At 42.1% G+C, this 576,716-nt stretch overlaps 4 protein-coding genes, 1 long non-coding RNA gene and 1 other non-coding gene across 10 annotated transcripts; 4 read left to right on the top strand and 2 right to left on the bottom strand.

Annotated features, from left to right (window-relative positions):
* LSM6 (LSM6 homolog, U6 small nuclear RNA and mRNA degradation associated) lies at positions 44,498-59,166 on the top strand. Its single transcript, XM_005691205.3, has 4 exons — positions 44,498-44,627; positions 52,262-52,377; positions 55,692-55,805; positions 58,762-59,166. Exons 2-4 carry the CDS (start codon positions 52,284-52,286, stop codon positions 58,794-58,796), a joined length of 243 nt encoding a protein of 80 aa, XP_005691262.1. The 5' UTR covers positions 44,498-44,627; positions 52,262-52,283; the 3' UTR covers positions 58,797-59,166.
* Positions 88,137-103,541, top strand: LOC102175607. The gene is made up of 6 exons (XM_018061584.1): positions 88,137-88,650; positions 91,262-91,484; positions 94,580-94,743; positions 98,264-98,597; positions 100,672-100,735; positions 101,550-103,541. Exons 1-6 carry the CDS (start codon positions 88,443-88,445, stop codon positions 102,153-102,155), a joined length of 1,599 nt encoding a protein of 532 aa, XP_017917073.1. The 5' UTR covers positions 88,137-88,442; the 3' UTR covers positions 102,156-103,541.
* SLC10A7 (solute carrier family 10 member 7) lies at positions 125,659-428,483 on the bottom strand. 5 transcript variants are annotated; one of them, XM_005691203.3, is made up of 12 exons: positions 427,950-428,364; positions 420,521-420,603; positions 412,783-412,919; positions 404,392-404,467; positions 332,160-332,198; positions 207,698-207,733; positions 184,144-184,227; positions 174,900-175,065; positions 173,882-173,933; positions 164,161-164,234; positions 131,863-132,008; positions 125,659-128,216 (listed from the first exon to the last, which is right to left on the bottom strand). In XM_005691203.3, the coding sequence occupies exons 1-12, from the start codon at positions 428,047-428,049 to the stop codon at positions 128,187-128,189; spliced, it is 1,023 nt and encodes a 340-aa protein (XP_005691260.1). In that variant the 5' UTR covers positions 428,050-428,364; the 3' UTR covers positions 125,659-128,186. The 5 variants fall into 5 exon arrangements, 4 of the variants coding, with proteins under 4 accessions (XP_005691260.1, XP_013825959.2, XP_017917075.1 ...); XM_013970505.2 differs by lacking the exon at positions 125,659-128,216 and adding an exon at positions 128,229-128,627 and having other exon boundaries at positions 427,950-428,368; XR_001919409.1 differs by lacking the exons at positions 125,659-128,216; positions 131,863-132,008; positions 164,161-164,234; ... (1 more) ...; positions 174,900-175,065; positions 412,783-412,919 and having other exon boundaries at positions 184,166-184,227; positions 427,950-428,483.
* LOC102174864 lies at positions 175,976-182,565 on the top strand. Its single transcript, XR_001296684.2, has 4 exons — positions 175,976-176,247; positions 179,597-179,756; positions 180,414-180,525; positions 182,441-182,565. It is a non-coding gene; the product is annotated as an uncharacterized LOC102174864 (long non-coding RNA).
* Positions 512,007-512,078, bottom strand: TRNAW-CCA. Its single transcript has one exon. It is a non-coding gene; the product is annotated as a tRNA-Trp (tRNA).
* On the top strand, positions 520,681-524,306 carry POU4F2 (POU class 4 homeobox 2). The gene is made up of 2 exons (XM_018061378.1): positions 520,681-521,211; positions 521,658-524,306. Exons 1-2 carry the CDS (start codon positions 520,927-520,929, stop codon positions 522,597-522,599), a joined length of 1,227 nt encoding a protein of 408 aa, XP_017916867.1. The 5' UTR covers positions 520,681-520,926; the 3' UTR covers positions 522,600-524,306.

Here is a 576,716-nt window from a genome sequence, read left to right on the forward strand (position 1 = left end):
TAATTTTACTTTATTTTATTTTACAATACTGTATTGGTTTATGTCCAATCTTTGTTAGACTCTCTATGTTATACTAACTTCATTTTAAAAATGTGGTCTGTATATAGTATTTGGAATTTATTAAGTTTTTCTTCATGGGCTGCTATGTAATAAAGTTTAAAAAATATTCACCAGGGATTTGGAAAGATTGTATAATTTTGTATATTGGGTAGCTTGTTAATTGTGTGTGGTTTAAATTCTCTAAAATGTTCCCCTGCCTGCCTCTGACCTATATCCCCTTTCTCTTAAGATAGCCAATGTCAACAGTTTCTAGTGCATAATTTCAGAAAAATATTTATGTATTTAATATCACATATGTGAATATCTTTTAAATATAAAAATTAAATTGCTTTATATAATGTTTTATGACCCATATTATTTTAATTTCACTTAACTTGGATCCGTATTTATAGCCACACACGTAGATGTACCTCACTGTCAATAGTTCTTTCTATTTTCTTTTAAAGAATAACTAAAACAGTCTTTCCCTCCCATGTATTTTGATTTATTTTAAATGCATTTTGTCCCTAACATCTAGTTTTCTTGCATAATGATCAGAGAATGTAGCTGTATATAATATTTGGGGTTTATTGAGAATATATGATCTGATACATAATAAAATTTGTAAATATCCCATGAGGATTTGGAAAGAATGTGTAGTTTTTGTATCTTGCCTGGCTTATGAATGGTTTGTGATTCAAATTCTCCATAATGTTTTAGATTTTGATTACCCAATCTGCCAAATTTTGGAGGTCTGATTCTCTCATTAAGTTTGTGGTTTTGACAATTCTTGTATTTCTAACTTTTTGATTTTTACATATATTTTGATTCCATTGCTTAGAATAAAGTAGTTCTTGGCTCTTTTATCTTCTTTGTGTATTGTATTTTTAAATTAATATAAAATATCTCCCATTGCATTAATGATTTCTTCATTAAAATCCATATTTGGGACAGATATGCTTTTACATGCCATTTAGTTTACATTTGGCTGACATTGCCTGCTTTTTATGTCCAAGCAGTGACAGTCTGCTTTGAGTGTGTTTCATAGAAATAGCACATAGTTGAGTCTAACAGCTCTAACAAGACTACAGAGCATGTAATGCAATTTTTTGGCATCTCCCAGATCTAAACCTTGGCTCCACCATTTACTGGCCATGTGACCTCATGCGAATTATTTAGCTCTCCAAGACTGAGCTTCCTCATCAGTAAAATGGAACAACACACTCATAGTAGTTCGTGTTTCGGATTATAATAAAAAGGAAGCTCAAATGAGATTAATGCAAAGGAAAATTTATGTGGTTTCTCATAAGAAGCAATAAATACCAGACCATGAGGAAAGGCTGATCTACCCCTGCCCTTCATTCACTCCTTCTGTAAAGCAGCCTCTCCTCATGCCTTTGTTATTTCCTATCAGAAACCCCTGTTTATTCATAGACTTTCCCTCGCATGGCAGTTTATGTCTGCCTTGGCCTTACAATGTAAATCTTATGAGAGCAATGGACCCACTGTTCTTCACTGCATTACTATGTGGCACACACTGCCTTACCACCGTGTGGCACATAGTAGGTATGCAATTAAGCATATTTGTAGAACAAAAACAGACGAACTGGACCAGCATGGTGGAGGGTCAAGGGGGAGACTTATAGGTTGAGTTGTGTTCCCACAAAAAGATGTGTCCAAGTATTAATGCCCAATACCTCAGAATGTGATCTTATGTTGTGACAGGATCTTTGCAGATAGAGTAAGTTAAGATGCGTGTGCACTAAATCACTTCAGTCATGATTGACTCTTTGCGACCCTATGGACTGTGTAGCCCGCCAAGCTCCTCTGTCCATGGGATCCTCCAGCCAAGCGTACTGGAGTGGGTTGCCATGGCCTCCTGCAGGGGATCTTCCTGATCCAGGGATCAAACCCTCTTCTCCTTGTGTTTCCTACATTGCTACTGATTCTTTTTTTTTTTTTTTTTTGCTACTGATTCTTTACCACTAACGCCAGCTGGAAGCTCAAGTTGGGAGGAGGTGAGTCCTAATCCAATACGACTGGTGTCCTTCTAAAATGGGCAAAACTGGACACAAGCAGAACCATGCACAGAGGACTATGTGATGACACGTAAGAACTCCAGGTGAAAATTATGCTGCCTTGAGCCAAGGAACGCCAGGGCTTCCCAGAGCTGGAAGAGGCAAGGAAACTCCCTTTCCCTGTGTGTTTCAGAGAAGGCGTGCCCTTGTCGATAACTTGATTTGGGGGTTTTAGCCTACAGAACTATGAGACAGTAAATTTCCGTTGTTCTAAGGTACCTAGTTTGAGGCACTTTGTTACGGCAGCCCTAAGAACTAACACAAGGAGGGGGCCACCCACTCGGTGGATCTCAGGTACCAGAGATCCACAGTTCACCCCGAGTATCATGGTAAAGAATCCTCATGCCAGTGCAGAAGACACAGGTTCGATCTCTGGGTCAGGAAGATCCTCTGGAGAAGGAAATGACAACCCACTCCAGTATCCTCGCCTGGGAAATCCCAAGGACAGAGGAGCCTGGCAGGCTACAGTCCATGGGGCTGCAAAAGAGTTGAACACGACTTAAACAACAACAGTATCCCAGATGGTGCATGTCTACAAGGTAATCACAGACCCCACAGCTGGTGGCCTCGGCGGCTCCTGAGTCAAGACAGACTCAGGAACTGCAAGCATAAAACGGAGGGTAAGAGACACAGGGGAACCCAAGGTGCCCTGCCTGAAAATCACCCTGCCTGACCACTAGCCACTGAGTTCAGCACCACGGAGGATGGTGCCTTCAAGGGAAAAAAAGAGTTATTTACTCTGCATAGAATCGGCTGCAGAGTGTCTGAGAAGTCAGGATTGTGAAGGAAAACACCCAGATCTGAATGTGTAATCAACCACACACTGCCCCTGTTTCAGAAGTAGAAATGATCAAAGAAAAAGGCACCCAATGCATTCTTCTGAACAGCATCTGCCATGTCAGAGATGATTGTGGAATTAGGATTTTCAAGGTTATTTAGGCAGAATAAATTAAATAGATTACTTGAGGAAAATGACCTGTTTCCCCTACCTCTGATCTTAATTAGCCATGAATAGATGCTTGAAAAAAATCCCATCTTTTTCCCACCAAACTGGGACTTTTCAAAGCACCCCATGAATGGTGTTGTTTGTGTGGAAAGATTCTTGGTATTGGGCAGTTTATTTTTATTTATTTATTATTATTATTTTGGCCGTGCCTGGATCCCACTAAGATCTATGTGGGATCCCAACTAGGGATTGAACCCACACCCTCTGCAGTGGAATCCTAACCACTGGATCACCAAGAAATTCCCTGACAGTCAGTTTAGAAAGTTGATTGGACTGATCAAAATTTATGTGATTTGAAATCCCAGATAAGGAAATATCCACATACATAAGTCATTCTAATGAGCACCACTGGGAATTATGGATGCACAGTTTTATGCAAGAAGCTTAGAATACATCCACCATTAGAAGACATTTGAAGTAGAATCATTCAATTCAAATGGTTTTGTTTACCTTTTAATAAATGCAGTCGAAGCCTGTTCTTCAGTACCATCTCCAAGTATAATCTCCAGGTATAATCCAAAGAGTTTTCTTTTGGTTTTTGTTTCCAAATTCAATCCTTTCCATTGCTTACAAATGAAAAATTGTGGAGAAAAAGTAAACTTAGTTTCAATAATTTTAATTTAGCTGAGATTATGAAGCTTTTGGGTTCATTCCCATTACCCTCTCCTGATTTTGTTCTTTGTAGGTTGACATTTAAAAAATATTATACAAAAAAAAAGTAAGGGAAGCTAAAAGTGAGTTAATAGAAATAAACTAGAAATTTGGGATTAGCAAATACACACACTACTGTATATTTAGGGGTTTCCCTAGTGGCTCAGATGGTAAAGAATCAGTACTACATATAAAATAAACAACAAGGATTTACTGTATATTACAGGGAATCAGACTCAATATTTCAAAATAACCTATAATGGGACAGAATCTGAAAAATAATATATATACATATAACTGAATCACTTTGCTGTATACATGAAAGCAACAGGACATTATAAATCAAAAACTATACTTCAATAAAAAAGCAAGTTATAAAAAACTCTTGCTGCTCACTTAGCATGGAGAAAGCACATACTCATAAGAAAAAATGCGAGTTAAACATGATCACTTTTTTTTTGACCACGATGAAATTTTTCATCTTAACTTCATGACTTAAATATTTAAAAAGCATGGAGCGTTTTTACAGTCGGGAAGAGAGAGATGATATAAAATCGGGCTCAGAGTGATGGCTTCATCTTCTCTTGCTCTGTGCAGAAAATTCAGTTGTTAATAAAGTGGGGTCAGTTCAAAAACTGAGGCAGGCTCAACTGATGGGTCCATATTCTGGTTTTGTTGTCAATGAATTCAAATAACGATGCGACAGTTTGAAGTGCGCATTTTCAAAGTCTGTAGACAGGCGCTTTCTCGCCGTTGAATCAGAGCTCTGTATTTGACTTTGCTTGTCATCCTGGGACATGTAGCTGCGCTAAGGCACAAATCTTCTCTTCACCAGTTTGCTGCGCGGCTGTCACCTAGGTCCCGCATCTGATGGCCCACCAACTCTGTTATTACGCGTTGCAGCCCTTCACCTTGAGTTTCTCCTGGGCTGTTTGTGTGCTGTGTGCTAAGTCGCTTCAGCTGTGGCCGACTCTTTGTGACCCCATGGACTGTTACCCCGCCGGGCTCCTCTGTCCCCTGGGATTCTCCAGACAAGAATACCCGAGTGGGTTGCCTCCTCCAGGAGATCTTCTCAAGCCAGGGACTGAAACTTTGTCTCGTAAGTCTTCTGCGTTGGCAGGCAGGTTCTTCATCATTAGTGCTACCTGGGAAGCCCCTAGGCTGTTTGTCACCAAGTAATTTGAAGAACGTCCCTGACAGCTGTAGAGAGAAACAGGTAACCTTTAGAACCTTTCCCAAAGTTTTGGAAAGTTTCTTTTATATACTAAAATTGGGTTGTCACTGAGCTGCCTTTCCATTGGAGGGACCCTTCTGTATCAAACATGCAATTAACCGGAGGACAGGATTGATGGGTATGCTTTGAGGGCTGGTCCGCTTGCTGGACCTACTTGCTGGGGAAACGGTGGATCCCACAGGACAGACAAGCAGGAAGAGTCACTCCCTAGGTAGGGAGTGGTTATCTGCATCCATCCTCAATGGTTCTCACTGCAATCAACCCAGAAACCCTCCATACAGTGGCTCTGATTCCTTAAAGCTGACCAAAGTACTCAGCTAGAAAGCTACTCTTATCGAGAACTCCTGCTTGCCTTTAAAAAAACCCTTTTTGCATCCCAGCTGGCAGATAATAGCTATATCTTTTGAAAGTCAATAACCTTGCTCCTTCCTCCTGCCTCTCAGGCCCACACTTTCCTTGTTTTGTCAGCTATTTGGGGGCATTTAAAAATAAATCTAACTCTGGACTGCTGCCATCACATTGATACCATCTTCTCCCTTTCTCCGGCACAGGAACTCAACACAACTGACTGTTTTGATGTTTCTGGCCTGAAATCCTTCTCCTATCCCAATCTGATGTTCATTCTGGTTCTCTGACATGTCTGCACTCATACCCATCAATTAGTATGGCGGGATGCCCACTTCAACAAGGTGTGGAGCCAATTTCAACAAGGCGATGTGCCAACCCCATCCTGGCTCAGACAGGGACTGAGGCAGATGACGCAGCATGTCCATGGAGAGCCTTCCTGCTGGACAGAGCTGCCAAAATGGGACCTCGTGCTTCTCTCCAGGGAACCATCACCGTGGAAATCTTTCATCACTGTACATCATTCTCAGATTATTTTCTGTCTTGTTAGAGAGGAAATCTGCATTCTTGGATACTGTGGATCCAGGAGTCTTCTTTCAAAGTGAAAAATTCTCTTGTTCAAGCAGGAGATGTCAGCTTCCCTGGTGGCTCAGATGGTAAAGAATCTGCCTGCCATTCAGGAGACCCGGGTTTGATCCCTAGGTCAGGAAGACCTCCTGGAGAAGGGAATGGCTACCCGCTCCAGAATTCTTACCAGAATTCCATGGACAGAGCAGTGCATGGGGTAGCAAAGAGTCGGACATGACTGAGTGGCTAACACTTTCAATTTACAAGCAGAAGATAGACATGTAAGTGTTATCAAGCATGGAAGGGTGCAGTAAGGAGCTTGGAGCCGTCTTTCCTCCCCAAATCTGAGAACTGCCCTGACAAAAAGACATGATCACAGACAGCAAATCCCTCTATGAGCTGGTGTTGTTACCTAGGAAAGGCGACTCTGGTGGTGTTAGAGGACAGAGAAACACTATTGTAAAAACACTGTAGAATTGTCCTTTCCCAAGAAGTTCCCTCTGGCTCATGGAGAAAAGCCTCGAATGAATTAGGACGCTGAAAGAGTGGGAAACACAGGTAGAATCTAGCAGTAGACTGAGCAAGGTAAACTCTCATTAGTTTAAGTAATGTTTAAAGAAAAAGAACCTGTGAAAAAAAATTTGCTCTGACTGCCCCCCCCGCCACTTCTCCCCAAAAGACACAAAGGGCCCACACACAGGAGAACTGTCCTCAAGATGGAATGAACTTTGTTTTTAGTAGTGAGACTAGTTCAGATAAGTGACCTGAGACATCTGGATGCAGGAAAACAAGGGTAATAATATTACTAGTGCTTTCAATTTTAGTGAAGAGGTTTGCTTTATAAATTTTTCATTTAAGTCAATATTCCTGTTTTTCCCTGAAATAAACGCACGACTTTTTTTAACAAGGAAAAAAGTACAAAAAAAAATCACTTAGGAAAATTAAGACTGCAAGATATAAAAGTGAGACAAACTACAGTCAAAGGAATTTGGAAGGTAGGAGCAAAGGTCACAAGGCATTTTTGGCAAGAAGAGGAGGGCTCACCAATGAGACTTTTCTAGAGCTTGCTGCTTGCTGTCTGTCAAAGAGTAGAGAGAACGGAGCTCTTGTTCACAGAGGTGAATGAGAATCGGGGTCTTATGGCCACTGACCCAGCTCAGGAGAGTTTCTGGCTATCCTTAGGAAATATTTGACAATGCAAACCTTGTGCATCGGGAGCTCCCTGCACCCCAATTCTGGGTGCTCCTGATGCTGTGGCACCCTGATGCCCCAAGTGGGCTGTGCCCTGGGGCCCTGAGTCAGTGGTGTGCTGGAGCAAGGTAGACTGACAATAGCTGGTGGTGACATATTCAGGAATTCGGCCTTTGGTCATCAAACACAGACATTACCAAAATCTAAGTTACATAAACTACAATTAAATAAATAATATTAAAAACAAAAGCAATTCATTCCCAAAAGTCATCAGTTCCTCATTATTTTACTATGAGCATAACATTTACCTGCCTCTATTGAATCTGTAAATGGCAACCCACTCCAGTATTCTTGCCTGGAAAATCCCATGGACAAGGAACCTGATGGGTTACAGTCCATAGGGTTGCAAAGAGTTGGACATGACTGAGCATGATGTCAGTGACTGAAATTATTACGTGTAGGGGGTGGGGAGGGGGTGTTTCTGCATCTTCTCCCAGCTCCGTGGTTAACGACATCACATTTGCAGCTTGAAACTGGCCACGATGGGAATGTTTACACCCTGAAAATTAGCAAGTTCTGCACATTGTGGCTTTTATTTTTTTATTTTCCAGCGAGCCGGTTGCTCAAATATATTCATTAGCACACCATTGCTTGAAGTCCACACAAGCTGAACTTCTGTGTGCTATAGTCAAGTGGCCAGCCTTGATTCATACCACTTTCTACATTCTTTGACTGCATTTTCCCAAAGCTGAGGTTTGCTTTGGATTTACAGAGCCTCAAAAGGGTGGTGGAAAAGACCTTTGCAGCTTTTCTCTCCCGAAGACGTGGGCACCAGTGTGACGACGCAGGGGAAATGACACCAGAATGTCCACGAGGCTCCCTCCGTCTGAACCCAAGGGGCTGACCCTGAGCCGCTCTGCACTGCTGTCTCCTCCCTTAGAGCCATTTTCCCCAGGAGGGTGTTCAGGTCCCCAAGGGGACCCAGGCTGTCCCCCAGCCCTCAAGTTCTGCTTAGCCTCAAAGCTTCGGAGGCGAGGGGTGAAGGTAAGGTCTCACTAGTGATGCCAATGGGAACAAAAGAGAATCAAACAAAGCAAGACAGATCTGAGCAAGAAGGAGGAAATGGTGACTCTATCTCTCTAGCTACAGGGGATGAAAGAGAAGATTGGGTCCAAGATAACTCTGTTTCACAATCTTTGACCTTACTAAGAACTATCAGGATTACCAAGAAGAATAACTCCTGTCAGGAACACATTCCCGGGAGTACAGCGTTTCCATTTGCCATCCTAAGAACAAGACGTGACAATGATCAAAGTGTAAAGGTGTTAATATTGGCTTGAAATACGTCTCAAAAAAAACCTCTATTAATACTATCGGGAATATGAATATGTCTAAGCTGTTCATTTCGCTGTACACTAGAAACTAACACAATATTATAAAGCAACTATACTATACCCTAATGAAAATTTTTTTAAAGAGCAATAAACTGATTTTCTTCTATCCATGCTGCATGTGTGCTAAATTACTTCAGTTGTGCCTGAGTCTGCGACTCCTGTGAACTGTAGCTTGCCATGCTCCTCTGTCCATGAAATTCTCCAAATAAGAATATTGGGGTGGGGTGCCATTTCCTACTCCAGGGGAAATCATCCCAAATCCAGGAATTAAACCCTCGTCTCTCATGCCTCCTGCACTGGCGGGCGGTATCACACCTCCAAAAAAAGACACAGGAAAAATGTAAATGTCCGTTCAGTTGGATGACATTTCTTTTGCTCCTTATCTTGACTTCTCAGGGCATCAGACAGTTGGATAGTGCTGGTCATAACCTCTTTGAAATATTCTCCTCACTCAGCTTCTGTATCAGTCAGGGAGGGAAGAAGGGAAACATTTATTTTAAGGAGTCGGCTCACAAGACTGTGGGGCTGGCAAGCCTGAAATTTGTAGGCCAGGCAAACGGGAAACTCAGGCAGGACTTCTGCATTAGTCTTCTTGTTTAGGAAACCTTAATCTTTGCTTTTAAGGAAGGCCTTAAAAAAACTGATTGAGATCTATTTATGTTATCCAGGGTGATCGCCTTTGCTTAAAGATTGTAAAGATAAGTCACATCTACAGAATGCCTTTTGGGCAACATTTAGACTAGTGTTTGACCAAATAACGGTGTCACAGCCTTGCCAAGTTGACTCAAAATCAACCATCACAGCTTCCAAGCAAGACCTCCCTCCTGACTGCTGGGGTTCTTCCCTACAAGCCTCCTGCCAGTCTCTCCTTCTGCTGGATCCCTTTTAAATGTTGATGTTCTCCAGTATCCATCTGAATTTGGGGTACAGTTTTTAAGAGTTAAAAGAAATTTTATAAATATATGAATGGACACAGAACTGGGAAAAGCACATAATATACCTATGAAATGGTGAAACTTTAGACATGATATTTTGTTCTGAAGCAGCATAGCTTTCATGGGAATAGAAAACTAAAATAAGGAATCAAAATGAGGCACTGCGTGTCCTCCTTGCACTCTTTGGACGTGGCATGTCTTAGAGGCTCCCAAGTCTCACCCTCAGCCCTCTTTTCTTCCTGTGCGACACTGTCTCTTTGGCGATCTGATTGATGCCCAGCCTTCAGTGACACCAGCACACCGATGCCTCCGAAATAATGTTTCAAGGAACACTAGATTCCATGTACAAATGAGGTAGAGAAATGTCAGCTATAGATTGCATGTTCTTGGAAATTTGCAAGCTGTGTTGTCAAACTAAAGACCCTGCGAAGTCCTGCAGAAACAGGGAAAACACAGCCGTAAATCTGCATTCTGAGCCCAGAGCCCAAGTTTCAGAATGGTGTTTCCAACTGTGTCTTACACTGAGATATGTCCCATGCAATTCAAAGGTAACGTGATCAAAACTGACATTATTTTGCTTGATCCAAAGTGTTTCCTCTTATGTTATTTTTCTTATCTTCTTTCATAGCTGGTACCTGAGTTGTCCAAAAAAAAAGAAGAAAGACCTACAGGACCACGTGGACTCTCTCTCCCCTCGTGGCTCTCGATTTACCAGTTTACTTACTTCTACATTCTCAGAAGGCCCCGCGGGCCACACCGCGCCCTCATCTTCACCCGATTGGCTTCTGCCTCCCCTCTGCCCGCCACGTTCCCTCTGTCTGTAACGATAGCCTCCTCACTGCTTCCACGGCCTCTGGAAAGATGGTCTTCAAACACAAAGTGATGACGTAACTCTTGCGGTCCACACCAACAAGTGGCTCCTTGCTGACTCCTGGTAATGTCACAACTCTCATCTCAGACAATGTTACACATTTAAGATGAAGTGCTAAAGCTTTCTTAGTTGCTCTGGAGTAACTTAAAGAAAACTCCTCTGCCTTGCTTGGATATGTGGATGTGTCCCTGTTGGATTTGCAAAGGCATTGACAGTCTTCAAAAGAGGTTTGGGAAGCAGAAAAGTAGGGAGTATTATTGATGTAAAAAAAAAAAAAATTCTTTTTTGGTCATTTGTTTCTGATCATGGAAAATTGAGAGCTGACTGTTTAGGGAATCACTAAATCAAATAGTCTGAATCAGACAGTTGACTGACCTGGGGCAATGGGATACTTAATACTACTAAAGTGGATTTCACAGATCAGAAGAGTTCCTGCCGCTCTTTAAAAAAAAAAAAAAAAGGTGTTTTAAAAATTTCCAATGATACAAGATGTTGTAATATGAAAAAGGCAGATTGCAAATTAAAAGTTTCACCTTGACACCCTCAAGTGGTGAAACTAGTATATTTTCCCATACAAGGAAACACGAATTCTGGAAGGATGCATCCCAAACTATTAATAGAGTTTATCTCTAGGGAGAATAAATGGGTCATTGTCATATTCTTCTATCTGCTTGTGTTTTCTAACATGTCTACAACGAATATGAATTATTTTGGTAATAAGAAAAAAAAAGTGTGGCTTAAAAAAATTCTTTGCAAATCTTGGCAACTTACTAGACTGACCGATCTTAGTCTACTTAGGCCAAGATGACCTAAATTTACCTTATTTCCATGTCCCTCAGTTTTGTTTTTCTTCCAGCAGAACAGCATGCCAATTTAAAATAGTCAATAGCTTACTTTCAGTGCTCATCTATGTGGTCTGGCATTTAACATATTTTCCAGGAGAAGGTAGTACAACCAACCATGATGACAACCCTTCTAAGAAAACCCTGGCTACTCTGAGAATTTCAAAGCAAAAATCGCAAGCTGGCTTTATCTCAAAATATATAAAGGATGAACACTGACATGCAAAAAAAATAAAGCTCTGCTTACTATTTATTTGGATTTATTTGTCTACCCAACCCATTCTAATATCCTAGCTATTGCAGATCTTATTATGGCTGGAATGCTTCATGATTAATTTTGTCTCTTTTTTTTCAAATAGATTTCAAGTATGAGCACCCAAAATGTTAATTTTTCTTTACCTTACTTGGAGGGAGTGGGTGTATGTCCTTTTAATTTCTTTTCACATTTTTATTTAATAAGTACTTTCCTTTTCAGTATGTTAAAACCAAAAATAATTCAGAATCTTTTATACAAGGCTTATAAGATTTTTTATTTTAAAATCAATTAAGTTGCTATAATGCTGTTCCCAGTATCTGAGGAAAAGAAAGCACACATATTTTATTCAGTTAGGGTGAATATACTATTTCACTATTTTGTTTAATAAATTTAACAGAATTAAAATGCATCCTTTAAAAATTTCTGAAGTAGCTCAAAGTCTTTTCTCCTCCAAAGGTTCACAACTCTTTTTACTTCTCCAAGTAATATAATACACACTTAATAAAGTGCTCAGGTTCTCAGGCATCTGATGACTGAGTGAGCCCAAAGTTCAATAAATACGGTAGTTTAAAAAAAAATGCAGCAGAGAAAGGTAGGCTTAGTTCTTCAGTTCAGTTCAGTTGCTCAGTCGTGTCTTTGCGACCCCATGAATCGCAGCACGCCAGGCCTCCCTGTCCATCACCATCTCCCAGAGTTCACTCAGACTCACCTTCATCAAGTCAGTGATACCACTGAGCCATCTCATCGTTGGTCGTCCCCTTCTCCTCCTGCCCCCAATCCCTCCCAGCATCAGAGTCTTTTCCAATGAGTCAACTCTTCACATGAGGTGGCCAAAGTACTGGAGTTTCAGCTTTAGCATCATTCCTTCCAAAGAAATCCCAGGGTTGATCTCCTTCAGAATGGACTGGTTGGATCTCCTTGCAGTCCAAGGGACTCTCCAGAGTCTTCTCCAACACCACACTTCAAAAGCATCAATTCTTTGGCACTCAGCCTTCTTCACAGTCCAACTCTCACATCCATACATGACCACAGGGAAAACCATAGCCTTGACTAGACGGACCTTTTTTGGCAAAGTAATGTCTCTGCTTTTGAATATGCTGTCTAGGATGGTCATAATTTTTCTTCCAAGGAGTAAGCGTCTTTTAATTTCATGGCTGCAATCACCATCTGCTGTGATTTTGGAGCCCCCAAAAATAAAGTTTGACACTGTTTCCACTGTTTCCCCCTCTATTTCCCATGGAGTGATGGGACCAGATGCCATGATCTTCATTTTCTGAATGTTGAGCTTTAAACCAACTTTTTCACTCTCCTCTTTCACTTTCATCAAGAGGCTTTTGAGTTCCTCTTCACTTTCTGCCATAAGGGTGGTGTCATCTGCATATCTGATATTTATTGATATTTCTCCCGGCAATCTTGATTCCAGCTTGTGCTTCTTCCAGTCCAGCATTTCTCATGATGTACTCTGCATAGAAGTTAAATAAGCAGGGTGACAATATACAGCCTCGACGTACTCCTTTTCCTATTTGGAACCAGTCTGTTGTTCCAAGTCCAGTTCTAACTTAGTTCTTAAGAGCATGCTATCCTTACATTGTTCTGCGATGATGGAAAAGTTCTATATCTGTGCTGTCAATACTGAAACCCTGGTCATCCAGGACTCCTGAGCACTTTCAGTGTGGCTAGGGTGACTGAGAAGCTGATTTTAAATTTTATTTAACCTTAGTGAATTCACATTTAAATGGCCATACATGGCAAGTAGCCACTGATTAAACTCACATCTCTAAAGTTATAATTGGTTGAATCATATTCAGACAAAAGTATTCATGGATATTTGCCACTTAGTAACATTCCTTTTGCCTAAATAAAATCAATGTTGGGCCTTGCCTAATTTCCCAAAAAGAGTAAATTAGCTGTTTTCATTAGCTCTCTACTTCCAATTCTTATCTCGCAGATAGTAGGAAATGAGAGCTTCATCTATTTCCCCTGAGAATGGGCTGGCATTTCACTCCATCCCAGTAATAGTCTGGTTGAGCCCTAGGGGCTCTCCTGATAAGCCTCAGACTGATTAAAAACTGAAGTCCTTTATTTGCTACTTACAGGAGCACAATGAACCAATAGTAAAACTTTTATTTTAATATATAACTAAAGAGTATTTGCTAGCGATCTACTAACCATTAGTAGGGCTTACTTTGTGGATCTAGGCGTGATAATTAACTACACTCCTGTCCCCACCTGTATTAGTTAGGATACCCATAGGAAACAGAAGACACACTCAAGGCTTTAATTAAAGAGAGGTTTAAAAAGGACACTTTGGGCTTCCCTGGTGGTCCAGTGGTTGGGAGGGCATGCCAATGCAGGGGACATGGGTTGGATTCCTGGTCCCAGAGGATCCCACGTGCTGTAGAGCAGCTAAGCCCATGCACAGCTCCTGAGCCCATGCTCTAGAACTCACGCTCTGCCGTAAGAGAAGCCGCTGCAATGGAAAGCCAGGCAGCACTGCCAGAGAGTAGCTCCCGCTTGCTACACCCAGAGAAAGCCCACAGCAACGAGTACCCAGTGCAACCAAAAATAAAACAAATTAAAACAGACATTTTACAAATGTGTGAAGCCGTGAAGTGAAAGTTGCACAGTTGTGTCTGACTCTTTGGACCCCGATAGACTGTAGCCTGCTAGGCTCCCCTGTCCATGGAATTCTCCAGGCAAGAGTACTGGAGTGGCTTGCCATTCCCTTCTCCAGGGGATCATCTGGACACAAGGATCAAACCCAGGTCTCCAAATGTGTGGTTTGTGTTAAAGGAAACCTACAAAGAGTGGTGGGTGTCCCAGGATCAGCAGCAGAGGTGAGCTCCTGGGCCAGACAGGACAAGGGAGGAGGTGGCTTTGGAGTTATATGAGAATTGTTGTGGAAGATTGTTTGGTATGAGCTGTGCTCTTTGTTAAAGGGACACAGCCAGCAGTGCAACCTTACTCCAGTCTTATCCTCTGACCTGACCTTTGGTGCGTCCTATCGGCTAAACCAACTGAAAGCCAGAAACTTCTATAGAGAGTCTATGAAGGCAGCCTCCCAGAGCTCAGACAGGTGGATGAATGTGGGTAGGAGGTCTGGAGAGGCAACAGAAAATATCCAGCTACCCCTCCCGAGTTTGGAACCAGTTGAGAGAGGCACAGATGGTTCTAAATCAACCGCAAGAGATCTTAGATGGATAGAAAAGCATCTCTTTTATTACTTGATTACTTGTGAAAGTGGCACTGAATGGTAATGTTTAAATGTGTGCACTGGACCAAATTTATAGATTTCCCCAGTCTCACTCAGCCTCATTTGCTCTCTTTGGAGAGTCTTACTCACCATCACTGTCACCTAAGTTAACCAGCACCAATTTCTAAACACTACTAGTTATCTTTCCACTTCCCCCCTCCCCACCCCCCAACCCCGCACACATGCACAGGTTGCTGCTGCTGCTGCTAAGTCGCTTCAGTCGTGTCCGACTCTTAGCGACCCCATGAACTGCAGCCTGCCAGGCTCCTCTGTCCATGGGATTTTCCAGGCAAGAGTACTGGAGTGGGGTGCCATTGCCTTCTCCACGCACACAGGTTACGGTCTGGCTATAGAGTGACCCAGCCTACCTACCATTGTCAAGAGCTACAGCAGCTTTCCCATCAAGGATTGTAGGTGCTGAGTCGATCATCCCACTTACTTCCAGACTCAGATGAAGGGCCACATAGTGGATTATGGAATATGGCTTCCCCAGCAGCCACCTGGGAAGAAGAAGGGCAAGTGACACCACTCGGGAATGTAGGAGTTGCCGGCTTACATGGCAGACTTTGACAGTGGAAGGCAGCACACAGCACCGGGGTGAGGAGCTAGCAGATAAGCCTTCTTTCTTCTCAGTAGACCATTCTGAGGCGGTTTTTCCCTAACATCCTATTTGGGACTGAAATGTTCAAATAACTGGCTGTGTTTTCTTGTATAATGCTGGCCCACTCAGTCATGTAACATCTTATACTTGCTGGCGGCCCTCTTTCCTGGCCTGTGGACTGTGGTAAACTAAAGATGGTGGCATATTCTTATTACTCTTTCCACTGAGAGGTAGAGTTTAATTTCTCTTCCCCTTGAATTGACACTGGCCTTGGGGACTTGCTTAATTAATGGAATGTAGTGGAAGCAGCATTCTTGGACTTCATAAGAAGTCTTACAACTTCTGCCTCTTTCCCCTGAAGTGCCTTTTCTTGAGATGGTCACTCTGAATACCACAACGCTGAGAGGAGCCCAAACCACATGGAGAATCCATGTGCCAGTAGCCCCAACTGAGCTCTCAGCCAAGAGCTCACATCAACCACCAGCTATCTCAGCCATGAGTGGAGACGCCATCTTGACAATGGATTGTCTATCCCAGCCACCAGAGCTGATATCACATGGACTGGAGATGAACCACTCTGTCCTATTCTTCCCAGATTCCTCATAAAAGTGGGGAAAAACAAAACGATTAATTTAAGTCTTTAGGTTCTCTCACTAACCTGTTACGCAGCAATAGAAAACTGGAATATTCCCCTCAATGGACTGTTCTTAGAGGTGTTTCCTAACGTGGCTACTTCTCATAAGGTCAAATAATTGGCTGTGTTTTCCTACAAAGCTGTGGCCAGTTCACTTATGGACCACCTTCCATGTATTTGCTGCTCTTCCTCCTCTGCTTCACTTTGCCTTTTTTGACTCTCACTGTCTTGGGATTACAGTACCAATAAATAAAGCATTTATTTATTGCCTCAGGCTTTGTTTACAGAGAAAGTTAGCAGAAGTGTCCTTGAAAGACCCTCAGAATGAGATTTTGGAATTGATTCTGTATTTGATTGTCTGAAATCAATCAGGTAAGTGAAATGGTAAGAGCCCTTTGAAGTGGCATTACAATAACCAACTCATTCACCCATGGTTAATTGGGATGAAGTACAAGTGAATGGCTAAACTTGGGAACATCATGGCGCTGCCATATTTGATAAGGAAGGGGCAACGATTGTGGTGTAGGGGTGGCTGATTTCAAGGAATCTGAGGTTTTGATAAAATGATAGTCTCGGGGCACCTGTTACCAACTTAAGTCACGCTCTGAAAGTCAAAGGACCTTGAGAGTTGCTTTAAATGAGACTGGCATGTCGTGCCATTGAAAGGTATCTGTACTGAAAATCAGTTCCGGGTGGTAGATCTGTAAAGAAAACTAAGAGTATAGCCTCAACACGCCTCTAGGTCAAGGTCAGGACTTTGATAAGGAAAGAGTGGTAAACTGAACCCTTGCATGGAGACACTGATGCAGACAAACCTGAGTCTCCCTGGCTGGCAGAAACAGCCTGTTTCTCCCAGTCAGAGGTGAAGAATCCCCCTCGCCTGGAGGGCATGCAATGACGTCACCAGAAGCAGGTGCCTCCCCAAGTGATGCTCATTCTCAAGTTTTTCTCAAGACCCACTCTGACCCCCTTCCCTGCCCCCACGCAAATAATGATACAAGAGGAAGTACGAACCCTGCTGGGGAAGAAATAGCCTGTTTGCCCAAGGAAAGGTCAAGCCTGACGATGTGACCTGGCAGGAACTGTGGGAATACCATGAGTGTGGGTCTTGAGACGCTTTGCCCATAGGAGGCAGACGGAGGCTGGATGGATGAGAATGGACTGCCACAGGCACTCACCTGTGACTCAGGATTCAGGGCTCTGGTGAGGACCCCTGGAGCTGGTTCTTGTTCACTGCTGCAACAGCTCCTCCCAGCCTGGTCATTGCAATGGCCAGAGGAGAGGATGGGGTGATGCTGGAACTTCCTTGACATAGTTTAGATAAAGGAGTCAGAAACCTCAGGAAGGTGGGCATGTAACAGTGGATTCACTTTCTAAGAATTACCCCCTGACTATGTTTCCCAGGCTTGAAGGGAGATGGTAGGAATGATGGGGAACCGGAGGGAGCGGTACCAGCATCTTTGAGAAGCTCAGTGGTGGCTGCCTTCTGTAGGCCAGGGATCACAGTGGAAGATGCTACTATGGAATTGGGCTCCCTCTAATCCACGGTGGTAAAAGGTATCTGGACTTTCAAAACCCAAGTGGTAGTGCTTTACCATCAAAGGTAAATGATCCCCAAGTAACGTTAAAAGCAGAAAGGCCTTCGTACGAGTGAGGGTGCCTGCTTTCAGGGATATACCACCTAGGGAAGTTGACTAGGGTGATATTTGATTTAAATAATTTTTAAAAATCAAGAATTGTTGAGGAAAATGCCATCAGTGCCTCCCATGATGGAAAACTGTACTCTATCACTGAGTTTCTAGATCTAAGTCTGGTAACAAATCTACAGCCCATTGACCGAAGGATCCCCTTGAGGAAGGACCCTCTAATGCCACTGAAAATACAGACAATAACTTTTCCTCTGATCCTTCTCTGGAAGGGAACTGAGGCAATTTGACTGGGTAACTAACTGTATACCAGGGTAAGAGTCAAACCTAGGCTTTTAAGGGCTGTTAGTTACAGTGTGTGAGATGTTACTGATAGCAGGAGGTCTGAATCACCAACACAGTCTTCTGGTTAAAACAGAGGCCAAGTCCATCCAATTGTGGGTCAGTGGTTTTGGATACTTGCTTTGTGATTATCTCCTTGGTTCTTGAATGTATAATCAAGACAGAGATACTTAGCTTCTGGCAGTATCCTCAAATCCATTACCTGTCCTGCGGATTTGGGGTCACTGTGGTAGGAAGGTCTAAACTCAGCCCTATTGCCATTTGGAACCAGACAGTTCTCTGTTGTGGGGCATTTCCTGGGCATTTAGGAAGCTCAACAGCATCTTTCTCCTCCCCCCACTAGATGCCAGTAACACCTTCTAGTTGTGACAGCCTAAACCATTTCCAGACATTGCCAAATATCCCCTTGTTGCTGTTGTTGTTTCGTTGCAAAGTTGTGTCTGACTCTTTGGGATCCCCATAGACTGTAGCCTGCCGGGCCCCTCTGTCCTTGGGATTTCCTGGGCAAGAATACTGGTGCAGGTTGCCATTTTCTTCTCCAAGGGATCTTCCTTATTTGCCAGGAGGGCAAAATCGCCCCTGATTAACAACCACTGGCTGTGTGTTAGCTCCTGAAACTCCCTGACCTCTTGCCATTTGCAGGAGTAATACCACCCTCTTTGAAGAATGACTGAGAGTAACACCATTGTTAAAGTTGAAGAGGTTCCCATAATATTCTCTTTTGAGTGAACTCTCTGGCTTCTGTGAAAATCAGAGAGATCACAGGGCATGGTAGTGAACCACTGCACATTTAATTATAGAGCCCAGCTACTGTGCCAGATGTGGTGTCTTCCACAGCTGCATGCCTCTAAGGCTCTGACACTACTCCTCCAAGAAATCACAGTGAAAGCCATAGCAGCTCTGGTCCCTAGGACTAAGGGACAGGACTCAGTGATGAGCTCACTTCTCTCACCCAGTGGATGTGGGATCTGACTTCCCCATCAGCTGCCTGGAAATTTGAGTGATACAACCCGGAAGTGTAAGGGAGCACACGCCATCTGGAGCAAACTGTGACCAATACGAAATAGTCTATAGAGTGGGAAGGGGTTAACTGGCAAATAATTTTTATCCCTTCTCCCACCAAAGAGCTTTTTGAGACAATGGGTCCATACAGCTTGTGACAAGTGACAAGGTTACTAATTATGCTTTAACTTTTTGGTAAAGCCGTGGCCAGTTTGGTAATACACCTACCACTTTATGTTTGTTCTCCATTCTTCCCTTCCTTACATGTTTTCCCTCATTCCATTTGCTCTGGGATTTTATCCCTTCCCAGTAGAAGTTAGCATGTAGGTTTCATCTCAGGTTCTGTTTGCTAGGAAACTTATGCTAAAACAAAGTGCAACAAAAATAAGTTTCTGGATAATTCTATCAGAATAAAATTTACCCACCTAGCAAAAGTGGGAAAATACAGTATTGCCAATTGAGACAGGCCATCTTTTTGCACAGTAGAAAAGTGTTGATTATGTAAAGAACTGGTGTACCTAATTCCTTCTCCCACACTCACTATGTAATTAATTACTTCTATTCTTTTGGGACGGAGAAGGCAATGGCACCCCACTCCAGTACTCTTGCCTGGAAAATCCCATGGGCGGAGGCGCCTGGTAGGCTGCAGTCCATGGGGTTATGAAGAGTCAGACACGACTGAGCAACTTCACTTTCACTTTTCAGTTTCATGCATTGGGGAAGGAAATGGCAGCCCACTCCAGTGTTCTTGCCTGGAGAATCCCAGGGAGGGGGGAGCCTGGTGGGCTGCTGTCTATGGGGTCACACAGAGTCGAACACGACAGGCAATAACAGCACAGGAGGGATGTTACCTTAAGGACACGTGAGGCCAGGGGAGTTTATTCTCCTTTCACCACGGTGACTGATGCTCGACATTCACACCTTTTGTAATCATCCCACAGTTGTTAGATATTCTGTTCTTTCCCACTATTTTCCCTTCTTGTATTTCAGTTTTAGAAGTTTCTACTGACATGTCTTCAAGCTCACTGATTCTTTCCTTCAGTTCAGTTCAGTTCATTTTAGTCGCTCAGTCGTGTCCAACTCCTTGCAACCCCATGTATCGCAGCACGCCAGGCCTCCCTGTCCATCACCAACTCCCGGAGTTCACCCAAACCCATGTCCATCGAGTCAGTGATGCCATCCAGCCATCTCATCCTCTGATGTCCCCTTCTCCTCCTGCCCCCAATCCCTGCCAGCATCAGAGTCTTTTCCAATGAATCAACTCTTCACATGAGGTGTCCAGAGTACTGGAGTTTTCAGCTTTAGCATCATTCCTTCCAAAGAAATCCCAGGGCTGATCTCCTTCAGAATGGACTGGTTGGATCTCCTTGCAGTCCAAGGGACTCTCAAGAGTCTTCTCCAACACCACACTTCAAAAGCATCAATTCTTTGGCGCTCAGCTTTCTTCACAGTCCAGCTCTCACATCCACACATGACCACTGGAAAAACCATAGCCTTGACTAGACGGACCTTTGTTGGCAAAGTAATGTCTCTGCTTTTGAATATGCTATCTAGGTTGGTCATAACTTTTCTTCCAAGGAGTAAGCGTCTTTTAATTTCATGGCTGCAATCACCATCTGCTGTGATTTTGGAGCCCCCAAAAATAAAGTCTTACATTCTTTCCACTGTTTCCCCATCTATTTCCCATGAAGTGATGGGACCAGATGCCATGATCTTCGTTTTCTGAATGTTGTGCTTTAAGCCAACTTTTTCACTCTCCTCTCTGACTTTCATCAAGAGGCTTTTTAGCTCCTCTTCACTTTCTGCCATAAGGGTGGTGTCAACTGCATATCTGAGGTTCTTGATATTTCTCGCGGCAATCTTGATTCCAGCTTGTGCTTCTTTCAACCCAGTGTTTCTCATGATGTACTCTGCATATAAGTTAAATAAGCAGGGTGACAATTCACAGCCTTGACATACTCCTTTTCCTATTTGGAACCAGTCTGTTGTTCCATGTCCAGTTCTAACTGTTGCTTCCTGACCTGCATATAGGTTTCTCAAGAGGCAGGTCAGGTGGCTGGTATTCCCATCTCTTTAAGAATTTTCCACAGTTTATTGTGATCCAAGGTAAGAGAAACCCAAGTCAGACAGTAGGTGTTGCAAGAGGGCATCAGAGGGCAGACACACTGAAACCACAATCACAGAGAACTAGTCAATCTAATCACACTAGGACCACAGCCTTGTCTAACTCAATGAAACTAAGCCATGCCCTGTGGGGCCACCCAAGACAGGCGGGTCTTGGTAGAGAGGTCTGACAGAATGTGGTCCACTGGAGAAGGGAATGGCAAACCACTTCAATATTCTTGCCTTGAGAATGCCAAGGTCATTAGGCTCTGGTAAAACCCATGTTGCTTAGGATTTTGTAAAATAGTTTCCCTGAGGGCAGGTCTTATCAAGAACAAGGAGTTCTGGACAGTTTCAAAATGGCTACATTGCCCTTGCCCTGGGGAAGCACAAAGGGATTTTTCTCAGCTCTTCAGTGTGAGAACTGGCAGGTCTCCCACAGGTGAAACTCCCCAAAGCATAGAGACCACCTAAGAAGGGGCACCCCTGGCATTTTTTAACTCTCAAACTTGCTCACACTGAGACTCCAGCTATTATTTAATTACAGTTTAGGTTCTCTGACTCTGGCACTGGTTCCACAAAGCCTTCTGCTCCCGTAAGCTGTGATTCTCTGTATCTGTTTGTCTGTCTTTTCCAACTTTGGGGACAGAGGTATACCTTGTGACCTCAATTCTCTGATGGATCTAAGAACAGTTGTTGATTTTCTGTTTGGTCAGCCTTTTTCTTGTTTTGTGGATAGGTATGATGACATCTGCTTTATTTATGTTAATAAAGTTTAATGAAAGTTTTGACTCGATATTCTACTAATAAAGGCTGCCAACCATGCCTGGCAATATTGCAAAATACTTCTGGTGTGTATATACACATACTCAGCTGATAAAAAAAAGAGAAAATGGAACTAATACACATGAAAAGTAAGAACTGGTATGGTATGTGTGCCAGGAGCTCTTGCGTTCTGCCAGAGTGAACCAGGGTCCAAATTTAAGAGCTCCTGTAGTACAGTATGACCTTGCTGCCCCAAAGATACTGTTTGCTTCTCATGCCTTGACCAAATCTGGAATCTTACCCACTATCTCCCATCCTACTTCAAAGCTAAGAGACAGCAACGAAAGGTGCTCCAGCCATATGCACAGCCGCGAGTATTGTGCCAAGGTTCCAGCCACGTCCTCACTTCTTCTCCTGCTTCAGTGAAAGATCAAGACCTCATTCACCTCTTTCCCTTAGATCACAGGAGAGAGGCGGCCTGGGAAATCATCTGCCTTGTCTCTTGGCCTTCACCTGGCCCACTTCAATTCTCTAGAGTTGAAGTCACCTCCTAAGCAGAAGACAATATAAGTCTTACCAAGAAAGAGTGAGCAAACTACACATCCTTCCAAAAGTCCATCCTCTCAAGAGACTCCTCTGACTCTCTTGTCCACATCAGAGTTTGAAAGCCGCAGGTTAGAGGAGCATATGGGTGGGAGGTCAGGTATATGCTGTAGTGGCCACAATTAATATTTGAATGAGTGCACATTTTTATGTCAAATTTGTCATTCAAGGATCAGTAGTCCACGGACCTACAGTCAGGTGCAGTAATTTAGAGCTCAAAGAAAAAGATGTGAAGAAGAAAATTTCCATTACAAACTATACACACAAGTTAATTTTATATATTCTGAAGTATTACAAATCAGATTTTAGTTCAAGACACGTGACTAATGTGGATATTAATCTTATTTTAATTAAGATAACTATTATATTTATCTTATTTTAATTGTGATAAATATTTAAACAATTTATTTCATTATCTAACAATCAAATAAAATTGATTAGAACTAATATTTAATTTAATTATTTAATAATAGTAGTAGTAGTGATAGAGGTTAGCATTTATTGAGTGTTTAACCATGCTTTAGATATAGTGGCAAGTGGTTTTCATTGACTATCTCAATTAATTCTTATAGAAACTGTGAGGTAGGTAAAACAGTTATTCCCATTTCACATATAATGAAACTGAGGCAAAGGAAATTCAGTACATTTTCCAAATTATATAACTTGCGAGTGGCAGAGACAGAACGCAGCCCAAGACTGCCTGCCCAGGCTCATAACCACTGCTTCACTGCAGTAAAATTAATTAGATAATAACATATTAAAAAAAATTATAGTCCTTTGTGATATTGGTCAATTCTAACCCTTGCCTTTACTATTTGGCTCTTTTACATGATAAATCTTTGGTACTTAATTTTGAGAGTGTAGATGGCTGAAGGTGACTATGTTTTATTAAAAAGAAGTACGTTTAATTGCACTGGCAAATTTTAAATGCTCAGCTACTCTCTGAGCTGGCAGAACCTTCTAAGTTCTTAAGTTAACCCTTGGACTTCCAGAAATTTTGCTTGACGAATGAAAGCTTATTTGAATAGTGAGAGCCTCCCCATTTGGGGATTATTAGGATTTTCCCAGATAACCACACAGCAGCTTCTTCTCTGATGAGGTGGAGAGTGCTTTTGGAATTACACAAGAAGCTGCTTGCAGGAGGGCTCTGCCCCTCTTTCCCAGGTATGTTGGATGTAGCAATGTAGCAGTTCTCAGATGATTTAATAAAAATCCTTCAGTCAGGAAGGGGAGCACCAATTGGTCCCCAACCTTTTTGGTACCAGGGACCAATTTCACGGAAGGCAATTTTTCCACGGATGGTGGGAGTGGAGGGTTGGGAGGTGGTTTGGGGATGATTCAGGCACATTACATTTATTGCACATTTTATTCTATTACATCAGCTCCACCTCAGATCATCAGGCTTTAGATCCTGGAGGTTGGAGACCCCTGCCTTAGAGGACTTAAGGACATCTGAATATCAGCCTCTGAGAGCGCAAAGCTCTTTGCAAAACCATAGCCAGTCTTTTCTACACCAAATGCTACACCTTTAAAGTCTTATTTGCAAATAAAAGATTGAAAGTTTCTGGCATTTGCTTACTATCATTCCTCCAGGCACAATAACCAGGCAGCCTCCTAAGGACAGAGGGGCTGTCAATATCACTTCCAAGCAATGAGACCTCTGCCAGGTAGGAGAGAGGGGGGAGAAGATGGTCAACAGGCAATCCAGCTTTCACGCTAACACTCCCAGGAGGATTTTCATTACCCTTTCAGCATCAGGCCTTACCTTTTCCCTTCTCAAGGTCAGCTCTGTCTAGACAGTTCAACTTCCCGCAGCGAAAGCACACTCACAATAGGCTCGTGCCCAGGACCTCTCAGGGTGCCCTTCCACCTAAATCGGGAGAGTCCTTCCTTCTGTCTTGTTTGTGACCTTTCTCTAGGTGAGAAGGTCCCCTTCGAGGCTGCCAGGTCGGCCTTGTTATGGTGATGGTGCTGCAGAAAGCAGCTTCTCCCTTGTTAGAAGTGACATCACTGTACATTAAAGACATCATATCTTCTTTCATATTAAAATGCCTGTCAGCTCTCCTGCTCAAAGGTTGTAAATCTGCCAGAGTGGCCTGAGCTTGGGGAGTTTTCATTATGAAAATATGAAGATAAGCACTCTGTTTCCCTGTCAAAGGGAAAGACATAAGTCTTCTGGTAATGACATTACTTAAAAAAAATAAATATATATTTTCCTAGCTGAGTGTTATAGGAGCACATTTGGACAAGATAGCTCCCCCCATTTTTTTAAGTTTTAAAAATTCAGACTTAAAAAGCAGACTGGCATAACTCAGATAGGAAATACAGCTGGAGTAAGATTTATTAATGCATGCTTTTCATACTTGCTCCTAGAGTAATTCATTAGACGTTTTCAATAATTTTAGCCCTTCGTTTTTTTTTTTGTTGTCCAGTCTAGAAAATGACAAAAAAAATACTTAACCCGCCATTCACTTGTAATTCACAAATAAACTAGTTGTGTTGGATTTAAGTTTTTTCTTAACGTTTTTAAAGACTCACCACATCATCTTTTGCTAACAGAACTTGTTTGATGACAACCTCTCGCCAACACTGGGATAAAGCAGGTGCCAACTTCAAGATGGCACTTGCCGTCTGCCTCTACAAGGATTAAATCATGAGGTAGTGCAGCTGCTGACCTTCAACACTCCCTGAAAGGAGTTCAGGGCAGAGATCAGGAACAAGGCACTCTGTGCTCTGGGAAGAACTGGCAGAACAGTTCTTTATGTAGTTAGACATTTTCAGGAGAAGATCTTATGAGCCTAGTTCCTGCATCTCTCTATATCTAGAAAAGCACTTAAATCCTTCATGGTGAAGTCTGTTTTTTATGACAAGCAGCAACCTTCTGCAAAAATATGTGTTTGATTGCATATTTGATTCCCCCTTCACCAGAATCACGTGTATACTGAACTGCATGCCCCACCCCCCACCACCCCCACCATCCCCCTCTTTGGAGCAATTTCTCAGCACTGTCTCCAGGCTATAGTCCTCATTTTGTCCCAAATAAAACTTAGCTCATTATTCTCATATTGTGCTTTTTTTTTCAACTGACAAAGGTTAGTCTAAGGAGTCTTATTCGTGGAAGATGGGATTTCCTTTCTACCTAACCACATAAAAATAGAGAAAATGATTGAAGAAACCACAACATACCTCATTGCCTCTGTGAGGCATCAGGTTTTAAATTACGCTTTCCAGACAGAGACACTGGGCTTTTCTAAAAAGTCTTACAATCAAAAACATAAATGAAACTCTCAGACACTGCTGCATTCAAGGAGTGGGGCTTGTGAAGCAAACTTGTTGTCATCATAGTTTTTAAGGCGCTAAGTCATGTCCAGCTCTTTTGAGATCCCTTGGACTGTAGACTGCCTGGCTCGTCTGTCCATGGGATTCTTCAGGCAGGAGTACTAGAGTTGGTTGCCATTTCTTTCTCCAGGGGATCTTCCCCATCCAGGGATCAAACCTGAATCTTCTGCACTGGCAAGCGTGTTCCTCACCATTGAGCTACCAGGGAAGCCCGAGTTTTTTCATTCATCTCAAGTTTATTCTTACTTGGTAGTTGTGAAGAGGAACTAAGATTTCAGATACCATTGTTTCTTTCTGCAGAAATGATCATGAAGATCAATGTGGGTTATTCAGGGCATCCCATTAAGTGAAAGAAAATAAAAGTGGCTCAGCTGTCTTTGGCAGTCAGCTTACTCTGTGGGTTCGTGAAGACTGAGATATCTCAGCTTACAGAGCTGACAAAACAAGAACTTTTCATAGGATGCAATCAACTCCTCTTTCATTCATAAGAGGCTAAAATATCAATATCTCTATATTCATCCCACTGACAAATGGACAGAAATACCACAATGCTTCCTCTCTCTGGTTTTGACACATTGTGGTGAACTGTACATTATCACTTTCCAAGGTAAGCTGTGAAATGATTTTTATGGATGTAATTTATCTGTAATTCAGTAAGTGTAGGCCCAAGACTGGTGACTTTCTATAGACTCATTCGAATGAAAATAACCACACTCAACAATCCCAGGAAAAGCCTGGATATGAGACCAACTATCCAATTACCATGAGCAAAAAAGAAAACCTCCAGGGAAGTGGCCGAAGCCTAGACATCCTGCTGTACTCCTGTTTGCTGTGCTCCGTGTAGTGTGGCTCAACTCCAGCCTTGCTCGCTGGGGCCTGCCCTGTGGCTTTCTCAGTAGAGAAGGAAATCTAGGTGAGATGAGTCAACGATCACAAATACCTAGAAATAAAGCTAAGCCAGGTTCGGGAGTTCCTTGTTGTTTAGTCACTAAGTTGTGCAAAAATTTTTGCAACTCCATGAACTGTAGCCAACCAGGCTCCTTTGTCCCTAGGATTTCCCAGGCAAGAATTCCCAGTCAAGAGTGGGTTGCCATTTCCTCCTCCAGGGGATCTTCCCGACCCAGGGATAGAATCTGTGTCTCCTGCATTAGCAGGCAGATTCTTTATCACTGAGCCACCAGGGAAGGCCCTGGACTTCCTAGCGTCAAAGAACTGGCTTTGGCAATGTTATAAGCTAAGGAATTTGGGGTACTCAACTGTCCAATTTTAATTTATCAACAAAATTCTCAAGGGCAGCCCTGTCCTTTCTCTACCCCCCAGCTTCCACTCTTGGAAAATTTAAACCTTGTTTCAAAGGTTAACAATGACAACTAATAGCTAATAGTGGGAGGAAGCTGATAGCAGGTGCCTTCAGGTTCAAACGGTCAGTTCAGACTCCACTGCCTGGTAAATTACCTAATGGGGGCCTTGGGCCAGGGTAAGGGGTGGTTGCAATTAAAAATGAAACCCAGTCTTCACTCATCATCAGACCCAATGAGGTTTTAAGGGAATCTCTGACTTTATGATCCTTCTGTTGAAGGAGGACAGGAAAGATTTTGGTCTCTTGGGGATTTCTGGCGTGCTTTTCTTCCTGGTTGTGCTACAGGTACTCTGCACTCACAGACACTGGTTGCTGGTTCCTTCTGAAGTCACAGTCACACACCCACACAGGATGGGCCAGTGCCTAAGCCACTATGTGCCACCTATCATAGTCAGGCACCAGAGTGGTTTCAGACATGTCCAAGACACGGGGGACCATTTAGCCCAGACAGCCAGTCATGATTTATCAGCCAGAGACACTAACTCACCCAGAAATGCAGTGTCCTTGGACTCCATGAGTTTGAAGTTAATGACAAGCTTTATAAAACAAACAGTAAGAATCCAACATCCTCAAAGCCATAAAGAACTGACCTAATCACTCTGAGTTGGTATCCCTGTTGGAGACCTTTATCTTCTTTACCTACAGCCAAAAAGTAAAAAGGGCTGACGCCTCTAGCAGTCATTGCTTGGCCCTCCAAACGTCTTCCTAAATCGGCCTAGTTTGGTAAGTGAAATCACAGCTGAAAGGGGTCAAGCCAATGCAGTGGGCATCACAGCACGGGGAGGAGGTCAAATTACTTTTGCCCTTCTGCTCCCAGCCCTTTACTGCTGGCCTGCTGCCAGAGTCCAGCCCTTGCCTGAATACCAGTGACTCTATATAGAAAGCCCGGCACAGTAAATTCACCTACAGTGAATCTAATTTGGGTATGTAATAAAAAGCAGTTTTGCAATAAGGATAATTTTCTTAGAAGCAGAAAAACTGTATCTCATTTAGTTGCATTTCTTGCAGACTGCTTTAAAATCCTAAGCATGGAGGCCAAGGTCCCAGGCTCAATTTATATATAAAGGCTGGTCAGTTTACTTTGGTCCAGAGCCATAAACTGTACCTCCATTCTGTAAATATACTCTGTCCATGTGCTATTTTATAAGCACATTTTACAAATCAGAAGGGGCTTCCCAGGTGGCTCAGAATCCACCTGCAACGCCGGAGACATGGGTTTGATCCCTGGGTTGGGAAGATGCCCTGGAGAAGGAAGGGCATGGCAACCCACTCCAGTATTCTTGTCTGGAGAATCCGGTGGACAGAGGAGCCTGGAGGGCTACAGTCCACAGGATTGCAAAGAGTCAGACACAACTGCAGTTACTGAGCATGCATGCCCTCACACATCAATCAGAAGAGTTAGTTGGCCTTCCCTGGTGGCACAGTGGTAAGAATTTGCCTGCTAATGCAGGAGACACGTGTTCGATCTCTGGTGCGGGAAGATTCCACATGCCGAGGAGCAACTAAGCCCGGACACCCCAATTACAGAGCCCGTGCTTTAGAGTCTGCGAGATGCAATCACTGAAGCCTGTGCACCTGCAGCCCATGCTCTGCAACAAGAAAAGCCACCTCAATGAGAAGCTAATGCATTGCAACTAGAGAGTAGCTTCTGCTTACTGCATCTAAGAAAGCTTGAATGCAACAACGAAGATCCCGTGCATCCAAAAATAAATAAATATATCAACTTAAAAAATAGTCACAGTCTAAAAATTGAGAGTTATGTTTTATTTGGTGGGAATTTTTAGGACTTCAAGCCCCAAAGACAGCAATATCAAGTAACCCTGAGAATTGCTCTGAGGATGCGGGCGGTGGGGTGGGCTTGAGGAGGGAGGGATTCAGGTTACGGAGAAGTTTGCAACAAGGGGCAGGTAGGCTAAACATCAAAAGACTATTGTTAATTAAGGAAAACCAACAAGCTGAGACCTGCAGATGATACAACCGTTATGGCGGAAAGCAAAGAGGAACTAAAGAGCCTCTTGATGAGGTTGAGAGAGGAGAGTGAAAAAGCTGGCTTGAAACTCATTCACAAAACTAAAATCATGGCATCCAGTCCCAACACTTCATGGCAAATAGAAGGAGAAAAAGTGAAAACAGTGACAGATTTTCTTTTCTCAGGCTCCCAAATCACTGTGGACAGCGACTGCATCCATGAAATTAAAAGATGCTTGCTTCTTGGAAGGAAAGATATGACAGTCCTAGACAGTGTTTTAAAAAGCAGAGACATCACTTTGCTGACAAAGGTCCATATAGTTGAAGCCATGGTTTTTCTAGTAGTCATGTACCGATGTGAGAGCTGGACCATAAAGAACTGATGCTTTCTAATTGTGGTGCTGGAGAAGACTCTTAAAAGTCCCTTGGACAGCAAGATCAAACCAGTCAATCCTAAAGGAAGTCAACCCTGAATATTCATTGGAAGGACTGATGCTGAAGCTGAAGCTCCAATACTTTAGCCACCTGTCCATGGGATTGAAGACCCAACTCATTGGAAAAGACCCTGATGCTGGAAAAGATTGAAGGCAGGAGGTGAAGGGGATGACAGAGGATGAGGTGACTGGATGGCATCACTGACATCATGGACATGAGTTTGAGCAAACTCCAGGAGATACTGAAGGACAGGGAAGCCTGGTGTGCTGCAGTCCATGAGGTCACAGAGAGTCGGACACAACTTAGCAACTGGACCACAGCAAGGAAAACCAGATATCTCACGTTAAGGAATTTAGCGCTCTTCTACGAATGGGAAGATGCAAGGGTCTGGGCTCCCTGAAATCATTCCTTTCATATTCATCTCGGCTATCTGGGGCCAGTACCCTGCGTTTCTCACATCCCCCTCCCCCAGATCCTCGGTGATTGCTGTAGGGAGCAGCTGCAGCCTAATGGCCGCCGGATAGCAGGTATTGTTCTCCTTTGGGCCGGAATCGCTGATGGCTGCGATATCCTTGTTTATTGGTATGGCAGGAATACTCCATTTCTCAAATAGTCAGGTAAATAAATAAATAAAGGAAGAGTGGGTTGCTGACAAATAAGAAAGCATTGGCACACACATTATCAGCTCCATGTGAAGTATGAGTTTTAAAGCACCTTTTACGAGTAAAGAAATGTTTTGGGATGTGACATTGTATTTTTGAAAGAGGGCAGCAACAAGATTTCCCATCCCACGTGTTCTTGCGGTGTAACCCTGACACACGTCCCACTGAGGGAAGGAGTCTGGGATCTTAGTTCCCTGACCAGGGATCAAACCTGAGTCTCCTGCATTGAAAGTGCAGAGTCTTAACCACTAGATCACCAGGGAATTCCCCACTTTGTGACTGTTTTGACCAATAGACTATAGTAGAAGTGGCCTGAGTTCTAAGGCTGGTTCATAAAAGTCTTCAGCCTTGCTTGCTGGGATACTCACTCAAAAAGTCTTTAACCACCCTATAAGGCCTCTGCCATGCTGTGAGGAACCACAGCTCACCCATGTAGAGTAGAGAGACCATTAGAGAGTGGTCCTATGACTATCCAGAGAGAGAGAGAGAGAGACAGAGGAGAGATGCCTAGCTGATTGCCAGCTGCATAAGCCCACTGTGGTTTGTTCTAGCCCTAGTCACGATCAGACTCCAAACTTGAGGGAGACCCATAATGAGAAACAACCAGGTCCATGCCAAATTCTCACCTACATATACTGCAGAAGATAAAATGATTGTTATTTAAATAACAGTCAGGTTTTGGGGTGATTCGTTAGGAATCAATAGATAATGAAAAAGAAGTTAGCAATTTGTCTCATGATTACTGTGGTGCACAGACTGGGTATCTGTGCAATAAATAAATCAGGGTGGTTAAAAGACCTTGAACTCTAGGCTCAAATCCCAGACCCACAACCACATGATCTTGAGCAAATTATTTTCCTGAGCCTCAGTCAACTCATTTACAGATTGGTGATGACAACTGTAGTAACTTCACACAAGGTCTGTGTAAGGATTAAATTAATTCATATTCACAAAATGTATAGAAGAGTACCTGGCAGAGAGTAAGTGTTAGTAGGAGGATTCCAGGTGAAATAGGGGCCTGAGGCATATACAATTTAGTTTCTCTTAAACCCCAATATGGGCTTCCCTGGTGACTCAGTGGTAAAAAATACTAGGGACATAATAGTAACCAGGCATTCTCCCTGTCTTCCAGGAGCTTGTCCACCACAAAGGAAGATAGGGAAATAAACAAAAATTTACAAATGAGTCAGATTATTTTCAGAAACACCAGTCTTTAGGATACTCTCATTTATTGAGTAAGGTGTATAGACTGGTATTCCTGGAGAGACATCTGGCAACAGCTATAGCAAAATAGCCTTAAATTTGCAAATTGTTGGAAATAGTGATTCTACATTGGGCAATTTATCTAAGGAAACAGATAAGCATTCAGAAAACACACACATTCAGATATATGTTATTATTGTAGCAAGTAATTTAAAATACAAAGTTGTTTAATAATGAGAGGATTAGCTAAATTGTAACTAAGCATTATGCTGTTATTAAAATGATCTCATATTCACTACCATGTAAACGTCTTCTCCAAGCCTAGTTAAATGAGAAAAAGAGATCATACAAGAGTATTGAACTTCCCTGGTGGTACAATGGATAAGAATCTGCCTGCATCAGGAGACATGGGTTCTATCCCTGGTCTGGGAAGATCCCTTCCTGCGGCAGAGCAGCTAAGCCGGGGCACCACAATACTAAAGTCCACGCGCCCCAGAGCTCACGCTCCGCAACGAGAGAAGCCACCCCAATGGGAAGCCTGCACTCAAGGCAACTAGAGAATAGCCCCCGCTTGCTGTAACTAGAAAAATCTCCCCCCAAAAAAGAATGGGTAACAACCTGAGTGAGAGAGAGAGAGCGTGCACCATATCCTGGGCACGTTGTTTTGCTCAGAGTGGTGAAATAACAGTCAAATTTTGAGGAGTTTTTCTTCCCTTGTCATCTGAAATTATCTACAGAAAATGTCATATTTGTGCTTTTTAAAAAGAACAACTTCATTTCACTCAGGACTTGCCATTTTCTTGAAGAGTAATAAGCCTGTCTCATTAGATGTTTCTATTTGCCCTCACTTCTTGGTGCCCCTTCAATAAAAACACATATTTGATAAAGTACCCATTTTTGCCTACTTGGAATCGCCTTCTGTTTGGATGGAGTTGTGTTGGAAGAGTAGGTGGAGTGCAAGTTTGTCAGCCAGGACGGGACGTGAACTAGGGTGACGCATGCTCTTCCTGGAAGACCCCTGCCCCTCCACAACCAGATCCACGGGTGGAGCATAACCACCACTGAAGTGGTGTAAAATGCCAGCAGTATCGATAGAGAGTAACACATCAGCTCTGTGGTTTCGGGGGCTCGATTTCCTTGGAAGTCATAGTGTTCACCCCAATCATCTTTGCAGCTCTCACCCTTTGACACATGCCACTATTATAATTGATGGGATGGCAGGGCAGGGTAGAAGCCTTTCATTCTTCAGGGATGGAAAAAGAGGCTTGACTTTTGGGGCTTATACATATTGAAAGTGTTCACGTTAAGCAGATTATATCCCATGCCACCTTCATGTCCTTCCTCTTTTCTTCCTCTACCTCTCTCTCATTCCAAACAGGCGCTGTTTTCTTGACTTGGCTTTATTCCTTGGCTTGAAAGAAATGGACAGAATCCAGTGCAGTCTACTCTTAGCCCTCTCCAACAGGAAGGCGAGGTGGTCAGGCTGCTTTGCACCTCTGGGCAAGTGGGCGCATCTCTGGCTTATCTGGAAAGGCCATTTGCACCTGTAAATACCTGCACTCTCTCCCCATACCTGGCACTGACGCCAGCATTTCATAAGAGATTTATGACTTTAAGCTATTAAAGAACTCCACCTTATTAAACATGCACATGAGCAAAATCACACATTGGATCTGCTTTGATCACTTTATCAGAAATGAGTTTATAAGGTCTTTGCCATGATGACCTTTAGCTGAAAAACTGGACAAGAGACCCAAAGTATCAGATTTACTGTGGGGAAACTTTAGCAGATAGAAGTGCAAATTCAGAGCCAAGGTCAGTTCCTGGGGACATCTGAGAGAAACCAGTCTGTCTCAGGGAGAATTCCAGTGTTATCAAGGGATGACCTCAGAGAGCAGAATGAGGAGCATCTTGGCAAGGAAACTTTGGAAAGATGTCAAAGACAACTATGTTCTTCAGACTGCCCTTCCCTCGGTGCTCACTCTCCACACTGGAGGCTGAGGGTGCCATTCTAAAGATTTTTTCCATGCGGACCATTTTTAAAGTTTTTATTGGATTTGTTACAATATTGCTTCTGTTTTATGTTTTGGTTTCTTGACTGCAAGACACGTGGGATCTTAGCTTCCCACCCAGGGATTGAACACTCATCCCCTCCATTGGAAGGCAAATTCCCAAGGGTGCTGTTTTAGAGGCTTATTTCCAGAGCTGAGAGGCAAGGCTCACCCCTTCCTCATACCCTTCTCTACAGAAACCTTGCTTCTCGTGTGTCCTTCAGTGGACGTTCTTGTTCTGTGGAGCAGTATCTGACTGGCTGTGTCCCTCTCACATTGAGGGGTGGTGAGCTATGGCAGCCTACTTAACCATTGCCACCATTTCAGCAATCCTTGCAAATCCGTATCAGATGTAAATATTCAGCTTTAGTTCTAGGATAAGTCTTGCAAATGGTCAAAGAAGGAAAATAATCTCTGCTCGAGTTTTGTCCAGCAGCTGCTTCCAGGCAAAAGGTTTCACTCTTTCTAATATGGCACATAGTGCAAGTTTGTATGAAATTCATGATCTGGTACTTTGTCAATCATACCCTGAAGTTAGGCTAGAGCTCTTGGGCCAATGGCAAGTTGCCAGAGGTTTAGGAATGAAGGAACTTCAAAGATGGAAAAAGGCCATGCACAGAGCTTTGCCAAGCCTTCCTTTGCTCCAGCTAGTAGAGACTAAGAAAATATTATTTTTAAAAGCACATGCACATACACCCTAAGAATACAAAAGTCATCTGCCTTTCTATTCTGAAAGAGCAATCAATTTTCTCTATAATAGATTTCCTCCAGAATCTCTTTCTGTCTTGACTTCTGAATTTTTATGAGTGTTCTGTTGAATTTTGCTCACACTGAGTTATTCTAGAAAATCATTTTTAAATTATTTGGGGGTGGGTGAGTTGGCATCTGTAAGACTCTAGTTTTCCTTCACATGTGATTGGGGAGTAATTTATGTGCTGAAGGAGGCCTTTGAGCAGGTAGAAAAGTGAAAAGTAAGCTTCACTGAAGGTTCTGAGAGCTTTGTTGCCCCTGAAGAGGCATGGATGCAAAAAGTCAGATTTGAAAGCAATTACCCTTTTCAGTACTTTGGCTACCTGATGCGAAGAGCTGACTCTGGAAAAGACCCTGATGCTGGGAAAGATTGCAGGCAGGAGGAGAAGCGGACGACAGAGGACCAGATGGTTGGATGGCATCACCGACTCAATGGACATGAGTTTGAGCAAGCTCTGGGAGATGGTGATGGACAGAGAGGCCTGGCGTGCTGCAGTCCATGGGGTTGCAAAGAGTCAGATATGACTGAGTGATTGAACAACAACAACCCATTTCAGGCACTTAATAATGGATGAAGAAATGTTTATTAATTAATTGCATGATTGGGGATGGAGAATAATGCTCACGAAGTGTAGAAATTCTAACTCCTATACAGTTCACATCAAAGAACTTCGTTGTCTTTTATATTTCGCATGCATGCTAAGTTGCTTCAGTCCTGTCCAACTCTTTGTGACCCTGTGGACTGTATCCTGCCAGGCTCCTCTGTCCATGGGATTCTCCAGGCAAGAGTCCTGGAGTAGGTTGCCATGGCCTCTTGCAGGGACTCTGACCCAGGTATCAAACTTGCATCTTTTACATCTCCTGTATTGGCAGGCGGGTTCTGTAACACTAGCACCACTGGAAAGCCCCTTTTATATTTTATTTAGGACTTATTTGAGCTGTGGTTCTCAAAGAAAGAAAGAAAGTGAAAGTGAAGTCGCTCAGTCATGTCTGACTCTTTGCGACCCCGTGGACTGTAGCCTACCCGGCTCCTCGATCCACGGGATTCTCCAGGCAAGAATACTGGAGTGGGTTGCCATTTCCTTCTCCAGAGGATCTTCCCGACCCAGGGATTGAACCCAGGTCTCCTGCATTGTAGGCAGATGCTTTAACCTCTGAACCACCAGGGAAGCCCCTCAGGAGGTTCTTATTCTGGGGCCAACTTGGGATGCCTCCGTATATTCATTTATTCATCCATGTCTATTTAAGAGTACCTTTCCTTGCCTGGCACTGAACAAATACATAAAATTTTAAAAGGGAGCAAGCTGTCATTTGGATATAATGTTAGATGGATCCTAATCCAGCAAATGACTATATTTTTCCATCCCTCCCCGACCCAGTGTGAGTACAGTAAACACGGCAATCGTAGCATCTATCCTGGCTTTTGACTAAATTGGAAGCTGCGATTGTCCTCACCATGCTTCGTACCCTCTGCAACATATTTGTTTCAATTCTTCAGCATAAATCAGAAGGCCTTGCTTCTCCTTCTAACAAGCAGAAAGGATTTGTCTCAATTGAGTTTGTATAATAGAATACCCTTAAGCCTGGCATGCTGCAGTCCATGGGTTCCCAAGTAGTCGGACACGACTTAGTGATTAAACAACAGCAACAAGGAAAGAGGGTATTATTCTTTGCTCTAGTTACAGTTTATGAAGATGGCTGCAAGTTCCCCAAATTTTTTGGGGGGGACAGCTATAAAAAGAGGAAAGGGACTTCCCTAGTGGTCCAGTGGTTAAGAGTGCAGGGGACATGGGTTCAATACCTTGTCGGGGAACTAAGATCCCACATGGTGTGGAGTATGTAAGCCCTCGAGCCACACCTGGAGCATCTGTGCACCCCAACGAAAGATCCCGTACGATGAAGTCAAGATCCCATGTGCGGCAACTGAGATGCAACAAGACCAAATAAATAAATATTTTTTTTAAAAAAGAGAAGACAATGTTGTGTTTTTGAGCATCTTATCACCATCTACGTGTGGGTGACCATTTAGAAATGCTTCCAGACATTGGTACTGGTTTTGTCACAAGAGAAAGAACTGGATAGTCTCTGCTACTGAGAGTTTTAGGTAACAGCTGATGTGCGTTTTTTAAATTATTTCACTTATTTTTGGCTGTGCTGGATCTTCATTGCTGTGAGGCCTTTCCGGGGCTGGGGCTACTCTCCAGCTGTGGCATGTGGCCTTCTCACCGCAGTGGCTTCTCTTGTTGCAGAGCTTGGGCTCGAGGGCCCCCGGACTTCAGTAGCTGCAGCCCATGAGCTCCGTAGTTGCTGCTCCCAGGCTCCAGGGCACAAGCTCCATAGCTGTGGTGCGTGGGCTTGCTCTGTGGCATGCGATCTTCCTGAATTGGGGATCAAACCCACGTCTCCTGCATTGGCAGGCGGATTCTTTACCACTGAGCCCCTAGGGAAGTCCCAGACGTGTTTCTTATTGTAATGACTTCAGTGAAAGGAAAAGGCAACTGCTTAAGAAAACCAAATTGAAAAGAAAGAGTTTGTGCTACCCTATTGGCAATTTCCAGCTATATTATGTTCACAAATCCAGATTTGGGAAAACTAGCTTCTAAAAACTAAAAATTACTGAGAAGTAGCATTGGTCTTAATCTTTCCCTTTCTCCCTGGATTGAAGGCTGGAGATTCTGAAGTTGTTCTTGAACTTTACCCTGCTAATTTATAAAATGCTCTAATTTAACTACACCACAGGGCTGGTGAAAGAAACCGTTCCATCAAAAAAGCATATGGATTTGATAATCCACCCTGGAAAATCAAGGACATCTTTTTTTTTTTTTTTTTGCTGTAAACATTTTCCTGAAAGTCTAAATATAAAGCACTGGCCCAATTCATTAATATTTTGGAATGAATTTAGTTATGTCACAATAGACATGGGTTGTGGGTGGGTTTTTTTATTTTTTTGTAGTTGAAAAGATAAAAATTTTCACATTATCAGTTAAAACCATGTTAGTAAGAAACATTTTGAAAATTGAATTTATTTGAAATACATATGGTGGCAAGAATTCAAGCAGAGAAAATTCCTCAAAGATGGAGATGTGCATTTTTAAGAATGAAAAGAACCATGTACATTGGAGATCATTTGCTGATATTTAAACTATTCCTAGATTTTTATAGACTGTACTTTATTTATTAGAAGTGACTGTACAGTTTTAATTAGTTTCACTCTGGTAGAATTAGCTTCATTGAAGTAGATTCACTCCACTGCAAGATGAACAGCAGCCTTATGGACCACAGATTTCCAACATAAACTGTAATTCATCAAAGGCCAATACAACTCTATTCTTTGTAGCTGGGTAACCATTTATGTTTGAGGTGAAGATGTTAATATGGAAATTTTGTGAGCGAGGAAAGAGGACGAACACTATCATTCTAATTTATGACCTTTCATATAAGGCCAAATGTAAAGGCAACTTCAATTGTTTTATATCTCAGGGCCAGCACACAGCAGACGTATGAAATTTGGAGTGTTAGACATAAACTTTTATTACCAAATTATAAATAATTTCTCCCACTTATACGGTTCACCTTTCAAGTTCATCTTGATTAAAATACAAGGGCAGCATCACACCGATTTCACTGAATTTTACAGCTGAGAGAGGTTTTCTAGAGTTCACAGTGAAGCATAAAGCATAACAGCATTTGGAAGACTTTCCTCATAGGAGTTCAGCTCCTGAGCCCATCTCCTCTGGAATTCAAGTTATATCGAAATGATGGCTGATGACGCAGGAACATTTATCTAAACATCTCAAATGTTATATCTGAAACCAAGCTCCCATGATGTAGCATACTTCCCGTCTTCGGGTAAAAATAAAAGGCACGCTGCCTTTCCTGAGAAATTTGCCCATCAGTCAATAAGCGTCTATTACTTCTCAGAAGATACTCAACAACCAGCATGTTTTTCTTCTCGTTGCTTTAACAATTTTCATGTCCCATGACAAAAGGTAGATAACAGTGGTCCAGATACTGCACACTAGGATGTGACAGGTGTTTTTATTGTCCACCCTGAAGCTGCGGGTGGAAGCCAGCACCTGATGAAGTTAATGTATCTCTGGAACAAAGATGGTCAACGTTACCAGAAGCAGAATGCCAACGTGGATATTAAATCTGCTCTGGAGACTGTCGACCACCCCAGTTTCATGCTTGCATCGCTCGTCATCCCTCTCATCAACATAATATACAATCACCCACACGTCCACAGGGCTGTTGGGTGTTTCATAAAATAAGCTAGATGTGATACTGTTACTCGACTGGGCTGGTTTGCCCGAGGCACAGCAAGCCAAATGCTGAGATGCTGAGGTTTCCAGCAGAGAAAAGGTGTTATTCACAAGGCAGCCAAGAAGGGAAAACAAATGTTGAAATTGCCTTCCTCAAAGGTGAGGGACTCCAGGGATTTACGGGATCAAGCGGAGGCATGGGGACCCTGGGGAGAGGTGATCAGAGATCAGAACAAGGGGAGATAACCGTTATTCTCCACAGGTGTAGCTAAGCTACAGACGTCTTCATGAAACGCTTGTTCAGAGAATGGCAGCCGCATGCTTGGAGGGTGGAGTTTAGGGTCCTCTGATGTCGAAAGAGCACCTATCAGAAACTGTTGTTGTTGTTGTTGTTCGGTTGCCAAGTTGTGTTCCACTCTCTCCGACCCCATGGAATGTAGCCCACCAGGCTCCTCCATCCATGTGATTTTCCAGGCGAGAACACTGCAGTGAGTTGCCATTTCCTTCTCCAGTTGGAAACTTGCGCATGCCTAATCGGAGAAGGCAGTGGCACCCCACTCCAGTGCTCTTGCCTGGAAAATCCCATGGATGGAGGGGCCTGGTGGGCTGCAGTCCATGGGATCGTGAAGAGTTGGACACGACTGAGCAACTTCACTTTCACTTTTCACTTTCATGCATTGGAGAATGAAATGGCAACCCACTCCAGTGTTCTTGCCTGAAGAATCCTAGGGAAGGGGGAGCCTGGTGGGCTGCCATCTATGGGGTTGCACAGAGTCAGACATGACTGAAGCACTTAGCAGCAGTGGGAAGGCCAGTGGTCCTAACAGTCTTAATTTACTTGAACTGAACACAGCTGACTCTGAGTTTCTGAAAAAAAAAAAAAACAAAAACAAAAAAACAACTGGGCTATAAACATCTTATTGTTTAGGCTACCTGACATCTGGAGGACACGGAAGTTTTAAAAACAAAACAAGCTTGATCGATGAAGGCAGGTTACATTTTATCATTTATTAATGGCTAACTGGTGACTGACTTTGATTTCCATACCTTCTTTTATGCACATGGAACACTGAAGAACATAATCTTTCAAAGGCATAGGTACAAAGAACTATAGAAGTCTGGAACAAAAAATGTGGCGAAAGTTCATCTCAGTATTTTTACCCCAGCATTTGCCTATTTTAAGACTAATAACTTTGAGACTTCCCTGAAGTCCAGGGATTAAGACTTTACCTTCCAAAGGGCTGAAGGTTTGCTCCCTGGTTGGGGAACTAAGATCCCACACATCATGCAGTATGGCAAAAAAAAAAAAAAAAAAAAAGAATAATAACATCAAGAGAATGAGAAGACAAACTATAGTTTGGAAGAAAATTCTTGCAAAAAATGCACCTGATAAAGGTCTGTTATCTAAAATACACAAAGAACTCTTAAAAAAATCTTAAAAAATGAACAATCTGAATGAAAATTGGCAAAAGATCTGAAAACACATCTCCCCAAAGAAATTGTACAAATGACAAATAAGCATGTGGTGATATGTCATTAGAAGCAAATTAAAGGTCCATCTAGTCAAGGCTATGGGTTTTCCAGTAGTCATGCATGGATGTGAGAGTTGGACTACAAAGAAAGCTGAACGCTAAAGAAGGCTCAATGCTGAAGAACTGATGCTTTTGAATTGTGGTATTGGAGAAGACTCTTGAGAGTCCCTTGGACTGCAGAGGAGATCCAACCAGTCCATCCCAAAGGAGATTAGCCCTGAATATTCATTGGAAGGACTGATGCTAAAGCTGAAACTCCAATACTTTGGCCACCTAATGCGAAGAACTGACTCACTGGAAAAGACCCCGATGCTGGGAAAGATCGAAGGCAGGAGGAGAAGGGGATGACAGAGGATGAGATGGTTGGATGGCATCACCAACTCAATGGACATGAGTTTGAGTAAACTCCGGGAGTTGGGGATGGACAGGGAGGCCTGGTGTGCCACGATTCATGGGGTCACAAAGAGTTGGACACGACTGAGTGACTGAACTGAACTGAACTGAAAAACTGCAAAGAGATACTGCTGCTGCTGCTAAGTCACTTCAGTCGTGTCCGACTCTGTGCAACCCCATAGACAGCAGCCCACCAGGTTCCCCCATCCCTGGGATTCTCCAGGCAAGAACACTGGAGTGGGTTGCCATTTCCTTTTCTAATGCAGGAAAGTGAAAAGTGAGAGTGAAGTTGCTCAGTCGTGTCCGACTCTTAGCGACCCCATGAACTGCAGCCCACCAGGCTCCTCCATCTATGGGATTTTCCAGGCAAGAGTACTGGAGTGGGTTGCCATTGCCTTCTCCTACTATATACCTATTAGAATGGTCCAAATCCAAAATACTGGATACACCAAATACTGACAAAGATGTGGAGCAACGGGAACTCTGAGTCATTCCTGGTCGGAAGGCAAAATGGTACAGGCACTTTGGAAGACAGTTCGGCTGTTTCTGACAGAAGTAAACAGACTCTTTTCATACAGTTCAGCAATTGCACCCCTTTGTCTTTACTCAAGTGAATTGAAAATTTATGTCTATACAAAAACCTGCACACAGACGTTTAATAATAACTTTTTTCATAACAGCCAAAACTTGGAAGCAACCAAGATGTCCTTCAGTAAGTGAACAAATAAATAAACTGTGATATATCTAGACAATGGAATGTGGTCCAGAGCTAAAAAGAAATGAGTCATCAAGCCGTGAAAAGACATGGAGGAACCCTAATATATACTACTAAGTGAAAGAAGCCAATCTGAAAAGGCTACATACTATTTGATTCCAACTTTATGATACTTTGGAAAAGACAAAACCATGAAGACAGTAAAAAAATCAGTGGTTGCCAGGTGTCAGTAAGGAGGGAGGGGTGAGTACACAGACAAGGCATGGATGATTAGAGATGTGAGACTGCTCTGTATGATACCATAATGGTGGATGCCGGTTATTATGTGTTTCTCAAAACCCACGAAATAGGGACTTCCCTGATGGAGGAGCTAAGGTCTCATATGCCTCATGGCCAAAAAACCACCAGCAACACTGTGACAAATTCAATAAAGATGAACTTTAAAAATGGTCCACATCCAAAAAAAAAAAGCCCACAGAGTGTACACCACCAAAGTGAACCCTAATATAAACTTGGGGTGAATACGATGTGTCAATGTAGGTTCATCAATTCTTGCAACTAAACTCTGTAAGCTAAAATAAATCATGTCATATTACGTTTATGACTTTAAAGCTCCTTAATAACCAATCCACTCTGAAGGAGATCAGCCCTGGGATTTCTTTGGAAGGAATGATGCTAAAGCTGAAACTCCAGTACTTTGGCCACCTCATGTGAAGAGTTGACTCATTGGAAAAGACTCTGATGCTGGGAGGGATTGGGGGCAGTAGGAGAAGGGGACGACAGAGGATGAGATGGCTGGATGGCATCACTGACTCGATGGACGTGAGTCTGAGTGAATTCCGGGAGATGGTGATGGACAGGGAGGCCTGGCATGCTGCAATTCATGGGGTCGCCAAGAGTTGGACACGACTGAGCGACCGAACTGAACTGAACTGAATAAATTAATGTTTGTGTTCAGGGTTTTGAAGACTTGCTCTTACTGGATTCAGTCAGTTCAGTTGCTCAGTCACGTCCAACTCTTTGCGACCCCATGGACTGTAGCACACCAGGCCTCCGTGTCCATCGCCAACTCCCGGAGTTCACCCAAACTCATGTTCCTTGAGTTGGTGATGCCATCTAACCATCTCATCCTCTGTAGTCCCCTTCTCCTCCTGCCTTCAATCTTTCCCTGCATTGGGGTCTTTTCCAATGAGTCAGTTCTTCGCATCAGGTAGCCAAAGTATTGGAGTTTCAGCTTTAGCATCAGTCCTTCCAATGAATATTCAGGACTGATCGCCTTTGGAATGGACTGGTTGGATCTCCTTGCAGTCCATGAGACTCTCAAGAGTCTTCTCCAACACCACAGTTCAAAAGCATCAATTCTTTGGTGCTCAGCTTTCTTTATAGTTCAACTCTCATATCCATACATGACTACTGGAAAAACCATAGCTTTAATTAGACAGACCTTTGTTAGCAAAGTAATGTCTCTGCTTTTTAATAAGCTGTTTAAGTTGGTCATAGCTTTTCTTCCAAGGAGCAAGTGTCTTTTAATTTCATAGCTGCAGTCACCATCTGCAGTGATTTTGGAGCCCAACAAAATAAAGTCAGGTACTGTTCCTACTGTTTCCCCATCTATTTGCCATGAAGTGATGGGACTAGATGCCATGATCTTAGTTTTCTGAATATTGAGTTTTAAGCCAACTTTTTCACTCTCCTCTTTCACTTTCACCAAGAGGTTTTTTAGTTCCTCTTCACTTTCTGCCATAAGGGTGGTGTCATCTGCATATCTGAGTTTATTGATATTTCTCCCGGCAATCTTGATTCCAGCTTGTGCTTCATCCAGCCCAGCGTTTCTCATGATGTTCTCTGCATATAAGTTAAATAAGCAGGGTGACAATAAACAGCCTTGACATACTCCTCTCCCTAATCTTACTGGATTAGTATTCTGAAAAAGTCTTACATGCTTTTTTGTTTGTTTGTTTAATAAAAGATACTAGCTGGGTTGTGGGGGAGGACTTGTAAAATACGGAAAGTTACTGCGTGGGTTAGGGAAGCCTGTTCTAAGCTGCTGAGGGAGTTCTGGGCGCAGCCACATTTTGGTAACCCTTTTGGGCTTGTGAACTAACTCATGGTGTCCAGTCTGTTTGTCTCATGGAGCCCATGGATCTATGCCCTTTGGAGAAGGTTACAGTCTCTCTGCAGATGAAATATGTCTTTAAAATTCTTCCTTATTCCCTGCCCATCACCAGTCATGATGACTCCATGAAGGCTCTTTGGTAAAGGGAAAGAGGCTATGAATAAAAATTCTTTTTTGAATAATTAAAATGATCAGTGGAAAATATAGTACAATTTGATGCCTTTTGTGAAGGTTTTGGGGACAGGACTGGTTTTATATCCTACTATGTTGTGGATATTTTTGGCAGCTAATCAACTTGTTTAAATGATATTTTACTTAAATTTTTAAATTATATTTTATATTGCAAATACAGTTCTTTTCAACAAATCTGCAATTACTCAGTCTTTACCCAAAGTGAGCACTTACAAAAGCATATAATAAAGTCCCTCTATTCTACCAAATCACACTTTGTCATTCTCTGTCCCCTATGTCAATCAAAGGTTCATTTATTCTGTCTTTAGCTAACAGAAGCTTACAAGAGGGTGAAATTTTTGTCTTAGAAGAGATGTCTGTGTCTTAGATCCTGTAACACTGAAACAGGTTTAAAGATCTATTTAAACCTATCATCACTTTATTTGTAGCATCACAAATTTGGAATAGAATTCAAGTATAAGTTTTAATTTGATGAGGGTGTGTGTGTAGCAAAAAAAGGAATCAAGTCTTGGCATAACAGTTTTCTTCTTTTTCCTTTCCCTCAAATAGCAAGACTATTGAGAATTCACCGGAAGTTCCAAACCGATATCCCATAGAAGCACTTAAATAATGTCTGTACACCATTTCCAGTTAGAACCAGTCTGTAACACAACGCACTTTACATTATAAAATACGAGTTACTTTCGTGATTTTAATTTTTTGTGTCAATTAACGTCGCTATGGAGACAGTCTCTTGCTTATAAAGACTTCTGTCTTCACACATTTAAGCAAAATCCAAAAGTGGATTTAAAGATTCGAGGTTGCTTGCTTTATTTATTTATTTGCACTTACTTATCCAATTTCAGGACATCTCTAAGTATGCATAGTCATTACTTTAGCAGTGAATTCCAGTTTCCTATAACTTCAAGTTTTGGTTTTTTTTTTTAACATTTCTGCCTAAAAGAAATCCTGATTAAAAGATCACTTCCAGTGTTGCTTTTTTTTCTTCGAGGGAGTCGGGGAGGGAGGGGTAGTGATGTTTGCTTTCTGTTAGAAGAGAGAAACAGTGCTTTCCGCTTTGACTCCAAGCACCAACTTCATCTTCGGGCAAATCAGGATTCTGGGATTTGCGCACTCCGGCGCGGTGCGGTTTTTCGGTCCTCGCGGGATGCCGTAGTCACGGAAAGCAATGATTGGCTGAGTCCGAAAAGCGCCGCCGCCTCGGCGATTTCAGTTTCGGTTTCGCCCGGTGGGTCGGCGGAGGCCGGGCTTGTGGGGTGCCCGGAGTAGGGGTTCGGATCCCGGCCGCGAGGTGAGCTGCACGGCCGCGCGGGCCATCCGAGGCCTCAGTGTTCCCTCGCCCCGGGTAGAGTTCGGGAGCGGTAGCCCCGGGCCCGGCCGGGAGCGAGCGCGCACTCCGGGGCCAGCGGGTGGCGGGTCCGTGCCGTTGCCGGGAGATCGGGGATCGCTGGCGCCGGGATTCCCGATCTCGACCCCTAGAAGCCCTCCCCGAGGACCGCCTCGATCGCGCGGGGAGGAACGGCGCTGGCCGGGCTTCACCAAGCCGGCTCCCGAGACCGCTCCTGATGATTGAGATTCCGCCGGCAGTCCCGACCTGCGCCTGGGGATTCGGCGGGAAGGTGGTACGCTGGGCCAGGCTTCTCCCGGAATTGCCTGGCCTCCGCTGCGTCGGCGTAGCTGCGCCTGACCCCCCGGGAATTAAAGGCTGCGCTAGCCTACCTTCCGGAGTTGTCAGATTGGGGATGCCCATGGCTCCATGGTGTAAAGTCCTATCGCGGCGGCATTCGTGTGCAGGGATGTGCGCGCGTGGTCAGCGTGTATTACCGTGTCTGGAAGTGGGATGATGCAGATAATACTGACAGCGATTTGTTCTGTTCTTTCCCCACCCATTATTAGAGAAAAAATGTAAATACAGAAGAGTTTACTGAAGAAAATAATGTTCACGACACTACAGTCTCAGAATTTTATGCTTGTGTGGGCTGGTTTGTACTTGAGCTAAGGCTGTACCCATTGTATCACTTAACCGTATATTTAGTTTTTCATTTTCAGTTAGAAATCATTCCTAATTATCATTTCTAATTTTGTTTCTTCTTTTTATTGGCTGCCTAAACCACCGTTTTGTAGGTCCTGTAAATTATTTATTACCGACAGCGAGGCGTTTAGGGTGTTTGTGGATTTTTGCTTCATTTTAATGTTCCAAACAATACTTTGATAAACCTTTCTTTAAAAAAATATTTAAGTTGATTGCATGCGTGCTTAGTCGCTAGGTCGAGTCAGACCCTTTGCGAATCCCTGCCCCTCGTTTCTTGGGGTTTTCCAGGCAAGAATACTGGAGTGGGTTGCCATTTTCTTCTCTTGGACTAATTCTGAGACGTGAAGTTATTAAAATAGATACTGTGATCTTATGGGGTCTTTTTAAGTCTTCATACACATGGCCAAATTGTTTGCCAAAAAAGTTTTAGTGGTTTCCATCATTTTGACTGTGCCTTTTTCACCAAAAGTAATTCTTTTTTAGGATATCAACCAGCAAGGTTGAGCCTCTTTGGATTTGTGTGTGTGTGATAGTGATATGTGACGATTCCCCTTGCTTGATTTTGTGCACGTCAGAGGATGTTAGTATGTGTCTATGTGTATTGTTGGAGTTACTGCATAGGCCTTGACCAAATGTTAGAGCCTGATGATCCCTTAAGTGATAGTCTGTCTTACGTGATCTTCTGGCATAACTCCCTTATTTTGCAAATGAGGAACCCCCCAGTAGAAAGGTGAATAATCCAAGCACACTGCTAATTAAGTAGCAGAGCTGGGATTAGAACTCAGGTTTCCCACATCCCAAGTGTGTAGTTTTTACACATGCGGTCTCGCACTGCGCAATGACATACTCAGGATTAGAATTTAAAGATACTTATGCCCCTTGGATTACTTGGTTGTTTTATTTACTTCTTTTTATTATAGTTGATTTACAATATTGTGTTAGTTTCAGTTGTACAGCAAAGTAATTTGGCTATATACATGTATGTATGTAATAGGTGTATATCTATTATATAAGTGTCATATTTTACATGTATGTATATATTTCCATGGTCTACTGTTTTAGAATTGTGCCACATAACAGATTGTAATCCTGAGTGATCTGTGGCACTGAAAAATGGGAAAAGTGACTGTTTTCGTGGCCAGGACTAGAAATTCATTATTTAGAGTCGCCGTCCCATCAAGGTGTTTTTGACGGTCGTTTTCAGATTCGTTATGTGTTGGAATAAAATATCTGATGGTTACGATTTATGCTCTGACACATGGTTAATACTTCGCTGTTGGTTTTCATCTGTTAGCCCTTGAAGATGTTCTGAGACTTGTGGGAAGGGCAGTCCGTTCCCGTATTCCTGCCCAGGAAATCCCATGCGCAGGGAAACCTGAGGGACTGCAGTCCGTGGGATTGCCAAAGAGCTGGACACGACTTAGCGACTAGGGCAACAAGGACAACTCTCCACACAGAGGCAGGGGCTGGCTGTGCTAGACACCCCAGGATGGAGCCTGAAAGTGGGGCCCTTTCCCTAGCCAATAAAATTCCAGGTGTTCACAAAGCCAATCAGTATGTTGCAAGAACACCACTTTTTTTTCTTTTTTTCTGGCGAGAGGCGCTCCGGGTGTGCAGAAGGCCAAGTCAGCTTGGCCCCTAGGAGAGCAGGGAGGAAGGTAGCCCCTTGTGGGTGGGAAGCAGGGGTTGGTTTGAAGCCTTCAGGGAGGGTCATGTATCCCCTGTCTCGAAAGGGAAATCAATGGAGAGCTGTGTTTCACCGTGTCTCATGCCCCCCCGACACTCAGCTGTGTTTACTTGGGTTGTACTAGGTTTCATTGCAGTTTTTTCCTTTTCAATCTTTTTTCCACCCTAAACTGTAAATGGGTGAAAGTTTACAGTGAACATTGCCAAGACACAAGGAGTTGGATGTCTTTGCTCAATGGCATAACTCAGTCATATTAAATATATATATATTTTTCCATCTGACCATTTTTATATATCTCCACAGGCTAATTTATAATCCTTTGTCACTTTAGGTATCCATCCTACCCCCAACCCAGTGCTGTGTGTGTTAGTTGCTCAGTCGTGTCCAACTCTTTGTGACCCCATGGACTGTAGCCTGCTAGGTTCCTCTGTCCATGAAATTCTCCAGGCAAGAATACTGGAGTGGGTTGCCATTCCCTTCTCCAGGGGATCATCCCAACCCAGGGATCAAACCCAGATTCTTTGTCTTCTGAGCTACCATGGAAGGCCCGGCCCCTCCCCTGTGTTGCTACTCTCCAAACAGACCTCGCACTGTGTCTCTGGCCATTCCCCAGGTTTAACAAGAGAATCTTGACTTATTCAGAAGGGCAGCTGTACCTCTGAAAGTGTCCCGGCCTTAGGATCAAGCCTTAGCTCTGCCCACCACCTCCCAGGGTTACTCTGTGAACTGCTCAGGAATCTCACGTGGCCTGGCCCCTAGTGGGATCAATATAGTTTGGTTCTTCACCCTGCTTCCCATTCTTCTACCTGAAAAATCCTCTGCCAGGGCAGTCAGCAGATGTTCTCATACCAGACCTCTCAGGAGCTTCTGCTGGGAAATATACTGCTTTTGATTTAATAGCCATTTATGAGAGTAGGTCGTTGAAAACAAGCCTTAGTAGGAGTCGGGAGGGAGAGGAGGCCTAGAGGGTGATTACAGCTTTAATTTTGAACAGAAATTTTATCAAGGTGACCCTGAAGCAAGGAAGCCTTTTTCCTCTTTCGTGTTTATGGTTCAAGAGGCTTTTTTCTTCCTTCAGAAACAGAACTGTTCCTTCTGCCTTATCCAATTTAAAAGATGAAAACTTAAAATTACGTGAGCCAAGTCATGGGAAAAATTGTGGTGTCGAGACCAATTTACTCACACAAAATGGATTTATGGGCGAGTTGTTAAGTAACCAAGAGTACCATGGAAGCCTAATGAAGATGAATGTAAAAGATACACTTTCCTAAAGTGATGGATAAAATGTATTTGAAGCAACCATCCTCTTTACAAAGAACTTTAAAAAAATTTTTTTTTTAAGAGATTTAGCACAATATTGATGTTCTGGGGAGTAAATGAGTACTAGTCTCTTCTTTCATATGACTGCCAGTCTTTTGAGGGAGAAAAGACTCATTAAAAAAAAAAGTATATGAAAGAGAATAAATAATGACAGGTAACCAAATAGGGAGAGGAAATGGCAACCCACTCCAGTATTCTTGCCTGGGAAATCCCATGGGCAGAGGAGCCTGGTGGGCTACTGTCCACCGGGTCACAAAAGAGTTGGACATGACTTAGCGAGTAGACAACAGCCACCAGATGGTAAACTGTGATGCCAGGACTCAGTGAGAGGGCCTGTCTGCAATCTGTAGTCGATCAGATCTCTGCTTCAACGCTTCCCAGGGTCCCCATCGCTGACACAAGTATTTCCCATGCTGCCCAGTTTAGAAGAGTCCCCTAGGCTTTGGCAAAGATTCCTGGGTCGCGCCCCAGCACTACTGAGTCAGGATATCCACGCGATGTGGGTGGTCCACGTGTGGCCCTGACCTGCAGGCCCAGGGTGACAGCCTGACTTGCCCTGCTCCTGCCTTGGTGGCCCTGCTCCCGTCTGCAGCTGCTGCTTGTCCTCCAGGCGTAGGGGAGCATTTTCCCTTCAAACTCAGACACTGTCCGATGCCTTTGCTCAGATTTCTCTCCTTTTAGTCTGGTGAACCCCTTCTACTCCATACTCAGCTCAGGTTCACCCCCAGGAATCTTTGATCTGCCAGGCCTGGGCTAAATGAGTCTTCTCTATGTGCTGTTCCCTGCATAATTTTATCCAAATACATACGACTTTGAAAAGCTTCTCCAGTACTTCCCAGGTGGTCCAGCAGTTAAGACTCTGGGCTCCCGATGCAGGGGGCTGGGATTCGATCCCAGGTCAGGGAACTAAATTCCATATACTGCAACTAAAGATCCCACATGCCACAGCTAAGACCCAGAGCAACCAAATAAATACATAAATAAAAAGAAATATTAAAAACAAAACAAAACAGAAACCCTCCTTTTGCATGCTTCTGCCCCCTTTGGAGTGTCAACTCTTATTGGTGTTATGTCCCCAGTTGGTGCCGCATGAAGATCTGAAGTGTTGAATGCCTTCAGATCAGTGATCAGTGTTAATTGGGATAAAGATGAGGCGTAATGACAGAGGTGTGATCGTTGGTGAACTTAGAAGAAGAATGTATCTGTGCTTTTTTAAAAGGCAAGGAAAGACAGTAACACTTTAAAAATAACTAATATCAGTTGGGCAAACTATCAGTCTAGGTTAAAATTTATCTTTAACTTTTTTTTTTTAAAGAAGTGAAAATTTTTATTTGAGTCAAATTTGAGGATCATCTCAGAAAGCAATGAGAACTTTTCTCTATTGACTTTCAACTTCAGACAAGGTAGTTAATAGCCGATTCTCACGTCAGACTGCATCTTAGTGAGGTTTTTTAATAGAAAGTGAACAGCTAGTTTTCTCTCAATATTGTAGATGAAGAAGCTGGCATAATGGGACTTAGTATCTGACAGGAAATGAGCTTAAGACTCAATGAGTGAGTCTCTCTGGGGCCTTCAGCCTCTCAGCCACAGAACAATGCATGTTCCATAGAGAAATAAGGCACTTTATAGATAAATGGGAAGATTTATTTCTTTTTACTAAACTCACTAAAGGTACTGAATCTGCTACAGTATTTACTTTGTAATTTTTTTTTCTTGGGCTCAAAACAGCATAAATAACTTTGTTATGTGGCCTGAGTCATGAATGAATAGTGATTGTCCTGAATAGTGATTGAAATGTCAGTTATCTGTTGAGCCTGTGTAGCTAAAAAAATAAACTGGCAATTCAATGGAAAAGGTAAGATTTACTGAGCAAAATAATTAGTTGATCACATTAAAAAAATCCTTCACCCTTGAGGAGGTGGAATGGATGATGGATGGACCAAGTACCAGCCCCAAATTCAAGAATAGTTTTTGAAATTTGTATTTTACTTAATTTGATATTTTTTTTCTTGGTTAAAGAAAATTATTTTACTTCGGTTACAATAACTTTTTGCTCACGCTCTTAAACAAGAGGGTTTCCCTGGTAGCTCAGCTGGTAAGGAATCTGCTTGCAGTGCAGGAGATGTTGATTCCAGGGTCAGGAAGATCCCCTGGAGAAGGAATAGGCTACCCACTCCAGTATTCTTGGACTTCCCTGGTGGCTCAGATGGTAAAGAATCTGCCTGCAATGTGGGAGACTGGGTTCAATCCTGGGTTGGGAAGATTCCCCTGGAGGAGGGCATGGCAACCCACTCCAGTATTCTTGCCTGGAGAACCCCCAGAGACAGAGGAGCCTGGCGGACTACCATCCATGAGGTTGCAAAGAGTCAGACACGACTGAGAACTAAGCAAAATCACTTTGTGCTTATGCTCTTAAACAAGAGTTTAAGTTCCTCTAGCTTCTAAAATCTGTAAGGTGAGAGCCTGTGTGCGTTTTTTGAATTCTCTTGCAGAGTGTGTCCATGTGCATAATTGCTAAACAAGGAAGAGTCAATAAAATCTAGCATTCTAGCTTGTCCAGACTGCTGCTGAGTCTACGTAGATTCATGCTGAGAAAACCTCAGTGATCTTCAGCCTGAATTCAGATCATTTGAGTGGAGAGACTTGGAGTGAAATAAGTAGTGCTATTAACGGAAGAATGGTTAATGAAAAGTTTTGATTGAAAACACCAAACCCAACGGACGTTCTTGAGGCAAGCCCTTCACGTATTGTACCCACGCTTTTTGCAGTGTGATGCTATATGGCTACTGAATACAAGTGATATTGAATATGACTGAAACAGAAAAATCAATTTCCCGAGTTTTGCTTAAGTAACTGCAGCTTTGTTATATTTGTTTACCGAAGTATTTTGAAAGCAAGAACTTGTAAAACAGGATGAATTTTGAAAGGCACGATGGGTAGCTATGTATGTCTGTGATTGATTTGGGTGTATAATGCTGTTTCCCTACTTCAGACCCCTGTTATACTTCATTTGTAAGATTTTTTTCTTTGTCATAGCGAGTTTATTTGCTATAATAGGATAAATAAAAATCTTTGGCTACATTAGCAGGTTTCAGGAGGCAACATAAAGATGTGGTTAAGACATGGGCTGGCCGTCTACTTACTGGCTATGTGACCTTGGACAGGCTGTTTGGCCCTTTCTGTCTCTAGTCATCTGTAAAATGAGGTTAAAACAACACCTACCTCTGAGCGCTAAGTGGATTAATACATGGGAAGTGCTTACATAAGTGCTGGCCTGTAGTACATTCAAATATTAGCTTTCAATTATGATTATAATTCTCTCTAGAGATACTGTTTTGACATCAGTTGTTGTAAATACTTTATAAACAGTGGCTTTAAAACATGACTGATTCAAACTTGGACGTTGATTTTGCCACATTCGGGGCACTTTATTTCATCTTTCTAGGCCTTTATTTTCATCAGCAAAATGGGGATTTTAAAACCTTCCCAGGGTTCTTGTAAAGGTGGCATTTGATAGGTTCCGAAGGATCTTAGCAGAGCACCCAGCAAAAAACAAGCGTTGGGTGAGTGGTGGTCGTGTTGGGAATGGGTGCATTGACTGCGGGGAACGGTGGTGACAAGTGATTAGGAACAGGGACTCTGGAAACCCGGGGCTCTTCTGTGATGAGGCTGTGGATGAGGTGAAGTGTATAAACGCTTTGCTGAGGATCTGGCTTCTGGAAGGCACTGGAACCTGGTTAGCTGTCTTGTTCTGGGCATGGTGGTGGAGTAAAGTTGATTCTGCACCTGTGGTCCGTCGACACTTGATTCCCTGTAAATACCCTAAGGGCTTCCTGGGTCTTTTTGCTGACTAACATTTGGCATTACCTTCATTGCTCCTTTTTAGATTTCTGATCACGATTGTTAAAATGAGTCTGCGGAAGCAAACACCCAGCGACTTCCTGAAGCAAATCATCGGGCGACCAGTTGTGGTGAAATTAAATTCGGGAGTGGATTATCGAGGTAAGATTTCCATGCTTCATCCTTACTGGTGTTCGCTAAAGAAGTAACAAAGTACCCAGTAGACCAAAAAAGCCTTGGTTGTCAACAGATTTTACGCCCACTTCTTTTCCTACCCCCAAGACAGTTCATTTTAGAGAGAGAACTGACCACAGAGCCCGTGTCTGTGATTTCTGGCCCGATCTGGGGCTCCGGTCTCCACTTTGGGATTGGTGTGCCTGCGTCCCTGGTGATGGCCAGGCTTGAGTAACTGGATTCTGAAGAACTCCTTGGCCCAGTCACATTTGCTTGTGTGGAAGTAGTCAAGAGTGGCAAGCAGCTATTTAGGCAGTATCGTTTTAAAGCGTGAACTTCCCACTCACATAATGTGTGAGGTGTCCAAACCCATCTTTTTGTTCTTGTAGAGAATGAAGTGCCCTTTTTAAGAGGCTCTGACACTACTGAAACTAACTTTGTGGAAGAAAGGTATCCAGTTTCACTTTCTGAAGTAACTAAATGCCTAATCTTCCAAAATTCAGATATGTTAAATTACTGGGAATATTTCACAATTGTAGATAGCTAATTCATTAGCAGAGTTTTAAAGCCTTTTCTTGATCACTCTCCTGAATAATGATCCTAATCTCTTGAGATTTTTCTACTTTTCACACATGCAAACTTAATTTTATTGAGAGATTACTATGGGTCCAGTGTGCATGAATCACTTTGATTTTTATCTTGTCATCACGTTAATCCTTTTGAGATCTCTTGATTATCCCTACCTAGTAAGGGAGGAGCTAGGGCTCAGACTCAAGTTCAACTCAAAAGCCTTGTTAAGAAGTACTCTGCTGTCTGTGTATTAGTGTCTGGACATTAATAACATACCTCCAGAGTAATTTGATTTTTGTAGTGGCATTAGAGGCTTTGTACTGAATGGTGGTGGTTTAGTCACTAAGCTGTATCTGACTCTTGGGACCCTATGGACTGTAGCCCTCTGGGCTCCTCTGTCCGTGGGACTCTCCAGGCAAGAATACTGGAGTGAGTTGCCATTTCCTTCTTCAGGAGATCTTCCTGACCCAGGGAGCAAACCTGTGTCCCCTGCGTTGGTAGGCGGGTTCTTTACCCTGATCCACCAGGGAAGCCTGTACATAGAAGAAGGCTAAATCTCCCCAAATTCTGCCATCCAGAGATAATCAGCCTTACCCACTCGGATCTGTCTCCATATAAGCACAATTTTACGTAAGTGGGATCAGTTGTATGTGCATTCTGTTTTTGTTTTTTTTTTAACATTAGAAAAATGCCTTCAGTTCTCTCACGATATAGACTGTTGAATGGCTGCAGAGGAGTGCCATGAGTGTTTGGACCACGGTTTTATTTTTGTGGGCTAGGGCTAGGGTCTCAGAGTCAGAGAGGGCACCAACTGGCCCTTATCAGGGCAGATGGTTTATTCTTGTCTATGTTCTCCTCAATTCTTGGGTTAGCCTTGCTTTCGACTTTTCCATTCTAGCTGGCCACAAGTAACAACTCATTTCATTTATATTTCTTTGATTAGTAAGTTACAGCAACCTTTCATGTGGGTAGTAACTGTAATTTTTCTCCTTTTATGAATGTCTGGCCATGGCTTCTATATATTAAAAGAAAATGTACACTATTGAGGGCATCCTGTAAAGAATGTGGTTAAATAAAAATACTGGGGGGAAAAGGCCAGCTCTCTGTATCAGTTTCCTTTCAATCCTGTGTTTAAAATACAGGAGAGAATCATGTTTCCAACCTCTAGGAACCTTTTTCTTAAAAAAAAAAAAAAAAAACCCTTTGCCTTGAGAATATTTTTATGAGAGGGGAAGATTTTATTTTAAATGCTTTTGATTAATTTTCAAACATTTACGTAGCTTGTCTCAGAAGTTTCTTGCTCACTTATGACTGTGGTTTAGATATAATACAGCAGGAAAGAAACCATAAAGTTGTAGCTTCGGCTTTCTTCTGATAGGAAGTAATTATTAACTGTTCACAATCCATGCTGATGCTCTGCAGGTTTGCAGCCTGTAGGAGGGTTTCTCTTGGGCTCTTATCACAGACACACAGTTTTGAAAAGAAACTTTTTGTTGAGAGGATAATGGGGGCAAAGGCAGAGAGTGAGGAGCATATTAATGAAGTTGAGACTAAATGGAGCTGTCGACTTGGATAATCGAATCAAATTTGTAGTATTTGTTTCTACTTAAATTGTCTTTCTGGAAAATGCTACTTGAAATTAGAAACTCAGAGTCAGTGGTTTACATATCTTGCTGCTGCTACTGCTAAGTCGCGACAGTCGTATCCTACTCTGTGTGATCCCATAGACGGCAGCCCACCAGCCCACCAGGCTCCCCTGTCCCTGGGATTCTCCAGGCAAGAACACTGGAGTGGGTTGCCATTTCCTTCTCCAATGCATGAAAGTGAAAAGTGAAAGTGAAGTCACTCAGTCGTGTCCCACTCTTAGCGACCCCATGGACTGCGGCCCACCAGGCTCCTCCGTCCATGGGATTTTTCCAGGCAACAGTACTGGAGTGGGGTGCCATTCAAATGAAGGATCATCAGATCAAATCTTGCAAAATGGATGCCATGTTAACATAATTGAAAAGATTCCTTTGAACAATTTCCTAAAAAGCCTGGGATGTTTTTGGCAGTGTTTCTGTATTTGTCTGGATTGAGAAAGATTCTGCGTGGAGCGACACGGAGAGGGATGTGCTGTGAAGCAGCGTGGTGCCTGTGCGCTCACGTCGCGCTTCACTGGGAGTCCTAGCTTGAAGCTGTTCTCTCAGGACACCTGTTGTCTCCTCTTCTCCATTATTTTAACACGTTGTGGAGACTTCTTTTAACCCTGCACGAGATGTTGTGACAGACGAGATAAACCGGCCCGACCCGTATTTTCCTTAGTGGCTGAAGTCAGAAATGACATGCCAGGGGACGCGAGGAGGCGTGGCTCGCGCTCATGTGTTCGTGCCTAACTGCCTGTCAAAGAATGGGATCTTACTTGGAATATTCTTCCTGTGTTGCTTTTGTGAAGGTTTTGAAAGTTTGCCATTGTTGCCCCGCATCCATCGAGGAAGGCACCAGCTCCTTGTTTTTCCTGCCAGCCGTTGTGGGTATGCGACGGCCTTCTTGCTGTACGGGCCTTAGCATCCATTCAGACCGACAGGGAGCAAAGACTTTTTGTGCCTCCCTCTACTGAGTTGCATTTACAGTGTGAACTTTTATATTAAGCATGTAAGAACTAATGAATGAAGAGATTGTCAGCTCTCAGGTATACCCTGTAATTTTCAACTCTTTCGCTTTGTGTGTCTTCTCTTTGAATCCGTCTGCAGGGGTCCTGGCGTGCCTGGATGGCTACATGAATATAGCCTTGGAGCAGACAGAGGAGTATGTAAATGGACAGCTGAAGAATAAGTACGGGGATGCATTTATCCGAGGAAACAATGGTAACAGCCCTTCACTCTGCAGTTATATAGCATCCACAATAGGCCTCTGTTTATAATCAGATCACCAGCAGGTTTTCTGGATAATTCGGTTTTAGTTTTGCTTTGTTGGTTTTTGAATTCTAATTTCCTCTCAAGTCTTCGCTGTGGCCTTTTTTTCTTTTAGATGCTTCATGGCATTTTGGAACTAGAAGTTCTCTTCTTCCCTCCCTTTGCTTGCGGAGGGCCTTGGTACACTGGTGCTCAGCTCTGTTCTCGGATACAATGTGTTATATTCCCCCAGACGACCTGACGGTTGGAACTCTGGCTCTGAGAATGGCCGCTATTTCCCTACTCCCTTTGGTTTGCGTCATTTGACAGTTAACTTGTCCTCTTTCTCTGTTAAGCTTGGAAATGCTTTTCTTGTGGGAGATTTGTATCCCTTAGTTTGGCAGAGATGACAGAAGAGGAAATACGGCTCTGAAGGTACTCAAGGGAAGGCATCAAATCTGTGGGGATTTGTCCTTTGACCCCCTGCTTTTTGGTCTCATCTCCCAAATGGAGTTCTGCGACTCTTGATTTCTGGTTTTTTATTATTGTGCATCCTCCAGTTCTGGATAAGTTCTTCCACCTCCTTACAGTTGGTTCTCTTTGCTATGAACTAAACATCTGACTTTTATGGTAGTTATTCTATCTCCTGTCTATACAATACCATATAGCTTCACATTATGTCTTCATTTTATTTTATTTAAAAATTTGTTATTGAAGTGGTTGACTTACAGTATTGTGTTTCTGGTGTACTGCAAAGTGATTCAGTTATACACACACACACCCACACACACCCACACATATACACACACATATATATAACTGAATGTGTATATATTATTTTCAGATGTTTTTCCATTATAGTTTATAAAATTGAATATAATTCCCTGTCCTCTGCAGTAGAACCTTGTGGTTTATCTGCATTTGTTGTTGATCAGTGGCTCAGTTGTGTCTTTTTTGCGGCTTCATGGACTGCGGCACACCAGGCTTCCCTGTCCTTCACCATCTCCTGGAGTTTGCTTAAACTCATGTCCGTTGAGTTGGTGATGCTGTCTAATCATCTCGTCCTCTGCTTCCCCCTTCTCCTTTTGCCTTCAGTCTTTCCCAGCATCAGGATCTTTTCCAGTGACTCAGCTCTTCACATCAGGTGGCCAGAGTTTTGGAGCTTCAGCTCCAGTATCAGTCCTTCCAGTGAATATTCAGGGTTGATTTCCTTTAGAATTGATTGGTTTGATCTCCTTGCAGTCCAAGGGACTCTCAAGAGTCTCCTCCAACACCACAGTTCAAAAGCATCAGTTCTTCGATGCTCAGCCTTCTTTATGGTCCAACCATTCATGACTACTGGAAAAGCATCGTTTTGACTATACGGACCTTTATACAAATAAAATCTATATGTAGAGATACCTACATAAGGATAAAACTGTATATCTCTCTATATAGTTTTTATCTGTGTATAGTAGTTTATCTCTGCTATTCCTAAACCCCTAATTTATCTGTTCCCACTTCCTCTGTGGTAATCATGAGCTTGTTTTTGGCATCTGTGAGTCTGCTGTTTTGTAAATAAGTTCATCTGTATCATTCTTTAAGATTCCACATGTAAGCGATACCACATGATATTTCTTTTTCTCTGTCTGACTTACTTCGCTTAATGTGATAATTTCTGGGTCCATGCATGTTGCTGCAAGTGGCATTCTTTTGTTCTTTTTTATGGCTGAGTAATATTCCATTGTATAATATTCCATGCACTCTTCTTTATCCATCTGTCTGTCATCTATCAGTGGACACTTAATGTTGCTTTTATGTCTTGACTCTTGTAAATAGTTTTGCTATGAACATTTGGGTCACATAGTATCTTTATATCCCTTTTTAGTTCTTCCAGTGTGAAGAAGAATAGGCCTCCTATCTTTAATATTGTTTTTGTTTGACTCTTTTCACTCACGGAGAAATGTTAATGATCTTTCCTCATCTCAAGACAGCTGATAACAGCAGTCAGCTGTGGGTTCTGTGAGAGATGATAAGGTGGATCCTGTCACGTAACACTCCGCATCTCAAACTTGGCCAGTTTCCTTGGGGTGTTTCCACTGTCCTTCTGACGCTTTTCTTTATATAACCTTTTCCATGGGGTAGACTCCATAATTCACATCCTAGGCTCTTAAAGAGGATCCTGGCCTACTTGATTAATCTGTACCATATCCTTTGATCAAGATATCTGTTAACGTTCACTTTGTACAAAGCTGTCAGAATTGGGGTAGGCATGGGGGTGGAAGAGGTGGTAACCCCTGGTGGAAACTTGCCTCCCGTGAGCCAGTCGTCCAGTGCGGTCTGGTTCTGAAGTGCCACACATACCCTGAAGAGTTTGTGTGGGTGGTCATGAGAAGACTAGCTGAGTAAGACTTTGGATAACACCAAAGGTTGACCCTTTACAGGGAACTCAGAAGAAGGACTTTGGTGTCTTTAACAAAAACTTAAAACTCCTCAGCTGTTGTTTACCCTGATGTAATTTTTAAAAAGTAAACAGGAAGTTTGGTGATTATATTGAAGAGATGGATGAAACTAACTGTTTTTAGTCTGAAGTCTGGCCTGGTAGATTTACTAATATGCTTTGACTATAAGCATAATTATTATATCTGCAATTTATAAACCATTCTAAGATTCCAGAAACTTGCACATACATTTTATTTTATCCCCTTGTTCATGATTTGCAAGTCTAGCCAGATGTATGGCTAAGACCAGAACACAGTCCTCTGAGACATCAAACCCAGGTCTCAAATCATAAAATTAGCCTTACAGTAGTTCTAGAACTTATTGTGTGGTTTGAAGATCGCTTTGAAATTTGCAGAGGTATCAGGCTAAAGTCTGTGTGCCGTTAAAACTGGCTGTTACGAGACTTAAGAGCAGTTTTTTTCAGTTTGTTCATGTTTTTTCTTTTCAGTGTTGTATATAAGTACACAGAAGAGGAGGATGTGAAGACACCAAGACACAGTACTTTTCATACCGAGATATATTTTTTATCAAGTTTTTTGTTTCTTGTGTCATATAATTTTTCCTATTTTGTAATAATTGGTGATTTTCCACTGACACATAATTGAGATAAATGTGTAAAATTGTGGATTTAATTGTAAAGAGTTCTTTCATATTTAAGTTGCAGTCATTTTTTTCCCTTTTACCTCCATGTCAGTGTGCAGAAAGCAAAAAGATTTTTTTTTTAAAAGTGGAAAGAAAATTTTTTTCTCCCTACACGGAGGTTTTCAAGCAATGCTATTTGATCTGACTGCTTTGCTTGTGGGACTGACCGAAATGATGGACGTGAGGCTAATTAAAACACTGTAGAGATGGCCTTCTTGTGTCCTCTCGTGTTTTCCGTGCAGGGGGCTCGAGGGAAGGTGTGCCACCAGGCGTCCGGTTTCAGGTCTGAGGCTGCATGGTTTCCCCAAGACCAGACGCTCAGCCTCTGGCTCCACCGCCTTGATAGGAAATAGAATGGGGGGTCTCATAGTGGCCCTTCCACGAAAGGAGTGGGGCGGTTCTGAGGGTTGCAGCCTACCAGGTAAGTGGAAGCACTCCTTTGATGCCAAGCCTGTGCACAGTCATTTTGCATCTTTCGGATACGGTTCACCGGGTGGGTTTTCTTGCTCTCTCTTCGGAAGCTGGACACCCACACCGTCCTCTCATTTGGGGAACGTGGTGGGGAGGAGCCAGCCCTGTGCAATCTGACCCGTCATTTGCATGAAAGGGAGGCCTGGAGTTTGTAAACTCATTTCAGGTTCCAGTTGCTCCACTGTGAGGGGCAGAATTTCTCGGAGCCCTTGCTTAGGGAGGGGCTCCTGCGAAGCCTTTCTCTCCAGCTCCAGCCGAGTACCTCGTCCGGGAGCAGAGCTCGAGCAACCACGTCACTTGGCACAGGGTCGCTCCTCTTCATGTGGCTCCCGCGGAGAGGGTTTCCCACTCTATTCATGCGGTTCCCTCAGCCCTGCTGTATTCCCTGAACCGTTTACGCTGGCTCTCGGAACAACAAATATATCTGGGCCCTGCGGCTGAAGGGACCCGAGACAATGGTGTGGCTGTCATGTTGGTCTTCCTCCTGCAGCCGTCTGCCTTCTGAGCTGCAGGCCTGTGCCAGGAGCCCCCTGGGAAGTTGCACCCGTTTCCTGGCTGAAGGATGCGGTGGCAGGATGAGGAAGGAGAGGAGAGAAGAGTCTGGAGAGGCATGTGTGATGTTTTGTCTGGTTTTAGCTTAAAGATCACAGAGTAATTGGAAACAATTATTTTCTAATTAATAACCCTGGGAAAGCGAACAGCAACGTATCACAAGGTCTTAGTGTGTACACACCAAAAATGAAACCATGCTTCAATAATTTATCACTCCCTGACAGGGGCTTGAAAAGGGTTTGGTCTCTAAGTACAAATCACCAATTTGCTCCTTTATAAATGACGTCGTCTAAGGGGAAAATGAATGTCCCTCCAAGTGGAGCACATGTGTTCTCATTTGTTTTCTAGAAGATGGGGCTGCCAGGTTCCCTCACCCCTTCATGCGCTCACATCAGCTGCTTCTAAAAGCAATTTTGTTGTTATCGCCTACCAGTCTGTAGCATCCTGTTTTTACTAACTTCTTACCTGACTTCCCTTTTGGTATTATGTCTTTATTTCCCCCTTGTCATCTCTCTCTGTTCTAATAGCTTTATGGTGGAGTAGTGTTTTCAACCATGGAACTACTTTTAATCAAGATCAACTTTGGGAAATGCTGCCGTTTTTATGGTAATAAAGGACTGTATTATTCACTTGTACCAATGCAAGTTGTCCCCTGTGTATACCTTCATATGGTAGAACTGTGAAACAAAGTGTAAATGCTAAAATTACTTTCTTCTTGACTGTGGTCTCCTAGAGGTCAGTGAATGATTTCCAGTTACATTGTAGCAAAGACATTTGTTCTGGGTTGAAGAATTTTTCACTTGAGCAAATACGTTTTTCCCTGTCTCTCCAGCAACCAGCTCTTTATCTTGGGTTGTGACACAAGTGTTTAGTGAGAAACAGAAAATTGTGCTTGACTTTTTTTTTTTTTTTTAAGACTTTCTGACTTCATGTTCTGTTTTGGTCTTGTGAGCTGTTCTTCGGCTAATCTTCCAACAAGTTGAATTGATTCTTACTTCAAAACTGTTTATCCCCAAACAGAGCTGTTGACAAGTACAAATACAGATGGCAGGCATGTGCTGCGATCTCCACGTTCACGTCTCAGCATTCAGGAAGGGAATGCTTATTGAGATGCTTTGCGTCTTCAGCCTTTTTATGCAGGGCGATGTGGAGTGCTTGCTGGGAGAGCTTCATTATGTGACAAATAGTCGACGTTGAGGGACTTGTGTGAGGTCTGAGAATGCGGCGGTGATGACTTGCTGTGTGTGGTTTGTCACCGTGAGGGCCATAACAGTCTGTAAGAATAGAAGCGGCCTCTGAGGGGAAACACCGTCCTTGATAACCACACTGACTCACGAGTGACCTCAGTGCAGCATTCCAGGCCACAGGGCCAGACTGTCCTGTTACTGTGGGCGGCCGCTGACCTTTGTCCTCAGGAAATGATCCTCAAAGTATGGGCCAGCTCTCCTATTCAGAGGCAAACCCCAGCTTGTTCTGTGGCCAGGACCGTTCTCCCCTGCATTAACCCATCTCTCCACTAAAATAAATTGTTGGGAAAAGGAAGACAAACTACAGGCTTTGCCTCCCGTGGCCTTGTTTCTGGAGCCCCTGCACCCCACAGCCTGTCTCTGACTGCCTTTACTAAGACGGCCCCAGTCATCGCTGAGCCGGACTCTCTGAGAGCTAATAGCCTTGAGGGACTTCCCTGGTGGTCCAGTGGTGAAGAATTCACCCTCCAGTGCAGGGGACGTGGGTTCAGTCCCTGGTCACAGAACTAGGATCTCACACGCCACAGGGCAACAAAGCCTGCAAGCTGCAATGAAAGATCCTGTGTGCTGAAACTAAGTCCTGACATAGCTATAGATAAATAAGTGAATATTTTTTAAAAGTTGGAGTTAGGCTTAACCTCCAGAGTCTGAATATCCGGCAGCTAGTTTTATTCCAGTTTGTGCAAGGACACGGCAGTGCACCCAGGCGTGTCTCTAAACAGCGGCTTCAACTCCCTCATTGGAGGCCAGTTAGTCACAGTGGGGGTGAGACTGCAGAAGTGGGTGGGCAAGCAGGGCACAGGCCAAGGGTTGGGATGCTGGCTGTGACCCCCTCTCTCAGCCTGATTCCCTCGTTTAGGAGATGGGAGAAGGAGCCAGGCAGTGGGTTAGGAGGAGGTGGTAGAAGTCACGTGTATTGAATGGTAAGTGTGGGCTGGCACTGTGCTAGGCCCTGTGGGCATAGTGAAGTATCAATAAATGTGACCTTGTTCATGCTTTCCATACTAAGTTTGTAGGTTATGTTTATGGGAGAAAAATGGCACTCTCCTTTCTTTTAATTGAACCAAGTGTTTGAGAATTCTTTTAAAATCTGAGCACTTAAGATGGATTTGATCATCTCAACTATATGTTCATATCTTGAATTCCAGATAACCTCAGGACTAGATAATTTTGAAATCTGATTATCTCCATCTGTTCATCCCGTTTCCTCACAGGCCCATATGGTTCAAATTCCCATCTTCATACTCTTTTTTTTTTTTTTTTCATCTAGCGAAAGCCAGATTTTCAGTTTTGAGTCATCTGTCTCACTGAAAGATTGTCTCTTCTTAGTAGTAATTTGGGAGTTATAGCAGATAGAAGGTGGACATATTCTAGGATCTTCATAAAATCATAAAACATTGGTGCGTTTGGAATAGACTAGTTTTCGAGGTCTTGTTTACAAAATTGTCAAATCCATATGGACTCCATTTATTCCAAGTTTTATAATGGAGTGGATGCCCGTGGGTTTGGCAAAATATTCTGCCAATAATTTGGATTAAAGAAGAGGCCAGTTGGTGAAAAGTTTACATGAAATAATTTTAGAGAGACGGCTTTACTACCATTATGTGCATCCAACATTCCAAATCACTATTCAGTGTTTACTGAAGTCCTACTGAACTTGTAATAATGAAAGAAATAAAAAATTGTAATCAGCTGGCTGAGTGGATAGTGCTAGGATACTGGACAACATTTTTTTTTTCCCCCAGGCGGTGTGTCAATCATAAACAACCCTCAAATTCCAGTGGTTTGAAACAAATGATTTCCACTCATGCTGTGCAGCCACAGGGGCTCGCAGGTGAGACTCCTCTCGTGAGGTCACCTGGGGGCCCAGGCACAGGATGCACACTTTATGTTTCTGCCACCTCAACATGACTCAAGGCTTGGTGCCCTGGGGGAAGAGTGGGTAGCATCATATCTGGCTCTTAAATGCTTCTGCTTGGGAGTCACACGTCCACTCCCACTCCTATCTCATTAGTCAAAGCAAGTTATGTGACCACGGTTTGCCTTACTTTTTCAGGAAAGTGTAATCATGGACCTTGAAGAAGAAGCAATCAGAAATACTGGTGAACAGTGTTAATATTACCACAGTATGGGTATTAGGGTTCTCCAGAGAAACAGAGCCAGTAGGGTGTGTGTGTGTGCTCATGTCCGTCTGTCTATCAATGGGAGAGTGGGGGCTTTTATTTTAAAGAACTGGCTCACAGAGTTGTGCAGGCTGGCAAGTCCAAAATGTACAGGGTTGGCTGATGAAGACCTGGGGGAAGAATTGTAATTTGAATCCAAAGGCAGTCTCCAGCGGAATTTTTCCTCCTGGGTAGGTCAGTTTTTTCCTAATGAAGTTTTCAACTGATGGCATGAAATCCAGCCACATTATTGGAGAGTAATTTTGCCTTACTCGAAATCTGCTGATTTAAATGTTAATCTCATCTTTCAAATACCCTTGCAGAAGCATCTAGAATGTTTGACCAAAAACCTCAGTACTGTGGCATAGCCAAGTTGTCTCATAGAATTAGCCTTCACAGTATGTTAAACTGTATATTTTTGCATTATGAATTTTTCTTACAGAAAGGAAGAAGTAGATCAAATTCAAAACTGCAAAGTTTCCGATTTTTATTGCATTGACAAAAAGCACTTCTTCTTTAAGATACATTGAGTGACCTGTGTTCCTGATGCCTTCACCACTTCTTCATGAAACTCCAAAGGAAAATGGTGATTGCTCTGTAGTTTCCCAAGCTGGGTCTGGATAGATTGCTTTGCAGGATTCCTTACAAATTCCCAATTACTATATTTCTAGATTTAAGAGAAAAAGCAGAAGATAAAATCTTTTCCATAGAGCAGATCTGCATGATTCCAAGCCAGACAAATAGGTATTCTGTCCATATATTGTGGAGCGGCGTGGATCTTTTAGTATATACATCGCAGCCATGCTCTGTGTCAGCTATGTCTCAGAGGCACAGGGTGTATTTCATCTAAAACTAGCCTCATCACTTTTCAGACATCAGGTTTGTATGGCTCTCACTTTCAGTGGGGCTTCCCCGGTGGCGCTCATGTGCCTGCCAATTTAGGAGACCTAAGACACGCCGGTTTGATCCCTGGTCAGGAAGATCCCCTGGAGAGGGGCATGGCAACCCACTCCAGTATTCTTGCCTGGAGAATCCCATGGGCAGAGGAGCCTGGCGGGCTACAGTCCATAGGGTTGTAAAGAGTCAGACACGCCTGAACCAACTGAGCACACACACACTTTCAGTATACTTGAGACCCTCTGAGGTATCCGTATTCTGAGAAAGGGAACGTGCTGCCTAGTTGTTAAAGACGTCCTGTTAGGAGGACCTAATCTTTGAATTGGGCCAAGTCTGCCTCACATCCTCTCCTGAGTCCCTCTGGCATGAGCACAGATGCAAAGATTTCTGGGATCATTTCCTGTCCTGTAGGATTACACTTCCGCCTTGATATCCCTTTGTGGTCACTGAACAAGGCAGTGCCCTTTCCCAGATGCCGAAGCCTGAAGCAAAGAAGTTCTGTGACTTGCCCGGGTGACTCGGGGAGTGTCTGCGACCAGAATAACCGTTCCCACTGCTATTTGATCAGGCTCTTAAGTGCTGAGCTCCATTGACTCCTCCATTGATTATGCCTTTAATCAATAAATCAATGTTCTCCTCCACTCATCCTCCCAGTAGCCGCACACAGACTGCTGTCCTCTGCGTTCAAAGATGCTGCTGCTGACAGTGATTTGTTGGCGCTGTGCTTGAGTGTGACAGGAGAGATCAGTAGGCGGCCGGCAGCCCTTTACACCCCAGCTGAGGTACAAGCTGCCCTTTGGCTGTGTCTGCAGCCGCTGCATCTTGAGTTTTTTGAGATGACTGTCTCTTAGAATTTGTTTTCCCCACCCAAGTCTCCCAAATCCTAATTACTACATGACAGGCTGTTTTCCCAGCAGACCTTCACTGCTTCTTCATGTTAGAAGCAGCAGCTTCAAACCCAGTGAGTGCAGGAGAGAGGTGGAGACGGGCTGTGTGTGAGTCAGGATCTCCAGTGCTTTCCTGGCCCAACTCTGGCTGCACCCATTGTCCTTGGTCACAGGCCCGGGTGCTCCGATGTCTAATAAAGACTGACGTTGTCTGGTGCCGTGCCCCTCCTAGAGGAAGACTTACCATGCCACTCGCCCGCCCGCCTCTGCATCCCCCCACCGCCACAGCGTGTGCTCGGGGTTCCCCTACCCCCACTCCTTGAAGCAGGGCCACCCCCCTGAAACCGCTACACCCAACCCTGAGCACATGTGGGGCTCAAAATCCAACCAGGTCAGGTTGTGTTTCCTGTTAGATACATTGTATTAGAAAAGTTTTACTTTTGACGACTCTTTGGCTCTTCTCCTTAACCATCTTCTTTCATTATATAACATCAAAAATTTTTTTTAAACCTTTTCATCAAAACTGATCATTGTGAGAACTGTGAGAAAAAAATACAGGGTGTCAAGATATTAATATCTTAATATATCTTAATATTATCCAACTCTTAATATTCTCATTATTGTCATTCATTTGCCTTTAGCCCGCCAGCTTCCTCTGTCCATGGAAGTCTTCAGGCAAGAAGACTGGAGTGGGTAACCATTCCCTTCTCCAGGGGAATCTTCCTGACCCAGGGATCGAACCCAGGTCGCCTGCATTGCAGGCAAATTGTTTACCGCCTGAGCTGCCACGGAAGCCCCTAACGGACTAAAACCTTCCCCAAACTAAGGCCTTCTCTCCTTGCACCATCTCTTCTCTTGTGTGTTGTGGGAGAGACCAGCCTTTAGACACTACAATTCCTGTCCCCAACACCACCCCTCCCAACTTGTACAGACTTCATTTCTCTCGAAGTTGCCCTTCCTCTCTGGGGGGAGGAGATAGTTAGGGAGTTTGGGATGGACAAGTACACACCTCCACGGTGCATACGCGTGTTTACAGTGGATAACCAATAGGGACCTACTGTGTAGGACATGGAGCTGTGCTCCGTGTTACGCGGCAGCCTGGATTGGGAGGGGAGTTTGGGGGAGAATGGATATATGTATATGTTTGGCTGAGTCTTTGCTGTTCACCTGAAACTATCACAACACTGTTAATCAGCTATACCCCAATACAAAATAAAAAGTTAAAAGCAATTTTTTTTTTTAAAGTTGCCCTTCTTTTGAATGTCATGTCAACTTCTGATGATTGGAACAAGCTAACCCTTCCTTGAGTTTTGTGTGTGGGGGTGGTGGAGATGTGCCAAAGTCACATGGGTCCCAAAGGAATTTAACAAAACATGGAGAAAGAAGTTCCTCTCTGGAGTGTCTGCGTGCATGAGAGACACGTCATTCCAGTTTAGATGGAAAACATGAGGAGACTAGGTGGATTTTAGAGCCATTGTTCACTGGAGACTCCTTGCAGGTAGGGTTTATTTGGCTTTGTATTTCCAGTGCCTGGCGTTTGGGCTTTCCTGGTGGCTCAGACAGTAAAGAATCTGCCTGCAATGCAGGAGACCTGAGTTTGGCCCCTGGGTCAGGGAGCTCCCCTGGAGAAGGGAATGCCAACTCACTCCAGTAAACTTGCCTGGAGAATTCCAGGGACAGAGGAGCCTTGTGGGCTACAGTCCATGAAGTTGCAAAGAGCTGGATATGACTGAGCGACTGACACTTCTTTTCCTTTCCAGTGCCTGAAAGGCGTCTGGCTCTTCGATGTTCATTTGCTGTCTCCCTGATGATGAGCAACCACACAGAAACACCGTCCTGATGCTCTTAAATAATTCACCTGGGTCATTGGCAAGCATTTTTGCTTCCAGATAGACCTGCTCTTATTCTCAGCATCAGACGCATTATTATTACTAGAAAGTTTGAAAACATGGCAAGGAGGAAGTTTACAGTGCCGTGGGACCCTGACTTTCTAACATCTGCTGACAGTTTATCTCACTACAAGGAGGCCACCTGACACATTTTTGGCTTGCCCGGCTGACAGTTTCAAAGCTTAGAAATAGAAGACAGGCCAAGGAGGGTTGATACTGGTCTCAGAGGAGGAAATACTCACCTACAGAGAAGGGATGGGAATTGAGGAAAGTGACTTTGTCTCCCTGGCATGTGTGCCACTGACTAAAATAAACATGAATATGGTCAGACACGTGTCCCAGCCTTTAGGAAGGCGGATACGCAAAAGTTCAGAGAAAGCATCATCTTGTGGGAAGAGACTTCAGAAGATTAGAAACACATGTAAAATTCCTTCCTGTGCGGAAACTGAAGAGGAGGTGAAGGGTTGGCCTTCAGAGTTCCGCGTGATAAGGATGCCAATAGCAGCTGATGTCACGTTGATCACTGGTCTAAGCTCCTCAGGACAATCCCAAGAGATAGGAGTTATTCTTCCTTTTGCAAACAAGAAAGTTGCATCAGAAAGAGGGACTCACTTGGCATCACCCAGCTAGTAAGTGGCAGGGGTTGGACTTCCACCCAGGAGTTCATTTTCAAAGACCCTAAACCACCCTGTGAATATGTCAAGAAGCCCAAACCCCACATAAATGGAGGCTTTTCTGAATATAAACAACCAAGGAATGGGCCACTTGTTAATGGGTTGCTACCAGGGGGCAAGAAGATCAGGTTACTCAGGTCTCATTTAATTTTCTTCATTCTTTAAGAAAAAAACAGTCTCCAAGCTGAAAACATTCCCAGGAGAGAAACAGAATCCTCCAAAATTCTATAGCTTGTCCAACGTAACTCACTGAATTACATCCCCTGCACAACTCGCTGAGCCCTTGAGGAAACGTCGTTAAGAGCCCTTGAGATCCAGGAAAATGAGAGGCGGAAAAAAGGAAGAAAAGGTTAGGAAAACAACAGATCCATGGCTTGAGGTCAGAACCTTGAAATACTCAAAAGAACTTTAAAAAGAGTTGGGGAAAAAAGGGGTGGTTTCTAGAAAGCAGGTTTGGTTCGCTTGAAGACGTGTCAAGATCATGTCCTGTTTCAGTGAGTGTGGTTTTGAGACGGTGCTCTAGAGGAAGGTCATTGTCTCACCACCGCCCTTGTCACCAAAGTCATCCAGCCAGGTGCTGGCTCTAGCACTCAGCTTACAGCGCTGCTGTCATCCTCAGAACCAGCCGTCCATGGCAAAGCCGTTGTCTCTCTCTCTTTCCTTAGTATACATTTTACTGACATGTAGTTGTTTTGTTGTAGTTCAGCCACTCAGTTATATCTGCCTCTTTGCAACCCCATGGACTGCAGCATTCCAGGCTTCATAGTGTGATAATGTCTACTACATACAAATCTACTCAGTTATATGTATGTATATACATGTATATACACTTAGTCACATTTTTTCCTATTCTTTTCTATTATAGGTTATTATTCAGGTATAACCTAAATCAAATGCCTTATGATTATACAGTGGAAGTGAGAAATAGATTTAAGGAACTAGATCTGATAGACAGAGTGCCTGATGAACTATGGACGGAAGTTTGTGACATTGTACAAGAGACAGGGATCAGGACCATCCCCATGGAAAAGAAATGCAAAAAAGCAAAATGGCTGTCTGGGGAGGCCCTGCAAATAGCTGAAAAAAGAAGAGAAGCAAAAAGCAAAGAAGAAAAGGAAAGATATAAGCATCTGAATGCAGAGTTCCCAAGAATAGCAAGGAGAGATGAGAAAGCCTTCCTCAGCGATCAATGCAAAGAAATAGAGGCAAACAACAGAATGGGAAAGACTAGAGATCTCTTTAAGAAAATTAGAGATACCAAGGGAACAGTTCATGCAAAGATGGGCTTGATAAAGGACAGAAATGGTATGGACCTAACAGAAGCAGAGATATTAAGAAGAGGTGGCAAGAATACACAGAAGAACTGTACAAACAAGATCTTCACGACCCAGATGATCACGATGGTGTGATCACTCACCTAGAGCCAGACATCCTGGAATGCGAGTTCAAGTGGGCCTTAGGAAGCTTCACTACAAACAAACCTAGTGGAGGTGATGAAATTCCAGTTGAGCTATTTCAAATCCTGAAAGACGATGCTGTGAAAGTGCTGCACTCAATATGCCAGCAAATTTGGAAAACTCAGCAGTGGCCATGGGACTGGAAAAGGTCCGTTTTCATTCCAATCCCAAAGAAAGGCAATGCCAAAGAATGCTCAAACTACTGCACAATTGCACTCATCTCACACACTAGTAAAGTAATGCTCAAAATTCTCCAAGCCAGGCTTTAGCAATACATGAACCATGAACTTCCTGATGTTCTAGCTGGTTTTAGAAAAGGCAAAGGAACCAGAGATCAAATTGCCAACATCTGCTGGATCATCAAAAAAGCAAGAGAGTTCCGGAAAAACATCTATTTCTGCTTTATTGACTATGCCAAAGCCTTTGACTGTGTGGATCACAACAAACTGGAAAATTCTGAAAGAGATGGGAATACCAGACCACCTGACCTGCCTCTTGAGAAACCTGTATGCAGGTCAGGAAGCAACATCAGAACTAGACATGAAACAACAAACTGGTTCCAAATAGGAAAAGGAGTACATCAAGGCTGTATATTGTCACCCTGCTTATTTAACTTCTATGCAGAGTACATCATGAGAAACGCTGGGCTGGAAGAAGCACAAGGTGGAATCAAGATTGCCAGGAGAAATATCAGTAACCTCAGATAGGCAGATGACACCACCCTTATGGCAGAAAGTGAAGAGGAACTAAAAAGCCTCTTGATGAAAGTGAAAGAGGAGAGTGAAAAAGTTGGCTTAAAGCTCAACATTCAGGAAACGAAGATCATGGCATCCGGTCCCATCACTTCATGGGAAATAGATGGGGAAACAGTGGAAACAGTGTCAGACTTTATTTTTTTGGGCTCCAAAATCACTGCAGATGGTGATTGCAGCCATGAAATTAAAAGACCCTTCCTCCTTGGAAGGAAAGTTATGACCAACCTAGATAGCATATTGAAAAGCAGAGACATTACTTTGCCAACAAAGGACTGTCTAGTCAAGGCTATGGTTTTTCCAGTGGTCATGTATAGATGTGAGTGTTGGATGAATGTGAAGAAAGCTGAGTGCCGAAAAATTGATGCTTTTGAACTGTGGTGTTGGAGAAGACTCTTGAGAGTCCCTTGGACTGCAAGGAGATCCAACCAGTCCATCCCAAAGGAGACCAGTCCTGGGTATTCATTGGAAGGACTGATGCTAAAGCTGAAACTCCGATACTTTGGCCACCTCATGTGAAGAGTTGACTCATTGGGAAAGACCCTGATGCTGGGAGGGATTGGAGGCAGGAGGAGAAGGGGACGACAGAGGATGAGATGGCTGGATGGCATCACTGACTCGATGGACATGAGTTTGAGTGAACTCCGGGAGTTGGTGATGGACAGGGAGGCCTGGCGTGCTGCAATTCATGGGCTCGCAAAGAGTTGGACACAACTGAGCGACTGAACTGAACTGATAGGGTATTGAATATAGTTCCGTATGCTGTATAGTAGGACCCTGTTGCTTATGCATTCTATATATAACACTTGCATCTGCTAAACCCAAACTCCCAATCCTTCCCTTCCCAACCCACCCTCCCCCTTGGCAACCACAAGTCTGCTCTCTGTGCCTGTGATTCTGTTTCTGTTTCCTAGATAGGTTTACTTGTGCCCTATTTTAGAGTCCTCACGTAAGTGATATCGTATGGTATTTGTCTTTCCATGGTCTCTCAATCTTAACACACTGATCAAAACTTCTCAACTTTGTGGACAAAAATAAAACAGAGAAGTTGTTGGTATGATTGGAGGATGTGTAGATGATTCTTGGAAAAGAGACTGTACCTAAATAAACACAGCTGGGTGAGCAACTACACTTAAAAAGAGTTGCAACCTTCTGTTCTTGTTACTATATACAGTTTCATATTTTCATCAATTACTCAAAGGAATCAAAGATTTTTCAGATGTCGTATAATAGCAGGGACAGATAATATTAGAATCAAGTGAAAAAGCTCAATAATCTAGAGCGGGAGAAGGAAAGCAATGAACTAGAAACAAAAAGCACTTCAATTAAGGACTGGGTGGTTTTTTAAAGCTACATAACACAGTTTGCCTTATCAAATTACTGAATCTCACTGTGAGAAGGACTTTCTGGCTCTCTAGCTCATCCAAGCAGTCCCACTCAGTAGTTCTCTCTCCCAATGTTTTTCCATCCTCTCGATATGGCACTGGAGATGAAATCAATTTAGTGGATAAAGTTCATCATTTTAAAAAAGTAAAATTAAAAAAAAAACCCCAAGTGCACCATTTATAGCAATTATTAACAGTAGTAGTTAGACTTTTGTTTCCGCTTTATTCTCAATCAAGTTTACATCTGTATGGTGGTAATATAAAATATATTTTCTCTCGGCTATATGCACTATATATAGTATATATTATATGATTGTACAGTGTAATGTACATACTATATACGATACTATTGGCTTTTCCAGTGGTTCAGTGGTAAAGAATCCACCTGCAATGCAGGAGAGGCAGGAGATGTGGGTTCAATTCCTGGCTCAGGAAGATTGCCTAGAGGAGAAAATGGCTACCTTCTCCGGTATTCTTGCCTGAAAAATCCCATGGACAGAGGAACCTGGCAGGGCTCAGTCCATAGGATCACAAAGAATCAGACACGACTGAGACATACACATACATGCTACTATATAATTATTTAGTATAATGTAGCAATGGTACCCCACTCCAGTGCTCTTGCCTGGCAAATCCCATGGGTGGAGGAGCCTGGAAGGCTGCATGCATTCCATGGGGTCACTAGGAGTCAGACACGACTGAGCGGCTTCACTTTCACTTTTCACTTTCATGTATTGGAGAAGGAAATGGCAACCCACGCCAGTGTTCTTGCCTGGAGAATCCCAGGGGCGGGGGAGCCTGGTGGGCTGCCGTCTATGGGGTCGCACAGAGTCGGACACGACTGAAGCGACTTAGCAGCAGCAGCACTATATATATTTATATAGTATATTTATACCTGTATTTAATATAATCATTTATATTAATAGAATTGTTTATAAGTATATATTTATATAGTATATGTATATATTAATAGTGTGATATGTTGTTGTTTAGTTGCTAAGTAGTTATCTGACTCTTTGCAACCCCATGGACTGCAGCACACCAGGCTTCCCTGTCCTTCAGTATCTCCCAGAGTTTGCTCAAACTCATGTCTGTTGAGTCGGTGGTGCCATCCAACCATCTCATCCTCTGTCACCTCCTTCTCCTCGTGGCCTCAATCTTTTCCATCATCAAGGTCTTTTCCAATGAGTTGGCTCTTCACATCAGGTGGCCAAAGTATTGGAGCTGCAGCATCAGTCCTTCCAATGAATATTCAGGGTTGATTTCCTTTAGGATTGACTGGTTTAATCTCCTTGCTGTCCGAGGGACTGTCAAGAGTCTTCTCCAGCACCACAACTAGAAACCATTAAAGCTTTTGGCCTTCTTTATGGTCCAAGTCTCACACCTGTACATAACTACTGGGAAAACCATAGCTTTGACTACATGGACCTTTGTTGGCAAAGTAGTCTCTGCTTTTTAATAAGCTGTCTAGGTTGGTCATAGCTTTCCTTTCAAGGAGCAAACATCTTTTAATTTCATGGCTGCAGTCACCATCTGCAGCGATTTTGGAGCCCCCCAAAATAAAGTCTGTTACTGTTTCCATTGTTTCCCCATCTATTTGCCATGAAGTGATGGGACCAAATGCCATGATCTTAGTTTCTTGAATGTTGAGCTTTAAGCCAACTTTTCACTCTCCTCTTTCACTTTCATCAAGAGACTCTTTAGTTCCTCTTCACTTTCTGCCATTAGGGTGGTGTCATCTGCATAGCTGAGATTATTGATATTTCTGCTGGCAATCTTGATTCCAGCTTGTGCTTCGTCCAGCCTGCGAGTAAGCATGATGTACACTGCATATAAGTTAAATAAGCATGTTGACAATATACAGCCTTGCTGTACTCCTTTCCCAATCTTGAACCAGTCTGTTGTTCCATGTCTGGTTCTAACTGCTGTTTGTTGACCTGTGTACAGGAGACAGGTAAGGTGGTCTGGTATTCCCATTACTTGAAGAATTTTCCAGTTTGTTGTGACACATTCCAAGGCTTTAGTATAGTCATGAAGCAGTAGATGTTTTTCTGAAATTCTCTTGCTTTTTCTATGGTCCAACAAATACTGACAATTTGATCTCTGGTTCCTCTGCTTTTTCTATATCCAGCTCGAACATCTGGAAGTTCTTGGTTCACGTACTATTGAAGCTTGGCTTAGAGAATTTTGAGCATTACTTTGCTAGCATGTGAAATGTGTGCAATTGTGTAATAGTTTGAACCTTCTTTGCCACTGCCCTTCTTTGGAATTGAAATGAAAACTGACCTTTTCCAATTCTGTGGCCACTGCTGAGAGTTCCAAATTTACTGGCATAATGAGTGCAGCACTTTCACAGTATCATCTTTTAGGATTTGAAATAGCTCAACTAGAATTCCATCATCTCCACTATCTTTGTTTGTAGTGATGCTTCCTCAGGCCCACTTGACTTCACACTCCAAGATGTCTGGCTCCAGGTGGGTGATCACACCATTTTGGTTATCTGGGTCATTAAGATCTTCTTTGTATAGTTCTTCAGTGTATTCTTGCCACCTCTTCTTAACATCTTCTGCTTCTGTTAAGTCCATACCATTTCTGTCCTTTATTGAGCCCATCTTTTATGAAAATTTCCCTTGGTGTCTCTAATTGTCTTGAAGAGATCTCTAGTCTTTCACATTCTATTGTTTTCTTCTGTTTTTTTTTTTTTTTTTTTGCATTGATCGCTGAGGAAGACTTTCTTGTCTCTCGTTATTCTTTGCAACTCTGCGTTCAGATGGGTGTATCTTTCCTTTTCTCCTTTGCTTTTTGCTTCTCTTCTGTTTTCAGCTATTTGTAAGGCCTCCTCAGACAACCATTTTGCCTTTTTGCATTTCTTATTCTTGGGGATGGTTATATATATGCTGCTGCTAAGTCGCTTCAGTTGTGTCTGACTCTGTGTGACCCCAGAGATGGCAGCCCACCAGGCTCCCCCGTCCCTGGGATTCTCCAGGCAAGAACACTGGAGTGGGTTGCCATTTCCTTCTCCAATGCATGAAAGTGAAAAGTGAAAGTGAAGTCGCTCAGTCATGTCCGACTCTTAGCGACCCCATGGACTGCAGCCTACCAGGCTCCTCCATCCATGGGATTTTCCAGGCAAGAGTACTGGAGTGGGGTGCCATTGCCTTCTCCAGGTTATATATCTGTATGTATATATACATATAATTTTCTATAGATTTTGGTTGAAAAATTTGAAAGCCACTACTATGGCCCATTCTTAAATAACTTTTTTTCATTGCTTCATTGATAAGACACTCTCTGCATGAAAATCTGCAGACTTCTACTTTGTCTTTGTACTGATCTGACTCATATGAGGATTTTTTTCTGTTAATACTGAATTTAAGTTTGTCTCAAACTTGAGCACATCAGTTGTCTCTGAGTGCTACCACATACTGGCTAGATGATCTCACTCAAACCATTTTATGTCTTTAATCCAAGATATCCTAATCTGCAAAAGCACAAATAACACTACTAATAAAGCAGTAATGCTTTCCAGATGTAATGTGACAGTCAATTTTTTTTTTATTCTAGAGAAGGCACTTTTAAAACCTCAAGATTTTACAAATGTTATTCTTCTTCATAATTCTTAAATTCACTTTGGACAAACTTAATCTTTTCTTGTCAACACCTCAGCTATTCCGAGACAGCTCTCATGAACCCTCTCCCCAGGCTGTCCAGCTACTCTCCAGAAACTCGTGGTTCAGAGTCCACAAGCCTCTCTAGCCACTCTCTTCTAAAAGCCCTCCAGTCATTACATGCTTGTTCTGCTTCCCTGGTGCCTCTGATGGTAAAGAATCTGCCTCCAATGCAAGAGACCTGGGTTCGATCCATGGGTCGGGAAGATCCCGTGGAGAAGGGAATGGATACCCACTCCAGTATTTGTGCTTGGGAAATCCCACAGACAGAGGAGCCTGGCAGGCTTCAGTCCACGGGGTTGCAGGGTCGGACATGACTGAGTGACTAATACTTTGATTTTTTCATTATTCTGCTTTATTTATTTTCTCCTGGATACTCTCATTTTACTCTCCTGGATTCTCATTTTAAAGTGAGTATGCAGCATGAAAAATGACATGCAAGCAATATAAACAGCTGTGTCGGGTGAAGGAGCTTATTGGCAATTAATTTCCGTTTCAAAGTTGCTTTTAATGTTAGTGTAGACCCATCTTCCAAAGCAGACTGCCCAGAATCCAATCCTGAATTTAAACTAGTAATCTCAGAATGTGATAGAACAATTGTATCCCTTGTTCAAAAGATAAAATGGCACTAAAAAGTTTTGTTTTTAGTGATGTGCTTGTAGTTGAAAGCTCCCACGGTTGTCTGTTTCGTGTTTTTGTGCCAGCTGGTGAGCCATATCTCTGCCATCCTGGGTCTTTGCCATTAGTTTTTTCTGACCTCAGAAAAAAAAATGTTAGCACTTAACATTTGTCCTTGTTTAATTTCATCTTGTTAGATTCAGCTCATTGCTCCGGCCTGTCAAGGTTGTTTTTCATCATTATTCTGCCATACAGTCATCTGCCTACTCCTCCCAGCGCTGGTCGCCCACAGGCCAGAGTCGCGTACCCTCCACACCTTCCTCCCGTAGCCCCGGAGGGAAGGCAGCCCCTGGCCAGGCAACACGAAGGAGCTACTGATCAGCATCATTTTGGGGGGGGGGGCGGATCCTTCAACCAGTTTATCATCCTTCTAGTTATACTTGTGTTATTTTAGCCCATTTTCCTCCCTATGTTTCATAAAGATAATGAGAAGTAAGATCTTATGGAAAAACCCAAACGAACTTTTTGGCCAAACCAGTATTTACCTTTCTTACTTAGCTGCCAGGAAGCTCGGGGCCTGGGCCGATCATCCCTTTTTAATGGGTTTGTGTAGGTCACTTCAGTTGTGTCTGACTATTTGCGACTCTATGGAATGTAACCCACCAGTCTCCTCTGTCCATAGGATTCTCCAGGCAAGAATACTGGAGTGGGTTGCCATTTCCTACTCCAGGAAATCTTCCCAACCCAGGGATTGAACCAGCATCTTTTAAATCTCCTGCACTGGGAAGCGAGTTCTGGTTAAAAAAAAAAAAAAAAAACTTAAAAAAATTTTATTTATTTATTTTTGGCTGAGCTGAATCTTTGCTGCTGTGCACAGGCTTCTCAGCAAGGTGGTTTCTCTCGCTGTGGGACATGGACTGTAGGGCCTGTAGGCTTCAGTAGTTGCAGCCCCCAGGCTCTAGAACTCAGGCTTCCGTAGTCGTGGTGCATGGGCGCAGCTGCCCCGTGACATGTGGAGTCTTCCCAGAACAGGGAGCGAACCCGTGTCCCCTGCATTGGCAGGTGGATTCTTAACCATTGGGCCACCAGGGAAGCCCATAAAAGACTTTAGGAATTATATATTTCTATAATATATGTAATTTGAAATTTTGGCTATGTAAATTTTACCTGGGACTGTTCTGTATCTTGCATATTTCACATTGGGTTATTGCTATCCACGTGGCCCCAGAAAAACAAAACTCTAGGCAGCTGCCGTATTTGAATTTCGTTTCAACTAAAACTATGTTCAACTCATTAATATATTCTGCTTAACTATAGATCCTTCAATACATTTGGCTTTGGGAGGAAGACAGAGGTGCTTTGGCGGAGAACTTGGTACTGGTGCGCCATCGTACCATGGAAGATAAACACAGACGCCAACAGAAGTTTTCGTGAAATGATGGAGTTAAAGTGGTATTTTGGTTCAGCCCATGGTAGACTTTTACAAAAGCATTCATTTGTTTGTTTGGCTGCATGGGGTCTTAGTTGCAGCGCGCGGGATCTTTGTGGGGGGTCTCACATGTGGAAGACCTCACGGGGGATCTTTATTGAGGCCTGTGGGCGTTCTAGTTTCGGTGCCTGGCCTTCATTGTTCGGTGGTGTGTGGGATATTCGTTCCCCGACCAGGCATCGAAACCACATACCCTGCATTCATTGCAAGGTGATCCTTAACCAGCGAACCACCAGGGAGGTCCCACTTTGATAGACCTTTTATTAGACGTTTAAAGGTGCTGTCGCCACATGGATCCTGCCCCCTTTGCTGTGATGTTTTTATGTGAAGAGAGAATTAAGCACTGGCCTTGGGGGTTCTCTTTCTAGCTTCCTGGTCAGAAGCAACTGAATATATTTCTCTGAGATGCCTCAGACTCACACAGACCTGGGCCCCCTCACATGCTACAGGTGTGTGCCGAGGGCTTTAATACTTTCGTAGGAACGCTGGGCCAGACTCCAGGGTGAGGGGCACTGCCCAAGAGGCTGACTTCTCCTGTGATGTAACCAGAAGCCAGTGGACAAGGCCTGTCAGTTTCAGGGGACCGTTTATTAGGAGAAAGAGCTGCTTTAACAGATTGTGACAGAACTCTGTGGATCTGGGAGGAATGTGGGCCCAGCTCTGGAGCTGAGGGTCGTAAATAAAGCAAAAAAAGGAATTTTTTCTAAAAAAATGGTCTATAAAAAGTGAGCCAGAGAATCATCTTTGGACTTTGGTCTATGTAGGTGCCATGAAACATATTTTTCTAAGAAACTCTAATTTGTTTTAAATTTATTAGAAACATTTATTGCCGTAATGACGACATTATTTTTTTTAATTTGAGGATAATTGCTTTACAATGTTGTATTAGTTTCCGCTGTACAGCAAAATAGATCAGCTATATGCATACATATATTCCCTTCCTCTTGGGCTTTTCTCCGCCCGCATCCCATCCCTCTAGGCCGTCACGGCTGAGCTCCTTGCCCTGCACAGTACCTGCCCACTAGCTGTCTGTGTTACACGTGGCGGTGTATTTGTGCCAATGCTATCCTCAGTCTATCCCGCCCTCTCCTCTCCCCTCTGTGTCCACAGGCTCGTTCTCTCCATCTCCGTCTCTGTTTCTTCCCTGCAAATAGGTTCATCAGTATAAAAGAGTCTAAATCTTGAGGAAAGGGCTTCACGTACAAGGATTCTGGTATTCTTCATCATCAAGGGAGGGTGGGGCTGGGGGTGCTAAGAAAACAATCTGCTTGTTTTTGGTGCAGATAGGATAAGAGGTTTGGATCGGTCCTGTAGGGGAAAAAGTACAGAACCCTGCTAGTTGTGACTGCCTCCGTGATGGGACAGAAAAAGGCAGTGTGAAGGGTAAAAAAGTGAAGGATGATGTTTAGGTACGCGAATAAACATATTCTTCATTTTAAAATCTTTTGGCCATGCAGAGGGGCATGTGGGATCTCAGTTCCCCAACCAGGGATCGAACCTGGGCCCCCTGCAGTGGAAGCGTGGTGTCTTAGCCACTGGACCACCAGGAAGTCCCACTTTCTTAATTTTCAAAAGGGAGAGAGAAAAGGGAAGAAGAAAATACAAGCTTAGAATTTTAAAATGTTCTTTAATTTGGAAAATAGTCTACCATGGATGGAACGGAAATGTTTGACAGGGTGCAGTAGTGAGGCACCCTTTCTTGATCTTCCTTAGCGTCTGTCTGCTAAATTATTTAACAGATAGCCTAACAGAAAGCATGGTACTGTGCTATGCATAGTATGCTATGTGCTATGCTATGCATCAGAGCTTAGCAAATATAAGATGAATCCTACCCTCCAGGAGTTTAGACCTAGGTTGGTAGAGAAGACAGGATGCGCAAAGTTGATCAGTTGCAACGCTGGACAGTGGGGGGACCCAAGTGGCCACATAAGGATAAAGAGTATACATGGTGTAGAGTCCTAAGCAAAGGCTACAAAACAGTCCTAAATGAATTATTTGAAGACTCATCTTTGAGACTAATTCTTGGCTTCCAATCACAAGATAGGAATGTTTGTGTTTTTTGAAAAGGAAAAAGGAATTTTTTTAACCAACCCCCAGATACTCCTTCTCTGTACTTCTGTAGTCATATGTGATTCTGTCTGTGCTAATCACTTTTCTCATAGTTTTGTAATTAGTTTCCATTTGCAGCTTTACGAAGGCAGACGCTATGTGTTATTCATCTTGATAGCCCAGCCCTGTGCATGGTTGCACTTGGCATATATAAAAGATTGGCTAAGGGGTGGATGATGCTAAGGGGGCATTTCCAACATGTCTAAGACTGATCGCTAGCTTCCCTGTTTTAGATACAGGTTATATTCTTCATTAAGTCTTTCTAATACCTTTAGAAAGTCTTTGAAAACTGCTCTTTTCCCTCCATACAAACAGCTTCCAAATGTTACTGACTCTTCCTTTTACTTCTGTTTTCTCCCATCAACATCACTGGCTCCATCACCCTCCTTCAGGGATGCCTCATTTTATTTCTGGATTATTATAACATAGTTCTTCCCACTTCCACACCGTTGTCCAATCTGTCTCTCTAGTTCTGGATGTTCTGCTGTCCCTCTCTATCTGCCCAAAGTACACATAACCTCCAAAATCGACCAGCTGTTCTTTCTTCTAGTTGAAATACCTCTCTCAGCCCTAAATTCCTGTAGCCTGGCTTCAATCTCCCTTCTGAAAATAGCTGTGACTTATTGCTACGCATCATTATACATACCTACATTATACATTATACATGGGCTTCCCTGGTGGCTCAGATGGCAAAGAATCTGCCTGCAATGTAAGAGAGCCAGGTTTGATCCTTGGGTTGGGAACATTCCTTGAAGAAGGAAATGGTTATCCACTCCGGTATTATTGCCTGGAGAATTCCATGGACAGAGGGGCCTGGCGGGCTATAGTCCATGGGATCGCAGAGAGTCGGACATGACTGAGTGAGTAACATATACATACATGATTATACAAAGACACCAGTCCTTACAATATCCTTGTGAGAAATCCAATCATCTTCCCATTTCATAGATGGGAAAACTGAGGCTCATCAATATTTAACTTGCCAAGGCTGTACAACTTATTTGCTTGTCTGACTTCTTTCTTCTACCTCCTGCCACCTCACCCCAAGTATTAAATAAAATGTTAATTCCTAGAGAAGAGAGATCCTGCTGATATTTTCTTGCATCAGCCAACTCTCTATAAGCACTTTTTTTTTTTTGCTATTAGTAAGCATTCAACTATTTGTTTTAAAGTCCTGTTTTTCTGTACTGTTCTTTAATGGGAGAATACAGGGAAGTATAATTGCGTAGGAAAAAAAGCACCAAAGCATTCTGTATTTCTAATGGAAGAAAGTACACGTCAGCAGAGAGAAGGAAGCAGGTCAGCAAGCCTGCTGTGTGTACATGAATGTCTATCAATGTCCCATTTTTAAACCTGAATTCAAACTTAAATCAATTTAATAAAATTAATAATAAAAATTTAATTAAAATAAAAAATTAAATAAAAATTTAAAATTTTTAATTAACTCAAAATTAAATTTTAAAGTTGAATTCAAAGAAAATTGTGAAAATGTTCTCTTTCCTTATACTGATTGTCCCAGAACTCTGTAGATTTTTAAATAAATTTTTTGTCTCTGCGGTATTACAGTGCTCACTATAATAACCATTTTAGTATAGCCAATGCCTACCTACAAACACCAGTCAATGTCAACTGAAATTTGTGACCAGGGCATAAAAAAGGGACAAAAGTTATTAATAAGTTACCAAAGGCACATTCTCCATATCTCCCTTTCAGAGACCTCTAAAAATGAAGAAAATGTCCCGGGACGGACTGGGCTGGTGAACTCGGCCGGTCCTTCCTCTCTGAGGATTCCATGGAGGTTGAGAAACACTCTTCCAAGGCTGCTGTAGAACCTGGAGGGATGAGGTGGTGTGGCTGCGGTCACCATCTCGTGGCGGACTTGGTCCACGTCGTCCTAAGACGTTTGTCGTCCTAACTAGCCCATTCTGTGCCTTCATGGCTAAAATAAAACTAAACGCATGTATAATTTTCTAGTTGGAAGAAATCTGAGGGACCATTTAATTCAAGGCTTTTATTTTATACCAGCGGCAACCCAGAGAAGTGAAGTGAATTACCAAAGGACACAGAGCTGTTGATTTAAAACCATAAAACCCACAGGAAAGAGACTTTTCCTGTGTGTGACATGAATGTAACTGTTCTAGTTGGAGAGTCAGAGGATGTCAATGTAACTATTTAGTCACAATGTATCAAGTCCAGCCAAATTGCTAGTGTGAAATGACTCTAGTAGATTTAAGCAAAAAGCAATGTTTTCTCGGTTTCCTTGAGCACCCAGATCAAAATGGGGATTAGAATGCCCACGGAGCCTGGACTGATAGATGCCTTCTTTCTCACCTCCGCTTCGGTTCTTATTTCCTGGCAATCACACCCTCTCAAGCCTCCGCCGCCCCAGGGCCACATGTCACGAAATCTCCCCTCTCTGTGAACCAGCTCCATCCTCTCTGTAGCTCAGCCCACTATTTCTCCTTTCCCAAACAGGCCTTTGAGCCCTTCCTTTGGGTTCAACCCGCTTACTCTCTATCACCTCGTTGAAACCTCGCAAGAGACCTTGCCTGAGAGTTTAGTGGATAAGACTCTGAGCTCCCAATGCAGTTCGATCCCTAATCGGGAAACTAAGATCCCTCACATTGCAACTAAGTCCCCATGACACAGCTAGTGAGCCTGGAGGCCACAACTAAAGAAGCCTGCAATGAAGAGCCTCCGTGCCGCCAGGAAGACTTGGTGCAATCCCTGCAAAAGACACCTCACAAGAACATGGCGATACGGGTGCAAGAATGATGTGCGTGCTAAGTTGCTTCCTTCGAGTCTGACTCTTTGTGACCCTATGGACTGTAGCCCACCAGGCTTCTCTCTCCAGGCAAGAATACTGGAGTGGGTTGCCATTGCCTTCTCCAGGGAATCTTCCCAACCCAGGGATTGAACCTGTGTCTCCTGCAGCTCCTGCACTGCAGGCGGATTCTTTACCACTGGGCCACCCTGGTGTCACAAAAATGACAGCTGTCCTCATATTCAAATGAGGCTACACAGGCAGTCGATGCAGAGCTGTGGGGAAAAACCACTTCTATCACTGCTGGGAAGCTCTGGGACCTTTAGCAAGTTAGAGACACGAGCTGTTTCCCAAGATAAAATGCGAAAACAGAAGGTGCTCCTGGTGGCTTCAGTACTGATTTGCTGACTGTCCGGAGTGGCACAGGGGACGCCGTCAGCTCAGCAGGGGCTGTGGGTGTGGCAGGCAAGGAAGATCGTGCCTCCTGGTTTCCAACAACAGGATCAGCCTGGGTGAAGAGCAGGATTATTTGTGGAGCTACCTGTGTGCTCTTCAGCTGTTTCCCTCCCCTTCTCTAACTGGGGTGGAGAAGGAAATGGCAACTAACTCAGTGTTCCTGTCTGGAGAATCCCAGGTATGGGGGAGCCTGGTGGGCTGCCGTCTATGGGGTCTTACAGAGTTGGACACGACTGAAGTGACTTAGCAGCAGCAGCAGCTCTAACCGGGGGAGTGGTCTCTTGACAATCATACATTAGGGGCGTTTTCATTATGGGGCCAAAGCAGAAGTGTTGGCACATGACCCCTCTCTCTGTGGTGGGTAGATTATGCCAGGCGACCCGAGCGGGTGCAGGGGTGGGAGGCTGTGGTGGGGAGAGGGGAGAGCCGGTTGTCCCCAAACTAGGAAGGGAGCAGAGAGGGCTGGGGAAGAAAGTGGCCACTCCCTCTCTTTCCCAGCATCAGACATCTGTGCCCCACTCATGTGGGACCTGGTGAAGCCGGGAGAATTTCACAGGGCAAAAGCTACGCAATGTGTCGGGGGAGGTCCAGGCCCAGCCTGGCTGGAGACTTGAGACTTTCTCTGCACCAAAGCATCTGAGCCACAGCCCTCAGGTGACCTTGTAAGCTCAGAAAACCAGGATAATGAAGGCGATGGGAGGCCCTCACCCTAGTCTTCTGGGCCCCTCAGATTCTTTTCTGACTTAACAGAAGATTGAGACTTCCTCCTTCCTGGTGGGACGGAGGCTGGGAGGAGCCAGATTCTACGAGTGTGGCTTCCCCAGCACAGGGAACACTGGAGTCCTGGCCGAGGAAGCCAGCCTCCCCTGCTGTCCGCAGAGCAGAGGGTCTCACTTAGACTTGCTGAGACCGCTTGAGCAACTTGGACCCCAAACCGACATGATGGGGCTGGACCTGCAGTCTCTGAATTGATGCTTTGTCCACGGAGTCATTCATTTCATTCGGACTGGCTGGAGTGGAGATGAGGCCTCTAATGGTCCACCTGCTACTCTCTCTGGAACCCCCGCCCCACGTTGCCCTGCACTGTCCATGCTCGGAGTCTCTCTAGGACATCCTGCATTTATTTTTTTTAATTAAAATTTTTATTGAAGTATAATTTATATATTGCATATAGTTGATTTTCTGCTGTACAACAAAGTGATTCAGTTGTATGTTCTCCAGGCAAGGATACACTGCAGTGGCTTCCTATATGTATATACTCATAGATGGGATTCCCAGATAGCTCAGTGGTAAAGAATCTGCCTGCCAAAGCAGAGACTAGGGTTTAATCCCTGGGTGGGGAAGATCCCCTGGAGAAGGAAATGGCAACCCACTCCAGACTCTTGGCTGGAAAAATCCCGTGGATGGAGGAGCCTGGCAGGCTCCGTAGGGTCCATATAGTCCATAGGCTCGCAAGGAGTTGGATACGACTGAGGACACAGGCACGCATATACATGTATGGGTGTGTGTGTATATATGTTCTTTTCATATTCTCTTCTATTATGGTTTACTATAGGATATTGAGGGCTTCCCAGGTGGTGCTAGTGATAAAGAACCTGCCTGCCAATGCAGGAGACACGTAAGCTCTAGAAAGATACTGAGTTCCCACAGAATGAAGCTCATGAGTCCTTTATGGTATCCCACTTGTCGTTTGCCTAATAGTTAACTTATGTATATTGGTCTTCCCTGGTGGTTCCAATGTAAAGGATCTGCCTGCACTGCAGGAGACCCAGGTTTGATCTCTGGGTCGTGAAGATCCCCTGGAGAAGGGAATGGCTACCCACTCCGGTATTGTTGTCTGGAGAATTCTGTGGACAGAGGAGCCTGGCAGGCTAGAGTCGGACATGATTAAGTGACTAACACTTCACTTCTTGTGTATGTTAGTCATGTCATTTTTTCCTTATTCTCTTTTTTGAATGTACATACAGTAAAATGCACTTTTTGGTGCACAGTCTGTAGGTTTAAATTATGGTTGTGTAACTATGACCATGATCCTTTCAGGTTCACATATTTCCATCCCCCAAAATGTTCTCTGGTGCGGCCCTTTGGAGTCACTTCTCCCCACAGCCCCAGCCTCTGGCACCAACTGACCTATTCCTCCTTTATAATTTTGCCTTTTTCAGGATATTATATAAACAGATTCATACACTCTGCAGCCTTGTGAGTCTCCTCCATTTTGCTGTATCTATTGCTCTGGATTTGTGTTTGAGCCATCTTTGTTTTTGCCTATAAATGTGTGGAGATGCGAGTTTGATCCCTGTGTTGGACAGGTCCCCTGGAGGAGGGCATGGCAACCCACTCCAGTGTCCTTGCCTGGAGAATCCCATGGACAGAGGAGCCTGGCGGGGTGCAGTCCATGGGGTCACAAAGAGTTGGACACGACTGACTGTGTGCACACACACAAACACAAAGTGCCTAACACAAAGGAAGCGTTCACATACCCATGTTCATGATGCTCGTAGTGAGTCCAAAGTCCTTTCAGAAGCCTGACTCTGTTAACAAATTTCCAGGTGGGCTGGGTCCTCTAAGAGGCTTGGTGGTGATTTTTCAACTCAGTGTTTCCCTGACTTGCCTGGTCACAAGAATCTCCTGCCTCCTGGTGTGTAATAAAAATACAGGTTTCCAGAACTCCATCCTGTAGAGTCCGACTTCACGGGTCTGGAAAGAAACCTGGGGGATCTGTAACAGTGCTTCTGCAACTATGTTCATGTCAGAACCACCTCAGCCATAGCCCACTCAGTTCCACCCCAGAGCTGCTTTTTCAGTGGGTCTGGAGTGGGGTCCAGGAACCTACACTTCCAGCAGGCTCCCAGGTGGTGCTCTGGGAATCCCACATTGAGAACCACTGATCCATACTACTACCAAGTCGCTTCAGTCGTGTCCGACTCTGTGCGACCCCATAGACGGCAGCCCACCAGGCTCCCCCATCCCTGGGATTCTCCAGGCAAGAACACTGGAGTGGGTTGCCATTTCCTTCTCCAAAGCATGAAAGTAAAAAGTGAAAGTGAAGTTGCTGAGTCGTATCCGACTCTTTGCTACCCCGTGGACCGCAGCCCACCAGGCTCCTCCGTCCATGGGATTTTCCAGGCAGGAGCACTGGAGTGGGTGCCACTGCCTTCTCCGACTGATCCATGGCTCTGCACTATTATCAAGGGTCTTGGGTGATTCTTGTTTGCATGTGCCTGGGTGAATCCCAGCTTCAGTGCAATTGATGGGAAAGGAGTATGCTATGTGGGACTTCTTGGTCCCAAACATTGCACTCTGGCCACGCCCTCAATCCCATTTCACCTGGGACACCTTCTTCAGCCTATGTTAACTCAGAAGCAGAGATCTCCAGGTTTGTTTGATTGGATCATTCTCCCCTAGGCAAGGGGCTCCTGCTGAGGATTCCAAAGGAAGTTGTGTGCAAAACCAGTCCCAGCTATTTCCAGATCTTCACACAGGCTTGAGCAATGTTGACGTGGAAACTGTACCTGAGGATGTGTATGTGACCTTAGGGGAAAACCAATGCGATTAAGTAAGGCTGGATTTGGACTCCAAGGGACAGTTCCTGGGGACGCTGAGGATTAGCAGTAACAGCTGTTGTCCTGCCCATTTGAGGAGAAACTGAAGGGAGAAGAATGAACTTGTTTAAAGGATGTGTCTGTGCAGCTCTGGGAGGGGAAACTGTTCCATCAAGCCTCAAGGAAAATGTGTTCCTAGGTAAGTGGATGCTTTTCTGGTTCAGATAGACAAGGTGCTGATGGGCAAGACATTTTAAGATCAAAGGAGGAGAAGGATGAAGTGTATGGTTTTGGCCCTGATCTGCGGGACCCGGTACTCACCCTGCCTCCTCCATAGGCATCTGTGTTCGGTCTGCCTCTGTGGGGACAAGACCACCTTCTGCGAACAACAGAGTCTCCTAGGGTGTTGTCTATGTAAAGGCTTGCTGTCTCTCAGAAGGGCCCTGAGTCCCCTCAGCTGAGAAGATGCTTTTACAGCTCCTTGTTCATCATCTTCTAATGTGTCTGGAAATCTGTAGGAATGGCCCTTGGTGGTGCAGGGATTTTGACTTTTACTTTCTTATGGAGAACAAACCTAGCAGAGAAAGGCATTGTCTTATGGACTCTTAGGACAATTCTAAGAAAGACCATACTCTTTTCTATAGAAAGACCACAATTCTATATAGACCATACACTGCACCCCCTGTGTCTGGTCAGTGTAAGGGATGGTGAAGCTGATGGTTTAAAGAAAGGATGGTAGTAGATGACACTTGATGATTTGGTTGTTTGGATTACCTCCTTAGTCTCCTGATTTCATAGCTAATTCCACTAAATGTTTACATTTTATTTTTACCTTTTAAAGCCAGCCTATTCAAATGAAGAACTGTTGTTGCTTTGCATTGCTCTTTAGATCACAGTATTAAAAGAACTTTTATGTGCACAGAACTATAAAAACAAGCAGCTATATTTAAAAAAATGCCTGCTAGCCCTGAATCTTTATTCAGAGAACTTTTCATCTGTCTTACTTGCTATTCCTCACTTTATTTTCACCTGTGAACTTCTTTGACAGTCAAATTTTAATTCTTTCTGTTGATGGGCATTCATGGTATAAACAAAAATATTTACTCTATAAATGTTATTTTTGCCCAAATATTTCATTCTACTCCTGAGCCAGTTGTGTGTGTGTGTGTGTGTGTGTGTGTGTGTGTTTCCTCACTATACTTGCTGCTGCTGCTAAGTCGCTTCAGTCATGTCCGACTCTGTGTGACCCCATAGACAGCAGCCCACTAGGCTCCTCTGTCCCTGGGATTCTCCAGGCAAGAACACTGGAGTGGGTTGCTATTTCCTTCTCCAATGCATGAAAGTGAAAAGTGAAAGTGAAGTTGCTCAGTCGTGCCCGACTCTTAGCGACCTCATGGACTGCAGCCTACCAGGCTCCTCCGTCCATGGGATTTTCCAGGCAAGAGTACTGGAGTGGGTTGCCATCAGCAAGGCATAAAATGGATGGGCTTGGGTATAACTTTTTTTGCTCATCTTCTCTGTAAAAAAGGAGTGAACTATCTAAAACTTGTCAATAGGAGGAAAGACAGGAGCTATCAAAGCATTGCAAATTTAACAGTCTCCCTAAATAATTGATAGTTGGCAGAAGATTTGGAGCATTTAACTCTGTAATTTGCAATTAGAGAGATAAGATGCTAAACCAAGCCACCATATGCCAGGCTGCCTGCCCATATTGGAACATCGGGAGTCTCACTTCAGCTATAATATATTACAGCTCACATTGTCCTTGGATATCAGGCAGTTTGTAAGAATTTCACGTTAGGATTCAAACATTTTCTGGTCTTATTTCTTTGATGTAATTAGCATAGCCTCTTTAAAAAGAGGCATTCTTACAAAAAAATTACAAGAAGAGAGTTTAAAAAAAAAAGGGTTTAGAAATGAAGCACTTCCTATGGTCTGGCACATCTTTTTTTTCTTTTTTCTTGCAGTTTCCTTTTTTCACATTTAAACTTTAATTTAGTTGATTTTTTTTTTTTAGTTAACAAGTTGCTCTAACTATATTTACTGGTCATTCCCACATTGATTTTTTTATATGCTATTTTAAAGAGATATTCTTTTTTTAAAAAAATGAAGTATAATTGATGTACAGTGTTGTGTTAGTTTCGGGCACACAGCAGAGTGATTCAGATGTATCTATGTATTCTTATTCAGATGATTTTCCCTTGTAGGTTATTCCAAAAAGTTGAGTACACTTCCCGGTGCTGTTGTAGTAGGTCCTTGTTGGGCGTCTATTTTCTGTGTAGTAATGTGGCACGTCTTGTTTTGATCTTGAGCACTTGCAATCTGGGAAGGGGGCACCAAAGGTATTTCAGGGATAAAGGCAGTGTGGGATTCAGTCAGGTCAGGCACAGTCAGAAAGACATCACCTCCCTTTCCTAAAGAGCATCTGGATTGAAGCTGCTGTTCCTTGGGACGCAGGAGAGGGCAGGATGGGGGTGCCCGCCGCCCTCACAGGCTGGGCCTGTGCCGCCCTCTGCCTGGTGCCCGGCTCCTCCGCCTTTTCCCACGGGGCTGGCGCGGCGGCCTGTGCGGACATGCGACCCAAGCACATTCCAGCCCGGACTCAGAGCCCCGGGACCCACCACATCACCATCCTCACCGGCAGCTCTTCCTACTCACCAGGTGCCACGGTTTCAGGTAGGTGTGGGAGAGGCTTTGAGAGACCCCCCGACTCCCACCAGGAGCCCCAAGGTCCTAGTGACAAATTCCAAGTTGTGTTTGTCCAAGGCAGGAGTTTCCTGGGCTATATACTTTGGTTTAATCCTAAGAAGAAATTATGTACCCAAGAAAGCATGAAATATTTATGGCCTTTTTTTTTTTTAGTTTATTTTCTTTACTGAAGTATTGTTGATTTACAATGTGATATTAATTTATGCTGTAAAGTAAAGTGACTCAGGTCTATGTGTATACACATTCTTTTTAATATTCTTTTCCATTATGGTTTATCTCAGGCTACTGAATACAGTTCCTGTGCTATCTGGCAGGACCTGGTTGTTTATCCATCCTGTATGTACTAGCTTGCATCTGCTAACCCCCAACTCCCAGCCCACCCCTCCCCTGCCCGCCCGCCCTTGGCAACCGCAAGTCTGATCTCTACGTCTGTGAGTCTGTTTGACAGTTCCATTCGTGCTCTCTTAGATTCTGCATGGAAGCGATGTCATGTGGTATTTGTCTTTCTCTTTCTGACTTACTGCTGGAGAAGGGATAGGCTACCCACTCTGGTATTTTGGGGCTTCCCTTGTGGCTCAGCTGGTAAAGAATCCGCCTGTAATGTGGGAGACCTGGGTTCCATCCCTGGGTTGGGAAGATCCCCTGGAGAAGGGAAAGGCTACCCACTCCAGTATTCTGGCCTGGAGAATTCCATGGACTGTATAAATCATGGGGTCTCAAAGAGTCTGACATGACTAAGCAGCTTTCACTTTCACTTATTCAGTATGATGGTCTCTCAGTTCAGTCGCTCAGTCGTGTCCGACTCTTTGCGACCCCATGAATCGCAGCACGCCAGGCCTCCCTGTCCATCACCAACTCCCGGAGTTCACTCAGACTCACGTCCATCGAGTCAGTGATGCCATCCAGCCATCTCATCCTCAGTCGTCCCCTTCTCCTCCTGCCCCCTATCCCTCCCAGCATTAAAGTCTTTTCCAATGAGTCAACTCTTCGCATGAGGTGGCCAGAGTACTGGAGTTTCAGCTTTAGTATCATTCCTTCCAAAGAACACCCAGGGTTGATCTCTAGTTGCAGCCATAAATCATGATATACTTGCATCATTAAAATCACATAACTAATCTTATACTGATATTAATCTTTATAGTACAAGAGGGTACAAATGGCCTTATAAAATTTTTTTGTGTTTATTGTAAGATATAAATATAGTTACCCTGAACAAACGCCCCATATCAAATATGTATGAGAAACAGACTTTTTTCCTCCTTATTTAAAACTAAATTTATTTGAGGGGTGAAAAGTGCATTTCCTGCTATTTTAGTTCAGGTGCCTAGAAAAGCAGAGTGAGAACTTGTGTACAGGTGGTGTATTTGGGAAATGACCCAAGAAGCATTGATGAAAAAGAGAGAATAGGGTGATAGGGAAGAAAGAAACACTAATACGGGGTGTGAAAAAGAGTGGGTTGCTGCTGTGGGAAACACACTGGGATCCAACTCCAGTGATGGCCCTTTGAGAAACCACGTGATACACAGTTCTGAATCGTCCCTCAGGAGGATGGAGGAAGGGGAGTCAGTGATTGAGGATCGTCCCCCAGGGGTACCCTTTCCACCACCCACCCCATCCCCTCCCGACACACAGACACACGCTTCGGAATCACTCCTGCCTACCTTGGGCCAAGCTCCTTGGTGCTAGCTGGAAGAAAGCAGCAAAGAAAGTCACTGATGTTGAAGATGGTAGCTCAGTGTAGACAGGACACTGTTTAGCCACAGGGAACTCAAGCATATCAGTGCTGTTGGCTTTGCTCTCTTTAGATGGGAATTAGAGGTGATAAATGGAAATAAAATTGATTCTCTTTCTATGATTTTATCCAATCACGTTGTTCTATTGGTTAGTGTGGGGATTTAAAAAAGCACATAAAATATTATCAAGGTACTCCCTCAAAGAGTTGCATGGTTTACAGTCCTAGCACTTCTGAATGAGTGTCCTGGTTTTTCTGTTGTGCTATCAATACTGGTTATACTTACACATTTTGAAACTTGTTAATAAGATAGGTATAAAGTAGCGTCTCATTTATAATTGTTTTAACCATTGTGATTGAGCCTGTCTTATTTTCTGTCTCTGTTGGTAATTTTCAGTTTGGTCATCTTTTTTGTTAATTCACTATAACTCTTTGTATATTTGCCTGTTTTATCTTGCAGATATCTTTCTCAGTTTATCCCTTGTGTTCTGATTTCTTCTATGTTGAGAATTTTTAAAAATCTTTTTTTTTTTCCATTATGGCTACTGAGGTTTGCTCAGAGAGACACTCCTAATTCCAATAGTAAAAGCAAAAACCAAAAAAACAGTAAAAAGCCAAACCATTGTTTCTAGTTCTTTTGTGTTTCGTTCTTACATGTCTTTGTTCCAAACAGAATTTATTTGGGGTGTGAAATAGCACTTCAGCCTTTTTCTCCCCCCTAATGAATTGTTTACTTTCTGGGGACTGGACTGGTCCTAAGCTTTTTGTTTTGAAAAATACTCCTATAAAGTCACCTACTGCTGCTCCTTCCAGGATGTTGACCTTGACGGACGTTTTCTGTTGCAGTGGCCGTGAGGAGCAGCCGTGATTTCATGGGCTTCCTACTCCAGGCCCGAAGAGTGTCTGATCATCAGATAGCTGGCTCTTTTGTCTTCATTCCTCCTCATGCCAAACTGATAACTTGCTTGGAAGAGGCTGACACAGTCACCCACGCGGACAAGTCCCGGAAGAGAAACCTGTCATTCAAGTGGCAGGCCCCTGCCCAGCCCGTGGGGAACATCAGGTTCTTGTAAGAGAGTTAAGTTCTGGGTCTCGGTAACTGAACTTCCACTATGAAGGGAGGGGACTTCACACACTTCCTTGGTTCCTGCCTCCCCACTCCCCTTCCCCGCACCTTATGATAAGGACAGGGTCACTGGGACTGCCCTTAGTAGAGAGTCTATATAGGTGATGAGTTTTTTAAAAAATTGCCCGAAACTCCATTCTGTGTGATTATCTGTGGTCTAGGAGAGTGTGATGTCCCTTGTTCCTGGGCACAGATGTACCTTGGCCAATCTCTCCAGAAAATTCTCACTAGGAGGCAAAAGAGCTGCAGGTGGCCAAGTACAGAGAGAGTGCAGAGACGGAGGCAGGCAGACAGTGGACGCCTGCCGGGCCCGGGAGAACTGCTGACAGCTCTTTGCCTAAGCTTCTTGTCCACCACGGGGGTGTGATCTTGGCAACGCCCGCCTCGTGGGGTTGTGTAAGGTCGAAGAGCCAACGTGTGCCAAGTGCGTGAACCAGTCCTTGGCAGCCATCAGCTTTATACAAACAGCATCACTCCTCAAAGCGAGATACTGGCGTTGCCCTTCTTTTCAAACATTCACAGGTCCCAAGAAAGTGAATTTGTTTGATTGGGTTTGGTTTTTAGAGGAGGGTTTGTGGCTCCGTGGGAAAGAATCGCTGCCCATCCAGGAGACACAGGTTCGATCCTTGGGTTGGGTAGATTCCTTGGAGGAGGAAACAGCGACCCACTCCAGTATTCTTGACAAGAAATTCCCATGGACAGAGGAGCCTGATGAGCTGCAGTCCATGGGGCCACAGTCCATGGTCAGACACGACAGAGCTCACTCGGTGGTGCTGGTCCTCATCCTCCTTGGGTTCTTTCCCCCACACCCTCATGTGCAGAAGAGGAGGACGTGCCAGAGGGTGGGGGCATCCAGACCCCAGGCTTCCCCTGCAGGCTGTCCCCTCGGCACTAGGGAATGTGAGCGATGAGGTGTGTGGCCCCCACCCATCAGGGCCCCTTTTCCATCCCTGCCTGGTGCCCTAACACAGCGAGCAGGACAAACAAGGAGGAAAACACCCGTCCCCTGATGACTCTGATCACCAGGAAAGGCCAGAACCCACCTGACTGTTGGAGTAACTGGCCCCTGCCAGGACTTTGGTTCCAGTTCAAGGTTGTATATGAAACCCGTGAAAGTGAAGTCGCTCAGTCGTGTCTGACTCTGCGATCCCGTGGACTGTAGCCCTCCAGGCTCCTCCGTTCATGGGATTCTCCAGGCAAGAATACTGGAGTGGGTTGCCATATCCTTCCCCAGGGGATCTTCCCGACCCAGGGATCAGACCCAGGTCTCCCACATTGCAGGCAGACGCTTTAACCTCTGAGCCACCAATGGTCTGTACAATTACTTTTATTTCTCAAAGCCCTTCCATTTCTAGTTTTTAATTTTTTTTTTTTTTGCTTTTCATGTATTACTTTATTTTTTAAATTAATTTTTATTGGAGTATAGTTGCTTTAAAATGTTGTGTTATTTCCTGCTGTATAGGAAACCGAATCAGCTATATGTATACATATATACATATGTATATGTTGGATTTCCAGCTCTTTTTCAGATTTTCTTCCCATTTAGGTGACCGCAGAGCATGTTCCCTGTGCTATGCAGTAGGCTCTCATTAGTTATCTGTTTTATACACAGTACCAATAGTGTATACATGTCAACCCCAATCTTCCTCTACTTTTAGTCTTGCCATAGTAGCTTCTCTGTGCAGGAGTGGAAGTAGATCAGAAGCCACGATCTCCACAGACAGGGAAAGGCGCTGCACCACTTATCAGATGCATCTCTGGGTCCCCACATGCCGTCACCCCAGGGTCCTTCCCCACCGTAACATCGACGCGTTGACCCTTCCACCTGCCCACTCGCTGGGTGACTTCAGCCAAATTCATCACATTTTTATGATTGTCTTCTGAATACTTACAGTGAGAAAAATGGTACTTGCCCATAATCCCTGCTTTGGTGAAATTTGGGGAAGGATGAATAAGGTCAAGTCGGTACAGATGGTTTTAACTGAAGAGAGGCATTATGTATTCAAAGTATTGTTTAGACTATGAATGATTTATCTCTCATTTTCAATTACAACTCTTAGGATTGTACCATTGTACAACAGAATTATAAAATTTTCAGTGAGCAGTGTAATTCAGCTCAAAACACACAATCATGGTGAATGAGCACAGTTGAAGATGAAGCCTTTGGAGTGGACAGTTCTCAGTCAGTTCAGTTCAGTCACTCAGTCATGTCCCAACTCTTTGCGACCCCATGGACTGCACCATGCCAGGCTTCCCTGTCCATCACCAGCTCCCAGAGCTTGCTCAAACTCATGGCCATCGAGTCCGTGATGCCATCCAACCATCTCATCATCCTCTGTCGTCCCCTTGTCCTCCTGCCTTCAATCTTTCCCAGCATCAGGGTCTTTTCCAGTGAGTCAGTTCTTCACATCAGGTAGCCACAGTATTGGAGTTTCAGCTTCAACATCAGTCCTTCCAATGAATATTCAGGACTGATTTCCTTTAGGATGGACTGGTTGGATCTCCTTGCAGTCCAAGGGACTCTCAAGAGTCTTCTCCAACACCACAGTTCAGAAGCATCAATTCTTCAGCGCTCAGCTTTCTTTATAGAGCAACTCTCACATCCATACATGACTACTGGAAAAACCATAGCTTTGACTAGATGGACCTTTGTTGGCAAAATAATGTCTCTGCTTGTTAATATGCTGTCTAGGTTTGTCATAGTTTTCTTCCAGGGAGCAAGCGTCTTTTAATTTCAGTTCTAGACCGAAATTCTAGAAGTTCTGGAAGGGCAGTTCTAGAAGGTACTTTTTAGTCAAAATGATTCTTAATGATTATATTTATTCAGGAGAGTATTTGATTTGTACCTGTTGTCTCCTATTTTAATTATTTACTGCTGTTGAGCTTTTGTTTCTAAAAAGAATGAAGTCGCCCAAGGGAGTAACACGATCATGTAATTCTTTAACTTTTTGTTTGTTCTCTCCTTTCTATTAGGATGGCCCGAGATATGACTTAGGGCAGACCAAATCCTCTAATCACTCTGCTTTCTTTTTCTACAGTTTATCTGTAGTCCAGTCATATTTCGTTTACTGGGTGAAGATTGAATCATCTGTCGTGTCTCAACAGACACACAGTAGAGCCCATTCGGACAGCCACGTGGAGCCTGGCTCGCCGATGCCAGCCTCTGGGCAGAGGCTGGAGGACATGGAAGGAACCATCCCAGGTACTGCTTCCCGCTGCACTCATTAGCCTGGTTGGCAGCGTTATTTTCACTGTGCCTTACTTTCACTTAAAAGTGGCTCCTGCCAGTTTCTAGTTCTGGGGGCATAAGTTATAGAGAGCTGTCTTGGGAGTGTCAGCAGTTCTTGGGGACATGATCGCACAGCTGTTGGTCAGGGTTGGGGGGATTGCTTGCAAGTTCAGGGTTCACTGCAGTGAACACAGTTTGTCCCACTCAACCTCACAGATGAAGCTGGGCCCTAGAGCGCTGCACTTGAGCTGCAAAATCAAAAAATAGCCACACACCTCCTCCCACACACCCTAATCAATTTCCACAGTATTTTACCCATTTTCCCTGGACGCCTGAGACTAAATGGGGAGCACCAGAAATAATCCTTTCTTTTTCTTTTTTAAATAAAACCTCATCCAGTTTTGATCATTACTTTCTGAGGTAGGTAGATGGCTCTTTGTAGCTTGGGTTGGAGAACAGAATCAGGCTTTGTAATGGCAATGGATTTTTTTCCAGGCTCACCACGTGACTTTAGATTCGACTGGCCCATGAACTTCTGAAAAAAAAAAAAAAAAAAACACAAATAAAAATAGACAAAACAAAAACAAAAAAACAACACCTAAGCAGCTAGAGAATGTCTGACCTACTTGAAGATTCCTGGTGAAATGGAATTTATTTTCATTATTTATTTCTAGTTAAGTGCTCTGAACAAGTGCTTTCATAAAGGCATCCAATGACTTGTACAGAAGATCCAACCTTTAAACCATTTGATCCCATCTTCCCATATTCTTTCTTTTATTCTGGGCTAACATGATAAGGCCAGCACATGATTTGAATCCCTGCTTTGTTAGTCCAGCAGATCCAGGACGAGAGCCAACCCAGGGCCACCGTCTGCTTATGACCAAAACCTTTGTCTTCCCCCCACTGCCCTGCACAGCTCCTCCAGCCTCTCCACCTAGATGCTCCTAAAAGCAGAGAAAAGCTCTCAGGGTCTGAGAGGGTGGCCTTAAGAAGACCCTGCAAACCCAACATGGGTTTGAAGTCTCCTGTATCACGTTATCAATTACGCAAATGTTGCATTTGGATCCCAAGCATGGGTAGGGATCCCTGGTGGCTCAGATGGTCAAGAATCTGCCTGCAGTGCAGGAGACCTGGGTTCAATCCCTGGGTCAGGAAGATCCCCTGGAGAAGGGAATGGCTACCCACTCCAGTATTCTTACCTGGAGAATTCCATGGACAGAGGAGCTTGACGGGTTACAGTCCTTGGGGTCGCAGAGAGTCAGACATGACTGAGTGACTAACATGTTTGTTTGAAGATGAATAGGAGTGAAAGTGAGGCTTCAGGAAGACGGGTCCTGTTGATTCTGCAGTCTTTCTGATGGGTGACCCTGCTGGGCACCTTTTCCCCAGGGGTTGGCAGACTCCAGTCTGAGCAGCTGCAGGGTCAACACTTCATCAAGTTGCTCGAACTCCTTCCCTCTGCTCCTGCCTGTTATCCAACCCATTCCTCCACACAAACCTCAGTGCTTCCCAAAGGAAAAATGTGTGTGTGTGTGTGTGTGTGTGTGTGTGTGTGTGTGTGTGTACACGCACATGCATTGGGAGAGCTGTCATCTAACAAAGTGGAGTAAATTGCTTTAACTGTAAGAGGACTTCAGAAGGTAAATGGGAATGATGAGTTTTCCCATGGGAAGATAGCATATTGTGTTTCTCAAACTTATTTTCCAACAGAGCTTGGGGACTCTTTAGGGTCCTATATCTGACCCCGCTGGGCATGACTTACTTTTATGTCTCCATGTTTGCCTCCTGACATTTCCTTAAACGGAACTGCTCCTCATGATGAACTGTTTACCTTCCAAGTGGCAGTTCCAATGTCTCCTTTGATCCTTTGTGAACCTTTCCCGCTTGCTTCTTGGTAGGCAAATGTAATTGCTTTCTTTAGCTCTGGTATTAAAGCTCTGACCACACTGTGATTTATAAGGTTGGGCGGGCAGGAGTCTGTCCTCCTAGGTTTTGAGTTCAGAAGCAACAGTTAGCAACCTGCACCATCATTTCTGCATCCCCAGCTCCTGGAACAAGGCCCAGCACGCAGTAGGTCTGCAGGAAGCATCTGAGTGCATTCAGAGTTCAGGCAGAAGTTGAAAGTGTCGTGATTTTTGCTAAATTCTGTGTGTCTGGGTACGCTTTATTTTTCACTTCAGTCTCCCTATTTTTGAGTAATAAAGGCATAAGAACAAAGTGTCACAGTTTTTTTGTGATTGTTGTTCGATCCAACCCAGTTAGAGCCCTGGCCAGAGAAACTTCTGCCAGCACTCACTTTGTCAACAGCATCGTGGTCGCCCTGCTGACCACCAGGCCCTGTGCTCCACGCCTCTACATCAGTGATTGCACTTTCCCCCGTCAGCAGTTCTACGCCCCACATACTATTGTTGGTCTCATTTTGCAAAAGAAGAAACTGACACTCCAGAGGCCTTAGCCTGTTCAGCGTATTCAGGAATTGGCAGAGTAAAGAGCTGAGCCCAGACGGCGACTCCAAACCTGAGCCTGGCTGTTCGCTGCCCTGTTTCCAACGCTCTGGGCTGTTATGTCTGCTCATCACAGGTGGGAGAGGAGACAGGGGAGGGCAGTGATCCCGCCTCTGCCCGTAGCAGGGGCTGGAGTCCCTGTCATCACGGGGGAAACTTTTAGCATTAATCCCACGGCAAGAAAGACCTAGAGCTTCAAAAGGAAATCTGGTTTTTGTAGGATCCCACCTTTTTTCTTAGCAAGGAGCAGTTTGGGGCAGAAGTAAGAAGAGTGATCACCGTGGTTTCTATTTTCTCTGATTGGTGACTGTTAAGAACACACAAGCCCAGGGGCTTCCCCGTGGTCTAGGGGCTAAGACTCCAGGCTCCCAATATTGGGGGTCTGGGTTTGATCCCTGGTCAGGGAACTAGATCCCACATGCCGCAACTAAGTGTTTGAATGCTGCAACTAAGGCCCGAAGCAGTCAAATAAATAAATGTTTTGTGTGTGTGTTTTTAACGATGCACAAGCCCAGAAGGGCTAGGAGCTTACTCTTACAAACAAACAAACAAGAAAAGCTGTGTGCTTAGTCAGGGGTTTCTACTGCTGCTTAGTCAGGGGTTCCTATTGCTGAGCAGATGATCATTTTGTGAGTGCTAATTCGCTTCTGCCATGTCCAACTCTTTGTTACCCTGGACTGTTGCCCGCCAGGCTCCTCTGTCCATGGGATTCTCCAGGCAAGAACACTGGAGCTGATCGCCATGTCTTGCTCCAGGAGACCTTCTTGACCCAGGGATCGAACCCCCATCTCTTATGTCTCCTGCATCGGCAGGCGGGTTCTTTACCACTAAGGCCACCTGGGACGCTCCAGACGATCTTTAGTTGATGCTTTTGAGTGGTTCACACTTGACAGTCTGTCCTCAGGCACCTCAAAGACGCAGGCATTCAGCCCATGGTCCTAGCTGTGTGCTAATCAACACAAGGATGATTTCTCTCTCTTTCTTCACAGTGTCTCCGGGCCTCCACTTGGCCCCCAGTCTCCCCATCACTCTGCTTCAGCAGCGCACAGATGTCTCTGCTGCTGCTGTAACTGGAGCTGGAGAAGAGGACAGCTTAGGTCCTGCTCCTACCAGTGTTTGGGTGACAGAGTTCCTCAGGGCTGCAGAGACTCCATTCCAAGCATCTTCACACACAGCTGCTGCAGTCAGTGATGGCCATCACCCCAGCAGGGACAGCAGCCCCACCCTGGAACCATCCCTGGATGTCCGGGGTCTGGAGAGGCTTGTAGCCCTCAGGGACTTCTCCACAGAGAGCTTCGCTTCCGGCTTCAGCACCTGCCACAGGTGATTGATCAGGGGGTAGGCCATTCGGGACAGGTGGTGGGGTGAAGCCAAACACGAGGGTGCCAAGGAAATGTAGCCTTCCTGCTAAGACAGAAGAAGATCTCAACCGTATTTACCCTTAAGTGCATGAGAAGTGCTCGTTGTAGAAGGGCTGGGTAGGTAGATTATCTTGGGAAACTGTGCTGTTTTGGCTGAGGTCTCTGAGATGCTGCTATAAATAAAATATAAATGTAGGTTACTTATTTAGATACATAAAATTATAAGTATATAATATATAAATATCGGAGAAGGCAATGGCACCCCACTCCAGTACTCTTGCCTGGAAAATCCCATGGACGGAGGAACCTGGCGGGCTGCAGTCCATGGGGTCGCTGAGAGTCGGGCACGACTGAGCGACTTCACTTTCCCTTTTCACTTTCGTTCATTGGAGAAGGAAATGGAAACCCACTCCAGTACTCTTGCCTGGAGAATCCCAGGGACAGAGGAGCCTGGTAGGCTGCCATCTATGGGGTCGCACAGAGTCGGACACGACTGAAGCGACTTAGCAGCAGCAATATATAAATATGAAGTATATAAACCAATAAAAGGATTCAGTGGGTCTTTGCTGCCATCCTCACTCACCTCCCTCTCCATTCCCTCTCCAGCCCCCAACTGCAAACTCCAGTGTTTCCAAGAAATATAATGTTATCCGTATACACGACTGTGATAGGAAGCATAGCTTTTTGATTATCATACTAAGTGAATTAAGTCAGACAGAGGAAGACAAATATCATATGATATTGCTTATACGTGGAATCTGAAAAAAGTAATATAAACAAACTTACTTACAAAACAGAAACAAATTCACAGACTTAGAAAATGAATTTATGGTTACCAAGGGTGAGGGATGAGGAGAGGGACAGATTGGGATTTGGGGATTGACATGTGCACACTGCTGTATTTAAAACAGATAACCAACAAGGACCTATTATATAGCACAGGGAACTCTACTCAATATTTTGTAATAAACTAAATGGGAAAAGACTTTGAAAAGGACTAGATAGATGTATAGCTGAGTCACTCTGCTGCACACCTGAAACTAACACAACACTGTTGATGACAGACTCTGTTCTGTGCTGTGCTTAGTTGCTCAGTCGTGTCTAACTCTCTTGGACCCCAGGGACTGTAGCCTGCCAGGCTCCTGGGGATTCTCCAGGCAAGAACACTGGAGTGGGTTGTCATGCCCTCTTCTGGGGGATCTTCCCAACCCAGAGATAGAACCCAGGTGTCCCACATTGCAGGTGGATTCTTTACCATCTGAGCCACCAGGACTACTGGAGCGGGTAGCCTATCCCTTCTCCAGAGGATCTTCCCAACCCAGGAACTGAACCAGAGTCTCCTGCACTGCAGGCAGATTCTTTACCAGCTGAGCTACCAGGGAAGCCTATTAATGGACTCTCAGTTCAGTTCAGTCGCTCAGTCATGTCCGACTCTTTGCGACCCCATGAATCGCAGCACGCCAGGCCTCCCTGTCCATCACCAACTCCCGGAGTTCACTCAGACTCACGTCCATCGAGTCAGTGATGCCATCCAGCCATCTCATCCTCTGTCGTCCCCTTCTCCTGCCCCCAATCCCTCCCAGCATCAGAGTCTTTTCCAATGAGTCAACTCTTTGCATGAGGTGGCCAAAGTACTGGAGTTTCAGCTTCAGCATCATTCCCTCCAAAGAAATCCCAGGGCTGATCTCCTTCCAAATGGACTGGTTGGATCTCCTTGCAGTCCAAGGGACTCTCCAGAGTCTTCTCCAACACCACAGTTCAATAATGGACTCTACTCCAATACAAAATAAAAATTAAGATAAACAAGTAAATTTCTAAAGGAAAAAACAATAAAACATGGAGGCAAAGTAGGTAGGCAGGAAGAGAGATAAAATAAGATTAGTCATGAAGCGATAATTTTTGAACGTGGGTGGTACATATCTGGGGGTTCATTGTATTATTCTACATTTTTGTTCTGAAGATTTTTATGATAAAAGGTAAGGAAAAAACCCAAATACTTAGTGACTCCTTCTCAGCTCTTTTTCTCTTCCTTTTAGGACTCAGAATGATCCAAGCTTTGATTCACTAGAAACTTGTCTGCCCTCGGATAGGGATGAACAGGTAACAGCCACGTTGTACACAGGCAGTGAGTATGATATTTTTGATCCCAGAGTGGGAAGTTCTACACTGGGTGATCATAGCTATTAGACTAGTAACCAAGATTGGTGAGAAGGAGGCCAGGGTGTGATATATACACAGCATTTTTTTCCTCAATCAATACTAGCCTTTCCATTATCCACAGTGTCTCTGAAGTTATTGGCAATTATAGAAACTGGTGTTTTCATGATATGTTTTCCCACTTAGCTTTGGTTAATAATTCCTCTCTCCTCTTCCCCCACCGTCTCCTTTATAACGTTGGCCTCAAAATACCATGTATGGTCCCAGAGGTTAGATCAATGGGCAGTATAAAATATACATGCTCAATGATTTACTATTCCTTTGAAGTCTTAAAAGGAACACAAAATAAAACATGGTATAATATCCTTACTCAAATTTATAGGAACCTACAGCAAGCTTCAGTGGTCCCTTTTGCAGGGGTCTTAGCATCAAAAGACACACTCAGAGCTTTCAGCCGTTGGAGATGATGGTCACTCATATTGTCCTGGACCCTCTAATAGGACCCTGTGTTATTCTTGTAACTGGCCTCCATGCTGTCTTGGGGGGGTTTCCACTAGTCTCCTTGTGCCCATCAATAACAAGTGCATATTTATCTGCTTGGGTGTTTTCTTCTGAGCTCTTTAAAGAGCAGGCGTGAGGCTGGGTTTTTAGCTGCTGCCTGGGGTTCTTTAAGGAACTTGGGGTAGTTGCGAAGCTCAATAGCTGCTTGGGGGAAGACTGGCTCTTCTGATTTTTCTTTTCCCCTTTGCTTTTCTAGGACAAGACGGAGGCCTCTAACAGGACAGTGATGAGGCCTCCTTTGTACACTGTCCATCTCCCCCACCCTCACCTCTGGTCCTCCGGGGCACTCACTGGACATGGGGCCGGGGCAGCCCACCCAACTCCTGCCCTCCACACCTCTGCCACCTCCAGGCCCACCACCGCTGATGGCCAGTTAGAGGCATCCAGACCCTCTGCCAGCTTCCTGCCTCGGTCAAAGCACAAGGAGCGCAGAGTGGAGGAGGGCAGTGGAGCAGCTGGTGTGGGAGACCCCAGGAAGACCAACCCAAGACCTGAGCTCGGGCAGGATGGAGCCAGGGCCCCGTGGGGGACCCAGCTCGGGACTCCGCAGCTGGGCCTCCTGCTCTGCCTCTTGGCCGTGCTGGGCGTGGCCATGGTTGCTGGCCTTCGTCACCTGCACATCCAATATTGCCGCAGGCAGATGGAAGTGTCCCTTTGTGAGCCTGCCAGGGATGTGGTTGCCACAGGTGACAATGGTGAGATCGTGTACGTCCGGAGAATTGGAGACAACAGTTTTGTTTTGGTCGAAGAGGAATGCAACTGGATTGCTCCCTCTGTGAGCAGCAAGAAAACAGTCCTCTGAGAAAGTCGTGGTCCCCTTGCACCCTGTAGAGAGTCTCAGCCAGAACAGACCTACTGAGAATAATTGATGAGGACAGCGATCCACTGTGCACCCACCTCCCACCCCTGTCAGGGAGCAGTTAGTAGAGCACAAGGACAGTTTTTCAACAGAGGGAATTCTTCCCCAGCTTTGTTGTCTTAACATCTGTAATTTAGCTGCCTTTTTTTTAGTTCTCGCAATTAGACGTTCTGTTTGAAGACTTAAACCCAACACAATGAATATTGTATAACCTGCTCATTAACTAGACTCCCGTGGCCGCCGCGCTTCCTCCATTGCCTTAAGGAACCCGCAGAAATAGAACTTCTGTCCCTCCTCAGCATTGTCAGCCTCATCACCTCTAACTCTTTGAAAAAAGTAGTAAGGGTGGAGTTGTGTCTCTTTCAGCCCTCCCTTTGCCTCGCCAAGCCACCCCCCAGAGAAGTCTTGTTTTTCCAAACTAGAGTTCAAAGTTGGCTCTGATGTCGACTGGGTGAGTGCAAAGGTATTTTGCCTTCCAGGAAACTCAGACATGTGGCAAATCTGCAGTGGAAATTGGTCAAAGGCAAGGAAGATTTTAGAGAGTTTGACTGCCACATCGGTGGGGAAATATACATGCAGCACGAAGCCTTAAACCCGAGAGAGGGGTAAGCAAACTGCCTCTTCTGGTGTAAATGGATCTGAGATCTCCCATCCATTCACACTTGATTAGAGACTAAATATCCCACCAACTAACAGACTTCTTGCCTTTGCCATAGGTCAGGCTGAAAAATAAATGATAATACCAGTGCAGCTTTAAGAGCCTTTATCTGTCTAAGAAAGCATGATGGACGGAGACCATTGTGACTTTATGAAGATCACTCTGATGTAGCAAGCGTTCCATAGATACCAAATGGGTTTGAATGTAACTCTTGAATATGGTCACCTAATATAACACATGAGAATTAGCTGCCTTTTCAGAGGTAAACCTACTACAGAGTCAAGGTCCATTTTAATGTGGAAACCAAAGCACTATAAATTTGGAAATGATATTTCCTGATTGAGTAGCTAAGTTGTGTAGGTTGTGCCAAGAACAGTACATATGTTGTCACATTGAGCTCCTACAATAACTTCATGAGGAAGAAGTTCAGTAATTTGCTGAAGAGAAAGAGACATTCGTGACATTGCAACTCAATAACAAAAACATTAATAAAATAAAACTCAGGTGTGTAGGAAAGGGCTGCTTCTGTGTTTCCAGCCTGTTAGCTCACTGGGCATCAGCTCCGAGTCTATCCTCCCAGATTCTAGCGTAGGCACATCTGTCCCTTGGCTTCAGGCAAGTACCTTAACGGGCACACGGAGACCTAGGGGCATGTAAGCGTGCTTAGTCGCTGAGTCCTGTCTGACTCTTTGCGACCCCGTGGACTGTAGTTGGCCAGGCTCCTCTGTGCATGGGATTCTCCAGGCCAGAACAGTAGGGTGGGTAGCCATTCCCTTCTCCAGAAGGTCTTCCCGACCCAGAAGCTGAACCCTTGTCGCCTGCATTGCAGGCAGATTCTTTACTGTTGGAGCCAGCAGGGAAGAGGCCTAGATGTTTGTGTCCATAAATGGAGATGTTCTAGAAATGCTGTGGAGAGAGACACCCATGGGGACCACAGAAATCCATCCCACATACCCCACCCTCCCCAGAGATGCCCTGTCCCCAAGATTCAGATGAGACATCTCACTAGCAGAGAGCTCCCATCTCGCTACCTGAAAGCTCCCATCTCACGGAGAGCTCCCATCTCACTAGCGGGGAGCTCCCATCTCACTAGCCATCTCACTAGCAGGGAGCTCCCATCTCGCTAGCGGAAAGCTCCCATCTCACTAGCGGGGAGCTCCCATCTCGCTAGCGGGGAGCTCCCATCTCGCTGGCGGGGAGCTCCCATCTCACTGGCGGGGAGCTCCCATCTCACTGGCGGGGAGCTCCCATCTCACTGGCGGGGAGCTCCCATCTCACTGGCGGGGAGCTCCCATCTCGCTAGTGGGGAGCTCTCATCTCGCTAGCGGGGAGCTCCCATCTCACTGGCGGGGAGCTCTCATCTCACTAGCGGGGAGCTCCCATCTCACTAGCCATCTCACTAGCGGGGAGCTCCCACCTCGCTAGCCATCTCACTAGCGGGGAGCTCCCATCTCGCTAGTGGAGAGCTCCCATCTCGCTAGTGGGGAGCTCTCATCTCGCTAGCGGGGAGCTCCCATCTCACTGGTGGGGAGCTCCCATCTCACTGGTGGGGAGCTCCCATCTCGCTAGCGGGGAGCTCCCATCTCGCTAGCGGGGAGCTCCCATCTCACTGGTGGGGAGCTCCCATCTGGCCACGTCACATCAGAGCCGGGTGCGTCACATATACGCTGCCTTCCAGATCTTTCCTGTCCGAGAGGATATCATCCTGTGGAAATAGGCTGTTTTGCTTCTCCTCACTATGAAATGAACTACCCTTTAACTCAGTGCTTTGAAACAGTGCCTACCGCTGATGGTCTCACATGGTGCTGGGGTTGCCTGGGCTCAGTTGGGCAGTTCTTCTGCTCGGCGTGTGGTCCAATGGGCTGGAATATCCCAGGTGACTCACGCAGGGGCTGGCAGTTCGTGCTGGGTCCATTGATAAGTGTGGGAAACAGTTTGCTTCTCTGTTTTGTGGCTTCCTACTGCCTGATGGCTGGGTTCCCAGAGGGCATGTCCCAGGCTGACAAAATCAGAAGCTGGACTCTTGGAAGGCCTGGCCTGGGAAGTTACATGATTGCACTTCTGTCGTGTTCTGGTGGCCACAGCAGGTCACAGCGATCCACAGCCCTCATTCTTCCAAGGGAAGGGCAACAGATTTCCACTTTTCAAAGGGAGAAGTGAAAAAAGGAGTTAAAGATGTGTTTAACTCACTGCATCGCTGGTTAGACTGCTGACCTGCCACAGGGCTGGCGTAGGAGGACAGTCTGCTCATCTCCAGGAGATGCCGTGGGTCACCCTCCCTTCAAAGCCTCAAAGGGGCTAAGGGAAGTCTCCAGGTTTTAGGGTTTGTTTTTTGGCTGTGCCTTGAGGTTTGCAGGATCTTAGTTTCCCAAGCAGGGATCGAACCCAGGCCCACTGCAGTGAAAGTGCATAATCCTAACCACTGGATTACCAGGAATTCCCCAGGCTCTAGGGTTTAGGAACCTCTTCTTCCCTGGCTGGGAACCCCACGTCAGGCACACGAGTGAATGTGCCCAAGAGTCGGCCAGGCCTCTGAGCCTCTGCTTCCTCATCGGAGATCAATGGATCACAGAACGATTTACCTCTTCTGGCTGTTGCGAAGACTAAACACATGTTAAGTACTTAGCCGTCTCTAACTAATCGACTTGCTATTGTTATTAAGGTCGTTCTGCGGCTGCAGCACTATCTTTAAACCTAGTCCATTTAAAGGAATCCTGTGGCCACCCAAACCGTGATTCCGATCCAGGACAACTCCTCCCCCTGCGGCCCCGCTGCCCCTGCCCAGCCGATGGTGGGATCCCTGCCTAGGTTGTCATGGCAGCCGCTGGCCACAGTTCCTGCGGGGGGCGGCGGGGGCGGCGGGGGCGGCGGGGGCGGCGGGCAGACATTATTGCTGAGGCATTCTGAGTAAACTCTCTTCTTGGCAAAGGTGGCTGGAGTCTCCAGGCCTGAAGTCGGGACACATAAAACCCCTGCGTCGCAGTGATCTTGAAGGTCCTCTAAACCTAACTCCAGAGGAGAGGAGCGAGCAGGAAGTGTTGACTTAACCTGAAGCCACTAACTAGAGCTCAAAGCAAGCCCGGAAAAGTTAGACGAGGACTCCAATGCAGCATCTTTAAAAATAGCCTTTTTTGTTTTGTGGGAACAGCTACAGAATTGTTCAGCCAACCACTTCTTGGAGAAGGAGGTTTGGAGCTAAACACACATTTCAGGGATAATAACAGTAAAGCCATTGCTGAAAACTCTATTTTAAACAAATGGTTTTACATCTATTGTGCTAATTCCATAATCACAGATCAGGAGGAGGGGTGGATCTTAACCTTTTTACATCCACAGACTATTTCTGATATCTCTGATTAATTTCTCCCCTTGGATACAATGATTTTGGAAAATCACAACTTGACGCTTAACCGTAGCCTGGCTGAGCTTGCTCGCTGTCAAGGCTGTCTGGATTAATTTGCTGTTACAATGTTTGTTTTCTTTTTTAGAAAAATTCTAATTAACAACAACAAAAAAAATGGGTCAACAAGCCAGTAAATATTTAAACAAGTGTCACGTTTTATTTGAAAAGTTGTCTGAAAAGAGCTGGCAAATTATGAATAAATTATAGATAGCATACCCTCTCCCAGTCTTGGACTTCCAGTATTAAAAAGAGATCCCAGTCTTTCTGGAATGCAGGCTCTGTGATTTGACTTCATACCACTCCAAACTATCCCCCTCTTCTAAAAATGGTGTGTGGCAAGGAATTTCTCCTATTCAAGTGAAATGAACTTGCATCCATTTGCTTTATTAAGCTTGAGAATTTCTCCCTGCTTTCAGGGAGCTATTCAGTACTCAGCTGCATCTGGCCTTTAGGGGTTTGCAAAACCAGCCATAATCATCTCTGACTTAGAATGTCAGGAAGGCCTTGATGATGAAAAAAGTAGGCTGATGTTTCTTGAGTTTGTTCTGTTCTGTTTTGGGGGCCATACCATGTGGCATGCGGGATATTAGTCCCCCCACCAGGGATGGAACCTGCACTCCCTGCATTGAAAGTGCGGAGTCTTAGCTCGTGGACCGCCAGGGAAATCCCTTTGTTCCGTTCTTTAAATGCGAAAAGGAAACATGAACATTTTGAGACTCTGCTCCTTCGAGCAGATGGGTAGAGTGGCCAGAACAACTGGAATCTGGGAAATGCTTTTTGGTTTCTGCATTTTGCTTTTAAAACATAAATCCTTTTTTGCTGCACTATCTCTGCATTCCCTAATGGCTCTCCATCTTACTCAGAATAAAACCTCTACAGCCGAACTGGGTTGGCCAGGTATTATGAGACCTGGTCCCTGGACCACCTTCTTGCACATTCCTAGAGTTTTCAAGAATGGTCCAGGGATGCAACACAGCCCCATCCACCTCCCTCAGCCTGGCGTCTCTTGTTGTCTGGAGCCCCGTCCCCTCCAGACACCCGCAGCCTTCAGAATCGTGCTCCCACGTCGTCTCATGACCACTGTCCCCCTCCCCACTCTCTGCGCCCCTCCCTGCTTCCTAATATTGACATCGCTTCTTACCTCCCAAGTCTATGCCTTCATTCATTTGTGTGTTTTCTGACTCTCCTCAACTAGGATGCTTTATAAAGGCAGCGAAAACTGCTCTGTTCCGTGTTATTTTCCCAGCACCTAGAACTGTCCGCAGTCTGTCATTAGTCATCAATAAATAATGAGGGAGTGAAAAGTTCAATGTCTGTATTACCGCCACCACTGCCTGGCCTAGACTAACTTCAATGTGCTGCACGTTGGGCTACTGCAGCTGCCTGAGTGTCGGGCAACATGAATTTCTCTCCAAAGGTGAAATAAGAGCTGGTGCCACTGTCCCCAGGTGAGGACCTTCTGTGTCTCGGATCCACGGCTTGTGCAGTTCTTGGTAGGGAGGAGTTGAGAATGGACTTGACTTCTCCGTCTGGGCTGAACAGAAGGAGAGCTGAACAGCTTTCCAGATTCACCTGTGAGCATACTTACTTAGTCTGTGGTCTGGCCCAGGGTTTCTCATCCTTCATGTCCTCAACACTGGGGGTCGGATCATTCTTTGCTGTAGGGGACTGTCCCATGCATTGTAGGGTATTGGGCAGCATCCCTGGTCTCTTATAGGGCTTCCCTGGTATCTCAGCTGGTAAAGAATCTGCTTGCAATGCAGGAGACCCCAGTTCGGCTCCTGGGTTGGGAAGACCCCCTGGAGAAGGGAAAGGCTACCCACTCCAGTATTCTGGCCTGGAGAATTCCATGGACTGTATATTCCGTGGGGTGGCAAGGAGTTGGCCACGACTGAGCAAATTTCACTTCCACTTTTTGGTCTCATATCCTCTAGAGGACACTGGCACCCCTAGTGTGACAACCAAAACCATTCCCAGACATTGCCCGATGTCCCCTGTGCAGGGTGAAGTCGGGGTGGGCGGGTAGAGTCATCCCCAACTGAGAACCACTGGCCTGGCAGCTAAGAGGTACAAGGACAGGCCCTAAGATGAAGCAGCCGCTCCTAAACCATTCTCACATTCAGCGATGGCAGGGACAGCACTGGGACAGAGAACCACAGGATGCAAAAATCGGGAATGGCTTTAAAGATCATCTGACTCTCGGGGTTTAGATTTTTCACTTTATTAGGGACAGCAATAAAAGCTGAACGCTGTAGCTGACGTCTGTGTATGTTTCCCTTTCCTCCCGTCCCGCTCCTCCTCCCTCACCCTGGGGCACTGCCTCAGAAACTCAGGGCTCCAAGAAGCAGGGACGGAAAGTATTAACAACACGCCCTCCATGCAGATGAGGACAGCCAGGCCTCCGAGCCATCAGAGACAAATAAGGGAGGGTCTAGGTGGTCCTTGGACTCCTGCCTTCTATCCCAATTTCCAACATACTTCTCTTTGCACCGCACTTGGCAGATCATTTATCTTCTTGGAGTATGTTGGGTGCTGTAAATATTTCAATAGATCCAGAGAGAGCCTGGAATCAAACAGAAAAATGGCCTAGAAAGATTAATCTACAGTTGCCGTTAGAACCAGTAGGATGACGGGACTTTGGAGACTGGCCACTGTGATGGGCCAGGCCAAGGCATGACCTGTGACAGGGCCCGGCAGTGGGCCAAGGGGCGAGACGTGCTGGAGGAGAAAGGACCAGTAGACCCTGATCGGGGCATGCTGGATGTCCCGGCCCACTACCCATCTAGGAGCCACCAGTGTAAGACGTAGCTTTAATTTACAACCACCATCTTGAACTCACTCCCTCCCTTCCTCTGGGTTCTGCATTTTCCGCCCTTCAAATAGCACCTGGGGACAATCTTCCCCCATCAGCCAGAAAGAGACGGTTTCTGCCAAGTGTTCTGTTAGTTACTTCGTGGAGGAAGAAGCTGCCTGGAAATGCATTCCACTAGATATTAAAGAATGTATTTTCCTGATTTATAGTCAGGCTAGGCAGGGTTGTCTGAGAGGCAAGGAACCAATGGGGATATCCACTTGGACTAATGATTAATTATTATATATAAACTGATGTTTTCCTATCAACCGACAGGCTAGAAAACGAGACTACAGCTTGCCAGGTTGGCATCACGGGTCACAGATGTTGCCTCTGCATTTTCAGATTGTCTTATCCATTACAGATGGCATCTTCTCATTTAGAAACATAATTTGTTGTTATCGCAGATTAAAAAAAAAAAAAAGCTGACATTTCACTTGCAAGCCAAAGATTAGCATCAAGGCACAGGACTGCTTGTGAGAGTGCATTAAGATGGGGCTGTGCTGTCCCTGAATCAAGGACGCCAGGCTTGAGCCGACAGAGCTGTAGATGGCGGCTGACTTCTGATCTTTATTATGCAAATGTGCAGCCCCGCGAGCCAGGCTGTTTAACCTCATCAGGGGAAATGTCACTGATCATTTCGGGTTCCAAATGTAGCACAAGCATTAGTACTATTATGTTATGATTATTATTATTTGTAGGGCATGATGTAAGCCTGAGCCCTCTGATTAAGCTGAGTTTCTACTTACTCAGGCCCTCTGGGGTCGAAAACCAAAGACTTCTTGATATTAAACAAATAAACAAATATATTTCGTTCTCTCTCTTTAATGCTAGCGGAGGGGGTGCTTCCCAGGGCTGGTGTCCTCTAGGCATGGGGAAGATGGTGAGAGTTTCGCAGTGTCTGATTTCCACCCCCAGCTGCCACCTCTTCTGTCTCCTCCAGGACTTCTGCCTCGGGGACAGAAATGTTTAGAGAAGCTGGGGCAGGAGAGGTGGGCAGATGTAAGGGTGGAAAATGGTGAGGAGGATGGAAAAGAGAGAGATCCTTACTGCATGGGATTAGAGAAGAAAGGGCCTAAGGAAGGGAAAAGATCCTTCAGCCCCGGGCATGAGTCCCTGCTATCTAACTGAGGCATAAAGCAAACCGAGAAGGCTCCCGGATCTAAGAGGTGGAGACAAAAAGAGCTTGGAATCAAGCAACAAAGAAAAGGAAGTCAGCGAGCAGGGGAAAAGTCAGAGGCAGTTGATTTGCTGCCCAGGGTGACAGAAGGCGAAGGCTATGCCTCTCTGAATCCAGATTTCGGGACCTGAACCAGCAAGGTCCTACTTTCAGAAGAAAAGACTCTTGATGCGGGAAACGAGGAAAGAGAAGTACAGCACACAGCTGTAGTGAAATTCTGGAGCAGAAAATCCAGCCCGAGTGTGTTCCCAGCCTGGCGCTAGGGAAAAGGTTCAGCTTTAACAAGGAACCCGGGAGGGAGGCTGGTTCACTGCACAAATGGAGGCACTAGATGCTTCTCTGAGACTCTCCCACCTAGCCCCGAGTCCTTCAGGCGTGAACGCTGACATCACGGTCTCAGTCCAATTAAATCAGACTTCTTAGGAGTGGAGTCCACGCCCATATTGTTTAAAGCACTCTGAGTGACTCCATTGGGCCGCCAGGGCTGAGAACTGCTGCCTTAGATTCTGATGGACGAAACTCCACAAACTCTTGTGTGTTTATCTTCTGCCATATCCTCTGGTATCCAGCACAGTGCCCGACAGAGAGTAGAAATTGCATATAGATTTACTGCAGAAAAGGCTAGTGGGTGAAAGGAGGCGTTTCTGTACTAGAAACAAGTATGGGTTTTGCTGGTAGCTCCATAGAATAAATAATCCACCTGCAATGAGGGAGGCGTGGGTTCGATCCCTGGGTTGGCAAGATCCCCTGGAGAAGGACCCGCTCCAGTATTCTTGCCTGAGAAATTCCATGGATAGAGGAGTCTGGCAGGCTATAGTCCACAGAGTCACAAAAGAGTCAGACACGACTGAGCAATTAAACAATAACTACAGCTGTATGTGAGTAGGTCATTCAGGGCACCTGTGCAGAGGTGGCACCTCCCAGCCCTCCAAGAGCCCTGCTGTCAGGGGTATGTCTGTCTCTTGTCCCGGCGCAAGCAGACACACAGATGTTGCACCCTGTATGTGGGTTCTTTAATTGACATGAGATCAACAACCCTACCACCCAAGGAGCTGGTCCAATTGTCTTCCTCTGTTCTCCTGGGAGTGCTGGTGTGACCACACAGCTTTCAGAGAAGGGGCTCAAGCTGCCACCCCACCATTGGCTTGCAGCCCGCGGTGGGCCATCATCTTTCTCCACCAGCAACTGAGGAAGAGTCAAGGATCACTTCCGGTGGCCTTTTCTTCCTTACTGCTCCTCCTCAGGGTCTGGCCCTAAAGAGTTTGACAGAAGTGTTGGGTGACCTTTCCCTGGAGTCAGGAGACCTGTCCCTTTGGCTGCTGGTTGAGAGGATCCTCACGAAGGGAAGCGAAGGAGGAGCTGTGTGTGGACTTGGATCTGAGTTAGTTTGGTGGAGGAGCGTCTCAGCAGCATTGACATCAGCTGCCAGACTTGTGTACCACTGACGAGCTGCAGAAGCGACACGCTGGAGCAGTGTGTGGTCCTTCCGCTAATTCCTGAGAGTCCCTCAGCAGATGCTGCGAGCGAGTGGCGTTATTGTGAGCCCACTTCAGACCGTGCATGATGCCCCTGTGAAACGTGTGGGCTGGGATGCATTGTTTATCTCCCCGTTTCCACCAAGCAAAAAGGCGTAGGAAAAAACAATGTTGGGGAGCAAGATGGGCCTCCATTTCAAACTTGACGTCACTACTGATGAACCCTAAAACTTCTGGCAAGTCTTTTGACTCAGTTGTCATGTTTAAAAAGTGAGGATGATGGAATTTACTGGACCGATTTATCGTGAGCAATAGATCTTAGGGCTATTAAGAAATCCTCTAGTTTTTGAATCCTATGCAGTTATTATTCCAACACTGGGCTCTGAGGTCTTTGAAGGTTTAGACAGCATTATTTTTTTTCTTTACCAGACTGAGTAGGTTTAATGGTGGACCCCAAAGATATGTCCAGGTTGTAACCTCCAGAACCTGCAAAGGTGACTATGTGGAAAAATGATCTTTGCACATGTAATTGTGGATTTTGAGATGAGATCATCCTGGATTTAAGGTGGGCCCTGGCTTGTTTGTTTGTGCTCACTCAGTCGTGTCCAACTCTTCGTGACCCCATGGACTGTAGCCTCCAGGCTCCTCTGTCCAAGGGCTTTCCCAGGCAAGAATACTGGAATGGGTTGCCATTTCCTATTCTAAGCATTGTCTTTTTATCTTTGTATCATTAACCTCTAACACAGTAAACAACTGGCACATAATAGATGCTTAAATGTAACCTTCTCAGATCATTCTGCCCAAACGCCTCCTCTCAGGACTCCCCAAGTTATTCATTACACTCTCTTGGTTTCCTTCAGAGCCTCAAAATGATATATCTGCTTGTGTACCATTTATCTCGGAATTAGATTGCAGTTTCCATGAGAAGAGGACCTGGTCTGTCTGGATGGTCAGAATCTAGAACAGTGCCTGTGCAAAGTGGGTGCTCAAATACATTTGTCTAGTGGGGAAAGGGGGCTTTCCTTGTGGCTTAGATGGTAAAGAATCTACCTGAAATGAAGGAGACCTGGGTTCGATCCTTGGGTTGGGAAGATCCTCTGGCGAAGGGAATGGTAACCCATTCCAGTAGTCTTGCCTGGATAATTGCATGGACAGAGGAGCCTGGTGGGCTACAGTCCATGGGGTCGAAGAGTCAGACACGACTGAGCAACAAACACAGAGCGACAAACACACACACACACACACACACACACACACACACACACACACACACACTGGAGAAAGGAAGGAGAGGCAGCTATTTTATTACTATTCGTGATAAGAGTGGTTGCAAGATGAATTGGAATCCATCCAAACTGAGAACAGTTATTTGGCTCTGACCAGAAAGAGTGAAAGGTCAGAAGCAGGTTGAGTTTCCGCCTCACAGAATTCTGCGTGAGAACCTTTCTTTAGGGCCGGCGATTCCTAGGGCCTCCGCCAGGGGGCCGTTCCTGCTAAACTGAGCAGCGTGAGTGGCTTTCTGACGTGGACAAAAGGCTGCCTGGGAGCCTGAACTGGGGCCTCTGGGGGAGCCGGCGGGGGCCACACCCTCTCCTGGGCTCGGCACCAGGGGAAGGCTCCAGACGGCTCGGGCTTTGCGCCAGGCTGCTCGGTTCCAGTGGGAAAGCTGACCTTGGCCAGGAAGAACCAGGAAGAGGCACAGATGACTCATTGTCCCACATCCTCCAAGGTAAAAGCCCAGCAGTGTGTGTGGCCTTTGGGGCTGGACGTTATTGCAGCCTTGGCTCACTTCGCAGCCAAAATAAAAGCCGTCGGCCAGCAACCCAGGCGCAGCCTAGGAATACAACCCATGGCTCGCTCCCCTTGTCCCCTTCCACACACTTCCCTGCCCCGAAAGTTCTTAAAACAACCTGTGTGATTTCCAGCACTATTTCCTTTTAAAGTCTTAAGGCAGCCCTCATTTCCAGTCAGGGCCATGTGACATTTTTATGGCCTCGTGGAAGAAACTGGGTCCGTTTTCAAGTCACGTGTGAAGAAGGTCTGGGGGAAAGGTGCTTTATTTTTATTCCGAAGTTTGGTAGCCAAGTCACTTCCATTTGTCAAACTTGCCGGAGCCTGCAGATTTCCACTAGAGGGCACTCTTGGAAAATATTTATAATTATATATTTTATTGCTCTGTCTAGGAAGTGCTGTTTTTAAAAAAGAAGGGGGCGGGGGACACCTGCAGCCCAGTCTTAATTTCAGAGCAAGCCCTTTGCCTTCTTCACCTGGACCTATTCCTGATTCTTCCAGAAGCACAGCTAGAGAAGAAAGCTGGAGAACCCACAGGCAGCTGCTTCCCTCCTCTGTCGTTTTGTCCACAGGGGTTGTAGCTGCCCTCTCCCCTCACTCCAAACCCCCTCCACGCCATAGGGGGCCAGCCCTAGAGAATCCCCTTGGAGAGAGGCTTAGAGATGCTCAATCTGGGGGCCTCTGGTTTGGTTGGGTGCCTTCCCTCACAAGCCAGCAGTGGCCGGAAATCCTCAGAAAAGTGCCAGGAAGGGTCAGAGGGGTGGCTGGGGCGTCAAACAATTAAAAATAGGGCTTCCGGGCAGGCAGCCATGGAGATCTGGCTGGATATGTAAATAAGTGTAAATAAGAGCAAGCCTCGGTGCTGGGAGGACGCGGTGCACATTTTGTATAGCTAGGGCTGTCTGGGGTGGTGATAGGCTGTCTTTATTCAGCACACAGCCCAATTTATTTTAAAAAGTGTTTTTCCACCCCAAAAGGAAATAGTTCCATTGAGTTCCATTGGTGGGGTGGGGGGTGGGGAGGCAGGAGATTCTTACAACACAGATTTCTTACTCGATGAATATGAGTGTCAGTGAATAAATTAGAGCTGATTTTTAGGCACTATAACCTTAATTCTGGAGCATGTTCGATATACAGTACTCAACTTTGCCATTCGAGATTTGTTGCCACCTTTTAGGGTTGACCTTATTATTCCTGTAGTGACCTCATTTCATTCTGGGATCAGCTCTGTGAGGTGGGTATTACCATCAACATCGCATTTTACAGGAGGAAACTAAACTCAGGGAGGAGCAGGGACACACAGAAGCGGTCCACAGCCCGGGGTTGAGGCGGTGCAGTATCAAGTCAGTTTCAGCAGGAACGTTTTTCTGAGCATGCGCCGTGTGCCAGGCTCAGCGCCAGGCGTGACCCGGATGCTGCTTCCTGCTCTTCCTCCGAAACAGGTTCTCCAAATGTCAAGGCAAACCTTTGACTTCACTTGGAACCGGTCCTCCTTCTTCCAGAAGCACAGCTAGAGAAGGAAGGGGGCAGTACAAAGGCAGCTGCTTCCTTCGTCCACGTGGGCATCTTCTTGGTTGTCGGAGCTCCTGTGGTTCTGGGCGGGGCCAGAAGGGGGCGCCCTTCCTTCAGGATATGCCAGGTCAATCCAGGTAAACCAGGTGTCCGAGACCACAGCTTGCTCCAGGCTGCTCCAGACAGGTGGGCATCTGTCCATTCCTCCGGGGGCCCATCCCCCCTGCTGACCTTGGCCTCCTCTCTGCACACCCAAAGGTACAAACGACAAGGCAATCTGTAGAAGCCTCTGTCGAGGGTTTTCCCGTGCAGGCTTCTTGTTCACTAATTCCTGGCTAAGTTTGAAAGTAGACCTGAGGCTCTCAAGAAGCAAGGTGACCACGGTGACTCCCGAAGAGTGCCCCTGTGGCTTACGGCCTAGGGATGTAGAGAAAATGGGAGAGCAAAGAGCCAAGGAGGGCTCTGGGCAGTGGTTCCCAAAGAGGTGCTCGGCAGATCAGCTTTTCCTTGAGCCCTTTCTGAACTTCTTTCTGGGAGCACGTATGAGTTTATAACTAAACACACAGGTGCACATGTGTGAACACACACACACATACATGAATACATCTTTAAAACCCAGCTCCTTAGGTTCTCATTTGTTGTTATTGTTTGCTAAGTCATGCTCAACTGTGCTAAGTCATGCCTGACTCTTGCAACCTCACCGGCTGTAGCCTGCCAGGCCCCTCTGTCCAAGGGATCTTCCAGGCAAGAACACCCGACTGGCTAACCATTTCCTTCTCCAGGGGATCTTCTCAACCCAGGGAGCGAACCTGTGTCTCTTGCATTGGCAGACAGATTCTTTACCACTGTACTACCAGGGAAGTCCATGGTGTGGGGCTCCCAGGTGGCTCAGTGATAAATAATCAGCCTGTAATGCAGGAGACACCGGTTCTATCCCTGGGTCAGGAAGATCTCCTGGAGGAGGGCATGGCAACCCACTCCAGTATTCTTGCCTGGAGAATCCCCATGGACAGAGGAGCCTGATGGGCTACAGTCCATGGGGTCTCAAAGAGTCTGAAGCAACTGAACACACACACGCAGTGTATACAGCACAGACAAATATTGTTTGACTCCACACACATGAGGTACCTGTGTCTGTGTGTGCCTGGTCACTCAGTCGTGTATGGCTCTTTGTGGCCCTATGGGCTGTAGCCCACCAGGCTCCTCTGTCCATGGGGATTTTCCTGGCAAGAATACTGGAATGGGTTGCCATGCCCTCCTCCAGGGGATCTTCCTGACCCAAGGATCCAACCCGTGGCTCCTGCATTACAGGCAGATTCTTTACCGCTGACCCACTGGGAAAGGCCTAGGAGGTCCCTAGAACAGTAAAACAGGGGGCGGGGGGTGGCCGAGTGAGAGAGGCAGGAGCAGCGGCTCAGGCCTGCTGCCAGTGGTCCGCAGCTTCGGTCTCTTCTCCCGGATTCATCCCAACAGGGGGTGGGGTCAAGCTCAGGTCTGGAAACCACAGGCCCCTGTCCTAACAGGCAGGGCTGGGGGATGGACCCAGAGAGGAGGAAGAAAGGGCTTTCCCCGGACACAGAAGTGCGGCAGTAGATTTCTTGGTTCAGGGCTCTGACCGGTGGCTCAGAAGGGCCCTCCACGCATCTTGGCCGGCTTCCCCCCGAAGCCAGCTGAGCCCGGGAGGCGCGGGACCCGTGAGTCACGCTCGCAAGTCGCATCTCCGGCGCTGCCGCCGACGCGGGTCCCCAGAAGGGGCGGTGGGTGCGGCCCGCCCCCTGCTGGCCGAGGGGATGCGGCCGCGGACCGGCGAGGATGCTCTCGCACAGCCCCGGCGGCGCCTTCTGTTGAGTCGCCAAGCCTCTGGAGGGATGACCCAGGAGGCGCTGGAGGAAGGACACCCCCGACGAGGGCACTCTCCGCGGCCCAGCCTCGGGACACGGCGCTGTAGCTTTCACCACCCGGCAAGGGGAGGGGTTTTGAAGTTCGCAGCCGAGGCCGACCACCCTGTGCGTTTGCCAGAACAAGCCAGGGTGGGTGGGACTTCCTCCGCCTTGGGGTGGTGAGGAGAGCCCAGTCTGCTGCTGCTGCTGGTAAGTCGCGTCACTCGTGTCCGACTCTGTGCGACCCCATAGACGGCAGCCTACCGGGTTCCCCTGTCCACGGGATTCTCCAGGCAAGAGTACTAGAGTGGGTTGCCATTTCCTTCTCCAGAGCCCAGTCTGGGGCGGGGCGTGGGGGGGGGTGGTGGTGTTCAATAAACACTCTAAGGAGGGTCTGTGCTCAGAAAGAGGAAGGGTCTTTCTTAGCTTCAGATGCCTTTCGGCTGATGCCTTGCTGCTGCTGCTAAGTCACTTCAGTCGTGTCCGACTCTATGTGATCCCATAGACGGCAGGCAGCCCACCAGGCTCCGCCGTCCCTGGGATTCTCCAGGCAAGAACACTGGAGTGGGTTGCCATTTCCTTCTCCAATGCATGCAAGTGAAAGTGAAGTCGCTCAGTCGTGTCCGACCCTCAGCGACCCCATGGACTGCAGCCTTCCAGGCTCCTCCGCCCGTGGGATTTTCCAGGCAAGAGTACTGGAGTGGAGTGCCATTGCCTTCTCCGTCGGCTGATGCCTTAGATGGTTCTAAAAGGGAAGAAGGGAGGCGAAATGAAAATTCCCTTACAGGGCATTGTCCCCTGTGCCCCTTAGCTGGAGAGCTAGTGGTGGAGCCACTGCCTACACCTTCCCGGGACGCGTTCGGCCCCCACCCCAAGCCCTTCACCGGCCCCCCAGCCCCCCACCGCCTCCCCCTCCCCCAGCCTCGTCCTGCGCTGCCGCGGAGGATAAAATGGTCTAATAGCTATTTTTCTGTTGTGATTTTTGGCTGCTCTTCTTTTGAGGCTGCAGACTCAGATTTTCTCAGTTGTTCCATGACTTCAGACTACTTGCTAAACAATGTCCTCAGAGGGAAAAACAAACCTCGATTAATAAAGTGCTCATGAAAGGGCAGCGATGAGGGAGGGGTCAGGCCTCCCAAGCGGAGAACGCTGAGATGCGGGCGGGCCCGGCCTCCGAGACCCCGGCGGCCGCCGCGTGTCTTCTACTCGGTTTCCGCGGAGTCCCGGGCCGGTGAGCGCCAAGTGTGAGGTGGACACTTCGGCTGCCTGGAGACAGAGACTCGCTTGCCGTCTGTCAGGCAGCCTGACACGGAGCTGCTAATGATTTTCTGTCAGCCGAGGCCTGGCTGGACTTGAACCAGTGACCCAGAGGTGAAAGGCCCCGATGCGCAGGGCTCCCTTTACAATGACTGGCCTGCCTCGGCCTCCTTTTGCCTGGCCCCTGTGCTCTAGTTCCTCTTCCCCCGTGTTCTTCTCATCCAATTGAGTTTTGGTTGGACCCTAGCTTAGCACTGGGCCTTCCCTGGTGGCTTAGTTGGTACAGAATCTGCTTGCAGTGCAGGAGACCCAGGTTTGATCCCTGGGTCAGGAAGATCCCCTGGAGAAGGAAATGGCAACCCACTCCAGTATTCTTGCCTGGAGAATCCCATGGACAGAGGGGCCTGATGGGCTATAGTTCATAGAGTCGCAAAGGGTGAGACATGAATGAAGCGACGTAGCGTAGCACACACGAGATAAATAAACAATGGAAGAAATTCAGTAGACAAATGAAAACTAAGGGCTGTGTCTCACGGTGAAGGGAGAGGGGTAGGGTGATGGTGGGAGCCTTCGGATCAGGAGTCAGCAGTGTAGAGGGGGAGAGAAGCACAGGCGCTGGCCAGGTCAGTGCTCCAGGTGGAAATGCAGGCTCTGCCACTTACAAGGTATGATATGGGAGCCTCCACTTTCCTATCTATGAAATGGGAGTAATTGTGTCTGTTTATGTGTGTGCACTCATCTTGTCTGACTCTTTTGTAGCTGCATGAACTGTAGCCTGCCAGGTTCCTCTGTCCATAGAACTCCAGGCAAGAATACTGGAGTGGATAGCCATTCCCTTCTCCAGGGGAATCTTCCTGACTCAGGGATCCAACCCGTGTCTCCTGAATCTCCTGTATTGGCAGGTGAATTCTTTACCACTGTGCCACTTGGGGAGGCTGAGAATAATTATACCAGTATAAAAAAATCTTCATAGGATTGCATGGGACCTTTCGTGTAAAGCGCTGAGCAGAGAACCCAGCATGTGTAGATGATTGATAAATGTCAGCAAGGGGCTCCTGAAAGGGAGAAGGGGTTATGGGAGGAAAAAAGCACAGTGGATGACAGCAGCAGTGGGATGAAGAAGGTCGAGATTAAGGAGAGGTTTTTAGATAGAGGCAAAGGAATTTGATGATCAGCTGAATAGGAAAAGGGAAATGGGAAGGCTGAGGGGAGGACCCCTGGACCTGGTTGCTATGACAACTCAGGAAGCTGGTTGAGGAGGATGGTGTGTAGGGGGGAAGGAGGTTCCTGACTTCCTTCAGGGCGTGTGGGTCAGAGTGCCTTGAGGATACCCGTGGGTATGGGATGTCCAAAGATGAGCTCAGGCTGCCGGGCTGGGAGCACTGGCTGACTCAGAGTTGTGGCCGGTGCTGCAGGACTGGCTCCCAGTGGGAGTGCATGGGGGTGGGAAGAAAGATCAGAGACCGGGCTGCCTAGAAGGGTCCACATGAAAGGGGTGAGAGGGAAGGGGGCCTGTGAACGGGACAGCCAGATGCTCCAGGCGCATCCAGTGAAGTGAAGCTGAGCAGCCCCCTGAGAGGTCACAGGACAGGCCTAGAGCAGCCGTGCAGTCAGCTCGGGTCGGGCAGGCGTTAGCAAACTAGAATCCATATGGGCAGCTCTGTGAGCTGCGTTCCCAGGTGCTTGTCAGCCAGACCCAGCACTGCTGCAGGAGTTGGCCAGAATTTCTGTGTGGAGTTTTTTGGAGTAAGTAGAAAAAGGCAAGATCTAGGCAGCAATAGTGGGCTGGAAAGGCCTTTTGGTTCCTGCTGGAGGCCAGGGATGGCTGTAGCCAACTTACAGTTGAGAATCAGGTGTCTTCATTAACTGACCGAGGGATTCGTGTCCAGGTCACGTCCTGACTGGACCGGGGACTCCTGATGGACTGCCCAATAGATCATTTGCATAGATTAGAAGTCACGTGGAATAGACCCTGACACCTGACCCCACACGTTCAATATAGTCTACCCAGGTCCCATCCGTGTGGAACCATAATACTGGCTTGTCACTGATCGGTTCTTAGCAAGTGCCAGGCACCGTGACAAGCCCTGTGTGTCTGCCACGCAGTCCTAGTAACACACCTATGACCTTACGCAGTTCTCACTTTGGCTTCATGAGCAGAGAAGTGATACACGTGGTATTTGGCTAAGTGAAATAAATGAGAGAGACAAACATTGCATAGTATCAGTTATGCTAAATTGCTTCAGTCGTGTCTGACTCTGTGTGACCCAGTGAACTGCAGCCCTCCAGGTTCCTCTGTCCATGGGTGAACTCAAAAAAAAAAATTAAAAAAAAAAAATAGAACTCATAGAAGCAGACAGTAGAAAAGTGCTTGTCAGGGGCTGAGGGAGCAGGGATAAGAGGAGGTTGGTAGAACAGTTGCTGTTGTTCAGTCGCTAAGTTGTATTTGACTCTTTTTGACCCCACAGACTGCAGCACACCAGGCTCCCCTGTCTTTATCTCCCAGCTGCTGCTGCTGCTAAGTCGCTTCAGTCATGTCCGACTCTGCGCGACCCCATAGACAGCAGCCCACCAGGCTCCCCCGTCCCTGGGATTCTCCAGGCAAGAACACTGGAGTGGGTCACCATTTCCTTCTCCAATGCTGGAAAGTGGAAAGTGAAAGTGAAGTTGCTCAGTCGTGTCCGACTATTAGCAACCCCGTGGACTGCAGCCTACCAGGCTCCTCCGTCCATGGGATTTTCCAGGCAAGAGTACTGGAGTGGGGTTCCATCACCTTCTCCCTGTCTCCCAGAGTTTGCTCAAATTCATGTCCACTGAATCATGGACAATGGCTTGCACCAGTGGTTAGTGGTGCTATCTAACCATTCTGTCCTCTGACACCCCGTTCTCTTTTTGCCTTCAATCTTTCCCCGCCTCAGGGTCTTTTCCAATGATCTTTTCACATCAGGTGGCCAAAGTATGGCAAGGAGGTCTGCAAAGAGATCCAACCAGTCCATCCTGAAGGAAATCAACCCTGAATATTCATTGAAAGGACTGATGCTGAAGCTGAAGCTCCAGTACTTCAGTAAAAGGGTACAGACTTTCTAGTATAGGTTGAACAAGGTCTGAGGATCTAACAGACAGCTTGCTGTAGTTGATAATACTGTGTTGTATAACTGAAATTTGCTAAGAGACTAAATATTAAGCCTCCTCACGCATAAAAGTAACTATGTGAAGTGAAGGATATGTTAATGAAGTTAATTGTGGGAATTCTTTCACAAACGCTTCAGATAGCTGACAGTTTTGTCAATTATACCTCAATAAAGCTGGAAAAAACTTACAAAGGGTGACAATGATGATAATAAGAATAATAACAACCACTATCACTATCCCTGGTGGCTCAGACAGTAAAGAATCTGCAATGCGGGAGACCTGGGTTTGATCCCTGGGTTGGGAAGATCCCGTGGAGGAGGGCATCCCACTGTAGTATTCTTGCCTGGAGAATCCCCAAGGAAAGAGGAGCCTGGTGGGCTGCAGTCCACGGGGTTGCAAAGAGTCAGACATAACTGAATGACTAAGCACAGCACAGCATATCACTATCACTTAGGACTTCAGACATCCCACTGGGCTGTCTTTTCTCTCTGGCCTGTAGCCAGGTGCTGGGCCCTCGTCCTCTCATTTGTTCCTCTTCTCCCAATTCTTGGACCTTTCAGTCCCCTTCCTCATACTGTCGACTCTGGCTCAAAATTCCTCTCGTGTCAATGAGGGGGCAGTCAGATTCTCTGATCTCCCCACTAGGATGTGTTTAGAGATGCTTCTCAGCCAGAAGCTGTTTTGCTTGACAAGTGCACCAAGGTTCAGAAATGAATTATGCTGTCTGCTCAAGATGTGGAAGAGGGAGCCGCGGTTTGTGCCTCATGCATGTTACAACTTCAAAGTGTGATTAAAATCAAATGGACAGGGCTTCCCTGGTGGTTCAGTGGTTAAGAATCCACCTTGCAATGCAAGGGACAGCAGTTTGATTCCTAGTCCGGGAGGATCCCAGATTTCCGGGATCAGCTAAGCCTGGGTGCTGCAGCTACTGAACTACCTTAGTGCCCGGGGGCCGCAAGTACTGAAGCCTGTGTCCCTGCAGCCAGTGCTCCGCAGCAAGGCAAACCACCGCAGTGAGAAGCCGGTGCTCGGAAACGAGGAGGAGCCCACACTCGCTGCAGCTAGAGAAAGCCCCAGCGCAGCGGCAAAGAGCCACCACAACCAAAAAAAAAAAAATCTTAAAAATGTACAGCGCTGCATTCCTGGCCCCAGGACTCACCACTGTTAAGTAGACTACAAGTGGTTAAAATGTGCCCACTTAATGTTGTTACCTTACCAAGCCACTTAGTCCGGAACTGTTTCTCATCCATACAATGGGGACAATGCTACCTACCTAACACCACCTGGAACAGGGCCCGGCCTAAAGAAGAGCTCAACAATGTTACTTACAATTACCCTTCTAAACACTTTGTGTAGTGTCCCTACACATCTGTAATATATATTTTAACTAATGAAAAAAAATAGAACCTATAAAACCAGGATGACAAAACTGTTTTTTCCTGAAATTTATTATTCCCCCTACTCAACAATATATAGTCATTACACAGTAATCTACCCTTATTTCTTTGAATGCCTTAATCATGTTCTATAGTAAGAACATACCATTGAGTATTTAAACATTTCCTTGAGTTTAAGGGGTGACCTATTAGCATTATCAATGCTCTGAAAACATCTTTGTCAACAGATCCTTAGGCTCTTACTTGTTTCTGGATTCACAGAAGGGAAAGAGCTGAACTGAAGAACACATATATTTAAACTTCTGATGGTATGACTGAATAGCCCTCCAGAAAATTCCATCCCCACTTATGCTCCTGCTAGGAGGGCATGAGGTCCCTCTCCCCAAACCCTTCTCAATATTTGAATATTATCAAGGTTTAAACTTTTTGTCAATGTCATAGGTGAAAACTAGTACCTCATTTAAATGAATACTTCTAGTCTCTGGTAAGACTGAATATTTAAAAATGTCTGTTATGCAACTTGTACAAATTGCCCACTCACAAAGGTTGCCTGTTTTGTTAGCATAGAAAGAAGAGTCACAGCTCCCCGATGTTTCGGCTACAGCTCGTTCAGGACACACCTGAATCCTCAGATTGCCTGGTTCCAATGTCTCGTGTAGGAATGCGAGCTAGCTCAACAAGAGGAAAGTTACACAGCTGTCGGCCCTAGGGCAAGTTCAGAAAGTCAGAGAATGAACAAACATCTGAAGATCTGTGAACTTGGGGGTAGAGGGGAGAAGGGCGGAGAAGAAAGTGGGGGGAGAGAGGGAGAGATGGTAACAGGGCAGGTGGGTAGGGTTACCAGGAAGGGAGAGAGGTGAGTGAGAAATTCCAGGTGGGAGGGTGACTGGGAGATGGGTGGGAACAGGATGTCTAATCTTCTTTTTTTCCCCTAACATTTCATTTTAAGTTTATGTACCGCCACCCCCCATACCCCGCCCCGCAAACTCAGTGTGTCCAAGGTTCAGTAGAAATCGAGGAACTGTAACAATTCCATGTGTGGCTGAGGAGTCTGAGATGCCGGAGGCCTCAGTGGGGTGGGGGGGTCTGGGATATTCTGGGTGACCCCGTTACCCTGTGACTCGGTTCAGCCCTATGACTTCAGGGTTCTTGCCTGCATCTGTGTTTATAGGCACATTGGCACTGACCCGTGGTTAGAGTGATGTTTAATACAGTTTCTCATCATTGGCTCTACAGATAAGTTCTGCAGGGTCTATGAGAAACTGTTTTCCTTTTAAGTGATGTTAATATTTTACTCACATTTGAGAAACTGTTCTTTAGTATAAATAAGATTAGTTGCTTTGCTGAAGAGAATAAACTTATAAGACCTTTTGTATATATCTACATAAACCAATACTATGACAGTTATAATTTGTATCTAGCCTTTACAGTAAGTATGTCAGAATTCCGATAAGGAAAACCCTTTATTTTTATGCATATTAAGTATTCACTAATTCAGATCAACCTGAGCTGATTTAGCCTGAATTGTTGAGGGTTTATTGTTCTGTCAAAATATAAAAGATGAAAGCTGTTTGTGTATCACACTGCAATCTCAACTTGGAGAGCTGGTATTTACACAGCTCTGAAGCCATGCCTTTCTCTTAGCAGCACTCAGGATCGGCAGTGCTTCTTGGCCTCTTGGCGAAGATCAAGTGTAATATGGGGGCTTCCCAGGTGGCGCAGTGGTAAAGAATCCACCTGCCAATGCAAGAGACGCAAGAGACACAGATTTGATCTCTGGGTCAGGAAGATCCCCTGGAGTAGGAAATGGCAACCCACTGCAGTATTGCATGAAAAATTCCATGGACAGAGGAGCCTGGTGAACTATATAGTCCATGGTGTCACAGAGTCGGACACGACTGAGCAACTGAGTACAGAATAGGAACAGTAGCAAAAAAAGGACAGTTTTCCTTGTAACTTAGTAATGATCTATGTATAGGTAAGAGCTCTCATAATTATGAAGGTACTTGTCCTACCTCGTAAGGTCACAGTTTGGAAAATGATATTTTTGTGGGTTATAGATCTGAGTCAGGCACTGTGTTAGGCACAGGAGAAAAACAAACAAGGCCCGCATTGGAGGGGACAGAAACGTAAAGTGATGATTAGACAAGCAAAGGTTTTAGAAGACTTGAGGGACTCCTTCTAAGGACTTGTCAACAGGGAGTAAGTCTAGCACTAGATGGGCAAGCAGGAAAGCTTCCTGGAGGAGGTGACATTTCCGTCAGCCTTACAGGGAAGCCAAGACAGCAGAACAAGAACACAAAGGTATGGAGTTCTACACAAGGTGCGTGCATGCTAAGTCACTTCAGTCATGTCAGGCTCTGTGCAACCCTGTGGACTATGGCCCCCCTCTGCTCTTCTGTTCATGGGATTCTCGAGGCAGGAATTCTGGAGTGGGTTGCCATGCCCACCTCCAGGGATCAAGCCTGGGTCTCCTCTATCTCCCACTGGCAGGCGGGTTCTTGACCACTAGTGGCACCTGGGAAGCCCTCTGCACAAGGTACTCACCCATAAAGATGCTCCAGGTTTGGAAAGGGCATTCTGCATTCTAGGGGTCCACCTTTCTTACCCTTGAAAAAATTGATGAGGGTGGAAAAAACTTAGATCACCTATATTCTGTCCCTTCTGTTGAGTATGTTTCTCTTGGTTCTCAACCCCGATGCTGAGAAAAATCTCTAACCAGCAAGGGCTAACTTCTGGATTTTAACAGTATGGCATGGTGGGGGGTTACTGAGATGGAAACATGGGAAGACTATGGAACTTACATCCATTTTACTACAGATAATATAAGAGGATTTGAATGAATTAAAAAAAAAAAAGAAACCTACAGATACTTGAAAGGGACTATGAGTACCTTTGAAACCAGGTCAAAAATAAGCCACAGGCTCTCTTGTGATTTCTGAAACACCTTTGTTTAATCATAGAATTATCTTCATCTTCCATTCATCATAAATAATCCACTCCGTTACTTCACCAACCCTTTTAAAAAAATTTGGTATTTAGCATAAACACTGAACATTTAGCCAGAGGTGTGTTAGTTTTAACCAGAAGAGGGAAGAATAAAAAGAACCCACAAAATTTGAAAACTTAGAAAAGAGCACATGAAAAGATGAACATTCTCACCCATTTAAAAAATAAAATTTCATAACAGCCATTAAAAAAATCCAGGTGGAAAAGTGAGCAAACATAAATATAATGTAGTTCTTTCATAAATACATTTAGACAAAACAAATGTGTAAAGCAGTACCTGGACATATTTCAAGATATGAATAATTAAATCCCAGTAAGCATGAATTAAAAATAAAATTCGATTTTATTTTTTGTCCTTTATGGAAAAATATGCACAGCCTTTGTGTAAAAAAAGAAATAGGCATAAACATATCAATAAAGCCACCAAAATTCACTTATGTAAAGATTATTTGAAAACAGAAGACACTTTTTTAAAGCAAAAGATAAAATGTTATAGCATTTCTAGTTGAACTTTATCCCATAGTCACACCTACTATAGGTGAAAGACTATAGAGGTAGATAAGTTGAGGGGGAAAAAATCAGTATTCTAATACTAGGCTGAAGATTTTTATGATAGCTCAGACAGACAATTCCATTTACTCTGAAATTCAAAGAAGTTTGTAGGAAAAAAACATAAAAACCTTTCTGTGCTCCATATGTAAGCACCAAAAAGACCAAGCAAAATTGCTGTAGTTTTAGACACAAGTGAATTTCTTGACAATAGGAATTCTTGACAAATAGCCTGTTTAGCATGGCAGGGTCTGGCACTAGCCTTAAAACTTACACTGAGGCTAACTCTTGTGAAATGTATGAGTTTCAGTGACACTGAAATGACTCAGAAGTAACACAAGATAAGAGCTGGCAGTAACAGTAATGTAAATTTATGATATTGGTAAACACGGTGAGCTTCTAAGGAATGACTCTTTGTTATTGATAAAATAACAAAACAGCTGCTAAAGACATGATGTGGCCTCAGTGCAACTCAGGATGCCAGTGTCATCTGTTAAATCATGAACAGTAGAGAGGTGTGACGGAATGGTGTGCAGGAAGCAGAGAAAAAGTGTTCCCTCGTTTCTATCAAGCAATGACTTTATTCTCTAACTGGGTTGTGAAAGCTCTTCCAGCCTCAGCAGAAGCAAATGTTGGGTACTCCATGGCAAGCTGATGCTAGTCTGGGAACTAACTGTACTTGCTGTTTTGGTTAATGAATGGTTTTGCATTTTCTGTGTCTGTTTTCCTTTCCACACAGCTAGACAGAATGTGTATATGTAACATTTGTTTGCCTCTGCGACCTTGATATTTTCATTTATTCATAACAGCAATGTGATTTAATTTTTTTAAAAAAATGTTGCAAACATTTGTCAAATCTGCCAAGGAAAATTCTCATTAATAACGTTTCAAATGCCTTAAGTGTACTTGATTCCAAGATGTAACAGGCTGCTTCTGGCTAAAAGGGAAAATTTGTGCTCAGCACATCAGTGTAACAGGAAGACAATTTTGGTCTCAGTTGTGGAATGTGGAATAATCCATCATTAATTGTTGCCACTCAAACTAATTGTAACATTTCGGTGTCTCACATTTGGCTGTTGGGAGTTTCCAAGTGTGCTGGAAAACAGGTAAGAAAGAAATGATGGAAGAAAAAGGGAAAACATTTGAAATAGAATTTGAAAAAAATCCTGAAACCCAAATCCTGTAGTTTAATCTCCAAACCTCATGTACTTTGACTCATAACTCAAACATCAGGCCCTTTCTTTGAAGCAGCTTATAATAAATTTAAGACACAGAACACCACAGTCTCTTATAATGGAACTGAGGAATTTCTGCGTGGAAACTATGTGAAGGAATGTCTTAAAAAATGATATCAAGAAATGCAGATGACTTATATGCTTTTCAGCAGCTATTCAATCTGTGACCCCTGCTGAGTTGATAAGGAAGAGGCATGTCACAGTTGCAGAAAAAGAAAGAATCATGTGGTAAATCAAATAAGATTTTGGAAATATTCACTGTCATGGGAAGGGCATTTTCCTGATGATGTGACCTCATTTCAAACAGTACAGTAACCAGGAGAGAGCTGAAGTGCACGGAAGATGGTACGAGGAAAACGTGCTTGTTTTTTTGTCACCTTCAACGGCCGTTTTCTGCGTTAGGAAAAAAGAAAATTAAACAACTCCAAAATACTGTACCACCCCTGGCAGTAACCAACAAAGGAGGTTTTGGAAATAATGCTCTCGTCAAATACATTTTAAGGCACTTTAAACAGTTATATCATATTTTTTTGTGTGTAAAAAAATAAAATATGCATCGAAGCAACGTTCACAAATACAAGTCTTCAGAACTGTAAGTACAATCCTGTACATATATACATGGCTGCGGAATGACTGCCTCCTTTGTTATACGGTCGGCCTCATCAATTTCACTCCCTGCAAGAAAGGAAAACATGACGTTTAGAGTTGGACTGTATCCACGAACAATGTGAGATCATCAATTAACACCAGATAATTTATGCTACAAGGAAGAAGAAGAGGCCTGCCTAGACAGCATTATACAACCCATGATCCAAACTCCTGGATCCAAACAAATTTACCTGCCCACCTCACTGGCCACAGACTCTGGCATGTCCCCTTGCCTGGCGTGGCTACTCATCTCGTCTGCTCTGTGCTAGAAGGTCCCTGTGGGTCTTAGTATTATCAGCAAAGTGGAGGAGACACTCGTGGATACCCTTACGATGGACACTTTCTATTTATTTTGTGGCCGGATGGGATGGCTAAATAATTTTCGAGCCTTCTGGCTGATTCCACATTAGCCAGTGGCCCCCTGGGTTGGAGTAATTTCTGTACAAATGGAAAAATGAGCGGTGGTGTCCCGGTTAGTTTCCCTTTTGGACATGCTTCTGTTACTCTGTAGGATAAATCCCAGAGCTTTTAAACCTTTAGAAGAAAAACTCCATTCTGATTAATTTCCAGTTTACTAGGATTGCATATTATTGATGGAATATTGGAAATTTCAAATAATTTTCTTCATTCTTTGTCAAAATTGATATCTATAAATTCTAGTCTATTGTGTACATACACATTGTTAGCCATGAGCATGAATACAAGTGGAAGTTTTCAAAGGGGAAAAAGAGTAAAAGAAACAATGGTTATTAAACCACTTCTCTAGCAACTCTGTGGAGAAGGCAGTGGCACCCCACTCCAGTACTCTTGCCTGGAGAATCCCATGCACGGAGGAGCCTGGTGGGCTGCAGTCCATGGGGTCGCTAAGAGTCAGGCATGACTGAGCGACTTCACTTTCACTTTTTACTTTCATGCATTGGAGAAGGAAATGGCAACCCACTCCAGTGTTCTTGCCTGGAGAATCCCAGGGACGGGGGAGCCTGGCGGGCTGCCGTCTATGGGGTCGCACAGAGTCGGACACGACTGAAGTGACTTAGCAGCAGCAGTGGCAGCAGCAACTCTGAGTGGGAAGCGACCAGCCTGGCGTGGGCCCCGGCACAGAATGCTGTTTGCTCATGTTTTGTTCAGTAACAAGACGAGCGAAGGTGCTGGAGCGCTACTCTCTCAGAATTCTGGGGACCTAGGGCTCACCTTCTAAAAGCAGTCTTGTAGTAGGGGAGAGCAATTATGACAGCTTGGGATTTATACATACACGCTACTAGATATAAAATGGATAAACAACAAGAACCTACTGTATAGCACAGGAAACTATAGTCAATATCTTGTAATAACCACAGGGAGGCCTGCATGCTGCAGTTCATGGGGTCGCAAAGAGTTGGACATGACTGAGCAATTGAACTGAACTGAACTGAACCTATAATGGCAAAGAATCTGAAAAAGACTACATATTCTTATTCTTATATGTAATCGAATCGTGTTGCTATACACTTGAAACTAACACAGCATTGTAAATGAACTGCAATAAATTAAATAAAACAATCTTGTGTTTCTGTTCGGAGCATCATCGTGGTGTGGGGGAAAGATCAGGGTGGACAAATAGACCAAGGTTCAAGTCCTAACTCTCGCACTGACTACACTACCCATATGACTCTGGGCAAGTTGCTCAGCTCTCTGGGCCTAGTTCCCATGTGTTCCGTGGGGACAGCAGAGCTTGCTACACACAGTTGTAGAGAAGCCCAGACTTCAGTGACGATGACAGTGATTTTATCAGCTGGCTTTTGTCAAACACCTGCCACGTAATCCTCCATAACGGCAAAGAGCAGATGTTATCATGAGTCTCAGAGTGGCAGAGACAGGTTCAGAGAAGTGAAGGAACACGGGCAGGGTCATGTGGGCAAGGTGGCAGAACGGGCAGCCGGGCTTGAGGGTCCACACTCTGAATCTGGTGAAGGCTGGACGTGCTGAGCACACATGGAGCTTAACAGGTGGTGGTGGGGCTATTCTGTTTTCAGGACACTTAGGACATGAAACTGAGAGACTTTATTTTCTTGGGCTTCAAAATCACTGCAGATGGTGACTGCAGCCATGAAATTAAAGGACGCTTGCTCCTTGAAGAAGAAAAGCTATGACCAAACTAGACAGCATATTAAAAAGCAAACACATTACTTTGCCGACAAAGGTCTGTCTAATCAAAGCTATGGTTTTTCCAGTAGTCATGTATGGATGTGAGAGTTGGACTATAAAGAAAGCTGAGTGCCGAAGAATTGATGCTTTTGAACTGTGGTGTTGGAGAAGACTCTTGAGAGTCCCTTGGACTGCAAGGAGAGCCAACCAATCAATCCTAAAGGAAATCAGTCCTGAATATTCATTGGAAGGACTGATGCTGAAACTCCAATACTTTGGCCACCTGATGAGAAGAACTGACTCATTGGAAAAGACTCTGATGCTGGGAAAGATTGAAGGTAGGAGGAGAAGGGGGTGACAGAGGATAAGATGGTTAGATGGCATCACTGACTTGAAGGACATGAGTGTGAGCAAGCTCTGGGAGTTGGTAATGGACAGGGAAGTCTGGCGTGTTGCAGTTCATGAGGTCACAAAGGGTTGGGCATGGCTGAGTGAGTGAACTGAACTGAAGGACATGACACGGGGCTCTGTCACTGGCTGTCTCCTCCTCCTCCTCTCCTGTGACAGCTGCCACCTTGTAAGTGGGCTGAAAGTAGTCTTGCAAAGTCTGAGCTGCTGGGAAGGAGTCAGCTCCATGGGTGCTTCTGCAGTAGGTACTGCGTCTACATTTCGTATGAGTCACTCACTTTGTTTTATTTTGGTTTTTAATTTGATATATAATTTTGGGCTTCCTGGGTGGTGCTAGAGGTAAAGAACCCTTGCCTCCCAACACAGGAGATATAAGAGATGTGGGTTCAGTCCCTGGGTTGGGAAGATCCCCTGGAGGAGGATATGACAACCCACTCCTGTATTACTGCCTGGAGAATCCCATGGACAGAGGAGCCCGGAGGGCTACAGTCCACAGGGTCATAAAGAATTGGGCACGAGTGAAGTGACTTAGCACACATAATTTTATAAATCCACAAATATCAAATAAGTAAGAAGGCTTCTGAGCCGAGTGTGGTGAAATTGACATCACTGTGTGGCCTCGTTTGCTACTGAACTCTTATTTAATTCCCAAACACATAGTTTGGCAATATAAAGAAGTTGTGAAGTGTCTGGAAAATTAAAGAGAAAGAGACATTCTAGATAAATCCAAGTGCTATTATGTTTAGAAAAATGTGAAATCAGGACACATGCGAATGAAGAGGCGGGATGAAGAGGCAAAGATGGTGGGCATCCGAGCAGTGGGGCACGTATATTTTGAGTATGTTTACTGAACATTTACTCCACTGTAATATGCCCTTCAACATGAGTAAATTAAAAACGGCTTTTAAAAACTGCATTTTAAGTATCATCATGCTTTTATAACAATGTAGAACAATTGGTCCTCAGCTCGCGTGTTCAAATTGAAATGGATTAATGCATCATTATTATTGAATTTAGTTAAGAAAATGTGTACTTGAGAACAAGGTTATATGTGCAAATGCTAACATGTATAAATGGCTAAGATTCAGAAATAGCATTTCAATGTGACTTGGATCCAAAGAAGATCCTTCTAGAGTCTCACCTTCTGCCTTGACACCATCCAGGACTTTATTGTTGGCACGAGCACGCTTCCCAGGAGGATCTGCACCGGGTGGTAGATGAGCAAGGGGACGGATATTAAAGAGAGGTACTCGTGGCCTGCGAACACAATCTTCAGCATTGGGATTCCTGATGAACAAAGAGGACGGAAAACCCAGAGGCAAATTCAGTCTGTCATCAAACTAAAGACACAGGCCGTTAAAGCTGGACATGGGCACGCACCGTCCTCCCCCTGTGGATATTCACGGAACCAAACAGGGAACGTCTCGAATGAATCACCAAACCTTTCCATCTTCCTTTTACTATGTAAAGCTCGAAGCTCTAGAAGAGATTAAAACTGAAAAGGGGGTCAGTTCAAGGGCACCGGTAATTCTCACTGCCTGTCTAACAAGGAGAGGAGAGAAGACAGTGTGGAAGAGAGTTGCTTTAGAAGACTGAGGCATACTGGTAGAGGTTAAAAATGGGTCATTTGCTTAGCAGTAAAACACTCCACTGGTCTTTATGGAGGCCTGCTAGACACCATTTCAAAGCACCTAAGTTCACTTAGGGGCTGAAAGGATTTGATAAGATAAAGAGGAGGGTACTTTAGCCAAAGAGACAGTCATAAAGGCTTTGCCCACTCTTTCGGCCAAGAAGCTCAAAGCGCTTTAAGCAGTATTATGTATGGCAGATGAAAATTCTAAAATCTGTGCTGAGTGATTAAACCCCACAGTGAAGGTCTTACTGGTACTTAGGTAAATGGATAGTGCTCCTAAATGAGTCTGCGGCTCTACTGTACCCATGGCAAAGCATGCAGAGTTTGTAAGTACCCACCTGGCATGTGTACCTATTAAGCTTCTATAACAGAATTCATACTCCGGTGATTTGACTGTTACCACCACTTGCTTTAATGTGACCCAGTCATCAGAAGATTGTGTATACACATCAGTTTTGTCATCTGAACAGCTTTAAGAGCTTAGCTTTCTTTTCGTTTCTTTGAGAACAGCCACTGAAAAGGAACCAAGCTCCTAAACACATGCAATGATGGCCCATAAATAACATTTTATTATAACCCGGTGAGGAAAGCTCTGCTTTTTCAATTATTTTTACCTTCTAATAAATTTCAAACCTTTATGCAAAAATGTATTTCATGGCTGCTTTCTTTTTCATAGCCTCACATATCATTGCCATCAACTGCAAACACTTAACTCTTCCCAAACAATGTATCTCTCGAAGCTCTAAATGTTTTATCTTGCACAGTTTCTGTCTTCTCACTAATATAAAGAACAAAGGAGCTTTGTTTTTGAATGTAATATGCTTAATCCATTTATTGGATTTGAATTTGCAACATCCAATCTTACGGTTCCAGAAAGTTATTACAATGAGAAACGAAGAAGATCTAAACATATATTCTTCCTATTTTTGGAAAAGGCTATTACTTTTTTTTTTTTTTTGGCTGCTCTGGATCTTCGTTGTGGTGCTGAGGCATGTGGGATCTTAGTTCCCTGGCCAGGGATCGAACTTGCGTCCCTGGCATTAGAAGGTGGATTCTTAACCACTGAAACACCAGGGAAATTCTCAGGAGAGGTTATCTGGCCCGAAAGGATGATGTGAACGAGTTGGAGGGTAGGGTGGACTAACAGCGGGGCATAAAGGGAGCAAATGATATAAATATGTAAGTATTTGTTTCTAAAAGAGATCAGAGCAGGGATTTCTTACTCAGAATTCAAGGCCCATGGCTGCTGGGCTAAATCACCTGAGTTCCACTTTCTTGGCTACGCTCAGGCAGGCTCTGTGACGTTCTTCAGTAAGCCAAAGCAGGTTCACAGCTACAGTCGCAGAGCTACCTCTCCAGTAAGCAAGATGCACAAGGTATCATAATGGAAAGGACCTCAGCAGCTCACTGGAGTGCGATGAAAAGATAACAGTAACGATGACAACAATGTTTCTGTGTGCGGTGGGCGCTTAACTAGATGCCAGGTGCTGTCAAGGGCTCTCCCGTATGAATGAAATGCCGAGAGGCTGGATAACTTTCCCAAGAGGTGGGGTCTTTACTGCAATCCAGGTCCCCTGGGTTTCCAGTTCTCTGTGTCAGGCTGGGGTCAAGGCCTCTGAGGTCTTCAAGACGTCCTGGGGATGGTGGCTCCATGAAGCAGGACAGGACCTGGGCTGCAAAGAGCTCTCCGATCCAGAGTCTTTTTGGGACTCTCTCCCCTCGGGTTCCTCCCAGGAGTGCTCCGGGGCAGCAGACCTTGGACTCCCTTGCTTCTCACAGGGGTGTTCTTGTGATTTCACATCAGCCAGGAGCTCAGTAACTGTGAGGCCTATTCTCATAGCTGCAAGGGAACTCCAGATGGAAGTTGACTTCCAGAAGCGTCCAGAGTACACCTGACCTTCTACCTCCTGTAGTCCCTAGTACCGATGCATGTGAAATTCTCTTCTGGCCCGGGCTGGTTCTTCAGCTCTTTTATTTCATCTTCCAACAGACTCCTCCGCACATATTTGCTGACGGGGTTGGGATTCTGCAAACATCACTCCTCATCACGTCATGGCTCCCTTCTTTGTTCTGCCCAGAGAGGGCACCACAGGAAGTCTGGAGAAGGGGCAGGTGCCTGGGGGTTAGCCCCAGTGGATAGCCCCTTATGCCCCATCCTAGGAAGGCTGACCTTCATTTCCTCTCCAGACTTCTACTGATAGGTTCTGAGATCTCCAGCTTCTTCCTTTATTCCCCCAGCTCCGGCTATTCATTGCCCCCTCTCCACTTTCCAGTTTTCCAGCTGTTAATTGTCCCTGGGTTGATGGGCTGGTGCGTTTGCCCGACTCACCCTGGAGACACAGACCCTCTCTCACTCAGCCTGGCACCCCAGCCATCTACCTCCAGAGAGGGCTCTACCATGACTGGCAGCTGCTATAGCCGTTTGTCAAACAAAGCAGGGAATTCCCTTCACCACTCTGTGAGCCTGCAATTCCTTCTGGTTAACTGTTTGTTTGGGTGTGCCAGGCCTCACTTGTGACACATGGGATCTACAATCGTCATTGCAGCTTGCAGGATCTTTAGATGAGGCATGTGAGATCTAGTTCCCTAACCAGGGATCAAACTTAGCCCCCCTGCATTGGAAGCGTGGAGTCTTAGCCACTGGGCCACCAGTGAAGTCTCTCTTTCTTGTTCATTGTTAATCAGATTTCCTATCGCCACTCTTCCTGGTGACTGTTAAAAATTTGATTGAAAATAAAATCAGAGAGGAAAACCTGGCTTCCGAAGATGAGGGTCAGGTGCCTCTGCTGTGTCTTGTCACCCTCTCACGGTGGATTCACAACAGGCTAGTCCCTGCATGAAAGGACCAAGGCTCCAGAGTCAAGCTCTTTGTTTTGGGAACCTTTCTGTCCCCTCGGTCTGGAATGCTCCCTTACTTCTCAATCATCTGGAGTCACTTTCCTTTTCAATCATTAGTGTCTTTGCCGTCTCCTCTGTGTCTGTGTATCTTTCCCATGCTTCCTTCAGTTTCTCCCTGTCTGCCCTTCTGGCCCCAAGTCAGTAGCTTCTGCTCAGTGCCTTTTCATTTTCTCAAGAGTCAGAGTAGAAAGAGAAGCTGGGAGGAGTGAGTGAGGGGAGGAGAATTAGCTTCTCCACACCGAGTGGTCCAGGCAGTGGCCACGATTGCTTGGAAGCAGTGAGCTTATGACCTCTGTTCTCGGGCCTCCTGGCTGGGTTCCAGCACTGTCAGGATGAACACTGGAAAGGCAACAGAGAGCTTCCCAGCACCGGCCACTGCACTTCCCACCCTGCAATTTCTGTCACCTGGCCATGAATTCGGCAAAACTTGATCTTCAAGTCAAACCAGAGAACACGGGCTAGATCTCATTTCCCAGAAGCCCATGTAACGCACCGCCCTTTCATCCTCTTCACCCACCCTTTTACTAGTTCACCCCATCACTCACTCATTCATTCAACGAGCACTCGCTGAACAGATTAACTACAGCACGTGACAAAGCTTCACTAAGGGGCTCAGCAGCCCCTGGGTGACCACGCACACCTCCTCCCCCTAACCTTCCTTCAGGGCACGGTGGGCCTCACCTGTGCCCCCCACACACTCCCCAAACCGGGCTCTCTGCCTTCAGGCTTGTCTTGTGCAGGGTATTTTCTCATCAGGAGCCAGACTGAGTGCAAACCCCTCTGTGGCTCACCATCCGGCCCCTCGACTCCCCCTGCGCTCCAGCCACCGGGAGCGCGGTACCCTCTCCTCCTAGCTCTGCCCCCACCCTCCACCCCAGGCTTGAGAGGCTCACCTCTTGATCTTTGCCAATGAGCTCTTTTTTTGCCCAGACTTCTTGTCACCCACTTCTTGACCTGCCCAATCTTTAAGCCCTCAGTTCCCAAACTTGGCTCCTCAGGGAAGTCATCCTTATTGCCTCAAGCCTCCTTTCTGCTCTAGGCTTACCCAGCTGAGGTGCATTCCAGCCTAGCATTTGCTGATTTATGATTACTGCTTGCTTCGTGTGTGTGTGTGTGTGTGTGTGCGTGCGTGCGTGCGTGCGTGTGTGTGTGTGTGTGTGTGTGTGTCCCTTACTAAGCTGTGGGCTTTTTAGGGTCAGCGACTGTTTCACCTTCATCTCTGAGCACCTTAGAGCTCAGAAGGAGAGTGATGAAGGATTGGAATCGTGCTAATCCAGACCCCATCATAAAGTTACTGTGTAGACTTATCACACCATTTTTACTCCATTCATTAACTAGGGAGAAAAAAAGGGGCAATAATTTCAAAAAAACCAAACAAACTTACTCGAAAGAGTTTTCTTTTTCAAGTAAAATTTAAATATAGGACTCTTTTCATCTTGCGATCAGTGCAGTAATATAAATGAAGCAAATTAATTTTAATGCTCCCAGGTACTGATTCTGTGTCACTGTGGCTGACAGGATCCGACTAGACTATATGAGATGGCGTTTGACTTTATGGAAGTGAACACCATGCGCGCATTTACAATTTTACAGGGACTTTAAGCTGTCATGCTGAAAAATGTTTATAAAACATTAATCAAAAAATGCCTCTTTAATACAATGCATTGTCTGAAAGATGTTAGAAGGCGCATATTGTAAATGGATTCTTTTTCTGACTAAAGTAATTTCCACCAAAAGCATTTCCCCACTGCTCTACAACTACACTGTGTGGAGAGATAAAGAGCACTTTCTCCGCACATTACTACCTGCTCCAAACACTTGGGAAATCACTAATGTACAGCGTGCCATATTTCCATGTCACACATGACACATTCGTCTAAAATTATCCAACAGACTTTGACACTGCGGCATATTCCATAAGCAGAGCTTTCAACTGACATCTGCCAAGTAAGAACTTCAAGTGCGAGCTTTCTTCTTCTAACAAGCAAGTAAGGGGTTTCTTTTATCCTATACCCAGGATGGGAAGGGTAAAACAATGCATGCCAGAACAAGTGGGGTTTTCTTTCCCCTATTTGGAACATGTTTATTTTATGTTCTCTGAATTAGAACATTCCCTTTGTATCAGTGTTCTAAGTTTTAACAGTTACCTCTTCCTATTGGATGGATGGTTTTTAAATTTTTCCTGAGAAATACTTTTTTTCCCCCCTAGATTAAATATGGACCTTTATATAGAAGGCTGCTCTATGACTCAAAATATAAAAACCATTTACTGGGACTTCCCTGGTGGCCCAGTGGCTAAGACCCCTCGCTCCACTGCAGGGGGCCTGGGTTCTACCCCTGGTGGGGGAGCTAGATTCCGTATGTTGGAACTAACAGTTCGCATGCAACTGAAAACTGGCATGGCCAAATAAATAAAAAATAAAAACCATCTACTTTATGTAATTGTTCAGAGTTTACTTGCAGATGCATGCGCTCTCACCATCTACTCATTCTTTCATTCCATCCCTCCATCATTCATTCAAAAAATACTTCTGGGCTTCTGCTATATGTGAGTTACTGTTTCTAGTGCTGAGGACATAAAGAGAAAAAACACAGACCAGAGGCCTGCCTTCTTGGGACCTGCTTTCTGTAGCTTTTGCCCCGATGACCTTGGCTTCCCTTCTGAGTGCAGGGCTGGCACATGCTTACCTGGTTTCTACAGCTCAGAGTTTGGGGCTCATCTTTGACTAACTCCAGCTGTCTTTTGACTTGTAGATGAAGTCACTGAGTTCTGGACAGTCTTTTCTCCATCTAGCGCTGTCCTTCCTCAGTCTTCACGGCCACCTTCCTAATTCAGTTCCTCATAAAATCAAGCCAAATGACTCTCGGCCTCCTGACAGAACCCCCTGTCTTCAGACTCTTCCCTTCATCAATCCTACAAACCACAGCCAGATTAATCTTCCTAAGACCCACATTAATTAAAGCCAAGACCCTGCTCAAGAATGACAATGTCTTTCCAGTGCCCATTCATCAAATCCTCTATCCTTTCAACATCAATGGAGAAGGATTATGACACTGCCATTTTGTAAGGGCTTTGTTTGCATTATCTCATTTAATCCTTACAACAGCCCTAAGCAGCAAGTGGCGATTTCCCTGATGAAACGCAAGGCAACTGAGAGTTAGAATGACCTGCCTAACATCATACATTGGTCAGGTGGTAGAGGCAGAATTAGACAATGGTTTACTTTTTATTTTTAACCTTATTTTTTTAATTGGAGTATAATTGCTTTCCAATATCGTGTTGGTTTCTGCTGTACCACAAAGTGAATCAGCTCTGTGTGTACACAGATCCCCTCCCTCTTGGGCCTCTCTCCTACCCCCTCATTCCAGCCCTCTGGGTCATCACTGGGCACTGAGCTGAGCTCCCTGTGTTGCACAGCAGCTTCCCACTAGCCAGCTATTTTACACACAGTAGCGCATATATGTCAAGGCTCCTCTCTATTTCAACCCACCCTCCTTCCCCGCTGTGTCCGCATGTATGTTCTCTCCATTAACTCCCAGTTGCCAATTGCTGTCACTGGCTCAGGCCTAGCACGTGTCTTTGTGAATGCTGAGCCCCTGCCTAGATCTTGTCCTTTCTGGGTGACTAAATTCTATGGGTTCCCCATGAAGGTGGGCTTCCTACTGATTTCTTTCTTTTTTTTTTTTAGTTTTTTAATTTTAAAATCTTTAATTCTTACATGTGTTGAAGCCTCTCTTCCTAATTGTGTTAGAGGACCCACTGACTGACACCACCCATCCTGGCCAGGCAAGACAGTAACCACTTACATGAGTTATTTTACAACAGGAGTTCCTGGTAAGGAACTTGGAACTAACAAGCTACCACCTACCAGAAGAATTCAGGAAAGGTCAAAAGGAGAGAAGAGACTCCAGTCCATATGTTCTAACAATCTCCCAGAATCCTCCTCACTGCAATCCATCTTGGCTAAACGATACGTGCACCACCAGGAAGGACCCTGAGTCAGAATGATTAGCTACAGACAACCCAGAAACTAACCGCATCACCATAAAACCTGAGACTCTGAGCCATGTGGCAGAGCGGTCGCCCTGGGTTCCCTTGCCCTCCTGCTCTCTGCCTGGGCGCCCCTACCCAGTAAAGTCTTGGCTTTGTCAGCATGCGTGTCTCACTGGACAACTCATTTCTGAGTGTTAGACAAGAGCCCACTCTTGGGCCCTGGAAGGGGTCCCTTTTCTTGCAACAATTGCATCCCATAAATTTAGCATTTGCTTATGATGCCATGATTTTCTTTTGCACAAGTTTTGTTTCCCTCCGGACATCGGCGAAGTCCTTTAATCTCCCGCAGTGTTTAAGCACGGGGGCACGCGGGTGTGCTCAGTCGAGTCCAGCTCTTTGCAACCCTGTGGACAGTATACTGCAAGGCTCCTCTGTCCATGGGGTTTTCTAGGCAAGAACACTGGCGTGTGGGGCCATTTCCTTCTCCAGGGGATGTTCCCGACCCAGGGATTGAACCAGCATCTCCTGCCTCTCCTGTACTGCAGGCAGATTCTCTACTGCTGAGCCCCCACTCAATATGTGAATGATTGATCATTTAAGAACAGGATGAAGCAATGTTTCCCATTGAAAAAGCCTGAACAAGAACAAATACTAGTTGCTTTACTGAACTACAAAGAGAATCATTTACACATTCCTCCAGGAGGAGGTTGTATTTCACAGGAGAAATATATATTCGATATGGTAGGAAGGAGAGAAACTGAACTAACCACAGAACCCAAACTTTGAAATGAGCATTGAGTTATGGAGTAGGAGAGGAAATATATTGAAAAATGTCCTTTGTGTCTTTTGAACTTATTTCACTTACTGTCCCACTTCCCTAAGAGAGAGTATACTCCAATCACCTGGATCATTTCCTGTCTTTCAGAGATTCATTCGCCTGAATTCACTTGACTTGTTTTCCATTTAAATGCTTTCTTAGACTTTCCAGGGAGTTTTGAAGAGGGCTGCAGGCGAATCTGGAATCCAGTTGCTTCGCTCTCTAGTTGTCATGGAGATTTCCCACTTTTGTTCACTTTGTTCTTAGTTAGAAACATCCATAATTTTACTCTTCAAATGTGGTACACATTGTTATTTGAATTCTATCTCTGCCTCCTTTGTGAATCTCTCAGCTTAAAAGCCCATGTTTGCCTTTAAGAGTCACTGGGATACATGGTCTCCCCATCATAATGTAACTCAAGAAGGCCATTCTTTTTCCAGCATCACTAAATGCCAGTCTGGGTCCCCCTCTCCAACACACACACACATACACATTTTCTCTTCAGAGACAAATGCTCACAGAAAGTCAAACTCGTCAATGCTGATTTATTCCAACCACTAAAGTGAAAGTGAAAGTGAAGTTGCTCAGTTGTGTCCGACTGTTTGCAACCCCATGGACTGTAGCCTCCTCTGTCTATGGGATTTTTCAGGCAAGAGTACTGGAGTGGGTTGCCATTTCTTTCTCCAGGGGATCTTCCCAACCCAGGGATCGAACCCGGGTTTCCCGCATTGCAGGCAGACGCTTTATCATCTGAGCAGCCAATAAAGGGGCAATCACGTGCCATTTATAGAACATTAAATGATGATTCCAAAAGAATTTGATTAGAAAAGACTTTCAGGATTATCCTAAAGCAAGCTAATTTTCAGTTAACGTAGCTATTGCTTCATACAGAGGTTTATAATTTATTATGTCCAGTAGCCTACAGGAGGTGGTACAGTGTAGCTGTTAGGAAGGCTGATACAAGACACAAGAGGGCCCTGAGTAGAATCCCACGCCTACCACTTATCACCTTGTTACTCTCATCAGGCAAGTGACTGAACCTCCGTTTTCAGGTCTGTAAAATGTACCTACTTTGTAGGTTTTTTTTCCCGTTAATAGACAGAAATGAAACAGTACACAATGTCTGGTAAGTAGTAAGTCTTCAGACACTATTCCAGGTGCAGTAAATAATTCTTGCCTAGAAAATCTCATGGACAGAGAAGCCTTGAACCAGCCCCACCTGGAGCCCCTGCCTTCAAGGAGCTCATGTTCTTGCTCACTGACCCAGGAGAGACAACAGAGAGCGCTGGGCCAGAGCAAACCCCACCCAACCACAGAGTCACGGCACAGGGCAGTGAGGAAGCGCAGCACTGCCATCTAGGAAAAAAGCTGATGGGCAAAACGGATGCAGTGAGCCTCTGGGTTATTCTAATTTTTGTCTCTCTTTTAGAGTAAGTAGAAAGAATGGCAACCCACTTCCAGGTTGGTGGGTATGGCTTGGCCTGCCGTCCATCAGAGAAAGGCTCACCAGATTAGTCAAGAGTCATCCTCAGGTGTGGCCTGTGGGAGCAGGTGGGGTTTAGTCTGCACAGCCCTCAGCATTACATTATGTTCCTACTTCTGGCTTGCCTAGGATGGCCCCTGAAACCCATTCTGGAACATTCGAAAGGCTAGCAAGTCCACCTCCTACAGATTCCCTTAGGAAGGCAGACAGGATGTCATGGAATTATGTGACTTGCTCTCATTCACGCCCATCTAAATGACTGGTCTTTTGCTCAAGTTCTCCAAAGTATTTTATTTTAGTATTTACTCATTTTTATTTATTTGGCTACACTGGGTTTTAGTTGTGGCGCTTGGGATCTTCAATCTTTGTTGAAGCATGCAGGATCTTTAGCTGTGGCATGTGGGATCTAGTTCTTGACCGGGGATCAAACTCAGGCTCCCTGCATTAGGAGCATGGAATCTTAGCCACTGGACCACCAGGCAAGTCTGATGATTTACATTTTATGGGCTTCCCTGTTCTTTTCCTATCATTCTATCTGTAACTGAAAACTGCCATTTAACTTTGGTGTGATTTCACCATCAGGACTTCCTTAAGATATTTTTTTTTAAATGTGGACCATAGCTAAAGTCTTTATTGAACTTTTTACAATGTGGCTTATATTGTTTATGTCATGGTGCTTTGACTCTGAGGCATGTGGGATCTTAACTCCCTGGTCAGAGATGGAACCCACGTCCCCTGCATTGGAAGGTGCAGTCTTAATCACTGGATCATCAGGGAAGTCCCATCACCATCAGAACTTCTGTTGTTGCTTTCTGAACCATAGAAGAAAAGATTTTTGTCCTTCATGTAGAAGGCGACATCTAAAATGACACACAACTAAATAATATATGCAAATAAGAGCTCTCTAGTTTTCTCAGCGTCCCAGAGATGGGTTCAGGGAATCCACATAGATGAGGGCATTTCCAAATCACTGAACACAAATGCGACGACAGCAGCAGCTAGAGGATGGCTAACAACCCCCTTGGCTAGACCTTTGACAGAAAAACAGGACAATCTTATACCAGTTTCACAGGTAAGTACAAGTGGAATTTTAATTTCCGACCTCTGAGGCCTGAAAAGCCTCCTATGGTTATCTCTGTAGATGGCATACAAGACGGAAAGGGATGTGTGGAAATCTCCATGGGGAGTTTTGGCCACGTGCTTCAACCAACTAGACCCAAACATCCCATCTGCAGTCTTTACAGGGCTCTCCTACTACCCTCCCTTGACACTTAGGAAGACTCAGAGTTCCGCTTCTTTTCATGTAAGTCAGCTGTTATTTGGCTATGCTAAGTGTAAGTTGATGTTTTTGTTAAACTTTCCTAGTTCCCTTACTGAACTATAAAGAGAATCATTTACACATTCCTCCAGGAGAAGCTTGTATTTCATAGGAGAAATATATATTTGATATGTTCATTGGAACGACTGATGTTGAAGCTGAAACTCCAATACTTTGGCCATCTGATGTGAAGAACTGACTCATTTGAAAAGACCCTGATGCTGGGAAAGAGTGAAGGCAGGAGGAGAAGGGGACGGACGACAGAGGATGAGATGGTTGGATGGCATCACCGACTCAATGGACATGAGTTTGACTAAACTCCGGGAGTTGGTGATGGACAGGGAGGCCTGGCGTGCTGCAGTCCTTGGGTCTGCAAAAGACACGACTGAGCGACTAAACTGAACTGAAGTTCAAGTTGATGTTTTTGTTAAACTTTCCTAGTTGCTTTACTGAACTATAAAGAGAATCATTTACAAATTCCTCCAGGTGAAGGTTATATTTCATAGGAGAAATATATATTTGATATGGTATAAAGAGAGAAACTGGACTAACCATGGAACCCAAACTTTGAAATGAGTATTGAGTTGTGGAGTAGGAGAGGAAATACATTGAAAAACATCCTTTGTGTCTTTTGAACTTGTTTCACTTATTTTCCTACTTCCCTGTAGATGGTATACAAGAGATCTATCCTTCACATTTCAAAACCAGAATTCAAACATATAACATTTTATATATTATAAAACACATACTATCTAAGTGTTAGTTGCTCAGTCGTGTCTGACTCTTTTTGACCCAACAGACTGTAGCCCACCAGGCTCCTCTGTCCATGGAATTCTCCAGGCAAGAAGAATACTGTGTAGGTTGCCATTCCCCTCCCCAGGGGATCTTCCTGACCCAGGGATCAAACCCGATCTCCTGCATTGAAGGTGGATTCTTTCCTGTCTGAGCCACCAGGGAAGCCCTATAAAATATATTCTATAATAATATATAAAAATATACCTCCCTTTATCCAAAAGGGAGAGTTAGGCCTAGAAGAGCAGGAAAATGATCAAATACAAGGCTACAAATGGAAACTCTGAGGCCATTACTAAGAGAGAAGAACAATCTCTCCAGTAATTTTAGTCATCCCGTCTCTGGGAGGACTTCAGAAGCTGTGCCTGGAGTTCACGGACTTTTTGGCCTTTATTTGTATGTTGGCAGGTGGAATACAGACTGCAGAAAAATCATTATTGGGTTGGCCAAGAAAGTTGGTTCAGATTTTTCCGTTACATTGTATGGAAAAACCCAAGCGACTATTTTGGCCAACCCAATACACAGGGCTTACTCTGGGTCAGGCAGACGATATTTTGCATGCGCCAACATCAGCTCATTCACTCCTCATATCTATAATGTGAGTGAGGCTACTGCTATTATCTCCACTTTTCAAATGAGAAAACAGAGGCTGCAGATGAGTAAAAACCTTCCCAAGGCTATGCACAGCGAGCGACAGGGTATAGCTGGGATGTGAACACAAGCAGACGGGTCCCCAGTTCTGTGTCCTTCACCACCCTACGTGCCTAAAATGGTGATCTGGAAGAACACCCAGGAACCGGAGAGAAAGAGATGTTTGATGATGTTAACACAGAATAATGGAGGGTAAAAAACCCAAGGAAAAGAGTATTTACACAAGAAAGGTCTGCAAAGGAGAGATTCCCTTTGACAGAGAGCTTAGAGAACCAGCCTTTACTCACTTTGAATAAAAGTTGGTTGATGACCATTTTCTGACCATTTTCCAGCCCAATTGGAAAATGAAAGACTGTGTTTTGGCCTTCAATCACCTGGGCTGTAATCCTACCCCTTTGCTGAAAGTTTTATGTAAATAAAGATGCAAGAAAAGACCCAAATGAGCAGCTGGTGTTATTTCTGTTTTGAAACAGGTATGTTCTGATTGGAAAAGATGTTTAATGAATGGCCTGAGCTGGCTCACCAGATGCTGACAATGAAACATTTAACTCTACCAATAGAAGGTTTCAGCCTCGGGAGATTAGGCACACCCTCACCTGTCTGACAGCATTGTAGGAGCGATTAGCAGACAGGAATTCAAGAGTGTATTAAAGAGCTGAAACCTCAGAGGCTTCATTCAGATGCCAGCGATGGCTTCTGGGAGGGGTCACCATATTCATGGAGACAGGTGGGAAGGAAGTAGTGGGAGCTTACTGTTTTCCCTTTCTGGGCTGTGAAGGAAGAACCATTTGTCTTCTAAAGAGAAAAATGTGTCTAATGTTCACAATCACAGGATGTGAAACCTCAAAAATACAACAAGAATTTCACATGACAAAAATAACATAAGGTATCAGAAGAGATGTAACACGGTCACCAACACAGAACTGGCCCCATCTGATTGGGTCTGGGAAGCTTTGCCTAGTTACACAGATTTTTTTAAAAGATATGCTTTTACATAATGAAGAAAAACACTTGGAACGTTTTAAGTGTGAGCCAATGAGAGGTTGGGAGAAGGCAATGGCAACCCACTCCAGTACTCTTGCCTGGAAAATCCCATGGATGGAGGAGCCAGGTGGGCTACAGTCCATGGGGTTGTGAAGAGTCGGACACGACTGAGTGACTTCACTTTCACTTTTCACTTTCCTGCATTGGAGAAGGAAATGGCAACCCACTCCAGTGTTCTTGCCTGGAGAATCCCAGGGACGGGGGAGCCTGGTGGGCTGCCGTCTCTGGGGTCGCACAGAGTCGGACATGACTGAAGTGACTTAGCAGCAGCAGCATTGAGAGGTTGATGTATGTGACAGGCACTTTCACATTCTGCCACAGCTTCCACACCCTAAATTTAGTTTTCCCTAAGGAGCGGTGGCTGTGTGGGCGCAGGAGGGCCTAGAGGAGCCATCCCACGTTGAAGGTCAGGAAGGGCGGCGGTGAGGAGATACCCCTCGTCCAAGGTAAGGAGCAGCAGCTGCGCTTTGCTGGAGCAGCCGTGAAGAGATACCCCACGCCCAAGGTAAGAGAAACCCAAGTAAGATGGTAGGTGTTGCAAGAGGGCATCAGAGGGCAGACACACTGAAACTATACTCACAGAAAACTAGTCAATCTAATCACACTAGGACCACAGCCTTGTCTAACTCAAGGAAACTAAGCCATGCCCGCGGGGCAACCCAAGACAGGCGGGTCATGGTGGAGAGGTCTGACAGAATGTGGTCCACTGGAGAAGGGAATGGCAAACCACTTCAGTATTCTTGCCTTGAGAACCCCATGAACAGTATGAAAAGGCAAAATGATAGGATACTGAAAGAGGAACTCCCCAGGTCAGTAGGTGCCCAATATGCTACTGGAGATCAGTGGAGAAATAACTCCAGAGAGAATGAAGGGATGGAGCCAAAGCAAAAACAATACCCAGGTGTGGATGTGACTGGTGATAGAAGCAAGGTCCGATGCTGTAAAGAGCAATATTGCATAGGAACCTGGAATGTCAGGTCCATGAATCAAGGCAAATTGGAAGTGGTCAAACAAGAGATGGCAAGAGTGAACATTGACATTCTAGGAATCAGCGAACTAAAATGGACTGGAATGGGTGAATTTAACTCAGATGACCATTATATCTACTACTGCGGCAGGAATCCCTCAGAAGAAATGGAGTAGCCATCATGGTCAACAAAAGAGTCTGAAATACAGTACTTGGATGCAGTCTCAAAAACGACAGAATGATCTCTGTTTGTTTCCAAGGCAAACCATTCAATATCATGGTAATCCAAGTCTATGCCCCAACCAGTAACGCTGAAGAAGCTGAAATTGAATGGTTCTATGAAGACCTACAAGACCTTTTAGAACTAACACCCAAAAAAGATGTCCTTTTCATTCTAGGGGACTGGAATGCAAAAGTAGGAAGTCAAGAAACACCTGGAGTAACAGGCAAATTTGGCCTTGGAATGCGGAATGAAGCAGGGCAAAGACTGATAGAGTTTTGCCAAGAAAATGCACTGGTCATAGCAAACACCCTCTTCCAACAACACAAGAGAAGACTCTACACATGGACCTCACCAGATGGTCAACACCGAAATCAGATTGATTATATTCTTTGCATCCAAAGATGGAGAAGCTCTATACAGTCAACAAAAACAAGACCAGGAGCTGACTGTGGCTCAGATCATGAACTCCTTATTACCAAATTCAGACGCAAATTGAAGAAAGTAGGGAAAACCGCTAGATCATTCAGGCATGACCTAAATTAAATCCCTTATGATTATACAGTGGAAGTGAGAAATAGATTTGAGGCCTAGATCTGATAGATAGAGTGCCTGATGAACTATGGAATGAGGTTCGTGACATTGTGCAGGAGACAGGGATCAAGACCATCCCCATGGAAAAGAAATGCAAAAAAGCAAAATGGCTGTCTGGGGAGGCCTTACAAATAGCTGTGAAAAGAAGAGAGGCGAAAAGCAAGGAGAAAAGGAAAGATATAAGCATCTGAATGCAGAGTTCCAAAGAATAGCAAGAGATAAGAAAGCCTTCTTCAGCGATCAATGCAAAGAAATAGAGGAAAACAACAGAATGTGAAAGACTAGAGATCTCTTCAAGAAAATGAGAGATACCAAGGGAACATTTCATGCAAAGATGGGCTTGATAAAGGACAGAAATGGTCTGGACCTAACAGAAGCAGAAGATATTAAGAGGTGGCAAGAATACACAGAAGAACTCTACAAAAAAGATCTTCACGACCCGGATAATCATGATGGTGTGATCACTCATCTAGAGCCAGACATCCTGGAATGTGAAGTCAAGTGGGCCTTAGAAAGCATCACTACGAACAAAGCTAGTGGAGGTGATGAAATTCCAGAGGAGCTATTTCAAATCCTGAAAGATGATGCTGTGAAAGTGCTGCACTCAATATGCCAGCAAATTTGGAAAACTCAGCAGTGGCCACAGGACTGGAAGCGGTCACTTTTCATTCCAATCCCAAAGAAAGGCAATGCCAAAGAATGCCCCAACTACTGCACAATTGCACTCATCTCACATGCTAGTAAAGTAATGCTCAAAATTCTCCAAGCCAGGCTTCAGCAATACATGAACCATGAACTTCCTGATGTTCTAGCTGGTTTTAGAAAAGGCAGAGGAACCAGAGATCAAATTGCCAACATCTGCTGGATCATGGAAAAAAGAAGAGAGTTCCAGAAAAACATCTATTTCTGCTTTATTGACTATGCCAAAGCCTTTGACTGTGCGGATCACAACAAACTGTGGAAAATTCTTCAAGAGATGGGAATACCAGACCACCTGACCTGCCTCTTGAGAAATCTATATGCAGGTCAGGAAGCAACAGTTAGAACTGGACATGGAACAACAGACTGGTTCCAAATAGGAAAAGGAGTACATCAAGGCTGTATATTGTCACCCTGCTTATTTAACTTATATGCAGAGTACATCATGAGAAACGCTGGGCTGGAAGAAACACAAGCTGGAATCAAGATTGCCAGGAGAAATATCAAGAACCTCAGATAGGCAGATGACACCACCCTTATGGCAGAAAGTGAAGAGGAGCTAAAAAGCCTCTTGATGAAAGTGAAAGAGGAGAGTGAAAAAGTTGGCTTAAAGCTCAACATTCAGAAAACGAAGATCATGGCATCTGGTCCTATCACTTCATGGGAAATAGATGGGGAAACAGTGGAAACAGTGTCAGACTTTATTTTGGGGGGCTCCAAAATCACTGCAGATGGTGATTGCAGCCATGAAATTGAAAGACGCTTACTCCTTGGGAGAAAAGTTATGACCAACCTAGATGGCATATTCAAAAGCAGAGACATTACTTTGCCGACTAAGGTCCATCTGGTCAAGGCTATGGTTTTTCCTGTGGTCATGTATGGATGTGAGAGTTGGACTGTGAAGAAGGCTGAGCGCCAAAAAATTGATGCTTTTGAACTGTGGTGTTGGAGAAGACTCTTGAGAGTCCTTTGGACTGCAAGGAGATCCAACCAGTCCATTCTGAAGGAGATCAACCCTGGGATTTCTTTGGAGGGAATGATGCTAAAGCTGAAACTCCAGTCCTTTGGCCACCTCATGCGAAGAGTTGACTCATTGGAAAAGACTCTGATGCTGGGAGGGATTGGAGGCAGGAGGAGAAGGGGACAACAGAGGATGAGATGGCTGGATGGCATCACCGACTCGATATATGCGAGTCTGAGTAAACTCCGGGAGTTGGTGATGGACAGGAAGGCCTGACGTGCTGCGATTCATGGGGTCGCAAAGAGTCGGACACGACTGAGCGACTGAACTAAACTGAACTGAACTGAAGATCTCACACTGATCATCTTCTTAATGGACAGAAGAACTTCCAGAAGGCATCCAAATCATAGTTAAGTGGTAAAGGTGAGAAAACAGTGACCCAAATGCACCCACACTTATTGTTTTGTCAACATGGCTATTAATCACCCGCTGGTGGTAATTTCCTTTTTGATGGTACCATGTTTATGATAAACATAAGCCTCAGAAGAGACGTCTTCTGACACAAAAGAACAAGGCAGTTCTGATTGGGGATGAGAAATCAGAGTTACTTACCTGCTGACTCACATTTCTGTAGTTAAACTTGGCTAGAAAATTTTTTGCTAACCTAAACCTACTTCTGCCCTTCATCTATTTCAATGATTGGGGAGCCAAGACCTCATTCACAAGACTTTTAGGCTGAGGAAGAATACCCTGGAAACCATTTCTGGAAATAATGTTTTGTTAATCCCCTCAGTTTTCTTTAAACTGAATGCTTAACTTAGATATCTAATCAAAGCACAAAGAATTGTGGTTTTCACAGATCAGCATAAACAAACGGTCCTTTTTATTAGGAAATGAACATGTGTAATCCTTTCTGGAACCCAGTGGATTCCAGAAAGGATTCCAGAAACCCTGTGCACAAATAGGGGAAGTGATCAAAGGCAGTGGTTTTCAGTGCCAGCTGCTCATTAGAACCACCCGGGTAGCTGTAAAACCTGGGATACCTGGGTCTATCCTGAGAGATTCGGAGGAAATAGGTCAGGGGACGGTCCAGGCAGTTTTGCAATGATCCCAGGTGATTCCCTGGTGGCTCAGATGGTTCAAAATCTGCCTACAAAGTAGGAGACCCAGGTTTGATCCCTGGGTCAGGAAGGTCTCATGGAGGAGGGAATGGTAACCCACTCCAGTGTTCTTGCCTGGAGAATCCCACAGACAGAGGAGCCTAGCGGGTACAGTCCATGGAGTTGCAAAGAGTTGGACACGACTGAGCAACCAACAGGTGATTCTGATGTGAGTCAGGCTGAGAAGCCGGGTCTGGTAATAAGGGAGAGCAAGAGGATTCTAGGGGTTTCTGGAGACAGACTGTGCAGGCTTTCCGATTTTCTTCACTGTATAAACTGAAGTGAGTTGCTTGACCTCTCTGAGGCTTGGTTTTCTACCGTGGGCAGTGGGATCAATAATAACTACTGTGCAGGGCTTTTGTGAAGATCCAATGAGATCATAAGGCCATTCATGTGCCTGATACAGTGCCTGGTCTGCAGGGGGTGTCATGTGACTTCATGTCTCCTTTCTGATTTAATGGTCACCTCAACCTTACAAAATGCGAGGAAGATAGAGGCTAGCTGGTTTGGATGTCTATATGTCTGGCTGATTTTGAATTACATATTATTTTACTCTCCAAGTAATTTCATAGCCTCCCTAACCTCTGGAGTGCCTCAGAGGCCAGTGCTCAGAGCCCTTTTCTGTGCTGTCTACCCTTTCTGTACTGATCTCATTCAGCCTGATGGCTTAGTGTAAGCTGAACACTCCAGCCTGGACCAGAATTCTAGGCTCACAAAGCCGGCTCTCCTCTGGATGTTGAAAAGACATCTCAAACTTAGCACATTCAAGATGGAACTCTTGATCTGCCCCCACATCCCTCTTCAATGGGTAAAATCTGTATCTCATCCATCCTCAGTTCAGTTCAGTTTCTCAGTCATGTCCGACTCTTTGCAACCCCATGAATCGCAGCACGCCAGGCCTCCCTGTCCATCACCAACTCCCGGAGTTCACTCAAACTCACATCCATGGAGTCCGTGATGCCATCCAGCCATCTCATCCTCTGTCGTCCCCTTCTCCTCCTGCCTCCAATCCCTCCCAGCATCAGAGACTTTTCCAATGAGTCAACTCTTTGCATGAAGTTTCAGCTTTAGCATCATTCCTTCCAAAGAGCACCCAGGGCTGATCTCCCTCAGAATGGACTGGTTGGATCTCCTTGCAGTCCAAGGGACTCTCAAGAATCTTCTCCAACACCACAGTTCAAAAGCATCAATTTTTGGCACTCAGCTTTCTTCACAGTCCAACTCTCACATCCATACATGACCACAGGAAAAACCATAGCCTTGACTAGATAGACCTAAGTATCTAGGTTGGTCATAACTTTCCTTCCAAAGAGTAAGTGTCTTTTAATTTCATGGCTGCGGTCACCATCTGCAGTGATTTTGGAGCCCCCAAAAAATAAAGTCTGATACTGTTTCCACTGTTTCCCCAACTATTTCCCATGAAGTGATGGGACCAGATGCCATGATCTTCGTTTTCTGAATGTTGAGCTTTAAGCCAACTTTTTCACTCTCCTCTTTCACTTTTATCAAGAGGCTTTTTAGCTCCTCTTCACTTTCTACCATAAGGGTGGTGTCATCTGCCTATCAATATTTCTCCCGGCAATCTTGATTCCAGCTTGTGTTTCTTCCAGCCCAGCGTTTCTTCCAGCCCAGCGTTTCTCATGATGTACTCTGCATATAAGTTAAATAAGCAGGGTGACAATACACAGCCTTGACGTACTCCTTTTCCTATTTGGAACCGGTCTGTTGTTCCATGTCCAGTTCTAACTGTTGCTTCCTGACCTGCATATAGGTTTCTCAAGAGGCAGGTCAGGTGGTCTGGTATTCCCATCTCTTGAAGAATTTTCCACAGTTTATTGTGATCCACACAGTCAAAGGCTTTGGCATAGTCAATATAGCAGAAATAGATGTTTTTCTGGAACTCTCTTGCTTTTTCCATGATCCAGCAGATGTTGGCAATTTGATCTCCAGTTCCTCTGCCTTTTCGAAAACTAGCCTGGAATATCTGGAAGTTCATCCAGTCTAGTAAATGGCAATTCCACCCTTCTAGTCCCCTCGAGGCCAAATCCCTCGGAATCATCTTTAATTCCCTTCTCTTACATACACATCCAATTCGTCAGCAGATCCCAGTGGTGTGGGATTCAAAACACCACCAGAGCTTCTCACCACTCCTCCACTATTACCTTTAATCACTCCACCCTGAGCCTTCATCTGGATGAAAGGCTCTTACCTGGCTTTCCTGTTTCTCGCTGGTGCACCCCGTCCCCCGGCCAAGCCCAGTCCTTATTTAACACAGCAGCCAAAGTGGGAGCTGCATCGTGTCACTCAAACCTCTCAAGGATCTTTGCCTTTGCCTTCTGTATAGAAGACAGTTTTCACGACAGGTCGATGAGGTCTCACACATATCACCCAGCCTCCCTTTCAGCATCCTCTCCTTCCTTCTCACACTTTCCACTCCTCGAACTCCAGCCTCATCGTCCTCTGCCTCCCACTTGCTGAGCCCCTTGTGGCTTCAGCTCCTTAACCTCATCGTTCCCTCTGGTTGGAGCCTCCTCCCTCTATACCTCGTGTGGCTTACTCCCCTTCTCCTACAGGTATTTGACCCAAAGCCCCCTTTAAGCCTAACATGTCCCCGCCTCCATCTCACGCTCTTATTCTCCTTTCTGGTTTTATTTCTCCACCCACTTCCCATCATGTGATGCGCCATAAGTCTGAGTGTTCGCTTGCTCAGCTCCCCTAGAAAGGAAGATGGATAAGGGGGAATACGTTTTCGTATTTTGTCCACTGCTGTGGACAGAATAGGGCCCACAATGGTGCCTGGCGCAAACTCGGCGTGAACAAACACTTGAATGAATGCATGTGTTGAGCAAATGACATGTTAAAAGCTTCTTTTCATTGGCATTATTTATTCCTGCACATCCCTGCACTTGCTGTCAGTTGCAGAGGAGCTGGTTTTTATTATTATTGAAAAAGCTTGTTCTAGCAGTACTAGAGTACAGTAACGCTAGCATGAAGAGCAGGGTACTAGTATGGAGATCAAACCTGGGAGACGTCACTGCTGCAAAACCATGAACGTGCTCAGCTTCAGGACAGGTGACTTTACAAATGAACTGGCTTCCTGGGGCCCAGGAATCTTTTATGTACAATTTTACATCTCTTCCTGCCTCCAGGGTCATCTGTCAAAAACCTACAGCATTCCCCACGGCTTTAACAAATGGGCAGCTGACTCTACTATCTGGCTGGTGTTTTTTGCATGGGCTGCAGGTGGGGACAAGGAGGTGGTGGGTGTCACCTCATTCTGTAGTCTTGGAGTCCTTTATTATTTACTGTAAAGAAGCAAGGAGCCGGCTGTCATCAAATCCACGCAAACTGGTTTATAGTGTCTGGTTCAATTAAGGGGGTTTCTGGGAAGAGACACGACCAAATAAATAATGGGAGAGAGGCAATTCTGAAACAATCGTTGTTATTCATCAATCTCTGTTTGCAAGTGGAGATGGGGAGAGAGAAACTTCAAGTGAAGGCACTCTCCTGGGTGTGAGGCTCCACTTCAAACGCAGCAAACAACTGTTGTTCTGTGATGCACATTTTAGTTCCGCTAGAGGCAACCTTTCTAAATATTAATAATAATAATAGACAATCCCCTCTGCAACCGGCGGCGGGTGCAGAGATGAACGGGGAGCCCTGGAAGGCGGGCCGTGGTTGGTCCTCCTGGATGCGGCAAAGGCCCCCTCAGAAGGGATGGGCCCCTGAATTCCCGTGGAGGTTTCCCTCTCAGAAGCACAGGGTGCATGTGGCTTCAGGCATGGGAGCTGATTATTAATGTGTAAAACGAAACTCTTTAGAGCTCCTTCTAACTATGACTCGGTGGTTTTTCTTTTGAAAGAAATGTGAAACTGTGGAATGAAAAGCTTCTACCAGGAACAACGGACATGAAGAGGCCCAGAGGGATAGAGATCCGGGACCCAGGGGGAGGTGCCGCTGTGCAATATGTGGGGTTTTCTGTCTCCTTGCTGTTGAGCTGTAGCAGCAACTGTGAGTCGGGCTTGGCTGCGGTGAAGCTGCTGCAAGTACGCGCTGACCTCGCTGGTTGCTGCTCCATCCCTGAGACCTGAGGACCTGAGTGGGTGAGTTAGCTTCTCTAGAAGCTGGGACGTGATTATGGATGTACATGATATGGTGGCTCTCACACTTTTGTGTAAACACTCTACTTTTTAGAATATGTTTGAAAAATCAGGCTCTGAGGTCTTATTCTTAAAAAATTCCGAATCCCTCAAATAAGGCCCAGTAATCTACATTTTTTTCTTAAGGGAGCAATTTGCTATATTTTTAAGGGCCACCTTTCAAGAAATGCTGATCTTACGGTGTTTCTCTGAATAACTCAAGATTCTAAAGCTACACTTAAGTCTTTCAAAATCAGAGCGAATTACTGACTCTTAGAACCAGAAGCGTCCCAGAGATCATCCAGCCTAGACTTTTCACACCAGTGACCAAGGGATAAGCCTCGAGCTGAGCTTCACAGCACAGGACCTTCCTGGAGCTCTCATTGTAGCTTGGCACAGGGGCTGAGTCCGACCTGGCTTGACATCTGGCTCTGCCACCTGGGGTCACATGACCTGTGCAAGCTTTTTGTCCCCCTGCGAGCTCACGTCCCTTGTGGTGGTGACTGTGGGAGTGATGTGAGCTCGGGTGTGGAACGGGATTTTGGGACATCCTGCACCAGGCTGGTCAGGCGTAAGTTTCAGATTCTTGTGGCAGGTAGTAGACAGTAGCTACAGAAATTTGGAAGGTAGGTGAAAATTTTCTCCACCCCCAAAGTTTTGCCAGCAGTTCTGAATGAAAGTAAGCTCCACAGATACAGATATTTTTAACTTAGCACATAGCAGTAAATGTGTCCCGTGAAGTCCCAGCTCTGACCTCCCCAGGGTTCTCACCAGCACATGGCATAAGAGGGCTCTCAACGCAGGGTTCAGTAACCCTAATGGTCAGCCTCAGGGGACTACACGGCTGCTGTGTGCTCAGTTGCTCAGTCGTGTCTGACTCTTGTGACCCCATGGACTCTGCCCCACCAGACTGCCCTGTCCTTGGGATCTCCCAGGCAAGAATATTGGAGTGGGTTGCCATTTCCTATTGCAGGGGATCTCCTCGACCCAGGGATCAAACCTGCATCGACTGTGGCTCCTGCACTGGATGGCAGATTCTTTACCACTGAGCCCCCGGGAAGCCCTCAGGGCCTCCAGACAGAGGCTGAACACAAAACCTCGTAGGGATCAGCCCCCAGAGCAGCCCTGGGGATTTCACATTCAGGCACAGGATTTCCTAGACTCTTCGAGCAAGTGGGAAATGTGCAACTCTAAAGTTTTAAGAAAAATCTACATATGAGTGAAGGTCCATTTATTACACTCACCGTACAAAGCAAAGAGGTGGTAATTTCCTCAACAGAAACCTATTTCTGAATTCATTATGCTAATTAGTAGAGTCTCTGATACATACAGGATAATAAAAGCATTTGCTGTAGCTTCCTCTGGAATACATTTTCCTTTTTTTTTTTAAATTTTGGCTGCACTGGCTGTTCCTTGCAGCTTACAGGCTTAAGTTACCCTGCAGCGTGTGGGATCTTAGTTCCCTAATCAGGGACTGAAACCCTGTCCCCTGCACTGGAAGTCAGCTGCTTAATCACTGAGCCACCAGGGAAGTCCCTGGCTACTTTCTTTCTGATAAAATAGTAGCTGAATATTCCAGTGAGAATTTTCCATGAGAACGGTGGGCTCTCCTGGGCACTGAAGTCTACAGGAACCATTGGCATAAAATATTTTCAAGTAAATTACTTCTTGTAACAAGCATTTAGCCTATTAAGTACCCAATTAATCTTCTTTGTTATTATTATTACTAATCAAAAACATGTTGAGTAGAGAAACGATTTAAAAAACACAACAACAAAAGGCATAGAAACTCTGTTATGTAAACTGGGTTAACAAAACCTAAATGGAAGTGATCTTACTGCAAATCAAGAAACATTCCAAGTCTTAATTCAGCTCTGGTTCCCATGTGGTATCAGAAATTTGGGTTAAGGTTCAGTGAAAAAGGCATAGCAATCGCCAAAACTGACATGGTAAGTATTTGAGAAAGGGAATAAAGTTTCACCAAGCAAGATGTCAGGTGGTAGTTTTCAGACCTTGCATTATGATCCGTTAATGAGTTACAGAATCAATGCAATGGGTTTTAACCTAGCACTTGGCTGGACTATGGAATATATCACAGAAAGTGAGAGTGAATGTTGTTTGGTAAAACTTTTTACATACATGCAAATGTTTTCTGGATCACACTGTAAAATGTATTTCTAACTGCGGGTTGTGGTTTAAAATGTCTGGCAGTCCCTGGCACAGGAAACATGGAGAAGGAGCAGAAATGTGGGGGCATCAGGGCTTTGGTCCTGGCAAACACTGAACATGATGAACATCTGCTGTACCATTAAGAAGGGTGGTACTTAAGCATCAGGTTAGGGAAGCTCAGAGAGGTTTAAATGTCTTCAGTTGGATATTTATGCAGAACCTGGGGACTTTCTAAATTTTTATTACAGTCTGGATACACCAGTGATTAAGTTCAGACACCAAATTCAGAATCAAAAATTTAAAGTAAAATAATCTTCAAACCTCTGAACATAAGTGTATCACTTTGTTCGAGAATCTGCATTTTTCTCTTTGTTTATATGGATCAGAAAACAGTACAGAAGGACAGATACTCCCCCTAAATTGTCTTCAGCATGGTGGTGAAACCTACTGGGCCCTTACTTTCAGTGGCATCTTTAAGAATCTGGCAGATGCTAGAAGAATGTATAAAGAAGATGTGATATATATATCTATATACACACACACACACACATGCACAACAGAATATTACTCAGCCATAAAAAAGAATGAAAAAATGCCATTTGCAGCAACATGGATAGAACTGCAGATTACCATACTAAGAGAAGGCAGATAAAGACAATTACCATATGATATCACCATACGTGAAATCTAAAATATGATACAAATCAACTTATTTACAGAACAGAAACAGACTTACAGACAGAAAGCAATCTCATGGTTACCAAAGGAGAAGTAGGGGGAGGGATAAATTAGAAGTATGAATTCCATGGATAGAGGAGTCTGGTGGGCTACAGTGCATGGGGTCACAAAGAGTCTGAAAGGACTGAGTGATTAATACAACAACAATGCGATGAACAGATCAGTTCAGTTCAGTTCAGTCTCTCAGTTGTATCTGACTCTGCGACCCCATGAATCGCAGCATGGATAAACACGACTATATAGGCTTCCTAGGTGGCGCTAGTGATCAAGAACCTGCCGGCCAATGCAGGAGACACAAGAGACATGGGTTCGATCCCTGGGTCAGGAAGATCCCCTGGAGACGGCCATGGCAACCCACTCCAGTATTCTTGCTTGGGAAATCCCATGGACAGAGGAGTCTGGTAGGCTACAGCCCCTAGGCTCACAAAGAACTGGACATGACTGTGGGGCTTCCCTCATAGCTCAGTCAGTAAAGAATCTGCCTGCATGCAGGAGACCTGGGTTCGATTCCTGGGTCTGGAAGATCCCCTGGAGAAGGAAATGGCAACCCACTCCAGTGTTATTGCCTGGAGAATCCCATGGACAGAGGAGCCTGGCAGGCTCCAGTCCATGGGGTTGCAAGAGTCGGACATGACTTGGCGACTAAAGAGAGAGAGGGTAGCAACTTAGCACATTCACACATACCTAAAACAGATAAACGACAAGGACCTACTATATAGCACAGGGGATTATATTTAACATCTAGTAGTAACGTATAATGGAAAAGAGTCTGAAAAAGAATATATAGATATATACGCACACACATATATATTTATAACTGAATTACTTGGTTGTACATGGGAAACTAATACAACATTGTAAATCAACTACATAAAAAAAATAATAATCTGTCAGATGGTAGGGGTCTCCAGACTGCCTTTCCTTACAGAACTTCAGCTTTAAGAGCAAACCACAGGACAAAAGATATATTTACGGTTATGCCTCAAAGACAAGCTTCTATTTTCTGTCTTTACCCTGGACTTTGATTTCTATTGTAATAGTTTATTGTGAAACAGCACTATAGCTCTTAGTCTGCAAGAACAGAGGGCAGTGATACCCCATGAAAGGTAAGGGGTGACTCATCAAGAAACACTTGACATAGAATATAGCTTTTTGTTAATAAAGAAAATACAAGGATTGCGTGCCAGTTTGTGATGGGGCCACAAGGAATATATGCATATGGCTGCAATTATATACACTGAATATTTTTAAACTGTCTTATAACTAGCAATGTAATCAGAAGTAATTTTTTAATATAAATTTATTTAATTGGAGGTTAATTACTTTACAATATTGTATTGGTTTTAAATGATTCAAACTCATACTGCCAGTGTATGCTTACAATACTCAGAACCAGTTTTGCACTTTTGGGTCTTTGAAAAACTTTTATATGCTATTGTCCAATGCAGTTCTGGAAGTTAGGAGACCTGGAATCTAGTCTCTGTTAATTATATGACCTGCGATACATTTTTAGATTTTTTCCTATGCTTTCACTTCTTATGAAAAATAATAATTATTGATTTGCTGAAGTGGCAACCCACTCCAGTATTCTTGTCTGGAGAATCCCATGGACAGAGGAGCTTGGTGGGCTACAGTCCACGGGTCGCAAAGAGTCGGACACGACTGAGCGACTTCACTTCACTTTCACTTTCTAAGGTTGTTTAGGTAACATGACTTAATGGTTAAAGGCTTTAAAAAAGTGCTTCCCAACGGTAGGGTAGCTTCATCAAGACAATAGTCTTTATGTGCCAAAGAGAATCACAGAGAAGCTTTATGGGGTAAGGAAAACAAATGCAAACTTTCGGATTTCAGTTCCATTTCCCCTGGAGAAAACAACCCAGATGTTATTAAATGATCTTTTCAGCCCAAGTTGGCAGGGTAATCCTTTAGCACTCTTGAAAAGCTTTCAAAGAAAATTGAAAGCAAGACCCTGCTCAGATTTTGTTTCTCCCATGAAACCCTGAAGTGGCTCAGTGGTCAAGAATCCGACTGCCAACACAGGAGATGCAAGAAATACAGATTTGATTCCTGGGTCGGGGAAATCCACTGGAAAAGGGAATGGCTATCCACTGTGGAATTCTTGCCTGTAGGTTCCCATGGACAGAGGACCGCAGAGGGCTACAGTCCGTGGTGTGCAGAGTTGGAAATGACTGAGCACCGCCACCAGCACTGTGAAGCTCTTTGCAGAGTATAAAGACATTTTTAGCCTTTTTAGGAAGATCTAACAGCCATGTTTCCTTTCTTGTAATATTACAACATTATCTACATAGACGTTCCTTTAAAAAACTCTCTTCCTTTTTACATATAGCAGGGAAACTGTTACAGAATGGTGGTATTATCCATTAAGTAGTCACTGAGCGCCTGACTTATAGGAACGTAAAACTAGGAGGAATCTCAAGGATCATCTTACCCATCTTCTCATTTTACAGATTTGGAAACTGAGGCTGACAGCAGTTGAGTGATTTGCTCCAGCCTTGTGGCTCAGCTGGTAAAGAATCCGCCTGCAATGCAGGAGACCTGGGTTTTATCCCTGGGTTGGGAAGATCCCCTGGAGAAGGGAAAGACTGCCGACTCCAGCATTCTGTCCTGGAGAATTCCAAGGACAGTATAGTCCATGGGGTTGCAAAGAGTCAGACACGACTGAGTGACTTTCACTCACTCACTCACACTTGATGAGAGAACTGGAATCCAGACGAGCATCAGGTTTGTATTCCTTCCACCCTCTCCAGAATCCCATGTCTCCCAAAAAGCTGTATTCTTTCTGCTTTAATGCATAGTTTCTTCTCACAGCCCAGCTGTGTGACTGTGACTCATAATGCAGTTCAATATGAGGAACAGCTGCCTTGATTGGTCTTTGTTCACAAATGTCTAGAAATGGTAAGACCCACAGTGGACTTTTAATACACATTGATCACGACACTCTATTTAAATTTTAAACAGCATTCCTTCAATTCAGAAAAACTTTTGGAAATAGCAGACGACTTGGAGTCTCACAATTGACTGCCATTTGTCAGCTGATACACTCTAGGAGTATATGCTTTCATTTTGCTATTTGAAAACATGAAAACCTAACATAAACATACACTTAAGGATCTCAAACATCTTTAAACATCCTCTTTCTAGGAACAGTGAGAACTTTCTACATGCATTAGAACTCTAGATAAGCAAAGTGATTTGAACACTCAAGAGAAAAAGATCAATAAAGTAAAAGTTAAATACTAATTCCACAGGACCCTCAGACTGAATTTCTCTACTGATGAGCTCTATTGACTGACTGGGCACTGAACCATTGGTAACTAGGGTGCGAGCTGTTCCCCCAACTCTGCTATGTAAAACACCTTCTCATTATTATACAAATATCACCATCAGACTAGAAAATAATTTGGGAGAGTTCACGGCTTTTGGAGCAACCCACAGCAAGTGACGCTCTTTTGACAAAATATAATTACCTCCAACCCTGAGTTGCAACTACAGGAGGGCAGTAAACAAGCCCCGTAGTATTGTTTTAGATGAAGCACATTGAAAGCTCTGCACTTCCTCCAGGCCTCCTCTTTCTTCCTGAACGAACTCCAGGGAATGGCATCATGTCAGGCTTTCCAGATGGATTATGTGGAGCCATAGCTCAATGTCATTTTCAATAGGAAGCCTCATAATTAAAGGTCAAATAGTCACTTCATCTGCAATCAATCAATAGAAAAAGTACTAATACGAAGAACTAATCAATCAATGGCAAATGCACTAATAAAAGCAATGAATCAAATTCAGCATGTGTGTAGATGCAAGTACATCGAAGAGATGGAGACAGGGCAAAAGCAAGAACAATAAACTAAACTGCAAGCGTATGTACAGCAGAATACTCAGAAGGCTGCTCAAAACCAACGTTTTCATCTTTGGGTCATTAGTTACCTGGGTACCACTTGGCCAGCAATAATTTATTCTTAAATACAAATACTGGATATACTACTAAACAATGTCATTTCATAGAGCTTTCTTAATGTATTCTATTTGAGACATTATGTGTATGTGTGTATGCACGCGTGTGTGTGTAAAATCACTAGAAGAAATATTTTGACAGTGATCACAAAAGGGACAAATATATGTCCTACACGCCAAATTGATATATTTTAATCTGGTGTCTTTCATCTTGGTGAGAAATAAGAGAAAGTATCACTCTGAGTGATAGCTCCTACCTGAAATTTGCCCCCTGCTTTCTGAAACATGAATTCTTCACACTTATCGCGATGCTCTATCATTGCCATGCAGATGAGAAGTCCCAGTAGGATAATCATCAGCTGTAGCTTGGGTGACTGCTGTGCATCTCCTCTGTACCAGAGATGGCAGGTCACCAGTAGAGGGAAACATGCTTTGGGCCTTGTGAAACTGATACACTGAATTTATAGGGCTCAACAAGGCCGTTCAAGCAGTAGGACCCAAACATCCCTTGCTGTGTGTAGAAATAAGGGTGCTCTGTGGCTTCTCACTGAGATAAGAAAGCAGCAAAGAGGCCATTTTTATAAATGCCACCTAGGAAACTGCAGGCAGAGAGCCAGGTGTGATCGAGGTGTAATAGAATATCCTAGCTGCAAGTAAAATTCCCTAATTCAGGAGCTATGGAAACTAAGGCCTGGGGATGTCTCAATGGAAGAGTCAGGATGAGTCTTTAGGACTTGCAATTCCAAGTCTACCATCTTACCATCTTATGGAAATAACTAAGGATTTACACCACTGTGGTTACTTAGTTATCATACTAGAATATTATTGCAGGATCCAAGTATCTATTTCATGGGAGAATACTGCAAAAGCAAAGTGCAAAAGAAAAAGTCCAAGTTAACCCCAATGTTTTCAGTAAAATAGCTACTTTTGATTGGTGTTCGTCTAATTTTTCAGATGACTGAAAATCAGGAAGCCTCAAGAACAGAATGATATGGCTTTGAGGTTAAAAAAATTAAAAAAAAAAAGCATGAATATTTTGCTTACAGAGAAGAATACTGATCAGGTTGCAGTATGCTTCTTGGGTAGAGCTTTGCTCATCATGGCCAGCTCCAGCGCAGGAGAAAATAATGGAGAGAAAAATAAACATGGACTTTCCTGGTGGTCCAGTGGTTAAGAATCTGCCTGCCAATGTAGGGGACAGGGGTTCGATCCGCGGTCTGGGAACTAAGATCCCACATGCTGTGGGCAACTAAGCCTGTTGAGCAAATGTTCTAGAGCCTGTGAGCTACAACTGCTGAAGCCCACAGGTCCTAGGACCCATGCTCTACAGCAAGAGAAGCCACCTCAGCGAGAAACCCACACACGGCAACTAGAGGAGCCCCCACTAGCTGTGACTAGAGAAAACCCACGCGCAGCAATGAAGACCCAGCACAGCCAAAAATAAATAAAAATAAAATGTAAAAACCCACAATCCATTTGGGTTTTCCTGACAAAAGCAAATCCTAAGGGCGGGGCGGGTTTCAGAGGCCAGGGCAGAGATGCAGAAGCTTATTGGACGCTCAGCACCTGCTCTGACGACACAGGCGCCTTTGGTCCCTGACTCGCGACTGCTGAGAGGTCTGGAGGCACCCAGTCTCTGGCCTCCCTACCTTTATAGAAGCCCCTTCCTTTTTAGGAGACCTGGAGCACCGGCGTCACATTATAACAGCGACATGGGGGGAAAAGTGCAGGTTGATTCTTTCTGAGGGCAACAATTAAACCTTATCTGTTATACGAGCATCAACAAGACCCAGGGCAGGGGACTGAAACCCTGGAAACAGTAACACATTCATGACCAACACCGTTAACAATAACTAATCATAGCAGGTGCTCTCAGGGTACGTGTCACGTGCCAGGCAGCACACCAAGCTCTCTCGGTGGGCACTCCGGCTCCATCCACAGCAACCTACACACAGCACCATCACGGAGCACATTTTCTCACGGACTGACTCGTATTAGGGACAAGTCCTGTGCTGGATACTTAACAGGTTTTATCTTCAGTCTTTGCAACACGCTTACAATGTAAGAAAAAGCCTTACAAAGTGAGAAAGCTAAGGTTCAGGAGCTTAAGTGATTTGTCCAGGTTTACAAAATCTGGAACCAGAAAGTAGCTTTCAAAGCTCCCTCAGCTTCCTTTTGGCGATGACTCTAAGGAAAACTTAATAGACATATTGCAGTGAAGGGACAGGACACATATGATTTATTCAAATAAGCTGAAGTCCTAGATAGCAATTGCTTAAGAGTATGTCCAATTTCTAAATCATTTCCCCAACTTTGCAAGACTGAAAATAATTCTACCAGACAGAAATGTCTGGGTCTAGTAAAACCACTATGAAATATCTTTGTTTTCTAGTTTACAGACTGAACTTAAACATAAACAGACTTAGAGAAATGTTAAGTCAGTTATACGCCAAAATGTGAAGGAATTTTTAATATGAGTTTAACCACAATGTGCCTACTACCCCAGGGAGTTTGTGAATGATGTTTCCATAAAGTTTCTCATAACTTAATGATCTCTAATGACTGAAAGCATGGATTCTAGATAACTGGATAGGTTATTGGGATAATGCCTTTAAACTGGGTAAAGGTAAGGAGAGAATAGCACTTTTCTTGATCTATTTTTGTCCATTAAATACGTACTTATTTCACTTTAGGTACCAATGAGACTGAGTTCACGATAACTAAATATATTGTTGTTTCTTTACAGAAATAACACTCTGAAACAAACTTCAGACTAATGTCAATTATTTTCACCCTGCTCCAAGCTTCCAGAAAATATGTTAACATCTTCCAGGGGTCACTCTAGGGCCTTCCAAAGCCAAGTTTGTGCTGACTGAACCCCCACAACTACCCCACTCCCCAACTTTTAACATGAACATTCAACCCTGAAAACCTTCTATGAGAATGGAAAACATGATTACAAGTAAAGCTAAACCCTACACTATTACATTTAGGCTCACAAAAGTGAGTTTAATTCATGATGGTATTTCAGAGTCATGACTGATCCCCACTTTGCTATCATTCTTTAGGTGACAAAGTAGACAATACCCGCATTCCATTTAATTTGAAAAGTTGTTCGAATTTCAAAATCATAAGAGGCAATTATCTGAAGGTAATATTAAGCTGGTGTTTCAGTCTGTGGATTACTTACCCAACGTGAGGGATTTGTGTGTAGAACAGAACATGACAGCTACAGTGTCTGCTGGTGTGAAACCCGAATTATTCCTGAGGGCAAAAAAAAAAAAAAAAAACAACAGCCAAAACAATGCTTTATAAATATTGTTATAAAAAAGCCTATTTAACACATCCTCAATCAAATGTAGTACCTATCTTCATGCAAACATCCTTTTGATCAATCCTGGAGACAGCAGTAATTCTATACTCAAACGCACAGAAATGTCCAAATTTCTTTTTAGAGAGTAATTTCTAGTTTAAGCATGAAGAAGAGACAGTCTTAAAAATGTGGTGGCGGGGGGGGGGGAGGTCTCTAAGAGCATATGCGTCATCAATCTGTGGCACAAGACTTTATAAAAATCCTGCAGCAAGAAACTCCATTAGTGCCCTCACTAGGCTGTCGCTTGATTTTAATGCAGTGGCTTGAAAGAGTTAATGTGTCTCCAAAAAGGCTTCCCTCAAGGAGCAACACATCCTTTAGGCAGCACACCTTTGAGAACTACATGGTGTGAACAAGGATTTAACATCATATGTTTCAGTAAAAATAACAAATTACCAATTGTTAGCAATTACCATGTGCCAAGTATTCCTTTAAGGCCTTTGCATGTAAAGACAAAAGACCTATCAGGTAGCCAGTATGATATCCCTATTGACAGATGAGAAAACCAAGGCACACAGGAATTATGTAACCCACTCAGGACCTCAGAGCTAGGGAGTGAGTGACAGAGTCAGGATTTAAACCAAGTCCAGCTCCTGTGTCTATGCTTAACCGCTAAATAATATGTTAAAAGGCTTCCCTGGTGGCTCTGCCTGCAAGAATCTGCCTGCAATACAGGAGACCTGGGCTTGATCCCTGGGTTGGGAGGATCCCCTGGAGAAGGGAATGGAACCTGCTCCAGTGTTCTTGCCTGAAGAATTCCATGGACAGAGGAGCCTGGCGAGCTACAGCCCATGGGGTCACAAAGAGTCGGACGTGACCGACTGACTTTCAGGCAAGAGTACTGGAGTGGGTTGCCGTTTCCTTCTCCAGGGCATCTTCCCGACCCAGGGATCGAACCTGCATCTCCTCCATTGGCAGGTGGATTCTTTACCACTGAGCCACCTGGGAAGCCCCTGACTTTTCACTTCACTTCACTATGCTAAAGATAAAAAAATCTTGCTTAGTCAAAATCCCATTAAATGTTAGAGCTAAAATTTTTGTCATGTAATCTTTTTTTTTCTTTTCAACTTTTTATTTTGTATTGGAGCATAGCCAATTAACAATGTTGCGATAGTTTCAGTTAAACAGTGAAGGGACTCAGCCATACATATACATGTATCCATTCTTCCTCTAACAGATCATCAAAACTTCACAATCATTTGTGCCTGTGTTGGGAGTGGGATATTCAAACACTAGAATTCAATAAAGAAATAATATTGAACTTAGAAAATCCATTAAATGTTATGGGGATCAGTACTCGTGAATATCATATCGAAATTTCCTATTTTAGATCACAAGGATTTAGAGAACCAAGGACCAAAAAGGTTAGAAATGCAATTATTATTATTGCATCTTTGATATGTTAGAAACTACTCCTTCCTTCAGAATCTTCCTACCAGGCTCCTCCATCCTTCCTACCAGGCTCCTCCATCCATAGGATTTTCCAGGCAAGAGTACTGGAGTGGGGTGCCATTGCCTTCTCCTGATTCATGTTGAAGAAGAGCAAAAACTAACACAACATCCTAAAGCAATTATACACCAATGGAAAAAAAAAAGAATATTTAAATTGCCTTTTAGTCTCCTCTCCTTTGAAAAGGAAAGTAAGCTCATGCTTCCTAACCAGTCTTACTTGCAACTTTTTTGTTTTTTTAATAACATCTTTCCAAACGGAATTTTTGGTGTCTCTCAGGTGAGAGAAAAGGAGAGAAGGAGAAAGAGAAAGAGAGAGAGAGAGAGTGAGAGGCAGAGGGTTAGGGTTTAAGTTTACTGAATTCATAGTAGTGAGAGGTGGTGTGCTTTCAAAAAATCTGATGAAGAGAAGAAAAGGTCCATGGAGATGAGCGTGATTATACAGAAATAATGGATGAAACCACGTCCTCAAAGGAGCCTGAGAGGAGGAGGCTGAGATTCGCCTGAGAGCGTCCTCTGGTCTGAGAGTGTCCTCTGGTCTGAGAGTCTGTGAGCTGGAAGAACGAGGCAAGGTGAGCGAAAAACACAAGAAATTTTTCCGGTAGAGAACAAGAAAGTGGAGGTAATTCATGTCAGGGATTTTTCTCTCTTTGTAAAGTGTAAGGCGCTTCATTTGTCCTCGGAGGTGACCCTATGACCTGACCTGAGAAATAAGAAAAGCTTGAGATAATCAGATTGAGGAACATGACCTGGTCAGTTCCCAATGAACGAGAAATGTCTCCAGGGATGAATGCCCAGCTGCGATGGTGGAACACGTGGGCAGGACGTGCCCAGCTGGCCTGGCCTGGGGCTGTCCCCAAGCCACGCTCCGGTGATAGTAACACTATGAAGACCTTCGAGGCATTTGGCTGCCCTTGTTTGTTACCCTTTCTCACTGTTTCTGGATTTATGTGATTTGGTTTTCTTCCAAGAGAGTCCGGCAATACAGTTCTTTGGTGAATGCTATTCTGCTTTATATTTGTTCTTTCCCAGATTATAGTATATTTCTGATGTGTCTAAATCTCTCTGGCCAAGAAAGCTCTGACTTAATCTGGTGTTGGCTCTGCTGTCTGCCATGCTGGAGCAGAGTTGCCAATGTGGCCAAGGAGCATGTCTCTAAGACATGCTTAGTTGCCCTCTGCATTTAGGTAGGGAGACCCAAGGTAAGCCCACGCGAGGTGGTGTCTGGCCCTGCTGTGGGTTGAACACTGCCCTAGGTTTCTACTGACATAAAGCCCTTCAGTGGGGAGGGAGAGTCAGGATATAAAAATGGAATGTTTGAGATTAAACCAATATTCTACCTAAACAGGGCTGACATACTCTATCATCTCTGATTATAATCAATTCTGAATATTCATTGGAAGGACTGGGATGCTAAAGTTGAAGCTGCCAGACTTTAGCCCCCTGATGCGAAAAGACCCCGATGCTGAGAAAGACGGAAGGCAAAGAGAAGAGGGAGGCAGAGGATGAGACGGTTAGATAGCATCACTGACTCAATGGGCATGAACTTGAGCAAACTCCAGGAGATAGTGGAGGATGGGGAGGCCTGGTGTGCTGCAGTCTGTGGGGTTGCAGAGTTGGACATGACTTAGTGACTTAGAACAACAACAACATACCCTCTCTCTACAGTAACAGATTGTTCTATATCGCAGATCTTGGGAAGCCAGTGAAGCATGAACTCACTTAACGGTCTATCCGATGGGGGGTGGGGAGGGGGAGGATGGTGAGTAACCACAGCAGCAAACTTAACAAAATATTCTATCATACATATACATATTTACTTGAACTACAGTCGATTTGCAGTAAATATTTATTGAGCACTTTAAGCATTTTGCATCCAGTATTTCTTTCTTTACAGAACAGCCTTATACAGTGACAGTATTTTTGTCTTTGCTTTTTCCAAAAAGGGATCTTAAAGCAGAGTTAGTTGCAGCAAGTCACATAGATAAGGAGGCTGTCCCAAACTGTGAAGACAAGTTTGCTTTCTGAGAAGAATATTATAAAAAACCAAAACCACCACACAATTTAGTGGATGACAGCAGCTAAGTAAGCCTCCTTCACCTACACTCTGGGGTTAAATGGCAGAAAGTCAAGATAACACAAAAAATCGGTGTCCTGTACATTATACTGAGTAGTGACGACTGTAATTATTTTCAGTGAGTATCATCTCTATTGTGCCTGCTCACATGCTTGAAAGGAACTGCATTACTATTTATTTCCAGTTCTACCTTATCTCTTTTTAATATTGATTTTCTTTTTATCTCGTTCTTCTAATTCTTTTGATTACTTTGGCTTCCCTCGAGATGTTTATTTCCTTTGCCTCCCAACTGGTCTTTTTATTCTCTCACAAAGCTTTCAATCAGTGTTTTCCACATAATATTTATTTTGCCTGCCTTTGCAGTACCCACAAAGGAAAACATGTCAGAAGGTTTTACTAGCAGAATTACAGAATGTGGAGCAGAGAAGGTCCTCTGAGATAGTCCCGTCTAAGCCCACTGTTTTTACAGGGGGAAAGTTCCATGCGAAAACTTTCCTTTGTTAACCTTGGTACCAGTGTTTTGTCTTCACCGGTTTTAGGAGACCTCGTCCGTCCCCAGCTCTGTGGCACTAAACAAGTTAAGCAGAACTCTGGCTTAGTTGCCCCATCTCTGAATAGTAAGGAGACTTCCCATTAATGTGAAACGGATCGCCAGTCCAGGTTCGATGCTTGAGGCAGGGCGCTCAGGGTCGGTGCACTGGATGACCCAGAGGGATGGGATGGGGAGGGATGTGGGAGGGGGGTTCAGGATGCGGGACACATGTACACCCATGGCTGATTCACGTCAATGTATGGCAAAAATCACTACAGTATTATAAAGTAATTAGCCTCCAATTAAAATAAATTTAAAAAAAAACACAAAAACTGAAAAAAAAAAAAAAAAAAAAAAAAAGGCTTGTCTTCCCTTGCTCCCTGCCTGTCTCTCCCCTTCTCCTACTCTTCAGGCCAGCCCCACTTCCCTCCCTGGGCTATGGTCAGAGGCTGAATGAGACATCTCATAGCAAATGTACTGATAAGGACCAAAGCACCCAGTTCAGTTCAGTTCAGTTCAGTCGCTCAGTCGTGTCCTACAAATATTTAAATACTTGTTCCCTTTCCTTTCTTTATGGTTTCTTCTGTCACAGAGAAGAAACAGAGACATTCTCTGTTTCTATTACTCTAGTTGTCAACCTACCAAACTGTCTTATTTTGAAAAGGTTCCCCATTACTGCTTTTTTTCCTAAGCTTTTTAGCATTTTTCTTCTAACTTTGAAGCTTCCGAAAGTCACAGAAAGCTTAGGTCACTGTGGACAAAGGACTCTTGGTTTGATGAATGAACTCCCCATTCCTAGCAACCGTGACAGAGAAGTGTGAAAAAGAATGTATTACAGAACTAGAAATGCTGATTCTCTCTCTTCCATAATTAGTTTTTGAAATAATATAAACTACTGCGATATAACAAATATTTTACAGTAGTTAACATTTCCAGAGCACTTGCTGTATACTAGGTATTATGCTGAGGGCTTTATGTACATATTATTTAATTTTCCAAATGACCCTATGAGATAGGTATTAGTACTGTCTTCATTTTATAAATGAGGACAATGACAAAAGTTATAAAGTTACTAAACAGAATGAAAACTCAAATCCATCTGACTCCAGAGTTGGAATTTTTAACCCTGATGCTATTCTGTGAACTGATAATTCAGGATACAGAATGTACTCTCAAATGTACTTTAAATACTCAGAGTATTAATACAAGAGGCTCCCATGCGGCACACTACAGAGGTAATAGTTCAGGTTTGTAAACCTAAGAAATATTAACCAGATAAGCAGAGTGTTGAAGGGAAGTTGAATTTTCTTGGCTGGGTCTCTCCTGGTTTATGCTAAACTTCCACCATCAGAGGTCAGTGGCATGCTGTACAAAAAAAGACAGACTGATTTCTCTGCTGAGATTTCTGTCTCTGATTTAGTTTTATTGGACTGGTAAGTTAAAGAAAAGAAAAAACCTGCTACAGGCCAATTTTATTAATTTTAAGAAGGAAGGAACAAAAAGTAGGAACAGAAAAGAACTCAATGACGTATAAACCAATGGGTTCTTGTTCTAACTCTGGGTGTTGTTGACTAATTTGTGTGTGTGTGTGAACTTGAAGAATCCAGTCACATACTCACTACAAATTCCCCAATCAAAACAAATATTAGGAATTTAAAAAGTAACTGAAGTAGCTTAGTGTGGTGGAAACAGCAAGGGTAAATGCTTTTGGAAATGTCAAATGGAGATGACACGCAATTCTAAGTGTAGCACCTGCCATCTGATTTGGGGTAAGTCAGTAAACTACCAGAATCTGATTTCAGGCAAGTTCCTAAACTACTCTAAGCGTGGGTCATCATCTGCAAAATAGCACCCACACGCACAGCGTCCTGGTCTTCTGCTGTCAGACTTACACAAAATAACATGCAGAAACTGTAGCATGGTACTGGACACAGAGCAGGGTTCAATAAATGTTGGTATTTTTCTTTTCTCCGGTAAAATCCTCAGGTGCTACGGGGTCTTCCAACGTGAAAACAGAATGTGAAGATCATAAATTTTGTCTAATCGAAACATGTCCAGATTTTAATGGCACGTTTCGGGGCTCTACAGCCAGTACCGAGGAGCAGAGTTATAGCTGCTCCACATTCTGCTGTCCACCAAAGAGCATGCACTTCTGGCAGGGGGCCAAGCAAGTCCAAAACACAACAGAACCTCAGTGAAGGCAGAACAGAAGGGCCTCAAAACCACAAGGCTTTACGAAGTCCAGCCTCTTTCATGAGGAATATCCTCGCTTCTAATTTGACTGGTTGGGATATGTCCCCCTACCCCCAGCAATAATCCCAGTAGCGGCTGTTCTGCGGTTCTTCAAGGCGTTTTTCAGTCACTGACGGGGTATCTGTATTCCACTTACCCTCACGGGATGGATGAGTGAGTCTGATGATTACTTTTGCCACAAGGACCAGCAAGCAAACAACCAGCAAAAGGCAAACATCTTTTTGAAGATGACATAACGAGCCATTGACAAAAGGAACTTTAAAATAGCTTCTACTCTCAGACTTACCCAATTAAGTCACATTTTCTCTGTAACTTAATGGCTCTGGGCTTTATTCTTACTTCATAAATCACAAGCACAGGCTTGGAAAAATGTTTCCAATTACACCAATCAATACATTTTTATTGACTGTTTACAACTGGCCTCGAGCCGCACCAAGTGCTCTAAGAGCCAAGCGCCTAATGCGAGGCCTGAACCATCCACGCCCAGACACCACTCCAGGCTTCCTAAACAAGCCAGGCTCCTCCCCTTGCGGCAACTCACTGCCAGGAACTGGCACTCCAGGGCCTGGCAATCTGGCCCACGCTTACCTTCCCAGTTACTAGCATTATTTTCCGTTTTCTTTGACTCCTATTGTTCCGCCAGGTCTTGTGTGTCTGTGTGTGTCTACACGTGCATCACTATTTCTTCTCCCCAAAATTCCCTCATTGCGCCTGCATTTGCCAAATAGTTAGCTATTCTCTGTGACTCATGTCAAATCCCATCTCTTCCATGGAGTCTTGCTCTCCCACTCTCTTTGAAAGTGCCTTCTTCTTTGAATCGTCTATGGGTTGTGTTATGGCAGCACTAACAGAACACTCAGCTATCAGTACCTATATACCTAGTCTGTAAAGCCCTACAGGATCAAAATCATCACGTGTAGTATTCACTATGGTAACTTTCTCATATCTGTTGAACGTATAATACTGGTGGAAGACGTTTCATTAGAGGTGAGCCTTTACGAATAAGCAAGATGAAATAGGACACAGAGACCAATTGTGACATGGGGCCAGCCTAAGCAAGGGACAGAAATGAGAACGTTTGAGATTCCTCTGCTGCTGCTGCTGCTGCTAAGTCGCTTCAGTCGTGTCCGACTTTGTGCGACCCCATAGACGGCAGTCCACCAGGCTCCCCTGTCCCTGGGATTCTCCAGGCAAGAACACTGGAGTGGGTTACCATTTCCTTCTCCAATGCATGAAAGTGAAAAGTGAAAGTGAAGTTGCTCAGTCATGCCCGACTCCTAGTAACCCCATGGACTGCAGCCCACCAGGCTCCTCCGTCCATGGGATTTTCCAGGCAAGAGTACTGGAGTTGGGTGCCATTGCCTTCTAAGGAACAGCAAAGATTTTACCTCAACCTACAGCTTAGACAGTGTGAACTCTAGTAGCGGTTCACTCAGCCCTTCAAAAGAACTTCATTCTGCAGGCACTGCGTAACCATTGAAGATCTCTGAACAAGACAGCTATTTTCAGAACTCCAAGCCACTGGAAACAAAATGAAATACACAAGAAATATCCAGTCTGCAAATGAAGGATATCAGAAAGTCATCCATGGCAACAGTCTAGGGAGAAAGGCAATGAGAGCCTGAATTAGGGAAGCAGCTTTGGAAGCACAAGAAATATGACCAAGGCAGGATCAAGACATTTAAAAAAGAATTATGTGAAGGAGTCCAGTCTGAGCAACTCTGTGGATGACAGCTTCATTCATACCGAGTGAAGTAAGTCAGGAAGAGAAAAACACATATCATATATCAATACATACATGTGCAATCTAGAAAAATGGTAGAGAAGAGCCTAGTTTTGGGAATAGAGATGCAGACAGAGAATGGACACGTGGGCACAGGGTGGGAGGGGGAAGTTAGGACGAACTGGGAGAGTTTAGCACTGGCATATATACGCCACCATATGTAAAATTTACCCTGGTGGCTCAGCTGGTAAAGAACCCGCCTGCAATGCGGGAGACCTGGGTTCGATTCCTGGGTTGGGAAGATCCCCTGGAGAAGGGAATGGCTACCCACTCCAGTTATTCTTGCCTGGAAAATTCCACGGACAGAGGAGTCTGGCAGGCTATAGTCCATGGGGTCGCAGAGTTGGACACGACTTTCAGTTTCACTTTCACATGTAAAATAGCTAGCTAGTGGGAAGCTGCTATATAGCACAGGGCACTCAGCCCCGTGCTCTGTGATGACCTAGCAGGGTGGGATGGGGTGAGGGGACAGTCCAAGAGGCAGGGGATATATATATATATATATATGTATATACATACACTTAGAGTTGATTCACTTAGTTGTATTGTAAAGCAGTTATACTCCAAAAAAGAGAAAGGAATACATGTTCCAGTAAATCAACTCCCTGGGTTCAAATCCCAGCTTTACCATGTAAGAGTTGTGTGATTTTTAGATAAGCAGGTTTACCCTCATCTGCAAAGCAGAAAGAATGATTTCACTTAGTTATATGGTTGTTGTCAGACTGAAATATGTTAATACATTCAAAGAGCTTGGAAAAACTGGTACATATAAAGAACTCAATATATACTAGTACCATTCTCATTAAAAAAAGAGAGAGAGAGACAAAGTATTAGGGCAAAAGACTAATTCCATTTTGAAGGTGTTGAGTCTGAGGTCTTGTTAAGACAGTCAGGTGAAGATATCCAGAAGCGAAGTGGGAAGCAGAGCAGGAGCTCTGGGAAAACGCTGCAGTGGAAGGTCCAGTGCTCATCAGCAGGAAGCTGAGAGCTGCAGCCAGTGAGACAGAGAAGGCTGCCTAAGCACACAGTGGGAGCGAAGAGACGAGGGCCAAGCCCAGGTCGCTTGGTGACGCCGACAAAGTGATGGTGGCGAGAGCAAGATGCAACAGCCAGGAGACAGAAGACTAGGGAAGGGTGTAGGGGCCTAGAAGTCAGGTACAGAGCATGATTCTCAGGAAGTGGCGCTCGTGGTAAAGAATCCACCTGTCAGTGCAGGAGACGCAAGAGACGCAAGAGAATGGGGTTTGATCCCTGGGTGGGGAAGATCGACTAGAGGAGGAAATGGCAACCCACTCTAGGATTGTTGCCTGGGAAATTCCATGAACAGAGGACTCTGGCAGGCTATAGTCCATAGAGTCGCAAAGAGTCATACATGACTGAGTGCATGTGCACGTGCACGCACGCACACACACACACACACACACACACACATCTAATCACTTACCTTGTGGAAAAGATGAAGGTTAAAAGCATAAAACTCAGTTGAATAGAACATACTGAAAAAAAAAAAGATTAAATCTAAATTAGCGCTGTAAAAACAATATCTGCAGCCTACTTATTGGTATGCTTAGTTTTATCTGAAGGTTATGGGAACTCAAGTACGAAAACAAATGAATAAGCCAAACACACACACATTGCTAAACCGGCAGAATCATTTACACTAGCCAGGACTTGATCTGTTCTTATGAAAGATACTCCCAGAGATAAGGCATGATATGTGCTACTCAGGGTAGGTCTAAGACCTTCTTTGATTTAAAATTTGGTTATTTAATTTGTTCAGTTTAGCAAAAGCTGGTTTATCCGATGAAAATTAGCAAATAGCAAATCACAAATGCGGTAGCATGTAACATATATTTTAGAATAACTCATGTTGATTTTAATAACAAAAGATTCTTTGATATTACAATTACCAAAAGTTGTCTTTGGTATTACAGGGTATGGAGCAAAAGCTTAGTTTTTGAGCCTAGCAGTTATTTGCATGGTATAGTCTGCTGCTTCTAAATATGAAATGATATTACTTTGGGTTTATTTTATTAATAGAAAAAAATGACTTAAATAGTCACATTTTAACCAGTGCAGCCAATTACTATACTCAGAAAACAACAGTACCATATATTATAAATCCCACTTTTAACTCACAGTAAAGGGTAAAATAAACTTCAAGTTAAAATTTTTAAAATAGGCAAGAAAGGGGTCACTTTAACATTTGAATTTGATAGCTGTTGCAGCTTCTTTCATCAACTATTATAAATCAGACATAAATAAACAAAGGAGATTAAGTCATACGTGGATGCTGATATCTTTTTAAAGAACAGATACCCACAGTCACTACATATAATATGAAACGAAATATATTTTCTAATCAAATGAACCTTGGCAATGAATTTAGGGATCACAAATAGTTATGCTTTGCTAGTGGGGAGGCTGAGGAGAGAGCGAGGACAGCCTGCCCTCCGACTTACTTATGAACAGTACCAGAAGGAGACTGAATTTATCCAGGTCGATACTTGGGTTCGAGAACGTGTCACAGAAGGTTGTGTAGATGATCATGAGGAGCACGCTGCTGCTGACGGCACCAAAAGGAGGCTGCTTTCTTTCGAGCCAGTCCTTGATGTATCTTCGGACAATCTGAAACACAGAGACCAACAGGTTGCCTCTTTTCAGGGGGAGTCGGGCTGGGCATCGCAAAGTGATTCTGACAGCGAAAGACAGAAAGGAAAGAGAATAACTTGGATGAGGGCCACGGTGGATTTCAGAGCTTCCCCGCCACCCCATTCTTCTCCCGGGGAATTTAACATTTGTACTGCAGCTTCCACTAGCGTCCATAATGAGAGTGTAGTTTCAACTGCATTCAAATCCATCCTTAATCATGCCAAATGCTCTCTGCTGGCTGTCAGGGAGACATGCCCATTAAGCCTCCCCAAAGTTTATCTCCTCTGCTGATCCTAATGGATGTGTGTAATTATCACAGTCCCCTTTGCCTCAACAGACAACTCCAAGTGCAACTTTGGGAATCTTAAAAATCTGACATCTTCAAGAATTTCAAGACGGTAGGTAATCGAAAGTGATCCATGGAACATATTAATATTTAAAATGCTAGCAATGCACCAGAAGTTTTTAATTAAATTATAACTCATGCTTGAAAAGCAAAAGTGCATGTGTTGTGGGAGTTTAAATAATTCAGATGCTGAATATCTAGAGTTTTTGTGAATCCAAAGACAAATGCCATTTGCATGCTTTCAGAATTCTAGAATTAACACTTAAAAATGAATAAACCTGTCCTAACTTTCCTACAAAAAGGTGAGTGAAACATGAAGTTATATGGCAAATCCCCTCATATTTTAAAATCAAATCAGATATTTCAACTCAGGACAGCCTGAACACTGGCGATAACTTTAAGTTTGGATATAAAAGTGAACCACTCTATTTAAAACCTTTGGCTTCTGAAGGAAGCTGAACAAACCCGATAATGAGGACTAGAGTTGAGACACATTAAGTTCTGAGTCACTCATTATCCTGCATAATTGAACATGAGATTTCACAACAGGCTGAATTACCACGATCCATTAGCAATAATGAGGTCAGGGAACTTCTCCTGACAAGGCTGATGGGGTTCTGTCAGCTTCCACTCCGGCTCTAAAAAGGCTTAATTCGCAACGAGGCATGCCTTCACAGATCCTCAAGAACAAATAAACGACACTCCAGAGAACCTGCGGACGGCCGGCTACTGATCAGTTTCCTCCCACCTCAAGGACTCAGTAGGTGAAAGAAGTGTTGAAGAAGGTGTTCTGGCAGGAAGCTGACCGGTTGGTAAGAGAAGCAGGGTCAGCACCTTGAAGGCTGGGTGGGGCGGGAGGAGAAAGAGGGCTTTATATCGAAATGTCTGTGTTTGGGAAAGTCGCTCAGTTGTGTTGAACTCTTTGTGACCCCGTGGACTATATAGTCCATGGAATTCTCCAGGCCAGAATACTGCAGTGGGTAGCCTTTCCCTTCTCCAGGGGATCTTCCCAACCCAGGGATCGAACCCAGCTCTCCTGCATTGCAGGTGGATTCTTTACCATCTGAGCCACAAGTGTTAAATGTTTTTAAAAAGTACAACTTGGAATTAAAGTTATAGCTGCATTTATTAAAAAATTGTGTTTTGTTTCTGTAAAAGCAATTGCAAACCATAGTAACTTATCTAGTGATCATTTCTTTCTTTACAATGAAAATGTAGTGGGGTATAGAGAAATAGTTAGTTCTATTACACAGCATTACAGACTGATGTATCAGAACACACATTTTGGTACCAGAGGGACTCAGAAAAGCTATGACCAATTTCAACAGCACATTAAAAAGCAGAGACATTACTTTGCCAACAAAGGTCCATCTAGTCAAAGCTATGGTTTTTCCAGTAGTTATGTATGCATGTGAGAGTTGGACTATAAAGAAAGCTGAGCACTGAAGAAGTGATGCTTTTGAACTGTGGTGTTGGAGAAGACTCTTGAGAGTCCCTTGGACTGCAAGGAGATCAAACCAGTCCATCCTAAAGGAAATCAGTCCTGAATATTCACTTGAAGGATTGATGCTGAAGCTGAAATTCCAATACTGTGGTCACCTGATGCAAAGAACTGACTCATTGGAAAAGACCCTGATGCTGGGAAAGATTGAGAGCAGCAGGAGAAGGGGACGACAGAGGATGAGATGGTTGGATGGTATCACTGACTCAATGGACATGAGTTTGAGCAAGCTCTGGTAGTTGGTGATGGACAGGGAAGCCTGGTGTGCTGCAGTCCACGGGGTCGCAAAGAGTCAGACACGACTGAACAACTGAACTGAGGGACTCAGACGGCCCCATGTTCAGATATATCACCATTGGGCACGTGTGCTCAGTTGTGTCTGGCTCTTCGAGACCCCATGGACTATCATCCACCAGCCTCCCCTGTCCATGGGGTTTCCCAGGCAAGAATACTGGAGTGGATTGCCATTTCCTTCTCCAGGCGCCATGGGGGTAGCTGCTTAATAGAAGGTCACAGACGTTTCACTTAAAAGGTCATTCTATAACTTTCTGTTCCTAGTAGCAATAATGCTGATAATTGCTCTAATCAATGCAACTCAACAACTTTAGGAAATAAAACATGGAAATGACATGGGGTTATTGAAATTGATAGTCTCCAATTTTGTTTTAATATATAATGGTTAAAAACACAGAAGTCCTCTCTCTGCAATAGATTATAGAATGTGGGATCCCAATTCCAAAAGTAAAAGCCCCACCACCTCTGACAAAATAAACAAATAAATGTGAACGAGGTGTAACTCACCAATTTAAAAACCAAGACAAACCTGTAATCGTCAATCAACTTTATAAGTTTTAATCTGACTTAGTCAACCTAATTAGTACCTCTTTCTTCATTACAAAGTACTCAGAGTCTCATAGTATATTAGGATTCTTCTAATATGGCAAGAAACAGGGATGCCAAATTCTGCATCCTCCTAGCTAACATGCCTTTCCCCTCAACTCTTCATGTTGGATACTGAATCTCAAAACAGAAAACAACTAGAAGGTTGGAAACTTTACACACTTATAAGTGGAACGATAACCCCAGTGGAAAATAGATTGTTCTTTACTGTTTTTAGTCTTATAGTGATATTTGTCTGTGTTTCTATACCTTGCCAGCCTCCACAGGGCGTTTTCACCTCCTTCTAAAATTAAAATCACAAAACACCTTCTTTTGCACTGTGTAGCTAGAAAAGTGTTAAAATATTTCACAAACTACTGGGTGAAGTCGTGTGGATATGCCTCAAATATGGGCTTAGGATATAAACTCCAGGAAACCCAACTTCTCTTACACTTTTGACACAAACATTCTCCACTCGTCAAGAATTCATGTCATTTAAAAATTCTCCAAACCTCTTTGCCTTACCCCAGTGTTTAGTAACCTCATAGGAAACAAGACTTGCTCAGAGATAGATGAACGCAACCTGATATAAACCACTCAGAATTCTCTTTTTGGGGGGGGGGGAAGTCAAAATGAAGTGGAAAAATGCATTCTGGTGAGGCGGCTTGTTGTAACTTTCTTCAGAATCTATACTAATTCATTTCCCTCATAGCTCACAGAGATGCATTCTCTCAAAATTAAATGACAAATCCTCACTAACTTGCTTGCTTTTCACTATGGAGATAGAAGGGGGAAAAAATCTTCCATCAGAAGCCTTTTGCTTTTATTGTCTCGCCTTCTGCATTTTGATTTTCTTTACTTTAAATTAAGCACCAGGAAAGGTTAAAACGCAACTTAAACTTTTGAATCCTTTTATTTCTAATCAGCTGAACTGCATGCCAATTACTGCATGATCTCCAAGGTGAGACCCTGGAAAAATAACAGTCTTGGGTGAAGAAGGTTGATATGCAGAGGAAAGTGAGAAGTATAATAGCCATCATTTTGTTTTCTTCATTTTTTTTCCAGGCCATTTTCTTGTGTTTTTCTTTCTATTCTGTCTTTACATTTACAAATTGATTTTTGAGTGGGGATGGATGATGGTTGATTTTTCAGGTTAAGTTTGATTTTAAAATTCATTTTTTTTTCAGGTAGTTTTAGATTGTTTCTTCAATTTTTTAGAAGATTTTTTTGTGAGTTCATACAATTTAAAAAATTAATTAATTTATTTTAATTGGAAGCTACTTTACAGTACTGTAGTGGTTTAGGTTGCTTTCCATTTACAGTTACTACAAAATATTGACTGTATTTCCCATGTTGTACAGTACATCCTTGAGCTCATCTTACACCCGATAGTTTGTGCCTCCTGCTCCTCAGTCTCTGTACTGCTCCGCCCCCTCCCCACTGTCACCACTGACTTGTTCTCTACATCGTGAGTCTGCCTTTTTTTTTAATCCTCTATTCCACTGAATATATATTTTTTCAGAAAGTGATTTGTTTCTTCATTAATGTTCTTTTGAAATGTACAGTCAGGGATGTGACATCAAATCCAATTGTGTAACATTTATTAAACACTGAGTAGATTCAAACTAATATTTCACTTTCTTTAAACAAAAGTGGAAACAATAATAATAAATGGATTATTTATTTTAAATAGAAGCACCCATCTATTTAAAAGAAGCACCCATCATCGACTTCACTCTCTGAAATTCCTTCCCTCTAATAACATTTACTTCCATTCACAGGAACAAGGTTAAGCAGATTCTATCCTGCTCGGGTTACAGCTGAAACCAAAGGCACCTGAGAGAGCCCAAACAGCTTGCATCGAATGCTAAAAAGTAGTCACATGGATTATTAGGACTCTCACCTCTATCTCCTGAGTGAACAATAGCACAGGGGTTCAAGGTATAGACTTTGGAGCGTCTTACTTTGTGATCTTGGGCAAATTCCTTAACTTCCCTGGGCCGCACCTCTAAAATGAATAGGCTAGTAATTGTAGCGAGGACTAAGTGATTAAATACATATAAAATGCTTTAGAACCAGGAACTGTACATGGTAAATAAGAACTATGCTTATTCCCAAGTCCCAGTCTGCTGATGTTTCTATCTCAGCACTCTTCACCTGTATATCCCATTGTATGATGCATTAATAGAAGCCATTCCTCTCCCAGAGTGATTCAAGTGAAGCGATGAAAACCTAATATCATTTTATAAGTGCAAAATTTTACTAGCATTAATAACATTAACTGCAGCTTCAGCTGGAGATTATTTAATATGAAAAGTCAATCTCAAACTGAGAAACAAAGCATGAACGAGGGGCTAGAAAATGCATAAATGACAAATAATATGCTTTTTTACTATTAACTTATTGAAGTGGGGTTTAGTGTGCTGTTTAAAAAAATATTTTTCAAAGGTAGTGGAAATTCTATTTCATTAACATTGATTCATAAATCTCTCAAATCTAATGCATAAAATAAGCATTTGTCACAGGCACTTAGATATATTGAAGGCTTTATCTGAAAAGAAGAAACATTACAATAACACACACTTAATTTCATTCTAGAATTGATGGAAGCAAGCAATCTCCCAACCATCTATGGAAAGACTAATCTTATCTCATACACTCATGGCATCTCCGAGCTGGAAGATATTAAACTCTAAGCTCTACAAACGAGGTAAGTGGGTCCTAGAAATCATGTGTATAGCCAGGCAGTGGCAAAGACCAAACTAGACCACAGGCGTCAGCATGTCAGACTGTGCATCAGTGTGTCACACGTCAGACCGCCTGTGACTGATGCGTCAGTCATTCAGTAATGATTTCAGTCCAAAAGAAGTATTGTCTGGAGCAAACACGTACACACAAAAAGCAAAGTCCACTCTAAGAAATGTAAATAAGAAACAGAATGATAAAAGTTTTATCATCATTAAAAGATTAAGGAAAATATTTTCAACTCACCCTTCCTGGTCTTCTTCTCTCTCTAGTTCCCAACATTTATTTAACAGGTAATAATAAAATCTCATTTAAAATGCATATAAAAATCTACGGAAATGTTTACTTTAATATATGGCAACTCTGATTCTAACTGAGAAATGAGGCTGCATTGCCAGGAACCTAGTTCCTCTGAAGTAGGACGCTGAGCACTTCTGACGAGGCCCTCAAAGATCATATCTCAAAGGTTAGGTTGGTCAGTGAGCAAATGAGCAGAGAGATTAAAAAGCAGACAAGGTCCCTGGTCTCATGGAGCTCACGTTTGAGGAAATAAATAAAAAGCAAAAGCAACAAGTAAACAAGAAGTAGAAAATGCTCCATACCAAACAGAGGTTCAAACTGGATAAGACACTAGGGACTGAATGGGTTAGCCTGCGGAGGAAGGGCCTTTCTTAGGAGGTGACAGGTAGGAAGGTGTCCCAAACAGAGGGACAGGCAGGACAGAGGCTGACAGGTTTCAGAAACAGAAGCAAAGTCAGTGAGACCCAAGGGTAATGGCAAGGGGGAGAGTGTCAGGGGAAGTAAAAGGGATTTGAAAGTAGAGGACAGGGTAAAAGGATCTCATAAGGAAGCAGAGCAGGATGTCTGGGAAGCGCTGAATGACATTTTAAATGTGGGGTCATGAATTTAAAACAAGATGGGCACTAATGATATATTTCTCTCTAGCGAAGCTGGTCGTTGTTGTTCAGTCGCTCAGTCATGTCCGACTCTCTGTGACCCCATGGACGGCAGCACGCCAGGCTTCCCTGTCCTTCACTATCTCCTGGAGCTTGCTCAAACTCATGTCCATTGAGTCGGTGATGCCTGGGAAACCCCATGGACAGAGGAGCCTAGAGGGCCACAGCCCACGGAATGCAAAAGAGTCCTGAGAGTTGGACAGGACTGAGTGAAGCCGGAGATCTTGGGAAAATGGCTGGCAGGGCTACAGAGAGGATAAATTCAAAGTTTCCTTCAGCCAAGATTTTCATACAGTGTACATCCAACTCCTGGAAGGAAGTGAAAGTGAAAGTCGCTCAGTTGTGTCCAACTCTTTGCAAGTCCACGGACTATACAGTCCATGGAATTCTCCAGGCCAGAATACTGGAGTGGGTAGCCTTTCCCTTCTCCAGGGGATCTTCCCAACCCAGGGATAGAACCCGGTTCTCCTGCATTGCAGGCGGATTCTTCACCAGCTGAGTATGCTACTAAATACACTTATGCTAGAGCCTCTGCTTCTGGGAAGCTCACGGGGGCTACCTTATTGTCGCTCCTAATACATATGATGAGTCAAGTAGGATGGGAGAACCGGAATTTAATCTAGGGCTGGGGTGTCAGAGCGCCTCAGAGGGCACCTCTGTCCTGAGTCTTAGGGGTGAGCAGGAGTTTTCCGCCAGAAAGGAAGGCAACAGGAAGGTAGAGGCATGGAGCGGAGAAGGGGCACATCGCAGGGCAGAAGGGAAGGCTGCGAAGCAGACGGGGGAGGCGGATGTGGAGGACACCGACAAGCGGGCTGGGGTCAGACTGGGAGGGCTTCACGGCCCACAGGACGAGCAGGTGGCAGGGAGCCACAGGGGAGGTTTCTGCGGAGAGGAATAACAGAACCTGGCTTGTTTTGTTTTTAGGACTACCCTGGAGACAGTGAAGACACTGGCTGGAGATTGGAAGGGATTTCCAGCACAGAGAGCAGTCTGACTGATGGAACCAGCTCAGCTGAGGTCCTCTTTGGGAACTGCTGCTAAGACAGCAGACTCAGGCAAGGGTAGACCTCTCCCGGGCGAGAGGGTGGGCGGGAGTGGGAGGCAGCATGTGATGACTGCTCTTTGCGAGAGGAGAAAAACCGGGCACTCAGGTCTCAGGGGGAGAAGGCAGTGGCACCCCACTCCAGTACTCTTGCCTGGCAAATCCCATGGATGGAGGAGCCTGGTGGGCTGCAGTCCATGGGGTTGCTAGGAGTCAGACACGACTGAGCGACTTCACTTTCACTTTTCACTTTTATGCATTGGAGAAGGAAATGGCAACCCACTCCAGTGTTCTTGCCTGGAGAATCCCAGGGATGGTGGAGCCTGGTGGGCTGTGTCTATGGGGTCGGACAGAGTCGGACACGACTGAAGCGACTTAGCAGCAGCAGCATGTCTCAGGGAGGACAAGTCTGAGGGGTGGGTCTGGCCTGAGATCCCACTGGGGCAGCACCACAGACAACCCCTCCCTCATCCCACTTGTCTCAGGCTCCCTGCTGTTGATCCCAAGGGTCCCCCCAATTCAACTTGCTGCACAGAGACCTCAGTCTCAGATTTGATTTCCTGGAGAACCTAAGACAGCAGGTCAAGACTACATGTCTATACACACACTGTTTTTAAATAGCCAGTGCCTCAAAGAATTACTTCCTGTTTCGTATCTACAGGGAATTTGAAAATGATGATGACACTGTAGAACACTTACCTGTATCAGGCTGTATGAGGGAAAAAACTTTAGATGCATCATATTTCACGTGACCTTCACAATAACCCTTTAAGACAGGTACCGTTATTCTACAATTTGATAAATTATGAACCTGGAGCTAAGGAGATTAAATGGCTTGCCCAAGGTCACACAGCAAATAGAAGGCAGGACTAAGAACCAGAGTCTAGTCGCTCTTAATCCAAGGTCTGGGCTCTTCACCATCCTAACGTACTATTTTGCTGAGACTCACTAGCTTTAGCAGTGCATTAAATTCCGTATGCTGTTACTGTGGCTACCTAGGATTAAAACAACAACCTTGTTTTTAAATTTGTATGCTCATAATTGAATTATATACTCATTATCAACCTGTTATAAGAAGTTAGGAATTTCTTCTATGAGTCTAATTCAGTAAGAATAATAAAGGAAACTAAATTTTCTAAGATCGAATTTAAAGAGCTAATAGAATTAAATGTTTGTTTTATCAATTACAGCATCACAAGCATGATCACTGCTATCAGAGAAGGCTAAGACGGTGGTCAAATGCAGCTGCCTGTTCCTCAAATGGTCCTAAATGCTTTGGAAATCAAGGTAATAATTTGCTAGATGTTTTTAAGCTAGCAACATAGCTACAATAAGGAATGATAAATTAAAAAATCAAGACTGTATGCAGGTGTCCCTATATATAGCTATCTGCAAAAAAGACTGATGTTCATTAAAAAAATCAAAAGATAGGACTATCATGGTTGAGGAAACTTGTGTTTCATAGTCTTAGATTTTTATTTAACCACTTCCTCTGACTAGCTTTTCTCTCAACTGTCCTGACACTACATAAGAATTCACAATTTGATCTATAAAGAAAAAGAGCCGTGAGAACTGGAGACCTTACCTGTCCAATAATGAGGGGAACCACAACAGTCATAAAAAGCTGAGAAAAAATAGATGTAAAAGGCACAGAAGAGGATGAGCCAAGCTGCAAAACAAGAATATAAGAGGAGCTAGAATTACTTTCAGTTAGTTATCAAGAATGCTGTTCATTAGTGTAATAAATGAATTCTCTACATGCACCCAAAACTTGGTAGCTATAGACAAAAAGCAAGTGAAGTTACTTTTATTTTCGAAATTTAGCACAAGATAAATTGAGTAGCTTAATATATAATTTTGTATTGTGAGACTAAGATTGAAGAAAAATAACTACTGTTTCGCAATTAACTTATATGGTTTATTTCATGTCTGACTCTTTGCGACCCTGTGAAGTGTAACCTGGCGGTCTGCTTTTTCATGGGATTCCCCAGGCAAGAATACCGGAGTGGGTTGCCATGCCCTCCTCCGGGGCATCTTTCCCACCCAAGGATCGAACTCTATGTCTCCTGCTTTGGCTTTTTTTTTACCACCAGCGCCACCTGGGAAGCCCTGTTATTAAATACGTTACTGCCTGTTAAGTCATTCTGTGTCTACACTATCTATAGTCACATGGCATGATATTTCATCTGTAATCAAAGTTTATGTGATTTCTATTTCACCCATCTGCAGATACCTAAGCCAAATAAGTATGTCTCATTATTTTATTATCAAGATAACATTTTTACTTATGTAAATGAAATAGTTTATAATTCCCCCAATCCTCCAAAACAAAGGCAATGAATCTCATATCCTTAAAAATTTATTCTTACACAGAACCTTGGAAATGGGAAATCCTGAAACAACTTATTTTTCAACTTAAAATTTCAATGTACCGCTCCAAATTGGTATGCCTGAACATTGATCATAATTCTTGTTTTGACTCCATCCTCGTTTTCTGGTTCTTGCTTTGCTAATGATTGCAGTCTCCGCTTCATAAACATGTTACTGCCGGACCATAAGGCAGCGTTTCTCTGTGAACACAGTCACACGCTCGCATTAACCTCTACTGCCAAGAATTGCTGCCTTCCTATTCACTTTCTTTTTTAAAAAAAAAAAGTCTTTATTGAACCTGTTCCAATACTGCTTCCGCTTTACGTCTTGGTTTTTTGGCCACAAGGCATGTGGGAGCTTAGCTCCCCGATCAGGGATTGAACCCACACCCTGCATTAGAAGTGCAGAGTCTTAACCACTGGACTGACAGGGAAATCCACCTGCTAACTTTCTCATGTTTTTTCAAAACCTCCTTTCTGGACAAAGAGGAGCTGTTTCATAGACGTTCATCTCTTTCATGAGTCCCTTCTGCAACATCTCCCCGGGCCTTGGAACTTTCTTTCACCTTCCTCTGCAGACCAAACCTCAATTTCCATCTTTACCTAAGTTTAGTTAAACTTGGAAATATCTTTCGGAAAACAATTTTTGTGAAAGATGTGGAGGCAGTGATGACAGAGGAAAGAGAATGTTAAACAACAAATATTTAGCAAAGTGAAGTCAATAGCTCAGAACGAAGTTCCCTGGGACCAGCGTTTTCACTGATTTCTGCATGCACCAGCCCACCAAGATCTTTTCTAAACCCTAGGTGGTGCATTTTATGACTCTGCCCCCCTATCCTTGGCCCCAATCTATATGCACTCTGCTACTGCTAAGTCGCTTCAGTTGTGTCCGACTCTGTGTGACCCCATAGACGGCAGCCCACCAGGTTACCCCATCCCTGAGATTCTCCAGGCAAGAACACTGGAGTGGGTTACCATTTCCTTCTCCAATGCATGAAAGTGAAAAGTGAAAGTGAAGTCGCTCAGTCATTTCAGACTCTTAGTGACCCCATGGACTGCAGCCTTTGCCTGCAGCCCTTTGTGGGGCGCCACTGCCTTCTCTGATACGCACTCTAGAGACCAGGAATATATGTCTTGTCCCCTGGTGGTCTGCATTCACTTAAGACTGCCTCCAACACTCACCACTGGCTGTCAGCTTAACTTACAAAAAGTGTAGCCTCCAGCCTTTTCCTCCAGGACCAATATAAACTGAAAAAAATGCAACCAGAGAAAGTGAAACTGGTGAAGATCACATAGGATTTGTGGTGTGTGAAATGTTATTGAACTCACGCCTCCTGCAGCTCCTGCCTTGCAGGTGCATTCCTTACTACTACTGGGGCCACTTCGAAGCCCCAAATGTTACACAGCTGTTAGATGTTTCTTTTTAGGCAAAGCTAAAGTATTAAAAGCTAATGACTCTGCCCTATTTTAAAGCAACTATGTCCTTGAAGTCCAAGGTATGTAACAAATATATATTCTCTCCACAAATATTAACCCTAAAGATGCTCCAAGGGCAAGGATTAAAATACGGAAAAATATATTTTACAAAGAAATTGAGGCACTGGATAAATAGAAAAATAAAATTTAAAGAACAAAGTTTTCAAGTTCAAAGACATTCAGCTCAATCAATGCTTTATCCAGAGGGTTCACAATCTTTGAAGATAGGCAGTGGGGTAGAGGGTGATAACCTGCAAGTAAAAAGTCTCCATTCTTGCCTGGAATCTCATGGGTGAGCTCTCTGTTCCTCTTTCTAGCTCAACTTTATTAAGTTATGTAATGTATTTTTAAAATGTTTTCATGAATAATCATATGAACTTATATCCCCTCTGTCAGCCCAGTGCTTATCCCAGGAACTGGCACAGTGAATATGTTTGCAGAAGCAAAAACCCATGCAGAATGAACACATGAAGTAGTCTGTAAACATGGGGTACTAAAAAGGGACAAAACCTTATTCAAAATCACATCCCCCACACACATAAAACTAAAGTACATCTAAAAAGTCATTATCCTGCAGCATTATAAAATCAGTTGGTATTTTTTTTTTCACTTCTTATCATTAGTCATACAACGAATCCTAATGTGCATCTAGTAACTAAGGGCATCTATTCATGACAAGAACCAAGGGAGAGAGGATCAGCTCACGCAGGCGCGCGCATAAACAGCAATGATCATGGCGGTCTGTGTTCCTTGATTCTCCTCCACCCTGTCCTTAGCTCCTCAGTGCTGCTGTGGAGAGAAGACCTAAAATTGATAGGATCCCTGCAAGCGACTTGTGGTCCCGTTCACTCTTTTGAAAGATTGAAAACTGAGGTCCAGAAAGAAGTCACTTGCAATTAACACTAATACCTGCATTATGATGTGAAATTGGCAGTGCTTCTCAAACACATGCAAGCGACTCCAGCCAGATCTGCTCTGTGACAGCAGCCAGATCCACACTGGGAGGGCTTGTTAGTTTAACCGGAAAGCATTACTGCAGAGCAGCAAAAGAGCAAATGAAGAGAAAAGTTAAAAGCTGATTTCATGTACTGAGTCCATTGGATTTCATGTACTGAGTCCATTTGGGGGGCGGTTCTTTTTAACCCCAATTCAATCTAAAAGGGAAGTAGAGGAAAACCCTTTTCACCTTTGGTGTTGAAGAATATTGTGTGTGTTATTCTCTAGATCCATCACGTGATAGACCACCTGCACGTTCAGTGTTTGGAAGCCTCTTGTTTCCGGAAGACAGTGGGAAAGGCTTTGGGGTGAGGGGGAGGGTGGGAGGTTGTCCACGATCCCCAAGGTCCCTTTGTCCTCAAAAACACCCTTGATCTCTGATCCACTTGGTTAGGAACACAGGTTAGAGCAGCCCTCCTCTGGGGCCTTGTCAGATCAGAGGCTAGAGCAAGCTAGCCAGGGATGCAATTAACTGGGTATATGAAACCAGACGAAGTACGGTGGGGATGCTAGGGAGGAAATCCTGCAGGGTAGCTCTCTTTAGAAGTGGCTCTGAAAGGAAGGAAACCTCAGTCCTGGGGTCTACCTTGGCATAAGTCCTTTCTTTTGAATCAGCCACCAGACCTGTCGCTGTGGTCAGTGTGAAGGTGCAGTGGTCCCCTTGGGGAAGCTCTGGGGCCATGAAGTACGCCCTGGCAGCCAGAAGAAAGAGTGGGCACCTGCATTTGAGAGCAAGACCAGGAAACTACAAGACTCAGTCATTTTACATGCAGAGTCGATTTTAACTGAAGCAGAAGGAAATACGTTGCCTGGGCTAGCTGGTTCTTCACATTTTAATGAGGAAACCTCATGTGGTTTCTATTTCAGAGACCAATGTGTTTATAAGAAGCATCAATAATTTGCACGTTTGGATAAGGGCTCGAGATAAGCTTGTGTCAAGCAACTGTTCTGGGCTTTGCTGAGCCACCTGGCAGGCTTAAAGTTCCCACGTCTAACATTGCCAACTCGTGCTTTAAGATACCGTGTGTGAAATAAACAACCCAGGCATTGGCTAATTTGTTTCAGGACTATAGTTTTTTAAAACAGGGAACTCACAATTAGGTTTATTTGTTTTAACATCATGTTGCAAAGAAATGTTTCAGTGAAAATGAAATATGTGGGAATTTAAGACCTTCCTGTTCATCCTTCAAATAGCCACTGGTGCCTCCTATGAACCAGAGGCATGTTCTAGGTCCAGGGGCTCCAACAGTGAACCAAAGACCAAACCCGTCCTCTCTCCAGGAGCTGCTTTCTCAAAGCTGAGGTCTGTATGTGGATCCATGCACACTCCTTTCTATAGGATGTCTTCCCCTCCCTTACAACTGGAAAAGTTCTAGTCTTTTTTCTAAAAATTATTTCAAGCATCACTTCTTTGGAAATTATTTGCAAACCCTCCTCCCCAAATGCAGATGTGGCTCCTCATTCTTTGGGGGCTCTGTGTTGCCAATGTATTGCTCAGAATCCTTGGCTGGTCTTGTTTACACATCTGCCTCTCCCAGTAGACCATGTGTTCCTGAACGTCAGAGATGCGGTCTTTTTCATGTCTATATTCTAGGTGCCCAGCAGTGTGACTACCTCTTACATCGAGGGTGGTGGTTTTCAAATGTTAACACACCAGAAACATCTGGAGGGCTTGTGAAAATACTGATTCCTTAGCCTCACCTACCAGTTCAGTTTCCAATTCAGAAGACCTGAGGGAAGGATGAAAGGAGGGTGGTGAGAATGTTTCTAACCAGCCCCTCCAGAGCTGCTGCGGAGCTGGGGTTCACATGTGAGAACCACTACAAGTTACTATAGCACGTGGTGCGTGCTATGCGCTCAGTCGTGTCAGACTCTCTGAGATCCCATGGTTGTAGCTCGCCAGCCTCTTCTGTCCGTGGGATTCTCCAGGCAAGAATACTGGAGTGGGTACTGCACATAGTGGGTGCATGTGTGATAAGAGGCTTCAGCTGTGTCTCTTTGCGACGCTACAGACCATAGCCTGCCAGGGCTCCTCTGTCTGTGGCATTCTCCCAGCAAGAACACTGGAGTGGGTTGCCATGCCCTCCTCCATGGGATCTCCCGACCCAGGGATGGAACTTGCATCTCCTGCATTGGCAGGCAGATTTTTTTTTTTTTTAAACCACTGAGCCACCTGGGAAGCCACATTGTCTGTACATGGCTCTGAAGCTTAAAGTGTTGGATGACTTAATACAGCGACCCCTTGAGGTGGGTCTCATTAGTGCCCCCATTTTCACAAGAGGAAACAGTGGGGCAGGACAGTCCAACAGCTTGGTTACTGTATCTCCAAAGTGGCAGAGCAGCGATCTCAACCGAGAAGGCTGGCTCCACAGCCGCACACTTAATCCTTAGGTTCTACAGCACAATACTTTGGCCACCTCATGCAAAGAACAGTCTCATTTGAAAAGACCCTGATGCTGGGAAAGGCTGAGGGCAGGAGGAGAAGGGGACGACAGAGGATGAGATGGTTGGATGGTATCACTGACTCAATGGACATGAGTTTGAGCAAGCTCCGGGAATTGGTGATGGACAGGGAGGCCTGGTATGCTGCAGTCCATGGGGTCGCAAAGAGTGGGACACAACTGAGCGACTGAATTGAACCGAACTGAATGACCGAAGAACAGAGCATTGAGGTGGGAGGGGACAAGAATGGAGGCCAAAGTTGGGCTCCCCTTGTCCATGTGAGAGAAAGAAGAGTGTGAGTGTGAGTGTGTGTCTGTGTTGGGGGCCTGCATGGAGAGGGATATAGGCAGAAACAAGAGGGAGGGAAAAAAGATAAAAAGAGGGGGATGGCAGGAAACTTGATAAGCAGTGGATGCCGGCACAGCCTTTCTCAACTGGGTTTCTGGATTTGAACCTGAGGACTCTGAGAATTATTTGAGGGACTTTTTATTAAGTCTCTCAAGGATGGTACATGATTAGTACTGAGGTATATGTATCAGAAAGAAGTTAATCCAGGGACTTCCCTGGTAGTCCAGCGGCTAAGACTCAGCTCCCAGTGCAGGGGGCCCAGGTTCAATCCCTGCTCAGGGAACTAGATCCCACACGCCACAGCTAGCAGCCCATGTGCCACAATGAAGATCAAATATCCCGTGTGCTGCACCGAAGACCCAGTGCAGCCAAATAAATAAATATTCTTTTTAAAAAAAAAAAAAGAGAAGGAAGAAGCTAATCAGGTACATACAAAGGCTGCTTTAGGGCATTAGCATTTAATTTTGCAACCTGGCAGAGGAAGGCTGAGTCGAATGAAGCAAGACTGGCTGCTGTCAATCCATTCAACTTAGAAACTGTTTCATTTGGAAGGAATCTGGATGGACCAGTCAGTGAAATTTTATGGGGCCCGACTAACCAGACTCCAAAAGACAAATAAGTTCTTGATGAAGAGACGCCGGCTGTCTGTAAAATCATAGTTATCAACCTACAGTTAGAAAACAGATGGTGCGTTTAAATCACTCCTGTAAGTGAGCTGACCTGTAAATTGTCATTAACGCACCAGGCCCTCACTTGCTCTGCTGTGTAATCAGCCTTTTATCTCCTACCAGAGAAATCCATTAGCCACAGGCACCGCGACTATTTGTGTCTCCTCTCAGCTATTAAAACATTATTGTATTAAATAATTCACCCCTGATGACTGGTCTTTGCTCTCACAAGTGCCACATTCAGAGAAAAAGAAGAATAGATATTTACAGTTCAGACTGTAGGGGAAGGAATGCTCAATCTCTTCCGTGAGGAAATCAGGGAGAAGGCCCTGCAGACTGACACAGAGGCAGGAAGGATTCCCTTCCTGCCCAGTTCTGGTCCCTCTCCGGCCCCACACCACCCAAGCCGAGCCCCAAGGGATGGAAAGAGGAGGAGGCCTGCTTACCAGTGGGTCCCCATCTTTTGTTACCTTTTTTTGATATGGACCATTTTTAAAGTTTTCATTGAATTTGTTACAATACTGCTTCTGATTTATGTTTTGGTTTTTTGACCACCAGGCATGTAGGCTCTCAGCTCCCCGACCAAGGATCGAACCCGCACCCGCTTCATTGGAAGCACTGATTCTTAACCACTGGACCAGCAGGGAAGTCCCCGGATCTAACTCCCTTGTACCCACACACAGACACGCTCATAAACACTGTCCCCTTCCCGTCACAAAGACAAGGCATGCACACAGGAGACGAGAGAGGGTCCCTGGCTTCCAACCCCCGAGCTTTCTGGATTCCCGTCTTTCCCTAAAACTACAGTCCAGCCTTCTTTCATTCCTGCTGCCACTAACACAGGGATACATGCAAACTGCACTGATAACTTACTCAAAATCAGTGACTGAAATGTATAACAGCTGACAGGCTCAATGGAGATGACTATCATTTTTATCAAAGTTAAGAATATGGTTATTAAAAAGCTGTACTGATTCAGCTGCATTTATCAAACTGAAGATGGGTTATGGGCATGGAAGGCGTATAGTTTGTGGAGGAAATGATCCTTCTTATATCTAGATGCACGATCTTTTTCCTTTCCTGAGCAACAAAGAAAAAAATAGGCTTTAAATGATTTTTTATAAAAGATGAAAAAATAGGGAATATTTCTTTGGGTTATATGCTAATTTAAAACATAAGATCAAAAGATTATCTTCCAACAATTGATAGCAACTACATATAACTGTAGGTTCTGGTTATTGAAACCACACAGAAATTGTGCCCCCCAGTAAACTGTAAATCAGCTTTTCATTGTCCACAGAGGAAAGCTGTGGGGAGATGGGCTTCCAGGACTGTGTAGATCACAACAAACTGTGGAAAATTCTTCAAGAGATGGGAATACCGGACCACCTGACTTGCCTCCTGAGAAATCTGCATGCAGGTCAAGAAGCAACAGTTAGAACTGGACATGGAACAATAGACTGGTTCCAAATCAGGAAAGGTGTACGTCAAGTCTGTGTATTGTCACTCTGCTTATTTAACTTATATGCAGAGTACATCATGCAAAATGCCAGGCTGGATGAAGCACAAGCTGGAATCAAGATTTCCAGGAGAAATATCAATAACCTCAGATACATAGATGACACCACCCTTATGGTAGAAAGTGAAGAGGAACCGGAAAACCTCTTGATGAAAGTGCAAGAGGAGAGTGAAAAATCTGGCTTAACACTCAACATTCAGAAAACGAAGATCATGGCATCCAGTCCCATCACTTCATGGCAAATAGATGGGGAAACAATGGAAACAGTGACAGACTTTCTTTCCTTGGATTCCAAAATCACTGCAGATGGTGACAGCCAGTCATGAAATTAAAAGACGCTTGCTCCTTGGAAGAAAAACTATGACCAACGTAGACAGCATATTAAAAAGCAGAGACATTACTTTGCTGACAAAGGTCTATCTAATCAAAGCTATGGTTTTTCCAGTGGTCATGTATAGGTGTGAAAGTTGGACTATAAAGAAAGCTGACCACTGAAGAATTGATGCTTTTGAACTGTGGTGTTGGAGAAGACTCTTGAAAGTCCCTTGGACAGCAAGGAGATCCAACCAGTCCATCCTAAAGGAAATCAGTCCTGGGTGTTCACTGGAAGGACTGATGTTGCAGCTGAAACTCCATTACTTTGGCCACCTGATGTGAAGAGCTGACTCATTGGAAAAGACCCTGATGCTGGGAAAGATTGAGGGCAGGAGGAGAAGGGGACGACAGAGGATGAGATGGCTGGATGGCATCACTGACTCAATGGATGTGCGTTTGAGCAAGATCCGAGAGTTGGTGATGGACAGGGAAGCCTGGCGTGGTGCAGTCCATGGGGGTCAAAAAGAGTTGGACACAACTGAGCGAATGAACTGAACTGGTTGTTCAAACCACACAGAAACTGTAGTGAAATGTGCCCCCCAGTGGACTGTGAATCAACTTTCCATTGCTTACAGAGGAAAGCTGTGGGGAGATGCGCTTCCAGGACACAGTGGGCTTCTTGAGCCCAAGTTGCTTCTTGAGCAAGGGTCCACAAACTCCAGGATATAATGTCTGACAATCTGAGGTGAAGCTGATATAATAATAATAGAAATAAAATGCACAGTAACCATAATGTGCTTGAATCATCCCCAAACCATCCCCCTTGTCCCTGGTCCATGGAAAAATTGTCTTCCATGAAACTTGTCCCTAGTGCCAAAAAGGTTGGGGGCCGCCATTCAAGAGCATTGGAAAATGACTTTTGAGGTGCTCTCCCTTCCCCATTATCTCAACGAGGTCTGGGGGAGCCCTGGGGTGAGCATCTTTTGCTTCATAAGATTCTCTCTGTGTGAAAACATCTCTTTGTGGTTTACACCCACAGTCAGAAGGTAAGGGGCTCTCAAGCTCAGTGGGAGGGGATCCATCTTACTTGCTTCAAGAACAAATTAGGATAAGTATGGAGCTACTGGGTTTATCAGAGAGTAATATTTCTTCAAGTGCTTTATGCTTCTTTATCATTTTCTCCAGGCTTCCCTGGTGGTTCAGACTGGTAGTAAAGAATCTGCCTGCAAGGCAGGAGACCCAGGTTCGATTCCTGTGTCACGAAGATCCTCTGGAGAAGGGAATGGTAACCCACTCCAGTACTCTTGCCTGGAGAATTCCATGGACAGTGGAGCCTGGCAGGCTATAGTCCATAGCGTTGCAAGGTCAGACACAACTAAGCGACTAACACCCAAACACACACACATATTTTCTACATCACACACAAGTGACCCCTCGGACTTGCCCCCATCGTTGGGCATATACAACAAAAAATAACAGTACTGTACGTGACACTAATGACTGGATTTGTTGTTTTTGTTTACACTGATGGCATCAAAAGTTGGGGGATTTTCTATCACAGGTGCCAATTACTAGAGAAACTAATGATGACCATGGGCTCAAAAGCTGCCACTGATGTCTCTTGCCCACGCTAACGGTGCTCCTCTGTGAACTCCTATGAAATGCAGTCTGAATCACAGAACGCTAGTTTATTTTTCCTGTCAATTTCTCCATAATCTTTATTCTTATTTACTCACATAAGGTTTAAGCTTTTTCGAGACAATAATTATACCTTACTCTGTTTATCCTTCCTATGTTACTTAGAATATACATGTCCAGGAAGTAGTAACTGAGTGCTGATAATATGTCTTAAAACCACCTGTCTGAGACTTCCTTGGTGGTCCAGTGGTTTAGATTTTGCCTTCCAATGCAGGGGCTGTGGGTTTAATCCCTCTTCATGGAGATAAGATCCCACGTGACTTGAGGCCAAAAAATCAAGACATAAAACAGAAGGAACAGTATAACAAATTCAATAAAGACTTTAAAAATGGCCCACATCAAAAAAAATCTTAAAAAAAATTAAATAAGTAAAACCACCCGTCTCCGAGGAGGCATGTTTTGTAAGCACAACCTGGAAGGAATGCTGTCTGAAAGCGCCTTGTGTTCTTAACCAGTCGTGCGATCTCAAGAAGCACAAAACCTCTTCTAAGTGAGGATAATACCTGCTTCTAAAGGTACTCATGCTACTCATATGTAATTATGTAGAAGGTACTATGTGCTGTTCTGTGCTTAGTTGCTCAGTCTGACTCTTTGTGACCCCACGGACTGTAGCCCGCCAGGCTCCTTTGTCCAAGGGGATTCTTCAGGCAAGAATACTGGAGTCGGTTGCCATGCTCTCCTCCAGGGGATCTTCCCGACCCAGGAATCGAACCGGGGTCTCCTGAATTGCACGTGGATTCTTCACCAGCTGAGCTATCCAGGAAGCCCCACAAAGTACCATATAGCAACTAACACACAACACAACAGCTACTCAATAAAGATTTTTCTACCTCTCTCTCCACCACCTCCCCCTCATCTTTGGAAAAATAAGGTTTCCTATACAGTGTTGTGAGAATTTAGGCCTATTGGGTTTAAAAACTGCTGGGACAGAAAGGGACGGAAGAGCAGTCAGACTAATGGGACACACAGTCAGCCTAGAAACAGGGCGTGGTGTGCACCGTGGGGTCACACACACATGTTGGTGTGTGTGCACATGTGTGTATATATGTCCAGTTATCACAAGGGCATTGAAATATCCGCTTGATGAGGGGCCAGATTTCTAAGAATCAAGTCATAAACCAAGTCATAGAAAATCAATTGATACAATAACAGAGCTGGTGGTGCTCCCACTTACTCAAGGGGCGCTTACATGCTAATCAATGGGTAAACATGTGGGTAAATGTTTATCAAATATCCTCAGGTACTGACCTGGTGGCTCAGATGGTAAAGAATATGCCTGCAAAGCAGGAGACCCAGGTTCAACCCCTGGATCAGGAAAATCCTCTGGAGGAGGGAATGGCAACCCAATCCAGTATTGTTGCCTTGGAGAATTCCACGGACAAAGGCGCCTAGAGGGCTACAGTCCATAGGGTCACAACATGTCAGACACAACTGAGCAACTAACACACACACACACACACACACACATACACACAAGGTATTGATGTGACCACCCCCACATGGGAATACAGTCTGGTCTCTAACTCTAAGGATGTGACTTTCAGCAGAGTTTCCACTCTACATGTTTTTACAGCTCTTGATGGTCAGATCACCTTTGCGGCTAGGGTGGAAACGAGGTCTTGACCTGCAATTCTAATGGCACAAATTCAGAGTGCTACTGACCTTTCCCTGGCAAGCATGAACTTATTTAAATAAACTGACGGTCTACAAAATCATAGGGCTTGAGATATGGCAACACCATCCCATATCTGCTCTCCTTATATCGCAATTGCGTCAAATTAGACTGACCTCTTCTATCGTATGAACACAGTTATTTCTGACCTTCTTTGTTTTAACTTTACAGGCAGGAAGACAGAAGTTTGGACATTGCTTCCTTTCATTCCTCAGTCACCGAGATGAGGCTGGGAAGAAGGTGTGAGGGCGCTGCTAAGGAGACTCAGGGGAACAGGAGTCCACAGAGGGAGGAGCTTCATGCTGCCTGCTGGCTGGTCCTGACCCCACAGCCTAAGCCTTTGACTCAGCACCAGGGCCTCGCCATCTTCATCACCCACAACACTGTGTTTCAAGCTTTCAAATCTCTCTTCTCTGTTCTTCTCTGTTATTTGCTGTTGAAAAAAACTGTAATCATGGCTGGTAAACATAGTGTTAGTGAAAAACCACATCAAAAGGAAGGAAAAATTTGCAAGTTTCAAGTGATGTTAGGCATACTTGAGAATCAGAACCATGCACATGAAAAGACCCTGAAGTAGGACATCCCTTGAGAAATATTAGAAGTTTCCATCTACCTCTCTCTCTCCTCAAATCAGAAGTTTTCTTTTAAAAAGGGAACCCTCCTACACTGTTGGTAGGAATGTCAATTGATGCAGCCACTATGGAAAACGATATGATGGAGTTTCCTCAAAAAACTAAAAATAGAGCTACCATATGACCCAGCAATTCTACTCCTGGGTATATAGCCAGACAAAATATTAATTCAAAAAGATACAAGCACCCATATGTTCATAGCAGCACTATTTACAATAGTCATCACATAGAAACAATCTATATGTTCAATGACAAATGAATGGATAAAGATGTGGTGTGTGTATATATATATATATACACACACAATGGAATATTACTCAGCCATAAAAAGAATGAAATGCCATCTGCAACAAAATGGATAGAACTACAGCTTATCATAAGTGAAGTAAGTCAAAAGGAGAAATGCAAGTGCCATCTGATATCATTTCTATGTGGAATTTAAAATATGGCACAAATGAACTTACCTACAAAACAGAAACAGATTCACAGACACAGAGAACAAACGTGTGGTTGCCAAGAAGGTGGAGAGGTGGGGGAGAGACGGACTGGGAGTTTGGGATTAGCAGATGGAAGCTACTATATACAGGATGGATAAACAACAAGGTCCTACTGCCCAGCACAGGGAGCTACATTCACTGTCCTGTGATAAATCATCACGGAAAAAATGAAAAATAATGTATATATAACTGAACCACTTGGCTGCACAGTAGATATTAACACAACATTGTAAATCAACTATACTTCAATAAAACAAACTCAAAAAATTAAACCTGTTGCTCAGTAAAAAATTCATTGTAAAAAGAACACTTCTATTGAATAACATGTTCTCTTTCTTAGTAGTCTCCCTTGAAATATTATACTTGTGATATAATTTTTACTTTGGATTTTAATTATCTGTGAATCCATTCTATTTTCTTTATTAAATCATAAATTCTTAGAGGGAAGGATCAATGTCAGGTTGGTGTGTGCAATATTCACCGTGCACAGTAGGCATTCAAACACTGAATAAAAGAATGGATGTTTTATCAAACATTATTTAAAAAATTGTACATTATTTTTCATAGCAAATACAAAGTAAAGTTTCACGAAGCAGGCTGAGATCCTAACCTTTGAACCACTTGTTTATCATTTGAATCACTCCAGTCACTCCTCCCTGGTGTGCTGCAGTCCATGGGGTTGCAAAGAGTCCGACACAACTGAGCAACTGAACTGAACTGAACTGAACTGAATCACTACTCACCTATCTTTCTATTTCCCTCCTTTCAACCAATATTGACTATTCGGCATCAGAGATAAGTTAATGAATAAAATAGTCATGGTTGCTGGCCCAGGAGAACAAAATCTAGTGGATGCTTACCACGTGAAATACTGTTTCAGAAGGACCATTCACACAGAACTGCAAGCAATGAACTTCTGCAAGTGTAGTTTTAAGCTAGTTTGTGTGCTGGGTTTCTCAGGTGTCTGACTCTTTGTGACCCCATGGACTGTAGCCTGCCAGGCTCCTCTGTCCGTGGAACTTTCCAGGCAAGAGTACTGAAGTTTCCTTCTCTAGGGCACCTTCCCCACCCAGGGGTCGACCCTGTGTCTCCTGCATCGGCAGGTGGATTCTTCATCACTGAGCCACCTGGGAAACCGACAGTCTTTATTTGTCCTTACAGATTTGAAATCCACGGTTTGATACACACTCACTGACAAAATAAAGACAACAATTTCTGCCTCTGCCAACATCAGAGGTGTGTCATCAAGAAAACTGAGGTGATATATGGAAAAAAAAAACAACAAAAAAAACTTTGCATCTTAGGAGTGAACAGTGCTATTTCGGGAAGTTTCACTGTGCTCACTGCCAGCCACGGTAAATACTGGATTCATTTACACACAAGTTTATAAGATTATAGGCTACAGATGGTTAAAGAATCTTAAAATTTTAAGTTTTAAAACACAGCCCATCACTAAGGTCTGGACTAAGCGGACCACTGGGGCATTTCATCAGATACATGCTTTTGCAGAAACCGATTAAAAGACACTTACTCCTTGGAAGGAAAGTTATGACCAACCTAGACAGCATATTGAAAAGCAGAGACATTAGTTTGCCAACAAAGGTCCGTTTAGTCAAGGCTATGGTTTTTCCAGTGGTCATGTATGGATGTGAGAGTTGGACTGTGAAGAAGGCTGAGTGCCAAAGAATTGATGCTTTTGAACTGTGGTGTTGGAGAAGACTCTTGAGAGTCCCTTGGACTGCAAGGAGATCCAACCAATCCATTCTGAGGGAGATCAGCCCTGGGATTTCTTTGGAAGGAATGATGCTGAAGCTGAAACTCCAGTACTTTGGCCACCTCATGCGAAGAGTTGACTCATTGGAAAAGACTCTGATGCTGGGAGGGATTGGGGGCAGGAGGAGAAGGGGACGACAGAGGATGAGATGGCTGGATGGCATCACCAACTTGATGGACGTGAGTCTGAGTGAACTCTGGGAGTTGGTGATGGACAGGGAGGCCTGGCGTGCTGCGATTCATGGGGTCGCAAAGAGTTAGACACGACTGAGCGACTGAACTGAACTGAACATCCTTCTTGGCGTTATTTTCTATTTTCTTTTATAAAGTGTCAAATTTAAATAACTAGCATTGGACTTTCCTGGTGGTTCCATGGTTAAGAATCTGCCTGCCGATGCAGGGAACACGGGTTCAATCCCTGGTCTGGGAAGATCCCACATGCTGAGGAGCAGCTAAGCCCATGTGCCATAGCTCCTGAAGCCTGAGCACCCTCCAGCCTGGGCCCAGCAACAAGAGAAGCCGCTGCAGTGAGAATCCTGAGCACCACAGCCAGAGAGTAGCACCCACTGGCTGCAACCAGAGAAAGCCCACATGAGCAGCAAGAGACCCAACACAGCCAAAATAATAATAATAATAAAATAACTAGCATCTGATGATTCTTTACAGTTTACAACATGCTTTCCCATAAACAGACTCATTTCATCTTATCAAAATTCTTACTTTACAGAGGTGAAAACTGAGGCTGACAAGAGTTATGGAAAAGTCACTGTTCACAACAGATGCTGACTGTGAATTGAACCAAAATAAGATGCCTTCTCCCCATACTATGCTGCCTCCCCACAACACACAGCGAGGGAAGTGAAATTAGTCCCTTCAAAATGGCTTTACAGTACGAAACGCGGCCCTGAAGGTAGGGCATGTAACCAGGAAATAGTCACCTTAAAAGTCACCCTAGCCTGATTCTTTGAACAGAGGCACCCATCAACCTGCACAACTGTGATGTAGTGATATGGTAAGCAAAGTATATTTGCTTTTTGTCCCCGAGCACAGAAGTTCTGAAACCCTCATAATTTCCTGAGTGATGGGGTGATAAGAGCAAGTTTTGTTACATTATTTGGATTTTGTTCTCAGCACCTGGCACAGAAGGGTTCAGAGAACTCCCAGGTTGGGGAATGCAGCCATATGCAGGGAGTAGATGACTCAGCCCAAACTCCATGGCACAAAAGATTCTGCACTTGGGACCCTTCTGGACCCTGCTCTATGTACCTGTTCATCAGGCTATTAATTTGTTTCCTTTACAAATAACCCATGATAGTAAATACAGTGTTTCTCTGGGTTCTATGAACAGTGGGAGCAAATTACTGAACGTGAGGATGGGGTTGTGGGACCCCCTGACTTGTAGCTAAGTTGGACCAAAGTCTGAGTAACCTGGGAACCACTGCTTCAGATTGGCACCTGAAGTGAGAGGCAGTCTTGTGGGACTTGGACCCTTCACTTGTGAGGGATATGTATTAAATCTGTGTAGTCAGTGTCAAAATGAATTACACTGTAGAATACCCAGTTGGTGTTCTAAGAGAACTGGAAGATTGGTTGTTGTGGAAAACCTGTACCTTTGGCATCAGAAGTACTCTGAGCACAGAGGACTCAATTGTCCTTTACCAAGCATCCATTCGAAAATGCTTGTGCGGACTTCCCCGGTGGTCCAGTGGATAAGACTGCACTTCCAATGCAAGGGGTGAGGTTTAGATCCTTGCTCAAGGTGCTAAGAATCTACATGCTGCACATCTTGGCCAAAAAAACACATTAAAAAAAAAAAAAGCTTGTGAGTGACTTCTACAGACAGGCATGATTTTGAACACTGGGTCACAGCAGTGACCAAAACATCAAGCCTCTACTATCTTGTGATGCTTTGCTCTCGTTAGAGAAGAGAGATAATAAACACATTAACTGGTGATTAAGATGTCACAGGATAGTAAGTGCTAAGAGCAACAATGAAGCATGGTAGGCGGGGAGGGAGTGAGGGATGTCATAATATGATATATTCTTTCACATGAAGTAGTGAGGAAAGACCTCTCTTCTAAAATGACATTTGACCAGATGAAAGTGAGGGAGGGAGCCTTGGGGGCGGATATCTGGGAGTGGGGAAGTGGGGAGATTTAGGCTGAGCCAATGCCACGTGTAGAGATCTTGAGGATGGTCCCTGGGGCTGCTGGACCATCCCATTGCATCTGTGCATCCCATTCATTCTCCCACATGACTATTTCATCCTCTCCTTTGTCATCAAATCTCCAAACCCCCCCCTTGCCTTTTCTTGCCTCCTACCCCTAACCTTATTTGCCACTTCACTGAGGAAATAGAGCCAGAGGAGAACTTAACAAGCTCTTACACTTGGATCCACCAATTTACCTACATCTCTGCTCACATCTCCTGGTTTCCCTCTCATTACTCCGATGAACTATCTGTGCTTAGGAGGCCATACACCCTCTACACACTCGAACTCATTCCCCTTCTACTCGTGGACATGGATCCATGAATTATCCCCTCTTTTTTTCTGTATCAATTTTTCCTTCTTTAACTGGATTAATCTATCCATACAAATGAACCTCTCAACACACATATGCTAATAATTTTCCCAACTTAAAAAAGAATCCTCTCTAGATCTTTCACTAACTTTGTTGCTGTCCTATTTTCTGCACACTTTAGAGCAAAATGAGTTCTGTCTGAAACTCTTTTTTCTTCATCCATTCTTGAACCTATGTCAGTCAGGCTTTCACCTCTACAACTCTGCTGAAATAGGTCTTACTAAGGTTGCCAGTGGCCTCCATCTTATTAAAAATCAATCGCCAGTTGTACTTTATTTTATCTGAAGTATTACTAGCATTTGAAGTAGTTGGCCCTTTCTCCCTTCTGAAGCACATTCACTGCTAGCCTTAGGACCCTAGCATCTTTCGGTGTTCTTCCTAAGCAAACTGGATATCCTTGGTCTTCTTTGCAGACCTCCTAACATTAGAATGCCCCAAATGCAGTCTGCTGATACTTTCTCTTTCTCTAGTCTTTTTTTTAGTGATCTCATCCAATCTAACTCAAAATCCATTTCTATGCTGACCTTTCCCACATGTGTATCTCTAGTCTAGACCTTCCTCCTGAATTCCAGACATATAGTCAACTGCTTACTTGACTTCCCTCCTTAGATGTCTGAAAGGCAGCTCAACCCAGACATGTCCAAGGCTGAATTTGTTCAACCCTATAGTCTTCCCCATCTTAATCCATGGCAATTCCATAGTTCCAGTTGCACAGGGGTGTAATTACCCTTGATTCGTATCTTTCCCTTATGATTTTTATTCAACCTCTCAGTTCTTTCCAGAAAATAAAAAAGTACTTCCTACCAGATTTATTCAGCTGCGCTGGCCCAGGTTAACAGCCTCTCTTGTACTAGCTTTCTAGCTGGTCTTCCTGTCTCCACCATGATCCCCTTAACCATCTACTCAACCCAGCATCCAGAATCACCATTTTACAGAGAATGTCAAAACATGCCATTCCCTTGATCAAAACTCTTTCCATGGTCTCCGGCCTCTCTTGAACAACAATTAAAGGCCTTATGAGGGATTTTAAGGTCCTCTCTCATTTGGCCTCTACTACGTCTCTGACCTCATCTCCATGTCCTTAGCCCCTTGCTCACTCCATTCCAGGCACACTGGCCTCCCTACTGTTCCCTAGACACCAGGCATACTCTCAGGATGTCTGCACTTGCTGTTCCTTCCACCTGGAACATTCTACCACCAGAAAACTCACTCTGTTATCTCCTGTAGGTCTTTGCTCAGTGGGTCTAACCATGACCAGCTGGTTTAAAATAGCAAACACGAACCCACTTCCCTTCCTTACTTTATTTTTTCTTTAGCACCCACCTTATACAATCTATTTTTACTTATTTGTTGGTTCTTTCTTTCCACTAGTATATACCCTAGTAGTAAGAAGTAGTAGTATGGCTCGGTCATGTCTGACTCTGTGCGACCCCGAGGACCGTAGCCCCCAGGCTTCTCTGTCTGTGGGATTCTCCAGGCAAGAATACTGGAGTGGGTTGCTATTTCCTGCTCCAGGGAATCTGGATGACTCAAGGATCATCCCTGTGTCTCTTAGGTTTCCAGTATTGGGAGGAGGGTTCTTTACCACCAGCACCACCTGGGAAACCAGTATGTATCCTCTATTAGAGCAAAGATATATCTGTTTTGCTCACTGCTATATCCTTGGCACCCAGGAAAGTGTCTGGTATATTGGAAGAACTCAATACGTACTACTGAATGAGTGATGAATAAGCTTAAGTAGCTTTTTGGAGGAACTGGGTTATAAAAGAGGGCATAGAAGTGGAGTGCACATAGGAGAAGGTGAAATTTACTTTTTGAGATGTGCAGTCTTACAGAATGCTTGCATGCGCATAGAAATGATCCAGTGGAGATAGAAACCTTAATGACACCAGAGAAGGAGGGAAATCTGTGCAGCTCCTGTTGTCAGGTAGGAAAAGGGATGGCACAACTGGAGGGACTGGCCTTAGATGGGAGTCAAGATCATGCATCCACAGAAAGAGGAGAGAAGGTGAAGAATACAGGCACAAATAGATGGGATCTTATAAACCTATCTGATTGCTTTTGACTTCTTCATCAGTTAATTCCCTTTTTGCATCAGTTGAGATGAAAAAAGAAAAAAGAGGCAATGGAGATTTGAGAAGGGGTGAAATGATTCTCTAGAGAGTGGGCATGTCTGTTGATTAGGGGAAGGGAGTAGGACTGCCAGGCTTGTTTACAATCAGTTGTCATGAATTTCCAATGAGACCAGTCAGCATGAGAGTGGGTGCTCCAGTGTGTTCAGGTATAAATACAAAAAAAGGTGTAGAGTTGGATTTAAGCAGACTTGGCACTGGCCAGGCAAACAGGAAGCAATAAGAGATGAGCAAGGTTGTTGATGGTGGATGTAACAAAGTAATTACAGTGATGAAACATGAGATCCAAGCTTGGTCAGATGGAATGTGAGGATAAGAGGGTGAGGTAGGGTGAATTTGCTAGAAGTATTGTGAAGGTGATAAGGTAAATAAACTGGCCCTTCCGGCAAGTTTGAAGAATTCGCAACTTGTGGAATAAGTTACAAAGATAGGAGATGTCAGTGGGAGGAGATGTTTGAAAATAGGATTATGGAAGGATTTGTTATTGGCAGTACTAAGCCAAGGGTCTGACTGCAGAGATGACTGGCTGAGATTAAATGGAAGGCAATCTAATTGGAGAAGAGGTCAAGAATTTCGAGGTCAAGGTATTGGAGAGGTCAACCATGTAAATATTGAAAACACCAAAAGTCAACCCAAGTGTATTGTTAAAAAAGGGACAATGGAAAGGTGAAAACATTTCTCTGGACACTTAGAGCATGACCTAGCATTTCACTGACAATTACAATAAGCAGCAGCAGGTAATATAGGTGTATGGCCTTACCTTTAAAGGTAACAGGGGATTTTACGGAGAAGGCATGAGAAGTGATCTGGAATTGGTAATGAGGTGCAAGAAAGACACCTTATCCCCCTTTAAGGCTCAGTAATATGAAAGGTGCCAGCAGCACAAACATGAATCAGAAGACAGCATTCAATTGGAGCAAGGTAGTAACAGGAACATTCTGAGAAGATGTTGAGAATACAGACAACTGAGAGTCCATCAGCAAAAATGGCTTTTACTAGCTAGTGTGCCTGACTCTCTAGAAATTCCCATTTTTAAGATATTATATAACAAAAAGACAATTCCATGTTCATGGGCTGTATTAGTTTCTTTGGCTTTTGTTAACAAAATACCACAAACTGGGTGGCTTAAAAAAGCAGAAATGTATTGCTTCACAGCTGTGGAAACTGTAGGTCTGAAACCAAGCAAGACTGTGAGCCCTCTTAAATCCCTAGAGAGTTCTTCCTTGTCTCTTCCAGCTTCTGACGTTTGCTGGCAACCCCTGCTCCCTGGCCTGTGGGTGCATCACTCTAATCTCTGCCTCCATCAGGACACGGCACTCCCCCTGTGGGTCTCTGACTCGTCTTCTTTAAGGACACCAGTCGTGTTGGATTCCCTGGTGGCTGCAGGCAGGAAAGCGTTTGCCTGCAATGCGGCAGACCTGGGTTCAATCCCTGGGTCAGGAAGATCCCCTGGAAAGGGAGATGGCAACCCACTCCAGTACTCTTGCCTGGAAAATTCCAGAGATGGAGGAGACTGAGATCACAAAGAGTCAGACACGACTGAGCAACTTCACTGGTTCACTGGTCATGATGGATTAAGGACCTACCCTATACCAGCTTGACATCATCTTAACTAATTACAACTGCAACACCCCTATTTCAAATAAGGTCACATTCTGATGCACTAGAGATTAGAGGGGTTTCCCAGGTGGTGCTAGTGGTAAAGAAGCCACCTGCCAATGCAAGAGACATAAGGATGCGGGTTCGATCCCTAGGTCAGGAAGATCCCCTGGGGGCAGGCATGGCCACTCACTCCAGCATTCTTGCCTGGGAAATCCCATGGACAGAGGAGCCTGGTGAGCTACAGTCCATAGGGACCCAAAGAGTCAGACACAACTTAGCATTAACACACACACACACACACACACACACACACACACACACACGGATTAGAACTTCAACCTATCTTTCTTTCAGGGAAACACATCGCATTGGGTTAACCACAGTAGAACTGTTGATGAAAAACACTACGTTTTTAATGAAACATAAGTCACTCAGATTTTTGCCCTATGCAGTAAGTGAAGCCTGGTCACCCAAGTGTTCAAGCAATTCCCATCATTTGTAAAAATGCACACCAACCTAAACAGATAAAAAGTGTTATATACTATGTATGTGATTTTAAGTCACGTAATGTAGAAGTAGTCATTGAGGTCATATGATGGTGCCACTGAACCTAGTGGAACAGCCCAGTTAGCTCAAAAGGGAGGCATTAGACTTTTGAGTTGAGGGTCTTGGGGTCTCTTTCACTATTCTTGTAGCTCGATGATTTAAAAATGTTGAACCAACTAAAGCTCACAAGTCTATGGGTCTAAGAGTGGGGCAAACTTGCAATAGCGTGACACCATTAATATTAACCAGCTGGGCATGTCTTGCTATAACACAGTAACAGGTAGGAAAGGGAGAAAGGTACTCACTTGGTTCTTTGATCACAAGTTGAAACAGTGTCTCAAAAGACTCCAGACTCTGAGATACTCAAAAGTGCTACCTAGGTCTCAGCCCCTAGCTGTGGCTGTGATCTTTTTCAAAGGGCTGTGGAGTAAGAGATGCTACTCTTCTGCAATGGAGAAAACCTAGGCTACGTACCCATACTACTGAGAAAACCTAGGCTACGTACCATTGGACATTCTGTATACGCCCAGCTCTACACTACTTCTCTGGCTCACTGCCACTGGGGACCCCAGGCTGGCCTGCATCCTGTGGCCGCTGAGGGCTGTTCCTGGGAAATTATTGTCCCAGGTCCTGGAAATAACACTGAGGGATGATCCTAGCTCTCACATTTAGTGAGCAGGTAGATACATACCAAGTCTTTTCTTCCCAATGAACGCAAATAACATTCACTTCAGTTTCAGTGTAACTCATGGCAAATTCTGAACTGGTGATTCTAAATAAATGAGGTCTGTTATGCTGTGGGAAGTGATCTGATTATTGACACTCCTTACCTTCTAAGGATAGAGGTGGCATTTCAAATGGCATGGTAAAGCTGAGGATTATTACTGGCAGGTAATGTCTTTCATGAAAGATGCAAAATCCAACTGTTCAGTAAGGCATCTTTTCCTCTCCACTTCCCACACAGCTTGTAAGAAATGAAGTCCCTCACTCTATTACTTTAATTGAATTCCAACTTGGGTAATTACACTATAATTAAATAAATTTTCCCCACAGTTTTAATTCACTGACAAATAGTGCTAGTCAAACAGCTACATTTCACTTCTAGAAACGCATCCCCACTCTATTTCAGTGATGAGTGGAGTGATTTATATTTGGGAGATGTTGTGTATGAAAAATGCACAGTTCATAAAATATTTTAGGTATCATTCATGATTACATATGCTTTTCTCAGCATGAGATAACATTAATTTCATTATAATCTCTCATCTAATTTCTCATATGCTTAGTGCCAAAAAAGAAATAAGATAGGTAATTAGCATTTCTTATTTTCAGAACAAGTTTTGCTACCGGTGTACCAGTAGCTTATATTAGTTTTTCTTTTCCTAAAGCACATCCCTGGGAACAGACTGGGATAGGTGTTACTGTTTCCCATTCTACAGATGAAAAAATTGAGGCAATGTTCCGCAGAGTGAGGAAGCCATTTCCTATCCGTACCAGCACTGGGAACTAAGCTTTGTCCGGTCCCCTGGACCAAGGCTCTTTCTATCAGCCTAGACCATTAGTAATCACTTTAGTCTTGCTAATGGGAAAATAAAGCACAGCACGTTTTTGACCCATGTCACAGGGTGCTAATTTGTAATAATTAATGATTTAGCCAGGAGTCAGAGGCCTGATAAATGGGCCCTGCTGCTGTCCGTGGTCACGAGACTACAGAGATTCTGACTTTGTACAGCTCACCCGGAAGAACAGTTCAAAATACGATGCCAAGTGGTGTAAAATATTTCAATTTCAGTTTTTTTCCTAACTATCTTTCTTAAAGGGTTGGAGATGGCTTTTAATGAAAGACATTAAAAACAATATCAAAATACTCACAAAAAGCAGCAGTAGCAGGGGTGTGACAACGATGCCCTGAAAGAAATAAAAGAGAATGATGATCATCTATCAGCCTGGAGAGCAGGAGATTTCCTTTGCCATTTTAAACCCTGATGCACAGAAATGTTTATCCTTCTCATTTCTGTTTAATAAAACCTAGGAGATAAAGAAGACGGAGCCCCACTCTTGGCTCTCCTGACCACAAGGCCTTAGCGTCTCCAGTACAGTTATGCATATCTCGTATCATTTAAAGTACAACTACCAATCTTCCTTTAACTTGTCTTCCCTTTTTCAAGCCTAAGTTCCCTTCCATGTTGCATATGCATCACGTGGGTGAAAGCTGGCAAGCTTTCTCACTCCAAGGCTTTCAACTCTAACTTGGATAAAGTACCCCCTTTCAAGAGGAGACAGGTGGTTTAGTCCCAGTTGGGGTCCTCTCCTGAGCAAAGACCACGTCAGCTGTGATGAATGAGATGTCGTGATTTTGTAATGTGAACTGATCTCCCCGAGGAAACGAGCTGAGATCTCAAAACTCATTTCACTTGATTAGACTCCATGTCTCCATGGTGGAAGGCGAGTCTTTCATCTAATTCAGCCACCGAGGACCACCTCGGTCCCTCTGTCTTCCCGAGGCAGGAAGGAGCAAAAGATTTGTTTTCTTCGATGACAGGGAACAGTTTGAGGCTGTTGTTGATGAGGCAGGATACAAGCTTTTAGGTTTCTTAAAGGTAAATCTTTAAAACTAGGTGCTTGAGTTGGGAGTTAACATGACAGGTCTCAGTTTTAGAGCAGCAGCTGATGATTTGCAAACTTAGTTCCTTTATCTCTCAACACTTTATTATGATTTATAGAAGAAAGAGCATTTCATCCTTCTATTAATGAATTCTACTTGGACCTTTAAAATTCCAAAGATTCTATGAGTCTGCGCGTGTGAGTGTGAGAGAGAGACAGAGACAGACAGAGACAATACTGTGACCAGGATCCAGTTTTGGGACCTCTTCATTACTTTTGGGGAAAAGGCCTTTTGGTATTATTATATGGAAGCCCTTTTGTCATTACAGTAACTAAATTCTTTTGACTGTGGCCCAAAGGAATGGCTTACCTTATATGAACATTGCTATCATAACTTTCTTAGGCATATACACATGTGAATATCCACACGCCGACTTGCTTTATTGTTAAATAATAGAATAAATGCTTCTTTATTGTGCAAACTTTTGTGATTGGTGATAGGGAATACTGCATTTTAAGTGTTATATTTTAAAATCTATTTATTAAAACATGTATTGTGACTTCTCAGCTCCATCGGTGTCTAGGAAGCAATTTCTCATCAGCACCATTTAGAAGAGTGCCATGTACAAAATATTGGAGAAGGAAATGGCAACCCACTCCAGTGTTCTTGCCTGGAGAATCCCAGGCATAGGGGAGCCTGGTGGGCTGCCATCTATGGGGTCACACAGAGTCGGACACGACTGAAGCAACTTAGCAGCAGCAGCAGCAGTATGTACAAAATGCCAAAACAATTTTTAAGAGCAACTGTCCTTCAATGACATGGAATCTATTCAGGCTCTGGGAATAATTCTGAACTTTGCAAGGCCACGCAGAAACGGAAATATCTGGTTATTTTAGTCTATGTGGGAGCCATCTGATTTCAAGTCAATTTGTTTAAATGTTTATTGAACGTCCACTTATACATGCCAGGCATGGTTCCAATTAATTAGAAGAATTAATGAAAACTGATTTGGCAGAAAGGGGGTTAGGGTATTCCAGGAAGAGTGAAGGACCTTTGCAAAACTCTAAAAAATTAAGCAGGGAGGGAAGAAAAGTACTAAGTGGAGGAATTCAGAGACCATCAAAGGTCTTGGGGGCCAGGAGAGGGAGCTTCAAGTTGATCCTTTTAACACTGGCAAACTATTAAAGAACTTAAGGGAGGGAGGTGGTGTAATGAGTTAGTAAATAACTTCATGTATGAAGAATGGATTTGACTTGACTTATTAACTGAGCCAGTTTTACCCTTGTTATCTATCAGTTGACCTAAATTTAGGTAAAAGAAAATAGAAACTTATGTTAATGTTTATTATGGAATTTCAATAGCACTGATGATGTTTTTGAGAAACAGCATGATATCTATAATAGGATAAAACTCCCCCAACTCCTGACCCAAGAAGAAGGCTGAGCATTGTCACCACCCTGGAGACATCTGTCTTGTTTTAGAGGAGTAGAAGTTACACTGGTGTCATATAACACCGGGGGACCGAGGTTCTTCCTGGTGCCCTTTCATTTTCTTTGCAATAATGGACTAGTAATAGTATCTGTAATAATATCAGTACTATTAATGGTATTTGGCTCCAGTACTTCTATGCATATTTTAAAATTTGACCTTCCTCTATTGATGGGGTTGGGTTCATAATAGCCCCACTTTATGGATGAGGAGAAGACCCTTGAGTGTCCCTTGGACTGCAAGGAGATCAAACCAGTCAATCCTACAGGAAATCAACTCTGAATATTCATTGGAAGGACTGATGCTGAAGCTGAAGCTCCAATACTTTGGCCCCCTGATGGGAAGAATTCAGTCTTGGAAAAGACCCTGATCCTGGGAAAGATTGAAGGGCAGGAGGAGAAGGGGATGACAGAGGATGAGATGGTTGGATGGCATCACCAAACCAATGGACAGGAGTTCGAGGAAGCTCTGGGAGTTGGTGATGGACAGGGAAGCCTGGTGTGCTGTAGTTTATGGGGTCGCAAAGAGTTGGACATGACTTAGCAACTGATCAACAACAATGACAATGGATGAAGAAACTGAGGTTCAAAATAGCCAAGCAACTGGCCCCAAGCCACACAGCAAATTAAATGGCAAAGACTGGACTAGTGCCCATTGTCCAGCTCCAAACCCTGAACTGACTCTACTATAGCACTGTTCTCTGAGTAGCAGATTAACAAACAATACTGTTTCCTACAGGGTTCTGCTTGTGACATATATGTAGTAATTAGTTGAGGTATGATCTTGGCCTCCATTGATTACCAATTCTTAGAAATGGCCTCATTCTAGAAGGCAGAGCAGTATTATCTGCAGGTTTTCCTGCTTGAATATTTCACATATATGGTCACTAATATACAACAGCTCTTACAAGGACTTCAGATATATGTTCCTAAGATATTTTCTAGCGAATAGGATGAATCTTATAATTCTGCATTCAGAATTCCTCATTATTTTCTCAAGAATGGCTGTTCACGTTCATTAGCTGTTACACAATGCTGAAATTTGTTTTTCAGTTGTATTAGGCAATGAGTCAGCCACGGTGCCATTAATTCTGGCAAGAGACTTGTAATTATAGTTTGGTGAAGTTGTTCTAATTCTTTTCTTTTTTTTTTTTAGCCACGTTGTGCTGGCATGCGGGATCTTACACTCCCCAACCAGGGATCAAAGCCGCACCCTCCGAAGTGGAAGCGCAGATACTTTAACCACTGGACCGCCAGGGAAGTCCCACTGTTCCAATCACTATAAAGTAAAATCGCTGATATTTAAGGAATAGTTGTGCCAGATGAAGCACTAAGCAGTTTATGTATGTTACCTTATGGAACCCTCACAACAACCCTACGAAGCAGGTACTAAGCTTCTCTGGTGGTTCAGTGGTAAAGAATCCGCTTACTAACCAGAAGATGCAGGTTTGATCTCTGGGTCCGGAAGATCTCCTGGAGAAGGAAATGGCAACCCACTCCAGTATTCTTGCCTGGGAAATCCCATGGACAGAGGAGCCTTGGAGGCTATAGCCCATGGGGTCGCAAAGAGTTAGACATGATTTAGTGACTGAACAACAATTAGGGAAGGAAACTGAGCCTCAGAGACACAGAATGAAATAGGAAAAGGTGACGTCAGGCACTGAATCTCTGACTCCAAATTGGCCTGACTCCAAAGCCTGTGATCCTGAATGGTATAAATAAAACCTTTGCAGTCTTACAGTATTTCCCTGGGTTTATATTTTAAGAATAAATTTAAAAGGAGCTTCCAACTCAGTATGTCTTTTTAATGACACGAAACAAATTGAGATATAAACCTTTGTGTGACATGGCTGATATATATGTTTTTTTTAAGTTTGGATTTTGCAAATATCAGTGGTGAAAAGGGTAAACTAAAAAGTTTAAACTGTGAATGCAATTGTCATTAGAAGCTGGAAAATCAAATAAACATGCTGTTTTCTCTCGAATATATCTGATTCCTTCTCTTTTCTCTTTCCCAAGTAAATCCTATACAGTTGGATAAAGCAAGGAAGTGGCGAATGGGCTACTTCTAGCAAAAGATGTTGCCCATCTCTTTGCAGATTCAGGGTCAAACAGTTTTAGCATCCTTGCAATTGAGATGGTGTGCTTAGTGGCGTGCTAAGCTTTCTTTTTGCAACACCTGAAGAAGTCAAGTCACAAAGCAACTGACTGTCTCTGAAAAACCTTTAGAAAATCCATTTACACCTCTGATGTGAATGACTGGGTGAATATATTTCAATGACTTCAGTGGAAAGGAGAAAAAAAAAAAAACTGTCAAACCTGAGACATTGAGATTGAGCCACATTAAAATACAAGCCAACCCCCCTACCTCTGCAAATAACAACAAAAACAACAGAACTGTGTCTGCATTTCTCTCAGGAGCAGGACTTGCACAAAAGGCAAAACTGAAGTAAATTATCATTTTTTTAAAATAGGAAAAAATATCAAAAGGCTTCGTTGCAACAACTATCGTGATCACACAGCTACTAAAACTAATATGGCTTCTGTCTCCAGGATATGAAATGTTAAGCCTTGGAAGAGGTGCTTTTTATTTTTTAATAAAAGGGCAATAACTCAATTTTCACAAAAACACAGACTCAAGGTTTTGTAAGGGATCTTAGATGAGACTGGTCCAGTCCTCACCTGAAATGTGATCCCCTCCTGCCCCTTACTTGCTCCTGATAGAACGCTGTGATAGCCAAGCTCTTGCCCGAGAGTGTGCAGACAGACAACTGTTCCTGCTCTCAAGGCACACGGGCCCCAGCTGACACTTTCACGATGAGGAAGTCTTTCTTAGTCTGAGCCCAAACCACTTCCACTGCTGCCCTGTCATCCCCTTGGAGGAACTTAGGGCACGTCGACCCCCTTCTTTCTTGTGACGGCCTTTTAGCTGCTGCTTTTGAATGCTGTACATAAAATATCTGCACTCTTAAACTATTTCCTCTGGGCTGATTGTTAAGAATGCTGCACTGAGCATTTGGGTCTTCATACTAGGTCTTGTCCAGGCTAAAAGTCCCCAGGTCCTCCTAGCCATTCCTCCTGGTGGGGAGGGGTGGGGAGAGTCTTCTTTTAGACATCATCTCATCCAGATGAACTTAAGAGTCCATAGCTCTCACTTCCTAAAAATTGACCAAAACTTGGAAACAAAGTTAAAAGAGGACTGGGTGTCCTTTCACTGTTACCCTGGACCACTGTCTAACAGATCAATCCAAGGATTACTTAATTACCTAGAGGGATATACCTTTGACTGACTTTTGTAAGTTAAATAAATGAAAGTTGCTCAGTCATGTGTGACTCTTTGCAACCCAATGGGCTGTAGCCTGCCAGGCTCCTCTGTCCATGGAATTCTCTAGGCCAGAATACTGGAGTGGGTTGCCTTTACCTTTTCCAAGGGATCTTCTCAACTCAGGGATCGAACCCAGGTCTCCCATATTGCAAGTGGATTCTTTACTGTCTGAACCACCAGGGAAGCCACTTTTGATTTATTTCTACTTAATACTGATTAGGGCCTAGACTGTAAGATTACACATTAACTTACAAAGGTTTGTTTACTAGAGATCGAAATAATTTCTATCTTGTAGAAAATCGACTACAACAGGTAATTACTATTACTCTGTAATAGGAATTAGCTGGGCTTCTGGGTGGCAGTAGTGGTAAAGAATCTTCCTGCCAATGCAGGAAACGTAAGAGACTCGGGTTCGATCCCGGGGTCAGGAAGATTCCCTGGAGGAGGTCATGGCAACCCACTCCAGTGTTCATGCCTGGAGAACCCCATTGACAGAGGAGCCTGGTGGGCTACAGTCCGCAGGGTCGCAAAGAGCTGGACATGACTGAGGTGACTTAGCAGAGCACAGCACATAGCATAGGACTTAGCTGGTTTTGTCTGTAACTCAGCAAACTTATTTTAGTCTGCTTTTCTCATGGACTACATAGCCCCTATTTCTATCACTTCCTCAAAGCCAAATTTACCAGCCTGCTGGCTCCCTCTTTATTCAGATGAATAAATGTTTGGCACATATCCATAACACATCTCTAAGAAAGCTGTGGTTTCAACTTTTGAAAATTGTCCTCTAACAACTCCTTTACTCTGAACCTTTATATTAATTCACTTTAAAAAAAAAGATTAATGCCAACTAAAACTTGCAGGTTGTCTTTGTATCTTGTTCTGTGGGCAGTATATAGTGACAGCTTAAAAAATAGGAGGGAGGTTTAATTTTCAAGAATGAAATGTAATGAAATCAAATCGATATGTAATGACTGACATTGGTCAACATATTCTAAGCAGTAAATTATAAAGCAGTAGGATGGGGAATTTTGGAGACACCAGAATTTTTTTTTACTTTTGGCAATGGCTTTATTTATATTTTTGGCCACGCCATGTGGGGTCTTAGTTCCCAGATCAGGGGTCGATCCTGTGCTGCTGCAGTGGAATCTCAGAGTCTTAACCATTGTACCACGAGGGACGTCCCCAGAGACAATGACATTTACATGAAATGGTCTGGGTATATGGTCTCCAGAGAATATGACCATTATACACGTGGATGTCAAAATACGTAGCTGAATAAACTTCATAGAGGAAAGAAAGAGGCATTAGGAGCCTAGGGAAGGGCAACTGGAAGGAAAGTGGTGGCTGGTTGGTAGGTAAGGGCCTCTTTCCTCTCCTCTGTCTGTACTTTCCTCTTTAAAACTGGGCCTTCACAGGGTCAGTGCCTTAAAATGCCCAACTAGGCATCTCTGAGTTTGTTCACAGCTCTGTCTGGGGACAGGGGTGCCTCAGGAGCTGATATGAGCCTTCTGCTGTGTTCGCTAGGTGCAGTGAACTACAGCAAAGGCAGCTGCATCAGACTATCTGAGCTGGATAACACCAGCCACTGAAAACAGCCAGCTAATTCTCTCTAGTTGGAGTCCATGCTTTCCAAGAAAATGCTCAACAGTAATTTTACTTTCCACGTAGAGTTACTATTTCTGATAGGAAGAGAAGACACTCATTAGTTGACATCAGTCCTCTAGACACGACCACACTGGGATGTGTTGATTACAGTGGACTTTCTGGGCCCACAAAGCTAAGGGTCTATTCCTTGATTGTGGGGATCCCATAAAGCAATGCCACCCTGTGAGGCCTCCCAGGAATAGCTGCTGACTTGTCTCAGTGTGCTCCATGCCCAGTTGCTTCAGTCGTGTTGGACTCTTAGAACCCTAGAGCTGTAGCCCACCAGGTTGCTCTGTCCTGGGAGTCTCCAGGCAAGAATACTGGAGTGGGTTGCCATCTCCTCCTCCAGGGGATCTTCCAGACCCAGGGGGTGAACCTGCCTCTCCTGCATTACGGGCAGATTCTTTACTGCTGAGCCACCAGAAAGGACACCATTGAGAAGGCTTGTCTCAATGACACTCTTTTAATCAAACAGACATTTATTGAGTGCCAACTGCGTACAGGGGGAAAAGATTCCAAGTGTCCTAAGTACATAGAACTTTCGCCATTTTGAAGTGAACTTTTACATAAAACTCTAAAAAGTGGTTTCTTTCAAGTCCCTGGAGTAATCTCTAAGGACTGTCTTGACAGATCTTTGTTCTTTCTTTCCTGTTTTTCTTGTCCTACAACCACTGATGATTCTCACTAATGCACTTAGAGTGATTTTTAGCTTTTCAAGCCAAGTCTCTGATAGGATATGTATTTATGTGATTTTTCATTTCTGTTATGCTCCCTGCCCATAAAGAGTTTTCATCATAGAAAGCACTTCTACCTTGTGTTTCTGTAACTGCAATGCTTCTGTTGAGAAATGCCTCCATCTTCTTTGGAGAAATGTCTGTTCAGGTCTTCCACCCATTTTTTGATTGGGTTGTTTGCTTTTCTGGTATTGAGCTACACGAGCTGTTTGTATGGCCAACAAACATGAAAAGATTCTTAACATTGCTCATTATTAGAGAAATGCAAATCTAAATTACAGTGAGGTGCCACCTTATACTGGTCAGAATGGCCATCATAAAAATATATACAAACTGAAATATTTATAAATGCTGGAGAGGATGTGGAGAAAAGGGAACACTCTTGTACTGTTGGTGGGAATGTAAATTGATATAGCCACTATGGAAGACAGTATCAGTTCAGTTTAGTTCAGTCACTCAGTCGTGTCCGACTCTTGGCGACCCCATGAATCGCAGCACACCAGGCCTCCCTGTCCATCACCAACTCCCGGAGGTCACTCAGATTCACGTCTATCGAGTCCGTGATGCCATCCAGCCATCGCATCCTCTGTCGTCCCCTTCTCCTCCTGCCCCCAATCCCTCCCAGCATCAGAGTCTTTTCCAACTCTTCGCATGAGGTGGCCAAAGTACTGGAGTTTCAGCTTTAGCATCATTCCTTCCAAAGAAATCCCAGGGCTGATCTCCTTCAGAATGGACTGGTTGGATCTCCTTGCAGTCCAAGAGGGAGACTCCTTAAAAAACTAGAAGTAGAACTACCATATGACCCAATAATCCCACTACTGGGCACATACCCTGAGAAAACCATAATTGAAAGAGACACATGTACCCTAATGTTCATGGCAGCACTTTTTACAATAGCTGCTGCTGCTGCTGCTAAGTCCCTTCACTTGTGTCCGACTCTGTATGACCCCATAGACAGCAGCCCACCAGGCTCCTCCGTCCCTGGGATTCTCCAGGCAAGAACATTGGAGTGGGTTGCCATTTCCTTCTCCAGTGCATGAAAGTGAAAAGGGAAAGTGAAGTCGCTCAGTCATGTCTGACTCTTCGAGACCCCATGGACTGCACCCTACCAGGCTCATCCATCCATGGGATTCTCTAGGCAAGAGTACTGGAGTGGGGTGCCATTGCCTTCTCTTTTACAATAGCTAGGACATGGAAACAACCTAGATGTCCATTGACCGGAGAATGGATACAGAAATTGTGGTTCGAATATACAATGGAATATTACTCAGTCATAAAAAAGAACACATTTGAGTCAGACCTAATGAAGTGGATGAACCTAGGGCTACTATACAGACGAAGTCAGAAAGAGAAAGACAAATATTGTATATTTATATTGTACATACACGTGCTAAATCACTGCAGTTGTGTATGAGTCTTTGTGACGCCATGGGCTGTAGCTCAACAGGCTCCTCTGTCCGTGGGATTCTCCTGGCAAGAATACTGGAGTGGGTTTGCCATCTCCTTCTCTGGTACATGCACATGCATATGTACCTTAGACAGATGGTACTGATGAACCTATTTGCAGCGAAGCAGTGAAAATGCGGACGTGGAGAACAGACTTGCGGACACAGTGGGGGAAGGGGAGGGTGGGATGATTGAGAGAATGACATGGGAACATATATATTACCATGTGAAGGACAAATGGCAAGTGGGAATTTGCTGGGTGACATGGGGAGCTCGGCCCACTGCTCTGTGACAACCTGGAGGGGTGGGATGGGGCTGGGAGATGGGAGGTGGTTTAGGAGAGAGGGGACATATATATACCTGTGGCTGATCTATGCTGACGTGTGGCAGAGGCCAACACAATATTCTAATGCAATTATCCTCAAATTTAAAAAAAGGAAAAAAAAGAAGAAAAGCCTCTATCATCTTATTCTCAAAAAGTATATCTACATCTATCTATCTATCTATCTACATCTCACTCTGAGTATAGTTTAGAGAATAGATTAAAGCGATGAAAAGTTAAAGGGAGGGAGGCTAACTAGGAGATTGTTCAGTAATCCAGGCAGGAGTGAATTTGTGCTAAGGAGAGAGAAACTTGGAGAACTCTGCTAAGGAGAGTGATCAAAATTAAGAGATTCAACACACTCAAGATGCATTTGAAATGCAGACTGGTAGATTAAATATTAGCCGAATGGTGACAAAAAGAAAGGAAAGATAGTTTTTTAGTCTCCTGAATCTAGGGATTTTTGACCATATAGGTAGACTGCAGATCCAATTACAGGGCTAGGAAAAAATTGGGATGTATAGATTAACATTTTCTTAGGGAAGGTGAGTTTGAGGTGTTTACAAGAAGGCCTCTACTATTAGAGATTTTGGACATAGTTGGATACATGGGACTCAGGCTCTGGGTAGTGTGGACAGTGGCTACAGGTAAGTGAGTCCTCAGCATCTGGTTGGTGGTTTACTCTTACAGAGAAGATAAACAGTTAAGGAATATAGTATATAGGGATATATATACTATAACTATATGGAAAAGGTCACTTTTCATTCCTATCCCAAAGAAGCACAATGCCAAAGAATGTTCAAATTACTGAACAATTGCACTCATTTCACATGCTAGCAAGGTAATGCTAAAAATCCTTCAAGTTAAGCTTCAGCAGTATGTGAACAAAGAACTTCCAGATGTACAAGATGGATTTAGAAAAGGCAGAGGAACCAGAGATCAAATTGCCAAAATCTGCTGGATCATAGAAAAACCAAGAGATTTCCAGAAAAACATCTACTTCTGCTTCATTGACTATGCTAAAGCATTTGACTATGTGAATCACAACAAATTGTGAAAAATTCTTAAAGAGATGGGAATACCAGACCACCTTACCCACCTCCTGAGAAACCTGTATGGAGGGAAAACTGGCTCCAAATTGGGAAAGGAGTACATCAGGGCTGTATATTGTCACCCTGCTTATTTGACTTCCATGCACAGTACATCATGCAAAATGCCGGGCTGGATGAAGCTCAAGCTGGAATCAAGACTGCCGGGAGAAACATCAATAATCTCAGATATGCAGATGATACCACTCTTATGGCAGAAAGCGAATAAGAACTAAAGAACCTCTTGATAAGGCTGAAAGAGGAAAGTGAAAAAGCTGGCTTAAAACTCAACATTCAAAAAACTAAGATCATGGCATCCTGTCCCATTACTTCATGGCAAATAGATGGGGAAACAATGGAAACAGTGACAGACTTTCTTTTCATGGGCTCTAAAATCACTGAGGACAGCAACTGCTTCATGAAATTAAAAGATGCTTGCTCCTTGGAAGAAAAGCTATGATTAAACCTAGACAGTGTATTACAGAGCAGAGACATTACTTTGCTGAAAAATGTCCATCTAGTCAAAGCTATGTTTTTTCCAGTAGTCATGTATGGATGTGAGAGTTGGATCATAAAGAAGTCTGAGCACCAAAGAATTGATGTTTTTGAACTGTTATGTTGGAGAAGACTCTTGAGAGTCCCTTGGACTGCAAGGAGATCCAACCAGTCCATCCTAAAGGAAATCAATCCTGAATATTCATTGGAAGGACTGTTGCTGAAGCTCCAATACTTTGGCCACCTGATGCGAAGAACTGGCTCCTTGGAAAAGATTCTGATGCTGGGAAAGATTGAGGGCAGGAGGAGAAGAGGACGACAGAGGATGAGATCGTTGGATGGCATCACTGACTCAATGGACATGAGTTTGAGTAAACTCTGGGAGTTGTTGATGGACAGGGCAGCCTGGCAAGCTGCCGTCCATGGGGTAGCAAAGAGCTGGATATGACTGGGCAACTGAACTGACTGACTGACTGACCAGTATTCTTGCCTGAAAAATCCCATGGACAGAGGACCCTGGTGAGCTACAGTACCCGGGGTTGCAAAGAGTTGGACACGGCTGAGCCACTGAGCACAGCGTATTTCCTATATTAAGTAGAAGGTGAAAAGTTTTACTAAAATGAGGTGAACACAGGTAAATTACTGATTGAAAACCTGGACTGTTAACTTGTGGGAGAGGGTGCCTAAAACTGATGGGGCTGAGATTTTTACCATATTTGAAGATAACAAGTTATCCTGCCATAGCTTCATGGATGCTGGAAGCAGACACAAGACTGCTGAGTCAGAGCCAAAGCCTGAGTCACTTACACAAAGCACAGCAAGTAACCGAGCAGGATGTTAGCATCAGTTCCCCTGGCCCTCAGTCAACGGGCAAGTGCAGATGGGCTTGGGTGGATGTCTGCACGCATGGTGGGTAACATTACAAGAAATGAATACTGAGTTTCAGTTCAGTTCAGTCGCTCAGTCGTGTCCGACTCTTTGCGACCCCATGAACCGTAGCACGCCAGGTCTCCCTGTCCATCACCCGGAGTCCACCCAAACTCATGTCCATTGAGTCAGTGATGCCATCCAACTATCTCATCCTCTGTCGCCCCCTTTTCCTCCTGCCCTCAATCATTCCCAGCATCAGGGTCTTTTCAAATACTGAGTTTAGGGAACCCAAATCTTTTTTAATTGGCAGTTAGCAAACTTGCTATTTGCTCCAAAGGGAGATACTATTTGTGTCTTTCAAGGTAGTTCACTATACAAACATCCTTGGAAGGAAAGTGCGTAACAAAGAGCAGTCAGGGGCACAAGATGGTCAGAATATGTTCATAGGCAAAACATGGAGAGCTGTCTTCCAGCAGAGGAAACGTCCAGCAGACCAATCCAGTTGATACTGGTCACCTAAACATTTGAGCTATCAAGCTCATTATTGCTCCCTTCAAATGTCATCACTGAGCCAATGTCCTTATGCAGGGAAATCGTCATTAAAATATAATTTTAAGTGACCAGAAAAACTTCTCTCCAAGATAAACACTGATCCTTTAACACTTCTTGGGCACTATCATTCAAATAAGTAAGAGTTGAACCAACTGAATTGACTTCCAACTCACGATTCATTCTCTTGATTTTTCTAAATGGAGGAATTTTAAATCTTTTTGAAATCTAGATCCCAGCTAGACTGTACTGTGATCTATAGAGCTGCAGCACTAGCCTCACCAGGAAGCTTGCCAGGAATTGCTAAAACGCAGATCCCACCGATCTACTGTTTCATTTCCTGCATTTTAAAGAAGATTTGCAGGTAATCCGTAGACACATAAAATTCAAAAAGAACCGATTTACGTTCCAGAGCAGAGGCAGATAGACCTTTTCTGTATAAGGTCAGATAATAATTGTTTCAAGCACTGCTGTCCATACAGACTCTCTTAAAAATTACTCAACTCTGGAGCTTCTCTAGTAGTCCAGTGGATAAGACTTCAAGCTCCCAATGCAGGGGACCTGGGTTCGATCACTGGTTGGGGAACTAGATCTCACATGTTGCAACTAAAGATTCCACATGTTGCAACTAATACCTGGTACAGCCAAATAAATACAGTTTAAAAAAATTACTCAACTCCACAATCATAGCTGGGAAGCAGTGCAAAGGATGAGGAAACAAAGGGGCATGGTCAAATTTGGCCCAAGGGCTGTGACTTGGACCAATGCTGTAAGTATTGTTTTTGATTGGCAATCACATTTTAAAAAGAAATAAATTAGTGTAATAAACTTTTATTTTTAATGACTTTGTTTTTGGTGAACCCAAACTGGCTTCTAAACATCATAGCAGTTCTTTTGTAACAGCTTATAACATGCTATTTAATTATCTAGTCTTCGAACTTTTCTTCAGACTGAAAACAAAATTATCAGTTAATAGTGTGTAAAATCTACTTTTTCCCTCTTTTTGATATTTGCAGTGACATTTGCTCAAGCCCAGCTGATGCTTCTACTCCTTTCCTTTTAGATCTGTCAAAAATACAGATTCAATGGTCTCAAATGTTCATTTTCTCAGAACCTTACAAAGTAATTTGTCTGAGCAGGCAGATAGAGTCTGCTTATCTTGAGCCACTTTCCTTTTACCGGTATTCACTTTACCATTTCCACTCTGGAGATGGTTCTTTGCCAGAGATGATGGAAGCATAGGGAAAAGCCAGCAGGGAGGGAGGAATTAAGGATGCTGAATGGCAGGCAAAATGTGTGGCATTTAGGGTCTAAGATCCAGAGCTGTAGAAGAGAGAAACAATGTACACAAGAACACAAAAGAGGAGTAACATGTGCATTGCCCATTGGAACTGTATAGTGATATGCATCACAGCTGAAAAGCAGTGTTCAAATTCATGACTTTTCCTCTTACTGTTTAACTGAAAAAGCTAGTCTTCTTCTCAGACTATGCAAACTCATGGACCTGTATTAGAACTGTTAAATATTAAGCTGGATTTTTCTATCCAGATTAAGAGTGATAGGAACAATCTGAAATTCAGCTAAACCTCACAGCAAGATGGATGTGGGAACTTTCTGTACTCTCCAAGAATGTTCATATGAATGACTTCTAAGTGTCTAGACTTAACATGCAATAAGTAATTTTCTAAAAGAGTTTCTTAAAAATGCATATCTGAAGAGTACCTATTAGACCAAAAATGCAGCGAGACAAAAGTAAATCAAGTTTTCTGTTCTGATGACAGCAGCTTTTGTAGCTAAAAAAGGACTTTCCCGGGTTCACTTTGGCGTGCAGGCCTCCACTTGCGGGCACATGGCTGTAAGCCAACATGGCTGCAGTTTTATTTCCTCTGGGAATGTACATGGCAGCCTATTAAGGATCATTAGTAGCAAAACAAACATTTTATGCAACAAGCACAACTCTCACAAAATGTTAGAAGGATGGTCCCATTTTCCTAATGTCCGCGAGAGCTCCTATGGTCTGAATCTTATATACAGGAGCTTGTAATATCTCTTACTTTGGAATCACTGCTTTAATGACATCAAATACCACCATCTTAACAAGGGCCAACATTTATTAAGGTGCATTATATAATGGGAAGTGTGCTAAGAGCTTTACAAGCATTATCTAGTAAGTAAATTGATTATCCTGGTTTAATAGGTAAACAAACAAACAAACAAACAAAAAACCAGAGGTGTATAAAGACTAGGGAATACCAAGAGGCACAGCCCTACCCAGAGGAATAAAAACAAAAGTTGAGAGTCAGGAGACTGGCCAAGTGGAAGAACAGTTGTTAAAAAAGAAAAATGAAAGAGGAAAGGAGGAAGGAGGAAACTTAAAAACATATATAGGAAATGGATGGGCAGAAACCAACACAAAATACGTAATATAGATTTAAAATAGGATTGATGATCACACATGTGTTCTACCAGTGGCATATGAATATATGCAAAGAACTCACCAAGTAACTCTCTCAGGTCACTAGGGAGACACTGAATACTTACTACTCTTTGGCTTAAAAGATTTAATGTATGTCTACCATTGCGTTCATTGATGTCTATAAGAGAATGGCACTTGACATACACTAGGTGCTCAATACACTATTTTTTGCTGAGCGAATGAATGCTTGCATGCATGTCCACAAGTGCTTCTTGCAGGCAGCGGCATAAAGTCTGAGGAGGACTTCCCTGGTGGTTCAGAGGCTGGGACTCTGCCTGCTAATTCAGGGGACGAGGGTTCAAGCCCTGTTCCAGGAAGATTTCAGCTGCTGATGAGTAACTGAGCTGATGTGCAGCAGCACCCACAAACTCTAGAGCTTGTGCTCTGCAAAAGAGAAGCCACCACAATGAGAAGTCCATGTGCCACAACTAGAGAGTTGCCCCTGCTCCCCAAAACCGGAGAAAGCCTGCCCGCAGCAACAAAAACCAGTGCAGTCCAAAATAAATGAATACATCAATAAGATACTTATTCAAAACTAAACATTTGTTGAGAAAGATTTTATGAAATGCTTTAATATCATGTTTGTAAATAATGAGATTAGCTGACTTATTGAATGCCTACTTTGTATGTGTCAGGAACTGTTCTATGGCTCATCGGGTATACTAACTCATTCAGGCCTCAGCAAATCAATGATTCGCATATTACAGAGCAGAACGTTGAAGTGTGCAGGCAGAAGAATATGAAATTCCCAAACAATAAGTGGAAGAATGAGGAAGTAAGCCATCCATCTGGCCTCAGAAACCAGTCTCGACCATTGCATGCTTGCACAGCGGTTAAGAGTTCCCTGAAAACTTAGAGAGCAGAGAATTTTAGCTGAAAGGAATAGTAGACGTAATTTGCTGTCTCACTTAACAAAGTGCAAATTCGAGGCCCAGTGGGTCAGGGTCTCTTACCCAAAGCTTCAGGGTTAGTGGAGACACTAGGACTGGAACAGGAAGTGTTTCAAATTCCATGTCCAGTTCTTTATTTCTGACATCAGACTGTCTCCTATAAACTAGCTGCATAGAGTAAAACTCAAAAATGGAAGACTTGAAGGCTATTGCATGCATGCTCAGTTGCTTCCATCATGTCTGACTCATTGCAGCCCTGTGGCCTGTCGCCTGCCAGGCTCCTGTCCATGGAAAACTCCAGGGAAGAACACTGGTGTGGGTTGCCGTTTCCTCCTCCAGGGGAACCACGGATCAAACTCGCGTCTCTTGTGTCTCCTGCACTGGCGAGTGGTTTCTTTACTACTAGTGCCACTTAGGAAGCCCTAAGAAAGCTATTACCTATCTTATGAAATATGACTAATTATTTATGATTTTATTTGTCATATGCATTAGCAAAAAAGACACAGACAATAAAATGAGAACTGACTATCGAGGGGTTTTTTGAAGGAAATTAAACCTTGAAAAAGATGCTCTCCCCGCCTTCCCAAAAGGAGAGCTCCTCCTTTGTCAGCAAGGCTATGAGAGAACATTTTTGCAAAATGTTGCAAAAGCAAGGTAGCGTCATGGAAGATGGATGGGAGGGAGAGTATGAGGAGGGAGAAGGAAGGCAATGAAAGAGGATTTATAGGAGATTTGGGAGAAGGGTTTTTAATGCAGGCCTCTGGATGTTAAAATAAACTTTCAGATGAATGGTAAATTGACTTTCTTTTAGAAAAAATATTCAAAATAACTGTGTAGTCAAAATCAGTGTTCACACTTGTAATAGACCTTCATAACAAACAAACAAGTCTACAAACAATAAATACCAGAGATGGTGTAGAGAAAATGGAATCCTGCCATCCTGTTAGAAGGAATGTAAATTGGTGCAGGCACTAAAGGAAAACAGTACACAGGTCCCTTATAAAAGTAAATAGAACTACCCTATGGCCCAGCAATCCCGCTCCAGAAAATAACTCTTAATTCAAAAAGAATCCATGGGCCTTACCGTGCATAGCAGTACTGTTTACAATAGCCAGGACGTGGAAGCAACTTAATGTCCATCAGCACATGAACAGACAAAGAAGATGCGGTACACATACATAGCAGAGTGCTACTCAGTCATAAAGAAGGAAAGAATGCCATTTGCAGCAACAGGGATGAGCCTAGAGATTATCATACTAAGCAAGCCAGGCTTCAGCAGTATGGGAACCGTGAACTTCCAGATGTTCAAGCTGGTTTTAGAAAAGGCAGAGGAATCAGAGATCAAATTGCCAACATCCGCTGGATCATTGGAAAACCAGGAGAGTTCCAGAAAAATATCTATTTCTGCTTTATTGACTATGTCAAAGCCTTTGTGTGGATCACAATAAACTGTGGAAAATTCTGAAAGAGATGGGAATACCAGACCACCTGATCGGCCTCTTGAGAAACCTATATGCAGGTCAGGAAGCAACAGTTAGAACTGGACATGGAACAACAGACTGGTTTCAAATAGGAAAAGGAGTACCTCAAGGCTGTATATTGTCACCCTGCTTACTTAACTTATATGCAGAGGACATCATGAGAAATGCTGGGCTGGAAGAAGCACAAGCTGGAATCAAGATTGCCGGGAGAAATATCAATAACCTCAAATATGCAGATGACACCACCCTTATGGCAGAAAGTGAAGAGGAGCTAAAAAGCCTCTTGATGAAAGTGAAAGAGGAGAGTGGAAAAGTTGGCTTAAAGCTCAACATTCAGAAAACGAAGATCATGGCATTTGGTCCCATCACTTCATGGGAAATAGATGGGGAAACAGTGGAAACAGTGTCAGACTTTACGTTTTGGGGCTCCAAAATCACTGCAGATGGTGACTGCAGCCATGAAATTAAAAGATGCTTACTCCTTGAAAGGAAAGTTATGACCAACCTAGATAGCATATTGAAAAGCAGAGACATTACTTTGCCAACAAAGGTCCTATGGTTTTTCCAGTGGTCATGTATGTATGTGAGAGTTGGACTGTGAAGAAAGCTGAGCACTGAAGAATTGAAGCTTTTGAACTGTGGTGTTGGAGAAGACTCTTGAGAGTCTCTTGGACTGCAAGGAGATCCAACCAGTCCATCTTAAAGGAGATCAGTCCTGGGTATTCATTGGAAGGACTGATGCTGAGGCTGAAACTCCAATATTTTGGCCACCTGATGCGAAGAACTGACTCATTGGAAAAGACTCTGATGCTGGGAGGGATTGGAGGCAGGAGGAGAAGGGGATGACAGAGGATGAGATGGCTGGATGGCATCACTGACTCGATGCACATGAGTTTGGGTGAACTCTGGGAGTTGGTGATGGACAGGGAGGCCTGATGTGCTGCAATTCATGGGGTCGCAAAGAGTTGGACACAACTGAGCAAGTGAATTGAACTGGGATGAAGTCAGACAGAAAGACAAATATATGCTGTTGCTTATATGTGGGATCAAAAAAATGATACAAAGAACTTATTCACAAAACAGAAATAGAGTCACAGATATAGAAAACAAACCTGTAGTTACCAGGGGGGAAAAAGGCGCAGGGATAAATTGGGAGATTGGAATAGACACATACCCACTACTATATGTATGAACCACACTTTTCACTGTGTTTTGGATTCCAGTCCATCTGGGTTCCTGCTTAGGTACTAAAGCATAACATTTTTGGCCTAGGTTAATTTTTTTCATTTTAGTATTCTATTTTTTAAGCTGGAATTTATCAGTTAATACATGCAAAATATTTTAGAGACAAATGGTTCTAAAATGCTTAAAATAAAATTTTGAAGTTTCTTACATCCTACAAAACGCTCTCTTTCTCAAGGTAAATGTTTTCAACTGTTTAAGATGAGTACTCGGTATAAAAAAACACCCCCTACCATGATATAGCATCATACAATTTTATTTAAAACTCAATATTGACACAAAAAAACCCCTAAAATCATGGCATATTGTCCTATCACTTCATGGCAAACAGAAAGGGAAAAAGAAGAAACAATGACAGATTTTATTTTCTTGGTCTCCAAAATCACTGCAGATGGTGACTGCAGCCACGAAATTAAAAGACACTTGTTCCTTAGAAGGAAAGCTATGAAGAGCCTAGACAGTGTATTAAAAAGCAGAGACATCACTTTGCAGGCAAAGGTCCATAAAGTCAAATCTATGGTTTTTCCAGGAGTCATGTACCAATGTGAGAGTTGGACCATAACGAAGACTGAAGTCAGAAAGAGTCTACAAGTGTCTAGAAAGAAAAAAAGAATGTATTATATACAGACTGTTGATTAAAATATTTTGATTAAGTGCTGAAGAACTATGCTTCTGAACTGTGGTGCTGGAGAAGACTCTTGAGAGTCTCTTGGACAGCAAGGAGATCAAACCAGTCAATCCTAAAGGATATCAACCCTGAATATTCATTGGAAGGATTGATGAAGTTAAGCTCCAATACATTGGCCACCTGATGTGAAGAGCCAACTCATTGGAAAAGACCGTGATGCTGGGAAAAATTGAAGGCAAAAGGAGAAGGGGGCAGCAAAGGATGAGATGGTTGGATGGCATAATCAACTCAATGGACATGAATTCGAGGAAACTTCGGGAGATAGTGAGGGCTTCCCTGATAGCTCAGTTGGTAAAGAATCTGCTTGCAATGCAGGAGACTCTGGTTCAATTCCTGGGTCGGGAAGATCCACTGCAGAAGGGATAAGCTACCCATTCCAGTACTCTTGGGCTTCCCTTGGGGCTCAGCTGGTAGAGAATCCCCCTGCAATGCAGGAGACCTGGGTTTGATCCCTGGGCTGGGAAAAACCCCTGGAGAAGGGAAAGGCTACCCATTCCAGTATTCTGGTCTAGAGAATTTCATAGACTGTATAGTCCACAGGGTAGCAAAGAGTCCAACACGACTGAGAAACTTTCACTTCACTTCACTTCAGGAGATGGTGAAGAACAAGGAAGCTTGGTGTGCCGCAGTCCCTGGGTTCGCAAAGAGTTGGACACGACTTAGTAACAAAACAACAACAGTTTATTTTTTAAAGATTTTTTTTTAACGTGAACCATTTTTAGTCTTTGTTGAATTTCTTATTGCTTCTGTTTTATGTTTTGGTTTTTGGGCTACGAGGTGTGTAGGATCTTAGCTCCCTGACCAGGGACTGAACCTGTGTCCCTTGCATTGGAAGGAGAAGTTGTAACCATTGGACCACCAGGAAGTCCCAGCCTCATACAATTTTAGAACACTGAAGTCAGAAAGATTCTACGAGTGTCTAGAAAGAAAAAAAATATATATATATATTATATACAGACTGTTGATTAAAATATTTAGATTCAACTACTTTGCACAAAGATAAAAAGGGAGATTGTGGAGGTGTATATGTTCTTTGATGTATATGGTCAAACATTAGAATTAGGCCAGCAGCTCTTGCCATTTTAGACTTTCATCTTGAATTAAGTACCAATGATTTGTGAGTGAAGACCAGGGTTCAGGAGTCAGGGCCTTATTTTTGCCTTCAATATAGTAGGAATTTAGTGCTTTTATTATATTTTAAATGATGGAAATCTGCATTTTTTTCTTCCCATGGCATATTAGGTTTAAATGAAGTAGGCTTGCATTGAACTGTCGTGGTGAACGTGGCTTTGTGCCACTGCTCAGCTGTGGAGTTTCCATGTTTTGCATTTTCAAACTTCTCATCAAATGAGCACTAATCCGTAGTGGACATAATGGGAGCATCTTAGCTCTGATCCTGGAGTGAGGTAGCAGTCAGTAAGCCCTGTGGATCAATATCCACATCCCAGAGTGAATGAATTAGCTTCCCCTTGGCTAGTGGTAAAGAACCCGCCTGCCAATGCAGGGAGATGTGGGTTTAATCCCAGGGTGGGGAGGAACTCCTCGAGAAGGAAATGGCAACCCACTTGAGTATTTTGGCTGGGAAATCCTATGGACAGAGGAGCCTGCTACTGCTGCTGCTAAGTCACTTCAGTTGTGTCCAACTCTGTGCGACCCCATAGATGGCAGCACACCAGGCTCCCTGGTCCCTGGGATTCTCCAGGCAGGAACACTGGAGTGGGTTGCCATTTCCTTCTCCAATACATGAAAAAGTGAAAAGTGAAAGTGAAGTTGCTCAGTCACGTCCGACTCTTAGCGATCCCATGGACTGCAGCCCACCAGGCTCCTCCGTCCATGGGATTTTCCAGGCAAGGGTACTGGAGTGGGGTGCCATGCTGCTGCTAAGTCACTTCAGTCGCGTCTGACTGTGCGACCCCATAGATGGCAGCCCACCAGGCTCCGCCATCCCTGGGATTCTCCAGGCAAGTGTACTGGAGTGGGTTGCCATAGTAGGCTATTATCCATGGGGTCGCAGAGCTGGATATGACTTAGCAACTAAACAACAACAACATATATAAAAGAGATAACTAATAAGGACCTACTGTATAGCACAGAGAACTTTATTCAATATTCTGTAATGAACTATACGGGAAAAGAATCTATAAAAGAGCGGATATATGTGTAGCTGATTCACTCGTCGTATAGCAGAAACTAACACAACATTGTAAGTCAATTATAGTCCAATAAAAGCAAACAAACAAACAAAAACCCAGACCATGTGTACACATGTGAAATGAACGGGTTTGGCACAGCTCATCCATTTCTTTTGGATGTGTCTAAATGATAGCACACGCTGCCACTAGATTTAGCTGTGACGATCAATACCAAGTGTGAAGATGGACAAAATGAATGGAGACAGCTGCACTCCACTTGCCTTGTCTCATATATCAATGGTCTGATTTACTCTAGTTTTTATAATACCCCTAAGCCAGAGCCAAGTGGTCCAGAACTTTATGACTCAGAGAGGCTTCAGCCAGGGGAAGGAGGCAGATGAACCAGTGACCCCTAATACAGGCTATTCCTCATGTGCGCATAAGTCCACAAACCCTCCTGCCATCACCGAAGCAGAGGCGGTAGAATCCTATAGTCAGGGTGAATCTGGGCAGTCTTTTCTTTCCTAATCCAAGCCCCACCGTTGATGTCTATTTTAAACAAGCTTCTCCTCAACAACTCGTTTGGATTTATTAAATACAAGCAGGTGGGAGAAGAAAAACACAGAATGTGATTCTGGGGTCTGAGGAAGATGGAATCTAGCTATTGAACCTCTCTAGGGCAGTGCTATCCAAAGTCTGACAGGATTCCTAGAAGCAGAGGGAAAAGTACAGATGAGGTGAGGAGGAACACTATCTTTACCAGCTTTTAAGAACTGGTAAACAGACTAGGCCAAAGCCTTTGACTGTGTGGATCACAACAAACTGTGGAAAATTCTTTTTTTTTTTTAATTTAAATTTATTTATTTTAATTGGAGGCTAATTACTTTACAATATTGTATTGATTCTGCCACACATCAGCATGAATCTGCCACGGCCGTACATGTGTTCCCCGTCCTGAACCCCTCTCCCACCTCCCTCCCCGTACCATCCCTCCGGGTCATCCCAGTGCACCAGCCCCAAGGATCCTGTATCGAACCTGGACTGGCGATTTCTTTCTTTTATGATATTATACATGTTTCCATGACATTCCCCCAAATCATCCCACCCTCTCCCTCTCCCACAGAGTCCAAAAGACTGTTCTATAAAGAGCTAGAAATACCAGACCATCTGACCTGCCTTTTGAGAAATCCGTATGCAGGAGAAGGAAATGGCAACCCACTCCAGTGTTTTTGCCTGGAGAATCCCAGGGACAGAGGAGCCTAGTGGGCTGCCGTCTGTGGGGTTGCACAGAGTCGGACACGACTGAAGTGACTTAGCAGCAGCAGCAGCAGCAGTATGCAGGTCAAGAAGCAACAGTTAGAACTGGGCATGGAACAACAGACTGGTTCCAAATAGGAAAAGGAGTACGTCAAGGCTGTATATTGTTATCCTGCTGTTTTAACTTATATGCAGAGTACATCATGAGAAACGCTGGACTGAATGAAGCAGAAGCTGGAATCAAGATTGCCAGGAGAAATATCAATAACCTCAGATATGCAGATGACACCACCGTTATGGCAGAAAGTGAAGAAGAACTAAAGAGCCTCTTGATGAGAGTTAAAGAGGAGAGTGAAAAAGTTGGCTTAAAGCTCAACATTCAGAAAACGAAGATCATGGCATCTGGTCCCATTACTTCATGGCAAATAGATGGGGAAACAGTGGAATCAGTGACAGACCTTAATTTTTTGGGCTCCAAAATCACTGCAGATGGTGACTGCAGCCATGAAATTAAAAGACGCTTGCTTGTTGGAAGAAAAGTTATGACCAACCTAGACAGCATATTAAAAAGCAGAGACATTACTTTGCCATCAAAGGTCCATCTAGTCAAAGCTATGGTTTTTCCTGTGGTCATGTATGGATGTGAGAGTTGGACTATAAGAAAAACTGAGCGCCGAAGAATTGATGCTTTCAAATTGTGGTGTTGGAGAAGACTCTTGAGAGTCCCTTGGACTGCAAGGAGATCCAACGAGTCCATCCAAAAGGAAATCAGTCCTGAATTTTCATTGGAAGGACCGATGCTGAAGCTAAAACTCCAATACTTTGGCCACCTGATGTGAAGAACTGACTCACTGGAAAAGACCCTGATGCTGGGAACGATTGAAGGCAGGAGGAGAAGGGGACAACAGAGGATGGGATGGTTGGATCGCATCACTGACTCAACGGACTTGGGTTTGAGTAAACTCCAGTAGTTTATGGACAGGAAACTCTGGTGATGGACAGGAAAGCCTGGTGTGCTGCAGCCCATGGGGTTGCAAAGAGTTGGACACGACTGAGCAACTGAACTGAACTAAACTGAAACAGACTATGCTATATTACGGTCATGTGATTTTACTTTTTGGTATAAAAAGGTAGATAATTAATACAACAAGTAAATCACTACTGCATAATTAAATTTCACTTTATGACCTAGGAAAATACAAATGAGCTAGCTACATTTTTTTAAGAGTGCTTAGACTTTTATCTTCAAAATTCCTATGGTGAGTTGCTAAAACAGTCCTAACTCAGTTTTGATTATGTAACTAACTACAGCTAATTCCCCTTAATGTTTCAGAAAAGACTCATTCCTAAACAGTGATTTCTGGAGCTATGCTATTGGGTGCTGTCACTAAGAAGGAATAGCCAATGTTTTCATTAAAAGATGTCAGTAGGGATCCTTTTTGCTGTTGTTTAGTCACTGAGTCATGTCTAACTCTTTGTGACCCCAAGGACTGTATAGCCCACCAGGTTCCTCTGTCCATGGAATTCTCCAGGTAAAAGCACTGGAGTGGGTTGCCATTTCCTTCTCCAGGGGATCTTCCTGTCCCAGGGATCGAACCTATGTCTCCTGCATTGGCAGGTGGATTATTTACCACATCAGCTATTTATTTTGATATGTACTCTGATAATCACTTCAGTATCTTTGAAACTTACAAGTGCCAGAGAGCAAGAAGTGATCATTAAGTAAATCACGCCAATAAATTTAACCAAGAGTCTTAAAGAAAACTGGAAATCTATGTCAATAAAACTTTTCTAGTTCCCCAGTAGAGGGCAACTTTTACACATTTTAATGGTCCAAAAAAAAAGAAAAAAATCTATGCACACCGCATCAGTAAGAACCACTGTACATTTAAATAATACGATTTATGTCTACGAATGGATTTTCACTAACAGGTAGCAACAAAATGCCATGAAATTTCAAGTATGTAATTAGAAATGGAATATACTTAATAATGAGTAATTAGCATTTTATGATTAATATAAGTGCTATTGCAGGAAGTAGTAACCATTTGAGTAACTTTAAAGTAGCAACCATTTAGGTCACTATGATAGATAGTATGAAATATAAACTGTAAGTGATGAGCGTTCTGTTCTTCAGTAAACATTTTGATTGAATTTCGTTATGACTGAGTTCCAAATGAATGCATAAAATCTAATTAAGAATAGCAAAAAAAAGCCATAAGCATCTCAAAATATAATTAACTACCTTTGTTATTATAAACTTTGAAGCAATAATTATCAATGTTCATGTTTTAAATGGTGTCAGATATAACTATGCAACTAACCATGTGTATGTATATATTTGCAAACAGAGTAAGATTCTACTATAACAGCTCATTACTATGAGACATTTGGACATAACGTGTTATGTTCTCATTCATTCACTCATTTGGTATTTATTTACTGAGCATTTACTATGTCCCATAGACCATTCTAGGAGTCAAAGATACAGTGTGATTAATCTGACAGAATTTCTTGCCTTCTTGGAGCTTATATCCCTGCTAATAAAAAATTATATCATGAAGCCTTCTGAAAAGATAAGCTTATAAGATAGATACTTACAATGTCTCATAACACTAGTTTCTTTTTCTAATTAAAAAATTATACTTTGCTTTTAATTTAGAAAAATATTACAGGGAAAAATTGAATGCTTTATGATCTTAATATTCAAAGAACCCCTGTTGACCTTAAAATAAAGTAATATATGTTGATTAGAAAAATATTAATTATATGGAAAAGTGAAATTTTCTAGCACTCTCCTCTTCCCAGAGATGTTAGCAGTTTCTTGTGACTCTTTCCAGAAAAGAATATGCCAGTATTTATCCATCCTTCTTCCCACTCATCCAGTCTTGTTAAATTATTCAAACTTACACTTTTGAGACATTCATACTTTACCCAGTATTCTGCACATAACTTTATCTTTTCCTGTTTCACTATGTTTCTTGAGGTGCTTTTCATAAAGTAATATACATGTGTATCTCCTTCTTTCATTTGACTCATTTTATTTTTTAATATAGAAGTAGTTTATAACATTCTATCTCTAAAATCCTCAAAATTCTAGTTTTAAAAGTGGTTACATAATTTTGTCTGGAATTGATAAGAGCTGTGGAATATGTCATTAATTGATGTGTTTTAATTTAGGAAGACCAGGAATTTACAGATTTCAAAAAGAAACCTGGAAAAATTACCTTTCCTATAGAGCAGTACATTTTAAAAAAGGAATCACCATCTGCTTTGGATAAAAACTTATAAACAACCTCATTAGATCACATACAATGTAAGTGTGTCTTTGGTTGCTAATTTTTTTTTCTAGTCAATTTTTATAATGGTTTTGTGTTATATAATCATTTTTCGTGTTTCACTTAAAAGTCTTCAAATAAACATGCAAGAATTACTTTATCTCATCTTATTTATAATACTGCTTTAAACCATGTATTTATTTTAGTGTCAGATTTGATATTAAAATGTGGTCATAAGAATTTTTTACTTTATAAGAATATTATGCAAAATAAAATACAGGGCGCTAGGTGGTGCTGTCGGACCTTCCAGATAAACCAACACTGCAAAGCTCTGCACTTTTCATAAGTTAGTTGTGTGGCTGATCCTACATATTTAAATTGGGAACGCATGTAAGAATTAAAGATTTTAAAATTTAAAAAATAAAAAACTAAAAAATATATATATATAAAATAAAAAATTAAAAAATAAAAAATAAATGTATATTACATATTTTTCTTGATAAATTAGTGACATACAAATAATAAAAATAACATAAAAGTAAAGGCTTGATAGATGACCTCCTTCAGAAAGACATGACTCCCTTTCACAGAACATATTTTCATAGTAACATACTCTTTAACTTCTATGTTAAGCTGTTTAAAATATCTCTGTATTATAAAAGTCATTTTGAGGCATGCTTCTTAATCAGTTAGTATTTTTCACTTATCTCTAATGATATGTTTTCATATGAATCCAAGAATTTAAAACTCAGCAATTACACATTTTTAAATCATTTTCTATTAGGCAATTTCTTATTGCACAGTACACATTGTGTTCTTGGGTTCTACAGTATTTTCCTATCCCCTAGATGTGACTGTTTGTAGAGTTGTTAATCCAAATACTGACAGTGGCATGGACCGACAAGGTAAATGTCTGAACCAGGCCACTTTTAAGATAATAACGAGTGAGAGCAACCTAGGGAAAAACAGAGTATGCGCATTCAAATCCAGATGAAAACAAAAGCAACACATAGACACAGCTAGACATCCTGCTATGCAGGCCAAAGAAAGCGCATCTGGGGTCTGTGTGAAGCCTGTGGGCCCCTTATTCATGACTTCCAGCCAAGCCCAACACATCCCTAACCATCAACCTATGAACGACACAATTTACAAGAGGAGCCAGGAACTTCAGTTCAAATGAAGGTGTGCAAATGGGGTGTGCGCTGTCCTCCTAGACTGCTACATCATTTATGTATGTCCCTTGTTAAAGAGCAGAAGTCACTAATGATTCAGCAGATTAACTCTAGCGGTCAAGAGGCTTAAACTCTCCATAATGAGGTACTGGTTCAAGAAAAACGTAAGACTTAGCGGTCTTCCTCCACTGGCAGGGTCTTCTCTCCCTGCAGCCACTTGAATGCCTGGGGGCTGGGCAGCGGGGTGGTATGAAACATTTAATATTGAATGGGTAGAAATATATGACAAACCTACATTTTGTAAGGGCAGTTGGTAATGGTGGAACTTATGGTGCAAGGTGTGATGAAAGGAAATGAGAGTAAATTTTTGACAAACGCCAACAAAATTCATCGGAAGGAATGCAGTCCTTTGAGTTTGTCATGGAGAGAAGCCAAACTCATTTGAAATGATATGTCATTCCAAATACTTTTAGCTGTCTTCAGAAAGCATGTGCCACCAAAGAAAATAATATACAATCACGTCATTTCTGAACTAGAAGAGACCACAGAGATGAAAAATCCTCTTGTTACTTTAGCTACCCATCACAAATCAGTTCTTCCTGAAAGATAAAACTGGTGAAGCTGTGGTCTCCAGGTGAGGCTGTGCTGTAGAAAGCTAAGTGACCTGAAGCTCAGGGGAAGTCGAGAGGGAATCACAATTTGCTCTGTATGGGGAATAAGCCTTACACCCGAAACCAAGGCAAAATCAGCATGTTTCAGGTATTTCAGTTACTGTCTAAACATCCACAAGAGTCTCTAATAACACTAAAAATCAGTTGGAATTTTTAGAGAATTTAATACAGTCAAACACAGATCTATGGAAGAGGTGATGAAAGGCAGAGCAGATTAGAGCCACACTGCTGAACTCTTTTAATTCACTTTTTAGATTGCCTGAAATGCCATCTCAGATGAGCAGCTTTGGTTTTTTTTTTTTTTGAGCATCCTTTCATTTAATAAGCATCTTTGGTTTTTTTAATTGCATGTCTTCTTCTAGAGCAGCAGTACCTACAGTGTGGTCTAGGGACCCAGGGGTCCCTAAGACCATTTTGGGGGGACAGTGAGACAAAAAACTACTTTCTACTAAGCAAGACACTATTTGCCTTTTTCACCTTCCTTCTTTCACACTTGCACAGTGAAGTTTTCCAGAAGTTACCGAACATGTGAGATTGGAAGATTTTATACAGAAACAGATATGAGACTATGGCTGTCTTGTGCTAAGCCAGACATTAAAGAGATCTGCAAAATGTTAAACAATGGTATTCTTCTCATTAACTTTTCTTTTTGTTTTGGAAAATAAAGTCACCTTTCATAAAAATATGTATGTTTACATACCACAGGCATCTATTGTTATTTTTAAATCAATTAATTTCCCAGCTTTAATTTCAAACATGATAAATACAGATAGAACCAAATGAAAGTGCCTCATGGTTTTCAACAAATTTTAAGAACATAAAAGGGTCCCAAAAGTTTGAGAATGATATAACTGAGGTAAGCTATTCCCAAATTGAAAGTGTTAGTCACTCAGTCAGCGTCTGACTCTCTGCGGCCCCATGGACCATAGCCCGCCAGGTTCCTCTATCCATTGAATTCTCCAGGCAAGAACACCCAGAGTAGGTAGCCATTTCCCTCTCCAGGGGATATTCCCCACCCAGGGATCGAACCCACGTCCCCTGCACCGCATGCAGATTCTTTACCATCTAAGCCACCAGGGCAGCCCCTACTCACAGCTTAGTCTAAATCAGTTCTATCTGGGGGCTTTCCTATGAACACTACTGTGAATATGAAACATCTACCAGAATGAACTGCTGTAGATCAGGGAGGGTAGAGCATTTGGGGGCAGGTATCTCTCACCTGGGCAAGGTAGGTCTGTCAAACTTGATACAGGGGGTCAATAGTGGTAGGAGAGCTAGGGGGCCAGGTGAAATGACTCAGGAGAGGGAGCAGAGAGGGAGTCAGGAGGGTACAATGGCAAATATTTGGATTTCAAAATGTGGCCTGTGACCAATGCTACTTCTAGAGAGTGGTCGTTGTTCTCGACCTTTGCTTAACTCTTAGACTTTGGGAGATTCCAATCCAGCCTCCACAATGAAATGCCACCCTTCATGGGTTTCCAGCTTGTCTTTAAAGACCAGTACTGGCCTACAACATCCCGTATGATCTATTTCAGCCTACATCTCCATCTCCATCTCTCTTCGTTTTCCACGAGGCTCTCCATGCTTCAGTCCTGGGTCCAGTCCTTGGTCAGGTCATTTCCTTGACTGGGCTTTGTTCCCTTCCACCTGCAGAGTCTGAATTCCTTGAGTTATCAAGGACATCTTCCTGCCAACATCAATTTCCCCTGAACATGTACTCTCATGGTATCATGGATCTCCTTTGCAGAACTTGGCACAGTAAAAAATTTACTGTTATTTGTATGATTTTTAAATTATTTTCTGTGTCTTCCTCTAGGCTATAAGCTTTGTGAGGAACAGGATTGGTCTTATTTTTACTACATCTTGTATTTCCTGTCCCTTGGAAAATGCCCAGGGCATAGTTCAGTTCAGTCACTCAGTCAGGTTGAACTCTGTGACCCCATGGACTTCAGCGTGCCAGGCCTCCCTGTCCATCACCAACTCCTGGAGCTTACTCAAACTCATGTCCATTGAGTTGGTGATGCCATCCAACCATCTCGTCCTCTGTCATCCCCTTCTCCTCCTGCCTTCAGTCTTTCCCAGCATCAGGGTATTTCCCAATAAGTCAGTTCTTCATATCAGGTGGCCAAAGTATTGGAGCTTCAGCTTCAGCATCAGTGCGTCTGATGAAAATTCAGTACTGACTTCCTTTTAGATGGACTGGCTGGATCTCCTTGCAGTCCAAGGGACTCTCAAGAGCCTTCTCCAACACCACAGATCAAAAGCATCAATTCTTTGGCACTCACCTTTCTTTATAGTCCAACTCTCACATCTATACATGACTACTGGAAAAACCATAGCCTTGACTAGATGGACCTTTGTTGGCAAAGTAATGTCTCTGCTTTTCAATATGCTGTCTAGGTTGGTCATAGCTTTTCTTTCAGGGAGCAAGTATCTTTTAATTTCATGGCTGCAGCCACCATCTGCAGTGATTTTGGAGTCCAAGAAAAGAAAGTCTGTCACTGTTTCCATTGTTTCCCCATCTATTTGCCATGAAGTGATGGGACCAGATGCCATGATCTTAGTTTCCTGAATGTTGAGTTTTAAGCCAACTTTTCACTCTCCTCTTTCACTTTCATGAAAAGGTTCTTTAGTTCTTCTTTACTTTCTAACATAAGGGTGGTATCATATGCATATCTGAGGTTATTGACATTTCTCCCAGCAATCTTGATTCCAGCTTGTGCTTCCTTCAGCCTGGCATTTCACATGATGTACTCTGCATATAAGTTAAATAAACAGGATGACAATATACAGCCTTGACATACTCTCCTGATTTGGACAAGTCTGTTGTTCCATGTCCAGTTCTAACTGTTGCTTCTTGACCTGCATACAGATTTTTCAGGAGGCAGGTCAGGTGGTCTGGTATTCCCATCTCTTGAAGAATTTTCCACAGTTTATTGTGATCCACACAGTCAAAGCCTTTAGCATAGCCAATGAAGCAAATGTAGATGTTTTTCTGGAACTCTCCTGCTTTTCTGATGTTCCAAAAATGTTGGCAATTTGATCTCTGGTTCCTCTGCCTTTTCTAAATCCAGCTTGAACACCTGGAAGTTCACAGTTCATGTATTGTTGAAGCCTCACTTAGAGAATTTTGAGAATTACTTTGCTAGCGTGTGAGATGAGAGCAATTGTGCAGTAGTTTGAGCATTCTTTGGCATTGCCTTTCTTTGGGATTGGAATGAAAACTGATCTCTTCCAGTCCTGTGGCCACTGCTGAGTTTTCCAAATTTGCTGGCATATTGAGTACAGCACTTTCACAGTATCATCTTTTAGGATTTGAAAAAGCTCAACTGGAATTCCATCACCTCTACTAATTCCATTTGTAGTGATGTTTCCTAAGGCCCACATGACTTTGCACTCTAGGATGTGTGCTCTAGGTGAGTGATAGCACCATGGTGATTATCTGGGTCATGAAGATCTTTGTATAGTTCTGTATATCCTTGCCACCTCTTCTTAATATCTTCTGCTTCTGTTAGGTCCATACCATTTCTGTCCTTTATTGTGTCCATCTTTGGATAAAATGTTCCCTTGGTATCTCTAATTTTCTTGAGGAGATCCATAGTCTTTCCCATTCTATTGTTTTCCTCTATTTCTTATTGATCAGTGAAGAAGGTTTTCTTGGTATTCTTTGGAACTCTGCATTCAAATGGGTATAATTTTTCTTTTCTCCTTTGCCTTTTGCTTCTCTTCTTTTCTCAGCTATTTGTAAGGCCTCCTCAGACAACCATTTTGCCTTTTTGCATTTCTTTTTCTTGGGGATGGTCTTGATCCCTGCCTCCTGTACAATGTCATAAACCTCTGTCCATAGTTCTTCAGGTACTCTGTCTATCAGATCTAATCCCTTGAATCTGTTTGTTGCTTCCACTGTATAATCATAAGGCATTTGATTTAGATCACACCTGATTGGTTTAGTGGTTTTCCCTACTTTCTTCAACTTAAGTCTGAATTTTGCAATAAGGAGTTCATGATCTGAGCCACGGTCAGCTCCCAGTCTTGTTTGTGCTGACTGTACAGAACTTCTCCATCTTTGGCTGCAAAGAATATAATCAATCTGATTTCGGTGTTGGCCATCTGATGATGTCCACGTGTAGAGTCTTTTCTTGTGGTGTTGGAAGAGGGGGTTTGCTATGACCAGTGTGTTCTCTTGGCAAAACTATGTTAGCCTTCGCCCTCTTCATTTTGTACTCTAAGGCCAAACTTGCCTGTTATTTCAGGTATCTCTTAAGTTCCTACTTTTGCATTCCAGTCCCCTATAATGAAAAGGACATCTGTTTTGGATGTTAGTTTTAGAAGGTCTTGTAGGTCATTACAGAACCATTCAACTTCACCTTCTTCAGCCTTACTGGTCAGGGCATAAACTTGGATTACTGTGCTATTGAATGGTTTGCCTTGGAAACAGATCATTCTGTCATTTTTGAGACTGCATCCAAGTACTGCATTTCGGACTCTTTTGTTTACTATGAGGGCTACTTCATTTCTTCTAAGGAATTCTTGCCCACAGTAGTAGACATAATGGTCATAAATTCACCCATTTCAGTCCATTTTAGTTCACTGATTCCTAAAATATCTATGTTCACTCTTGCCATCTCCTGTTTGACCACTTCCAGTTTACCTTGATTCATGGACCTAACATTCCAGCTGCCTATGCAATATTGCTCTTTACAGCATCGGACTTTACTACTATCACCAGTCACATCCACAAGTGGGCGTTGTTTTTGCTTTGGTTCCATCTCTTCATTCTTTCTGGAGTTACTTCTCCACTGATCTCCAGTAGCATATTGGGCACCTACCGACCTGGGGAGTTCATCTCTCAGTGTCCTATCTTTTTGCCTTTTCATACTGTTCATGGGGTTCTCAAGGCAAGAATACTGAAGTGGTTTGCCATTCCCTTCTCCAGTGGACCATGTTTTGTCATGACATAGTAGGAGTGCAATTAATATTTTTGAATGGAGGAATAAATAATTTCTTGCTTCTAGGACTGATGAATTATAGTAACAATAATAGTATTTTTTGAGCACAGACACTGTTCTATGCACTTTGCCAGTGTCATATATCCTGAAAACAAACCAAATGATTATCTCCACTTATTGAAGAAGAAATCAAGGGACACAGAAGGTAAAACAGTAATGAGGTCAAGATATGAACTTAAACAGCTTAATTCTAGAGCCTGTAATACAAAAACAATAATTTGTGAGCTTAATCTTCACTTATAAGCTTGGAACTCAAAACTATTTCCCAGAGAATCAACAAAAGATTTACAAAGTTTAGGAAGCTAGCTAGCAATTGAAGAGTGACCCTGATGGAGAACTGTGGAATATGTTCTGGAATAAAAGGTGTTTAAAAAAAACAACAGAAAGTCATTTTTGTATTGTAGCTTTTGTAGCTGTCTATTTTTCACTGATTAAAAGAGAAATAGACATCTGTACATTCTGTGTTCCAAAAGCAAAAGAGCAGTCCAAGATATGATGACAAAAATGATATTCTGTTTTAGACATCTAGAACTAGATAGTATACAAGAATTAGAAAAAAATAAAAAAAACTTTGCTCTTTAATAAATTATATTTTTTAAAAAGAAAATGAACCCAGATAAAGCAATAAGACTAAACTCTCCAAATTAAATAGATACATGGCCTCCTCCCCAATTTGGTTTTATACAAAAATTTCAGTCTGTTTATTTCATAACAAACATAGGTTTTATTTATATTAACCTGGCCATTTGAAATTACAAGCTATAGTCTTATGAGTCTTTAAAGACAAAACATGGTTGTAGTTTGAATCTATTTTTTTTTTTTTTTTGGTTATCACAGCATTCTTAAGAATAAATATTACATAAGCAAAACTAAGTGTAAATCTAGGAATACTACAGATTCAGACAGTTTATCATCTAAAACCTAATACTCTGTATCATCACTTCTATGTTTAAGTTCAATTTTATATTGTCAGTATCTCTGTAGTTCTGTTCAACAAATTCAACTATCAGACACAGTTCCATGGCAGGCACATCCTAGAAGCTGGGGAAACAATGTTAGAGGCAGCCTGGTCTCTACCAAATAAGATATGATGTCCAGTTGTGGCAAAGTAAAAAGGCAGAGGCCAAGTAATGGGAGAGAAAGGACTGCTCACTGAATGAGGCATTCTGGAAGAGGTGACATCTAAACTGAGGCCAGAATGATGAGCGGGAAGAGCCAAGAGAAGGGTGGACGTGGAAGGTTCTGGAAATGGTCTGGGCGGTGGGAGGACAGCATATGCACACAGGACTAAACACAAGGAAGTGTGCTCATGGTGTTTAGAGGGAACAGAGGACAGACAGGACGAACAGGATGTAACCAATACCTCTCTGGAGGCAAGAAACTCCCAGGCTGCTCATGAAAAGATGACCAGCAGCGGGGACTTTCCTGGTGGTCCAGTGGTTAAGAATCCGCCTTCTAGTGCAGGGAATGCAGATTCAGTCTCTGGTCAGGGAACTAAGATCCCGCAAGCCACAACTAGAGAAGCCCCAACGCTGCAACACAGATCCTGCATGCCGCAACCAAGACCCGATGCAACCAAAAAGAAATAATTTTTCCAAAAAGGCGACCGGTATCTACTAGCCTTCTCACCTTCTAGTAAAGAACCAGAATGGGCAACCAGGTTAAGGGATGACCTCAAAAAGTGCCACCTGGAATTTTAACTTTCCGCTGCAGTCCATGGGGTCGCGAAGAGTCGGACACGACTGAGCAACTTCCCTTTCACTTTTCACTTTCATGCATTGGAGAAGGAAATGGCAACCCACTCCAGTGTTCTTGCCTGGAGAATCCCAGGGACAGAAGAGCCTAGTGGGCTGCCGTCTATGGGGTCGCACAGAGTCGGACATGACTGAAGCAACTTAGCAGCAGCAGCAGCAGCAGCAGCAGCAGCACTAAACTTAACAATATATATACATTACCAAAATGGCAGCCAAACCAAACACTTCCAGGGCTGCTAGGTGGAGAGAGGGTTGGAGTGGAGACGAGGGTAATAAAGTTGGGATATTAAGACTGTCAGAATCTTCTGTTGCTGGCAAAGGCTTTGTTCTCTGAAGAATATTTATTATTATGGTAAACTTACTCCTTCTGGAATTTTTGTTACTTGGCAAGGAGTTATTTCTATTCAAAAATGGAAAATTCAAAGACCTGAGACCCCTCACAGTATGGTAATCTATATGGCTTGTGTACTGGTGCTGTCTGCGGGCCCCACATCATCAATTATGTATAGAAATGTACAGCTACAGCAGTAGCCAGTGTCGTGGGCCTGTCAGGGTTTTCTTAAGAGGAACAAAACCATCTGACTGTGTCTTCTTTTAGAAAACACACGCTAGGTGAAAAGAGGAAGATCTTTGAGAGCAAATAGGAGTAATCCTCAAAATATAAATTCACTTCTTGTAATAACTGGAAAATGAATTTTTTAAAAGTACTTGATACCAGAAATACGACTAGGGGGCAAAAAACCCTCAAAAATAGATCTATGATAGGGTGGGATTAGTTCATCAAAGCCACATACTTTAGAATACATAGCATTCATTCTTCATTAATTTGAGGAAAAATAACTAAATGGCGGTCACCCAGCTCTGGCCTTTCTGAACCAAATTCAAAGAATTCAATGTTTCCAGCAAGGAGTAGTCATGTTATTTGAAATAAAATGTCTTGTAATCCTCAAACCTGGCTGACTTCTGAGGTGTGAGTTTTCATTCTAAATGAATGAAGCATTTTTAGACACTGACCGGAGAGTACCAGGACTATGATTGAAAATGCAATCCAAGATATCGTGTGGAATTTTCCCTATTATCCAAAACACAAAAGCTTTCCCTGGGATTTCAATAAATGTAGTTCTACACATGGCTGCAGAAATTTAGTTACTCTCGCTTTCTCTAGTGGATAGCTGAGGTAGCAGCTGGTATGTTTTGAATTTAAAACGTGAAAAAGAATTCTCTTGATCTCTCTCAGTACCTACATAAATATGCTCAAGAAAATTTGGAGAAATTATTTACTTGGAGTAAAATGACTTTATTTCCTTCCCTGTAAGGTATCTGACAAGCTTTTAAACATCTAAGAGTGAGTTGTGCTTTCAAAAAGCATACCGATTTCTTCTGCAGGAAACTCTAGTGCATAAAAACATATAATTTACATTTAAGTAGATTTAAAAGCACCCACTTGAATGTATATCTTTGTTCTTCAACACTTTTTGGTAGAATTTTTAATGCCTGATTTTATAAAATAAATTAGGTGACAATATTGTGAGGTAGCCAGACAAAGATACCGTAATTTTTTATATTAGTTTAAAGAGTCTGTAACAGTCTCATGTTGTCATTCCTGCAGAGGTTAGATCAAATGTCATATTATTCAGCCATTCTATAAAATTGAAAGCATGTTTAAAAATCAATGCTAAGTCATTAGGGAATACCCGAAACAGATAAGAACCAAATCAATTTCCTTATTTCTTAGATTTAAAATGGAAATAATTTGCTGATCATTCATAGAAGCTGTAATTTAGCAAGACAGATTCCTATAAATGCTGAAATATCTGATTTTCTTAGCTCTTATTCTCTTAACAAGTGATCTCTGCCAGTGTGGAAGTGAAAAATTCCGACATATTTAAACACATGACAATTCACACAACATGTGATACGAAACACATGACTTGGCACATCAAGTTAACTGCTTGTTATTAATACAGTCTGTTAAAAAAGACAAAGCTACAGTTCCACTATGATTATGCTTTACCTTATTGACTTTCATATTTTGGCTTATGTGCAATTAATTGAAGATACTGCAAATTCAGTGAGAAATGGATGAAGACCATTTAGAAAATATCTTTCACAGTGAATTTTTAAGTTCATGTTTTATTACACACATGATATGTGAAAAAAATCTTCAGTTACTGGTCTACTATGTGACAGGTGATTTACATAATTATCTCAATCCTCAGAAAGGTATTACAGACTATTATTGCTTCAATAAGGAACATAACTTGTCTTGGGCTCACATGGCTACTGACAGCCCCTCCTGTTATACATCACTCAACAGCATCTGACTTCCTCCTTTTTTTTTTTTAACTTCCTCCTTCTTAAAATGCTTTGGTCTTTGGTTTGTGGAATATTGCTCCTCTTCTACCTTCTTCTTCCTCCTTAATTCATGTCTCTTAGAAGATGTTCCCTGACCACCCACTAAATACGTTGTGTTAACACCACTTGATTTATATTTAGTTATTTGCCTATTATTTGTTCCTCCTACTATTCACTCACCCCCTGGTGAAGGTCCTCAAGGTAGGGACCTTGCCTATTCTGCCTATATTTGCAGTGCCTACAAAGGTCCCTGGCACAAAGGAAGCCCTTAATACATATGCTGACTGAATGCATGCCTAGAACTGTGAAGCTGGGATGCAAATCCAGCCCTTTCTAAGCTCTAGGGCTATGAGTATTTTACCACACCTGGTTTAATTTCAAATATAGCACACCTGTATTAAAAGTTGCTGAAGAGTAAACTCCAAGGACACAATACATCTCAATAATGGATCCTAAACCCTGTCCTCTCTGCTCTCCCCAAAGCCTGTAACTAAAGAAAGATGCTTTACTGAAAGAAAGGCAGTGAAAGGTCACTTAGTCCAGGAAGAAAGAAGCTAATACTTGGCACACTTACTTTTGTACTGACTAATATGTGTATAACACGTATATATGTGCATGTGTAGCTTTATATGCATCTATTTCTGTATAATTATTTCCATTTTATCCTCATGGCAAAAATATACAGCAAGAGAGTGGGCCCTGGTTCGCTCCTTGGGAAGCTTGAAGCTGAGAGGCTGAGGGGAAGAGAGGCTACAGGGGGAGTGAATGCAAGTTCTCCACTGGCCAGGCAAAGACAGGTTGGTTTTCCTCTGGGTCAAGTGATCTAAGGAAGAGATGGAACTTGAGTCCTTTTGACTAGGACCCCACCGAGAGGAGTAGATCCATAACGGCCGAGGGCTGCAGCTGGAGTAGGAAAACGATCATTGCTCGTGTCAGTTAATGTTGTATTGGGAGGTTCCTAGGAAATAAGCAGGATCACTGAAAAACCCACAGAAGCATCCTGACAAGAGAAAGAGTTGGCCTTTGAAGATGCGCCACACTCAGCATCTGAACGTGATTACAAGCCAAGACACGTCATTGTATCCATTCATCTCTGACCCCTCCTTCCTCCATTTACCTGATCTTAGAGGGGATAAAAACAATGGCTCAGGAATGGGAAAGAAGGTGGACCAAGGATGAGAGAAGAAACCTATTAGAACTCTCCCTTCTCACTACAGATTATTGAACATGAGTTGATGGGGAGGGGAAGAAAGGGGAAAAGCTTCCAACTGGATAGGAGATTGAAGTTTTGACAGGACACTGGACTAGGTTTTTTCTCTATTTATTGAAGTAGAGCAAAGATGGTCCAGGTTTTTCTATATATATCTCATACACATATATACATACCTGGGTAATCACCACATAGACCCAAAAGTGAAACACTTCTAGTAATCAAGAAAGATTCCTCCTGCTTCCTCCTGGTCAAGACCCACCCAGCTAATGTTACCACTATCCCCATTTTTACCACCACAGGTTAATTTTTCTCACCTTAAACTTCATATGCGTGAAATCATACATATTAACTCTCTTGTGTCTGCATTTATCAGCTCAGTCTTATGTCTGTAAGAGTTAACTATGTATTTGGGAGGAGGAGCAGCTCATCTTTCCCATCCGTATTTTGTGTGTTATTGTACAAATACATCACAACTTATTTTCTATTCCCTGATGATCAACATTTGAGGTTTTTCCATTTTTGTTTATTAAAAAAACAATGTTGCTACAGAACATGTCTCCCAGTGGACATGTGCACTCATCTGCTGGGTGTGTGTGTGACATCAGAATTGCTAAGTCAGAGGGCAGCATGCATATACCATAGGTAGTCATAGGTATTGCCAAACAGTAGTCATAGGTATTGTCAAACAATTTCCCAAAGTATTAATATTTGAACCATTTTCCAGTCCCATCAGTATTACATGAGGATTTCAGTCCCTAGGCATCTGCATGAATATCTATTATTGACCATCTTTTTAAATTTCAGTCATTCTGCGTTTTCCTGATGACAATGTTGAATGCTTTTTTATATGCTTCTTGAAGATTTGGATATCATCTTTAACGAAATGTCTATTCAAATATTTGTCCACTTCTTACTATGTCACCTATAGTTTTTACTGATTTGTATCCAGAAGTTCAAGCTGGTTTTAGAAAAGGCAGAGGAACCAGAGATCAAATTGTCAACATCCACTGGATCATGGAAAAAGCAAGAGAGTTCCAGAAAAACATCTATTTCTGTTTTATTGACTATGCCAAAGCCTTGACAGTGTGGATCACAATAAACTGTGGAAACTTCTGAAGGAGATGGGAATACCAGACCACCTGACCTGCCTCTTGAGAAACCTATATGCAGGTCAGGAAGCAACAGTTAGAACTGGACATGGAACAACAGACTGGTTCCAAATAAGAAAAGGAGTATGTCAAGGTTGTATATTGCTTATTTAACTTCTATGCAGAGTACATCATGAGAAATTCTGGGCTGGAGGAAGCACAAGCTGGAATCAAGATTGCCGGGAGAGATATCAATAACCTCAGATATGCAGATGAAACCACCCTTATGGCAGAAAGTGAAGAGGAACTCAAAAGTCTCTTGATGAAAGTGAAAGAGGGAAAGTGAAAAAGTTGGCTTAAAGCTCAACATTCAGAAAACGAAGATCATGGCATCTAGTCCCATCACTTCATGGGAAATAGATGGGAAAACAGTGGAAAGTGTCAGACTTTATTTTTTTGGGTTCCAAAATCACTGCAGATGGTGACTGCAGCCATGAAATTAAAAGACGCTTACTCCTTAGAAGAAAAGTTATGACCAACCTAGATAGCATATTCAAAAGCAGAGACATTACTTTGCCTACCAAGGTCCGTCTAGTCAAGGCTATGGTTTTTCTACTGGTCATGTATGTATGTGAGAGTTGGACTGTGAAGAAAGCTGAGTGCTGAAGAATTGATGCTTTTGAAGTGTGGTGTTGGAGAAGACTCTAGAGAGTCCCTCGGACTGCAAGGAGATCCAACCAGTCCATCCTAAAGGAGATCAGTCCTGGGTGTTCATTGGAAGGACTGATGCTAAAACTGAAACTCCAATACTTTGGCCACCTCATGCGAAGAGTTGACTCATTGGAAAAGACTCTGATGCAGGGAGGGATTGGAGGCAGGAGGAGAAGGGGACGACAGAGGATGAGATGGATGGATGGCATCACCGACTCAATGGACATGAGTTTGAGTGAACTCCAGGAGTTGGTGATGGACAGGGAGGCCTGGCGTGCTGTGATTCATGGGGTCACAAAGAGTTGGACACGACTGAGTGACTGAACTGAACTGATGAGCTATTTACATAGTCTAGATATAAATCTCTTGCTGGATACCTGACAAATGATGTGTGTATTCTAAATATCTTCTCTGACTTGTGGCTTGCCTTTTATTCTCAAAATGGTGGCATTTGTTGAACAAATGTTAACATTTGTCTATTTGATCAATCTTCTCATATCTAGTTATGATTTTGTGACTTAAGATATTCTCATATGTTTTCTCCTAGCAGACAGGGTGTTTAATACCTGAAAATGACTGGAGAAACTATGGGTTTATTCTGAAATTTTAACCAAAAGGGGGGAAAATAATGTTTAAAATTACTGAGTGACAGTAGTTTTGCTCTGTGCTTTTGCCCAGTCAAGTCTAGATCATCAATAAGTCAGCTATACCTGACTTGATTATGAAGATTCATTTGAGAAGGAAGCATAGCATCTCTTTTTGGCAAATGAACACCCTCCTAGTGAGCATAAGAGACACTCATTTTTTAGTTAAGTATATTATAGATGTGACCTAACTAAACAGAATCAAGACTTTTCATTGTTGAATATATATCAACTGCCCTAGGGCACTCCATGCAAAGATATGCTTCTTCTCTTATAATTTGGTTTTCACAGAAATGGTATTTGCTAACCGAGTTACTGTGTGTCATGCTGAAAAGAGGCTGCGAAGGAATTTAGAAGTGTTTCCTTTCTATTCTGTCACTGACTATGTAAGAATAGCTCATCCACAGCCATAGAGTTAATTTTCCAAAACTGTACATTACAAGGTTGGATTTGGGTTTCTAACCTGTCTGTCTGTCCCTAGCTGGTAACCCAAAACTAGAAATCTAGGAGTCAACCTTAAATCCTTTCCCTGTCACCTGCTATGTCTGCACCCACCAAGGGCTCTGTTCTGCCTCTAAAATCACATTGCTTTTCATCATTCCCCGTGGTGCTCTCCTCTATGCCAAGGTTCTTTTACTCCTGAATTACTGTACCAGCCTCCTAATTGGTCTCCACACCTCTAGTCTAGCCCTACTCTAACCCAATTTCCACAAGCAGTCAAGGTGGCCCCTCTAAGTTAACAATGATGAAGTCTCCTATAGCACCTACTCTGGGCTTGGTCCTTTGTAAGCATGATCTCATCCAATGTTTCTAACAACCCGAAGAGGGAGGTACTGTATTTCTCATTCTTTAAATGGAGTCATTGAAGCTTAAGAGTAAGAGCAACTTCCCCAAGATAATTCAGAGAAGGAAGGCATCTGCAAGATCAGGTTGCTCCCCCTACTTGCCCTCAAGTTCATCAGATGAACCAGGTCCTTCCTCTGTGCTGGGCCGCTGAGCACGCTGTTCCCTGTGCCTGGAATATGTGTTTTCTCCTGTTGACTCCTGAAACCCCTTTTTCCTCAGATGAGATGATATCTCATCTTTCAGGCATCAGCACTCCTGAGGTCCTTGAGAGTTAAGGTCTCTGTTTAACCCTCTCATATCTTCACCTCTCAAAGCATTTTTCACACTTTATTTTGATACTTGTTTAATCATCTTCACTAACTGCATACTCTGTGAGGGAAGGGATGATTTATCTCACTTATTACTGTTTCTGAGGCCCCCATACACTGCCGAAGTTTTACTTGGCACTTGATAAAAGTTAAAAGAAAAAAAAAATTGTCAGCAAAATATTTTGTGATTGGTGGATTATTCAGTAAGAAATACAATGGATCACAAAAAGGCAAAATAAACCATCAGATAGAAATTATACTCTTTTCTCAAACAGCCCCCGAATAGATCATTAGCAAGGAGGTAAACTTGCTATAAATCCCTTGAGTGCAGGGTCTGTATCTTATTCACATCTAGAGTGCTTTCCACACATTGGACATTTATCAAGTGACTACTGAGCAGAATTGCTTGCAGTGCCTCTCTTTGAATGATCCTCCCTACCTATGACTGGAGACACACTCAAGAATTCCCTCATTTGAAAATACAGCCTAGTATGAATTCTGGAGCCAAACCAGTAGTGGTGGTGGTTTAGTTGCTAACTCGTGTCTGACTCTTGCGACCCCATGGACTGTAGCCCGCCAGGCTCCTCTGTCCATGGGATCTCCCAAGCAAGAATACTAGAGTGGGTAGTCATTTCTTCTCCAGGGGAGCTTCCTGACCCAGGGATTGGACCTGAGTCTCCTGAACTGCAGGCAGATTCTTTACGCTGAGCCACCAGGGAAGCCCTTTGTAGTATATTGTTTACTAATCATCAGGATCCGGTGGGTTCTATGCTTTGATAGGTCTCAAACAATGATTAAAGCAATGACTAAACTCTGACAGATGCCCAGCGCCCACAAGATTAGTTACCCATTCGTGAGTCTTCACTTAGGAATGCAGATCCTATTTCCCGACACCTACTCCACACCCTAGGTTAACTATTAATATGATTGTCTCCACGGCCCTTCGGCAGTGTGGAGTACAGCTGTGAATGTTTCTGGGTCATTGTCCACCAGATCCTAGCCTGTAAGTTACTTTATAATTAACTGAACAACTGATCACATGGAGTTGCCTGTCTCATTTTTTGGTCTAAAGATGCCTTCTCAGTTCAGTGGGCACTTTTTGTTCCCTCCACCCTCCAAAATACCTACTTCCTAGGGTTGATACAAGGATTATATGAGTTAGTATAAAATATTAGAATGGTGCCAAACACAGAAAAAATGCCATGATACTGCTGCTACTATTTCTACGATTACTATTGCTATCTATCTGCTACGCTGCTTCAGTCGTGTCTGACTCTTTGCAACCACCAGGCTCCTCTGTCCATGGGATTCTTCCGACAAGAATACTGGCGTGGGTTGCCATTTCCTTCCCCAAGGGATCTTCCTAATGCGGGGATTGAACCCACATCTCTCTCCAGCATTGACAGGCAGATTCTTTACCACTGAGCCACCAGGGAAGCCTACCTGGCATTATGGATGGAGGTAAAACGGTATCTAACACATTTGCTTTCAAGAAGTTCACAGAAGAGAAGAATGCGTTTTAGGGGCAGTGGTAGTAGTAGACTTCCCAGGTGGTGGTAGCAGTAAAGAATCCACCTGCCAATGCAGGAAACAGAAAAGATAAGGATTTGATTACTGGAGAAAGAAATGTCTACCCACTCCAGTATTCTTGCCTGGGAATCCCAAGGACAGAGGAGCCTGGTTGCCTACAGTCCACGGTGTCCCAAGAGTTGGACATGACTTAGCGGCTAAACAACAACAAATAATACCAGGTATAAAGCCTTACACATTGTTGGTCAATAATAAGTGCTAGTTGGGTGGATTGAGAGATTATTGCATTTCTAAAAAGAGCCAATGCCACAGTCAGATCAAGGGTTTTTTTTTTTTTTTTTTCCCCAAGATCTATTCTTTTATTATTTTTTTTCTTTTTAGTTTTTTATTTTTTTAATTTTAAAATCTTTAATTCTTACAGGCGTTCCCAAACATGAACCCCTCTCCCACCTCCCTCCCCATAACATCTCTCTGGGTCATCCCTATGCACCAGCCCCAAGCATGCTGTATCCTGCGTCAGACATAGACTGGCGATTCAATTCTTACATGATAGTATACATGTTAGAATGCCATTCTCCCAAATCATCCCACCCTCTCCCTCTCCCTCTCCCTCTGAGTCCAAAAGTCCGTTATACACATCTGTGTCTTTTTTCCTGTCTTGCATACAGGGTTGTCATTGCCATCTTTCTAAATTCCATATATGTGTGTTAGTATACTGTATTGGTGTTTTTCTTTCTGGCTTACTTCACTCTATATAATCGGCTGGTGGATCAAATGTTCACTGTTTATCTGAAGCCAAGTTAAAACTGTGCTTTGTAGGTGAATGGGAAGAATGGACTTGGAAAGATTTAGAAGAGTTATTTTGATGGAGCCAATTAATATGAGACTGCCACAGCAAAATCACAAAGAAGATTTAGGTCACTGATTCTTGCTTGCTTGTCCAAGATTCTAACAAATACATGGTTTAAGAAAAAATAAATAAACCAATGCACACAGTGGAAGCCTCTTCAATTTCCTTTTAATACTGCTTTCATTGGAGTGTTCAACAAGGCAAATCGCTTGTCATCCAAAAGGCAGACTGCTAATCCTTGGCCAAAGCTGATGTCATGAGACCCACAGACTGAGCAAAATATCAGGGTACTCTGTAATTCTAACTTTGCTTAGTATATTAAGATCACATGATTATAGCTTAAGATCAGCAAATAGGGCTTTCCTTGTGGCTTCATGGTACCTACCAATGCAGGAGACACGGGTTAGAGCCCTGATCCAGAAAGTTCCCACATGCCGAGAAGCAACTCAGCCCTTGTTGAGCCTGTGCTCTAGAGCCTGGGAACCACAACTACTGAAGCCCGTGCCCCAGAGCCCATGCTCCACAACAAGACAAACCACTGCGGTGAGAAGTCTGTGCACAGCAGCTAGAGAAAAGCACATGCCGCAGCAAAGACCCAGCGCAGCCAAAAAAAGAAATAAATAAAATTATTTTTAAAATCCAGTAAATAGAGAAAATAAAAATTTTTTGCCTGCAAATCATGGTTCATTAATAATATCTTTCGTACTCCTAGAAGTCACAAGAAAAATACTATATTTAGATAAACACTGAATTTAATCGTCAGTCAGAAATTTGCTTCCTTTTCTCAAATATTTCCATATGTATTTTAACAGATATTTTAAATTAAATCATTAAATTGAAACATTAAATTCAACCTCAGAAGTTTAATAAACCCAAATTTTTCTTCTTGTTGACGAATAATGCTTCAAAATTATAGGGATGGTTACCAAGTTATCAGTATCTGAAAGTTCTGCTGGGTCTCCAAAAGGTGGGTAGGTGTTTATTTACTGTTTCTCAATACACAGTAATTTTGCTCAAATGAAACAACGCTTTAGGTACTCAAATTCTGGAGTCAGCAAGTCAGAGCTCTGTTTCCCACTAACCAGGAGAACTGCAGGAGGTTTTTTTCCTTTTTTTTCCTTTCTTTCTTTTTTTTTAATTGGAGTACCTGCCTGCCAATGCAGGAAACATAAGAGATGTGGGTTCGATCCCTGGGTCAAGAAGATCCACTAGAGGAGGGCATGGCCACTCACTCTGTTAGGGGAAGCACACTGACTGAAACCGCCCACCCTGCCCGGGCACCATAGTAACCATTTGCATGAGTTGTTTAAGGACAGGAGATCCTTTAAGGAACACAGAACTGATAAGCCACCACCAACCGGAAGAGTTTGGGAAAGGTGCAAAGGAGACACCACCTGTCCAACCACCTCTGGGAATCCTTCTCACTGGCATCCATCTTGGCTGAACAGGGCGTGCACCACCAGGAAGGACTCTGAGCCAGAATGATTGGCTAAAGACAACCCAGGAACTAATCCCATTGCCATAACACCCAAGAGTGTGAGCCACGTGGCAGAGTGGTTCTGGGTTCCCTTCCCCTACTGCTCTCCACCTGGGTGCCCTTTCACAATAAAATCTCTTGCTTTGTCAGCACATGTGTCTCCTTGGACAATTCATTTCTGAGTGTTAGACAAGAGCCCAGTTTTGGGCCCTGGAAGGGGTCCCCCTTCCTGTAACAACTCCAGTATTCTTGCCTGGAGAATCCCATGGACAGAGGAGCCTGGCCGGTTATAGTCCATAGGGTTGCAATTCAGCACGCATATAGTGTATATATATTTTAAGTAAACATTCCAGTAAGCTCTAGGGAAGAATTCTATAATTAAGTACACTATCTATTTCTCCAGAAAAATATATTAGTATTCATATTTAATGAGATAAATAAAGTGGAAAAACCACCTCATATCCTTTCAGGTCAGACTGCCCTGACCCAGACTCTTTCTGTTTTGCTCTTGGTTTTCAGAGCTTTTCTGTTACTGGATGTGGTCAAGGAGTGAAAGACCTGTGATTCTCCCTTTGTGGGGCTGCAGTGAGTATTAAATCATAACACACGGAAAGCACAACCCACTCTTACCCATACTCAGTTGTCAATGACCCCTCTGTCATCAATATTATTATAATTTTGCCAGACCAGAAAATATATTAAATCATTACAAGAGTTGATTGCTGTTTGATAGAATTCCAAATGAATTTTACCTTGTTAGGTATCCTTTTCTCTACTGTATAAATTCTTTATAATGGACCTTTACTATTGTGAAATAGTTTTATACAGCTTAAGAAAATACTTTTTTCCCTTCATTTAAAAGGATTTACTTTCTTAAGTATTTCCTTCTAGATTTTCTTAATCTTGCCTTTTATCACATAGACAAAAATTCTTCTGAGTTCCCTGTGTTGAAATGTTCTTGGGTTATAAATTCATTAGAGGCAAAGAAACTTTATTCTTTGGCTTTGTAATCAGATGGGTTTTTTTCCTCTTCTGAGCAACCTATAAGCAAAGCTTTTTTCTTTTTCTTTTTTTTTGCTATGAATACTAAAAAAAACATGGGTTGGCCAATCTACAAGGTATTTCTTTAGTTCCTGAGTTACTAGAATGTATTTATAGATCTGTGAGCTGTTTAATACCAAAACAGTGAGATACCAAGATGAACACCAACATTCTCACACTAAACAGTTACAGTCTTTGCCTCCATAAAAAAGTATTTAAAAACTGTAACTAAAAACCAAAACCAAAAACAATACAAGACAAAAGAAATGAGCAAAAACTCATTTGGCTTTCCCTAGCATTGTCCAGTGCACTGCTGTCCACTAGAACTTTCTACAACGATGGAAAACTTCCAGTCTGCTCTATTCAACACAATAGCCAGTAGCCACATGTAGTTATTTAAACACTTGAAATGTGGCTTTTGCAACCAGGGGCCTGAATTTTAAATTTCATTTAATTTTCTAATTAATTTAAATTTAAATTTAATTAGCCACATGCGTTTAGTTACTCGTGTATTAGGCAGTGCAGGTCAACAAAACGCCAATTGTTTACGAATTCTTTTTCAGTGGAGACACTGAATGCCACTTCTATTTTTAAAGGATTTGTAATGTTTTCCACGGGATGAAACTTGGGAGCTCTTTTCTACAATTTCACTTGAAAAGAATCACTGAAGATCAAATTGTCAGGACCTACATGAATAAAGTTTCTGTTTCATTGTGCTATACTGGTGGGAGATGGCTAAAGAATTCATTGCTTTATCCAACATTGTGTTTGTCTCTATCTATTATTCTCTGGTTCTAGAGGCTGTTCTATCCATCCTGCACTCCCAAGTACTTCTAATAAATAAATACCCCCAAAGTGGCTCCAGGCAGACAAACATTAAAAACAAAATAACAGCACACATAGTTAATAACAAATGAGCCTGCAGTCAGGGAACAAAAGTGGCAAATGGCAAAAGCCAAGTCTCTACTCAATACTCTGTAATAACCCATATGGGAAAAGAATCTAAAAAAGAATGTGTGTGTGTGTGTGTGTGTGTGTGTGTGTGTGTGTGTGTGTGTATTTAAGGATAACTGAATCACTTTGCTCTACACTTGAAACTAGGACAATATTGTAAGTAAACCATACTCTTAAAAAAAAAAAAGCCCATTACTGTCAAAAAATAGAAAAAGACTTTAAATTCCACCTCAGTACATTGACTCCACTGCTCAGTATTTAAAACTTTCCCCAAGTTTTGAAAACCTCCAGAAAGCTTTGGTTTCAGCAGTCATTATACCACAGCTCACAATTAACACCGCCGGTCTACTCGCTAATCAATTATTCACTCAGATGTCCAGCGTTTCTTTGGAGCCCCTTCCTTCCACATCACCATGGCTAAGGAGATGACACGTGCCTGTGTACTTTTCAGAACGAAGGGCAGACTTTAAGTGGGTTTTAACACTAAATGAGAACAAGGGTTAGAGAAGAGAAATCAGCCCTTTTAGTCAAAGTACAGCTTCGGGCGAGCTGCAGGCAGTGCACAGCATGAGAGAATCTGGTTCCAGAAAGTGCCCATGTGTTGACAGCTGAGTAAGAGTTTGAAGGCTTAGTGGTACAAATGTTCTGTCACTGAGCTTTGCTTCACCAGAACTGCCCAAAACTCCAAACTTGTTGACAACCAAAGAAGGGAAATTAATTCACTCTAGACTTTGACATTAGAGAGTTATTTTTACCTAAGTAGTCACCCTGCACTGACTTGATTAACTGAAGAAAACGAAGGATCCTTTTGTCCGGCCAGAAACTTTAAAGGAGTAAGACCAGAAACCACAAAAGAACACAACTAGAATCACTTCTTTCTTTCTTGAACAAACCCGCTAGATAACAAGCTGGCGTTGTGTAACATATTTATCAAGTGTAGATTCAATTTATTTCACAGGTAAGAGATTTGTAAGTGCTAAGCTCCCCCCAAAGGAAGAATATTCAAAATAATCTGGGAGTAAATTAAAATCTCAAAGAGATGCTCCTACCAGTATCTAGAATCACAAGTAGAAAATAAAGATACTGCAGTCTAGCAATCACTTCCAGCATCAACACTCAGTGTATGAAAATTCTGAAGTGTCACTGGCCATTTCGATTTTAAATAATGACGAACTGTTTTGAATGCCACCCAGCCTATACTAGTCCTTCTCTCTGCTTTAATTCTTGCAGCACCTATGAAGAGCACTAAAGGAGTAGCTGATCTTTTATTATGGTGTACTATCATGATTATCATCACCAAAATGAGAAGAAAGCCACTGAGGACGGGCTATCTCTCACACATGCCTGCGGCAGGTCTGCACTGTTGGTTAGGAGCATGCGCCCTGGGGCCAGGCATCCTAGCTTCAAATCCAACTCTGCCACTGACTATCTGTGTGACCCTAGGCAAGTTATCTAACCTCTCTGAGCCTAGGTTTCTTAAGTTAACTGGGAATAAACACAGGGTCTACACGTCTTTGTGTCATTGTAAGGGTTTTTTATTATGTAATTATAAGGCCTGTTTGTGTTATCGTAAAGATTAAATAAATTTATCCATGCTAAACGCATTGTACCATTCTTAGCACTTGGTACGTATTCAAAAGATGTTGGTTTACACTGTTATGAGTAGGGGTTTTTTTAGACAAGCATCATTAAAAAATAACAAAACAGGTTTTCTTTTTGCTGGATTGGGGGATGTATTATGGAAACCCTGATGTGAAGCATAAGACAGCTTCATTTTTAAACATCCAATATTGGGTAAATAGAAAGAAAGACTGATAAAGGAAATGAAGTTATCCTTTGGAATACACCTTTGCCAGTAATATTGACAGGTAAATTCTACCATCCTCAATGATGTTTCTATGAATAGTCACCTTGTGATTTGTATAAGGGCTCTACAGCAGACAAATGAGGCTTATTCCTAAGGCCTGATTACTGCTAGAACATAAAATGAGTAATGTTAGAGGCATTATCTTTGTTATTACAGGGAATGATTTATTCTACACCAGAGCTCAGGAATCCTAATATTAACATATCTTGCAGCAATCAATCATATTCAATTTTGACTTTCAAATCTTTGCAAAACATCAAATGATACTGCTAAGCATACAGCTTAATTGTGGAGACTGCTGATGTGGACGGTAATGCCATTAGTGAGCCCAAAAAGCGAAATCAGCAATATTGAGCCTGAAAATGAAAGAGGTTGGAATTCTGAAGAAAGAGAGTTAACCCACCGAGTTAAACAAGGTAAACACACTAAAAATAATTTGCAAAACAATTTTCTTCCTGCATTTAATAAACATGTGTCAGAAGAAACAAAAATCACAGAAGCCAAAAGTAAAAAAAAAAAAAAAAATCAATTAAAATAAAGTCACAGGGCATGGTAGAGAATTATTTCTGGCAGTTATTTGATATAATGTGGTTAATATTTCTAGTCAGTCAAATTAACGCAATTTTGTCACTGTAGATTTACAGTCACAAAATGCACATACCCAGGAGGCTTATTTTATTCCAAGAATCAGAGAAACAAGTTCCTTTCAGGCATAGAACAACTTGACCATTTTCTCCTGAATGTAAGGAATGAACGTAAAGTCACCCTTCAGAAAACAACGAATTTGCTACACATTCCCATCTGGCCGTCATCTCATCCCTCCGTGCTTTCCCCTTCAAAGTCCTTGGACAAAAACTAGTCCATTTATCGCTCCGTTTGTACCAACAGATATGCTTTTATTTCTTATCGGTCTGCCTATTCGTATCATGTACTCTGCCATGTTATTGATTGAAAGAAGCTCAGGCAAGGTGGTGTCAGCTCATATTCCTAAAGGGAGTCCCCTGAGTAGACTGGTGAGGCACTTAAGGTCAAGTCAGAACTGCCTCTTTCTACATTAAAACTGCAGGGCACGGTGACAAGAAGGATGTCGACTTCTCAAGCATGCCAAGTAAATACCAAGATTCAACCATCATGGTTTTATCTTCCCCCCATGGAGCTCAGAGGAACTTTTCATGGAAGGAAGTTTGGCTTTGTAAAAACAAAAATTACTTCAAGCCCTTCTTTCTACTTTCCAGGTTTTCCTCTTTATCTTTTTTGTTTATCTGTCCAAATGCTATTCCTTACGGACAGAAATCAGAAGGCAAATAAAAGTCACTAAATCACACCATGCCCGGAGAGAAAGAATCTAGTAACCCTCCTAACAGATTAATCTGGCATTTTCCTGATGATTTGTCAGATAATCTGTACACTTTGAATGAGGAGAAAGTAAAGTTAACCACATTTGCCAACTGTATGCTTAGCATCATAAACATTTCCAAGATCTCAATTATTGGAAGAACCTCGAAATTCATTCATCACATACTATCCAGAGCACATATTATATGTACAGCGCTTTTTCTGGAATGCGGGTTTCAAAGGTGGATATAATGTGCTTGCCCTCAGGGAATTCACAATTCATTATTTTACAGCATGGAATGCGCTGTGATAGGACATGAACAAAATATCAAAGGACAGAACCACACACATATCATGGCATAAAGAGCTAGAGTGAGACAGACAGGGGTTCAAATCTGTCTTTCTCCACACACAGAGTGGGGCTCCTAGAAAACGTATCTACCTTCTTGAACTTCATTTTGCCCAACGTAACACAGATGTAGTATTATTAGTACTCCTAGTAGATGGTTAATAAACATTAGTTCGCTTTCCTCCTTGGATACAAAGTCAAGGACAATTGATTTGCTCTGGAGAAGGCAATGGCACCCCACTCCAGTACTCTTGCCTGGAAAATCCCATGGGCGGAGGAGCCTGATAGGCTGTAGTCCATGGGGTCGCTAAGAGTCGGACATGACTGAGCGACTTCCCTTTCACTTTTCACTTTCATGCACTGGAGAAGGAAATGGCAACCCACTCCAGTGTTCTTGCCTGGAGAATCCCAGGGACGGGGGAGCCTGGTGGGCTGTCGTCTATGGGGTCGCACAGAATCGGACACGACTGAAGCGACTTAGCAGCAGCAACAGCTGCAGCAAGGGCAGAGAAGATAATGGGACAAGGGGTCAAAGAAAGAGCAGAGTTAAGGTTGGCTTTATAGAAAAAGCAGGATTTCAATAGAGAAGAATGAGAAGTAAGGGATTTTTGGCAAAGAAAATATCATGAGGGACGAAAGTGGAACCGTAAAAAGAACATTAAAAAAAAAAGCACATGGTGTGTTTAGGGGGAGCAGAGGAGAGTGGTTACAAATGGGGGTGTAGGGATTAATCTGCCTGAGCTGGGACCATGTTGCCTCCTTGGTATCCTCTGGGGCAACTTGCTCATCTATTTTCCTCATTTATTACCCACATATAACAATATCTGTGTCATAGGGTATACTGAAGATTAAGTGGAAAATATATGCATATATCTTCCATATACATGTGGACTGGTGTCATGCAGTCACTCAGTCACGTCCAACTCTTTGCAATCCCAAGGACTGTAGCTCGCCAGGCTCCTCTGTCTATGGGATTATCCAGGCTAGAATACTGGAGTGGGTTCCCATGCCCTCCTCTAGGGGATCTTCCAAACCTAGGAATCGAACCAGCATCTCTTAGGTCTCCTGCATTGGCAGGCAGGTTCTTTGCCACTAGCACCACCAGAGAAGCTTATATATATAAATCAGTTCAGTATAGACACTCAGTCGTGTCTGACTCTTTGTGACCCCATGGACTGCAGCACACCGGGCCTCCCTGTTCATCACCAACTCCCGGAGTTTACTCAAACCCACGTCCATTGAGTCCATGATGCCATCCAACCAGCTCATCCTCTGTCGTCCCCTTCTCCTCTCACCTTCAATCTTTCCCAGCATCAGGGTCTTTTCAAATGAGTCAGTTCTTCACTAGGTGGCCGAAGTATTGGAGTTTCAGCTTCAGCATCAGTCTTTCTGATGAATATTCAGGACTGATTTCCTTTAGGAAGGACTGGCTGGATCTGCTTGCAGTCCAAGGGACTGTCAAGAGTCTTCTCCAACGCCACAGTTCAAAAGCATATATATACAAAAACTTGGAGAAGGCAATGGCACCCCACTCCAGTACTCTCGCCTGGAAAATCCCATGGATGGGGGAGCCAGGTGGGCTGCAGTCCATGGGGTTGTGAAGAGTCTGACACGACTGAGTGACTTCACTTTTCCTTTCATGCACTGGAGAAGGAAATGGCAACCCACTCCACTGTTCTTGCCTGGAGAATCCCAGGGACAGGGGAGCCTGGCGGGCTGCCGTCTGTGGGGTTGCACAGAATTGGACATGACTGAGGCGACTTAGTAGCAGCAGCAGCAGCAGCATATATATACTAAGAGACCTATTATTATCAGAAAGTGAAAAGTGACAGTGAAAGTTGATCAGTTGTGTCTGACTCATTGCGACCCCGTGGACTATACAGTCCGTGGAATTCTCCAGGCCAGAATACTGGAATGGGTAGCCTTTCCCTTCTCCAGGGGATCTCCCCAACCCAGGGATCAAACCCAGGTCTCCCACATTGCAAGTGGGTTCTTTACCAGCTGAGCCACAAGGGAAGCCCATCATTATGAGAAAAGTCTCAATGGGCTGGGGATGACTCAAGTGTAAGGGAAACAAAAGTATGGGTGACCAGAGTGCTATTTCTCACTCTGCTTTTTGACTCCCAGGCATGTAATTACTCAGTACTCTAAAAGCGATATTTTATCACAAATGCGTGAACAGGTTACTTTTATCAGGCGACTCTATGTCTCCTCCCATTACCTAAATATGTTTTGGTCCAGTGGTTTGTAAACCTGGCTGTGCATCAGACTCTCTTGGGAATCTGATTTTTAAGAAAACAAAAAGCAAAATGAACAAACAAAAACACTCTTAGGTCTAAACATAGCGATTCTTATTGAATAAATTTAAGGTGGAACTGAGGAAACTGTACTTTTTAAAAAAAGTCTCCCCGGTCATTCTGATAAATAGCTAAATGTGGAGACCTTCATTGCAGTGTACTCATAAGCCAGGTCAATGTGTTTTACTCTTATTGCCCGTTGAATAAAAAAACATTTAGCTTATCTAACAATAAGAGATTCATAAAAGTGCTGGCCTCCAATTTAATCTTACAGAAAACACTCTCATTAATTGAAAAAAGGCATTAATAAGAGTATAACTTCTTTGTTAATTAGTTACTGAAGCACTCTGCAAGGATGATGGCGTAAAAGAGCTTGAAATGACAGGCAAGTTAACTTTTCATCAATCATTAAAAGAAAATAAACTTTTCTCAGATTAAATATCACAATGCTGCCAAATTAAGTTGTTTCACCGATATTTACTCTATTCTCAGATACATTTAAGAGTATAAATTACGAAACGAGAAGTCAAAGGAATTCATGTTGGTTTCAACGCTACTACAAGAAGACTCAGATTCTGATTGGCCAGAGTTTGTGTGTTCTTTCAATGGATTTGTCTGAAAGAATATCAATCAGCTATATCAGAGAGGCCTATTAGCTTCACAAAATAATTATTTATTTTATTAAGATCACTTATAGCTTCTTAGTGCCCCGTAAGGGTTTGCTGATTGTCACTGGACAGGAAGTCCTAGAAGAAGAACATTTTAAACAAAATGTTGATTCAAAATACAAAAACACATTCCTGGTATTATAATTTTAATGTAATTTTATGTGATTTACAAATAAACCTCAAGGGCAAGGCAAGATACAAAGGCTGGCAGGGTAAGCCCAGGGACCGGGTCAAGAATGGCCATATTAAGCTCAGATTTTATCCTGCAAGGAAGGAGGAGCTACTCAGGGATTTTAGTGGTAAAATATACATTATAAAAGAGTCTAATATAGTAGTTATTGACATGAAAACATATTAGAATCAACCAGGAGCTTTTAAAACATATCAGTGTCTAAACTCCCTACATTTCTAATTTAATTGGTCTGGAGTGGGGGCCACACAGCAGCAATTAAAACAACAACAACAACAACAACAACAACACCCAAGTTATTTTACTGTATGGCCAGGCTTGAGAACTACTGCTCAGACTGGAAGCCTGGAGCCCAGCAGGGCCTTGGAGAGAACATGTCTGAAAAAGGGCCTTGGTGATGGAGATGGAGAAACGTGAATAAACTTGGCAGATAACTCAGGTGCTAGAATGAACAGGATATCTGTGAAAAGTGAGGGGAAAAACGTGAATCAAAACTTACCTTGAGGTTCCCCCAGGAAAAGGCTTCTCTGGAGGTTCAGATGGCAAAGAATCCGCCTGCAATGCAGGAGACCTGGGTTCAATCCCTGGGTTTTCAACCCACGAGAAGATCCCCTGGAGAAGGGAATGGTTTCCCACTCCAGTAGTCTTGTCTGGAGAATCCCATGGACAGAGAAGCCTGGCAGGCTATGGACCATAGGGTCCCGAAGAGTCAACACAATTGAGTGGCTACCATTTCCCTGGGAAAATGAGCCAACAGTGGCGCTATTCATTGGCCTTAAATTCTACTGGACCCGGGTTTCGATCTGGCTTGTCCAGTTTCTATTTTGAGCCTTTGGCCGAATTATTTAAAAGCTCTTTTAATTCTATACAAAATGGAATCAATAGCACTGACTTCACAATAGTAAAGATTATGCAAGATAATGCAGGTCCTTTTAGGACCTAGGACAGTGTCTATCACATAAGAGGTGCTTAATAAATGGTTTTCTCTTCCATATTATAACACAGCTACTCCAAGTATACTCATTTAAATTCCTAAAGGAACTAAATTTCTTTCAACATGTGAAATTATTTTGGACTTCCCAGGTGGTACGGGGGTAAAGAACCTGCCTGTCAATGCAGGAGATGCAGGTTCGATCCCCTGGTCAGGAAGATTCCCTGGAGAAGGAAATGGCTACCCATTCCAGTATTCATGCCGGGAGAATCCCATGGGCAGAGGAGCCTGGCAGGCTATGGTCGCAAAGAGTTGGACATGACTGAAGGAACTGAGCATACACTCACACACGTGACTTCTCCTTCTCAGAAGACGCAAGACACTTAAAAAGGATGTCTTGGATGTTGGGAGGGAATTTACTATCATTTCGAGAAACAAAGATACATTGAGGGAAACCACCTGCTTCTAATTTTGTTAAATTATTTCAAAACAAACAATAAGGATAGACATGGAACAATGGACTGGTTCCAAATTGGGAAAGGAGTATATCAAGTCTGTATATTGTCACCCTGCTTATTTAACTTATATGCAGAGTACATCATGTGAAATGCCAGGCTGGATGAAGCACAAGCTGGAATCAATTCCTTGGGAGGAATATCAATAATCTCAGATATGCAGATGACACCACCCTTATGGCAGAAACCAAAGATGAACTAAAGAGCCTCTTGATGAAGGTGAAAGAGGAGAATGAGAAAGCTGGCTTAAAACCCAACATTCAAAAAGCGAAGATCATGGCATCCAGTCCCATCACTTCATGGCAAATAGACAGGGAAACAATGGAAACGGTGGCTGACTTCATTTTCTTGGGCTCCAAGATCAATGCAGGCGGTGACTGCCATGAAATTAAAAGATGCTTGCTCCTTGGAAGAAAAGCTACGGGGAACCTAAACAGTCTATTAAAAAGCAAAAACATCACTTTGTCAACAAAACTCTGTATAGTCAAAGCTCTTGTTTTTCCAGTAGTCATGTATGGATGTGAGAGTTGGACCATAAAGAAGGCTGAGCACCAAAGAACTGATGTTTTCAAACTTTTGGAGAGGCCTCTTGAGAGTCCCTTGGACAGCAAGGAGAGCAAACTAGTCAATCCTAAAGGAAATTAACCTTGAAGATTCATTGGAAGAACTGATGCTAAAGCTGAATCTCTGATACTTTGGCCACCTGATACAAAGAATTGACTCATTGGAAAAGACCCTGATGTTGGGAAAGGTTGAAGGTAGGAGGGGGAGGGGGCGACAGAGGATGAGATAGTTGGATGGCATCACCAAATCAACGGACATGAGTTTGAGCAAACTCCAGGAGATAGTGAAGGACAGGGAAGCCTGGTGTGCTGCAGTCCATGGGGTTGCCATGAGTCGGACACGACTGAGCAACTCAACAACAACAAAAGGATAGACAAAAGTACTTGACAATGAAAGGCTGATTTTAGGGAAAGCATTCTAGTTTCAATTTATAAAAATAGGGTGTCTGAACACCTGGAAGAACGCTCTCACCTCCTGGCCTTTACACTGGCTGTTCCCTTTGCCTGGAATTTTCTTGACTACAAATGTTCATAACTAACTCCCATGATAGCCCTCAATTTTTGCTGTTCCTAAATGAGGTCAACTTGATCACCCCACTTCAATCACAACCTCCCCATCTCTGCCGCAACATTTCTCACTTCTTTAACCTACTAAACTCTGCTTTTTAACCAACTGCATAATTTACTAATTTATTTTTTATTGTCGGTCTATTCTTCATAGGCTGTTAACTCTACGAGGGCAGAAATAACTTGTTTTGTTAAATTATTATTATTATTATTATACCAAAGACCTAGAATAGTGCCTGGCAAAAAGTAGGTATAGAATGAACCTCTGTTGACTAATAAGAGTTATAAATTGCCCACAAAATTCACAAGTCATTGATGTACACGCCAGTATCATAAGTGAGCATGCCAAGTCATCAAAACTGGTTATAAAAAGAAAAGGATGTGTGAAAGCTTTGCTGAAACTAGAAGTTTTTATTAACTAGAACCAATCAGTGCTCTGTTCTTCGAGTTTTTGTACCAGGACTAGTAGAAAACAAGAAAGACTATGCGTTTTAGGGGGAAAACTAGTTTTGGAAGCACTGCCTTGGGAGTGATGCATGATCAAGGGGTGAAAACAGATTACGACTGAAGAGTTTTTTCTTTCTGGCTGCACCCACCGCATGCAGGATCTTAGCTTCCAGACCAGGGATCAAGCCCCATGCCCTCTGCAGTGGAAGTATGAAGTACTAACCAGTATACTACTAGGGAAGTCCCAAGAGTTTGCCATTTTGCTTGTAAATATGTGGGGATGCTTTCTTGTGCCAAAGGAGGGCATAAAATATACTTTCTTAACAAAAACTTATCAAGAATACTACCTGTCTAGCCATGCTGTGCTCAGACTGTGCTCAGACGCAGTCATGTCTGACTCTTTGTGACCCCACAGACCATATTCCACCAGGCTTCTTTGTCTATGGGATTTTCCAAGCAAGACTACTAGAGTGGGTTGCCATTTCCTCTTGCAGACCCAGGGGTCAAACCTGCGTCTCTTATATCTGCATTAGCAAGCAGATTCTCTACCATTAGCGCCATAGCCATAAAAAACATTATAACTTATATCAGACTCTCTCCCTCCCTCTGTCTTTTTCTCTCTTTGTTTCTAAAAACAGGAGAGAATGATGATAATATTCTGGTCTTTGATTAAAACATAATTCACAATCCAGCCCTGATTTCCTAATCCACAGAAAACTGTGACTCACAGAAATGACCACTCTTTCTTTTAAGCAAACCATAGTTGCCTTAAAGGGCACAATCAAGCAAGATTACCAGGGCACCAAGGACTTCCTAGGTGGGAACGGCTTTATGAATTTCCACAGAAGAAATTAAATTACTTTGTAATGCTCTGCCTACATTATAGAGAACATGAAAAAAGGAAAGGGGTTGGAGTCATTCCATTTGGCATGGATTTCATGATACGTCTATTTTCTAAAGATTTCTAGGAGGTAAGAGTAAAATAAATGGGGCTTAGGCAACTCTAGAGAATATAGATTAAGACAGAGAAAAGGCCAAACCAAATAAGCCTGAAGTCATTTAACAAAGCAGTGCCTGTTGATTGATTTATATTTGGCTTTGTAATGGGATTGCACACAGACTCCACTCTGCCCAACTTCCTGTACTTCACATTTGAGCCCCATCCTTGGCAACTGAAAGCCCAATGGGGAGCCTGATGATAGAAGATGAGATAATCTGCAAAGCAGATAATCTGTTTCTCGCAATTGAGTATTAGAACAGCCTCGTGGGCCACCTGAGCCCCTACAATATACCCTTTCCAGTCCCACAAACAGAGCCTCTCAGGTTATTGACCTGAGCCCAGAGGCATCGTGGAGGTTCACAATTAAAAGGCTTTGACCCAACTTCTGACCTCAATGTCTGCTTCCTGTGGAGAGAGTCTGAACTGGCCTAACAGAATTGCAGACTTAGGAATGCTACCGAAATTACTTTCATTCTGTCTTCCAGTTCACAGAACCATTAGGAACATATTTGTTCAGATATATGCTGGCCCACCAGCTCAAAACAGTTCATATTAGTCTTTGTTATAAAGGGCTGTAGTGTTCTCAACATTACTTACCCTTATTCCTATCAAAAGTGACAATCTTTGCTTTAACACGTGTAATATGTTGTTTGCAGCTTCAGCTCTATGCTTGAACACTTGATCGATGAATACGACATCATTTATTGATGCAGATTTATCAGAAACCTCAGCAAGATCATCAGTACAAACAGGTCTTGGAAGAACAAGACCTTCAAAAGCAGTTACTTGTTATCTTACTATTGTAATTGGTGTTGCTGGTAGGAAAAAAAAAAAAAAAAAAACAAAAACGTATATTCAAACCTAGGACAGCTGGTCTAAAATGAAACAAATATTTAATCTCATTTAATTTCCCTGAAATTGCCTGATAACTAAGAGGATCAGAAAATTGAGAAATAAGCATCTTCAGAGATGAAACCCCAATGTTGACAACCTCTCAGGCAGAAGAAAAATTTTAAACAGACTATGTTGACACTAGCAAGTATTTTGTTCTAAATCATTATACTCTCTCTATATTGTTAATTCTCTTCAAAGAGCATGGACATCAGAGACTATAATCTTTCACTGTGTATTTCTAGACCATCCCACTGTTTGAATATTGAACCAGATATATCACTCCAGGCATCTCTGGTGGCTCAGATGATAAAGAATCTGCCTGCAATTCAGGAGAACTAGGTTCAATCCCTGGGTCAGGAAGATCTCCGGGAGAAGGGAATGGCAACCCATTCCAGTATTCTCACCTGGAGAAGTCTATGGACACAGGAGTTTGGTGGGCTACAGTCGATGGAGTCACAGAGCTGGACATGACTGAGTGACTGTCATCCCTTCACTTCATACCAGTCCAAGCGGAAAGACAGAAAATCCCTGATGAACTGAAGGATGGCCCCAGATCTTGTCAAATTACATAGTTCAGAGATCATTCAGTGATTCAAACTACACAAATATCAGCTTGTCAAAAAATTATCGATGTGCGTGTATACAAGCATATGAGTGAGTAATCAAAAGAGACCAAAGCTCCTCTGTTTTAGAAAGGGGTTAGAGCAAAATTTGATAACCACAGAAGAAAACTATCCAAAGCATATGTTTCAGAAATCTGGTGGCTCAGGAGTAAAGAATCTGCCTGCCAAGTCAGGAGATGGAAGTTTAATCCTAGGGTCAGGAAGACCCCCTAGGGAAGGAAATGGCAACCCACTCCAGGATTCTTGCCTGGGAAATTCCATGGACAGAGGAGCCCAGCAGGCTACAGTCCATGGGGTAGCAAAAAGTTGGACACAACTTAGTGACTAAATAACAGCAACAAAAATATATAACAAGTCAAATAAAACTCTGTCTAAATCTAAATGTACTCCATTAGTGATAATTTCTCCAGGTCAATTTACATCCCTATCAAAAGCAAGAAAAAATCAACAACAATAACAAAAAATAAGAGAAAAAAAAAAAAAAAAGATCCCCAGATCACATATCTTGGGGCATATGTGAATTTTCAGAGGAGTCACATAGGACGTCTGAGTGTTAACCATGGACTTCAGTTCAGTTCAGTTCAGTCGCTCAGTCGTGTCCGACTCTTTGAGACCCCATGAATTGCAGCATGCCAGGCCTCCCTGTCCATCACCATCTCCCGGAATTCACTCAGACTCACGTCCATCGAGTCCGTGATGCCATGCAGCCATCTCATCCTCTGTCGTCCCCTTCTCCTCCTGCCCCCAATCCCTCCCAGCATCAGAGTCTTTTCCAATGAGTCAACTCTTCGCATGAGGTGGCCAAAGTACTGGAGTTTCAGCTTCAGCATCAGTCCTTCCAATGAACACCCAGGACTGGTCTCCTTTAGGATGGAGATGGACTTACTTATCAAATAAAAATGCAGTAGCAAGTCTGTGATATCATGTGAATTATACTTGCCAAAGGATGATTATGTAGTTTTTGGTAAGTAGAGACGTTTTTTGTTTTTGTTTTTGTTTTTTTTTTAAATTTCCTTATTTTAATTGGAGGATAATCACTTTACAGCACTGGGTTGTAATAATGATGATGGGTTTTGACATATATCAACATGAATTGGCCATAGGCATACATGTGTCCCTTCCCTCCTGAATCCCCCTCTCACCTCCCTCCTCACCTCACCTTTCCAGGTATTTGAGAGAATAGCATTGAAACATATATGTTACCATATGTAAAACAGATAGCCAGTCAAAGCTTGATGTATGATGCAGGGAACCCAAAGCCAGTGCTCTGAGAAGCAGAGTTTTGCTCTATAAAAGTTACTTGCCATCAATGGGCATACCACTACACGTAGGTTAAGTGTTTTATATTTTCAAATCAGCCAGATTCTGCCAACACTTCTTTTTCACAACGTATACCTAGTTTCAATTCAACAAGTGCTCTTTGACCACCTACTGTATACAAGGCACTAGATTAGATACTGCTAAAAGTAGAAGGATAAACTGCCTCACAATTCAGAATACAGGAAATCTGAGAATCTCTTAAAAATTAACCCATTTGATCTGTATTTAGAATTACTGTATCAGTGCACAGAAATATATCAAAAATGGTATCTCTATATAAACACATCATACGATTTTTTTTCCCTACTTTTCCTTTTTTTAACATTACTAACACTATTTTTAGGGAATAAAGTAATCAGTATACTCACAGAAACATCTAATTAGTTAGGATGTCATTCATGGACATTCCCATAACTTCAAAAACTCGATAATTTAGAGTAAATATATTTAGGTCTTTTTATGAAATGTGAACACCTCCAGAATCCCTAAGGAGTGAAGAAATGCTGACCTTCATTTTGTCAAACTTTTCAATTCATGCCAGATCACTCATCCAACTGGAATTTTACCAGCAAGAACAGATACAGTTTTTGTGGGATCCAAAGCTGATACAATCTGGGGGCTCTTCTTTAAGAAAGGAATGCAAAATTATTTCCAGGGAGAGGGGCTAAAAAGTTTAAGCTTCATTAGCTTCTGAGCAAATCTGTCTCTGGTTTTCAGCCATCAGTAATGGGCTTTTGCTAATGACATGATGTAAAACAGAGCAACAAGTATCTGAAACTTAAGTTGGGGCGGAAACATATTTCTCTGAAATTGAATTATAGGAGCTATGTGGACTTTTGTGAAACTGAGCTCCTGAGATACTCGCCTCTCCCAGAAACCTCTAACGTTACCATGCACAGCATCAAGAGAAGGCTCAATGTTAATCACTCGTTTCCCCTTTCAATCTGTCTCAATTACTGTTACGGATGCTTCAATTCGTCATTCTCCTTCTCTCCAGGGACAGGGAGAGATCACAGATAACTCATCCCAGATAGGCTTCACAATTTGAATCCCTCCACTCTGCTAAAGAAAAATCTTCACTGGAGACAAGCGAGATTTGCTATCATCCACTCTGTACTCTGTCAATGCCACTGGTTCAGACAAAGAGAAGCCGTAAGTCTTCTGGGATGGTGAACCTTCTTTTCCCTTCCCCCAGAGGAGTGAGTTCTGTTTCTCCCACACATTCAGCCCAAGACAGCCATAGGCAATTGTTTTTAAAACTGCCCCTGGATGGCCCTTTCCAGAAGGTAGCCCCTGAGACAGACAACCGTATTATCAGTCATCTAGACAGCATCTATCCCTTTTTTATGCCTGCTCTCCACCTGTTATAAGAAGACTATTTAGCCCTAGAGTCTAAAATCTGTGAAACAAGGTATTCAATATCTCTTTAAGAAGTATGTATGGTATCAGTGACAGAATGATCTCTGTTCACTTCCAAGGCAAACCATTCATATGATAGTTATCCAAGTCTATGCCCCAACCACTAATGCTGAAGAAGCTGAAGTTGAATGGTTCTGTGAGGAACTACAAGACTTTCTAGAACTAACACCAAAAAAAAAAGATGTCCTTTTCATCATAGGGGACTGGAATGCAAAAGCAGGAACTCAAAAGATACCTGAAGTAACAGGCACGTTTGGCCTTGGTGTACAAAATGAAGTAGGGAAAATGCTAACAGAGTTTTGCCAAGAGAATGCACTGGTCATACAAAACACCCTCTTCCAACACCACAAGAGATGACTCTATACGTGGACATCACAATATGTCAACACCAAAATCAGACTGATTACATTCTTTGCAGCCAAAGATGGAAAAGCTCTATACAGTCAGCAAAAATAAGACCAGGAGCTGACTGTGGCTCAGATCATGAGCTCCTTAGTGCAAAATTCAGACTTATGAAGAAAATAGGGAAACCACTAGACCATTAGGGTATGACTTAAATCTCTTACGATTATACAGTGGAACTGACAAACAGATTCACGGGATTAGATCTGATAAACACAGTGCCTGAAGAACTATGGATGGAGGTTCCGGACATTCTATAGGAGGCAGTGATCAAGATCACCCCCAAAGAAAAGAAATGCAAAAAAGCAAAATGGTTGTCTGAGGAGCACTTACAAATAGCTGAGAAAAGAAGAGACACAAAAGGCAAAGGAGAAAAGGAAGGATACACGCATTGAATGCAGAGCTCCAAAGAACAGCAAGGAGAGAGAAGAAAGCCTTCTGCAGTGATCAATGCAAAGAAATAGAGGAAAACAATAGAATGGAAAAGATTAGAGATCGCTTAAAGAAAATTAAGAGATACCAAGGGAACATACTATGCAAACATGAGCACGATAAAGGACAGAAAGAGCATGGACCTAACAGAAGCAGAAGTTATTAAGAAGAGGTGGCAAGAACACACAGAAGAACTATTAAAAAAAAAAAATCGTAATGACCCAGATAACCATGAAGGTGTGATCACTCACCTAGATCCAGACATCCTGGAGTCCAAAAACAAGTAAGCCTTAGGAAGCATCACTATGAACAAAGCTAGTGCAGGTGATGGAATTCCAGCTGAGCTATTTCAAATTCTAAAAGATGATGCTGTGAAAGTGCTGCACTCAATATGCCAGCAAATTTGGAAAACTCAGCAGTGGCCACAGGACTGGAAAAGGTCAGTTTTCATTCCAATCTCTAAGAAAGGCAATGCCAAAGAATGTTCAAACTATTGCACAATTGCACTTATCTCACATGCTAGCAAAGTAAGGCTCAAAATTCTGCAAGCCAGGCTTCAGCAGTTTGTGAACCGAGAACTTCCAGATGTTCACCCTGGATTTAGAAAAGGCAGAGGAACCAGAGATCAAATGACCAACATCAGCTGGATCGTAGAAAAAGCAAGGGAGTTCTAGAGAAACATTTATTTCTACTTTATCAGCTACGCCAAAGCCTTTGACAGTGTATATCTCCATAAACTGGAAAATTCTAAAAGAGATGGGAATACCACATCACCTTACCTGCCTCATGAGAAATCTGTATATAGGTCAAGAAGCAACAGTTAGAACTGGACATGGAACAATGGACTGTTTCCAAATTGGAAAAGGAGTACGTCAAGGCTGTATAGTGTCACCCTGCTTATTTAACTTATATGCAGAGTACATCATGCAAAATGCTGGGCTGGATGAAGCACAAGTTGGAATCAAGATTGCCAGGAGAAACATCAATAACCTCAGCTATACAGATACTGCTGCTGCTGCTGCTAAGTGGCTTCAGTCGTGTCCAACTCTGTGCGACCCCATAGATGGCAGCCCATCAGGCTCCCCCGTCTCCGGGATTCTCCAGGCAAAAACACTGGAGTGGGTTGCCATTTCTTTCTCCAATGCATGAAAGTAAAAAGTGAAAATGAAGTCGCTCAGCCGTGTCTGACTCTTCGAGACCCTGTGGACTGCAGCCTACCAGGCTCCTCCATCCATGGGATTTTCCAGGCGAGAGTACCGGAGTGGGTTGCCATTGCCTTCTCTGGATATACAGACGACACCACCCCTATGGCAGAAAGCAAAGAGGAACTAAAAAGCCTACTGATGAAAGTTAAAGACGAGAGTGAAGAAATTGGTTTAAAATTAAACATTCAAAAAACTAAGATCCTGGCATTTGGTCCCATCACTTCTTGGCAAATACACGGGGAAACAATGGAAACAGTGACAGACTTTATTCTTTTGGGCTCCAAAATCACTCTAGATGGTGACTGCAGCCATGAAATTAAAAGATGTTTGCTTTTGAAAGAAAAGCTATGACCAACCTAGACAGCATATTAAAAAGCAGAGAAACAACTTTACCAACTAAGGTCTATTTAGTCAAAGCTATGGTTTTTCCTGTAGTCATGTGTAGATGTGAGAGTTGGACCATAGAAAGCTGAGCACTGAAGAATTGATGCTTTTGAACTATGGTATTGGAGAAGACTCTGGAGACTCCCTTGGACTGCAAGGAGATCAAACCAGGAAATTGTTGAGGAAATCAGTCCTGAATATTCATTGCAAGGACTGATGCTGCAGGTGAAGCATCTGACTGCTGTATCTGATTGCTGTAGTTATACAATGTTTAGAATCTCCATATCATAATCATAATCATAAGAAAAAAGAAAAAAAATCAACCTTTTGTAAACAAAAACAAAAACACACAACTAAGTTGTCTGGGTTCTACGGTTATAATATGGGGATTACAAACACTGTATAACTACAGCAATCAGATAAAATGACATTTATGAATGGATAAAAGATTTTTGGTTATGTAGACACTTTGGAAATCATTTATTTTCTGGAGAAGGACTAAATGAGCTCAAGAACTGTGTGTGAAATGGTCTATTTCTGATCACTCATTTCTTCTTTTGTGCTATCACTGGATTTACACTACTATAGTACTCATGTCATGCTGTAATTATTGGGATGGTCAAAAAGTTTGCTTGGGTTTTCCGATCAGTTCAGTTCAGTTCAGTTCAGTCTCTCAGTCGTGTCCGACTCTTTGCAACCCCATGAATTGCAGCACACCAGGCCTCCCTGTCCATCACCATCTCCCGGAGTTCACTCAGACTCACGTCCATCGAGTCCGTGATGCCATCCCCCCATCTTATCCTCTGTCGTCCCCTTCTCCTCCTGCCGCCAATCCCTCCCAGCATCAGGGTCTTTTCCAGTGAGTCAACTCTTCGCATGAGGTGGCCCAAGTACTGGAGCTTCAGCTTTAGCATCATTCCTTCCAAAGAAATCCCAGGGTTGATCTCCTTCAGAATGGACTGGTTGGATGTCCTTGCAGTCCAAGGGACCCTCAAGAGTCTTCTCCAACACCACAGTTCAAAAGCATCAATTCTTCGGCGCTCAGCCTTCTTCACAGTCCAACTCTCACATCCATACATGACCACTGGAAAAACCATAGCCTTGACTAGACGGACCTTAGTCGGTAAAGTAATGTCTCTGCTTTTGAATATACTATCTAGGTTGGTCATAACTTTTCTTCCAAGGAGTAAGTGTCTTTTAATTTCATGGCTGCAGTCACCATCTGCAGTGATTTTGGAGCCCCCCCAAAAAAAGTCTGACACTGTTTCTACTGTTTCCCCATCTATTTCCCATGAAGTGATGGGAACGGATGCCATGATCTTCGTTTTCTGAATGTTGAGCTTTAAGCCAACTTTTTCACTATAAGATCCTATGAAAAACTAAAAGAAGTTTTCAACCAATCCAGTACTTTTTCTCATGACTGTTACACCCACAGGCTATAAACTCCCAAAGCTGGGGTGCAGGGGGAGCACTGGGACTCTTCATTTTTGTCTCCTTAGTGATGAGTAGAGTGCTGACACATAGTAAGCAGATTTACTGAAATCATGGAATGGATCACAGTAGATGGGGAGATTTCAATATTTTAAAATTGGAACTGGAATTTTGCTCTTCAATTAAACATGAATGGCAGGGAGCCCAATATTTTAGGAATCAATGTGGCATTTTGAAAATCAAATAATCAGGCTACTATATAAAAAGCAACCACAAAAGATGTGCTCTACAGAACTCAGCAGTGCTAAGTATGGAATGATTCTTTTTTAATACACAGTACATTTCCTTTCTAGAAAAACTTTTCAAAACCAAGAGAGTAAACACATTCCAGATGTTTTAAAAAAATTATATCATTTATTTCAAATTTCTTATAAGAATGATACTTTAAGTCCTGACCTTCCTTTTCATAACATTTGCATTTTCACACATGAGAAAAATAGAAGGCTAGGGCTTATGAAACTCTTCCCTATTATAAGCCAAGATACCTCAGGACAGAATTTTATCAATATGGAGAGGATGGAAAGAGGAGGATTAAATCTAATCAATATCAATGAGACTTTCCTTGATATCTTCTCACCTCTTCTTGGTATCACCTCCTCTTTGCATGGCTCTAATTTCTTTCTGCAAACAGGTCTCGAAAACAATTCAATGTTCAGTTTGTCTCCTTATCTAGTTTGTGCTCCACTCTCTCATTACACAAGTTAAGTATTTTTACTGTATTAGTGACCATTGTAGCATGTGCTTACCATCATGACTTTAGAAGGTAGAGGGAAGCAATTTAGACAAGATTGGCAAGTTGGTTCAAGCTGATTCTAGGAGACTCTTTGATTCTATAATAATACTATTTTATATAATATTTACATACTTATCATTTTGATCCAGGTACTGCTTCAAGTGCTCTGCATATTAAAAAAACAAAACTTTCTTTCAACTCCCCATAAGATAGCTTCTACTGTTGTTCTCTATTAAAGCTGAAACACATGAGGCTAGGACTAACAACTGACAGCTAATTTCACTAAGATTCAGTCTCAGTCTGCTTTCAGCATCTGTTCTCTGTGAATAATGATGATCATACTGAAGACAACAGCAGAATAACAATAATAGTGAATACTTAGTGCTGCTGCTGCTAAGTCGCGTCAGTCGTGTCCGACTCTGGGCGACCCCAAGACGGCAGCCCACCAGGCTCCCCCGTCCCTGGGGTTCTCCAGGCAAGAACACTGGAGCGGGTTGCCATTTTCTTCTCCAATGCATGAAAGTGAAAAGTGAAAGGGAAGTTGCTCAGTCGTGTCCGACTCCTAGCGGCCCCATGGACTGCAGCCCACCAGGCTCCTCCGTCCACGGCATTTCCCAGGCAAGAGTGCTGGAGTGGGGTGCCATTGGACTTAGGCAGTACTTCTTAGGTGCCAGGCATGCTCTAAGTACTCATATGTATTTATTCACTATTGAAGAGTCAACATTAGACTGAAAGTCAGAGAGACCAGAATCGCAGTCTAAGTTCTGGTGCTGATTAACTCTGAAACTTGGGGGAAGTCACCTCAGTCTCTCTGGGTCTCATTTTCCACAGATACACATTGAAGCTACTGTACAGATGATCTCTGAGGACGAACATCAAATTTATAGTTGGCCCACTCATAATAGGACAGAAGAGGCCTTTGAGATGAGTGTTGGGGGTACTAGAATGAAATTATATTCTTGCTCTCAGAAAAGTTGTATACTAAGTCAAACAATATCAGTGACTTAAGACCCCAAAGATCTCACATGTTTCAAAACTGCCACTTGGTGGAACACAGAATGCAGTACTGCATTCGGCAGTTGCTATGACTGAACAGTGCTCTCCCCCACCCCAAGGTGATATGTTGCGTCCCTAATTCCCACAGGGACAGCATTTGGTGATAGGGACGTTAGGATGTAATTAAGGTTAAATGAGGTCATATACGGTCTTAATAGTGCTGGTGCCTTGCCACAAAGGCAGAGACAGCAGAGATCACTATATGTCTCTCTCTACCTTGTGTGGGCACCGTGAGAAGGAGGCCATACACAGGCAGGAAGCAGATTCTTCTCGAGGACGTGAATCAGTCAACACCCTGATTTTTAACTTCCTATCCACTGTGAGGAACACATTTCTGTTGTTTAAGCCACCCAGCCTACAGCATTTTGTTAAAAGCAGCCTGAGCACACTGAGTAATAAAATAAAATTCCCAGAAGCTATAAAGGAAGAGACTGTGAAATCTAATTGCATATTACACAACAAATTCGTATGAAAAAATACAGTTAAAAGATAAATGAACAAAAAGGTTTACCACACATTATTATTCTATAAATAGCTTACAAATCAACACAAATGATTAATGGCTAAATTGGTAAAAAAAAAAAAAAAAGATATGAACATTTTTGTATCTTTTGATGCCTAGCACGATTCCTTGAGAGAAACTTATGGTAAAAAAGCTAATGATTGAAATCAATAATAAACTAATAATAAACTCTCAGGTTTTTTAAAGCACATAAAATACAGATAGATATGCATATATGGATGTATATAGTGATTTAAGGTTAATTTTACATATAGAATTTTATAGGAATATAAAATCAGAATATTGGGTTAGAAAGGAAAAGGTTAGGCAAAAGTTAATGAACACTTTAAAAATGGCTCAACATCACTTATAATTAACAACAAATAAGCAATGCCATAATAAACAACGGACAGTCAGGTCAGGTCAGGTCAGGTCATGTCAGTCGCTCAGTCGTTCTCCGACTCTCTGCGACCCCATGAACCGCAGCACGCCAGGCCTCCCTGTCCATCACCAACTCCCGGAGTTCACTCAGACTCACGTCCATCGAGTCCGTGATGCCATCCAGCCATCTCATCCTCTGTCGTCCCCTTCTCCTCCTGCCCCCAATCCCTCCCAGCATCAGAGTCTTTTCCAATAAGTCAATTCTTCGCATGAGGTGGACAAAGTACCGGAGCTTCAGCTTTAGCATCATTCCTTCCAAAGAAATCCCAGGGCTGATCTCCTTCAGAATGGACTGGCTGGATCTCCTTGCAGTCCAAGGGACTCTCAAGAGTCTTCTCCAACACCACAGTTCAAAAGCATCAAGTCTTCGGTGCTCAGCCTTCTTCACAGTCCAACTCTCACATCCATACATGACCACAGGAATGGATAAATACACATCTAAACAAGATACTTTCTCTTAACAAACTTACAAGTTGGTAACATCCACTATTGGTGAGCATGTGGTGAACTCCCTCTCACACTGTTGAAAGGAAGGTAAATGATAGAACCTTTTAAGTGAAACATGTATACTATCACGTAAGAAACGGATTGCCACCTACATGTGAAACATGTATACTATCATGTAAAAAACGAATTGCCAGTCTAGGTTCGATACAGGATACAGGATGCTTGGGCTGGTGCACTGGGATGACCTAGAGAGATGATATGGGGAGGGTAGTGGGAGGGGGGTTTAGGGTTGGGAACTCATGTACACGTGTGGCAGATTCACGTCAATGTATGGCAAAACCAATACAGTATTTTAAAGTAAAAAAAATAAATAAATAAAAAATAAAGAGAAAAAAAAATATATATATAAACACTTTTTGGCCTAGCAATTCTACTTCTAGGAATTGTTGATAATAATATGCTCTAAAACCCACAAACTAACCAACCAAGATAAATGCATACTAATTCATGATCAGTTATCATAACAGTAAATAACTAAAAACAACTTTACATATTCATTCAGGGAGAATTATTTAAAGCCATTATGATATACCTTGTCAATGGACTCTAAGGCAGTTGTTTAACAGAACATAGGAAGATCGGATTAAGTTACAGGGAAAAGAAGCAAGGCTCCGATTTTTATATATTGCCATTTGTGTGAATTTTTGAAAGTCCACATGTACACACATGTGTTACACACAGATATTATTCTGGTATTGTCACAAATATTTTTCTGGTAGACAACATGAGAAACTTAACAATGGCTATCCTGGAGGAAGATAATATGGTTGGGGAGCAGGTGGAGGGGGAGCACTCCTCTCTCCAGGGATGCGTCAGGAACACCTCTTCAGATGCAGAGGATCTCACAGAGCACCTGCTGAGAGTGGGCAGGAGTTCCTGTCCATCTGAAAGGAATACACAGATCCACACAGAACTCGGTCTTCCTGTGGATGTGGAAGCGTGAGATGGCGTGGGGCTTGCTCGGTAACACATGTGTACAGCCTGGACGCTTAGGGGAATTTCCCCTGTGTTGGGTAATCCTTTGACCCTTGAGAGAAGCGGCAGATAAATGCTCTTTCCTTCTGTCTGGAAGGCCAATCCTCAGATATAAATGTGTCTGTAACCTCTTGGTGGGTCAAGTGTACGAAAAAGTCAAGCAATCAGTGATGCTTGATACCAAGCAAAAGTCGGCTTGAGTATTGATGCTTCTTCCGTTGCTGCTTCACTCTCATTTTCCCTCGCTCCTGCTTCTCCTCGGTTATGTTTTCTAATATAATGGTAGCACATAGCCTTTGCTTTCTGGGGGTTAAAGATAAGAGGGTTTGCAGATATGAAACCTTGACCTACTATATTCATCTTCCCAACACCAGAGGAATTCGTTGAAGGATGAAGCCAACATAGGTGGATGAGGATATACTAATCACAAAGAAAAGGAGCTGAGCTCACTGGATTATGTCAATGCTTGGCAATTCCAGACTCCAGTTTCATGAAACAATACAACTTCTTACTGTCTCAGTCAAGTAAGTAATTGTATATGCTGTCAATTTCAACTGAAAGTATGCTACCTATGTCTTTAATGTTTCAATCATTATTTGTGATTTCTTCCATTACTTTTAATTCCATTTAATTCTACAATGGGAAATAATTGTGGGATGAAACAAATATCTACCTTTTTTTCTTGGCTTCAAAAAAAAAAAAAATCAATGTCTTTCCATAAGAAGAGGCCAGGGAAGGATACTTTCAATAATGGCTTTATTTTGTGTGTGCCAGTAATATATATTTAAGAATATAATTCTTACAAACAGAGCATTTATTTAAGAAGTCTTTAAACTATGGGTGTATCTTTAATAATTTCTAGGGATCAACCACCCTTCCTGAAAAGACTCCCTTGACGGTATTTAACAATCTGTGTGGCAAACAACTCAATTCAGCTAGCATTTTCTCCTTTCCGAAGCAATTTTTCTTCTACAAAAAAACAACACCTGGATCTTCTCTTGCACTCTGTCCTCCTTGTTCCCTCAAATGCAATCAGTTGCATGGCCTGTGGATTCTCTCCCACACTCCTGCTGATCCTCTGGTTCAAGCGTTCATGATCTTTCTCTGGATAATGGTAGCGGCAGGAGGAGATGCTGTTCGTTCAGTTTCCTGGATTTCTTCTTATTGTGTTAACTTAGTTGTGGTACTTCTCATGTGTCTTTATTTCAAGCAGTCTGTTCATTCGGTTATCTTCTAGTTAAAACAGATTAGAAGAAGGTTTAAGTGATATGTGTGCGTATGTATACATGGATGATGTGAAGAAATGAATAGGACCAAAGACATTTAAAGGCATAATCTTATTTATGAGAAATTATTATCTGCTGGCTCTTGAAGGCAAAAGAACAAAATCTGTGAATATCTGTAATTGAATCTTGCTACTGTTTTCCTCCTTTTTCAGAGTGTTTACTTACTGATTCTTCAAATGATTTTTTTTATAGTTTCAAAACTAAAAGATTATAAGTCTTAAAAACTATAAATGTTTAGAGTTTTGCTGAACTTTTAAATGTTACAATGTATAAAGCATTTAATAAATTCTCTCGTGTACATGAAATACATTTGTTTGACCAGTCAATTGACTTAAGTGTATTATATGTATTGTATGAACAAGGCAGATAAAGACAAAACATTCCAAAAAAAAAAAAAAGAGAGAGAGAGAGATGTTTTCCTGAGTTCTTTTAGTGCCAGATACCTAATATACTCTTCTCTTAGACTCCTAAGGTGATCACAGAAGGTCGGTATTCACATCTCTTTTTTTTCAGATTCATACAATGTGACTACACTCTAAAAATGGCGTGAGCAGGTGGGTGAAGAGTAACCTCTTTTTACTTTGAATTAAATTTCTCTTCTGAGAGACTGAACATATTTTTCCATATTTACTGGCCATTTCTATAATCTCCTGTGGCATTTCCTGTCATGTTGTCCCCATTTGTTTAACCAGGTAGTTTGTTCTTTGTTTACTGATTATAGGAGTTTCCTATGTATTCTTTCTCCCCCTCAACTTTTAAAAAAATTCAAATCTCCAGAAAGGTTCCCGAGAATAGTATAATGAACACCCATACACCCTTCACTTCTATTCACCAATGACCGATTATTAACACTTTGTCAGCTCTCTCTCTCTAACCACCGTCCCCTAAGTTCCTTCTCGGTTACTTGGGGACTCTGAGACACCGTGACACTTCTCATAAACACTATAGCATCTAGTCTGTGCCTGTTAACACCATCCACTATCCTGCTCCCTCAAAGAACTTCACGCAAGCACGGTGAACTTTCACCACCTGCTGTATCACGCATTTCCTGTTTTCTTTCCTTGGAATGTCCAGATCTATCGCTCCTTGAAGGCCCAACCCAAATGTCCTGAGTCCATGCAGCTTTCCCTTCCCAAATTTCCTGGTCTGTGTCTCTTTCGTATCACTTTCTGCTTTCTTCTTGGCACCACAACTGTTTACGTATGCGTTGTATATGCCTCGCATCCTTGAATAGCTCAGGAGCACTTGAGGCCAAAAAGTGTGTCCAAGAGCCAACTTGTGTTTTCACAGAGCTTAGCACAGCTCCTTGCTGATAGGAGGCACTCAACAAATACCTGCAAGACCAACCAGCAAAGCCACTGGACAGATGTTTGTGTATGAGAGAATCAGAGGGGGATCCTGATCCTGTCAGCAACTCATGCTGATTTTCTACAAGTCACTTAACTTTAGTGGGGAGAATACTGATGATAAAATAATAACTTTCTTTTTCAAGAGGAGGCACTTTACATACACTATATAATTTAGTACTTACAACAGCTTTGTGAAGTAGACATTATTACCATATTACAAGTGGAAAGAGAAGTGTATAGAGTAATATGTCCAAGGATGCATAGATGACATGTGGGCTCAATGATTTTTTTGTCTTACTGACCTTTGTTCGACCCTGTCATCTTACCTATTATATATGTTCAAAAAATGTTTGCAAAATAACTTGCTTAAAACTGGGGTATTTCTTCAAGGAGAAAACTGTTTTCTTTCTTTTCTCTTTATTGCATCTATACGAGAGGATGGATATTAGCTGGATCTACGTCATCTCATAACTTAGGCAAATCAGACCATCAACCTGCATGCCTTAAATGTATACAGTGATATCTGTCAATTATTTTTAAATAAAACTAGGGGAAAAAACTAAAATAAATAAATTAGGTGTTTCTTTGTGCCTGCTTGGAATTTTAGAAATTCAATGATTAATGCTATTTAGCCACAGAAAAGAAAAAAAAAAAACCCATACAGATAATTAAAGAAAAGCTGAAACTTTCTGTTATACATAGGAAGTGACACATTAATCTTTGGGACTCTATAATTGGTTTGGCTTTAACTTCCTGATTTATCATGAACAGCAGCAACGCATAAAGAGGTGCATGCTTGAAACATGTCACATTAAGGGGCTTTTTCTTTGGGGTCTGGTGATGAGCTAGGCAATTTTAGCTCTGCTTTTATACTTGGCAGTTCCACCAAAATGCCTCACCTGGGCATCAGTGATTTCTCTATTAAACTCTCTTAGAAGCTGATCTCCTGACCTTGGACAATGCTCAGGCCAAGAGTCCAGTGTCAGGCCCCTCTGTCATCAAACAGGGGATATGGTGCTATGTTTTCACAGGACTGAGAGTCAGTGGCCAGGTACAATCTTTCTGGTTGATTAGGGATGTGGAACCTCAAATAACTGGGCTACAGTTCTCTTAAATTCAGATGCCAAAAACTGATAGGCTTTGCTCTTCAAATGAATAAAGAAAAGAAATTAGTGCATAGAACAATCTGTGGCAAATTTTATTTCCCTGAATTAAAGTCTTTGAAACTATGGCTATGTTTTAGCTTTGAATATATTTATAGGCTTAATAAGCTCTATTAACTCTTTTAAGAGCAGTAAGTAGCCAAGACAAATAGCAGACCAACACCTTCAGAGAGAACGTCAGTGTCCTTTTCCTGCCTCACAGTCTTTATGGCCAAGGTCAGAGGATCAGCTTCTAACAAAGTGGGGGGCAGGAGAGGGGGAAGCCAATGGCTGATGTATAGATACCAACTCCAGATTTGGAATTAGGAAGCCTGCTGTGATGGCCTCCTGGCTCTGAGAGCCTGGGCACATCACTTGCTTGGTCTCTAACACTTGGGGTCCTCAGCAAAAAATTCCTTCCTGGGGCAACTGATAGCATTTCTGACTGCGGGTGTAGAAGCACGTAGCACTGTTGCTTAGCTTAATAAACACTTGATAAATGTTAGTTTTAATCTTTTATACAGTTTGTTATAGATATCTTAGATTCTCTGTTTGAAGGATGACTTGTACTTTGTACCTTGTCCAGAGCAACCAATCAATGAAAGTGCGTGTCCAGTGAATGAATAAATGGATGCATGTGTGTGCTAAACACCTTCAGTTGCATCCAACTCTTCGCGATTCTATGGACCATAGCCCACCATACTCCTCTGTGCATGGGATTCTCCAGACAAGAATAATGGAGTGGGTTTCCATGCCCTCCTCCAGAGGATCTTCCTGACCCAGGGATTGAACCCACATCTCTTATGTTTCCTGTATTAACATGAGGGTTCTTTACCAGTAGCACCACCTGGGAAGCCGGAATAAATGTATTCATGACTGAAAAATATGATCTTTGGTTATAAACATACTCATTCATAAGAAACTGTATTAAAACTGATGAAAGGCAATTGTAATGTTTCATGGTTTCAAAAACTGACAATATTGTTAAAGCTAGCACTTATTACAGAGAAGGTGATGGCACCCCACTCCAGCACTCTTGCCTGGAGAGTCCCGTGGACAGAGGAGCCTGGTAGGCTGCAGTCCATGGGATCGCTAAGAGTCGGACACGACTGAGCGACTTCCCTTTCACTTTTCACTTTCATGCATTAGAGAAGGAAATGGCAATCCACTCCAGTGTTCTTGCCTGGAGAATCCCAGGGATGGGGGAGCCTGGTGGGCTGCCGTCTATGGGGTTGCACAGAGTCAGACACAACTGAAGTGATTTAGCAGCAGCAGCAGCAGCAGCACTTTTTAAGGGCTTAAAGCATGTTAGCTTTGGGGAGTTGTAGGGTAAGGATTTAGTATATGTAAAAGATAGTCATTTAAATCAGAATCCTAGAGCTGGGAATGTGCTGGGTAGAAAGCGCCAAGAAAACATGAGCCATTTTCCCTTTCAACTTTATCAGTTATATTACTTGCAAGTTATTTAAATTTACTGGGTTTAAACTTGTGTGCATTGCAAATACGTTTTGCTTTTAATTCTAGCTTCAGATTTAGCAGACATAAAGATAGAAAATTCAAAATGCAAACAACTGGAAACAATGGAAATGGTATACAATATAGAACATAAAAGCAAGAAGGGTTGTGGGAGAAACTAATGCTCAGAACAACTTGAAAGGAGAAAAGAAATAGACAAAGCGTAATATATCTTCATTAAGGAGAGAGACAGAAACTGAAGCTAGAAAGGCAGTATCATACTACTAGCTAAATGTTGATGTGTTATGTAATTAAAATTTCTAATTGTTTGCGAAAGATGACATATACAAAATACGTCATCCTGCCTTGTAAAGAAAATTTCGGCCTTGCTCAAAAAAGGGCAAGTAGACCATAGAAACTCATGTCCTTAGTACAATTAGTAATTATCTCGATTTTTGTCTTTATTGTAATTCTCATATCCATATTAATATAAAGGATACTAGAGCTTTTAAATACTAGTCCCTCCAATTTGAACACTGCAAATGTGTAAAGAGGAAAACAATGTCAGGTATCCATTTGTGACTGTGCAAATCAATGTCTCTAAAAAGAGCAGTCTGGACTATGGGTTATTCTTGTTACCAAAAAGGAAACAGCCAGTGTGACCATCACCAAGGAAAAAAAGCGCAAAGTACAAACACTGCTAAAAGCAAACAGAATCTTGAACTCTTTGACCTAATTTCAGTTAAGAAAGAAAAGTGTCCCTCGGTTTAGAGCCCACTTATATCTTTGCGGCCATGGAGTTGAATTTCATTGAGTAACTGGTCAGTGGTTGGGGCTGAGCTACACAAAAGGCAGATGAAGCCTTTCCTTCTGAAAGTCAATACATCTTCTCTTAAGGTTCCCAAACATCCCTAACTCTAATCAGTAACTGTCATTAAAAGCTCTCATTATGCGAAGTGAGTGTAATTAGAGCGTCTTGCACTCACAGGGTGTACTGCACAGAGAAGGTTGGAAAGGTTCATAAATTAGTGCCAATTCACTCTGCCTGTGTCTACGGTGCATTCTGCTGTGAAAGAGAGAGAAAAAAAATCGTACTTACACACATTAAGGCAAAAGCCCACTGGCCCTTACAAAATTAGTCTCAACTAACCACAGTGGTTTTTTGAGGGACTCCCTATTTCATTATGTGTCTCAGAAATAAAAGAGATAAAGTTTGCTGCCATCAATAATGCTGAACATAACTGCTGAATCCTGCACATTCCAGGAAATTAATTATTCAAAATCTTGTGGGAATTTTGTCATGGTGGAGAAACGACTTGTCTGCAAATGGAGCTCAGGGAATGCTCAGAATGATCGAGTCCTATATGTGTGCACAACTGCAGTGCTCATCATGATGAGGAAGACACAGCATTCTTCTGTATGTCTACAATTTCTGAAAACTTGGCATCTACATTATAAAATTGTTATGCACAACATAACACATTCGCAGTCTCTTATGGAGAATCCTCATAACACGTCATTATATGTTATAGATTAAAGGGATTGGTAATTATATTTTCTCTTCCTCATCCCTTACACATGCATGTCACAACTGAAAAAAGATTAAAATTGAATGGTTAGAGGCAGAAGATAGAGAAAAAATACACTGGGATCTCTTTATTTTGGGAGACAGAATGGATGTGTGCATACACAGACGTGTGTGTCTGCATGCATGTATGTATGTACACACACACACACAGACACAGAGTGGCACCGAAGAAGATTCCTGAGAGTCCCTTGGACTGCAAGGAGAGCCAACCAGTCCATCCTAAAGGAAATCAACCTTGAATATTCACTGGCAGGACTGATGCTGAAACTGAGGCTCCAATACTTTGGCCACCTGATGCAAAGAGCTGACTCACTGCAAAAGACCCTGAAGCTGGGAAAGATTGAGGCAAAAGCAGAAGGGGGTGGCAGAGAATTGAGATGGTTAGACAGCATCATCAACGCAATGGACATGAATTTTAGAAAGCTCCAGGAGGACAGACGACTCTAATGTGCTACACAGTCCATGGGTTGCAAAGAGTCGGACACAACTTAGTGACTGAACAAGATACATATACACACACATAACACACTCATATGTATATAGTCATACATGTACACAGTCATATAACCATGAACCTCAGGTTTACTGAAAACCTGGAAATTGACAATGCCATCACTGACTTTTATCCCAGGGATCAATACCCAAGAAAGGAATACTAGTGTAAATATTCAGTATTCCCCCAAAAGGTCTCTTTAGAGATGAGCCAAACTCTCAATCCTTGATGAAAGATTTCAAAGCATTCTCAATACTTGAGCCAGAACAATCTTTCTCAAACTCAAATCTAATTATGTCATTCCCCTGTGGAAATTCTTCCTATTGCCCTTAGAATAAAGCCCTAAATCCTCTTAAACAAGGCCCATGAGACCCTGTGTGATCCAGCCACCCCAGCCTACCTCAGCCTCATCACAAGCCATTCTTCACTTCACTTTCTGAGTTCCGGCACAATGACTTTCTTTTGGCTCTTTGGAACTACTGCACAACCCGGGGGAAATACAGCTGATATTTTACAATAACTATAAATGGAGTATAACCTTTACAAATTGTAAATCACTATACTGCATACCTATAACTTACATAATATTGTATAGCAACTACATGTCAATAAAAACAGGTAAATAAATAAATCACATTAAAAAACTGTGTTATGATTACAGTAAAATTGTCTCAAAGACTCACAGAAGATCTACCTCAATGAACATAACTAATCCTAGCATCTAAACATGCACTTCCCAGGTGGCTCAGTGGTAAAGAATCTGCCTGCCAACGCAGGAGACTAAACAGTCAGTATTACTCATGCTATGCCTGAAAATCTATTCAGAATAACTGCAAATTTTCTTGAACTTAATATGAAAGGCCAGAATCAATGACTATGGGTCTGTGTCAAGGTCAGTCGCAGATTCCAAATTCTCATAATCCATGGTTATGACATGAACAAAAACCTGACTTAAATGTTAGTTTCAATATTTTTCCTCATTAAGTCTTTCATCTCCTAGCACTGCAGCTGAAAAGCAAAATAAATAGGTCTTCTTCCATAGTCTTCCTTTCTATCTTTCTGTAACAAAGTGTTAATGATTATCGACATGGCCAAAGCCGTGAGACAGTTTGACATAAAAAAAAAATTCAAGGAGTACAAACACCATACCTTTAATCACACATTATAAAGGCTAATTATACTAGGCCAGCATTTATATGAGGACACCAAGACAAAAAACTGTCACTATGCCTTTAACAATACGCCTACTTAGAGAGCCTGCATTGGCTCACAGAGTAAATAAATATAAACCACATGAGCAACTGAAAATATGGAGGACCTGGGAAAGACGCAAAGACATGTCCCTTCTACATCCTTTTTTGCATCTGTGTTTCTGTGGGATCACATTCCTTTATATTCTCATTCCTATGAGTGTAAAGTGAACAATCTATATTTTTAAAAAACACATGTCTTTTTTAGACATACAAGAACTTTGTTCAGCTATCAGAATTGTCTAAGGCAAATAGCCTTCTCTCAGGAAGACTTCCCTGACTATTTCTATCCCACCCACAAAATCTCTGAGCTCTCACTCCTTGTTACCACGTCACATGCCCCTCAGTTACATGCTTCCTTGTTAAGCTGTACAGTTTCTACTCTCTCGATCTTCATATATTCATGTGTACATGTATTCTCCTTTACAGCAGCAGCTCATCTGGGGTAGGTTTTTCACATGATTAAAATCGGCCCGGCTTTCCCCAAGTACTAGCATAATGAACGCACAAAAATGATAGGACAATTCACTTCACAAGTAAATGAACGTGGCTGCTGTGTGCACAGTGGATTCAGGTGCTAGTGCGTATTTGCTCCAACATACACTAGCATCAGATATGATGTAACAACCTACTAAAATGTTGTGACTAAAAGTGAAAAATCAAAACAATGTGTATATGGATAGCTAGGAAGCTAGTTAGAGGACTACCCTGCTAAAGGAGCATTTCTCCTTTGGTTAGTCAATATTTCAACGTATTTTCTGTCCCCAAAGGTTGCCCCCACACTGTACGTGTAGATAACCATATATGCCATTTGTTTTTCTTTGCTCAATTTGGACTTTATAGAACTTAATATTCACAAAAATATATAAGAGATCCTCATAAAAGTAAGTCAAGTTGGCCCTGAATTCCAGACACAGATCATACTCTTTGCCTCACATCATGGATTCTTCTTATCATAGGTCAATTTACAGGCTTTTTTCCCCCTCTCTACATCCTTTCAATATTAATTATTCTTTTTTCTCTCTAGTCCAGATCTACTAGCCAACAGGTTAATCATGTCTATCTGAAGAGAACTGATAAGGTAAGTAGACTCTGGTATCGTTTGATATTTTATACCCCAGTTTATTTACCCTGTTTAATCCAGTTCTTTGGAGGCAAAAGGGGGACCATTATATTGTTTTAAATAAAGAGATAACTAATGAATCCAAAGTAATTCAAAGGGCTGAGAATCTTGAAAGACACAGAGACAGTGGTAGAAAAGCCTGTTTCAATGGAGGGGGTGAATGAAGTATAAAATTTCTCTCCAGTGATGGATATTCTACCCAAAGCTTTAAAGAAAATGCAATATTTCATGCATTATGGTATGAAAGTCGAAAGCTCATGAAAGTAGAAAAGGTTGATACTTTTAGATTACATTACTCTAAATAAAGAAGGAGTTGGTGCTGACACCGCCTTAAATATACTGCATATTGACATGCTTTTGAAGGAATTATAGTTGTGCGGCCCAAGTCAAAATCAAATTGCGTTCAATCAGCTGCGGCATATTTTTTAAAAATAAAAACATATTAGGAGACAAATATATGAAAAGGTCTTTATCAACTTTGCTTTCTATATATCGAATTTTTAAATCCCTTATTTGCAAGCCAAAAATATGTACATTGGTGAAATTGTGGGATTATGCATATATTCATAGAAAAAGTACTTTCACACACACACACAATTATGCATATATTCATAGAAAAAGTACTTTCACACACACACACACACACACACACACACACACACACACACACACACATTTCAGTCCACCACCTTCTCAAAAGTTCACCAAGAGTAAAAAAGCAGGAAGGGATCTGTTCCTTTAGAATTCAGTACTAAATGTTTAAACCCATAAAAGGAAAAGTCCCTGAGATTTACACATAAAGAACAATGGGAAAAGTGAGAAAAATAAGAGAATCAAGTCAAACATTCTGTAAAACGAATTCAGACTTTAGGGTTTTACAGGGCATTAATCTAATATATGCCAAATTAGATTTTCAAATTCCATAATATTTGATTTCTTTTCTAAAACTGGTTTACCCTCAATCCCAGAAGTTTTTCTTTCAAAGATAAACTGCAATTCTGAGATTTCTATTCAACTAGGAGCTCTACTGTTGATTTTTAAGTATTTATGAATCATATTTATGATTTTACCTTCTCTAAACATTATTTTTGACTTTAATAAAGTTAAGACAGATGTAAGAACTAAAAGATGGCTTAATGCGGATCAAATAACAACATTCATTTAAAAACCAGGCGACCTGTACACTATTTGTCAACTGAAATAATGTCACAAAAGTCTTTAGACATCTGGGAATTTCTTCCAACTTAACAATTCCAGCAACAACAAAGAAATCCAAGCATTTCAGGATAAGATAGAGCTGCTTTCAGAACACAATTCCCCAAATATATACAAATCGACCACAGGTAACTTTTCTGCTTTTGCTGTGGGACTATAACCTTTAGCTTGAAAAATCCATGACTATGCTCTAGTCTGCACCAGGAAGAATTTGCACAGCAGTCTGAGATTTTTAGCAACTGGGCAGTTTGAGCTTTCCTTCACAGGCTGCTTAGCAGGGTTTTTCACTAATATCACTCCTCAACAGCAAGTCTCAAAGTGAGATTGCCCAAGAGAAGTCCTTCACTTTGTCCTGGCCTCTCATGCTGACGTGGTATTAAGATGTAAATCTGTGGGTTGTTCAAGAGCAAATGAGGACTTCCCTGGTGGTCCAGTGGCTAAGACTCTGGGCTCCCAAATTAGGGATCTCCGGTTCGATTCCTGGTCTGGGAACTATATCCCACATGCCACAACTAAAGAACCTGCATGCTGCAACAAAGATCCCATCTGCGGCAACTCAGAACCATTACAGCTGAAGAGATAAATAATTTCTTTTTAAAAAAGAGCGAATAAAAGATTGCAGCAGGATACTCAAGGATGTTATCCCTGTACAGTTGAATAATCTGGGGTAAACAGAAGAGTGGAGAAACACCTTTACAGATTCTCTGGAGTATGATTTAAGGATACAAACCAAAGCGGAAACTAAAGCTGAAAGAAAAAACTGCACAAAGCAATAACAAAAGAAGTTGTTCACTTGGGGTAGAGGCTCTGGGGACCAGAGTCTAAGAGGCAGAGTTGTAAAGCACAGTGAGCTCTTCAGGCAGTCCACATGTGTGTAATGGCACAGGTGTTCAAAGCGTTACTGACAGAACGTTGGCATTTTCTACAATAGCATGTAATCAGAGCGCTCTGAGATTTCTGAAGACATGTGGAAATGTGTAGGCATAAGCAAACACCTGCGAGCAACTCTCGTGGAGTCTTCTGCTAGACCCCTTCAACCAAAAAGAGAAAAAGATTCCGTACTGAAAAAAGAAAAGAGTTACATCTCTTTAACGTAAGTCAGTGTCCTTACAATTTCATGTTTATTCCAGTGATGAAATATCAAGATACAAGAACGAGCTACATGAACACTGGTCATAGTTTAATGACACTTATATGCACACACAATGAGCACATAGAATGAATGTGTGATATCTACTACAGCTTACCTATTTGGTTGTCTTTCTAGTTCAAGCACAGTAACAGAAGGAGTATCAAAAAGGTTCTTCATCACAAAAGAAGTCAAAGAAGACAAATGAAGATCAAGAAAATCAGAAACTCTGAAGGAGAATCTACATGAGATGACATTGTAACAACAGTGGAACAGTCCTTTTAAGAAAAGTAGACAAGTCTTGGACCAGAGATCAGGAAGCCCTTTAATTTGATGTAATAAGAATCAGCTTTATCACTGCATGCTGGACTTACTCTCCTTCAGAAACAAATCTCTGGGTGATGGCTAAAGACAAGAAGGATGAATTGTGGCCTTAGAAAGGGTTTTTGTGGACAGAAACAAGGGCAAGTCTATCCTGAAGAAGAAAAGAAGGGAGAGAAAAAATAGCCAAGGTGGGAAAAGGGAAAACTTGTCTGTGAATATGTATCACAGACAGATTACTAACTAGGAAAACTTGCAAATCCCCAGACTTTTTGTTCTACCCTGAGTCCAGGAAAATGGTTCATTTATTCTACAGCTATTTGACCCAGTCTAGGTGCCAGGTACTATACAGACAGTAGCAATATTAGAATGAAAAAGGCAGGCAAGGACACTCCTCTCTCAGAGCTTATACTTTAATGGGGATTGTCACACAACAGATACATTAACAAAATAACTTTGATAATGATAACAGCCTTGAAGAAAATAACACAGGTTGGTGTGATAGAAAGTACTCGGGAGGCACTCAGGGGAGGTCACGGAGGAGGTGCCGTGTGAAGTGACATCCGAGTGACAAGAAGGATACAATCCAGTGAAGACAGGAGGAAAGGATGTTCCAGAGAGAGGGCAAATGGCTAATGTTAATAACACAAAGGTCCTAAGGGAAAACAGGTTTGCTGTGTTGCTGAAGTGTGGTGAGCATGGGGTATGGTATAATATGGGGCTGAGGAAGAAGGCAGGGCTAGGTATAAGGACCTTATGGTTGGAATAAGGTGTCTAGCTTTTATCCTAAGGGCAACAGAAGACACCAGAGACATCTTAAAAACAGGGAAGAGCTAAGAAAGAGCATAGTGACACAATGTGAGTTTATATTCTGAGATTACTTTAGCTGATAGGTGAAATAAAAACTTTAGGGAGATTAGAGTAGAAGCAGGGGGATCAATTAGGGCATAACCGTTCACTTTCACTTTTCACTTTCATGCACTGGAGAAGGAAATGGCAACCCACTCCAGTGTTCTTGCCTGGAGAATCCCAGGGACAGGGGAGCCTGGTGGGCTGCCGTCTATGGGGTCGCACAGAGTCAGACACGACTGAAGTGACTTAGCAGCAGCAGCAGCACTAACAAGCAAGAGTTGATGGCATCTTGGATTTGGGTAGTGAAATAGCAATCCACTCCAGTACTATTGCCTGGAAAATCCCATGGACAGAGGAGCCTGGTAGGCTACAGTCCATGGGGTCGCAAAGAGTCGGACATGACTGAGCGTCTTCACTTCACAGTGAAGACAAAGAGAAGATAATGAATTCAAGATATATTTAGAAGGTAGATCCAATAGGACATGCTGATGACTTAGATATAGAGAGAAGGAAGTGGTGAAAAGAGAGAAGTCTAGAAAAACTTTTAAATTCAAACAATGGTTAGAGCAGCTTCACAGGTGGCTCAGTGGGAAAGAATCCACCTGCCAATGCAGGAGACGCAGGTTCCCTACAGCCCATGGGATTGTAGTCGGACATGACTGAGCGACTGAACATGCAATGCAATGCTGCTGAGTTGCTTCAGTCGTGTCCAACTCCATGTGACCCCAAGGGCGCAGCCTGCCAGGCTCCTCTCTCCACGGGGTTCTCTAGGCAAGAGTACTGGAGTGGGTTGCCAAGCCCTCCTCCAGGGCATCTTCCCAATCTAGGGACTGAACCCAGGTCTCCCGCACTGCAGGCAGATTATTTACCATCTGAGCCACCAGGTAAGCAACATACAATGGTTAGAGCCATTTACTGAAATGAGAAAGATTAGGGGAGAAGCATTTTAAGGATGGGGGGAGGTCAAGAATTTAATTTTGCTTGTAGTCAACCTGAGATGCTTATTAGACATCCAAGATATGACACCAAATAGACAATTTGATGTATGAGTCTGGCATTTGAGGAAGAAGTTGGTGCTGAAGATATCAGTTTGGAAGCAGATGCATTTTGATGTTCCATAAAACCATGGGATTGGATAACTTTCCAAGGGAGACAAAGCAAAGAGCAGAACCTGCCACGAAGCCCTGAGACACTCTAACATTCAGAAGTTAAGCAGAGCAGAGAACCCACATAAAAGGAGCACAAAATATCTGGGATGGAAAGCAGGATCTTGAGTCATTTTTTGAGTGACTGATACAAAAAATACTTGAAACGTTTATTAAACATCTACTAGATGAGGATGCCTACTGTGGCAGGAATCAGAAGAGAACTAAGGACATGGACTTGAAATCAAAACTATTAATGCAATGAGGTAACATCTCACAACTGTCAGGATGCCCATCAACAAAAAGTCTACAACTGATAAATGCTGGAAAGGGTGTGGGGAAAAGGGAACCTTCCTCCACCATTGGTGGGAGTATAAATTGGTACTGCCGCTATGGAGAACAGTGTGGAGATTCCTTAAGAAACTAAAAATAGAGCTACCACATGATCCAACACTCCCACTCCTGGGCATCTATCCATAGAAAATTCTAATTTAAAAAGATACATGCACCCCTGTGTTCATAGCAGCACTATTTACAATAACCAAGACATGGAAGCAAACTAAATATCCAACAGATGAGTGGATAAAGATGTGGCCCATATATATAATGGATATTAGCCGTTTAAAGAAAGAATGAAATGAGGTCATTTGCAGAAACATGGATGGACCTACAGATCATCATACTAAATGAAGCATATCAAAGATAAATGCCATCTGGTATCACTTATGTGTGGAATCTAAGAAAACGATACAAATGAACTTATTTACAAAACAGAAACACTCACAGACACAGAAAATAAACTTATGGTTTGCTTTCAAACAAACAAAGGGGAAAGGTAAGTAGGAAAGATACATTAGGAGTTTGGGATTAGCAGATACAATCTACTATAAAATAAAATAGATCAACAACAAGGATTTACTGTACAGCACAGGGAACTATATTCAATATTTTTAATATAATAGAAAAGAATTTAAAAAAATTATATATATATATACACACACACATATCTGAATCACTTTGCTTATAACTGAAACTAATACAATATTATAAAGAAACTATACCTCAATAAAAAAATTTTTTTTAAGATATGGGCTGGGAATTTCAGCACTTGAGCTCTTTGATAAGGAGCAGAACCCTAACCCTTAACTCGGGGAAATTGGTTCAAAAAAAAAAAAAAACAACAGGCTAAGCTTAGGGTCCCTCTAGACTTACTGTCTGATGACAGACAGATGAACAAACAGGCTATCAAGAGTTGCTATTCTCCACGCACATTACAACAGTTATCAGTCTGACCTTGCAGATATATAGATTTTTTTTTCTTAAGATTTTTCAAGTGGATGTTTGTACTTTTTGACCATCTTTACCCAGTTCATTTCCCACCCCCACAAATATTAAAAGTGAAGTGAAGTGAAGTTGCTCAGTCGTGTCCGACTCTTTGCAACCCGTGGACTGTAGCCCACCAAGCTCCTCCGTCCATGGGATTCTCCAGGCAAGAATACTGGAGTGGGTTGCCATTTCCTTCTCCAAATATTAAAAACAGAAGTAAAAGAATACCAAGGAAACAGAAATGAACTAACATGTAATAAAGATTGTATAAAATGTGTGTTGACATTTAGGGAATATACATTTACATATAGGCATGTAAAGAGGGTGAGAAATAAGAAAAATACCCCAAGGAAAACAAAGCAAAAACAAAAGTCCCACTGAAAGGAAAGAAATGGTAAACACTGAAGGTCCCCAAGAGTAGAAACAGCTAAAACTGGCTTGCTCAGTAAGGAGCCAGAGAGGAGAATCAGCCATTCGGTCACGACCAATCAGTATTTTTCTTAGGGACTGCAAGCTGCTGTAACAGCAGAGCTAACAGTCCCCATGCTGGAAAAGCCTGCACTCCGTCTGAGCGCCCTCACATACACTGGCTGCTGGCCCCCAGTAACCCGAGGTGCTCGGGCAATCCCCTCACCCTCTCTGTGCTGTTCCCATCCTCCCCCCAACCCGTGGTCACCGTCTGGCTTGATTCACCTTCTGGATGATGATGGATGACTTAATTACGGAAATAAAGGCAAGAATCAGCTACAAGGAAAGAAGCCAAATATGAACAAAAGGGCAAGGATGAAGCCCTTTCCTCTAGTCTCTTGATAAGCTTTGTATTTCCCTATGCCCGAGAGGCTTGTGTGGATGCTTTTGGTGAGAGAGAGAAGAATGAATGAGGGAAGACGATGCTTAGTTTGCACTCCTCTTACAAGCCAGCAGCTCTGCTCAGACTTTTCGTGTTTCCGTATTTGTTCCTGACAACAATCCTGACTTGCCTGCTGATGAGGAAACTGTGACCCCTCCAAAAGATGAGAATTTTGCCCACATTCAAGAAGCTAGATAGAAGCAGAATTGCTACGTGAAGCCAAATTTTTCTGACTCTAAATATCATTATTTTCTCATTATAAAACACCATGGAGTGGATTACATATGCTTAAAATAAATTAATTAGAAACTAGGGACTTATACATCAACTATATTTCAATTAAAAGTTAGAAACTAATAAAATTACAAAGTGAATAAATCAAAAGAAATTACATGAAAATAATCGATAAAAAATGTATAATGAATTTGTGATTTGGGGTGCTGTGAATCACCATTTTTTTGTTGAGACTGCAAAAGTCAAGTAGCTAAAACTAGATCAATGGACTTTTCTGGTGGCCCAGTGGTTAAAAATCTGCCTTCCAGTGCAAGGGACACAAGTTCAATCCCTGGTCAGGGAACTAAGATCTCACAAGCTTCGGGGCAACTAAGCCTGCAAGCCACAACTAGAGGGCGGGCACACTGCACCTTGAGAAGTCTTCCTGCCACAACTGCAGAGCTCGTGTGCTCCGGAGCTCACGCTCCACAACTAGAGAAGCTTGCACCGTGACAAAGACCCAATGCAGTCCAAAGACCGCAACAACCACCAACAGAAAACTAGGTCAAGAGAAGTTTTGTGAACCATTTTTAGAAAGCGGGTTAAAGGGTAATAATTACATAGCATGTTGGCCTGTTTGTGTATGTGTGTTAGTCACTCAGTCATGCCCCACTCTTTTGTGACCCCGCATGGACTGTAGACTGCCAGGATCCTCTGTACATGGGATTTCTGAGGCAAGAATACTGGGGTGGGTTGCCATTTCCTTGTCCAGGAGATCTATCTTCCTGACCCTGGGATCAAACCTGGATTTCCTGCATTACACACAGTTTCTTTACCAGCTGAGCTAGCAAGGAAGCCTGTAGGCCTGTTTAGAATGAAATAAAAACTTACATCTACAAAACTACACAAAAGAAGAATGAACACACACACACATGGGTGTGCAAGCACAACCCACAATTATTCTACTGAGAGTAAGTTGAAGGTGTGATACACCATTAATACTTCAGCGTGTGAGTTGAGTGAAAGTCGCTCAGTCCTGTCCGACTCTCTGTGACCCCATGGACTATACAGTCCATGGAATTCTCTAGGCCAGAATACTGGAGTGATCGTCCCAACCCAGGGATGGAATCCAGGTCTCCCACATTGCAGGCAGACTCTTTACCAGCTGAGCCACAAGGGAAGCCCACTTCAGCGTGTACGTCCTAAAAATCAAGGACTCTCCCCTGTGTAACTACAGCGTGTGTGTGCGCGTTAGTCACTTCACTCGTGTCCGACTCTCTGTGACCCTAGGGACCATGGCCTGCCAGGCTCCTCTGTCCGTGGGATTCTCCAGGCGAGAATACTGGAGTGGGCTGCCACTTCCTTGTCCAGGGACATAACTACGGTAAAACATGCTAAATTGGGAAATCATCTTGATAGTAATACCACCACCTACCATCGAATCCAGTCCCATCGAGTCTCACCAACTATCCCAGTCGAGAATTATATACCTTGTCCTTGGTTGTCATGTCTGCTTATCTGGAACTACTCCTTTATCTTCCCATGCTGTTTCATAACCTCGGTATTTTTTGAAGCGTACAGCCCAGTTATTTCAGTTTGCCTCTGTTTGGGTTTGTCTGTGTCATTCTCGTGATTAAATGCAGGTGAGGCATTTTCACAGGACTGTCACAATGTCTACACGCTTCTCAGTATACCGCACCCAGCAGCAATGAAGTCTATTTGCCCCATTATTGGGGATGTTCACTTTGCTCATTGGGTTTAAAGGTGGTGTCTTCTAGGTTTCTCATCAGTAAAGTTACTATTCCCTTGTTAATTAAAATACTTTGAGGGTACTGCCATGCTCTTCCTTTATTAACTTTCATGAGCTGCTTTTAACCTCCATGGATGACTCATGCCTAAATCAATTTTTAGTATTACTTCTACAATAGCTGCCAAGTGGCAATTTTCTAATGCCATCATTTTTTTTAATTTATAAAAGTTCATAGCCTGGGATTCTTCTCATTGATTAGCTTATTCACTTATTTACATCAGTATGGACCCTTGGGTTCCTACTTTATTCAGGGTGGTATACTCTTTTACTATCATTTATTTTGATGCTCAAATAATTATAGATTTGTTAGAATTAATCTAGAATTATGTCCTTTCAGGTCAGCTCCTGTGTAACTTCTGACATGGTCTCATGACTTTTTTTCACTTGTTTAAATTGAAGTATAGTTGATGTATAGTTTACATGTTATAGGTGTACAGAATAGTGATTCACAATTTTTTAAGGTTAAATATTCCATTAATGCAAAATACTGGCTCTATACCATGTGGTGTACAATATATCTTTGTAGCTTATTTTATACATAACAGCTTATATCTCTTAGCCCCTTACCCCTACCTTGTCCCTTCCTCCTCCTCTTTCCCCACTGGTCACCACTAGTTGGTTCTCTATACCTGAGTCTATTTTTTGTTGTTGTTATATTCATTAGTTTTTTTTTTCCCCCAATTCCACATATAAGTGATATCATACATTTCTGAGCACTAGTTATCCTCAGTTTATTCATGTCCTCATACCCACCACATGCAGTCAATATCCTGGCCCTGCCAGCCTTGATGGCCTCCTCAGTCTTACCTCCCACCCAAAATCTCAGCTCGACCACTGACTGCCCCTCTTGGTTCTGACCACCTCCTTAGTCCTGGATCCACAGGTTACCCCAACCCTGGCTGCCTCAATGGGAGGGAAGGGAACCCAATTTATTTTTTAAAGAAAAATACGAGGAAGAAAGAAAAAGACAAGGAAAGGAAGAGGAATAGGGGGACAGGAAGAAGAACCCAGCCTCGCTCTTGAATGATTATTTGTGAATATTCTTGGGCAGGGCAGGGGGGCACAGGGCGCATCACTTTCCCACAGCACTTGAAGATACTCCATTATATTTCGTCTTCTCTCACTGCTTTAGAGAAGTCTGCTGTGAGACTAGCTGTGGTTGTTGCTTCAGAAAGCTGTCTTTTCTCTCTGATTGTTTTGAAGATTTTCTCCTTGAGCACCATGTGCAGAGGTTAAGAGCACAGACTTGGGAGCTAGATTATCTGGGTTCAGATCTCGATCTGGCCACAGAGTAGCTGAGTGACCTTAAGAAAATTTAGTAACTTCTTTGTACCTTGTTTTCCTCTTCAATAAAATAATTGTGAGTTACTATCCATAAACAAGTGAGCTAATATGTATACAAAGGTCTTAGGCGATAATTTGGCACAAAATGACACTCCATAAGTGTTTGCTAGTATTACTAGTAATGGTTGCGATTGCAGTGGTCTGTATTGTACTGAAGTTTAATTTTGATTTATTTATATTTATTCTACTTGGGACTCGGTGAACTTCTATCTAAGGATTATATCTCACTAATTCAAAAAAATTATCTCTTTCCAGAGCTCCAATCTGAAACAAGCATTTACATTAATTTCTGGGCCCATAAAGATAGTATAAATTCATTATCTCAAAACCATCTATAGAACAGGCTTGGAATTTCTGTTGTTCACAAGACATTCTTTTTCTTCCATTCAAACTCCCAGCCTAGGACAACACTATCACTTATCTTGGCCAATAAGTAGGGTTTTTTTCTAGTACTTCTTTCACTGAGGGGGCACTTCTTAGGTTCCCAAATTTATATAATGGTCTCAGTTCTAGCTAACTGCCTTGAATATGCCCAAACTACATTTCATGTAGCTGTATGGATTTGTTGTTGTTTGGTCGCTAAGTTGTATCCAACTCTTTTGTCACTCCATGGACTGTAGCCTGCCAAGCTCTTCTGTCCAGGGGATTTCCCAGGCAAGAATACTGGAGTGGGTTGCTAGCTTCTTTTCCAGGGGATCTTCCTGGGTCAGGGACTGAACCCGCATCTCCTGCATTGGCAGGGGGATTCTTTACCACTGAGCCACCAGGAAATACTTAGTACCTAAATATGAAGGTCTGTACCATTCTTACATGTACAACTTTGGCATTGACGATTGTCCTTTTGACAGAAATTCTGAGAATTGGAACTGACCAGTTCTACCAAGAGTAGGCTGAACAACAAAATGGTTTGTCGTTGTGGAATCTGAAGTCAGAAAGATGTAAGTTCAAATCTTGACTTAATCACTTAATAACTGTATCAATGTGGGGGAGAGAAGAACACTAACCCCCTGGTAGGTCAGACGGTAAAGCATCTGCCTACAATGCGGGAGTCCTGGGTTCGATCCCTGGGTCAGGAAGATCCCCTGGAGAAGGAAATGGCAACCCACTCCAGTATTCATGCCTGGAAAATCCCACGGACCGAGGAGCCTGGTGGGCTACAATCCATGGGGTCGCAAAGAGTCAGACACGACTGAGTGACTTCACTTCCTCATTTATAATATAGGATAATAACAGCTACTGTTAGGACAAATATAATACAAACATAATACCTACTAAATGTTTAGCAATAGCTCCAAGTCCAGGGCAGCTTTGATAGCTGGTATTACTGTATGCAACAATAATAAATACGTAAAGGTTGATTTATTTACTTGGCTGCGTCAGGTCTTCGTCGCGGCTCATGGAATCTTTATTGCTTCATGTGGGATCTTTGTGGCTTTGCATGGACTCTCCAGTTGTGGTGTGAGCTCAGTAGTTGAGACACATGAGCTTAATTGCTCTGCAGTATGTAGGATCTTATTTCCCTGAACAGATATTGAACCTGGATCACTCGCATTGCAAGGTGGATTCCTTCCACTGGACCACCAGGGAAGGCCCTGCTGTTACTATTTTTAAGTGTTTCTGTTATTATTTTTAAGTGTTTTCAATTTTACTTCACACTGTAAAATTACCATCTAAAAAGACTGTATCTACATACACACCTACCAAGAGTGTGTATTGCTAAGTCTTTCCAATTTAACCAATAATAGGTCTTGTCAGTCTTGTTCAACTTTCCTAATTTTATAGATGGAAACATTTTCATTTGCACTGATTGGCAGTGTGGTTGTACACCTCCTAGGTTTATTGCTCATCCATGGTGGTTCCTGTGAGTGACCATTAAAGATCTTTGCTCATTTTCCTCCTGGTATATGTATTTGTTTCTTCTTTATCTGCAAGAATTCTTTACACATAAAATAAAAACATCCTTGAGTATATTTTGCCTGGTAGTTACAATGAACAAACTGATACTGAAAGCACTCTTTTTTTTTTTTTTTACAGAGGATGAATCCACTGACATATCACTGTGAGAATAAGCCGAAGAAGTCTTCAGTGATGTACTTGCAGTGGTATTGGTTATTACCAATCTCGCTTGCCAGACTCATACGAAGATAGCATATGACCTCATCTTTCTTTCCAAGCCAGACTTGACTTCATCTTGCCTAATCAGCACAAAATTCTGTTTCTATAGGATGTCCCAGAGAACATAATAATAATAAAAAAGGAGGCCTGTTTAGCACACTAAATTTACAATTACTTAGGATACGTTCAGAGTGTACAGGAAGATCTGCTACATCTTTTCTTTTGCTTGAAAATAAATTCACCCCAAGCTTTTAAAAATTACTTTTCTGTCCCTGTTAGGTAGCTCCACTTCTTATATTTCAAGAGAGTTTCAAGAATTTCCTTCCATCTTCCCATTTCCAGATCTAGCATCTTGGTCCAATTTCTCCTTACCCGTGCCATTCAGGATTTGATAGATTTTTACTTTGCAGGCCCATGAGTCCTAATCTTTCACTTTGTCCTCATATGTCAATTCCTCTTCCCTTCCTCCTACTCCTCTGATCATTTTATAATGAATTGGTAACCACAATAATGAAATTTACAGAGAAAACTAAATTTTGAGATGCTGCCATAACTAATGGAGACAGAGAAATGATGAAAAGAGCTTTAATGAGGTTTGAGGTATGGTTGGAATATTACAGATTGAAAATCAATTTGGAAAATGCTGTCAGCTTCATCCACAGGGGGGAAATTACTTAAACACACACATCTAAAAGGGTAGGAGTAACTTTGAAGGCAATGAAGAACTGAGAATTATTCTATAATAGAGAAAAAGAGAGGTTCTTTCCTATTTATCATCTATTGCTATTTTGCCATGATTAAAGGTGGGCTTCCCTTACGGCTCAGCTGGTAAAGAATCCACCTGCAATGTGGGAGACCTGGGTTCAATCCCTGGGTTGGGAAGATCCCCTGGAGAAGGGAAAGGCTACCCACTCCAGTATTCTGGCCTGGAGAATTCCATGGACTGTATAGTCCATGGGGTCGAAAAGAGTCAGACATGACTGAGCACTTTCACCTCACCTCAAAAGTCTAAGTAGGTAAATATCAAAATACCTTGGGTATTCAAATTCTGGAAGGACTAATAAATAATTAGGCATTTGACTATTATAACTAGTTTACTCTTAACACTACATAATGTTGAAGGTAAAAGAGTTTTATGGCTTCTTTACAACATCGCATACAAAAACATTGCCTAATTTTGGTCCTTTCATACAACACATTTTATTTTCCTCAACAGAAAAAACTGAATTTTGCGAACTCTGAACTGATGGATATTTTACAGAAAAACATATCTTTACCATAAAACCATTTATGCCAGCTACTGCACGGACTGTAAAGCACCATATACATCAGAGAGAAATTACTGCTTAAACAGATTATCAGGTCGTAGAACAATTAGAAGTTGCAGTTCTCTTAAAATAACTCTAGTGAGACCTGGAAAACTGCTTCAAGTCTGGGCTGTTTAAGCATTCAACAGATTCTCTGTTTTTAATCTTTGAAAATTAGATGAAAGCTATGACCTTTCTCTCTAGAAAAACCCATATACAATTACAGAATACATTTTGAGTATAAATTTTCAGAACATACTAGGACTCCAAGTCTCCAGGCTAAAAAATTCTTTCTCTAGAGGAAATTTGGTTTTTAGGACTATCACTAAATACCTAATATACAAACCAATCAGTTTCTACCTTAGGCACTCCATCTATTTCCTTTGCAGCATAGAAGCATTAGAGCTTCACAGTATGTTTCACCTTATCCATAAACTCTTCATCAGTGCTTTGCAGAATAAAGCCTTGTCAGCCTCTATAACTCACTATTGATGCAGCTTCTACCTGATCTCCACTCTCAGCTACAGATAACTTCCAAGGAGATCCCGAGTGACTACACTGGAGACCTAATAATTTGACAGAGCAGCCTTTGCAGCTTGACACATAAGCAGCCAATGGCTACTGATCTGCTTAGTGCCTGGTTCCTAGGGTCCTTCCTAAAATGCAGCTCTGGTCTCTCATGTATAAACGTGGTTCACTTTGGTGATTCTTTACAAACTGCCAGGATAGCTCAATGTATACAGAAGTCATATTATCACAAGTGAGGCTGAAAGTATGCCTGAAAAAAATAAGTCAGCTTTCTAGCTCCAAGTTTCTTTTACAGCATATACAAGTTTCACTATTAAAGGGATGGGAGGCGGTGGGGGCTGGGTGGTGGTGGTAACTTCCAAGAGTAACAGATAAACATTTATTCAAATCCAAACACAACATATTCCAAGATCAAATGAATACTTTGTGGCACGTGGGATCCTGGGTCTTGATTGCAGCATGCAGGATCTTCAGTTGTAGCATGAGAACTCTCAGTTGTAGCATGTCAGATCCAGTTCCCTGGCCAGGGATTGAACTCAGACTCCCTGCGCTGATAGCACGGAATCTTAGCCACTGGACTACCAGGAAGTCCCACCAATATGAGTCTTAAATGTCCCATAGATAGAGAAGATATTCATCCTCTGACTCAACTCTCAGGGCAGAAGAGCAGGACCTAGAGCAGCAGGAACACTCTTTTTGCCCCTAGGATGTTACAGTTCTTATGTGTGTCATGAAGGGAAGGGGTCAAGAAGCATAGGTCTAAGCCAAACTCTGTTCCCTTCGATACCCTACTTGTCTCCTTCCCTTACAGCGAGCAGTAACCCTGTGATTGAGATCAGGCCAATGAAATGTTAGAGCAAGTCTGCTGAGAACCTCTTGGGAATGTTTGTTCTTACGAAGGGCAGAAATGAGAAGAAAGCTTCCCAGCAGTGTCTTTCCCCTCCTATCCCGCCTTGAACAAAGGCATGGTGCCTGAAGCTGCAGCAGCCAACTTGCTACCAAGGGGTCACAAGCATGTAATGCTGAAGCCTTTTGTGTTTGGAGCCAAAAAAATGATATCTTAAACCTATACATTTGTATAGACAGAGTCAAAATTTCAGCAGTTCTGAAATGTTGAGTCTCAACAGAGGAAGGCAGGAAGGGAAGAAGGAAAGAAGAGAGAGAAGGACATCTCTTGTTCCTAGCTTCTTCACCTTTAAAATGAGGTGTTTATGTTTTCCTGCTTATGTCGCGGAGGAAAACACAAACATGGTAACGCAAACATAATCAAACCTCTCCGGGTGGCCTGAAGTGCTCTGAGTTCACAAAAAGCGGGTGTTTTGACACCAGTGTCGGTCTAGTACCAGTGTAGCAAGGTCAACCAGCCCCTGAGACCAAAACCCAAAATGAACCGAAATGAGGGTAGAAATAACTCCATGAATTGTGGAATTTCCCCCAAAATGTAAGTCTGCTTAAAATTATGTAGTAAATGCTTAAAAATATCTCAGCTCTACCTTTTAAAAATCAAGGCCCTTCATTATAAGATTAGAGAATAAATGGTTTATTTTTCTGAAACCTTCTTATCCAGTAAGGAGTAAGGGACACACATGCAGGCATTTAAGAAATATTTCATGGTGAGGTTGACGGTAACGACAATTCAAAAGCCACTTTCACATTTATCTGTCTTTAGTGGCTTTGATTATAACAAACATGAAAAAGAAAACCAATTGCCAGTTTCTGTTGTTTCATAGTGTCCCTTAAACCTGTGAGTTATCTGTTCTAAGATTTTTTTTTTTTTTCCCCATACAGAAATGCAAGTCATTCACTTGCAGGAATAAAACTTACAAAATGAAGTTCATTTTGCTTGTCAAGTGCAGATAAAAGGAAGAAGGGGAAGAAACAGTTTAAATGTAAAAGGCACCTTTTCCTTAACTCCTGAACTAGTTCACACAATACAATGAATAATTGAACCGCCTGAAACTTCATATGTGCAGAACGCCGCATGCAGACCAGCGGCATTTTCACTTCAAATTTGTATAGTCTTTAGTCAACACGCTTCATCTGCATTTCTAACACCTGCCTCAGTCAGCTGTGAAGTAGGCTGTTATCTCTATGGCTGTCTTTTATCTTCACTCTGTCCCTCTACCAAAAGAAAAAAAAAAAAGAGCATGATAGAATATAATTACTTGGCCTAAAAGAGATGGGAGGAACTCACATGATCTTCTGAAAGGCATTTTCCGTTATCTTTTCAAAAAATAATTTTAAAACAAGTTACTAATCATCATTCCTTATTGTACACATCTTTAAACATTAATTTTATACAGCAAAAATAACAGCATCGCTATTTCTCTGCAATGAGTATCTGTTTTAGGAGCAAAGGAAAGTAAAAAAAAAAATTTAAATGCGATGACTGCTAAAGTCATTTGCAACATATTTCTTCTAAACTTATTGTGCTGTTATTAAAATGCTACTCTTGTGTAAAATAGCTAGATAGTGGGAAGCTGCTGTCTAGCACAGCTAGGTGCTCTGTGATGACCTAGCAGGGTGGGATGGGCAAGTGGGAATCTGCTATATAATAGCAGATTCACTTTGTTGTACAGCTGAAACTAACACAATATTGCAAAGCAATTATGCTTCAATTTCCGCTCAGAAAATGATCCTCTTTAGTTTAGCATGCATAAGGTGACCTAGGTTAGTTTTGTATATATCAACATCAGTCAAATTTGACTATCTTTTGTCAGCTATCCACATTATTTGTCCTGTATTAAACAACTTCATCTGGATGGTTTAAGTAAAAAACTTAAAAGAACGAGGTTCTCTCATAAAGAAATTATCTTAGGAGAAGAGGAAAAATGAGGAGTAGTTGAGGAAAGAACTGGACTAAAAGGGAACATTTTCTGCTTTATCCTCATTCTGCTATTTTCCTTCATAACTAACATTAGAATGTGACTATTTCATCTATTGTTCTTTTCCTGACTTGAATGTAAACTTCATCTACAAGGACTATGCCTGACTAATTTACCACTATATTCCTAACATCTGTCTTAGTCCTAGGCATACAGTTAATACCATGTAAAATTTTTTTGAAGAAATGAATTTAAAAATTTTCTACCAGACTGAATGGAAAGGGATCCTGAAGGACCATTTGAACTTCTCTCCAGGGGGAGAAGGTATCTCCTTAAAATCTTCATTTAATAGTTCTAGAATCAGTATTTTCATTCCCAGTAAATAGTGACTAGTTGAGAAAACAATAGAAAGAAATTAAGCAACTTCCAGAGAAAGAATCCTTTAACAATTCAAAGGATATTCAAACTTTAGGACTACTTCAAGGAAACAAAGCTAAACTTTATGAAAAAACAGATACATGGGGAAATCCCATTAAAAGGAAGGAATGTGCGTCAGGATGCAATATTACAAAGTTCACATTATAGAGTATTTTAAAAGACACTTTTACTGCCTTCTATAACTTGAACTATCCTCTGGTTTAAAATGAAACTCCTTCAGCTTCATGATATAATGGAAAGCAGACTGCATGAGAAATAATAGGGACAGGTTCTAGCTGAGTTTCTTCTCATTGCCGGCTAGGTAAGTTTGGACAAACCAATGGACTTTTCTGATGAAAGTAATAACAGCTAGTTTTTGTCACTTCTCAATGTGTCTGACACTCTATTAAATCTTTTACAAAGAATAGTTCATGTAACCTGCACAATACTACCCAAGGTAGATACACTTGTATCCATGGCATTTTGTTACGGCAGCTCAAATTAACTAACACACCATCTCATTTAGATTTAAACTCAAAAACCTTTCAATGGCCCACAAAGGCCCTAACCATATAATCTGACCCCTTTTACATACCTGAACTTATCTCTATTGCCCTCCCTTTTCTGGCTCTTTTCCTGTCTGGCCCTTTGCACTTTGCGTGCATTCTCTTTGTGCATGAGTACACGCTAAATCACTTCAGTCATGTCTGACACTTTGCAACCCTATGGACTATAGCCCACCAGGTTCCTCTGTCCATGGGATTCTCTAGGCAAGAATACTGGAGTGGGTTGCCAGGTCCTCCTCCAGGGGACATTCTCTTTATATAGACACTATTTCCCAAAATATTCTCATAGCTTCCTCCCTCACCTGCTTCAGGTTTCTGTCTAAACATTCTAAATGAGACTGTCACTTATCACCTTTTAGAAAACTGCAATCTCTCTAGTTTCTTGTCTTTCTCCCTTCCTGCTTTACTTTTCTCCATTTCCTCCACATGACATATAAGTAAAATACATAGATTTATAACTAAATATACAACACAAACTAATATATAATAATTATATGAAATATATATGTTTAGTCACAAATCTATACATTTTAGTTGTCATATGCCCTCACTAGAAAGGTAAGCTCCATGAGTGTTTGTCTGTATTATACATTTGCGTAGCCTCAGTATAGAGTATGTGCTCAATAAAGTATTTGCTGAACGAATGAACTAGAGACACTCAAGTATGTTTCTATGGAAGCTGCCTTGAGCATGAAGAAGGTGGCATGGGATGAAGCAGGAGGCAAGGTACAGGTCATACAGGGCCTTGTAAGTCATATAAGGAATTTTGGTATTTATCCCAAGAGATATTGAAGGATTTTAAGTAGGAAAATGACATACCAATTTAGATTGTTCAAGGTTATTCTCACTGTTATATGTGCTGTGCTAAGCTGCCTCAGTTGCCTGAGACTCTTTGCAATCCCAAGGACTGTAGCCCACCAGGTTCCTCTGTCTATGGGGATTCTCCAGGTAAGAATACTGGAGTGGGTTGCCATCAGAGAATGGAATTTGTGTTATTCAGTTGCTAAGTCATGTCTGACTCTTTGCAACCCCAAGGACTGTAGCACGCCAGGATTCCCTATCCTTCCCCGAGTTTACTCAAACTCATGTTCATGGATTCGGTGATAACATCCAACCACTTCATTCTCTGTTGCCCCCTTCTCCTCCTGCCCTCAATCTTTCCCAGCATCAGGGTCTCTTCCCTAGCGGCTCAAACAGTAAAATAATTCACCTGCAACGCAAGAGACTGCAGATTCAATTCCTGGGGTTCTGAAGATACCCTGGAGAAGGGATGGGCTATCCACTCCAGTATTCTTGCCTGGAGAATTCCATGGACAGAGAAGCCTGGTAGGCTACAGTCCATGGGGTTGCAAAGAGTCAGACACGACTGAGAGAGAGTGGAATGGAATGGGCCAAAAAAGAATCGGAAAAATCCAAAGAAACTTCCATTTCCAGGGTTAATGCATGGCTTCATGTTTCTTTGTGCAAGGATGTATACACCTTTAACGTATGCTGATTGTGAAAAGAATGCATTGCTCGCCTTATCACAATTATATTTGCAAAGCTCAAAATTTTCATGTTTCTTAAAGATTTTTATTGGAGTATAGTTGCTTTACAATGTTGTGCTAGTTTCTACTGTACAGCAAAGTGAATCAGTTATCAGTTCAGTTCCTCAGTGGTGTCCAACTCTTTGTGACCCCATGGACTGTACCATGCCAGGCTTCCCTGTCCATCACCAACTCCCAGAGCTTGCTCAAACTCATGTCTATGGAGTCAGTGATGCCATTCAACCATCTCATCCTCTGTTGTCCCCTTTTCCTTCTGCGTTCAATCTTTCCCAGCATCAGGGTCTTTTCCAATGAGTCAGTTCTTTGCATCAGGTAGCCACAGTATTGGGGTTTCAGCTTCAGCATCAGTCCTTCCAGTGAATATTCAGGACTGATTTCCTTTAGGATTGACTGGTTTGCATCAGCTATATGTATACACATATCCCCTCCTTGTTGGATTTCCTTTCCAATTAGGTCACCACAGAACATTAAGCAGAGTTTCCTGTGCTAGACAGTAGGCTCTCATTAGTTATCTATTTTATACATGGTGTCAATAGGGTACATATATCAATCCCATCTCCCAATTCATTCTATCTCCCCTTTCCCTCCTTGGTGTCCATATGTTTGTTCTCTATGTCTGTGTCTCTATTTCCTTCTGAATAAGCTCTGAAATGAAAATGTACTTATATAACAACTTTTAAGAAACTAATTATAAGCCCCCAGTGCATTGAGCCTGCACAAAACATATCTCTGAACAAGGTGCATAAAGGTTATGAGGAGCCCAATTTTCTGAGATTCTTTCAGCTATAAATTTGGCTAAGAGCTTGGGTAGTACAGGAAAGAAGATAAGTGAGAGAAACACTGGTGATTTAACCTCCAGTGTTCCCTTAAGGACAAACATTTGTCACCTTGACAGCAAGGGGAAAGGTTTGCAGCGAGTGTGCTTATAACAGGGCTCACCCCACTCTCTCCTCCCCGGGGACCAGTGATTTCCGACCAGGCATGATCTGAACAGATGACAGTGCTGCCGACGAGCCACAGGAAAGGCCAGTGGAGGAAAAGAGGTTGAGACCCACATAACTCAGAGTCTCAAACTGAAATGCTACTCCAGGGACCACCGCAAAGATTTACCATTTGCTGCTCTTCTTCCTAAGGTTCCACTTGACGCTAGAGTAATCAACCCTATAAATTATCACAGAACATTCTAACAGTGTCCAGTGTTAACAGCCTGGATCCCATTGCTAATAATTATGAGCCTGTTATAAAGCTGAAGTAGGTCCTAGACATATATATCTCCACTTTCTATACGCATCTCTCAATTCCTAATTTGAATATGAAAGTCTGCTGCAGGCTTAAATCAGGTGCAAAAATGAGCCTGATTTTTACTCTCGATGAATACACATAACCCAAATTAGCATTAATGTCTTAACATCTATGCATCAAAAAGGATAATAGGATCTCTGTTTTGGTCTATGAGCTAAATTGTTTACACTATTTTCAAAGTGAAATAGGAATAGATATTTTGAAAGCTGAGTACTTCTTAAAAAAAGAATTAAAGACACTAATTTATATATTAAATTTATTAATTTTGTATTATTTAATTTCAGGAATCAGTGGCATCTCTTTATGTCTCCCTTTGATGAATGGAACTTTGGCTGTGATACTGCTTTACACTTTGAAAGAAGTGAACTGAAATCACTATAAAATCAAAATGGAAGCTATTATCCATCCCATTTGAATATTTATTCATTACCTAATCATCACTGACTCAAAGTACTGTCAGATGGGCCAAATCATTTTTAAGAAAAAAATAAACTATAACCCAATGAACTCAAACAAACACAATTAATAGAAAAGTAAGATTTTAAAAATGTACCAAAAACATATGGGAGTGGCAGAAGAGAGTTGGAGACTGGAATACAGAAAGGATGAGCTCAGAAGTCTTGAGAAAAAAAAAGAGGGAAGGGAATTAATGGCCAACCCCAAAGAATCTTTATGAGTTTAAGATCCATGTATTGTGCATTTGCAAAGGGAAAGGAGATTCCACCCATATCTATCCCTGGACACTGGCCTCGGATGTCCCAGTACTGCCATGTAACTAACAGGTACCAATCCAAACTTAATCATCTCACTCGAAATTATTCCCTTGCTCAAATTCCCTGTTTTTCTTCACAACACCACAGCTTTAATCCTAAAATCTTTGAGTCCCCTGCGTATGTCCCTTGCGCTTCCTGGTCTTTCTGCCATAAAGATATCCCAAACTCTTTCATGCAAACCTGGCCCAGGAAAACAGTGAGTTAACAACCGCTGAAGCAGAGAGATGGGGACTCACCATTCATTAATATTATCTGATCTGCCTTGCACAAGTTTCAGAGTCTCTAATTTAAAAATGTTGTTAATGTTTTTAAAGGACCATAGGTTCAGGCAAACATTAGAGACTAGATAAAAAGTCTCAATACAAGGATTATAGTAGAGGGTTTTGGCCATAGGGACGAGGAGGGTCAGGGTGTCTAAAATTAGCTAGATAATACAATAACCATAGCAGCTACCACTTATAATTCTTGCTAATGTGCCAGACACCCTGCTAAGCGTCTCAGAGACTTGGTCTCACTGAATCCCTTTAACGGTGCTTGGGAGTAGGAATCCTGGCTTCAAAGCTTGGTGATGAGGCTCCTATGTCAGGGCCTTCGTTTGGTGGGCACTCCATTAATATTAGTTGTCTGAGTAATTTAATAAATGGCTAAGAAAAATTTTCCTTTTTCTTTTGTGTTTGTGGCTCTTTCTCTGTCAGAAAATTCAAAGGCTCTAGCTAGGACATTCATCACTCTTGGTTTATACTGAGACTGGTATATATCAGTCTTTCATATACCAGCTCACCGACAAGCACACTGTTGCCAGGCCTCTGCTCATAAGACACCATTTCCAGCGGGCTACACTCCTAGAAGATGCCTCAGTCATGTCTCACCGGGTATCAAGCTCAAGTTTTGCTTCCCATTCAAGGCTCTTCATGAACCTGTCTCACGTAATTTCCGCCAGTCACCAACAAGAACTGGCTTAGTCCAGTAAACATCTCTTTTTACTTTATCTTGCTTACAACTGCCCATTCATTTATTTACTCATTATATATTTTTTAAGATTTTTTTTGATGTGGACCATTTTTAAAGTCTTTATTGAATTTGTTACAGTATTTCGTCTGTTCTTATGTTTTGATTTTTTGATATTGCAGCATGTGGAATCTTAGCTTCCCACCCAGGGATTGAACTCCCACCCGCTGCATTGCAAGAAGTCTTAACCACTGGACCACCAGGGAAATGGCAAATACAGTGCTTAGTTGCTCAGTCATGTCTGACTCTTGGCAACCCCACGGACTACACAGGCTCTGGGGATTCTCCAGGCAAGAATACTGGAGAGGGTTGCCATGCTCTTCCCCAGGGGATCTTCCCAACCCAGAGAATGAACTCAGGTCTCCCACATTGCAGGTGAATTCTTTACCGTCTGAGCCAACAGGGAAGCCCAAGAATACTAGAGTCGGTAGCCTATCCCTTCTCCAGGGGATCTTCCTGGCCTAGGAATGGAACTGGGATTTCCTGCATTGCAGGCAGATTCTTTACCAGTTGGAGCTACCAGAGAAGCCCAAATTTACCATTACATCTACATAAAGAAAGAGAACAGCAAGCATACCAGGCCCGGCCCCTGCCCTTGCAGGCCACAACCACTCTCAGGCTGACCTTCTCTGTTTTGGCTGTTCTCGATTTTCAAGATCTTACATTGAACATCCTCCAGGAACCCTTTCCTGACCGTTTCCCTCTTGTCTTGCTCTCCCTTCCTGAACTAATGGTACCACACATTTAAGCACCTGACCAGATTTTTTTCTTGTTTTTCTCCCAGTATTTTACTTCTGCTTGTCTCATTTCCTCCATTACACTAAGTCTCTTAAATTAAAGAAACTGTGTCTTATACTTTTCTTCATCACCCGACTGAATGTAATTCAGCTGAATTCATGGATATGGATATATCCTTAAATAGCTTTTGGAAAGAGCTTAGAATACTAAGTCAAGCTAACCATAGACCAAGATCTAATTTATCCTTGCAAATAGAGATATAAGAAAATCTCTAGGGAAGGAACAGGTATATAAAGTATAGTTCTGTAAATGAAAAAAGAGGAACAAAAAATTTCTCCTATATGGCATAACTGTTTCCCAATCATGTGTGATACTTTATAAGTTCTATGAAACGTCAGTTTTTTTTTTTTTGTTTAATTCATGTGTTTTGTAGAACATAATTTGGAGACCATACCATAGGGCAAATTTAATAGGGCTCTGGTAAGACGTCAATAATATTGATAACAGTAAATGAGGTCTTTACTTATTTAACTTTTTTAAAAGAACTATTTTCAATGGAAGCAAAGATTAATATTCTATATGTAGAGACCATTTTCATTTTTTATATATAGAGACTATTGTGTGTATATCTTTTACATTTACTTTAAAAAATATTACTATAGCTAATCATGTGTAAAAGTGTAACTAAAAAAATCTAACAAATGAATTTGTAGATTTCTCACATCAAACACACCTTTCTTTCAGAAATTCATCTTCAACTATGACAAATATTAGACCAGGCCTATACCAGGTTTTGTCTACAAGATGCTAACATCGTAACTCGTCGTTAACTAAGCCTACTAGAAAGACTTCTGCATACAGAATTAGTAATAGTAAGATCTCCTTAGCCTTAGTCTGGAATGAACATCACTATATTCTCAAATTCTGTTTATTCTGAAAGACTTCCTCTCATTCCATCCCTTCTGGGAAATAGTCCCAATCGTCCAAGCTATTCTTTTACATGGACTTTTGTATATATTTGATTACTACAGCATAAGCCCTCTGAGAGCAGGGTCTGCGCCTGGAGACCTCTTGGTACTTCTCCCAGCAGGTACACTGAAACCACTACCTTGAAAGTACTCAATAAAAAATGACCTTTCCTAAAGATAAGAACAATTGTATATAAGAATGCTGCTGCTGCTGCTAAGTTGCTTCAGTCATGTCTGACTCTGTGCAACCCCATAGACAGCAGCCCACCAGGCTCTGCGGTCCCTGGGATTCTCCAGGCAAGAACACTGGAGTGGGTTGCCATTTCCTTCTCCAATGCATGAAAGTGGAAAGTGAAAGTGAGATCGCTCAGTCACGACCCCATGGACTACAGCCCACCAGGCTCCTCTATCCATGGGATTTTCCAGGCAAGAGTACTGGAGTGGGGTGCCATTGCCTTTTCCTGTGTGTAAGAATATGAATGAGTAAATATTTATTTGAGTGTAGATACATACGCTCCAAGAAGTTATCTCACAAGTCTACCAAGCACATAAAAATTCCTCAGGTAGAAACTATATATGGGGTCGCAAAGAGTCGGACACAACTTAGCGACTGAACAGCAACAGATATATATATATATATAGTACTGATCGAGAAATCCAAAATTTGAAATCACTGACCACGTTAAACTACCATGTACAAAAGAACAGTCTTATTGAACATAATCTTTCAAGTGTGCAGGGGGTGAAAGCAGAGTTTAAAAAATTCTACGATTTTCATGAGAACAGGCACTGTTAAACGCACAGAAGGCACACAAGTTAAAAATCAAATCATATCCAGGCCTTGAAAATGCACTGACTTTCAGGCACCTAGCTACAACGTTATGCTATTTTCCAAAGGACAGCTCTTTATTTTCCTGGCATTGTCAGCATTTCTGAATGAGCTTTCTTAATTTATCAAAATAGCACATTATTGAAAAAGGAAGAAATCTCCCATTTCAAACAGTCAAAATTATAATACAACATTTAAAAATGTTTTGGCTCTACGTGAGGTTTTTTTTTTTTTAGGATTTCAAAGTAAATAGTCCTCTCATTAATAGCCAATGAAATTCATAAACACTCTTTAATAAACAGAGTACTTAAGTGCTGGATACTTAACCAACTATTAACAACAACAAAATCCCTGTCCAACTGAACATGTGTATATGATTGACTTCAAATTCACTAGAGAAGATTGGAATAGTAAGTTTGGCTATACTGAAATAAATAAAAATGAAGATGCATAAAGATATCAGACAGCAAATTATATTAAAATAGATAATTGCAGACTATTTTGTCAATGAAACATCTCTTTAGTATTGTCCGGTAGAAGTTTCTGCAATGATAAAAATGTTCAACATCTTGCCTGCACTGTTCATAACAGCAACTAGCAGTCACATGTGGTTAACGAATCTCTGAAATGTATGACTGAGGAACTGAATGCTTTTTAAATTTTAACTAATTAAATTTTAAACAGCTGCATGTAGCTTATGACTACCGTCTCAGTCAGTTTAACTATATAGATGATACAAAATGGGATTTTATATTTGTATTTCTTCCCTCTCTGAACTTGGAAATAAAGGAAATGCCTTTCTAGAATAGACAGGCAAAATCACTTTAAAATATTAGGCTGGTTTCAACGTCTGCAAGATTTCACTTTAAGGCATGGTAGATCTATAAAGGGGGAAACCAGTCGGCAACGGAAGCAGTGAGAAAGTACCTTAAACAATACCTACCTAAGAACCATCTAGGAAAGAAAATTCCTGGATCCAAATGATGGACCTGTCTGTTTCCAAGAGCAACATAATCCTGGTTGTGGAGCTAGACATGTTCACTTAAAAAAGCCTGATAGAATCAAACTGGGAGTTCTCTACCTACATCTCCTTCCTCTAATTCCATTCCCACGAAGTAAACTTATTAAAACATCATCTTGTGTGAATTTAACCATGAGGCAAGAAGGCATCAACCCAAGTGTCTAATGCTTCTCATAATTATTTTTCTCACTCTCAATTAATAAATTGGCAATTTGCTTGATATCTGAGTGTGATTAATGTGAGTTCATTCCTGCAAGCTGGAGTCACAAACTCAGTTTTGAAAAAGGACCATACTAATTTTACAAAGTATATGTCACCTAGATCTCTGGCAATGAGGAACTCCGTATCTTAAAAATGGATAATTCAAATAGACAGTGAAAAAATAAATAGCAATACCACTGGGTATGACTCTGCTTAAGGGTGACATTATGCCAAGAAAAAGCTTAACCCAAGATAAGAGATCTCAGATCGTTGAAGCATCAGGTGTAATTTACAGCAGAGACAGAAAAACTTCTTTTAAAACTATATGACAAAAAAATAAAACCACACACACACACAAAACTATATGGCACCCAACTTCTTTAAGGAGAAAAACTTGCCTTTCGATTAATAGCTTGTTTGTATTTTTATAACATAATCAAAGTATGTGTTAGGTGACTTACTAGATACAGTTTCCATGTAGAAATGAAAAATTAACAATATCTAGGAAAACTAATCCAGATATGCACAATGCTACTTGAGATTTTCATTAGTTTATAAAATTTTTGTTAGTAATAAACGCTTAGTGATTGTGGCATCATGTTGATTGAATTTGGGGGGGAAAGACAAACATGATGGAAGATTCATTTTAAGACTGATGATTGTTGACATTGCTCCTTAGAGAGATCTTGATGCTACTTTTCAAAAATACCTTGAAATACTTGAATACTTCACACACACACAAAATCCAGCATTCTGTTACAAGACGGAAGTATCCTCCAATATAAATACTTTCTGTTACACACTTAAGTCTTTTCTTAAAACCACTTGTCTGCACTGGTGGGAGTTTTTATTTCATTTTTTTTAAAGAGTTGGCAGTTTAACCTTTTGACTTCAACAACTGTTTAACTTGAAACTACATGAAATATGGATCCAAAATTCTATAGAGACATATAATGATACAGAATCAGGATTCAACCATCTTTGAAGGAAAACACCTATGAATTAAAGGAAAAAAAACAGGAAGTCTTTACATACATATCTCTAATGCTTTTCATTATTTTTACTCATTTTTTCCTCTTTAAAGAAGTATTTAGATGTTAATGAAGAGCAGAAAAAGTAACATATAAGTCTACATGTTGGTGGGGGGTGGGGGGGTGGATGACAGTAAAGAAGAAATAATTTTCCCTATTGCTGATTTTATTCATTGAAAAACTCTAAAAATCTCTGTCCTGCTTCAAATTTGCATACCTCAGCAGACATTGATTAAGAATTCTAAATGGCTTATTAGGATACTATAACAAACATAAATGGCACAAATATATTTTTTAGATTATCATAAGAAAATGGAATCAGCTCTCTCATGAAAAAATCATGTCTGATTAAATATATATCTCTTCCTTTAGTATCCTAAAATTCTCTCCTTTTCTCCATTATATAGAGGTATAACTCACTCTCTAAAGCTCCTCTAGCCAGGCACACCTTCATGGTTTTCTATATCTCAGTTAGCAAGTTATAAAACCAACGTCAAAGCGATATTCCGAATCACGAACCTGCCAAGATCAAGTGCAGATGGCTGTAACACAATGCTTCTGAAGAAGGAGCTGCACCAGCTTTCGCTTGCTGTCATATCATATTCCAAGTTCAAGCTGCCTGCTTCCTCATCATCGCCTTGGCTTGCTTCCCTTCTTTTTCCTTTTTTGGCTATTTCTATTTCCTAAGTACTTCTACTGCCTCTCAGATACAGACTTGATCTAATTTTTATATACCATTGAACTGGTTCCTCCACTTTTCATGCTTCCTTGTATTTTTACTTCTTCTCTGGGATATTACACAATTTTTTTCAGCATTGTCTAGAAATTTAATTCTCACTTGTCAATTTAATTATATATTTAACAAGTTCTTAAAGGATAAACTTTAATGATAAAATCATTTTCCTTAATACCAACAGTACAATTCTTTTAAAACCTATGAGATGGCAATCACTTATTATATTCTCTGATATATAAATCTCCAGCTCTTATATATATAGTAATCAAATAGCAATTTTTCATGGAAGAGTTTCTGATATTTAAAATAAATTATTTGAATGATAATAGCATATGGGTTGGTAATCTATTAAATAGAGACAATCTTCCCTAATCTACTCACAGGGAGTTATTATAGAAAATCTTACAAATTATCCAATATCAAATTTAGATGTGGGAATGAGTTTGCTTCTGCATTTCTGAACCAATACTGTGAATGTACAACAACACAGATTTCTATGGCTATAGCATATGTTTTATTGAGACTAAAAGCTAACAATTTAAAACCATGTTAATATAAATAAGAACAATTTGGTGGATAAGCGATTAAAGTGATATTGGAATTTTTGTCAAACTAACTTAACATTTAAGTGTAATAATGAGCATGCATTTAAGTGTATAATATATATATTTAAAAATTTTAGATACATGAAGAAGAGAGGTTAAAATAACATTCACTGAATGATTTCTATTTATTCATTTGACAAATATTTTTTAAGTGCTTACTATGTTCCAGGTACAAGTGCTATGGGAAGAAAAGTGAACCAAAGCACCCCCCAAAAATACCTGCCTTCATGGAGCTTTTATTCGAATAAGGGGAGACAGACAATAAAAATAATAAACAAATGTATCCATTAGAAGAGAAGTATTTTAGAAAAAATAGTAAGAACAGGACCACAGGAAAAGTCAAAGGTGGGGAAAAGGTCAGAATTTTAACTGTAACTATATCAACCAGTTACAATATAGATGGAAAGTCCCAAGAGCTATATTCCATAAAAGCTAAATCCCAAGAGCTAAATAACCATAAAAGAAAAGTTAGAGAACTTGCTGGAAGGGTCAGATAGCTTTTGAGAGATGGATAAGATACAGAAAGGATGAGAATAGCATAAGCAAAGGTGGGAGCCCCGGATGCTTAGAGGAGAGGGAGGAGAAGAGTGAGTCAACAGTTAATATGGGAATGAAAGAGGATGCCAGAGAGAGAGCGTGGGGTTGCACTGAGTGAACTCCAGAACGGCCAGCTGGGTGGGGGGCAGTTAAGAGCCACTGAAGGCACTGAGGCGTGGGGATGGCATATGAAAGCAGTACGCAAAGACAGCTCGTCTTACGGTGACAGAGGATGGCGAGAAAGAGGATAAGCTGCATCGCCTTGGCTCCTGAGAATAACCAGAAGCACAGTAATGTTAAACATTATCCCTCCTAAGTGAACGGATAAAAAGAACACAAGCTTTCAAGTGAAAACCTAGAAACACTTTAGAAAATAATTACTTGTAAGATTATTGCCTGAGTAGTAAAAAGCACTAAACCACAAATACTGACCACTGGACCAAGCCCTGTTAGAGTAAAACTATAAACACAGTGGGCGTCTTTAATTTAAGTACCCTACTTACTAGAAACATCACAGAAAAAACTACCCAGGAAAAGTAAACAAGTATGTGATTCTTGAAAATGAAGATGTATAAACTGTAAACTCAGAGTATGACCATCAGTGGACATGTAAAATGTGAATCAATATTCATCTGATGAGTCTGGAGATCTGTGACATTTTGCCTTTAATTTCCAGGAGTCATGTTCTTATCACGAAGAGATTCTTTTTCCCTGATGACTATAGCCTGTTCAATTGAAAAGTTAAAATCAAATTGATCAAGGTTTTTTTTAGATCATATTTATTTCTTTAAAGTCTTCTATTATTTAAAACTCTAAGAGAGCTATTCACCTTACTCAACAATCCTCCAAGTAGAAACATTTTGCTGTTAATGGGTCTGAATATTTGCAAATTAAATTGATAGAGATCAAAAGGAGGTTTCTATAATTTTCAATCACTCTGCTATGTACATCTCCAATTTATACTTCAAAAAAATAATTTTATCTTAGGTAATTATATTAATGTCATGGGTAATATCCTAAGACAGAGAAATAATTTTTAACAGTCATGAATACTGATTTAATTATTTTCAGGGACAAGCATATATGTCACTATGTAGATATGAGAGTATCCGTACAAAGATGGACCTACATGAGGAAAAAACAACGGTAGGGACAGTAACATCAGAAACTGACCCCTTTAACCGATGGTATCTTAATCAAGTAAAATACTTTCAAACTGTTATTTATATTTATTGAACCCTTAAACAACAAGTTTTACTTTTAAACATATATATGCATTTTGACTATAAAGCCAAAAACAAATATGAAAAATGTGAAATTTTATCTGACATTGTGACTAGGAAAGGGCTTTATAAGTATAAAGACTATGGAAAAATCCATAAAGAGAAAGGCGGACACATCTGACAGATATAAACTTAGACAGAACTTTAAACTTCTACAATCATATACAAAATGATGAATCCCAAATCACATACAGCATCATATACGAACATTAACTCAAAATGAATCATAGACCTCAAATGTAAAAAGCAAAAGTTATAAATCATCTAGAAGAAAACATAGACAAGGAATTTTTTGATTTTGAGCTAAACAAGAATTTCTTAGAGAGCACAAAAACCATGAGGCATAAAAGAAAAATAAATGGATTTAATTAAAATTTAAAACTTCTGCTCTTTGAAAGACACTGTTAAGAAAACGAAACGACGAGCCATAGACTGGAAACACTTGCAAAATATATATCTGATAAATGACTAACGTTAAAAACATATTAATCCAATTAGAAGAAAACAACCCCATAAAAAAATGGACAAGAGATTTGAACAGACACGCTCAAGAAGATACACAGATGTATCTTTGCAGATGTATACCACAGATATATCTGTGATATATCTTCACAGATGCCAGATGTATCTGGTAATGTGTGCAGGCTAAGTCACTTCAGTCGTGTCTAACTCTGTTCGACCCTATGGACTGTAGCCCAACAGGCTTCTCTGTCCATGGGATTCTCCAGGCAAGAATACTGGAGTGGGTTGCCATGCCCTCCTCCAGGGGACCTTCCCCACCCAGGGATTGAACTGGCCTCTCTCATGTCTCCTGCACTGGCACACGGATTCATCATCACTAGCGCCACCTGGGAAGCCCCGCAGGTGGCAAACAAGCACAGAAAAAATTATCCAACATCATTTGCCACTAGGGAAGTACAAATTAAAGCTAAAATGATATACCACTAAACACCTGTAAAAAGTTAAAGTGTTAGTCACTCAGTCATGTCCAGTTCTTTGTGACGGCAAGGACTGTTGCCCAGGAGGCTCTGTCCATGGAATTTTCTAGGCAAGAATACTGGAGAGGGTAGCCATTCCCTTCTCTGGGGGATCTGGCCAGCAAATAAAGCAACTAGATTCCTCAAGCATTCTTAGTAGAAATGTAAAATGGTATAATAACTTGGAAAATGATTTGGTGAGTTCATATATTAAACATATGCAGTCATCCCTCAGTATCTGTAGGGAGTTGGTTCCAGACACCCCATGGATGCTAAAATCCACAGACACTCGAGTCCCTTCTATAAAATGATGTAGAATTTGCATGTACCCTATGTATATCCTCTCTCTCTCTCTAGTTGCTAAGGCGTATCCTACTCTTGTGACCCCATGGACTGTAGCCTGCCAGGCTCCTCTATCCGTGGAATTCTCCAGGCAAGAATACTAGAGTGGGTTGCCATTTCCTTCTCCAGGGGATTTTCCAGACCCAAGAATCCAACCCGGGTCTCCTGCATTGCAGGCAGATTATTTACCAACTGAGCTATAAGGGAAACCCAATGCATATCTAGATTACATAAAATCCTGGTTACAATGTAAATGTTATGTAAATAGTTGCTGATACAGCAAATTTGTTTTCGTTTTTGGAACTTCCTGGAATCATTATTTTTTTCCCTGAATATTTTTTTTATCTCATTTGGTTGAATTTTTGGATATGGAAGGTGAGGATACTGAGGGCTAACTATACTACAATTATAATAGTTTTTAAGAAGTTAGTTTTTAACACAATGTTCCCACATAATAAGTTATATATTGTAAGGTACTTTTCTAAGTCAGCTTCTGATACACTTACAAATTGAATCTAGAATCTGATATGCTATTTTTTTAAAAACACCTACATTGGCAGATAACCAAACAAGATCCAGTGTTCTTTGGAGCTGCAACTAAAAAACAACAACAACAAAAAAAAAAGCTTTTTTTTTTTTAGTATTTGGAAGTGCTAATCTTCTATTTGAAGTTTTATAGTTAAAATAAGTGGTCTTTAAACTCCATGGGGCAAAATTATCATTTAGGGGTGATTAAAAATCAGGTTGCCTTGAGAAACACACTACAATGCCATTTAAATCCAAGAATTTTACACTTCTTGATGCCAAGACAGTGCATTTAGTTAGATCAATTTAGTTAGTTCTAAAACCTAGTCCAGAGCCTAGCACACAGTAGGAAGTCCCCTACTTATTAATTTGCATTAATAAAACTGATACAAGGTCACACAATGACATGCAGTGAATTGAGCTTTAAAAAAAGTTTGATTTCTTAATTCCAAATGACATTCTACCATTTCTAACAACACACTGATTTCTAAAAGTGCTAAATGCTTACTTGGAAACCTGAGTCCACAATGGAGCTTAGAAATGTAACTTTGCTGTCATCCTAAAGACCAGTTGTTAAAGAGAAGGTTCTTTTCGGTTGGTAGAATCCACAAGTTTAACCAGTTTGTGCATCCTCAGATGTCCTCTGCTTCTTTGCCCATGCAGATTTGTTGTGGCAAGGCAGTGAGATCTGAGTGAAAGAGGTATATGAAGAGTGGAAAAGTACTACCTCATCCCCTTGCCCTGTTCTGGGACTTGATATTCTCACCTTAAGAATCTGTAATGCTGATGAAGACAGGAAACTTAACTGTTGACTCACTGCACTATCATCCACAGATCCCCCAAATATTAGGTTAATAACTAATAACCAAGTTAATCATGGTAAATTTTTAGCTCAGAGAAACAAAAGCAAAGGAATGAGAACCATCTAGCAGATTAGCATCATTTAGTATTAATAGCTAGTGGGTATCTCTTACTAACGGCTATGGACTAAACAGTTCTGTAGTTAGGCTGAATTCAAACCAAGGAGATAGTCCTGCTTTTAACCAATTACTAAGATCCTGTTTCTCAAGGGCCTTTTACTAATATCCTGTCCATCTCCCACCCAATTTATATTTATTTACGTTTACCTAAATCTATATAGCAGCAAATACTTTTCCAGTTTGGAAATGGTGACATTTTAATAATTAATAAAAATGAAAGTACATGGCTTTTGTTAAAGGGTAATAAAATAACTTCAGTAAATTGGCTAGTTCTACACCAGTAGATTTCTTTAAATAGTAATGAAATCATTGCTTTAAAAAAAATCCATCATTATTAAGGAAAAAAAAAAAAGTTGCCTCAGCCTCCACCAAAATTAGATTTGTAAGTTGCTGGTCATTCCTATAATTAAATCTATGTCACAAATTTGCAAGAAAAATGGTCACTGTGACTAATGCATTTACTTGCTACACAAGTCCTGTCAGACGGCGTAGAGCATTATACTGCCATAATGGAGTAGGTAAGGATTCTATACATTTTTATGAAGTAACAAAGACCATTTTTCATTTACAATGACTGTACTTCAGATAAAAGTTTGTTTGAGAAACGAATGCAAACACACCTCTCAGGGGTTTTCTTTACTCAAGCAATATAGCGTGCGTTTACCCCTATAGACAGCCATGCTTGGCACACGGGCATACTGCTTTTCTAGACAAGTGTCAGGTAGAAAATACTATAATGAGAGAAACACGAACATGGTCATGTTGCCAGAGCCCCTGATTCTGCTCATTTCCTCATCTGACCTCCCCAGATGGTTTTAAGTCACCTCTTTGCTGAGATGATTGAGAAATGACCCTGGAAAGCCATGCTTCCACGGTCTTAGAAAAGTGTTGCTCAAAGTGGAAGTCAGAGCGAGATGACTTAACGCACAGAGAATTAGTGATAAAGCTTTCTTTATAAAAGATCTTTTTCAGTCATTCCGATTGCAGGAAGAGACCGTTCTTGGTTTGGTACTGATGCTAATTTTACTTCTTATCAAAAGCAGAACAGGCCATTGGACTCATAGTCTTCTGTAGGCAGTGGAGTACAAATTCCTAACAGCTGTTTTCTGTTCACATCAAGATTAGTTTCTATTTGCCGAGCTGATGTAGATTTTTGCTTTAAAATACATTTAAATTTTAAAAGTCAGTTTTATTTAATGGATAATACAAATAATATGCTGACATGTGAAGTCATAAAGGTACCTGAAACTTGGAAAACATTGTCTTGAAAGCAATTCGTGTCTTCCTTCTTGTCTTAATTTATTGTTACTTATTTTTCACATATTTATGTTTTATTTATTTGCTTCAGTATCTAGAAAAGTTCCTTGAGTCTAATTGACTCTGAGTACATATGGGTTAATTTTATATGTTATTTTCCCATAATTGTGCATTACTGCTAATTGAACCAATGCTACTTTTTAAAGAGAAAGCAGTCTAGCCTCAGCAATCCAGCTTCATTGTGTCCATTTACTCAAGGAGGTAAAAAATGAAACATATAGCATCATAATGGATTCTGTTTTATAAAGGTAGAAACCAGCTTCCTATTGTCTAAATACAGTTCATAAGCTATTTTAAAGCCCAGGATGGGTCTTATCAAGTCCTTAGGAATAAAATGATAAACTTGAAATAGCATCCTGTAAGGTAGTACTTATATCCTGTAGTCATGTATGGATGTGAGAGTTGGACCATAAAGAAAGCTGAGCACTGAAGTATTGATGCTTTTGAACTGTGGCACTGGAGAAGACTCTCAAGAGTCCCTTGGACTGCAATGAGACCAAACCAGTCCATCCTAAAGGAGATCAGTCCTGAACACACATTGGAAGGTCTGATGCTGAGGCTGAAACTCTAATACTTTGGCCACCTGATGAGAAGAACTGATTCATTGGAAAAGACCCTGATGCTGGGAAAGATTGAAAGCAGGAGGAGAAGGGGACGACAGAGGATGAGATGGTTGGATGGCGTCATCATGTCAATGGACATGAGTTTGGGCAAGCTCTGGGAGTTGGTGATGGACAGGGAAGCTGGGCACGCTGCAGTCCATGGAGCTGCAAAGGGTTGGACAGGACTGAGTGACTGAACTGAACTGAAGGTAGTACTGAATATTGCTCAAAAATTCAGTTGCTTGCATTATTCAGTATCATGCATTATAAACAAGTCATGAATTTTTGCAGAGAAACTAAGATCTCAACTGAATGACTTGGGTTGCTTAAGATTTTATTAAAAAATGAAGGGAAAAAATCAGCCATAGTTTTCAGTATTGCACAAAATGAGTATTCCATAAACATAAACTAAGTTTAAAATCAACATTCTAGATTTAGGCGAAAGGAAAACCAAGTTAACAATTAAGTCTTGTACGGTACCGCTCTTAACCTTCTCCATTAATAGTTGAGGGTCTTGATCTGATTTTTAAAAAGCAGTGTTACACAACACTCAATGAGTAACAAAGTTAATGTGCTTCCTCTCTAATCATTTGGTGTGTGGCTGAGCACATTTTTGTACAAGAAAGGAAAAATAAAGGTGATAAACATGTATTCCATGTTATTAAAACACAGCATTTATGTTTGAGACTTTTCTTCTTTCAGTTCAGTTCAGTTCAGTTCAGTTCAGCCGATCAGTCGTATCCGACTCTCTGCAACCCCATGAATCACGGCACGCCAGGCCTCCCTGTCCATCACCAACTCCCAGAGTTCACTCAGACTCACGTCCATCAAGTCAGTGATGCCATTCAGCCATCTCATCCTCGGTCGTCCCCTTCTCCTCCTGCCCCCAATCCCTCCCAGCATCAGAGACTTTTCCAATGAGTCAACTCTTCACATGAGGTGGCCAAAGGACTGGAGTTTCAGCTTTAGCATCATTCCTTCCAAAGAAATCCCAGGGTTGATCTTCTTCAGAATGGACTGGTTGGATCTCCTTGCAGTCTAAGGGACTCTCCAGAGTCTTCTCCAACACCACAGTTCAAGAGCATCAATTCTTCGGCACTCAGCCTCCTTCACAGTCCAACTCTCACATCCATACATGACCACAGGAAAAACCATAGCCTTGACTAGACGAACCTTAGTCGGCAAAGTAATGTCTCTGCTTTTGAATATGCTATCTAGGTTGGTCATAACTTTTCTTCCAAGGAGTAAGTGTCTTAATTTCATGGCTGCAATCACCATCTGCAGTGATTTTGGAGCCCCCCCAAAATAAAGTCTGACACTGTTTCCACTGTTTCCCCATCTATTTCCCATGAAGTGATGAGACCACATGCCATGATCTTCGTTTTCTAAATGTTGAGCTTTAAGCCAACTTTGTCACTCTCCTCTTTCACTCTCATCAAGAGGCTTTTTAGTTCCTCTTCACTTTCTGCCATGAGGGTGGTGTCATCTGCATATCTGAGGTTATTGATATTTCTCCCGGCAATCTTGATTCCAGCTTGTGTTTCTTCCAGTCCAGCATTTCTCATGATGTACTCTGTATATAAGTTAAATAAGCAGGGTGACAATATACAGCCTTGACGTACTCCTTTTCCTATTTGAAACCAGACTGTTGTTCCATGTCCAGTTCTAACTGTTGCTTCCTGACCTGCATATAGATTTCTCAAGAGACTTTAGGCAACTATAATGACAGTATTAGTTAATTCTTAAATTTTCCTACAAGGATGGGAAATCATAGCCAATGAACCAAAGCAAAGAGGGAAGACAGAACAGTTGGGTAAGGGAAGAAGAATATGTGCTGGTTAGTTCTTTAGCAGTTTCTTTTAACCCGTGGTCTAGCCATAAAAAGAAATACAATTATTCGTCTTAGAATAGCTTCTGCTGGTTACAGCAACGGCTACTTCAAAGGAGAATTATGTAAAAGAAACCTATTTCCTGATATTTTAAATGAGATTTTTTTTTTAATTTTTATTTATTTTTTTATTTTTTAAATTTTAAAATCTTTAATTCTTACATGCGTTCCCAAACATGAACCCCCTCCCACCTCCCTCCCCACAACATCCCTCTGGGTCATCCCCGTGCACCAGCTCCAAGCATGCTGTATCCTGCATCAGACATAGACTGGCGATTCAATTCTTACATGATAGTATACATGTTAGAATGTCATTCTCCCAAATCATCCCACCCTCTCCCTCCCTCTGAGTCCAAAAGTCCATTATACACATCTGTGTCTCTTTCCCTGTCTTGCATACAGGGTCATCATTGCCATCTTCCTAAATTCCATATATATGTGTTAGTATACTGTATTGGTGTTTTTCTTTCTGGCTTACTTCACTCTGTATAATCGGCTCCAGTTTCATCCATCTCATCAGAGCTGATTCAAATGAATTCTTTTTTACAGCTGAGTAATATTCCATTGTGTATATGTACCACAGCTTTCTTATCCATTCATCTGCTGATGGACATCTAGGTTGTTTCCATGTCCTAGCTATTATAAACAGTGCTGCGATGAACATTGGGGTACATGTGTCTCTTTCAATTCTGGTTTCCTCGGTGTGTATGCCCAGAAGTGGGATTGCTGGGTCATAAGGTAGTTCTATTTGCAATTTTTTAAGGAATCTCCACACTGTTCTCCATAGTGGCTGTACTAGTTTGCATTCCCACCAACAGTGTAGGAGGGTTCCCTTTTCTCCACACCCTCTCCAGCATTTATTGCTTGCAGATTTTTGGATCACAGCCATTCTGACTGGTGTGAAGTGGTACCTCATTGTGGTTTTGATTTGCATTTCTCTAATAATGAGTGATGTTGAGCATCTTTTCATGTGTTTGTTAGCCATCCGTATGTCTTCTTTGGAGAAATGTCTATTTAGTTCTTTGGCCCATTTTTTGATTGGGTCGTTTATTTTTCTGGAATTGAGCTGCAGAAGTTGTTTGTATATTTTGGAGATTAGTTGTTTTTCAGTTGCTTCATTTGCTATTATTTTCTCCCATTCAGAAGGCTGTCTTTTCACCTTGCTTATATTTTCCTTTGTTGTGCAGAAGCTTTTAATTTTAATTAGATCCCATTTGTTTATTTTTGCTTTTATTTCTAGAATTCTGGGAGGTGGATCATAGAGGATCCTGCTGTGATTTATGTCTGAGAGTGTTTTGCCTATGTTCTCCTCTAGGAGTTTTATAGTTTCTGGTCTTACATTTAGATCTTTAATCCATTTTGAGTTTATTTTTGTGTGGGGTGTTAGAAAGTGATCTAGTTTCATTCTTTTACAAGTGGTTGACCAGTTTTCCCAGCACCACTTGTTAAAGAGATTGTCTTTACTCCATTGTATATTCTTGCCTCCTTTGTCAAAGATAAGGTGTCCATATGTGTGTGGATTTATCTCTGGGCTTTCTATTTTGTTCCATTGATCTATATGTCTGTCTTTGTGCCAGTACCATACTGTCTTGATGACTGTGGCTTTGTAGTAGAGCCTGAAGTCAGGCAAGTTGATTCCTCCAGTTCCATTCTTCTTTCTCAAGATTGCTTTGGCTATTCAAGGTTTTTTGTATTTCCATACAAATCTCAAAATTATTTGTTCTAGTTCTGTGAAAAATGTTGCTGGTAGCTTGATAGGGATTGCATTGAATTTGTAAATTGCTTTGGGTAGTATACTCATTTTCACTATATTGATTCTTCCGATCCATGAACATGGTATATTTCTCCATCTATTAGTGTCCTCTTTGATTTCTTTCATCAGTGTTTTATAGTTTTCTATATATAGGTCTTTAGTTTCTTTAGGTTAAATGAGATTTAGAAAGTACATAGTGATTCTTAAAGATCTTTATTAGACTAGGTGTTATCAATTTACAAAAGTGACTTAATTTTGCTTTGGACTCTTTGCTGCTATTTCAGAACTCCTTACATTCATGTTGCCATGAATTGCTATAATGTTGTATAACATACTTGTTATGCCAAACTGAGTTTTGGCATATTGACTTTGTTACTCACTAGGGCTTCCCTTTGGAGAAGGAAATGGCAACCCACTCCAGTATTCCTGCCTAGAAAATCCCATGGATGGAGGAGCCTGGTAGGCTGCTGTCCATGGGGTCGCACAGAGTCGGACACGACTGAAGCTACTTAGCAAGCATGCATGCACTGGGGAAGGAAATGGCAACCCACTCCAATGCTCTTGCCTGGAGAATCCCAGGGATGGAAGAGCCTGGTGGGTTGCCGTTAATGGGGTCACACAGAGTCGGACACGACTGAAGTGACTTAGCAGCAGCAGCAGCAGCAGCAACAGCAGGGTTTCCCTTTAAGATTAGGAGCTATCAAAAATAATAAAATAGACTGAGGGATCTAAAAAGAAAGACTTCTACTTTTTCATTTTAAACTTTAACTTCTAATTCTTAAAGACATGGAAACACTGAAAGTAACCTCCAAACCAAAAATGCTAACGGTTTAACAAATCATTTGATCTTTTTTTTCAATACAGCCAACTCTTTTAAAGAAATGATTGTTTAACTGGAATTTTTCAAAAACTTGCCAATATCTAAATCTACTTTTTTTAATCTTTCTTTTGAAGAGGAAGTAATATATGAAATGGTTGGACTTGAAATACATGGCTTGACAAAGTAATATATTTACATATATACACATAAAATTTCATAACATTTTCATTATTCAGGGTGGTTAACTATCAAATTTTATTAAAGTCTTATCAAGAGGGAAATCTCAGTACACTTATTATGCTCCACAATTATTGTAAACCAAACAATTTAAATGAGGGGAGTAGATAATAACATTAATTTCTCAACTTAAAGCAATCCTCTGTGGCACAATTTTAAAATATTCTCTTGGTCTGAAATTTATGTAAATTGAATTCATCTATCATTAGTTATTACCAGCCTAGCTACATTTTAAAAACAAAGTTTTCTGTAACAATTAGTTCTTTAAAAACAGTGTTTTAATTAGACCTGGGACATTATTAGACTAGCTATAATAACATGTATAGTAGTTTATTTGGTGTATCTAGATGTCTGAAGGGCTTCCCTGATGGCTCAGTAGATAAAGAATCTGCCTGCAATGCAGGAGACACAGGAGATGCCAGTTCAATCCCTGGGTCAGGAAAATCCCCTAGAGAAGGGAATGGCTGCCCTCTCCAGTATTCTTGCCTGGAAAATCCCATGGACAGGGAAGCCTCATGGGCTACAGTCTATAGGGTCAGACGTGACGAGCCTCTAAGCATGTATACACAATATCTGATCATCAACAAGGATGCCCAAAGAGCTCTCTCTTCAATAATTCATCTCATAAAAGCCTTTCATTCAAAGTTTTAATGTAATATGAAGGAAACAGCCTTCTCAGACTCTATGTTGCGAATACAAAAGAAATAGTCACTTAAAACCAGAGAACAGTCACTGAATCAGTATTTCAGAATTATAGGACTTGGTCACAGATAACCTGTTTCTTCATTTTATGAATGTCCACGGTCGTGCACCAACAATCCACGGTAGAACTTGGACAAAACCTAGACCAGTTATTTCTACTACATCATTCAAGCATTCTATATAGATTATCCCATTTAATCCTTACCTCAACTGTACAGTTTATCATTACCTCATTTTATACATAGAGAAGGTTCTGTGGTTAGAATAGCATTCAGTCAAGCAAGGATTGAAAATCCAGACCGTCTAACTCAAGAATCCATGCTACTATCCATAATCTTAAATTTTAAGGATAGATGGATGGTTTTCATATGTAAGAAAATATTCTAAAAACCACTCTAACAAATACCACCCTTTAGGAGTAACAAAATAAAACATGAAGGTTATAGTTTGAAATTTTCTGCCTCTGAAATAAGTCCTTTTCCCAAGCCCAACTCAAGCTCCAACTTCTCCCTGAAGCCATCCCATATTATTCAACGGAGCATAATCTCTTAATTGAAACACTTGACAATTGTGTACACTGCTCTTTTGCAGAAAGGACAAGCTGTCTCTTGTACATTCTTTTTTCTTAGTTAAAGAAATCCAATTTATAGCCCTTAGCAAATTGCCACAATGTCCCAGCCTCTCCAGTGGCTAGGTAGGACCATAAGGCTAAGTTCTACAATAAGATATTACTACACGTATGGTGTTGGAATTCTGGGCATGCTGTTTAAAGAAAGCAGACTTAGGTTTCAGGAGAGCTCTTTCGCACTTTCCCAAGGTAAAGCCCTTGCTATTCAGGCTGGAGCTCCAGCAGCTATCTTGGACCATGAGGCTATGGGTCCTGGAGGAGAAAGCTCTTTCTGACCATGAAGCTCCCATACCACACTTGGCCAGCCTCCTTCCAAATTTTACATAATAGAGAAACAAACTTTTATCTTGTCCAAGTCATTATTATCTTTTTTTCAGGTAAATAAGCTGAATCTAACTAACTGATTTAAGTTCTAACTGATTTAGTTCAGACTTGCATACAGTTCATAAGGTTTATTCATAGCTTTAGAGGAGAACAAAAAAGTGAAAATAGAATTATTTCTCTTATAACACTGGAACAAAACATCTCAAACAATCCTAACTTTTATTCTCAACCCTTCCGGTAATTTTCAGCTTTGGGAAAGAAAAAGGAAGGAAAGGAAAAAAATGGAATCAATTCTGCCTCTCTGCCACTGCTCACACCTTTTTCTCTCCTTTCTTCTTTACTAGCTAAGTCTTATCACATTTCAAGGTCCAACAGCAAAATTGTTTCTGTCCAACCTTTCAACTCAGAGTTCATATCTGGCAATCATATATCATCTAGTAATATCTTTTGTTTGGTTTCTTAGCTTTTTATATTTCTTTTTCTGTGTTACCTTCATAGAAGAGTGGGATGATGTCATATGTTTTTGCAACTCTACAGCTTCAGAAAGCTACCTCTGTGTGTAAGAGATCAATAAATACTTCTGATTGACTCATTAGTAAAAAGGTGAAGAGATGAAAAAGAGCAAAAAGGCTAAGGAGTGAGAATGCATGACTTTTTAAAAATGAAAGAGCATAACAGAAATCCAAAAGAATCCCTAGAACAAGTCTGACTTCATCGGAATTTATGAAAGAATTCGGCCTGGTAGAACAAATATCATGATATATTTATTGTTCATCCAGTCAATGCACAGCTCAAATTGTACTCAGTGAGCTTGTCCTCCAACTGAGGGACTGTATTTTGCTTTAGTTACTCAGACAATTGCCTCAAAGTTATTTTCTCACTTACACTAGGCATTTTAAAGAGTAAGGGATCCAGCTTAAGAAACCATGTTTTAATAGTGGATATATATGAACCCAACCATATTAAAAAAAACTGGCTTCCAACAAGGACATATCTTACAGACAGTATGTTATCAACTGTGACAACATTCAGAAAATAATACTTGGATATGTGAAATAATGACCACAAAACATTACTGAGTCTAAAATAAGTGGTTCCAGAGATCATTTTCATTAAGCAGACTCTATTATCTCTCTTCTAAAACCCAATAATAAGAATACACCATGGAGAATAACATTACCACTTCTTTAAAAATAAGGTAGAATCTAAGCATGTATTTCACAGGTCCATCACTAGAAACTCTGTAACACTGGGACATTACAAGTTATACAGCACCATGCAGAATTAACACCATGGAACAACAAGTTTTAAAGCTTCAGCTACATTCAAAAACATAAAATAACAAGTGACATAAAGAACATTTCAAACAGAGGTAATTGATATTTTGCCTAGACTCATGAGCCAGTTTATCGACCTCACTGATTCCATTCTCAATTTTTTGTAAATCACTGCACCACATACCTACTAGTGAGCTATATATCTAAAAATACAACATTCTAATTTGTTTTCATGAATTTTGAGCAAAGTTTTAGGGAGGGTATAAATAAAACCCTCAACTGACAGAAAACTCAGCTTCTTTCTCAGTCTTCCATAACACAAACCAAGTCTTTGTTATATCATCTGTTTCAGAGATAATGATTTAAAAATGCTAAAATAGGACTGTCCTTATAGTTACAATAGTTCTACTTATGAAAAATGAACTATTTTAATCTTTTTATATACAATTTACAGTTCACATGTCAAAAATACCGTATTTTCTTGCAAATTACTCATTAGTTATTTCCTCATTTCAAATTTTCACATAGATTTCTCAGAAGTGTCTAAGACAGTAGCTTCTTTGACAGTGAAATGTACAAAATAAATGACATGTCCACAAGTAAAGTAGCATTCCCTTTCTGACCAGCTGGGTCATGTTTCCTTTTCAAAATCCTCAGTCCCACTGATACAAAATAATAATAATCTAAAAGACCTCATTAAATGATCAATATATTGACATAACCTCTATAAGGAGACACATAGTATTTTAATTGATTCCTTGAATCCATTAAATAGAATATTAAACCCAAGCCTCCGAATTATATTGTCAGAGAACATTTCTTTTATTTATTAACTAATTTTCTTTACAGTGTGGAGAATGATACATGACAGGATTCAATATTTTATATTTAACCAAATTAAAAACAAATAATGTCTGATTTTCACTAAATCTTTCATATAAACATCACAACAAAAGTTATAAAAGACAAATTAAATCATGTTTACTTACCAAAAAACTTCCAAAGGCTGAGTTAAATATTGCAGCTGCCTATAGAGAAAATAAATGGGGGGAAAAAACTCACTGAAAGTAAATAGGAAAAGGAAAAGCAAAAACTATCATTCTCCCATCCCCTCAATATTCAAAACCTTAAAACACCGACTCTGTAAAGCAAAGTTAGTCACTGCTTACAATAATTGCCAATGGCCTGTCGTTTACTAAGATAGATGAACTGCAGCTTAGGAATTCATAAATAATGGGTCTCAAAAGCAAGCAAAAAAGGCTTGCCATGAGATGCTTTGAACCTATATGACAGTACTAAAGAATCATCACCAATAGCAAATCAAAGCCTTGTTGTTATTGATTTTTGCTACTTGAGACTTAAAACAATCATGGGTGGATTTATTCACCCCCCAAAAAAAAGAAAGAATGAAAGAAAAAAGCAAAAGGAAAGAAAGGAAGGAAGAAAGAAAAGAAAGAAAGGAGATTCAAATTATTGGAAAAGGAATACCAGAATTGTACAGCAAACAGACATGAACTACTCTTCATCAGAAAGCGAAAGTCCTATGAGCCACACTCATAAAGTGAGATCTGTAGTTCCCATACAACACACATCAGAAATGTGAACAGTTGTTAAGCTCATGGAAGTTACTGCTACACCATTAATTCTAAAGTAGAAACAGGCAAGAAAAACTTCTATTTGGTGTTCAAAATTTGAAGAAGAAATATTTGACTTGGTGCTTACCTAAATATCCCGGGAATACAAAGCAGATACACTAAAGTTCTTAGCTTTAAATCAATCACTTTATTCCATGAAGCTATACCTGAATTTCTGAGAGCTTCTCATGTGACTCCAAAAAGATAAAAACTCGTATGATATCCAGTATGATGGGGGAGAAAAGGAGAGAAAGAAAAAATAATAAAAGGCAGAAGGAGGGGTAGAGAAAACCCATTGACATTTCCTGTATATCCAGAGCAGAATTAAATTAAATTAATCATCACGGACATTAGCAGCCACATTGTAGTAAGAAGAGGATGTCAGTTTAGCCAAGTTTGAATAAGGTCCAAAGCCAAGCTAAGAGATGTAGCTGAAAATGCCTTCTGCTCCAGAAGAGAATGCAATGAGAGTGCATGGGTAATGAGATCCTTGGCTCCAGAGAGCTTAGCTCTCCTATTCAAGTTCATAATTAATTCAAAGCTTTGATAATTTCATCAGATTTCTCCTTTGCTGGCCTTATCAATAAAAGATGGCACTGGACCACTGCTCCTCTGTGGCACCAACACAGACACAGCTACAGACCAGGGGAACCTCTGCTCCCTGGCAGGGACAATGGCATATGGTCTTCTGTGTTGTACAGGGAGCAGAGGAAAAAAAATAAAGATTTGGCTAAATAAAACATCACAGATGACAAAGGGAAACTATAGTAACATATTTAACGCAGCTTCCTGGAATCCCACTATGGATGATTCAGGAAAAGTTTTATGTGTGGAGAAAAATAAGTAAAAGTGAATAAACAAATGAGTTGTGGGGAGATCAATAGGGAACTCTGCCTTCCTTTCTATAAAAATGCACCTTTCCCACAGTGTTTATTTCTGGACTCTATCTTATGCTTAGAACCAGTTTCTATTTTTAGTAAATGAATGAGGTATTCCCATTTGGATTCCTCTTCTTTCAGTTTTTTTTCTTTTCAGGGCCTTTTGCCAATCTTACGCTAGGATCACTAACGGTTTTTCTCCAGCATTACAAAAAACACGTGGAACATCAGAAGGAAGAAGACTCGGAAGTGAAAGTAAAATAAGTATCAGCTATGACTCATCAGATCAAACTGCCATACTACCACTCCATCCTGTTCTTTTAACCCAAACCTAAGCAATATATTTTCTGTGGATTGACTATACTCCCACATTTTATAAAATGATGGTGATGACAGTGATGAGATATCTTAGGTATCCAAAGATGCTGCAGGCCATCTTCTTAGCTGTTTTTCTGACAGTGATGATGGATTTGAAATCATTCACCATGCAGTGGGCTCCGATAACCATTGGTGATACAGCTGACTACGGTTCCAGGCAAATAGAGAGTTTTTAATTGATATATAAAGACATGCCTATCCCTTGACTTAAAGGGGAATTTCCAGCTCCTCAGCATGAAGTGCAAAGCCCTCCATGAACATGTCTCCGTCCATCTCATTTACGCTTCAAAATTGATCTTCTGACAGCAGCAAATCACTTGTGAATCCCTGCACTCATGCTCTTTCTGACCTCTTTGCTCTTTGGCCTGGAATGCCTTTCTGCCTTCCTCGACCCAGGAACTCCCATTTATTTTAGCGACTCAGCTTAGGCAGTGTCATTCCAAGAAGCTTCCAGTCACCTCCTCCAACACACATACATCCACACTGCTAGGTGGCCTGAGTGTCCCCATGCTTGCTGCCCCAGCATCCTACAATTCAATTCAGTTCTGACACAATCTACCCGGAAATAGCATCAGATTCCCCAGGTTAAGGATTCAGGACCATAAGACGGTCCCCATTTCCGATGTTAATCCAAAGTCAAGGTTGTCGCCTGCGCTTCTGACCAACTGGTTTTAAATCAGAGCTTCCCATGACCAGTCCAATCTAGCTTAATTAATTTGCTAGAACAGCTCACAGAACTCAGGAAACCAACCTACTCACTACAGTATTGCTTTATATTATATTATATTATATAATTATTTTATGTTATAGAAGCCCATAACTCAGGAACCGCCAGAGGGCAAGGTATGGGGAAGGGGAGTGGAGCTGCCATGCCTTCTGACCACACTCCTCTCTCCCATCCAAGTACTAACCAGGCCCGACCCTGCTTAGCTTCCGAGATCAGATGAGATCGGGCATGTTCAGGGTGGTATGGCCGTAGACCACACTCCTCTCTCATCGCATCCAGTGCTCACCAACTCAGGAGCTCTCAGAACTCCTCCTTTAAGTTTTCTATGGCGGCTCCATTACAAAGCATGATTGATTTAAACACTGGCCTTGGTGACTGAACCAAGTAGTTCAATGAACCAATTCATTGGTGACTGAATCGACTGGCGAGTTTAACGACTGAACTCCAGCCCCACTCCCCACCCCAAGAGATCCAACCTTCTAATCTCTGATCCTCTGGCAAGGAGCCCTAGTCTGAGGTTAGCTAGGGCCTTTCCAGAAGTCTCCTGATTAGCATAACAAAAGACACCTTTCCAACTCTCTTCACTTCAGAAATCCAAGCATTTTAGGAGCTCTGTGCCAGGAATATGTATTATGTATTTCTTATTGTAATCATGAGGTAAAGTCGCTCAGTCGTGTCCAGGCTCTTTGCGACCCACCAGGCTCCTCCGTCCATGGAATTTTCTGGGCAAGAATACTGGAGTGGATTGCCATTTCCTTCTCCAGGGAATCTTCCCAACCCGGGGATCAAATTCTGGTCTCCCCCATTGCAGGCAGACTCTTTACCATCTGAGCCACGAGGGACTCCCTGGTTGTAATCATACCACATTCCTACTGTGTAAATGTATAGGTACACACACACACACATATATACACAGATAAGAATGAAAACACTTTTCTAAAGGGATCACAAAAAACCCCCTTCTTAACTATGGTTAAATTGGAGGGGAATTGGGTGGGGGTCATTTCTTTCATTTTGTTCTGTCTCCCTCCCCTTTTTTTTCTTTTTAATATTAAAATTTCTATTTCTGAGCAAGAAGATGCTGAGCCATTTATTGCTTGCATTTTAAATCTCTTTGTGTTAAAAAAATGTGATACATGTTTTATTTTTAAATAAGATTTTGATCTCTAGTTTGCACAGTAGTGATAACTCTGCTGCCTGACAAGCTGGAGGCTGAGAACTCTCTAGAATGCACGTCTGTGCTGGGTGTATGAGAAGCCACAGGATGAACAGAGGGCATCTTCCACGGGTATCTGCAGCATGTAAATACTTGGTTTTGAAAATAAACCAAAAATGCGCTTTTACTTTTTGATTAAAACAAACATGGCTACATATAAATTTCATGTCCTAAGATCAAACATGAACCACCAACGACAATTTGTTCTGAAAGGAGGACCCTCCAGGATATATGACCAGACTCTCTTAGGATATGAGTTTTCTGGAAGCCATACCGGAGAGGGTCCACTTATTTTTAAACAGAGGATTTCATTTATTATCTCATTTGCTAGAATCAACTTAATTACTCATTCCCCCTCTAGAATGTTTCATCACAAGAAGAATCTTGCCTAATATGTACAAGCTTGTCTCATCACTGCCTAGAACAGCATCTGACTTGTAGTAAATCCAATAAATATTACTGAATCAAAGAATGAATAAATAATTCTTATGTCAACTAAATGCCCTGAACAGTAACATTTTTAATATTAACTCAGCAACCCCATGTGCCAAGTATATACCTTAATGTAATCATGTTTGATGGATAATTTGACCAATGCTAAATAAAAAAGCTCGAATTGAGGTGGGGTTTTTTTAGGTGTTTTTCTTTAATACTGAGTAGATTGACTTCCTTTATATCACATATTTTTAGATAATATATTGCTTTTAGTATCATATTTACTTGCTATATGGTATTCTACTAATGTTTAATATATATTACTGCATGTCTTTATTAAATTATTTTGGAAAATTGAGCAAGTTCAATAACAAATTAATTTCTTCATAACGTACTTGGAATTATTTAAAATAAAAAGGTAAATTTAAAAAGGGGGGGAACTTCTCTGGTGGCTCAGTGGATAGGATTGTGCCTGCAGTGCAGGGGGCATGGGTTTGATTCCTGGCCCAGGAAGATTCCACATGCTTTAGCGCAACTAAGCCCATGCTCCACAATTACTGAAGCCCAAGGGCTCTAGGGCCGAGAAGCTGCAACTATCAAAGCCCACACACTCCAGAGCCACACAGAGAAAATGCTACATCTGAGTGCGGCAGCTACTGAAGCCCATGCATCCAGAGCCTGTGCTTTACAACAAGAAAAGCCAAAGCAATGAGAAGGCACACTGCAATGAAGAGTAGCCTCCGCTCGCTGCAGCTGGGAAAGCCTGGGCGCCGAAACTAAGACCCAGTGTAAGCAAAAGTAAATGGAAATTCTTTAAAAGAGAAGGAAATGAGGACTTTCCTAGTGGCCCAGTGGTTAAGACTCTGTGCTTCCAATGCTGGGGGCGCAGGTTCAATCCCTAGTCAGGGCGCTAAGATCCTGCATGTCACACGGCATGGCCAAAAATACAAAAGGAAAGAAAATAGTAGCTTAAAAAAAAAATAACAACAGGAAGAAAAAATGAACAGCATGGGAACAGAGAGTTTTCTAATTCAGGAAAACAAGCACTTCCATTGCTGAATGCCTTTAAATATTATGAAGTCCTACCTGACAGTAAGCCCAAAACTTCACCTTCTGAAACTGCTGTGCACTGACCATGTTCCATGCTCTGGAGTTACATGAGCATGTGGTCCCTTTATAAAATGACTGCATTCCAAATGTATGACACCGCTGAGTCCTACCCAACTGTTCTCCTCATAAAACTGTATCTACAATTTTCATAATTCTGGAACAATACCTCTCTTTTTCTTTCCCTCATCAGTCTACTAAATTAAAAAAAAAAAATAAGATCCAGCATTTACAGTGAGTATGAATGATCTGTTGCAAATTAATTTATGAAACTTCTGGTGTTTGCTGTTGCATAACCTGCTTCCTAGTCAACATACACAGCAATGCTTACTGAAATGCTAAAATGGGACATTTATGATTGTCTCTGAATTTCTAATAATGTTCTAAGTTAAACAGCATGCTGTGGTAAGTACCCACTAGCACCAAGTAATATTCCAGACACACACATGGAGAGCTTATAGAAAGACATGAAAACTAAGTTGGAGTTAGGGACCATTTCATAGGCACGCTACATAAGAAAAGGCTAGAAGTTCTGGAGGAGATAAAAAGAAATTTCTAGAAGTAGCGGGTCTTATAACTTTTTCCTCTTTCTCTAGGGTAGAAAGCTGACACGCCCATCATACCTCCCAGGCTGGAGATGGATATTTCCTGAGGGACAAAGCACTTGTTAGGCTGCCATAGGAGCAGAGCGCACTTTGCGAGCTTGTGGAGTCATCACGGTCTACTCCCTAGAACTGCAGTGGGGCCACAGGGAGGATGTATAACGAACCAGAGACAGGTGCTTGTTTCCTAACCAGAAACAGCAAAGGTGGGGAGGCTGCCAGGGACAGAGCACAAGGGGAGGACAAGGACGAAAGTAGGCAACTGGGCAGAGCACACTTCAACTCAGTGATGTGGCAAGATTCAACTGCAAGGGCCACACAGGTGCCTCAGAGGACTGCCATCAAACTCGATTCATTGTGAGAGACCCTAAAGAGCCGTCTTCCAAGCCAAAGAGACTCCAGCAATGAGAGATGAAGGGCTGTGTGGAGGGATGGGGGCTGAAGGTATGCTCTGAAGAACTCCTTCCCCTAACCTGTCCTGGAAAAAGAAATAGAAGGTGGACGCCTCTACGACACAGGCCCTGAGGGCCAGATTAGAACAGCGCCAATACCATCAGATTCTGATCTCCCTTTAATGAAAAAGTCCTACTCTTACCCTGGACTCTGAAGAGTAAGGAGGGTGAGAAAGTAAAAAAAGAGTGAAACAGAACACACCCTCCTCCCCATCTGTTTATTAGCAGAAAAAAATTATATTTGTATCATATATGGAAGCATTAAGAAACAAGTACAATTTTCTGTACTTTGAAAACACAGATTAGGGCCTCTCGCCTTCTGAGATGGCCCACAGCCTGCGGACTTTGTTTGTCCCAGCGCTGCTCTTGCCTTCTGCCATGGACTGCATTCTGTGTGTGGTATCTGTTGGCGGTGCTGTTGCTTAGTACCTAAGCCGTGTCCGACTCTGAGACCCCATGGACTGTAGCCCACCAGGCTCCACTGTCCGTGGGATTTTCCAGGCAAGGGTACTGGAGTGGGTTGGAAGATCCAAGGGATCTTCCCGACCCAGATATCGAACCCGCGTCTCCTGCATCTCCTGCACTGGCCGGCAAACTCTACCAATGAGCCGCCAGGGAAGCTCACGGTATATGTCTCTCTCTACATAAATCTACTTCTTTCCTACCACTTTGTCTCTTCCCGAATTCCTTCTGCAGTGAGACATTAAGAACCTAAGCTTGAGTAAAGCCCTATCACTAGGAACAAAGACCCCCATCCAGGTGGAAGGTGGAGGCTTCCCAGGTGGCTCAAATGGTAAAGAATCTGCCTGCAATGCTGGAGACCTGATTTGATCCCTGGATCAGGGAAATCCCCTGGAGAAGGAAATAGCAACCGACTTTCAGTATTCTTGCCTGGAAAATCCCATGGACAGAAGAGCCTGGTGGGCTACATTCCATTTGGTCAGAGTCAGACACAACTGAGAGACACACATACACACACACACACACACCAGGTGGAAGATGGAATGATGATGTTGATCCTTCTGACTTCAATCAACAAAAACTCGAATTCTGTCGACCCCGGTTTTCTGCTGAATTCTCTTCTGCTCAAGCCTTTTCGTGAGCATGCATGTACCCCTAGCATAAAATTTCCCAATTTTGCAATTCGGGGAGACACCGCTTTGGGAAAAGGTCTCTGATGTTCTCCTTACTTGCTGCAAGTAATAAATCCTTCTTTCTCCCCAACACCCCCAGAAAAACAAAGAGACATAACCAAAGATTAGGCCTAGGGTGGCAACAAAGGGAACTTGGTTAAGCTAGACTGCCTTGAATCATTTAATACTAGAAAGTTGAACTTAACTACTAAATACATGATTGCTTTTGTAACAAAAAGTGATGGAAGAAACCTTGAAATCTGCCAGAGATGTTGTCAAGGGAGAGAGTAGGGGTGGGGGAAAAGTGTATGTGAGAAAGCACTTCATGTATGTAATCTTCGGACTCACACCACTCACTAGATGATAATAACAACACCACATTTTAAATGCGCAGTTGCGCCAAAACAAAACAAGAAGTTAGCCAAGGCCAGAGGGGTCAAGCACAGGCTTTGAGGCTGAGCTCACGCGGGTGATACTGATGTACACGCGTGAAGCACTGGGATGCGCTGGCTTTGGTTGCCAACGGTGAGGAGCAGAAAGCTGAGGCACCTGTGGCCCGCAGAACAGGAGGCTGGAGGGGCCGCCACCAGGCTGGAGCAAGTACGAAGCTCTTCTCCGACAGTCAAGAAGATAACATAGAGCCTGCATGGGGGGCAGGGGGGCGGGGAGGGCACGGCACAGGGTGAAATTTACTTGATTTACCATTGACTCAAGCATCACAAAGAAATGAAGCATCTTCATTCAAAGAAAAGGCGGATCAAAGACCAGTGGAACTCTTGAGGCCCAGAAGTAAGCAGATGCAAAACTTTTCTCTGGAGTTATTTCCACAATCCAGAACAAAGTAGATTCCAATTAAACAGCCCCCACAGAACAGGAGTTTACAGGAAAAAAATACAGACAATGTGAGAAAACCACGCGTGACAGCAGCTCCATCCTAACACACTTAGGAAAAGGAGGGGAATTGAGTTTTTCACGATATACTAAAGAAAGAAAATATTACATAAATTAGACCTGGAACTGGAAGGCACAACAAAACAGAAGAAAATATGAGACTAACTCTACATCTTCAGAACAGGAAGCAATTTTTAAAAATAAGACACAAAAAGTACACACGAAAAAGGAAAAGCTAAGGGTTGCCATGCAACAAAGTTCTGGCCAATGAGATAAAAACTGGTTTCTGCTTGATGGTGAGGGGTTAGGGAGGACAGTTTCTGGCACTGCCCTTCTTCCGTTCTTCCTGCCTAGAGCGGTGAAAGCTGCCTCGCATCCAGAAGAGAAAGGGAAGAGCAATGCAGAGATAACCACTCTCATGTCACTGAGCCACAGAACAATGCCAGCCACTCCCACCGCAAGGCATCTTGGGATATGAGAAAAATAACTCCCTGCTTGTTCAAGCTACTTTGAGCCAGCTTTTCCATTACTTGAAGCCTCACTGATAGCAACCGCGTTCATAAACAAAGGAGTAACTAATAAAGGGCTAATCAGGCAGATTAGATAAATCAAGACATAAACTTGAGGAGACTATTAAGTTTTATTTAGCATAATTTCTTGTTACTATTGCGTATGTCATACCACATCATGAAAAGCCAAGAGGAAAAAAAAATTGAATACTGGTGACCGTTGTTGGAGATCAAAATTGTATTATCCTACACTGGAAAAGTTTCTCAACTATGTGAATTTGTATCACTCCTGCCTCTGGCTCACTAGAAAGAGAACCAGCCTTAGGATTTCTTTCCTTTCTAAGCATAGGTTCAGTTGGAAAAAGTACAAAGACATGAAAGACTGAATTCCTTCTCCTTGCTCTCCATTTAAACAAGGAAATACAAAATATTTTCTTTTTATTTGAAAGGTATTTTGCAAAATGCTATAGAAAGGCCAAAAAAAAATAAGCTTATAGTGTCTGTTTTAAAATTTATAATTGGCTAATAAGCATGTTAATTGGACATTTTAGAACTGACTACTTTGTTACCACTATTTTCCCTGTATAAATTTTGTAACAAGTAAAATTTGAGTTATACATTTCCACCTTTAGAGTTAAGTATTATTGAACCATACCACACAAACGTAAATATACAGCACAGCAATTAAAATGCAAGTTGATATACCATGTTCAACATGAAAGAGGCATTCTTCATTTGATTCCATTATTTACATTGGATTTTTTAAACAGCAATGTCTAAAAAGTAGAATATTGCTTTAAAATCATTGCTGAGTATTTCTTCCCAACAAATATACCTAAATAAAGACTAGAGAATTGCTACAAGGCATTTGCCAATTAAACAAAAGATTATTTAATATACCATTAAAATTCACTAGCTTAAGGACCACTTTCATTCTATGTTTTAAAAACATTACAGGAGTGAAGAGAAGTCCATCTATATGCAAGTTTCGAAAAAATGCCATCTAACTGCTATTCTGAGACTAAACAACATTTCTTGCCTATTTCTATGGGTCAATTTCTTGGTATCTGGAAACAAATTATTTAGCATCCTTAATCTTGAGGTGAATGGGGGGAGTTGCTATTCTTATTTGTAACTATTCATCTCAATTCAAGCAAGGAAAAAATATATTCAAGTTACTGTTTCTGGGTGCTAAATTGAATCAGGTGTCCTCTCCTCTTAAGAAAATTAAGTTGCTTTTGTGCAAGAGTGTTTTAATGAGAACCGAGCCCGCCGACAATGATAAATGGCAATGACACCAGAGAGAGCATGTAAGCAGGACAATATGAGCACGTTACAGTCTTACAGCCTATTTTTCACTGACTATTCTGAATGACTTCACTGTTTCTTAAGGGGCCTATTAATCTCAAATTTAGTTATTACACAACGTTTATTTGAACATATATTCTGCAGATGATGACAGTTAATAAAGGAAATCTTTCATGAGCTGTATTTTTACATATTGTTCCAACTCCAGCTCCCAGTCATTTGATGGTATTGATAGAATAACCAGCATTGTGCCGAGGCTTTAAAGAGAGAAAAAGGCACATATATTCAGATTCCTTGCTAAGCATATGGGGACTGTTAAATAACTGTTAAAATGCATACCGAACTAAGGAATGGTAAAAGTAAGGACATCTTAACTGTTCCACAGAAATTGTTCAATGTGAAACCGCATCCGTCTAAGATAAACCAGACACACCTTTGAACACTTTTAGAGCTTTGGTGCATCATACAAAATAGTTCTTGCACAAACAGTATGCATGGAAGAGAGGGAGAGAAGACAAAACCAGTTTTCTGGAGGTGCAAAAAGAATCAAGTAAAATAGCTGCTTTGATATTTTGCCTTGGTAGGCTGTTTTGATAAAATACCGTGTACCTAAAATAGTGGCAGTACCGTGTTTATTTCTGATCACCTAAAGGCTCATGGATGTGAATTTGAGCAAACTCCAGGAGATGGTGCAGGACAGAGGAGCCTGGTGTGCTACAGTCCATGGGGTCACAAAGAGTTGGACATGCCTTACAGACTGAACAAAAACAACAAAAGCTTATGGGAATTGTTATATAACATTTTCCTAAAAACGTATCTGTCAGCTCAAATGCCTTCATCTGGAATCCAGACTATGGTTCCTGTTTCAAGAGAAATTTGCTACTTTAAGTATAACTGCTTCATAATAATAGAACCTAATGACATTAGCAAAAAATATTTATACCAGTTCAAGATTTTAAAATCTGCCATATAATTAAGATGAACAGACTTACACATTTTCAGTTTCATTCTTCTGAAATCTCAGTCTTCAAAGGTGTTCAATTTCAATGAAATCAGAAGTGAGAAAAGGCCCTTAGATACTATGACAATCCCTTTATAAATGAAGGAACAGAACTCCAGAGAGATAAAAGATCTTTCCCAAGGTCATACTGGCTAATGGCAAAGCCAGAAGAGAACTCATCGCCAGCTGTTCACTGTACCCCTTCTACAACACCCACACTGCCCCTCTTACCTATTATTTTAAACAGCTATTTGTAGCTTTATAGTATAAAAAGGGCACACACCAAAATACTCATAGTGGTTATGCTGGGGTAATAGGATTATGGATATTTTTTCATTTGCGCTTTTCCCAGATTTTCAAGGTTTTTGTCCTGATTATGTATTTATTAGAAGAAAAGCACACAATAAATGTTATATGTTGGGTACATTACATTTTAGAGGTTTTCCTTTAATCTTGAGGCAAACCTTGAAAAGTGCTGTGCTGGGGACTAAACATTGAATGTCTGACCAAAAATTGAATGAAATTGAGGATAATGTTGAGAAGAAACTACCTACATAGTCTTACTTGTTATATTAATGCTGAATACACAGAGGAACAATGCATGATTGTAATTCAGAATATCAAGTATTAAATTGAAAATATGCATCACTTATTTATTCATAGCTTATTAAACACTTGTAAATATCTAAGGAGAAGCTGAAAAAAACATACTTGAAATGTAACACACAATTTGACATTACATCTTTTTTAAGTGTGAATTTTCTCAGTATTCCTGAAGTTTAATTGAGCTTAATCTTTTGGGTTCCCTATGTCCTGCCAAAAAGGAATAAAGGTTCCTTTAATTATTCATTCATTCAACACAAATTTATTAAGCAGTGTATCACGCTAAGCCCTGAGAATACGAAAATAAATACCACAGAGTATCTGCTCAGAGTTTCAGGCCAGAAGACAGACATCATAATGGCTATGAGAAGATCAATGGGATCAAAGTTATGGCAGCAGAGAAATTAACTACTAAAATTTCCTTTAAAGTGGGCTTTTTCAATACTTCCTAGTGATATACAGGCACTTTTCTGATCAATTAATGGAAGCTCTATTTAATGCCAAACACATGAACTAAGCTCTCAGCACACCAACAGAGAAATTGGCCAAGAATTCCCCTAACGCTTTGCTTAGAAGGGCATCCACAAAACATAAGTGACAACCTATGTCAAGCCATCGAATGTTCCTTTCAAATTTTAAACTCTAGCTACCTAACTGTTATTTCTGCTCTTTTCCATCCATTAGGTCTGAGAATCTCAGAGCTTCTGAAAAGGGCAATGGATCAATCCTGCAGTAATAACTCTCTCATCAGCTTTTCATTAGCAATAAAATAGCTTTCCTATCACCTTCAGGGAAATAACTTACCTTAGATTTTACAGAACTGAAATGGACTTCTTCAGATCATCTAATCACAGCACTTTTTCTCAAAAAGGGCTACACTGACATCACTAACAGACAGAACCTACTATCCTATTCTTCATGATTTCAGGATCAGACTTCATAACCTCGCTTAGAATTTTAGCTTTAAAATCTGTATTTTAAACCACATTTTTTTCACTAACAAGTTTTTTCCTCTTCTGAATTAACTTCTGAGATCATCTTTCTATGTTAGGTCCCCTGAGAGGACTGAAAAACTGCTGTGTTGATGGTAAACAGACACATGAAATGATGCTCAGCATCACTAATTATTAGAGAAATGTGGCTTTGCTGGTGGCTCAGACAGTCAAGAATCCACCTGCAATGAAGGAGACCCAGGTTCAATCCCTGGGTTGGGAAGATCCCCTGGAGAAGGGAATGGCAACCCACTCCAGTATTCTTGCCTGGAGAATTTCATGAACTGAGGAGCCTGGTGGACTACAGCTCAGGGTGTCTCAAAGAGTCAGACACAACTGAATGACTAACACTTTCATTTTTACTTGGAGAAATGCAAATCACAGCTACAATGAGATGTCACCTCACACCAGTCAGAATGGACATCATCAAAAAGTCTACAAATAAGAAATGCTGGCGATGGAGGGGAGAAAGAGCAACGCCCCTACACTGTTGGTGGGAATGTAAATTGGTGCAGCCACTATGAAGAAGAGTATGGAGGTTTCTTAAAAAACTAAAAATAGATCTGCCCTATGATCCTGCAATCCCACTCCTGGGCATATATCCAGAGTAAACCATAATTCAAAAAGATGCATGCACACTTATGTTCACTGCAGCACTACTGACGACAGCCAAGACCTGAAGCAACCTAAGTGTCCATCCTCAAATGAGCAGATAAAGAAGATGTGATCAGTTCAATTCAGTTCAATTGCTCAGTCGTGTCCGACTCTTTGTGACCCCATGGACTGCAGCAGGCCAGCCCTTCCTGTCCACCAACGCCCAGAGTTTACTCAAACTCATGTCCATTGAGTCAGTGGTGCCATCCAACCTTCTTATTCTCTGTCATCCCCTTCTCCTCCCACCTTCAATCTTTCCCAGCATCAGGGTCTTTCCAAATGAGTCAGCTCTTCCCATCACTCCAAAGTATTGGAGTTTTAGCTTCACATCACTCCTTCCAATGAAGATGTGATACACACACACACACACACACACACACACACACACACACAATGAATAGATAAAGAAGATGTATTAGTGTTAGTTGTTCAGTTGTGCCTGACTCTTTGTAATCCCTATGGACTGTAGCCTGCAAGGTTCCTCTGACAATGGGATTCTCGAGGCAAGAATACTTGAGTGGGTTGCCATTTCCTTCTCCAGGGGATCTTCCTGACCCAAGGACTGAACCTGGGTCTCCCGCACTGTAGGCAGATTCTTTACTGACTGAGCTGATATAGATATATAGATATATATATATACACACACACACACATACACACACAATGGAGTATATTATTTACTCAGCCATAAAAAAGAATGAAATAATGCCATTTGGAGCAACATGGATAGACTTAGAGATTATCATACTAAGTGAAGTAAGTCAGAGAAAGACAAACATAACAAGACATTACTTACATGTGGAATCTAAGAAAATGATACAAAGGAACTTATTTACAAAACAGAAATAGACTCACAGACAGAAAATAAATTTCTGGTTACCAGAGATGAAAGGGGGAAAGGGATAAATTGGAAGTTTGAAATTAACAGATACACACTACTATATACAAAATAGAAAAACAACAAGGACCACTAAATTCAATATCTTGTACTAACCTATAATGGAAAAGAATCATATATATATATATATATATATATGGCTGAATCTTTGCTGTACAAACTCAGCATAGGAAGAAAATTATATAGAGATGTGAATAGAAACGAATGAAATCACAACCCTAAAGACTACAGAAATCAATGAAATCAAAAGCTGGTTTTCTGGAGGGGGTGGGGGCGGGGAACCAAGAAAAACTTTAGAACATGGAAAGATTGCCATACTTTTTCTGTAAAGAGTCACTCTTCTAATTCGTCCCAACTGGTCTAACACAGCTGAATATACGGCAATACAGTTCTGACATAACCACGTCAAGTTGCTGCAGACCCCACAAGCTTAAGGCTCAGTCTTCCACAAGACTGCCCTCACTTAAGGTGGCAGCTGAACTTTCATAGTCCCCAAGCCAGGGGTTCCCCTGGCCCCCTCTGGTTCAATAATTCAACAGAATAACTCATGGATCTCAACGAAGGTACTATATGTATGAATATAGTTTTATATTAAGGATACATATGGAATGAGGTCTGGGAGCTTCCAGTCTGGGCCCCCATGGAGTCAGAGCACATCACTCTCTCAATACATCAATGTTTCACTAACCAGGAAGCATCACTAAGCTTCAGTGTCCAGAGTTTTTAATTTGGGTTTCATTGTGCAGGCATTATGTAGACTTCCCTGGTGGCTCAGATGCTAAAGCGTCTGCCTACAATGCGGGAGACCTGGGTTCGATCCCTGGGTTGGGAAGATCCTCTGGAGAAGGACATGGCAACCCACTCCAGTATTCTTGCCTGGAAAATCCCATGGACAGAGGAGCCTGGTGGGCTGCAGTCCATATGGTTGCAAAGAGTTAGGCACGACTGAGTGACCTTCACTTATGTAGGCATACATGATTAAATCACAGATCATTCGATTGAACTCAATCTCCAGCCCCCTCTCCTCCTTTCCAGGAAGTCAAGTGGCTAAAAGTTCAACACTCTAATCATGTATTTGATCTTTCTCCTCACCAGCCTCCATCCTGAATTTATCTAGAGGCCCATCAGAATGACCGAACTAGCATAACAAAGACACTCTAATCACTCAATAAATTCCAAGTGTTTTTGAAGCTCTGTACCAATTACCTGGGACAGAAATTAGCTAAGATATTTATTGTGTTGCTGTGGTATAATAAAAAATATATCTAATCTCTGTCCCAGGTAATTGGTATATGTGCCTGAAGAGTCAGACACAACTGAATCAACTTAGCACACATGCACACTGATTACCTGGGACAGAGATTAGACATGTTTTTTATTATACCACAGCAACACAATAAGTATTTTAGGCTTTGTAGCTGATATGGTCACAAATTTTCTTTTCTCTTTTAACTTTTTATTTTGGAAGCCTGACATGTTTCAGTCCATGGGGTTGCAGAGTTTGACAAGACTTAATGACTAAACAATAGTCAATTAACAAACAATGTCCTGATAGTTTCAGTTGAACAGCAAAGGGACTCATCCATGTATGTATGTATCCATTCTTCCCAGGTGGTGCTACTGGTAAAGAACCTGCCTGCCAATGCAGGAGACATGAGAGATGTGGGTTCAATCCCTGGATCAGGAAGATCTCCTGGAGAAGGGCAAGGTAACCCACCTCAGTATTCTTTCCTGGAGAATCCCATGGACAGAGGAGCCTGGCTGACAACAGTCCATAGGGTCATACAGAATAGGACACGACTGAAGCAACTTAGCACACAAGCACATCCTTCCCCATACTTCCCTCCCATCCAGCCTGCCACATAACACTGAGCAGAGTTCCACGTGCTATACAGTAGGTCGCTACTGGCCATCCATTCGAAATGGTCACAAATTCTTAACCCTGTTATCACAGCACAAAAGCAGCCATAGATAGCGTAGAGGATAATGAGTGTGGCTGCGTTCAAATAAAACTTCATCTATGCATAGTAAAACTGATGCTCATTTAATTTCATGTGTCATGAAATTTTATTTTATTTTTTTCTAACCATTGAAAAATGTACAAACCATTATTAACTCATTTACTATACAAAACATGCTGCAAGCCTGATTTAGCCTGCAAGTCATAATTGCCCATTTTTGCTCCAGGAGAAAAAGAGAAGATAGAAATGATCAATAACAGGGATGAAAGAAGTGACATCTTGAAATCCTTCAGATATTTAAAGAATAAGAATACTGTGAACAACATTATGCCCCCAAATTTGAAAACTAGATGAAATGGATAAGTTCCTTAAAAGACACGAATTACCAAAGCTCTCTAAAGAAGAAATACATAACCTAAATAACCCATCATATATTAAAAACATTGACTCTTGGTTTAAAATTTTCCTACAAAGAAATCTCCAAGACCAACTGGCTTCACAGGTGAATTATACCAAACACTTAAAGAAGAAATAATATTAATTCTGTAAAAACTCACTCGGAAGATACAAGAGGAGGGAAAATGATTTTACAAAATGAACATTAGCCTGATAATGAAACCAAATCAAAACATCATAAAAGTAAAAGTGTTAGTTGCTCAGACTTTGTGACCCCATAGACTATAAAGCCCATCAGGCTGATTATCCTTCAGTTAAAAATAAATAAATTTACTTTTAAAAAATCATAAAAGAACTGCAGAACAATATTTTCATGCACATAGACACAAACTTACAAAATTTTAGCTAATTGATCCAATAATATACGAAAAGGACAATACATCACAGCAAGTGGAAATATTCCAAGAATGCAAAGTCAGCTTAAGATCTGAAATCAGTCATGGCAATTCACTTCATCACCAAACTTTTAAAAAAATTATCAAATCAACAGATGGGGAAAAGTACATAACGAAAGTCCATATACATTCATGATAAAAACTGAGAAAATTAGAATTGATAAGCATTTTCTCCAACTGATAAAGGGCATCTTTATGAAAAACCAAACAGACAACATCATACTTAATGAGAGAAGACTGAAAGCTTTCCCCATAAAATCAGGAACACAGCAAGGATGTCTGCTCTTTACCACCACCTCTATCCAACACAGGTCCAAAAAATCCTCACCATGCAATAATGCCAGAAAAAGATATAAAAGCTGAAGAGGTTGGAAAGGAAGAAATAAACCTATTTATTCACAGATTATATGATCCTAGAAAATCTCAATCAAAAATCCACCAAAACTCTAAGAAATAATAAGTGAATTTAGCAATGTTGAAGAACACAAGGTATAAAAATCAATGAATTTCTATATACTGGCAAGGACTAACTTAAAAATGAAATTCATAAAAAGTACCATTTACTGTTAACAGCACATCAAAAACATGAAATATCTGAGAAATATTTAAAATCCTAAATAGAGAGGTATGTGTTAAACCCTCAGTTATTAAGATGTCAATTTTCCTCAGATTGATCTATAGATTTGATGTAATTCCAAGCAAAACCCTTGCAGGATTTTTAGAAGAAAATGACAAGATGATTAAAATTTATTCGGAAATCTTCTTGAAAAAAAAAAGTTGGAAAACTCACACTAGTTGGTTTCGACACAATATAAAGTGGTAGTAATTAAGATAGTGTGGTACTGGCTTAACGACAAGGATGTAGATCAATGGAACGAAATAGAAATTCCAGAAATAGATCGATATTGATATGGTAAATTATTTTTTGACAAAGGTGCTACAGTAATTCAGTGGGGAAAGAATTTTTAGTAACTGGTAACTGACATCTCTATGCAAAAAAACTTCTAGAAGGTAACAGAAAAAAATCTCTGTGACTTTGGGGGAGGACAACACTTCTCTGATATGACACAAGACTCAACTTTAAAATTAAAAAATGATAACTTAGACTTCATCACAGTTAAAATAATTTTTCCTTCAAAGACACTATTAATAAAAATGCAAAAGCAAGCTACATATTGAAGAATGTATTTACAAAACACATATCTGATAATGGACTTGTAGGGAGAATATATTTTTAAAATTCTTACAAATAATCAGATGACAATCCAACAAAAGTAAGCTAATGATTTGAACAGAAACCTCACTAAAGAAGAGATATGGATGACAAATGAGCACGTGAAAAGATGCTCAACATCATTAGTCACTGGAGGTATGTAAAGTAAAATCATGAGATTTCACTACACACCTACCAAAAAGGCTAGAGCTTAAAAACTGATAGCTCAAGGCTGGTCACGATGTGGACCAAGTAGAACTCTTATATATCACTGGAATCCAAAATGATAGAGCTAATATAGATAAGTTTAGCAGTTTCTTTTAAAGTTACACATATACTAACTACATGGCCCAGCCACCCTACCACTGGGTATTTATTTATCAAAGAGACAGATATTAATATATTAAGTATAAAAACTTGTACTTAAATGTTCAGAGCACTTGACTATGAAAACTACCTCAGTTTCTTCACTTTATTGAGTGGAAATAATTCATAAAATTTTTGTGAGGATTAAATGAGATGAAAAATATAAACTCCCTTATCAAGTCTCATATATAGTAAGACCCAGGAAGCCTTCATCATACAAGTGTTCATGCTCCAGGTTCCCGAAGAATTAAGGTTTATGTCTGTACACGGAAAGACATCATAGCAAGGGAAGGTTCACCAATGAAACGACCATTTCTAAAATGATTCTCAAGAAAATATTTCCGTCTCCCACACCAACACTCAACTACTTCACAGTAATATCCATCTATGTACTCCAATTTGATTCATTTATTCTCATCAATTGTACAGTACTTTAAACACCTGACAATATAACATAAATAAAACAGAAATAGGTTGCCAAATATAACTGCAATTTTTATAGAAGATGCAAGATTTCACTAGTCAGTATAGTCAAAAGAAAGTCAGTGACAAGTAAGACAAAAGTAAATGACAAAATAGGTATTGAAAAAGAGAGTAATCAAAAATTTTTTAGTGAGATCAACTGTGAAAGTTAATGAGGCTTCAGTTTCTCTTTGCAAATTTGTATCTTTATGATTGTGTTGAAAAATAAACACGAGGAAAAGATGTGACATCATGTCATCATACAATTTCCCTGGGAAAATTACACAGGTCCCTGGCCTCCAAAACATCCTTGACTCTTAAGAATTAGCAGGCAGTTATAACCTGAACTCTGTTCAATAAATTTTAAAACATAAGCTTATTTCCATTACTGCTTCATTTTTTTCAAAATAAAAACTAAATATATTTTTCAGTAATTATTACTAAATGCTAATTTCTTTTTAAAGTTAGTTGACTTTAAGTGAGCTTTCTTCTGTATCATTTACCATTGAATACTGTGGATCTTTTTTTAATTTTAATTATTCAAATTTTATGGGGGGTTGAATAGACCAATTTCTTTTTATTTCCTATAAAAGTATTACTAAGTTGAAAAAGGTTTCCATGTGCTACATTCAGCAGAATGTAATTTAATTTTCTACAAATAATAAAATACTACAGGAAGAAATATCAGCCGATATCTTCCCAGTTTCCCTAAATTTTACATATAATGTTTGGACAAAAGCACAATGTGGGAAGTGACTTGTTCAAGATCACACAGTTTCTGGCAGTGGCCGAGTCAGGATTAAAAGAGCTGTCGAATGCTCTTCCTTATTTAGGCCATTAATCTTTATTAGACTGTAATATATTATGTAGATAAGATATATGTGAATATCAAAAGTACACAGAATGGAAATTAAGTAGACACACTAAAACATAAAACACTAGTCAGCAAGCAGTGAAGCATTAAACAACTTCAAATTTTTATTAAGGTTATCCTTCTGGTAGTGATTGAAGGGATATTAGCTTAGTGGGCCATGCAATAGCTGTAACACCACAACTAATGGACTGCCAAGAGATGATTTAATAAAGACGCCCAGCTGAACAATGGTGTATAAGTAACTCTGACAACCTGAGGCTTTCTTCTGGTCAAACGTTTTATATCTGTAAGTGACTGTCTCTAAAAAAATTACCTGAGAAGATACTCTCAGAAGGATTCCCTGCAATAACAGCAGCCCAGACATTCTTATATAAGTTCAGATTTTCCAAGATCTAAAGATGTGATTAAAAAAAAAAAAAACACCTTAAAGGTCTTGTCCCCGGATCCTTCTACAGACACCATTCATAACATGTTTAGAGACCTAGTTAAACAACACATTCCACAACTACACTGCGTCTTTCTTTTGGTTGAAATAAAAGAAACAGGGCAACTTTTCAAATGTTGCCCTCGAGATTTTACTCTAAAATATGAGCAGTAGAAATTAGGAGGGGTCTAGGGAGGATGAAATAAAAATATTAAATACACAGTTCTATAAAATGTTACATGGACTCCTCATCTTTACAACATGGACCAACTTGCACTGAGAAGAGTAAACAAAAGTTGGGTGGGGAGAAAATATCAAGTGAGCCATGAATCAAAAAAACTAATAATGCTGAAGACCGATCACAGGTCAGGGAAAAGATGCCTTTGCATCCTGAATAACCTTGCTGGAAATGCTGTAATAAGTAGCAAAATTTTAAAAAACATCCATACATACCCCTTAATCAGAGAATTCCACTTTTAAAGATGGATCTAAGAAAATACTACAGATCCAAGAAAAAATTACTAAAAGGATCTTCATTTTAACCTGTTTTTTAATAGCAAAAGTTACCTAGGGCTGAAATAAATCACTCAACATCCACACATTAGAGTGGTCAGCTGTCTTTACAAAGACTGTGGTAGAACCCTATGGAGACACGTTCACAATGTATTGTTAAGTGGACCAATCAGGATTACAAAGCAGTGTACATTATATGACCTTATTTTATTAAACCTTGTTGTTTTCAGTCGTGAATTCGTGTTCAACTCTTTTGCAGTCCCATGGACTGTAGCCTGCCAGGCTCCTCTGTCCACGGGATTTCCCAGGCAAAAATACTGGGGTGGGTGCCATTTTCTTCTCCAAGGGATCTTCCTGGCCCGGAGGTTGAACCTGCATCTCCGATTGCAGGCAGATTCTTTACCACTGAGCCACAGGGGAAGTTCTTATTAAACATGTATACAGATAAAAAGGCCTGAAGATATACATAAAATTTCCCTATGATTATCAAACCAGTGGGATTATGATATTTCCTTGTTTTGTTTACCTATATTTTCTAGATTATCCACTAGGAATACAGGTTGCTTTTGTGATAAGAAAAAAGGAAGTTACTTAAAAATTTTTAAAACAGAATAAGAATATAAAATTTTATACATTCAGTCATTTTGGAATATTGTATGTGACTTCAAGACGACACAATACAGTGTTCAATAAGACAGCGAATGAATGGTATAAGACTTTCCTTTGAAATGTCATTGGTCAAAAATTATGTTTATGTGATGATGAGACCTCTGTCGATGGAATTCTCCAAGCAAGCACGTTGGAGTTGTAGCCATTCCTTTCTCCAGGGGATCTTCCCGACCCAGGGATAAACCCGGGTCTCCTGTATTGCTGGCAGATTCTTTACCATCTGAGCCACCAGGGAAGCCCCAATAATGAGAATCTAACCCAAAAGACAAAAGTCATTTCATTGAGAATAACAGTATTTCATGTTATTAGAAAAAGAACTCATGACAGTCATTATCAAAGTAGCCATTCTGGAGAAATTAAATTGCAAATAAACAAAGACATTTATCTGGAATAGTTTTAGGTTGCAAGCAAAATGGGTAAGAGTCTAAGTCACAAATAGTACCTCAGGTAAAACAGAGTTTTTATTTACTTTAAGAGAGGGCGTATTATATACTCATTTTGAAAAGTTTATTCTCTTAAACATGCCTTTGCATTAGCACAGATAAAGTCAAAGAATTCTGTTTAAAGTCAAAGATATAAAGTCAGATTCACAGTTCTTTTTCAGTGATAGAGTCCACCTGACAATGCAGCAGATGCCAGAGAGGAGGGTTTGATCCTGGGTGGGGAAGACTCCCTGGAGTAGGAAATGGCAACCTGCTCCAATATTCTTGCCTGGAAAATTCCATGGACTGAGGAACCGTTTGGCAGGCTGCAGTCCGTGGGGTTGCAAACAGTCAGACACAGCAAAGCGACTGATTACACACACACACACACACACACATAAACTTCTAACAAAACAGAGACAGAGCTTCCCACTTGAATTTTCACATGAAATATTTCTACTAAGAGACAATTTAAACATCTTTGAGACATTTCCTCTTCTAAACACATGTGAAAATAGTAAAATGTCTTAAATATAGGAATAATAATTTATGGAGAAGGAAATGGCAGCCCACTCCAGTATTCTTGCCTGGAGAATCCCATGGACTGGGGAGCCTGGTGGGCTGCAGTTCATGGGGCCACAAAGAGTCAGACACGACTGAGTGACTTTACTTGCTTACTTACTTACCTTTACATTTAAAGCTGTGTCTGCAAGAATTCTAAATCGCTTCAGTTGTGTCCGACTCTTTGAGACCCTATGGACTGTAGCCCTCCAGGCTCCTCTGTCCATGGGATCCTCCAGGCAAGAACACTGGAGTGGGCTGCCATGCCCTCCTCCAGGGGGTCTTCCTGACCAGGGATCGAACCTGCGGTTTCTTAGGTCTCCTGCATTCTTTACCACCAGCACCACCTGGGAAGCCCAACCTGTGTTTAGATCATCTTACACTGAATTCTTGATTTAAAACATTTCCCTGGGGAAACTTAAGAACAAAATGAGGGGGTGGTCTCAAAACGGCACAGGAATAGGACAGGGAGACCGCTTTCTCCCCCACAAATTCATCAACAGATCATCTGAATGTTGAGGACTCCCACAGAACAACTTCTGAATGCTGGGAGAGGACAACAGGCACCCAGAAAGGCAGCCCAGTCTCTTCCAAAGGAGGTAAGACAAAATATAAAAGACAGCAACAGAGACGGAAGGTTTAGGCATGGAGACCCATCCTGTGGGGGAGGCATGAAGGAGAAGCTTCCAGCCAGTATGAAACCCTCCCACAGGCATGTCTGTGGGGAGTTTTGGAATCTTAGAGGGCAACACAACTGGGAGAAGAAAAAAAACCCCACAGAAAATGCACCTAACCACAAGTACAAGCAGAGCCAGAGAAATGGCATAGACGCTCGTGTCTGCCGCCAGCGAGTGCGGGCTGGGCAGGGAGGCCTGGGCTGCACACCGGTCCTGAGGGTTGGCACCGGGCCTGAGTGCCCTGAGGATAATCTGAGGGAGCTTATGTGAGACAGCAACCCAAACCATGGGATCGCCAAAGAGAGAGAGAAAAAAAGACCTTGCCGGTAAAGGCTATAACACCCCACAGTGACCCTGGTGTTCTCAAATGATCGAGAGAACACCAAAGGGCAAGCTGGCTGCCCTATAGGGGCCTCCCTCCCTAGAGGCAGAGAGGCAGGCAAGCAACAGCCAAAGCCGGAAGGCAAGGGGCTGCTGCAATCTCGGCCCCAGAGACCACATCTTCCACCAAACTGCGAGCAGGCAACCGGTTGCTAACCACATCCTCCTGGGATCCTGGATGGCTGACATCTGGCAGGAGGGCCACAATACACCTGGGACTGTGCTCTCAGGGTGCGCCTGGGAAGCCGAGTGGCTGGGACCGGGTAGGTGAATAAGATGCACAGCCCACCTGGGACAGTGCACTCACCAAGCACTGGTCACCTGAGCTGCTTGGACCTGAGACGGGCACAAAATGCACAGCCAATCTAGGTCTGTGCTCCTGTGGAGCACCCAAGAACCTGAGCAGTTTAGACCTGGGAGGTGCACAAAACGCAGGGCCCACGTGGGACAGTGCCCTTGCAGAGCACCCTGGAGCCTGAGCAGTGTGGGCCCAGGAAGTACATGCTGCCGTGACATGCAGCAAACGCAGTGTGGGCCATCCACGGCGAGCACCCCCCACACACGCCAGCAGTATTTGTTTGCAGTGGGCCTCCCTCCCCACAACACGACTGAACAATGAGCCTAAACAAGCGGCCACCTTCACCACCTTGTTCCAGGGTGGAAATAACACTGAGACTATGCATCTGAAGGGCACCTATAAACCTTGTACAAGCCAAACAAGGGACTATCTGACACCGAACTGACGCCACACTGCCCACAATAGCTGCAGAGAAATTCCTAGATATATTTTAACTATTATCACTTTTTAATTTTTTTTAATTAGTTCTTTATTATTCCTTTAACTTTCATTTTTACAGCCTACTATTACCTTTCTAAAAACAACCCCTATTTCTTTTAAAAACAAATTCTATATATATATATTTTTTAATTTTTGTGACTGATTTTGTTTTGTATTTTTTATATTGTATTTTTCAGAGTCTAACCTCTATTCTAGGTTTCAAAAATTTGCTCTTTGATATTTGTTATCAATTTTGCACCTTTAAGAATCTAATCTTCAGTATCCTTTTTTTCACTTAGGGATTTGATTATTGGCTTGATTGCTCTCTCCCCTCCTGACTTTCTCTTTTTTCCTCCAGGTCATCTCTATCTCCTTCCTCCCTTTTCTCTTCTCTACATAACTCTGTGACTCTCTCTGGGTGTTCCAGGCTGTGGAGAGCACTTAGGGATTTGACTGCCAGCTAGGCTGCTCTCTCCCCTTTTGACTCCCCCTTTTCTCCTCCTGGTCACCTCTATCTCCCTCCTCCCTCTTCTCTTCCCTATATAACTCTGTGAATCTCACTGGGTGTTCCAGGCTGTGGAGGATTGTTTCACCATTAACCTAGGGGTTTTATCTTCTGTGCTGTATAGATGGAGAAGTCTTAAGGCTACTGTAAGAGTAAGACGGAAAGCCAGAGACAGGAGGCTTAACTCCAAAACTTGAGAACATCAGAGAACTGCTGACTCCAGGGAACATTAACAGAAAAGAGCTCACCCAAAAATCTCCATACCTACACTGAAACCAAGCTCCACCCAAGAGTCAACAAGTTCCAGTGCAAGACACACCATCCTAATTCTCCAGCAAAACAGGAACACAACCCTGAACATTAAAAGACGGGCTGCCCAAAGCCATGCTAAACCCATAGATATCCCAAAACTTACTCCTGGACACTTCATTGCACTCTAGAGAGAAGAGATCCAGCTCCACCCATCAGAACACAGACACAAGTTCCTCCAACCAGGAAACCTTGACAAGCCACTAGTCTAACCCCACCCCTAGGGAGCAGACTCCACAATTAAGAGGAACCACAAACTTCCAGCCTGCAGAAAGGGCACTCCAAACACAGCAATCTAAACAAAATGGAAAGGCAGAGAAATATTTAGCAGGTGAAAGAACATGACAAAAACCCACCAAACTAAACAAAAGAGGGGAGAATAGGGAGTCTACCTGGAAAAGAATTCAGAATAATGATACTAAAGATGGTCAAAAATCTTAAAAACAAAACGGGGTTACAGATAAATAGACTAGAGACAAGGATTGAGAAGATGCAAGAAATGTTCAACAAGGACCTAGAAGAGATAAAGAGTCAACCAATAATGAACAATGCAATAACTGAGATTAAAGGCATTCTGGAGGGAACCAACAGTAGACTAACTGAGGTATAAGAGAGGACAAGTGAGATGGAAGATACAACAGTTGAAATAAATGAAGCAGAGAGGAAAAAAGAAAAAAGAATTAAAAGAAATGAGGACAACCTCAGAGACCTCTGGGACAATGTTAAATGCCCCAACATTCAAATCACAGGTGTCCCAGAAGAAGAAGATGCAAAGAAAGGGCATGAGAAAATACTTGAGGAGATAACAGTCAAAATCTTCCCTAAAATGGGGAAGTAAATAGCCAAGAGTTCCAAAAAACCAAGAGTCCCAAAGAGGATAAACCCAGGGTGAAACACCCCAAGACACATATTAATCAAACTAGCAAAGATCAAACACAAAGAGCAAATATTAAAAGCAGCAAGGGAGAGACACATGTACCCCAATGTTCATTGCAGCACTGTTTATAATAGCCAGGACATGGAAACAACCTAGATGTCCATCAGCAGATGAATGGATAAGAAAGCTGTGGTACATATACACAATGGAGTATTACTCAGCCATTAAAAAGAATACATTTGAATCAGTTCTAATGAGGTGGATGAAACTCGAACGATTATACAGGGTGAAGTAAGCCAGAAAGAAAAACACCAATACAGTATACTCACACATATATATGGAATTTAGAAAGATGGCAATGATGACCCTGTATGCAAGACAGCAAAAAAGACACAGATGTGTATAACAGACTTATGGACTCAGAGGGAGAGGGAGAGGGTGGGATGATTTGGGAGAATGGCATTGTAACATGTATACTATCATGTAAATAAATAAATAAATAAATAAATAATAAAAGCAGCAAGGGAAAAGCAAAAAGTAACACACAAGGGGATCTCCATAAGGATAACAGCTGATCTTTCAAAAGAAACTCTTCAGGCCAGAAGGGAATGGCACAACATACTGAAAGTGATGAAAGAAAATAACCTACAACCAAGATTACTCTACCCAGTAAGGATCTCATTCAGATATGAAAGAGAAATCAAAAGCTTTACACATAAGCAAAAGCTGAGAGAATTCCACACCACCAAACCAGCTCTTCAACATATGCTGAAGGATCTTCTCTAGACAGGAAACATAGAAAAGGTTTATAAAAATGAACCCGAAACAACAAAGTAAATGATAATGGGATCATACTTATCAATAACTACCTTAAATGTAAATGGGTTAAATACTCCAACCAAAAGACAAGACTGGCCAAATGGATACAAAAACAAGACCCCTATACATACTGTCTACAAGAGACCCTCCTCAAACCTAGGGATACAGACTGAAAGTGAAGGGCTGCAGAAAGATACTTCATGCAGATGGAGACCAAAAGAAAGCAGGAGGGAGTAGCAATACTCAGATAAAACAGACTTTGAAACAAAGACTCTGAAAAGAGACAAAGAAGGGCACTACATAATGATCAAAGGATCAATCCAGGAAGAAGCTGTAACAATTGTAAATATACATGCACACAACATAGGAGCACCGCAATATGTAAGGCAAATGCTAACAAGCATGAAAGGGGAAATTACCAGTGATACCATTAGAGTGGGGGACTTTAATACCCCACCCACACCTACAGATCGATCAACCGAACAAAAAATTAGCAAAGGAACAGAAACTTTAAAAGATACAATAGACCAGTTAGACCTAACTGATATCTATAGGGCATTTCACCCCAAAACAATGGATTTCACCTCTTTCTCAAGTGCACACGGAACATTCTCCAGTATAGATCACATCCTGGGCCATAAATCTAGCCTTGGTAAATTTTTAAAAACTGAAATCATTTAAAGCATCTTTTCTGATCACAATGCAGTAAGATTACATGTCAACTACAGGAAAAAAACTATTAAAAATACAAACATACGGAGCCTAAAAGCATGCTTCTGAATAACCAACAGATCATGGGAGAAATCAAAAAGGAAATCAAAACATTCATAGAAACAAATGAAAATGAAAATGAAAATGAAAACACAACAACCCAAAACCTATGGGATTCAGTAAAAGCAGTGCTAAGAGGAAGGTTCATAGCAATAAAAGCCTACCTCAAGAAACAAGAGAAACATCAAATAAACAACCTAACTGTACATCTAAAGCAATGAGAAAAAGAAGAAAAAAAGAACCCCAAAATTAGTAGAAGAAAAAAAAGAATCATAAAAATCAGAGTAGAAATAAATGAAAAAGAAACAAAGGAGACTATAGCAAAAAATCAACAAAACTAAAAGCTGGTTCTTTGAGAAGATAAATAAAATAGACAAACCGTTAGCCAGACTCCTCAAGAAAAAAAAGGGAGAAGAATCAAATTAATAAAATTAGAAATGAAAATGGAGAAATCACAACAAACAACACAGAAATACAAAAGATCATAAAAGACTACTACGAGCAATTATATGCCAATAAAATGGACAACTTGGAAGAAATGGACAAATTCTTAGAAAAATATAACCTTCCAAAATGGAACCAGGAAGAAATAGAAAATCTTAACAGACCCATCACAAGTGTGGAAATTGAAACTGTAATAAAAAATCTTTCAACAAACAAAAGCCCAGAAGGCTTCACAGGTGAATTCTACCAAACATTTAAAGAAAAGCTAACACCTATCCTACTCAAACTCTTCCAGAAAATTACAGAGGAAGGTAAACTCCCAAACTCATTCTATGAGGCCACCATCATCTGAATACCGAAACCAGAAAAAGATATCACAAAAGAAAAAAGAAACTACGGGCCAATATCACTGATGAAAATAGATGTAAAAATCCTCAACAATATTCCAGCAAACAGAATCCAACAACATATTAAAAAGGTCATACATCATGACCAAGTGGGCTTTATCCTAGGGATGAAAAGATTCTTCAATATTTGCAAATCAATCAATGTGATTTACCATATTAACAAATTGAAAGATAAAAATCATAAGATTATCTCAATAGATGCTGAGAAAGCCTTTGACAAAATTCAACATCCATTTATGATAAAAACTCTCCAGAAAGCAGACATAAAAGGAACTACCTCAACATAATAAAGCCATATATGACAAACCCACAGCAAACATTATCCTCAATGGCAAAAAATTGAAAGCATTTCCTCTAAAGTCAGGAACAAGACATGGGTGCCCACTCTCACCACTACTATTCAACATAGTTTTGGAAGTCCTAGCCACAGCAATCAGAGAAGAGAAAGAAAAACACTCTCTGACATAAATCACAGCAAGATCCTCTATGACCCATCTCAGAGAGTAATGGAAGTAAAAACAAAAATAAACAGATGGGACCTAATTAAACTTAAAAGCTTTTGCATAAAGAAGGAAACTATGAGCAAGATGAAAAGGTAACCTTCAGAATGGAAGAAAACAATAGCAAATGAAGCCACTGACAAAGAATTAATCTCAAAAATATACAAGCAGTTCAGGTAGCTCAATACCAGAAAAATAAACGACCTAATAAAAAAGTGGGCCAAAGAACTAAACAGACATTTCTCCAAAGAAGACATACAGATGACTAACAAACACATGAAAAGATGCTCAGCATCACTCATTATCAGAGAAATGCAAATCAAAACCACAATGAGGTACCATCTCACACAGGTCAGAATGGCTGCCATCAAAGAGTCCACAAACAATAAACCCTGGAGACGGTATGGAGAAAAGGGAACCCTCTTACACTGTTGATGAGAATGCAAACTGGTACAGCCACTACAAGAACAGTATGGAGATTCCTTAAAACACTGGAAATAGAACTGCCATATGACCCAGCAATCCCACTGCTGGGCATACACACTGAGGAAACCAAAAATGAAAGAGACACGTGTACCCCAATGTTCACTGCAGCACTGTTTATAATAGCTAGGACATGGAAGCAACCCAGATGTCCATCAGCAGACGAATGGATAAGTAAGTTATTGTACATATACACAATGGAATATTAGTCGGCTATAAAAAAGAACGCATTTGAGTCAGTTCTAATGAGGTGGATGAAACTATACACAGTGAAGTCAGTCAGAAAGAAAAACACCAATACAGTTTATTAATGCATATATTTAAATCTTAGAAAGACAGTGATGACAACCCTATATGCAGGGCAGCAAAAGAGACACAGATATAAAGAACAGACTTTTGGACTCTGTGGGAGACGGCAAGGGTGGGATGGTCTGAGAGAACGGCATTGAAACATGTATATTGCCATATGTGAAACAGATGACCAGTGCAAGTTCAATTCATGAAGCAGGGCACTCAAAGCCGGTGCTCTGGGATAACCCAGAGGGATGGGGTGGGAGCGGGGGTTTCAGGATTGGGGAACACATGTAAACACGTGGCTGATTCACGTTGATGTATGGCAGAAACCACCACAAGAGTGTAAAGTAATTAGCCTCCTCCTGAAATAAATAAATTAACTTAAAACAAAATGAGCCACAATGTTATTTCTTTTGAAAACTGCTTTTTAGATTCAATATCAAACAATTTCAATACTTCATTCTCCCAATCACTTAGATAGATGATTGCTCAACACTTATTTTTAAGACCTTAAATCTCGAATTTTAACATCCTATAGAAATTAGGGGGAAAAATAATGCATTTGTTTTTCTTTCAGTGCTACTTGTTATATCTATTAATACAATGAAGTTATTTAGAAAAGCACTGTTTAAATATGAACTGTCTGTGCACAAAGTGTCTATTATACCTAATTACTCATAAAACACCCCATTGACCAGAATACTGTAAGGAATATTGAAGCATCAATTAATGATTAGATTGAAAGGCCTCTATCTATTCAATACTTCCTTCCCTTTCTCTGGAGTTCTTAAAGATCTCAGTTTAACTGAAGTCTTTATCAGACACCAAGTGAGTTAACAAGCACTGAAAGACTCTTTAGGAATATAAATGAGAAGATTACTCAAACCAGCTCTCCTTCTTTAACCACAATTAGTTTAAATACAAGATCTAAATTGTGAACACAGTTTTAAGCTTTTTCTAGCATGTTCCTTAACCTGCTTCCTCCCCTCTCTTCCATATTTCCTTCAGCTTTCTAATCTTCAGCTTGAAAGAGGTTTATATTTTTCAGAAAAAAATATGGATGCTTTTTCAAAATGTATTCCCTTAACTACTCCTTACATCTACTTTCTAATCCCCAACTCACTTAATTAAATTCAGTGTGAATTTAAATTGCAATTAACATCTTTTGAGGGATTACATGTTCTAATCACAATTATGCAGTGAATACTTGAAACACATACATTTTGTTATATTATCTGAAATGCAAATTTGAGTCCAAAAAAGATGTTTAATAAAAATGTATAGTACTGAAGACTTTATTATGGATCCTAAGGGACTAGAAATGAGATCGGAAAGAGTGAAGGCACTGATACAAGTACAAAAACAAATTGCCTCACCTCCAAGACCCCTGGAAATGGCCCCACTTGGCTACCTTCAACCGAGCTTCATCACAGTTTAAAAACTACCTTCGAAGAGTTTTTAACCAAACTTAACTTTATTTTTTCCCCTATATTGGAAGCTCACAGGGGCTTAAAGGAGAGTTGATGCATAATATTCTACAAGATCAGGAGATAAAACCTGTTTCCTGACCCAGCAATTTATAATGAAATGACAACTTCTATTACTTTACTTTTCCTCCAAAACAGCATTTCATAAGTTGGCAGGGTGCGGGGGAGACTGACATTTTTTTGGCATCTTCTATATGCCAAACAAGTGATATTTCTCATAATTCCCCAAATAACCCTATGATGTATTATTCCATTTTACAGCTTGTGAAAAATAAGGCTCAGAGAAGTGAAGTGATTGAGGGAAACACGTGCACTGGAACTCCTAAACCCACTGTATCGATGTTACATGCAGTCTTAGGCTCAAAGAAAGCCTTAGGACACAGCACCTATTTTCAATTGTCCACTTTCACTAGAATTCCCTCAGACCACTGGAATTTCAACAGACAACTTCCTATCTGGCTGAGAGCCTGAATAAATGATTTCAGAAGTTTCATTCTTAGGACTCTCAGGAGTCTTCCTACAAATCCCCAAATCCTGCTGAAAGCCAAGCTTACTTCACTGCCTTCTCAATCACTTTCCAGCAGTCAGGACAGGCTTTACCATGAAGACAAAATCTGACTTACTCACGCCCAGTTTCTTCTTAGTAACTTTTCTCTTGAAGGTCTGTCAGTGCACCTAGGAGATTGTTACCTCCAAGGTGAGGTTCATCTTTAAGAAAAGCAATACAGATTCCACTCCCTTCAGCAGCAGCTTCCTGTTAACTCTTCACTACCCATACAACCTTTGCTGCCAAGCTTTACTAGCAAAAGAGGGACTAGTTAGGCTAGCTCTTATTTTTTCCTTTGAGGTCATTATTATGAGATAATACCAAGTTACCTAAGGGCTTCCCAAATGGTACTAGTGGTAAAAAAAAAAAACAAACCAACAACAACTACCTGCCAATTTAGGAGACATAAGAAACGTGGGTTTGATCCCTGGGTCAGGGAGATCCTCTGGAGGAGAGCATGGCAACCCACTCTAGTATTCTGTCTGGAGAACCCAACGGACAGAGAAGCCTGGCAGTCTACGGTCCATTGGGTCACAAAGACTCAGACACGACTGAAGTGACTTAGCAGGAACACACACCACATTACTAAGTTGCCTACATAGTCAACCCTGAAAAGCAGGGTTAAAAACAACAACAACAACTTACTAGCATGGTTTTCCTTTTAATTATCCATGATCCATCTTCCTAGACCTAAGTGATATGACTATGCGTGATGGGACACAACCTCCTGCGCAAAAGTAGATACCGACTGATGGACAGGGAGGCCTGGTGTGCTGCGATTCATGGGGTCGCAAAGAGTCGGACACGACTGAGCAACTGAACTCAACTGAACTGAACCCAAAGACTGGAGAGAGACAGGTAGGAAAAGAGGGCTACGTCTTCAGGACAAAAACAGCCATGATATACAGGCACACACTAGAGGGCGCTAGACTCAGCTGAACTAGGTCTGAATCCAGCACCAGCACGAAAGGGACCTCCAAGATCAACATAACCATCGAGCCTGCTTCCTCAACTCAAAAGTAGGTGTAATATTAATATCTACTTGTAAGTAGTAAGTGAGAATTAAATGAGACAATTCATATAAAGTATTAGCACAGTAAATGCTCAATGCTGCTAAGTCACTTCAGTCGTATCAGACTCTGTGCCACCCCATAGACGGCAGCCCACCAGGCTCCGCCATCCCTGGGATTCTCCAGGCAAGAACACTGGAGTGGGTTGCCATTTCCTTCTCCAATGCATGAAAGTGAAAAGTGAAAGGGAAGTCGCTCAGTCGTGTCCGACTCCTCGCGACCGCATGGACTGCAGCCTACCAGGCTCCTCCGTCCATGGGATTTTCCAGGCAAGAGTACTGGAGTGGGTTGCTCAATAAATATCAGTTATTAACTATACCATCAATATTATATTATTAAGTGGTAAGAACTACTAACCTATGAATTGCCAAATTAGAAATCCAGAAGTAGAGGCAAAATTTCTGGTAAATTTGAAAAAGTAAGAGACAAACATCTTAAGGTGGGGGAAAAAAAAGGAGGGAGGTATATTTTGGTGTGACGCAAGCAAGTCTTTTAAAAAATGCAGTGTTGTTTACAACATAACTCACTGTGTTTTGAATCATAACTTATTACATAGAATTCTTTGTTAGTATTTAGAGATTTGTCAGACCTCAGAAAATATTCAACAATTTTTTTTTTTAAACCATTTTCTGGGTTAAAACCTGAAACAAGTCCCGGAACGGGGTTGGGAGAAAAGGTAGAAATGAACCTCTATAGCAGAGTGGGTCCCTTACAGCTCTAACTAGGATTGGGGTTGGGAATAAAACAACCATTTAGGGTGCTCCCAGAGTCTTCTGAAAGGCAAAGGCTGAAAGCGGAACACAACCAGAGCGACAGCAGGGTCATTAGAGAAGCTAATGGCTCCCAGGAGGACAGAAACCAATCCCTCTGGCAAAATCTTTGCATCCTTCTGTGAAGTGCATCCCAATCCAGTCATCATTTCTCCAACTCTGGCTTTTCTCACACTCCTGATAAAATAACAATGTGGGGAAGGTGTAACAAGGTTCAAATGGTGGGTAGAGGGAGGAAGATGGCCCCTAGAAGTTACCATTGGTGTCAGAGAGGTTGAAAATGGAACCCCGTTGGCAGCTTCAAAAAATTCCCAAAGGGTATGTGGACAAAGCTTTCTCGAGAGCAGTACTGAGGAAAGGAAAGAAAAAAGAAGGAACGCTAGGATCCATGAACCTAAAATCTGAGTATCGTCGTTGAAACCAACCCAGTCATCCAGTCAATAAGCATTTGATGCATTCCTTCTGTGTATGAGGAACTGGGCTTCTGTTTTGCTTTGTTTACTATAAGATGTGACCCTTGTCCTCAAGAATATTTCAATCTACAATGGAGTATTCAACCTACAGTGTGTGTGCTAAGTCGCGACCGACTCCTTGAGATCCTATGGACTGTAGTCCGCCACACTCCTCTGTCCATGGGATTCTCCAGGCAAGAATACTGCAGTGGGTTGCCATGCCCTCCTCCAGGGGACCTTCCCAACCCAGGGACTGAACCTGCATCTCTTATGCCTCCTGCACTGGCAGACAGGTTCTTTACCACTAGCGCCACCGAGGATATATCAAATCCAAAGATACTTTAAAGAAAACTAGACATTGGACAAATGTTCATTTAAATCAAATAGACTGCTTAGATTTTCTTCAAAGTAGACTTCCTTTAAAACAGTTTATTATTTACCCTGGGATGGGCTTCTTTCTGTGCATAATAGCTCTGTGTGGGGCAGATATATAACTGTGTTCTGACAAGAGATAGAGCACACAGCATGCACTGTGGGTTGGTGGAAAACAAGGATGTAAAGAAAGGCATAATTCTTCTACTATTTCTCTACTTATTTCTAGGGCTCCCCTGGTGGCTCAGAGGTTAAAGCGTCTGCCTGCAATGCAGGAGACCGGGTTCGATCCCTGGGTCAGGAAGATCCCCTGGAGAAGGAAATGGCACCCCACTCCAGTAGTCTTGCCTGGAGAATCCTATGGACAGAGGAGCCTGGTGGGCTACAGTCCATGGGGTCGCAAAGAGTCGGACACGGCTGAGCGACTTCACTTTCACTTTCTTTCACTTTCTTCTTATTTCATGGTCTTACTGTTTCCACACACACCCCAAACATATAACTGAGCAATGTGGAGACATGTACAAAATCTTGCTATAATCACAAAGAAGGATTGCTTAAAACTGGTCCTTCCCCCTTTTATTCTGTATATGTAAATACACAATTACCTTTTTAGAACACAGTCTTTTTGCTAATATAACACAAGGTACCTATCTTAAACTTTAACAAAGCTTTCAATGGAATAGTAAAATGATTTGAAAGAATTATAGAGAATCATGTAGATCCTTTCTTGCCAGATATACGGTAACCATCCTACTAGCCTTAGGGAGCCTATACTAGGCCCAGACTTTCTGCATTTGCTGAGCTTGAGAATCTCCCTGAAGTTCCTGCTTTTTAATCTGCAGAGTTACCAACACAGGCTGGTCTGCTGGGATGAGATGGCAGTAATATCCGTGACCATCATCTCCTGATGCTTCCTTGTGTGTCAGGCACTGTGTACACATCATCTCTACACAATCATCTCATGCATCAGGTACGGTGCTAAGTAATAAACACAAGAGATATACTTAAAATATACTGCCATTTAAAGGTGGAGAAGGCAATGGCACCCCATTCCAGTACTCTTGCCTGGAAAATCCCATGGACGGAGGAGCCTGGTAGGCTGCAGTCCATGGGGTCGCTAGGAGTCGGAGACAACTGAGCGACTTCACTTTCACTTCTCACTTTCACTTCTCACTTTCATGCATTGGAGAAGGAAATGGCAACCCATTCCAGTGCTCTTGCCTGGAGAATCCATGGACAGAGGAGCCTGGCAGGTTACAGTCCATACGGTTGCAAAGAGTTGGACACAACTGAAGAGACTTAGCACACACACACTACATTTAGGCAAATGCTAAAAGTACCTCCAGAACTGTCTAGAACGCTGGCCCAACTAGATTTTCTTTTCTATTCAATATTCTTTTAGCATTTGAAGGATGTCATACTATAAAACTAACTTAAGCTAATTAACTAATTTAAATTTAATAATTTAAGAATATATTCTAGGATTCTAGCATGGAGGGCTGCAGTTCATGGGGTCACAAAGAGTCGGACATGACTGAGGGACTAAGCATACAGCATACACATATATATTCAGATTAACCCTTTCAGTTAAATAATGTCTATTTGAACAATTTTCTGTCTTTTCTGTCTTGAAATTGTGTTTAACCTACAGTTACTTCCACTTAGTGAGGCTTGATGATAAAAAGGTAGATCATCTAGGAAAAAGAAAAAATTGAAATTGAAAGGTAATTGAAATCTATTCGATGAATAGAGCCACACATATTAAAATAATCATCTAATAACTGAAAATTAATACTGCTATAATGGCAATTAAGTATTATTATGTCATGCATTTATGAGTACTCACTCTAGGGCAGACTAAATGATTTACATTCATTATCCTTTCATTTAAATTCATATTATGCCCATTTTACAGGTAAAGTAGATAAGAGGTAAAGTAATTTATCTAAAACTAGAGAGCTAGTCATTCATAAAGCCAGGATTTGTACAGGCCTGTAGACACCAAAACTCATACTTTTTCAACTGTATTACAATGTCAACATTAAAAACCTCAACTGAAAAGAAAATGCTACTACAATTTGAACCCTTACTAATATCAAACTTATAACCCTCTCAAATATCCTTCCAGCTCACTCAACCATTTCCTCACACCCACTCCTACCTACACCCAAAAGATAGGTTTAGGCAGTTTTCTAAAGCTGCATCAAAAATAAAGAGAAACAAAAGTGGTGTTAATACAAACAATAAATTCTTCAGCAACCTAAAAAATTTTTTTTCTAAAGAATATAGTAGAATAACTATGGGACAAGAATTAAAGAATAGTGAAGGTGTGGGGAAAATGCATCATCGTCCGCGCTCTACCTGGGCACCAACATGTAAGAGCATCTTAGTTGAAAACAAATCAACATAAGTGCCTGTTTTGGAAAAGACTGCCCTGTGCTATATATACCAGCGTTAGGACGGAAAGCAAGCCCAGAAATTAATTAAGAAATGAGCAAAACCACTCATTGTGTTATGAGAAAAAGAACTTTGTAATAAACTTTCTCTCTCGACTTAAGAGTGAAGTCTTCCTACAGATTTCCTTCCCTCATTTACATATCTGTGCAGCCCTATTCTTATTTTTTTTTCCCTTCCAAGCCCCTTTGCCCTTTCAATCATGAAGCATATTACTCCACTGTCAGTGCAAAGCAGTTCCTAACAACAGGGAACCCAGCTGGGATAGGAAGAGGGCAGCAGGCTCATGCATTAACATAATAATCCAACTGTGTTCCCATAGGCCCTTAGGGCAGACAGCATATTAGGTAGGCCTCCTGTGCAGACCCCGGTGGAAGCTGCCTGATCACCTGCCTATCAACCTGTGGCAGCTACGGCGGGCTCAATAGCACCAGCTCCTGCCAAGCAGTGGTGCCCAATTACCTTACTACAAAAGGCAGAAATCCATTTTTCTATGTCTATTTAATGTACTCAATGCATTTCCTTATTTATGATTTTGAATCTGCGTGTCTGCAACATTTCCAGAGGATTGACTTACTGCCTTTTAACTTTTGAAAGTCTGTTTGTCCAAAGGCCGTATCACTGCAGTTGGCAGGAATGGGACTGAAAACCAAAGTTTCAAATACGAGAGCCCAGTTGGTAAAGCTTGGTGACCAACTGCTTGGTCACCAGTTGTCTAAAGATTCTTTCATCATTCACTGATGCAGAGGACCAGAGGTGTGGGGAAGACCTGAAAGGCTGCCATCGCTATTTCCTCAAGGGGACAGAGGTGGGAGGGAAATCCTACCTCCCTGTCTTCTTGAAATGCAGTTCTTCTTAATTCTAACCCAAGTCAATTATAAGGTTCCCGCGAAGTGTAAGCCTGTGTGCGTGCCGAGCCCCTCATGTGGGAAGAGTGTGGATCACTACAACTGGCTGAAGGAGAGAATCACAAAAGAGATGATGAAAAAGTATTTTAACCTCAAATTATTTTTAAAGATTCTTTGAGACAAACAAAAAAGCCAGCCCATCTGTATGCTTTTTACTTTTTATGTATGTGAAATCCACATGTTGTTCTGACGCTGCTCGGCCCCTGGAGTCGTTGACTTGCTCTGTGCGTGGTTTTCTTTCCAAGCCACTGTGTGCCTGTGCTTAGGTGCTCAGACGTGTCCCTCTCTTCTGTAGCCCGCCAGGCTCCTCTGTCCACGGATTCTCCAGGCAAGAAACTGGAGTGGGTTGCCATTTCCTTCTCCAGGGGATCTTTCTGATTCAGGGATTGAACTCAGGTCTCCCACATTGCAGGCAGACTCTTTACCCACTGAGCCACCAGGGAAGCCTTACATGCCACAAAATCAGTCAAATAAGGACAATACAAGGGGTATATTCTACTAAAAAGATATTATTTATATGTTACTCAAGATCACCTTCAAAATGTTATAAACATATGCTTGAAATTATAATTCACTTCAGTGAATGAAACACAGTCTCATTCTTTGATGAAATTTCTCCGTTAAAAAAAGTTGCAAGGAAGGTGTATAATTTGACATTTAATTTAATACGGGAAAAAGTACTTTTAGAAACATTTCAAGTAATGCTATTTAAAAGAGCACAAGGCTACCAATTTGGCTAGAGAAACATTTTCTACCAGTCAAGGATTTCTTTTAAAAAAGAATGAGTTTCTAGAAATATTATATTTGGGGGTTTTTTAATGGCTATTTTAATAAAAAATGAATCCTCCAGTCAAACAAAAGTGCATTTATCTAACATTTCTATGAATTTTAAATGATAGGGAACTAATAGTATTGTTTAAGTCAACCAACCTGGCGTGCTTTATATCACATTCTAATAATTAGGTAAGAATTAAGTATTAAGGGCCATATCTGCATATACCATGGATTTTCATTGTCAAGGTTACCTCTGTTACCTTGGTATTAAAAATCTGGACATTATGTTAACAGATTATGGTGACTATGCAGCGACCTGTCAGTTCTTTGATTACCTCCACACATACCAGGCAGGATTTTATATAATGTAAATTCCCTCATCAGAAACAAATCTGTTTGTTCTTCACCAAGCAACCAAGGGAAAATTCAAATAAAAGAGGGGAAAAAAAAAAAAACACCTAACTTTTTTTCCCTCTTCTGTGAATAAATCGTGAGCTGTTTAATGGCCTCTAAACAATATACTATGATATATTATATGTTGACAGGAGTGTAAATACAAAATACTAAACTCAATAATAAATATTAATGCTTATACATGTGTTAAACAGCAAAATTATACACATCCCTTCCTTGATCTTGTGGGGATTCCAGAGGCTCTTTATTCTTCATAAATTCTCATATTTTGACAAAATGCAATGTATCTTCCAAGTCATTAAGTACAGAAACTTGATATTTGATTACAAAACAATAAACAACAGCCACGTGGTGACAGAATAAATGGCAGCCTAGACTTTACCATTTTAATTCCTTCAAGGGGTATGTTTCTATTTCCGCATAAACAAAAGAAAAGCACTGATAGAAAATAGCAATTTAGCTAGTCCATCAGTAAGAACTTGATTTTAACTTAAACAGCATATTACACAGCTAGAATAATTCAGCCTCTAAAGAACGGTGGAGAAAGAACAGAATTGTGGTATCATTTCTAACATCAGGAATTCAATTTTGGATGAGGTTAAGAAATGAAAAAAAATCTAAACGTAAACAAAGAAAAGTGCTATTTCAAATTATTAAGTAGAGCAAATAGAAATAGAAAACAATGCAAAAGAAACCATATTTATTTTGAAGTATGATACACCAAAGCTTAAAATCTGCTCCCTCCGCTCCCTGCAGCCATTCCTTTAGACCGTGTATTCCTCTATTTGAAATACACCACATCTTCATTTTTATTCTACTAGAGTAGTCCCTTCCCACTAGGGAATTATGGAGAAAGGACCCTCTTCTCCCCATGTAAAACAACTTGATTTTAAGGACTTTACCCAGTTCAATTTGGTAGTGTAGATGTGGCTTCAGAGATGGTTTGTAGCCAGTATATTCTGACATTTCTGCCAAGGATAAGATTAAGTATGAAATATCGAAATTACACGTTAAAATAGATGCCATTTTACTTTGTTTCTTCCTGAATAGCCCTTCAGCTGTTGAGGCACATACATTTTTCCCCAGGCAAAATCCCCAGGCTAAAATAACTAAGCCTCATATCTTCAGGAAACCCAGCTTCCCAAACATTATTCTGAGGTATCTGATTATCCATGGGCTGTAGTTTCATTTCGTAGTGAATCATGTAAATGTTACTTGAAAGAGGGAAAATACTCCACATGAAACATTCCTTTTCAGTCAACTGCTCATAATAGTTACAATCAATGACAATACTTAATTTTCTACAATTTCTAAAAAAATGTTTTTCATTTTAGTAATAGGGTTAGGCATTACAAGGATCCAAGAACTGATCATTTTGTACTCAAAACGTAACTTTTCTTCCAAGATTGCCTTCTCCAGCAGCGTGCTACCCTACACTTGCCCCTGGGGAAAGGACCTTGTCATTTGCTGAGGTCTAATCCTATCACTTTGCAACCTCTGAGCTGCAGGCATTTTAAAGTCAGAGAACACCATTTTAAACAGTAAATAGAACCTACTTCCTAAGAGGCACGGTGGTAAAGAGTCTACCTGCCAACGCAGGAGATGCAAGAGAACTGGGTTCAATCCCTGGGTTGGGAAGATCCCCTGGAGTAGGAAATGGCAACCCACTTCTGTGTTCTTCCCTGGAAATTTCCAACAACAGAGGAGCCTGGTGGGCTACCGTCCATGCAGTGGCAATGAGTCAGACACAACTCTTTGAGCACACACACAAGTACTGTATAGCACAGGGAACTCTATACTCAGGGCTCTGCGGTGACCTGAATGGCAAAGAAATCCGAAAAAGAGGGGATACATGTACAGGTAGAGCTGCCTCACTTTGGTCTACAGCAGAAACTGTAAAATGAATAAGTAAAAAGTGAACAGTAAGCAGATGTTCTAAGGCTATTACTCCAAACCTCATGTGAGGATAAACATAACTTTAAAACTAAAGAAATTTAGCAAGCAAGTAAAAGATAAGTAAGTAAGCAGCAGACCTTTCAGACCATCCTAGATTAAAAAGAAAAGCTTAAGGTTCTACCCTTAGCCTCAAAACTTTTAAAATTAAGAGAAATTAAAATGCAATTGGGTCATCACATTCTAACAAAGGCAACTTGATTATACCACAAGCAATTTTATTTAGCACATTAGCCCATCATAAAAAGTTTATGGATTACTCCCTCCATGGCCGCTCAAGTACTAAATCATTATGCATTGTTATTAAAAGAATTTTTAAAAGAGGTCTTTATTACCTGCTCTTATAACTTAGTTCTTGTTTCAGATCAGAACCTGGCCTAGAAAGCTACAGCCAGAATGTTGAAACAGTTAAGAACTCAAAGATGAAGAAAAAGAGAAATAAAATATGACAGAGGTTGTTGTTCAGTTGCTCAGTTCAACTCTTTGAGACCCCATGGACTGCAGCACGCCAGGCTTCCCTGTCCTTCACCATCTCCCAGCGCTTGTTCAAATTGAGCTGGTGATGCCATCCAACCACCTCATCCTCTGTTGTCCCCTTCTCCTCCTGCCTTCAATTTTGTCCAGCATCAAGGTCTTTTCTAATGAGTCAGCTCTTCGCATCAGGTGGCCAAAGTATTGGAGCTTCAGCTTCAGCATCAGTCCTTCCAATGAATATTCAGGACTGATCTCCTTTAGGATGGACTGGTTGGATCTCCTTGCAGTCCAAGGGACTCTCAAGAGTCTTCTCCCACACCACAGTTCAAAAGCATCAATTCTTCAGCACTCAGCTTTCTTTATAGTCCAACCCTCACATCCATACAAGACTACTAGAAAAACCAAAGCTTTGACGAGATGGATCTTTGTTGGCAAAGTAATGTCTCTGCTTTTGAATATGCTGTCTAGGTTTGTCATACCTTTTCTTTCAAGGAGCAAGCATCTTTTAATTTCATGGCTGCACTTACCATCTGCAGTGATTTTGGAGCCCAAGGAAATAAAGCTAGAGAGGGTAGAGGAGAAGGTAATATAAAAAGAAATTTATGAATAAGGAAGATAGAGTGAATAGATCAATGCAGGAACTACAAAGCCCACACTCTTCACCTCCTTAAATTTGAGAATATCTAACTTTTTAAAAACATAATTAAACACATCTCTGTATACAGTATTGTGGGAGAAATGCCTCATAAAGAGCTGACATACATAGTAATGATTCATAAGGTATGGGTGATGTGGGGGGAAGGAATAGGGCTGGGCAGGGGCAGAGATGAGCCCCAGTGGTCAATGGAGTAACCCAAGGTGAAGACATTCACAGGTTCGTAGCCAGTAGCACTGGTAACTTCTGAAAGCTAAAAAGAGGCATCACTTTTTAGTCTTCTTAGCGAATCCCTATTTTACCTCTGTGTGTGTGTGTGTGTGTGTGTGTGTGTGTGTGTGTGTGTGTGTGTGTGTACATGAGTGTGTGTGTCCTGGGAGTGAGGGGAAAGGGGGAAACAAGAACAGCTCCCTGAACTACAAAGGGTAGAATGCCACTTCTACCGCTGGACTTCAGTCCTGGGAATAGGCCTTTCAGATCAAATCTTTCTAATTGACTACTACTGTGGTACTAAGAGGTGCCTCGTTACTCTGAATACTGCTTGCTTAACATTAGCCATTAACCGGGGCTGAAAAATATTTATGAAACAGTGGTTGTAACTGACAGACTGCTGATTATATGTGTGCTCAGTGGTGTCCGACTCTGAGACCTCATGGACTGTAGCCCACCAGGCTCCACTGTTCATGGAAGTTTCCAGGCAAGAATACTGGAGTGGGTTGCCATTTCCTTCTGCAGGGGATCTTCCCAACCCAGGGATGGAACCCAGTGAGTGTCTCCTGCCTCTCCTGGCGTATCCAAAAAGCCACCAAGAACGGGAAGGATGTTACTTTACAGAAGCGGTGTAAACCACGCTGTGGTTACAATGGTGGAGCTGGGAGGTGTGCCTGGCCAAACAGTGGGGCTGGATGCAGGGTTGATGGCCCACAAAACAGTGCTGAATTTTTTTCTGCTCCTGCTTCAAAAAGCAGAGAGTGATGCTGAACTGAAGGGACTAGAAGTACATTCTCTGATCCCTGAGCACACCAGGTGAACGCAGCCCCCAGGACGCATCGCAGGACTGAACAGACAGCCCGTGCACGAGCGCTGTCTGCCACACTGAGCTGGTCCCTCACTCAAATGCAGCAGACTGCTGCTAAACCAGAAGAGGAGGTTGCAGAGGAGGAGGACGATATCCCAGAAGAAACAACTTATGGGCTGGGAATAAATTCAGCATGACATAAATGCAGATAAATAAAAGGGAAAAACAAGAAATACAGATAACCAGACCCTGTTCTGTGCTTAACTGCTCAGTTGTGTCTGCGACCCAGTTGCCTGCCAGGCTCCTCTGTCCATGGGGATTCTCCAGGCAAGAATACTGGAGGGGGTTACCATGCCCTCCTCCAGGGGATCTTCCCAATCCAGGGATTGAACCCAGGTCTCCTGCATTGCAGGCGGATTATTTACCGTCTGAGCCACCAGGGAAGCCCAAGAAGACTCTGGTGATAGAAATGGTGCTCACAGTGGTAGCTCGTAAGGAAAACCCAGGTGGAAGGAGAGAAAATGCAGGTGGCCCTTTGTCACAGAAGAAACAACAAATTCTCCTCTGGGGGCCGGGGGTGGGGGGTGAATTACAGTTGCCTCTCTAGTTCTTTGTGCAAGAAGCCAATTTTATTCTTGCTTCCATACTTAAATCTAGAAACAAAGAGGTCAATCAATTAATCCTTATAAACTGCTCCTCGGGGCTTCCTTTTCCTCAAGGAGTTGCAAGAAGGCTTGACCACAGCACCGAGGAGATGAAATCTCTGCACTATGTTGCAAACACATATTTCCAATTAGGTTTCAGGACATTTTTACAGCTTTTATGCCAAGTTTATATTACCAGATGTTAAGGATGTGTGGTAGCACTTAAAGCTGGGCTTATCATGCTCTAGATAACAATGGTTTATGATGATCTCTCAAGGAAAGCAGGAATCAGGCATTTACATGATTTTGTTGTTACACAATGATATTGAACAGAAATAAAAACACAGGATGCGGGGCCAACCTAAATCTTTTGTTCTCTCTTTGGATACTCTCATCTTGGGGTTAAAGACATCAGAAGTTATCATTAGGTTTTTCCTCATGCCTTAGAATAAATTTAGCTATACGCTTTGAGAGGCATGGGGATTAACTCAAAAGAGCAAATGTACTCATATTGCCCAAATCTGTGTGTGTCTAAACAATACAAAATTGTACCTATAAAGCAAACAGGTAAAGGATGGCAAGCATTTTTAATTAACATTTCATTATAATACCAGTGTGAAAAGAAAGAGGTCAACTATTAATAAGGGACAGGTTTCCCACCACTGGGATTTACTCTGAATTCATTTTAAGACCAGGAAGCTGTGATCTAAAAATTTAAAAAGTTGAAAATTTAAAAAGTTGAAATAATAGTACTTTAAAAGTGAGGAACAACTGTTTGTACAGAAGATATCATGCAGTTCCAGACTCTTAATTTGTAATTTTAACTTCGAACCATAATGTCCACTTATCTCATGATAAACGATTACACACTGGATAGCGTTAGCTATTTGGGAGATTGCAATCAGGCATGTGACTTCCTTTTCACTTCTCTTTTAAAAATACACGCACTTTTCAAAAAATCCACAAAAGAAAACATATCAAAAAAGAAATATACTCACTAAAATTTAAGGTTGCTCCAACAAAAGGGTTAATTAGAGAAACAAATTTTCTCAGACTGTTGATAATGGGAATGACACATACTATGCGCCCATAAGTAATTCTCAGGTATCTTTGATCTTCAGCCCCATGCGGCTTCTGGTGCCTACCGTAGCCTGGCCTCTGGGACTCTCTCAGAACCAGACATCTGGCTACTTTGTTGTTTTAGACTAATCTCCTCCCAGGAGAACTCAAGAAATGACACCAGGCAAGGAGGGTCCTGGCAAGGGAAAAAACATTACACTATTTACAGCGGATTTCTTTTCGAGTGGACGAGAGTATCAAAATTGTCTTCAAATTTCTACGGGGGTCTTGGGAGCACTTCTGTTCTGTGGTTTTCCTCTAGCATCATTTAAATTGGATGTACACATTCTATCTTTAAGGCCCATCAATCATCTTTAAGAACCCACTGAATGTTAATCACAGAATATTACAATGTGCAGGAGAAAGTTGTGAGCAAAAATACAAATCAGATTAGTTCTTCACCCATCTGTTAGGGTTGGGTGGTGACTGATAAAACAAAGGTTTTAATTGTTAGCTGAAAGGTTACAGCAAAACTGTGGGGTAATGTCTAAGATTTGCAAATACAGTTGCATGCCTCCCATTACGCCAACTCCCTATCATGTTTCTTCTTTCAACTGGGATTTTTTTTTTTTTTTAAGATTCTTAGCTATAATACCAGTCTACTAGAAAGATTTGATTAAAGTACACTTCTGTAATGTGCCTCTGGAAGAAAACAAGAGGGCACAAGAAGTGATACAGCTTTAAAAAAAAAAAAAAATATATATATATGTATATATATATAAGCCAAACAATTCAGTCAAGGACAAAATGTTATTTTTGAAATAATAAATATTATCAATATTTTCCCCCCAAGGCAACAAATCATCTTTAACTTCTTAATTCCTTTTACAGATTATTATTCAATCCCCTGAATCTATACATTCTGAGAAAGAAGCAATAATTTACCATTTGTTACACAAACAGAATATAAGGCAATTGGGATAACTGCCTAATCTGTGAACTTGAAAATTTTATCCTAAAATCACATTTTGTTTATTTGTCATACATCCAAATACTCTATGAAATCAAGTATTACACTGTAACATGAAATCTATCTTTTTATGTTCTTATATAGAGACACGGGGTTCCCTGGTGGCTCAGACAGTAAAGAATCCGCCTGCTGTGTGAGAGTCCCGGGTTCAATCCCTGGGTTGGGAAGATCCCCTGGAGGAGGGCATGGCAACCCACTCTAATATTCTTGCCTGGAGAATCATCATGGACAGAGGAGCCTGGAAGGCAACATGAGGGCGCAAAGAATTGGACAAAACTGAGCAACTAAGCACACACATATAGAGTCACAAAAAACTCACCAGATTGGCTAAAATACCAATCTTAGGTAATTTTAGGTCTGAAAAGGAGTATGTCAAGGCTATATATTGTCACCCTGCTTATTTAACTTACATGGAGTGTACATCATGAGAAACACTGGGCTGGATGAAGCATAAGCTGGAATCAAGATAGCTGGGGAAAACATCAATAACCTCACATATGCAGATGACATCATACTTATGGCAGAAATCAAGGAAGAACTAAAGAGCCTCTTGATGAAAGTGAAAGAGGAGAGTGAAAAAGTTGGCTTTAAACTCAACATTCAGAAAACTAAGATCATGGCATCTGGTCCCATCACTTCATGGCAAATAAAGACTTTATTTCTGGGGGCACCAAAATCACTGCAGATGGTGACTGCAGCCATGAAATTTAAAGACGGTTGCTTCTTGGAAGGAAAGTTATGACCAACCTAGACAGCATACTAAAAGGCAGAGACATTACTTTGACAACAGAGACATTACTTTGCCAACAAAGATCTGTCTAGTCAAAGCTATGGTTTTTCTAGTAGTCAAGTATGGATGTGAGAGCCGGACTATAAAGGAAGCTGAGCGCTGAGGAACAGATGCTTTTGAACTGTGGTGTTGGAGAAGACTCTTGAGAGACCCTTGGACTGCAAGGAGATCCAACCAGTCCATCCTAAAGGAAATCAGTCCTGAATATTCATTGGAAGGACTGATGCTGAAGCTGCAACTCCAACATTTTGGCCACTTGATGCAGAGAGCTGACTCATTTGAAAAGACCCTGATGCTGGGAAAGATTGAGGGCAGGAGGAGAAGGGGCTGACAGAGGACGAGATGGTTGGATGGCATCACTGACTCAATGGACATGGGTTTGGGTGGACTCTGGGAGTTGGTGATGGACAGGGAGGCCTGGCGTCCTGCGATTCATGGGGTCACAAAGAGTCAGATACGACTGAGCGACTGAACTGAACTGAACTGAAAGACAGTGATTTTCCATCATCCCACCTTCATCCCTTACCAGCATTGAGAGGAAAAAACGTCAGAAAAGGAGCAAAAGAGTGAAAATCACAATAATCAAACCACTTCCCTTCCAGACATATCTCCCAGATAAAATGGAGAATTACTTGTACAGAATCATGAAGGAGGGAGTTTAAGAAGATTATATGATTTGACTCTGACTGGAGATTTCTGAGAGTTCCAGTTAAACCCCAAAGACCTCTCATGTGGCTATTGATCTCCACGACTTCTGAAACATCTATATAAAGCTGCAATGAATCACTGTGAGAAAACTCAGGAAGCAGCACTTACTTTAAAAAGTAACAGTGTGGAGATTCCTTAAAAAACTGGAAATAGAACTGCCATATGACCCAGCAATCCCACTGCTGGGCATACACACCGAGGAAACCAGAATTGAAAGAGACACGTGTACCCCAATATTCATCACAGCACTGTTTATAATAGCCAGGACATGGAAGCAACCTAGATGTCCATCAGCAGATGAATGGATAAGAAAGCTGTGGTACATATACACAATGGAATATTACTCAGCCATTAAAAAGAATACATTTGAATCAGTTCTAATGAGGTGGATCAAACTGGAGCCTATTATACAGAGTGAAGTAAGCCAGAAAGAAAAACACCAATACAGTATACTAACGCATATATATGGAATTTAGAAAGATGGTAATGATGACCCTGTATGCGAGACAGCAAAAGAGACACAGATGTATAGAACAGTCTTTTGGACTCTGTCGGAGAGGGCAAAGGTGGGATGGTTTGGGAGAATGGCATTGAAAGATGTATATTATCACATGTGAAACGAATCGCCAGTCCAGGTTTGATGCATGAGACAGGGTGCTCGGGGCTGGTGCACTGGGATGACCCAGAGGGATGGTACAGGGAGGGTGGAGGGAAGAGGGTTCAGGATGGGAAATACATGTACACCTGTGGTGGATTCATGTCAATGTATGGAAAAACCAATACAATACTGTAAAGCCTCCAAAAATAAAAAGAGTAAGTGGCTGCCAAGAAAAAAGGCCCGAAGGCACATGACTGGAGCAGCAAGCACAACAGGATCACACATTCTAAAGGCAGCTTCCTAATATCTGGGTGCTGAGGGCAGAATGGGCTTCCCAGGTGCTCCTAGTGGTAAAGAATCTGCAGGAGACATAGGCAGTTTCAATCCTTGGGTCGGGAAGATCCCCTGGAGGAAGAAATGGCAACCCACTCCAGTATTCTTGCCTGGACGATCCCATGGACAGAGGAGCCTGGCAGGCTGCAGTCCAGGGGGTCAAAAAGAGTCAGATATGACTGGGCGACTGAGCACAGTAGAAAGCTCAAACTGGACCGGATTGGAGGACAGAATGATTCATAGAGCACCATGGACCCTGCAAACACCTGCTACCCATGTAGCAATCCCACCCTAGGAGATCTTCAGAGGTCAGCGCTGTCGGAGCAGACTAACTGACCCTAACAACCTTGGAAGAATATGTAGTGCCAGGAAAATACATGATGCTGTTGTTTGTGGTTTGGTCCCTAAGTTGTGTCTGACTCTATGTGACCCCATGGACTGTAGCCCCCCAGGCTCCTCTGTCCATGGGATTTCCCAGGCAAGAATCCTGGAGTGGGTTGCCATTTCCTCCTCAAGGGGATCTTCCCAACCCAGGGATGAAGCCTGCGTCTCCTGCATTGGCAGGCGGATTCTTTCCCACTGAGCCACCAGGGAAGCATGCCAAGAAAGTAAATACTTTCCTCATTATAAGGCCCGGTTCGGGATTTGGAAACCTGAGTGGATGTCCCACTCAGGGCTGAAAAACAGTCATGCCCGGAGCCTCCAGGAGTCCACACGTGGCAAGATGACCACGAGGGCTGTGACAACAACAAGGGCACCAGGGGGCCAGGCAGGGACCTACTGAAGAGTCAAGCTTGGTGGGGACCTGGGTAGTGGAAGAACGAAAATCCACCAGCAAAGAGAAGGAGAAACGGTGATAAAAGGAAAAGAGTAAAAGGACAGGAAAGAGAAGGGGAGAAACTCAGATGATAACGCATAGATTTTAAAAATATAAATACAGAAACATGAATAAGCTGTAAAAAATCAATAGATCATCAAAATATCCTCCCTTGCCAGCTTTTTATTATTATTTTTACTTTGGTTGTGCTGGGTTGCTTTCTATTACTGCAGAGCCCAGGCTCAGCAGCTGTGGCTTAGCTGCCCGGTAGCATATGCGACCTTAGTTCTCTGACCAAGGATCGAACCCAGGTCACCTGGGCTGGAAGGCAGATTCTTAACCACTGGATCACCAGGGAATTCCCTTTTCATAGTCCACATGAGGCAAAAAAAAAAAAAAAATATGTGAAGCAATTGAGGCAATAAGAGAGATAATAAACAAATACTAAATATTTCTTCAGGTATCATGATAATACTAGTTTTCTCAACCAAGGTAGAAAAATAACACATTTAACTTCTAACCCCTAAAGTAATAACACAGCATTCAATAAGACAATTCAATACTCAACTAGGAACTATGGGCCTTTAAAATAAACTGTCGAGAGAGCAATGATTAATTTATCAACAATTAACTATATCCAATAGACTTTCCAATCAACAACATTTTTAAAAGCCAGTCATCCATAGCAGTAACATAATTATATAATGTAACCTGCAAAGCATGTGCACATTAATTTAATCACTTATCTAGCTAACACTAAATAACATGTATCTATTGCCAGGAGGTATTTTATGTAACTTAATCTATGGTGTGGACTTAAGGGGGAAAAGCGGATATGTACTTACAGGATTTGTAACACTGAAATTCATTTTTTCTATTTAAATAAACAGCATTTAAGGAAAAAGCATATACGTGGTCTGTTACAGTTTCAGATACTGGAATAACATTTGCTAGAAAGGGATGGATTTGCTGCTGTGTTTCCAGGTGGGACTGGCTTCCTGGTGGTACAGTTTGGGTCTGCGATACCAAAACAACTTCAAGATAAAAGGTCTCTTGTGTTTGAGCTGTAGAGGGAAAGTCCAGCTTTGCTTTTCACATTTTCATCCAGCAGGGAATGGAAGCCACTGAGATGGACGTGAAGGAGCACTAGGACTAGGGCAGCCTTGGGCTTTTCTTGTAACTCCACAGCTGCCATGAAGCAGGGCAGCACATGAGCTTGGCCTCCCGGTGCCACTGGTCCACCCACACCACCCAAGCATTTGGTTATTCCACTCAGATTTGGTATCTATGTGGCACAGCAAAGCAGTAATTCTGCCACCAACTCACTACATACAAGGGAAGCCATGTTTGCAGTCAAACTGTCGGCTGCAATGCAGCTGCTTCCTTGGTCGGTCTACACTCTGGCTCCAGCAAGTATCCAGTATGTTGCATGGATCAGGCCATGCTCAGCAGATAAAGAACCAGCCTGCAATGCAAGAGACAGGAGACGCCGGTTCGATCCCTGGGTCGGGCAGATCCCCTGGAGGAGGAAAATGGAAACCCACTCCAGTATCCTTGCCTGAAAAATCCCATTGACAGAGAAGCCTGGTGAGCTACAGTCCAGAGGGTGGCAAAGAGTCAGGCACGACTGAGTGACTAAGCACACACATACATGCACTAAGCGCTTCCATCAGGCCCGTCCATTCTCAGACTCTCCAACCCATGTGTTACCTTAACCCCACTAAGAAGGGAGGCCTTTGAAAAGATGCCCTAACTCCTAGGAGAGAATCTGAGAGTCTATCACTTCCAAGAACCAACTTACCAACCAGGACCCACGGGACCGGCTGAAGCCCTAGGGCCCTCCTCTGCTCCCTCTTGACTTACCCCACTTGCTCACTTGCCACACTTATGATTTCATACACCCAGTTTTCTCCATTTCATTACCAACCTCTCTGAAAGCAGACAACATTGCATCCTCTTTGTATTCTGCCTCCCCATTCCACAAAATACTAGCTCAGTGTTCTATAAATTACAAGTGCTCAATAATTTATTTTAATTCAATGGTACACTGACATTCATCTCTCAGAAAAATTTCAAGCCATCCACCTTTAATGAGGAGCCAACACAAGATTCAAGAGTACCTTCTTATGTGACTGACTTCTGGAGTTTTATTGGCTTTGCTTAAGATATTGTATAAAAGGATGAAAGTGTCCTGGAAAAGGAGTCTGTGCTTCCCAGCTGTCTGACAAGTCAACTCACCTCCAAATCCTAATTTGACCAACTACAAAAATCAAGATAACATAACACCAGTCCTACCTACTTCATATAATTGTTGGGAGGTTAAAAAAGAAAATACAGGTAAAAGTATTTCATAAGATATGCAAAATAAATGTATTTATCACAATAGGAGAAGATTTAAAGAAGTAGTCACATATACTTTAATTCTATATACAGTTGACCCTTGAACCATGATTTGAACTCCCCGTGTCCACTTATATGCAGGCTTTTCCCAATAGTAAATACTACAGTATTTATTGTGCTACCATACTAGGTGATTGGGCTTCCCTGGCGGCTCAGTGGTAAAGAATCCACTTACAATGCAGGAGATGCAGGTTTGATCCCTGGGTCGGGAAGATCCCCTGGAGAAGGAAATGGCAACTCACTCCAGTATTCTTGCCTAGAAAACCCAATGGACAGAGGAGCCTGGTGGGCTACAGTCCATGGGGTCGCAAAGAGTCAGACACAACTTAGCAACCACCACTACCATACTAATGATCAGTGATTGGTTGGACTCGTGGATGTGTGGACAGAGTCGGGTCCATGGATACAGAGGAACCAAGGATACAGGTCTGACTACAAATTATACATGGATCTCAACTTCAAGGAGGGTTGGCACCCCTAACTCCTATGCTGTAAATGGTGAACTGTATACTGAAACTTCTATACAGAAATCACTATTTATTTTAAAAAAGGGGAAAAAAAACTTACCTCATCAGTCTTGCAAATAAATATACCCATGTCTCTAATGTCAAAATCATTTTCCCACATGAGATATTTACTAAACAGCATCCAAAATTCAAAAGGGAAGAAAATAGACTAAAAGGTCCCATTCAGCTACTAAAATGTTTGTGCATGTTTTTCATCACCTAACAGGTTTGAAAATGCAAGATCAACCCCATAGAAGTCTTTTATTCCCCTTCCAGGCCAAATCAACCATACGAAAGCCTTTTATTCCCTTCCAAGCACTAGAAATCTTTTATTTCCTTCTAGGCATTATGCCAGACATCTTGGAGGCTGCCACCATGGAAGTTGTTGTGGCTGCTGATGCTTAAACAAAGCAGAACAGGTGTAAATAATTGAGAAAAGTCAAAATATTACAAGAGACAGCCAATTAAATATCTTGGTTTTTCTACAAAAATTTGATTCTTCTATAAAAGTTCGCTTAACACTGGACAAAGTAAAACTAGATATGAATTATTGCTTTAATAGGCATTTAAATCAAGACACTCATAGGGCTATATTTAAACAAAATCCTTCAAAGTATTAATCTATGCAAATATATTTACTGTGACCCCAATACATGCCAAATGGTGCGCCAGACACAGGATACAACTGTGAATAAGAAATACACATTTCCTGTCATCTAATGATGGCTGTGAGAAACACAAGCATTTACAATACACTGTGCTACATGTGCCCTGATGGGGTAAGAACCGCAGAACCTGGCGGAGAGATAGGAACGCTTCCTGAAGGGAGACTCACAGTCAAGTAGGAACACCAGTATCTACACAACTTCTTAGTGTTTTACGTGACTCAATTATTTTTAGCTACCCTCTACTTAGTCTACTCCTAAATCAACCCTTAATTTTCTTACCTGAGTAGTTTGGGCACTAAGCCATGTGTAGACGGAGAGCTTTGGGTGCCATGCATCTGACCTCTAGTGTTAACTGAGAATTTAGTATTAGGAGCACATGCGCTGAAAGCTGGGTGCCTGGGTTTACATCCTTGCTCTTCCTCTTTTGCGCTACATAATCCTGGGCCAGTTTCTGAATCTCTTTTTGAATCAGCTTGAGTGAGTGAGTGAAGTTGCTCAGTCGTGTCCGACTCTTTGTGACCCCATGGACTGTAGCCTACAAGGCTCCTCTGTCCATGGAATTTTCCAGGCAAGAGTACTGGAATGGGTTGCCATTTCCCTCTCCAGGGGATCTTCCCGACTCAGGGATCGAACCCAAGTATTCCGCATTGCAGGCAGACGCTTTACTGTCTGAGCCACCAGGGAAGTCCATGTATAAAATGGAGATAATAATAGTACCTAGCTCAAGTGTTGTTAAAAGGCTTAAAGGAGTAAGTAAATATATAAAGCACTGAAAACAGGATTGTCACGTACCATGACCTATAAACACACGGGGATGTTATTATTTGGATGGCAAGACCTTACTGTGATTGCAGTCATCTCCTGCTGTGTGGATCAGCAGCTAAATAAATGCACTCAGCGCAGAGGAATTGTCCACAAAAGTTAAGAGTGTTTCCTGGAATTGTGCTTTGCTGAGGTCCTGCATCATTCCATCGTCCTGCGGTGCCCTTTTTTCCTCTTCCAGGTCAGAAATAGGGAAAGTATGGAGAAAATCCTAGCAGTTCTTCACATCCCTAAGAGGCTTTGTAAAACCTGAGGTCAGGCTTCTTCCAACCAGTAAAAGGCTCCTTTAACTAAGCAAACAATCTTCTAACTCAATTAACTCCTTTCCTCTTTCTCTATTGACAATCAATTTATAATGAATTGGGCCTAAAGTTGTGAAACTCCATCAACCACAGGCAAACTGTTTCCTGAAGCAGGCTATTTTATTACCCTCGGAAGTATTTCAAACACAACTTGAAAATAAAAAAAATTTCAAAGAGAACTATATAATTCCTCCAGTGAAAATTCCACTTGGGGGGACTTTCCTGGTGGTCCAGTGGTTAAGAATCCATCTTCTAATCCATTGCATGTGCGTTCAATCCCTGGTTGGGGAACTAAGATCCCACATGCCGTGAGGCAACAAAGCTCACGTGCTGCAACTACAGAAGCCCCCTCTACACTCTAGAGTCCATGCTCTGCAACAAGAGAAGCCCCCTCATGCCACAACCAGCTGCTGCTGCTGCTAAGTCGCCTCAGTCGTGTCCGACTCTTAGCAACCCCATGGACTGCAGCCTACCAGGCTCCTCTGTCCATGGGATTTTCCAGGCAAGAGTACTGGAGTGGGGTGCCATTGCCTTCTCCGTGCCACAACTAGAGAGAGAATTAATGAAGACCCAGTGCAGCCAAAAGCAAAAAATGTAAAAAACAAACAAAATTCCATTTTGGGTTATCTACAAAAAGATGATGATATAAAACCAACAGAACTTACGTCTCTCTCTTTATAAACTACTTGAGCATGGTAGAACTGTTTTAATTTTAATGCCAGCTCTCATTTTTCATCTGAAAATGTGACTATGCATCCCACCTTTAAGAGCAAGTATGCAAACACACAGGAGAGCAGTTGGTAATTAATATTATTGGGGAAATGGAAACATCAAATGCTGGAGGAACAAAAAAAATAAATGCATGCCAGCAACTCCGCTGCACAAATATAATGAACGAGTGTTTACGATGGCTTATTTTGACAAGGACTTAGTGTGAACTCAAACAAGAATTAAGGCACGTTGGTCCCAGCTGTTCTTGATAATGTTATCAGTCACTAAGTTGTGTCTGACTCTTTGCAACCCCATGGACTGCAGCACATCAGGATCCCCTGTCCTTCACTATCTCCCAGAGTTTCCTCAAATTCATGTCCTTGATAAGGAGGGCCACAAAAGTTGAAAAGCATTTTTCATAGCTAACTCATCATGCACTTGAAAAAGATTCAGTCAGTCAGTTCAGTCAGTTCAGTTGCTCAGTCGTGTCCAACTCTTTGCGACCCCATGAATCGCAGCATGCCAGGCCTCCCTGTCTATCACCAACTCCTGGAGTTCACTCAGACTCACGTCCATCAAGTTGGTGATGCCATCCAACCATCTCATCCTCTGTCATCCCCTTTTCCTCCTGCCCCCAGTCCCTCACAGCATCAGAGTCTTTTCCAATGAGTCAACTCTTCGCATGAGGTGGCCAAAGTACTGGAGTTGCAGCTTCAACATCAGTCCTTCCAATGAATATTCAAGACTGATTTCCTTTAGGATGGACTAGTTGGATCTCCTTGCAGTCCAAGGGACTTTCAAGAGTCTTCTGCAACACCACAGTTCAAAAGCATCAATTCTTTGGCACTCAGCCTTCTTCACAGTCCAACTCTCACATCCATACATGACCAGTGGAAAAAACATAGCCTTGACTAAACGGACCTTTGTTGGCAAAGTAATGTCTCTGCTTTTTAATATGCTATCTAGGTTGGTCATAACTTTTCTTCCAAGGAGTAAGCGTCTTTTAATTTCATGGCTGCAGTCACCGTCTGCAGTGATTTTGGAGCTCCCAAAAATAAAGTCTGACACTGTTTCCACTGTTTCCCCATCTACTTCCCATGATGTGATGGGACCAGATGCCATGATCTTCGTTTTCTGAATGTTGAGCGTTAAGCCAACTCTTTCACTCTCCTCTTTCACTTTCATCAAGAGGCTTTTTAGTTCCTCTTCACTTTCTGCCATAAGGGTGGTGTCATCTGCATATCTGAGGTTATTGATATTTAAGGCAATGCCAAAGAATGCTCAAACTACCGCACAAATGCACTTATCTCACACGCTAGTAAAGTAATGCTCAAAATTCTCCAAGCCAGGCTTCAGCAATATGTGAACCGTGAACTTCCAGATGTTCAAGCTGGTTTTTGGAAAGGCAGAGGAACAAGAGATCAAATTGCCAACATCCGCTGGATCATTGAAAAAGCAAGAGAGTTCCAGAAAAACATCTATTTCTGCTTTATTGACTATGCCAAAGCCTTTGTGTGGATCACAATAAACTGTGGAAAATTCTGAAAGAGATGGGAATACTAGACCACCTGACCTGCCTCTTGAGAAACCTATATGCAGGTCAGGAAGCAACATTTAGAACTGGACATGGAACAACAGACTGGTTCCAAATAGGAAAAGGAGTATGTCAAAGCTATATATTGTCACCCTGCTTGTTTAACTTATATGCAGAGTACATCATGAGAAACGCTGGGCTGGATGAAGCACAAGCTGGAATCAAGATTACTGGGAGAAAAAAGATTAGTATATATAAATATACTTTGCCTTATACAGCTAGTTTCTCAGACTATTAAACTATCATGATTTGTCTATTTGAGAAAGTATATCATTCTCAAACAATACAAACTTAATGTAATCATAATTGGACAGGAACTTGGAAATAATACCATCTCAGAGTCCAGATCTAAAGGACCATGAATAAAAAACACTATGGTGCATAAACTTCAAAGATTTCCCACAATAAGCACTCTGAATGGGATCTAAAATGTACTTGCATTCATGAGAACATGTGTCTAATGTAGATAGAACATTGTTCCACGCTAGCCCACTTTATTCTGGCACAGTTAATATACAAAAACATCCTTGAAGGAGAGATAGAGAACATATACTTGTGGAAATGACTGCAATGTAAGTGACCTCATCACTGTTCTGAACAACTCTGCTGGGACCATTGTGTGACTAAGGGGAATTCAGAATCCTTCTCTAGCTTCCCCCATTCTTTGCCATTTTTATTACTGATACTCTTCTACTGTATTAAAGGGATACAATAAAAAGCAGTTCCTGCCGAGAAAACTCAAAAATTGATTACAGAGCCAAATACACTGAAAAGTATCTGATTAAGGGTACAAAAACAGTCTCTACTGTGGAAAGAAGAAAAGATGAATAATTCTGCCTGGACATCTGCCAGCCTTCTTGAGAGCCGTTTGTTTTAGTTGTTTGGTTGCTAAGTCGTACCCGATTCTTTACAACCCGGTGGGCTGTAGCCCGCCAGTCTCCCTCTGTCCATGGAATTTCCCAGATAAGAATACTGGAGTGGGTTGCCATTTCCTTCTCCAGGGATTTTCCCAACCCAGGGATTGAACCTGCATCTGTACGTCTCCTGCATTGGCAGGTGGATTTTTTTTTTTTTTTTTTTTTTACCACTGAGCCACCTGGGAAGCCCTCCTTCTTGAGAGGGAAATGGTAATTTGAGCTGGGCCTTGACCGATGGGCAGGACATGCCCTGGCAGATATTGGAAGATGAGGAGGAGGTCCCTATTAAGGAAACAGATTGGTCAAGGGAGCTGGCCACGAACAGCAGGAGATTTTCTCAGGAACGCAAAGTTCTCAAACGGGTCTGAGGGTCAACACCAAAGGAACTGTCTGCAAGTAACAGGAAGCCAGGAATCTCCTGGAGAATACACCAAAAGCTGGAAAGTCTGTCCAGAGGATCAAAGTTGCTCAGGAGGAAACGGGGATGGCACATTTCCACTACAGCTTAGGGTAGTGTTTTTCAAACTGTAGTTCACAAGATCAATTTAGTGAAATGGCATTTCTTTTCCAAAATTAAAGAAAGCGAAGGAAAAGGAAGAGAAAGAGAGGTGGAGGCGGAGGAAGAGAAGGAAGGCGAAGGGGAGAAGGCATGAGAGGGAGCAGAGAAAGTGCGTTACACAAGAAACTTTTCCATTTCTAGCTGTGGATTGTGTGTGTGTGCACTTTAATGAAAATCACTCATTTAAAGGGCCCTGCAGGTCTAATACCTTGGCACTTGATTAGAATGCAACTCAGTTCGCTCAATATATTCAGACCATTAGTTTGGGTCCAAGTGTTCTTGGTCATGAATAATTGCTTGAAAAATCTTAACTGCACTAAGCAAGATGTTCTCATTAGATGCTTAGAAGACACAGTTTGATATCTTCATAAGGAAAGTAAAGTTTAAAAGAGTCATTTCCAGAGTTTGTAGCATTGCAATAGAGATTATACTTGACTCTTATAGACAGATAGATGCTAAACACTTTCACGTGAAAGATAAATGGGTAATGTAATTCTGTTATTAGGTGGATAATCTCATAGGGGGAGTAAACTGAGAAAGAATAAAGATCCACAATTGATGCAAGAAAGTAGATCATATTTCAGTAAGAAGCAACAGCTTAAAATGACAGATTACTTCCTCTTACTTATATAGGGCCTCATAAATATGTTTTCCCAAAGTATGTTCATGTAAAACAACCTTGCCTATATACCACTGATGAAAAAGCTGAAAAAGAACACCCAAAATCAAAGAGCTAATGAGCAGTGAGGCTGAGAGAAGAGACAAAGTCTTCTCAGATGTAACTTATGAATATTCCCATACTCCATGGTTGAAAAAATTACTGAGACTAAATCTCTTTTCAATAGTAACAACTTTATAAATATATACAAATATATATGTAACTGGCAGATAGTCAATGCACATATAAGCCAAAGAACCTAAAGACGGTACCTGCCCACAATTTGGAAATGAAGGTATAAATAATAAAATTTTCTGCACTATGATATAACAAACAGGAACATTAATCAAATAAGATTAACTAAGAAAAAAGCTATGAATGTGTAGTTGTTTAGACTAGTGTTTCCTCAAAATCATTAATGGACCCAGGGTACCTCCCTAAAAAAGAAAGTTTGATTATTAAAATGTAACAATAGAAATAAATCAAATTATTAAAAAATTTTGTTATTCATAACATATACAAACAATCTGATATTGAACAATAACTAGATAACAAATGTCCAATGTTTATGAAGAACTGTTCAAAGGACACGTGGTAGCTGATTGTTTCTGTGGTCTGTTTGTCAGTTGGAATGGAACTGGGATGGTTTTCCAGGCTTTACACTTTGGAGGAAACATCCTACAACAAGCCTGTTCAATCCCCTTTATCTGGTTCTAAATTCCCAAAGCAATCTTTCCATAACTAATTTGACTTCCTGTGCCCTTTAATTCCCAGAGGGAGTAATCTTGGATATCTAAAATGAATATTCCATATTATAGTAAGAAATATTTATACAAAAGTGTTAAGGACCTATGATACAAACTAACAAACTGGAATTACCCAGTTTGTTACATTTATTTTAAAATCCACCATCTTGTAAATTTATTTAAATCCCATCCTCATGTTGTACTTTATGGTTTATGTTTTATATTACTTACTCAACTGAAAATTATATGAAGGTACCATAATGTAGGAAGCTATAACAAGCATTCAACATATATTTTGAGTGATTAATGAATAGAGTAAATGAATGCATACAGATGACCAACAGACACATGAAAAGATTTCCAACATCACTAATGATTAGAAAAATGTAAATCAAAACTACAATGAGGTATCACCTTACACCAGCCAGAATAGATATCATCAAAATATCTACAAACAATAAATGCTGGAAAGGATGTACAGAGAAGGGAACCCTCCTACACTGTTGGCAGGAATGTAAGCTGTTACAACCACTATGGAGAACAGTATGGAGGTTCCGTAAGAAAATGAAAATAGAGCTACCAGATGATCCTGCAATCCCACTCTTGGGCATGTATCCAGGAAAAAAAAAAAAGGACATGATCTGAAAGGATACATTTACCCCGATGTTCATTGCAGCACTGTTTACAACAGCCAAGACACGGAAGCAACCTAAACGTCCACTGATAGAAGAATGGATAAAGAAGATGTGTTTAAAAAAAAAAAAAAGATGTGGTAAAAATATACAAGGGAATATTAGTCAGCCATTAAAAAGAAAGAAAGAATGCCACTGGCAGCAACATGGTGGGCCTAGAGAGTGTCATAGTGAGTGGAAAATCAGACAGAGGAGAAATATCATATGACACCCCTTATATGTGGAATCTGAAAAGAAACGACACAATGAACTTACTTACAAAACAAAAAAACACACACAGACTTAGAAAACAAACTGAAGGCTGCCAGGAGGGAAGGAACAGTTAGGGAGTTTGGGATGGTCATATACACACAGCTGTATTTAAAGTGGATAGAAAGACCTATTGTGTAGCACATGGAATCCCACTCAATGTTATGTGGCAGCCTGGATGGGAGGTGGGTTTGGGACAGAATGTATACAAGTATACGTACGGCTGAGTCCCTTCACTGTTCAGCTGAAACTATCACAACACTGTTAAGTGGCTATACCCCAATAAAAAACAAAAAGTTCAGAAGAAAAAAGAATAGAGTAAATGAATGAACTTAGAGCAAACTTTGAGGAAGCAATGATAAAGACTCTCTAAACTAGGTGATTTCATCAGTGACAAACCTCTACAATGAGGATAATGCTGATGCCTGCTTGATACATTTCCTCACAACTTGTAAGTACTTCTGCATATGATTTCATGAGATTCTTGTAAGCAAACATATGAAATAAGGATGCAAATACTATTGCTCCGCAAATGAGAAAACCAAGGCTCAGAGAGGTCCAGGGCTTACCTGGTGAGCACTACTAGGTGAGCAGCAGCAAAAGGGGGAATCAAACACCTGCTCTGATTGCCTGGCAAGTGTATCCTTGGCTAAAAGGTCTGCACAGGTGGTGATGCTGAGCCTCAGCACGTCCAGCTGGTGTTGTTTAAAGTACTTCTTACCCAAGATCAGGAGTGGTCCTTGGATCCGAGGCAGAGCAGGACCCAAAGCTGGAGGTCAAATGACTTCATCTATAGAAAGAGTCAGAAACAGGACTCTAGCGATGTGGAACAGGGAGTTTCAAGATCAAGTCCCTGGTAGACTCTCCCATTCATATGGAGAGGAGCTAGATAGGAAAAGGAGAGATGAGAGATGTAGGGGCAGAATGAGGAGAGAAGAGGGTCAGGGAAGGAAAAGGAAGGTGGAGGCAAGTAGCCACGGGGTCACAGGCTGCCGTCAGGTCACGGAGGGTGAGAACCGAGAACTGGCCCCTGCGTTTGGTGAAGAGATTCCACGGCCAACCACTGAGAGGACTCATTTGGTTAGAGTGGTACAAAAGGAAGACAATTCGAGAGGCATTAAGGTATGAGGAATTCTAATTTGAGGCATAAAGAGATGAAGGAATTCTAAGTTACACAAAGAATCTTGGGAAATCTGGATATGTTTCAAGCCAGTTGTATAGCAGCTTCAAACAAACACAGTTAACTCATTCAAGGGCTCGTAAGAATGCTAACCCAATCCAGAAAATGAGACTCAAGATAAAAGGTAGAGACGGAAGATGCACATGGACATGGAATTCCTTGCTGCTATGACTTCTGTTCTTTCATCTGTCAAAGAGGAAACACTGTTACCACCTCCCAGAGAGCCTAGGAGGCTGGAGTGTTTAGTTTAGTTCAGTTCAGTTTCTCAGTCTTGTCTGACTCTTTGTGACCCCACGGACTGCAGCACGCCAGGCTTCTCTGTCCATCACCAACTCCCAGAGTTTACTCAAACTCATGTCCATTGAGTCAGTGATGCCATCCAACCATCTCATCCTCTGTCGTCCTCTTCTCCTCCCACCTTCAATCTTTCCCAGCATCAGGGCCTTTTCAAATGAGTCAGTTCGTTGCATCAGGTGGCCAAAGTATTGGAGTTGCAGCTTCAACATCAGTCCTTCCAATGAATATTCAGGACTGATCTCCTTTAGGATGGACTGGTTGGATCTCCTTGCTGTCCAAGGGACTCTCAAGAGTCTTCTCCAACACCACAGTTCAAAAGCATCACTTCTTCAGCACTCAGCTTTCTTTATAGTTCCACTCTCACATCCATACTTGACTACCGGAAAAAACATAGCCTTAGCTAGATGGACCTGTGCTGGCAAAGTAATGTCTCTGCTTTTTAATATGCTGTCTAGGTTGGTCATAACTTTTCTTCCAATGAGTAAGGGTCTTTTAGTTTCGTGGCTGCAGTCACCATCTGCAGTGATTCTGGAGCCCCCAAAAATGGCTGCAGCATAGAAAGTACAAACAGGCCAGCTTGCTAGAGTGCTCAACATTGACAGCCATTTTCAGGCTGTACACGATTGCTCCAAAAAACCATTAAACTCTCACTCCAAGCAAAGGCAGTGTGTGTGTACTAAGCCGCTTCAGTTGTGTCCCACTCTGCAATCTCTCATCTTCCGGCTCCTCTGTCCATGGGATTCTCTAGGCAAGAATACCGGAGTGGGTTGCCATGTCCTCCTCCAGGGGATTTTCTCGACCCAGGGGTTGAACCTGTGTCTCCTCTGCCTCCTGCAGCAGCAGGCAAGTTCTTTACCACTAGTGCTACGTGGGAAGCCCAGCAAAGGCAGTGATCAAGTCCATTTCACAGAAGAGAAAGGCAAGGCACACCGAAGCCCAGTGGCAGCTGAAGCTAAGACAGTGACTGGCAGATCAGATTTCCTTCTCACTTCAAGTCTTCTCTCTGCTGATCAGATCTACTCTAAATGCCTTAATAAATGTTTCAGTGAATCTTATCTTCATGCATTGGATTAGCAAGATCAACTCCCCACTGATAATGCAAAATAACCCTGAAATGTTTCATGCCTTGCTGATCAGCCAGAAATTGAACTTTCCGGCTCCGTTTGGGCTGTGATGATCTTGATCTTTCACCTCTAGCAAAAATCTCATAGCTATAATTTTTAAGTTCATAATGAGTGCTTCATTTGCTTTCCAAGCAGATAGAAAACCTTTTTTAAATACACTCAGACTGCCATGACCTTCGTCAATGACTTAAAGAGTTCACCACATGTAATAATTTTCTTTGCTCAGGAGACACTATTCAGTTTTCTTTGAAGAGATTTGGGCAATAACCCTATTGCTGAAATTAAGCGCACATGCGTGCATGCACACACATGCACACACACACACACACACTTTCAACTTGTCACCTTTGTACCTACCTGAAATAAAAACTTTTCTTTAAAATGTACTTAGAATTCCGTATGACTATCAAAGGGTTCTAAAATCCTTCAGCCCGCTAACTAAAATACAACAAAAATGTCAGCTAAATCTATTTATATTAAAAGAAGCACACCATCTTAACTAAACAAGCAGATACCCTAAATGCCTACAGGAACAAACACAGTCCAGATCCCAAATGGAACTGCATTCTGCCCCACAGAGCTGAAGGAGGCTGAACTCTTTTGGGGTACCTCTTGGAATTTTTTTAAACTAAAGAAGAAAAACAATGATTTTAATGATATGGGACAATGTAAAGCCATTCTAGTATGTTTTGCCTATTTTTTTGAGGTTTATACCATGAAATAGAGGTTTTGAATAGTGTAACATCACACTCCATGAAAACTTTCTGGAAGGCAGACCCCAAATCTTAGTCTCCTTTTTGACTCCCTATGGTAGAAGGCACTGCCTACATGAAGAGGGTGCTGAACTACTGCTGACTATCATATCCTATTTCTAAAGCTAAACGATGGGCACAGGGGTGTTTATTATTATGCCTTAAACTGTATTTATGTTTTATGTACCTTCTGTAGGTATGCTATTTCATAATTTTAATAAAGGAAAGAAAGAAGAAGGACGAAAATCCTGAGGCCTATCAACTATACATTTTAATTCAACAGGTCTAAAGTGGAGATAAGGGATTTTATTTTATTTTTTCTAATCACCCCAGGTAATGCAGATGTGGGCGATCTACAGAATTCACTTTGAAAGACAAACAAAAAAATAAACCAACATAAATAACATGCCTATAATTAATATACTCCTTTAGTGGTGATGGTGTCTTATTTTCATGGTTCAAATTATCAGGTTTAGCCTTAACACAGACAACAAAGTATTTAACATAAAATATTACTCTCAGATATGCCTAGAAATTTCTTCCTAACTTGCTCTGATTTGTCTACAATTTATAATGCTTTTCATTTCCTTTTTCCTTCAAATATTTGAGGGAAGAAATCCCTGATTATATTTCTCTCCTACTTGGTTCATCGCCCAAACTCACACAATTTTACAAAGTTATGCAGCTTTGGAAATTTACTCTGGAATTAAGACCTCATATTTACTTCATATTTTGAGGAATGGCTTTTAGCTGAATCCTTCCCTTCTTCAGCTTGCAAAAACATGAAATATCAAGGTAAAAAAACAGTGTATCTTTTCCCAAACACTTACCCCTCTTGCTTTTTCATTAAACAACAGTATAAGTGTCAAATGAAATAAAAATACTTCTGTAACAACAACATGAAAACCATATAATACTTTCTCTCCAAACTCAGGAAATTATTTTCCAGTTTTTTTTTTTTTTTTAAGAAACTTTAAGAAATCCCTGTGGTAGTTACTAAAAGGTAGAAGTTACTCGAATTTGAGTGCAATGATTCTCTTAGCAAATCCTATAAGGCTTAAAACCTAGGTAAGGCTTTTGGAGGAAAAAAAAACCATGTCTTTTACCACCAAACTTTGCAGTTGGAACAGAAATGTATACAGTTTAAAAAAAAAAAGAAAATATGTTTATCCTATGTCTCACAAGTTAGAATAGAAGAGAGAACATTTTGATCTATCTTTTTTATACCTGACAATGAAAATAGGGTTCACCAAGTCATCACTTTCTCTATTATTCAAAAAAGGAACTAAAACTTCATGCACACACATACATACACACACAAAATCACCATCACCGCCAATCAGACCATGTGAACCGCACACCCTACTACCCTGGAGTTTGAAAAATCACATTTCAAACACCGGAATGAATAAATAACAATCACAAAAAAGAAGCTAACCAAGTTTCTAATATTTAAATGAAAGTAATTTAAAATTTAAAAGCCACAAAATTAGACTCTCAGTCCCTTAAACAGTCTCCCTCTAACACTTCAAGGGCGTGCTGGCATTCTAGCACGCACGCACTACTCTGTACACACGCTGAGTGCCCGCGGCCACTGGAATGATTATAGTTGGCTCGCTGAATCAACAACAATGTCAGTTATCAAAACAGACATTGTTCTTTAATTTTACCAAAAAGTAATAACGCTATTCTCAGCAAAGGGCAAGAGGTGAGTTTAAGGGATGCAATAACTTTCAACTCATGACAAAACCTTTTCTATAACCACCAATCTTATGGAAAAGGCATTTACAATGAGAGGTATATAAGTAACAGAAAAAAATTCCTCCTAAATTATATAACAACTTTACAAAATAAATGAACAGAATCATTTCAAATGACACTACTGTATCTGCATACATCCCCGAAAGCATTAAATAGAAATAGGCTACACAGTGACACATTTTAACCCATGAGAGCATATGCTAAATACAAGTATTAAAGATGTATATATAAGTATGTGAGATCATAAAGTCAATGTCAAGAAATAACAGAATCTAGAAGGAAAAATGTTTTCTTCCATGTACAAACATGGCAAAGGATGGTCAGTTGGAAAGAACACGGCAACATGGAAACGTACCCAGTACCCGTACTGGTGTGGGTACAGAACTGCTGTGTACAAGGCAGAGCAGACAATCACAGAGAATAGAATCAAAATCTTCACCTAGTGGCACGCGACACTGGACTCAACTTATCAATCTTTTCATGTACAGGCACCAAAAGTTTCTCCTTCTATCCTTAGATAAGATTTTACTAATATACAGTACAAAAGAGTAAGCCTCCCTTACATCTATTTCAACAATAGCCTACCCTCAGTTACCTTATAACAGTATCTTCAGTTCAGTTCAGTTCAGTCGCTCAGTCGTGTCCAACTCTTTGTGACCCAAGGAATGCAGCACGCCAGGCCTCCCTGTCCATCACCAACTCCCAGAGCTTACTCAAACTCATGTCCATCAAGTCAGTGATGCCATCCAACCATCTCATCCTCTGTTGTCCCCTTCTCCTCCTGCCTTCAGTCTTTCCCAGCATCAGGGTCTTTTCCACTGAGTCAGTTCATTGCATCAGGTGGCCACAGTATTGGAGCTTCAGCTTCAATATCAGTCCTTCCAATGAACATTCAGGACTGATTTCCTTTAGGATGGACTGGTTGGACCTCCTTGCAGTCCAAGGAACTCTCAAGAGTCTTCTCCAACACCACAGTTCAAAAGCATCAATTCTTCCGTGCTCAGCTTTCTTCACAGTCCAATTCTCATATCCATACATGACTACTAGAAAAACCAGAGCTTTGACTAGATGGACCTTTGTTGGCAAAGTAATGTCTCTGCTTTTTAATATGCTGCTAGGTTGGTCATAGCTTTTCTTCCAAGGAGTAAGCGTCTTTTAATTTCATGGCTGCAGTCACCATCTGCAGTGATTTTGGAGCCCAAAAACATAAAGTCTGTCACTGTTTCCATTGGTTCCCCATCTATTTGCCACGAAGTGATGGGACCAGGTGCCATGACCTTAGTTTTCTGAATGTTGAGCTTTAAGCCAACTTTTTCACTCTCCTCTTTCACTTTCATCAAGAGGCTCTTTAGTCCCTCTTTGCTTTCTGCCATAAGGGTGGTGTCATCTGCATATCTGAAGTTATTGATATTTCTCCCAGCAATCTTGATTCCAGCTTGTGCTTTATCCAGCCCAGCATTTCTCATGATGTACTCTGTATATAAGTTAAATAAGCAAGGTGACAATATTAAGCTGTGACGTACTCCTTTCCCAATTTGGAACCAGTCTGTTGTTCCATGTCCGGTTCTAACTGTTGTTTCTTGACCTGCATACAGATTTCTCAGGAGACAGATCAGGTAGTCTGCTATCCCCATCTCTTGAAGAATTGTCCACAGTTTGTTGTGATCCACATAGTCAAAGGCTTTGGCATAGGCAATAAAGCAGAAGCAGATGTTTTTCTGGAACTCTCTTGCTTTTTCTATGATCCAACAGATGTTGGCAAGTTGATCTCTGGTTCCTCTGCCTTTTCTAGATCCAGCTTGAACACCTGGAAGTTCATAGTTCATGTACTGTTGAAGCCTGGCTTGGAGAATTTTGAGCATTACTTTACTAGCGTGTGAGATGAGTGTGATTGTGCGGTAGTTTGAGCATTCTTTGCCATTGCCTTTTTTTGGGACTGGAATGAAAACTGACTTTTCCAGTCCTGTGGACACTGGTGAGTTTTCCAAATTTGCTGGCATACTGAGTGCAGCACTTTCACAGCATCATCTTTTAGGATTTGAAATAGCTCAACTGGAATTCCATCACCCCCATTAGCTTTGTACGTAGTGATGCTTCCTAAGGCGCACTTGACTTCACATTCCAGGATGTCTGGCTCTAGGTGAGTGATCACACCATCGTGGTTATCTGGGTCATGAAGACCTTTTTTGTATAATGCTTCTGTGTATTCTTGCCACCTCTTCTTAACCTCTTCTGCTTCTGTTAGGTCCATACCGTTTCTGTTTGTACCCATCTTTGCATGAAATGTTTCCTTGGTATCTCTAATTTTCTTGAAGAGATCTCTAGTCTTTCCCATTCTATTGTTTTCCTCTATTGCTTTGCACTGATCACTGAGGAAGGCTTTCTTCACTCTCCTTGCTATTCTTTGGAACTCTGCATTCAAAGAGTATATCTTTCCTTCTCTCCTTTGCCTTTCACTTTTCTTCTTTTCACAGGTATTTATAAGGCCTCGCCAGACAACCATTTTGCCTTTTTGCATTTCTTTTTCTTGGGGATGTTCTTGAGCATAGTCTCCTGTACAATGTCATGAACCTCTGTCCATAGTTCTTCAGGCACTCTGTCTATCAGATCTAATGCCTTGAATCTGTTTGTCACTTCCATTGTATAATCGTAAGGGATTTGATTTAGATCATACCTGAATGGTCTAGTGGATTTCCTTACTTTCTTCAATTAATTTTAGAAAGGCTTAAAACTTAAAATTATCTAACATCTTTGTGCAGATCATTTTCTCCCAAAATTTCATATAAAAATAAAAGAGTCTATTCACTTCATATCAGAAGATATGACCAAACTGGACTTTGCAAGCTTCTTTTCTGAAGCTCAGTGTTCAATATTTGTGAACAATTATGTCTCACTCTCCAGTACTTCAAAAATTCCTGATAATCATGAAACTGTATAATAAACATTAAAGAACTAGACCAATGATGTTAGAAGACAAAGAAGATGTACATAAATTCAGTATTCCTAAAATGCAACATTAATGTAAATAATTTAATTATCTACTGGGGAATGAACATGTAGATACACGTTCAAATGCCATATGTTGATGTCAAGAAAATGAGTGATCTTTGAACTTCTGCCAAAAGTCATTTGAGAAAGAAAAGGTTTTTAAGGGAATCACATTAGAAAGAGATAAATGACACTGTTAAACAAATTAACCCTTTCCTCAAATTCTTTCAAGGCAATAGATAGATAATCATAGCAGGCGCTAATCCAAGACTTTCGTAACTTCCCTACCTCACTAATTATGTGGCAACTGAAAGAATCTCTTGGCATAATGAGATGTTGGTTAAATCTAGTTATCTGCCAATTTCATTCCTACACTGAGAGAAAACACACATCCACGATGCCTGGCTTCACTTTAAAGGCAGGGCTTGATCTCAGCCGGTCCTTGGTACTACCTGGCAACACTGGCATCCTCTCCAGGTGACTCACTCTCATCTGCATGGCAAGTCCACCTTTTCTCTTCTCATCTGAAACATGAATAGCATTTACCCCACCCTCATTCTCACGTGCAACGAAAAAATAAAAGGCATCAGAATAAAACTTCCAAGTGTCCCCCTCAACCCATTTACACAGGTCTATAGCCATGCACTCTGTCTTCCCTCCTGTTATTATGAATAAATGGTCTAAGTTCCTACTGAAGCTCATATAACCCAACATCACTCTCTCTCACTTGATCAAATAAACTGCTCCAGCACTCTCTCTTAAATCCACAGCTCTCTCTCCACTGTACAGTTCCCATCATGATAGAAAATGCTGTCCTTTCTGAAAGAGTAAATCTTGACCACACACCTCTCTCTAAAAATAGCCCCATTTCTCTATTCCTTTTTATCACAAAGTACATCATAACCACAGTCTATACTTCTTGTCTCTAATTCTTCTCTTTCTGTTTCCCTTAAGCCTACTCCAAACAAGCCTTTGCCCCTGCCCTCTACCAAAACCAGCCTGTTAAAGATTAACAGTAACCTCTGCATAGCTTAATTTCACAGTAAATTCTCAGAATTCACTTACACAACTCCCATCAGCAGAATCTGACATGCATACATGTTAAGTCGCTTCAGTCATGTCCAGTTCTTTGGGACCCTATAGACTGTACCACACCAGGTTCCTCTGCCTATGGGTTCTCCAGGCAAGCATACTACAGTGGATTGCCATGCCCTCCTCCAGGGGATCTTCCCTACCCAGGGATCGAACCCAAGTCTCTTAAGTCTCCTGCATTGGCAGACAGGTTTTTTACCACAAGCGCCATCTGGGAAGCACTGGTGTCAGAATCTGACACCACTCATCATATCCTCCTCCTTCAAACCCCTTCTTCACCTGGCTTCCTGGATACCATGCTCTCTTGTTTTTCCTTCAATCTGATTAATTATACTCTCTCTGTTGCCTTTGCTGCTTATTCCTCATTGCCTTAACCTCTTAATGTTGGAGGGTCCCCAGGCTCCATCCTTGAACCTTTGCTCTTTTCTGTCTGTGGAATCTCATACACAATCTTGGCTTTAAATATCATTTATTCATTGATGATGCCCTAATTTACATCTCCAGGTTTAGGCCAGTCCCTCAACTGTCAAGCCTTGTATCTATAATTGCTCACTGACATCTTCAGCTGGATATGTAATAGGCATCTCAACATACCAAAAAAAAAAAAAAAGTTCTCCATGTTTACCATATGGCTGACATTACAAGTGTTCATCAATCCAGTTCCCCTCTCCTTGAGGGCACAGGAATATGGTAAGGCCACACGACTTGTTCTGGCCAATGTAATGTGAGCAGAAGCACCACATATCACTTCCAACTGAAAAATAAAAAGTCCATTTGTGATTCTCTAAGCTCATTGGAAAAGGCCCTGATGCTGGGAAGGATTAGGGGCAGGAGAAAGGGACGACAGAGGATGAGATGGCTGGATGGCATCACCAACTTGATGCACATGAGTTTGGGTGAACTCTGGGAGTTGCTGATGGACAGGGAGGCCTGGTGTGCTGCGATTCATGGGGTCGCAAAGAGTTGGACACGACTGAGCGACTGAACTGAACTGAACTGAATCTCTCTATCTCTGTTATGGCACACCTAAAATGCTTTGTGCTCCATCCAGATGATGTACCTTCAAAACATAAGCCTCCACTAACCAGGTTTCCTTAGTAATGGCAAAGATCTTCCCACTGACCCACATGGGACAGGTACCATTAGCAAGAAATAACCCTTTATGCTTAACTGAGATTTTGCAGTTCTTAGTTATCACAGTATACTGTGGCTACCCAGACTAAACAACCCCACATATCTGCTGTCACACAGCACTCTTCTCCACGTCAGCAAACTCCATCCTTCCAGCTGCTCAGTCAAAAACCTTGAAGTCATTCTTGACCCTTTCTTTCTCTCACACCCCACATCCAATCCATCAGCATATCCTGTGCCTTCAAAATACATTACGGAAAAACCCAAATGAACTTTTTGGCCAACTCAATAAATACAGAATCCAACCACCTATTAGTTTCTTCACCACCATTCTGCTCTTCAAGAGACACTGCTTTGAAAATGAAAGACAAACCAGACTAGGAAAAACATTTACAAGGCATATATATATATATATAATGAAGGTCTTGTATCCAGAATATAGAACTCTCAAAGCTCATCAATAAGAAAGCAAAACACTCAATTTTGTAAAAAGCAAAATTTTAGCAGACATCTCCCAAAAGAAGACATAGATAACAAATTAGCACGTGGAAAGATAAAAATGCTCACCATTATTAGTCACTGGGTAACACAAATTAAATAAAAATCACAATGAGCGTGGGAGGTAAGAGAGATTCAAGAGGGAGGGGATATATGTATACCTATGGCTGACTCATGCCTATATATGACAGAAAACAACACAATATTGCAAAGCAATTATCCCCCAATTAAAATTACATATATCCTGCCTCATTCAAAAGTATTCTTTTCTTGGACTACCCTGATGGTCGAGTGGTTAAGAATCCACCTGCCAACGCATGGGACACAGGTTCAATCCCTGGGCTGGGAAGATCCCGCGTGCTGCAGGGCAACTAAGTCTGTGTGCCACGACTCCTGACCACGAGCTGTAGGGCCAGAAAGCTGTAACTACTGAGCCCTGCGCTGCAACTACTGAAGCCCAGGTGCTCAGAGCCCGTACTCTGCAATAAAAGAAGCCACCGCAACCAAAAGTCCCAGCACCACAACCAGAGAACTGCCCGGGCTCGCCGCAACTAGAGCAAGTCCACGCAGCAACAGAGACCCAGCACGGCCAAAAATACATGAATTAATTAAAAAATGTTTAAATTTGTATTCTTTTCTGAATGATAAGATATCAGGAGAAATAAGCGACTACAAAGCAGAGTCCCTTGGTACAAAGTCGCAGGGCCTCTCAGCCAAGAAGAACCACCTATAAGCAGCTCCCACAATGGACTACTGCCATCCCGATACATAAGCACTCCTCTTTGGCTACGGTTCCCCAGGATAATTTCTCTGAACTCATCTTAAAAACCTGGCATCATTTCTCCTTGTTTAATACCATCTTCACCTGCCATTAAACTTTTACTGACCCTTTTTCCATGACCGTAGTTTGCCCTAAATATTTTTAAGAGCTGAGGAATGGCCATAGCAGGTGTCCTCAGTTCACGAGTCTTGGATGTAAAAGCCCCTTGGCTTGGATTCTTTGTCCTCTGTCTCCTCATTGCTCACTGAAATAGAAAAATCACGACCTATCTCTGTTTCATTCACCTCCCTTGCTCTTCTCCTTGAAATCCTAAATTCCACTCATTATTGTCAATTTTAGCCTCTTTCTAACACATGAATCTACCCACTTCTTTCATAAGCTGCTATAGTTAAGCATTTTCTGTGATGTGATTCCTTTGTCATAAAATAAAATATAAAATAAAAGGATAGCACCCACGTATGTTTAAAAAAGCTAGTCCCATGACTCACCTCGTTTCCACCAACTGCCTTGGTTAATATCACCGCAGAAGACACAGGTGGAGGCATGCAACCTACTGTCTGCAACCTGAAATAGAAAACAAAAAGCAACTATAAGTAGGTTTCTTTTTTTTTCCAATTATAAAATTTTCACTACATTCATTCTAAAACAGCAGAGCTAGGAGAACATTTATTGGGGCACACGTCCTGTCGAGTTCAGACAAATCTGTATGAGCCAACGCGGCTTAGTAGAAACTCTCACTCCATGCCACAGATTTGAGTGATCTCATTTTTAAAATTATTTAAGCTCTTATACAATTCAAAAAACAGTCAGATTATGGTGAGTGTGGTGATCGAAAATAACCCAAACAGTTTATCATTTGGTAAGTGTATATAAGCTTAGTTATGTTCAGGTATCTTTTCCTTATATGTTTTATAGGAAGGCTTTTGGCAAAAATAAAACTTTAAAACCTCTTGCAGGGCTTCCATGGTGCTTCAGTGGTAAAGAATCCGAAAGCCAACGGAAGAGACATAGGTTCAATCCCTGATCTGGGGAGATCCCACACGCCGTGGAGCAACTGAGCTCGTGTGCCACAGCTATTGAGCTCTTGCCTGGAGCCAAAACTGAGCCCACATGCTGCAATTACTGAACCTTGAACACCCTAGAGCTTGAAACAAGCGCCAGTACCGCAATGAGACATCCATGTACCTCAACTAGTCAGTAGCGTCCATCACCAAAACTAGAGAAAAACCTCAGCAGCAACAAAGGCCCAGTTTAACCAAAAATAAATAAATAAAGTTACATATATATTTTAAAAAACCTCTTGCAAAGTTCAAATGTATTTACCAAAAACACAAGCTTACATTTGCTAATTCTTTTCCACAAAATAGCAATTCTGAAACTTTCATCTCATAAAAGATATTTTCATGTTGCTATAATATCATTGTAAAAATAGGCATGACACAATCATATACTGCAAGGAGGTCCAGCCAGTCCATCCTAAAGGCAATCAGTCCTGAATGTTCATTGGAAGGACTGATGTTGAAGCTGAAACTCCAATACTGTGGCCACCTGATGCAAAGAACTGACTCATTGGAAGAGACTCTGATGCTGGGAAAGATTGAAGTCAGGAGGAGAAGGGGATGACAGAGGATGCGATCGTTGAATGGACATGAGTTGAGTAAGCTCCAGGAGTTGGTGATGGACAGGGAAGCTTGGTGTGCTGCAGTCCACAGGGTCACAAAGAGTCGGACATGACTGAGTGACTGAACTGAACTGAATCATATACTTCTTAGATTCAGACCCTGTAGTAAATTCTAGTGTCTATTCTAAATTTGGTTCTTATTAATTATGTATATACTCCTTAGATCATAATTAGAAGTCTATTCTCTTAGTTTAGAATAGAAAAATATATTGCATCACAAGCAAATGAAATTATGAGTAGTGAATCCAAGTATTAAAGATAAAAAGACATTATTCAGCATTCATACAGAATATACATTCTGGGGACAAGGAGAAAAAGGCCCAACTAAAGTGGAAAGTTTATACAAGGAATCAAGGACACAGAGTACCTGACTAATATTTGAAAGTAGGATCACAGGTGATTTTTTATTCTCTTTTGTAATAATGTATTATCTAACATTTACAAATGAATTTATATTAGCTCTGAAATAAGAAAAAATAAAAGTTTTCGTTAATTTTGACTGAAGACTTAAGAAAAATCCTTATTTGGAATTTCAGTTGAATTCACATGAATATAGCAATTTTTTTTTTTTTTTTTTTTGGCCATGCCTTGTGGCTTATGGGATCATAGTTTCCATACCAGGGATTGAACCTGGGCCCTTAGCAGCAAAAGCATAGAATCCTATCCACTAGACCACCAGGGAATCCCCAAATATGGTCTTCTTTTAAGATCTATTTTCCCAAATGATGTTCAAGTAGTGTCTGATTATGAATTTCCAATCTCTCACCCTTTCTTGTGATCAGCACCATGAATATCACTAACACTTGCTAGACTTTTACCATTTGTAATAGATACTGTTCCGGACAATAGACACATTACTCATTTATCCCTCATGAGTATTTAAGATAAATACTACCATTCTCTTTCCGAAAACTGAAGTTAAGAAAGGAGTTAAGTGATACAACCAAACTCACAAAACCGCTTATCTAGGATTCAGTTACTCCTGAATCCAGGGACAACAACTTTAGCAAAGCCTGTTTCTCCAGCCTCTGCCTTCTATATTCCTTGCCACCAAGACTAGAGATAAGCCCTCTCAGGTATTTTCAATCTTTCTAGCTTTTCCAATCTTTCCCTCTCATCTGGCCCCTTCCCTTCTATGTACAAAGGAGGAGAGTTCTCAACATCTTAAAAAAAAAAAAAAAACCCACTAATCTATACATTTAATATATATGCTTTCTATAGGTAGGATACTACACAAGGGTATTAAAGAAAAAGTATAAGGCATCATTTCTGCCTGCAAGAAGGCAAAACATTCAACACACAAATGTAGATAACTAACCTCAAAATTAGCACTGTTTCCTCAAGATACAGTCCTACCGTTATCACTGCGGCTCACTGCTGTGCTCCACTTGCTTGGCCCCAAAGCTCATTCCCTCTCTACTCCCCTGGAATCGACTTTTGACCCTCCTAGTAAAAGTGTACGTGCCTGCGCATGCTCAGTCTTGTCCGACTCTTTGCAACCCCATGGACTGCAGCCCGCCAGGCTCCTCAGTTCATGGGATTCCCCAGGCAAGAGTACTGGAGTAGGTTGCCATTTCCTCCTCCAGGGGATCTTCCCATCCCAGCGATCACACCCAGGCCTCCCATGGACCCTGAATTGGTGGGCAGATTCTTTACCACTTGAGGCACCCGGGAAGCCCCTCTAGTAAAAGCAGTAACCTTATAAATCCCCAGAAATCTCCCAGTCACCAGATTCAACATCCTTTTCCCTACATCCGTTCTTCTTACCCCCTTGCTTCTCAAAGCACTCTATTCTCCTGGCTGTCATAGGACAGCATCATTCTAGTTTACCTTGTGTCTTAAATAAACCCGTTCAAGTTTTTGCTGGCTACTCCCGTCTTCTTCTCAATCTTATTTTCAAACCTGAACGGATAAGAATACTTAAAAATTTCTATTGCTAAACCCAGCCTCCATTCCCTCGATTGCTGCCTAAGACTACCACCTTAAACTAAACACGTCTAATACAGAATTTATGTATTTTCAAAGAAATCAACTTTGCATCTCAATTGGCTTATCTCTGTCAATGGATCACTTTACTCCTAATGAACTAGCTTGAAACTTTCGAGTTAAGTGGAGCTCCAGTCTTAATAAACCAATCAGTCACCACAACCAATTTTCCACTGTTTTCCATGACTGTTGTCATCATCCCCCTAGACTTTTTGCCCAAGTCTAGACATATCTAAATGCCTACTCAGTGTTCTCTCTACCTCCACTCTTTCCTTTTAACACAAAAAGGTAAGGGAGTATGTACTCAGAATACATTTATTTCAGTGATTTAAACAGGATCCTGATACAGAAGTCAGCAACTCCCTCTAGTTAACATACTAAGTGTGTACTCTCAAATTGGGAGGGGACGGGAGAGAAAAATGAGTGAGGAAAAGCTTTCTCTAAGTGAGGCAGACTCAGTCTATGCTCCTTTCAGTTCAATATCCTGAGCTGCAGAATTGTATGCTTTTTTTATATTTACATATGGAGATTACAAGCCCTACGACATACCCAGGACAATACTATCAGATAATCTTCCTTAATGACCATTCTTGAGCATGTGTTCTCGTGTTTAGCACATTTAAGAATTCTCCATCATCCACAGATTTAAACTCAAACTCTTCAGATCAGTAGGTCCCACCTTTTGCAGCTTGGCCTAAAGGAAACTTTTTATCTTTCTCACCCACTAATGCTTCATGTTTGAATTCTCTACTTTAGAGGTACACAATCCAGGCTGAACTTCTTCCCCTCAGTTCAGTTCAGTCACTCGGTCATGTCCAACTCTGCAACCCCATGGACTGCAGCACGTCAGGCTTCCCTGTCCTTCACCAGCTCGCAGAGCTTGCTCAGGCTCACATCCATCAAGTCGGTGATACCATCCAACAACCTCATCCTCTGTCATGCCCTTTTCCTCCTGCCTTCAGTCTTTGCCAGCATCAGGGTCTTTTCAGATGAGTCAGTTCTTCACAACAGGTGGCCAAAGATTTGGAGTTTCAGCTTTAGCATCAGTCCTTCCAATGAAAACCCAGGACTAATCTTCTTTAGGAAGGACAGGTTGGATCTCCTTGCAGCCTAAGGGACTCTCAAGAGTCTTCTCCAACACCACAGTTCAAAAGTATCAATTCTTTGGCGCTCAGCCTTCTTCACAGTCCAACTCTCACATCCATACATGACCACTGGAAAAACCATAGCCTTGACTAGACAGACTTTTGTTGGCAAAGTAATGTCTCTGCTTTTCAATATGCTGTCTAGGTTAGTCATAACTTTTCTTCCAAGGAGTAAGCGTCTTTTAATTTCATGGCTGCAATCACCATCTGCAGTGATTTTGGAGCCCCCCAAAATAAAGTCTGATACTGTTTCCACTGTTTCCCCATCTATTTCCCATGAAGTGATGGGACCAGATGCCATGATCTTTGTTTTCTGAATGTTGAGCTTTTCAGCTCAGTTCAGTTCAGTCACTCAGTCATGTCCGACTCTTTGTGACCCCATGAATTGCAGCACGCCAGGCCTGCCTGTCCAACACCAACTCCCAGATTTCACTCAGACTCGCATCCATCGAGTCAGTGATGCCATCTAGCCATCTCATCCTCTGTTGTCCCCTTCTCCTCCTGCCCCCAATCCCTACCAGCATCAAAGTCTTTTCCAGTGAGTCAACTCTTCGCATGAAGTGGCCAAAGTACTGGAGTTTCAGCTTTAGCATCATTCCTTCCAAAGAAATCCCAGGGTTGATCTCCTTCAGAATGAACTGGTTGGATCTCCTTGCAGTCCAAGGGACTCTCAAGAGTCTTCTCCAACACCACAGTTCAAAAGCATCAATTCTTCAGCGCTCAGCCTTCTTCACAGTCCAACTCTCACATCCATACATGATTACTGGAAAAACCATAGCCCTGACTAGACGGACCTTAGTCGGCAAAGTAATGCCTCTGTTTTTGAATATGCTATCTAGGTTGGTCATAACTTTTCTTCCAAGGAGTAAGCGTCTTTTAATTTCATGGCTACAATCACCATCTGCAGTGATTTTGGAGCCCAAAAAAATAAGGTCTGACACTCTTTCCACTGTTTCTCCATCTATTTCCCATGGAGTGATGGGACCGGATGCCATGATCTTCGTTTTCTGAATGTTGAGCTTTAAGCCAACTTTTTCACTCTCCTCTTTTACTCTCCTCAAGAAGCTTTTTAGTTCCTCTTCACTTTCTGCCATAAGGGTGGTGTCATCTGCATATCTGAGGTGATTGATATTTCTCCTGGCAATCTTGATTCCAGCTTGTGCTTCATCCAGCCCAGCGTTTCTCATGATGTACTCTGCATAGACGGTAAATAAGCAGGGTGACAATACACAGCCTTGATGTACTCCTTTTCCTATTTGGAACCATTCTGTTGTTCCATGTCCAGTTCTAACTGTTGCTTCCTGACCTGCATACAGGTTTCTCAAGAGGCAGGTCAGGTGGTCTGGTATTCCCATCTCTTTCAGAATTTTCCACAGTTTATTGTGATCCACACAGTCGAAGGCTTTGGCATAGTCAATAAAGCAGAAATAGATGTTTTTCTGGAACTCTCTTGCTTTTTCCATGATCCAGCGGATGTTGGCAATTTGATCTCTGGTTCTTCTGCCTTTTCTAAACTCAGCTTGAACATCAAGAAGTTCACGGTTCACGTATTGCTTTAAGCCAACTTTCTCACTCTCCACTTTCACTGTCATTAAGAGGCTTTTTAGCTCCTCTTCCCTTTCTGCCATAAGGGTGGTGTCATCTGCATATCTGAGGTTATTGATATTTCTCCCGGCAATCTTGATTCCAGCTTGTGCTTCTTCCGTTGTATCCAAATCTTTGTGACTCCATCGACACTAAGCCCACCAGGTTCCTCTGTCCATGGGATTCTCCAGGCAAGAATACTGGAATGGGCTGCCATGCCCTGCTCTATGGGATCTTCCCCACCCAGGGACTGAACCCACATTTTTAAGTCTCCTGCATTGGCAGGTGGGCTCTTTATCACCAGCATCACCTGGGAAGCCCCATGTCCTACTGCTGCTGAATATGTTCTACATATCCAACTAAACTGAACATTCCCTGAATACAAGGAAAATGTTAGTCTTTTCCAACTTCTTGAGTGTTCTATGAAGGGCAGATACTCAGTAAACACTGGGCTCGTTTGGGGTTTTTTTGGTCATACTCTGCAGCACATAGGATATCTTAGTTCCCATCTGGGGATCAAAGTCATGCTCCCTGCACTGAAAGTGCAGAGTCTTAATCAATGGACCACCAACAAAGTCCCAAATACTGGTTCTTAAGACACATCATACATTGTTGCTCTAAAATGATGTCATCATATTTATGTAGCATTTTATAATTTCTGATGAAATTTTACATCATTCTCCCAAACTCAATTAAAACAGCACCCTTGATTCTCCCTCTTGTCCTAAACTTTCTCCCCCAGCTAAGTAAATGATGCCACCTATCACCCAGTAGCTCATACCCCAAATCTAGATGTCATCTTTGACTCCTCCCTTTCCTTCTCTCTCTACACTCTATCCACCCATGGGTTCTGAGAGCTCTAATTTTAAAACATAATCTCCATGCATCCATTTATTTCTACTGCACTGCTACCTCACCACACTAACCTCCGAGATGGTCCCCAAGCTTTCTCTCAGGCTCTTCTACTATCTGTTCTCCATACCAGAACTAGAAGAATCATTTGCAATACAAATCAGAACCACCTCACTCTCTTATTTAAATCCCTCCAGTAGCATCACAAAATAAAAACTGAATGTTTTTCCATAGCCTGCAAAGCTCTATGAGAAGGGTCCTGTCCACCTTTCCAACCCTAAGTCATATTACTCATCCTCTACATCATTAGGCTTTGATCATCACTGTCACTTTCCTGACTCTAGAACATTCCAGGCTTGTTCCAACCCTTACACATTCTAATTTCTTTGCCTAGAATGTTCTACCCCTAAAACTCTGCAGTGTAAATTAATTACCAGTCTATCCTCTCAACCATTTTCAACCATATCACACAGTTTTACTTCACATCATTTGTCTCTATCTTGATCACGGATTTACTTGTTTACTGACAATCACACCAAGAATGTCCTTGACATACAAAGCTAACTGGCACTTGCCAATTTTGTTCACTGTTGTTTGCCCAGTACCTATAATTCCTAGCGTATAATCGGAGCTAAATAAATAACAAATGAATGAATGAATAAGTGATCTCAATTGATGTCTCCCAAATAAAATAAGCAGGCAATAAAAATATGATTATCTTCATTTTATAATTATAAAACATCTTCCCTGGTAGCTCAGTTGGTAAAGAATTTCCCTGCAGTGCAGGAGACCTGGATTCAATACCTGGGTTGGGAAGATTCCCTGGAGAAGGACGTGGCAAACTACTCTAATACTCTTGCCTGGAATATCCCATGGACAGAGGAGCTTGGTGGGCTACAGTCCATGGGATCGCAAGAGTTGGACATGACTTAGAGACTAAACCACCACCAAAATTACAAAATAGGGAAATTGAGGTTTCAGACTAGTTTAAACCTAGTCTAGGTTTCTGACTAGATTAAAATGCAACCTTTAGGCCTGGAGTTCAGTATTCAAGCTGTTATACTATGATGCTAAAATGTGGCTAGCTTTAAACCACTCCAAATAACTTTTAAGTCATTTAATCCTTTTAACAAACATGGCAACATTTTTAATGGGAAAAAAGATTTTAACAAAAATGTATTGGTAATTCAATTATCCTATCAAACATAAAACAGAGCAAGTGAAAAAGTAAATGTTTGTCCCCTCTCTATATTTTTTATTTCCTATATATTTTTAAAAACATGTAGTATTTAGTAAGATATAGTGTGCAAAAGTTAAAGCACCCAACTTAGAGCCTACATTACACACACAAACACAGATCTTACATCCTCTAGTGCCTTCCATTTTTCTCCTAACAGAAAACTGTCTCTCCTGGAACCATAAGATTAAGTAAGAGCATTATCTTTTAAGATTCTGTCATAAAATTCTCTAATGAACTTCCTTGATGAAACACTATCATTTTTAGGAATAATAATAATGTTAAAACTGTTTTTATTTCCTTATATCACACATAAGCCCTTTCATATACAGTTGCCGCAGAAATGATAAAGATGCCCCATTAAAAGTGGACCCTTCAAAATATTTAAACATACCCTTTTAAAAGCCATTCATTGATGGGTGTGATTGATAAAAGCTGAAGAAAAAGCCATACTGCTGCTGGGAAGAATGCAAGTGTAAAGATCTGAATAAAAAGATGCAGTTTTATATGCACCAAAGCACTTGTCAGCTCCTGTGAAAATGAAGGACACAAAATAACATAGGTAAGAAAACTATTTCTGAAGAGAGACTGCTGCCAAAACAACATCACATGAATTAGGTTTTTAACTGAGATACAGTGAACATACAATGTTGTACTAGTTTTAGGCATACCACATGATGATTCAATGCGTATAGTGCAAAATGATCACCACAGTAAGTCTAGTTAATATCTATCAATTTGGAGTTATTTCACAGCTAAAGTTTTTGCCTATAAGCATACGCATAAGAGATAGACTTTAAGAAAAAAAAAACTCTTCATCATAATTATGTTTTTATATAAAACTTATGAAACATTCTCATTTCTATCAAATATAATACACCATAACAATTTAGATTCATAAAATTCTGGAATACAACTAAGTTAACTACCTTAACACTAGCATAGATTTCAGAATTGCTGACACTATAAACACATGGGATGCTACAGAAAAATCCACATAAACTTTTTGGCTAACTCAAAAGAATAAAATCTTGTTTAAAAATTTTGGCAGGACCTAGCATTTTAATTAAATTTGATACCCTTTATTCATTACACCAGACCTGGCAAGGCCTCAACTTGGCAAGATGTTATTAAATCTATACACAAATCATAATTTTTTAAAATGTTTTTCCCAATAATATTTTATAATTCCAAAGGGCTCTTTCCCCAAAATCTACTCACTAGATTTTTTTTAATGGGTCTAGTATTACCTTTTTATCATGTGAATACATGTAATACAAAATAAGAAAACTATAAACCAGTATTTCTTTACTCACTAGATTTCTCTGTTAAACTTACTGAATAGCAGAGCTCTGTGCCACGCTCTGGGCTTGCCATTTTTATGTATGTTACCTCATTTAATCCTGACAACAACTCTATTAGGGAGATATTATCTGATGAGAACATTGAGGTTGAGAGTGAATCAGAATCAAAACCATTTCTAGCAAGCTATCAAACCCATGCACGCCTGTTTCTACCACCAAGTCACACCATTGCCCCAAGAGGGAGAAGGTTTGCATGGAGACATGACATACCAGGAACATGTGAGTCTCGCAGCTGGAAAAGGATGTAACATTAAACTCTGGGATTTCAATATGTTCAAACTAACAAGCATTTACATTTGAATTTCTTTGGGTTATGTGATTATTCAGAGGAAATGAAACAAATTCAGAAAGTAACAGAAAACATATGAAACATGCAGTCATTAAAACACATTCCAAGATTCCACAGAGTCACCGGTTATAAACTTAGCACTACAATGTCCCCCACCTTCCCTAGTTCAAGTTAAGTCATGAAGTGGCCTCAGAGACATTAGTCACAGTTTGCTGCTAAATCACTTCAGTCATGTCTGACTCTGTGCGACCCCACAGAAGGCAGCCCACCAGGCTCCCCCGTCCCTGGGATTCTCCAGGCAAGAACACTGGAGTGGGTTTGCCATGTCCTTCTCCAATGCATGAAAGTGAAAAGTGAAAGTGAAGTCGCTCAGTCGTGTCTGACTAGTAGCAACCCCATGGACTGCAGCCCACCAGGCTCCTCTGTCCATGGGACAGTTTACAGAGTAATAAATAGTAGGTTAATGCAGACTCATTCACTGATCACCACTTTCTGCCATCTGTCTCAGCAGCTCCCACCCTTCATCTCTCTATGTGAAGACACACTGGGAGACATGTAGATTCAATCTCAATACATCTCTAAAGGCACAGGCATCTGTGGAACTTCTGGCAACCTGGATCTAACGGAGAATAACACTGGGCCAACCTCAAGCCACATTAGGTGCGCAGATCAGAGCTCACATAAAAGGAGCCATCTTACACTGAACCAGAAGTTTCACCCCAGAAAAAATTTGAGCACCAGCAGCTGGAAAAATTCTCAGTAGTCTTGAAACCAAATCTCACTCAAACACACTCAGAGGGATTCTACAAACAGCAAATAACTATCAGTGGGTTTTTTATTTTTAAAAAATTAAAATGATTAGCCAGAATGCAGTAAACAAAGGTACTGGTATACACTTCTCACAGGAATATAAAATGCTTTAACTTTTCTGAAAAGTAATTTGGGAGAGTATCTCAAGGACTATAATATGACTCATATTCCTGCATTTCAAAATGTTTTGGCGAGGCATTTCACCTAAGGATATAAAAAGTGGTTACAAGCATTTATATATAGAAAGAACTGATAGTCACAGCATTATCTATTATAGTAAAATCGGGAATCAACGTATATGTCCAAAAGGGGGAGAATAACTAATAACTTAAGGTAGCAACAGAGTGTTAAGAGCTATTAGAAAATATGCTAAAACTGTGTAGACCACCCCAATATTCATCTGTGTTGATCACCCCAGCGCAGCACTGTTTACAATAGCCAGGACATGGAAGCAACCTAGATGTCCGTCAGCAGACAAATGGATAAGAAAGCTGTGGTACATGGAGTATTACTCAGCCATTAAAAAGAATGCATTCAAATCAGTTCTAATGAGCTGGATGAAACTGGAGCCTATTATACAGAGTGAAGTAAGCCAGCAAGGAAAACACCAATACAGTATATTAATGCATATATATGGAACCATGAACTTCCAGATGTTCAAGCTGGTTTTAGAAAAGGCGGAGGAACCAAAGATCAAATTGCCAACATCTGCTGGACCATCGAAAAAGCAAGAGAGTTCCAGAAAAACAGCTATTGCTGCTTTACTGACTACGCCAAAGCCTTTGACTGTGTGGATCACAATAAACTGTGGAAAATTCTTCAAGAGATGGGAATACCAGACCACCTGACCTGCCTCTTGAGAAACCTATATGAAGGTCAGGAAGCAACAGTTAGAACTGGACATGGAACAACAGACTGGTTCCAAATAGGAAAAGGAGTACGTCAAGGTTGTATATTGTCACCCTGCTTATTTAACTGATATGTAGAGCACATCATGAGAAATGCTAGGCTGGATGAAGCACAAGCTGGAATCAAGATTGCCAGGAGAAATATCAATCACCTCAGATATGCAGATGACACCACCCTTATGGCAGAAAGGGAAGAGGAACTAGAAAGCCTCTTGATGAAAGTGAAAGAGGAGAGTGAGAAAGTTGGCTTAAAGCTCAACATTCAGAAAAGTAAGATCATGGCATTTGGTCCCATCACTTCATGGCAAATAGATGGGGAACCAATGGAAACAGTGACAGACTTTATTTTTTGGGCTCCAAAATCACTGCAGATGGTGACTGCAGCCTTTAAATTAAAAGATGCTTGCTCCTTGGAAGAAAAGCTAGAGAGCATATTAAGAAGCAGAGACATTACTTTGCCAACAAAGGTCCATCTAGTCAAAGCTTTGGTTTTTCCAGTAGTCATGTATGGATGTGAGAGCTGGACTATAAGGAAAGCTGAGCACCAAAGAATTGATGCTTTTGAACTGTGGTGTTGGAGAAGACTCTTCAGAGTCCCTTGGACTGCAAGGAGAACCAACCAGTCCATCCTAAAGGAAATCAGTCTTGAATATTCATTGGAAGGACTGATGCTTAAGCTGAAGCTCCAATACTTTGGCCACCTGATGTGAAGAACTGACTCATCTGTAAAGACCCTGATGCTGGGAAAGATTGAAGGCGGGAAGAGAAGGGGACGACAGAGGATGAGATAGTTGGATGGCATCATCAACTCAATGGACATGGGTTTGAGCAAACTCCAGGAGTTGGTGATGAACAGGGAAGCCTGGCGTGCTGCAGTCCATGGGGCTGCAAAGAGTCGGACATGACTGAGCAGCTGAACTGAACTGATATGAAAAATATGTCTACAAAAAGAGGACAAAAATTCACACAATGCTAAGAGCAGTTATTTTTATTCTTTCTAATGTTTCTACATGGGGAAATACTATTTTTGGAATCATGAAAAAAGTTATAAAAAATGTAGTTAAAAAAATACAAGCTGACCTGATAAATGACAATTAGAAACAACTGACATTGTATCAGACTAATGGAACAGTAAAGACCAGAAAAATGAATCACAAGGGGCTACTATGTTGGGTCATCAAGGGCTTCTTAACAACATGAAGTTAACAGACATGAATTGTTTCCAAGAAAGATTCCAAGACGGTCACAAAAACGCAATGTTCTATATTTTTTATATCTTTTTCATACAATCTTAAAGATAAAATAATGTAGCAGTGGAAAAGAAAAAGCAAGTAAACACTATAAAATTCAAAAGAGTATTACTCCAAACATATCCATGTAGAATTTAAGGCCACATACTTAAATAAACACTATCATGAATAATTGAAAAGTTGATTTCACATGACATTTTGTTTACTCACATGTAATACAGGTCGAATTCCATTAAAATAAACTTAAGGAGATACTCCACATACCAGGACCTCACTGACAAGAATTGCTTAAAATCAGAGGCTCAGACTGGGATTTAGAAATATTTTCATTACATACCAATTTCCCTGCTAACCCTTATTTGACCTTTACTGGATTTGCTTTGAGAAGCAGCCTCATAGCTCTGGGCTGGATATAAGCAGTAGTAGCCTCAAGTTTAGAATTTGATATAGTTACTTCTAAGCTAGTAGGATTTTTAAAAAATGATCTGTTTAGGAAAATAAGGAAAACTAAATATTTTAGCCCTACTGGAGACCCTTCTCAGGCTCTGAGCTTCCTGCTCATCTTTGCTCCTGTCCCAGGCCAAGCACAAGTTTATAGGGCTGCAGGACCTGTGGTCATAAGCACGTCTTAGGTACCTGTTTAAGTGAGATTGGTCCCATCACAATCTCTTCTGAAACTGCAGGTCTGAAGCTAACTAGATATAAAATATGTTTCAAATGTGACCTTATTTCATAATACTACAACTGCAGGTCTGAAGCTAACTAGATATAAAATATATTTCAAATGTGACCTTATTTCATAATACTACAACTGCAGGTCTGAAGCTAACTAGATATAAAATATATTTCAAATGTGACCTTATTTCATAATACTACAACAAAAGTTCAGAAACCATTTCAACAGGGATTTCAAAACTAGAAACCAAGAGTCATAAAACAAGATTTAGCATTAAATCTTTCTAGCATGGAGTACTAATACACAGTCCTTTATAATTTTAATAAATGAACAAAACAACTTTTAGAATACACATCATTACCTCAATGTATAAGTAATACTACATGAAATGTTCAAGATAAATCAAACTTGAGTGGGACCAATGTAAATGCTTACAAATAGACTCAAGAATAACTTGCTGTCTCCTATGTGCAAAAATGCACTATTCCAGGACCTGCTGCTGCTGCTAAGTTGCTTCAGTCGTGTCTGACTCTGTGCAACCCCATAGACGGCAGCCCACCAGGCTCCGCCGTCCCTGGGATTCTCCAGGCAAGAACACTGGAGTGGGTTGCCATTTCCTTCTCCAATGCATGAAAGTGAAAAGGGAAAGTGAAGTCGCTTAGTCGTGTCCGACCCTCAGCGACCCCATGGACTGCAGCCTACCAGGCTCCTGCGTCCATGGGATTTTCCAGGCAAGAGTACTGGAGTAGGGTGCTATTGCCTTCTCTGATTCCAGGACCTAGTAGGATGAAAAAAAAAAATAGTCGTCCCAGCTGATATTAATTAGATTATTAACTTAAAAACAAGTAACATGAAAATCAGATTGCTACTTTCTAACTCACAACTGTTCACTTGCCTGGGAAATTAGCAAGGCCTAGAGATGGTTCAACACTACATAATGATGCAATCTAGGGCATCTTAAGTTGAATGGATCTTGAAAATGACTTAATATTGTATTAGTTTGAAAAGGGCCCTTAATGGAGGAAGTGGCTTTGATGGCTGCTTAGATACCAAAATAAAACACAGGATCCAGGCATTTCATCATCAGAGCCAAATTGGCTGGATGAAGGTTTCCTAGGTGGTTACAGAAGCATTTGGTCCTTAGAAAATGCTGGTAAGTATGACATTCTTCCTTCTTCAACTCCTGCATCCCACAGAGTTGGCTGCTTGACAGGATAGCATTAAACAAGAAACTAAAGGAGTGAGAGAATCAAATCTTGCCAGATTTCCCAAGGCATAAAGAAAAACTGTTGGAGAAGGAAATGGCAACCCACTCCAGTATTCTTGCCTGGGAAATGCCATAGACAGAGGAGCCTGGAGGGACGCAGTCCACGGGGTTACAAAGAGTTGGAATCGATTTGGCAACTTCACAACAGAGAACAGCTGCAGACATTAAGCAGCCAGCAGGGGATGTAGTTGGAGCAATGTCTCCAGCACAGGGCTTGGGTGAGGCACCTGTTCCACAAAGAGAATCAGCCAAGGCCAGCAGGAAGACCTCAAGGGAAGATCCGTCCAGTACCACAGGAGCGGCAAGTATCTTTCTGTATCACTGGATCCCACGTTTGAGAACCAAGTGTAGAACTCAGGTGTTGACAGAGAAAGCCTGCGCCACCCCCCACCCCGAAGCACCAACCATAGTCCTCTCACGTCAAAATAATTTACAAAAACTAGAATTTAACCTATTTAGGAAATCTCATTCTAAGTCAGTTTCAAAAAAGCAAGTAATTAGTGACAATATTTCAAATTCTTGAGACAAAATTTCTCAGACACTACACAGGGATCCCTTCTATATCAAAAATGCCCATTGATAAGATTTATACCAACTTGACAACTACAGAATACACAAATTTAGTCAGACCATGCTTTTTCCAAGTTGCTACTAGGATGGTCAAAAATGAAGGTAACTAAATACGGTTTTTATTCAAAGCACACTTAAAAGAAAATTAAAATAAATACAAGCAAGACCAAATGTGGAAACAGAATTTTAAACCCATTTCCAAAAATGCCCCAAATCCTGTAGTAAGAGTCCTTATCTACATATGAATAAGCATATCTTAGAATGACAACTTTACAAGCTCAATAATTTCTTCAAAGGTAAATGGGTATTTTCTTCTTTTATTACAATTCAAAGGAGAATCATAAATTCTACTCATTCCTCTCTTGGATGTTAAAGTATCTTGATTTGTTTAATTCTAAAAGAATCTCATATTCAGGGATAGCTAGATCAGTAAATAAAATTACCTCTGTGTGTTCATGATAGATGGTGGTTTAATGTGAAAGATTCCTGCATTTCAGTATGTTTATATATTATTATGTAATAGATATGCCATATTAACAGGTAATAGATAACCCAGCAAAGAATATACTTAAAAAAAAACACACACACAAATTAGTTAAAAACTATAAGAAGCAAGCAGCACAAGTCCTAGAAGCTAAAGAAGACCCACAAGTTATGGAAACTTAACTGAACATCAGTGACTCCAGAGTGCCCCAGCCCCACAAGCTGAGAAAGACCGGAAGCAGATGTTTCAGGTCACTGTATTAAAGACATAACCACTCTAACCACACCTTTCTTTAGTCTCCGCCGCTGCCCAACTATAGTATAGTGTCTACAATACACAGTTACTAGGTACAAAACGCAAGTCCTTTGCAGAGGTCCAAGTCACTTTCTGTGATAGTGAAGCCTTCAGACTGTAACTACACATGGCTTTCCAAAAGGAATCTGAAATTTCAAAGCGGTAAGCACAAATTAAATTTTTCTCCCTGCTTTTCATGTGTCCCCATAGGTAACAGTACCTCTGTTTTTAATGATAGTCCGCTGTTAAAGAATATTGTTGCGACAGCAATGTAGGAGACAGTTATTTCTGGCTTCAGTGGTCCTAAAGAGAGAGAAATGAGTCACTGTTAGGTAAGCATTTCCGACAGGCATTTACTCGACACAAAAGAAGAATCCATTGGAGGAGAACAAACGGGACTTTAAATCTTGGTGTTGCCTCTACTGCACCAAAGAGCTGACAGAGTTGAGTGTTCACTGTGAGGCAACCTAACTCTGGATAGGATTTTCCAGAGGGCAAGGACCACAGCCGTCCAGTTCAGCACAGAATCCTCAGACCAGAAGAAAGAAAATAAACATACTCTCACATAGCAGAGCAGACAGACAGCATCCTTCTACATAATTCTATCTGCCACAGTATCTGTGCTTATATAACAATCAAAATTCTCCCACACCAGCACCACCAAAAAAAGAAAATCAGTGGAAGAAGTCCCCTTCTTTTTAGCAAATATTATCTTATTTCTCCTAGGATATAAATCAAAGCTTATATTCACGCATGTTCAGTTCTGCCCGAGTGCTCTCAGAGCACAAGTATTTATTGAGCACTTACTATATGAATGAGACAATGCATATAGAGAAGCAGAGTGTGTGTGTGCTTAGTTGCTCAGTTATGTCCGACTCTTTGTGACCCCATGGACTCTAGCCCTGCCAGGCTCCTCTTTCCATGGGATCCTCCAGGCAAGAATACTGGAGTGAGTTGCCATGCCCTCCTCCAGGGGATCTTCCCAACCCAGGGATCGAACCCAGGTCTCCTGCATTGCAGGTGGATTCTTTACCGTCTGAGCCACCTGGGAAGCCCGAGTAGCATAGTACTTAACAATATATTATTAAGATTGCTAAGATTAAATTTTGCCAGGCCCTAGGAATCCTGTGGTGAACCAGACAGGACTGATCTTTCACCTCTGGAAAATCTTCTCTAGAGACAAGCTGGCATCACCCTAGAGGTGTTAATACTATGAGTATAACAGGGACGACCCTAATATTTATTTATTTATTTATGTAGCTTATACACAATTGGGGGCTTCCCTGGTGGCTCAGAGGTAAAAAAATCCAGCTGCCAAAGCAGGAGACACAAGTTCGATCCTTAGGTCAAGAAGATCCCCTGGAGAAGGAAATGGCAACCCACTCCAGTGTTCCTGCCTGGAAATCCCATGGATAGTGGAGCCTGGCAGGCTACAGTCCATGGGGTTGCAGAAGAGTTGGACATGACATAGCAACTACACAACAACAACACACACAACTGACTTGAAGACCTAATGCACTAACCAAAGGACAACGCTGCAACTCTGAGAAAGAGCCATTTCATACCGCATAACAGTGGCTCTCCAGCTGCGGGAATTTTGTCACCCACGGACGTTTGGCAATGTTCTGAAACATTTTTGAGGGTTGTTATAACTCAGGGGGTAGGGTGCATTACTGACATCTCATAGAGACCAGGAATTCTCCTAAACATCCTGGAGAATGTTTTTCAGAATTATCATATCCAGTGATGTGAATTATCATATCCAAAATCAAACATATCAGAATTATCGTATCCAAAAATGTCAATAACAGTAGAAACTAACACAACATTGTACAAAAAGTATACTCCAATAAAAAAAGGAAGGGGAGTTCAAATGTATCTGTACTTCATTATTTCTTATATTGAAAACTAATGAAATAAATCCAAATAAATATTAGCAAAATTTTTTTAAAACATCAGTAGTGCCAGGGTTGAGAAACCCTAGCACAGACCAACATTTTAAAATCTGAGATCACCTCATATTTGACATTTTATACAGCCCTGTTGCAGTAGGTTGAACAGTGTCCCTCCAAAATTCATGTCTACTAGAACCTATTAAGCTAATTTGGAAATCGGGTCTTCACAGATGTAATCAGGCTGTTAATAAGTGGTCTAATTGGATTGGGGGGAGCTGTAATCCAGTGACTGGTATTCTGGTAAGTGGAGGCAACTCTGGATATGGTCACAATCAGAGGGAATATGGCCTTGTGAAGACTGAGGCAAGGTAACAAGGACGTCTGGTAACCACAAGCCAGGAGAAGCAAGGAAGAGCTCCTCCCTAGAGCATTCGGTGGGAGGACAGCCATGATCACATTTTGATGTCTGAATTCTGAAAAAAAAAACAAAAACAAAAACATTTCTCTTGTTTTAAGCCACCCAGTCTGAGGAAATTGGTCGTGGCAGCGCTGGGGAATGAATACACTCCTGCAGAACCGAAAACAGGACCAAAATCATGGCTCCTCCGCTGCCTGCCACCCTCCACCATTCCTATAGGCACTGCTCAATGAAAAAGGCCAAACTCAGGAAAAATCACCAGTCAGTCAGCCAACAACATTTTACAAAAATATTTATTTATTTGTTTGGCCGCCCCAGGTTTTAGTTGCAGCACGTGGGTCTTAGTTCCCTGATCAGAAACGGAATCCAGGCTCCCTGCACTGGGAGCTCAGAGTCTTAGCCACTGGACCACCAAGGAAGTTCAGTCCACAAACCTTTTTTGAGCTGCTACAGTGCTACATTTTCAGAGAAGGCAATGGCACCCCACTCCAGTACTCTTGCCTGGAAAATCCCATGGACGCAGGAGCCTGGTGGGCTGCAGTCCATGGGGTCGCTAAGAGTCGGACACGACTGAAGTGACTTAGCAGCAGCAGCAGTACGTCAGTGAAAAAAAGAAACAAAGATCTCCTTCAACACCGTGATACATTATTTTAGACACCTGGCATTCACACAAATCATTTTGCTGTGATCTGAGAAAAAAGGAGCAAAGGGAGAAGGCAGGTAAAGAGGTATTACACTTCAGTGCAGTGAAAGCGGTTCAAAAAAGTACATTTTTTTTTCCACCATACTTGTGAGTGAATCGGTCTCAGCCACTCACATTTTGGAATAATATTTCATCAAAGCTGAGGAAAGGTGATTCAGGAGCAGATTTGAAAGTCAAGGAATCGGGTTCATTTTGGAAGTAAATGCCTTCCAGGAATTTTTAATATCCTGTTTGTTTGCTTTCTTAAAACACTCATATCATTTTTCTTTTCCTCCAGTCCCAAGTATTTTTTGAGATCTGTTCTTCTCAGCTGCGCTTCTGTCCACAGTGGTGACCCTGATGTTCTGTATATGATGGGTTAGAGTTAGCAGTATGGGCTTCCCTAGTGGCTCAGACAGTAAAGAATCTGCCTGCAATGTGGGAGATCCAGGTTTGATCCCTGGGTCAGGAAGATCCCTGGAGAAGGGAATGGCAACCCACTCCAGCATTCTTGCCTGGAGAATTCCATAGACAGAGGAGCCTGGCGGGCCACAGTCCATAGAATCGCAAAGAGTCACACGACTGAGTAACTAACACACACACACACACACAGAGTTAGCAGTATGTTTGCAAGCGATAGCTAGGCGATGTGTCCAAAGATGCATCTCCACAGCAAGTGCAGGAAATGACTTGGACTGCACGTTTCTTTTGGGCAGCTAAAGCTTACTTTAGTTAGCCAACAACTGAATCTTTTAAGAAGCTAACTCTTCCCACACTCCAGACACACACACATATATAGATAAACATCATAACTATTAACTAATGGGCACAATTCAGTGGAATGAGCCTTCACTTTGAATGTTTTAAATCCTAAAAACAATGTGTACTGGTTTTTTTTTTTTATTAGATGCAGATCTAAATAACTCTAATCCATGAAAGAACCCGGTGAGGCTACTCCAGGCCCACTGACAATGTACCATTTGAAGGGGAAGGGGAATCAATTCTAATTTGGAGAAACCTAAAGCCCCTTTGAGACAGCTGCTAATGGATTGTCCACTGTGTGAATGAGGAACTAGAAGCTGGCAGGGCTGAAATTAAAAGCTGCTAAATATTTGCACAGTGGTGAGAGTTGAAACTACGCTGTGTAATGATATTTGGCCTCTCTCCAAGGCCATGATTATATCTTCCAAGTCGTGAATATAACCAGGTTCAGATCTTGAGATGGCTATAAAGAGCAAAGGAGAAATGTAAATTCGAACTTTTCCTTAAACGAAAGCAAAAAAAAAAAAAAAAGAGATTTAGCAGTGAAAATGGGATGGGGTGGCAACATCAAAAGAAAAACTGACCATAAAAAACAGAGCAACTTTGGGACTTCAAACTCATATTTTTTAAATATGAGAATGAGGGTGGGGAGACAGAAAATTATTTGGAATGCTTAAGAATGCAACAAACCATTATTTCATAAAACCTACTATCATCAAGTAAATTTCATTCCTAAACTTCATCTAAGGTGTTCATGCTAATGTTCTTAAGTTTATGCAGGAGCATGTTTCTGGTTATGTTTTCTTAAAGGAAAAATGAAGCAATTTCCTTTATAGAAGGTATGTCTTATTAATAGCAATAATTCCAGTTATAGATGCAAGTAGAAATAAGAAGCTTACTCTATACTTCCAAAGAAGTAAGCCTTTCTTTCCTGGAATGAATAGCACAGTGTTGAACTCTGGTAAACTCCAAGATGGGTAGAGCTCAGGGTGCCCCTGGGCTGAAACGCAGCAGAATATCTACACCTGAAAATCTGCACATTCACATCTCTCCTGGCTCCTCACTTTCAACTTTTTAATATATTCAAACATGAAATGTAACTGAGTAAAAAGAACAGAAAAGTAAGAATTAAATGATCTATGCTAGTATCTGTTCCACTTTCTCCCACATGGAAAGTCATTCAGCTTCTCTCACTTTAGCGTTCCCACCTCTGTAAATTTCCAGCCATACATAACTCGCCCATTGGTTATATAGATGGCTTTTAAAGGGAGGTCACAGCAAAGATGTGATACTTTAAGCGTAGAAGTCTTACACTTCAAAACAGATTAAGGTCATTAAGGTATTGATCCAGGTAAAGATGAGGAGAACCTCTTAACAAGCTGAAAACAATCAAAACTTCCTGCTGAAGAGAACAGAAAACTGTTCAACTGAAAATTTCTCAGTCAATGTGAGTGCATTAAAAATGTATATGAATTCCAGTGTACAGACCCCAAAATGAAACTTCTGACTACAAGTGACAAGCAAAAAGAGGTGCTTTAGATCATTCTGTAGAGCACAAGAGGCCAGAACACTTTCAGCCACCATTCCTCTCTCGGGTCCTAGATTTTTGTTGTTTTAACTAATGGAGTCAAAGTGTTATTTGGAAGTTTGTTTTTATTGAAGAAGTTTTACAGGTTGGAAGGTCAATTGAACTATCAAGAACTTATCCTGAGGGCCTATATAACAAATCCCAAACATTTAACATTTTTTTTTTTTTAGAAACAGTAACTTTTACACTTGGATATCTCTCTCAAAAAAAAAAAAATCACATGAGTACACAGTTGTCTAATATTAGCTGAATCTGCTCAGCTTCTTTTGGGCTATAAAAAAATCAGGGTATGGAAAACGTCTTTATTACAGAGAGCCTTTCTTTATAATGGTTATTCATTTTTAATGATTTATTGCCAAGAATGGATTTATTGCCAAGAATGTATGGATGTTGCAACTGGTATGATATAACGGAAGTCCCGGTTCCCAGTCCTTCCTCTTCCCTGAGCTAGCTAACTTGACCTAGGGTGAGTCACCTGACCTCAGGTCTCAACACCTTCAGCTGTAAAAGAAACATGTTGGCTTTAAAGGATTTAAAGTTCCCTCTCAGCTCTTAATAGTCTCCTCTTTTATAATTAAACAAACTCTAATGGCATAGGGACTAGTGAAAATGGGAAATAATATTTCTAACATACAATAACCCCCAAAACTTCACTAAGTAGAATCTGAGGGAACAAGCAAGAATGCATCTCACACCTGTCACTGGGGGGTAAGCCCTGGGGAAGTGATTCAGCAGTCCACAACCCTCCTTCCCACTGAGCAGCCCAGGAATGTAAGAGAAAAAGGAATTTAACCAAACCTAGTCTCTGCAGATCTCAACGTAGAGGATCACACATTACCTGTAACTTCACCTTAACACTCAGCAAATCAGAGACCTAACACTGTAAGCTACAAAGTCTGCAAGTGAAGCTAGTGAAATGTACATCAGAGGGCACCACAAAGATACTCTCTAACATTCTTAACACCCAGCAAGCTGCAGGGACAAGGGAACTGATTGGACAGAACCTGAATACTAGCCTTCACAAATTTCCTGAAAGCTCACAGAGAAACTATGTCAAAGTAGAAACTGGTATCTTCAGCCGGATAACCAGCCCAACAACTTTACTCTCACAGCTATACACCCTCCACATTGTGGACTAAGTTGAACAGAGAAGGAAAGAACATAAAAGAACAAGTTTTAATCTCCACTGTCTTTGTTCTTTTAAATGTTTTCTGAAGCTACCTCTAAATGGAGGTATTGAGGGCAGAGGGTAGAAGGAACCGCTGTTCTCCTGAGAGATCATTCCATTCACTTTCATCATGTTTGAACAAAAAGGTACAAATAACTTCAAATAGCCTCCTGAGTGTTCGCACTGGCATGAAGATTGTGTGCTCACTTCCGTCCTTATCTGTCCCTGTGTGGCTGGTGTGTAAAACCTGTCAATAAGCATGAAAACTGCCGAACAAGGTCAAGCAGACAATGAACTAAAGAAATTCAATTAACATTTATGAAAAGTGGGACATGCTTGTCTAAGGGTGGGAGGAGGGGTGGTGAGACAGGAAAGGCTAATGCTATTTCCAGTCATTTCCACCAAAGCCCATCCACACAGGACAAGGATTCCACTATTCAGAGATCTGGGTGTGATTTTTAAGCCCGCCTACATTTCCTTGCCAAAATACACTGCACATAGGATCTAACACAGCCCGTATCTGTGAAACTGCTAAGTGTAGCAACTGTGCCAGCCGTATACGGAAGCAGTGAGTGCAACGTGTCAGTCGGCTTGGGAGTTTGTGGAGCGGCAGCAACTGCAGAAAAACACCACCCTCCAACATGTGGGCCACCAAATCGGAGTTGGAAGAGGAAAGAGAAAAAAGGGTCCCTTTTTCTCCCCCCGCCGCCGGCCCGCCTTTCCTTTTAACGTGGGGGAGGGGAGTGTCGGAAACGGACAAGGTAATGGTGTTCACTCCGAGACAGATAAGGAACTCCTGGCAACCTAGTGTCCCTTGGGATGTGATGCTACTTTGAAGGCAGGAGGGATAAGTTTCATTCTCGGTAACCTCACTGCTTGACACTAAGGATTCTCATTGATTGTCCGCGGCAAAGGCAACCTGCGTTCAAATTCCCTTGCCTCCTTCCTAATTATAAATCCTCTCTGGGGCTGGCAAATTGAAAAATCAGCTAAAAGGCCAAAAGACACCACGGGCTGGTCAGTGTCCCTAAGAGAGGCAGACACTCCCCAATTCCTGTCTCCCCCTCCTGCCCAAGACTCGAAAATTAGTTCTGAAGTGGGAACCGCGGCGGAGCACGCAGAGGTGGAGCACTTACCCCCATTCACCCCTATGGACGGCTCCAGCTTTGCTCCCGCAATCGCCAGTACTATTCCAATCATGAACCATTCTTTCCTCATTCTCTCCAGCAGCCTCATGTTTGTTAGGGTGGGTGGGTTTTGTTTATTTGCTTGGCTTTTTTTCTTTTTAAGCTGCGATCGCTTAATCCCCGGGGCTTCTCCACACTTTCCAAGCTCCCACCTGACATGCAGCAGAGCAAGTCAAATTGCTACTTGTAAATTAAAGACCAGGGGGTTGCTCCGGCGGCTTTGAGGAGGGCTGGGAGTAGTAGTATCCAGTGACAGGAAAGTCTCACTGAGCGCCGCCATCACTACCGGATGGCACCTAATAGAAGCACACACGAAACCACGGCTCTAGCCGCGCCTCCCAAGCGCAAACGCTCAAAAGCGAACGTTTGGGCGAAACCGGCCGGCGCTGGCTATTAGGGCAGGAAAGCTGGCTGTCGGGTAGGGCTGACAAACTCACCGCAAACGAGACCTGAGGAACCTTAAAAATGACAGGGACGGGGAGCGACGTGAGGCGCCACAGCCAACTTGTTCTATTAAGGGTTCCAACAAACCCTCCCTGTAGGCACAGCAACCCTCCCTCTCGGAGTACTTCTGCGGAAAGATTCTCTTTTGATTCGCCTTGAGCCTACGGGAAGGGTCAGGGTGCTCTTGGGTCAGGGATTTCTCCGTTGGCAGCTGGAGGGGCGGGCTGCAGGGTTGTGGGTGGCGAGCCTCTTCGAGACATTACGACGCTTCCTCGACGCCGGCGTTGACGTGTACGCGGGGGGAAGGGAGAGCTCTGTCTCCGAGCTCTCGGCGCTTCAGGAGTTAGCCGAGCTCGTCAGCCGCCTCGGGAAAGCTGCGCCCCCGCAGCGGGGAAGCTTTAACCTCGAGAAATGGGTTAAGGATTGGGCACCGAGCAGAAGCCCACAGACAGAGGACCGACGCGTCCCGGGAGGGCTTGCCAGATCCCCAGGTCGGTCGCCCCCGGAAGGGCACTCAGCCCCAACCCCCTTCGCCACCACCAGCCCGGGAGTGGGGACTTTGGAGGTTCAGCCCCGCTGCCGGAGACCCGATCTCGAGCTCTCTCCCTACCTCTCAACCAAGCTGACGAGGGTCAGAGTGGGGGTCTGAGCTGGCTTGTCTGAAGAGTGCACGCTTTTGCTTGACCCCAGACCTTGCCCAACCATCATCAGGGCAACTGTGGGAAGCGGGTCAGCTTCGCCAAGGAAAAAGTGGTGAGCGACCGAGTTGGAGGGGCAGAAGGGTCCCCGTCCCCTGCCTTCCATTGCCCCACGTGCTAAATTATCTCCGTCCCCATTTCTCCCTTTAAGTGTTTTCTGATAAACAGTGACGTTGATAGTTTCATGAATGGACTTCCTACCCATAGACCCTGCAGGAACATCAGCTCCTTCTCTTATGCACCCCAATAAATAAATCAGGAAAATGCTGTGTTCTCATTTACTAGGAACTCTCTGATTTGTTTACGGCAGAATCAAACTCAACTGGAAATGATTTTTAGTTGTAGTGGTTACTTAAAGGGGAAGAACGCAAAGCACTGAATTCTGCATCAGGTGCCTATGGATACTGTAACATATACCTCAAAATGGAAGCCAGAAGTCCAAAATCAGGGTGTTGCCAAGGTCCACTTCCTTTGGAGCTTGTGAGGAGAAAATCCCTCCGTGTCTCTTATAGCCACTATTGGTTGTTGGCATTACTTGGCTTCGGGCCACAGCACTCCAGTCTCTGCATCTATTTTCACATTGCTGGCTGCTCTTCTGTATGGCTCCTATAAAGACATTTGTCATCCCCTGGAGAAGGAAAAGGCAACCCACTCAAGTATTCTTGCAGAGAATTCCATGGACCGACAGAAGAGCCTGGCAGGCTACAGTCTATGGGATTGCAAAGAGTTGGACACCACTGAGCAACTAACATCCCAATAGGAGTCCACCTTACATTGTTCTCATGGACTTTATGTCTAATAAAATGGTAATAGGAACCTATCCCATCAGGCTGTTGAAAAGATTCAGTGGTATAGTGTATGTCCATTGCTCTGCATGGAAAAAAATACTCATTCATTTCTTCCAAAAAAATGTTTTTGGGGCTTCTACTTTGTGCTAGGCATTATTCTAGATACGGGTTAAAAGGAAAAGTGAGAGACAAGGTTTCAGCTTTCCTTGTGTGTTCCAATGACATAGAAAAGTAACAGAAGTGCCATGATGATAACATAACAGGTCCAACCAGTGAGAGAGAGTAACAAGGAAGCTACTTTGAGTGTTTGGGGGAGGCCTTTATGAAAGGGTGCAGTTTAAACAGACCCAAATGATAGGGGGATGTTCAGAATGCCTATATTTGGGAGATGAGCACTTCAGGCAGAAGCAGCAACTGGTGAACAACCTTTGTAAAGGGCCTCAGGTGGGAAGGATCTCGACATGTGTGTTAGTCTCCTATTGCTGCTGTGACGAATTCAACTCAGTGGCTTAAAACAACATAAATTTAGCACCTCATAGTTTAGGGGTTCAGAAGTCCAAAATGGTTCTCACTGGGCTAAAATCAATATGTCCACAGGTCTGCATTCTTTTCTGGGTTTCTAGAGAATGTATTTCCTCTTCCTGTTTCTAAGGGTTGCCTGCATTCCTTGGCTTTAGGTTCCCTTCATCTTCAGAGTCCACAGTGGTCCATCCAGACTTGCTCATGATCAATCATTCTGGCACTGCCTCCTCCTTTTACTTACAGAGACCCTTCTGATTCCAGTGGGCACACCCAGCTAATCCAGGGTAATGTTCCTATCTTGATTTAATTCTTAACTTAATCACAGTAACATAGTCACAGGTTCTGGGGATTAGAATGTTGTCATCTGCAGGGGCCATTATTCTGCCTACTACAGCATGTTAAAGGAAGGCAGGCCAAAGGACTGTAATTCACTCTGCTGGGGAGCCAAAGGAGGCAGGGGCCCCAGCATCCAGATCATGGAGGTATTTGTAGACCAGGTAATAAAGTTTAGATTTTATTTAAGTGTGGAGGGAAGCTATAGGAAATGTTTTGTTTTTGTTGTTTAGTCGCTAAGTCATGTCTGACTCTTTGCAACACCAGAGTAGCCCAGTAGCCCACCAGGCCCCTCTCCAAGGGATTCTCCAGGCAAGAATACTGGAGTGGGTTGCCATGCCTTCCTCCAGGGGATCTTCCCCACCCAGAGATCAAGCCCACATTTCTTGCATCTCATGCAACTAATACACACACACACTATTTGGGTGAATGTTGGTATCAATTTACGAAGATGAAAAAGGGAAGAGCAGATTTAGTGAAGAAAATAAAAATTCATTTTGAGATAGCTTGAAGAGGGCTTGTTAGAGATTCAAGTGGAGTGACTCTCCTGGCAGTCTAGTGGTTAGGACTTGGCACTTTCTCTGCCAGGGCCTGGGATTGAATCCCTGGTAGGGAAACTAAAATTTCACAAGCTGTACAGCACACCCCAAAAAATAAGAAACAGGAAAGAAATTTAGGTGGAGATCAGGCAGGTGACTAAGCAGTTCACAGAGGGCGATCAAGGCTAGAGAGAGACAAAAATGTAGGAGCCGTAGGAGTCTTGGAAAGCCATACGATTGGATAAGATTTCCCAGAGAGACCGCGTGAACAGAAAAAAAGCCTTAAAATAAGGGACTGTGAGGCAAGTGTGTGTTTGTTTGTCGCCCAGTCATGTCCAACTCTTTGTGACCCCATGGACGTAGCCCGCCAGGCTCCTCTGTCCATGGGATTCTCCAGGCAAGAATACTGGAGTGGGTTGCCATGCCCCTTTCCAGGGGATCTTCCTGACCCAGGGATTGAACCTGGGTCTCCAGCATTGCAGGCAGATTCTTTAGCATTTGAGCTACCATCCAGAAATCTCACCCTCTCCAGAAATATGGCCCCACTCAACTCTGGCTTTATGTATCCTATACAATAAAAATTTAATAAAAGGGTACCTGGCAATGCACAGTAACAATTTAGTTGATAGTGCTTAGTTCAGTAATCAATCCGTGTAATTTATCACTGATGAATAATTGGTGAAAAGTATATAGGGTGTGGTAATATTATTTTATATTTTTCTTTTGAGAAGTTAAGTCATTTGTATTCTTTTAAACATTGGAAGTAATTACAAATTGAATGAAAACAAATCCATAATAACATAATCTTCAACATATCATGTAATCTTCCAACAAACATATATATGAGAGCAATTGGTTTGATCAGAAAATACTTTTACACTAGTGAATATTATTTAGCTCCAAAATGTTCCCATGAAAGGAAATGCTGCCTTAGTCTCCTGTACAGTATTCTAAATATAGCAAAGATAAAGATATATAGTGGCCTTGCCAATTACAGCAGAAAACTACCAATACATGCATAATTTGAAAATATATCATAGCTAACTAGCTAATTTCCAAATAAATATCTGGTAGTCCACTTCTCTGACCATTGCTAAAATGCTTTATGGAGATAAGAGCATTATTTTCTTCTTTGCTTTTGGCTTTCCTGAGAACAACTCACAGACTAAAACAGTTATGAAAATTGCAACTCAAATATAGGAGGTTGTGTTTTACGTCAGACCAGAAGTATAACCACTTCCATTTTCGAGGCACGGGAATTCAGGCTCTTAGCTCCTGTTGTCTTCGTGTTAATGAGATTGTGCTTGTAGATTCCCTCAATTCAAATGCATTTCTGCCCTCTTTATATTGATAGGTGCTGGGTTGTCAGGTGAGGACAAAATGCCTCTGTCTTTCTTGAATCCATAGTGGGCAGATGTGTCTCTTTGCAGAAGACCTTCTGCTCTGGTGGTTTGTGGAAACTCTCCACCTAATAGTTTCTCAGTCTCTTAAGTGGAAATCCATCTCAGGAAATTAAGGACAGAGAGGAGAGTCAACAGCAGTGGATGATAAGCAGTTGGGAGGAACAGTAAATAATGGAAGGAAATGCAGCCGAAAGAGAGGGATCATTTCATGCTGTTAGACGACAAATCCACATCAATGCAGTTCTTATACCTGTAAATATGGAAAAATGCTCATGTTGACAACTGTTCATCACACAATCTATGTCATTAATAAATGATGAAGGATAGATAGAGTAAAAGAAAGAAACTCAACACTCTGAATAGCAATATCATAGAAGCACTTGAAAAACTAGCTATGCTGAAAACAAAGACAAAACTTGGCACCTTTACCAAAGAAGGACTGAGATAAAAAGGGAAAATTCAGAAGCATGGGTGTGTGGAACGTAATATGAATAATAGTATGGATTTTGTTGCTTAAAGTAAATATATAACTTTACCATATTATCAGAAAAAAATATACAATTACCATGTAACTTTTTAAAAATATTGGTTTCCAGGGGAAGGATAGCTGCCTGCATTCCTGGAGGGCAGGTGAATAGATCATTTATAGAGTGGTTGTCCACTTCATATTCCTGAGAGAAATGCCAAACATATTAAAATTCTCCAGAGGGCAGTTTTTTCTCCTCCTAGAAAATTACACATAGCTTTATCTCTGAACATCTTCTAAGATGGGACATCAACTGGAATTATAAGTCCAATTAAAAAAGAGCAAAGATCTCAAAGAAATTCAAGGACTTCTCTGGTGGTGCAGTAGTTGAGCCTCCCTGCCAGTGCAGAGAACAAGGGTTTGATACCAGGTCCGAGAAGATCCCACATGCCTCAGGGCAACTAAGCCCAGGTGCGACAGCTACCAAGCCCTTGTGCCCTGGAGCCCTGCTCCAGAATGAGAGAAGCCAGTGTAATGAGAAGCCCCCACTCACCACAGAGAGAAAGGCCATGTGCAGCAACAAAGGCCCAGCCCAGCCAAAAATGCATAAATACTAAGTAAAAGAAATTCCGAGATCTAAGGCTCTGTGATGTGGAGACCTATGTGCTCTTCACTGGGTTCATGGAGCTCTCCAAAGCTGCAGTTTTCATAGACTTCATTGCTTAATATAAAATCTGTGGAATTATTATGGAATGGGTGGTTGGACCCATTCTTAGTGGCAAAACTCCCAATTCTCGTAGGCACAGGACCACCAAATAAAAGATTACAGCCTCCTTTGCAGCTAGTATATAGGTATGTGACTAAGTTCCAGGAATAGAAGGCAGTTGGAAGCACCTGATTTCTAGGATGATTCTTCTAGGAAGAGAACAGTCACTTCTTTGTACTCTTCTTGATGGTGGCAGTGCAGATGGAAAGGCTTAAAGGCTGGCTGAGCAGCAAGACTGGGGCTTCCTGCAGCTGCCATAGCTTTTTTAGACCGCCTACTTCCAGACTGTATGTCTGTACTGGAAAAGCAGACTTCTATCTTGGTCATTACTGTTATAGTGAGCTTTCAATTGCTTACAACTGAGAAATGGAATATTTCCTGCCATACTAGGAAACAAAGATATCACAGTCATCAGCAATTGCAGCCCTCCAGTGGGAGCCAGTGAGCCCTGAGGGAACTCAGGGACAAGGAGTATACTTGCTATCTAGCAGCCATCAGCCTGGAGCCACTACCTCTGATAAGCCCTGAGGAACTCAGAAAGGGAGAACAGGATACTGGCCCCAGATAGCTGAGATGTATATCAAACGAATGATTTCACTGCGTCTGGACTTTTGCAACTTCCCTACACAGAAAAGCGCTAAATTCTTTAACTTGGGATATCTGGTTTTCTTTAACTCACAAAAAAATACTTTTGAGGTTCAGACCACCTGCCCTTTTTTGCAAAACTTATTTATAACCTGGCTTCTCCCTGCAACCTACCTCCTCGAGCACTGCTCCTCCTACTCTCAGGGTTTCTTTAGATACTGCCTCCTGAGCTTAAGTCCCCAAAATTTCTGCCGGATAAAGCATTGCTGCTGCTGCTGCTGCTGCTGCTGCTGCTGCTGCTAAGTCACTTCAGTCGTGTCCGACTCTGTGCGACCCGGCAGCCCACCAGGCTCCCCCGTCCCTGGGATTCTCCAGGCAAGAACACTGGAGTGGGTTGCCATTTCCTTCTCCAGTGCATGAAGGTGAAAGTGAAGTCGCTCAGTCGTGTCCAACTCTTAGCGACCCCATGGACTGCAGCCTACCAGGCTCCTCCTCGCCCATGGGTTAGGGTTAGGGCAAGAGTACTAGAGTAGGGTGCCGTTGCCTTCTCCGGGATAAAGCGTAGCTTTCAGCTTTTAGATTGTGTGTATTTTCTCGCTCGACATAAGCAAGCTTAATCTTAATTAATATGCCATGCAGTTTTGAAAACTTGAAAAGAAAGCTGTCATCTCTTGATCTAATGAGTGATCAAAAAATGAATTCCTGGGAATTCCATGGCAGTCCAGTGGTTAGGACCCCATGCTCTCACTGCGGAGGGCACCAGTTCAATCCCTGGTGGGGAAACTAAAGTCCCACAGCCGGCACAGCCAAAGGAAAAAAAAATGCTATTGCTTAACTGATTGTTTTCCATTCATACAGTCTTTCTTGAGCTTATATCTGGTAGAAACTGAATCACTGGTGACAGATTTTCTTGTTTTGGTTTTATTTTTCTACATGATTTTTGCGAGGTTATCAGTGCCAAATAAAATACTGCTTTTCATCACTTGCTTCTGTTCATCTGTTTTGATCTAGTTCCTCAGTCCTTCTGAAACATTGCATGCCACATTTGAGATAATGAAGGATTTCTGAATATTCATCTGCAACTACCTGTATGCTCCTTAAATGCACCTGTGGTCCTGGTGGTTTTTTCACAGCTGTTCTCTACACCAAGTCCTTGGAAAACATTTATCCCAGTGACCTTCATGTATCTTCAGAACCCATGTGCTTTGTTGTACCTTGAAGTCTCTCTTGCTACCTGGCCAGCGTGGCTGACAGTGCCTCATATAACCTTTCTTCCTCGGCAGATTTGCAGAAAAGCAATATATTATTAAGTAGGAAACTAAGACTGGAGTTTGCTGCTGTGATTGGCCTACCTGTCTTGCTAAATCCAATGTGTTGGATTTGGAGGAAGAAAAAGGGTGACCTTGGTGGCAAGAAGCTGTATCTAAAGACCTTAAAGCCACACAGGTCAAACATCTATAGATATTATTTTTGAATACACCGCATCTCCTAGTAGTATTCCTAAGGCTGACTCATGAACTCTTAGGTGACCCTAGGTACTGGTATGGAAACTCAAACACTGAGGAAGAAAACAGGTGCCACTACTGTTCTCCGAGGAAAGTGTCACTTTATTCTTCTACGGGGAGGGCTGCGGCGATTGTGCTTTCTAGAAACAAAGGATTGAATAGACCAAGGGAAAGTGTTACACAGTCAAATATATCTGACTCTTTACAAGACCACGGACTATAGCCAGCCAGGATCCTCTGTCCCTGGAATTCTCCAGGCAAGAATACTGGAGTGAGTTGCCATTCCCATCTCCAGGGGATCTTTCTGACTCAGGGATCGAACCCAGGTCTCCTGCATGGCAGGAAAATTCTTTACCATCTGAGCCACCAGGGAAGTCTGATGACATTTCCTAATCTGTTCAGTTTATCAAAGCAGAGCTCTTGAATTCACACCTCCAAATTACTAACCTAGTATTTCTCTTATACCAGAAGTGGGCAACCCAAAGCACCCTTTGTTTGTTTTTTTTTTTTTTTTGGTAAAAAAATACTGGGCTTATAAATAAAACCTATTGAAATTTAGCCACAGCTCTGCCTATTTGTTGGTATTACCTGGCTGTTTTTACTACAAAGTTCAGAAGTATGATCTTACCCAGCAAAGCCAAAAATATTTATTATCTGGCCTGTTCCAGAGGTTTGTCCCTGTAAAAAAAAAAAATTTGCTTCCCTCTTCCTCCTCATACTGTATGACCTTAGATAAGAAAAAGTTAAAGTTTTTAATCTTCCTGTTTGACTTTTAAGTCCCTCCTATCCTAAGATAGGGCTTCCCAAGTGGCTCAGTAGTAAGGAATCTTCCTGCCTATGCAGGAGATGCAAGAAACATGCATTCAATCCCTGGGTCAGGAAGACCCCCTGGAGTAGGAAATGGCCACCCACTCCAACATTCTTGCCTGGAAAATTCTATGGACAGAGGAGCCTGGAGGGCTATACTCCATCAGGTCGCAAAGAGTGGGACATGACTTAGCAACTAAGTGTACATGCAGACACCCTAAGATAACTCTCCAGGTCTACTTTTGGATACGGCATACCAGCTTTACTAGGGCATGTTAGTCGCTCAGTTGTGTTTGATTCTTTCTGACCCCATGAACTGTAGCCCGCCAGGCTCCTCTGTCCATGGGATTCTCCAGGCAAGGATACTGGCTGGACTTAGTTGCCATTCCCATCAGGGGGTCTTCCTAACTCAGGGACAAAACCCAGGTCTCCCAAACTGCAGGTAGATTTTTTGCTAGGGCATGAGTGGAAAATTATTATCAGGGCTTACTGGCAAATTTGCCTGCAACACTTTCCTGACAATATAAAGACCAGAAGCCAAAGATGGTATCAATTCAACCTAGTACTGGCATCTAGAATCTTATGTCCTTGGGTAGTCAGAAGAAATCATGACATAACTTTTGTTCCTTTCTGGAATGTGGAAAAAATACAAAGGAAAGGAAATCAACAAGACATCAACGAAACAAAAGAAAAAGGATTCAGCAGACACTCAATGGCTGAGGGAAAGAAGTAGAAGTAGACAACTTAAAATAGCATAGAGGAAAACCAGTGTGAGGAGGTATATTGAGGTAGGCAGACATACTCCCATAAGGTGAATAGTTAGACTTGCCTGGTCCAACCATTCTTTTCTGGTTGGAAAAATTCACATGTTTCTTCCATAAGTGCTTACCTAAAAAAGTTTGTTTGACACTGACCCTATTTGAGTGTGTCACCATCTTCCAGCGATATCAGATATTTAAAACTGAAGGTGAAACTGACACTGAGCAGTACCCTACAGGGCTCCCGAGCACATAAGCCTCTCTGTTTACCCCATTGCTTTTCCTTTTTTTTTGGTTGCAACCAGTGGAGGCCACTCTCTTGTTGTGATGCATGGGCTTCTCACTGCCACGGCTTCTTTTGCTGCAGAGCATGGGCTCTCGTTGTTCGGGCTTCACTAGCTGTGGCACACGGGCTTAGCTGCCTCACAGCACGTGGGATCTTCCCAGTCCTGGGATTGAACCGTGTTGCCTGCATTGGCAGGCGGATTCCCAACCACTGGGGCACCACGGAAGCCCTGTCCCCCATTTATTGATTACAGGAGATCGGCTTCATTCAACCTCCACTTCCCTGAGTTCCCAGGGCAGGTTCAAACAGTTGCTAATGAGGGAAAGGAGGAGACAAGTGAGGAACAAATTGGGAGGGAGGTTTAAGAGGGTAGGCACGTGTGTGTACCTATGACTGATTTGTGTTGATATATGGCAGAAACCAACCCAATATTATAAAGCAATTATCCTTCATAAAAATTAATTTAAAAAAAAAGAAAGAAAGAAACAGTAGTGCTGCCCTGGGGCAAGGTCCTTGTTCTCCCTCAAAAGATACACATAACAATACCTTTGAGCTGTTCTATGGATATTAATCCCCTCACCAGGTGGAACAAGTTAATTGTGTGCTTTCTATAAGCATCCAGACCCCAGACCAGTTGAAACCAGAAAGGTGATGATGTGGACTCCCTCTTACCTCATCACAAACCAATCAGAAGAAGGCTTACAAGTATAGCCAGGCTCCTCTTGCGTGGGATTCTCCAGGCAAGAATATTGCAGTGAATGGCCAGGCCCTCCTCCAGGGGATCTTCCCAAGCCAGGGGCTGAACCAGCATCTTTTACACCTCCTGGATTGGCAGGTGGGTTCTTTACCACTAGTGGCACCTGGGAAGTCCATATGGCACAGGGAACTCTACTCAGTACTCTATAATGGCCTATGTGGGAGAAGAATCTTAAAAAAGAGTAGATATGTGTATATGGCTTCCTCGATGGCTCAGTGGTAAAGAATCCACCTGCCATGCAGCAGGTGCCGGTTTGATCCCTAGGTTGGGAAGATCTCTTGGGGGGAGGAAATGGCAACGCACTCCACTATTCTTGCCTGAAGAATCCCATAGACCAAGAAGCCTGGTGAGCTACAGTCCATGGGGTCACAAAGAGTGGGAGAGGGCTGAGTACACATATGTACATGTACAACTGATTCACCCTGCTGTACACCTGAAACTAACACTTTTGGAAATCAACTATACTCCACTAATTTTTTTTAAAAAAGAAAAGCAGTAAATATACATACTGATTATGTATAGGTAATTAAATTAATTATAGTAGAAAGTGAAAGTCAGTCATGTCTGACTCTTTGTGACCTCAAGGACTCAGTCCACAGAATTCTCTATGCCAGAATACTGGAGTGGGTAAGCCATTCCCATCTCCAGGGGATCTTCCCAACCCAGAGATCGAACCCAGGTCTCCCACACTGCAGGCGGATTCTTTACCAGCTGAGCCACCAGGGAAGCCCAATTATAGTGGAAAGATAAGATTAAATGCTTTCAGTTCAGTTCAGTCGCTCAGTCGTGTCCGACTCTTTGCGACCCCATGAATCACAGCACGCCAGACCTCCCTGTCCATCACCACCTCCCGGAGTTCACACAAACTGACATCCATCGAGTCAGTGATGCTATCCAGCCATCTCATCCTCTGTCGTCCCCTTCTCCTCCTGCCCCCAATCCCTCCCAGCATCAGAGACTTTTCCAATGAGTCAACTCTTCTCATGAGGTGGCCAAAGTACTGGAGTTTCAGCTTTAGCATCATTCCTTCCAAAGAAATCCCAGGGTTGATCTCCTTCAGAATGGACTGGTTGGATCTCCTTGCTGTCCAAGGGACTCTCAAGAGTCTTCTCCAACACCACAGTTCAAAAGCATCAATTCTTCGGCGCTCAGCCTTCTTCACAGTCCAACTTTCACATCCATACATGACCATTGGAAAAACCATAGCCTTGACTAGATGGACCTTTGTTGGCAAAGTAATGTCTCTGCTTTTCAATATGCTATCTAGGCTGGTCATAACTTTCCTTCCAAGGCGTAAGCGTCTTTTAATTTCATGGCTGCAATCACCACGTGCAGTGATTTTGGAGCCCCCCAAAAATGAAGTCTGACACTGTTTCCACTGTTTCCCCATCTATTTCCCATGAAGTGATGGGACCAGATGCCATGATCTTAGTTTTCTGAATGTTGAGGTTGAAGCCAACTTTTTCGCTTTCCTCTTTCACTTTCATCAAGAGGCTTTTTAGTTCCTCTTCACTTTCTGCCATAACTTCATCAAAACAAGAAGAATGTCCAGGAGCTGATGATGCCCTCTTTGAACCACTACCATGCCGACTAAGGTCCGTCTAGTCAAGGCTATGGTTTTTCCTGTGGTCATGTATGGATGTGAGAGTTGGACTGTGAAGAAGGCTGAGCACTGAAGAATTGATGCTTTTGAACTGTGGTGTTGAAGAAGACTCTTGAGAGTCCCTTGGACTGCAAGGAGATCCAACCAGTCCATTCTGAAGGAGATCAACCCTGGGATTTCTTTGGAAGGAATGATGCTAAAGCTGAAACTCCAGTACTTTGGCCACCTCATGAGAAGAGTTGACTCATTGGAAAAGTCTCTGATGCTGGGAGGGATTGGGGGCAGGAGGAGAAGGGGACGACAGAGGATGAGATGGCTGGATGGTATCACTGACTCGATGGACGTGAGTCTGAGTGAACTCCGGGAGGTGGTGATGGACAGGGAGGCCTGGCGTGCTGCGATTCATGGGGTCGCAAAGAGTCGGACAAGACTGAGCGACTGAACTGAACTGAACTGAACCCCTTCCAGTTGGGGACACACAGTTTTGAGGGCGTTAACTTGCTGTGGCCCCCTTTGTCTGGCAAATCAATAAGGCTGTTTTTTTCTATTTCATCCCAAAACTCTGTCTCCAAGGTTTAATTTGGTGTTGGGGTACAGAGGCCAGATTCATCTTCAAAACCAGAGTGAAATTTTAAAACTAAAAATCATTCTAGTACAATATTCTAATTATACCAACAAGAACCAGTTATACCCCTCTTGAAATTCACAGCATGGAGACAGAGCTGGGACAAACAGTTGCAGCTCTTAATCAAGTTGTACTTTCTCCCAGGTACACTGTGCTAGGACATACAATCCCAGAAAGCTGTTTTAATGGTGAAGATGTTTGTTGTTTACTTGCTAAGTTGTGTGAAATTCTTTGGGATCCTGTGGACTGTAGCCTGCCAGCCTCTTCTGTCCATGGGATTTCCTAGGCAAGAATAGTGGAGAGGGTTGCCGTTTCCTTCTCCAGGGGGTCTTCCGACCCAGGATTGAATCTGCCTCTCTTGCATTGACAAGAGAATTCTTTACCAGTGAGCCACCAGGGAAACCCAAAGGTGAAGATTTTTATGACACAAAATTCACTTTGGGGAAAGAAAGTATAAAGCCTTCAGAGACTTAGAGTTGCCTAAACAATTGGAAGATAAGTCTTCAGGAGTTCCTCTAAAAGATAAAAGTCAATTCTCAAGTGTACCTGTGCTGGCTACTCAAAGAATGTAATGTAACAGTACTTTGATAACCCAAATATATCTTCAGATTAGGACTAAAGAAGGGGAAAACGCCACTAACATTTTTCCTCTTTCCTTACGTTGTAAGCAAATTAATAAAATGATTCTAGGTGTTTTAATTACTGTAACTTTTTGATGTATTTTTCTCTGAACTACATGCCATCTTGGGCTTCCCTGGTAGCTCAGAAGGTAAAGGATTCACCTGCAATGTCGGAGACCTGGGTTCGACCCCCGGTTGGGAAGACTCCTCTGGAGGAGGGCATGGCAACCCACTCCAGTATTCTTGGCTAGAGGATCCCTATGGACAGAGGAGCCTGGCAGGCTACAGCCCATGGGGTGACAAAGAGTCGGACACAGCTGAGCGACTAAGCACAGCACACGTGTGCCATCTTCCTTTTATCACGTACTTCCAATAATTAAATTTTCTTATCATTCTTTCATTTCAACATTCTTCAGTGCCTGAGCTTTTATTTTCCTTAAAGTGATCTCAATCACTGTATTCCCACAGTCCTTTATGGAACTATGATGGAGAATATGGAGTCTTTTAGAGACAGAAATGAGAATAAAATGGTAAGCCAAGCTACTAGAAATTTAGGAATGTTAATTAGGTCATAATAATACTTAATTTAAGTGTTTCTTTGTGGCGGCAATAGCACGTCTTCCTTACAAGTTCTCTTCTTTGTCTTTCCTTAAGTGGCAGATATTTTTTGCATCTCTTCTTCAGCTGGGTGCCAGCTGCATTATCTCAGTGGCTTTTGAAAGGAGACTAATGGACCTAATCCATAAATACTCACTGGGACCCAAAGTAAGGCAATGGGCTCTGTTATTGGCCATTAGTCATCAATAAATGATAGCAGTGTTAAACAACAAACACAGAGCTCTGAGAATATCATTAACATCACTTACAAAATAAATGTTTCTGCAATATATCAGTGTTTGGCAGCCAAATCCCCAGAGGGCTCTAGGACTAAATTTGTCATCTGCTGCGTTTTCAACTGAAGTATCTTTTTAAAAAGCTCTTCCTGGTTCTCTGCTTTGATGGACTTGTAAGAAGACTGGGTTTTCTCAAAGAGAAAATCTTCATTTCCCCTGGTTATGTGTCATGTCTTTACTGGGTTAGCTTCATGAAAAGCTGGAAATATCTTAGAATATTGCATAAATTTTATTGATAAAATAGCATCAAGGTTAGAGAGGATTGACTCCAATTTTAAAAGAAGTTCCACTGTGGATAAAATTTTATCAAACAGCATTGCATACTACAGAGAAATTGTTCATGAAAGAAAGTCAATTGATGCAGCAAGCTTCATTATTGTCTGGGTTTTAAGAAATTGTCAGTCACCTCAACCTATAGTAACCACCATCTGAGCAGTCAGCCACCATCAACATCAAGGCATACCCTCCACCAGCAAAAAAAATTACAACTCACTGAAGTTCAGATGATGGGTAATATTTTTTACCAATGAGGTTTTTTGTTGCTCTTGTTTTTGAAAAATAAATTTTAAAAAATGTTTTAAAAGAGCTAGGAATATCTGACAATTACTTTGATCTCTTCCCAGCTTGGGTCCATATACTTGAGATATATGCTATAGGAAGCTTGCCAAAACCCACTGACTGTCTAGCCCAAGAAAGCATAGTATAAACCTTGGTGCTTTAAAAAATAATGAACCACAAATGGAGAAGGAAATGGCAACCCATTCCAATATTCTTGTTTGGAAAATCCCATGGACAGAGGAACCTGTCAGGCTACAGTCCAAGGGGTCACAAAGAGTCAGATTTGCATGAACCACAAACGACATATTATAAATCTGTTTTTGCATTGCTTTCTAGAAGAACAGGAGGAAAGCTATGAAAAAAGAACTTTGTAAACAGTCTATTTTCCCCTCACCCCATTCTTCTTGAAATCATATGCCTTCTCTCTTGGTACCATGTTGCAAACAGCTGGAGTCTATTCACCTGACATGGTGTTGCTCCCACTTGTTGAATGTCCTAAAACCAAACACTCCAAAAACAATAACGAAGAAAAGAGTAAACAAGCTCTAAATGATTCCATTTTCACGCTTTATGACTTTCTCATGATCATTTTAGTCGTCTACCTGAAGATTTATTTTGAAGGCTAAGTGGTGATTACAGATGAATCACCCATTTGAAATGCCTTACTTTAAAACACAAGAATGCAAGAGAGTGAAAACCTGGAGCCTTCAAACTCCACATCCACCATTTGAGTAAATTACCTAACCACAGTTATAGGTCTGTTTCTTCATTGACAGAACACAGTAGTCAAGGAGCCAGGCTACTGTCTGGCATATGTGAGTTCTCAAAAATCATAGGGAAGGTATGATTTTGTTGTGATTTTTAAGAATTGTATAAAAATCTCATGCTATCTCATTTGAGAAGCAAGTGACCTTTTTACTCCCTAGTGAAACATGTTATGGTTAATAATACTTCACAAGGTTGTCATGACAGTCAAATATAGATAAAGCACGTAGCAGGAGAGTTAATGGTCAATAAATGTTCATTCTTTTCCCCTCATGTTTTGTCTGTATTCCTGTTCTTAAAAAGGAGAAAAGTCTGCAGTGATTCTAAACATGAATATTTGTGGAATGGATTTGCAAAGCAAATAAGAGGAAAGACTTTTTAATGATAAACATGAAATGAGGCAAAACAAACAATGCCTTTCTGCTGCCTTTTGCACAGGGAAAATATCACACAGTTTCCCTCATTCTGCAAACATAGACATAGAAGCATCAAAATGTTAACACCGTCTCTGAAGTTACTTAAGATAAGATTAAAAAAAAGTCAAAATCTCCAAATTTGAAGCTCAAAATTCTAAAAACAAACCGTTTATTTTTGAGGCATTACTTGGTGTATTAATATGTGTGTCAGCAAGCAGTAGTGAAATCACCAATTATTTTTAGATTGTATTTTTCGTCTGTGCATTTTTGTTTTTTGCCCTGCCATGCAGCCTGTGGCGGAGAAGGCAATGGCACCCCACTCCAGTACTCTTGCCTGGAAAATCCCATGGACGGAGGAGCCTGATAGGCTGCAGTCCATGGGGTGGCTAAGAGTCAGACATGACTGAGCAACTTCACTTTGATTTTCACTTTCGTGCACTGGAGAAGGAAATGGCAACCCACTCCAGTGGTCTTGCCTGGAGAATCCCGGGGATGGGGGAGCCTGGTGGGCTTCCATCTCTGGGGTTGCACACAGTTGGACACGACTGAAGCAACTTAGCAGCAGCAGCAGCAGCCTGTGGGATCCTAGTTCCCCCAACAGGGGTGAAATGCAGGCTCTGGCAGTGAGGTCACCAAGTCCCAACCACTGGGCCACCACGAATTCTCTTTTCCATGCATTTCTAAATAGATATCTCATTACAGGTTTAGATCAGGGGCCTGAGGACATCCTCAATGGAGGGCAGAGAATGCATCTATAAGCAAGCAAGTGCACATGTTGTGAAGAAGCAATTGGTGGCTCAGATGTTAAGGAGTCCACCTGCTATGCGGGAGACCTGGGTTCAGTCCCTGGGTCAGGAAGATCCCCCGGAGAAGGGCAAGGCAACCCACTCTAGTATTCTTGCCTGGAAAATTCCACAGACAGAGGAGCCTAATGGGCTACAGTCCATGGGGCCGAGAAGAGTTGGGCAAAGACTGAGCTACTGACACTTTGATTTTCACTTCCTCTTTCTCTTACTTAAATTCCTGTGTCTCCATTGCTGAGTCCGTGAAACTTACTCTATGTTACTTGAGAGCCAGGTCTCACTTGCATAGTGGCCCGAGGTCTCTCCCAGGTATGTGATCTTCAAGACTGACTCTCTTCCCAGTTCTTCCTGTTGCACTTGCTAGCTTGGCCCTCTGACATGTCAGCGAAGCTTCACGTCAACTCATGCGCGCTTCACTGCTGCCGGGTTATTGCCCTCTGCACCTGGGATGCTAACTTACTGACTGATCTCTGGTAGTCCTCGGCCACCCTTGGCTTGATAGAGGATAAAACACATCAGTGCCTTGGGACAGGGCTAGAGCATTCTCTAATACGCTCTACCTGGGTGACATTTAGTGTTTGCATACAAAGATCTCCAAACGTGTTTCAGGACATGGCCTCATTCTCAGACCAGGGCCACCTGAAGGATGGGAGTTTTGCTCCTGTCTCCAGATTGAATATTTTCCAGAGTTTTATCTGGGTTCAGAGTAACCTCAGTAGGATGGTTTTGTTGTTTTTGTTCAGTTGCTTGGTCGTGTCCAACTCTTTGCAACCCTATGAACTGCAGCATGCCAGGCTTCTCAGTCCTTCACTATCTCCCAGAGCTGGCTCAAACTCATGTCCATTGAGTTAGTGATGCCATCGAACCATCTCATCCTCTGTTGCCCCCTTCTCCTTTGCCTTCAATCTTTCCCAGCATCAGGGTGTTTTCCATTGAGTCAGCTCTTCACATCAGGTGACCAAAATATTGGAGCTTCAGCTTCAGCATGAGTCCTTCTAATGAATATTCAGGGTTGATTTCCTTTAAGATTGACTGGTTTGCTCTTAATGTGCCCCCATAGCTTAAACGCTGCTACAGTTCAGTATTCTCAAGATGTCTCTAATCATAGTTTTCTTGAGATAGACAGCAATGCCTTGGAGGTTCTAAGACCAAGACGCACCTCCAGATGTTGCTGGATCACAGAGAATGCAGGACCAGGCCACTAGCTTCTGATACTTCCAAATAGCAGAGCAGGATGAATTGTACAAAACGATCTATATGAACATTTAACTTTATTTGCAGTAAGGACCCAGATAGGTGATCAGCTTGCTGCTACTTGGCAAAGTGCACTTCAGTTTCAAGCTGATGTGTTTACTTTTCAGGGTTGAAATTGTTGTCAGCAATTTCTATTTAAAACAGAAATTGCAGTCGCTGGTCTTTTAGAATATGTCACGTTTACAAAGGTGCAGTTTGTAAGAACATCCTAAAGTGCTGTATGAATATCATTTCATTTATCCTTATGACATCTCTGTGAAGGAAAATAACCCATATCGTCCTCCCCATTGTCACCAGATTCAGTGTTCAAGTGAAAGCATACAAAGGCTTTCTAGAGAGGACAGTAAAACTCACGCTGGACCCAAGAGCAGCCTGTTAGGATTGTATATGAATATTTAGGCTCTGGCAAAGGGTTGGGGGCATAATTCTATCAATCCAGGAAAATAACACTTTCTTAAGAGAAGACTAAAGGAATATGGAAAGAGAAGACTACAAAATGCTCCCATTGTATTGAAGACCCTTCCTTTTTTAATTTCTTCTTTCTCTGGTTCTCCAGTTACCAGCTATTATTATCACTAGAGAAAAAAAGAGTCATGGGGAGGCATGCAGCCAATTGGACCATGAGTCTGTGAAATTGTTGCAGGAAAGAGAGTGGAGTGAGAGAGGATGGTCACATTTCAGGTCTCAGGCAAGTCCCTGGGATGGCTGCAGAGTGTGGGTTAGTGGCTTCACAAAAGCAGGAAAAGAATTCAAGAGTAAGCCATAGTAAAATGGGAAAATGTGTGTTCGGGGAGCTACACACTTCGTAGGCAGAGTGTGGGCCGTCTCAGCAGGCAAGAGGCCCCTCTGAATGGGTTTGTCAGTTTTTATAGGGGAGGATAGTTTCATAGGCTATTGAGTGGGAGGATTATTCCAAAAATTGGGGGGAAAGGGCAGGGACTTCCAGGAATTGGGCCAACACCCACTTTTGACCTTCGATGGTCAGCCTTGGAACTGTCATAGAGCCTGTGGGTGTGTCATTAGCACGAACGGATGTGATACAATAAGAGTGTACTGAGGCTTAGAGTCTAGTGGAGTCTGACTCACCCGGCATCTTTGACTTAGTGGGTTCTGACCACTTTATGTTGTGTCCTCAAAGCTGTGTCCTTCTTTTGAAGATTGTGCCCTGCCCTGCCTTCTGGTCTTGTTATTTGAAATACTCATGTATCTCTAGATCATAGACTAACATTTTTATTCTATGGCACTTACAAGTGATTAGGATAGTCCATTAAGCATATCCTAAGACTGTTCAAATCCTGGAAGATGATGCTGTGAAAGTGCTACACTCAATATGCCAGCAAATTTGGAAAACTCAGCAGTGGCCACAGGACTGGAAAAGGCCAGTTTTCATTCCAATCTCAAAGAAAGGCAATGCTAAAGAGTGCTCAAACTACTGCACAGTTGCACTCATCTCACACGCTAGTAAAGTAATGCTCAAAATTCTCCAAGCCAGGCTTCAGCAATACGTGAACCGTGAACTTCCAGATGTTCAAGCTGGTTTTTGAAAAGGCAGAGGAACCAGAGATCAAATTGCCAACATCCGCTGGATCATGGAAAAAGCAAGAGAGTTCCAGAAAAACATCTATTTCTGCTTTATTGACTATGCCAAAGCCTTCGACTGTGTGGATCACAATAAACTGTGGAAAATTCTGAAAGAGATGGGAATACCAGACCACCTGACCTGCCTCTTGAGAAACTATATGCAGGTCAGGAAGCAACAGTTAGAACTGGACATGGAACAACAGACTGGTTCCAAATAGGAAAAGGAGTACGTCAAGGCTGTATATTGTCACCCTGCTTATTTAACTTCTATGCAGAGTACATCATGAGAAATGCTGGACTGGAAGAAACACAAGCTGGAATCAAGATTGCCTGGAGAAATACCAATAACCTCAGATATGCAGATGACACCACCCTTATGGCAGAAAGTGAAGAGGAGCTAAAAGGCCTCTTGATGAAAGTGAAAGAGGAGAGTGAAAAAGTTGGCCTAAAGCTCAACATTCAGAAAACGAAGATCATGGCATCCGGTCCCATCACTTCATGGGAAATAGATGGGGAAACAGTGGAAACAGTGTCAGACTTTATTTTTGGGGGCTCCAAAATCACTGTAGATGGTGATTGCAGCCATGAAATTAAAAGACGCTTACTCCTTGGAAGAAAAGTTATGACCAACCTAGATGGCATATTCAAAAGCAGAGACATTACTTTGCCGACTAAGGTCCGTCTAGTCAAGGTTATGGTTTTTCCTGTGGTCAATTTCAAAAGAATTGATGCTTTTGAACTGTGGTGTTGGAGAAGACCCTTGAGAGTCCCTTGGACTGCAAGGAGATCCAACCAGTCCATTCTGAAGGAGACCAGCCCTGGGATTTTTTGGAAGGAATGATGCTAAAGCTGAAACTCCAATATTTTGGCTACCTCATGAGAAGAGTTGACTCATTTGATGCTGGGAGGGATTGGGGGCAGGAGGAGAAGGGGATGACAGAGGATGAGATGGCTGGATGGCATCACTGACTCGATGGACGTGAGTCTGATTGAACTCCTGGAGATGGTGATGAACAGGGAGGCCTGGCATGCTGCGATTCATGGGGTCACAAAGAGTCGGACATGACTGAGCGACTAAACTGAAACTGAACTCCTCCTTGGAAGGGAAGTTATGACCAACCTAGATAGCATATTGAAAAGCAGAGACATTACTTGGCAATAAAGGTCCGTCTAGTCAAGGCTATGGTTTTTCCTGTGGTCATGTATGGATGTGAAAGTTGGACTGTGAAGAAGGCTGAGTGCCGAAGAATTGATGCTTTTGAACTGTGGTGTTGGAGAAGACTCTTGAGAGTCCCTTGGACTGCAAGGATATCCACCCAGTCCATTCTAAAGGAGATTAGTCCTGGGTGTTCTTTGGAAGGGCTGATGCTAAAGCTGAAACTCCAATACTTTGGCCACCTCATGAGAAGAGTTGACTCATTGGAAAAGTCTCTGATGCTGGGAGGGATTGGGGGCAGGAGGAGAAGGGGACGACAGAGGATGAGATGGCTGGATGGCATCACTGACTCGATGGACATGAGTTTGGGTGAACTCTGGGAGATGGTGATGGACAGGGAGGTCTGGCGTGCTGCGATTCATGGCGTCGCAAACAGTCGGACATGACTGAGCGACTGAACTGAACTGAAGACTCTTTTAGGGCTTCCCTTGAGGCTCAACTGGTAAAGGATCCACCTGCAGTGCGGGAGACCTGGGTTTGATCCCTGGGTTGGGAAGATCCCCTGAAGAGGGAAAGGCTACCCAATCCAGTATTCTGGGCCTGGAGAATTCCAAGGACTGCATAGTCCATGGGGTTGCAAAGAGCTCGACTCGACTGAACAACTTTCACTTTGAGGAACCTTTTATTTCCAATGATTAAATCAGTTTGATTTGACTTGTTTATTTAGTAAAACTCTTGCTAACTATACAAAGTATTGACCAAAAAAGCTGGTAGAGCTGATCATAATAGACATTTATCTCTTTCTTTTATAAAGAAGTAAGGAAAGGAGTGTTTATTGAGTATCTACATTGTACCAGGAGCAATTTTAGATGAGCTCAACTCTGCACTGACTTTTCAGAGTTATGATTACCATGCTACCTGCCAAGAAACCATGGTTCAGAAAAAACAGATCACCTACTCAAGATCACACAGCTAGTGAAAGTAAACTGCAGAGTCTGGATTCAACCCAGGCCTTTCTAATTCTTAACCTCTAGTTCAGAGCTGCTTGGGGACTGTCCTACGTGCTAATGTGAAGTTACTCAAGAATATAGCAGAAATCCTCTTACCAAGAATCAATCGTATGTGTTCCCAAACCAGTGTCAACTACAAATTGGCACTTGCCAAAAGCATTTGCCAGCAACTTAACAACAACAACAATAAGGGCATTTGCTATCTGTCTGTGCTGCTGCAGCTGCTGACCTTTAACCCCCAGAGGGGAATTCAGAGTGAAGAGTGAGGCACTCTGTGCTCTAGGGAAACCAAAGGAACAGGTCTTTAGACAGTGAGATAGTTTCAGAAATTGATTTCATGATCCTGATCCTTGCATCTCCTCGTATCTAGAAAAATGCCCAAATCCCTTCATGTTGACATCAGCACCTAGCAGAAAGCCTTTTGTAAAATAATCGCTTGATTGCATTGGACTCCCCCTTCACCAAAATCCTATATATTGACCTTCCCCCATGTTCTTGGGCTTCCCTGGTAGCTCAGATGGCAAAGAATCCACCTGCAATGAGGGAAATCTGGGTTCAATCCCTGGGTTGGGAAGATCCCCTGGAGAAGGGAATGGCTGTCCACTCCAGTATTCTGGCCTGGAGAATTGCATAGACAGAGGAGGCTTGCAGGCTACAATCCATGGGGTGGCAAAGAATCAGACACGACTGAGTGACTTTCCCTCATCGCCTCTTCGGAGTAGTCTCTCACAGCTGTCTAAGGTGCTGTCTCCCAGGCTGCAGTCCTCATTTTGCCCCCAGTAAAGCTTAACCTGCAACTCTGACATTGTGCATCATTTTAGTTGACACCAGTTTGTCTTTTGTACTTGTTATTTGAATCATTTAATTTAATTTAATATCACCTGGACTAATAAAATATGAATACAAAAGAAAGAGGTTTATGTTTCTATGAAGATTAACAAGAATACTTTGGAAACATTGAAACTGAGCAGACCCCGTGGGGTCCTTTTGGGTACAGAAGACTTTCCATGTCCCTCGTTTCTTGTTGGTAGGAAAAAGGCTTTCAGTCTCCTAGACTTTCTGTGAGTCCCAGAGGGCAGCGTTACCAGTTACTAATTAGAGGAGAGAAGGGATGCAAAAACAAAGGAAAGGCAGTCAAGAAATAACAGTGCAGTGATGGGGCAGGGCCCTGGTTCCTCCTCAGTGAATATACAGAACAATCTGATATGTATCTCTGAGTTCTTCTACAGAAACTAAGGCCCCCCACTCAGGTGGAGGATGGCAACTTATTTCTTATTTGTTTATTTGGCTGCACTGGGTCTTAGTTGCAGCATGTGGGATCTAGTTCCCCAACCAGGGGTCGAACCAGTGCCCCCTGCATTGGGAGTGTGGAGTCTAAGCCACTGGACCCCCAGGGAAGTCCTATTCTTGTGCTTTTCATCAAAATCTTCTCTTTTTTGACCTTGAATATCACCTTATTCTTTTGTATTCATATTAATTTGCCCAGCTAAATTATCAAGGGGAAATACCAAAAGATTTATGATTTCTCAGCAACTTGACCTTGCCTTTTGACCTTCTACAAGAACCATAAATTCAAATTGGCAGCAAAGTGAATTCTCGAGTTTTTCTTATTCTTACACTGTCTCTAAGACCAATGTAGACTTGAAATTGGTTATTCTTAAGTCTCTGGAATTTATTTCATGAAGGTGGAGCCCATTTGGAAATTATCGCTCAACTTAATTTTTCTCATTCTAAAATTATTTACATACATATAGGTGTTGTTAAGAGGGTCTATTTTTATATTCTTAAAATTGTACCAAGTAAAAATTATATTTTAGATATAACTGTATGTAGTACTCTACAGTTATGGAAACCACACAAATTCATTTGCTCCTCATAATGGCATAGAGCAGGCATTATTATCCCCACTTAAAAAAAATTATTTATTTGGTGGTGATGAGTTAGTTGTGGCACACAAGATCTTCAACTTTTAAGATCAAAAGCGGACCCCCTGCACTGAGAGTACAGAGTCCTAGCCATATGACCACCAGGGTAGTCCTTATCCCTGTTTTACTGCTAAGGAAACTCAGGATAGTTTGAGGACTCTGCCCAGGGTGAGCATTGGTTCAAAAACAGACTATCTGATTAAGCCTGTTTCATAGACAGTTGCAAGCATTCCTTTTTTCTAAGAAGGGACTGTTTAGAATATAGCATTTTACACTTGATAAAACCAGTTTTTAAAGTGTTAAATCTATTGATACTAACAAGGAATAGAAAATATGGGCTGAAAATGATCTCTTCCTTAACTTCTTTTCATGACCTTATATACAAAGACAATAGTTTTATTTTTTAATTTTTATTGGACTATAGTTGATTTATAATGTTGTGTTACTTTCAGATGTACAGCAAAGTGAATCAGTTCTACATATACATTCTTTTTAAGAATTTTTTCCCATATAGGTCGTTACAGAGTATTGAGTGGAGTTCCCTATGCTATACAGTAGGTCCTTATTAGTAATCTATTTTATATGTAGAAGTACAAAGTTTAGGGCTTCCCCGGTGGCTAAGCGGTAAAGAATCTGCCTGCTAAGGCAGGAAACGCAGGAGACACAGGTTTGATCCCTGGGTAGGGAAAATCCCCTAGAGGAGGAAATGGCAACCCACTCCACTATCCTTGCCTGAAAAATCCTATGGACAGAGGAGCCTGGCTGGCTACAGTCCATAGGGTCACAAAGAATCAGTTACACAAGTATGCACAATGGTTTATTAACTAGACATTTCTATCATTAGCTTATAAGGAGTTAATTTTATCTCTTCAGCCAACTAAGCAAGTATGGAGTTAAATATTTACAAAAAAAGAAATGTATGGGTTTTGTCTGATTTCTATAAAAGGAACATATCTACATTTTTAAGTACCACAGAAGGAAGTTAAGACAGTGTCCACGTTTATTATTATTTTTAGGGCAAACAGTGAAACTGGTGGGAAAAAAAGAACCTAAGATTTTAGTGACTGAAAAGTAAGCTCCACGGAAGCAGGAACTTTGCCTCTTTGTTCGTTCTGTCACAGTTGCTCAGTTGTGTCCGACTCTTTGTGACCCCATGGACTACAGCCTGCCAGGCTCCCCTGAGAATCCCTCCTTGGGGATTCTCCAGGCAAGAATACTGGAGTGGGTTGCCATGCCCTCCTCCAAGGGATCTTCCCAACCCAGGGATCGAACCCAGGTCTCCTGCATTGCTGGTGGATTCTTTACTGTCTGAGTCACCAGGGAATCTTTGTTCATTGGCACATTCCAAAGGCTTTAAATTGGCCTGGAATATAGTTAAATGTTAACAAATATTTGTTAAGTCAATAAATGAGCCAACAAAGGAAACAGACAAAGTTGAGGCTCACTCCCTTATGTTACTGGAGAAATGAATTCATTTATTCATCAAATATTGATTGAATGCCTAAGATGTTCTAGACAGATTCAGAGGCTCTGGACTAGAAATACCATGCCCCTCCTGCTGTGCAGGGGGAGGTGAAGCTGAATCCAGCCTCTGTACCCCAACAAAGAATTAACTCTGGAAGACAGAGTTCTGGGTGAAAAAGGAAAGAATGGCCACAGCGGGGTACTGCTCTCAAGACTATGTGTGTCCTGACCTGGAAGGGGTGGTGAGGAGTTTTATTGTAATGGTTCCAGGAGGGCATGATCAGCTCGTGGACACCCTTCTGATTGGTTGGCGGTGAGGTAAATAGGAGTCAGCATCTTCAGCCTTCAGGTTCCAACCTGTCTGGGGTCTACTTGCTTGTGGGCAGCATACTGCTAACTTCTACCACCTGGTGGGAGTTTCAGTATCTACAAAACAGCTCACAGACAGTGTTATGTGTATCCCTTGAGGCTGCTTCCCCTTTGGGCATCTCCTCCTTTCACTGATTAGCAACTCTGAACCTGCCCTTGGAACTCGGAGAAGGTCATGGAGGCTGAATGAACCCTATTTCCTATAATCAAGAAATGGGGGACACAGAAAGGCTTTTGTGCCTGGGAGCCCCACAGGGTGCTGCTGGGTATCAGAGATACTCTAATTTAGCCTGGGTAACCAGGGAAGGCATCTCAGGGAGCTGCCCTTTGAGATCTGCATGAAATAAGAGATAAGCCATGCAAAGATAGCGTGACCCAGCTGTTGTTACAGCAGTAAATTAGATGATGCATAGAAAGCATTTATCTGTCATCAGCCAGTGGTAGTGATGAGTACCCTAAAGTGTGGTACCTTGACTTATTACATACTCCAAGCTGAAGGAATCTGAGAAATGGGTGCCGGAAGGAGTTTCTGACCGTCACCTGAGGTAGCTCACAAAACCCTCATATGACCAGTGCCTCCCTTAGAAAGGGACTTCTTAATTTCCAAGGACAGAGAGACACCAAGAGATGCCACCACAACCCCTTTTTTGTCTTATCACATTTGCCCACCACTGTCCTCTCTTTATTAAACCTGGCATAAAAACACTCAGGTTTAGCTACTTCATCAGGTCTTATTTCCGTATGAAGTCTCCAGGTTTTCAGTAAAACTTACATTAAATAAATTTGTTTGCTTTTCTCTTTTTAATCTTTTATGACAGGGACCCCAGTCAAGAACATTTCCCCTCTGTTATAGCAGATAAAGAAAAAAGACATTTTTATTCTCCTACAGTAGATATTATGCTAGTTCTATAGGTGGCAACCAAGATGTTCATTTCACAATATTCAAAACTTGGACAAGTCCACAGTGACATGATGTATACATATCCCTAGATGGCTTTTGGGGGTTTCTGCAAACCTTGGGCTTGTGTGTTCCAAGTCCTTGGAAGGAACAAGGACCTAACTCCTCCTACCTAGGAGGATTAGCTTCTGCTATATATTCTGAATTTTTGTATCAAAACCCAGCACCTCAAAGCCTGCAGATCCCATTTTGACAGATATCGTAGAGGTTTTAAGAATTCCTGATCAGGATGAGACCTTTATTTTTATTATATATATATATATATATTTAACTTTTGTTAAATTCAAAACAAAATTCTGTGTTTGTGGAATTCAAACACAGATGAAAAATAAAAATACAATGAATGTCCTCATGCCCATCACCCAAGTGAAAGACATCATGTTGCTACCATTCTTTACAATAAAACATTGTTTCTTATACTTGAACCATAACATATCAGCCTCATATAAAGCCTTGATGCAATCTTTTAAAACCTGCCAAATCAAATAATTTTTTTACTGGTTATCTGGAGCTTATATTAAACCTTATATAGGAAAACAAAATATTACATTTTGGCTTTTCAAAAGCCTAGTTATATAGTCTTTATCCTACAGATTGAAAAAGTTGTTCTTATAACCTTTCTGATAACCTTTTTAAAAAACTCATTATACCATTAAAATAAGCTATAGTATACTCAACCAGAATAAAAACAAATCTAAGGAAGAAAGAAAATCTCTGAGATAATCACTATTAAAACTTTAGTAACATCCTTTCCTATATCTCTTCAGGCTAATATATGCACACATATATAAAATTTTGAATAAATAGTATCATATTCTATATGTATTTCAGGATGCTTTTAAAAAGCATTTTGTTAAATTCTTTATATCTTTCCTCTTCCTCTCTTATCCATCTCTCCTCATCACTACTGTAAAAAAATGTTAGAAAACTGTTTTTCTCACCTGAATGCACAGTGTAAAAGTCCCTCCAAATCAACTAATACGTGCGCTGTGCTTAGTCATTCAGTCATGCCCAAATCTTTGAGACCCGGTGGAGGACTGTAGCGCGCCAGGCTCCTCTGTCCGTGGAGAATCTTCAGGCAAGAATACTGGAGTGGGTTGCCATGCCCTCCTCCAAGAGATCTTCCCAATCCAGGGATCCAACCCAGATCTCCAGTATTATAGGCAGATTCTTTACCATCTGAGCCACCAGGGAAGCCCAAGAATACTGGAGTGGGTAGCCTATCCCTTCTCCAGGGGATCTTTGAGACCCAGGAATCGAACCAGGGTCTCCTGCATTGCAGGAGGTTTCTTTACCAGCTTAGCCAGCAGGGAAGCCCCAACTAATACATACCTAACACTTTTTGAAAAACTTTTTTCTAAATTTAAAAATTTTTTTCTATATTTTATTAGAGTATATTTGATTAAAAATATTTTCTAACACGTTTTCTTTTGTGAATGCATAATATTTCATGGTACGAATGGACTCCAGTTTGCTTATCTCTTTCCCTGGTGATGAGCACTCCCTTTGTAGTTCTATTTTTTCACTCCTCTGAGCATCCTTTCCTGTGCATCCTTATGGGCTGGTAGATTAGTTTTGATGGTATTGCTGGGAGAGGGAGTGTGTGTGTGTGTGATCTTAATAGAGATATCCAGAATTGCATTCTCAAAAGATATTAACAGTTTACATTTTCCTTTGTATTTTATCTAATGTTTATATTTATTATTTATATGCATAAGTGCACACATAATTAGGAGTAACTACTATAGACTTATTACTTCTTTAATGACACTGGAAAAATTCAAGTCTTACCTGGCTCATCAATCTTATCACTTGTATTTTAAAAGTGAGGGACTTCCCTGGTGATCCAGAGGTTAAGACTCCTCACTTCCACTGCAGGGGTCACTGGTTCAATTCCTGGTTGGGGAACTAGGATCCTGCATGCCACCCAGTCAAAGAAAAAAGAAAGTGAAAGAGGCCTTCAATAACCATGTTTCCCAGGCTCTGCCAGGTAACCAAATAGAGCTCCAGTCAACAGTTCTGAGAGACACAGTGGGAAGGTATACACTCATTCCACCAGTTATGGAAATTCAGAATGCTATTTAACGGAGGAAAACAGCTCCATTTTGCCAGCACTGCCTTCTGATTTTCATTCTGCTACTGCTAAGTCACTTCAGTCATATCTGACGCTCAGTGACCCGATGGACCGCAGCCTACCAGGCTCCTCCATCCATGGGATTCTCCAGGCAAGAGTACTGGAGTGGGGTGCCAGTGCCTTCTCTGGATTTTCATTCTACTGCTGTGCTATTTGCTTCCAGCCTCCTGAAAGCAGTATCAAAATTGTTTGAAATCATTGACTAGAATTTCTATGCTCTGATTTGCATTATAAACTTAAAAAACAAAGACAATTTACAGCTATGAAATCACAGCATCTTGGTAGCATTCTTATTCCTGAAGTGCAAGGAGAAAAATCAAGATTACTCATCAAAGAAATATGATGCCATTTAACTCATTGTACTGATACAAGATGAATTATTTATAGTCTCATTATTATAATTAGAGTTAATGTACCAAGCACATTCAGGCTCGGGTTTCACCAAAATGTTCTGATTGATTTTCTGAAATACACAGTCATTGGCATGTATTTACACAGGTGAAAACCAGTGTCGCCTTGATGGTCCTCCCAGATATAATAGTCTCTTAGCCTGACCTGAGCTAAGCTCTGCACTGTAAACTGGAAAGAGCATAAGACTATATAGCATCGACTGCTCTATTTTCCATCACATCTTCAAGTAAGAAAAAATTGTTATCTTCTACTGTAACCACAGAAAAGCTGTTTAAAGTCACCTTATTTTTAAAAATATTTTAATTTTATTGCAGTATAGTCGATTTACAATGTTGTGTAAATTTCACATGTACAGCCAAATGATTCAGGTACACATATGCATAATCATTCTTGCTAAGATTCTTTTCTCATATAGGTTATCACAGAATATTGGGTAGAGTTCCCTGTGCTATATAGTAGGTCCTTATTGGTTAAAAAAAAAATGCCTTATTTTTTAAAGTCTGCTATTGTGCTTATTTGATCCACATCATAAATAGCTATTCATCTCCAAGTAGATAGAAAAACAATCTTGGGATATAAATGAAGCTTAGACTTAAAAAAAAAAAAAAAACAACTTCTGTCCAGTAGCTGTTTATAAACAGCAGAGCAAACGCCCAGCAATAATCACGGCGTATACGCCAGTCCCCTGTGAGCTGTGTATTAATGTCTGGCTGGTAATTTAATGGCACCTCTAGGCATAAACAAAGGTTTATTAAAATAGTAAGTAAAATATCCCTGAACACTGGATTGCTTTTTAAATTTTCCTATTCTGCTTTTGAAAATTAAGAAAGCCTATACTGTGATGCTGAAAGACATTGATTAAATCCACACTTGGCCTCTTTTTATTCTTTTTATTTAGGCTCTATTTAACATAGCCCAAAGCAAATAATCTACCTAAATTTATATTAATTTTTTTTTAATTTCTGGGAGAAAAACTGTAATGGGAAAGAATGGAGTCCCTTTCTTCAGGTTTGCTTCTTCAGTCTACCTCTTAGCCTTACCTCCACTCTCTCCTTGCAGGGGTCTCCACCGCCTTCTAAATGGCAAATGCCCTGAAAGCTTTTTTTTTTTTTTGAAAAACAAATAATGAAAGCAAATTAATCTTACAGAGACTACCTCATGAATTCGTCTTGGGTCAGCAGCTTTGAAGTTCTTGTGCTCTCCTTATAACAGTTGTATCTACTTGGCATCTGGTGGTTCATAGATCAGAATTATTTTTAGTTTTTCAAAGGAAAATAGTCTGAGGCTATCACCAACATCATTGGGCATTTCTTTGTAGACTCCCAGCAGGTAGAATACACTGATATCTGGAGAATATTGACTTCAAAGAATGTGGTTATAATTTTTTTGTGGATATATTATACCACTATACTCATAGCTTAGGGTCTTTTAACTGAAAGAAACATCAAAAATGTACCTAATGGTGTGATCTTCTAAAAATGACAATACAACTCTTTTCGAAGGAGCTAAAGCTCCTAAAATCTAAATATCTGCCTGTCTATCTATCCGCCTGTCTGTCTAAAAGTTAACCCAATACAATAAAGCAAGTGATCTTTTCATGGAGATTTTCCCTTACATGATGAAATTCTATTACTACTGGAACTTTACCAATGAATAGTGCTCAGTGTATACCTGGTTGACTTTTCAATAACCAAAAGGATATTTAATGATGAAACTTGATGTATATTTTAAAGAAATTATTCATTTTTTATTTTTTTAAGATTTTTTTTTTTTTGGATGTGGACCATTTTTAAAGTTCTTATTGAATTTGTTACAACACTGCTTCTGTTTCATGTTCTGGTTCCCTGGCCATGAGGCATGTGGGATCCCAGTTCCCTGACCGGGGATCAAACCCACATCCTCTGCATTGGAAGGTGAAGTCCTGACCATTAGACTACCATGGAGGTCCCTACATTTTTTAAAAAATAGAAGCTGATGGTGACTTGTGTCAGAAGTTTGTTTTGCCTGCAGATATAGTTACAGGCAGGCTTCCCTGGTAGTTCAGCTGGTAAAGAATCTGTCTGATATGCAGGAGACCCCAGTTCAATTCCTGGGTCACAAAGATCCCCTGGAGAAGGGATAGGCTACCCACTCCAGTATTCTTGGGCTTCCCTGGTGGCTCAGATGGTAAAGAATTGCCTGCAGTGTAGGAACCTGGGTTCAAACCCTGGGTTGGGAAGATGCCCTGGAGGAGGGCGTAGCAACCCAGTACAGCATTCTTGCCTGGAGAATCCCATGGACAGAGCAGCCTGGCAGGCTTACAGTCCTTAGGATCGCAAAAAGTCAGACACAACTGAGTGACTCAGCACGGCATAGCATTCTTACAGGCAGTTATTTTAGCTAGGCAACTGTACCAAATCACTTTGAGTAACTGTCATGAAACAGTTTTAGCAGTACTGACTGCTTTATGTTCAGTTTTCTGATCAATGAGAATAAAGGATCTCTAGACATCTTCTTTAGGTGGCTATGAATTAGAATTTTAATCTGAAATCTGTTTTGTACAATGTCTCCGAAAGCAAACATTGTTTTCTTACATTAAAAAGGATACTTTTATAATCTTTATTCGGAAAATCTAGTTGAAAATTACAGTCATGGGGGGTATGGGAGGAGGGATAGATTAAGAATTTGGGATTAGCAAATACCAACTATAATATATGTCTATAAACATACATATATATATATATGTGTGTGTATAACTGAGTCACTTTCCTGCACACCAGAAACTAACACAACATTGTAAATGAGCTATATTTCAATAAAATAAATTTAAAAATTACAATATGGGCACAATCTACTATGTTGAGTAATCCTTACTTGGTGATCTATTTCCCCTCCAAAAATGTATACTTATTCTTTATATCTCTCAACAATGTGGACTATGGGCAAAATAGGGTCACTTTATGAGCTCTGTCCACAGGTTTTAGTAAAAATAATTGCTTTACCAATAAAAAGGATGACAGGAAGTTAAGAAATAAAGGATAGGCTGGTCTCAAAAAGAAGAAAATTGCTCTAACGTGAGGATAAAGTTTAATTAGGGAAGCTGTGCTGTGCCCCATCTCATAAACCTCATTTTATTAAATTTATGTCCCCTATTTTTGCCAGGCTATATTGCTTTCTGCACTTAAAATCCAGGCATGAGGATATGAAATTATTTTCCCATTCAGTCACTGGCTTCAGGGGACAGGGTCCTGATTTCACCAGGGTCTTTGGTCCTCTTGCCCTTTTGTCCCTTATTCAAAAGTTTCAGCAAATTTGACCTCTGAGAAGATACAATTTCCTGTTAGCTTTATGGTTTGACTTTTCTGTTTTCGTATTAGAACTCTGCTCAGAAGTAGAAGTCCCTACAGCTGAGCTCTGGAGTCAGCGCCAATATCAACTGAAGTTTTGTTGTCAACATGTTTCACAGCTCAGCCAGTTTCCTTACTTGTGGCCCAGCAACTGAATCCTATTTTGCTGATTTTCCTAGTGGTCCAGAGGTTAAGACTGTGCTTCCACTTTAGGGGGGCGTAAGCTATTCATGGGGTCGCAAAGAGTCAGACGTGACTGAGCGGCTGAACTGAACTGAAGTTCAATACTTGGTCGGGGAACTAAGATCCCAAAAGCTATGTGTGGACATCCTGCATGCTTTGCAGCATGGCCAAAAAGCAGAAAAGAACCTGCAGTATGTATTCTATTCTTTTTAGGGTCTGTTTTGGAGTGACATGTTTGTATAGTTCTCCTGATAATCCACTTTTGAGTATTATCTGGTTAGTTCTGCAAAATGTCTTTGTCTCCAGAATGAGCCATGAATTTGAAGGAAAAGAACCCTTGCATTTCAGAAGTCTTGGTTACTGGGGAATGGGAGACAGATGCTGTCTACAGTGCTAACATCCAAAGTGCTCAGCTCCCCTTGCCTTCATTTGTAGCCACTCCAAGCCAATTGTTTTGTTGAATTTTGTCCTATACAAGAAGAAGCAACATTTTCAATTTATGTCAAAGACTCACTTGTTAGTTAGCTGCTTGGAATGTATCGTCCAATGACAACAATGTTAAAAAACCAGAGGCCGAAATGCAAACACAGGCTTCTGGGATCACACAAGAGTGAAGCAGACAGGATGGAATGTATGTGATTTTTAAAGATTTCAGTGAAACAGAAAATACTGGACGAAAGCCCTGACCTTTATTTCCTTTCACATGCTGAGGGATGAGTACGTAGCTCTGAGCCCATCTTGGCCTGATGAGGACTGTAGTCTTTCACAGAACAGAGGGTGACTCATGACTGGTTTGCATAACTGGGTGATGATGTGGAGGGAGGAGGTAAAAAGGTAGGATCAGGGGTTGAGTCCTGACTCAAATTAGTCGTAAATCATGGTTTGCGTGTGAACTTCCAACACAACCCTCTTACCCTGTCTGGGGACACTGCTTGGGAATGGCTCCCTATTCCTCTCACAGAAACACAGAAAAAAATGAGCAAAGTTTTAAAAACAGGAGTTTTAAGCAGAGAATTTTCAGACACAGCACATTTTATTTCCTTGTGATCTATCTTCTGGAAAGAAGCACACAGATTTTGATCTGTCTTGCTTACAGTAATCACAGTTCATTTATCCCACTTGCTTCCCCTAGAAAGAGTCACCATAGGGTTATGTTAGAGGGGTCTGAGGCCTTATAAAGGGTCTAGAAAATGCTCTGTACCAAATACTAACATTCAGATGGAAAATAGTAGGAAAATACTTTTATAATAGAGTCAAAATCCACGGAAAGTAATGAAAACTTAGACACCTCACATGCTAGAACTTGAGGAAAAGTAAGTTTAATTTAATGTGGGTGAAATGTTGGGGACAAATATGAGGAAATTCTCAAAGTGACTGTGATGTACTTTTATATTTTGCCAAATTTAATTTCAGAAGTTATGAAACTGTCCTTAATACAAGAGTTGTCTAGCACTACCAGGGCAAGGATGGCAAGCACGTAACTTCAGGTCAAGGCTTGCACGGCTGCCTGCTCAGTCACCCAGGTGAGGTGAGGGACAAAAGCTAAGGTCAATATAAGTTTTTCTCCTGGGCTAAAAAAAATGATCAGAGTGGGAGTGCATGATGTGTGAAATTAACACTGTGCGGGCGGAGTGATGATATTGCCTAGGGCATGACTGTGGAGCAGGGGGCTAGGATGATGTGGAGAATAAGACCAGGAGAGAAGAGGACATCAAAAGCCCGATTTTGACATCACCAAGAATTATGAGAAGAGTGCTGTTGCAGAGAGGGACAGTGGGTCATGCATGAGACTATTCAAGGAACGAGAAGTGACTCTAAAGTCTGTAGATGGTTGGCACTGGAGACGTGGATGAGCAATGGCTGAGCTTCAAAGGAAGCAAGAATGTTTGGGGAGAAGAAAAGGGGAATCCTCTAGAGTTGGCAGTGAGTACTTCCACCTGGGGGCCTTCCCAGGTGGTCCTAGTGGTAAAGAACCTGGTTGCCAATGCACGGGATGTAAGAGACGCAGGTTCAATCCTCGGGTCAGGAAGATCCTCTAGAGGAGGGCATGGCAACCCACTCCAGTGTTCTTGCCTGGAGAATCCCATGGACAGAGGCCCCTGGAGGGCTATAGTCCATGCGGTTGCAAAGAGTTGAACATGACTGAAGCGACTAGTCACCCACACACTTGCAACGGTAGGTTTCATTTAGAATAAAGAGGCGGAAGAAGTGGAGAATATGGAGAAGACCTTGAGGATATAGAAAATGCTTTTGATGACAGACAATGAGTTCCAGAGGGCATAGTGAACAGTCTGTGTGCTTGGGTAGAATATGAGGTTGGGTCATATAAAGGGAGGGTCAGAGCTGTGTGGGGATGTGATTTAAAAGGACAAGTATTGTTGGAGCTTTTCCTGATGGCGGAGATAGTCTGTGTGCATGTGATGTGCAATTAAGAAAAATTCCCAGGATGATTTACTCAGTTTTGAATGTAGAGAACATGGGAGAATATGGCTTGTGCACATGCTAAAGCCATTTCTTTTCTTTTTTTTTAAAAAAAATTAAGGTAGGTACATTGGGTTTTTTGGTTTGTTTTTTCAGAGTTTATTTGGGGAGGTGCTGTGCCGGGCCTTAGTTGCAGCTGGCAGCACCTATAGTTGTGGCATGAGGGATCCTCAGGCTTCACCGTGGTGTGTGAGCTCTTAGTTGCAGCATGTGGGATCTAGTTCCCTGACCAGGGATCTAACCCAGGTTCCCTGCATTCTGAATGTGGAATCTTACCCACTTGACTACCAGGCAAGTCCTGTCATTTCTTTAAACAATTTACTGTCATCACCAACAGGTGGTGCTGTTGGCCCGAGATAGCTTGGTTGCTGTTCCGGATAGCTGGGAGAAATATCAATAACCTCAAATACACAGATGGCACCACTCTTATGGCAGAAAGCCAAGAGGAACTAAAGAGCCTCTTGATGAAAGTGAAAAAGTTGACTTAAAACTCAACATTCAAGAAACTAAGTTCATGGCATCCAGTCCCATCCCTTCATGGCAAATAGGTGGGAAACAATGGAAACAGTGAGAGACTATTTTGGGGGGCTCCAAAATCACTGCAGATGGTGACTGCAGCCATGAAATTAAAAGATGCTTGCTCCTTGGAATAAAAGCTATGATCAGCCTAGACAGCATATTAAAAAGCAGAGACATTATTTTGTCAACAAAGGTCCGCCTAGTCAAAGCTATGGTTTTTTTCAGAAGTAATGTATGAATGTGAGAGTTGGACTATAAAGAAAGCTGAGTGCCAAAGAATTGATGTTTTTGAACTGTGGTGTTGGAGAAGACTCTTGAGAGTCCCTTGGCCTGCAAGGAGATCCAACCAGTCGATCCTAAAGGAAATCAGTCCTGAATATTCATTGGAAGGACTGATGCTGAAGCTGAAACTCCAATACTTTGGCCACCTGATGCGAAGAACTGACTCATTGGAAAAGACCCACATGCTGGGAAAGATTGAGGGCAGGAGGAGAAGGGGGTGACAGAGGATGAGATGGTTGGATGCCATCACCAACTCGATAGACATGAGCTTGAGCAAGCTCCAGGAGATGGTGATGGACAGGGAGGCCTTGTGTGCTGTAGTCCATAGGGCCATAAAGAGTCAGACATGACTGAGTGACTGAACTGAACTGATAGCCAAGGGAGGGAAAGGAGGTCAGAGACTGGGTGTGATGGGAAGAAGGCAATATATTTGCCACAAGGTAAAATGAGAGGATGCTGGTAGACTTAAGGGCTCTGCTTTTCTGGGTTAACCATTCTTATATAAAATTAATTTTTTTATGATAGACAAATAAGCACTAATTCTCACAAAGGACTGGGACTTTAAAAAAATCTTGAGTACAAAGACAATTATGGAAATACATGAAACGAACATGATGGTGCATTTGCTTTTGATCCTTTGGATTAAAAAAAAAAAACAGAAAGAGGTGGAGTTATAGAATTTGTAGATCACTGAGGGCAATTCAGGGTGCGAAGGCATTGGGATTTTTCTTACTTCACCTCTGGACAACCAGGAACAGTGAATCCTGGTAGACAGCTCTATGAGAAATCACTGGCTAAATCCTGTTATTTGTCTGAATACACATGCTCTGTAAAAGGCAAATTCAATTTTTGTATAAAAACAAGTAAACACATCCCCCTTCCCTTTTCTTCTCTCTTCTGTTTGCTTTGGAGATTCAGAACACAGCACTTAGAAAGCCAGGGGGCACAACGACTTCCTTTTCAGAAAGAGGACCAGCTGAAAGAGGCATATGCTGTTCAGAGTCTACGAGCTTTGCATATTCATGTTTCTCAGTTTCTCAGCAGCAGAAAACTCCAGTAACGAGTGTGTGGATACTCTAGCCATCTTTGTAGAGCTTGGGGGGTTTCCATTCTCGTGTTCTTTATGTAGAATTGCCTCTTATCACACCAGGAGGTTCTCACCCCTCAAACTGAATCATCACTTGTACGTTGAAGTTTTCAACATCACCCAAAAGATTTTTAAGGGCTTGTCAAAATCCTCTTCATAGTCTCTAACCATGAATAAAAATGATTTTAGATAACATCTCTATTGCACATTTTATTTCATGGGACTAATTTAATTGATTGAGCTGAGTAGTTAAAGGGTGTTAAGTGGTTGCTAGTAATAAGGAGAAAATTTTAGGAAAATATTTCAGGTACATACTGACATGCTGGTTTTATTCAAATGGTTGAAACTCTTCTTTGAATTAATACACTTACACCTTGATTAAACAACTTTCTAAGGCAAAAAAGAAAAAGCCAACAAACTCCTTCGTAATGAAATCAGCCTTACTAAGAAAAATAATCAGCTTTGCTTGGGATTTATCTGCACATTAAAAATATACAATTACCTCTGCCCATACCTCCTACTTGGCCAAATACGGTCAAAAGCTAACACTAACCCTGGGAAAAATAACTATTTTCTCATTTCTCTTGGATACATCATCCTGGGTAAGCATTTGACAGCCAAGTTATTAATATTATTTTAAAATTTGTAAAAGATTCAATGTCTAGCATTTGTGAGCTGAACTCCAGGAAATTTGGAGAGAATTGCTATTTTTTCTCTTTGTTAAAAATTAGAACAGAAGGCCAGAATCCCCACTTTTCCCCAACAGTTAGGTAGACAGTGGGGCCTGACCTATTCTTTCTTAAGTGTGATTCATTCTAGAATAATGGAGGACATTCTAGAATAGTGGAGACCTTCAGCCTGTGTCATAAGAACACACTTTCTCTTTGAACCTTCTACTAGCTTCTAGGCAGCACTGGCTTCTAGCACCAATCAAGGGCACCTCACACCATCAGCAGCTGTTTCTATCGACAATTCCAGTCTGCAAGCAATGCAGAGCAGTGTTTATCACAGTGTTCCAAATTATTCCTGGCTTTTGTTAAAAATTCCTGAACCTTACCACAGAATGGGTCAGGATCACTGGAGTGGGCTTAAAAATCTGCATTTTTACAAAATCAGAGTTGAATCTTTGCTTATATCTCCTACTGACAACTAGTGTGTGCCTCTACTCCTGAAAGAGCTTTTAAATAGAAGTGTTATTAAAAAAATTTTTTTATTTGGCTGTGTGGGGTCTTAATTGTGAAGCTTGAGCTTAGCTGCTCTCCAGCATGTGGGATCTTAGTTCTCCAACCAAGGATCAAACTCTCATCCCCTGCACTGCAGGCCAGATTCTTAACCCCTGGACCACTGAGGAATTCCTTACATAGAACTACTTTAAATGTCTGCAGAGAAAACAAACAGCATAAAATTTCATTATGTCTCAAATTTAACTCTTCATTTGACATATCATGAGCTGGCTTGGGGAAATCTTTTTGCTATCTTGTTCAACTTTCACTAACTGCTCAAAACCCTGTATCTTGTGTCCTCAGTTCAGTTCAGTCTCTCAGTCATATCCGACTCTTTGCGACCCCATGAATCGCAGCACGCCAGGCCTCCCTGTCCATCACCAACTCCCGGAGTTCACTCAGACTCACGTCCATCAAGTCAGTGATGCCATCCAGCCATCTCATCCTCTGTCGTCCCCTTCTCCTCCTGCCCCCAATCCCTCCCGGCATCAGGGTCTTTTCCAATGAGTCAACTCTTCTCATGAGGTGGCCAAAGTACTGGAGTTTCAGCTTTAGCATCATTCCTTCCAAAGAAATCCCAGGGTTGATCTCCTTCAGAATGGACTGGTTGGATCTCCTTGAGGTCCAAGGGACTCTCAAGAGTCTTCTCCAACACCACAGTTCAAACGCATCAATTCTTCTTTGCTCAGCCTTCTTCACAGTCCAACTCTCACATCCATACACGTCCTGCTTCATCACTAAACTAGAGCTGATCATCAGTAGATCTTCACTCTTCTTGCTTTCAATAATGATATAAGCTTCTAACTCTCGGGAATAATTCAATCTTGCTCAAAATCCCTAGATTATCAAGACTAATGCAGACTAATACAGGCTACTTCCAACATTCTCCTTTTACTTACAATCATTTAAAAAAAACCTACTGATCTAGACTTAATATTCAAAACTCTGTTATCAAGAATCACATCACAAAGAACTGTGGAAAATTCTTAGAGAGATGGGAATACCAGACCACCTTACCTGCTTCCTGAGAAACCTGTATGCAGGTCAAGAAGCAATAGTTAGTACCAGACATGGAACAACAGACTGGTTCCAAATTGGGAAAGGAGTATGTCAAGGCTGCATATTTTCACCCTGCTTATTCATCCAGTCCCATAAATTCATAGAAAATAGATGGTGAAACAATGGAAACAATGAGAGATTTTATTTTCTTGGGCTCCAAAATCACTGTGGACAGTGATTGCAGCCATGAAATTAAAAGACACTTGCTCCTTAGAAGAAAAGCCTTGACAAACTTAGACAGTATGTTAAAAAGCAGAGACATTACTTTGCCAACCAAAGTCCATCTAGTCAAAGTTATGGTTTTCCCAGTAGTCGTGTATGGATGTGAGAGTTGGTGCATAAGGAAGGCTGAGTGCCGAAGAATTGATGCTTTTGAACTGTGGTGTTGGAGAAGACTCTTGAAAGTGCCTTGGACTGCAAGTCAATCCTAAAGGAAATCAATCCTGAATATTCATTGGAAAGACTGATGCTGAAGCTGAAGCTCCAGTACTTTGGCCACCTGATGGGAAGAGGCAACTCACTGGGAAAGACCCAGATGCTGGGCAAGATTGAAGGCAGGAGAAGGGGTTGACAGAGGACCACATAGTTGGATGGCATCACTGACTCAATGGATGTAAGTTTGAGTAAGCTCCAGGAGTTGGTGATGGACAGGGAAGCCTGCCATGCTACAGTCCATGGGATTGCAAAGAGCTGGACATGACTGAGCAACTGGACAACAAACTTGACATTTTAATTGGTACATGCTTAATAGGCATTTCAGGGTAAACACATTGAAAACTGAGTTTCTGTCACCTCTTGCAGCCTTCATCACCTCAGTTTATGGCAATTCTGTTCCACAGTTGCTCAAGCCAAATTCTTGGGTGTCATCCTTGACTCCTTTATTTTCCTAACAGTCTGCTCCAGTCCATCTGCAAAAACTGACAGCTCTACCTTTAAAGTACATCTAGCATAAGACCACTTTCCAGTACCTGCTTTACCGTCTCTCTGGCCCAAACTGCTCATCTCTCATCTGGATTATGAAAAGCCTTATTCTCTCTTCTCTTAACCTCTGCAGGCTATTCTCAGCACAGTGGTTAGAGTTAGCTTGAAAAACTGAAGGCAATGATGTCATTTATCTATTCAAAATTTTGCAATGGACTCCCCATTTTGTGAAGCTGCTCTTGTCAAGGTCACTAAAGGTCTTCATGTGTCTCAGTCCTCTTACCTGTCACACGGAGATAATTGCTCCTTCCTTCTTGGAACACTTTCTGTACTTAGCCTAAGGTCTCCATCCTTTCCAGATTCTCTTTCTAATTTCCAGGCTCTTTGGCTGATTCCTTCCCATCTTTGAGATCTCTTCAGATCCTCTCTCTGTTATGCTCACTGTCTGGAATGTAAAGCCATCCAACCCCAGGATTTTAAATACTATCTACTGAGGCTTCTCATATTTGTGTCTTCAGCCTCTATCTATTCCCTGGACTTCAAATCTATATAACCAACTACATACTGAAACTCTTGGCTTGAGAATCTCAAACTTAGCATGGAAAAAAATTTTTGATTTACGCTATCACCCCACCCCTCAAAATCTTCCCCTTCTTATGATGTGGCAACTCCAGTCTCCTAAAATATTGGCGTTGTCTTAAATCTTTTCCATCATCGTGTCTAATCTCAAATGCTGTTGGCTCTACATTCAATTCATTCCCAAACTTTGCCACTCTTTAGTATTTCTATTAAAACCATCAACTCCTGCTTGTTGATGGCCATTGGCTTCCTTATTGTTGCCCTTAAGTCTCCACCCAGCAGCCTGGATGAGTCTTCTATAACATGCAAGTCAGATCATGACTCTCTTCTACTCAAAACTCTCCAATGACTTCCCAGCTCACTTCAAGTAATAGTCCAAACGCTTTACCCCAGCCTTTGCTGTTGCTGTTCAGTCACTACGTCATGACCCCTGGACCGCAGCACGCCAGGCCTCCCTGTCCTTCACCACCTCCCAGAGCTTGGCTCCAATTCGTGTCCATTGAGTTGGTGATGCCATCCAGCCATCTCATCCTTTGTTGCCCTCTTTCCCTCTTCCCCTCAATCTTTCCCAGCATCAGGGTCTTTTCCAGTGAGGTGGCTCTTTGCATCAGGTGGCCAAAGTATTGCAGCTTTAGCTTTAGCATTAGTCCTTCCAATGAATATTCAGGACTGATTTCCTTTAGGATTGACTGGTTTGATCTCCTTGCTGTCCAAGAGTCTTCTCCAGTATCACAACTCCAAAGCATCAGTTCTTTGGTGCTTAGCCTTCTTTATAGTCCAACTCTCACATTCGTACATGACTACTGGAAAAACCACAGCTTTGACTATACAGACCTTTGTTGGCAAAGTGATGTCTTTGCTTTTTAATACCCCAGCCTACAAGAACTCAAATGAGCTGGGCCCAGAGTGTCCCTCGCTTTTCCATCAAGACCCCTCTCTCTATATCAGGCTCACTCTGCCCCATCCTCCATAGACTCACTGTGGTCACCGCAGCCCTCCCCGCCGGGTATACATTTGCTTCAGGGTGTTTGTACTTGTGATCTCTTCTGTGTGGAACGTTCACTGAAACATCCTCTTGGCTTCCTTCCCCACTTCCTTTAGGTCTCTGTTCAAACATCACCTCCTCTAAGAGGCTTTCCATGGTCCCCATTCTAAAATAACACATCCATAGTGTCCGGCATGGTGACTAGAGCTGCCAAGAGAGTAAACCTTAGAGGATCTCAGCACCAGGAAAAAGTAGTGGTTAGCTTTGTATGGTGACTGATGGTAACTAGACTTACTGTGTAGATCACTTTGCCGTGTATACAAACAGCGAATCATTGTGTTGTACACCTGAAAGTAACAGGATGTTACGTGGCAATTATACCTCAATAAAATAATAAATAAATAAAATACACCCACGCCATACTCTCTTTCCCTTTATCTACCATTTTCTTTTTTTCTTTTTTTTTTTTTTTTGGCCAAGTTACCCAGCTTGTCGGATCTTAGTTCCTTGACCAGGGATCAAACTTGGGCCCTCAGCACTGACAGTGCAGAGTCCTAAACCACTGGACTGCCAGAGAATTCCATCTACCATTTTCTTTTTCACAGCATTTATCATTTGATGCACTATGCACTCTCCTTTATTTGTTTGTTTATTTATTACCATCACCTCCCACAAAAACAAAGGTTAGAATTCATCCTAACATTGAATTCCATAAAAGCAGTCTTTCTCTCACCATCACGTTATATCATATTCTCAATCACTTTTCAGAGAAGGCAATGGCACCCCACTCCAGTACTCTTGCCTGGAAAATCCCATGGACGCAGGAGCCTGGTAGGCTGCAGTCCATGGGGTCGCTAGGAGTCGGACACGACTGAGCGACTTCACTTTCACTTTTCACTGTCATGCATTGGAGAAGGAAATGGCAACCCACTCCAGTATTCTTGCCTGGAGAATCCCAGGGACGGGGGAGCCTGGTGGGCTACCGTCTATGGGGTCACACAGAGTCGGACACGACTGAAGTGACTTAGCAATCACTTTTATTATCATCATTTGATATTCTGTGGCAGGAATGATCAATATCAACATCTCAAAGCATTATTTAGTCAAAATTCTGCAAATACCTACTATGTGTCAGACATTGTCCTAGGTGCTAAGGATAACAGTAAACACAACTGAAAAAATACCCTCATGAAGAAGGTACTGAATAAACAGGACAAATAAGTAAAATATTTGGCATACATGTTAACTTTCAGTGTGAAAAAAGAAAAAATAAATTAAATGAAGGAAAAGAGGTACAAAATATCAAGGACTGAGGAAACTGAAAGTTTAAATAGGGTGACAGGGGAATGCCTTAAAGAGAAGTTCATTTTTTGAAAGATGTGAGAGAGCTAGCAAAGTGATAAAGCATGTGAAAAAAAAGACTTGAGAGCATAAATGGCACCTTCTAGGACCCACAAGGAGGCCTGTGTAGCTGGTGCGGAGAGGGCAAGGGAGAGGGTAGGTGGTGAAGAGGGAAAGGGGCCACCTTGCGGGTAACAGTGAGCAAGCTGTCTTTGACTTTAAGTAATGGGAAAGTTTGGAGCAGATAAACAGCATCACTCACCTTCAGCATTTTCAATCTAGCTCTGGCCTGAGTTTCAAGCTAACTCTGCGCTGAGAATGGCCTCCAGTCTGATAAAAGCGGGCTCAGAAAAAGAACCCATTCTTGGAGGAAATGGAGCTGTGAGAATAAGACTAATTAGCCCTGGAAGTTTGCTGCAGAAAGGAGAAAAGAAGGAGTCTATAGCTGAATGGAGATGTGGGATCAAGAGATTTCTTTCCTAAAGTTAAGTTGGGCAGTATTATTGCTTGTTTATAGGCCAATGGGAAGAGTGCAGTAAGGAGAAAGTCAATGGCGCAGGGGAAGAGACCTCTAGACGAGTGAGATCCTTGGATGTAAGAAGGAACTGGGGATTGCCCAACAAAAGAGGTGGGAACCAATACAGCGGGTTTTGTAGATTTGGTTGCAGGAGCCAATAATAGGTATTTTCTGATAGTTTCCATTTCCTCAATGAGATAAGAATCAAGGTCAGCAGTTGCAAGCTGAGAAAGAGCAGGAGAAGGGAAGAGAACTGAGTGGGAAGAGAACTGAGTGGGAAGAGAACTGAGTGAGAAGTGACAATCTGGAGGCACTTAGGGTGACTGGACTGGGGATGTGAGGCAGGAGCAGTACCAGCTGGACACTGAGAGGGCTGGGATGAGCTGGCAGTGAGACCAGCAAGGGAGGGAGGGGTTGGATTTAGCCAAGCGGGCACTTTCCCACATAATCACTGCTTGAAGAAAGAAAAGCAAGAGATTTGAACATATGCCTAAGGAATAATTTTAATGAATAACTGAGTCAAAACTACATCAGAAGGGAAGTACCCCAGTGGTCTACCTGGGTACTGCCTCCATGCTTTCACTGCTGAGGGCTCGTGTTCAATCCTAGGTCAAAGAACTAATATCCCACGAGCCATTTGGTGTGGCCAAAAAAAGAAGAAGGTATGAGGAGAGTGAGGCTGAGTGAAAAGCTGGCTGAAACAATGGATGCGGAGGTTCTGGAGGGGATGAAAAACCACCTGTATCTGGATATTAGAGAAAATGAAGTGGAGTTGGAGTGAAAAGTGCTTGAAAATGAGTCAAAAATGGAAAAGGCAGTGATGAAGTCTAGATAACTTTGGAGGTAGGTGGCTGAACAGTGTGAGGGACAAGATCCTCGGAGGGAGGCAGTCAAGGACCCAAAACTCACGATAATGGAAGGATCATCTCAGTGATAATGAGATGACTGAAGAGGTGGGCAGTGAGGCAAGAGCTAAAATCTTTAAGAACTGATGGGGAGTGACCTGGAGAGCTGTGGGTGATGACAACGTGGAGGCATTGTGGAGGAAGGGGCAAAAGTATGAGTTTCCAGACCTTCCCCCGTGACTCAGTGGTAAAGAATCCTCCTGCAGTGCAGGAGCCGTGGGAGATGTGGGTTTGATCCCTGGGTGGGGAAGATCCCCTGGAGGAGGACATGGCAACCCACTCCAGTATTCTTGCTTGGAGAATCCCATGGACAGAGGCACCTGGAGGGCTACAGTCCTCCAGGGGTTGAACTGGACCCTTGGCAGTGAGAGCAGAGAGTCATAACCACTGGACTGCAAGGGGCATCTCTAGGAGACGCTGTGGATACAGATTAGAATTCTGGTGTGCTCAACCGCTCTTTGCAATCCATGGACTGTCGCCTGCCAGGCTCCTCTGCCCATGGAATTATCCAGGCAAGAGTTCTGGGGTGGGCTGCCATTTCCTACTCTATGGGATCTTCCCAACTCAGGGATCGAACCTGCATCTCTTGCGTCTCCTGCATTGGCAGGCAGATTCTTTACCACTGAGCCGGCTTGGAGGTTACAGCAAAAGATACCATGATTGCAGAGGAAAGAAAGATTGGGTCAGGTTATTATGGGATTCACAGAGGGAGTCAAGTGTTAGAGTAAAGTTGCGATCTGGGAGTCTTGGCTTTCTCAAGGTTGCTGAAGTGAATAGGGATGGAGAATATGAGATTTTTCCTAGGAGATTTCGGGGCAGATAAAGGTGCAGAGGCTGAGAGTTCATTGAAAGTGAAGTCAGAGCTCCTGCCCACAGCAGGTAGAGCTCAGAGTTCAGTCATTCTGATGGTGACTTTGAGGCTGACGCAAATGTAGTGGCACCAGTGATCCTGGGGACTTTGGCACAGTCAATTGATGCAGTGGGAACTTCGTAGCAGATGGAGGGAAGTTCTTGATGGCCTTCTATCAGCATGGGCAAAATTGTTTTCTCCATCTCAAAGATTAACAAATGTAACCTGTGTTTCCCCTGGAGTTCACTCCTGGGAGCACACGTGTCACTCTACACAGCCAGGAGGGCGGGTTCGATGGATTTCTCTTCAATAAGAAGATGAGTGTTGCACAAACCACATAATCAAGGCAAACTAGTTAATTTCCAAAGTTACTGGGGACTTCCTTGGTGGTCCAGTGATTTAAGACTCTGAGCTTCCACTGCACTGCGCACGGCTTCCATCCCTGGTTGGGGAACTAAGATCCCCCGCCACACCGTGTGGCTCAAAACAAACAAAACCAAAAAATCCCACTTGAGATTCTTGCTTTTGTTGGCAAAGAATTTGAGAGATGAATAATTCTGAGATGGCTTAATATGAGTTTCATTGAATAGGAGATGCCTTTTTCATGGAAGACGTGTACCAGCTTATTAAGTTGGAGCACATTTTAGGGGGGCTAGAAGGGTTTCCCAACACAGGAAGATTATTTGTGTTGCTGGATGTCCTCCCCATAGGCACTGATACTAGTCGGATCATCTGGTGGTTTTCTTTCCATTACTTCTGCAAAGAAAATGTTAGTAATAAGTTGAGGAATTTAAGACTGAATATTTTCTTTTTGGGGGGAGAAAGACATTTGGGATGGGAAAAAAAAAAGAAAACACTAACAGGTGAGGGAAAATGGGTAGGACGTCTGTCCTTTCCTTCTTTCCAAATGAGAAACAGCTTCAATCTGCCTTTTCTCTCATGAGTCAGAAAAATAAAGTGATACAAAATCCAGTCTATTCCTATGCCTTGAGGCATGAGTGTAACTAAACCATTAGGGGATGCAAATTGAATCCTCTCTGACTAAAATTCAGTGTATAACATACTCTTTGGGCCACATGTAGACACCACCCACTCACAAACAGGCTTTTCCTCTGAACATTCACAGGCAGGCTCTGCTCAAGCAAGGAGAAAACTTTGACTCTCAGGATTATTAAAAATAAGGAAATACTTTAATTTTTTCCTTAAGTTAGCTGATAATACATTGAGGATGATATCAGCTTTATTCACTGAAGTTTGAAAAATGAGACATCTGATTAACTTGATAGTCTGTGAAAAACAGTGCAAGTGATGAGGAATAGATTGCTTGCTTCTTACTCATTGTTTGGGGACATGGAATTACACTGTGGTCAGGCAGGTTTGTCCTGCCTCCACACAAATGACAGATAGAATGGAAGCATTCATTTACTGTAAGCTCCTGTGACTTCTTACAAATACTAATGGGAATAGTGCTGCTGTTCCTTGAAAAAACTGAAAACAGATTACCATCAGTTCAGTTCAGTAGCTCAGTTGTGTCTGACTCTTTGCGACCCCATGAACCCCAGCACGCCAGGCCTCCCTGTCCATCACCAACTCCCGGAGTCCACCCAAACCCATGCCCATTGTGTCGGTGATGCCATCCAACTGTCTCATCCTCTGTTGTCGCCTCCTCCTCTGGCCCTCAATCTTTCCCAGCATCAGGGTCTTTTCCAATGAGTCAACTCTTCACATGAAGTGGCCAAAGTATTGGAGTCTGAGCTTCAACATCAGTCCCTCCAATGAACACCCAGGACTGATCTCATTTAGAATGGACTGGTTGGATCTTCTTGCAGTCCAAGGGACTCTCAAGAGTCTTCTCCAACACCACAGTTCAAAAGCATCAATTCTTCGGTGCTCAGCTTTCTTCACAGTCCAACTCTCACATCCATACATGACCACTGGAAGAACCATAGCCTTGACTAGACAGACCTTTGTTGGCAAAGTAATGTCTCTGCTTTTTAATATGTTATCTAGGTTGGTCATAACTTTCCTTCCAAGGAGCAAGCGTCTTTTAATTTCATGGCTGCAATCACCATCTGCAATGATTGCATCCTCAGGTAATCACAGATTACCATATCTGCCAGGAATTCCTTTCTGGATATACACCCGAAAGAACTGAAAGCAGGATCTCAGAGATAGTTTTACTCTCTGTATACTCAAGTTCTAGAGAAGGCAATGGCACCCCACTCCAGTACTCTTGCTGGAAAATCCCATGGATGGAGGAGCCTGGTAAGCTGCAGTCCATGGGGTCATGAAGAGTCGGATATGACTGAAGCGACTTAGCAGCAGCAGCAGCAGCAGCATACTCAAGTTCACGGCAGCATTATTCACCATAGCCTAAGGTGGAAGCAATGCAAATGTCCATTGATAGATTAATGGGTGAGTGAAGTGTGGTATATACGTACAATGGAATATTACATAGCTTTTAAAAAGGAAGGAAATTCTGACACATGCTGCAACATGGCTGTATCTTATGTTATGCCAAACAAAGTAAGCCAGGCACCTAAGAACAAACACTGTACTACTCCACTTACATGAGAGGCTTGCTGCTGCTGCTGCTGCTGCTAAGTCGCTTCAGTCATGTCTGACTTTGTGTGACCCCATAGACGGCAGCCCACCAGGCTCCCCTGTCCCTGGGATTCTCCAGGCAAAAACACTGGAGTGGGTTGTCATTTCCTTCTCCAATGCACGTAAGTGAAAAGTGAAAGTGAAGTCGCTCAGTCGTGTCCGACTCCTAGCAATCCCATGGACATCCATGGGATTTTCCAGGCAAGAGTACTGGAGTGGGGTGCTATCACCTTCTCCGCATGAGAGGCTTAGAGGAGCTAAATTCATAGACTCAAAGCAGAAGGGTGGTTGCCAGGGACTGGGGGAGAGGAGACTGGGAAGTTATGGTTTAAGGAGTAAAGTGTTTTATTTGGGGATGATGAAAAGCTTCTGGAGATGGATAATGATGATGATTGAACAGTAATGTGAATGAAATTAATAACACTGAACTATACACTTAAAATGAGTTATAATGGTAAATTTTATGTTACGTGTATTTTATCACAATTAAAAACATGCTAATGGTTCTATGGATTTGCCTATTCTGGGCATTCCATATCAGTGGGATCATACAGTGTGTGATCTTTTGTATCTGGCTTCTTTTACCCCCTATGATGTTTCAAAGTTCATTCATGTTATAGTATGTGCCAATACTTCATCCATTTTTATAGCTGAATAATCTTCCATTGTATGGATAAACCACATTCTTTCTAGGAGCTGGAGGGAAGAGGTAATGGAGAGTAACTTTTAAGGGACACGAAGTTTCTTTGGGGGAGTGATGAAAATGTTCTAAAATTAGATTTTTGCTATAGTTGCGCAACTCTGTGAATATACTAAAATCACGGAATTGTATATTTTAAAAAGGTGAGGTTCATGGCATACAAATTATATCTCAATAAAACTTCTATAAAAAAAACTGAGGGGAAAAAAAGAACCCCTGATGGCATCCTAGATGCCTTAACCAAAGACTAGAGTCTATAACAAATATGATGGAAAAAGACACACAGAAAGTCTGGGTTCAAGTCTTGACTTTGGCATTTGTTTATGTGATTTTGGCCAAGCATTATGTTCTCTGAACTTTGCATTTATGATGTGTAAACTGGAAAAATAAAGTAATGCTTACTTTGTAGGGCATAGTGAGGACCAAATAACAATGGATATGAGGGGCTTTTTAAACATCTGAATTGATGTTTTAATATTAGCACTAATTAGAATGCAGGCGGTATGTGTGTAGGGATAGGAGAAAGTTACCTTCTGTACAAAGAGCTGCTGGATAGAAGAGAATTGGATTTATTCTAAATCGTTTAAAGAGCAGAAATGGAAGCATGAATATAATTTAGAAAGAAGGTAGATGCTGGGTTGGTAATATAAAGACCTTTCCAAAGGAAGATGCTGACTGAGTAGCCCTCAATGTCAGTATTAGAATCAAGGCTGGATTCATGCTTATCATGGGCTGCTTCTTTCCAAGCTTGAAATATATCTTGGTTTTTTCTAAATGTGAGACTTTTTCCCTCTATTTTCCCCAAGTCTTAACTCCACTGTTTTTCCAAAAGTACGTATCTTCTCCATGACAATCAAGTCTTTTTTTTTAAAGTATTTTTAAAAATTCATTTATTTACCTGGTTGCACCAGCTCTTAGTTGCGGCATGTGGGATTTTCAGTTGCAACATGAGATCTAGTTCTCCATCCAGGGATCAAACCCAGGACCTCCTGCACTGGGAGCGTGGAGTCTCAGCCACTGGACCACCAGAGAAGTTCCTTGATGGTCGGAGCTTTACAAATGCAGCCTTTCTTTACCCCCTGGCCCCTTGTCTTTCCCAGACCCCTCTGTTCTTTTTACCTTCATTCTCCATTCTTTCTAACTTCCACCGGGAATGGAGCAACAATCCTAGGGTTCTAGGCAATGGGTCTCAGCACTTAACTATACATCGTAACCACCCTGAGAGCTTTACAAACTATTAATGCTTGGATCACACTCTTAGAGATTCCTTGAGGTCTAGGGTGTAGATGGGACATCAGAATTTTTAAAGCTTCCAGGTGATTCTACTGTGTAGCCAAAATTGAGGACACTCTGTAGAAAGAATGATTGTGTGATCCCCGTGTAACTCAGCCTGGGGCTCAGGGGGTGGTGACATAGAAAGGGTTAGTTTTCCTAGCTCCTTCTCTCACACATCTTGTGCTCTGTCCTGTCACCAGCTGCCTCTAAGTAGGTAAGCAACAGCTGCAGGTGAGTCTGGAACAGATGTCAAGCTGAAAATTCATTCCAGCAATTACTACCCCCACAAAGTCTTTTCTTTCTATTGAAAAGAAACTTTCCTTTATATTGATATAACTGAAAGTCAAGCAGGCCTGAATTGTTCTGCAGTCACCCTGGGGCCACCCATATCCAAGCCAGCACTGGAGAGAAAGAAAGGGGAGGATTTCTGTACATGGCAAATGTAAAATTGCATACATGAGAGCTGGACTATAAAGAAAGCTGAGTGCAGAAGAATTGATGCTTTTAAACTGTGGTGTTGGAGAAGACTCTTGAGACTTGGACTGCAAGGAGAGCCAACCAGTCCATCCTAAAAGAAATCAGTCCTGGGTGTTCACTGGAAAGACTGATGTTGAAGCTGAAACTCCAATACTTTGGCCACTTGATGTGAAGAGCTGACTCATTTGAAAAGACCCTGATGTTGAGAAAGATTGAAGGCAGGAGAAGGGGACGACAGAGGATGAGATGGTTGGATGGCATCACTGACACAATGGACATGGGTTTGGGTGGACTCTGGGAGTTGGTGATGGGCAAGGAGGCCTAGCGTGCTGCGGTTCATGGGGTATCAAAGAGTCGGACACTACTGAGTGACTGAACTAACTGTTTCCCAGGTGGCGCTAGAGGTAAAGAATCTGCCTGCCAGCGCAGGAGACGCAGGAGACGCAGGAGACGCAGGAGACAGACAGACGCAGGAGACAGACGCAGGAGACAGACGCAGGAGACGCAGGAGACGCAGGAGACGCAGGAGACGCAGGAGACGCAGGAGACGCAGGAGACGCAGGAGACGCAGGAGACGCAGGAGATGCAGAGTCAGGTTCGATCCCTGGGACAGGAAGATCCCCTGGAGTAGGAAATGGCAACCCACGCCAGTATTCTTGCCTGGAGAATCCCATGGACAGAGGAGCTGGGTGGGCTACAGCCCACAGGAGTCACAAAGAGTCGGACACGACTGAGCAACTGACCGCACACATAGACGCACGCTTGTATTGACTTTTGCGGAAATTTTCTCTCTTTCCTCTTTGCTCTAAAATACCTCATTAAAGGACTCATTCTCCTTGACTTTTAAATTTTTTGTATTTTTATTTCTTATGTCATATCAAGTTAGGAGGAATGGTTTGATCTTTGATCTGTTTTTCTGGCCATCTCTTTCTAATCATTCTCTTGATCCCTATAGACCCAGAAAAGAGACTTAGTCTTTAAGATACAGTCAACACACACTACTATATATAAGATAGATAACCAAGGAGGACCTACTATACAGCACAGGGAACTCGACTCAATATTTTGTAATAATCTAAGTGGAAAAAGAATATGAAAAAGAATGAATATATGTATAACTGAATCACTTTGTTGTACAACTGAAACTAATACAACATTGTAAATCAACTATACTCCAATAAAAATGTTAAAAAAAAAAACAAAAACCAGCTGCTCTCCAAAGGCGAAAAGTGCCACTCAACTAATTCTTTAATTTCATCACCAACATTTCATATTCTACTGTGAGCTATTATTAGGGAATTCTCCAGTGGCTCAGTGGTAAAGAATCTGCTTGCAATTCAGGAGACACAGCTTCAATCCCTGGGTTGGGAAGATCGCCTGGAGAAGGAAATGGCTACCCACTCCAGGATTCTTGCCTGGAGAACTCCATGGACAGAGGAGCCTGGCAGGCTACAGTCCATGGGGTCTCAAAGAGTCAGACATGACTGAGTATGCACAACCTCCAGATGAGATAGGGTTCCACATCCATTCCACAGGGCCAGCGATTCCTTAACTAATTAGGTTGTACACTGAAGATGGGTAGCATAATTATTCCTGTACTTGAACCTACTGAATTCATGAGAAATTTAGGACAGCGGGAGGTAGAAGAATAAAAGAATCGGAATGTTCAGTGAGAAACTTAATCCTTTAGATTTGAAGAATTTACTAATGGCAAAAACAAGACACTTAAGGAAGGAAATCTCAGTTTAAGGCCTTCTAATGTGAGAAACTTCAAGTACGTTGGATTGCTGACACCTCAAACTTTCTGCATTCAGATGCTCAAAATATTTCTCTCTTTATGAAAGCTCCTTTAAATATTGTCTCGAAAAATTCTGTCCACTCAGGTATATTTGCAGAGGTGAATAATACTTCAATATGTTTGTAAAAGCCAACTGCTTGGCCTATGGCCTCACTGAGGGTGAATATTATCATGCTTCCACCAAAGAAAAGTATCTATCTTATTTAAAAAAGAAATCTTTCATTTTATGCTCTATGGGAAAGTTTAAAATAGAGAAATATTATTTTCCTTAGAAGGACTGATAAATAATTCAGACTAGCTATAAATCTTAATGAAAAAAACTCTTTTTTCTTTTTCAGTGAATCTCAGTCCTCTGTCTGTAATGGAACATAGTTGCTTTGACCGTTCCACATCTAATCACAATACTTTCTGGAAATGGCTTCTGATTTCTTTCTCTTTCTCATCCTCAATCTTTTGTGATTCTGGTGAAATTTATTTCAAGGGTAGACATGTGACCCAAGTTTGATCAACCAGACCAGGGGCGGTGATTAGTTTAGAAACATCACATGATACAAGTTAGACCAATTAGAGACAACAGTGTAATTTCAGCATCACCGGTATCAGCTGGTACATTTTCATACAGGTTATCATTATAGGTCACTGGGGTTTAATCTTGCTTTGAAATCCTGGAAGTAAATGTAGGACACACACCTCAGAGTTATCCCACCCAAGGGCAAAGGAATTGGGGATTTTTCCCCCACCTCCCGTCAGTCATTCGTTGAGAGCCACTGGGGGCAGTAGGGGTTCTCAGGTGGCGCTAGTGGTAAAGAACCTGCCTGTCAATGCAGGAGACGTAAAGAGACAGGGTGCAACCCCTGGGTCAGGAAGATCCCCTGGAGAAGGAAAGGCAACCCACTCCAGTATTCCTGCCTGGAGAATCCCATAGACAGAGGAGCCTTCTGGGCTACCGTCCATAGGGTCACAAAGGGTTGGAGATGACTAAAGCAACTTAGCACCCATGCACTGGTGGTGGTGGGAGGGATCATTAATCCCTTACATCTTGGGCTTGAATAACCAGAGAAAGCCCTCAGGCAAAAATACACATTTGAAAGTTGGCCCTGTATATACCCAAGTAGCAAAGGCAGGGGGAATATGGGTGAGGTGTATCTGTCTTCTGCCATAAATAATGATCTTAGTACAATATCTTATTCCAATTTATCCTACCCACTTAGTAAATGCCGATTACTGGTAATATATACTCATTCAACAAATATTTATTGTACCATGTACCAATGTATATTTATTGTGCTAGGTGCTGGGAATAAAACAAGGTAAAGAATATTCCATCCATTAAGAAGCTGATTATCTATAAACAGAGACAAACAAGTGAGCAAGAATGAATTGCTGGGAAAACATGTATGAGAAAGAACCTAACTTGGAATGTGTTTTCTAAGCAATTCCTCAGCTTTTGGCAGCAGGAAGACAACTGGAAGAAGATGAAAAAAAATTAATAAACAGGCGACAAAGGAAGAAAGGAAGTGGAGGTTTCACTGTGCACCCTTTGGTTTCGCTGCATTTCATATGATGTGCATGTATTATGTATATTAAAAAGTCAACTTTTAAAAAGAATAATTGCTTTATTTTAAAGGAATACATCTACTAAGCATCAACGAATGAATAAAATTACCACTGTGCTAGTAACCTAAGTGACTGTGAAGGGTGGCAAAAAAGAACTGGGGACACAGGTTCTGTTTGGGTGATGTGAACACGTTACATGGAAAGCAATAGCATCAAGAAGGTTTTGAACTAACACCCTGCCCTCGGGCTAGTCCAGGGAAAGGACCACCAGCGGTGTGGCACCGGGAAGGTCAGAGAGTGGAGAGGCAGAGATGAAGTATCTGTCATCAAATCTCCAGGGCGGTCAAGGAAGAGGCTGCACGAACAGCCCATCACGATCGCTGGGTGTGTCTCACGGGATTTTGGAGGGTACTCAGTAGACAACACTGAATTTAAGTAATTCTATTTGAAATGGATAAATTAACCTAACACAATGCAATAACACTATTAAGAATATCCCTGGCTCAAGAATTCCCTGGTGGTCCAGTGGTTAGGACTCTATGCTTCTACTTCAGAGGGCCCTGGCTTCCATTGCTGGTTCGCGGAACTAAAACCCTACAGGTCCTGCTGCCTGGCCAAAGAACAAAAATTTCACAGTCACTAAATAAGCCTTTGATTATAATCTGGTTTCCCAGGGGTGTAATCTATGAAAGCAGAGTTGGCTGGCTGAGTGAAAAGGTGGTATGCTTCTCCAATGAATGCATTCCTTTACTCTGCTGGGCTGGTGTGACTCAGGAGCTATAAGTCTGATCCTCACCTTAGGGTGCGTGCGTCCTAAGTCACTTCAGTTGTGTTGGACTCTCTGCGGCCCCATGGACTGCATAGCCCACCAGGCTACTCTGTCCACAGAATTCTCCAGGCAAGAATACTGGAGTGGGTTACCGTGCCCTCCTCCAGGGGATCTTTCTGACCCAGGGATTGAACCCGGGTCTCTAGCATCCCGTGCATTGGCAGGAGGTTTCTTTACCACTAGCACCACTTGGGAGGCTCCGATCTCAGGGTAAACTGAGGAAAATCACGTTTCTTGATGTACAGAGTCAAGATTAGGACTTGAAGTACACTAGCCCCAGCAAGACAAGCACCTGGTGGGGTCCTCAATCACATTTCTGTCTCGTTTCACTACATACCCAGAAGTTTGAAGGTATCCATGGCTGTGATGACATTCATTCAACTCAGGGCCACCCCATTGCTCAAATTTGTGGAGACCACAAATCACAAGGGAAAAATTCACATACCCACCTCATATTTAATCAGTGTTAGCATGTTACTGTATTTGCTTTACATACATATTTTTACTGTAGGAAATAAAATGTGCTATAGAGAACTTTGTACCCTTCCGTGATCCCAGGCTCCTTTCTCTTCCTTTTATTTTCAGAAGTTACATTATCTGAGGTTAGTATGCATTATTTTTTATCATGTTTTCATAGTTTTACTAGAAAATTTTGAACTTCTAAGGAATAGGGTATGGTCTCATAAATTTTTAAGCTTTAAACGAATGGTATTATTTTCTCGATATTATTCTGTCCTTTGTCCACTTAATATTATGTTTCTTAGACTTATAAGAAGCTATATATGGTGGTACTTACATTTAAAGTTTTAATATGCTTACTCAACAATAAGTTTCTGAAGAAGGAAACGGCCACCCTCCCCAGTGTTCTTGCCTGGGAAATCCCAGGGACGGGGAGCCCTGGCGGGCTACGGTACACGGGATCATGGAAGAGCTGGGCGCGACTTGGCAGCTAAACAACACTAATGCAAAACGGCGTTCTGTGCAACTGATTGAGTTTCTCAGTGCGTACCAGGCTTTGTTGTATCTAATTAAAACTTAATACCATTATTTCATCTAAAAATTTTTTAAAACAGTAGTAAGCTTCTCCAGTCGTCTCAAGCTTGCCGCTGCCTCCGTACGCCTCAGGATAAAGACCTTGGCCAGCTCTAACCACACACTGAAAACCCTTCTCTCATCTTTCCTGGTACTGCTGTTTGGAATTTCATTTTAACTTACAAATACAAATTTATCATTAAAATTTTCAATTTATATGTTCCCTCTGTATCCCTCTGGATCCAATTTCCTCCTCCCTGAATTATCACTTTCTTCCTTGTTTCAGATCATCTGAAGCTTCAGTGTTCTCTTGACTGGAAAACCACACCACATTCTTTACAACATGGGATTACCTATAGCGTTGACTGCTATATACAAGATGAGTAACCAACAAGGACCTACTGTACAGCGCAGGGTACTCTGCTCAATGTCATGTGGTCCCTGGATGGGAGGGGAGCACGGGGGAGAATGGATACATGTAGGTGTACGGCTGAGTCGCTAGGCTGTGGACCTGAAACTATCCCAGCATTGTTAATCAGCTATGGGGAAGGTGAAGGTGTGAGTCGCTCAGTCGTGTCCAACCCTTCGCAACCTAATGGACTGTAGCCTGCCGTTCCCCGTCTATGGAATTCCCCAGACAACAACACTGGAGTGGGTCGCATTGCCCTTCTCTAGGGCATCTTCCTGACCCAGGGATCGAACCCAGGTCTCCTGCATTGCAGGCAGATTTTGTACCATCTGAGCCACCAGGGAATCCCTAATCAGCTATATTCCAAAATAAGAGTTTTAAAAAATGTGATGTTAAAATCTTTTCTTTTTGTTCAATGATAAATATAGTTCTATAGACTCATTTCTAAAGCCCATTTAGTTTTGTAATTTAATCCACTGATTCCCTACTGATGAATGTTTAAATAGTTTTTCAAATATTTGCTAATAAAAATTACATTATAGTGAGTGGCTTTGAGTACTTGGGTCTTTGTGTGTTTGAGTGGTTCTTGTCTTTGGTTAAAATCTTAACCAGGGCATTTCATAGTCAAAACTACACACCTTTCAAAAACTGATACATGTTGCCAACCTGCCTTCAGAAAAATTATTATACCCCTGCTAACATTGTATGTTTTCCCACTTTCCAAACATTTCATCCAAAATGGTTTATCAATCTTTTTAAAAATTTTGACTTACTTTTCTTTGAGTATTAGTAATGTTGAGAGGCCACACTGACCTCCTCTGTTCACAGAACAGATCCTTTTCACCTTGGGAGTCTTCAGACATGCTCTTCCTTCTACCCAGAACCTTGGCGAGCCAAGTAAGGTATGATTAACAGTTTGGACTTTATTTATTTATTTATTTATTTTTGACCACATCACTCAGCTTGTAGGACCCTCGTTCTGTGACCAGGGATTGAACCTGGGCCCTTAGCAGTGAGAGTGTGTAGTCCTAACCACTGGACAGCCAGGGGAATTCCCTGGACTTTAGGCAATGGCATCCTATATTTCAGCAGAAAGATATAAGATTGTTGGTAATTTTAAGAAGTAGCTGGAAATATTCTACTTAGTGTAAAACTGGCAGATTCAGCCTTGCAAATGTATGGCAATGCTGTCTACCTTTGTAATCCTGTCTTCCTCAAATATTTTCAGTGCAGTTTATTAGGAAAATGTATTTCTGATCTCATCATGTTGGTCATCAGGATTTCAGTTCCCTTCATTATATGTTTATTGAACCCCGATTATGTCTAAGTAGAGAAAGCATAAAAATAAATCAGACCTGGTCTTCTATTCCAAAGTCTTTGACTGTGTGGATCACAATAAACTGTGGAAAATTCTGAAAGAGATGGGCATACCAGACCACCTAACCTGCCTCTTGAGGAACCTGTATGCAGGTCAGGAAGCAACAGTTAGAACTGGACATGGAACAACAAACTGGTTCAAAATAAGGAAAGGAGTACATCAAGGCTGTATATTGTCACCCTGCTTATTCAACTTCTATGCAGATTACATCATGAGAAACGCTGGGCTGGAAGAAGCACAAGCTGGAATCAAGATTTCCAGGAGAAATATCAATAACCTCAGATATACAGATGACACCACCCTTGTGGCAGAAAGTGAAGAGGAACTAAAGAGCCTCTTGATGAAAGTGAAAGAGGAGAGTGAAGAAGTTGGCTTAAAGCTCAACATTCAGAAAACAAAGATCATGGCTTCTGGTCCCATCACTTCATGGCAGATAGATGGGGAAAAGGGAAACAGTGGCTGACTATTTTTCTGTGCTCCAAAATCACTGCAGAGGGTGATTGCAGCAATGAAATGAAAAGTTGCTTATCCTTGGAAGGAAAGTTATGACCAACCTGGATAGCATATTAAAAAGCAGAGACATTACTATGCCAACAAAGGTCTGTCTAGCCAAGGCTATGGTTTTTCCAGTGGTCATGTATGGACATGAGAGTTGGACTATAAAGAAAGCTGAGTGCTGAAGAATTGATGCTTTTGAGCTGTGGTGTTGGAGAAGACTCTTGAGAGTCCCTTGGACTGCAAGGAGATCCAACCAGTCCATCCCAAAGGAGATTAGTCCTTGGTTTTCATTGGAAGGACTGGTGCTGAAGTTGAAACTCCAATACTTTGGCCACCTGATGCTAAGAGCCGACTCATTTGAAAAGACCCTGATGCTGGGAAAGATTGAGGGCAAGAGGAGAAGGGGATGACAGAGGATGAGATGGTTGGATGGCATCATCGACTCAATGTACATGGGTTTGGGTGGACTCTGGGAGTTGGTGATGGACAGGGAGGCCTAGCAATCTGTGGTTCATAGGGTTGCAAAGAGTTGGACATGACTGAGCAACTGAACTGAATGAACTGTATAGAAATAATCCTATGGTCACACAGGATGGGGAGATCTAGTTCTGAGTTATTTTGCCAAAATTCATTTACCTTCCTCTTTTCTGAAATACATTTAATTCCCAATAGGGTATCTTTGGAGAGAGTACAAAAGGCAAATATACAGACAAATCTCATACATTAAGCCTGGCTGCATTTATGACTTCAATAGCCTTTTTGAGCTTTTTGATGTGAAGAGGGAAAGACTTGGAGTTGACCTGGATTAAAATCCCAACTCTGCTATTTGTAAGCTGCATGACCATCAGCAAGTTATTTGACCTCTTTCAGTTTCAGTTTCCTTATCTGTAAAATGGGAGTAATTAACATACTTTATAATATTTTCTGGGAGACTAGAAAATCACATTTTGTAGTAAACCTCCCAATACATAGCAGACACTTTATATATGCTGACTATAATTATTGCTTTACATGGATATGCAAATGAAATTTCAAACCAATTTTGGGAACACTGGCTATTTATAAATTGGGACTATCTATAATCAATACTGGAGAAGGCAATGGCACCCCACTCCAGTACTCTTGCCTGGAAAATCCCATGGATGGAGGAGCCTGGTGGGCTGCAGTCTATGGGGTCGCGAAGAGTCGGACACGACTGAGCGACTTCACTTTTACTTTTCACTTTCCTGCATTGGAGAAGGAAATGGCAGCCCACTCCAGTGTTCTTGCCTGGAGAATGCCAGGGATGGGGGAGCCTGGTGGGCTGCCGTCTATGGGGTCACACAGAGTCGGACACAACTGAAGCGACTCAGCAGCAGCAGCAGCAGCATAATCAATACCTCACTAACATTTTTCATCATTCTTAATATTTACTAACAAAAAAAACCTGTTTAATGTGGGACATCCTTTCACATCTTCCACCCTTTTAATACAAAGGAGAGTCTTCAATAGCTATTAACTTAGAGTTGTAATCATGAAATGCAAAATAGATACTGCATATGTTTATAAAATAATGGAGTATATTCACAGAAAAATAAAATACTTATTTCTACCCTAACATAGACCCAAAAGAAAAATCTCTATTTTTACCATTATTCCAATTCCATAACATGCTTTGTAGTTTCAAGAATGGAAAGACAATGATATTTAACCTTACTTTGAAATATAACGCAAACAAGCAGGGACTTGCCTGGTGGTCCAGTGGTTAGGGCTCCATGCTCTCACTGCTGAGGGCTAGGGGTCAATCCTTGGTCAGAGAATTAAGATCCTGGCGCAGCTAAAAAAACCAAAACCAAATAACAACAACAACCCACTACCGAAACATAAACAAACAAACAAAAGGTGATATTAGATCTCTGGTTCTCAAGGAGAAGATTTTATTCCTGTTATGAATCATAGACCCTTGGCTCAGCTGTCCACACCGTGGTCTGACTTCTTGCCTATCTAATGTAGCCAAGCACTTAGTCTGCAATCTTGGGTCTCTGGGTAAAACAAAAAAAATCTATCTTACAGGATTCTTGTGAGAATTAAAGGAGAAATGCATTTTAAGTCCTATTCCATGACCCATAGAGACCTTCAATTAATAATATTAATAGCTATTATTTATGGTCACACTGAAGTCAGCTGCATAGCATGAAACAGTACTCTGGCTCTATCTTATGCTGGGAAGCAATTGCAGCTAATTGTCTTACTGCACCCAATCCATCAATCTAAGCTGCCATCATCATCTGCCTGGACTAGTGCCAATGCCTCCTGACTGGTTTCGTCATATTCACATTTGCTCTTCCTGCCTCCATTCTCCACACAGAAGCCAAAGTTATCCTGTTAAAACCAAATCAATACAATCTGGGGAGAGGACAATTGAAATAAAATTGTCTTAGGTACTTTTATTTTGGGAGAAGAGGAGTTAATATATTGGTTAGCTTGGAGATTTCTCAAGTTAAGTAACCATGGTAAAATTTCAAAGATTACTAAAAGACTAAAATTTCAAAGATTACTAAAAAAATAAACAGTAAATAATAACATGAGAAAACAAAGAAAGAGGGACGAATTTAAAAAGTCAGAAGTATAACAAAAGGTATAGACTTTATCTTAAAATTAATTTTAAGGATAAGGGATGTCATTATATAATGATAAACATTCATTTCTTGATAACAAAATATATAACAATTCTTAAGTAAAATGTCTCTGATAATAAATTGACTTCAAAATGCATAAAGAAAAATACGTAAAACTGGAGGAGAAACTAATAAATGCACTTTCCTAAAGATTGGTTGATAGATAAAACAATAAAGAATTAGCAAACAAACAAGATTTGAAGACGTCAATTAACAAGATTTATTTCATAAACACACACAGAAGTCTGGACCCCCAAATCAGCCTAAGCTTCTGTCATGCAAGACCTAATGCATCATTGGCTGCTCCCAAAGTTAAAAATGGCCGAAGAAGACAGCTGCCAGGCCACCGTGAGATGGGTGCAGAGCAGGTAAACCCCAGAGACTGAGCGGGTGCTCCAGGTCTGCAGTCCGTGCTCCCAGATGGACTAGATACACCAGGAAACCTTTCCTCCCTGATCCTCTGAGAATTCTCTTAGATGATTTATGGGCTCTTCCAACGCTTTCTGAAGGTGCTGCTGACATTGTGTGTGATGCAGTGCCTTTCGATTGATAGGCTTTCTCTTTTTCCTAGGCATTGCCAGAAATGGTGATGGATAGCCTTAAAAACGACTTTTGTACAGTCAACACTTTTTACTGCACTACTAACAAGTGTCATGAGACTTTTGGTGAAAAGACATATTTTAAGTTATTAATAATTCTATTGTGTGAAATACTAAATACATGGGTTTTGTAATTTTAAAGAAAGCATGCAATTATTTTGAAAAGTTGACTAGTTTCCCTTTTGGAACAAAATATAATAATCTTAGATTTTAACTACATTTGTAAGAATATATTGTCTCCTAACCCCACCCTTCGAGAAGGCGATAGCACCCCACTCCAGTACGCTTGCCTGGAAAATCCCATGGAAGGCGGAGCCTGGTGGGCTTCAGTCCATGGGGTTGCTAAGAGATGGACACGACTGAGTGACTTCACTTTCACTTTTCACTTTCCTGCACTGGAGAAGGCAATGGCACCCCACTCCAGTGTTCTTGCCTGGAGAATCCCAGGGACGGGGGAGCCTGGTGGGCTGCCGTCTGTGGGGTCGCACAGAGTCGGGCACGACTCAAGCGACTTAGCAGCAGCAGCAGCCCCACCCTGTTCCCAATTGCCAGAGCCATTTATATGGAAGGAATATATGTTCGTATGGTATTAGGTATTAGGTATTCTGGACTTTTTGCTTCATACATGTGAACTATATATCCATACTATGAAGACCCATTATGAAATATGAGGCATTGTAAAAGGAAGGAGAACAGAGCAGGAGGAGAGAAGAGATAGCCAACTATAATGAGTGAAGCGTTTGTTGGATTTGGAAGCAAATGTCTCTTATTTAAGACACAGCCAATTGTAAGTCCTAATTACTTTTTTGGAATACTCTTTATGGTATTATTAGATGACCAAGACAAATTCTAACAAACGTAATAGATATTAATGGTTCTCCTTTAAAATTCTGAAGGTATGGCCACCACTCAGACTATTGTATCAATTGTAGAAATAAAGATTAAGAAGGGGGTTGTATGATCTAGTTAATGGTTCTAATTTTATTGGTTCAGAGAGGTATTGTTGTATATTTAGCCCAGAAGAGATTCAAACATTTTTAGCCCTACCCACCAAGCAGCACAACCATAATACTGAAAATAATATTATCGTATCATATAGATATAATTTTCAACAGGTAAAGGGGAATCAGAAACACTGTATTCTTTCTCAAAGCATTCTCAACTGTAAGTATCAGAACAAGTTTTGACCAGAAACACCAATTAACTACCACATCTCACAACTGAACATTCTAATTAATTTAAATTTGCTAATTAATCTAATCTAATATCCTAAGTTTGCTTCACCTTATCACAGATGCAAAAGAATTGTCCAGATTCATCTAATCCTAACCTCTGGTCTGAAGAAAAATGGTTCCAAAATTATCTCAGAGACTGTAATTGCTTATTTAATTTGCAACCATCACCAAGTAGTCATTTTCAACTCTGGCTACGTATTAAGCCATCAGGGAAGATTTTAAAAAATTGGGGACCCAGGTAGTGTGTGTACAGGTGTTTGTTTTATTACTATTTGTTAAACTGTACATCTGTGTTTTATGTTCTTTTCTGGGTGAAGATTTTATTTCATAGTAAAATAAGTCTTTAAAAAATATGAGATACACTGCAACATATGGAGCTCAGCTTCTGATTTTTTTTTTTTCTAATTGATTTCATTCTTTAAACTTCTTCCTCTCTCAAAGTTCTCCCTTTCAGTAAATGGGATGTCCATACATCCCAATGTTCAGGCCAAATACTAGAAGTCATTCTTGAATCTCTTTTTCCCTCTGTCTCATATTTAGTGTATTAGCCAATTCTATGTTTTCTGCTTTGTAAATATATGCCCAGTGTTGATTTGTAGTTAATCTCCAAGCCCCCGTCTTGAGGCTGTGGTAATTTGTGAATCAGTATCTGACACAATCTTCATGGGTCATTGTCTTAGATGTGTGTTTCTGACCCACCATTTATTCCTCATTTTATTTTGACCTGCTTTTGTCGGCTACTTTCAAATGCTAATATCATGAAACGGAAACGGACCATTTCTCACCACTTCATTGCTAATATCCTAATCCGATCTGTACTCATCTCTCATCTAGATACAGATATAGGCTTTCAATTCAATTCCCTGCTCCCAGCTTGATTTTCTATGGGCTCATCTTAACACAGCAACTAGAATGATCTTTTAAAGCCAAAACTTAGTTTGAATCACATTCCCTTCTCTGACTTCAGCCCTCCTGTGATTTTTGTCTCACACTGGGAATGAACCTGCTTTTACTTTGGTTTACAGGGCTCTACAAAATCTGTTTAACTGCTGCACTCAATATGCCAGCAAATTTGGAAAACAGCAGTGGCCACAGGACTGAAAAAGGTCAGTTTTCATTCCAGTTTCAAAGAAGGGCAATGTCAAAGAATGTTCAGGTTCAGTTCAGTTAAGTTCAGTTGCTCATTCATGTCCGACTCTTGCCAACCCCATGGACCGCAGTACACCAGGCTTCCCTGTCCATCACCAACTTTAGAAGCCTGCTCAAACTCATGTCTATCAAATCAATGATGTCATCCAACCATCTCATCCTCTGTTGTCCCCTTCTTCTGCCTCCAATCTTGCCCAGCAACAGGGTCTTTTCCAATGAGTCAGTTCTTCACATCAGGTGGCCAAAGTATTGGAGTTTCAACTTCAGCATCAATCCTTCCAATGAATATTCAGGACTGATTTCCTTTAGGATTGACTGTTTTGATCTCCTTGCAGTTCAAGGGACACTCAAAAAGAGTCTTCTCCAACACCACAGTTCAAAAGCATCAGTTCTTTGGCACTCAACTTTGTTTATAGTCCAACTCTCACATCCATACACGACTTCTGAAAAAAACCATGGCTTTGACTAGACAGATCTTTGTTGGCAAAGTAATGTCTCTGCTTTTTAATATGCTGTCTAGGTTGGTCATAATTTTTCTTCCAAGGAGCAAGTATCTTTTAATTGCATGGCTACAGTCAATATCTGCAGTGATTTTGGAGTCCCCCAAAATAAAGTCAGTCACTATTTCAATTGTTTCCCCATCTATTTGCCATGAAGTGATGGGACCAGATGCCATGATCTTAGTTTTCTGAATGTTGAGTTTTAAGCCAGCTTTTTCACTCTCTTCTTTCACGTTCAATAACAGGCCCTTTAGTTCTTCTTTGTTTTCTGCCATAAGGGTGATGTCATTTGCATATTTGAGGTTATTGATATTTTTCCTGGCAATCTTGATTCAAGCTTGTGCTTTATTCAGCCCGGCATTTCTCATGATGTACTCTGCATAGAAGTTAAATAAGCAGGCTGACAATATACAGCCTTGACATACTCCTTTCCTGATTTGGAACCAGTCTGTTGTTCCATGTCCAGTCCTAACTGTTGCTTCTTGATATGCATACAGATTTCTCAGGAGGCAGGTAAAGCGGTCTGGTATTCCCATCTCTTTCAGAATTTTCCACAGTTTATTGTGATCCACACAGTCAAAGGCTTTGGCATAGTCAATAAAGCAGAAGTAGATGTTTTTCTGAAACTCTTTTGCTTTTTCAATGATCCAGCAGATGTTGGCAATTTGATCTCTGGTTCCTCTGCCTTTTCTAAAACCAGCTTGAACATCTGGAAGTTCACAGTGCATATACTGTTGATGCCTGGCTTGGAGAATTTTGAGCATTACTTTGCTAGCAAGTGAGATGAGTACAATTGTGTGGTAGTTTCAGCATTCTTTGGCATTGCCTTTTTTTGGGATTGGAATGAAAAGTGACCTTTTCCAGTCCCATGGCCACTGCTGAGTTTTCCAAATTTGCTGGCATATTGAGTGCAGGACTTTCACAGTATCATCTTTTAGGATATGAAATAGCTCAACTGGAATTCTATCACCTCCAGTAGCTTTGTTCATAGTGATGCTTCCTAAGGCCCACTTGATTTCACATTTCAGGATGTCTGGCTCTAGTCCAGTGATCACACCATCGTGGTTATCTGGGTCATGAAGATCTTTTTGAAGAACTGGTTATATGGGTCATGAAGAACTAACACCCCAAAAGATATCCTTTTCATCATAGAGGAAAAGTAGGAAAAAAGTAGGAAGTCAAGAGATACCTGGAGTAACAGGCAAATTTGGCCTTAGAGTACAAAATGAAGCAGGGCAAAGGCTAACAGAGATTTGCCAAGAATGATGGAAATTGATCTCATTTCACATGCTAGCAAGGTAATAGCTCAAAATCCTTCACGCTAGGCTTCAACAGTATGCAAACGGAGAACTTTCAGATGTTCAAGCTGGATTTAGAAAAGGCAGAGGAACCAGAAATCAAACTGGAAATCTGAAAGAAGACTACATCCATTGGATCATAGAAAAAAGCAAGGGAATTCCAGAAAAACATCTACTTCTGCTTTATTGACTATGTAAAGCATTTGACTATGTGTATCACAACAATCTGTGGAAAATTCTTCAAAGGATGGGAATACCAGAGTACCTGACCTGCCTCCTGAGAAACCTGTATACATGTCAAGAAAACAACAGTTATAATCGGACATGGGACTGGTTCTAAATTGGGAAAGAAGAACAGCAAGGCTGTATATTGTTACCTTGCTTATTTAACTTATATGCAGAGGACATCATGCAAAATGCTGAGCTGGATAAAACTCAAGCTGGAATCAAGATTGCTGGGAGAAATATCAATAGCCTCAGATACACAGATGACACCACCCTTATGGCAGAAAGTGAAGAGGAACTAAAGAGCCTGTTGATGAAGGTGAAAGAAGAGAGTGAAAAAGCTGGCTTAAAACTCAAAATTCAAAAAACTAAGATCAAGGCATCTGGTCCCACCACTTCATGGAAGATAGATGGGGAAACAATGGAAACACTGACAGGCTTTATTTTCTTGAGCTCCAAAATCACTACGGACAGTGACTGCAGCCATGAAATTAAAAGATGCTTGCTCCACGGAAGAAAAGCTATGACGAACCTACACATCATATTAAAAGGAGAGATACCACTTTTCCAACAGATGTCCATGTAGTCAAAGCTATGGTTTTTCCAGTAGTCATGTCTGGATGTGAGAGTTGGACCATAAAGGAGGCTGAGCACCAAAGAACTGATGCTTTTGAACTGTGGTATTGTAGAAGACTGTTGAGAGTCCTTTGGACAGCAAGGAGATCAAGCCAGTGAATCCTAAAGGAAATCAGTCCTAAATATTCATTGCTGTCCTTCAAGAATCATGCCCTTTCCTGCCTCCAGCCTTCATGCATCTCTTCCATCTTCCTGGATGCTCTCCTTCCATAGATAGGCCTTTCCAAACCCGCTTTATCTAGCACACCCTGATCTTCTCTCTCTCCTTACTATCTTTTATTTTTCTTTCTTGTTTTTAAGTATCTGATTGTTTTTGTTGTTGTTGTTGTTGTTGTTAAGCTATTTGTTAATTATCTGGCCATTCCCCAGAAAGTAAGCTCTGGAGCTTATCTTCTTCACTGATTCCATCACTTCTAAAATGATATAGTGTGCATTTGATAAAATTTTTTCAAGTGAATGAAAGTTGTTGCTTTTTTTTAAATCTTACAAAGCATGTATGGCTGAATAACTGGTATGAAGAATATGTAACACTTTAAGTCTCCATTTTCATTTTCCCTACAATCCAGGTCAAGATGAGAATTTTTAAAACATAAATCCTTTCTTTAGGTCTTCCCTGGTGGTCCAGTGGTTGAGAGTCTACCTGCCAATGCAGGAGTCATGGGTTCAATCCCTGGTCTGGGAAGATCCCACATGGCATGGGACAACTGGGTCTATTGGACCCACAACTACTAAAACTTGCACACCTGTGCTCCACACTCTCCTGTGCTCCACAAAAAAAGAACCCACTGCAGTGAGAACCCCACGCCCCACAACTAGAGAGAGCCAGTGCAAAGCAGCAAAGACCCAGTGTGGTCAAAAATAAATAAATAAAAACTTTTAAAATCTGTTCTTTGTATTTTAAAACATACCCACACCTCAAAACCTCTGTATCATACATCTAAAGTTGACCTTTCTGATGATGTGTTCTATTTCTGATATAAAAGATTCCAGACAAAATTATTCTTTCGGTAAGAGACATGGATCATGGATCACGTTATTAATGATCATACCTGTACACATACTCATGAAATTCTCTCCACCATAGAAAACACTTTCTTGGCAGCAGGGACCTTTAACGTGAATGAGAATAAATGAAAAATTTGAAAAGATTTCCACACAGCTCTGGGTTTAAAGATTTCTTTCTCTCTTTACCTATATACATGGTAGATTGTAAAGTCGCTTTCCAAATTTTAGGAAACAGACAAGAAGAGGGGAAAATCATAGAGATGGAGCATAATCCAGGAGTCTTCTTCCTACATGTCTTGAGTTATACACTTTTGAATAACGTAAATCAGGAACAAGATTTAAACAGAGAAGACAGAAAAAAAAAAAAAAAAAGAACTCTGCCAAGAAACAGAAAACCTATTATCTAAAGAAAGAACATAAAATAGTTATCCACAAAGTAACTCAGTTCAGCTCACTTCAGTTCAGTTCAGTTGCTCAGTCATGTCCGACTCTCTGCGACCCCATGAATCGCAGCACGCCAGGCCTCCCTGTCCATCACCAACTCCCGGAGTTCACTCAGACTCACGTCCATTGAGTCAGTGATGCCATCCAGCCATCTCATCCTCTGTCGTCCCCTTCTCCTCCTGCCCCCAATCCCTCCCAGCATCAGAGTCTTTGCCAATCAGTCAACTCTTCTCATGAGGTGGCCAAAGTACTGGAGCTTCAGCTTCAGCATCATTCCTTCCAAAGAAATCCCAGGGTTGATCTCCTTCAGAATGGACTGGTTGGATCTCCTTGCAGTCCAAGGGACTCTCAAGAGTCTTCTCCAACACCACAGTTCAAAAGCATCAATTCTTCGGCGCTCAGCCTTCTTCACAGTCCAACTCTGGTTCTCTACAATTACTAAATAAGTGTTAGTATTTGAAAATGGCCAGATAAATGCAGGTCAAAGTAAAATGAGGAATAAAGGTTGGGTCAGAGGCATACAGCTAAGACAATGACCCATGAAAATCCCTCTGGGCACTAATTCATAAATAACTGCACCCTCAAGATGGGGGCTTGGAGGTGAACCACAGATCAACACTGGGCATCATTGCTGGTCCCTTGTTTAGATTACCTGAAAACAAACTGCTCATAACAGGGTTGCAGTTAATTTACCCATTTGTTGTCTCAGTGAAGTACTCAGCAAACACAATTCTTCTAGATGTTAAGGACCTGAGCTGGGAGATTTGTTCTGACAATTGCGTCCCCAGATGCAGAAACATTAAGTGCATTATGGCTCCTTAACCCTCATTTCTGTTAGGAAGTTTATCCCTTCAATTGACACACACAATATATTGTGGACTAACTAGTATTTAGACTAATTTTTCCATGAAAGGAAACAGGCTGAGAGTATATATTGATTTTTTTTTTTCTGAAGAATCGTCGCCCCACTGATTGCCAGGGTTGATTCGGCTGACCTGGCTGGCTAGGCGGGTGTCCCCTTCCTCCCTCACCGCTCCATGTGCATCCCTCCCGAAGCCGCGCTCTCGGTCGAAGAAGAGGACCATCCCCAGTAGAGGAGGACCCATCTTCGGTCTAGGGTATACGAGTAGCTGCCCTCCCCTGCTAGAACCTCCAAACAAGCTCTCAAGGTCCATATTAGTCTGTATGTCTGTATATTCAGGCAGAGTTTCTTCAAGTTTAAGGGAATACATTTTTCTAAAGTCCAAAAGGTCACTCCATCAAATTTCAATGTTTTGACTCTCAGAAATAATGCTTAGCCAAAATATAGCTTTTTCTTTTACTAAGTAACTGAGGACTTCCCTGGAGGTCCAGTGATTAAGAATCCACCTACCAATGCAGGGGACATGGGTTCCATCCCTGGTCTAGGAAGATTCCACATGCCAGGGAGCAACTGAGCTCGTGTGCCACAACTACTGAGCCCACGATCCAGGGCCCACAAGATGCACCTACTGAAGTGCACATGCCCCATAGCTCAGGCTCCACAGCAAGGGAAGCCCAGGCGCTGCAACTACAGAGCAGCCCCTTGCTCTCTGAAACCAGAGAAAGCCCTCATGCGGCAATGAAGACCCAGCACAGCCAAAAATAAATGAATACGTAAACAAAACTGAGATAACAGTGCTTTATATCACTGGAGAGGAATAGAATTACTTAAATAAAATTGATTCCACAATAAAAAGTCTGAAAAAACAGACTGCATAATGTCAATGGTAATTTTGGCATGAAAACCCTATTACCTAAAACTGAATATGCCCATGTTTAGTTTTTGAACATACAGGTACTTGTCATTTTAGAAAAAAAAGAATCAGAAACAAGAGATTTTACAATACGTATAGCCTGATACCATTTAAATAAGTCTCGGGCATGTAAACACATCGGTACTTACATATAACAACATTTCTCATTACTGGATTCCTTATAGCTGGACATTAAGGATATTTCTTTTTATTTTTTCCTATTATAAGCAAGCTACAAGGCTGTATATTGTCACCCTGCTTATTTAACTTCTATGCAGAGTACATCATGAGAAACACTGGACTGGAAGAAACACAAGCTAGAATCAAGATTGCCGGGAGAAATATCAATAGCCTCAGATATGCAGATAACACCACCCTTATGGCAGAAAGTGAAGAGGAGCTAAAAAGCCTCTTGATGAAAGTGAAAGAGGAAAGTGAAAAAGTTGGCTTAAAACTCAACATTCAGAAAACGAAGATCATGGCATCCGGTCCCATCACTTCATGGGAAATAGACGGGGAAACAGTGGAAACAGTGTCAGACTTTATTTTTGAGGGCTCCAAAATCACCGCAGATGGTGACTGCAGCCATGAAATTAAAAGACGCTTACTCCTTGGAAGAAAAGTTATGACCAACCTAGATAGTATATTCAAAAGCAGGGACATTACGTTGCCGACTAAGGTCCGTCTAATCGAGGCTATGGTTTTTCCTGTGGTCATGTATGGATGTGAGAGTTGGACTGTGAAGAAGGCTGAGTGCCAAAGAATTGATGCTTTTGAACTGTGGTGTTGGAGAAGACTCTTGAGAGACCCTTGGACTGCAAGGAGATCTAACCAGTCCATTCTGAAGGAGATCAACCCTGGGATTTCTTCGGAGGGAATGATGCTGAAGCTGAAGCTCCAGTACTTTGGCCACCTCATGAGAAGAGTTGACTCATTGGCAAAGACTCTGATGCTGGGAGGGATTGGGGGCAGTAGGAGAAAGGGATGACAGAGGATGAGATGGCTGGATGGCATCACAGACTCGATGGACGTGAGTCTGAGTGAACTCCGGGAGATGGTGATGAACAGGGAGGCCTGGCGTGCTGCGATTCATGGGGTCGCAAAGAGTCGGACACGACTGAGCGACTGAACTGAAATGAACTGAACTGAAAGAACAGAGACTTGATTTCCTAAAGAAAAGCTTTAACACACTGTGAAGATTAGACATTACATCTTCAACAAACAATCAGTATCTCAGTGTAACAGGATTATGTTTGATTTAAAAAAATAATCCACATTATGTACCTTTTCAAAAAATAAATATATATATAATTTGCTTAATAAAACAATTAGTAAAAGTGGACAATAAAGCAAAAAAAAAAAAGAAACAAGGTGTCTTAGAATCTCCCAAATGTTACTATATTCTGTCCACAGCTGACATCTATGGTTTTCTTACCCCTCTAACAAGAGAAATCTGCATTTAATAAGGTATTCAGAATTCCCTGTTAACAGAGATAATCAAGGATCAGGGCCCCGCCCTTACTTGTCCGCCACCCCACAGTTAAAGTGCATAAAATACCCTGCAGACACAGAGCAAGAGAGAGAAACAAAGGAGAAACACTATGTGGTATAAGTTAATAATTATTTGTATTCTCAATCAAAGGCTCAGCATTTTACATTCATGGTTCACTACTCTGGCCCACCCAAGCTCTGAAGCTATTTTTCTTTTTTCAAATTAAGAATTTGCTGATCAAATCAAAAGCTGGTTCTGTATCTAAAATGATATGTTTTCTCTATGTGCAAGTGATTAGTCCCACTAAGAAACTAATTGCTGCCATTACAAATTGCGCAAGTCACAAAATCGCTTTCCTTAAGAAGGAGTTCCAGCTATACTTCTGATATTTTTTTCACCATCTTAGTTATTTCATTTTAGTTTTTGGCTGTTCCGCATGGGGCAGTGAAACTACAGAGTTCTAACCATTGGATCACCAGGGAATTCCCTTTACCATCTCAAGGTTATGTTTTCCTTCAACTCTGTTGTTCAATCTGTAAAAATGGCAGAGTAATTGAATAAAGTAATAAGGCCAACAGGGTAACATTTAAATGCATATTTACTTTGATAAGTGTATCTCTCATCACTCTTATATGCATGTGGATAATTAATATGCATGTTGAATTACTGAAGATAACATCTCAATATTGTCTTCAGTTTTATTAACACATGCTGCCTATTCACAGGTTTAAGTTCCAATAGATCAACTTTCTGCTCATTTTAAAAAGAGATTTCAAGTAGCCTAGCCTCTTTTTGTCATGTCCATTCTGACAAGTAGGTAGACTGAACAGTAATTTGCATATTACGATGTCAGGGTTACTTTGGTAAAGAATTTGCCTGCAATACGGGAGACTCAGGTTTGATCCCTGGGCTGGGAAGATATCACGGAGGAAAAAATGGCAACCGACTCCAATATTCTTGTTTGGAGAAACCCATGGACAGAGGAGCCTGGTGGCTACAGTCCATGGGGTCGCAAAGAGTCAGACACGACATAGTGACTAAACCACTACAAAAAAGTGATTCATGATACTTGCACAACAGAGCAATAAGTCAGTTACACATTAATGTGAACAAATGTGTCAGAGCCTTTTCTGAGCCTTTTTGAGAATGGTGGGAGCAAAAGACCCTCCAAAAGACAAAGAGTGAAGCAATTTGGATAAAGAAACAGAATAGATAGAGGATCCAGGCAATTCTTTTCAAGAGGTGTGCAGGCTGAGTAATGTGTGTGTCTGTATGGATCCACTTTTCTTCAATAAGATTTTTGAGAAATAAAAAGAAAATTAAAAGATTTTGAACATGGTTATTTGCATATTGATCTTAGATAAACACTTAAACATTACACACTAATAAAGATATTAACCTGTAACTTTAGCAAGAAACAACTTAATTTTATAGTTGTTATTTCTTTAAAAAAACACAGAGAAAATGTTGTTAGTTGAAGCACAGACTAAAACTTTACATGCTTCCAAGCCATTTTCAGGTTAACCTAGACTAACAGCTACAAGAAATTTATAGGCTTACTTGGTACCATTGATCCATGCCTATCTGTAAGATTGGAGAAATGAAATGGGCAGTTGACTAGAGTGTCTTAAAATCCAACACAAATCAGCATCATATTGGGACAACAGATATCGTAGAAATGTCCTTTTATGAAGACTGAAAAAATTTAAATTTGACAAAGGAAAATAGTTTCTGAGCTACTATAAGTAGTAGCATAGAAGCAGCATAAATCAGCAGCCTTGATTACTGCAAGAACTGATGATTCTTGCTGAAGTCTGGAGTTTGTTTAGAATATTTCAAGTTCCCAGCAATTCCTATTCTCTAACCTTAGGATACAAGATTCTTCTAATCCTATGCTACTGTTTTCCTGTGAACCACATATTAGCCACTAATCAACTTGATAAGAAGGTTAGTTCATTTCCAAGGCAAACCAGTCAATATCACTGTAATCCAAGTCTATGCCCCAACCAGTAAAGCTGAAGAAGCTGAAGCTGAATGGTTCCATGAAGACCTACAAGACATTCTAGAACTAACACCCCAAAAAGATGTCCTTTTCATTATAGGGGACTGAAATGAAAAAGTAGGAAGTCAAGAGATACCTGGAGTAACAGGCAAATTTGGCCTTGGAGTACAAACAAAGCAGGGCAAAGGCTAATAGACTTTTGTCAAGAGAACGCACTGATCACCCTCTTCCAATAACACAAGAGAAGACTCTACAGATGGACATCACCAGATGGTCAATATCGAAATCAGATTGATTATATTCTTTGCAGCCAATCATGGAGAAGCTCTATAGAGTCAGCAAAAACAAGACAGGGAGCTGACTGTGGCTCAGATCATGAACTCCTATTGCCAAATTCAGACTTAAACTGCAGAAAGTAGGGAAACCACTAGACCATTCAGGTATGACCTAAATCAAATCCCTTACGATTATACAGTAGAACTGACAAATAGATTCAAGGGATTAGATCTGATAGACAGAGTGCCTGAAGAACTATGGATGGAGGTTTGTGACATTGTACAGGAGGCAGTGATCAAGACCACCCCCAAGAAAAAGAAATTCAAAATGGTTGTCTGAGGAGGCCTTACAAATAACTGAGAAAGGAAGAGATACAAAAGGTAAAAGACAAAAGGAAAGATATACCCATTTGAACGCAGATTTCCAAAGAATAGCAAGAAGAGATAATAAAGCCTTCCACAGTGATCAATGCAAAGAAATAGAGGAAAACAATAGAATGGGAAAGACTAGAGATCGCTTTAATACAGTTAGAGATACCAAGGAAGATTTGATGCAAAGATGGGCACAATAAAGGACAGAAATGGTATGGACCTACTGGAAGCAGAAGATATTAAGAAAAGGTGGCAAGAGTACACAGAAGAACTATACAAAAAAGATCTTCATGACCCAGATAACCATAATGGCATGATCACTCACCTAGAGCTAGACATCCTAGAGTGTAAAGTCAATGGGCCTTAGGAAGCATCACTACAAACAAAGCTAGTGGAGGTGATGGAATTCCAGTTGAGCTCTTTCAAATCCTAAAAGATGATGCTGTGAAAGTACTGCACTCAATATGCCAGCAAATTTGGAAAACTCAGCAGTGGCCACAGGACTGGAAAAGGTCACTTTTCATTCCAATCCTTAAGAAAGGCAATGTCAAAGAATCCTGAAACTACCACGCAGTCGTATTCATCTTGCACACTAGCAAAGTAATGCTCAAAATTCTCCAAGTTGGACATCAACAGTATATGCACTGTGAACTTCCAGATGTTCAAGCTGGTTTTAGAAAAGGCAGAGGAACCAGAGCTCAAATGGCCAACATCCTTTGGATCATCAAGAAAGCAAGAGAGTTCCAGAAAAGCATCTACTTCTTTATTGACTATGCCCAAGCCTTTGACTGTGTGGATCACAACAAACTGTGGAAAATTCTGCAAGAGATGGGAATACCAGACCACCTGGCTTGCCTCCTGAGAAATCTGTGTGCAGGTCAAGAAACAACAGTTAGAACCAGACATGGAACAACAGACTGCTTCCAAATAGGGAAAGGAGTACATCAAGGCTGTATATTGTTACCCTGCTTATTTAACTTCTATGCAGAGTACATCATGAGAAACGCTGGACTGGATAAAGCACAAGCTGGAATCAAGATTGATGGGAGAAATATCAATAACCTCAGATATGCAGACGACACCACCCTTATGGCAGAAAGTGAGGAGGAACTAAAAAGCTTCTTGATGAAAGTAAAAGAGGAGAGTGAAAAAGTTGGCTCAAAACTCAACATTCAGGAAACTGAGATCATGGCATCTGGTCCCATCACTTCATGGCAAATAGATGGGGAGAGAGTGGAAACAGTGATAGACTTTATAGTTTTGGGCTCCAAAATAAATGCAGATGGTGACTGCAGCCATGAAATTAAAAGATGCTTGCTCCTTGGAAGAAAAGTTATGACCAACCTAGACAGCATATTAAAAAGCAGAGACATTACTTTGCCAACAAAGGTCCATCTAACCAAAGCTTTGGTTTTCCCTATAGTCATGTATGGATGTGAGAGTTGGATATAAAGAAAGCTGAGTGCTGAAGAATTGATGCTTTTGAACTGTGGTGTTGGAGAAGACTCTTGAGAGTCCCTTGGACAGCGAGGAGATCCACCCAGTCCATTCTAAAGGAAACCAGTCCTGAATATTCTTTGGGAGGACTGATGCTGAAGCTGAAACTCCAATATTTTGGCCACCTGATGTGAAGAACTGACTCATTTGAAAAGACCCTGATGCTGGGAAAGATCGAAGGAGAGAGGAGAAGGGGACGACAGAGAATGAGATGGCTGGATGGCATCACTGACTCAATGGACATGAGTTTGAGTAAGCTCCGGGAGTTGGTGATGGACAGGGAGGCCTGGCGTGCTGCAGGCCATGGGGTTGCAAAGAGTGAGACACAACTGAGTGACTAACATGCATACACATTAGGACACTGTAGAGCAAGAAAATCTATTGCTTCATGAAAATAAACAGATTCCAAAAAGCTGTGATTTTCCTATCATGGGAGATAGGAAATCAGCCAGAAAGAGCATATTTAAGGATAAAGAACGTGAAGGGGTGGTTTCTGGTCACATACAGGAAGGGATGGTGCCTGCATAGAGTAAAGAAAGAGTATTCACATTTACTGCTTGGCAATAAACATGTATGTAAGTACCTCTTCTCTATCCATCACTCTAAAGCTCCATCAATAATTCCCTCTATCTTATGTGGCCTTATGAATATCAATATATCCTTAACCAAATTATTTTTGTAGACAAAGCCCTACGAGGTTTTCTTTTCTTATCTACCATTGCCATGGGTTTGCAACTAATGGGGTAGTCAAAGACTGGAGTTACTGCACCATCTTGAGCATGAGTTCAATCATCGAGTGTTAGTTTTTCAATTAAACACAATAGCAACTAGTTTACAAAAGCTCTCTAAGTGTACATCAACTAGGGAACCAAGGAGGGAATATAATGGATCCTGACTCTGAGAACTGAGATGCTATTTTAACTCTTTCTTAGTAAAGTTTCTTTTTTTCCCTGAAACTAACCAAGTATGCATTTTTTCCCCTGATAAAATACTGGAAAGGATGAAAATAAGGAATCCGATAATGTACTCCTTCTGGTTCCTGTCTTTTAGATACCTAGGGAGCATCTTGGTCCCACTCTAAGCAAAGAGAGGTGAGCTGGTTGCAGTTGAAATAAGATAGGCCTTATTTAGAGGGTTATTTTGTGGAGTCCCCAGCTGAGCATGTGATAGTCAAGACTGGCTTCTATGTGTAACCCTGTGATTTTTTTCCACATTCAGAGATGTGGAAAAGGTAAAACTTAGATAGCAAAAAATACATCCCTTTCAAGTAAATTAAATATCATTTTCCAATCTATAAATATTCAGTAGAGCTAATACTAGCTGAATGATTTCAGCTGATGGTTCAGCTGATAGATTGCTTAGTTATAGCACTTTAAATAAGAGGTACAGTGAATCTTACATGAAAAAGTAGTCAACCTGGGAAAGTTATATCTATAATCATATCTAAGTCTGTTCAGTTCAGTTCAGTCCTGTCTGACTCTTTGAGACCCCATGGACTGCCAGGCTTCCCTGTCCATCACTAACTCCCGGAGTTTCCTCAAACTCATGTCCATTGAGTCAGTGATGCCATCCAACCATCTCATCCTCTGTCGTCCTCTTCTCCTCCCGCCCTCAATCTTTCCCAGCATCTGGGTCTTTTCAAATGAGTCAGCTCTTCGCATCAGGTGGCCAAAGTATTGGAGCTTCATCTTCAGCATCAGTCCTCCCAAAGAATATTCAGGACTGGTTTCCTTTAGGATAGACTGGTTGGATCTCCTCACTGTCCAAGGGACTCTCAAGAGTCTTCTCCAACACCACAGTTCAAAAGCATCAATTATTCGGCACTCAGCTTTCTTTATAGTCCAACTCTCACATCCATACATGACTATAGGAAAAACCAAAGCTTTGACTAGATGGACTTTTGTTGGCAAAGTAATGTCTCTGCTTTTTAATATGCTGCCTAGGTTGGTCATAACTTTTCTTCCAAGGAGCAAGCATCTTTTAATTTCATGGCTGCAGTCACCATCTGCAGTGATTTTGGAGCCCCCCAAAATAAAGTCAGTCAGTATTTCCATTGTTTCCCCATCTATTCGCCATGAAGTGATGGGACCAGATGCCATGATCTAAATCTGTATACACATGTAATTCTGGTAAGAAGAAAAACACAATTCATCACAAACAATTTGGGAAATTAAAATCTTTCACAATGTAACCTTTTAAATAAAACATTTTTTCCCTATTTTCTGTGCATCTATATACTTCTTTTAAACAGGAAGGATCTCTGTTTTATATCATGCTTGCTTTTTTTTAAGGAATATATTTTCCCAAGTCATTAAGTAGTCTCTGAAAACATGACTGTAGTATGTATTTAACAATATGGTTGTACTACAGTTTTAAAACTATTTTTCTGTTACTGGACACTCCAATTTTTGCCTTAAAGAAAAACTGCTTTTCATCTTCATGGGCATAATGTTGTTTCCCTTTTTTTTTTTAGGAGAAATTCCTAGAAGTAGGATTCATAGGTGAAAATGATCCTTTAAGGCTTTTGATGTGTCTTCATGAATTTTTTTCCCAGTTACATTCCTGCGAGCCAATGGCACTTATGCTAATGAGCTGACTATATCTTTGTGTATATATATATTTTTGTTTGAAAAATACACAGATTTTTTTCTGTTCAAGTATAAAAATAGCATTATGTTACATACATTGTTCAATTTTCACTCAACTTTTTAAGGCTTTTCTATACTGCCATAGAGTCATTACTTTTATGCCGCCTCTACTCCTCTGATATTAGAAACAACACTGAGAGGAACATCTTCAAATATCACCTTTTGGATCTGTAGAAAAATTTCTTTGGATTTAAACCCAGCAATGGGATTGGTAAGTCAGAATGTATTTGCATAATCATGTTTACTAGAAATTATCAGTTTGCATTCCACAATGGCCATCCAATGATTATACTTCTATCAGTATTGTGTTATGGTTTCTAACCCACACTGTTAATGACTTTAGATATTATCCAACTTTTCAATTTTATGATGATGATACCTATAAATTGGTACCTCCCTGTTTTAATTAATATTTGTGTGGTTACTTCAGTAGATTTGGCATTTCTCAAATCTTAGTTTAGCTTTGCCAGTCTATAAATGGCTTATTTGCATGTTTCTATATTTTTGATATATTTCTTTTCATGGTAGTCTGCAAGGGTACCTTGCATAATCTAGTGTTTCTTTGCCTTTTTTAGTCAATGAAAAAAACTTTTTTTTCAGTCCCTCATTTACCTGTTAATTTGGGGTCAAGTTCTAAAAGGATTCATAAAAGAACAAGTATTAGTGAGATTTTTATGTACAACATTCACATCATTTGCTATCACAACTATCAGTCATTCAGCCCATCATTGAATAGATATCAAGCACTTACTCTGCCGGGGTCCAGCCCCCTCAGGATCCAGGGAACCCTCAGGAGAAATGGCGTTGGTGAAGAGAATGATTTAGAGAGAGAGATAAAGAAAGAATGTTGCAGATAAGAAAACAGAGGAGAGAAAGAAAGAAAGAAAGAAAAGAAAGAAAAACACGGGGAGACCAAGCTTCTTCAGTGAGCGAGGCCCGTAACTTTATTTTCAAAAGGAACTTTTATACCTTGACTTGTACATAGAGGGAAATGAAAGATACAAGGTCTTGCAGAATCAGCCCAAACACTCCAGCAGTTTTGCCCTTATTGAAACCAGGATTTTTTCTGCATACTTTTTTCATAAACAGTGTTGTGTACATTATCTTCTGGCCTTGGAGGCCTGTGAACATTTTATGGCCTTCTTTTGATAACGGCTGCTCAACCAGAAAACTTATTTTCCCTTGAAGTGTTTTTTCTTTATATTTCTAATCTATGTCATCTTCAGACAGTTTCAAACAGAGTTACATTTCTCACAGAGCAATGGTGCAGTGAGTTACAAGAAAGAACCAATTAGCTCAAAGGTCTGATGTGGTTAATTTCAAGGCTACACTTATTTTTCTTACATTCCAACTATGTTAACTAATGCACTCCCAGGTACACATTGGATAAGAGATATGGGAACTTAGCAGCAAGCATTGGCTCAACAATGAAATCCTACACCAGCACTATTCTAATAACTTTTAACTCTCTGAAAGGCTCTATGTTTTAGGCTTCCTGTGCCTCTCACAGTTGGGAGGCTGTGAATAATCACATGCGTAGCTGCAAGAGTCTGGATAAACCTGTCAAGCAAGCTAGAATGCTATCAGAGGGGTTTGATTTGGAATATTCCTTTCATGTCCATGAGACTTATTAGCTAGAGCCCTAAGGTGATTTTTTTCCAGAAAAAGATGGTCGGGGATAGCCCCCTGTTATTGTCAGAAGAGTTGGTGAAAGACATAAAATAGTAAGACAGACAGATCCTGGTTTTGGGGTAGATGCTCGGGCAGGTCCAGGGGGGTCCCTCAAATTCTGATCCGCCTTTGCCCATCAGATGTTCTCCGCATGACCTTTTTCATGGGTGGGATCTCCCGTGGTGGCTCCCGGCATTACTCTATACAGGAAGTGACGATAAGCTTGTTAAGGGCATAGGAGGAACTGAATATAGACTCTGACTTCAGGGATCTCACAGTCTCATCTGGGAGATAAAACAAGAATAAAAGATTATACAAATAGAAAGTAGTAAATTTCATTAGTGAAATATCAATGAAGTGGTATGGGTCTGTAGGGATTGGGTTTGAAGGTAAAGCAGATATCCAGGCGAAGAAATTGAGTAAACTGTTGAAATGTGAAACTGCCTTTCAGAAGAGATCAGGGTAATGAAGTGTGTGGAGGCATTTGGGTGAGAGTAGGTACTCTTGCCTGGAAAATCCCATGGACGGAGGAGCCTCGTAGGCTGCAGTCCATGGGGTCGCAAAGAGTCGGACACGACTGAGCTACTTCACTTTCACTTTTCATTGTCATGCATTAGAGAAGGAAATGGCAACCCACTCCAATGTTCTTGCCTGGAGAATCCCAGGGACGGCGGAGCCTGGTGGGCCGCTGTCTATGGGGTCGCGCAGAGTCGGACACGACTGAAGCGACTTAGCAGCAGCAGCAGCAGGAACTATGAAGGGCTTCTCAGGTGGCGCTAGTGGTAAAGAACCCGCCTGCCAAAGCAGGAGACACAAGAGATGTGGGTTCGATCCCTGGGTTGGAAAGATCTCCTGGAGGAGGGCACAGCAACCCTCTTCAGTATTCTTGCCTGGAGAATCCCAGGGACAGAGGAGCCTGGTGATCCACAGGATCGCAAAGAGTAGGGCATGACTGAAGCGACTTAGCATGCACACACCCAGGGACTATGAAAATGATGGAATTAGCAAGAGAGAGGCAGAGATAGAGTTGATAGATCCTTAGCTAATCAAGATCTTTCAGCAAATAGGAGAACAGCCAAGGAAAAGAAGAAAGGAAACATGTTTCAGAAGGTATATGTGCAGAATACTTTTGACTTGAGGAAAAGACCCATATGCTCAGCTGTAGATACTGGGTATTCTTTCAAAACTTTACTTTTTGAGGAAATAAGTTAGAAATTATGGTAAAATGGTAGGATTGACAAAATTTTGGGTCTTTCTGAGCATTTAATCAATAATAATTAACCACTGGTTTCTCTGAATGTGCCTCTGAGTTAACAAATAAATGATACACAAGCCCACATTTTTGATATAACAGCCTTGGGGAGATGGGTCACTGGGGTCTGGCCTTGTTTGATGGACAGATGATGGTGGAAAAGAATACCAAGAAAAGCCAAAATCTGGTTTAAAGTTTGAGTCTGCTGAGGCTGCTAATCCTGCCTTTATGGATCATATGATGAGATCCAAGCCAATCTATTCGGGAAAGAGAGAACTGCCAACACTCACATTCTGCAAGGACTGTTATCGGTATTGTATCATTAGCTAGTATTTATCAAGTACTTATCACATGCAAGGAAATATGCTAAGCCCTTTACATGCCATCCACTAAGTACTCTGGGGGAAGAACATGCTATTATTATCCACAATTTTCAGAGGGGTAAAATGGGAATTGGAATTAATAACTGGTAGAACCAGCACAAAATTCCTCACTGAAACCTGTGCTTTTGGGAAAAATACCCGAGTGTGCAAACTTAGAGGTCATTGGTATTCTATGTGGCAGCATCATCAGCAGCAAGTTGAGAAGTGACTGGAGAGTGAGGAGATGAAGGCAGTAAGGGGAACTAACGTTTGCAAAATTTGATGGTGAAAAGAAGAGCGATATTTGAGGAAAGAAATGTAAAGAGTTTTTGTTTTCTCTAAATTATATGGCCAGGGGTTTCCCTGGTGGCCCAGTGGCTGAGATTCCAAGCTCCCGATGCAGGGGGCCTGGGTTTGATCCTTAGTCAGGGAGCTAAATACCAGATGCCTCAACTAATAAAATAAGTGTTACAGCCAAAGCACCTTGCTTATATTAGCAGGGTAAGGAGAGAGAGACGGGAGACGAAAAATTAAAGATGCAGGAAAAGGAGTGCATTGACAGACCAAGGTTTCGGAGGCAGTGAGAGGATGGGAAATCATGAGTTAAATAAAGGGTCAACTTGAGGGGGGAGGTGAACTTATGAGAGAGTCCAAGGAGAAGCTGGGTAGAAACACAGGAAACATACCTCAGCGGCAGTAGAAAGCTTAAGGGAATATGCGGTGGTGGACTATTTTCTTAGTAAACTGTGAGGTGATGATGGCAGAAGTGGGAAATGTTTGCAGCAGATTCTCTAGGGAGTGAGATGGGGAGTCAGTTAAAGGTGAGTAAAAAAGGTACTGAGCAGGAGAGAAGACAAGGTTAAGGATGGAGTGGATGGAGCAGTACTCACTCACTGCACTTGCGTCTGACTCTTTGCAACCCTATGGACTGTAGCCTGCCAGGCTCCTCTGTCCATGGGATTCTCCAGGCAAGAATACTGGAGTGGGCTGCCAGGCCCGCCTCCAGGGGATCTTCCTGATCAAATCCACATCTCTTACATCCCCTGCATTGGCAGGCGGGTTCTTTACCACTAGTACCACCTGGGAAGCCCTGAGATCAGGGGGTCTAGCTGCAATTCACAGAAACTACTTTATCTGTTTTAAACAAACACAGATTTCAGACAGGCATGTGCTTACACAGCTTTTAAATAATGAAGCATTAGACTCTACACTGAACTTCTCGGAACAACTCCCAGAATTAATGCAGAACTACTTTGCCAGAAAAGTCACGAGCTCTAGGAGAATAAGAAAGACACTGGTGAAACTGTAGACTTCAGGAATATACCATTCTTAGCAACACCTGTTGGCTGTAAGGAAGTTCCACTCCTCTTGGCTTCACACCAATAGAGAATAACTGAGCCACACCTCCGCCTCACAGCCAGTACCTGAACTGTAGGAGAACATGGGAAATGTAGTTTTCAGCATCGCAGGTTGTGTAGCAGAGGAAGGAGCATCAGAAGGAAATTAAGTTTCAAGATATTGCAGATATACATATCGATATATATTTGATATATAATGTATATAATAAATTATAATCATATCTGACTCTTTGTGATGACACAGACTGTACTTTGCCAGTTTCCTCTGTCCATGGGATTCTCCAGGCAAGAATACTGGAGAGGGCTGCCGTGCCCTTCACCAGGGGATCTTCCCAACCCTGGGATGGAAGATCTCCTTCATCTCCTACATTGGCAGGCAAATTCGTTACCACTAGAGCCACCTGCTGCTGCTAAGTCACGTCAGTCGTGTCCGACTCTGTGCGACCCCATGGATGGCAGCCCACCAGGCTCCCCCATCCCTGGGATTCTCCAGGCAAGAACACTGGAGTGGGTTGCCATTTCCTTCTCCAATGCATGAAAGTAAAAAGTGAAGGCAATGGCACCCCACTCCAGTGCTCCTCACACATACACACACCCCACTCCACGACCTCCATGGGGTCGTGAAGAGTCAGACACAGCTGAGAGCCACCTAGGAAGTCCCTAAATTACAATTTAAACAGACAGTAGCCTCTTCTCTTATTGCCAGTCCAATCAGCAGCCTACTGGCAAAAGTGGAGAAAACAGGACAGGTTAAATTTGACAAGGGAAGGCAAGGGAGTAAAGAGATCACCGTGGCTAGCATGGTTACTATAGAAATGACTGATCATGTGGTCCAGACTAGGCAGTGCAGTCCAGGAGAAACCAATGGTCTATGAATATAGGAATATGTCAGATAAGCACAATACTGACACCTTCTGTGGCCTTACAAGCAAAGGGGTGCAATAAGAACATGGCATCACGAAGTATCATAATAATTTGGCTACCTGGTGCAAAGAGCTAACTCATTGGAAAAGAGCCTGAGGCTGGGAAAGATTGAACACAAAAGGAGAAGGCGGAGGCAGAGGATGAGATGGTTAGACAGCATCACTGACTTAATGGACATAAATCTGAGCCAACTCCAAGAGATAGTGAAGGACAGGGAAGCCTAGAGGGCTCCAGTCCATGGGGTCACACAACTTAGCAACTGAACAACAGAGCACATAGTTTGTATTTTGAAGAGGAGCGATCTTAAGGCTTTCAAATAAAGCTTGACTATCACAATACTAGAGCAATTTCATGTCTTAAGTGCATATCATGGAAACCTAGTCAAAGCGCCAAATTATAACATCTTCCAGAGCACATGTTAGCTGAACTCTTATCTTGATGATCTACACAGGGATCTAAAGGAGAGAACAGTAAGTAAGTAAGTCAGTGAAGCCGCTCAGTTGTGTCCAACTCTTTGTGACCCCATGGACTGCAGCCTACCAGGCTTCTCCATCCATGGGATTCTCCAGGCAAGAACACTGGAGTGGGTTACCATTTCCTTCTCCAGGGGATCTTCCCGACCCAGGGATCGAACCCGGGTCTCCTGCATTGGAGGCAGACGCTTTAACCTCTGAGCCACCAGGGAAGATACTAAAGGAGAGAACGGTAGACTGAGACAATGACACATATTTAGGTACAAATATTAAAATTCTTGGATCGATTCACTCATTTCTATATATACAGGATTTACAGGCAAGTCATGGACAATATGTAAAATTTCAAGAAAGGAAAAAGGGTTTAAATGTGTTTGCTATCATTACTGTTACAATGTCCTTCTACTGCATTAAACAGAAACTGAGAGTGAATGCCTACACGGACTCTATCATGTTTTATGCACTCAGGTCATATTTATACAGCTAAGAAGTATTTATAATCTTTTCGGGCAGTCCATTAGCATCTCTCCTTAAGTTTTTTTGGTTTCCTACAAAAGGCATGCTGTTTTGTTTCTAATTCTTCTGGGGATGGGGAAGGAAGGAAGCTTCAAATTCTTTAGACTGGAAAGATTTGACATGGGCTATAGGTCTCCACTTCCTGGGAGCTTCTCAGCAGATGCCTCAGCCATGACTTCACTGAATTCCAGTTGTATGTCTGCAAATCTCTCCTTTTGTATGAATTTCCTTTATCTCTGCAAAGAGGCAGTGAAGTTTGCTTTCTGCAAGGCTCCTTTGATTTTCTTCCAGTGTCTCCAAACATCAGCGAAGCACTCTAGGGCAGTCCCATGTGACTCTCAAACAAAATAGAGAAGAACATGCAGTGTAAATCAGAATGGAGTCACTGTATCTTCCCTCCCAACATCTTTTTAGAGGTCTATTGCATGATTAAAAGTGCACTGCATGATTATACGTGGAAAACTGCTCTAAAGCCTTGGAACATTGGAAGATTCATACTGGAAAGAAAATAAATGTAATTTAGGTAACAGAAAAATTAATACGCACATTTAAAAAAATACTGGAACGCAACTCCTCTGGTGAGGAGTACAATGAATGTATAAGGTACAAAGAAAAAGGATGACAATGAATCCTTAAAGAATGACATCTTTTGAAAAAAGTGGTCACAAGCAAGGAACAGAAACAAATGCTGTCTGCAGAGGGTCATTGGTTTGTGAAATCCTTGTGGGATGGAATTGTCCAACCAAAATCTATTACAGAAGCATGGATCTCTTAGGCACCTATAAATATTTGTCAGTGAGGATGGTTAATAGACAAACCATCTGGTGCCCCTGATCTTCACAGTTCGATAAGGTCTCTATTGTTATTGCTCAAGAGATTTCTGCTGCATAAACCGACACTCAGTGTATATGCTGATGGAAAAGGAAGGTTCAGGCCAACTCTGAGAGCATTAAAGTGTGTGTGTGCGTGTATGTGTGTGTGAGGGGAACAAGGAAACTCGTCTCCTTTGACAAATTCACAGTCCTTGGTTAACTTCTCATTAGCAGTCTGCTCACATCTCATTCCCATTAAGAGTATTCCGTTTTCTTTGTCTAAAGTGTTGAGTGGTTATGAATAGTAAGGACAGACTATCTGTAATTATTTTTTAATTATTAATGGTTTTGTTAGATCCTTTCACTTTTACATTACATTTCTGTTAATGTAAGTTAAATCAAAATGTACTTCAGTTTCCAAGCTGTTCCCCAATGTATTTTTCATTCTTTCATAACACTACTTCAGATTTCTATAAGATGTCTGTGAGAAAGCTTGTCTTTCTGGAAACACCCTCCCCATGCTAATAGATTCAGGGACTGTTGTGTTCTGCAAATCCACTAGCCATAGCTTTAGCAATCATGAAATTTCTAAATTCCCAATAGGACTCAACGTCAGAATCACAATATGTACAAAATTCACTTGATATTAGCTAGTATCTTTAAACTGAACACAGGAACATCAACTCCATTCATAACCCCCTCCCATGAAGACCTTTTGGCACTTTATGACTACGAAGATTCTCAATTAACTAGAAACCAAAGGAGAAAATGAGTGAGTCTGACAGGAACAGATATCAGAGGCAGAAACTAATGTACTGGGTTTGTGGTCTAGCTATATACCTTGAAGAGTAGTGTGGTAGAAACAAATATTCAAGTAGTGTGCCTTAGGAAGATAATGAGAGAGACAGAGAGAGAGAGGGAGGGAGGAAGAGGGGGAATTTCCCTGGAGAGATGGGAAAAAAGTCTACCTTTTAATCAATTTTTCCATCACCAGCAGATTGGCACTTTCTGATGGGGCAGTGTTCCTTCAGAGAAATGTTCCTGCCTTGTATTTACTAAGGGTCCTGATTTCAGATCTAGTGTTAGGCAACTCACACAAATTAGACTATAGCTCCAGTGAGCAAAAAGAAGAGAAAATGGGTGAGATTTTTTTTTTTTTAATCTTTTAACTACACAGAACACTCAGCCCCAGGGATTCTTGTACCATGACAGTTGATGACCTCGGAATTAAAAAAAAAAAAGTTACTAGATCAGCTCTGGGGATAAAGAAGAAGGGGATCTAGCGCAAGGCAAAATTCCTGGCTGAGGTCGGGTGGAGTCACCCCCAAGGAATCGGCGAAGGAAACCAGATCTTAGCCAGAAGCATAAAGTTAACACACACTGCACCGAACACGAACGCTACGAAAAATGACTGGATAAATTATGCGGAGGGATTTCTGGATTTCTTTCAAGTAATTAAGTTTCGATTTCTTGCATTTATTTTAGTTCCAGGAAGCGCAAGGCGCCATGGACTGCAAAAAGTCTTCATTGATTGTTCCAATGCCTTAAGTTTGATTTCGTGACTGGACTTAACTTTGGGAAGAGGTAAACACACCGACCAGGGAAATTCACTACGACGAAAAATAACAGTTTCATCGGGGAAAGTAAACATAAGGGCGCTTGCTTGGGCACAGAACGCGGAGATCTGCCCGCCTCCCCTCTGCACAGAGAGTGGGGAGGGGAGAAACAGGTGTGAATCTGAGTGAGTGTGCGTGAGTGTCAGCACTTGTGTGTTTGCATGAGTGGGTGTAAGAGTGTCTGTGTGTGCGTCCGTGCCTGAGTGTGATTCGCTCCCTGGAGCTCTGGGGAGTAAGGAGTTGGAAACGGAGGACTCACTCTTTCCCTCGGGACGCTGTTAATTTCTTGGCGCCTGTTGTGTTTGCTCCGAAGCTTGGTCGACGCCAGTGCTCACCCCACTTCGACCTCAGTCAACCTGCCCGCCGGAATCGTGAAGGCGTCTAGGAGCTTTGCTAGCATCCAGCGGGCCTTGGGCTGGCGAGTCCCGCGTTCCCTCTTCTCAGTTAGCCTGCTTTATCTGAAATTCAGCTCCGCGCCTTTCCCTCCACCGGGGAAAGGGGAAGCGTTTGCCTTCCTTTTCTACCTTGCCTTTTCTCATCCTCTGGTCCCCTGCTCGGCTGCTGTCCTCAGTCCAGAATTATCTAGAGTCCCACTTGGGTGGTCCGGCCACTACAGGGCCCTGGCCCGGGAGCCAGTCTCTCCCTACCCGCAAAGTACGCGCTTCCGAGCGCCAATGCCCCCCCTCCATTCCCCCTGCCAGGCGTTGTTGGAAAAGCAGGAGTTGGCGAGCCCGAGTTTCGATCCTGGAGAGCCTGGGAACTGCCGGATGTAGAGGTTTCCGGAGACACTTGCTGAGTGCTTGCAGCCGGAGGCGTGGAGAGTGAGAGTTAGCCAAGAAGACACCGAGGCCAGAGTGCGCCCTCGCGCACGGGCCCTGCCTGGGAGCTTTGGGGGAAAGAAGTACTCCTTGCGACCTCTATGCGAAGGGGGCTTGGGACTCAGAGGGGAGCCAGCGGAGAGAGAAAGTTAGAGACAAACACAAGAACAGTGTTTATTGGTGGCCTTATTGGGAAGAGGAAAGGTGTTTGAGCAAAACATATCCCTACTCCTCGAAATAGCCCCAGGGCGTAAGAATTCCAGGCGAGCCCTCCTCCCCACCCCTTCCGCGCTGTAGCTGGGCTCTCTGGGCGCTCCCAGAGGGCTCAATTTCAGGGCTAATTTCCTCCTCTTTTCTTCCTCGGAACAGCGGAAGCCATGGAGGAGTTTGTGCCCTAAGCTACAGAGTGCAGAGCGAGCTCAGGGGGTCGGAGTCTACTCAGATCCAGAGCAGATTGACCTTGAGAAGATGGGACGCGGAAGAATCCATCCTCTCTCCCTTCCCTCCCTGAATCCCTAACAACCCGAGGTCGGGATGGAGCATGAAAGGAGTCAGATCTCTCTTTAAAAAAAAAATCTTCCTTGTAATCCAACTCAATTCTGTTTGAAATACAGAGAAATCACACTGCCCTTAATGGATTAAAATTTAATAAAACACATTAGGTCCAGTAAAATATGAATGCATTGCTTAAAATTTTAATAGTAAATTAGGTCCCAGATACAGGAGAGGAGACAGTGATTTCTCCTCTCGGGATGGCTGCGGGCTGATTTCGGGGTGGGAGGGGGTGCCTACCGCAGGGACCCCGCTGCCAGGGAGCTTGAGTGGAACCTCAAGCGATTCTTTGCCCGCGGGAGGGAAGTTGGTCACGTCTATCGCATCTGGCAGCGATGGGACGAAAGCTATTGTCAAACAAAGAGGCGAAAAGAAAGGCGCCCCTCTGGTAGGCACACACATGTGACACACATGTAGTTGATTCATTTTCTATTTCTCTTTCAAAAGAAAGAAAGAAAGAAGGAAAATCCCTTCTCTGCTTTCAGTTTATTAGGTAGGTCTGAAGGTGTGCATAGGCACCAGGGCAGATAAATGCCTGGACATAGAAGTGGATGTGGAGGTCATATGAAGCAGATTCCCAAGGTTGGGCCATTTGCTGCCATCCCTGGGGTTTATTCTCGACTTTCTTGCTGTTTAGATGGTTTCCGCTACTTGGGGGACTGGAGTCTCACTTCCTCGGAAAGCAACTTCCACACTTGCTGGTGCACTTTGCAACACTGCCTGTGGGCAAAACCAAATGGGTTTTATTGATAACACCGCAAAGAGCTTGGTACTCTGGACACTTCTGGTAGGAGAGATTTCAAGATTGCAAGTCGTGGTGAGGAAGGAAGAATTGCATTTTCCCTCTAATACAACATGATCACTGCTGTTCATTTTCTTATTGAGTGAGAAAAGGAGAACACTCTCACCTGGTTTTAGGGGAAAAAAAGTGTGTTTTCTAAGAGGCTGTGAATGCAGGTAAATAAACTCTTGAATTGCTTTACAACTACATAGTAATTTGTTTCACTTTGATAATTAAAATAAAGGGCTCCCCCCTTTTTTGATCTGGAATTAGAGATGCCATTGAGAAATATCAGAAAGATTTTTAAAAGCTGTATTAAATTAATTCAGTGATATATAGATTTTAGACACGAGGAAAATATTCTCTTGGGAGTTGTCCTGCTTAAGATAGTTTTAATCACTAAACTTCATATCAAACAAAGTTTGTCCAGTCATTTCAACAGTGCCCTCTTTATTTCATGAATTTATTGTACTATCTTATTTACCATATGAAATGGTGACAAGTGTTTAGCATTTTGGAGATCAGTTGTCAGTTGCTATTAAAATCAAGATTAATTCATATTAACGATATGCATTTCTCAATACTCCCAGGTGACAACATACATTAAAACAACTATGGCAAGTAATTAAGCTCAATGAAGGGGGAGGGGACAGGGAGAGGTTTAAAACACCCCCAAATATTTGATTTTGCAATCCAAGTTCAGCTGACTGATGCCACAATAATGCTCGGGAAACTCCTCGGGGTTGCTTTTCACTTTACATCTAATTAGGCACCTAATGAAAGAGAAGAATTTTTCCCCTTGCGGTTTTTTTTCTCCTTGATATTCTTATGCCTTTATTTAAATACATAAACACATTGTTTATGAGGTGCAATACCCAAAAGTTTCTCCTGTGATTCCCTTAGTATTATAATCCGGAAGAACTAGGTCCCTGCACACCTTTGCCTTCCAGTTATTCTCCTCCACTCGTACTTTTAGTCCTTTGGTTCTTAAACAGTACTAGAGTATACACCAAAAATATTTTAATGGATTTCTTTTAGGTTTTAGAGTTGCTCAACAGTTTATACTAATTAGATCATCCAAAGCCTTTTGAAGATTAAGCAAATTGGACAACCCTTGTTAATTAGAACATAATTTGAAGTTTGAAATTATATCATTGATGAAGTAGTCTAATTAATATGATGATATGTTAATAGACCAGTGAGACCCAGTAACACTGGAGTTTGGCTTGAACCTCTCCAATGTTTGCACAAAAATCCTCTCTCCTATACCGACATTAATAAAAGATTTCTATAGACTTCAGTCTTTCCAAGATGACATACAATTTATAGTATACACAATGCATTAGTCCATAGTACTGCTCAATTTCTTCACTATTATGAAAACTAATAAATTCGTCAAGCTGAATTAAGCATACAAATCAGATGAGGCATAGCAGATTACACAGTGAAGCGCAGTGTCTCCCGAGCCTAAATGAAATTTCAATCTAATAATTCCTTCCTGGCCCAGTCATAATTTGTTTAGAGATGTTGTTCTACTTCTTCCAAAGCACTATTCGCACTATAATTAAATGATACTCAAGCCTTTAACTTTGATTTATTTCATTTCTCGAAGCTTGAGACAGTGAGAGCTGTACAATGTCACTTTTTTTTTTTAACTTCCTTGAAATTACCCTGGTTGTTGTTGAGGTAGAAATTAAACACCTAAGCATTTACTTGAACCGACCGGCGCAAGCCACAGTCATTCATGTCAACACCTCTCTTGCAGTCTCGTGTCCAGCCTTCCCTGGGCTTCATCTCGGGAACACTGCTAGTAGGAATTCCCTTCGGCTACTATTTATTCTTTCCCTCCATATAAGGGAGGAGGAAGGCAAGCCTCGGAGTTGCAAGGGGGTTAAGCACCATGGACAGAGCCCGCCGCGCGCCGTTTGCTTCAGCTTTCCTAGTTTTGGCGACTCCCGAGGACTGAGCTCCCGACTTGAACCTGGTATCCTGCCCCGCAGAGGTCATGGGTGAACGAGAGACCCCCTACTTGCCACTGCCACAGGGCTTCCAGGCGCCAACCGCTCGAGGGCCCCCCTTCGCCACTCTCCTTGCCACTCTGTTTTGTCCCAGCGCGCGCCAGAGCCTCTCAGGCCTACCGCCTGCTCTCGCACCTGCTCGCCTTCCCCAGGCACCGCGTGCCTGCACCTGCTCCCAGCCACCCCCGTCCGGTTCCGGCCACCCGCGGGCTCTAGCGTGTGGGTCTCAGGGTCTTCTCACCCTCGCCGGTACCCCGCTCCCTCCGCACTCTGGTGGGGGGGTTGTGTGACAGCACTCCCCAACACCGAGAGAAGTAGAAGGAAGGTGGGGTGTGGGTGCGCGCGTGTGTCTTGTTGTAGGAGAGTGCCTGCTTCTTTTACAACTGGAACTAAGCGTGTGTGTCCACTTCTAATAAAAGTGGTCCGCTCTGGGACAAAAGTGCGAGCAAAGTGTTGGCTAAAAATAGGCTCTCTGCACCGAGCGGCTGTGGAAATGAAGATAAGTGGGGCTCGTGCCAGCCCCTGAGGGCGTGTGTGTGTGTGTGTGTGTGCGTGTATTCGGGTGGGGAGGACTTTTTGCAGCACATGCGCTCTGTGATCTCTGGCCCTGCCTCTCGTCAGTTGCCCCTTCCTTCTTTGATTGTGGCTAATGAAGAATAATAAATCCAGTAGCAGGGTTTGCCAGTGGATCCGCCCAAGACCTAACTCACACTGAACTGGAGACAGGGGGGAGGAGAAGGAAGATCCGGAGGAAGAGAAAACAGGGTGGGGAGGAGTGTCTATCGGTGGTAGTATTGGGGGGAGTACCCGGGGGCCTGGTGGGCAACGGGTGGGGGGGCGTCGCATGCGCATAGGCGACGGGAGCCGGCTCCTCCGCCGTCCAATCCGCTGAGAGCAGTGAAAAACCGAGTGTCAGAGAAAGCCCTGCAGCCCTGTCGACCCCAGGTCTCTTCGGCACCAGGCACCCGCCGGGCCGAGGGGGCGCAGAGCCAAGCGCCAACCACTGCGCGTACCAGCCGGAAGCGCAGAGCAGCACGGAGCATCCAGGTCCGCGGCAGGGTCCGCGTTCTCGACACTGTGGTCGCGAAGCAAGGATCGGGGTCACCCGAGCGGCAGGGAGGGTCGGACCGAGTTGGGGGCGGAGGCCTGCAACTTAGCAGTAAGCAGGAGGCGGGGAAGGCAGCCAGGTAAGAGGCTTTCGTTATAGTCTAGGGGAAAACTCAGCCGAGGCCGCTTCGACCCGCAACTTTATTTAGTAGTTTCTTTTCCCGGCGAGGCGCATACTGGGCTCAGGAAGCCGGAGGGGCTGGAGGTCGGCTCTTAGGTAGGAACCGCCCAGCGACGGGAGCGCAGACCTGGCCAACCCGGTAGAGTTGAGCAGGGGACTGCTGTAAGTGAGTGCTGTGGGGCGCGGGGAAGGGACGGCGGCGTCAGCGCGCGGGCGGGGGCAGGAAGGGGAGGCGGAGGGCGCGGGGAGGGGAGCGGCGGGGGTAGGGGGAGGGGGGGTGTCAGGAGAGCAGAAAGGACCAAAGCCTGGAAGAAGCCAAGAGGGAGCAGGGGCGACGCTAGAATCCGAGCAGGAGAAACCGGCGCTTCCAGGCAGGGGAGGGCGGAGGCGCGCGGGAGGGGGGGAGGGCGGAGTGTGCGGGGGCAGGCGCGGGGAGAGGGGAGTATAACTCTGCGGCCGCGAAGAGCGGGGGCAGTTTCGGGCGCCCAGGTTCTGCAGCCAGCGCCAAGCCGAGCCCAGCATCCGCTCAGACTGACCTCAGTAGCCAGCGGTGGAGCGCGTAGCCGGGCCCAGGCGCGCAGAGCTCGGGGCGGTGGCGAGTGAGCACAACTTTGCATCGCCCTTCCCCGCTTCGGCTCTCGCCCAGCACTTCTCGGGAGGGTCCCAGCAGCCGGAGCCAGTGCGTGCGCCTCGGACCGGCGCCCGAGCGGGCGGGGAAGATGATGATGATGTCCTTGAACAGCAAGCAGGCGTTCAGCATGCCGCACGGCGGCAGCCTGCACGTGGAGCCCAAGTACTCGGCCTTGCACAGCGCCTCGCCCGGGTCCTCTGCACCCGCGGCGCCCTCCGCCAGCTCTCCGAGCAGCTCGAGCAATGCTGGCGGCGGCGGCGGGAGTGGCGGGGGCGGTGGAGGCCGGAGCAGCAGCTCCAGCAGCAGTGGCAGCAGCGGCGGCAGCGGCGGGGGCTCCGAGGCGATGCGGAGAGCGTGTCTTCCAACCCCACCGGTGCGTATTTCTGCATAATCACCGCTTAAAGGCACATTTTGACAGCCCCCTTTATCTGCTTGATGTTTTTTTCATGTCTGCACAGCAAATCACCCCACACCTCCAACCAATTTTCCCCCCTCTCTCTCGCTTATGTATTCAGCGGGTCTTTCCTTTCATATTAATTTTTATGACCTGGAATGTTGCCTGTGCGCGTGTTGTGTTGTGTTGTTTGCAGGCTCACTTTCCTCCTCCTCGTGCACTCTTGGTTTCTCTCCGTGGCTTCCCTCTTCTCCTCCTCACCCGCTAGTTTCAGGATTATTATTATCATTATTACTATTATTATTTTAACGTTCTGGGAATGTTGTAGGCGCGGCGGCGGTGCGGAGCGCTGGGCCGGAGCTTCCGGAGAGAGTGCGCACAATTCCCTGCTGAGAGTAATGTGTGCCTTTTACTTGCAATTGCAGAGCAATATATTCGGCGGGCTGGATGAGAGTCTGCTGGCCCGCGCCGAGGCTCTGGCGGCGGTGGACATCGTCTCCCAGAGCAAGAGCCACCACCATCATCCGCCCCACCACAGCCCCTTCAAGCCGGACGCCACCTACCACACCATGAATACCATCCCGTGCACGTCGGCTGCCTCCTCTTCGTCGGTGCCCATCTCGCACCCGTCCGCGTTGGCGGGCACGCACCACCACCACCATCATCACCACCATCACCACCATCAGCCGCACCAGGCGCTGGAGGGCGAGCTGCTGGAGCACCTGAGTCCCGGCCTGGCGCTGGGTGCCATGGCGGGCCCCGACGGCGCCGTGGTGTCCACGCCAGCTCACGCGCCGCACATGGCTACCATGAACCCCATGCACCAAGCTGCTCTCAGCATGGCCCACGCGCATGGGCTGCCCTCACACATGGGCTGCATGAGCGACGTGGACGCCGACCCCCGGGACCTGGAGGCATTCGCCGAGCGCTTCAAGCAGCGACGCATCAAGCTGGGGGTGACCCAGGCCGATGTGGGCTCCGCGCTGGCCAACCTCAAGATCCCCGGCGTGGGCTCGCTCAGCCAGAGCACCATCTGCAGGTTCGAGTCTCTCACGCTCTCGCACAACAACATGATCGCGCTCAAGCCCATCCTGCAAGCGTGGCTAGAGGAGGCGGAGAAGTCTCACCGGGAGAAGCTCACCAAGCCGGAGCTCTTCAACGGCGCGGAGAAGAAGCGCAAGCGCACGTCCATCGCGGCGCCAGAGAAGCGTTCGCTGGAAGCCTACTTCGCCATCCAGCCGCGGCCCTCCTCCGAAAAGATCGCCGCGATCGCCGAGAAGCTGGACCTTAAGAAAAACGTGGTGCGTGTCTGGTTCTGCAACCAGAGGCAGAAACAGAAAAGAATGAAATATTCCGCGGGCATTTAGGAGACCCACTTTAGGCCTCTCCAGGGACAGGCCCCCTCCTCATCTCTTCCCCCCACCCCCACCCCTCTTGCCTCTTTTCTTTCCATTTTTCGCAACCAGAAAACAATTCCAGTAAATGTGAATCCAGAGAAAGCGAGGATTGGAGCACGAGCGAACGCGTGAGCTACTGAGCCCAAGCCCGGTGAGAATGTGAAACGATTTCTCAAAGGAAAGAAAAACAAAAGAAGGGATTTGTCAAGTTGTAGCAAAGTTGTCCCTTTCGACCCCACCCACTCGGAAAAGGCACCTCGGCCTCTTCAGAGGAAGTTTGGAGCTGGCTGTTTGCAGGAAAGCAGACGAGACAGCCTTTTAAAAGGCCCCCAGAATGATCAAGTAAGATTTGTTTTTATTCCTAAAGACGTCACCCTTGTTCAAGTTTAAAAGTACACTTTACAGCTATTTTTCAGAAGTAGAAATTGATTCAGGACTGAAACTTTAAACTAGAGTTGATGCTTAATGTGATAGAGACATCTCTAAAGTATTTTGAATTTAAAAAAAAAGATGGCAGATTTTCTGCATTTACACTGTATATTATATATATATTTTTATTGTGGTTCTTACCCCCTTCTTCTCTGAAGTGTTAATGCCTAAGAAAGGAGTTGCGCCTTCTGTGTTCACTGATCTTGAAAGCTATTATTAGATTATTGCTGAACAACCCTCTGTAAATTATTAATTTATCTCTCTAGCAACTTAATTTGTGCACATTCTAATTAATTAAACTTTAGTCTTAACAAACGGGGGGATGTATAGCTAGTGACGTTAAAATTTTTTTATGTTTAATGAGTTTACTGAATTTATACAGTTTTCCTCTTATACTGTGTTCCTTTTGGCCTATTTGTATATTCTCACTTTGAATGAAGATTGTTTTTTTCTTTGTTTTCACTGGTAGTGTTCTGATTTGTGAGTCAATACTCAGTAATGGATGTCTTAACCGTATAGACCTGATTCACGGTCCAAAGTATTGTTTACTTTGTTACATATTTAATGGGGATTCCCACACTGTCCCTGCTACACACGCACTCTCTCACTCACACACACACACACACACACACACCCCTCTAATGGGAGAGAAGTCAAGCAGTTGGAAGCATGAGTGTGATGCATCATTTTCTAGCTTTAGCTGCATTTGGCACTTGGTGTTTGCCCTTCCAGATTTTAAGATTTCACCAAGGTGTTTCGGTCTTCTAGTTTTCAGTTGCTTTGTGGACTACATTTTAACATTTACAAGAATCCTTCCTCCTTCTGTTTTTCCTTTTGGAGGTTTGTTTGTAGAAAAACCAATTTGAACTATAAGAAAGACAGTGCACTGCTTGTAAATTCACATTGTTTGGTAGAATTCTTTTGGAACAACAACAACAAAAAAATAGGTACATGATGACTGGTACCTTATCTATTGTAAATATTTCATTCAAAATGATGCACATATAGATATATTCTTACAAATTTTGCTGTATTGCTGTTCCATTTAAGGCTCTCTGAAGTCTTGAATTCTGTATATGACCTGGTTTCCTGTTTTTGTTAATAGATGGTTTATTTACTATGGTAATGTACTAAGTTATTTTTGGTGTTGTTTGATTGTCTTTCATTGAAGAGATGACTTTAATGTTTTATTGGCAAAGTATGCTGCTTTTTTCATTAAAATATGCTATTAAAATTAAATGGCTTTTAAAATGTGATGTTGTTTTAAATCATTTACATGGGAACTATTTTGATGAGGGATTTTTTTTAAAGCAGAAACACATTTTGATGGTTTATTATGCATTGATTGTTGCCAAAGTTTGACTTGGATTTAGTGGAGGGAGTTTCTCTAGGAAAGTAGAAAACACCAGGGTTTATAATAGCCAAGCTCATCTCACAGGGTGCTTTGCTTTTCTGGGCAGATAAGGTCATAACATTTGGCTCCAAATACTTCACTTGGAGTTCTTTTTCCAGATGGGCAAAATTCTGCGAAGAGAATCTTCATGAACAGAGATATCGCATAGGTAAAAGGTAGAAGGGAGCTCAGTTCAGCTTTTAGCAGCACTGGGAGGCTGGGTGTGGCGAATGTTAAGGCCTGTTTGGGGGAGTGGGACACCCTGGCTGAGGCCTAGGGGATAACCCACTATACTTCTCAGTCCAGTCACCACTCCTAAAGAGCAGTGCTCCACAGTCAGAGCAGGAAGCACCTAGGTTACTGGGTTATGAAGTAAAGCGTCTCTCTCTCTCTCTCTTTTTCCATGGCCTTTAAGGAAAGTCACATTCTGCAAGAGGCAGAGTGGGGCTGAGGAAGAAATCTTAGGTGGTTAGGGAAGCAAAACTTTGCCCCCTTTCTATGACTCATCCAGACATCAAAGTTGGTGAAAGCTGTCTACTAGAGGTCTGGCACAAAGAAATTCTGCCCATTTGATACATCAACTTTTCTTTTTCTGATCCTAGTTTCAAGAAACCTCCTCACCAACTTTAATAATTTTCAGACTTCTTACAACAGTTGGGCAACATATTAAGTTTTTAAAGTCTTTTTTCCCAGGAAAGTTCTGGTTTAGATATTTATATTATTTCTATTATTAAAATATCATGTGAGTTATAGGTCCAACAAGAGGGAGAAAACAGGCCATCCTCCATGGGTAATTCTGCTAACCTGAGATGTTATCCCTCGAATATGGAACTGTCTTGGAACATTTCTTATTTTGAGGATGAGGTTACAAAATATCCCATGTGCCAATGAAAACTGTTATAGTGGCTCAAGTTGGAACTAAGTATGGTTGGAAAATTGATTATGACTTTCAGAAGTAACAGAAAGAGTTATGAAAGTTGGAAGGATAATGGGTGAAAAGACTTCTTTCTCTATAGCTGAAATAAAAAAGATAACGCAAAGAACAAAATTCATATGTCCATTTAGAAATAACCAGATACACTGCAAAGATATCTAAGGAAATATAGAAAGTTGTGGGATTTAAAAGAAAAAATTGTAATCCCACATATAGTGATATTGATGGTTTGATTTTATTTCTGTGTTTTGAAGGCTGATTGCCCCATTCCTCCACTTTACCGCCTGTTATTAGATTCAGTTTTCCTGAAAGTCTTTCAGCCTACCTTCAATCTCACCGTAACGGATACTGATTTCAGCACCACGGATAGTAACCACATGACTCATTCTTGCTCCAACGTTTGACTGTACAGTTCTAGCCAGTAGGAGAGCTTTCTGCTTGCTTACTTTTTCTTGAGTGGAGAAAATGAATTAAGTGGTTTGAATATATAGCAAACCAGACTTCTGATCAAGGATAAAAATTATCTTCAATAAATAACACCTCCTTCCTCCTATGTGTAGCTGTTATCTAGTGTGTGTTAGGAGAAAGGGGAGTCAGTTAGGGGAAAGACAGATAGGTGTACTTGTATTTTCTCTCAACAAATATAACATGTTTAAATGAAGAGAAAAATCTGGTAAAATAGTAGAAACTGAGAAATATAATGGATAGAAATAGCAGAGGTGTTCTTTTTAGTGCATTTTGAAATATATGATAGCTTCCATGTTGCATGCTTGTCCTAAGGTTTTGTAAGTGAAGTGAAAAAGCAACTATCCATTTACTCCAACAGTTGAGTGAAGGCCTAGATATACTTCATTCATTAAGTGTTCTTTGTCTCCTGTGTTCCTGGACTTTTCAACTATCACATTTTAAGTTCATCTTCTTTATGTTATTATAAGAGTAAAAAAACCTTTCTTGCCTACAAAATGGAAATTTTATCTATTATTTAAGCCTGCTTAAACATGCTTATTTTATTAAAAAGTGGAAATTTTACAAGAAATGTATTCTGAAAGTTTTCTATTAATGATAGTTACAGAGAAATACCGAAACAAAGGGATTTGAAAAGAAGAGGCTTGGTCTTAAAGACAAAATTAAAGGTAAGGCAAGAAGGAACTGTGTACAAATTGTTGAGAAATATCCATTTGATATTGGCTTTCAAAATAGTCAGATGGATAAATAGCAGATTGTGCCTGACGATCCTTGTCATATTAATCAAATCTATTGGTATTCATGACTCATTTCCTAATTTTTTCTCCTAAGGTACACAATGACTATTTTATTGGAAAAAGATATTTTATGAATTGACTTAGCCACATACCTAGCCTTCCTCAATCTGATGTTTCAGAACTATGTAGTTTATTTTCTTTTAACTTCTTTAATGGCAAATGATTGCATTTTTTTGGTGTAATCATTTAAGTCTAAAATGGAAAGGAGTAAGTGACTCCTTAAAGTGGAAAGGAGAATAGCAAAGATCGTTAAGGCCTGGTTGATAGCTAAGTACAATCTATACCAACTGGATAATACTATTATCCAGAAAGAATGCAACTTTCTTTTGATATTTGACATTAAATAAGTTGGTCAATCCTTTATAGATTGAGTTTCATTGACATACAGCTTGGGGAAATATAATGGAACTATGAAAAGCAAATGAAGTAATTGGGCTTTATGTTCAAAGGAACCCTATCCTAACTTCTAGAAAATGTATTTTAAAAATAAAAAACAATATATAAGTCTTTTATTATCAAGGAGAGATTCTAGATCTTTATTTTTGCCAAGAGAACTAGAATTTCGGGGAGGGGGTAAAAATACTTTATTTTAAACTTTAAATGAATCAATTCATAATTTCATCTGTTGGGGCAGCTCTTTAAGAGTTGGTGGAAAAGGCATTAAAAATTTGCTTGATCTTAAAAGGCATATTATTCAGAGAATGAAGCTCAAATTTTTCTAAGCAAGCTATGACAGTAAGTTTAGAAATTCATCCTTTCAATTGTTTGGCAACAACAATTTATATTGCTAGGTAAATGGTCTACATTAGAACTTAAAATTACACTTTACTTTTCATTTGATCTTAAGGAGAGGGCCTGCAACAGAAGGAAAAAAAAAAAAAAAGAAGAAGAAGTTGGATTGGTATCCTGGTAGGACAAAAAAGAAGACAAAGGTTCCTGGATAGTTATGATGATAGAAATGTTTCTGAAGTCTACATTTGTCAGGAGACAGATTTATGACAATGAGAAAAAAATCACTAAATTTCCCCCTGCTTTGCTCCTTTAAAGGAGCCATTCCCAGTCCTGAAAGGCTATTATGAGCGAATTAATAAATTACACAGCGAATTATTAAATCCAGATAATTACAAGGAATAAGTAAGTAATCATTAGTTATCTCAGCTAATTACTGTGGGTCACAGCCAGCCGGAATGTGAAATCCTCCTCGGGAATTGAAATTAACTTTGCACAGTGAGTCTCTCTGCTTGACATCCCCAGTCTGTAGGCACATGGCAGCTCCCTTGTGAGCCAGTCTTTCTATTTAACTTGGAGAGAATAGAAATAAAATTAAGTGGCGATGTGATAATAGGAAGCTGCTCAGAAAGCAAACTGTGGGTTTTATTCTGCCTGGAGATGAAAAGCTTTATTTATACCAGTTTCAATTTTTTTTTTTAAGTACCCTTGTTGAGACAGGCTTCTTGAACACACACACACACACACACACACACACACACATCCTAGTCCTCTGGTGTGACAGATAAGTAGCACAGGAAGAAGGCTCAAGAACAAACGGTTTGAGGGGTGGGGGGGGGTGTGTGTGTTTGGGGGCAGCAGTGAGAAAGAAATAAAATGAAAATATTACGCCTTGCTTTCATCCCACACAGTGGAAAGGCTGTCAAAAAGTGCAGCCTGGTCTAATAATCTGTTTGTTTTGTTTGGGTAACAATATGCTTTCATCGTGCCACTGGAAGAACCAGCTTTGTGCAAATGTTGTCTCACGTTGATCTTTCACCAGATGCTTCAAGAACTGATGTCACCTCCCCCCCCCCACCACAACCCTCAGCATATAGTATCACTTTCTGAAGCCAGTCTCCACTACCCTTTCTCCCTGCACTCCCATCAACAACCCCCCACCCCCACCCCCAGGCTTTCTCAAAGGGCAGAGAAGACAGCCAAGCTCCATGCCTGTTGGAAAGTGGGAAATGTATCCGTGTGACAAAGTGTGTACATCACAGGGCTAGGAAAGACTGGACATACGAAGAAAACTGCTGTTAATATATTAAAATGAGGGGGGAAATCTAAGAGCTTTTTTTTTTTTATCAATTGCAATTAGATGGACAGTCTTTCCGCTCATTCCCTGCTCTAGTCTGGGATGATAATAAAAATTTAATGAAGCCTGGGACGAGCAGAGAGCTCTGTCTAGGGACCGAGGAATAGAATATTTTAACTGTACATTTATACCAACTGTCTGGCTTCAAAGACGTGACTGCTTTTAATCTCGAATTAGAAAACCACAGACTTGAAATTAAATATTAGATACCCTCGGATTCCCTTCCTTTCTGAAATATTGTCACGACTCTGTTTTCCTCCACTGGCCCATAACACACATATCTTAGGTCTCCAATTACATTTCCGTGAATAATAGATGGCTTTGATAGGGTGCAGTATTCTGGTGCTTTTGTTTTTTTTTTTTTTTAAATAGAGTTAATGCAATATTAATTGGCTGTAGATGTTATAAGAATGCACAGCCCCCTTTTCAGGAACAAATCGATGAGATAGGGATGTGAGAGGGAGCGAAGGCGAAGGCTTTCCCCAGCCTAGGTCACTTCTTTGTGGAGGGGACCTTCTTAGAGCTTTGGGTAAGTGAAGGGGCGCCTTGAGTTCTGAGACCGGGGTTTGCGGTCTCAGCAGCCAGGAGCAAGGGCTACCAGTGAGGGCGGAGGTAGGGGTGGGGAGGAGTGAGAGTGAGAAGCAGGACTCGGGAACCGTGATCACTGAGAGGCCTTCCTCTGCTCAAGGCTAGGGCTTCGTGCTCGCCTGGCCCGCTCCGGCGGTGCGGAGGAACCGAGATCTTCGCACCCACCCGCTGGCTTCCCACCACTTTGTACCCGCTGGTCTCGGGTTCCTTGCCAGCCCCAACTCCCCTCTCCTCCAGTTCGGGGTGCAAGCTGCTGAGAAACTGGCTGGGAGGGGCCGAGTGTTAGAGCCACAGTGTTAGGGAGTGGGGAGCAGAGCCGCCCTCCCAGCTGGACGCGCTTGCCCTGGCCCCGCGTGGCCCCTAGAGCCTGGGGGCGGCGGGGGGCGAGTAACAGCCGCCTTACCAGGCGCGCAGCCAGGAACCTGCGAGAAAAAGCTGCCCAGGCTCCTCGCCCCCTTGCATTTTACTAATCACGTCTATTTAAATTCTAGCGCGGTCTGCCGCGCTCTCACCGGGAAAGCTCTGGAGAACTGGACCCATCAATTATTCTGAAAAAATCCCAGACTACGTGAGGCTTCCAGCCTGCGGGAGGGAGGCGGCGGGAGGAGGTGGAGAACCTAGCCCCGACTCCTCACCCCTCCTCTCCGCCCTCCCCAGCGCGGATCCCTCGGCGGACACTTAACTTCAGGGTTCTGGGGCCCAAGGGAGCGGGCGCGCCCTCTGAGGGTTTGCGCTCAGTGGGCCGGGAGGGGAGATGGGGGGTGTAGGCTGAGACCTGGCCTCGCCTTTCGTTCCACCCGCGTGGAAAGGTTTCGGTCCTGTGCAACCCGATCAAGTGGATCACCGTTTTCCAGGCGGCTACCCGCTTCAGCGTCTACCCCGACCCCTCACTTTCTGCCGGGTCACTAACGCGGGCCCGGTCGTTGAGGGCTGCTGGGCACGGAGCAGTCTCTGCTCGGTCTTCCTTTACTCCACAGGCCTGCAAGGGTGAGGCCTTGGGGACCTTCTAGCTGAGAAGCCTTTTAGGAGCCACGATTCAAAGTCCTCTAGCACTTCCCCCTCGCTCTCCAGCCCCCAATTCAGGCCCCAGGATGCCCCGAGGCCGCGCTAGGGCCGAGCGCGCAGGGGATGCTCAAAAAGAACGTGTTCGTTCTAAAGTAGGGAGGCGGGTAAGCCGGGCTAGTAATTACTGCCCCCACCCAGCCTCACCCGCCCCCCAACCTCCGCTCTGGCCCTACAGCCATTACTCCAGCTGTCACTCGGCGGAAAGCGAGAGCCCTCCCCCGTCCCCAGACCCCGCCGTAGCCATCAGAAACCTGCCCCCCTCATACACACCAGCCCCCCCCCCACACACACCGTCCCCCCACACACCATTCCCCACCCCCCAACATCGTCCCCCACACACACCCTCCCCCACACCAGGGTCTGAGTAGTGGATCTTTAAAATTTAGGCATAATTTTTCATAAACCTTTCCCCCAAACCCTCCCGTTATCTAGGCCCTGGAAGCATATTCAGAGTCTCATCTATGTCTACTGGTGAGTTTCGTTTCTTGTTTCTGGCCAGCGGGTTCTCTTGTAGTTTCCAGGTTTCCCTGAGTAATGGAAGGCCACCAGAAAATCAGAAGTCTGTGTCCAACATTTTTGAAAGAAGCCAGCTGGCTTTTGGAATACTTGTAAGATGCCAGAGTAGTCCTGTTAATCAATGAGCTTTGGTTAAAAAGAATAAAACAAACAAGTAATTGACGCGTTTGTAAGCGCTTGACAGGCATAAGGTCACATCTTCTGCATGAGTGGCTGGGGCAGTAAATTTTCCAAAAGCCTGTGTGACTGGGAGGTTGGTGGACTCATTGGGAGATGGAGGGTTAATACACAGTGGGAAAGAAAGTCCCACTTTCTCAGTGGGCCTCTGGGGCTTTGCTAAATGGCAGTCTGCATCTCTGTGCATTTTGGTTAAACGGGGTGGAAGCTCCCTGATTTCTAGAGTGGGTCCTTGGTTTGGGGAATTATTGGCATAGTGGTGTAAGGTGTTGGTAGTGGAGGTGAGGGAAGACAGTAATCCCTTTGGGCGTGGTGGTGGTGGGGGGGAGTCACCTTATGCTCCAAGTTCAACAGCAGGACAAACGTCCAGACATGTTGTAAGGACGTAAGGGTAGACTTCGCAGGAAGGCCCCTGACCCTCGCCCAGAACCGTCCTCACCTTTTCTGCTCTAGTCCTAGATGAACCAAATTACTTTGCAGAGTGGGGAGCCACACTTCCGGCCGCAGTACCCCGAGCCTCCGCGGGCTTGGCCTGAAGCCACAGACCGGAAGAGAAGGAGAGATCCTCTTTTCCTGGCTTGTGGTCATCCAGCAACACACGCGTAGCTGGACATTCACAGACCAACACAGAGCTACACTCAGACCGTTCCCTGGGGCCCGCATGCCTGGGTGAAACTTCAAACTCACCCCAAATCTCTCCTTAGTCTATCCAAGCCACGCGGTTCCCCTAGGAAGATGCTCCAGGCTCCCTGCGGGCCTCTTTTAGAGTGCCGACAGGTTCTGACCTTCTGTTTGCCGCAGGTGTGTGTCCTTGCGGCCTATCCTGCAGGGAGCTCAAATATGGTGTCTCGGGCGCAGCGTTTCCGGCTCCGCGGGTGAGGTGGGGCGGAAACCGTCTGTGACGCCCGGAAAGATCGCGAGGACCAGGCCGGCGGGTGCTGCGCTCAGCCGGGATGGGGGAGCTGAGATTAGATCAGGGGGCCCTGCGAAATCAGGGTTCAGTGCTTCAGGCATGGCTTTCAAAGAGGGTGGCCTGGCTCACTGGTTGTGTCATTTCGACACCAACTTTGAGGTGGTAACTAACTATCTTTACCGGGAACCAGAATGAAGGCAACCACTTTCTCCACTTCCTCCAGAACTGTTGGTCTTTGGGGTAGAGATGGGGGGTGAGTGGAGAAGAGAACTCAGGCCCTCGCTGCCCAGCTAGGACTTCTGACACCTTCTGAGAGGAAAGTCATTTTTGAGGATGTGGGATTCACGTCCCTAAATTAAGTCTCTGGCTTTCCAGAAATGGCCCTAAATGGGTTAGTGAAGAATCACTTGGCAAGTTGCTCTTTCGTCAACTTTTCACTTTGCAGCCCTGAGAGCTTTTAATTAGTACTGTCAGAGGGGCCCATCCTTCCAATTCCTAAATAATTTCATTGATTTCCCTTCTCCCCTCATGCTGCTTTCTTTTTCAGTAAGATTTAGCTCCCTCCCCACCCCCCCCACACCCTCCAGCCCCCACTTGCCCTCTCAGGAATTCACTCAGAGTTTGGGAGGTGAACAGGGAAAAAGAGGGGATTTCAGGGAGATGGGTGGTTAACAGGAGATGATACCTACCTCTCCCTGGGGAGAGGCAGACATGCAGAGTGAGCACATCTGGCCTGCCTTCTCCCTAAGTCAGACAGTGTCAATGCCCCCGAAGAAAAGGGAGCTATCATAACACAGAAAAGGCACATCACAGGGAACCATTTCGGCTCCATTGAGTCAGGTATCCTCCATGTGTCTCCAGGAGAAGTGGAAGTACTACGTGTAGCTGGGAATTAGTCTTGATAATATGAGCTTATTCATTGTAAATAAAAATCACAAAATCCCCTAAAGGTGACGTGAATTATCCACTATGAGCAGGAGAACAAAGTGGAAGAAGAAGCGTTTCTCCGAGCTGAAATATGCCAAACATCACTTGCCATCCTGAAAAACCCAGCAATTTTCCCTCTCACAGTCCAGTGAGATAAGAATTCTGCAGTTTTGTGATTCATTTTGGTGGTCCCATAACTCCAAGTTTTATTTTTCAATGTTAGTTTTTACCACCCAATTCTGCCATCACACAGAGCATCTGATAGCCAGTGGAAAACAGAGGGGAGCCGGATGTTGCTGGCAGACAAAATGAGAGCTGAGGTTGCTCTTTCTGCTTTGCTCCCATTGCTACAGAATCCTATACCGGTGGGGAGAAGAAATGTCCAGAGGTTTCCTGCATGTGCCTTCAGCTCCTGAGGCGTGTGTGCCTGGAGAGGAGGGTCAGAGGGAAGAGTAGACAGACTTAATGGAAGATGAGAAGAATCTTATTTATTGTGCCCCCATTTAAAACTACTTCATAACTCAGTAATGAGGGTAAGAAGCATCCTTACTCTCCACCATTTACTCCTGGCTAATAGGTATCAGTTACTGCAAGATAAAATGATTTAATCAGTCTAGGAGGAATCTCTTTTAACACGCAACCCATCACCCTTCCATTTTCCCCTCCCCTGCCCGCTTGTCATTGCTCTCATCTCTCAAATGGCTTGGATGAGGAAATCTTAGAAGCTGGTGTCACTGGTAGAAATAGTTCCCTTGTTGAGGCAGGATTTCTGTTTTAACTTGAACACTGCCCAAGAGTTGCTTATAAAAAATGACCCCTCCCCCAAGTCCACATTTATCTGGTGTGTGTAAGACAGAGAAAACTGCCCTGAGATGCAGTAATACTTGACTTCCCTGCAGCAGAAAGACTGAGGTTTTGCTTTTTTGGTAATTTTTTTTTTTTTTTTTTACTTGTAGGAATAAATCATTGACAAGCTAGAGTTCTCTGGTTTGTCAGGTTTTGCAATCTTCCTCTTACACAAACTTTTTCTCCTCTTGTCCAGGAAGGGATGTTGTTCATGAAACTGCTGCCAGTTGTAACTGTAAGCAATCCCAGCCTTAAACATGACATCCACCCCAGCTGACACCAAGCAGATGTGCTGAAGAAGAAGCTGGACACAGATGACACCATCTTGGGGTAACTCTTCTTCCAGGCTTTATAGGAACCACCAGAGCAGGAATAGGCTGGAAGGAAATCAATTTGTAGAATCAGTCCCCAAACCATTTTATTCATTCTGATGGCTTGAGACTTAACACTTAAAATGTGGAGGCTCAGAAGACAAACAAACAAGCAAAGAAAAAGCAAAGCCCCAAAATATTTCCTCCATTTTAAATTGCTTAGATATTACAGTTCCTCTCATCTTTCCTGCCTGAGCCCCTTCTGCTCTCACATTCTTTTCCACTCCCCTTCTTCCAACCTCTTCCTCATTTCCCCCCTCACCCCCTACTCCTCCCCTTCACTTTCCTTCTCCCAATCCTTTCCTGTTCCCAGCATGCTCTCGGAGGACTTGAGTTGCATGCAAAGCTGGGAATGAGTACTTCAGCAATTTCACAGTGAGAGGATTAAAAACAGTGATCACTAGAGCTTAGATCTCAGTAGAGGGAACTGTGTCTCTGATGATGATGCAGGATATGTGTTTAGGGAGCATATAAAATGGAGAATTGGGTTCCAGTGTAGGACAAAGTTATGACTGGGCATATGTCCTGGGCATCTTGGTGGGTGTGAGGTACAGGTCTAAGGGAGGTGAGTCTCGATGCTCTTCTTTTGTGAATCTCTTTAACCATGTAGAGGAGATGCCAAGGACGTTTTTACTCTTTTGGTTGAAGAAGAAGTGCACATGAAGTCTAGAAGCTATCATATTTACTGCCTAAACACACTGCCTTTTAGATGGAAATGCCATCAGTTGTCTCTGCCCAGTTCTGTTGCAGATCTATTAATCATATCCATGAGGATTGCCAAAATGGCAGGGCTCTCTTCGCTTTTCAGTTTATACAGAACAGAATCATTTACATAAAGTCCTTAAGGCAAATAACTGTTGGGGCTCTAATTTATATCTGATCGAAAATTAGCCGTCATTATGCGCTCCATTAGCAGCGTCTTTAATGTGCTTCTAAGCACCATTTGTCAAGCGGCTTGTTAATATCCTTCAAGTCTTTAAAGTTGAGAGCTCATTAAAGAGTGCGCTCTGTTATTGATGTAATTTAGATGAGTTTGGAAGAGCAAGTACACCATGCCTTGAATGGGCAACCTCCAGAAGCCAGGGCAGAGGGGCATGTGGTGACCAAGTTCACTATTAATAATTTCCCAGAAGCCTTTGTGCTTTCTTGACAGAAGGTCTCTGGGTCCTGCAAAGGTGGTTTTGAAGCCTCACTCCCTAACTGGGTGTAAGTTTCTCTGGGAAGGCGTATGTTTGTCTTCAACGATTCATTTTATTTCTTATCAGTTCACTGAATCTTATGAGGTTTGGGTGGTGTGAAAGAATGGGCTCCAATCTAAGAGCCTTTATGAGAAAATTTGCCAGTTTTCCTTTCTTATTTCTTCGCACCTCGAGTCCTCACTTATTGCCTAGCTGTTTATCTCCTGAGGTTCTGCCCTTTATTCCACAAGGTGGAGGAAGTAAATATCTTGAGAAAAACCATAGGCCTAAAGACAGAGATACTGCCCTTGGACCTATTTTGACTGAGGTACAGTAAACCTGCTTAATTATGTACATATTATTACATTATCTATCAACCACGCCATCAGAAGAGCATAAAGGCCAATAAATTACCTCAGTTATTTATCTGAAAATCCATATATTTTGTCATGTTCTTTCTGGAGGAGATTGTGTTAGTGTAACACAATAAAGAAAACCATTAGCACAGGCAGAAAATTGCAACTGAGTGCAAGGATAATTCCACTAGCAGGAATAAATAGCAGTTAGAAAGCTGCATTTTGTCCTGGATTTTCTGATAGGTTTGATCAGCCTCCTTTGGATTCCAGTATTGAGTGTATCCATGAATCTTGCTATCAGGGGTTTAGCAAGATATTGCACCCTCTTCTAAGTCTCACATTAAAAAAAGCATTCAAACCACCATGATTTTTGAACCCCACTTCTGATCTCTAAATTCTCTTCCCCTACTGAGATCTTCTGGGAGCTCAGAGATTAATGCCAGATAATGAAAGACATTAGGCATTTTATTCTCTCCTCTAAATTGCCAAGATTCTTTCAGCCTTAGAAGCCTGTGTGCGAAGATATCTCTACTTTATTAGATTGAAGGGAAAAATAAAACCAAGAGTTTAGGAACTGGAACTGGACCTAGATGGGGTTGGTTGGAAAAGTCTTTTTAGAGAAACCCCATCTCCCCCTTTATCTCCTGCCTCAAGAATAATCTTGTTTTCATCATTTGTTAAACAGTTTATTCTTGTGCTCCACACCCTAAAAGAGTCATCACATACACACTGGGAGAAAGAGAAGGGAGAAAGATATAATAAGATCAATCTAAGGACATATTGAGGTCATATAACAGCACAAATATTCTCAAGTGCTCTGTATAATGTGCAGTGGGGATTTTGGGCAGTTTTATTGTGCGGTAGGATCCTCATCTCCGTTGTTTTTTACAGGATTCCTTCAGGCTAAAGTAATAAAGCGAGTAATTAGAATGCTAAAGACAGATGTAAATAACAGGAATGAGACAGCGGTGACAGATGAGCGGCTGGGTCAGGAAAGAGCCCAGTTGGTGGAAATGACACCGCTTCCTCGCTCCCGGTCCCCTCCCCCACTCCATTCCCCTTTTCTCTTTCGGCCTCTCGGTCCTCGCCGCCGTGGCCTTAGGCGGCCGGCCGGGGACACTCCGGTCAAATTGCATTCGGGAGGCGGAGCGCGGCTGCGGGCTTGGGAAGCCGCGCGGGGGGCGTCTCGAGCCTCGAGCCTCGGGAGCCACAGGCTCATCCACCGATCGGCCGCGAGGTGGGCGCCACTGGGCGCCAGGGCCTTCCCGGATCTCCCCCAGGCCGCCGGGAGGGTCTGCCGGGTCGCCGCAGCCACGGGTCCCGCAGCCCGCGCCTGCCCGCAGCACCCTCGCCTGCGCCCCGCCGGGTACCTCCGGCGCTGTGGTTGCGCGCTGCAGCCGCTCGGTCCTCCCATGGCTGCCTTCGGGGCCTCTGTCGCCTTTTTTCTCCCAAACCAGAGCGAAGAGGCCGCGGAGGTGCCTTCACTGCGCACTTTGGTAGAGGAATCCCAGGCCCGCCCTGGCGCCTAGGTGGCCACACGGCTGAGGCCCCATACCCGGGGAGCGGCCCAGCTACGCCCGGGTCTCCAAGTGCATTATACGTTTTTTTTGGGGGACTCCCTTCTGAGGCCACACCTGGCGGAAGCCAGCCCTTCCTGATGTAAATGTGCAAGTTATCCCACAAAGAACCCGAGAAAAACAACCTACCTTGCCTTTTGATTGAAAGATGTAACAGCAACAACTTGCCTTTCCCAGGCCTGACCTATCAACAGCGCGGTGCGTAGGAGAGCAAATACGGTAATGAGTCAGTGAATGCATAATTTACAGGGACAGCAGTCTTGACTCAAGTTTGTTATACGGAAGCTTAAAAATGTAAATACTACTTAAGCACTGTCTTTGGCGTTAGAGAAGGAAGAATGGTCAGATCTGATTCGGATCTCATTAACAGGTCGTTTAGTCACTAAGAAAGTGAAGTCGCTCAGTCGCGTCCGACTCTTTGCGACCCCATGGACTGTAGCCTACCAGGCTCCTCCATCCATGGGATTTTCCAGGCAGGAATACTGGAGTGAGTTACCATTTCCTTCTCCAACCCCATAGATAACTTTCCGGATCTGGTTGCGGGACAGACCTTCTATTTTCATGCTTTGAAGAACCTTAGTCCCGAAATTGGGGCCTTCGTGGGTCTGAAGATTCATTTTAAGGAGAATGATAATCCTAAGGGTGCCCTCTGGACTGACATCATTAGGAGTAGCCAGAAATGAGTATGCCTTCTCTTTTTCATGGTTTAACTTTAGAGCATCAAATGCCTTCTTTTTAGCATCAGTACTCTTCAGATTACATGCACACATTAAACAAACAAAAACCCCCTGAGTGAGCCAAACTAGGCCAGGAGGCAGCTCCAATCTCCCCTGGTAATGTTGGGACCCGGGTGAGTTAGCGGGTGTGTATGAAACACGGTGACACGTATGTCAGCTGAGGAGTTCCCCTGTTACTTGCCAGAGTGCTAACATTAGCTATGCCTATCAGCAGACCGAGATGACCACTCTTCCATATTTTTAAAGGCGGCTTGTAGATAGTAGGGAAGAGTGAGAAATATATATGTACATATGTTTAAAATTAATTTTTATTGGGGTATAGTTGCTTTACAATGCTGTGTTAGTTTCTACAGTACAGTAAAGTGAATCATCTATGTGTATACACATATCCTGTCTTTTTTTTGGATTTCTTCCCATTTAGGCCACCACAGAGCACTGAGCAGAGTTCCCTGAGCTATACAGGAAGTTCTCATTAGTTATCTATTTTATGTATAGTGTCAATACTGTATATGTCAATCCTAATCTCCCAATTCATCCACCTCCCCGCCTTCCGCCCCTTGGTTTTTCTATATCTGTGTCTCCAGAGAAATTCGTTTTCATTAATTTTGTTTTAACCTTTAATTATTGTTGCTCTTTAGTCACTAAGTCACGTCTGACTCTCTTGTGACCCCAGGGACTGCAGCCCGCCAGCTCCTCTGTCCATGGAATTTCCCAGGCAAGAATACTGGCGTGGGTTACCATTTCTTTCTTCAGGGGATCTTCCCAACCCAGGGATCGAACCTGCATCTCCTGCTTGGCAGGCGGATTCTTTGCCACTGAGCCATTTGGGAAGCCCTTTAACTTTTAATACCTAATCAGTAAACATACTTTCATTATTTGTATCAATAAGTGCAATGGATAAATTTCTGAACCTGTTTCCTGCCTGATTCAGACTGATTATTATTTTAACACTTTATTTTGAAACAACTATCTCTTCCTTAAAAAAAAAAAAAACTGCTGGGGAATGTCTGTGGAGTATTTATGAAGCTGGTAATGATGAGTACTATTCCTCTGAGGCTCTTAGGTCAAATCTGTAAGGCAAATTTTGGGAGGCTTTGTTAAGTCTATACTTGATGAAAGTGAGTATTTCACAAAACAAGAGACTCACAGACTTAGAGAATGAACTTATGGTGTGGGATGGGGGGAGAACAGGGGGAAGGGTTAGGGAGTTTGGAATGGACATATACATACTACTATATTTTAAATGGATAGTCAACAAGGACCTACTATACAGTACATAGAACTCTGCTCAGTGTTATGTGGCAGCCTTGATGGGAGGGGAGTTTGGGGGAGAATGGATACATGTATATGTATGGCATAGTCCCTTCACTGTTCACCTGAAACTTTCACAACTTGGTTAATCAGCTATACCCCAATATAAAATAAAAAGTTTAATATATATATATATGAAACAGAAAGTGAGTATTACAGATCAGCATGACTAAAGAATGAAAGCTCCTTCCCAGATGAGTTTATTGACATTGGTGGGTATTGATGAGGGATCACCATAAAGTTCATGGAAGATTTGGTAGCTTACTCTGCATGACATATATTTTTCTGTCTCTAGTAACTGGAAGTCTGATCAATTTTTAAAGGCCTGACCTTGGAAAACTGAACTGGGTTGAAAATTAATGCTCATGAAGAAACCTAGAGGTCTAATGGAAGAATTCCCTCTGTCCATGTGTAGTCTCAGGACCCGACCTGTAGGTCTGAGCTGAAATTTTGATCTAGTCCTACCTCTGATAGTAATCCTCACTTTTGCTTGTATGAAAAAGCTTTATGCCTTCCAACTAAGAATCAGGCCGGTTACTGATGCTGGTGGTAGAAGCTGGCAGAGAAGATGATGCCTGGGAGAAATCATGTAAGTATGTGGTGTGGCCACATTCCAAGTGCTGATCTCTTATTTTTTATGTAACTTTGTATGTGTGTATTTTTGGCTGCGCCGGCTCTTCCTTGCTGTGTGGGCTTTTCTCTAGTTGTAGCTGTGGGGGTCCTCTTTGCTGTAGCGCTCGGGCTTCTCACTGTGGTGGCTCCTCTTCTTATGAAGCCAGGCCCTAGGGCTCATGGGCTTCAGTAGTTGCAGCACGTGGGCTCAGTCGTTTCGATACCTGCTATCTAGAGCACAGGCTCAATAGTTGTGGTGCATGGGCTTAGTCGCTCTGCGGCTTCTGGGATCTTCCTGGACCAGGGATCAAACCTGTGTCCTCTGCACTGGCAGGTGGATGCTTTACCACTGCACCACCCGGGAAGCCCTTTCATTGTGAAGGTACCTATGCAACTGGAAATGAGGGGAAGCAGGAGGAATGGGGGGAAAAGTTAGAGGTCACGCTGGCTTGAATCACTTTTGTAGGAGGTGAGAATTACTTTCAGGTTTTCCTTCCTTTCAAAGAATCTTTACTCTGTGTAGAAATATTTTCTGTTAGAGAAATTTCAAACCTTAGGTTATGATTCATTAGTGCATAATGAACTTAATTTAGTGGATTGTGACCAGCAGAAAGAAAAACTTAAGAAAATGAAATAGAGTAGAAATAATCAATTGGAACTCATTTTTGTGAGGACAAGGTTTGTATCTCAAAGTGTGAGTTTTGCTTGTGTTTATATCTGTATGTTTATATTGGCCTACAGTGTGAAATGCATTTTTCTCTTAAATTAAAAAATTAAAAAAACCCCATTTTTATTGAAGTGTAGTTGACTTACAATGTTGTGTTAATTTCTGATGTAAAGTGACTCAGTAAAATTTATTTTTTATTGTGTATTTTAATCAAAAACATTAAAAAAACCATTGCTGTAAGTCTACATCATGTCCTACCTTCTCTGAGAACTCTTTCTGGGTTATTCCAGCCCCTAATGAGTCATCAATCCCTTTTCCCATTATAATTTATTTGTGCCAAGTATTTGATGCGTTTGTCATTATTGAGTTCTCATGTCTCTTCTGTGTAAATGAATTTCAGTTCAGTTCAATTCAGTCGCTCAGTTGTGTCAGGCATGCCGGGCCTCCCTGTCCATCACCAACTCCCAGAGTCTACCCAAACCCATGTCCATTGTGTCGGTGATGCCATCCAACCATCTCATCCTCTGTCATCCCCTTCTCCTGCCTTCAGTCTTTCCCAGCATCAGGGTCTTTCCCAATGAGTCAGCTCTCCGCATCAGGTGGCCAAAGTATTGGAGTTTCAGCTTCAACATCAGTCTTTCCAATGAACACCCAGGACTGATCTCCTTTAGAATGGACTGTTTGATCTCCTTGAGTCCAAGGGACTCTCAAGAGTCTTCTCCAATACCACAGTTCAACAGCATCAATTCTCTTTTTCCAAAAAGCTTTCTTATTTTCTAAATTTTTTAAATTTATTTTTTATTTTACTTTACAATACTGTATTGGTTTTGCCATACATCAACATGAATCCGCCACGGGTGTACACGTGTTCCCAATCCTGAACCCCCTCCCACCTCCCTCCCCATACCATCTCTCTGGGTCATCCCAGTGCACCAGCCCCAAGCCTCCTGTATCCTGCATCGAACCTAGACTGGCGATTCATTTCTTATATGATATTATACATGTTTCAATGCCATTCTCCCAAATCTTCTTTATAGTCCCACTCTCACATCCATACATGACCACTGGAAAAACCATAGCCTTGACTCGACGGACTTTTCTTGGCATAGTAAGTGAATTTAAACTTCTTCAAATGTTAGGCTTCTTTGTATACTTCTTAGGCTCTAAGGTGGCACTGTACACATATTCATTGAAAGGTCTAATGCTGAAGCTGAAGCTCCAATACTCTGGCCACCTGATGCTGGGAAGATTGAGGGCATGAGGAGACAGGATCGACAGAGGATGAGATGGTTGCAGGGCATTGTTGACTCAATGGATATGAGTTTGAGTAAGCTCTGGGAGATAGTGAAGGACAGGGAAGCCTGGTGTGCTGCAGTTCATGGGGTTGCAAAGCATCGGACATGACTTAGTGACTGAACAACAACAGTTGTACACATGGTGCCTAATTAGCAAAAGTCAGTGGCTAATTATGTATTTAATGAGAGCAAGTCAGATTTCAGCTCATATGTCACTTTTTAAAATATTTAAATTTATTTATTTGGCCACACCAGGTCTTAGCTGCAACACATAGGATCTTCATTTAGGCATGCAAACTTAATTTAGGCATGCAACCATGTCATACGGGATCTAGTTCCTTGACCAGGGATCAAATCCAGGCCCCCTGCATCGGAAGTGCAGAGTCTTTGCCACTGGACCATCAGAGAAGTCCCTTCAGGGATGTGTTTCTTAACGCTTTTGCCTGCCTTTGCTCTAAGCTAAACCCTGTCCTTGTTATGCCTCTCATAGCACTTTGTCATGTCTTCATAACACTTACTGGAGTGGGCATATAACTATTTGTGTGACTTGGTAAACTGTTTCCTTCACTGGAGTGTCAGCTTCATCAAAGTGGACCAGATCTGTTGAGCTCACTTGTACCGAGCACAGTGCTTGGCAAGTGACGGTCACTCCATAAGTATTTGTTGACTGATTGATTGATCAGTGAATGAGCAGTCATTGATCAATGAATTTAAGAGTGGCCAGTAGTTCTGGCAGAGACAGCAGGCCCATTCTTGCTTGTTATTAGGAAGGTGTTTTGTGAATGAATGTGGGATGAGAAGGGAAGTCTCAGACCTGAGGACATTAAAACTTAGTATGGTGACGTATATTTTCTTCAGTTATGCTATCAGCACTTTAGTTTGGTCTGCCTGTACCTGGCTATAGACGTGGGTTGGTGAAAGAAACAGCTATGTGAATGACATCTCTGCAGTCTTTTAACAACTGCTATGGAGGACATGGATTCTGTTGTAAGATGTTCGGTTTTTGACATGTATAAGAAATCTCTCTTAGAACTTGTAAGCTGCTCCTCCTTCTTAATAGACTGATAGTCTTTTTATTAGATAAATGAGAACTGCTTGCTACCCTTATGATTTCCCTCTTTGCCTTGCCTCATAATATAGACCTAAGATTTGGGTTAAAATATAGGTTTTTTTTTCACTCACATCCATACATGACCACAGGAAAAACCATAGCCTTGACTAGATGGACCTTTGTTGGCAAAGTAATGTCTCTGCTTTTCAATATGCTATCTAGGTTGGTCATAACTTTCCTTCCAAGGAGTAAGTGTCTTTTAATTACATGGCTGTAGACACCATCTGCAGTGATTTTGGAGCCTCCCAAAATAAAGTCTGACACTGTTTCCACTGTTTCCCCATCTATTTCCCATGAAGTGATGGGACCAGATGCCATGATCTTTGTTTTCTGAATGTTGAGCTTTAAGCCAACTTTTTCACTCTCCTCTTTCACTTTCATCAAGAGGCTTTTTAGTTCCTCTTCACTTTCTGCCATAAGGGTAGTGTCATCTGCATATATGAGGTTATTGATATTTCTCCCAGAAATCTTAATTCCAGCTTGTGCTTCTTCCAGCCCAGCGTTTCTCATGATGTACTCTGCATAGAAGTCAAATAAGCAGGGTGACAATATACAGCTTTGACATACTCTTTTTCCAATTTGGAACCAGTCTGTTGTTCCATGTCCAGTTCTAACTGTTGCTTCCTGACCTGCATACAGATTTCACAGGAGGCAGGTCAGGTTGTCTGATATTCTCATCTCTTTCAGAATTTTCCACAGTTTATTGTGATCCACACAGTCAAAGGCTTTGGCATAGTCAATAAATCAGAAAAAGATGTTTTTCTGGAACTCTTGCTTTTTCCAGGATCCAGCAGATGTTGGCAATTTGATCTCTGTTTCCTCTGCCTTTTCTAAAACCAGTTTGAGCATCTGGAAGTTCACGGTTCATGTACTGTCGAAGCCTGGCTTGGAGAATTTTGAGCATTACTTTACTAGCATTTGAGATGAGCGCAATTGTGCAGTGGTTTGAGCATTCTTTGGCATTGCTTTTCTTAGGGATTGGAATGAAAAGTGACCTTTTCCAGTCCTGTGGCCACTGCTGAGTTTTCCAAATTTGCTGGCATATTGAGCATCATCACAGCATCATCTTTTAGGATTTGAAAAAGCTCAACTGGAATTGCATCACCTCCACTAGCTTTGTTTGTAGTGATGCTTCCTAAGGCCCATTTGACTTTGCATTCCAGAATGTCTGTCTCTAGGTGAGTGATCACACCATCGTGATTATCTGGGTCGTGAAGATCTTTTTTGCACAATTCTTCTGTGTATTCTTGCCACCTCTTCTTAATATCTTCTGCTTCTGTTAGGTCCATACCATTTCTGTCCTTTACTGAGCCCATGTTTGCATGAAATGTTCCCTTGGTATCTCTAATTTTCTTGAAGCAATCTCTAGTCTTTCCCATTCTATTTTTTCCTCTATTTCTTTGCACTGATCACTGAGGAAGGCTTTCTAATCTCTCCTTCTGTTCTTTGAAATTCTGCATTCAAATGGGTATATATTTCCTTTTCTCCTTTGCTTTTCATTTCTCTTCTTTTCACAGTTATTTGTAAGTTTTCCTTAGACAGTCATTTTGCCTTTTTGCATTTCTTTTTCTTGGGGATGGTCTTGATCCCTGTCTCCTGTACAATGTCATAAACCTCCATCCATAGTTCATCAGGCACTCTGTCTATCAGATCTAGGCCCTTCAATCTGTTTGTCACTTCTGCTGTATAATTGGAAGTGATTTGATTTAGGTCATATTGAATGGTCTAGTGGTTTTCCCTACTTTCTTCAACTTAAGTCTGAATTTGGCAATAAGGAGTTCATGATCTGAGCCACAGTCAGCTCCTGGTCTTGTTTTCACTGACTGTATAATGCTTCTCCATGTTTGGCTGCAAAAAATATAATCAACTGATTTCGGTGTTGACCACCTGGTGATGTCCTTGTGTAGAGTCTTCTCTTGTATTGTTGGAAGAAGGTGTTTGCTATGATTGTTGCATTCTCTTGGCAAAACTCTATTAGCCTTTGCCCTGTTTCATTCCGTATTCCAAGGCCAAATTTGCCTGTTACTCCAGGTGTTCCTTGGCTTCCTACTTTTTCATTTCAGTCACCTATGATGAAAAGGACATCTTTTTTGGGTGTTAGTTCTAAAAGGTCTTGTAGGTCTTCATAGAACCATTCAACTTGAGCTTTTCCAGCATTACTGGTCAGGGCATAGACTTGGATTACCGTGACATTGAATGGTTTGCCTTAGAAACAAACAGAGATTGTGTAGTTTTTGAGATTGCCTCCAAGTACTGCATTTCGGACTCTTTTGACCATGATGGCTACTCCAGTTCTTCTAAGGGATTCTTAGAAGAATCCCACTGTAGTAGATATAATGGTCATCTGCATTAAATTCTCCCATTCCAGTCCTTTTTAATTTGCTGATTCCTAAAATGTCAACATTCACTCTTGCCATCTCCTGTTTGACCACTTCCAATTTGCCTTGATTCATGGACTTAACATTCCAGGTTCCAATGTAATATTGCTCTTTACAATATCAGACCTTGTTCCCATCACCAGTCACATCCACAACTGGGTGCTGTTTTTGCTTTGGCTCCATCCCTTCATTCTTTCTGGAGTTATTTCTCCACTCTTTTCCAGTAGCATATTGGGCATCTACCGACCTGGGGAGTTCATCTTTCAATGTCCTATCTTTTTGCCTTTTCATACTATTCATTTGGTTTTCAAGGCAAGAATACTGAAGTGGTTTGCCATTCCCTTCTCCACGTTTTGTCAGAACTCTCCACCATGACCCATCCATCTTGGATGGCCCTACCCAACATGGCTCATAGTTTCATTGAGTTAGACAAGGCTGGGTTAGTTGTGATTAGACTGGTTAGTTTTCTGTGATTGTGGTTTTCAGTCTGTCTGCCCTCTGATGGAGAAGGATGAGAGGCTTATGGAAGCTTCCTGATGGGAGAGACTGACTGAGGGGGAAACTGGGTCTTGTTCTGCTGGGTGGGGCCATGCTCAGTAAATCTGTAATCCAATTTTCTGTTGATGGGTAGAGCTGTGTTCCCTCCCTGCTGTTTACCTGGGGCCAAACTATGGTGGAGCTAATGAAGATAATCGTGACTGTCAGCAATGCCTAATGGGCTCTCTGCTCTCGCTCCTTCAAAAGATCATTATGAAAAGTAGCATGCATGTACTCTACACTCAGTGCCCCCAACCCTGCAGCAGGCCACTGCCAACGCCAGTGCTGGAGACTTCTGGACACTCACAGGCAAGTCTGGGTCAGTCTCTTGTGTGGACACAAGTGAAATCAAAACAGTCCAACAAAAATAAAGTGCAGTAAATTAACCTGGTGAACAAAGGAAATAAAAAATTATATCTACCAGTTAAGAACAAAACTAACTAAAGCACAAACTGGAAAACAAAATTGAAGCAAGCTGCCAGGTGGGGAATAAAGCAATGAAAACAAAACTAAGAAATACGTTGAGCAGAAAGGAAAGAAAGAAATGAAAGAATAGATACGCAAACTTAAATAGAGGTTGATAAAGAAGATTTCTATACATTAAAGATTAAGTGCAAGGGGAAAAGAACAACAAAGGAAAAGAAAACAAAGGAATAAGTATAGAAAAAATGGTAGGTTTTAAAAAATTAAAATTAAGATAAAGAGAAAAGAAAAGAAAAAGGAAGAAGAAAGAAAAAACAAAAAAGGAAAACTCCACAGAACTGCAAAAGCCCAACACAGAGGTAGAGGTTTATAACAACAATAAAATATGTGACTGAGGCAAAAAAAAAAAAGCTCAAAAGCTTAATTAGATTTCATAGTGACAATAAAATTGACAACTACAACAGAGAGGGAAAAATGGGGGAAAAAAGAAAAACAATCCGAAAGAATCTACAGAAGTCAAAACATAGGAATAATAAATGTTTTTCTTGGGTTACTGCTGTCAGAGTTCTTTCCCTCGCTGGAAGTCACAGTCTACCTCACCTCCCTAAAATGCCCTCGACACCGTGCTGATCTCTGGACCTGCTGTGGGGGCCGCTCAGATTCTAATCTGGTCCTAGTCCTGTGTGTTCTTGCCTCCAATGTCCACAGCTATCGGAACTAGTGTGTTTTCTTTTGTTGGAGCTCTCAGTGTCTTTTTATATATTCCATAGACACAGAGTCTGCCTAGTTGGTCATGTGGATTTCATCTGTAGCTTGTACAGCTGGTGGGAAGGTTTTGGGTCTTCTTCCTTAGCCACACTGACCCTGGGTTTCAACTGTGGTTTCATTTCCACCTCTGCATGTGGGTTGTCCATATGGGGTTTGCTGCTGAGGCTGCCCTGGAGGGCTTGCCTCTGCCCCAGTGAGGGCCAGGTGTGGAGGTGCTACAGCTGCTTGAGTCACAGGGGTTCTGGTAACACCAGGTACTCAGGGGAGTTGGCAGTTAGGGCAGCAGGAAATATAGTGCTCTAGAAGGGGATGGCAACCAGTATTGGCCAATACGCTCCAGTATTCTTGCCTGGAGAACCCCCTTGACAGAGAAGCCTGTCAGGCCACAGTCTACAGGGTCGTAGAGTCAGACACGACTGAAGCGACCCTGCGCGCATGGATCCAAGACTTTTTCTTGCCTGTGGCAGCTCTGCCCCAGTGAGGGTTGAGCATGAAGGTGGCACAGCTGCTTGGCTTGCGGGGACCCTGGTGGTGGCAGGTGTGCAGGGACACGGACTGCCTCTGCCGCAAGAATTATGGCCCTATCAGAGTATTTTTTCGAGCCTCTTGTAGCTGGTGATCAGAAGGCCCCTTTGGCCAGTCTTTCTCCATAGCTTAAACCGTTCGGGCACTTAGTGGGCTCTCTTGCCTGGGGTCCTTCTCTATTGTTTGGTGCACCAGGCACATAGAGGGGCCCTCCTGGCTGGGGTCCTACTCTGTAGGCTGGCATGTCAGGCACTAAAGGGGCACCCTGGGTGGGATCCTACTCTGTAGCTCAGTTGTCAGGCATTTGATGGGCCAGCCTCTTTGTTGTTTAGCTCCGGATGCTGGCCTGTAGGGAGAGAGAGGCTATGGTGACGGCTCTACCCCTTACACATGACTCCGCGTATTCCCTTGCTTCCATGGCTGCCTGGCTTTCCTCCACAGGCATTTCCCACCAATCTTCTCCCTCACATCCCCTCCATCCGTCTCTCTACTGTCAACAGCAGCCCTCGCCCAGGGATTGCTCCCCAATTCCTAAAGTCCAACTTCCAGCCGCTGCACCTTCTAGGGAACCTGCGTCCCTGTCCAGGGTATGCATGGCTGTGGCAAGGACTGTCTGATTCTCATTTCATTTACGCTGCCACAGATTAGCTGTTTCACTCTCAACCTTAAATGTTTCTCCTTTGACTTAGACAGTTGCCCCGCTGTGGGGATCAGACCCCTGCTTCAGTTCCCCCACCCGCCGAGGGCAGGTCCAGTCCCACTAACACTCCTGTTCACCTCCCAGTTCCTTCATCCTACCGAGTTTTGCGTGGTTCTATATGTTCTTTTCCACTGGTCAGGTACTCCTGTCCACTCTCAGCTGGTGTTCTGCATGCACTTCTGTGTCTGAAAGTGTATTCCTGATGTATCCATGGAGAGAGATGTACTCCATGTCCACCGACTCCTCCATCATCTTGTTCTCTCCATCTTATGTTTTTTGAGAAAATTAAAGGTAAATCACATTCTACCACTCTAGAGGTGGATGTAAGTATTGGCTTAAGTACTAAAACACTAGGATTTTTATTTATTTGGCTGTACCATACAGCATGTGGGATCCAAGGTCCCTGACCAGGGATGGAATCTGAGTTCCGTGCAGTGGAAGCATGGAGTCTTACCCACTGGGTCACTAGAGAAGTCCCTAATGCTAGGATTTAAATAGCAGCCCAGCAGAACTGGCGAGGCAACCCCACAGGCTTCTAGCAAAACCAGGTACCAGAAACAAGCTGAATGCCTGGCATCTAGGAGGTCAATAACCAGGGAGTAAGAAACTACTTTGGATGTTCCAGCTAGGCAGGAGTTCAACATGCAAAGAATGAAGAGAACTCAAAATATGATACCATCAGCATATGCAGAGAATGGAAATGAATAGAGTGATTTTCTCTAGTTTCTTTTATACTTTTGGGGCTTTATACATGAACCTATGGTTGAAGGAACATTCTGGGAGTAATTACCCTTTAGGGAATTCTGTGATTATGAGATCTTCTTTTCTCCATTACATGATTTTTTTTTTTAAACCAAGATTCCTGGGATTACTATATTAATGAATACATTGAACATTGAAATCATTGGTTTAATAAACTTTGTTTCAGATATTTTGAGAGATGCTGAGGATAAAAGACATATTTTACCTTTGAAAAGTTCATGCATCGAGGGAGAGAGAGACACCTGAAGAAAATGATGAGCAAATGGTGGGTGTGGTTGAGTTAAGTCCCATGTGCTTTGGCAGGAGGGAAGCTGAGACAGCAACTACGTTTCATCAGACGGTGGTTTAAGGGACTTAAGGGACCTTCCTGGTGGTGCAGTGGTTAAGACTCTGGGTGTACACTGCAGGGGGCGCAGGTTCGGTGTCTGATCAGGGAACTTAGAGAAGATTACACGTGTCATAGCTGATTCATGCTGTTGTACAGCAGAAACTAATACAACATTGTAAAGCAATTATCCTCCAATTAAAAAACAAAAGTAAATACATAAAATAAAAACATTTTATTTTATAAGTTAAAATATATTGAATCACTCTATCATACATCTATATTTATACAATATTGTACATCAACTATACTTTTATAAAAATATAAAACAGGTTACTTTTGTACAAATGTATAAATTTACTAGAAATCGAGGATCTGTATACTGACAATGGGTGAATTATACATAAATCACATCTCAATAAAGTTATTAACAGTGAAAGATAGAAAAAAAACAGAAAAAGATCCCACATGCCCCATGGTGTGGTCAAAACAAAAATAAAGAAAGAACAGATAGTGGTTTATACCAGCCCTCCCCTTCACCTCTGCAACTCACACCTTGAACTAACACAGGCAGAATGAAGAATTTCTTTTCTTTGGGGCCTATTTTGGCTCACATGAAATGATATTATTTGTTAAGGTCAAGTTGAGAGATGAGATAACCACTATGGAGGTTCAAAAAAAGCTTCCATTTCACCACTGAGCTTTGCCTGCCTTTGTCATTTCAACTAACATACATTTGCTACATACATTTGCTCAAGAATTTTAGATTTATCCACATTTACTGTCTTGGCTCAGGGAAAATAATACTCCATCAACTACCCCTTGAGTGAAAACAGGTAATTTCATTTTGGTTTCTAGATAGCAGAATAGTAGAAGTAGGAAAGATTTTCCTGTTTTTATTTTACAAAAACAGTGTGATTTTATTTTTAAATCAATGCAGTTTTGAGAAATTTAGTAGGTCACCTACTGGACAGAGTTTCTTTTCCTCTCTTTGTGGGACAGGATGATTATATTTTCTAGGCTATAGCATATTCAGAAGCCGAGACATTACTTTGCCAACAAAGGTCCGTCTAGTCAAGGCTATGGTTTTTCCGGTGGTCATGTATGGATGTGAGAGTTGGACTGTGAAGAAAGCTGAGTGCCGAAGAATTGATGCTTTTGAACTGTGGTGTTGGAGAAGACTCTTGAGAGTCCCTTGGACTGCAAGGAGATTCAACCAGTCCCTTCTAAAGGAGATCAGCCCTGGGTGTTCTTTGGAAGGAATGATTCTAAAGCTGAAACTCCAATACTTTGGCCACCTCATGTGAAGAGTTGACTCACTGGAAAAGACTCTGATGCTGGGAGGGATTGGGGGCAGGAGGAGAAGGGGATGACCGAGGATGAGATGGCTGGATGGCATCACTGACTCGATGGACATGAGTTTGAGTAAACTCTGGGAGTTGGTGATAGACAGGGAGGCCTGGCGTGCTGCAGTTCATGGGGTCGCAAAGAGTCAGACATGACTGAGCGACCGAACTGAACTGAACTGCTTCAAAGCCATTTCACTTTTATTATTTGCAAAACATGTCAGTTCAATATTTAGGGGAAATGTTTTGGGGAGAGAAGCAGTCCACTCCATGCTTTAACGGCTATGAACTTGAAGAGTGGTGGTTTTTGAGATGAGAAGCACATACTGCCAATACATTTAAGAAAATGCTAGCTTGTTAGTCAGCATCAGTTCTGTATTATAAATCTATTTTTATTCACTTTTAACATATGATAATCTGGCCACTCTGTAATAATCTGAGCCCCGCATTCCCCAGCAGCTGGGAGCTGGCTTTGGCAGCCTTGACTGCCCTTCAGGACTTGGCTGGAAGCCAGGCCACAAGGAAAGGCTGTGTGGAAGTCTGATGAGGAGAATTAGTTAAGCTTTTAATTAACTCACTCTTTCCTGTTGCAGAGATGTACAGAGACTAAATCTTCAGTTATCCTTCAAATGCTCAACAAGCCCACTTATTGACGTAAGTGGTAACAGTTTACTGAGCTTGAAGTGTGAGAGTACAGAGGTATGTTGTTTTTGTTCAGTTGCTGAGACGTGTCCAGTTATTTGTGACCCCATGGACTGCAGCACACCAGGCTTCCCTGTCTTGCACTGTCTCCTGGAGTTTGCTCAAACTCATGTCCACTGAGTCAGTGATGCCATCCAACCATCTCATCCTCTGTTGCTGCTTCTCCTCCTGCCCTCAATCTTCCCCAGCATCAGGGTCTTTTCCAGTGAGTCAGCTCTTCACATCAGGTGGCCAAAGTATTGGAGCTTCAGCTTCAGCATCAGTCCTTCCAATAAATAGTCAGGGTTGATTTCCTTTAAGATTGACTGGTTTGATCTCTTTGCAGTCCAAGGAACTCTCAAGGGTCTTTCTAGCACCGCAATAGCAAGGCTTTAAAGAATTTGTATAGAATTTGTGTAGAGATGAGAATAGAGACCTAGGAACTATTGTATAGAGACCCAGGACCCTGCAAGAATTTGTATAGAGATGAGAGATCTGAGGCACCTCGAGGAGTTGGGAGCTCTGTTCCAGTTATTGTAGCCACCCTTCTGGGCATAGGAAGCAGATGTGGCATTTATCAAAGTAATGTGACATTTGAACACATTCCACTTACATATTTGTATGCAGCTAATGGCAACCCACTCCAGTGTTCTTGCCTGGAGAGTCCCAGGGACGGGGGAGCCTGGTGGGCTGCCATCTATGGGGTCGCATAGAGTCGGACACGACTGAAGCAACTTAGCAGCAGCAGCAGCAACCTGGGTTTATCCAGACATTGTTTATTTATACCTGTGGACTAGTGCCCTGGCAGGTTCCTCAGTCTGGACATGTTGTCTATACAAAGCTCCTTTTAAATCCTCCAATTCTTATAGATTACAAATTTTGAGTGGTCATATACTCAGGTGGCCCCTGTCTCTGAAGTCAACTTTTACATTTTTGAAAATAAGAACTGTTTATTGTTCTCACATAATAGGCGAAGTCCTGAGAAAGGGCATTCTAAAGTTGGTTCATCCGAAGTGTCATTGACATAGATAGAGTACCATGTATAAAATAGATAGCTGGTGGGAAGTTACCGTTTAGCACAAGGAGCTTAGCTCAGCGCCCTGTGATGACCTAGGGTGGGATGGGGTTGTGGGAGAGAGGCTCAAGAAGGAGGGGATATATGTATACATAATAGCTGATTCATGTTGTGGTACAGCAGAAACTAACACATTGCAAAGCAATTATCCTCCAACTAATATATATAAAGCTGGTCCATCTATTGTGAAAACAAAATGTTACGCCTACTGCTTAATGCGTTGTCCAGCACCATCTACAGAGCAGAATCGGTCATTTGCCCCTCAGGCTCATTAATGCATGCAGCCCAGCCCTAGCTGTGGGTAAGGAAGGCGGGATTAAGACTCAGCAGCCAAGTCAGCTGCCTAAGACTTTTGTATTCTGTTGGGAGGTTGGGGAAGAAGCTGAGAAGCAAAAGTGTGTGTTATAAAGATAATTTGGTCTCTATTGTCTGGGAATTTTAGTAGATATTACATATGATATAAGGGATGAGAAAAGTTGACTTCCCTGGTTGTATTTTTCAAATTCAAATGATATTTTAAACTAAGCTTTTGGTTTTCAAATGCTCTTCCCATGTTACCTAAAGGTAAAGAACTTTTTTTCTCTCCTTCCTTCACTTCTTCCCCAGTCCCTCTCCGTCCCTAATCATCTGATTCCCCATATCCAATCTCTCCCTCAAAGCTCTCTTCCATCTTTTTCTTAGAAGAGATTTTATCTGAAATCTATTTTGTATTAGAGTGGTTATTTAAATTTTAATCATCTAGCTAAATTTTAATAGCTGAACTTTTTCTGTGAAAATGTTAGAGGAAAGTGATTCTTTTCGTTTTTAATACTAGCATTTTGAGTTTAGACTTGAGCTTAAAGTCTTAGTCTATGTAAGAAGCACATTGGTCAACTGAAGTTTCAGATTCATGCTGTGAGAAAGACCCAAGGGAAACAGAACTAGCAAGCCCCAACAAAAGAGGCTGGATTTCCTACGCCCTATATTTTGAAGCACAGTAGCTAAAGCTTTGGAAAAGACTTCCATAGAGTGTGCGTGTGTGTTAGTCACCCAGTCATGTCTGATACTTTGTGACCCCATGGACTGTAGTTCCCCAGTCTTCTCTGTCCATGGGATTTCCCAGGCAGGAATACTGGAAGGGAAGGGAAGTGAAGTCGCTCAGTCGTGTCCGACTCTTTGAGACCCCGTGGACTGCAGCCCACCAGGCTCCTCCATCCATGGGATTCTCCAGGCAAGAATACTGGAGTGGGTAGATATTCCTTTCTCCAGGGGATCTTCCTGACACAGGGACCAAACCCAGGTCTCCTGCATTGCAGGTAGATTCTTTACCATCTGAGTCACCAGGGACGCCCTCCATAGAATAATAAAACGTTATAATCAAAAGAAATTTGAGAGATGATTTAGTCCAAACTTCTCATAGGAACAAAGAGATGAAGTGACTTGTCTGAGATCACATGCAAGTTAGCAGTGGTTAAATTCCTATAGAAGGATCCTTTATTATGTGCCATTTAGTCAGATAATGACCTCATAGGAAATTAGGGTAACATAAAAGCAAAATAAATTGTTACCAATATCAATCACTGTACGTGCACCGTCATTACAGTGATTTTCAAAGCAGTTTTTCATTTTGCTGACTGTGAGGCTGAGCTTGGGGAGACTAAAGGCGTGTCTATGCTGTCTCAGTAGCATCAGTAGCAAAGGACGGTTGCTGTGTGTGCCTCTGTCTCTGAAGTTGTCTCTTCCCGTCTTGCCTCGTTGACCTCTTGACTAGAAGATACTTAAAAAAAATTTTTTTTTGTTGTTTTGAGTGTGTCTATTTTTATATTTATTTATTTGTGGCTATGCTGGATCTTTGTTGCTGCACGTGGACTTTCTCTGGTTGCCGTGCATGGCCTTCTCGTAGCGGTGGCTTCTCTTGTTGTGGAGCACAGGCTCAACGGCGGGTGGGCTCAGTAGCTGTGGCGCACCAGGCTTAATTGCCCCAAGGCACGTGGAATCTTCCCAGACCGGGAACAGAACCTGTGTCCCCTACATTAGCAGGCAGATTCTTAACCACTGACCACTAGGGAAGTCCTAGAAGATAATTCTTTTTTTAAATTCAGTTTTATTTTAAATTGGAAGATAATTACTTTACAGTATTGTGAGGACTCGTGCCGTACATCAGCGTGAATCAACCCTCGGTAAACATGTGTTCCCTCCTTCTTAAACCTCCCTCCCCATTTCACCCCTCTAGGTTATCACAGAGCACTGCTTTGGGTTCCCTGCATCATACAGCAAATTCCCACTGGCTCTCGGTTTTATATATGGTGATGTATATGCTCCAGGACTACTCTCTCCCATCCTCTCCCCCACTACTGTGACCCTAAGTCTGTTCTTTATGTCTGCTCTCCTATGGTGCCCTGCAAATAGGATCATCAGTTCTGTCTTAGAGGATGTTCTTAAAGACATCCTTTATTCTCCTTTGTAGACACTTGAGGAGTGTTGTGAATTACATGCTGCGTGGCACATCTGAAGTTCTGTATGTTAGGCATCCCTGTACGCTCTTCTGGTAAGAGTACCTGCATTGTGTTGAGTGATCTCACCTCATGATATGATTGATGTCAGTTGTGTCCGACTCTTTGGGACTCCAAGGACTATACCCCTTCAGGCTCTCTGTTCATGGCATTCTCCAGGCAAGAATACTGGAGTGGGTAGCCATGCCTTTCTCCAGGGTATTTTCCCAACCCTGAGATTAAACCCACATCTCCCGCATTGCAGGCAGACTCTTTACCATCTGAGCCACCAGGGAAGCCCCAGCCTACCTTTCTAGGTTGTAGCAATTGATCTAATGCGACATGTGACCTAAGCTAGTCCAATGAGACTTCATTCCTTGAGTTTTTGTATATTGAAAGTTGAGATATTCTGTCCTTTGGGGTTTCTAAACTGCGATGATGTCACTTGGAGATGTGTGAAAGCTAAGAGATGTGAGGAGAGGGGAGAAAGGGATGGGGAAGAGAAATAGAACAGAGGAGAATGGAGTGAGTTGAGTTCCTTAATCCCGTGATTTCTGAAATTAATGGCATCCATATCTTTCCTAGTTACATCAGCCAGTAACTCTTTTATGTGGTTAAGTTAGTTTGAATAGGATATCTTTGACTTGTCTCTGAAAGAGTCCTAGCATACGTCCCCACTTTTTCCCCCTATAGTTATAGTTTAAACTAAAAGTCTATAGTGTAAATTTCCCACTCTGCCTTCCTCTGATGCTAAGTGTTAGTCATTATCAGTGTTAGTATTAACTACAGCTGATGTCCATGACTAAACTAAAAGTGCTGAATTGGTCGACGTTTGAATCCAGATTAGTGAGAGCAGAAGTCAATACACTTTGATGAATAAACAAAGTGTTAAATGAGTATTGAAAGTTTAGAGGACATTTATTCTTCACCTTGAATTTACTATGATAAGTTTGTTACTTTTTCTGTCTGTGTTCCTCTCTAAACTGTCTATTCTCAGGTAGAAAAATTACCGTAAAATATTAACTTTTTGCCTTCATTAAATTCTTGGTTTGTTCATGAAAAATCTTATGTTTATTTCCTTTAGAGGACCCAATATATTTCTTAGTTTTTGTAATGTTTGAATTGTATCTGGGACCCTGTTTGAGGGTAAGTGATGTCCATTCCAGGTGTCTTGAGTTGCTCCCAATGTGGGCTCGTTGATATATATTATTGATTTGAAACATTCCTGAAAGACTTCGACCATAAGGTAGATGTGAGAAGGTCTCTAGAGGAAAAGGTAGGAGGGGCTTGCTTACAACTGTAGTTTCTCAAGGCCTTTAAAATGCACAATCTTCCAAAAGAAACTGTGAAAGGTAGCATTTCTGAAACATTTTTCTAACCATGGGGCACACTTTTCATCATCATCTTTGTGTCTGCTCCTGGAAGTATAGTAATGAGCACGGTAAAATGTTTCTCTGCTTTCACTGAGTTTGTAGAACTTACAGTGGATAGGTTATTTGCCTTGCTGGAACAAGAGTGCAAATGAGCAGCTAAATATTACATGCCTGTATACTCAAAAGCTAGCCATAGAGCTAACAAATTATTAAAATGTTCTTACCTTGATGGACATACCTGCAAAATGACCTGGAATGCAGACTTTCATTTAGAATTTTTGGGTTTCTTGGCATTTGGTGCCCTGCCTGGCTCTCTGCTTCTGAGTCTCTTTCCCACTTCTTTTCCCACCCCAGGGGAAGTTTTGCTGGCACGTGTTTTTCCTCCTAAATCTACCCTCCTGGTCCTGAGGAAGAAAGAGCAGTGAGGGTGGTGGGGAGTGCCCAGGGCAGAGGCCCCAGAGCTGGGTTCTAAGTATTGCTTCTCACTGTATCAGCTCTGATCACCTATGTTCTGAGGGATGTGCTTTAGGAACCTGATTGAGTTCATCATTTTGTGACAACCTTGAGAAGATTATGCCTAGAATTTTGTTTTGTTGTGTTGTGGATTTTTTTTTTCATGCCATAGAATTTTGACTTAAATATAGTGTTATCTTTTGTGACAAGATGCAGGTTAGAATGTTGAAATAGTTCCTATAACTCTGGAATTATATTAAATGAATTCACCTGTTTTCCAGAAGTCAGATTTAAACTATAACGTATTTCTTCTTAAGCCTAGAAGTACTTGATAAAAGCTTCTGAACCTCAAAGGCCTGCTCAGAGCACATTGGGTTCTGTACGAGAAGCTGAGCACTACCAGCTTCGCCTAGTGTTTGAAAAGGGGCAGCGTGTACTGTTAGGAAGTTGAATTAACAGCTGCTGCTGCTGCTGCTAAGTCGCTTTGGTCGTGTCTGACTCTGTGTGACCCCATAGATGGCGGCCCACCAGGCTCCCCTGTCCCTGGGATTCTCCAGGCAAGAACATTGGAGTGGGTTGCCATTTCCTTCTCCAATGCATGAAAGTGAAAAGTGAAAGTGAAGTCGCTCAGTCGTGTCCGACTAGTAGCGACCCCATGGACTGCAGCCTACCAGGCTCCTCTGTCCATGGGATTTTCCAGGCAAGAGTACTGGAGTGGGGTGCCATTGCCTTCTCCAGAATTAACAGCAGTTAGCAAGAAAACAGAGGAATGCAAAAAGTTGACAGAGAAACCATGAAAGCACAGCCTTGCCATCAGTGGCATGCAGGGTATGGGAATGGACGGCCTTACACCTCTCAGTCCTTGCCTCATAGGACTTTACGTGAGTCTCCAATAGACTTAAAAGAGTGAAATTACTTTTATAATACTCTTTATTTAAAAAATGATATTGTGGTGCAGTGAACTCTTTGTACATATTTAGAGTGGAAAAACACTGCTTTGCAATAAGGGCTTCTGTTATTAGTAACATTTACCTACGTGGAATATCTAACAAGTGAGTGTTAGTCGTTCAGTTGTGTCCAACCCTTTGAGACCCCATGGACTGTAGCCCACCAGGCTCCTGTGTCCATGGAATTTAGTGGGTAGCCATTCTCTTCTCCAGGGGATCTTCCCGACCCAGGGATCGAACCCAGGTCTCCTGCATTGCAGGCAGATTCTTTACCATCTGAGCCACCAGGAAAGCCTGGAGTATCTAACAAGGACATTAATGTATTTAGTAGTTGCTGAAAACTTAATGGATTAATGGTGTTCACCAGCATAAGAATTATCATTCTTACACTTAAAATCCTGCACAGCATGATTTGTTTATCTTTGAAAGGAAGCTGTACTTTTTCAGAATTCTCCTACCCATACTGCATGGAGTTCCAGGAAGTCCTTTGGAGACAAGTGTTTATCTCCTCACTAAAGGACGTACTAGGAAGAACTCAGATCACCCTGGTAAAGGTTGCTTTTACGCTTGATGGGAGGATATTCCTGCCCACTAACAGACCAGTTTTGAGGGAGCTGGAGCAGTGTTTGTTGAAGAATATTGACTAGCTGGATCATTGCTTATTGGATTTGATTAATTTCTTCCTTCATTTTCTTTAGATATTTCCTGAAATCACTCTGTGATCTTCCTCTGGCAAAATGTTTATTTGCCAGTGAATTCAGTGGATGAGCACGGAGAACAAGGAATGTGCTGGTATTAGGTATGTGCCACGAATATAATTTGTTGATAGACATTGACTATGACAATACTGTGCCACAGACTTTTTTGTTCTTTGCAGCTGAGCTTCAGAGACAGAAACTATGCTTGATTGCACAATATCTCCCATAGAAATTATAAGGAGAATGCCATGCTCTAACTGTGCTTATTTACACAGAACACCCCAGCTCCCTGTTTCCCCTCTGGCTTTTCTTAAACAAGCAATTTATTCACAACAGTTTTAAATTTAAAATCAATATTTCTAATAAAGTAGTTTTACACTTTTCATCTTTATGAATGGATGAGTATTAGAAGAGAATCCAACTGCGCTTAAGTGGGAAGACGAGGCTATCAATCAAACATATTTTAGGGGCATCTATGAAAATGAAGTATTTCTGTTTATCTTTAAACACAGAAATAAATGTGAATGGACATATAATGTAACTTGTATCATTAACTAGATATTAAGTAAATTTGGTTTGTGTAAAAGAAAGTAGATTGATTGCTGTCAAATTAGAAAAATGATCGCTTGTATGTGGAACATTAAAAAAAGATATGTGAACTTATCTCCAAAGCACAAACATAGAAGACAAATGTACAGTTATCATAGGGGAGGGAGGGGAGGGCTGAGGGATAAATTAGGAGGATGAGGTTAACAGATACACAACTAAATATAAAACAGATAATCAACAGGGACCTACTGTATAGCACAGGGAACTGTACTCAGTATTTTGTAATAACTTATAAAGGAAGAGAATCTGAAGAAGAATATATATATCTGAATAGCTGTACCATATACCTGAAACTAACACAGTACTGTAAAACAACTATTCTTCATGTAAAAAATAAAAATAATTTAAAAAATTAAAAATGCATTTCGTGGCTTGAAAATAATAAGCACTTTGCTCTTTTAAAATTGGTAAAGAGTGTTCTTCAATGATGGGGTCTTCAGTAGATCTCAGATAGAGCAAATTTACTTTGGGGGTCGGGGAGTTTATAAACATTTCTGAGGTTGCTCAAACTGCTTATACTGAGATACTATTGAAATTATTTTCCATTAATTTAGGGAAGTGGGATGATGAGTTTTTGAAATTACTGAAAATCATATGCATATTTATTGTAGAAAATATACTTATTGCAGAAAACTCACAAAATACAAATAAGTAAACAATAAAAAAATAAGTCAATTAACAAAAATCATAGAGCTGAATATCATTAATATTTTGCTCTATTATATCTGTGTTTATAAAAAGACTTTATTATGCATTTATTATTTTACTATGAGTTAGGACATAACTTTTGTGAAACAAAAATTAAAATCTACGAAAGCATACATCTCCAAGTCTAGCTTTCATTCATTCTCTGTTTTCTTGATAACTCAGATCTGCTTCTATTACATTTGTGTGTATCCTTCCACTGTTTTTTAAAATAAAAGAACTTAACAGATATTATTTTTTAGAGCAGTTTTAGATTGGCAGGGAAATTGAGAAAAAGATACAGAGATTTTGGTACCCCTGTGTCCACTCACATGCGTAACCTCCCCTATTATCAATATCCCTCACCAGAGGAGTACGTTTGTTACGATGGATGGACCTATATTGACACATCATTAACACGCTAAGTCTTTTGTTTATATCAGGGTTATTCTTGGTGTTGTATATTCTGTGGGCTTGTACACATTTATAATGAAGCCAATCCACCGTTATTATATCACACAGGGTATTTTCACTGCCTAAAGAATCTTCTGTGCCCTGCCTTTTCATCCCTCTCCCCACCCTTAACCCCTGGCAACCACTGATCTTTTTACTGTTTCCATGGTTTTTCCTTTTCCAGAATGTCACACATTTGGACTCTGGCAGTGTATGACCTTTTCACATCGACTTCTTTCCCTCAGTAACATGCATTTAATATTATTCCATGTCTTTTCATGGCTTGATAGTTCGTTTCTTTTTAGTACCGAATAATATTCCACTGTCTGGATGTGCCATGGTTTATTTCTCCATTTACCTGCTGAAGGACATTATGCTTGCTTCCAAGTTTTGGTAGTTATGAATAAAGCTGCTATAGATACTTATGTGCAGGTTTTTGTGTGGACATAAGTTTGCAACTCCTTTGTATAAATTAGCAAGAGGTGTAATTGCTGGATGGTATGACAAGGAGTATGTTTAGTTTTATAGGCAGCAGCCAAGTCTCTTCCAAAGTGGCTGTGCCATTTTCTAGTCCCATCAACAATATATGAGAATTCCTGTTGCTCCACACCTACGCAGACATTTAGTGTCATTTTTCTGGATTTTGGCCAAGAATGACCAAATAGTTACATTAGTATCTCGTTTGCATTTTTCTGATGACAAATGGTGTGTAACATCTTTTTCATGTTTATTTTCCTTCTGTTTATCTTCTTTGGTGAAGTATCTCTTTAATTTCTGGCCCATTTAAAAATCATGCTGTTTTTTTTTCTCTTCTTACTGTTGAGTTTTAAAAGTTCTCTCTATGTTTTGGGTACCAGTCCTTTGTCAGATGTGTATTTTGCAAATATTTTGCCCCAGTCCATGACTTCTCATTTTCTTGGTGGTGTCGTTTGCAGAGCAGAAGTTTTCAATTTTAGTAAGTTCTGCTTTTCCGTTCTTTCTTTCATGGATCATGCCTTTGCTACTGTATCTAAAAGTCATCATCATACTCCAGGTCATATAGGTTCTCTCCTATGTTATGTTCTAGAAATAAGTTTTTTGCATTTTATATTTAGGTCTATAATCCATTTTGAGTTAATTTTTGTGAAGGGTGTGGATTTGGCTCTAGATGAATGTTTTTGCATGTGGATGTCCAATTGGTCTAGCACCTTTGTTGAAAAATATGACTTTTGCTCCGTTGTATTGCCTTTGCCCCTTTGTTAGAGATCTGTTGACTGTATTTATATGGGTTTATTTCCTATTTATATCAATACTTTTTATGCCTTAAATAATTTTATTTTTATTCCTTTATTCAGAATTCACCAAGAAGTCTACTTTGTCCAAGTCTATTCTCAAGCAGTGCTGTCGCCATGGGGGGAATGCGTGAAACGTGGGCTGCGGCTCTGTGTGGTGTTTCTTGAGAGGCTGCTATGAAGTTTTTTAAGTGACAGTGCATGCTCGCTAAGTCAATTCAGTCGTGTCCAACTCTTTGCAGCCCTATGGACCATAGCCCACAAGGCTCCTCTGTCCATAGGATTTTCCAGGCAAGAGTACTGGAGTGGGTTACCTTGCCCTTCTCCAGCTGATCTTCCCAACCCAGAGGCTGAAGCTGCCCTCTTATGTCTCCTGCATCGGCAGGCAGGTTCTCTACTGCTAGCACCACATGCGAAGCCCAGCAAGTGGCAGAGGGTTATGGATAAGAAGTCATCATTATCAACAAGAACAAGAACAAGAACAACCGTCAGAGCATCTTTACAGTCCATCTCTGTTTTGGTGTCTGGGAAAATTTAAAGTTTGGAGATAGAGAATTTCTGTATTATTTGTGTGGATATGGGATAAGGTTCTGTCTCAGAGATGGATGTTTGGTTACATACTTCCTTTAGGGGATGCACTGTAGTTTGTTGTTAACTAAAATATTCGGCCAATATTTTTGTCTTTGGTTCAGGCTCAGGCTTTTGGAAGGATGGCTAGATGAATGTCTACTTCAGCTGACATCCCTAAACATTCAGCAGTGTGGTCATGTAAGTTACTACTATGTTGAATCAGCAAAGCAATGCCAACAACATGAACAAGGCATAGAATTCAGATATACTGCCACTACCTGGATCAGTCCTAAAGGAAATCAACCCTGAATATTCACTGGTAGGAATGATGCTGAAGTTGAAGCTCCAGTACTTTGGCCACTTGATGTGAAGAACCGACTCATTAGAAAAGACCCTGATGCTGGGAAAGATAGAAGGCAGGAGGAGAAGGGGATGACAGAGGATGAGATGGTTGGATGGCATCACCGACTTGATAGACATGGGTTTGGGCAATCTCCAGGAGATGGTGAAGGACAGGGAAGCCTGGCGTGCTGCAGTCTATGGGGTCACGAAGAGTCAGACGTAACTGAGCGACTGAACAACAGCAACCTGGATATTCACTTTCAAACAGAGTACATTCCGTTTGTAGTTCATGATGAAAAAAATCTCTGTAGATTCTAAATGTTGAGAGTCTATCCATCTGTTGAAGTATAAATGTAAATGTTATTGCCAGAGTGAAATGCACCAATACTTAATGATTGTAGAAATTAAAATTATTAGAACAATCAGAATATTTCAAATAATAAATGTATAAGGAAATAGATCTAAAGTAAAGATTAATATTAAGATAGAACATGTTGGCTAGATAACTTTAAAAAGAATATTATATCCTTTTAGAGCCAGTGAATATTTATAAAATTTAAATAGTACAAGAAAGAGTAATAGAAATCATAGCACAGAGATTAGAATTAATCTTTGAAGTTGTATTACTATTCAAATATTACTGAAGATAATCTTTAAAACTATTCTTATTGTACAGTATTTTTTAGTTATTTAATTCTGTTTAGGCCATGAGTCATTCAGGAAAAAATTCTCTTTAGAAATTCTTCATATCTTGAAGGATGGATAAAAAGTAAAATGTTAAGTTTGACCTATTCAATTTGACAAGGTGGGAAAACAACCCAAATCATGGACACTATCTGTACTAAACCATCTTTGATCTAGACATAACAAAGAATATACAGAAAGGGAGACAGCGTTAAACAAAAATGAAGAACTCCTAAATATGCCCCTCTACCAACCTCAGTTGAAAGAAAATCTATTTAGTTTCACACATGACCTGTATGGTGAACACAGGAGCAATCCATCAGCTGACAGTTTCGAGGAATTGTTCTTCTTATGTTGAATTTTAAATAATTGACTAGTGGTTTTAATGAAAAATTTTAGTAAAAACTACTTTGGGGGCAAAATCCAAAGATTCTGACATCTAAGAAATTCGGTCTATGGTGGTGACCTAAGGGTTTGGTCTTAGATTTGGCTGAATATTGATTTTCACATTTGTTTATTTTGTGTTACCACATAATTTGGTGCATATCTACTTTTTTTTAGAGCACTACTCCTTCCCTGTTGGAGAAGGTCTTGAGAGCCCCTTGGACTGCAAGGAGATCCAACCAGTCCATTCTAAAGGAGATCAGCCCTGGGATTTCTTTGGAAGGACTGATGATAAAGCTGAAGCTCCAGTACTTTGGCCACCTCATGCGAAGAGTTGACTCATTGGAAAAGACCCTGATGCTGGGAGGGTTGGGGGCAGGAGGAGAAGGGGATGACAGAGGATGAGATGGCTGGATGGCATCACCAACTTGATGGATGTGAGTCTGAGTGAACTCCAGGAGTTGGTGATGGACAGGGAGGCCTGGCATCCTGCGATTCATGGGGTCACAAAGAGTCGGACACAACTGAGCAACTGAATTGAACTGAGAACCTTCCCTGCTATATAATAATAATAAAAAAAGAATGAGCTCATAGTGCTACTAATGAGATAGAACATCTTTCCTCTGTTTTGTTATTGAGTCACTTTGTGATTTTTTTTCTTCTCTGAAATGTTTGTTTTTGTTCATTTTCTTTTTGTTTCATTTTTGTTCATTTCTTAGGAGGTGATGGTTATCTTTTCTTACAGTTTAGTAAGAGTTCTTAAATTTTGTTTATCTGTGTTTTATCATTCATTTTGTAGCTTTTGTTTCTCTACTCTTCTTTTGATGAACAGTAATTTAAATTTTAATTTGTCAATTTTATTGGTATATTTTGTTTCAAAAGTTCTTTCCTACCATGAGGTTAGAAGGGTATTCACCTATATTTTTTTCTAAAAGTTTTGAACTTTAGCCCTTCATATCTAAATCTTCAATCAGTTGAAAATTTTATTTTCTGTGTATCTGTATTATGACAAGGATCAACTTTTATTTCCATTTGAATAGCCAATTCTTTCAGTACTAGTCACTGAATAGTCTGTTTCAGTGATCTTCATTGTCGTCTCTGGCATAAATCAAGCTCCGATCTGTGTGTGCGTCTGCTTTTGGCCTCTCTTCCATTGATCAATTAATTTATTCATGTAAAAATACTAAATTTTAAAACTACCATGGGTTTATAATGTCTTGATTTTGGTGCAAAAAGTGTGTTCCTAACTTGTTCTCTTTCTCCTTCAACAGTATCTTGACTATTTGTAAGCTTTGCTTCTCCTTGATAATTTAAAAGTTGGATTGTCAATTTATTTGAAAATTCTGCAGTGATTTTTGTTTCTTGAAGTAAACTTCACATACCGTAAAACACAGAATTTTAATGTGCGATTCAATGAGTTTTGAAAGTGTGTAACCAAGAGTGTACAAGCGCACTGTTTAGTTGCTAAGTTGTATCTAACTTTTTTGCAGCCTCATGGACTGTAGTCCCCCAGGTCCCTCTGTCCATGGGATCTTCCAGGCAAGAATACTGGAGTGGGTTGCCAGTGCCTCCTCCAAGGGATCTTCCCCTCCCAGGGGTTGGACTTTGCGCCTCTGGCATCTCTTACATTGGCGGATGGGTTCGTTACCCCTGAGCCACCTGGGAAGCCACATAGCCATATATAGCCAGTAGCCAATCAAGATGTAGAATGATTCTCTCACCTCAGAAAGTTCCCTTGTGATCCCTTTCAGTTCCTCTCTACTTGCCAGAAGCAAGCATTGTTCTGGTTTTCTACTATCATTAGTTTTGTGTGTTGTTGGAATCTTAAAGAAATTCATTTGGTACGTACTCTTTTCTGTCTGTCTCTTTTGTGCAACATGTTTTTGAGATTTATTCATGTTTTGTGTATATCTGTACAGAAGTACTTGTTTTCTAAAATTGTTGGGTAATTTTCCATCATGTGGCTGTCTCACAATTTGTTGGTCCATTCTCATGCTGATGGTCATTTGGGTTTTCAGTTTTTGGCTACAATTCATAAAGCTGCCCTAAACATTCATTTTGTATGGACTTATATTTTCATCTCTCTTGGTAACTACCTAAAAATGGAGTTGGAGGGTGATAGCATAGAAATATGTTTAGATTTATAAGAAACTTCCAAATAATTTCCTAAGTAGTTGTGTGGTTTTACATTCCCATAAGCAACACACGAGAGTTCCGGTTGCTCACATCCCTGCCCGATGTTTAGGAGTATCAGTCTTTTCAATTTTGGCCATTTTGGTGGGTGTGAGGTCATATCTCATTGCGTTTTCTTTCTTTTTTTTTTTTTTTCATTGCGTTTTCTTACACATCACGCTGGTGAGTAGTAATGCTGTGCACCTTGTGTTTATTGTTCATTTGTAGATGTTTGTTTCTTTTTTGAGGAAGCAAAGGGAAGTTTTGCTCTTTATTATTATTATAATTTTGTTGTCCTGGGTCTTTGTTGCTGTGTGCATGCTTTCTCTAGTTGCAGCATGTGGGTAGTCTTCGTTGGGTCTTTGGGCTTCTCATTGCTGTGGCTTCCCTTGTTGTGGAGCACAGGTTCTAGGTGCATGGGTTTCAGTAGTTGCGGCTTGCAGGCTCTGGAGCACAGCCTCAGTAGTTGTGGCACATGGGCTTAGCTGCTGCTCAGCATGTGGAATCTTCCCAGACCAGGGATCGAACCCGTGTCCCCTGCATTGGCCGGAGGATTGCTATCCTCTGTACCACCAGGAAAGTCCTGTAGATGTTCTTTTGTGAAGTGTCTGTTCAAGTTTTTGCCTATTTATTACATTGGAATTGTGTCTTGATATTATTGAGTTGTATGAGTTCCTTCTGTATTCTGGATAGAAGATCTTTGTCATATACTTGTCTTGTGAATAGTTTCTCCCAATCTGTGGTTTTGAGTTTATTTTCGTAACAGTTTTCATTAGCAGTTGAGTGCTGCTAATTTTGAATTGTCTGTGATTTTGTTCATTTTCAACAGCCTTTATTCTAATCATTTGGGACATGCTCACTTGACAAAGAGTTCTAGTTTGACAGTTTCTTCCTTCAGCAGTTTAAAAATATCATTTCATTGTCCTCTGACTTGTATTATTTCTGATATGAACTCTGCCATGGCTTGTGTTGTTGTATATTATGTACTTTTTTTCTCTATTATATTTTCTCTTTAACTTCAGTTGTCAGCAGTTTGACTACCACGTACCGAGGTTTTGTTCCCTTTGCATTTATTTGGGGATCACAAAGCTTTTTGGAGCTGTAAGTTGATGTTTTCCACCACAGTTGTAAAATTTCGGCCACTGTTTTTTCACATATATGTATATGTGTATATATATGGGCTTCCCAGGTGGTGCTAGTGGTAAAGAACCTGCCTGCCAATGTAGGAGACAAGAGAGACATGGGTTCACTCCCTGGGTCGGGAAGATCCCCTGGAGAAGGGAATGGCAACCCACCCCAGTATTCTTGCCTGGAGAATCCCATGGACAGAGGAGCCTGCAGGCTACAGTCCATGGGATCACATAGAGTTGGATATGACTTAGCAGCATGCACTCACATATGTATATATGTATAAATCTATCTCTCTCTCTATATATATATAATTATTTTTTCCTTTGTCTTCTCTCCTCCATCTGGGACTCTAGTTACACTTTATGCATTAGACCATTTTATATTGTCCTTCAGGTCACAGTTAATTTTTCTCAAGTACTTTCTCTTTGCTCTGTTGGATAATTCTTTTTGATTTGCCTTCATTTTAACTTTATTCTACAGTCTCCAATATACTTTTAAGCCCTTCTGGGAATTAAAAAACAATGTGTGTGTGTGTGTGAAAGTTGCTCAGTCATGTCTAACTCTTTGCGATCCCATGGCTGTAGCCTGCCAGGCTCCTCTGTCCATGGGATTCTCCAGGCAAGAATACTGGAGTGGGTTGCCATTCCTTTCTCCAGGGGATCTTCCTGACCCAGCGATCGAACTGGGGTCTCACAGTGCAGCAGATTCTTTACCATCTGAGCCACCAGGGAAGCCCTTTGAAAAAATATATTAGCATAATTTACAGTTATGGGGCTTCCATTCAGCTCTTCCTTTACAGTTTCCATTTCTTTGCTGCAATTTCTCACATGCTTACTTATCATGATCCTCTTTTCCATAAAAATATGAAAATTTATAATACCTATCTTAAAATGCATACCTGCTACTACTAAAATCCAGATCAGATCTGTGTTTATTGCCCACTATTTTTCTTGGTTATGAGTCATAGGTTTCCAATTTTTCATATATCTAATAATTCACTATTGTATGCTGGGCATTGTCATGATCCACTTTGGAGAGGTTGGATTTTTTTTTTTTTTTTTGAATGCTGTTGAGTACTGTGTTATAAGACAGAACAAGTTACTGGCAAATCTTTTTGGTTTTGACAAGTGTGCTTTGATTTTTTTTCCCCTATATCACAATTATTTGTGAAAATTTAAAAAATCTCTCATATATTTACACACACCTATTTGTATGAAGTTGAAATGTCGTGTACCACTTGAAGAAATTATTATATTCTATTATTCTTTCTACATATGTTCTATTTCTTTAATTACCTTGTGATCCCCCCCCCCCACCCCCAGGGACGGATCTTCATTTTAAAGCTTTTCATAGTCACAGGATGTGACACACAGCTGGCTTTCAATAAAAGTTATTATTTTGATGAATATGAAGGATATCTGGAGGTGGTCCTTTGGGCTTTGCTCCAGTATTTCTTCCATAGTTAGATTTATTCCAATGTTATGAGCATTAAACACTGAGTTCATTCATTCATTCACTCACATACATCCACTGATCTGTTCATTCACCAAATATTTGTTGGGGACCTACTATATTCCAGTTCTTATTCTGATGCTGTGATTACAGCAGTGAATAAGTTGAACAATGTTCACACTCTCATAGAAGTTAGGAGTTTGTGGTTTTTGAGAGTTTAGCCTAGTTACTCCATGGTATTGCTTCCTTGGCATCCATTTTGTTTGGCCAACCAGACTTCAAGAGCCTTCAGTTCAGTTCATTCGCTCAGTCTTGTCCGACTCTTTGCGACCCCATGAACCGCAGCATGCCAGGCCTCCCTGTCCATCACCATCTCCCACAGTTCACTCAAACTCACGTTCATCGAGTCAGTGATGCCATCCACCCATCTCATCCTCTGTTGTCCCCTTTTCCTGCTGCCCCCAATCCCTCCCAGCATCACGGTCTTTTCCAATGAGTCAACTCTTCGCAGGAGGTGGCCAAAGTACTGGAGTTTCAGCTTTAGCAGCATTCCTTCCAAAGAACACTCAGGGCTGATTGCCTTTTGAATGGACTGGTTGGATCTCCTTGCAGTCCAGGGATTCTCAAGTCTTCTCCAACACCACAGTTCAAAAGCATCAATTCTTTGGTGCTCAGCTTTCTTCACAGTCCAACTCTCGCATCCATACATGACCAGTGGAAAAACCATAGCCTTGACTAGACGGACCTTTGTTGGCAAAGTAATGTCTCTGCTTTTCAATATGCTATCTAGGTTGGTCATAGCCTTTCTTCCAAGGAGCAAGCGTCTTTTAATTTCATGGCTGCAATCATCATCTGCAGTGATTTTGGAGCCCTCCAAAATAAAGTCTGACACTGTTTCCACAGTTTCCCCATCTATTTCCCATGAAGTGATGGGGCCAGTTGCCATGATCTTCATTTTCTGAATGTTAAGCTTTAAGCCAACTTTTTTCACTCTCCTCTTTCACTCTCATCAAGAGGCTTTTTAGTCTTTTTAGTTCCTCTTCACTTTCTGCCATAAAGGTGGTGTCATCTGCATATCTGAGGTGATTGATATTTCTCCCAGCAATCTTAATTCCAGCTTGTGCTTCTTCCAGCCCAGTGTTTCTTATGATGTACTCTGCATATAAGTTAAATAAGCAGGGTGACAATATACAGCCTTGACGCACTCCTTTTCCAATTTGGAACCAGTCTGTTGTTCCATGTCCAGTTTTAACTGTTGCTTCCTGACCTACATATAGGTTTCTCAAGAGGCAGGTCAGGTGGTCAGAATTTTCCACAGTTTATTGTGATCCACACAGTCAAAGGCTTTGGCATAGTCAATAAAGCCTTGCTGCTGCTAAGTCACTTCAGTCGTGTCCGACTCTATGTGACCCCATAGACGGCAGCCCACCAGGCTCCCCCATCCCTGGGATTCTCCAGGCAAGAACACTGAAGTGGGTTGCCATTTCCTTCTCCATTGCATGAAAGTGAAGAGTGAAAGTGAAGTCGCTCAGTCGTGTCCGACCCTCAGCGACCCCATGGACTGCAGCCTTCCAGGCTCCTCCATCCATGGGATTTTCCAGGCAAGAGTACTGCAGTGGGGTGCCATTGCCTTCTCCCAATAAAGGCTTACATGGACACTATTCCCTTTATGTAAGAGCATGCCCTAGATAACAGAATCAGAAGTAATTTTAAGTTCTTGATATGACTTCCCCAAGAGCCCTTGTGATAAACAGTCTTCCCGACCTCTCAAGACCTTCCAGGACGGTTCTTTTTTTGTGCTTCTTAGGTAAGACCCCTGTGGAGCTTACTGAAATGCTGCTGCTTCTGATTTGAATTGACCAATCTGATTTTAGCCTGGAAACCTCGAAGCACAACCTCAAACCCCGTGGGTGCACAGTAAAGGCTGGTGCCCCAGATTCCATCCCTTTCTCTGCTTGCACCCTGGCCTCCCAGTGAGGCCCCTCGAAACGTCCTGTGTACTTCCTCCAGGACCTGTGAGCAATGAAATTCTTTAATTTAGCTTCTGGTCTGCTGCTGCTTGTCATCTGGCATCCTGTGCTCTACTCTACAAACATTAATTTAACATTTGCTAATTAATAAATAGGCTTCCCTGGTGGTTCAGAAAGTAAAGAATCTGCCTGCTGTGCAGGAGACCAGGGTTCAATCCTTGGGTCAGAAAGATCCTCTGGAGAAGGGAATGGCAATCCACTCCAGTATTCTTGCCTGGAGAATTCCATTGACAGAGGAGCCTGGCAGGCTACAGTCCATGGGGTCGCAGAGCTGAACACGACTAACAATTAACAAATGGTAATTTAATTATTTAAAATAAGTATTCCCTGATAAAAAGAGAATGAACAAGTAACTTCATAGATAAACTGGGTATTCTATGAAGATAAAGTATAAAGAAGGTAGTTATTGTGACGAAGATGCATGTGTATTCTTAACAATAGAGGTGTGAGGAAAGGCCTGTCTCGGTAGGTGATATTTGAGCAAAGATCTTAAGCAATCAATCAAGTCCTGATTTGTAGCATTTGCCAATACCTATGGTGTCAGGAAGATCTCCTTGAGGAGGGCATGGCAACCCACTCCAGTATTCTTGCCTGGAGAATCACATGGACAGAGGAGCCTGGCGGGCTACAGTCCATAGGGTTGCAGAGTTGGACACGACTGAAGCAACTTAGCATGCATGCACATGGTGTAAATGCTTCCACTGTGGCTGAGTTCAAGCTGCCAATGTGACATCAATGAAGGTGGGGTTGGGAAGAGATGTTAGTAGTACAATGTTACATAGCAATTCCATCATTCAGTTATAATAGATGTAAATAACATCTAGAGGCTGGGTAACAGTGAAATGAGGTAAAATACATTATAAAAGGTGAAGTAGTAAAATGAATACAATACAATGAAGTTTAATTTTTAATAATGGCTGTGTTTAATGACAAGCTTGTAAAATTCTTAAAAATTTAATAATTGGCACTTGCAAACCTGTGTAAACTGGCTCCAGCATACTACTGTGGGAGGGCAACTGGCCCGAGAGGACCTTCGGACAGCCCTCTGCAATATTACCTGGGTGCCCCTGCTCTGCAGCATACCTTTCAGACCTTTCCACGGAGTCCTGGAGGGATTTGTACAAGGGTCCTCACCGAAGATTGCAGGATAGGAAATTGGAAGCAGCGTGAAGGTTTGATCCTAGGGGAATGGAAAGCTCTCGTGCAGTGGACACGTCATCTGGCACGATGTCTCTGTTCACTGCAGACTCGAACATTCACCCAACAACACTTTGTATTTGTCAAGGGCACACACATTAAGGCATATTCCAAACCTGCTGCAGTAGGAGGCGATGTGCCTAAAGAAAGTAGTGAGCTTTGGGATAGCTTGTGGAAGGAAGAAATATAGACTTGAATAAAATAAAATCAGAATTGGGCTTCATTCTGATCAATGAGGACAGCTGGCCTTGATCTGAAGGGTCTGGATTTCTGACCTCTCCATGGCCCAGGTGCAGAAGGAGGGCCTGTGAAATGTGAGTGGGTGCGCTGTACAGAACTTATAAGCAGAAATTTTTGAGTCGTCCTATATGTCCACCATGCTCGCTTTTCTCTCTGTCATGAGAATAATTTTGTCTCAGATTAGGGATTCCTCAACCTGGATCCTGCAGTAAAGAGATTATGAAGTAGAACCGCACCCAAAGTCAATATATAACACAAGTGAGAAATCTACTTTGTTGTGAGCCATTGAAATTTGGCGTGATTTCTTATTGTTGTATTATGTAGCCTAATCTTAGTGATACAAAATAATTATTTAAAAAATGCTTGTCATTAAATATGGCTATTTTTAACTGACACATAATATATCTGACACATAGTATAAAATAGATAAATAAGATCTTGAGGGAGTCTGGCTGTTGAAGAAAGACTGAAATAGAATTACAATTCTGGGGTAGCAAAACTAAACTTGAGTACTTCCTGGCATGGCAAAGAATTGGACATGACTTAGTGACTGAGCACCTCAGTTTACAGGGATATAATAAAATTTCAAAGACAATTAACAGGACTAGATTCTAATATCCACATAAGTGCAATTATAATTTTTCCCTCTACAGTTAGCCTCATTTTTACCAAGGGTAATCATAGTAAAACTAATTTATTTGTATGAAACTTGGCCCGATCATTTATATAAGTGCAGCTAGAATAGTAATTTACCCTACAAGTTCTTTTAAAGACTGATTTGTTAGTAATAATGCTCAAGTTTCTGAATTCTGGAGGGATTGGAAAGGGAAAAAAAGTAACTGTTTCATCTTTGTTCCCCAAAATATATCTTACCAACTCATTGGTAGCCTCAGAGAAGATTTCACTAAATCTAGGAAAAACATTAAAGATGTTCTGATTTTTTTTTTTTTTTTTTTTTTAGCATTTTGAAAGAGAATAGGTGAGGTTTGGGAAATTGGTTTAAAAAAAGGGAGGTGAGCTTTGAACTTTTGGAGCCACACCTGTGGCCCTGCAGCAGAAATTTGCAAGAGAAAGACAGTTGTTTCCAATTCCCCAAAGAACAGGATTGCAGCCTGGATGATAAAGAGGTTGGCTTACCCTTCCAACTACATTTTCTCCAATTTGCTTATTTCCCTCTGGGCATATAGTTTATTTTAGTTTGGAAGAGAGGGCCTGCCTGAAAAAATTTTCCTATCAGGCTCTGATTATCAGCTACCAATTTGGCCGAATTTCAGATCATAAAAGTTATTAAACTCTTTCAAATATCTTGTCAGGTTTTGGCTAGGACAAGCAGTAAATATTTCTGGCAGTATTAAACAACCTCATTAATTTTTAGTTTACTTTGGCTTTTTAAGAGAATAAGCGAACAGTTTTAACAGAAAGATCCCTGAGTCCCAGCAACTTTGGGAGGGGTAGGAAGAGGTTTTCCTCAGAGGGTAGGTAAGAGGGCACTGAAGAATTTGCACGTGCCATTGGAGGACAATTTCTTTTCCAATACCCTAGGAAATTACAACTGCAACATTGGTTTCTGGGCAAGTGTTCTGATGATGAAACCTTGGAGATGTCATGGGTGAGAACTAGGAGTTGCCTAGGTACCTTTTGCCTCTTTAATTTTTCATGAGTCTTTTATAAGTTTCTATGCACCGATTAAAATAGGCATCCCATTCTATTTGTTCAGCTTGGGATCCCCTGTTTTTCAGTGCATTTTTTAGTTTATTTTTTAAAATTATTTATTTTAATTAGAGGTTAATTATGTTACAATAATATTGTGGTGGTTTTTGCCATACAACGACATGAATCAGCCATGGGTGTACATGTGTCCCCCACCCCCGCCGGTCCCGAACCCCTCTCTGACCTCCCTCGCCCTCCCATCCCTCTGGGTTGTCTCAGTGCCCCGGCTTTGAGTGCCCTGTTTCATCCATTGAACTTGGACTGGTCGTCTGTTTCACATATGGTAGTATACGTTTCAGTGCTATTCTCTCGAATCATCCCACCCTCGCCTTCTCCCTCAGAGACTCATCAAGAAAAAAAGGGAGAAGAATCAAATCAACAAAATTAGAAACGAAAATGGAGAAATCGCAACAGACACCACAGAAATACAAAGGATCATGAGACTACTGTCAGCAACTGCTGCTGCTGCTGCTAAGTCGCGTCAGTCGTGTCCAACTCTGTGCAACCCCATAGATGGCAGCCCATCAGGCTCCGCCGTTGCTGGGATTCTCCAGACAAGAACACTGGAGTGGGTTGCCATTTCCTTCTCCAATGCATGAAAGTGAAAAGTGAAAGTGAAGTCGCTAAGTCGTGTCCGACCCTCAGCGACCCCATGGACTGCAGCCTACCAGGCTCCTCCGCCCATGGGATTTTCCAGGCAAGAGTACTGGAGTCGGGTGCCATTGCCTTCTCTGACTATCAGCAACTATATGCCAATAAAATGGACAACTTGGAAGAAATGGATGAATCCTTAGAAAAGTATAACCTTCCAAAACGGATCTAGGAAGAAATGGAAAATCAAGTGCATTTAAAAAAAATGTGTGTGCTCAGACCCTAAGTTGTGTCCCACTCTTTGAGACCCCATAGACTGTAGCCTACCAGGTTCCTCTGTCCATGGAATTTTCCAGGCAAGAATACTGGAGTGGGTTGCCATTTCTTACTCCAGGGAATCTTCCCAACCCAGGGATCGAACCCACCGCTCCTGCATTGGCAGGAGGACTTTTTTTTTAACCACTTGAGCCACCTGGGAAACCCCTTTAAATGAGTGATCTTGTCTAACTGGAGTAAAACTTGTCCATCTTTGTAGACATCCACGGCTTTTGACATCATTGTTCCAGACAGGTGGGCCAAAAGTTGCAGCGCCTAACTCTTTGAATACAAAGGATCCCATTATCAGTTTGCCTTTATCTACATGAAATAAGACAAATGAACATGTGATTATATTGGAAAGAACCAAGGAATGTTACTGCACGCTGGCCAAAAGAAATCCTTGGTGTACCACTACCATTTCCTGTGGAACTCTGGACATGGGAAAGGACTGAACCAGTAAACCCCAAGGACTGGGAATGTGGACTGATTCAAAACAGAATGGAGAACTGCAGCTGCCACCAAGTTCCCAGTGTGACATCTGGGGATGGATTGCAAAGAAATGGGGTATTGTGGACTAAACCACTGACAGTTCCCAAGGTGGAATATTAGCTGTGTTATCCACTCAAAAACCTGGGGATTTCAGTCTGAAAGGCTAGGGGCTTGGGTCTAGGCAGAATTGTCTGCCAGTTCAACTGGGCTCCAGGCTGAATCATGTAGCAGTTCAAGTTGACCTGTCCAGTAAAGGAAAACCAATTAGACCAGGAACTTGAATGCAAGAAGAGCAGGGCTCAAAACAAGAGGAACTCAGCAAAGGGCCCCTTGGAAATGATGTAAGACAGAGAACTCAAAAGCGTTCTCTGGCTGCCACACCTGTGTTTCTCATTGTCCCCAGATGTTGATCACGTCACTGCCACCCAATCTGTTAAAAAGCAAAATCCTACTGAGTACATTTGAAAATCTAATTGGCTTTATTCAGCAATTCATGAATCAAGCAGCATCCCATCTAGTGCACACAAGGGTGCTTCACAGAGTTCTACTAAATTGGGAGGTTTTTATAAGCAGAAGGAGGGCGGGGCAAATAAATTATTAGCAAAAGAAAAGACAGACTTGTTTCAGGCCAGGTCATCTTCTTGGGGAAAAGGAAGGGCAGGGTTTTATCACACTGGTTACCTCACTAGTGCATACCAGGAAATTTCAGACTGTCTCTTTAAATGCCAAGATCCTGGGAGAGGTTGAAACTATAGTTGAGTTTCGGTTTGCTGTCGTGTGGAATGACTGCACCTTGGGCCTGTTATTTCTTTTTTTTATTGTTATACAGACATGTTTGGAAAATATACATATATCCCTATTTCCACCAGTCACCTTTATCAAATCTTTATCTTACTCTGTACTTAGTTCAGGTAGGAATTTTTAAAGAAATACAGCATTACAGATATAGATGCTATCTTATGTGTATCCCTCTATGATCTCATTTCTTCCTTCCATAGAGATAACCACTATTTTGAATTTGTTGTTAATTATTTTCAAGCTATTTTTGTTTTGTAGCTATGTGCATGTATATGAGTGTATGAAATATATAGCATTGTTTCACATGTTAAAAAATTTTAAAATACACACACTGTTCTATATGTATACATATAATATACAAATTATTCGGAAACATTTCTTTTTGTACAAAATTAGTTTTTGGAGATCTGTCCTTGCTAGGCATACTAGTTCATTTATTCATTTATCCACTACCCTATATGGCTTCTATCGTAGCAATACCATGGTGAATCCACACTCATTTTAATAGATATTTTTCAATTTTCACTACCATAAACAAGGATACAATGGAAATTCTCAATTTGTCTCATTTCTTTAGGGAATGTGCTTAGAGATGGAATTTCTGGTTCATACATTCTAAGTATCTTTAACTTTATTATCCAATACAGTGTCAGATCTACTAGATAGAGTCCAATTGTTCTCTAAAAATGTTTATTTCTCCATATCCTCATCAACAATTGAGGTTATTAGAATTTTTAATTTTTCTTATTTTACTATGATTTTCCTGATTAACTGTGAAGTTGATATTTTCATATTTTATTGACTATTTGGAGTCCTTTGCCTATGGATTATTCTTATATTCTGCTCATTTATCTGTTATATTGTTTCTTATTGATCTTGTAGATTTATTACATTCTAAATACTAGTAGTTTATTGGTTGTATATATTTCAAATTATTTTTATATTTATTCCATTAATACTATGTGTTTGGAAGGGGTGGAAATGTATATCAAAACATAAACTTTTATCTTGACAGGAAATTTTTAAATTTATCAGTTCCATAGCACTTACAATGGGTCAAATATTTTCCTTTAAGTACTTTATACATATTAACTCATTTTAAATTTGATAAAACTCACGAGGAAGGTGAAATAGATGCTATCATTATCC

Source organism: Capra hircus, chromosome 17, assembly GCF_001704415.2.
Source record: "Capra hircus breed San Clemente chromosome 17, ASM170441v1, whole genome shotgun sequence".
NCBI lineage: Eukaryota > Metazoa > Chordata > Mammalia > Artiodactyla > Bovidae > Capra > Capra hircus.

Coding starts and splice junctions, on each gene's coding strand:
- LSM6 (XM_005691205.3), top strand. CDS start 52,284: ATGAGTCTGCGGAAGCAAACACCCAGCGACTTCCTGAAGCAAATCATC. Junction 52,378..55,691: donor TTCGGGAGTGGATTATCGAG/GTAAGATTTCCA, acceptor ATCCGTCTGCAG/GGGTCCTGGCGTGCCTGGAT. Junction 55,806..58,761: donor ATTTATCCGAGGAAACAATG/GTAACAGCCCTT, acceptor TTTTCTTTTCAG/TGTTGTATATAAGTACACAG.
- LOC102175607 (XM_018061584.1), top strand. CDS start 88,443: ATGGGGGTGCCCGCCGCCCTCACAGGCTGGGCCTGTGCCGCCCTCTGC. Junction 88,651..91,261: donor ACCAGGTGCCACGGTTTCAG/GTAGGTGTGGGA, acceptor TTTCTGTTGCAG/TGGCCGTGAGGAGCAGCCGT. Junction 91,485..94,579: donor GTGGGGAACATCAGGTTCTT/GTAAGAGAGTTA, acceptor CTTTTTCTACAG/TTTATCTGTAGTCCAGTCAT.
- SLC10A7 (XM_013970505.2), bottom strand. CDS start 428,049: ATGAGGCTGCTGGAGAGAATGAGGAAAGAATGGTTCATGATTGGAATA. Junction 420,604..427,949: donor GTCCATAGGGGTGAATGGGG/GTAAGTGCTCCA, acceptor CTCTCTCTTTAG/GACCACTGAAGCCAGAAATA. Junction 132,009..164,160: donor ACACAAATCCCTCACGTTGG/GTAAGTAATCCA, acceptor TTTGTTCATCAG/GAATCCCAATGCTGAAGATT.
- POU4F2 (XM_018061378.1), top strand. CDS start 520,927: ATGATGATGATGTCCTTGAACAGCAAGCAGGCGTTCAGCATGCCGCAC. Junction 521,212..521,657: donor CGTGTCTTCCAACCCCACCG/GTGCGTATTTCT, acceptor TTGCAATTGCAG/AGCAATATATTCGGCGGGCT.